Source organism: Buteo buteo, chromosome 4, assembly GCF_964188355.1.
Source record: "Buteo buteo chromosome 4, bButBut1.hap1.1, whole genome shotgun sequence".
Classification (NCBI taxonomy): Eukaryota; Metazoa; Chordata; class Aves; order Accipitriformes; family Accipitridae; genus Buteo; species Buteo buteo.
In genome coordinates, this window is record NC_134174.1 from 14,403,609 (window position 1) to 14,980,324 (window position 576,716).

The 576,716-nt window shown below is 41.1% G+C and overlaps 4 protein-coding genes across 21 annotated transcripts in view; 3 read left to right on the plus strand and 1 right to left on the minus strand.

Annotated features, from left to right (window-relative positions):
* The first annotated feature begins 673 nt into the window (after positions 1-673).
* LHFPL3 (LHFPL tetraspan subfamily member 3) lies at positions 674-256,078 on the plus strand. Its single transcript, XM_075024808.1, has 3 exons — positions 674-1,239; positions 172,741-172,977; positions 253,310-256,078. The coding sequence occupies exons 1-3, from the start codon at positions 771-773 to the stop codon at positions 253,336-253,338; spliced, it is 735 nt and encodes a 244-aa protein (XP_074880909.1). The 5' UTR covers positions 674-770; the 3' UTR covers positions 253,339-256,078.
* A 59,359-nt stretch (positions 256,079-315,437) lies between these two features.
* On the plus strand, positions 315,438-380,866 carry KMT2E (lysine methyltransferase 2E (inactive)). 6 transcript variants are annotated; one of them, XM_075024809.1, is made up of 27 exons: positions 315,438-315,794; positions 323,370-323,429; positions 334,382-334,566; positions 342,623-342,734; positions 343,079-343,308; positions 345,000-345,080; positions 346,131-346,189; positions 350,574-350,746; positions 352,001-352,039; positions 353,622-353,834; positions 355,226-355,356; positions 356,424-356,541; positions 356,717-356,826; positions 359,052-359,313; positions 362,035-362,133; positions 364,000-364,164; positions 365,166-365,474; positions 367,990-368,244; positions 368,423-368,567; positions 369,325-369,578; positions 369,729-369,785; positions 371,339-371,902; positions 374,893-375,194; positions 377,173-377,261; positions 377,363-377,479; positions 377,639-377,730; positions 378,588-380,866. In XM_075024809.1, the coding sequence occupies exons 3-27, from the start codon at positions 334,496-334,498 to the stop codon at positions 380,094-380,096; spliced, it is 5,556 nt and encodes a 1,851-aa protein (XP_074880910.1). In that variant the 5' UTR covers positions 315,438-315,794; positions 323,370-323,429; positions 334,382-334,495; the 3' UTR covers positions 380,097-380,866. The 6 variants fall into 6 exon arrangements, with proteins under 6 accessions (XP_074880910.1, XP_074880911.1, XP_074880913.1 ...); XM_075024810.1 differs by lacking the exon at positions 323,370-323,429; XM_075024812.1 differs by lacking the exon at positions 377,363-377,479 and having other exon boundaries at positions 315,439-315,794.
* Positions 380,867-382,882: 2,016 nt separating this feature from the next.
* Positions 382,883-532,120, minus strand: SRPK2 (SRSF protein kinase 2). 6 transcript variants are annotated; one of them, XM_075024816.1, is made up of 18 exons: positions 531,995-532,041; positions 531,779-531,863; positions 483,936-483,999; positions 433,623-433,774; positions 426,195-426,303; positions 425,570-425,657; positions 425,245-425,332; positions 419,355-419,461; positions 412,743-412,908; positions 410,691-410,716; positions 409,013-409,259; positions 407,582-408,070; positions 403,043-403,143; positions 402,835-402,942; positions 392,134-392,203; positions 391,336-391,428; positions 390,812-390,904; positions 382,883-384,533 (listed from the first exon to the last, which is right to left on the minus strand). In XM_075024816.1, exons 3-18 carry the CDS (start codon positions 483,971-483,973, stop codon positions 384,349-384,351), a joined length of 2,160 nt encoding a protein of 719 aa, XP_074880917.1. In that variant the 5' UTR covers positions 483,974-483,999; positions 531,779-531,863; positions 531,995-532,041; the 3' UTR covers positions 382,883-384,348. The 6 variants fall into 6 exon arrangements, with proteins under 6 accessions (XP_074880917.1, XP_074880916.1, XP_074880921.1 ...); XM_075024815.1 differs by lacking the exon at positions 483,936-483,999 and having other exon boundaries at positions 531,995-532,120; XM_075024820.1 differs by lacking the exons at positions 391,336-391,428; positions 483,936-483,999 and having other exon boundaries at positions 531,995-532,120.
* Positions 532,121-533,652: 1,532 nt separating this feature from the next.
* The window catches only part of PUS7 (pseudouridine synthase 7), a 46,420-nt gene continuing 3,356 nt past the window's right edge, over positions 533,653-576,716 (plus strand). Inside the window, exons 1-16 of one of the 8 annotated variants that reach the window (XM_075024824.1) lie at positions 533,653-533,743; positions 557,041-557,202; positions 558,863-558,941; positions 559,501-559,979; positions 561,847-561,943; positions 562,053-562,154; positions 563,069-563,213; positions 567,642-567,753; positions 569,667-569,744; positions 570,104-570,178; positions 571,450-571,578; positions 571,836-571,961; positions 572,266-572,327; positions 572,748-572,908; positions 573,782-573,908; positions 574,605-574,706. In XM_075024824.1, the coding sequence (XP_074880925.1) occupies positions 559,615-559,979; positions 561,847-561,943; positions 562,053-562,154; positions 563,069-563,213; positions 567,642-567,753; positions 569,667-569,744; positions 570,104-570,178; positions 571,450-571,578; positions 571,836-571,961; positions 572,266-572,327; positions 572,748-572,908; positions 573,782-573,908; positions 574,605-574,706 (1,681 nt within the window). In that variant the 5' untranslated portion in view covers positions 533,653-533,743; positions 557,041-557,202; positions 558,863-558,941; positions 559,501-559,614. Of the gene's footprint in view, positions 533,744-555,653; positions 555,791-557,040; positions 557,203-558,862; positions 558,942-559,500; positions 559,980-561,846; positions 561,944-562,052; positions 562,155-563,068; positions 563,214-567,641; positions 567,754-569,666; positions 569,745-570,103; positions 570,179-571,449; positions 571,579-571,835; positions 571,962-572,265; positions 572,328-572,747; positions 572,909-573,781; positions 573,909-574,604; positions 574,707-576,716 lie in introns of those variants that run through there. The other 7 variants (XM_075024822.1, XM_075024828.1, XM_075024823.1 and 4 more) reach the window with 7 other exon arrangements.

A 576,716-nucleotide genomic window follows, 5' to 3' on the forward strand; every position in this document is an offset into this window, starting at 1 on the left:
CACCGAGCCACAGGGGATTCAGCAGTCACAGCCCCCCGGCTGAAGCCGGACCGATGTTTCGTGAGGGAACGGGAAAACCACACACCCCGCTTTTAAACTTTACAATCCGTTGCCTGAACGCGTCTCCCAGGACGCGCAGCATGAGCAGCGCCGGCAGCACCTCAACCAGGCGAGCCGCTGCCCCGGCGGGCAGAGGAGCTGAGGGGAGGCCGCGGCCGCAGCGCCCCCGCCGCCCACGGCGCTCGCCCTTCCCGCCCTTCCCTTCCCGCCCGCCGGGCGAAACGGCGCCAGCGGCCCCCTCGCCCCCCGCCTCGCCGCCGCCTCTCCTCAGGGACGGCGCCTCAGCCGTGCCCCCTGCCCCCACCCCCCGCCCCGCCGGCGGGCGGCGGTTGCGCAGGGCGGCGGGGCGCCTCCGGCCCCGCGGCGGGCGCTGTGGCGGTTGGCGCCCGGCGCGGCGAGGAGCCGCGGGCGGCGGCGGCGGCGGGAGGGCGGTCTGCGGGGCGGGCGGTGCGCGGCGGCCGGCAGCGCTGCGCCCCGATAGGCGGCGGCGGGCCGTGTTGGTGCTGCCGCCGCCGCCGCTGCCGCTGCCGCTGCTGCTGCTGGCGCGGAGCCGCTGAAGCCCGGCGGAGGGGCTCGCCGGCTCTCGCACGCAGCGGCGGAGCGCGTCGCGTCGAGCGGAGCGAGCAGGGAGGAGGAGGAGGAGAAGAGGAGGAGGAGGAGGAGGAGGAGGAGGAGGAGGAGGAAGGGGAGGGGGGATCTTCTCGGCGAGGATGCCCGGAGCGGCTGCAGGGACGGCGGCGACAGGAGCAGGCTCGTCAGGAGCGGCAGCAGCGGGGATGCTCCCGGCTCAGGAGGCGGCCAAGATCTACCACACCAACTACGTGCGGAACTCGCGGGCCATCGGCGTGCTCTGGGCCATCTTCACCATCTGCTTTGCCATCGTCAACGTGGTGTGCTTCATCCAGCCCTACTGGATCGGGGACGGCGTGGACACCCCGCAGGCGGGCTACTTCGGGCTCTTCCACTACTGCATCGGCAACGGCTTCAGCCGGGAACTCACCTGCCGGGGCAGCTTCACGGACTTCTCCAGCCTGCCCTCGGGAGCCTTCAAAGCTGCTTCCTTCTTCATCGGGCTCTCGATGATGCTCATCATCGCCTGCATCGTCTGCTTCATCCTCTTCTTCTTCTGCAACACAGCCACCGTCTACAAGATCTGTGCCTGGATGCAGCTGACCTCGGGTGAGTGGGGGGCAGCGGCCCCGGCCCCGGCCCTGGGAGGGCTCCGCGCCGCCCTGCCCGGCCCGGCCCGGCCCGGCCCCGCGAGGGGCACGGGCGGCTCTGGAGAAACTTGCGGCGCCGGCGGCCGCCCGGGCCGGGAGGGGGGGCCGGGGGGTTGCGGGCGGCGCGGGGTGCCCCGCCGGGGCAGGCGGGGGAGGTGACGCTCGGGGGGGGGGCCGGGACGCCTCAGCAGCGTTGCAGAGCGGTGCCGGTGCCTGCCCCGGGCCGCCCCACCGCCCGCGTGGGTACCGGGCGTGGGCCGAGGTCAGGCGCAGCCCTCAGCCCCTCCCACCCCCCCGAGGAGCAGGGGAGCCCGGAGACTTTGTCCGGTTTCGGCCGGTGAAGCGACCCGTGAGCATCAGCAGCCCCAAGGAGGGCTGGCGGGCAGCGGCGGCCCCGGGCTGTCCTCCCGCGCTCGGTCTGTCGCTAAAGGTCGGGAGAAAATGGCAGGGGGGGGCCGCGGGGACGCTTCGAGCGGGCGACGGTGGGTGAAGGCGACTGGCAGCCTGTTGAAGGGTAGTGCTGAGCCCAGGTTTCCACCTGGTCAAGGCAGAGCCCGCTTCGGTTCAGCCGGAGGGGATGGCGAGGTCTTTTGCTGGCCAACTGGAAGGGCAGCTGAGGTCGTTGGATGTTACTCGCATGAGTTTTGGTTGGGGACTGTTCCCCCTGTTCACGAGGTTTATTTTCCTCTGTATGTTTGGAGTGTAAAGAAAAAGAATTCATTTCAGTTGCTGGTTTTGACTCAGAAGGTCTCCTGACTTCATTTGACTTTCCCCATCACATCCAATGTCTCCCTGGGGAAAGTGCATGATAAGAAAGAGGGAGAACACCAGGACGTCCCTTTTCGCATTCCCAACCCAGCTTTCCCTCTGAGTTAGCAGAGAACTGGTGATTTGTGTGCAGCTGGGAGGCAGAGGAGGAAAGAATGGTCTGTAGAGTTGAGAGTAATAAAATCAGTTTTAGCAAGATAGAAAAGATCAATTCTTCAGTAATTTGGGAAAAAAGGAAGCCTAAAATCAAAGCATACCTTATACTTGTTCTCACGATAAAACCCCGAAATTGAGAAATTTTGGCTTTGCGGGAATAAGCTGTTAGGGAAACAGAGCAAAATGTCTCCAAAATGGGCTCACAATCACTTTTTCAGTCCCCTTAATTGACCTACATTCATTTGAGTTTCTGAGCAATAATTCTTCTGAGTTGTTTGCTGAGCAGCTTCAGCATTATTCAATTTGCCACCTAGTCCATGAGGCTTTGTGGAAATTTCTGGTTTGTATGAAACAGCTTTAACCATTTCTCTCCGCGATGTTGTTTTTATGTGTGTTATATATATATTTTTATGCTGTTTCTGTCACTTAAGTTGCCATATGGTTTCTTTCTTTATCACTTGGGGATTGATCTGCAGTCACTTGAGGTTGGTAGATTTCTCCTCGACTCCAGTGAGACTAGGTTTGGGTTCATTATCTCTGCATTGGGAATCCTCTTTGATACTGGTGGCTACTTTGTCTTTTGAGTAACATGCATTCTGATGTGGTCTTATTAATTGTACACAGTCATGTCACTTGGCTCCAGGCAGAGCAAACTGTTTCATCTTTGCACCACTGATGTCTCCTCTGCTCCATTAAGGACTTTTGCTTTCAGCTGTCTCCTCTCCTTATGGCTCCACTGGTAAAAAGTGGCATGAATATTCACGGCTTTGGTGCATCCTCAGCCTGTTTTGTTCATGTCCATTGTGCAGTAGGACAGCACAATTTCCAAATCCCTTACACTTTCCAACATCAGAGATAATGGTGTTTTATTTATGTGGTTCCGCTGCTTCATGCCAACAGAAGGTAGTGCAAGGTAGATAAAAATTAATCTGATTCCTTTACTGCATTTCTGCACAGGTGAATAATAATAATGTTTAGAAACCACTGCATGCAGCTGATCCACAGGAGCCCAACCAGTCTCTACCATACTGCACGTGTGCAGGTGTGACACTGAAGATAGGTTTTCAGGCAAAATAACACAGAATTTTTGTCATCTCCAAAGCTGGTAGATGCACTGTTGGCATTAAAAGTCAACAAAAGAAGTTTTACGTCAGCAGCAGAATCACTTTTCAGACTGCCTACCTCCAAAATTAAAATAGTAGGGGGCATATATGTATAGCTAAGTGGTCATTGGCCATCTTTCCCGGTTTGTATGTGAATGCCCTGGAAGAACTGGAGCAATGTCGGCTGTTGAAAGAGCCTGACTGTTGTTTGCAGAATGTTGTAGCTTAATTCAGCATTTACCTGACTGTTCATTTCTGTATTACCTCAAAAAAGTTTCCTCGAAGGAAGAGAAAACTACCAGAAGAGCCATATTGGTTTGGGTTTTATCCTTTGAAGAAGAAAGCAATAGTGGTGGGACAGAAGGAAAACTTAAAATAAAATGTGCAGGACAGGAGAGTTATAATAAGTTCTGATAGGTTTTCTATGAGCTATATGACCTACTTCTGTTACTATTTTACTGTTTTGAGAGTATTAGTAATAGGTAATAATAAGCTTAAGATGCTTATCTCACGAATAACAATATAGTAATGTCATCTCATCTACATATGCATATAGTTCTGTGTAGTACAAGAATAAAATTGAACCTGAAGTAGTAAAATAGACAAGTATGTGAGTATAGCTTTGATTTTGCTTGCTATTATGTACCTTAGTAGTGTTAGCATTCAGTTGGATCATATAATAATACTTAAAATTGATATAATTTAAATCTCCTTAGAAGCAGTTTTTCAACGTGGGATCATGCTTCATTTAGGATTGCAAATAAAAGCTTAGGACTGATTTCTTTAAAAAAAGATTTTGATCACATTCTGTCCTGCATGAGTCATTGTAAATTGTCAGCATGATACAGCTCTTGTTTTGAAGAGGTGTTTTTTAAATAAGGAAAAGATAAACAATATCTTGGACACATGCATTTTCAATCCTTGTTGCTGTTTAATCATGTCTATGGCATGATTAAGCAGAAAAATCCTAAGAAAAAAGCTATTTTCTTTGTGTCTGTGAGGACAACGTACATTAGAGTCCCTTATGATTTTGCCATGCCTTAGACTGCTTTTTTTGTTCCATGTGCATAATGCTGTCAGTGTACACTTGATATCTTGAGAGCCAGTGTTGGCAGTCTTGTTCTCCATCCCCTAGCCTTCCCTTCTGCAATTTCAAAATTGTATGTACAAACATTTGCACATACACTTACCTAATTTGAGCAGCTGCATAAATACAAACAGTGAAAGCATTAGAAATGAGGTATTACTGCTCCTTACTACCCTGCATCTAAAGTTTGAGAGACACCTTACAGATTAAGATATTTCTTGAGATTTATTCCTTTATGAGTTAAATGCATTAAATGCTTCAGTTCTGCCATGTGATTTTTTTCATTATTAGACATTTGTCTTTTTTTTTTTTTTTTTTTTTAACTAGTATGTTGCAGTTACAGGAAAGCAAAAAGTAGAGAAAGCAAAAGAAGGGCATAGAAGTGTCCCATGGACAAGTAGGATGAAACCAATACATATATATTTTTTTCAGGAGATGCCTAAGCCCATGCCCACAATAAGAGCACAGTTGAACAAAACAACATAAAACCTCTGTAGTTTGTCAAACCATGGGCCCATCTAGGCCAGTGATCTCTGACAGTGGTCTGTAACATGAGCCCACAGAAGCATCAGAGCAGCAAAAGCTCATTTTGCCCTCTCATACTCTCTGTCCTCCAGCAGTTGTGTTCAGGGGTTTCCTGAGATAAGTCTTGGCATTTAAAAGCTCTTGCTGGAATTTCTTTTTTTATGACTTTGGTCAGTTTTTGAACCTGTGTAAACTTTAGGCGTTTACAGTGCCCCAGAGCAAGGAGTTCCACAGCTTAGTACGTGTTGTGTCAAGATTTAGTAGGGTTTTTTATGTTTTAAACCTTGTACCTGCCCATTTCATTTGATCCCCTCAGCTCATGTATTGGAAGAGGCTGTGAACAGGGGACTCCCAGACGCCTTCCCTGTGCTGGTCCTGCTTACACCTTTGCTGTATCCCCACAGTCACCCGTTTCTGAGACCTCATGAATCTTTGGCTTCTTAGTCATTCCTTAGTCATCAGGTTGTACCATGCCTGTGATCATCCCTGCTGCCCTGCCCACAGCTGTTCCCAGTCTACTGTGTCCTTTCAGAGGCAGTGGGACTGGAACTACACGCAATACTCAAGACAGACAAACGAGCCATTTATACAGTGGCATAATAATATTCTCTCTTTCATTCTTTTTCCTTTCCTGGTAATTTCTAATACTAACTTTTTCACTGTTAGTGAACAGTGGGCTGATGTTTTCACAGAACTACCTATTATAACCCCAAGATCTCAGTCCTGAAGCGGTAATAGTCACCTTGGAGCACATCGGTTTGTGTAGTTAGGTTTTTTACCCTCAAAGAAATGACTTCATATTTGTTTATCTACATTGACTTTAATTTGCCTTTTTATTGCCTAGTCACTCAGTATTATAAAGTCTTTCTTCATAGTCAGCCCTTATCTTAGCTACCTTGAATGAATATCAGTAGCAAACTTTGTCACCTCACCATTTACCCTGTTTTCCAGCTCATTTATAAATAAGCGAGCAGCTCCCAAGTTCCAGCACAGATCCCTGCAGGACTCCACCATTGACCTCTCTCCGCTTGGAAAATTGACAGTATTCTCCTACCATCTGTTTCTAATTATTTATCCTTGCAAGGACATTTATTTTTATCCTCTGGGAGTTTAGGTTTTTTTAAGACTTAGGAATGACAGATTTATCAAATGTCTTTTGGAAATCCAAGTGGCCTTTGTTTCCACAGTACGCATTGGTTTTTACTTGTTTGGAGAGCTCTAGTAGTTTTGTGAAAAATTACTTAAAATAGGTGTGTTGGTCCTACCTTGCTCGCATCCTTTCATCGCACAAATATGCCATGTTTGTGCACATGCCAACATAGTCTGTGGTCTTTCTTAGGTCTTACCGATTTATGTGGTGCAGATATCAGTATTTCTGTGGTTCCCCAGGTTTTCCCGAGACCTGTTTTAAACCAGTTTTAAAACTGGTTTCATATTGCTCAATTGCCAGTTCTTTGAGCCAAAGCAGCCATAAGAGAGAGGATATTACATGCCACAGTTAAAAATTCATTTAAAACAGGGCATTGTTTCAAAATGAAAAGGTGACATTCTTCATTGCAGCTGTGTTGTTTGCCTTTATACTTGAAATCAGTCTGTAGGACCAGGTGACTTTTATATAAGAGTCTTAAAAGGCTTGACCTTGATGCTCTCAGAGCCTTTGTTACTGCTGTTTGTCAGATCTTGGTATAGGGGTAAATTCCAGAAGGCTAGAAAAAAACACAGTCTTGTGCCAGTGTTTGAGCAGGATGTCTAGTGGAGTCAGACAAGGATCTTAGTTTGTAGCCTCAGTATCCTTAACAGTTAGTTGGGAGCGTAATACACATTTATCGCTGGTGAACTTTGCAAGTGGCACAAAAATTATTTGTTTACTAAATTACAGTTATTTGCTTAATAAATTGTAGTAAGGATCGCTAATTCCGTAGACTGATTTGGATGTCATAATAACCTGGGCTTGCTTCAACAGCCTGTATTTTAATACACCAAATGCAGTGTAAGACTTCTGGGGATCAAAATGTAGGAGGCGTCCTACTGATGAGAGAATTATGGAAATTATGTGTTATGGAAAACAGTTATTTAGAAGAGAAATTAGAGGCTGTGGTAGATGGGCATCTGCATGTGAGCTGTCACTGCAGTGCTACACTTAAGAAGTCCAATGTGGTCCCTAAATGTGTACGCAAAAAATGGGACTGCCGTTGCCCGCAGTGGTTCCTGTGCGCTCTCTGTCCAGGTCAAACATCTGTCAAGACTCCGTTTCAAGTATAAAGCCGCAAGGATTTCAGGACTGATTTAAATAAATGAAAGAAGAAGAGCTAAAAGGATGAATTTTCTTGCTATTCAAAAGAAGATTAAAAATTGACAGATTATGGTGTATGAGGACCTACAGGGGGAGATTTCAAGTCATGCAGTGCTCCTTAACTTGACAAATGCTGTGTTTGGAAGCTGAAGTTACACAAATTTGCATTAGCCGTGAGGTATATACATTTGTAACCTGTTAAGTTTCATTTGTTAATTATCTTTACAGTGGTTTCTTCTTCACTTAAGACTTTACGTAAGATTGGGTGCCTCTTTCTAAAAGGCATGGCCTAACTCACCAGAAGCAAAGGACCTTAACCAACACTGCTGCCAGGTTTTGTTCCCACTGTGTACCCCAGTTGTAAAGCGAGAGGAACATGGGCGGCCAAAGGGAGAGGAAGGCAAGTCCAGGAACATCGAGCAGGTTTTTGAACTGAGTTTCAGCATTGATAGATTTTAATGAGCATTAACCATTAACACCCCCCACCCCACCCGCAGGGTGAGGCGACTGAGGTTATTTAGTTGTGCGTGAGTAGGGGTGGGTGTCAGACCTTGGAGGAGAAAATTCTGAAAAGTCAGGGATACTGAGGGCTCTGACCATGGTAAAATGAGGAGTGCCTCCGCGTCTTGGGGAAATGGGGTGCTGGAGCTGTGCGGGCGGACAGGGAGCAAGGAAAGAGCTGAGTGATCTGCTTGCCAACAAATAGACCGTCTCATCAAGCCTGTGAGGACATCTCCTAATTCAGATGGGCCTGGTACACGTGCTGCTTTTTCCCAGAGGAGAAATCATGCTGCCAATATGATTTTCTGTCCGTTCAGCTCCAGAGGAAAGTTTCCTGTCAGGCTTAATAGAGATCCCCAGGGCCTCCCCTCGTCCTTGGGCTGTGAGTACCCACCCCATGGTAGCTTCCACTCTGCTGCTCTCATGCTGGCTGCAATGAGTATTGCCATACCAGCTTGGGAAGTGCTTATGTCCTAATGTTGAGTCGGAAGGTTAGCTGGGTAGGTTGGAAAGATGAAGAACTGAAGGTTTTACTGGGAAGTTGTGGGTGAAATGAGTGATGCAGCTGTGCAGCCTTTTTGGTTTCATTACTTTGTTTGAAGTAAACATTTTCATGTAGTTCATGCTTTGGCTGTAGCAATGAAGGTAAAAGGTGTATCCTGTGAACAGTGGAAATGAGGGAGGAATGCTGTGTCCCAGTGTCCCCTCTCCAAGTAATTTCTTTCCCCAAATACCCTGTGCCCACAATATCAGAAGTTCTCTCCTGCATCCCGTCATCCCTTGCTTTCAGTAGCTAAACTCTCCGACTCCTTACAGGCTCTTCATTTGTGTAGTTGACAAGGACACAGCATGTGTTACAGCTGGCAGAAAGCTATTTATGTGTTGATTTTGATGTCCTCAAGTTGCCACCTAGATTTGTTAAATGATAAACTATCCCTGTCTTTCCACTTATGGGAATTTGGGATCCTTTCTGCTGTGCCCAGGAACCAGCTTTTTCACGAAACTTGCAGAAGTTTAGTATCTTGGAGGCTTGTAGCATCAGTCAGATTTGGTTGACATTCATCATCAGGCTCAAAATCACACAGCCCCATCAGTCTTGATCCCAGAGGGAACCTGGCTAAAATGTATCACGTAAGAAGTGTATATCATTTACTTGTATGAGTGATTTGAGATTTTGATAGCAAAACTTGTTTTTGAAGGATAAAGGTGTTTGGGGAATGGAGAAGAGATATTTTCTTTTGGTTTAGAGTGTAATAAAAATTTCAGCATCTTAGAACTCTCCCAGTTGCCTTTTATGAACATCCTGGGGGCTGTGGTCCACTGTTTGAAAAACACTAAGATAACAGAATAGTAAGATATAAAAGGAAACGCATGAAGTTGTCCAGGCAATTTGAGGACAAATTCCATTTCACTGAAAAAAAGAGGTATGGAAGGGAAGAAAGGAAGGGAGAAAGAAACTTGCAGAGAATTTAAAAGAGGAGAATATCACCTATTGAAATGTGGGGAGCTGAGAACTTGAGTACTGTTGGGAAAGGGAAATGGGAACGGGGTTTTGGAAAGCAGCTCGTGTTGGTGCAGCTCTACTTTCTTGCACCTGAAGGGGCTTCACTGGCATAGGATATGGCTGCTACTGAGTTCTTTCAAAAATCCCGTCTAAAAGTTTAATGAAGAAACTTAGTGTATGGGAAAATGAAGCCAGGAAGAGGAGGAACATATGGGTATTATCAGCAGTAGAAGGCATGGAATAAAAGAAGGCTAGATTTCAAATGCTAAGGTTATTTCACCTTTTGAGAAGTGAACCTTTTTAGCACTATGGTATAAACAGCATTAGCTTTGATCTTGCAAACATAAAGACAGCAAACATATCAGAACAGAAAATCTGTGGTGTGATCAGACAGTGTGGACTCAATATTTGGAAACTAACAAGATCCAGCTGTGAGGAATGGCAGGGTCATAGTAGTGAGGCATCACAAAGGAAGAAATAAAAACATTTTTGCTCAGAAATGGTGAAATGAAAAAAAGACATGAACAAGCCTAGAGCCTGAAAAGTCTGCAGAATTTGATAACATCAGTTGCTATCATCATTGTTAAAAATGCAGTGGCAGCATGACTGAGTGAATAGCTAGAATATGCATTACTGTGTGGAACAGTGTGCAAATCCCAATTACTAAGAGAGAATTACGGCTAGAATCCTTAAGAAGGGGAATATAATAGACGTCCAGATCTATCTATTCTAAGAAAGATATTATCCATCTTCATGTTGGCATTCAGGGGTGCAGAAGACTTCAAACAAGCTGGCCTTAGAATGAGAAGGTCATACGTACCAGGGGGAAGAGTTCCTTTATTTTCTCCTTGAGAAGCCAGATGCAAATTTATGAATTTCATTGATTTTAAAAGGTAGCTGATGGCCTCTGTGGAGAGCCTCTTTGACACAAGCACATCATGTGCTATTTCAGAGAATGTTATTCAATCAAGTAATTGAGACTGCATCAGAAGGAGAGAGCTACCGAATAAACGGTTTGAAATAAATTATTACAAACAGTTGATGAGTTGACACACACTTGTCTTTCCTTGTTTTTCTGGTTATCTTTCAGAAAGGAAAAGTTTATAGAGAAGAAAGCTATACGTGCTGTACTTGCAAGGTCAAAGGCAAATATTCTGAGTTGAGAGGTTTAGAAAATGCTGCTTCTAAAACCTTGGGAGGTTCTGTTGTTTACTGCTAAAAGTCAAAAGTCATGTGCCTTACTTGTAGAAGGTCACTGAATAAGTTGAGTGATGTCGTGTGATTAAGTTGGCCAGAATGTGTCTTGTACTGCCACGCTAGACTGTACCTCTGCAACCTTCGCCCTACAATACTTTGTCATGATGAACTTTGTTTGCAGCAGAAGTGTGGATAAAATTGGACAAGGTCTCTTAAGATTAGGGAAGATTTTGGCAGGGAGGGGAGGAGGGCGGGCTAGCAGTAGTGTATTTTCCTCCAATCTGACCTCCTGCCTTTTCCTCTGCAACAACAGGCTTCTGGAGTGGCTGCAGAAAAGCGAATGCTCCTTAGCTCTTTGTAACACAGAGTCTCTTGATGTGGGCAAGAGGAGTCTTGGAGAGGGTTGTTCTGCAACAGCCCAGATGACAGCATGTAAGCGTGAAACACCTACATAAATGATCCTGTGCTTCTTGGAGATTAACAGTCTTCAAAGTTAGGCTCAGACATTTCCATATCAAGTCGTCTCCTCAGCTTGCCAGGGTCCAACAGAGTGATGCAGTGGCTATGCCTGTACCTGCAAATTAAGCATGTCCAGAACCACCCTCTGGTACAGAGTCAGCTGGCACACTGGCCAGTGTCCATACTATTACATTTTTTTACCTTCTAAAACTGGGTCACTGGATTCACACTGCCTATTGGGAACCATTCCTGGCATGTCCTAACTTGCAAACTGTGCCCTGGCAATATTTTGGAAGACTGTTAGTTGGAACAGACTAAAAACACTCCTGTGACACATGCTGTGGGACAATTCTAACAATTTAATAGTGTAGACAGTTCAGTTTCAATGCCTGGGAACGCTTCCTGGCACTGCTTAATTTATCCATGTAGACATAACTAGTATGTAGCAAAGTCTCAAAATGAGGAGCTCAAGAACTACCTGTGCAGGAAAGTTAAGGTGACATGGGATTTAGTCCTTTAATCTAAACCAGTTTCTAAGTGCAACTCGGTGCCATATTACTGACTGCTGATTTTCTTTGTTTCAATTAACAATAAAAAATCTGTGGATGAAGAATTTGCATGAAGTGTAGTTAGCTTTGAAACTGGACTTAGTAATGATCTTGAAAAAGAAAGGTATTTGTAACCTTTGGCAAGAGGAAGAAGTGATCAAAAAGGTAGAGCAAGCCACAAAAAAGTTTTTCACCAGAGATAATGGGAGAATGTTACCCATGAGCCTAAAAATCATAAATTAATCTTCTTTCTGATGTAGACTGCGTGTTTGAAAATCAGATTTCCCCCAGTTACCATCAGCTTGGCTAATATGTCTTTGAATGCTGTAATACTGTTATGCATTGAGTCTTTACTTGAGAGACATTCAGTGTGCCTTCGCGAAGAGTTAATTCAAAGTTTTAAGATTAATTCCATGAGAGAAGTATTAGACTTCCCATGAAAATAAAATTATTCATCCTTGTAGCTTTATGTTCCTCTAAAGAAAGTTAATTATTACTTGGTTACTGTGTCTTAGTATTTAGCCTTCCTATTACTGGTGAAGTTATATTAGAACATCAGTAAAATAAAAAGCTTGAAATTGCAATTCATGGTCATTATACTAGAAAAATATAGTCCAAACATGCTGATGGCTTACCAGCCACAATCACTTGCATTTAGTTCATGTCAGGCATTTGTATTTGATGGGATTCACCAGTTAATACAGCATCATCAGCTGGCTCACCAACAGTCACTTCCAAGCTGGCACTTCACTGTTTGTCAGCCTTGAGGAGCGAGGTGGTAGTGGTGGCATGGACTCACTGGTGCAGAATGAAAGGCCATGCAGCTGAGGACAGATAATCATGGGTGAAGAGAGGACCTGAGTGCATCTGTTCACCAAAGGATGTCAATGGGATGTCAATGTAATGCAGCTGTGAAGAGGGCATATGTGATCCTGGCACGTATTTCGTGAAGTATTTCGAGCTGATGTAAGGCAATGTTAGCATCATTACGTGATGTACTGTAGTATTTCATGTGGGATTCTGGACACTGACGTCCAATTCTGACTGAGACAGCAATAACTGCAAAAAGGAAAACGGGTGACCAGTGACAATTATGCAAGGAGAAAACTAGGAGAGCTTGGTTAGTTTAATGTAGAAAGAGGAAGATTGCTAAGATGTCCATGACTGCTATCTAAAAACACATGGAAGGGCTAAAAAACAAGAGGAAGGGAAAAGAGCTGTTTAAACCAGTGATTTTTACTTTGATTTGATTTGATTTGATTTCCTAAACTTTTTCCAAAGATGATGCTACATGCCCTGTAGCATTGTTAGAGCAAACTACAACCTGTTAGGCGTACTTTGCTTCATGACGCTTTAAAAATCTCAGAAGTAGTTTATGAACCCCTCCTGAGTCCATGGACTGTAGAGTGAAAACTAATGCTTTTAAACTTGTGGCTAACGGTGGGAAAAGAACAAATGGATATCATCTGGATATAAATCACTTCAGCCTGGAAATTAAAAGAAGATTTCTAACTATTAGAGCAGCAAGGTTCTGCAACAACTTTCTAAAGGGAGGAGATTTGTTAAAATATTGAGCTGTACACCGGAAACAGATGAGTGTCTGAAAGAGATTACAGAATGCAATGTTTGTAACAGCATGCCTTGTTCCTCTCTTTCTCATTTCTCAGAACTAATTCATCTAGGTGAATACTCTTTTCTATTCTACTCCTATTTGTTCTGTTTTTTAAACAGTATCACTCCTATCTTGGTGCCTTCTAGGATTAAAAATAGACAGTGACCAAGATGTGTAGATCTGTCAAGTGGGGCTCCATTCCTGCCTAGCATTCTGACCAAACAAGCAAGGGTTTTCATTAAACTCCCAGCAAAACTGTAAAACAGTGTCAACAACAGCTGCTGCAGTAATGTGCTTCACATTTTCCCTTTGCATTCAACGTTTTCATGTGACTTGGATATTTAATTTCCTTTAAGGAAATTTAATTTATGTCAGCTAAATACTGATGTTTAAAAGTGAAAGTAGTTGAAAAATAAATCTTTAATTTATTCTAAAATACCAAGGTTGCAGGAAAAACAATTCATAAATTGTCAGTTCTATGACTAAACTGAGATGTAGTTTTGCTAAGGATGTTTCCTCAAGTAGTTGTCCCTTGTTATCTCTCCATGCACCTAATTATTTTGTGATGCCACGCTGTTACGTAAACAATCTTCCTAAATAGCTAAGAAACATGTAAAATCTCTTCGTCTTGTTGATATGCTTCTGGATGTTTCATTTCTTGTGTGAATAGGTTTGTGTCAAATGCATTGGCTGTTGTAGCAAGAACAGGCTCATCAAGTGGTCTTTGCTTATGCAGGATGGGAAGCGGAGCAGCACAGAGTTCTCTGTTCCGTTCTTGCTGCCTCTTTTCCTGCTTCCTGTGGCAGTTTTGAGAGGGAGAGAGAGGAGGGAGCACTTTGTCAATGGGATAAATAAGTGTTCAGTGCATCAAACAACTGTATATAAGGCACACCCTGAGCTTCAAATGAACCACTTTTGATCTTGTACATTTCTATGAAAGCTATCGCATGCAGTGTGCATACTTAAACATGTCTGTTCGGGATTTTACACCCTTAGGGACAGATCTGCAGATACAACTATCTGGGTTTAAATTTAGCCTTACTGAATTCAGTGAGTTTCTATGTGAACGTAAGATGGTATATTTAATAGCTGAGTGTTAAACATGTAACACAACATTTCATTTAGTTTTAATTGTATGGTGTGTTGGAGGAATTGTGCTGAGGCAAAAGTGAGGTTGTCTGGGAAATTGTAACTGCATTTTTGTTTCTTCCCAAGAGGCATGGTTTTTTTTATTCCTTGGGGCTGCTTTTTCCCAAATCAAATTTGTACCAAATGCAAAGCACACTCTACAGACAGCTCCATTTTACTTTACACTACATCAGGTGATGGATGAGCATAGATAAAAGAGCAGGGATGTGCCATAGAACCTGCAGTGAAATACCTGACCACACACATCTGGCTTAGCCTGTCAGAGTGCAGCTGGGTGGTATCACCATTGGCCTTGGCACACCAAACCTGGCTCTGGCAAGGCCAGTCAAGTGTTTCTGCAGTGAATCCAACAGTGAATCGGGGTCTTGGGATATGATGTCAGTCTGTGGAGGCCAAGCCATCAAGCAGTTGCCTAAATCCAGGTGTCTGCGCTTAAAATGCCTCAAGGATCTTGTCTAACCTCTAACTGCTTTTCCAGAAGGACACAGGTCTTCTATAGGTTGTCATCTACACATGGATGTCTCACAAGCAGTAGAACAGCTCAAGTGGCATTAAGCACCAACGTGGTGGCAAGTGGATCAAACCCTTGCTTCTTAACTTGTCTGTAAAACACTTCCATCTAGGTTTCTCAGTCTGGAGCTGAATCCCACCCTCTGTGGTTATGAAGCCAGCCTGGTCTCAGGAACCTAATTAGCCCTAGATATGAGCTGTTCTGAATGGAGGCACAATGCATGGGTGGCGTGGCTGTTCTGTCATCTGGATAAGCCTTCAGAGATCCTGGAGTTGACCAGGTGCCCATGCAGCCAGCTAAAACTGCCTGCTTTGGCCCGTAGTCTGCAAGGGAATCAGCCATGGGGCTGACTGTAAGAGTGTTTTAGTTTTGGTCAGGACTGCATTTTTAAAGTTAATCTTCCAGTTGTCCCAACATAGTACAGTTTGATTCACATTGTGGCACAGTCTTGGGATATGCAAACTGGGTTTCTTTCTAAATACACCAAACCAGACGTCCTCCAGAAGTCCATCTGATGCACTTCTACCACTAATGCGTGCACCTTCCACTGGACCAGACTAGGGCTGGTCCAAAGTGAAACCTCTGAAACACATGCATTGTTGATATTAGATCCTAAGCACTGTTTCACTTTTTAGATATACTCTGTTGCAATACACAGGTTGCTAATGTAGATACAGGCTATGCTTTCATACATTGGATTTTATTAAATTAGGCTTGCCTGTGTCTTCATTTTATGAAGTTGAGTTTAGGGTTGATTAAACAAGTATTTTGTTCTAAATTAGCAATATACTGTCAATCATAGTTCCTTCTTAATGTGCTTTTGCCTGGGATTAAATAAAACTGCAGAGTCATAAATGCAGGTATCAGAAATATGATAAAGGAATTTGAATTAACTGATGCTGAAGGAGATTAGTGGATAGTGTATGAAGAGCTGCAAAATGGGTATTGATGATTGCTAAGCAAACCTGTTGTTATTTATTGCTTCCATTTATCATACTACTAAAAGTCAGGTTCTAATCATTTAAGTAAATATCTCAGTTCTGCTAAGCTTCAGTGATACCTGTCAGAGAGGAATAAATGCAGGTAGTAATGTGTACCTAACATAATTTTCTGAAAAATGTTAATAGTCTAAAATGAAATTGCATTAGTATTTTTTTATGTAAGTTCTGCAGTGCCTTAGTTTTTGATGATGTATCCTCAAACAGCCATTGTGATAGGTCATTAATTTGTATATAGATTTAGCCAATTGAGAATAGGAGCAAGGAAAGTCATTGTAAATGAATGCTCATTCTTTTGTTCTGTAAAATAATGTATTTAAATTGTAATTTCTCAAGCTCTTTTAGAGTACATTATGGTATTATTGTGCTGATCTAGAATCTATTAGCATCAGTGAAGAGCTGCCTGTTTGTTTCAACAGAATCCATCAGCTGAGCAAAGGATTTAAGCACATGCTTTGATGGGTTGGAAACATGTTTTAAATGCTTGGCTTAACTGAAATCCAGAAAAAATACGCACCCATCTGAGGTTACAGATGTCAATCAAATATTTCTTGTATACCCTTTTTCATTATTTATACAAATACATGCATTATAAGAAATAATGGGGTAGCACATCCATACCAGAAAACTAAGAGGTTAACTTCTAAGGACTGTTCAGCAATCTTGACTTGGTACTGAGCAATCTTACTCTTGCAAATAATCCCATTATGTCTATGCCATTCAGTATTAGAGGAGCTATTAATTCTTATATTGTATGACATTATATCGAAATCTCACTGCACACTTGTAATGTTCAATATCCTGCTGTACCATCAGATGAAACGCAGTGTGAATCCACAAGAAGAGAAAATTTGTCTTTATGATGTAAACATAAAGTGAGCCTTGTGCAATCAATTTTATACCCAGTTAAGTCTTTTAAAGAGGAATGACTATATGGTCATTTGGTACATAACATACTGCTATCCTGGAGCCACATTAGGATGCAGTGGCAGCCGGTAAGGTGGGAGTTAATACATGTTATACTACTGCAGAGCTTAGTAGAAGTTAGCAATGAGTGAAAGGATTTCATTGGCTTTATAGCTAGTATACCAAATTGTCACGTGCTGTAAAATGTATAAGCATGTATCATATAAAAAGGTCTACAGCAAGAATTGCCCTAGCAGCAGATTAGAGAGGGAATTGTAAACTAAGTATAATATTACTCTTTAGAAAGTACAGTGTAATGTAAGTATGGGGTTAGTGCAGTGTGAGTCAGTCCCCCAAAGAGCGAACAGTAGGATCCGGTTGCTGTCTGTCAATGTAATCAAAGACCATAGGAGTGAAAGTAAAGTGTTTGCACAATTAGGATTATGAAGATAAACTGCTACCTAAGTAACTAGACAGGTGGCTGTCAGTAATGCACTTATATTTCTTACACACCTAAATAATTTAAGTAATAATAAGGTTCCAAACTTCACAGTTACCCAAAACAATGTGAAACCTTACATTCAGGTTACTGCCTTCTGTCCCTCCCTCTGTCCTTCCCTCCCTTTCCATCTCGTTCTGTGTTCCCACAGAATTATGTCCCTAGTGAGACAGCAAGCCCCCTGGAGCAGGGACTGGATTTGATTTGATGTTTGAACAGAGCCCAGCATAAGCTGAATCCTGATTGTGGCCTCCAGCCTTGACTGCCGTGCAAATTGCAGTAAAAATAAAAATTATTGTTTGAATTTTATTTGAGTGGTGTGAGTAGCATGAGCTTGATGAGCTACCCAATTTGCAACAATAGTAACTATGTACTGAACAGAGCCTGCTGTGCGACCTTGGGTAAGTCATTTCACCTTTCTGAGTTTTGCTGGCTGTAAAATGAGAGTGAGATAATTCCTTAAAAAATGCTCTATGGGCATGGGCCGTTATTACTGCAAAGAACTGATTGCATGTGGATTCTGGGTCTGCTTTGTGCAGCATGACCCCTCACCCTCAGAAGAACTCAGAGATCTCTAGGCCATCTTAGTAGTAGTCAGTGTAAACAAGGAAAAATGGTAATTACATAGAATAGGAAAAAGCAAAATTAAACATATTTGTGGATATACATCACTGTGAGCAACCATCTGTAGGACGATAAATAGTGGCATACATATATAAACACACTGGGTTGTCATTCCAAACAACATATTCTGTGTGTTTATCTCTGCATTAATGAGGTACTCAGCTCAGTTTTGACATCTGTCACTTTGCAATCATGGCAGTGCCATTCTGAATTTGAGAACAAAATTCATGGGGATTATTTTAGCCTTTCATTCCATGCACTGGAAGTATGTGTGATGCAACACATTTGACCAAACCAGGTATTTCCCTTGGATGACAAGACAAAATGACTGGATAACGTAAACAGATGACGTGGCTTGAAATGCATCCGTTCAGGAAACCAAGCAAGTATTGAGGCCGTGATCGTCATGTGCAGGCTTGAGACCACTGCTGTCATACAGGGAGGAATGACTGACAGATAAGCAAGGTTTAGCTGATCCTATTTATGTGGTCACTTCAGCATTCAGCAGAGTGTTACACTTCCTTTTTGACTTGCTTTTTCTTTCAGAAAAGAACTGTAGCACATCCAGATATATAGCTCATGGCTCATTTACTCACAGTGCCAGCGAGTGCCACCACAGTGATTCTCTTTTGAACTTACGTGAGTGACAGATTGTTCAGACCAGTCGTTTTCAGCATCACCAGCATACTGGTGTGCAGTAGGGTTTTCTGTTGGCAAGAATTGCTGCAAGGAACAGAAACAGAGTTGATACTCAAGGAGTTACCAAAGATATTCAAGCCACATCCTGGGACTATACAGCTAGGTGCACTAGCTTTAAATTCCCACACGATTTAGCATTTCACTTTTTCCTTCTTCCTATATGTGTTCTGGTTCAACTATGACTGCTTTGAGCGGATAGATGGTGGCATGCAGGAAAGGTAGCATACATAGAGAAGAGCATCCATTTACAGAGTGAATTAGGGGAACAGCAGCCAACACTGACTTTCTGCAGCTGGGTGGAGAGGGGCAACCTCACCTTGATCAGAAGGACCAAATCTTGGAGACTGTCAGTGCTCTCCACTATAAATCAGAATTTAGTTTAAGTCTCGATAAAGAAGGAGGACTTTCTCCTTCTTCACTATTGGCTCCACTTATGGAAGTATTTTTCTTAGAAATATATTTACCCTTTTTGAAACCAGTCTATGCAACTGAGCTAATTCTCACATAAGGCATGCTCATGAGAAAATGCAGGCAGCACAGAATTACAGGAATAGGTAATTAAGCACCCTTTGTGCAGTCATGGTTGATGGCTGCCTAAGTGGGTTCCACTGTAACATTTTAAAAGCAAATGGGTGGTCATTTGTGGTGCATTGCTGCAGGCTAGATTCCTGGTGTCTGAAGAATAGAGAAAAACCTGCAAATTGTCTCTTAGAAATTCTCAAAGGCTGTTCATGCTATGTATGCTCTGGTTGTCACTTTACTTGCGGTTCTGACAGAAAACTTGATGTGCCCTTGGAAGTAAAGGGATAATAGTGAAACTCCAGGTAAATAATCCTTGCCATTGTACTACAAAGTACATCTGTTTCTTCTCTAATGCGAATACCCGTCTGGGAAGACTTTCCTTCCAAAAAGCACAAAAGCAATAAGAAGATAACAGTTTTCACCCAAGGGTAGTAATCTGGCAAAGATCTGGATACTATTCCTGAGCTGTGAGTTTTACTGCTACCTGCAGAGATGGTGGATGGATAATTTCAATCACAAACACTTAGAAAAATCTGATGTGGGGCACTGTTCCAAGAAAGCAGTGCCAAGAAGGATAATTTTATTCTTCAATGAGTTTTTGGGTGGTACTTACCTTATGCACTGAGAACCCTTTATAGGTTATTTCTTGAACCACATTTTGTCTATGAAACTTCTGCTCCACAGCCAGGGAATGCTTCTGGCTGGGGGAAAAAAAAAATCCATAGTGTTGGCAGCAAATTTTATGACATATTGGGTGATGTCATTAAGGGAGCTGTTAGCAATCTGTCATTTAAGGAACAGCTTCAGCTAGTCCAGCGTAAGGGAAGTGATTTAATTCCATGTCTGCTTGGATTTCTCCTGTATAATCAGTGGAGGCCCAGGAGAATTAGGAGGCACAGCATGATACTCTCCTGATTACTTTGCTGTCATCTCCGATTTATGGCCTAAAATGCATGAGAATAAAGTGTTCATGCCCAGAGAAGCTCACAAGGGCTTGTTACAGGGTGCTCCCCTGATTCATTTAGCTATTATGACTGTACAGGGTAAGCACTCTTGTGTAAGGAGTAACTGGTCTGACTGTCGCACCTAGCTCAGGTTATGCAAACACGGTTGCTGACAAATGCCAGGGGAAAGAGAACTCTGCAGGAGTTGTCCATGAAGAGGTACACGAGGAAGTCTCTTCCTGGTGGAGGGCTGCACATTAACCCAGCTTGTATCCATCCCCTGAAGTTTATTGTGACTCCCACAGCTTTCAGTGAGCCTTCATTTCACTTCCAGGTGACTTGATCTTGTCTTCTGTGAGTTTTCCCATGAGGCGGGGAAGTGGAGGTATGAATGTCCCACGGGGAGGACAACTCACTAGAAATGGAAGGAGGGCATGTTCTTGTGTTTCCTCTTGGAAAGCTCCTCAGCTCTTCAGTGCAATATTCTGTTTCTGTTCGTTATTTGTGTTCTAGGTCAGAGAACAGAACAGCACAAAATTGTCCCACATTGTGGTTTGGACCTGCTGCATAACACGTCCAACCTCCTCCTGCTTTTACTGTAGGATGCAGAAAGCTGGTTCGGGAGTACCACCATCAGGAACCAAGCTGGTCCTTCTCCCCATCCCTGCAGGGTGCAGAGCATGGTGCTGTGATGCTGGTGTGGGGATACAGGGTGATAACTCCAGTTTGTTGCCAAAGGATGTGGAAAGCAGAAGCACAGGTTGCTTCAGGAAAGGATTAGACAATTACGAGAGAAGAAATCCAGTGATGGCTGTTGAATTTACTGGTCTGCATGTTGGTCACTGATTCACCCTCTGGGGAGCAGATTGGTGGGAGTAAGGAGGGTGTGGTGGGGGAAGAACACTTCATATTCGTCTTGCTTCTAAGTGTCTGATACTGTCTGCTGTCAGGAATGTCATTACAGGCTAGTTAAAGCTTTAGACCCACCAAGTATATCCATTGTGGTGTATTAATTGCTCCTCTGCAGGTAGGTTTAGCAGAGATTATTTGTTCTTTCTGCGGGCCATGGCGTATTCCAGCATGAAGTGCCAGTCAGAGGATTGCCTGACCATTAGCATCCTGGTTTGAATCTTGAAAGTGCTTCAGGAGACTTTCTCTCTTCATAAAATGAATTTACGGATCTACAGACTTTAGGGGTGGACAGGTCCATTAGTCAGCTTTACTGGATAACACACACCATAGAGTTTTACCAAGCTATTGCTGTACAGAGCCCAAGTATGCTAATATTTGTTCCTTTACTCTGCTAGAAACTGGAATGAGATGCAGTGAGTGTTTGCTGCCAGAGTCAGGATCATTCTTTTCCCTTCCCAGGACATGGCTATTGAGTTTATCTTCTCCAGATATCCTATGATTTAAAAAATACAGTTGTGGCTGATTTAGTAAATGGTTTGTGCGTAACGTCTGTGAATGAAAAAGTGCCCTACAGTAGGACCAGTATCTAACAATACATAGTTAGCATTTATATAGTGGCTTTCAACCAAGTGTTTCAGAAGATTTGGTACATGAGGATAGGCGTGGTCATTACTCTCCCGGTTTTTTTGGTCTCTCCATCTGAGGTCAAAATGCTTCTCTGTCCACCTATTCTTGTGTTGTACATCAGTAGCAGAGCCCAGAATAGCATCCAGCCTCTTCCTCTGCTCTGTTGTCGTCTGGGTCTAATCAAACCGATATGCTTCAGGCACAGCCTTTTATAGGGCCAGTGGTTCTGCAAGTGGTTGCATTTGGAAGGAGTAGAGGATCATAGTTTCAGTGACTTGACTTTTGAAATGCAGCTGTTGTCCTCACAGTCCCTGGGAGGTGGTGGGAATGATGTGGTGAGGATGAGAGGTCCGAGGTGGGAGTGGAGCACGCTGCAGTCATGAGAGCTGAACATGTGCTACGTAGCAGGAAGCAGAATTGGCAACAAGGTGAACTCAGATACAACTGTTGATACTTGAATTCTTAATCTGATTGTAAACTAACCATGAGTCAACTAACCATGAGTAGTCATGAGTCAAGACCCTCCAGAAGCAAAAGCCTGCATAAAAATAAAACATCACAAAACCCAAATACATTTGGTAAGGACTAATTGCTGTTTAGAGTCATACCCTTTCAGATTCTCATTTCCAGAGTTTGGTCTATAACTCCAAAGGTTAACGTGACATTCTTGTGTACTCATAGATCTTCAAAAACTGTCTCTGATAAATCACAAAATATCTGAGATACTTGGTGAAATTCTGAGGGTGAGCAACATTGGGGACAAAATGACAATTAGCCTAGAAACTGCAGCCTGAGCTTCAGTGGTAAACAATTCCAAATGTACTTTTTTAGGGGGGAAGAGTAGTTTTTAACCTGAATAGGAAAACCAGTTAGTGGGAGAAAAATTTGGAAATCTAGGTAAAATAACAGTGCTGGATGATGATGATGACAGAAAAATGGCAGAAAGGGTAAATGTGTCTACAAGAAAATTTATGACAGTTAAGTGCTAGCATGTAGGGTAGTGTTAGAAATTGGAAAAATACCTGCCTAAGAGAGATAAATTTGGCTATGCAACGATTGTCTGTAAAAGCAAAGTTTAGTACAAAAAATCAACTCTTGTAGGTTTTTAAAATAAATCTTAATTGTATAATTTCTAATAAGCTCCAAGGCTTACATCCTTATCATAAAATTCCTCTAAGCAGGAATTAAAAGAAAAGCAGAATGAGATTTTCAGTTTCCAAAAATAGTTTGCCAAGAGTGGAGGTTTTTTTCTCCTCCTGATTGCAAGGGAAATCACTCTGCAGTGTTTTATTGAAGAACAAGTGGTATTGAGTAAAAGAATAATTGATAAGTGATTTTTCTCCCTTTCTATTCTCTAAGCTGGATTTTGTTGTGCTGTCTAGATGAAATATTCACGATGGCACTGACCCCTTTCTTGTGCAATTTGTCCAATGTTTGCTTGGAGATGTTCAAAAGTAGTGGAGCAGAAAATCCCTTGCTACAGCCAGCATTTGCTGGGGATTACTCTTCACACTGGTATACGTTGAAGGAGATTCACTGGACAAAAAGTGATGAAACAGCTGTATGGTTTCAAGACTAGAAATCTTTTGTGAGTGTGATCCAGCCAAACACCCTGCCCAAAGATGGAAAGCTATGTTCTATTTTTATGAAAGGGGTAAAAATACAGAAGATGTTGAACAGTTCTTTGAAGTGTGCACGTTTGAGCTTCAGGTTAACAAGAGAGGTGAAGATAGCGCTGCCTCTTTGCTTCTTTTCGATTCCTAGGAAGAGTATTTTGGGGGTTGACTGGGGCTCCCCATTTCCTGAGGTAATCCTGAGTACTTGCTGATGCATTGTACTTGACTGTACTGACTTTGCTGCATTGCTGCTCTGAAGGGCATTCTTAAGCATGGGGCTTAAGTCTCAGTTAATTGAACTATCAAGGTAAGTATATATAAAAATACATTTGTGTCTTGCAGAGTGACCAAGGGATTTGTGTTCTCTCTTTTGATAATTAGCCAATTTTGCTAGCACTCAGACTTGGGAGCTCCTGAGAGCAGTGACTCCTCCTGGTTTCTGAGAATCACATGCTTCTCTTTGGGTACTCAGAGTCATACTGCAAGGTAAACTGCAATCAGAACACTTAACTACTTATTAACTTCTCCTGCCTCCGTAGCCTGTCTCCATTATCGTATTGTGGCCTTCTGGTCATTACAGACAGCTAACGATGGCTGGCAGCGGAGCAGGTGCAACCTGCAGCATGAGCAAGCCCCTTGGCTGCTCTGTTCGGTGTGTCGGATGTGTTACAATGGCCACCTGGCTCCAGTGCTGGTGTTATCCCTTCCAGACTAAGCAGCTGTGTCAGAGAGGCAGAGAGGACGGCATCTTACACCCTGCTTCGTCCCTGAACTTCTCTTGTGTTCCCTAGGTCTCTCATGCCATTTTTATTTCTCTGTACAATCCTTCCCAAAAAGTCCCTTCTCTCTTTTGACTCTGGTCTGCCAATTGGCCAAAGGGATTTGTGGCAAATGCCAGAGAGGGCAGGTCTTACTGAATTCAGCACCAGTTACAGGAACTTACTGCCTGTCAGGATAAAGAATGTCACCTGAGGGAAGGGGTACCCCTTTGGTGATGGTGGATGTCAGGGAAGCTTTCAGTCATAGGCTTGCATCTGCTGTGCACTCCTCCTAGGACTGTAGGCAAGTAATGTTCTGAGCTGAGCAGAAGAGGATGTTGCTCCACCAAACTCTCAGTTGTGCCAGGTAGTGGGGGGAGGTTGTTGAGATAACCTGGATGAAGCAGAAATACAGATGGTATCAAATATGCAGATAAGGCAGTAGGAACATGTGTATGGAGGAAAAGCAGGCCTGTGATGTTGTTGGCTGCATGGTGGAGTAGACCCTCCTTGGGGTAAGTGCTTAGAGCGTGGTGCTGTGTGAATGTAGCTGTACTGCTCCCTTTGTGGGATACCCATGGTATGCAGCACAGAAGGTGTCTGGCTGGGATCTGAGTCCTGTTGTGCTGAGCCTTGTCCAGAAGGAGGTAGAAAGAGACCACTGTGTCACAAAAAGTTCCATGTTCAGAACAGACAAGGCAAGAAGGGAAGCAGTGGCAGAGAGAAGAGAGATGGCTTAAGCACGGTGTCCCGGAGAGCTGGGAGCACAGTCTCCATCTCCTAACTCATGCTCTGGTCCCAGCCACTAAGCTCCACTGCCTGAAAGCGGTCTTGGGAGGGCTCTTTGGGCTAATGTCTATGGATGGAGATGAGGTGTTTTTAAAGAATGTTCTACCAAGCTTCACCGAGAGATATTAGTGGTATTTGCATATCATCTTGGTCCACAGTCCTCATTTCTAATTGTTTGGTCTCTTTCTCTATGTCACTATAGCACGGCTTAGCTCTGCGTCCAGTCCATCTCTGCTCCACCGTACTGATGCCCGCTAAAAGTTTTTATACTGAATAGCTGCCATAAATGTACAGTATCAGCTTTCCTAACCTGGTTAACTCAGTATGTTTTTAATTCTTTTATTATTACAATATCAAAAGGTCTGAGTGCCTTTATGGATGGATGACTAGAGAATATATTTTTGTGAAAAGGATCTCTTTTTTAGTCAGGAAGCAATTCTAAAAATGCCTGGAAAATCCTTAATTATATTTATTCTACTCATCTGAGCTAAAAATAGCTAAAGCAATTTGAGTAGGAATGAAAAAATTGCTTGATGTGGAGTTTCAGCTCTAAGTGGAAGGCAACCTACTCTCAGATCAAACGGTGAGGTAGAAGTCAGGATTTCCTAGTTTAGAATCACAATTTTGATACTTTGCAAGAGTACTCGTTGTGGCTTTGAGCACATCACACTGTTTCTCCTTCTTTAGGTCAGCTATGCGGATTACTTACTATCTAGGTCTGCTGTAGAAACGTGATAGTTAACATTTCTAAAAGTGCTTAGTAAATCTTGTTGTGTTACTTTGTAGTTGGGATGCGTTTGGATATAACCTGTAGCTTCGTTTCACGTAGATCACACAACGTTAGTTGGGTTTCTTTGGGAATTGTTGTTGGAGAACAAGAGGTTAATATGTAACCTGCTAAAAGCCTGTTTGGACCTTAGGAAGAAAAAGGTTTCTTACCCGTGCTTTGCTCTCTGATCTGAGAATGTTGGAGCACTTTGCAAATGTCCATGAGCTGAGCCTTTTAACCCGAGCAGGAGAAGGGCAACTCTTCTGCTACTTAATGAGGACAAAATTGAGGTTCAGAGAAACTTATACCAACAGTTTAGACTCAAGAGTCTAAGTCCGAAGATGCTGGTTTTCTGAGACTGGGACAAGGTTGCTTGGGAAAGATGTGACACATCCAGGTCCGTAGCCTATAGCTCTATTCACTTAATAACCGGATTACCCCTGGTATGACTGCCAAACATTTCTCTAAATGGAGCTTCATGCAGTTATAACTGCTTGAACCTGGGAAGATTGACATCGTATTAGCAAGAACACAGCTAGTGACCCTGACATGAAAATATGGCCTAGATTAACCAAAAATTCAGTGCTGTATTTTCGATGAGATATTATTTAGTATTGAATGACCTTTTCCATCATTTTCTTTCCGTGACTTGTAAATGGAGATGAATCCAGGTTTGTCTAAGGTCACAGTGCTGTGGTACAGCTGATGATAATCTTACAGTAAAACTATGTAATGAAAAACCTGTTACTGTGAAATCTCTCAAATGACAGTCCTCGTAGGTGCATGCAGGGAGTCGGGGACCCCTGTGTAGTATGGTCTGTAGAAGTCTGATGCACAGGGGCTAAAAAAGCAGCACACTATCTATCTGCAATGCCAGAAGGACCTTAACCTTAGCTTAATGTAAGAGCCTGGATAATAGTGCAAGATTGCAGTAAGAAAAGAGAAGTGCCTTTTTTGTGGCTTAGACATTGGGCACTGGTCTTCAAGCTGGTCTGTGTGCTAGAATCTGGTCCAGAGGGTGAAGTGCCTTTTCTTTCATGTGGAAATTCCATCGTCATTGATTTTCACAAACTCTAAGGACAAAGGGGACCACTTTGAACACCTAGCCTGACCTCCTGGTTAATGTGGCCTACAGGGCTTTCCTGAATTTATTCAGGTTTGAATTAAAGAAAAAAAAAAAAGAGACTGGATTCTGCTGCCAGTCCATCAGATTCCTAACCAACTCAGATTTCAAAACTTTTAATCATATTACTTCTATTGCAGTTACTGTTTCTTTTCCAGATTCTTTTTTGGTTCAGGTCTGGATTGGAGAACACTGTTGAGTGTGTGGTTTTTGCATTCCTACCAAAGGCTTTGCACAGGCAGTGGGCCATAAGGAAGGACTTGTTGCAGAAACATTGGAGGATTGAGGAGAGGCAGGATGAATCTAGTTCACTTTGCTGCCATGTAGCTGAGGGGGTGTGAGGGAGCAAAGACACCTTGCACAACAGCCTGGGAGCAAAGGACTCTGAGAAGACAGAGGCTGGATGTGCTTGCAGCGAGATGAGCTGAAATTCCCATCCCTAATACCTGGAAGTAAAGAAGGAAGCTATATAAGTAGCTTGTCAGCTTAAGATTATTTTGGTAAACTTTGAAGCTAGTCAACAGATGAGATGGGTTAGGAAAAAGATGCTCTGTGGTGCAGCACCTGCTGGGCTTCTGACCAGAAAACCCAAAGCTCATGTACCTCAGAACCTACCTACAGCTTCTGTCCTCTTGCTTAGTAGGAGGAATGAGCCAATAGCACCTGGACTGTCTGCAAAGTCAGAGGTCTGCTCTTCTCCATCCCTTCTTCTCAGGAGAGCATCACTCAGCAGCCCCTCAGGGGCAGGGCTGCACTCGAGCCTGAAGCATGAGGTCAAGGTGCCTGGCTTGGCTTGGCTGCTGAAAGCAGTATGTTCCTCTTGACAAGAAGCAGCAAGGATCAGACTGTACAAAAGTCAGTGTAGTCCAGTCACTATGTGAGATAACTGTCTAGGGTAAGTATCTCTACATCTAATTGTTGTTGGCAGTATGAACATACTTTAACTGCTATATGTGGGACAGTTTTTTCCACTGATGTGTGCTTCCCAGCAGGAAAGGGGAATGAAAACCAAAGTTTTCATAGATGGAAGGACGCTGGGAGCTCCCATCCTGCTATACCAGTCATAACAAATTTTTCTGCTCTTATAGTTCAACATATCCTGAAAACGCAGCCTTTTTTCTGCATGCTATTCGGCTGCCAAAATTCTCCAGTCATCACCCTGGTGCCAAGCCACTCACTCATCCTGCCCATGTATCTGATTCACTCTGCTTTCAGTGAGATGATCTGTGTCCTCATTCCTCTGTCTGCCATGGTCAGTGAGCTACCTGGCTGTCAGGTCTGTCCAGCCGAGATGCCAAAGAATAAGTCCAACATTAATTGCTTGTATTTTACAAAAGGTTGTTAACTGTTCAGTGAATAAGAGTTTTTCTGCAGTTAGCAGCATTGTGTTGCATAAAATTCTGGCTTCTAAGGAAGACCTGATTTCCAAAACAAAAATTGATTGTTTTTCCTGACTCCATTTCCAATATATTCATTTCCTACAAATCCCTAAAGTGATGAAAGGTCATGCAAAAAAGGCCACAGAATATTTACATTAGGACAGGCATATTATTTTCTCCCTGTAAAATTTTAGAAGTCTGTTTAAAGAAAAATAAGACTTTATTTAAAAAAACAAAGAGGCTCATGGTTACCCAACTTCACTGCAGCAGATAACAGAGCACTTGCAAATGGCACTGACAGCTCAAGGCAGATTGCTGGGGGTTAGCAGTGTTGTGACAGAGCACATCTAACCTCTTAACTAACTATGCTCTTCAGTCTCCAGCCCTTCTGCATTCCTCTGAACTTATAAATAGGTGAGTCTTGCACAGTCATACGGACCTTCCCATTAATGGTGCTTTGTAGTGTCCTATCTGCTTGAATAGACACTTCGTTAGGACATCTGTCCTGCTATTTGGTGAGAGACTCAGTAAGAGGTGATGCTTTTCAGCTTTTCTGCATTTCCTAGATGCTTGCTAGTAATGCTGTGTCTCACATCCCTAATCCATAATGATATAGCTGGGAGCTGTTGATTTCCATGAATCACTCACATTCTGGCTTTGGCCACTATCAGTTCACATTGTAAAAGATTTGCAATTGCTTTATCCAGTGATGAACAGCAACAAGGAGACATTTCCAGTGTCTGTTTATAGGATTTAGTGACAAGATTGGTTCAGAAGTAATGTACGCAAAGGCATTTCCAAATCCATCAGAGGAAACATCTTGGGAAAAATTGGTTGTTTTCTGAGCTAACCTAATGGTGTAATTCCAAGATAATCCATATAGCTGACTAGAAATTCTAACAAAAAGATTTTTCATTAGAAAATGCTGATTTGCAAAAATCAAAGCCACATGTAGCACTGTGCCAGTTCCATTAAAACTGAAGGTAATGGGTAAGGCATCTCCTCTCTAGGGCAGGAATTACCGAGGGGAATACTCCAGAATAGCCCATTGTCTGAGATGCTGAACACCCACTATCAAATCTTTCCCTTGAATCAGAAAGCCTGGATACCTAGATCTTGGGAATTCCTCCCTGCCTGGGAGGGTGCCCTGACAGTCACCCTGTTGGCTGTCCCAGGATGTCTCTCCCTTTTATGGAAAACTTCAGAAAGGTTTTGGTTGCATCGCAGTGAGGAGTGGGCGTCTTTCAGGTTTTGCAGAAAAGCCATTCCCTCTCCAGGGTAAGAGCACACACACAAGACTGTCCCGCAGTGCTAAAAGCCAGTGTAAACCGTTGCTTCTCCCTTCACCTGCAAAAGAGAATCACTCGTGGCAGCGCACAGGAGTCTCTGAGATGTCACTTGCTGAGCCGCTGCGTGTGCTGTGCTTCTGAGGCTGCCGAGCCCAGCGTGGTGGGGCAGGGTCCCGGGCAGACCTCTGCCCCCTCGCCCTGCTACCTCCGGCTGTGCTCCTGCCCTGCATTGCAGGCAGGGAGCAATCCTGCCTGACACTCGCCAGTGGGTTGGGAAAGGAGGAGAGGCTTTCTCGCGTGCTCTTTCCTGCTGTGCAGCTTGACAGAACCAGGTCTTAAGGCTATTGTTGTGTTTGCACCTTACAGAGGGAATAAATAGGCCAAATAAATAAATTAAAAAGGCCAAAGGCTTTTTGTCAATGGTTGTTCTTTAATTGTGTTTGGATCCTTTTCCGTCCTGCCTTGTAACTTACAGGAAGCCCTTTAGTACCAGTTCTCATTAATAAATGAATGAGTCGTTATTAAAGACCATGCATTCCCATTCACTTTTCCCAAATTTAATATCTGTCCTTCCTGGCCTCTGTAAGGATTCAAAGTATTTCTCGGGGTGTTATTGTGGTGTATTGTGCTGCCTTTTTCTGTATGAGGATAATAATGAAAGTTTGCTAGAACCTGTATTTTGTCTGTCTAACATGTCATTACTGTCGCCTTCTGAAGGAAAAAAAAATTGTAATCTGGGTACTCTCCTCACTGAAAATTAATTTCCTTGATCATGGCGAGACAGTAACATTACCTGTAATTATATGACTAAGAGCTACAGCCTTTAGGCATTTTTAGAAGCTTTTCCATATCATAACATAGATGGCAATGTAGTCAGATTAACTGTAAAGAGGAATGTTTTATGCTTTATCCTTTTGTGCCTGTGGATGTGTTATCAGGTCACATCATTATTATTAGTATGCTTGGCCTGTGTTCTTCAGTAATTAATTCAGTCCTTATTACTCTTAACTTGTTTAGATAGTATTTTTGGTTTCAGTCAGTGCTTTCACATTTACATTAATATCTGTTATATTCCAGATAAAAATACTATAATGAGTTCGATGATATAATAGATGCACTAAGGGTGTGTCCTAGTTTCAGCTGGGGTAGAGTTAATTGTCTTTCTAGTAGCTGGTATAGTGCTATGTCTTGGAACACACTGAAGTTTTCAGTTGTTGCTAAGTAGTGTTTAGACCAAGTCAAGGATTTTTCAGCTTCTCACGCCCAGCCAGCAAGAAGGCTGGAGGGGCACAAGAAGTGAGGAGGGGACACAGCCAGGGCGGCTGACCCAAACTGGCCAAAGGGGTATTCCAGACCATGTGATGTCATGCCCAGTGTATAAACTGGGGGGAGTGGGAGTGGGGGGAATTGCTGCTTGGGAACTAACTGGGCATCAGTCGGTGAGTGGTGAGCAACTGCATTGTGCATCATTTGTATATGCCAATCCTTTTATTATTATTATTGTCATGTTATTATTGTTATTATTACCATTATTAGTTTCTTCCTTTCTGTCCTGTTAAACTGTCTTTATCTCAACCCACGAGTTTTACTTTTTTTTCCGATTCTCTCCCCCATCCCATTGGAGTGAGCGAGCAGCCGCGTGGTGCTTAGACAGGGTGGCTCTAAGGAGCTCCAAAGTGACAGCTACCCATTGGTGCATGAGTGACTATGTTTGGTCTTAGGAATTTTTCTATTTTGTTAATTTGTTATTACTACATATGCTTGATAAATTGATCAGATGGAAGGCTTTAAAAGATGTACGGGAGCCTAACAATCCTTAGCAGTTCAGATCATTCTGTTTGGCTGAATACTGATATAGGAAATTTAATTGGAATACTCTCCCAATTACCAAGCCATTTGAAAATGTGATGAATTTGGTGTTCTATGAATGCTGGCCTGATTATGTGGCCCACATATTAAGCTAACTTTGATGCCACTGAACTGGTAACTATAGCACATCATCTTCTGTCCTGTGAAGGCAAGTCCTGAAGTTCTTAATGCAGTTCATAAATTCAGCTGACTAGTGACCAGCCTGTTGGGTTGCACCCTGCAGATGTGTCGAGGTTTGACACAAGGCAGTGTTATAAAACCCAACCTGGCTGATTCATTTCCTATGTTTCAGTAATGCCAACAATGTACTAGGTAATGTATGGACAGTACCTGCCCCAAATAGTTTGCTTTCTCAAGTCAGCAGGAGGCAGATAAAGGAGAAGGATAGAATATATTTTCAGGCGTGTCTCTTTTAAAAATACTTTAATGGTTTCTTTATTTCATCATCATTGCTTGACTATGTCTCTTGTATATGTCAGCATAGAAATGAGTCTAAGGGTGGGCTCAAAGAAGAGATTTTACCCTTACAGAGCAGGCTGATAATCTGCTATGTAGCCAAAGGATGGTGCCTGAATCACAAACATCATGCATAGGTTTATTTTTAACTTTCCATAAAAACTTATGACAGCAGACTTCTAAGCCATTTGTATTGACTTAAAAAGGACTAGGCATAACAGCAATAACTGTGTTGCAGAAAGGAATCACAAAGGTTTGCTTTTGCAAGTTTCTTTGTTCTGGCTGATCCAGACCCAACAACCTGTCCGTGGGTCTCTGTGTGCAAGGTGGAATTCTCTTTTGAAGTTAAGCAAGTTTATAAAGTCTGTCCTCAGGGATGCCTGGACAAACCAGTGATTTCCTCTTTGTCTCGCTCTTATTCAATGTTTATCAAGGGAAGCAGTGGCTGCAGTGAAAAGCGATGAGATCCAACTTGATCAGTGTGTAGAGAAGCCTAAATCCAGCCCTTCTGGTGAACACAACAATTTCAAGTCTTTGCTTTGTGAGGGCAGTATCACATTGAAGAGAAGACCTCACAGACTCCAAAACTGCTAATGCTTAACTGAGCTTAGCTTTCCAGTGTCCTATATTCACTCTTGACCACAGTCTATTGCAAAACTTTAACTGTTGGGTTGAAATCTTTGACCAGTTTTGGATCTGGCTGTCATAGAGACTCTCTCTGCCATTAGCCTGCACTGCATCTGCTGCAGTGGGTTGTTGAGAGCACGCAGGTGAAGAATGCTTGTCCCAGCTTTGCTCATGAGTTGCTGCTGCCTGTTGATAAGGAGCGTTGCCTCCCCAAGCCTTCACTCTCTCTTGCCCTTTCCTGTCTTCTCCAGACTGTGGGTCCATTTTCTCTTTGGCTAAGCAACATCTAAGTCTATGAGACCAAGGCCTGAACAGGGACTTTTGAATGTCACATATGTGACCATAAAAAGCCAAAATGTGCCCATTTATTAATGTGTACATTTCTGTTGTAAGTGTTGCAACTTTGTGCTTCCCTGCTTGTAACTGTTCTTTCCTCCTTTCAATTATTTGTATCTTTTTATATCAAAACAATTTGAATCTATTTCTGTTGCAAGATGTTGTAGGGTAATGATAGGCATTTATGGATTTCTTTGTTGAGCTGCAGAAAGTGTTTTAAAAGCCTTGTAGCTTTATTTTTCTCTTGGAATGTCATGCTACTTACAAACTAACATCTTCATCAAGGCTCACTTATGAAAGGACAATACAACTTCCTCTGCTCATTGACAGTCCTTGGAGCTTATTTCACTCCCTGCTTTTTTCCGGAGACTATATTTGAAGTAGGTAAGATCACTGAAACCATGGTGAGATGTGAGAAGCTCCAGATAAATTAGATGGCTGAAATAACAGTGATTGCTTTTAACTTGATTTCTCTTTTTCTCTGTTTGCAGGCAGATGGGAGAAAAGGTCTGTACTGCAGTCATTTACATGATTGCCTACTTTATCCCTTGACCTCAGAACCTGAATAGTGGTAGGTAGCATAAGCTCTAGTCAGGCAATGAGAGGCTAAAGTGAGCAAGAGTTTTCTTTGTTTAACCCTTCCCTGCTGCTTTTACTGAATACAGCTAATTTCTGTCACTTCCATACAGAGGCATTTTGAAGTTGAATAGTGATTAAAGGGGACATTTTAATCTATCCAGCTTTCTTTGTGTGAAAGATACGCATTTAACAGTTGATTTTATTAACAATTCAAATGTAACTGATGAGTTTTCTGTATATTGTGTCAGTCTTGTGGCAGATAAACATTTCTGCAAACACTAAAGAGCTCAGAAGGTACATGTGGTGTATGTTTATTACTCATCTGAATTCATCTTTCCTACCTGTAAACGGTGGTGGGTAGGAGTCTTAGAATTGAAAACAAAAGTATTTAGCAAGATAATTTGAAGATGACAGCAATATTCTGGATTAAAAAAAAAAAGAAACAGAAGCAGAAAAATTCAGTGAAGAAAACTTGGAACAGTCTTTTCAGGGACAAGGAAGCTGGAAGAGAATAAGATTGGAAAACCTCTGTTTCCCAGGTATCTAGGACAGGTGATGAAGTAGCTTGTGCTAAAAAGTGTGTTTGATTTCATGCCTAATGCATATACAGAGCAAGGAATGATGGAAGCAGACTGAGTGACATCAGCCATAGCATCGCTGAGCTGCTGTTCAAAGATACTGATGACTAGAGAAATCAAGCCAGTGAAGCAAGGAGCCTGTTAGTCAGAGCCCACCTGAGGACAGCCACGCAACCCTAAGGGCCATGGAGGGAGAAGTGCACTGATAAACATGCTTTTGGGTGTGTCCCAGATGGAGCCTGATGCACACCAGATCTGTGTAGGAGTGAAGGAGATTAGCTTTTCAGCTACAGACAAGTAATTCAATAGTAGTTATCTTTCCCAGAAAGGTTTTTAAACATGATTTGTTTTTCTAGCCAAGCCCACAGCTAAGAACCTAAAAGGCAGTTGGTTTTTTTTTTTTCCACAGAGCTAGTGATTTGTTGACTGCCTTAAAATAGATTACCTAATAAAGGAAGCCACAGTTTAATTACTTGCTGCTTTTGAGGTATATGATGTGATGTAATATTAGAAAAGAAAAGACCATTCTAATATTTCATTACAACCTTTAAAATTGCAACCATAATTTCTGCTGCTAGGGCCAAATAACTTTATGCTGCTGGGGTGAGATAACTTAATTACGTACAATTCATGACTTAGGTAATTTTATATGAAAACTATATACACAGACATGTTTGAATTTTTAAAAATAATTAGAATAATCTGGAAGACAACAAGAAGATGGAGGAGTGTTTTAGATAATAAGCTCCTGTTATTTCAAATCTGAACATAATTCTAAAACTCCTGGACCAAGTAAGTGTTAGACACATGGAACAGATACATATTTATATAAATCATAATCTTTGTCATGACCTTTTCAGAGTTCAGGTAAAGGTAAGTATCTCTGGTGTCATATCCAGGTACTGTATAACTATTTTGGGGTAACTTGTAGGAATGTTGAGGATTTTTGTTAGGTACAGTTTTCTGAAAGCACATAAGACCTTCAGAATTTACCATCTCTGGGTGCACAAGCATCCTGATGTTTGAGTAAAATGTTTGGAAGCAGAAATGATGCCTCTCCTTAAAGCCCATGTTCCTTTGCTCATCAGAGTGGTCCATGAAGACATCATGCAGTTTGCCACATTGCTAATTCCATTTATACAGTTGTCAAACACAATTTATTTCTAAAGATTTTGAAATACCTTTCAAACTGAACGTTCTCTTGCTGACATAGTAGATCTGAAACCTGGAACAGCAGAATACATACAATGAGCGAAGTGAGGATAACCAGGGTCAGCCACCCATCAGCAACCACCAGACATGTCCGTGGCAAGGCGGCAGCTCCAAGGTCAGGCAGGGAACTCTGTCAGCAAGGGTCAGCATGGCACATGGCCAGGTGCTCCTATCCCTATAGTATATCCCAGCAAAGGCCAAGAGGAGAGGTCTAAGCCCAAACAGAGCTCCTGAGCCAAGCCTCCTCAGCTTCTCAACGCTGCCCTTTCCCACAGCTGAGCTATTTTTGCCGCAGTGATACCCAGGATCACATCGCTGCACTGTGGCAGAGCAGACCTCAAACAGAGCAGCTAGACCCCTGGGAGGAGGAGAGGGGGATGCAGAGCCTGTTGGTGCACATAGCAGGTCATGCCAGTCTGCACGTCTCTGTTCCTAAATCAATCAAACGCAGCCACAGCTTGCAGGTGAGGCTCCTCAAATAACTCCCCTGTCAGGTGAAATCAAGTCTTGGGAGCCTCCAGGGTTGCGGTGAGGTTCTGTGATTAGGTTACCCTGCTTTCCTCTCTGCAAACCCGCACCAGTGCCTCCTCTTCGCCCCCATCGCAACAGAGCAGCAGCTCTCCAACTGCCTGGCCCTGGAGGCTGCCGCTCCGGGGCAATTTATGGGTGCTCCCCAGCCCCAGAGGAGGCTACTGCCAGCTGCACCACCTGGACTGCTATTTAAAATAAGTGGCAATTGATATTTGTGACTGCTGCTGTTTTCCATTGAAAAGAGTTGTGTAACCTTCAAACTCTTGCTGGTGTTTTTTGGGAAACTGTAGTCGTTTCCAGCTCTGCGTACTGGTTGTTACTCACACCAAATCACCGTTCAGAGAGGTTTTAGTTGTGTCCTCTCTGGAGCACGTTTGCTGAAATTCATCTGAGCCGATGCCTATCTCAAGGTACATGCTGGTCAGGAAGATAAAACTGCTCAGTTTGTGGATACATATTTCACAGTGGATTTGATCATGATTGTGAATACAGTTTCCATCCTTTTAGTGAAAACATCTAGCTGTCTGAGTAGGCAGAAACTGGAAATGCTAACCCAGAAATTATATCCTCAGACAATAACCTTGACTGTTGTGGCTGAAAATGTACCTTTAGGGAGCTGACTAATTCAGTTGATGAGGACTTCTTTAAAGAGCAGATATGCAGAACAGGGATTTTTTTCATTTTGTTCCAGAGCATTGCAGTGGTAAAAGGTGAGGTTTCTCAAAAAATGAACAGACCAACTCAAGGTTCAGCAAAGTCAAGTGAATAATTCCTTCCCACTGCTTTTCTAAGATGCTCTTCTTTATTGATTTGAAGGGAATCCAGGAACAAGACCTGTTGATGGGCACTGAACACAGATATACCAGGGAAGGACTGGACTCTTGCATTTTTGTAAAGTTAAACCTTTTTTTTTTTTCCCCCAAACAGGCAGACATAAGATATTTTGTTTAAGAATTCAAATTTTAAATACAAATCTACCTAAATTGCTTTGACTTCTAACAAGTCTTGGGTTAGCAAGGGCAAGATGTAGTGAGATTTGGACATTGTAAAAATAACAGAACAAAAATTCCATGTACTGGAGCAGTTTTTCTGAACCAAGAAAGAAAGGATGCCAAGGAAATTACTAATATAAAAATGCTAGCCCTTCAGATCTGAATACGCAGGCAAAATCCAGGATCGACTAGGTCATTTTCTGCAGTCTGTTTTGGGATTTCTCACTGCTTCTCTACCTGAGCTCTCTCTTATTTCTTTATCACACACATATCCCTGTCCAGAACAGCACTCAGCAGAGCTCTTCTGCCCAGGTCATCCAAGTCCCTGTGCATCCCCTTGCAGATAAGCTCATCTGGGCTAGTGCTAGCCAATCTCTGCCCTTTGTCTGGAAGGCAGAACAGTGGCTAATTTTGCCACTTGCTGCAAAGTTTAATCCAGACATCATAATTACGGCTCTTCCTTTACTTTACTTCACATTGCTCACTGGGCCTGGAAGGGTGATACCATGAACAATTTGCTGAACAGAAAGCAGAGAAATAGTTCCAAATGTGAGAGGTGGACTTAATATGCTGATGGCTTCTGGCTGCCAGATGATTTCTTGTAGTGAACCCAAACAGCCCAAACCACTGAAACCTCTGTAGGTACTTTCACTCCCTGCTTATTTCTCTTCCAGCCTCCAGAGAAGTGAAAGATTCCTTTTGTGAGTCTGACTGCAAGGCCAGGGGACAGCATGGTTGTCACACAGACTGTGGTACTTCACCATTAAAACTGAACCTAGCTGATATGGGTAATGGTGGTCATGGAGACAAAGCATTGGTTTCAGCTTAGGGCCCTTGTCCTTTGCAAAACCCTCTTGAACTCACCATCTGAGTGTCTGTCATTCAGTTTATTTTATCAGAGGTTGTCCTCTCATAAAATTCCCTCTAGAAATCACCAAATTTTCAGTGGTTTTAAAATTATGAAATACATTCATAGTGGTGTGAGAAGAGAGGAAGGGGCTGTGCTTGTATTTTTTCTATTTTGTATGCAGTCCTGATTGAATTGCATCCAATTGAAGCCCCTATGCATAGGAAGCATCTAGCTGGTCTGGCATCCGTTCTTCCAGTCCCACTTCATCACCAGTGGATAAATTGCAACATTTCCCTTCCTGCAGATTACAGGATGAGAGAAAACAGTAATTTTTTTCCTGAGTATGCTTGCTCCTTTGAGAAATCAGGTTTTGGTTTCCTACTTAGGGCAGTGTTTGCAATTTATCATTTCAACAAGGCTATCTTGACAAGGCATCAACGTTGCTTTTTTGTGCCTGTGTGAGGCTGCACAATCACAGTGGTACAGTTTTTCCAACTATGCAGCAAATTATTCCTCAGCTTTGCAGAATTTGCTGGAGGTGTTGTTGGGGTGGATGCTCAGTTGTGATCAGAAATTGCCTCCTCTACAGGTCAAGCTGCAAACAGTCTATGACTGTCACCACTGTCAGGGGTTTGTTGCAGGTTGTGCAATGATTTTCCTCCATAGAATTACTCTTTTGCTGTAATCAGTTGCCATCCACTTCAGCTTGGCATGTTCTTGTGTCAATACTTTTCCAGACTGTTGCTAGTTCCCAAACTAATACTACTTTATTCCATCCAGTATGAGAAGAATAGGAAATACCAGTAAGCCATCACAGAGACAATCACAGGAGTCTTTGTAACTCTGAAAGCGGCAAATCACAGTCTGCTGATGCAGAATCTGTTTCTCACCCAAACCACAGAGAGTTTTGCAATAATGATAATTTATTTTTTAAAAAACATTCTATAATAGGAATAAAGTCCTACAAAACTCTACATATCTGTGAATGTTTGGAGAGCTGGGCAGTTCAGAGCACAGCCTCCTTTCTTTATGCTGGTGGAAATTTTTGTTTTGCTGAAAACATAACTCCAATAAACTTGCATTTATATAACCCCATATATATCCTTGGACCCCAAAATACTCAGCATTGTTCTTTCTTTCAGAACATTTGAATACTTGCTATGCATTGTGCCTAGATTTTAACTAGAAATGTGTGTTTCTCTGTCATCTTTAATGATGTGAATGGTGGTAGCTAACTACTGATTTCAGTGAAGTTTAACTGAATTTGAAAATACTCTTTTCTTTAACTAACTTGAGAGAGTCAAACCACATCCTAAAAACTGGCACCACAGCCACATTTGAAGCCCAAGTGCGAGTTGACGGGCGGTCAAAACATCCTCTCCCCAAGTCAAAGGGAAGAAGTATTTTACGTTGAGAGTTGCAGTGGAAGTGGTAGAGTACCAAGGAGGTGGATGAAGGGGAGAGGTAAAGGTGTCTAAAGACACTGTAGTAGTCTCTGTAGATAATTTTTTCTGGAAGCAAAATAAGGCAGTGACTTGTCTACTGATTCAAAGATGATGAATGTAAAGAAGTGGGTGGATAGATTTCTTTTAAAATGCAGAGGAAAAGTCAGTTGTACATCAGGATATAAATGAGAAGGTTTGAATATAAATGAGATGGCACAGTAAATGACAAGATGTAAGAAGAGGAAGCTTTCTGCCAATGAAGGTAGCATGTTTTGTTCTTAGTCTGGAGACTTGAGAGACTGAAAGAACAAAAATGTAAATGAGTTCTTGGGGTTTAGTGATGGGTACAAACCACACGCTGGAGTCTTGCTCAGCCTGGTGTAAAACCAGAGGTACCAAACTGAAATTAGAAAAGCTGCATTAACACAAAGCTGACAAAAGTGATAATCGGGCTCTGTGTGAACAATCTGGAGTTCATCATGACAACCTGGGTTCATCATGACAGCTGAAGGGTTTGTACTAAACAAGGATATTTCAGGTGGCAACGGAAGCAGTTCAGAAGAGGCTGTTTTAGCCAAGGGCGAGATAATTTATCTAAACATTGTCATACATTTTCTGGCTTACACTAATGGCTGCAAACATTGCAGTAGTGAGTCAGTAAGTGACTGCCATGGCCAAGTTCATTAGTACAGAGATCTGGAACATCTGTTTGCACAGGCAAATTAGCACCTCGCCGTTGGTCCTACTGAGCTCCATAGAAGCGTTTGTCTGAATCAGAGGCTGGGAAAAGCAGTTTATTTTTTCCCCTCAAGTGTGATTTACCTTGTAGGATATCCTATTTAAAAAATACTATTCTTTGAAATTCTTTGCCATCTTTTTTCTTTCAGATGTAGTTCATGTGGAAAGACTGGTGGTGGAAGGAAGATGGTATCAGGCATGATACGGCAGTGTGACTCTCATGCAAAATTCTGTTACACAAGTAATCTATAATTGGGAATTCTGTTATTTCAAAGATTGTGCTGAAAGTTTTCAGCTTTTCTAAGGGAGGATTCTAATTCTTAGAAGATTTTACAGATTTTTTTGATTACCAGACAAATTGTGGATGGAAGCAAAAAACAAACAGAGTAAAGTGTGTGAGGACCTGAGCTGTGTGTTTGTGTTGAAAGTGTGGCTATGGACAGAATGAATGGAGGTGAAAGTTACTCTCTCCAGCAACAGAATATTCATTTTCCTTTGTTCATGAAAAGGTTCTGTTGAGGAAATGGGAACAGAGCAGCCCCTCATGAAATCTCTTTACCATTTTCTTAATCCTTTCCTCTTCAGTGAGGTTCCTTTTCAGTTAAAGGAGAAATAAGTATTGTACTGTTGTGTACAGAATGTGTGATACAGCAGCCTGGAATCTACTTTTTGGGTAGGTTTACAGTCTACTGCAGTGAGTTAGTGAGACTTTAATGCACATGCATGAGATTGTCTTCGTATTTCCGTGAACATCAAGAGTTATTGTTCCACAAAGAAATTATTGACTGCAGGTTGCTTTGGTAAATATTTACCCTGAGGTCAGTAAATCTTGATATTCATCTCAGCAAAAGTCAATATCTACTTAGTAGTAGTATTTTTTAAAAGAAGATTATCGATAAGAGTACAAAACAGCCAGGTGCAGGTGACAGGCTGCTGATAAACATCTTGAAGATGTTAAATCAGAATTGTCATGCGATAGATAGGTAAACTACTAATAATTAGAAGACAGTCTAGTTTTTAAAATAACTATATTCGAAATGTAGCACAACACAGGACACAAGTGCTTGCACCTTGGGCATCTGGGAAAAGAGGGAATTACTTAGACGTTGTATGTTTACCAAGTAGAAAATTTACATGCAATAGATTTTGAAATTTAGCAAAATAACGGTATGTTGGGTGGTTCATACATTCAGTGGTATTTATTATTGGGCATGCTTCTTATAAGGTAATAGCTAGAGTAGCAAAGAGCCATAAGATCATTAAATATTTTGAATATATGCTATTTTCACCCATAATGTGGCAAATACTGTATCCACAGATAGTCAAGAATATTGTGCTTACAGCCAAGAGAAAAAAAGCCTAGAGAACTAAAAATGTCAACTAATGGAGCTTGTTGGCATTTCTAGTGGACTTTTCATTGTTGAAGCTTTCTCAGAAGTAAGATAGAATTTCTAGTTAAAGCAAGGAGAAATAAAATAACCCTATATTTTGCTTTCTTTTCATCAATGGAGATCAATAAAACACTTGGTTGGATGAATTTACATTATCTGTGCCTCTCACTTTCCTTCAAAACATTACAGAAAGTAAGGCAAATTTTATTTTGATGATTCTTACTTCTCCTTAATCCTACAGCACAATAGAAACCAGAAATATTTACAAAGCATCCAGACCCATCCTGGACAAAAGGCTGCATGTTGTTTGAATTGGTAATAGTCATATCCAGGATACCTTTTATGTTTCTAGACCACAAACATCTATAAGGGAAATAATAATATTATTTCCTTGTATTATATCCATTTGTTGACTTTTTTGCAAGTCTCAAGGGAAGAAAAATAAAAGAAATACTGGATTTTTAATGCTGCTATGCTTCTGAAGATAGAAATCCTCAAGAGAAGTGTCCAAAGTAGTAATTGAAGGAAACTACCTCATGATACCTTTGATAATGTAAGAAGGAGGAAAAATCAGATGGAAGTAATTATTTGCTTTTAAAAGGACATAAAGATAGAAGATTCTTTACAACAATATGAGAATCTAAAGCAGTTCAAGTCACATAAATGTAAGGGGAAAACTTACTATATACTGACTGAAAAGTGTGGCAAATAAAGCTAGCTGAACCTCATTTTGTGAAGAGAGTATCAAAGCTGATAAAATTCTAGCTTATCTACTGGGAAGGAGAAATCATGAGGAAGAAATTTGTTAAATAGTAACTGAAAGGAATGTGATAAGACATTCTAGATCTATTTAAATCTGGCTTTCAGGGTTCCTCACAAATATGTATGTATCATGAAACAGAAAATCTACTGGAGGATTTAAAAAGTAAAAGTTTTGAGTTCTGTCAACCTCAATGAAGTTGCAGTTGCATTAGAGAAGTCAGTAGCTCAAAGACTGAAATGGTTGTAAACAGTTTAAAGTTTGGGAAAAGCCTAGGACTTCTATACAGTAACAGTCTGTAAAATTACAGACCTAATTACACCAGGTCTTTGTTAACATTCTGAAAGAGATGCTTACCTAGAAGCATGCACTGACTTACTGTTAGATGACTCACAGGAAAATAATGCCACAGATAAGAATGTGGTTTTTTTATTACCAGTGTCTCAAAAATAATAATAAAAAAAGAATTGCACTGTATGCTGGAGAGAATGGCCACAGGCATTGTGACCACAGTGAGGCCGCTTGGATTTTAAGACATCTGCAAAGTAGACATCTACATCTAAAGTTTTCTTTATAGATAAGTAAGAGAGAAGTTGTTTTGTCCTATTTTTGGATGAGATAAATATCTACTCAGCCACCTCAGAAGTGTCTTTTTTTTTCTATTGCCTCCTTTTGTTATTGCTTTTAAACAAAGTCTAGACAGCAACTCAGACATACCTATTCACTGCACTGAAGTCTACATTTGAGCAGGTGAATCACCCTCCAAATGCTTTAGACTGCAAACATACTTCTTGGAGCCACTTTTCAGATAATATGTAATACAAATTACATAGTAGCCTTATAAACAGATCAGCCTTCACTTCATCCTCTTGATGCAGTGAGGGCCTTTGACTTAGTTGAGAGGCTGATTTTAAACTTCAAATATTTTTGTCTGTGGCCCCACATGTAAAAATGTTTTACACTCAGTCTGAGATCTAATTTTCTAGCAAAGGGCTACTTTAAAGGGAAAGAGAGTAAAGGTGATCTTTTAAAAACTTCTATTTGCCTAGTTAATAGAGCATCTGGGGCGGGGCGAGTGATAATCTTGTGTGTCTGCTAAATTATCTGAAACTGAAGTGTAACACAAAATGACCTTACACTTAGATGACATTTTACTTCATTTTACATAAGTTGTATCTTCTGTATCATCTCCTTTCTGGGACAATTTTAGTTCTAGCCAAGTATTGAGCTATAAAGTAGATACTTCTTAGAGATGTTATTGCTTATACTGATGAAGGAGAAAGTCAAAGTTCAAAAGTTTCATCTCGTACTACATAAGCCAGTACAAAAGTGATTTTTTAAGTCTGCATGTACATCATATAACAGACTACTTAATTACTGAGTATTCGTCCTTTTCTGAAGTGATCACAGGAGGGAAACCTACTATCTAGAATAAAATCTGTATACATTGGCTAGGCAGATAATGTACTCTACGTATGAATTATCTGCCTCATGTCTTATGCTTTTCCATGTGGTTTTGACACCTCTAAGATTTCTACCTGGAAAGTAGAAAAGGTGGTTGTGAGAAGGAGACTGCAAACTGAATTTAGGATGAATATATTCTATTTTAAGAGTCATGGTTTCTGAAATAAAGAAGAATGTCTGTTTCCAAGAAACTCCTTGTCCTTTGGAAAACATTTAACCAGCATACAGTTAAGTCAGATAATCTTTTGAGGAGAAAGAAAATACACCGCCTGGGTTAGGAGAGAGTAGGCAGCTGTTTGGATAGTGGTGGCAAAACTTCTCCAACCTCCCCACTGTGGCATCTCAGTTTTTATAAAACATCTTTTTGAGTCCATGAGTTTATACCAGAATTGGCTCGTAGAGTTTGGGTTGCAAAGTGACTGGATAGATTGCAGGAAGGTAGGTGTGACTTACATGCCAAAGCCTCTGTTTCAAGTAAATGACCATATAAATTATGGCATCTGGAGTCATCTCTGGTTAAAAGAGATGATACTGTTTGCTGAGCTCATTATATTTGCTGTGTTGCTTTAATATAGGCATGTGCTGCAACAGTGTGCTTAGACATTGCTTTTGAGTAGGTAGGAACCCAAGCAAAGCTTTTCCTCTGTTAAACAAAATGGATGTGCTTATGCTGAGGCCTGAGGTGCTTGGGCACAGCGGCCGCTGGAGAGGCTGTGGTGCCCTCAGTTAAAGAGTAAATCAAGACACCAAACGGTTTGTGAGGTTTCCAATCCTGCTCTGCTCTTACAGGTTTCCTGTGGATGATTTTGGTCAAAATCCAGAATAAGTAGGGTTTATTTGTGATTGGGCTTGAAATTTCATCCTGAAAAATTGAGAGGATCAGCCTCACAAAGCTTCTTCGTTGAGTTTGCTGCTGTTGGAGTTTTCCTGTGTCGGCATCCGTGCGTGCTGTGGAGTGAACTGAACCGAACCGAACTGAACCGCTGGCTGCATGGTGGTGTCTGCTCGCACTGCAGCAGGGTTTCACACCCCGTTTTGGTTTATTCCCAGCACAGTCCTTCCAGGTTTCTGAATGTGTTCCTTACAGCCATTACAGCTGATGAAGCACTCTGCTAAGAACATCAGCTCGGTTACTGGTGTTCAGCCATGAAGTACAGTGCGAGCACTTTTTTTCAGTAGTTTTTTCTGCATCCAAGGTGACCCACAGCCAAAAAAAAGCAAAGAACTTCTCAGACAAACTCTTTCTACAATTGTACAGCTTGTTCTCCTGTTCTGATTAACACATTAGAACATTTAGGCCTGTACTTTGCTTAGCAAAACTTGCTACATACATCTGTTGATCATCTCTCTCTGAAGCTTCTGGAGGAGGAAACGCAAACTCTTGCTTTCACTCTTTAAAGACTGACATTTGTGACGGGTTGAGCTACACCAGTCCCTGTTGACCTCTGCAGGAATGGAGGGTGCTGGGCTTCTACCTGGCTTGCATCCTGTGGGCAGGGTTGAGCTCGCCAGCCCTTGCTCACCCACTGGCCTGGAGCAGGCAGAGCGAGTCTCCACAGGTTTCAAAGGCAACACTACAAACAGCTAATTTAGGTGAGGGTGATTACCCTTTTTATAAGGAGTACTGGATAGCATCCTAATCTGTACAGCTAGATGCAGGACTGTTGCTGGATATATTCTACTGTTGCTGGATGCTTAATATATTGTTATGTTTAATGACTGCCATTGTTTGTGTTAAAATGGTGCCGAGAAGCTCAAATTGGGCATCTATGCCTGTCTTGGTTTTGGCATTTCCTATCTATGGGATGCTTGACTTTGCAAGCCTAAACTTCTTACTGACACCTTGGGATAATTAACATTATAGTTCATAAGGGAATACACAAGCATAAAGGATTTAACAGAAACTATTATCTTTAATTAAAATAACAATTTAACTAACAAATACTTTTCCTGTAGCTTTGCTTGCATTAATGATGCTGGTGGGCAAGGTTATTGGAGCATAATAGCAATATATGCATTGAAATTGCTAAACAAAAATAGATGAGTCAGTTTCAGTTAACTCTAGTAAAATAATTAGCATTTGTAGAAGTGAAAAAGGACAAAAATCAATACGGAAGAAAAATATTTACACCATCCAGAAGGGGTTGAAAAATGAAAGGAAAAAAAATCTTTAGAAAAATACACTTTCAAGTGTCTTTGAGAAATGAGTCAGAAACAAAGTAAACAGCCATTGAATGTTCAGAAATTCAATGTGGTGAAAGTGAAAATCTTTAGGAATAATTAAGGTGGATAAAATCTCCTTGCATTGCAAACAGTAGAAACAAAACCTTAATCACAGTAGGAGTCAAGCTTGATAAGACAAAGACATCACTAACAATGTCATAAATAAATCATTACTGGGCTCTGATCTTACTGTCACTCCACAGATCAAATTCCTAATTTTTTTAACTGGGAAATATGTTTGCATGGGGATGAACAATTCTGCTGGATGTTTTTAGAGTGTTTTTACTCATGCAAAGTAAGGAATACCTAGAAGCCTGGGTGTAAAATAAAACTCAGTGGCATAAATGAAAATATATCAAAGATACCTTAATAGGAATTTACCTTCACCCCCACAATGACCATCTTGATAATTTTTGGTATGCCAGAGTCAGGGATGGTCTTGAAAAACTTAGCTGAAAATTGTGGGAGTTGGGTTTTTTTTTTTAAGAGAATATATTGGACAAAAAATGTTTCATAGCAAATGTAATGCATACAGCTTAGGGAGTATGTTCCAAAGAAAATCTATTCAAGTGAGAAGCATCAAAGCGTTCAAGCAAGACCTTGAATGAGTTATTAAACAGTAAATAGTCTGGGAATGAAGGTAGAAAAATAGATATGAAAGGAAAGGCAGTGGATGTGATGAGCCTTCTGCAGAAGGTGTTTTTTCCCCTGGCCTGTAATTTAGATGTGAATTTATTCTGCACTGCACATATTATTTATATCTTTTCTCACCACCTTTTTATCTCATGATTTTGGGTTTGGAGTGACTTTAATGGGAGCAAGGAACAAGACTTAGCATAAAATAAAGATGTGATCCTGAGAGGCAGGCCAGGGTTTGGCCCCTGTGAGGGTCAAGTCCTGAAATATTAAGGGTCATAACAGTTGCTGATTGCCTGCTGGAATTTCCCCTAAATTATTGCCTTAAAATACTCCAAGTTTAAATGGAAAGTGTCATTTTCCCCCAAGTAAGCTATTTCTCTTTAGCCATTAATTGGAGAAAGAAGACTGTGAGCCATCTGTTATTCTGCTCAATTTCTGCAGGTTATGTAGCAAATTTTAGTGATTTTTTTTTCCAGTTCACTGATTTCTCTAGTGATATAATGTTTTGGGGTAATTATTTCAGCTGCTAAAGATCATTTAAAGTATAGGTTTGCTATAAATATACACATGCACAAAAAGCATAGCTTGCTTAGAAGGCAAGTAGAAATTGATAAAAAGCATTTCATCTGTAGGTTATCAATATAAATCCAGCCAAGCCCTGTAATAACTTAAAGCTTTAAGATAGGCATTTGTCAGCCTATCCAGCCTTGTTTAGAACAGTCTTTTTTTCAAACAGCCTGGGAGCAGGGGTCAGAACTGAGGTCTCTTGTCTACAGCATCCCTTTCTATCCTTTCTCTCTGTATGAATCTTGCAGGATTTGTTCTTGGTAGCCCATTTTCATCAGGACTTTGCAGCATTTTGGACACTGGGATTCAGAATCATTGGTCTACAACTGACATCTTAAAATTTTGGGAGTGGGTGAAAAAGAAGGATGTTGGTTGAAAAGAATTTTCAACAAGAAAAATAAGCTTTTCCAGGAGAAAGAAAACAGAAAAGAACTTTTTTAAAAGGAAATTTATATTGGTTAACATTTTTGCCTGATAAATAAATGCCTTTGTAGAGTGGTAGGTTTTCAGACTCCAAGAACAGCTACTCTAAACCCCTGGATGACACAGGCCATGTGTTTTTCTGAAATGAGTTTAGGTTGAAATAGGACATACCTTTCAGAGAAAAATCCTGTGAAGCGTTTAGTTTCTAGTGATGTGACATTTATCACAGAACTGAAAAGGTGTTCCGGTTAGAAATCATCCTCCCTGTACAAAGTATACACCATATATCTGAACGGATGGTCCTGACTCAGTTTCCAGTTCTTGGGTCTTTGCCAGACTGGGGAACCCTCTAAGTTGAATTTGTGTTCGACATGGTGCATCTTGGGCTGTGAGCAGATACTTTTTGTTCTTAAATATCTTGAACACCTTGAACCTTTTCATGTGACCCATCTTTTCTAACTCTTTCATCATTCTTTTGGCTCTTTTCTGAACTCCCTCTGACTACCCAACATCTGTCTTGAACTGCGGGCATCAAAACTGGATGAACACTTTTGTGTTTGATTGAACACTAAGGTAAAAGCCTGTTACCCCATTCAGCATTTCCACATACAGGGATCACATTTATTCGTTTAGCAGAACATTTTACTCAAATGCCTGTTCAGCTGAAAACCCCTCAGTACCCCCCAGCTCTTTCCAGATTTGTTTTTTCTGAGAATAGAGCCCCCTCTGTTAGCAGCATGGTCTCTGTCTGACTCTGTTGGCGTTGATGTTGGTTGGTTGTGCTGGTTCCCAAAGCAACCCAGTCCCCTCTGTACCACTGGCTCTGTCTCCTCATTTAGCTACTCTTCCCATCTTTGTCCCATCTGCCAACTTTATTATTAATGATTCTATGTTTTCTTGCAGATCAGTTATAAAACATAAAGAAGAGTAGGGCTAAGAACAAATGGCTTTAGGATCCCACTGGAAACACATGTTCAAGAGCAATTCCCTAATGAATGATCAATTTACTCAGGCTTTCATCCTTTTAATGTATGTCATGTTGATTTTTATATCATTCAGGTTAATCAAAATATCATGTAGTACGCACCATCTAAAGTAGCTTTTAGAAGTCTATTATAACATCATGGTTACTTTTAGCAACTTGAAACTCCATAAAAAATCAAATTAGTTTGACAAAATCTGCTTGCTATAAGCCCATGTTGATTGGCAGTAATTATATTAGCCATCTTTATTTCCTTATTAATCAAGTCCCTCTCAGCCATTTCATTATTTTCTCTGGGATCACTGTCAGGCTGACAAGCCTTTAATTACCTGAGCTGCCTGTATACTACCTACTGAAAATACTGGCACAAGAGGACTTTTCTTCCAGTTGTCTGAAAGTTTATGTCCTCACATATGAATAACAATATTAACGGCACAAGCACCTCTTTTAAAATTTTTGGTTGCATGTGGAGCAGATTATTTAAAGTGTTGAAAAAACTAAGAAGGAGAACATACAGCTTTGTTGCTTACAGGATATATATCTTTAGAGGATAACAAAAATGAATAGCGGAGTTCATATTGGATGAGCAAGTAAAAACAATTAATAGACGTTAGCAATCAGGGCACATGACAGGCAGGCAGAGATAGTGGGTTATATGGAAAACAATTTTCTGGTTGCAGAGGATTTTAACATTACCTCATTCATTTGGAAATATGAAAGACTTGGTAAGTGGGGAAATGTTATATGAAAGTAGCATTTGTAAGTTACTATTTTCTGAGCATTTCTACACTTATATCTGGGCCTGTCAATGAATATTTTTTTCTCAGTCAGTCAGCAAAAATATAAACAAATTAGAAAATTGCCGAAGTTTTCTGCCAGGGAAACTTTACTACAAGTCCTTGCTTATATATTCAATTTTGCAAATATCAAAGTCTCGCTCCAAATAGAAGCTCTTTTTGCTCTCTAACAGAAGTAAAAAATGCAACTTCAGGTACATTTATTCATAATTAATAGATACAGGTTTCCAAACCCAATATCCTCAAAGAGGGATCCCGCATTCTTCCCCTCCCGCTCTCCTGCCCGCAGTGTCCTCATCAGCTGGCCGTTGTTAGCAGGGCTCTTTGACAGGGGCACCCACCAGTGTCACGTAGGGCTTCAAAGCTCAGCATCCCACGGGTTGGCCTGCGTTGGTGCTGGTGTTCTCTGGCAGGGTACCGGGCAGTAGGCAGCTCCCAGGCCAGCGCAGGGTGGCAGTTGCTTCGTCTGAGCTGATGCAAATGTCAGCTTAAAGCTAGGAGTTCGCAGGCTTTGCTGGAGACTGCGAGCCTAGAGGGGAAAGAGATGAACGAGGGCAGGACTTTGCGGGATGTGTGCTGATCTTCTTGCAGACCCACAGAAATGACATTAAAAAGCTCTGCTGTTCTTCCCCCCAGGCTGTGCAGCCATTTACTGGGGACCTTCTCCATGCAATTGCCCCTGCCGGGGCTGTCCTCGCCTGGCTGCCCAGTGCCCCAGCCAGGTGCAGGACTGCACCCACCTTCGACCTGCAGACACAGCATGAAGGTGAGGCTGGAGCAGAGCCAAAGTAGGAAACTGGGTTTTTTTCTAGAGTCTTGGGCGAATTGTGTCCACCTGTGAGCTGGGGCATGAAGCCATTCAACAGGAAAGCAAACCCAGCTCTGCTGATGGGGAGAAGATGGAGAAGCAAGCCCCTGTGAGGGCATCTTCTTTTGCTATCGCTGCACACTCTTCTTTGCGCATAGAGGGGTTTATCTTGGTCTTGATTCATTTCCAGAGGAAAGCAAGTATCAATGAAATAGTTACCCGACTCCGTTTTAGATGCCTGTGGGGACAGTACTATTGCCACTGTGTCTGGAAGCCCCACCGCTGCCAGAGGACATCTACGCAGCAGGACTGCATGACCCGACGCTTCGCTGGGGGTGACGAGCGGTTGGAAAACAGATGGTGGAGCGGAAATTGGTTTTCTGAGACTGCTTCACCTTTTGCAATACCAACGGCTGCAATTAATGCAGTGTTTTCTTAATACTCTCATGCAGTTTTAGGATGTTCGAGCTGGAGGAAGGTGCTGCTGAGGAGGTGGCTGCCCTGATGTTGCATGTTTGCCTGTTGTTTTCCTTAGCTAATAGCAGGTTTTTTCTTGTGCACCAATCTGCCAAGCCATGTTGTACTTAGAGATTCATTGTGCCACCCTCCTCCATGGTTGCACTGAGATCTCCCAGCAGAAAAAAAAATTACTCAGCCAAAGCATGGGAGCAGACTAGTATTAATTATAATCTATATGATAAATGTGCCTCAATGCCACTTACAAATGTGAAAATATTCATAAAGACATTGATCTTTAACAAACAAAAAAGGAGTAGTATTTTTTACTCTCAGGTTACTAAAACCTTAGTTTTATAGTATCCTTACAAAAAAGATGTAATTTTAAAACTTCAGTCCTTGGTCTTGATGTTACAGTTGATGTAAGCAGACTGCTGTGCTCCCCTCAAATGTCACCCTGCCCTGTGTTAGCTGTTGCGTGAACAAACAGTTAGTAAAAGTCAGAGGGGAAAAAACCCTCTCAAAATCATATATTGAAAGTCTCATTTTTGCATCAGGACATGGTGTCATCCTTGTGGTCAGGGATCTTTTCGCCACTTCTGGCCTGTATCACTGCCATTCACTTGCCACATCTATGACTTAACCATGACACTGAAGAATCCTTCTTGCTTAGGAAGAGGTTTTATCACAAGGATGCTAATTTACAATGCAAGATCATTGTGCTTTTCCTTGTACTAAACATGGACATATGTACATTTTTAGATACTTATATTTTAAAATGCTCATTCCTGTATAAAACCAAGTTTTAATTCCTAATTATTTCTTAGGTTTTCTCATATCATGCCCATTATTTTTATCTTATAAATAAAATGTGCCCAGGGACAGCTGTTGCACAGATGGTGTATCCTAATGGGCTTTGTAGCCTGGTATTAGGTGCTGTTGCCCATAATAGTTAACCTTGGGTTTTGAAATTCAGAGGCAGTAACATTTTACCATGGCTGGTCGGAAACAGTGACATTGGAATTCTGTAAAGTTTATTATTATACTCACTGCTCTTTAAATTAGATTTATTGGTTATGTCATTTGGGGTTTTATGTTACCTACTTGACATTTCTTTGTGTATAGCACAAAATATGCTAATTTTTGTATTCACAAAGTAAAATGTGCTGAGAATGTGACAGGTTCTGTATAGCTACATCTGACCACAGCATTGTTCTTTGTATTTCAAGTGAAGTCAGTACTCATGCAAAATACTATGTTAAGATCCCAATCCAATAGCTTTGGAAATCCGCTTTTGATTGTGATTTCCAGCACCGTTCCCTGTATCCTCTGTTCTCCTCTGGTACAGCTGGAGGTGTCAGGCTTGTACGTCTAGAGTTTGCCCAGGGCTAAAGGAAAAGGAGAATGATGCTGCTGTGTTCATTTCCTGATTCCCCATTGGGTGTCAAGCAAGCATTTCTTCCACTCCATACATACTCAAAAGCAGAGGGAAACTCCTTATTTTTGAAATTATTTGTCAAGCTCTCAAAATTTTCAGAGCGCATGAAGGATTTTTTACAGAAACTGTCTTCTGCATAATTCACCCATCTTATTTCTTATCAGATCAGTCTTACCAGATCTTTCTACTGACTCAGGCTGTGGTGGTCATGTAATCCTATGAAATGTTTACAAAAACTGCAGTTTCAGTTTGTTGCAGAGAAATGTACAGAGTATATTATGTTTGATATAGGGATTGAATGCTGTTCTAATAAAAAGAAATCAAATGTTGAGTGATTTGTCTTAACTGCCTAGGAAAATGGTTTGACTTGATCAAATACTCTCTGGAACCAAATCCGGTCCATTTTACTGAGTGTTTATTGCACATGACTCCGATGAGGCTGCCTGTGTAAATGATAGGACATGAAGGACTTGGCCCTAGATACCAGGAAGACCCACCATAATTCGAAAGCCCTAGGTAATTTCCATCTGCCCTTTCTGTTTTTTAGTTCTTGTACTCCAGAGCAAACACCTGTATGCTCATGTTCCGTGCTGATGGGTGCACAAGAGATCCCTTCTTTGGCAGCGTTTGCTGTGTTCGGGCAGCGGGTGGCTCATCGTGCAGAGCAGAATTCCCCCGGCAGTGAGTGGGGTCTGACAGCCGCCTCCAGGTCCGCAAGGCCAGGCTGTGATTTCTTGTATTCGTGCATATAAGTGCCTACTCCCACAAATGAAGCCAGAGCTATGACTCCGATGTCCTCATGTTCACTGGTGTGGAATTTGGGGTCGTAGCATTCTCCAAGTAATTCTAGTTCAAGAGCCCACACTTTTTACTGAGACATCTAATAAAGTTAACACATTGTGAGGTCAGATAATCAATAAATGATTTGTTTTTTCTTTCTTATGAACTTCTGTGGGAACCAGTAATACACTTTCTTGCAGGCCAGATCTTGAAAAGCTGTCTTTGATTTTATTAGGAGAGGGTGTAGAGTTTAGAGCCCCCAAATGGGCATCTTTCTGACGATGTTGTACCTGATCTAGGTAAAGGCTACAAAAGGAAGCAGGGTGCTGTTAGGTCTATCAGGACCATGAACCAATACTCCTCAAATGAGGAAGAATGGTATGGTTGGGAAAATAGATTTGATTTCTAAGGCTTCTTCAGAAAATAGGAAAAATAAAGTGAGAAAATGAGCACCAGCCTATATACCATAACGCAGTGTAGGACCACACCAGGCTGTCCTTCGTGCCAGTTAATTATTTTGGGAAAACAAGCTTTCACAGACCAGTATTAGTGTGGCTAACATCTGCAGGTGCAGACTTCTCTCTTTCTCCCTAGCATCAGTGCAGAGCAGGCAGACACCCCTGCAGCGCTGTTGGTACTAACCTGCTCACGGCTGCACCCCAACACCACGAGAGACTGGGTGTGCAAGCAGGGGCACGTGGCAGGTGCTGTTCCCTCGTGCATAATTCATCGGTGCACAGATGGGATGTGCTACGTAATGGCTGACGGAGCAAATACTGTGATGTGTACTTCCAGTGGACTGTAAGTAAGAGAATTTATGGCAAAGTTCATCGCCTACTATTGCTGCTACCACCCCTTCACCCAGTGCAGGGTGGCACTTCTCAGGCACGGTTCAATCTGTCACTTGAACAGCGACTCCGAGTGCTGCTGACGCACGTGCATAGGTGGCTCAAAGGGATCCCAGCTGGGGCTCTTTCTGCCACGATGGGGGGGGCTCTGCAGAGGGGTGAGGGGGTGCAGGGCTCTGCGCAGGAGGGGGCATTCATCTGGGTGGACAACCTCATCCACAGCCTGGTTTGTCTGCGAGTCCTGCAGAATCTGCTGTCGGGGCAGGCTGGGAGGAGGCGCCCAGCTTGACTTCAAGGGATGGTAAAGCCAATTGCAACCAGGATTCTGCTTTTTGTTGCCATGTTATAACTGATAGATGTGTATATCCATCATTGGCTCTAATGTGACCCTTTTTTGTCTTCTTGTCCTTTGTTGCTTTTCCCTTTATTTTCTCTCTCCTTGGATGTACCTTCCAGTATGCCCAGGGATCAAATATACTGGCCTGGTTCGTCAGCTCCATTCACTGCTTTTTTAATCGGTGATCACCTTGGCTTGAAAAGGTTTATTTTTCCTACTCAGGCTCTGTCTAGATCTTCCTTTAGTTTTATTGATGAATTTCTGTCCAATCTGAGCTTTATACATGCTTTTGATATAGGATGAGGGGAATCAGCATTTGTATTTTTAAGTATCGGGAGGTGTTTGGCCAGAGGGTAAAATCCTGTTAGTTTTTCTCAGCTGGTGAAGTTCAGGTAGGTGAGCTGCACAAGGATGAGGAGCAAGATTTCACTGTGAGCTTGCATATTGTATCAAAAATAACGGGAGTCCATCAGAGAAATCAGTCATGTGTTGAGAAAATGCCATTTAAAATTCAGGGACACCCTTGCCCAAATCATGTCCTATGGTCAGCCATCAAAGTGAATTACAGGTACCTCCCAGCAGGATCACTCCTCTTTGTGTACTTTTGTTGACTTTAGAGCTTTTATGATAGAGATATATTTTTTCCACTTTTGAAAATCTCCAGCTTTGTCTAATGGCTAGGCTCAGAAAATCAGGAACTCGCTATTTCAGCTGCAGCACCACCCTGTAGAAATGTCTGGCAAAGCAAATGAAACCAGGGTATTTTGGGTTTTCTTTGGTGAGAGCAGTGGGGCAGTGGGTCTCTCCCACTCTCCAGAGGTGTCCCCCTCTGCCCCGGGGTCCTGGCATCCCCCATGTCTCCTGGCTCACCTGGGTGGGACATGCGATCAGAACTACTTCCCGCAGCATCTATCTCCATTTGTTTTGATTTATGACAGCGAGTAGCCCAGTATAATTAGTCCTGGTAGTGTTAAGAAGAACTGAATCTATCATTTGGAAAACTATTGTCAATCCATCATGCGGAGAAGGCATTTCTGTAGCCAACCTTGTATTTCCAGCTAAGAAAAACCTTTGTGCTCCAGTGGCAGTTGCCAAACTTCACCTTCTCAGCAACCAGAGGGCATGGGAAAAAAGCTTGCTTTAATTTGTTATCAAACTTTCTTCACTTTGTGGTTGCCATTACAAGTGGGAGGCTGCACCTGTTCTCCGTGGGCTGCACTGGAGGGGTTTGTGTGTGGAGGGAGAAAGGGGTGGACGGACTGGTACAGCTTCGTGACCAGTCCTCAGACATCTTCAGGCAAGCTGGTGGTACTGCACACCAGTTTTCACTTCACAATGGACCTTCAACAAGGAGCAGTGCACCTCACTGTGGCATTTTGTTTTGATGAGAGCATGGCACATGGGACTGGTTCCTCCCTTTGCTACTGTTCTGGGTGCCAGCTGTAGTTGCACCTAACGTATGTGTAAAAATAATGGACTGAAGTCTGCTTTAATAACATTGTTTTATAGGAGAGGGGCATAGATGTTGCAGCTCTGGAAAACACTGCATAGGCAATTAGTATTTTTTTTTAACCTCTGGTTCACCTTCCTCCTTCTTAGCGTTTAAGTCTTGCTGCCAATAGGTCTAATTGAATAGAAACCTATGATGGAAATTAAACATTCAAAACGCATGCTGGTCACAGCAAAATAACCATTATCCTTAATGGGAATCATGTGTGTATATTGAGTGAGGGATTCACTGCTTTGCTTTTAATTCCTTGTCATTTAGAATTACCGAATGAATAGGAGTGTGTGTATCTGGGCTTGTTTTCATCCCCCTAATGTACAAAAGATCAAATCCTAATTAAGGAGAAATAATTACCAGTCTATCCTCTCACAGTTCTCCTTTCTATGTTCCACTGAAATGGTTCTGAGTACATATAGATGGAGTCAAAGATGAGTAGCGTTTTAAGGCCAAATTCTGATTTTTAATCTTGCAGAAGGTCTGTCTTGTTTACTGGCTAGCTCATAAAACAGTAAATATGATGGCTCCATAATTAGCCTGGTTTGTAAACAAGTACTACTGTTTAGCTGATAGTGCAAAATGCTCTTTAGCAGCATTCATCAAATAAACACTTATTTGGGATATCATTTGAAAAATGTGGATTGTTCATCTAGTGGACTGAGATTTCTCGTCACACCACAGCATGGAGCTAATTTGCTGTTGTCGGCTAGCTTGTGCCTTCAAACCACTGCTGGCGGTGACAGGAAAATGGGGTGCCTGCGGGACATCAGGTCATTGGAGGGTGCATCTACAAGTACTAAATCCTCAGTAGGACACCCGGTTTGCACAATGTAATGCTCCTGTCTGTCCTGGAGCTTATCAGGCATGCCTTTCTGTACTACAGCCCTTCATCTTCCAGTCCTCTTGCTTCTTGTCAGCATATGCCATTCCCAGCCTGAAGCAAAGCCAAGACGTGTGGGTGCCTCTCCCTCCTTCAGGCATCTACTTGCCTGTCAGGGATGTGGAAGCAACCATGGCATCTCATTCTGCCCTCGTTTATGTCCGCGCGACGGCACTGACATCAGCTGCCTGTACCATGGCGAGCGCTGCAAGTAACAATGATTTACAGCAACTGCTCTGTCTCGCAGCTTTAGGAAGATCATGCCATAACAGGAGCTACAATGCATGAAGCGTCTCTTGTCTTGTAGGAACAGTACAAATTGTTCTGAAAAATAGCTTTAAAAAATTGGATCCTCACTGACAGTCGTATATGCCAGTTTTAACGAATGTTTGCGAGTGAGCTGGAAAGGATTTGGAAGCAGATGTGTGCAACACAGGCACCTTCAAAGCAGCATCAGCAGGGGTGCAGATGCCCCTGCATGCACTCAGGTTGATCAGACTGACTTTTTCCAGCCTGAAGTACGGCAGTGCCATTTCTTTTACAAGAGGCAAGTCATTTATTGTTTTAAGAGAAAGGACTGGGTCAGTCTACCTGGAGGAAGAGAGATTTCAGACCCATGGGATATCTCTGAGAAATCTCCAAGAGAGGCAGAGGGGGAGAAAGCTTGCCCCTTAAATGTTGTGGATGGCAGTTCATGGGAGAGAGGGTTCGGCTTGATTGTCAGGCTGCAGTGGGAGTTTGCGAGGTGCAGGATTATGAAAGGAAGTTTGCTTTTGTACTTTGTGAAATCAGCATATTTAAAATGGAAAGAAAAACTGGAAATGCCACAGACCATGAAATGAAAATTTTAAATGGTATTTCGGGACAGAATTACGCATTGGGTGCTGTGCAGTCTGGGGATCGTGCTGCAGTCTTAGGTCCCACAGCTGGACACCTGCAGTGGCCACAGGCACCTCTGGGCTTCTCCAGCTAGCAAAGACGTTTCTGCTTGTGCCACTGGTTTAGTGACCAAGCCAAAGAAACCTATGAGTGTATCGCCATAAAGCAGGGGGGCATTACAATGCTTTTGAGTTGTGATTATTTAGGAAACACCGAGAAGGCTGGAAACATGGCAACAGTGGGCACAGAAAAGCAGGATCTGGAGTCAGCAGGTTAATGCGGGACTGTCTGGTACGTCGGCTGACGTGCAGAAGTGAGCAGTGTGGGGCCCAGCAGGATTTAAGACCTAACACCTGCTGACAGTTGTCTCTAGCTGTGGGTGCAGCATGTTTTTGTGCTAAGTTAGCCAGTGGGGCAAAGACAGCATCTTACGCCCATGCACTTCACCTGCCTTTAACTCATCTACTCTCAGAATGAGAGCAACTAAACAAGGTCTTAATTAAAAAGGAGTGTTGTTTGAAGGTTGTTCTTTTCTTGTTGGATCCCTTCAGCCTCAGTTATCTTGTGCATTGCAATTAAAAGAGGCCTCTGGAAAAATTAGAGAGGTGGGAGCAAAATCTCTGTCGAAGCACATCGAAGGCAAGAACATTTCTTCCCAGAGAGAGTCATGCGAAGGCCAACCCTTAATGTCACAGAGCAGGGTACACATTTGCCACTGCACTAAAAACTATTGCTAACAGATTTTTTTATAGCTTCATTTCCATAATATCTAAGTGCCTCACAATCCTTATTCATCTTCATCCCCAGTTAGTGAAGAACAGAGCAGAGCAGGTTCTGTGTAGATGTAGTAAGAAAGACATAGTAGACTAGAAGACTACCATAGACTAACGGTAGATTGCTGAAGGTATTTAAGCACATCATTTTCTTTAGCCTAAGAGACCTCTCTAGGGTCATATGGGATGATTGGGCCATAGCAGGTAGTTGAATCCAGGTGCAGCGAATCCTCGATTAACCCCTGGGTTATCATGCTGCCGAAGCAGGGCATTTTAGAATGCAAAGATAAATGGATGTTTCTGTGATCCTTATCCCAGTTTGATACAGTGAATTTAAAAAAGATGGGCTTTGGGTGCAACCTTTGATTTCATAATGTTGTGATCAGCATATTTAGTACTTCTGATCCATGCTGGTAACACAAGAATGGTATTTCAGAGATGCGGAGCAGCAGGCAAAGTTTCTTATTTTCAAGCCATGTTTTATTCTTAATCAAAGCAAGGACAAATAGTCCATCAAAATTCCTGCCTTGCATCATCTGAGCAGAGAAACTGGAATGAATGATATGCCGATGATGAATAGGCCTATTACCTTGTAAATTGGACTGCATAGTACCTCTCATAACACCACAAGATGCTGATGCATTTTTTTTTATTTGATTATTTAATGCCTATTATGTTATTTTAGTTTTCATTCTGGAGGAAATATGGACAGGAAGACATCTATCTGATATATATTGCAGTTAAAGTTGAAAAGTTTATTTCATATAATGGTGTGAAAAAGAGCCATGCTTTATATTAGTAATAACAATAATATAATAATAGTCTATGAGTTACACTTTTCTGGTACCAAGTTTGGAAAATTTCAAATAAAGCTACTTATCTCTGTCACTGTGGGATATTGCCTAGTTACAGGCAGTGGAGAATTTTCAGGGTTAGGAAGTCAGGATAAAAGTTGATGATCTAAGCTAAAGTTTTGCCATCCCTATGATGTTTGGATACCCTCAGTTTTGGGATTCCATTGTTGCAAATAGTTCCAGAAAGGAATGCTAAATAACCCTCTCCATAGGTAAATTAGTGACATGTCTGTCCACTTAGGTCACCTGGCTGTGAGGTGGAACCAGCTAGTTTGCTGCATTTGGCATGGGGAAGAAATGACTAAATTGGCTAAAATGACTAAATTTGATTACGTTCTTTCATCAGAAAGCTGGGGTTTCTGCTCCTACAGGGAAAAAACCTACAAAACAACTTCTTTACATGATTTTTTTAGGCGTAAGTGGCAACTGCAAGAGGTCACATGGGAAGAGTCCCAGCAGACACCAGGGCTTTCTGTTCAAGCTCGCAGTGGAGCTCAGGCACTGGAAAATGGTCCAAAGGGGCCTTCAGCTCCCACGGTTGCAGACGGTCATCTCACGCAACTTCTTGCACATCTGTATCACCTTCTGTCTTAAAAGTAGTTAGCTTAGTGGCCTCACTGCTCAGTTCTTATGTTGATTAGAAGTGTCCTTCCTACTTTTGGTATAAATATGTTAGCAATATACCTATACCTTTTTATTTATTTAGTGTCCTCTAGCTTAACCAATTCCTTTTCCTCCCTGATAATAAATATGCACATTCTTATCCCACTACTTCTTTTAAGTTAAACACTTAATCTTCTATAGCATCATGAATGCCACATCTCTGTTCTTCTTCCACTTTGAGGTCACTTTTCTTAAACATGTAAGCATGCCATATTTTCATACACAGTACTCTGGGGGGGATCCTACCATTTCTTTGTGCAGTGCTGTAACTGTTTCCCCATCTCTGTGGAAATACTTCTGATATGTTCTAGGATCTTTGGTGCCATTTCTGCCTTACACTGGTGGTTTGCAGTGATTCTGTGATCAGCCAGTGCCTCTGGATATGTAGAAGTGTCTGTCTAGACACCATGGTGTCTGTCCTCTACCTGATGAGCTCTCTACTTATGCCAGAAATGCTCATTATTAGTCCCTAGGTGTATGGCCTTGGACTTTGCACAATTGATTTCCATCCATTTCTATTAGTTCAGACCTCAAGGTCATCTGGTTATTACTGTGTGCAATCTCAGTTCTCTTCTGAATTGACAGAACTCCTCCTAACTAGGTATCATCAGCAAACTATTACCGCCCTCTTGCTTTTGGTTACAGTCTTTAATGAGACTGATCCCCAAAACGAATCTTTGAGGAAATCCCCTGGTAACCCAGAGGTTTGCTCGCAGGTTTCATTGCGAAGGCACAACTGGTGTCTGCCGCAGTTTATCTGCATCTCTTCAGATGTTGCTGGCTGTTTTGTGGTAGTGCCTGGTGAAGACTGGCTGCCCCTCCTCGGTTCCCCTCTCCACTGTGTTGGCAGTCCACAAAGTGATTTGTGAGGAGGCGATGGGATGCTTCACCCCAGCCTGTCCACCCCCAACCGGAGTTTGCAGGCACATCCTTCCCTCTTCTGTTTTCCCCTCCAAACAATTTGTCCTTAGCATAAATACTTACACTCTGTGGTAACTTTTAATTCACTGTAAATATCAAGACTGACTCAAAGTCAACACATTTTGCTATAAATAGAGTGCATTTCACGACAAGTACATAATTAACTTTTTCCTAATTAGTCGTTGGCTGCTTGCCAATTAATTCAGTCACAATATGTATTATTATTTAGGATAATACCAAGCAAATTACTAGTGTGTCAACTAATTGAAAATGTTCAAATGTCAAAACTTCAGCAGCCTGCAGTTTCCATTCGGAGGCGGGGTAGAGTGGTGCTGCAGTAAATTAAAACAGTTTTTCCCATAGTTTTTGTGTGAGCACCATTTATTACCTAGGACTGATGCCATCCTCAGAAGTTAGGACCTAAGTCTGTAACCGGGTAGAGCTCGATCCTGGAGTAACTGGTTTCGGTGAAGTTAGCTTAAGGTGAGTTTAGCCTTCTGCTTTTATACGTAGAGTGCTTCCAGCATGATATAGTAAGCCACATGCTTTTGTGCAATAATGAATGCTATTACCAGGTGGCAAATGACTGACTTTTAGTTAATAAAAAATACAAATTAAATTGGTAAATCTTAATTTCATTATTTGAAAATAATAGTTTGATTAGGCTTGGAACAAGCCCCATTCAGTGCTCTGCTGGGGACTACAGGGCTTTCCTTTCCATGGTTCACTCCTGTACGTCGAACTCTGGCACCAGAGTTCCCGGTTCGTGACGCCATTCCAGCAGGGCAGCAAGGGCATGGATGAGGCATCCAGCTGCATTGACTTGTATTTAGCGACCTTCAGCTACTGGAGAGATCCTGCCGTGTTGTGTTTTCCAGGCGATCTCATCGGCAGCAAGGCTGGCACCCAGCATGCTGCGGTGTCCCTCTCCAGCAAGGCTCGGCACCATCTCACGCGCTGCTCAGGCAGGGCAATGTGACCTTGGAGAAAAGGCTTGTTTCTCTCTCACCCCCTAGATGCAGGAGCTGCTGACAGCATGCTGCCCCACCACAAGCTGCTTTTGGTGCAGTATGGGCAAAGGATTTCACCTGTAAAGAAAACCTTTTAGTCCTTAGACTTTTCTGTGGGGCTTGCAGCAATCACTATCCTTTAGTTGTCTCATCATCCTGGAGCATTTAAAAAAGGTAATGGTGAAAGAGGATAAAGATAGGTAATGCATTGTCGGTGTTGATGGGGCAGTTACGGTGATAATTTTTTTTGACATCTGTACATGTTAAATCAGAGGGCAACAAGGAAGAAATGTTATGTACCAGTTACAGACCTGTATTTTCTTCCATTTCCCTCCTTTGCAGTTCACCACCTTGGGGTGTGTTGACGTGGCCACAATAACAGCCAGCACAGGAGACACCTTTCCTTCTCTTTCAGCTTTGGATTCATAATTCTCTGTGCGTGGCAGCACCTGGAGCGCCTGGTCTGTCTTTGCACGGGCTTGCTCCGTGCAGGCTGAGCTCTCTTGCAGCCACATCTCCACTAGGCTGGAGGGGAGAAAGGTGCTCTGAGCCATACGACAAATAAGTGTCCCTCTGTCCCCCAGCCCAGCCGTTACCTGCCTGAGAACTGGAGGAAGGCAGGTGTCAGATAGCCATTAAGCCCAGTGGGCAGCAAGAAATAAAGTTCATCGACACAACTTGCATTATTTGCCAGTCATCGTTGTTTGAGTGAACGCTAACAAATCAGTCAGAGAGCTCATGTCATTTTCTTAGGAGCTTTGCTGTGTAGTTAGTAATGGCAGAAGGCAGTGGAAATATTCTGGAAAACCTTAGAAAATGGGTAAAATCCTGGTTGGAGGGAGGAGTATGAATAGAGGTATGCTGAGTTCAATGTCACTTACAAACTCACACCTTAAATTGCCACTTACTGTAAAAGGGTGGTAAAATCTGAGCAAAGTCTGGCACCACAAGGTGTCTAGAGGAATCAGAAATTGTTTAGAAACAGTAGCCTGAGCCCTGTTGCTGCCACGGGGGCTGCACCCCTGCAGTGCAGGAGATATCAGCTGGCTCTGGAGGAGAGGATGTGGCGTGCACTGGGGCTTGAGTTTTTCCTTGACCAAGATGTATTTTATGTGACATACTGTCTAATTTTATATTTTAGCTGTAATACCACATAGGCATTTTTGGGGGTTGAGTTAATCTAGATCTGAATAAACAGACTAAACCACTGAGACCATTATTTGGCAGCAGTAATCTCTGCGTGCAACAGCCGCCCATCGGAGTTGCAGTGTTGAACCTGGAGGCTTCGTGCTGTTCTGTAAGTAGATCTATTGCAAAGATGAATCGTTTAAAATCTCATCAGTATAGATGAAGCAAAGAGCATCCCAAAGAGCTGGATTCTGGTCTCTGCTGCCTCAGTATGGTTCCATAATCGCTCACCGTCCCGGTGTCTCTGGGCTCTGGTTTTCACCCCAGAGTGAACCCATTGATTTCCACTAGCACAAACGAGACCCATGTCTATGCCTGAGGCGAGCGCCCACGCATGTGAGCGAAGCCTGTGCTGATGGAGGACGGCGCTCCCCTCACCTTGCACACCCATGCATGCAGGTTGTGCAGTTCTGGGAAGACATGAGGTCTGGCTGTTAGGGTTGGCAAAAGTAGGTGACTTTGGATTGTCTATTAAAGATGGCTTTCTGCAAAGCCAAGATCAGATGAACTGCATCCTCAAAGTGTATTTCTCTTTATTGACTGTATGGAGCCCTAGAGTGATTTACCGGAGTATGGAGTTAGGTGAGGTAAAAATATCCCTGCTTGGTATCGGCATTGTGGATATGATCGCAATATCATATCTGCCTTACATCTGTCTTTTCAAGTATAAATTATAAACTTTGCAGGACAAAGTCCGTCTCTTAGGGCCCCATATACAGCACCTTGCACAGTGGGTCCCTGAGCTTATCTGAGGTCTCAGAAAGTCACTGTACTGTGTCTTCACCTATTTTATCACTTCTTTATGAAGACTAGTATTATTGTAATATGATCAGTAGAAGTGATACATTACACATTTGCATTCTGCTAATGAACATGTCAATCTTTAGTGATAAAGAAGTTGGGTTTAAAATGTTTAGTAAATGTTTTTTAAGCTAATGTACTGCAGCGGTCGCTTTTAAGTTAGCCACCATAGTATACATTAAATGTCAAAGTGCTCTGGACTGAACAAAACAATATGTCAACATTATGCAGCAGCTGAATGCTAGATGCATTTTAGATGCCCAGCAAAGGAAGCGAGATGCTGCATCGTTGGGAATTCTTCCTGACTTTCAATCAAATAGCTGATCTGAAATGCCAAACACAAACTGCATTTCATTTAAAAATGCTGCTAGGTAGTCCTTGATTGAACACTTTGAACCTGATCAGAATCTAATTTGTTTTTGTATTACAAAAGACACTTATATTACCACCTCTAGGAGATCAATAACAGATTTTAATGCATACTAATAAAAAGAGTCCTAATTCCAAATACAGCTTTAAGTTTCACAAGAGCAACATAGTTCTTGCTAATCAAATATCTTTGTTGAACAAGAAGCAGTGAAACGGAGTACTGTTTTCAGACAAACTGCTCAGAATTATACTAACAAATGCCGCAAAAGGAAACCACACTAATCTATTTTTCACAGTTGTGAGTGCAATTAAGTGGCGCAGTTTAGGGGAAAATGCTTCCTCATATGGGAATCCTGACTTCTTCCTGATGGTTAGTGTTGCTGCTCAGTGCGTACTGCAGTAAAAAGTTTCCCTTTATGACAATAAAAACTGTCATCATCTGTAGAATTAAGAAAATATAGAAGAAATTATGTCCATACATGATTGCTCATACTAGCAAGTAGAGTATTGACTGGCAGAATGATTTTGCTCAAAGGACTTGCCATGGTTGCATAAACTCCATATTCAGCTAATTGATAATGAAGACAATGCTTCGTCTGTCTCTTCCGCCATACCCCAGCCAATGCTTCCTTGACAGACTGGAACCCTAGGAGTGTTGCTGCAATAATAACTGTATGTCAATTTAGTAATAATGTATTCATTCAAAATTCTATATAGATATGATGCAATTTGATATTTTTAGGATTTATTCTTATTTTCTCCATTGCTCTGTTAATTACATTACTGGATCTGGTGAGAAAAAACTCAGCATGTCTCCTAGATTTCAGCAGCCAATGCAAAACTTGAGAAATTAATCTCGGCGGTTTTCTGTAGCACTGCAGGCAATTCACTGTGTGGGAGGTGGAGGAAGATTTTATTGATCCTGTAATGTCATTCCCCATACTTTTATCCTCCCGCTGAACTGACCATTTCTTCTCCACTGCAATCATCCACATGTTGCAGAGCCACACTCTTCTCTCTGGTGTAGCACCACCCTCTCAAAGAAAGATGCTCATGGCCCTCCTTCACTTTACTGACCCATATCTATTCCTTGGGACTTGTATTCTGACTCTGTGTTGTGACTGGTTGAGGTTTTGGGGTTTTTTTTGTGTGCATACAGTTATACTCATTCAAAGTATCCAAGATGATTTTTGCTGGGCCTGCAGGAAGAATTAAACCTGGTTTAGTTTATCATAAAAAACATCACATATGTAGGTCTGTATCTGTTCACCAAAGCAAACAAAATATCCTGAATGCCTGGGATTATATTCATAATATGACAAAGAGGAGGCAGACTGTGTGAATATAAATCAGTATTTGTATGTTGAAGACCCTGCTTCTATAGTTTAGGCTTTTCCATCCTAGAGAAAGCTATAGTGATTTTCAATTAACAAAGCAAAATTATTTCTGCAGTTAGGTAACTGAACCGCACAGCACGGTCCTGTTTCCATACACCGGGGCCATGGTGAGTAGAATGCTTGTATCTGAGCTCCACCAGGGAACTGGGGAGGGACAGTCTGGAGTCACTGGGAGATGTCCTCCAGAGCCCCCATCCCACCACGTGGAGGTTGCTGCTGCGAACAAGGAGATGGGGTATTGGATGCCTTGCGTTTAAAATGCCCAACCTTTTCCCTTCACATCAGAAGTTACAAAATGCCCTATCTAATGTTGTACCTAGAAAGCAAGTGTCCAGCATCAGTGATGTCCTAACAGGGTCCTTCTGTGAACACTCTCCTTCCCTAACTAGACAACAACCTTTCCCTCTTCAGCTGGCACTGGAGGGAGGTGTGCTAGCACCATTTTCAGACAAAAATTTGCTGCTCAGCTCTTGGCTAGCTTTCGCATGGCATCATCGTCGGCTGGCCTGGACTCCACTGGGAGAGGCGGCCCCGCGACCACCAGAAATGGTCTTTGCAGCCTATGGCACCAAAATGAGCACACAAGGTTGTCCAGGCAGGGAAGCTGCTTACACCTGAAAAAGAGAAAGAAATGGTCCCTGGAGAAGATGTTCCTCAGGTCTGTTTTGGTCTCTGTCCCCTCCACCCTTCTGTGCCCGACCTGCCAGGCTGAAGTCACAGTTCCCAAGGCTGAGCATGGCTCTTGCTCCCAGGCTGGCTCGGCAAGCATGTCTCTGGGTGACAGCACACTGGAGGACCCACCGAGCTCATCCCCACTGCAGGGGCAGCTGCTCCACGAGTGAGGTGGGCTGCAGGCTGCGACTACCACATAGCGCTTCCAGCAGTAAAACACATCGGGAAGTGTCTGTGGTTTGGTTGGCTTGTAGATTCACAGACATTTTATATCATAAAACTTGCACATTTTGGTGTAACTGAAATGTGGGCTGATTTTGTAATAGGATGAGCAGATGTAGAAATAGATGGATTTTGCTAACCATGGGTCATTGGCAGTGCTCCACTACAGCCGCCCCTCAAGTTTCCGCTCATCTCAAAAGAAATTCGCTTGCCAAACCGTGTAGGATATTTGCTACTCTGGGATTTGTTCTCCATACAGGTACTTTTTGTCACTCTACCTTAAAAAACAAAACAAGGACAGTAAACATATTAAACACGGGAAGCTTGCATTAGCAGTGGGATGGTCAGGATTTTGCTTGAGATTAGAGGCTGCACAAATGGTTACAAATCTGATAAGGAAGTGTCACTGATAGAGTGTTATGTTACTTATGGCCAAATTTGCTTTGATTTCATAATTGTGGGTTTCTCAACAGTATTTAATATTATTTGCCTGCTTTTGTTGTTGTTCAGGAATGCAGTGTCTTTTTTGCATTCATAAATCATATGAATGAGGATTTCTTCCTTAAACTTATTTTCCCCTTACTGTTATTTGCTGTACTGGAAACTCCATTATTTGAGAAAAATAGATTTTGGTTATTGTTCATTCTGTAATAGCAAGGTTACTAATGCAAAAAAAATCTAGATACAGTCCAGAAGTTTTTATTAACATTTTATTTGCTGATGACTTAAATCTAGAAAGGTTATATCAAGTTTAAACTACATTAGCATTTGTATTGAGCACTAACTATTCCCTAATGACTTCAGAATTACAGTTTACTGCTGTGAATACTTAATCTTGCTTACTAGCTTTTAAATTAGTAGAATAAATGCTGCTAAAAAGAAAAAAAAATTCAAGTTATGTACATGGTGGAGGTTGCAAAACGATACTTCATGATTAATCTGCCATAGTATTTGAAGTTGATTTAGGACTCAAAGGACATACTTATTTTTCATGGAGAACTATATATGGAACATAAATAATTCTAAATACATTTCAGCCAAATACAAATCAGTAAGAGGGAGAAGAGGGGGCCCCTAAATTATATCTCATTGCTTTTTGCTGCCTTCTGTATACAAGAAGGAGCACTAAATTCTTAGCTTTTATTATTTCAGGCATATGTGTTGTCTAGTACCCCGATACCAGGGTTGTCCATGTCCATCTGCAGCTTGGGAGCCTGAATTCATGGAGCGCAATGCCTAATTTCCTGAAGAGAGCATAGCTGCAGTGGTAGAGGTACATGTCTCACTCTGCTAGCAGCGTATCCTCAGGATGACTGTTACCGATTCGCTGCATCCAAGCTACACAATAGTTTGCTTGAAAACCTACCAGCTTGTTAAGCTCAAAAATCTTGCTAGGTGCAAAAGGAACCCACATTAGATGTAAAGCCAAGAATTAGTCTACTTAAAGTCTTAAGAGCCCAATGAAGGAGTTAGTATTACTCCAGTTACAATGGTTGCAATGAACACAAGTTCAAATTGTTAAAATTATATATACACAAAACTTTCTAATAAATACCCATCCATTTCTCTGGTGTTATGCTCATCCTTCCATTGCTCTGCTGGGTCCTGCTGTCAGTGGCTTCAGTCTTGGGGTATGGAGCATCCTCAGCATCCCAAGTTGCATGGTGTTGATGATTTCCTCCTAGGATCCTCTTGGGTTCTTTTTTGTCTTTACTGACATGTATTGCAACTTGCCACTTCTTCACTGGCTTGCAAGTCCATGTTAGATCCAAATTTACTGTCTGTCTTACGTATGGTGGATATTTGGTCTTTGTTCTTCTTGTTACTCCTAAAACAGGTTTTACTCAGCTCCCAGGTTGCAGTCCTTTGATGACCAGTAATGCTCCACTGGTGAGCTGCTTATAGCCCTGGGGCCACTAGTATCATTGCTGTTATGAATTTGTGATCATTTAGAGGGAATGTTAAAGAACATTCTTACTTTTAAATGAGTTTTACTGGGGGGCTGCTGAGAAAACTGATGGGGCTGCTTTGTTAGGCTGAGAGGGAGAAGTCTTAAAACCTGGAACATTTTGAAACTTTAATTGTAAGTAATTCTTCTTGCAATGCTTATCTGGTGAATTGTACATATTATATAATGTGAAACGCTGCTCTAATCATAGCAGTGATTATTATGCAAAGCCTTTTTCCAAGGTAGGTCTTGAAATGCCCTAAGGACACAGCAGGGAAGTGTTGGGGAATTCAGGATGCGTTTTCACACTTTTATTCTATTTTATTCCCTCACATTTCACACTACCCCATGCCAATCATTTGCTAATGAGGAACAGGGACTTTCCTTGTTGTCATTTGTTCTTGAAATTGTACCTTACCTCTGAGATCTACGCTGAAGGAAGAACTCACCATTCAGATGTTGCTCTGCTTTCAGTCAACCTTTGTAGATCAGATAAAAAAAGAAGGTGACCCTGAAATGCAATGACCTTCTTGGTGCTGCAATCTCAAATCAACAAACATAGAAGAAAATAATTAGGAACTCTTTTTCAATATCATAAGGCTGTAATATTCAGGTTTTGGTTTTTTCCATTGAAAACTTTGAAAATTATGATACAATGATGCTCACATAGAAAAAGCAAGAGGAAGAATGTGCAGGATAATAACGTCATTGCCTTCTATGACTAGACCAGTGTCTAGGTTTCCCATAAATTGGATTATTCCACAGCATTGTCGCTCTAAGTAGACTACTACCCTATACCAGGAGTGGAAGCCTCCATCATGCCAGTGTGTAGTGAAACCCAGCACTGGTCAGTGTGGCTGGGCTGTGACTCAGAAGAACACAGGTTCTGCTCCCAGCTGCCTCTTGGTATCCAGGAGGACCCCGGTCTTTCCCCTCCACTCACTGTTGCATGCATTTAATTTTGCTGACTGCAGCAATTCCCAAATTTATACTTATTCTGAATTCTTCCATGCCAAATGACTGTACATTTGTACCATCAGAAGGCAGTTTATCCACTTGCCCAGTGATGCCACTGGCATAGCAATGAATTGGTTCTCTGGCCAGTTATTTGTAGGAGTGGGTAGTTAGGTACATAGGGAATGGACTGTCAGCCATTAACTCAATATATTTCCTAGGGCACATGGTTTGTCAAAGTTCAAAATGCGTGACTCTCTTAATACTGGGGATTTTTTAAAAGCTTATGTCTACTTGTAGGATTGTTTTTCTCTTTTGTTTAGTTGCCCGGTTGTTGAACGGTAGTATTCAATCCTAAGGTGTTTCTTCAAATCACAGCTGTCGTGGCTTTCAGTTAGTAATGTTTTTGCCTGGAAGCAATAAGTAAATGTTCATCTAAGCATGCGATGGTTTACGGGTGAGAGTTTGAGAGTATTGTAGGTATCCAGTCTGCCTGGAGGTCCAGTCAGCCTGTGGGGTGGTCAGACTCGCATTTCTCACCTCCCAGGAAAGCTTCCCGCCTCCTTCACTGTGGTTACAGTGATATGAAGCCTTAGCCCTTGTGGAAAGGGGAGGACTCAGGTCTCCTCCTCCTGGGCAAGCAGAGACAGATTTCGTTTTTGCTCACTCTCTCTCCTCCAGCTAGTCTCCAGTTACCTCCTGCCAAGGATCAACGTTTCCCATGGGTAGAGCACCTCCTGCCTGCTGAGGACTTGATTGCTGTCACCTGCACAGGTCTTCCAAATCCTCCATGGCCTGGACTAGTGCTGTTCCCCCATGACATTTCAGGATGGGAAAGAGGTCAGGGATGTCCCTGGCCCCACCAACATTAGCCACAGTCATGGAGAGGTGTCTGGACACCTCTGCTGTACAGGGATCTCTCCAGGCAGGTTGGGTCAGGTGCACCCAGAAAAGTTGTTTGCACCCATCTCCTCCCAGAGCTGGCATGGGAGGGTCTGGCTTAGGGTCTTGGTCATGCCTAGGTCCAAATGAGGCACTAAGCTGTGTAAATCTGCCAGAAGAACACTCACTGTGGGGGACAACTCCAGATGCAGGCACGTCTCAGGGTTTGGCCTGATGTTGAGTATTGTATCTGTGGGCCGAGGCACATAACTTCAACAAAAATCAACTATAGCCGCCAAGTCCTTTTGGTGGTGTGGGCCCAATCCCTAACAGGGCTTGAGCTTCCTGCTCTCACTATAACACCTGACATACCACTAAGCCCTGTGAGGAAGGCAGGCTGCCCAGGCTGGCATTAGGAACCTTAATACTGTTGTGGTTCGTGGCCCTGGTGAGTTAGCTTCCTACTGGTAAAACAGCAACAGTTGTCCTCCCCTTCCCAGGCATGCGCTGACACTGGCTAATTTCTGGAGCATGAGGGTGGACCATGTTTCATCCATCTTCCCAATTCTAGACGGGGCAAAAATCTACTCCAACATTTAAAGACTAAATAAGCAAGTTTATCAAGAAGATCATGGGCACATCCCTCTTCCTTTATCATAGTGGAAAATAAGTCTTTTAGATTTCTCAACCGTACTTTTTATTTTTTAGTAGGTCAGGATTCTCCTTTTGTTTTTAACGTGGACACTTATTTTTGCACTGTTTCTTTTAGCCATGCATGCAGGGATGCTGTGGGATGGTAACCATAGTAACTGCAGAACATTGAAGATGTAATTTCACCCTCCAAATGCATATTACTGGGTTTGCGTTTGCTGGAAGTGAATTGTCTCGTTCCCTGAACAATAGGAGGAAGTGAAAATAACTTACTTAATTTCACAGTGATTAAAGGAGAAACTCAGACAGTTAGCAGACAGTGGGAGAAATATGCATGAGGTGCTGTTCTGGTATGTCCAAGAAGCCAGTATAGACAGATAAGACCAAACAGAAATCTAAGTGTTACTTCCATACAATATTTAATAACAATGAAATAACCTAGTCTGAGGCTTTCTTATCCACACTGGGCATTTCATAGTCTTTGTGAATGTTGTCAGGTGATCTCGGGCGTCTGATGCAGGGGGTTTCACTGATATGATGCCAAGGGCATGGTTCTGTGTTACAGGTAGTGTGTAACTTGTCCCTTACTCCAAAGCAGATGCACCAAATACAGCAATAATGCAGTATAGGGCTTAGCCTGTCATCCTCAGTGTCCAGCTTTGAATGTTCACCTACAGCAGGGGAGCAGGAGTCTCTCAGGGTTTGCCCTCAGGTGATGGAGCTCAGCACCTCAGGAAATCATCCTGAGCACTGAGGCCCCAGGAAGGGGAAGGTGAAGTTGGGGAGTTAGAGCTGGAGTCTGTTTCATGGGATTTAAAACTGCTTGGGAGGGCATAAAAGTATGAAATAATACTGGAAAAGCCAAGAAGTGATTCTGCTGTAATGACATCTCCAGTCTGATAAAATTGGCCTGTTGTGTGACAGGTCAGATACAATGCTCTGCACACGACCAAAACCTTTATATTTACTTGACAGAGGTCCCCATTTGACCCAGAGTATCATATGATATTGCTGCAGAATGCTTGTTGCAAAAAATCTAGTGCTTTCTCTCCCACCCCTTTTCTCCGTATAAACAATCCTGTTTCCCCTGTACAGGAGTGTCCCAGAAGAGGCAGTACGGGCCCTATGACTGCAGTGCTTTCTGTTTCCAGCTACAAAACAGACTTGTGCATTTTAGAGACCAAACCAAAATCGTGACAGTATGTAGTAATGTGAGTTGTTAGTATCTGTCTTCCCCTTGATGGCACTTAGACAGATAGCTGCATTTATTGTTGAATAAAATCACTTATTATAAAAGCACTTCAGTACTAAATAGTTCCAGGGATTTATTCTTATGTGCATTTGAAAAATTAATGCCTTGATGAATCGCACACCAATAAATTGTTTCTTTTCCTAGAAATACCTTTATTCAGGGGACTGCTAAGCCCAACCCTGAGGAACTTAAAAAATTACTACACTGCTTAGAGTAATGAGATTATATTTTTACTACCAAATTTATAATAACTTAAAAAATAAATTACCCTTTGCTTTTGAACTGATATTTACTTTTGCTTCCTCTCAGAGGGAAACAAACTTTAAAATGAGGAAAGCTGAGTTTTACAGAATAATGAGACTCCACAAGTCAGGTATTAATGAGAAACAATAATGGTGAGAACTGTTGACTTAATAAGAAAAGAAAAATGAGGCAGCTCAGTACTCCTTAGCTAGTCTAACAGTGAAATTAGATTTACTTATTTATCTTTTTAGGAACCTCCTCCCATTATGACTTTCCACAGACCTGACTTTAGTATTAGTATTTTAATCATGTGGAAAGACTTGTTTCTCTCCATCATGCCCCAAAAAAATTACACGGGGACAAACAAGCAGTTTCGCAACTGCAGAGGAGAAGAACAAGCAAAGCAACAGATGTGTAACAACAGGCACCTTTCATGGCCACACTTTTTTGCACTGCCACACAGATAAGCAAGGGCACCTACCACTTGTTTCGGGGTTTTGCATGCTGCATTTCTTCCCTAGTTTGATCTCTGGTACACATTCCTCACGAAAATGTCGGTATTTCCCCAGGTTTTCCTCATGGGTTTGAAGACAACTAATTCTCTGTTATCCAGCAGAGAAAGTGGGAGGATACTGCAACAGCTGCTGCAAATTCAATAATAATAATAACAACAACAATAATATGAATGGCCGTTCACTTCATAAAACAATTACAGTGAAACTGCTACAATGAGGTTTTTGCCTTAAAAAGAAAAAAAGGCCATTAGAAGACTTCCCATGTACAGTAGAGAGTGAACAATGCAACAAAAGTATTTAAGAAGTATAGTGATAGTTGATGAATAAATTGATTACAAGCAAAAATATGCTTTAAAGATTCATAAATAAATGCAGTTAACTGAATCACTCATGATCACAATTAGCAAACCAAGTCTGTGTGAAAAATGTATTGTCAGTTAAATGTTTTGTAAGTGAAATCAGTAAAGGAGGCTGGCTCTTGTACAAAAAAGAAAGAGGATTAATTGGTATTTTTAACTGAATTAAAGAATATACTTTGTTCTCTGGAAGAATTTGATTTCTTACCTCAAGCTTCAGAGCTGTTCCCTTTCAAAAGGTTATGAAAATATTTTTTACAGCATTCAAAGGATGTCTTTCCATGTCCCTCCCAGCAAAAAAAAAAAAAACCCAAAAACATCTGAAGTTCACATGTTTAGAAAAATATTGCCCTGAGGTCTGAAACGAAATACAAGAAATTTCCTGCTGAAAGCATTTATTCTCCCTGCAAGATAGAGGCAGTGACAGGTGTATTTATTTTAAAGGGAAGGTGCCCCAACCTGTCTGCAGCACAGCTTGGAAGAAAACACTGATAACTCCAACTTCAGTAGCTGTGGAGAGAGAGACTTGTCAATTAAAGTGGTTTCTATGTAAGGAGCAACATCACAGGCATCTGCCACAGGTGGATGAGCAGGAGCATAGCAAGTTGGATGTCAGATCTACTGCTGGGTTATTTGCTCCTCTTTCTCAGAGCCTGGGAGTGAACAAGCAGGACCAACACTAGCTTTGAAATCTCTGGGGAAGCTACTAAATAATCTGCTAATCCAGCTAACGAAGGCATTGGTTTCAGTGGCATTTGTCTCTTCCTAGATGGCATTGACCTGACATGACTGAAACAGGAGCTGGCAGCTGTTTTGTGTTTGTGTTGATTACCTTGATTAACTACCATACACACCTGCTAAGAATAAGCTGAAGCATGGATGAGCAAACATGTTCTTAACATGTAATTTCTCATAGTAATTAGAAATATCCCAAAAGCTCCTTGATTTTGTAAGTTCTTCAAGCTTGTCCTCCCTGCTGGTTTAAGACTTAATGTTCAATTTACTTTGGTTTGCAGTGTATCATTTGTGCTGACATGGTTTGACTTGGTTTTGACATTGTATTATTGTCTTCCCAGCCTTGCACTGCTGGCTGTATGAGTGTCTGATGATACTCAGTGGCATGCAAATAAATAGACAATTACAGTTGGTACAAACATCCATTGTATTTCACAATGTGCAGGCTCCGTAGTTGATTTCCAAACCTCAACATGTGCAAGTGGTTTCAATAAGCTGTTTTCTGAAAATACCCATTACTGTCAATCCAGGCTACCCCATGGAAAATATCCTTTTAAAATGTCTTTATTCTTTAGCTGGTGCTTGATCGGCCCAAAGATCTGAGAAGGGTCCTGCTTACCTGTTGGGGTGCTGCATTGCTCCTTCAGCATTGCTCTCTCATTTGGGTACTTGCCCACAGCCCTAGCTCCCATCCCAACAGATGGAAAGCTCAAGCAACTTTCCATGTTATGTTTCGTTTATGTTTAAAAACTTGTAATACTTTGGTATGTTTCAACCCATTTATACTGGGAGAATAATCCCAGGTATCCTTCCTCTTATGTCTCAAGGGTGTATTAGGTGATAGGGAATGGAATTTTTTCAGAGTTTAAATATCTAGTTGTTGTGGGTTTGTGTGGCGGGGTTTTTTGGTAGTGGGGGAGGGGCTGCACGGCCTGCTCCTGTGAGAAGCTGCTCGAAGCTTCCAAGTTGGATCTGCCTTTGGCCAAGGCCGAGCCCATCAGCGCCGGCGGTATCGCCTCTGGGAGAGCGGATTTCAGAGGGGGAACCTGCAGCCAGGAGGGGATTGGGATGGGAGAGGAACCCCTCTGCGGATACCGAGGGCAGGGAGGAAGGAGGGCAGGAGGGGCTGCCCCCGCAGCCCGTGGGGAGACCAGGCGGCAGGCTGTGTCCCCCCAGCCCACGGAGGGCAGCGGGGGAGCAGATGCCCACCTGCGGCCCGGGGAGAGAGGAGCCCACGCCGGAGCAGGGGGTGGAGGCCCCCCAAGATGGCCGCCGCTCCCTGGGGAAGCCCGCGCTGGGGCAGGCTGGGACTGAAGGACTGCAGCCCGTGAGAAGGACTCATGTTGGAGAAGTTCATGGAGGACTGTGTCCCGTGGGAGGGACCCCACAGTGGAATAGGGGAGGAGTGAGGAGTCCTGCCCTGAGGAGGAAGGAGCGGCAGAGACAAGGGGTGAGGAACCGACCCCAAACCCCCATAAGTGGTGAGTGATCCCTCCCAGTCCTTGTCTTGACCCATGAGTCTTTCTTTATATCTTCTCCTCATCCCACTGTGGCTGGGGGGAAGGAGTGAGTGAACAGCTGCGTGGTGCTTTGTTACCGGCTGGGTTTAAACCAGTCCAATATGCCAACAGGTTTTGTGTTTTATTAATGCTCTGAAGATGTGATTCACGCCATGGTATTCTCCATGCTTACTATTAGATGGCCTGGATCTGTTATACAGGATCTATTTCTCTGCCTCTGTGCAGTGTTGTCTTCAGGGTTAATGAAGGCTCTCCAAAGGGCTAAACTAGCCCATACCTTGGTCTGGCTGACCCTGGAGGAAGCTTTCTTCTACATGTTGGTTTTAGTTCTTCCAAGAATCATCAGTTTGTTTGGGGGGTTCCTCTACAATGTAAAACAACAAAAAAAGAAGCTGTGATGACAGAGCTAAGAGAACTAGGGAGTCACTGAGTGACCACTAACACCAGTGGGTTTTCTCTACTCACTGCAAGTAATTTTCACTCCCACAGCTACTCTAGTCCATGCTAATAGTATATTGTGTAGATTAGAAGAGTCACTTTATTTCATGGTTGCCTTTGGGTCTTTATCAGATTGTCTCCTGTTTATAAAGTTCCAGGCATATAGAAACAGGAGACTTCCTTCAGTGCTTTCCAGTCCCTTTTAGCATGATCAGGTGCTTGGTTACAGGTGGCACCAGGGAACTGGTCTCCAGCAGCAGCAGCTGAAGGACACCTTCACCAAAAGAGGAGCACCTTTGCACTCTCGGTAGAAGCTAGATTTAAATGAAAGGAACTGTGAAACAACAGTGTGGTAGTGTTAAGATAAAGGATAATCATGTACAAACACACTGTGATATTGCACACTGACATTCATGCTTCTTTCCTGTTGAGCTAAGTTGCCAACAGGAGAGGTAGGATTCACCTCTACTAGCTGTTCGTGTGGTCTTCACCACAGGTCGCTACAGGAAGCTGTGTAGAGCGATTGCCTCCTGGGATAAGACACAACATGACACAATGGTGCTGTTTTCCCATAGGTCCCAGGACTTTTTCCCTGGCAAAAAGTGTAGAGGAGAATCTGACTCTTCTTCATGGAGGGTCAGGTTGTTTTAGAGAGCACTTCCAGAAAGTTGTAGTGTTTGGTGATGACATTCAAGAAGCAAACTGTATGAAATTTCTGTGCTGTCCACCAGAACTACATGGTACAGCCCATCTTTGCGCTAGTTTTCCTCCTGGGCTTAGCGGCATTCAGCCAAATCTACTAATAAAACTTAATGGATCAAATTATCTATTCCGCATTAAAAAGTTGTGCATGCTCAGAGACTAGAAATAGAGCAGTTAAAAAAGACAGTTGACTGAAATGTGGAGTCAAGTGATTAAAGAGCTTTAAAAAAGCTCATGTTTCATTTTTCTGGAACACATCACGAGAAAGCTCATAGAATTGTAGAGTCATTTAGGTTGGAAAAGACCTTTAAGATCATCAAGTCCAACCGTTAACCTAACACTGCCAAGTCCACCACTAAACCATGTCCCTAAGCCCACATCTACACGTCTTTTAAATACCTCCATGGATGGTGACTCAACCACTTCCCTGGGCAGCCTGTTCCAGCGCTTGACAGCCCTTTTGGTGAAAATTTTTTTCCTAATATCCAGTCTAAACCTCCCCTAGCACAACTTGAGGCCATTTCCTCTTGTCTTATTGCTTGTTACTTAGGAAAAGAGACCAACACCCATGTTGGAGCCCACGCCAGAGCAGGGGGATGGATGCCCCCCAAGATGGCTGTGACTCCATGGGAAAGCCCACGCTGGAGCAGTCTGTGACTGAAGATCAGCCTGCGGAACGGACCCACGCTGGAGCAGTTTGTGAGGAACTGCAGCCCATGGGAAGGAGTCACCTTGGAGAAGTTCGCGGAGGACTGTGTCCTGTGGGAGGGACCCCACAGTGGAACAGGGGAGGAGTGAGGAGTCCTCCCCCTGAGGAGGAAGGAGTGGCAGAGACAAGGTGTGAGGAACTGACCCCAACCCACATTCCCCGTCCCCCTGCGCTGCTGGGGGGAGGAGGGAGAGAAAGTTGGGAGTGGAGTTGTGGTGGGCTGACCCTGGCTAGATGCCAGGTGCCCACCAAAGCCGTTCTATCACTCCCCCCTCCTCAGCTGGACAGGGGAGAGAAAATATAACTAAGGGCTTGTGGGTTGAGATAAGGACAGGAGAGATCACTCACCAATTACTGTCACGGGCAAAACAGACTCAGCTTGGGGAAAATTAACTCAATTTATTACCAATCAACCAGAGCAGGGTAATGAGAAATAACACCAAATCTCAAAACACCTCCCCTCCACCCCTCCCTTCTTCCTGGGCACAACTTCACTCCCGGATTCTCTACCTACCCTCCCCAGCAGCCCAGGGGAACAGGGAATGGCGTTTTCGGTCAGTTCATCACACGTTATTTCTGCCACTTCATCCTCCTCAGGGGGAGGACTCATCACACCCTTCCCCTGCTCCAGCGTGGGGTCCCTCCCATGGGAGACAGTCCTCCACGAACTTCTCCAACGTGGGTCCTTCCCACGGGCTGCAGTTCTTCACGAACTGCTCCAGCATGGGTCCCTTCCATGGTGTGCAGTCCTTCAGGAGCACACTGCTCCAGCATGGATCCCCTCTGAGGTCACAAGTCCTGCCAGAAAACCTTCTCTGTGAGCTCCTCTCTCCACAGATCTGCAGGTCCTGCCAGGAGCCTGCTCCAGCGCGGGCTTCCCACGGGGTCACAGCCTCCTTCGGGCACCCACCTGCTCCATCCAGCGTGGGGTCCTCCATGGGCTGCAGGTGGATACCTGCTCCCCCGTGGACCTCCCTGGCTGCAGGGGGACAGCCTGCCTCACCATGGTCTTCCCCACGGGCTGCAGGGGAATCTCTGCTCCAGCGCCTGGAGCATCTCCTCCCCCTCCTTCTGCACTGACCTTGTTGTCTGCAGAGTTGTTTCTCCTGCATGTTCTCACTCTCTCTCCAGCTGCCGCTTCCGTATCCCAGCAACTTCTTTTCCTTCTTAAAAATGTTATCACAGAGGCGCTACCGCTATCGCTGATTGGCTCGGCCTTGGCTGGCAGCAGGTCCATCTTAGAGCCGGCTGGTATTGGCTCTGTTGGACACAGGGGAAGCTTCCAGAGCTTCTTCCAGAAGCCACCCCTGTAACCCCCCTGCTACAAAAACCTTGCCACACAAAGCCAATGCAGGAGTTGAGCCCAGGAAGGGGGGGCGAGGGGGAAGGTGTTTTAAGGTTTCAGTTTACTTCTCATTATCCATGTTTTGATTTGATTTATAGTAAACTAAATTGATTTTGGTTTTCCCCAAGTTGTCTCTGGTTTTTGCCCGTGACCATAAGCGGTGAGTGATCCATCCCTGTCCTTGTCTTGACCTATGAGTGTTTCTTTATATTTTCTCCTCATTCCACTGGGGCCGAGGGCAGGGGGAGTGAGCAAGCAGCTTCATGGTGCTTTTTTGCCAGCTGGGCTTAAACCATGACAACATGATACTGAATCCACTTGTGCTGTCCAGAAGTACAGTGGGACTGACAGTTTGTAGTGTGAAAGCAATCTTTCAACAAACTAGTTAATTTTATTATTTGCATTTTGAAGTAATATGTTAAAATCTCCACTGTGCTTCATCTTGAATTCCCATCTGTGCGATAGAGGAGCAGAAAACGGGAAAACTTCAGCAGAAGTCTCCAAGACTTGAATTCAGACACAACATTTCCATGCTTCTGCACCCTATTCCCTTCCTTTCCAGGTTTTCCAACCCCTAACAGAAAATTTCAATAGTAATAACTGTCCCTATATCAGCCATTAACTACATCAAAGAAATACAGTTTAATACTAAATAGGTGTTAGTTATAGAGAGGTCACCTTGAATAATGAAATCCCAAGCACAGTAGCAGTAATGCTAATCTTTGTTTTGCAAATATTCCCCAAGGCCTTTTTCAGTAAAGGAGCTAAATGCTCTTCTGCAAACATCAGGTCTTCTTTAATTTCTTCCTTCATTTTCCCTTCTGTTTTTATAGCCACCACCTATTTTTCTTTCCTAACTATGTGCTTAACCTAGCAGTGTTGGTTTGAACCCTTTATGATGGGCTTGCAGGGTTAAATTTAGCAATTACAGACCCTGCAGCCCCAGTAATGTTGGTTTGGCTATGTGAATGTACATTTATGTTTGTTTATGCTGAAAAGGTTAGTTTTTGAGGAAGGAAAATCATTGTTTGACTACCCAGCAGCTCATTGATTTACTAAGAAACACAGAAGGTCATTTGATTTGTCCTTATGTGGTTGCAACTCTGCCCCTACTTCTGGGGGAAACATTCAGCAGGGATCTTGGAAGAGGCAGCATCATAGCCCCACTTCCTTTGCTATCTATGTGAAGAGTAGTGGTAGCTTTATAGAGTTGTATTTTTTGCAAAGGAGTATGGCTGTGTAATATTGCTGTGTATGCTAGGAGATCCAGAATGTCCTCCAGGTCTGAGTGGATCTGTGTTTCCTAAAACTTGGGACAATATCCAAATCTTAAAATACTTTTGAACATATTAGTAGAATCATAGATTCATAGAGTGGTTTGGTTTCAAAGGGACCTTAGAGATCATCTAGTTCCAATCCCCCTGCCATGGGCAGGGACACCTTCCACTAGACCAGGTTGGTCAAAGCCCCATCCAACCTGGCCTTGAACACTGCCAGGGATGGGGCATCCACGTCCTCTCTGGGCAACCTGCTCCAGTGCCTCACCACCCTCACAGTGAAGAACTTCTTCCTTACATCTAATCTAAATCTACCCTCTTTGACTTTAAAGCCATTACCCCTTGTCCTATCACTACATGCCCTTGTAAAAAGTCCCTCCCCATCTTTCCTGTAGGCCCCCTTTAAGTACTGGAAGGCTGCTATAAGGTCTCCCTGGAGCCTTCTCTTCTCCAGGCTGAACAACCCCAACTCTCTCAGCCTGTCTTCACAGGAGAGGTGCTCCAGCCCCCCGATCATCTTCATGGCCCTCCTCTGGACCCGCTCGAGCAGGTCCATGTCTTTCTCATGCTAGGGGCTCCAGAGCTGAACGCAGTACTCCAGGTGGGGTCTTATAAGAGCAGAGTAGAGGGGCAAAATCACCTCCCTTGACCTGCTGGTTATGCTTCTTTTGATGCAGCCCAGGATACAGTTGGCTTTCTGGGCTGCAAACACACATTGTTGGGTCACGTTGAGCTTCTTGTCAACCAACAGCACCAAGTCCTTCTTTGCAGGACTGCTCTCAATCCACTGATTGCCCAGCCTGTATTTGTGCTTGGGATTGGCCTGACCCATGTGCAGGACCTTGCACTTGGCCTTGTTGAACTTCATAAGGTTTGCATGGGCCCACCGGTCAAGCCTGTCAGGGTCCCTCTGGATGGCATCCCTTCCCCCCAGCGTGTTGACAGCACCACACAGCTTGGTGTTGTCGGCAAACTTGCTGAGCGTGCACTCAATCCCACTGTCCACGTCGCCGACAAAGATGTTAAACAGTGCTGGTCCCAATACTGACCCCTGAGGAATGCCACTCATCACTGCTCTCCAGCTGGACATTGAGCCATTGACTGCAACTCTTTGAGTGTGACCATCCAGCCAATTCCTTATCCATGGAGTGGTCTATCCATCAAATCCATGTGTCTCCAATTTAGAGACAAGGATGTCATGTGGGACAGTGTCGAACACTTGCACAAGTCCAGGTAGATGACGTCCATCACTCTTCCCTTATCCACCCGTCATAAAAGGCCACCAAATTTGTCAGGCACGATTTGCCCTTAGTGAAGCCATGTTGGCTGTCACCAATCACCTCCTTATTTTCCATGTGCCTTAGCATAGTTTCCAGGAGGATTAGTAGTCAGAAGCAATATCAAAAGCTTAATATGAGATTGCAGCCTCTGTTAATAGCTCAGTTTTAAATGTTGTAATCTGGAAAGTAGGCATAATGGTTTGGGTATTTCAATTAGTATTCATATTGGATGGACTTTCTTACTTGATCATAAAGTCACAAATCAAAGCTTATGCACAGTTGCCTTTTGGGATATTGATCCATGTCCATGCAGGCAGCCTGGCAAAGCTTCTGTTAAATTAGTGCAGCTCTCAAGAGTGACTGAGCAAAGGATTAATGTAGAAGACTGTTAATCAAATTAAGTGTTTCCTAAAATTCTGTAATACATTATATGCACAAAGGAAACTTTGGTTAGAACTCGTTATTACAACAGAAATTATTTATTCTATTGTATTTCTTAATACCAAAAGGAAATTTGTTCTCTTCTTCAATGAAATCTGGTATTCAAACATTATAGGATGAAACCTGGAAAAAAGCCTGTATGCATAATGATTTGCAGCAGGAAAAGAGGATGTGCAATATGGAGAAAAAGGTGAAATGGAGATTCATATCTTGTTTAGTCACTCCTGTGTCATAGGGAGAAATTTATGAGCATGTGTCTTTATCGATCTTATAAAGTTGTCTTTGACGTGAATTTTCCAACACTGTGAACAACTTCAGAGGTTGCTTTGTGCAAGGCAAGCAGGTTCTTGGCCCGAAAGAGTGGACTCTGGCCCACATGAATAGGGACAAGAGAGCTGAACCAGCAGCACTCTCCTGCGTGCAAAGCCCTTGCTACTGCTCCACCCAAGCACCTGAGCTGGGCAGGCGTGTGGAGAGGGATGAAGCCAGATTAGGGCACAGCTACACCACACAGCTGCTCTGCAAAGGCTTGAGTCCATGTGGTAGCCTCCAGGTTCCCAAATTGTAGAGGTCGTATCAGGCAATGACAGCTAGTTTGGTGAACCGTGTTGCTAGTCACATTTGGGAGAGTCAGTTCCATGCTGCCACACTGGCAATAACCACAGGAGAGCTTGTCGATGGACCACAGGTTCAGCTGTAGCCCAGCCCTACTAGTGGTCTTCCATTCTTGCTTGTGAATCAAGGTGCCCTTGTGGTGATGAAGGCTACCTGGGTCCTGGGCTGCATTAGTAAGAGCAAAGGGACCTAATTATCACCCTCTATTCAGCATTCACGAGGCCTCATTTGTTACGCTGTGTCCAAGGTGGAGCTCCCCAGTGCAAGAGAGAGAATGCTGGAGCTGACATACTGGAGTGAGTCCGGTGGAGGGCTGGCAAGGTGCTTAGGGGGCTGGAGCACATGACATATGAGGAGAGACTAAGGGAGCTGGGTTTGCTAGGCTGGAGAAGAAAAGGCTAAGGGGGATTGTAATTCCTGCATTCAGCTACCTTCAGAAGGGTTGTAGAGAAGGCAGGGCCAGATTTTTCTGAGGCATGCAGAAAAATGATGAACAGCAGTGGACATAATGTGCAGCAAGGGGAAATTCAAGAAGATACAAGGAAATAATTCTTGACAGACAGAGTGGTCAGACATTGGAGCAGGAGCCCAGAAAGGCTGTGGAGTCTGCATCCTTGGAGATGTATAAGATTTGGCTGTTCAAGGCCTTGAACAGTTCAATTAAGCTTCAAAGTGGTCCTGCTTTGAGTAGATGATTGGCTCAGATGACCTCCAAATGTCCATCCCAACCTAAATTATTCTGTGACTCTATATTCCTGTTACTGTTAAACTCTCCTGCGATGCTGGATGGAGAGGTCTGCTGAACAGAGGCATGGACCAACTTCTTCTGTCTTCCTTCACAGAGGGGATTGTTATTTTTTCTGTCTCCCCAAATTATTTTGTATATCCGCAAAGAAAAGGGATGAGTTTTCCTTTTAATGTGTAGGGTTGTGGAACAAAGGCAGAGGTCCCTGTTGGTAGCATGTAAGTATATATCTGTAAATAAATGAGTAACAGTGTTATTGACCACTACACACCTTAAGTTGTTCCACCAAAAATATATCCTCTCTGTTCCCAAGATACTAGCAACTAATGTCTTTTTAAGCCACTGATCGACATTAAAAAGGGCAAACTATTTCTAGTCACTTAGAAATCCTTTAGGCAATGTACAGTGACACTGCCCTGTTGGCAAAGGGGTGATGCACTTAGAGATTATCACGTTTCTTACAGGACACACACACCTGGCTCCCACCCTCATGCCCAGCCCGAATGCAAGCATCAAATTAGTGATGCCAGAGGTTTTGGCACGATCACGACTATCTCTCGTTGACAGCAGAGTCACAGTCACCCCTGAGATACGAGTCTCCAAAGTTGCCCTTTGGCAGTCTGACATCCTCACATGTTCTTGAGAGCACTCTGGATCACCTAGATCCCAACGGGAACTTCCAATTCTGCCTCTCACCTCTTGTATAATGTTAATGGACTATTGCTGATAATTACGTTCAGCTTAACAGAGCTAATAATGCTCATCTGGTCTGGTGGGTGGATAAATTAAGTAGTGCCTGTAAAGAAGTGCAAAAATGAAAATACTATTCAAGTTCTAAATAGTAATATTTATGTTACCAGAATCCTAGGAGGAGTATAATGTTGCAGTGTGTCTGTGTGGGCAGACACTACCTACACTGGCCAAAGGGGTGACTCGGATATATCACCACTTCTGACTTCACTGGGAGTTCTGGATGGTCACTGTATACATGGGTGAGCTTTTCATGTGTGGCTTGATGTATTGCAACAGGTTCATCCATTTTTTTTCTTTCTTCCCTCCTAATTTACAACATTTACCCCAAGCTGTGTTTTGATCACTCATATTCCCAGACTGTGCAAAAATACATTGGACTTACAAGAAAAAGATTCAGATACATGTAATCAGTACGCTCTTTGCATATAGGAAACCACTTATTCATTTTAAAGGCAGCCATTTGATATATGAAGACTTCATGATATACATGAAGTTTACGTAATTTAACAATTACATATATCTGGGTCTGTGGTTGACAAGCCTGATTTATTTGGGCTGATAAATTACAGGCTACATTAAGTAATTGGAGTGATTTAAGACTATTCTGCAGAAATGCAGCTGAGGGACATTACAGTGGGTCTTTTTATTTTTAAAGTGTATATTTTAAGAGCTTAAATTGCTACCGTAAACACTGTTTTAAACTTTAACCATACAAGTAGGCCTGTTTTTAAAGACAGTCATTTATTTGTCTAGCAATAAACAATAATTCATGATACTCAGTGTTGGTTTTCATTGACTACCCAGCTCTTTGGCAGTGACATAATGCTGTTTAGTTGCTTTTGCAAAAAAGACTACATCATTACCATTTGTGTTATTATGTGAGACAAAAATACTTCTTGTGTTTAAGAAAATAATGGTTTGAAGGTTGGAGAGAGGCCTGGGATTTATTTTGGTTTGAAAGTCCCTGTCCGTGGCAGAAGTCTGTTAGGAGACGTTCCCCTTCCTATGAGCTCGCAGTGGTTATGTGGAGGGCTGGAGGACAGATCCTCCCACTCCTGCAGCATCTCTGGGGAGATCAGATTAAATCTCAGCTCTTGGGGCAGTTCTTCCTCCAGTCCCACACAAGTAGCATCCAGGGGAAAGTGTATGTCTGGATGTGGTTTCTGAGTGCTATTTTAATGTCTGAGTGCTAGCATGAGATTTTTTTCTTTTATACATAAACCACCTAATAAATTGCATCTTGAGTGTATGCAGTTTTTCTTAAGGTCAAGTTACGCCACTCCCTACTAAAATACAATCAATAATGATTGCGAGAAGCCCATAGGGTAGTGTATCATTTATCTTGAAACCTTCTGCTCTGAATAAGAATTCTGACTTCACTTTTCAGTATAAATCATGATCTCTCCTAGCTTCTGCCAGGGATACCATAAAATACGTTGTTATATTAATCAAAGTCCCAGCATCCTGGCATCCAAACTATGAATTATTGCTGTAGTACAAATGCTCAAGAAAGAGTACCGCATCTTATCCTAGCCTTGCTGAGAAGCGTAACATTTACAATGTGATGGCAGAGAGGGCAGGAGACTTTGTAGAAATGCTAATTAAAACCTCTCTTTGGAGATTAGATTGATTTGATAAATACACTTTAACACTTATTTATCTCTATTACATGCCCATAAACTACCTATGACCCTTTTTAATGCTTTATAAATAAATTAATGGATTAATTAAATATTTCCTATGTACTTTCCAAATAGATTCATGAAACTCTTGAAGTTCACAAGAAAGATTTACAGACCTTGCTGCATAATGCAGTACTTGATGTTATTATTTAAATTTTTTCTCAACACTTGAATAAATGTTCGAAGGAGTTCAGGGGCAAAATCAGAGTTGTAATTTCTGGAGCCAAAGTCTCCTCAGCCTTTGGAAAAGACTGCTCCAGGATTTTCTGTGAGTGACTGGCCTCACAAATTAAGTCTCAGCTTTTTACTTCATTTGCAAGGAATTATCTTATTTAATTTGTTCAGGGAGCAGCTATGTTACGCATTTACGTGGAAAGGATTAGAAAAACACAATAATGTGTCTCTGCGTAAATATTTTTATGATCTGTGAGTAGACTGCATTAAAGATTAGGTAGGAAATATTTGGTTAATTCATTTATGTCTTTAGAAAGTTCTTTCATGTGTTTGGAATGGATTATGGAGGGCTAATACAGTGTCAGGAAAAAGACATCAATTTGTTTAGAACAAATCATATCAAAACAAAATAATTCCCTCCTAGAACAAAGGCAGGAGATTTTGTGGACAGAGGGAAAGCAAGGGACGCCACATAAGGCTTTCAGCGCTGTCTTGCATGGGGATCTCAAAACAAGCTGGAGAGGGAAATCTCATCTAGGGGAAACTGTGGTAAGGCAAGTGAGCACTGGCTTCAATAACCATGCTCAGAGAATGAAGACGATGGTTTAGTTTCCAACAAGGATCTCTACAAGGCTGTCCTGAGCCTAAAACTGCTCAGTACTTACATTGCTGATATGAATGGGGGACTACGGAGGGTGCTTATAAAATCTACATGTGACAAAGGAGCTGGAGAACAGGTTTAGAATTCAAAATGATCTTCCAGATTGGGAAAAAATTCTGAAATATGTAGCAGGCAACTCAGCAAGTTTTTGTAACTTTTTTCCTAGCCTCTCCCTCCCATCGGCTACTGGCTGCATAGCACGTTGCTCACCCTCCAGGCACAGGTGCCTCTTCCAGGTCCTCTTTCTAATTCAGTTCTTCCAGGTAGGGGGCCTGTCTACTCACCAAAAACCCTGACTTGGCACTGGACCCGTCCGTCACTTGGATTTCTTTATCCAGCCAATGTGGCAAGTAGTGAGCTTGACTCTCTGCAGGAGACTGACCAGAACACGCTGAGCCCAAATGTTCAGCAGTCTGAAACAAAACCAACCCCAGCCACAGCTTCCCTTCCTGTATGTCTAATGAGTTCCATGTATGTCATATCGTGCATTTGTCTCATGCACTTTTAAACCGGGTAACTTTGTTATCCATATGCAATGCATACAGTCTCCTACCAGTAGCCATACTATCTGTTTGGCTCATCCAGTTTGTCTTTGTTTGAACATTCCCCAGGTGTGTGTCCCTCCATACAGTGATATATGTCTGTGTAAACCTCTGTCAGTCTTTTCATAAGCTACACACATCCAGCTTGTCAGTACATGATCCAGTTGCACAACTACAGTAATGAGCCTGCATGTTTTTCAAGCTCCATAGCGTTGCTGTACGCAGCAGCAGCAGCTCTTGCAAAGCACTGAGCTACAGGTAGGATCCTGCTTAACTGTGACTGTTACACAAATACTCCAAAATGCGGCAGCAGAGCCCTCTGGGTGGCAGAAAATGATGTAAGAGATGCAGTGGATCTCAAGCAGAACATGAGCGAGCAGTGTCATCTTCTCCAAAAAGAAGCAACCACCATTGCAGAATGCAAAGCCGTGATATATCTAAGACATTAAATACATAACAAAAGAAATGTGCCACTGAGAACTAGTGAAAACTTAGCTGGAGTAATCAGTCCAGATTTGGGCACCGCACTTCCAGAAACAAACGGATTAGCAAACAAACGGAAAGCAACAAAGGCAAATAACAAGACTAATCAGAGATTTAGAAAATGTGGTGTAGTAGGAAAGCTTGACAGAAAACTGGTTGTTTAGTCCAGAGAAGAGATGGCTGATGGAAGCCATGTGTCGCTTCACACCCTGTCCCGTTTTCTGCTGCCTCTCCCAGGAACAAGCCTCTCTGTATCTCCTGGAAGCTGGGTAAGAAGCAGTTTGCTTAAATGGAAAGACATGGAGAATTAGGTTTTATTTTAACATACTGAAGTTCCAGGAGTTTGCTGAGGAAGATTGTATATCTCCATCACTGGACAATACTGATAACAAGTAAAAGATATCTGTGTGTCGGGAGTGGTTTTAAGTATCGTTGTACGTAATTGGACCTGGCAGAGATCAGCCTGTCTTTCAAAGACCTTGCCTTCCTCTCCACCAGAAAACAGGCCTTTATCCTGAGCAAAACACTGGTTGTGTTACCAGCACTTAAGTTGCTGTCATTTGTCCTGGGGCTCCTTTTCTTGGAGGAACAGTCCATCACAAAGCCAACTTTTAGTTTTTAAAAAATGAAGATTTTTGTTGTTTTTATTTTCAAGGTGGTGCTTAAAAAGTGAACCTAAAAAGTGCAATTATCAATAGGACGTTAAAAGCATTTTCCAGATCTCATAGTTTTCAAGTTGACATTGTTATTTTTCATGGGACTTACTCATGTTTTTGAAATGTTTGGAGTTGGCAGACTGGTAATCTGATACTTCATATTCACACAAAAAGTCCATGGTCCCACTGAAAATTAGAGGTGATATCACTGAGTAAGAACTGCCTGTGTGACTTGGGTCTTTGCAGAGTTAAACCCTTCTTCGCAAATTCCTAAAAACTGTCATTCTTGCACCCCAAAGCAATTTAGAAACATTATTTAATGTTAAAAATCAACTTGGCTCAGGCCATAACTGAGTTCAAGCAGCTTTGGGGAGCTGGCTGCTTTTCAGTGGAGAAAAATAATCCCTTTGGAAAGCAATTGGGCTGAGTGTTTGTAGTATTTGGAGTGCTAAAAAAAATTTAGGGCAGATATTCTTAGATCCACACTGGCAACCATCTAAGCCAATTCACTGATTCAGTGAACCCTGGCTAACCTTGTCAGGGCTTATTCCCACAATGAGAAGGGAAGGCTGGGGACAAACAAACTGTAGCTGGTATAAAATTTTCACTCACTTTTCTGGCTGTAGCTCCCATGCAAAGCGTGCTGTGTTTCCATGCGTAGGAAGGACTCAGCAGTCCTGACAAAGTGGACCCTAACACGCTTCCTCTTGTTGCCACCTTCCTGCTCCATCCAAACCACCTGTGTTTGAATCTTTCCAGTCACGTAATAAGGATTTGTATCTTCAGGTGCAGAGATACGACATTCAGTAGCAATTCATCCAAGAGGATGGATCATAAAAGATTGTTCAGGCTGGAAGGGACCTCAGGAGGTCTCTTGTCCAACCTCCTGCTCCAAGCAGGATCAGCTGTGGGGTCAGATGAGGTTGCTCAGGGTCTTACCCAGTTAGGTCTTGAAAACCTTCCACAGACTGTGTGACCCCCCTGGGCAGTCCGCCCCACTGCTTGCCGTCCTTGTGGCAAAAAAGTTTCTCTTTATATCACGTCTGAACCTCTAATGTTTCCACTTATGCCCATTGTCTCTTGTCCTCCTACCATGCCCCACTGTGCAGAGCCTGGCTCTGTCTCCTCGATGACCTCCTTGTAGAGGTACTGGGGGGCCGCTGTCAGGCCCCCTGATGCTGTCTCTTCTTCAGGCTGAACAAGCCCCAGGTCCTCAGCTTCTCCTCACAGAGCACTTGCTCCAGCCCCGACCGTCTTGGTGGCCCCTGCTGAACTCCAGTTTGTCTATGCCATTCTTGTTTTGGGAAGCCTCAAACTGGGCATTGAAATCCAGATGTGGTCTGATAAGTGCTGAGCAGAGGGAGATAATCCATTGTTTTACTGGCTGTGCTCTTGTTAATTCAGCCCAGGATGCTTTGCCTTCTCTGCTGCCGCTGGCACATGTGCAGCTTGCTGTCTGCAAGGACCCCACAGCCTTTCCCACAGACCTGCTTCCCAGCCAGTCAGTCCTCAGCTTGTATTACTGCAAGGTTTTCTTCCTTCCCAGGTGCAGGACTTCACATTTGTACAGGTTAAATTTGATAAGATTCATCTTAGCCCATTCCTTGAGCCTGTTTGGATCCCTCTGAATGGCAGTCTATCCTTCAACCATATCAGCTGGTCCCCAGTTTGGTGTCTTCTTCAAGTGTGACCAAAGGGCACTCTGTTGCCTCCTTCAGATCACTGGCAAAGATGTTAAACAGGTTATGTTCCAGGATAGACCCCTGTGTTACCCCACTTGTCACAGGTGTCCAGGTAGAGTGCAACTCATTAACTACTACCCTCTGAGCCGCAGCACCCAACCAGTCAATTTCTTATATAGTTCTCCATCCATCTGATATCTACTTGGATATGAGAATGTTGTGGGAGATGGTGTTGAAAGCTTTGCTGAAGTCAAGGTAAATGGCATCAATTGTTCTCCCCTTGTCCACAAGCCCAGTTACTTTAATATAGATGGCCATCAGGTTGGTCAGATATGATTTACCCTGGGTAAATCCATGCTAGCTGTACCCAGTCATCACCTACTTCTTCATGTGCACAGAAATATGTTCCCAGAGGACTTGCTTCATGATTTTCCAAAGTGGGGCTAACTGGCCTGTAGTTCCCCACAGTGACCTTTGCCTTTTTTGAAAATGTGTGCAATCTGCTTTTCCCCAGTTGTTGGGAACCTCTGCTGATCTCTGCAGCCTTCCAAAGATTATAGATAGCATCTTGCAAGGTCATTGGCCCGCTGTCAGCTTCCTTGGGTGCAGCCCTTATGGTCCTGACTCACTTGTATGGGTCACATTTTCTGAAGTAATCCTGGTCTCAACCCTCATGCAGTCCTGGTAGCAGCTCTCCTCCTTAAACCCTTTCACTACACAGAGACCTGGGAGACCTTATTGGTAAAGATTGAGGCAAAGAAGGGACTGACTGCCTCAGCCTTACATCTGTTCACTGTCAGTATATCACCAGAATTTGTAGAATAAATAGTTTCCCTCTATTTATCTCTTGGTTTGGTAACCAAAGATGCTTCTGAGTATGAGTTTGTCCTTCACTGGTGCTATGGGTTTTTATGATTTAAAGGCTGTTGGGAAGGAGCAATATTTGGTTGGTTGGTTGGTTTTTTAATGCAAAATAATATACTGAGGCTGCAGTTCACACATTTTCCTTCCCCCCTCTATAGGAGGAGAGTTTGGCTCAGGCTTAGTAACAGGGAAATGGAGATAATTCAAACTTAGCAAGGAAAAAACTGTGGCTTGCATTAGTGCACCCATGTAAAGCATATGAACTGAGTAGTCACAAATGTGCACTTGGAGTCTGTATTCAGTATGCTATGTAGTCCATGCTCCTTTATCTGAGCTCTTAAATGGAGCCAGAAACTACAGTGGTTTTGTTTATACATGGCTGAATAAATAGAGGCAGAAAAAATTGTAAGAACTAGGTGTTAACCCAGAATTTACTGTGCCAATGTCGTCTGGCATGTGCTGTCATGAAACAAATTGAATAGCACAGTGGTATGGAGCAAATCCTGGAATATTAACAAAGGGTCTGAAGTGACTGCCATGAAGCACAAGCAGGGCATCAAGCACTTGAGGACTGAGAAGAGCATTCCTGGAAGAAAACATTGGAAGAAATTGTGTAATTCTTTTATATGAAGAATTTACAAAGGAAAATATGGTGAAGGTGTTAACACGGGGAAAGACAAGCTGCACATACAGTTGGAGGTACTAACAAAGTACTCTGGGAGAGGGTTAGTGTGAGCACTGAGATCCCACCAGAAGAATACCCGAACCAGGAGAACAGGTACAGCATGCCTTCTGACAGTGTTCCTCAGATTAACCAACAGTTAAATGATCCAGGAATATATAAAAACTCAGCCCCAAATCCTACAAGATTACTAATAGTAAAATGTCCCTAAAGCAAAACAGCTAAAAAATACCTTTGGAAATGCATTTATAACATTCTGAAAGATAAAAGTAGCCAGGAAGTTATGCTGAATGTGATTGTAAAAGTGTGGGTATTTGGATTTCTGTATTATATTCATCACTATTACAAGTTATCAGAAAAACAGGGAAGTCATTGGGGCTTCATGACAGCACTTGTTTGAAATAAAATTATAGTGGTGCTTTTATAACCCCTTCTGAATCTTGTGAAGCATTTTGAGGTGTAATTCTTGGTGTGCCCCTCTTGGTCCAGAGTTTCGTTGCCAGAAAGTAAGTACACCTGGTGACGTGTGTCGTGCAGGTGTTGATGCAGGGGAAGTAACCCCATGGCTTGATAAGGCACCATCACACTGGTACCTCTCTGTATGTTGGGACTCAGCTTTTCCTGGAAAAAACCAGCTCTTTGCTGAAACCCTGGGACCACTGCAGTCAAATGGCAAAATCCCCACTGATGGCTATGAATCCATGATTTCACCTTCCAGTCTGCTTAAATTGAGTGACTGTCTGCCACACTGAAAATTTCACCCAAAACATCCATCCTGGGCTGCCTTTTTTAAGATCTCTTTAGCTATTATGAATATTCACTGCCTTCTCTGGCATTTCTTCTGGCATTGAATTAGTGTTGACTATGATTCCTGGCATGCAGAAGTTGGAGACCTTTTTCTGACCACCTTAAAGATACATTTCTGCTTCAAGATCTGAAAAAAATCTCCATGAAACAGCCCTGTCACAGTTAGACCTGCTGTGGTCCTCCCGCTAGAAACTCTTAGGGGTCCAGAATTAAGCTTGCCACAAATCTGACATACCCTTGCCTTTGTTCTTCAAAAAGCAACTTCCTCAGTGGGTTTAACCTTCTGGTATATTTGTCAAATATTCCTTCAGATCTATTAAAAATGAAAGAACATTTCATGCAGTATTGAAATAGCAACTTTTATTTGTTTGTCATTTAAGCAGCAAGGAAACACTGCAGAGAGTAATCCTACCAAGGATTACAGAGTATTTTGACAATTAGTAAGCACTCAGATTCAGCTAAAGCCTGCTCTTTCCCAGGCTTCTCAGTAATCCTAGTTTAGACCAGCAGAGTAATTCAGATGTTGCAGGAAAACTAAGAGTCCTCAAAAGGAAAGATATAGATGAATTTGTAAAGTTCAAGAGCAACTGGACCATGAGAGGCAGCAGAAAATGCAAAGAACAGTGCAAGTCTTGAAGAAATACCATTTGAGGGAGACATTTCAAATGATTTGTTCTGAAAGAATTCAGAAATCCTAAACTTTTTATTAGAGCAACTAATCTTCCTTCACCCCAGCACTAAAATTCCAGGTGTTATATACGATAGCTATTAAAGAAGAAACTACAGTTTATTCTCTACAAAATGCATGTTGTATAAAGACTGGATGAAGAAACAGGTAGCAGCAAAATCGTTCTGAGAAAGTGAGTTTGCCTTTATGTAGAAATTTGCCGAAGGAAAACATGCATTTGAAGCTCTTTATCCCCAAGTTCTGGTTATGGTATTCAATCATTCATGACACATTTTGTAGTGGTTATTGCCAAGTTAAAAGATTTGATGCTAGATTCAACAATAGATTGTTTAGAGTGTAATTACCAGTCTTACAAAAATTTAAACAGGGTTATTGCTTGTGAAGCTGAAATTATATCTAGCATCTGGACACACTATCCTCATTCCTCTTTTTCCTATTATTCAAAGAATCAGTGTAGCGCGTCATTATTGCTGTTGGGAATAAAAATGATGAAAATTGGTAAAAGTATTTCCAGAAATGTCTTTCTCTCATTTAAAATTTAAAAAAGACCAACAAACAAACGGAAAACAAGAGATATCACTTAAAAGCTACTGATAGCTTCCACTGGCTTTTATTTGAGGAAAGATCTTTTTTTTTTTTTTTTTTTTTTTTTTTACTGCCTGTTGATAGTGTTTGATAACTTAACACCAGTCATCACTCGTGGTGTATAACATATAGAAAAGCAGCCAGCTACCTAGCAGTGGGGTTTGCTTGTCTACAAAGAGTCATACTGTTTTTCCTGAGGGCTTGTAAAGTGGCATACTAGTGCTCTGATTAATTCGGCCCGAAACCATGATCTACCCCCATTCCTAGTGAACACAAGTGTGATGCAGGTGCAGTAAATGATCTGTGGTTCTGGGGCACAAACCCTCTGAAAGAGGTGGTGGTACACTTTGCCAGACCATTGGGTGGTCACTGCATGGCCCAGGAGTAAGTTAGTCCAGTGGAAATTGTCCTTGACAACCTTTGTGAGATCTGCTTGTCAAAGACAATTGGAGGAACCCCTCACATGAAGGCACTAAAGATTATAAGGTTTATTTATTTAAGAGTAGGCATCACAATAAAAAGGCGTAAAATAGGAATAATATCAAGGAGTTGAAATGGCAAGTAGGAGGGCATAGTCAATGAATCAATGAACCTGAAAGAAGAGGATTCAAAAGAGAAAGGAGGAAATACATTATTGCATTTTAAATAGTGAGAATTGACATTCTCGTGCCGTTAAAAATTGTTAAAGCCAAGAGTTCAGTAGGATCCAAAACCAGATTGTATGTTTATATGGATGAAACTTGGAATAATCGGGCTTAGAAGTTAAGGCTAATGACAGGCTGTTGGGAAATAGCAAATCCTCAAGTTTCAGGACTTGTTTTCAGTGCCAGGAGGAAAGTTTCCCAGGAGAAAGATCACCTCATAACTATTTAACATCAGACCTTCTTGCAGCTCATCCCTAAACATCTGGTATTTAGCATTACTGGCAAAAAGATGTAGATGAAGTGGGCGATAGTGTGATGTAATCTGGCAATTTGCATGAGGGGAAGGACGTCCAAAAAGTATTTGGTCTTATGCACGCAATTTCATTTTCAGTTTCAAATTCCCCACATGACTCAGTTTGGCTGGCCAAAGTAATAGGCAAAAAAACCCCAACAAACCCTCAGTAGAGATAAACCACTTTTATTTTAATCAGTCTAGCTTTATTCTTTAAAAATGTTTTGCAGCAGTATAGCCATACCAACTTTACAAGCCAAAGTGCATTCACAAATAGCAGAAGGAAACTGTAATGGAAACGATGGTTTGCAGACAAATTCAGAACTATGGGAGAAGCAGAGAAAGCATTTATTGGGAAAACAGTTTTGATCTTTGCATTACAACTTTTGCAACTTTGGCAAATGTGGCAGTATGGAATATTTGGAGTGCTGGTTTCTGGAAAGGCCTCAGTCCTTCCCAGTCAGCAGAGCAGTTTTTAGTTTATATTCCGAGTAACCATGTACATACTATTTTCTAGTTGGTGTATGTTCAGGCAAAGCTTGCTTTGTGAGTAAAACCAATTTTACCTGACCTACTCTTTACCTTTTCCTTTACCCTTTACCTGAGCTAACATAAGAGGTCTGGACTTAATACAGTTCATAAATATCTGCTCCCACCATTTCCTTAATGCATCCTTTTAGTTTAGGCTGAAGTCCTCTACGATATTCAGGTCCCCCTTGTACAGCTTATAGCTTTTTCAGGTCACTGGAGTCCCTCTCATACACACATCATCTCCTTGAGCAGGTTCCTTATCCTCTCCCCTCGTCCTCTGGGGTCCCTGCCCTTTCTCTGTCTGGCAGAAGCTTCTTTTCTCTCACTTTGTGCGTATCTTAAAGCAATAAGCTTTGCTACGTGTAGAACCACAGTCACATAAAACCCAGAGGCAGCCTGGGGAGTTTAGGCAGAATCTTAGTACCTAGATCCAAGAGTGTGAATCTCCTTGTCCTGTCTCATCTTTTTGTATGGGTCTGTCTGTTAACCCCTGAGTTTTTAATACACAGGTTCCCTGGAGCCAGGAATATGTCCAGAATGGCTCCAACCTTGGCAGCATTGAGCACTTAGGTGCCCATCTCACATACAAAATGGGAAATACACAAAATCTATGTGACTGAAGTGACTGCAGGGTAGTACCACACCTTCATGCATAAATCTGCTTCTACGTTTTTCCAGAGGTCCCATCTGTCTTGGCTGGTTTTCTCCTGCGATAGGAGATAATGCTGCCATTCTTGAATCCAAACACCCAAATGCTCAAGAATTTGCCATAACTTCCAGTGTAGGTGACTTAGTCCCAGATTTCTTATCTTCAGGAGGACAGGAGTGAACCACCAACCCCTATCACCATTGAGGCCATGTTGCTTTGCAGCAGTGAAAAGAGAATTGATTTGACCCAAGGGAGCTCCACTGCAGCCCAAAGGAGAGGATGCCTGCAGTGCTCTTCACAGGCAGCTGCCATGAAGCAGTCCCTGGACGAAAGGCAGATTTCTAATGTACTTTACCAGCCAGGTCATACCGCTGGCCAAGAGCCGCTCGTGGTAATCCCTTCTGAAGGCATGTTTAAAGCGTCCACCTCCCTGCTCCTCAGCACAAAGAGTATGAAGGGCAAGTCTTCTAGGCCTATGAAATAATAGCATCAGCACTGACCTGTGGGCAGACCTAACGCTTATTTTAAAATCTATTTTTATTTTAAGCTTTTAATTGGGTATTTTTGGCACAGTGAAGGCATATTCTTTGCGGGACCAATAACAGAAAATTCAGTCTCTCACCTTTTGCACATGAGCATGATTCATCTTTGAAATTGTCTCGATTGGTTGCCAAAACTCAGAGGCCTACACTCACTAATTACTCTTGCAACACAAAAAAAGCACACGGTGTTAAGAGTAATGCACATCACCACTCTTTAAAGGCTGAACTTTTGCAAGTGATAAATTTTAATCTTAGAAGAAACTTTTCCAATACTGAAAGAAGCAACTGTAATGAAGGATTTGGACCAGATCCAGAAAAGGAGGTATCTACCAGTTAAGTGCTGCAGTGCCTACCATTTAGGGTGCCTGATCCTCACGACTGGGTCCAAAACCCAGAGTCATGTATCTTCAGTTCCTCTGCAATGCCTTGCAAAAGACAAGAGACACAAAGACATACATGCGTAACATACAGACTCAAAAGATATTTCATCTTTCCCAAGGAGCCACTTCTGCCAGTGGAAACCATCTTTGCTCTAAAGAGAAGATGTGAGAGGACCGTAATGTGCAACAGAGAACAATTTCTCTGTAAGAGGTTGAAATCAGGAAAGACAGCGTTACTTTCCCTCTAGTTCGGCACCATGTTTATGGAGAAACCAATTTTTCATCCATTGTATCAGATACTGCCGTCAAATTTCCATGTAACTTCCTTGTCCTTTGCCAGCTTCTTTGCAGGGACTTTGTTATATTAAGTCTCTGTACAAAGAATCACCCTGAATTCAGATCCAATTAACGAGCAAAGGCAACTCTGTGCAAGAGGATGAGGGAATTCTCCTGGCAGGTATAGTCTGTGCTTACAGGGCAGAGAATCATAGCTAGTACCTACTCCCTCTATTTTTTTCAGAAACCTTTTTGCTTTTATATGGTTTTCCACAGGCCTTAATCAATCCAGAATTTATCCCATCAAAACCAGTCTGAAATGTATATTTCTTCAAAGTGAATAGAAACCTAAGTCCCCATGGGACTGTGAGGAGAGGTGCACAGGAGTCAGGAAGAAAATGAAAGGGCGAAAAAAGGACATAGCAACAAATGGAAAATATTAAGAAAATAAGGAGAACTGGGTAAACTGAAGAAGGACCTTGCAAAGGCAAAGGTACAAAGTCAATTTTGTAGGCACACTTAAGTTCCACATCACTGAATTATGATGAGACTTAGATGAAACTTTCCTCTTGATTTCCATCTTGCTGAGTGCCTGTAATGAAATGGTATTCAGGCTTCAGGGACCATTTGATCCTTGCAGAGACTTTCTGGCTGTTTCCTATAGCCACTCCATCGGCCGTAGCATTACTGTCTGGGAACAGCCTGGGCTGCCTTTCTAGGAGAAATATGAAAATGCTGTAACTTTGCAGGTAACTTTCCGATGTAGGCAGAGCATCCCAACAGCTGAAGCAAAAATTTAGAGACATGTAGCTTTTTATTTTCAACAATGACTATGGCACTGCGCTACAGCAGTATTTAAGCCACCCAGCTGGGTCATACCTCACTGCACAAACCTACTGGGCACTTGCTGCCATGGGGAGGCAAAAAATTGAGGTTTAACGCTAGATGCAGGAGCTAGGGAAGAGTGAGCTGGCAGGGAGCACAGGAAAGAAAAACAGGCAAGGTGGTGCTCCTGAAATAGTAATGGTATTTATGTTGGAGTATACAGTTGATGTTAAGGGCTAGGTGAAGGAAGACTGTGCCTTACAATTATTCTTGAATCTTGTTTCTTAAGGTTTGTCTGGTATTTCTGCAATACGAAAAATCCTTTTGAATCTCTGTATATGTATTTGCTGCAGGAGTGTGACAAAAAGACAATGAAATTGGCAGCCCAGCAGGGTCAGAAATGTTCCAGGGCAAATCTAACACTTGAACAACCCAGCTGCAATAAATTGATTTTGCAGGGTGGAAATGGAAGGAAAACATTATCCTTTTCAAGGTTTTTGGTATGCTTTTTCTGCCATCTGTTTACTCATTCCTGTGACTTACGGTCAGTTTAAGATATTTTCCCTTCCCAGAACCCTGTTTTTCACTTTTCCTTGGGTTTCATTTTACTCTATACTTTACTGTATGTTTTACTGTGGTCAGACTTCACCTCTGACCAGAGACTTCAATATTGAAGCATTTTTCCAAGAATGAAGCACTTTACGGAACTGTTCTGAGGCTCAAATAATGTTCAGCTTTCTGATAACACCCAGTTTACTAACTGGTACTGAGTTAGTACAGAAAAAAAGAGTGGTATATTCTGAGAAGTAAAAAAATGTTTATCTCTCTAGAAAAATGAGTAATACAGATATGGCCAATTGATAAATTCTGCACTAACAAAAAGTGGACTTGAAAGCATACATAATTTCTCTTTAATACAAATGGATATGGCATACTTTGTAAGATTTTAGCTCCCAGTTGACTTTAGAAGTGTAAAGATCAGTTGCATAACTTCAGAGATGCATTTAAGCCCGAAGGATGACAAGTATATTACAGCATCTTAAATCACAAGAAAAGCTCTAGGCTGGCCTGGGACTCCTAAGTGCTCAGAGAGAAATTAAAGCTGTAAAGAGAAGCATCAAAATCCTCCTGCGCTCTCCAGAGGTCTGCTTTGCTCTTGCACTGCCATCCAGTCCAGGCAGGAGGGCTCCCGGTGGTGGGAGCTGCAAACAGTCCCACGGATGTGCTTCAACAGCAAAATCTGTCCCCTTTGTGCCTAGCAAGGTAATAGCAAGGGTGAATGTGCCCTCTTACTGTCCTGTCCCTTGGAGCTTGTGAAAGGTGGTTTTAAGGGCTCTGAGCTGTCCGCAGAGAATTAATCACACTGTACGTCTGGGGAGAGCAAAAGTCAGCAACAGGGAGGTTTATCCTTAATATAGGTTCACCCACAGCCTGCAGAGAGCTCAGCTCTATAACATACCTAAAAAGATGCTCCCAGTGATCAGTAATTTCTACCCTGGTAAAACTCTGTGTTTCTGCGACAGCCTGTTATTATTTATTGGCTTTGCTGTTGTTCAGAGCCCTAATCACATGGCAGGACTGGATACTACACAAACATGGAGCATAAATGCAACCAGGTATAAACACAAGACAGTGGATGAATGTATTCAAAAGGGTACAAAAAGCAGTGAGATAATATAGTTCATCAAATGCCTTTCTGCTGTCAAGTTAGATTTTTTTAAGACATGCCGATAAAAGGAAAGATTTGCCTTGCCTAGCTTGGGCTGAACTGGATGTAGTTGTCTAAATCACCTGCTCCCTGTAATCCATGGAGAGAAATGGGCCAAGGAATAGTAATTGTCTCTCTCTGGCCGGTGTCTTGAGCTGCTCAGGATGTGTCTTGCCCAGGATGAGTTCTTGCCAAGGACTCTGTCTTGGGATCAGAGACAGGGTTTACCAGGTTTAATTCTCAGCTGAAGTTAAAAGCTGATCTCATACCTGTGGGAAAAATGCAGAGCATCAACATAGCCCTGGGCACAGCTGGCATCAGCACCCCCAAAATGTGTCGACTGCTATGCTCTGCAGTTTTGTTCAGTCCTGTCAGTCTGTGATACCCTCTTGGAGCTGCCCAGAGAAGATTTTGCAGCCATCCTGCCTTCACACCTTCTAGCTGAAGCAAGTTTCCTCCCTGAAAGACCTCATGCCCTGCACTTCTGTGCTCTGGATAACTGGTTGATGACAAGTGTTCCAGATCAACTTCCTAACCATGTTCACTAACCTTAGTTGTGTCTTCTGGTCACAGTGGTTTGATCTGTCACCCTTCCCATCTGTGAGGCATTTTGGTATTGGTCTCAGGTGCAGAAATGTCAGGACAATTTCAGTTCCCCTGAAGTTTCCCTTTCTGTGGGATTCCCAGAGATATGGCGATAAACTCCTAACTGACACAGCAGAAACTACTCCAACTCATTCTTTAATGAATACATGGCAAAGGCACCATTGCAAAGAGGAGACGAGAGGGGATAATTAGCTCAGAGCTGAAAGCAAAGAAAGATTGCAGCATTATTGTTCTGAACACAGGCACTCTATGCAGAAAAAATTATGATTGTTGGCTTTTATCCCTCAAAGACGGTTGAAAAGCCGTCTTCCGTTATCACTTCTTCAGCTTTGTGTCGGGGAATGTAATTGCATGTCCCCACAGACTGCCTGGCAGCATTTGCTGGCCGGCTGCTCCTGGCACTGGGGAGCAGACCTGAGCTCCCCTCACCTCCCTGTGCAAAGAGATACCATGATCCTGGGTGCAACAACCTCACGGCACAATGAGATCCACCACCCGTCTCCAGCTGTCTTACATCTAACGCAGTAAGAAACCAAATGTCACCGGGTCCATGTGGGCTTCTGTTAAATTCTCCCTTAAACTGAAAATTTTTGCTCGCTGCAGCTGTCCAACCTCTCGTCCCAGTGCTTGCTAAAGTGGGGGAGCTTTGAGCTTGCTGGAGGGATCCATCCAGCTTTTCCTATTTGCAGCTGAATACAGAAACCTGTTTCTTTGCCACGAGGAAACAGTGGGTAAAACAATTTCTTGACCTCTCCTGAGCCGGTATGAGGCTTTCCTCAGCCCTGCACCACTCTCTGGTGGTGCTTTTCCCTGGGAACAGGGCAAGTTGCCTTTTAAAACCTTCAAAATGCTTGAGTGCCACCTGGGCTGCTTTAGCGTATTAATGAAGGCTGTTTAGGAGATCAGCCAGGAGAAAATTCAGATTATGGTCAGTTTTTCTGAATAGGTAATATTCATAGTATAAAGAATTATTTAAACTCCATCAAAATGCCTTTCCCAGTGAAGATCCCATGTATGATACATAGTGTTGACAGCGTTCTCTCCTCAGTGGATATATACTGCTAATACTATTTTTACATTAAAAGGTAAAGCTACCCTTATTGCACTGCAGACAGAGCCGTTCTCTGCTATGCTGAGGAGGCAGCCATGGAGGTCAAGAGTAGGAACGCATTGCCTTTCAAGGGTGGCATTGGTGCCCTCTTCCAGGAGGTTTTAAACTGTTTTCTGAGGACAGCTTGCACAGAGCATGGGGAGAAGATTTAGTAATCAAGGGGGAAACAACACTAGTGAGCCAGCTGGGCACTTCTGCTAGCCCATGCCTGGTGAAGGTGAGCTGGGTACTGCCTGCACCATGCAATTCCCTGCCTGCTTTCCAGCTGCTGGCAAGGAAGCTCTCCAGGCACAGCCTGGCCAGGGTTCAGGGGTCGGCATGTCCCAGGGTCAAAGTGGGCATCCCTGGCCTGCACTGTCGAGCTGCCGTGGGGTGAGAGGCTGGGGCAGGATGGTTTCAGCACAGTTTTTGTGCCTTTCCCTCTCCCTGGTTCAGAGAGGGAACCACGTAGATCAGGCAGGCTGCGCTCCCCCTCCACCTGCCTCAAGCATCCCTGAAGATGTGTTTAGTGCCTCTGCACGGGGCTTGAGTGTGGACGGACAGCAGAAGGGACAGGGATGGGACAGAGGTGCCCTTTGCCCTGGCAGTAGCCCAGGGTAGATTTTCAGGGCCACAGAAAGCTATTTAGCAGTGTGGCTTCTCTTGCAGTGAAACACAGTTTTTTCTGTGTTATCTCCTGTAACTGAGATGCAATGGTCCCCTGTGAGTGAACAAGATGTCTGTATCAGTAACCCTGTGGCACGTGGAATGAGATTGCTGCAGGAGCAGTTTCACACCAAGGCCAGCTACGCCATTTATCTGCACTCACAACTCGCCACATTCAGTGGGTGGCTCTCTCACAGAAAACTGCTGAATATCCAGGCCGTGTTTTCCATGGTTTCTAACTGATTAGTTCCTGTGAGGCTGTGATACTCTATTTTTTCTGCTCAGTAGCATTTCACTTTGGCATCTCAAGTGTGAAAAGGTAAATGTAAGAAATGCCATACTAGGCAGAAAAAGGGTTCATGTGACCCTGTCCTCTGAACTCTGTGGCGGCAAAAGGACTTGGGGAGAGCGCACGAGCCTGGCCACTTTCTCCAGCCTCTGCTTTGCGCTCCTCCAGCTTCCCCTGCCTACTCGCCTTCCCCATCCACTAATGGCCCTGCCCAATCCCTTTTAAAACTCAGCTGGTGCTGCCTGCTCCCACAGCCTCCTCTGCATGAAGAGTGCTTGCTCTTACCTCCCAGCACCTGTACTGAATGTCTTCTGCTATGGGAGGCTTTGCTAAAGAGCAGCTCTGCTTTCACCTCCCCTGCTGCCATCCCAGTGCTATGCCACCAGCCCAGGCAGAAGAACATATCCCAACATCTCCCATCCTTTTCTCTCTCTGTCCTTCCCCAGACAGGTTGTGCTGAACTTCACCAGCACCTACCTCGTTTCTGCAGCTGTCTTAATGGCAACTGAGAACGACCTCAGTGGGAGACCTCTCCAAGATCTTCCCCTTTTGGCCCCATTTTCAGAAGATGATGTGATAAATTCCTTTAGCTAATGTTGTGCTTAAATATCTGAGATACCTAAAACTGCTGCCTGTGTCAGCCTCTTTATTTTTACTCAAGTTTGATCCTGCAGCAAGAATATTCAGTGGCAACCACCACTGACTAGAACTGTGTAGGAACTTTTAGCTAGAATGCAAAACCCAGCCATTTTCCCATTGAGTGGTCTTCAAAATAGGCATATTTAAAATTCTGCTCCTCTTGCAAGAACACCAGGATAATGAAGATTACTTGACTTTTAACACAAGCTACTCATGTTCCGTATCTGATCCAAGGTATCCATTCGATCTTTAGCTTTGTCAGACTTTGCCAGCCAAGGAAATTTGTGAGCGATCTGAAAAAATCTACTGACTAGAGGAAACAGCTGTTCTCTGTGTTGTTTCCTGGCCTATAAGCTCATTCAAGGAGCAGCTCACCTGTGCAAGGTTTACAGCAAAAATGAAAGGGGATAAATCCTATAAATTAATCAGGAAGCCTTTTAAAATTGTTAAAATATTCTGTGCTTTCAATTACTTCTTAAAGTGATTTAAAAGCTGCAGAACATATAAATTAGGAATGCATTTAAATTAAGGCATAATTTTTTTTATTTATGCATTCATTTACAAGCTCCCTGATATTCAAACTTAAGATATTTTGTGGGTTCTCGAATGACTTTTCAATGCTATAAATATTTTATTGTGTTAGTATTAAATACTTATATATATACTGGGAATTCACCTGTGTATTTAAATGCTGTCATAAAGATACAACTAATAAAAATATGACTTTTGTGCTTTCCTTTATTGTCAGGAGACTCAGCAAGCTGTTGTGCTTTTCTTAGTGCTGAATACTGATTTCCAAAGACTTCGTTAAGGAAAATAAGTTTGGTGTCAGTGCATTAAAAAAGCTAGCAAAATGCTGACAAAGTGGAATGCATATATATTTGAAAAGCTACAGATTTTTAGATAATGTCGTTATCCTCTGAGGCCCAAAGATCTGGAATCAGGGAACTGTACCTTTGCTATCCTGCTTCTAAGTAAGTATGAAGGGACAACAGTTATTAAATTAGCTATTGGATTAAGAAATATCAATACCTTGCTTGTAACCACAACAGAAGATGACAAGATGCAGAACAAAACCAAAGGCAATCATTTTCTTAAGTTTCTGGAAAAAAAAATATTGCTCTGAAGCAAGAAGGTGCCCTATTTTGTGAAGCACGATATCATTCAAAGCAACAAAAATATGAAGAGAGAGGTATGACAGGGTGTGACACCCACATGTCTACCATCATGTCTTCTCTATCACCTTCACTCCTCTTTTTCTACTAGCTGGGTTATGTTTGGAACAAACTTTCTCCATGGTCATCCCATTTTCTTCATTTTCCTTGTATTTTTGCCAATTTGTGTGTATATCTAATGTTCAGAAAAAACAGGTTAAGCTTAATAGCATTCTTTACTATGGTATAGATTAAGAGCTTTCAGGGGTTGTTGGAGCAGTTTGTGGCCCATCAAAATCTACCTCTTTAGTTAAGATGAAAAAGCTTACGAGCATTCAAGTGGAACGGAGAGAATCAGCCATCCTGGCAGAGGTAAATGGAGTCACTTATGTTTTCCATTAGATGATGTCTAAATCCAGGGATCCCTTAATGCACCCAAATCCTTACCTGAGGGAACTTGTTGCATATATTTCCACAGGGTTTGTGTATGAATTAGGTCAGGGATAAAAATATTTTGGGGTCTAGTCAGTCACAGTGACTCCCTTGATAAGGTCTCTCTTATGAATCTGACTTGAAGCTCTTGTTTTCTGAATGCCTAATGCTCAGGGTATTTGTATCCATACCTTACTTTCATGGACTCTGGTAGTGAAGTGAAGCAAATATCTCCTTGCCTCTTACAGTAGAAGAGCTTTCAAAACCAAAAGGATGAAAAATAGATCTTGACAAACAGCATATTCTGAATATTTCAGTTATTTGCAAATAATCTCACAAATTTTAAAGTGTTGCTCATGGATGAAGATGTTTTGCTAATTAAGACCTGTGCTTGTTTCGCAGCCCAGTGCAGTTGCTGCATAAATGCTTCATTACCAACATTTTGCTCATTTTCCTGCTGCTGGCTCTCTCAGCAGTTACATGTGCCTCCTTTGTATCCAAACCCGTTTAAAAACTCTTACTTTAGATGAGATTGCTTCCACTTTAAGGGAGATTAGGGAGAGTATTGAACCTCAGGAACCTGGTTTATTTTCCTCTCCCATCTGGACACAATTTTTGAAAGGGACTTTTAGTGTCAGTTGTGCATCCCTTAAGTATATGTTAGCTTGGATTTTGGTGTTGTCTGCAAAGTGATCACAAAATACATTAAAAAATATTATGGGTTGTGTGATATTACCATTGCCCAGTCCTTCCCCTACGTATATTCGACACATAATATTAAAATCAGGTCTCGGTCATTTATCTTCCATTACAAAAAGCCATCTGTTGTGAATTCCACATTCAAATGTTTTGAAGTTGTATAAATACAGTATTGCAATGCCCATAACTCATGGTACAACATTAAAAAAAAAAAAAAAGCAATGCTCAAAGAGGTTTTAAGGGAAGGATTCATTGCCAGCCAGCTGATGCCGAGGCTGTGGAGAGAATTATAAACTGCCTTCTCTAACCCGTGCCATATGGCAACTGGGGGGAAACTGATGCATGGTTAATTTATGTGATGTGCGTTGAGGTAACACAGTCAGTAGTAAGGGCTTCAGAAATGCAGAAAGTAATAACAGGTGAATTGAAAAGTCTCTGTTCAGATTTACTGGAAAGGAAAGAGATAAAGAGGTGAATATAAGAGAGGGGGCATATGTGAGAGAGGAGTAGCCACAGGGTGGGCTCTGCGATGTCGCCGTGGGTCGCACCAACCCTGTGACGGCAGGACGGCCACCACTGTAGTGTCTTCTGCAGGCTGCCTTTCTTCTCTGTCCTCCGGCCGTCACGCTCCAGCCCACTCGTAGTACAAACCCTTATGAAATGTATATTGGAACCAGCATCTGCTGTTTCATTTTGAACTTCTTACATTTTCTTCCCCTCTGTGTTCAAGGGAAATCGTTGTTGCAGTGTAATTTGAGTGCCACTGCAGCTGAAGCTTGCAAAAACAAGTATATATGCGTATATGCAGTTGAATTGGCAAAAAAGGAGACTGATTGGCACTGGAAATAAGAGCTTATTGTTTCCACTTGTGAACATATTTATTAATAAATCAGATCTTATGAATATCCTCCAGAGTTTTTCAGGAGAACTCAAGACCATCATGTTCCTGTATAAGCCATATATCCAGTAGGAATGCGACATAGCTCACAGTGTGTACATTTTAAAAAATTAGCACTTTCAAACAACATTGAAGTTTAATTAAGATAATGATGTTCTATTTGTGCAAATTTGCTGTAGATATTTTTGTCTGTAAATGTCTGACACATTGCTATTTCCAAGACTTGATTGATACAGGAATATGTTACAGAATAATAGAAATGCAGGACTGGAAAAGACTTAGGTCTGTTTCACTGCACTGACACAGAAAATTAATGGCCTAAAACATATTAATTTAAAATTTATTTTATCAAACAAAGCAGTATTATTTATCCAAAAATTTGTCTCTAAAGTTTTTTGTCCATTATCTATTAATTCAGTATTTAAACTGGTCCAGTCAGGAAGCAGAAATAACACCATGTAGCTTAGATAGTGAGGTACACCAAACAAATGAAGTATGATTATGCATTTTAATACACTGCTTTATGGCAGCTGACGTGTCTATACATTTGAGTGAATATTGAGCACAGTTTGAAGCAGGCAGACTCTTTTTTGGAATAGGGCAGAACAAATGCATGCTGTCTTCTCCTGAGCTGAGACCAAAGCCAGGCTGACCGGTGAGAAATCCTGACTTATTTCTGTAGATCAAATTCGCTGCATTGGTCTAACAATAGAGCTCATTAGCAGATGTTTAATTGGCTCTACTACTTGTAGAGATAGCAACTGCAAGAGGAGTTTGAACATACGCAGACCGTAACTAAGGGTGGGGTTGAAGCTGGTTCTGTGGCCAGCTAGCGAGTGCACAGGAAGCTCTGGGTCTTGCTGAACTTGCACCATCAAAGCTTTTAGTGTGGGTCCCATTTGCTGGAGTGGGACCTTCACATTGCAGACCCACAGGGCAAGCATACCAGCATTTAATCAGCCTTGTTACCTTGTGCTTGGCCAGGTGATTGGCACGCGCTCCCGCAGGACTTCTTCCTAGACAAACCACAGTATATGTGCAAATGTGCTAGTTTTGGAGGAAGAAATTTTACTTATTATCCCAAAAAGCTAGCGTGATAAATTGTGTCCATGAATCCCTGTTATTACTGAATAATTGTTCAACATAAATATGACAGCCAGATTGTGGCCTGACTTCAACACCCCAGTTCTGTAGCAAAAATAAATTGTAAAAAAAACATAGAATAGAATAGAATAGAATAGAATAGAAATGAATTAGAATAGTTCAGTTGGAAGGGACCTACAACGATCATCTAATCCAACTGCCTGGAATATGGGTATGAATTTATCCTCTGTAAGTTGGTTTGTCTAGCCCATTTTCTAATTCATATATTTACTCTTACAGCATTCTGTAGTGTTGCATTCACACTTCAATTACTCATTTTGTAGGGGGAAAGAAAATAATTCCTTTTATTTGCTATAAACCTCCTGCTTGACGATTTCACTGTATTCTTCATAGCTGTTGTGTTACTAGAAACAGGAGAATCATTCCCTATGCACCTTTTTCATGCCCTTCAGGACCACATTGCCATCAGTCTCAGCAGCACAGGAGCATTCCCACTCATGTACCCAGCCTAGCTGTGAGATGAGGCATAGGCTCTCCTGCAGCAGAGCTCAGATAGATAGAGACCAAGGGTGGGAGCCTCAGCTTAAATGCGGCTCCTGAGCAAAGTGGAGGGACCTGTGCTAAGGCTTCCTGCAGCCCTCTTTGAAGCTGGACACCTACAGCCTGTCTAACCTTGCTCTGAGCCCAAGCAACCAAACCTGAGGGGAGAAGGGGATGCCTTCAGATCCCTGATACAGGAAGACCAACCCCCAAATACAGCCCTCTGAAAACTCAATGTCTTGTGTGTTTAATAGTATCACAGCGCTTGATAGTATCGTGATCCTTTTCTACTACCTGTGCGATGTAAGATTCAAATATGTACTTACTAGTAGACCTCAAACAAACCATTTCAGTTCTCCAAGTCTTTTGTTTTTCTCATGTTTTCCCTGCAGTCCTAGTTGGAGTCTTTAGCATGTAGTTCAAATGCAACTACAGATGTAGTATTTAGGGCTGCCCAGTAGTTCTTTCCTAGGACTTAGTCTGTGAAGCATACTGCAATTTACTGGCAAAACCACAAATTCTCTTAGGCCAAAGGAGCAAGTTTTGGGGAGAAGGAAAGCAGTTGTGTTCTTCCAGAGACAGCCCAATAAAAAAATTCATTCATTTGGGATACCAGACTGCAAAATCATGAAGCATAGACTGGGAAGAACTTTCTGAAGTCATCATCCCTTCAAATGTGATCACCTTTTCCCTTTATTGCATCCTCCAATCATTGGATCTGTCTTGGTAACTAAAATGAGCCAAGGACTATTCTGTGGCCATGTGGCCAACTGACTGGACATGACTTACAAACATACAGCTAATCTACCAGACCACATCCAACAGCGTACCTGAACTGGCATTGGCATGCTAAGCCCTGAGCCATTCCTAAGCATTGTACGGGAGAAAAACAGATGGTTATGCCAAAACCATGCCAGGAACTGAACTAACAGTGAAAAATGATGGACAATAACAGGCCAGTGTGTGTGCCTGTGCCCCAGCAGTTTGGTTTACTTGTATTGACGTAGCTTAAAGTATTGTTTCCTTGACTCACATTAATTAGATGTTTCAGTTTAAAAGGTCATTGGAGGTCATTGCAGTTAGTAGTCGGAGACTTCATATGAAATAAATACAACAATAGCATGCTCCTCAGAGAGTTGTCTTCCAGCCTGCTGGCCATGTGCTTGTTACAGCTGGCTGACACACTGAAGAGTATATTTGCACCTGCAAGATCTACAGCCCTAAAAAACAAACTCAAATTCTGAAGGATTCTCTAGAGTAAAAAAAAAACATTGCCTCTGTAATCAGCTGCATGCTGAGATAGATCTACAGCCATTCCACAGCCTGCTCTGTGCCACCCTGGTGGAAGAAAGGGTGATGGCAGAGGGATGGGAGCATGGCAAGGGAACACCTTCCAGCCCTTGCAGAAATCCTTCTATGCATGCACAGACTTTTCTGGGGGCTGACCAGACACTTCTGCTCCTGTGGTGGCCACTGCCACTGCCCGGCACCAGCTCACCCTGTTGGTAAATCTCCTTATTAGCATCTGTCACAGTAGAGAATGGGTTTTTCTCTCCTATACAATGGAAATTGGGATAAATTTGCACTTCCCTGTGGAGCAGCCATCCCTTCAACTCACCCTTTCTCCAGCAGCTCTGCCTCACTGGGTTAGCAGATTGTCTTTGGAGCTGATGTGCTCTGGCATGGGTCAGAAGGACCATTTCTACAGATGCTGCCTTTCCATTAACACCTGTTCCTTGGGGCATTTCTATTTTCACTGCCCTTCAATGTATACCATGCAAGGAAGCATGTGGCCCTAATTCCCTACTCTAATCTGTAATTTGAGCCTTTATTAACGTTTGTGAAATTTTAATGAATTCTGCTTTCTGCTACCCTTCAAGTAATACACACAGAAAAGAGCTGTTTGCCAGTACAGTCGTCAGAATGCCTACGGAGAAGTTGGAAATCTCTGCTAGAGAATTATTATCTGCAGTTCCTTTCACTGGGTCATTAATGCAACACATTGCTGCTCAGTGACGCTATGCACCATCTTTTACACCATTACCATCCTCCAGCACTTTTATTTAAACACGCTAGTGTCAGCTATATGTAACACCAGTCACTGAAACTGCATTAGCATGCCTCTTTGGTCTCCAAGAAGTTTTGAAGTTAGGTGAAGTCTTTACATGTTACTATTTTGGCAGGCTATATTGTTCTACAGTTTATCAGTTGATAACTTTTGCTGCCTCACAGTCATTGTGTTTTCCCAAGTGAAGAACCTTTGGCTGAGCTCTGGAAATACATGCATTTCACAGAAATGAAAAGTTATTAAATCAGTACTGCAGGGGAATGCAGGGGAATGATCTGTTTGTAATTCTGGGAAAAACAATTTAGAACACTGTTTTTAAAGCTTAACGAAATTACTTAAAATCTTTCACAAAAACAACCAACCTTTTTCATCTGGTCTCCAAGGATTTTGTTTATCTTTCAGATCTAGTTGCTGCAAAATACTGATAATGCAGAAATTCCATGAGGCGTTAAATCTCCATCTACCAGTGGCTTGCAGAATTAATCAAATTACCTTTTAAAGTTAATGCAGTCGGTGAGAAGAGTTTAATGATATTCAAAACCTTCATGGTAATAATTACAGATGAAGAGGGTCAGTCAGTTGAGAATTAATGCAAAAAGTGCACAGAATGATAATCTGAATTAATGTATCAGACCATGCAGAAGGCATTGGGAGAGTGAGACATGAAAATAAAATTCATTTTCTTCCATTCAGAAGAGTGAAATAAACTCGCATGTGTGAGAATTTGAAGTAAAGGATGAATTTGAGGCTTGAGCTATGCTAGAGAGGAGGTGGCGGGTTGAGAGAGGTGAAGGAAAGGAAGAAAAGAAAGGGAGAAGATGAGCAGGGATTAATCTGGATTATCTCATGAAGTTTGATGTTTGAAGCTGTCAGTCTTTCTATGGTAACTCAAAGACAGAAGCTTTTCCACAAATTTCTCTCATCCTGAAGCTCTTCACCTTTGCTTTTCTCTATTCTGCATGCATATTTTTTCTACCGTTCTAGAAATGATAAAATACTCAATGAGGGCAGGTTTTTAACTGTCCTTTCCCACACAGTTCATAGTTCTTTTGCTAATGAAGAAATGGAACAATCCTGAAAGGACTTTCTTAAAAATTAATACAATGTGCCCCCACTTAAGTTGAATCTGGGTAAGCTCAGGCTGCACTGAGGTCTCACAAAAATGGGCAGAAGAGCAACCTGTGTGCCAGCAAACCTGGAGCTGAGCGTTCATGTGACATGAGACCATTGCCTTTGAGCACCTCTTCCTTCTGGTGACTGGCATCAAAAACCACTGTCACCGAGGATGTCACAGTACCTGGGTGCCCGATTTGAGATACCATGGAGTGACATTGCTGTCAGAGGAAGGCTACTCAGTGCATTCTGAAAAACAGGCCTCTATTACAACTTGACTACCCCTTGACTACCCCAAATATCTTCAAAATTATAGTCAATTTTTTAAAATCTTGAACATTTATTTCCCGCTTACCGTTTCTGTCACATATATGTGACTTAAATACACCTCTGTTTGTTCTGTTCCCCTGAGAGGCATTGTCAGTTGCTGTCTTTTCCATACTATTAAATCAGCTCAGGCATCATATTATAAATGCTCCTAAAAACTGAGGCAGTGTTGCTTTTATGGTTAATTGCATATTGAACTTTCTGTGTGCTGTTTTCACATTTCAAGCTTCACTGCATATCAGCTGTTCAGACCCTTATTTTGCATGTATGAAGGGACTATCAAGTGTGCCGCTGAGCCCCCTGCGGAGAGCCTTTTTACATAGCAATGCGATTATGCAATTGACTATAAGGGTACAAATGATGTTTATGCATAACTATATACTGCACTCTTCAGATCAGCAGTACTCATCTTGCAGCAGACAGAGAGTTGCATTGACATTGGAGATTTCCAGAGGCCCAAGGTGATCATGGATGGATCCTTCATCACAATCATAGAATACCATCATAGAATTAGGTTGGAAAAGACCTTTAAGATCATTGAGTCCAACTGTTAACTTGGCACTGCCAAGTCCACTACTAAACCATGTCCCTAAGTACCACATCTACACCTTTACACATCTTTTAAATACCTCCAGGGATGGTCACTCAACCACTTCCCTGGGCAGCCTGCTCCAGTGCTTGACAGCCCTTTTGGTGAAGAAATTTTTCCTAATACCCAATCTAAACCTCCTCTGGCACAACTTGAGGCCACTCTCATCCTATCAACTGTTACTTGGGAAAGACACCAACACCCACCTCACTACAAACTCCTTTCAGGTAGTTGGAGAGAGCAATAAGGTCTCCCCTCAGCCTCCTTCAGACTAAACAACCCCAGTTCCCGCAGCCACTCCTCCTAGGACTTGTTCTCTAGACCCTTTACCAGCTTCCTTGCCCTTCTCTGGACACGGTCCAGCACCTCCATGTCTTTCCTGTAGTGAGGGGCCCAAAACTGAACACAGGACTCGAGGTGCAGCCTCACCAGTGCTGAGTACAGGGGGACAGTCACTTCCCTAGTCCTGGGGGCCACACTATTTCTGATACAAGCCAGGATGCTGTTGGCCTTCTTGGCCACCTGGGCACACTGCTGGCTGATATTCAGCCAGCTGTTGACCAAGCCCCCAGGTCCTTTTCTGCCAGGCAGCTCTCCAGCCCCTCTTCCTCAAGCCTGTAGCAAATCGTGAAGCCATATCAGCTTGTGATGATGTGCCATTGTTGCAGCTCAGGTTCATCGCTGGAGGCTGCTTTGTTGTCCATGTGCCTCCCTAGGGGACCACTTTTCTCATGCTGCTTTTGTCCTCCAAACCTATTCCCAAGAGAAAGCTCAGGAGCTTCTCCCAACTCTTCCATGAATCTCACAGTGTGGCTGTGCCTTCCTGGGGCTGTTCTTGCTGCTTCTTGAAGCAGCCAAAGGACAAATTGAGCACACCATGCTCTGACTTCGTGCTGGAGCAGTCCCAAGTAGTGACATAAGGACATACCTTGCTGCAAAATCAGAGGTTGAATATGGTTCAGCTTCATGCAGTGGAGCTGACCTTGCAATAACACCTGACATATTGTCCCACTGAGAGTTAAAACTTTTAATCAAAGCACTTAGAAATATGGCAACCCTTGTTTTTCTGTTGCATTACGAAGAAATTTGTCACTTCCCTTGCTTTGCTGCAAATATTTTTGTTTACATGTTTGTCATTTGAGAATTGTAGATAATTAGTTTGGCTGAGCTTGATCTCACAATCTGGCCCAAAAAAAACCCCAAAAACGTAAAGTTCCTGTGGTGTAAGGTTTTTTTATGAACTGCTGAGAAGTAAAAATGATGTAATTATAAAATGTTACAGTTAATCCCTTAGTGATCATGACATTTGCAAAAGAAAAAAGTGTGCAAATACTCTTGGAATTCCTGTGATTAGGGAGGATATTCAGCATAGGTAGAGAGTTGTTTTAAAAATAAGTAGCGGTGTTTTGTGTGACACAGGTTATATGGGTAGAGGTTAGCTCCCTCTTCTGTACTGATTTCATCTGAAAGATATAGTAAGATTTTCCAACTAAGAATTTTGTTGTTGCAGCTATCAAATCTAAGGACCTGCTTTGAAGGACTGTCTGTAAGACTGGTCAAGATCTTCCTTCAAACCATTTTTTGGTAGATTTTTACCTAGATTGAGACTCTGGTGAAAACAAGTTTTCTTTAAAAAACTGAGCATGAAAATAGTTTTAGCCAAAAATGAAAATCAAATCCAGATTTGTGATGATTTATCCCTAGATATGCTTCAAACCAGTTAGAAATGCCTCCTTTCCTTTTCACAACTCCCAACACCTTCTTCTCAGCACTGTTTTACAGCAGTTAAGCCATGGAGGAGACTGCTGCAGTGTAGGCACAGGCCAGTTTGGTGTTCTGGTCCAGATGTTATCACAGGGTGTGAGGTGACCAAATAGGAGCATCTCCTGTTGTGTCATTGGCAACAAAGAATTGGCGTACAAGAAATTAGGTCTGGGCAGATAGTGCCCGTCTTTTATTTACTGCTGCCCAGTTGGTGCTTTTCCTGGAGCAAAGCGCTTCGGTGGTGGTGGTGGAGTAACTTGCACAGCAAAGTCACAGCAGCTGCCATGCAGCCAATAGGCTTCCCCCATTTCACATCCATATCATAGAAACAAATATCAGATTTACCAGATTTAAAGCAGGTTTTGGAGTTCAGTGCTCTTTAATAAACGTCCTCAACATAACACCTTTCATTCCTCACCGCTCGTGTGTGGTAGCAGTACATTAAAGTCAGCTTTACACTTTTGTTGAGGAGGTTCCTGAGCCCCCCCCTCTAAAATCTCCTCAACAGCCCTTTGTTCTGATCATGGGAAAGAAGAAAACTAACAGTAATTTACTTCTGCCTCAGAAAAAAGTTGTTACTGATTTGGGTAATAAATGAGCAAAGCTTTCTGAGATCACTTTATGGCTTTAACTGCTGACACTGCATGAGCTTTTTAGAAAATGCCAAACGTAATGATGCCATTGGCCACTTGTTTCTCACTCATGCCCTCTCCATCTCTCAGGGGAGTGTCACTGTGCATCCAGGCATGTGACAGGGTGGCAAATACCCGTCCTGGCCGTCCAGGCAGGTCTGTGCAGGCAGTATGCCCCAGGGCTTACAAGTCCCTGGGGGTGCTCAGCTAATTCCCCCCTTGAGCTGGGACTGGAAAAGGACAGTTAACACCTGTCCTCAGAAAACCTGTCCAACTCCAGCCTTAACGGAGTTTAATGGCTAGCTAGGGGTTTTCTAGCATGGTAGAAAGTCACTGCCACAGCTGGAAGCCTGTGCTCCAAAGAAGATTGCAGGATTATTAAAGTTCAGGTGTGCTGGTAGGGCCCTGAAGGGGATTTTGTCTGTGCAGACAGGGAGCAGGTACACTCAGATTTATTAGATTTTCAGTTTCATTTCTGACTTGTGCATGGCCATGACAGCATGTACGCTTTGTATAACATGATGCAAGTTCTTTTAACACTTACCAGTGCATGTCAGCCTTGCCCAGGGCTTGGCCCATAATGAAAGCAAAACGCATAAGCTTTGTACCTTCCCATTTCTCATTTTCAGCAGGTGTTTGATCCCAGCCCTGTGCTTCCCCAGTGCCATCTGCAGTCCATGAGCAGCTGCTTCTGCTGCATTTCTCTTTGCTGAACCCAGAAAGTCAGTTTTCATGGCATATGGCATCAATCATAGAATCACAGAATCATTTGGGTTGGAAGGGACCTTTAAAGGTCATCTAGTCCAACCCCCCTGCAATGACCAGGGACATCTTCAACTAGATCAGGTTGCTCAAAGCCCCGTCCAACCTGACCTTGAATGTTTCCAGGGATGGGGCATCTACCACCTCTCTGGGCAACCTGTTCCAGTGTTTCACCACCCTCATCGTAAAAAATGTCTTCCTTATATCTAGTCTGAATCTACACTCTTTTAGTTTAAAACCCTTAACCCTTGTCCTATCACTACAGGCCCTGCTAAAAAGTCTGTCCCTATCTTTCTTGTAAGCTCCCTTTAAGTACTGGAAGGCTGCTATAAGGTGTCCCTAGAGCCTTCTTTTCTCCAGGCAGACCAGTGCCGCTCTTAGGGCAATTACAGCAGCTCTGTGTTTGGGACATCCCAACCGTAGCTGCACTGGCTGCTACCCCTCCACTTCAGCACTTGTTTGCCTGAGCTGTGCAGGTGAAACTAAAAGCATCATGTGCTTTGTCTCTAAAATGAGGCAACATCACCACACTTCTCAACATATGCATTCCCAAATCTCTATATCTCTGTACAAAAATATCAGTGTTAGATTTTTTTTGGAAGCAGTAGCCTTGCCTGTATTAGGCTAAAAAAAAAAAAAAATGTTGCTTTTTGCAGTGTTGCATCTACTGGACTGCAAATCGCAAGAGAAGCTGTGGTTTTACAGGTGATGATGCTCCAAAGCTCCCTTCAGGCTTGAGAGCCCTTCCACCCCCCAGAGACCGTCCCTAGAGGAGGTGATGGCACTCCACCACATTTGTGCCAGCAGAACACAAGCATGCATGTCACTGGGCTGGACATGAGGATGCAACAAAAGGGCTCTCTGAACCATGCCCTTGCCTGAAACCAGGGAACATGGACTCTGAGGTCACCATTTTTGCTAGCTAATCACTTGCTAAGAAAAGGCAAGTTAGATACTGGAGCTTTTTCAAGGTCCTTAAAGACCTGGTGTTTTCCTTGTAACTAGTGAGCCTCTTACATGCTTGGACTATTGCATTTCCTAAAGATGCAGAGTAGTGTTTAATTATTTAGCTATACCAAACACTGAGAATGTACAATACTCTGGACATGATACTTGGTACTGATAGGTATAGAAAACAGTTATATCAATAGGAAAACTTCAAAATCAAGTCAAGAGTGTGAGCTCAAATTATATATTTTTTGATTAAATCAAGAGTAATTTAGGTCTTTGTTGGGCATGCTATAAAAATGAGCAAAGTAAAAATGTATGCTTGCATAATACTGAGCTTTTATCCTCATCTCTGCATAGTGAAATTATGGATTGATTAATTAATTCTCCATAGTCTGTTTTTTAATTTCTTTTTTTGTGAACAATTTATTGTTCTGGAGACAGATGCCTTTTTAAAGCGGAGAACAGGCAGTGACTAGCAACGACTGTGTGGATTTCCCCAAAATACATTGCCAGTGAATTTTAGTTCCAGTATTTTTGATTAACAGGTTATTTAGCATTCATGCTCTTTTGATCTTTGGCTCTTCACTGAGATTATCAACACGGCTGCAGGAGAACATCACTTACAGCAGTGTTTTGTCAAGGGATCATTGTGTTGTAGTAAATCGTATCTTAAATAAAACCCACCTGAATGTGAATTTTCAAATACTTGGTACGTTTGCTAAAACACGGTGTAGACTATATAACAGAGTAAAGAAAAGACATTAGTTCCAGTTCTTGAAAAGGAACAATTGTAATTTAGCTTTGTTCTGGAGAGGAGCTCTGTGTTCAGGTGGGAGATGTACACAGAAAAAGAGGAATGTGGTAGAAATGCTTCAGTCCCTCCCTGAGCCCCTTCTTATTGACTGGAAGCCAAAGTGCCACCATCCTGGCAACTGAAATAGCACTAGCTATACTATGGTGAGGTTAAGTGGTAAGGGCAAAGATAAAATAATTAATTTAATCAAGGTAACCACAGTTCCCCTCCAGGGATGAGCACCCAGACCTCAGTACTGTTGAGGTGCTCATTTTTCATGTCCCTGGGTGTTGCATTTTCACACGTGCACCCTGCACCCTAGGTAAGCAGTGTGCCTTTGAAGAATCTCTTCCTTCAGGATTGACAAGAACGAGCCAGCTGGGGGGGAGCAGAAAAAAAGTAGAGGAGAAACTGGATGGAAAGAGTGCTGACAATAAACCTTTCCTTGTGAGACTACATGTATAACCCCTTTTTTCTGTGAAACTGTAGAGAATCAGTTTTCTCTGCTGATCACTTGTGGTTTGTATGCATGAAAATGCAATATTTCTGCTGCAGTGAAGAGCTTTCCCACGTAGTTTTACAAATTGCTTTGCTGTATTCATCCCTTTTTTATCACTTTATTCTCTTCTTAGAAAGAGAAATAAGGCAAGTATGACTCCTTATAAGCTGCCCACAGATCACAACCCTCAATCCATAGTATTATCTCCCTTTGGGTCCTTCATGAATCTCAGTAACTTTGGACTTGTGGAGCAGTAGATCTTTTGTATGCAACTTGGTTATAAAAATGTCATACGATAGTCTACCACATCAGTTGATCTTGTGTTCCTGTGCTATAGTACTCTTCCCATTACAAATGCATGAGTTATTTCTAGTTCTGTTTTCACCAAAGATTCATTTTTAGGAATGGAGACCATTTTTTAGAGGAAAAACCCTAGAACTAAAGTACTTGCCTCAAAAAAAAAATGGATAGGACAAACAACTCCCCATTGTGTACGTGTCTGGTAGTGTGGATCAGAAAACTCTTGTGACCCAGGAGACCAACAGGAACAATCGATGCACCCATCTGCTCCTCCCTGGAGGAATGTGCTTACGTACCGTATGGAGAGCATTCCTCCATCAGGGCCTCCTCATGGGCACGTTTTCTGTGGCTGGTCAACTCCGAGTGGCAGACATCCAACTTTTGGGATAGAATCTACATTTTGCAGAAAATATGTAAATAATATCCAAGCCCTGAAAACATCACCTTTCCTGCCTTTGTTATATGTACTTAAGTCCATGTTTATTGGAATCTGCATTCATTGAAATACATTGGTTTATCCAAAAATCCTGACATCCCAGAAACATGTATGGAAATGCATGAACACATCTGTTATTTGGCTAGACCGACTAATTGCTCGTACGCTACCTGACAAAACCCCCTCCCTCCTGAATTCAGGGAAACACATTATTTAGTGTAACTAATCCTTTTTTTTTTTTTTCCCCACACAAAAATAGATCAAATAAATTCATACTGTCTCTGTTCAAACATCCCAGTCTCTCTTTGGCCTGGAGGAGGTTGAGTCGTTCTTTGCTGTTAAATGAGGTATTGATTTCCTATTTCTGCTGGCTGACATCCTGTCATATGAAAGACTTTAATCAATAGATCATATGTCAGCTGTGGTTATTTCACATATCGTATTATTATTAACATCATCATCATTTTTATTAGTTTGCATTTCTGCCTGGGCTGCTCCGGAGTATTAGCATGTCTTTCCCCTTGCTCCTTCCTCTAGTTCCTTTTCAACGTAGGAGACCTCACAACATCAACTGCCAGAGAATAAACTTGTGCTGCCTTATGCCAAAAGCAGGTAGTAAAATGTGAGATTAAAGAGAAAACTGCCCCTCCCCAAAAACCTATCGCTGCCCTACCCTTTCTGTATCATCCTGAGTGAGCTGTTACGTCTTTCCTTGCCTGGTTTTTGCTCTACTAGAGAAGAAATTAGATTCTCTCCTTCACATTTGTGATTGTAGAACCTCTTCTGGCAGGGTAAGAGCATCGGCCCCATCCTGTATGGGAAACAAGTTTGGTCCCCTGCTCCCGTCAGTAGCCAGTGCCCACTTTCCCTTTGCCCATCCTTGCTGCCCAGGGGCCAGCTGAAGCCCCAGACTTCAGTTCACCGCAGCATCATTGTACTGGAGTAACCACACCAACATGGGTTGTCTGTATATCCTACAAGGTGCAGTAATTAACAAAAGGATATTTGCCCCTTTATTCTGATCTCGTTCCCAGTAGTTTTTTACACAAATATTGGCCTCACTAAGACGCTCCTCCATTACATAAAAATGGTTGAGAGCTGGATCGAGTCTTCATTTCTGGAGAGAGACATTCTGCTGCCTGTATTGTCAATCCACACGCCTCATTTTTCATGGGATCCGCTGGGACTCCAGGCTGCTCAGAATTAGCCCATGTAATTTGTCATATCTCTTTTTCCCAGCTTTTTCTATAATGAGGTGTTTCTGTTGTGTCTAACGCATTTCTGTCAACTTTAAGGTCCATTATTGGCAAAAGCCACAGCTGGAATCTCTAACAGAGGAATAGCGCACAAAAATTCATTTGTACAGTTGCATCCTTTTTCAGCTATGGTGTCCCTTTGCACATCTAGCACATAATTAATGGCAATCTATTCTTTTAGAAAGAAGCTAATGGCTGGTTTTGAGCATTTTCAGAAGATATGGATATTCAGTGAAATTTATTCACCTTATTTATATTTTTTTCATGTACAGATACATAATCTTTATTTTAGTCAAGAAAACAGCAAAGGCTTATGCTAGAGAAGTAGTTTATGAAATATACTTAATTTGTATAATTAAGAACATTTTATGAAAACTTGCATTTCTATTTTAAATATTTTTTGTGGCTTACATTCCAAAAAAATTAGCTACATAATGACTAATATTTTAGGACATCTACTAATGAGTTTTATGAGACTTTTTCCTACAAAGTCATAGACATTTCATCTTCTAATTGATAGCAATTCTACGTTCGCATGCTTCCAAGAGGGCAAAGCGTGGTTCTCTGAAATACAGAGCAATACTGTACAACATCTGACCTTCAGGTCTTGAGAGACACAGTTATCCAAAACATAAAGCTTTACACTAGAACCCAGAGCAAGTCTTGTGATGCAGAAGCAAATCCTTTCATTCCACTGTCTGCAGCTGATGGTCTAATGATGAAATATTTTAGTTTCAGGCTGTTTAAAACTCCCATTTAAATGACAGAGAATGTAAGCAGTTTAAATTCTTTGACTTAAGAAGAACATAGGTGCTAGCAAGATCCTAAGCTATATCCTAAGAAACTTTAATTGTGTATGTGCATGATTTAAATTTTACTTTATATGTGAAACTGTACATTACGTACTCATCCTACATTTTCACAGTTTGTTTTCAAGTTATCACACTGAACTTCTGTTTCAATGCGATCATGAAAAAAACTCTGTAATTTGATGTAATTGGGCTGTGATGGGAGCTAATGGACAGAAAAAATACCTTTTGACAGCTTTTCAAAATTCATGGGGAAGGGAAAATACCCATTCTTTTTACATGAATTTGTCTATGACTAACAGTTGTGATTATGATACTCGTAACTGGGGGAAACACTACCTTATACAGGATTACTCCTACTGAGCTGAATGAGTCTACACAAGAAATTAATCTCCCCAGGCTGAAGAAGGGGTTACCTGACGTTCTAGCTTTTGCTTGACCTCCAAAATCATAGCCTCATGATTTTTCCTTCTGACTTTGCAATGAACCTTTCCTAATTTCCCTGAAATTCTTTCTTTCTCTCCACAACCTATTTATTTGTGAACACAAAATGTTTAATTTCTGACCTTTCAGAAGGCATCAGTAGTCAGCCAGTGATCAACAGCAAAATCATTGAGTATTGATATGAAGCATTTAAAAATGTTAACTTTCTGAAGTCAGTAGGGATTTTGTCCTCATTACTATTTTAGGATTTGTCCCCAAATAAGTTATGTGCTTTCACAGGGAAGGAATGTCCTTTCAGATAAATCCAAGCCCAATGACAAGTAATACAAATTGTATATTTCTTTGTAAAGTAAGGTCTGAACCTTAATTGTTAATTGAGTCATGTGGTGGGTTGACCCTGGCTGGATGCAAGGTACCCACCAAAGCTGTTCTATCACTCCCCTCTTCAGCTGGAGCAGGGAGAGAAAATACAACTAAAGGCTCATGGGTCGAGAGAAGGACAGGAGAGATCGCTCACCAGTTACCATCACGGGCAAAACAGACTCATCTTGGGGAAAATTAACTCAATTTATTACCAGTCAACCAGAGTAGAGTAATGAGAAATAAAACCCAATATCAAAACACCTTCCTCCCACCCCTCCCTTCTTCCCGGGCACAACTTCACTCCCAAATTCTCTACCTTACCCTCCCCAGCAGCACAGGGGGATGGGGAATGTGGGTTGGGGTCAGTTCATCACATGCTGTCTCTGCTGCTCCTTCCTCCTCAGGGGGAGGACTCCTCATTCCTCCCCTGCTCCAGCATGGGTCCCCCGCAGGGCCACAGGTCCTGCCAGGAGCCTTCTCCAGCGCGGGCTTCCCACGGGGTCACAGCCTCCTTCACGCATCCCCCTGCTCTGGCATGGGGTCCTCCCTGGGCTGCAGGTGGAGATCTGCTCCCCCGTGGACCTCCCTGGCTGCGGGGGGACAGCCTGCCTCACCATGGTCTTCCCCACGGGCTGCAGGGGAATCTCTGCTCCGGCGCCTGGAGCATCTCCTCCCCCTCCTTCTGCACTGACCTGGGGGTCTGCAGGGCTGTTTCACTCACATGTTCTCACTCCTCTCTCCAGCTGCCATTTCTGTCTGTCCTGAAACTTTTTTTCCTTCTTAAAAATGTTATCACAGAGGCGCTACCACCATCACTGATGAGCTCGGCCTTGGCCAGTGGCGGGTCTGTCTTACAGCCAGCTGGCATTGCCTCTGTCAGACATAGGGAAAGCTGCTGGCAGCTTCTTACAGAAGTCACCCCTGTAACCCCCCGCTACCAAAACCTTGACACACAAACCCAGTACAAGCCAAAACTCCCCATAACCTGAGTAAATCTATTTTTTTTTTAAACTATTTGAGTATCAAAATTTTTAGGTTATAATTCAAGATCACAATCTAGTTTAGCAAAACTCCTAAGCACACATTTAAGAACATGCTTGTGGGTTTTGATAACTTAAACTCAGGGCTAAAGAGCCCTGTGCAGTTGCAGAGCTACTAATGCTTTCAAGGCAATCAGTATTAACACTTCAAAGATTAAGCTCCCATTTGAGTCAGTATGGGAAGAAAAACCATCTGGGTTACCCTCACTGAAGAGTTTAGTCTTTAGTACAGCATCAGGAGGAACGTGCAATGCTGACATTATTACTTTATCCTGTGCATTTTGAGTTACTGTTTTGGTCTGTAGATTCAGGCAGAAAATAAACATTCACACGGAGATTATTAACAACACATAGAGAATGGCTAGAAAACTTAATTTGCTAACAGTTTTGTAAGCACCTGTTCTAACAAAGGCTGCTTTCCTACAGATTTATGTCTATTGCTTGATTGGCTTTATGCCTGAATTATAGTCAGATTTTCTGTTGTCCCTGCATATATGTACCATCTCCTCCTGCAGAGTAATTTCACAGCAATGTGCAGGCAACCTTTTGACTGAACATCTCAGCCGAGACTCACAAGTGACTGGGGTAAGCTTGTGGGTACCTGAACAGAGTGTTTCCTCTGTGCAGCTTGCAGCTTTCTGTGGAGTCTCTAGGATCCTGATTCTCTTTAAGACCTTCGCTCTTTTGTCCAATACGGTTGAAACTGGCCAATGGATTGGGAGATTATTGGCAGCAGAGGGAAGATGAGGGCCCATGTAAGTATGCTTTTCAGTGCAGCCCAGAGTGATGTGAGAATAACCAGGAGCTGGTCTCCAGAAGAAGTATTTCCCAGGTCTGCTGGAAGGTGGAAATACATAAATAAGAAACTCAGGAACACTCAAGATGTAGAAAACTATAGCATGCTTTACTGGGCCTCCCAGGGCAGCTCCAGCTGACCCCAACCATGCTTCCTCCTCCAGAGGTGGCTGCTGCTGCTGACCTGGAGGATGATGCTCTGTGGCTGGTGGAGACCCATCTGGCTTTTCTAAGTGATTTGCAGCCAGGCCTTTTGGAGGCTGTACCTCTAGATACTTTTTTAGCACAGAGGAGATGAGTTACAGGAGGCAGCACTTCACACAAGCTTGCCCTTCCTTCATATCTCTACCCCATCACCCTTTTCCAGGCTGAGGACTTTGAAGGTGTCTCTCCCTCCTGTGAATTTGCTGATGTCTTGTACAATTAGCATCTCAGCTCACCTGCTAGACATGTTCTCAGTCCTGCTTGCATTCCTCGATGTCAGGGAAGATAAGACTGTAGCTGATAATCTTTGCCTTAAGATTAATCATCCTTGCTGCATGGTGGCATTTCTGTTTTTAGTCTGAGCCTGGCTGCCCCAGCAGTCCCACAGCTCCTAACTGAGGGGGTACAACTTTATTCATCTGAAGGTTTCTCTCCCCTAATGTAGTCAAGGTCTGTCTTTCTTCCTCTGGATCACATGGGAGGCCCAATGTCATATTAAATTCAATTTAAAAAATGAATCTAGATATTCAAAAACATTATTTAAGAGAATACTCAGTGTAAGCTTTGGATTTTCTTCAAGAGTCTGCTTGCAGTAAACGAAGAAGCAGTTTAGATCTTAATTTATTTCTCTCTCCTGGACATCCGTCACTTCACAGATTTCACAGTCAGAATGGGTTTCAGAATTATGTCTGCCATTACTTCAGTGTTGTCTCTGACACTGAATCACAGGTTGTATGCGGGATTCTAACTGAACTGTGTGTTGCTTTTTAAGGTTCTCTTTATGACTGTGCTTCACCAGTCTTGCTGCAAAGAGGCAAAAATATTTCCCAGTTAAGATTATAAGGATTTCTTTTATTGTCATGCCAGTTATGACAAATCTACCTGAACATACATCAAAATTAAATTACTTCACTGTATATTTTTCTCCTAGTCAGGGAAGCTGTGGAGGAATGTCAGGGCTACTCAACATCAGTTTTCATTTACAATCCCTAACACATGCCTGAGTTTTCCACCTTTGGAAAAAGCATCTTAAACCTTCATCTTTCTATGTTGCTACTAATAGCTGGAGGAAGGGCAACAGAAATCTTATCTCAAAGCTAGCTACATCTAGTAACTATGGTTTGTTGTGTTAGCTCAGACTGGAGCCTTTTACTATTTTAGAGTGCGATTGTTGGGCTAATTTCAGTTAAGTACTCCCGTAGGAATTCCCTATACATCCCAATTGATGGAAGTCTATTTCCTATGCAAAGAAGGTTGTAAGAGTTGCAAATTTTTCACTCTATGCCTCTGGAATTTCAATAGTTTCTGGCAGATTTCAGAGGTCCTCACTCCCTGGCTGGCACTCCTGCAAAGCTTGTAAATGCTGCAAGAGCAGAGACCTTCTGGTCCAGGTAGCATATAGAGCTTATAAATTTTATAGCAGCAGGGAGAAGTGCTGGAGGCAGAAGTCTCTCTAGTACTCCAGCTTTATTAATGCCACAGGTGTCATTAACCTGTTGGGTATTCTTGATCCTAGCCAAAATAAGATCAAAGAGACATACCTTCTGATACTTCAGTATAAATACATTTTACTCTCTTCTTGATTTCTCAGCCCTGAACTGTAAAATAAGTGTCAGCTACATTGGAAAAAAGTTCTGTCTTTCTGATTCTTTACACAAAGAGAAGAGATTTCTTGTGAAAACAAACCCATGAAGAAAACAGCCATTTCTGTAAGAAAATGGTTGTGTACTATATGTGAATGTGGATGTGTGTTTCCATAAAGCTGCTAAGCAAAGTGGTACATTTCTATTTTAAGAAGAAAAGAGATAAAAATAAACGATACAAGATATTCCCCCAAATTGCCAGACTTGTGCAATGCATTTGATTCCTAGTAGCTCAGAGGTTCTTCTACAACATCCTTTTTCTTCAGGTGCATTGATGCCATTGTCCCACCTGCAGATGGGGCCCACTGGGACACACCTGAGCTTGATCCAACCTACCAGGGGTATTGATGGCAGGATAGCCGCAGGAGCCCAAAGAGTAGTGCAGGCTTGAGTATTTTGAGCAAGTTTTTCTCAACTTTGAGTTGAATATTCACATCAGCCAGTAAAGCTACCTTGGGTATGCCTACAGCAGGGCAGATGGACCCCACCACACAGCTGCAGGAGTGAAGTTCGGTTTGATACGAGTAAGTATATACACAGCAGGCACCTGTGGCTTGAGCAAATCAGAGCATCAGGATCCATGGCATGGAAATGATTGAGGTAGAGACTAGCTTCTGAGTTTTACACACATTAATTTCTCAAGCAATAATCAACCAAACCAGATTCACATTTGACAGAATCCATTCAAATGGAGGTTACACATATTTTGTGGAGTTGAAAGCATTTCATTAGTACTGTTTAGAAAGCAGGATACTATGCTATACAATTTATCGATTTAAAAGAAAGTTGTGCTCTCTGCAGCAATCCAAGAAAATTTGTTGGCTTCAATAAGGCTGTTAAGAGGAGGAAGCAAACAGGCAAACCAATTGTAACAGCAAGTATGATTTTTGGTGAGATGGATCCCAAGAAATATAAAAAATGTTCGTGGCTTTTACGTACGGTGCCATCATCTTAATCTTGCAGACCTCACCTTACGTTCTATTGATATTTTACCTCTCTGGACCATGGTAGTTCCTTATTAGTCACACATTGCATTCACTTACTCTCATTGCTACATTTTTCTGCTGTGTTGTACCTGTCCATTTTCAAGCTTTTAAGTACAATCTCAGGTGTTTGTTACTGCAATGTAGCTGCTGTAACCCCTAAAAAATACTAATATACTGGAAATTTCAATTAGAGGTTCGTAACCAGTTCTTAGCCCCACACAAATCTAATTCCTACATATGTTATTGTACCAAAAGAAAATGAATCGCTCCTTGCATTAACAGTCCCAGAACAAAGATTTGCTTCAGTCTTGGGTCTGCCTATGTCCAAGCATTGTGTTTGCTGTAGGAGGCAATTTTCCCATCAGTTTTGTTCCCTGGCTGTGCATGCATCACAAGGAACCAGGCAAAGTTCTTGCTTCACACACATATATGATGTGCCCTTCTGGAGACCTCATAGGAGCATTTTGTGGTCCCCCTTTACTCAGCCCATCCATTCTGGAAACTGTTCCTCTCCTTTGTGCACAGCATGGTGGATGTCAAGTACACCCATGCCTTGGACCTGTGCATCAGCTGGAAAATTATGTGATTCTGTCATCTGCCACTCTTCACCCATCAAGGGCTCTGGGAACATCACCACCACCAGGGAGAGTGGCCAGGGACCCTCAGACAACCTGTATTTCACACCATGACCTGGTACGGTCAGTGAAGAGACATACAACTCCAGCTGGCTGGTGGGGATCCAGCGCAGGAGAAGGTAGCTGGGGGACAATGGTTTCTTGAACCAGACTTTCATGAGCTTTTCAGGCATAGCTAATGTAAGTGAGGGGAGACAAGGCTGCTCTGAAGGCTGACAGATGCAAGTTACTTGAGGTATTTCTGAAAAAACAAATACTGCCCCTTTGAAAGCATAAGTGCAGGGACAAACTCAGCAGGGAAGTTAATGGATAAAATCAGAGCTGGTTTCCAGGCTGAGCTTCACAAAGTATGTGGGGAACGATCCCCCGCACGCAACGTACTGGAACAGGGGAATGCAATGAGGAGCAAAGCCCAACGCCTTCACTGGGTCCTTCGAGGCTACGTGCTCAAGAGGAACAGGGGGGATGTCCCGCTATCCCCCTCAGAGGTATAAAGGTCAAATAATAAAATGTCCCTTAAGATACATCATGAAGTGCTGTGAAATTATGCCTTAAAGACCTGCAGCTCCCTTAGAAGCCTCTGGCCATGCTCTTTGCGAACAGAGAGTTTCAGAGAGATTCCCCAGGGTGCCTGTCTCTCTCTCCTGGGACTGCAAGGGGAGCACAGGGTAACAAAAAACTGAGCTCTGCGGCAGGCTTAGCATTTGCCTCCAGTCTCCAATAGCCAGCTAAAGGTTATCCCACCAGTTATACAGGTGCACAAGTGCAGACTCCTGCAGACTCCTGCAGGTAAGCATCCAGGTGCTGAGAGGGTCAGTGCTTCTTCCTGGATAAAATCTATCATCTGCTGCACAAGTAGATAAACATCACTTCAGCTCTCTGCTATGGGCAGGAATGGACTCAGACAGCATCAGCCCCGTAATGGCAATGAATCAAATCAAATAAATAATGAGAATAAATAACAAGAATAAATAACAATGTGTCAATGTGTCACATTCTCCACATGCTTTCACAGACAATGCTATTAGGTCCCACTCGGGCTAGTAATGCCACAGCTGAGGGGCATCTGCCAGGAAGAGAGAGAAATACAGGAGTTTCTGGCAAATACTTTGTGGGTGGTATTGCATGCTCAGTTATATCAGGAATGCATTACAGAAAGCTGCGCTTTCTGTATTCAGTAAAGACACAGAAAATGAATGTGCAAGCCTATCAGAGAAGCAGTCTCTCGTTCTGGCTCCTGCATGACCCTCTAGTATGAGCAACTGAAGATACTGCTTTTTAACTGCTGGCTCTAACAGGTGGAGGAGAGGTGAGGCTGGAGGTCTTTGAGAAACCGTGCAACTTGCAACCCTGCCCTGGCAGAGGCTGTCTCTTTCTGCTAGGAGATGGCTCCATAGATTTGTTTGGGGAAAGAAATCCATATCTGATGCGGTACAAAAATTGCTGGCAAGGTTTCTGGTCACAGAAAGATCAGACAGCATACGAACGCAATCCCATACTGTCTCCTTCAGATCAAAGTAATGTAACCTGTTCCTTATCCCCACACAGTCAGGATGAAACGGATCAAGCCTTCACCTGAAACCTCTAACAGGTTCCCTAATGGGCATCACCAGCAGACAGAATTCAATAAAAAAGGTTCTTCATTAAACTGAAAAGCAGATGTGAACCCTTCCAGGAGATACAGATATTTTTCAAGCAAAAGGGGAAAGGTTCTGTATTCCTGTGTTCTCCACAGGTCCAAAAAAGGGATGTTTTGAACTTACACATTTGACACTGTCTCATGCACTGGCAAAAATATCTAATTTCAGGAGGGAGAGGCCAGGGTGAGCTCCAGCCTGGTTTTGAACCATGCTGCCAGGGGCCCACGGCCGCAGGAGCACCATGTCTGCTCTCCCCGGGCACGGTGCCAGAGGGCAGCCGCGGCACCGAGGTCGGCAGGGCTCCTCCGGCACAAGGAGCTACCAAGAGAGGAAAATCAGCTATGGGCCTCTGCTAACCAAGGAAAAGGGCTAAAAATACTGATAGAGTTCCTTGCCGTTCCTGCCTGGGTTCAGGTGGCAGAGCCGGTGGTCCCCAGCTGAGCACCAGGTCGCAGCTCACCCCGGCACGGGTGAGGCTCCAGCCCCAGCCCTGACCCTCCTTCGGCCACGTGAAAGCAGGCTCCTTGTGCTGCAAGTGCTTTTGATCCATCTCCAGCCATGGCCAGATCTCTCTGGGGTTCTTCTCAAATCTTGTTACGAGGTTGCAAATGTAGCCTTGCTCGTTTTTTCTCCCCGAAGTCCTTTGGTCTTTTTCAAGCTTCTTTGAATGAAGGACTTTGCTATGCACAGAGGGGTTTCTGGGTCAGCTTTATCAAATAATCCTGGTACTGGAGGCACGTTTTATACCAGTAAGATAACTTACATCAGTTTCCCGAATGAAATAAGTCTTAGTGGCAAAGGACTTCTTTTCTGGTATAACTCTTTCTGACCTTATTTCCTTAATTGTGGGAATACTTTTCTTTCGTACTACCAGTTGGGTCATAGCAATAATCATTTGAGCCCAAGTGAGTTAAATAGTCTTTCCATGCTGTTTTTTATGGGAAAGGGCTGCCCTTTGGATATTTGCCAGCAAATATCGCCTACGTATAAGAAAAGAAAATACAGACCATGCTTCGGAATGCGTGATTCCCAAAACCAGGCTCGGTTATCACAGGGTAATCACACAATTTGATCATCATGATCTTTATAAATTTTCCACAAACACAGCTTTTAAATGCATTTGTTTGCTCTGTGTGTATTCTGAAAGTGGGGGATTTTTTTTTCTTTCTGCTCCCACCTCAGGAGCGGAGAGCACAGCACTTCCAGGCATATCCTAGAGATGTATGCAGCAGCTGCAGCAGCTCAGAAACCTAAAAACTTGCAGATTGGTTAAAGGCTAGAAGAGTCCATGGGTGACTGTGGGGCACTGAGGCATTGCTGTGTCACTGAAGTCCTAAGGATAAAGCCTCTGAGGTACCTGTCAGAAGATTTAACTCATTTCTCCAGACCCATATAACTGTTTAGCAGCTGCATGCCCCATCAATATGCTTGCAGCATTACTGGTGCACTTACAGTGTGCAGTAAAAGAGATGGGAACCTTCTCCACTCCCAGGCAGCATTTTTAGACTGCTCCGATGATTGTGTAGAAGTGGGAATTTACATAATTTCCCCATCTGACAGGAAAATGGTACCTGGAGAGTCATTTTGCAGGCATAGTTTTTAGACAGGAAAATCTAAAAAGATTTACTTCAAAAAGTAAGGGGGTAATATTCATCTGGATGCGGGTTCCCCCAGAAATTTGGGCTTGGTTTCTAAATCACAGATATTCTTCAAAATTCATGTTCACTCCAAATGAAGCCATATCTCCAGCTTAATACATTTTTTGTGGTGAGCTCAACCATCCATCTCAAAAGTTGAATACTCTAATTCAGAGCATTCAAGATTTACTAATGTAGCTCTCAAATTGTAATGCAGATAACAGTGCCTCTCTGTGAAAGCATTCAATTTAGAGATAAAATAGAAAAGGACTCTATTCTGCATTTCAGTATTGATATAATTTAAATGCCGCAACAGTGCAATTCATTCTTGCATGCCTTTGGCTAACTGCCAGCACAAAAATGGTGTGTGGGGAGAGGGAGAAAAAGAGAAATTATGGAAGAATAAAGTGTACTGGGAAAGGGGTGATTTTTATGGTAGGAACTGTACCTATGCTATTATTTTTGTCGTACCACTCCAGTAAAACTCTGCCCAAAAATTGTCCCTGTGCAGGCTTGGCCCATAAAGTGCATAATTTTTCAAGGTCTGCCAACTATTTTCCTGTTATCAATTCTAGTAATTATTGCATTTGCAAACTAAGAAACAGTAGAATTGAGAATTGAAGAGCAAAACTTTCAGAGATTTCCTAAGTTCAAACAGAGCTGTCTTCAATAGACAAACATCCTGACGTCGAGCAGCGCTGAGGGGGCTTTCGCCTACATGTGCTGCAGGGCTGAGAGCATGGATGGACCAGCTATTTGAATGGGAGAAGCTGGGGTATTTTGCAGTGAGATTTCTTGGCTGGATTGTTTCAGAATAGTTTGTTCACATTAGAGTTAGTGTGAATAAGTTATTTTTAACTAACTCTAAATATTGTGACTCATGCAATAAAAAGAGATGTATACTTGCACTTTAGCAAACCTGGGAACAGTCTCATAAATATTAAAGAGTGGTACACTTCGTGCAAAGTCCCTGTAAGCGAGCCTGCCCATTTCCATAGGGCAACCATGTCTCAAGTCTATTTAAATGAAAATTGGTGATCATGTTTCTTTTAAAATAAAAGATGGATTAAAAGTTTCTGTAAGAGCTCATTTCCAATACAGCTCACCCCATTCTCAAGCCAATACTGTGGTCCAAAACAAACCTTCAGGTCATCTACAAGGTATTTCTGTCAAAACAATGAAACAGCTGTCAGTCTTCACCATCTGTTTTCTTACAGTAATTCTTCTTTTCACTTGAATTCCCATCTTACAAGTCTTTTAGGTTGTCCAGAGACAAGCTGTTTTCTGCAGCCTGCAAATGCTGTGTGGTTCACTTAGAGGAAGCCCCAAGTGTGATCATTTCAAGTTAGCAAATTTTCAGAACACAGAATTAAACTGCAAAATATTTTGGCTGCGTTACAGTGAGGATTGCTGCAGTGAGGAGTGCTGTTTATTTTTGATTAGGAAAATAAACAGTAAAGCGACAAAACAGAAGAGTGGAGCTAGGGAATGGGACTTGTTCTGATTGTGTCTTTAACAGAGTCTGACTGCCGTCTCTGTGTCCAAGCAGTAGGGTTACTATCGACATAGTGTTGATTTCTATTTGGCAACAGAGGAAGCATCATAGGAAATAAGGCTAGATGTCAGCCCGGTCCCTCAGGTATCCCTGAGTGCGTGCGCCTACAGTGAGGTGGAGCGCAGCAGAGAGTTGGTGTGGAGAGGGTGGTGGAGCAGTGCTTGGTGGTCTTCAACGCTTGCAGCCAGATTCAGCGTGGCCGTGTGAAGCCAGCATTAGCACTCTTCGTTTAGGCAAAGCCCTGCACTGGTGTGGCTGGACCACACCTACATCAAAGACGGTGAAGTCCAGGCAGTGCAGCGCTGCGCTGCAGAAGCACAAGTCTCTGCTCATTCAGTCGTGTCTCCATCATATGCCACTTTCTTGTGTATATTCCTAGCAGCCCCTGAAACTGTAAAAATCTTATAGTGGTCAAGCTAATGGCTAGCTTAGAAAGATAGATAGAAGTTTATATCCCTGTTTGATGTTACCTCATGTCAGTGTGTGCTACTAGCTCTGTAATTGTTTGATCCTCTTGATAACCCTGTAAGGCTCTTGGTTACTTGATACCTTGAAATGAGGACATCCATGGGTTATTTAGCCATTTTGTTTTCTAATTAAAAAGAAGACATTTCCTCAGATGTAGATAAATGCTGCCTTCCAAGTACTTGAAATGTTACTTTGCTTTTGACTTGTGACAGGGCAGAGAACAATAGTGTTCAGTATATCTGATTTTGTTCACTTCCTCTCTAGCCACAGGCTTTTCGGTTTGTCTCTGATGCAGGAATTATCTTCTACCTTTATTGCCCTATGTACTTTAGTATTTGCTCTATGCCTTTCTGAACCTTTCTACTTAAACTCTATTCTTTTGAGATACAAAGCTCAGAACAGACACACTGCTAAAGGCATTTTGTTTACCTTGGGACCTTAAGAGTTAAGAACTGTCTGTCCTGTTCTTTGTGTATCCCAACATTCTGACTGGTTCTGTAAGCAGCAGTTCATACTGAGCACGGACACGGGTCTTTTTCCTTTGTGGCTGCATTACATTTCCAAACTAGTAATGACTGATCCATTTGCCTTTTGTTCCTCTTACTCAAGAAAAGGACAGCTGAAAATTCTTCCCTGCTATATTTGACTTATGCCTTTCTTGTTGACTGATTCTCACTTTTACAGCCTTGTCTTTCTCTATCTTAAATTAAATCAACATTAGATATCATTGAAGCCAGACATCCTTTGAAACTTCATGCTGATAGGCAGAGGCAAATATCAGCTAAGCAGCAGGTATTAAAATACCAGGATCAACTTTAGGAAAGGAAGATATAGCTACTTTACAAATGCATTTTCAATTATTTTTTTTTCCTTCCTTGTGCTCCTAAAAGGAAAGTAGCAGCACTCTTTGATCTTAGAAGGCTGCAACACGATGAGTGTAACAAAACTGCTTCCTTGCTTATTATAAGAGCCAAAATGTTTTATTCTTTCCCATCATTTTAGTATTAGATTGCCCTGCAAATTGCAGAACAAAGCAGCTGACATTAAAAAGAAAGAACTCATCTCTGCTCATTACATAATTCAAAAAGGGACTGAAGAAATGCATGGCATGAAAAATCCATTGTAGCCATTAAACACTGCCTCTGGCTCAGGAAGTCCCTGACCTGCAGCACGCTGCAGGGTGGGGAAATATCCCTATAATTTTCCCTATGCAGTCTTTCCTTTCTTTTGATGCTATCTGCTACTGGCAGCTGTTGAAGAAAAGGTACCGGGCAGAAGGGAGGCCCTCTGTGAGGTCCTGCGCTCCGGGGGGATGGAGGAAGGACAGTTACTGAGTGGTGGCACCTGTCTGGGTGCACTGGGAAAGCCAGGTTTGTCCCAGAGAGACAAGGATGAGCCAGTGCACTTTGTAAGGCAGTCGGGTTTTCTCTCTTCCCTTACACAGACCACAGGAACTGGGGCTGCTGGGCAATTATCTGATTGTTTCCTCCTGAGCATAAGCAAAAGCTTCCCGAAAAAGGCAGGCGCTTCAATACAAACAGACGATATTGTTGCTTTGTGAAATTCTTTAACGAAGATTATAGAGACAGTATTCAGCATCTTTGAAATATGATGTCTTTGATCAGCCGCATGTGCAAAGATGGGCTGAGGTAAAAGACAGGGAGAGAATGCACGGTTCCTTTTAATTAAAATGATTGATTACTACAGTGTGTGATAGTCCGAAACTGATTAATGTTCTTAATGAATTACTTTAATCTATTTGTGGGTTTCTTTTTAAGTCTCTTGTGGGTATACATTATCAATACCTTCCTTTGCTAAAGCAAATTATTTTTCCTCTCTTTTTTAGGACCGTTTATCCAGATAGCCAGATTCAGAATTACAGACGTTAGAAATCTGAGGTTGCTTATTCATAGGCAGGAGATTTAACTAATTATTATCTAAAACATACGACCTTCTAATAACCTTCCCCAGAAAGGCAAGATGCAGAATGAGACAGTAGTAATTAGAGAAGTCACGAATGTCAAATTACAGCTTCTGAGTAACAGTTTAATCACTGATTAGTTAATACTGGTCAGTGTCTTGCCCTTCAGGAGGACAAGGTATAAATCCCAGTTGATGATTGACCTTACCATCCTCCCACATGGTGGGCCGGGGCTCCTTGCCACAGCCTGGTCCCCCGGAGCATCCCCTGCCTCCCGTGGTGCTGCCCAGGAGGTGATGGTCCTGCGTTCCCCCCGGGATTCAGCAGCCCTTCTGAGTGGGGGGATGCTGAATGACCAGGCGCTTTTCAGGGGTTGCTACTCTCAGGTGGAACAAGAAGAGGTGGTATGTCCACACCTATGGTTTGGCAGAGGTGATGGCAAATTGGTCACCTGATTGATATTGTTTCTGCTCAATTAAGAAAGCATGAAAACAGCATGTCTTCACTGCAGTCTCTGGTCCCTGTGTGTATCCTGTGCACAGTGGCAGCACTGTGCTCTCAGACCAAAGGTCCCGGTCTCCCTGGGATTTCTGTCTCTTCTCTTTAATGGAAGTTACTGGAAGAAAATATTTCTTAAACCTCAAATCCAGTAACTGTGGAACAAGATCTTTGAATCACCCAACTGCTGAACACCTGGTTAATCACCGCTCAACTACTTGGCAATAGTTAAATTCACCTTCGTTAGGTAGAATTGATGCCAGTGCCACTCCCCTTAAGCTGCAGTCATCACCAGTCGTTATTTGTCCCTTTAAAAGATCCCAGGAGGTGTCTCACACCAAAGAGGCTGCCTTGGGTCAGTCATTCCAAGGAGAACAGCAGATCCTATAATTTTTTGTTTATCACTCATCCTTCCTTCCTAAAGCTGAGGCATCTCCTCCTGTGTGGTGCAAAAGCTCATCTGCTTCCTGTAGGTCGTCTTCATTTCTTTTTAAACATGCCTCTGTGCTTGCAGGACCCTTTCACAATACAGACGTGTGATGTCTGCGTACCCAGTGTAACTCTGGGATGCTGTGGAGACTTGGCTATGGAAAGAAGTAGTCATTCTTCCCAGTGCAGGGTGGTCTGCTGCTTCCCCATGCCAGCTGATGGAGGAGCAGGAGTTGTTAGATACAGCCGCTGCTGTCGGAGCTGCGCGTCACTTTGGGTGTCTCATTTTACCTGCAGTACTGTGTCCAGCTCTGGAGTCCTCAGCACAGGAAAGACATGGACCTGTTGGAGCGGGTCCAGAGGAGGGCCACAAAAATGAGCAGAGGGATGGAACACCTCTGCTAAGAGGACAGCCTGAGAGAGTTGGGGTTGTTCTGCCGGGAGAAGAGAAGGATCCGATGAGACCTTATACCAGTATTTAAAGGGAGCTTATAAGAAAGATGGGGACAGACTTTTTAGTAGGGCCTGTAGTGATAGGACAATGGGTAAGGGTTTTAAACTGAAAGAGGGTAGATTTAGATTAGATACAAGGGAGAAATTTTCTACAGTGAGGGTGGTGAAACGCTGGAACAGGTTGCCCAGAGAGGTGGTAGATGCCCCATCCCTGGAAACATTCAAGGTCAGGTTGCACAGGGCTCTGAGCAACCTGATCTAGTTGAAGATGTCCCTGGTCATTACAGGGGGGTTGGAACTAGATGATCTTTAAAGGTCCTTTCCAACCCAAACCATTCAATGATTCTGTGATTGCCTTGTGCCTCTGACACAGAGCCTTCAGTCAGGTATTTGATGTTTTGTTGTCTGGAGGAGGAACTGGATCAGCTCCATCCATCCAGAAGCCTTCAGTATTAGATATTTGTCTTCTGCTTTAAATTCAGCCCGTGAAGGTAGTAACCCTACCTACAAGGGTAGTGCCTATGGCGTGATGAGTGCTCATGTCCGGAGCTGGCAGATGCCCACCGCTGTGTGTGGCAGGTTGCCCATGCTGTGAGTTGGTTAAGGAATATTATACGGTGAGGAAGCAGGCTGCTTTTTTTTTTTTTTTTTTTACCCTGAAGTTCTCCATGCTCATCAAGTTTGAAAGCCTAGGGCAAGATTAATTAAAATCAATGGAGCAAAGCAAATTAAGCACTTAAAAGTGCTCTTTGGGGTCTATCAAAACCAGAATAATTCAAAATAAATATTCAAATGTCTGGGGCTTGTTATGAGACTATTTTATCGTTCAGCCCATTCATCCTCTCTCTCTCTCCCTTCTTTATCTGCTTTTCACAGGGCTCAGCGGATGCTCTTGCCTTAGCATTTCACACTAACATGTCTCTGTGCAATCTCAGGACTCTGCTCCCACGCACCTAAAATAAAAATCACACTCCAAACACAGCCTAATCCAGCAACTCTTACTCACACTAGTAAGCCTTGCAGAGATATAAATAGCACTGTTCAGGTTAATGGGATGGTTTGTGAGAAAAAAGAGTAGGCTCACAATTCTAACTAGCAATCATGGGATGAAAATCTGCATTTTGTTTTGACTAGAAGAAGCACAATTTTGTGTTGTGTGTATGATTATCAGGAAAAATCCTATCACTTGCAAGTATCTCTGAACGCCTTAAGCTGTCTCCCCAGTTGTCTTCCAGATTGAAGCCCAGACTAGACTCAGCATCATCCATACAGGAGGAGTTGTAAGGGTAGATACACTCACTCTAGGAAATCTCAGCCCAATTTGGTTTTGTTTTTTAAATCAGTCTGTGCTTCTGTGCCACCTGAGTGGTCCTGTATGACCCTGTCTGGTAGGAAAATGTGCTGATAATATATGCCTGCTTCTGCTTGAGGTCTTGGTAACTCTTCAAGTGATTCCAGCCACAGAGTCCGTCACTTGTGGATGGACTTACTCAATACTTCCTAATATGATTCCAGATGTTATGGGGGGACTGTGAAGGTCATAGCTGAAATCTCTAGCAAAACAGTTGTTGTCTACTTAGACTGTATTTGACCTGATTACACAAGGTGAGCCATGGCATTCAGAATTCCATTGCAAATTTAGCAAACCTGGTATTGAATTTACCACTTGAAGGAAAAGGAGTCTGGAGATAAATCCTCCAGGTTACACTGTGTCTTTGACTCCATGTGGTAGGAGGTAGACTCTGAGTCCCCAGGGTCCTGGCTGCTTGTCTGTAAACCATGTGCTGCACTGTGTGTATTCTGAGTCACCAGGCTTCTCTCAGTGCTAAAGCAGTGGTATTGCATCATCAGTAGGAAACATTTGTGGTTACCTGCAGCCCAAACTAGGCTCTTGTTATTTTTGTGGTATCAGAGAACAGATCAGCACACATTTTGAGCTACCACATAGAGTTGTTACTTCACATCTGGTTTTTTCCCCTCTTAAATAATTTTCTGAGTTCTTTCCATTTAGCTGGGTGATTGGAGTGACCCTGAAGGGTGCTGCACTTGTGCCAGCCAGAATGAAATCTTGCTTTCAGAAGGCTCCTTTGCTTCATGAGTGTGAGAGAGATTTCTACCCACAAGAACAGATCTACTGGTTCTCTGGCTCCTATAATAATCTTGTAACCTCTGAATACAACTTCTATTTTGGAAAAAAAATTTGTTTGTTTTTCTCTGCTAAAGTTAAATGCATGACGGTTTTCTCCAGTCAATGTGGAGACATCGTAAAAGCTGTGTGATGTGAGCCACTGCACAGTGAGACTTCACTATGGGGATAGTGCAGTGTTGACCCAGGACTTTGTTATGAGGATGCTATAGTTTTGATCCTTACTGAATTTCTCTTCTTCAAATGCAGACATCTAAAAGTCTGAGGTGCAATTTAGTACATGAGGCTTGACCAGAAAATAAACTGAGGGCTAATGTGTGGCCTGGGTGAATTAACACATACACTAAATTCACCTAGAGACACACCAGTCTAAAAGATTCAGCTCAATAATTGACAATTAATAGTTTCTGGATGAATAAATTTCATCATGAAGCCTGATAGAAGGCTAGCAAAGGTAACAGAAGTGCTTCCAGGGACTCTAGCAGCTCTGATCGGTTGCTGGATTTTGTAGGTGTAGTTGACAGACAAGAGAAATGAAGGGAAAAAGTAACTAATTCAGACAAAAAAACTTTTCAATGGCAAATTGCACAGCTGTTACTTTACTTTTAGGACATTTTGATATAAAAATGAACAACTTGGTAAAAAAAAAGTGGATACTTTCAAGGTTTTAGTTGTTGAAAATCTGGGGAATACTGAATCTAAGTCTTCAGAGAGCTTTTCCTCTAATTACTTCTACAAATTATTTCAAGGGGTATGGCTAGCAAAGAATACCTGTTAGCTGTCTGCATGGGAGAGAAAAAGACTTTTTGCCTCTCCTCACTGCTTTTAAAACACAGGAAGCTAAAAATAAGCAATTTACCTAGATGTATTTCTGCATAAGGGACTAACAAGCCTTTCTTATTTCTGAAGAGTCTTTTCAAGACGTGGTTCTTGTATTGGCGTGCTACCCTTACAAAAACTCAGCTGGATAAGGAAGGGCATACTGACAGTTTGCCTTCCTGAGGAAAGTTTAGACTTATTCCAGTGAATAAAAATTAGTCAAACATTACAGAAAAATTCTTTCTGATCAGTTCATACTTTCAAATAACTAATTCAGTTTGGGCTGATTTGTACCTAGTGTTTGCTTTTCATAAACATTTGAGTGGTGAAGTTTTACTGGCATGGATGCTCACTGCAAGTGAATACATATGCTAAATGTTCAATTAATATTACTTGCTTTCACATAGTGATTAAAGGCCCCACTGGGACTGGAGCTTCCAGGAGCCACTTTACATGAGGAAATGTCCAAGACCCCATCCTATAATTCATGGCTTCCTTTTTAAGGCCATGGTCTCTGCCCTTCCTCTCTAATTCCTTTTGGTCTCTCTAGTCCCACATTTAAAAAACATCACCAATAAAAGAATAAAATCTAAGCTTCTTTCTTCCTATGCCCTGTTCAAACCTTTTTTTATCCATGTACTTTCTCTGTTTTTAATGTTGACACAAACATTTGGCTTTTTTGGAAAATTTTAATTCTGAAAATTTCACTGTTCAGGTGTTTGTAGAGGAAAATCTATTTTATCTAGGAAGCATTTGCTCTTCTGCTGTCCTCTGAGGTGATATAAATATTACAATCACGTACTGACAGGTAGACATACAGCTGCTGTTCTCCCATCTAATAAAGAGGAATATGAAGCAGAAAGGCTTCACCATATAGATTTTATTCTTTAGAAAGGTTACTAAATTATAGACTGGTGGCTTTCTCAGACCATCAAACTGACCAGCCTTGCTCAAATAGCAGCTTCTGGCAAGAAAATGTCCCAAAAGGGCAGACGTCATGTGAAGGCTGTGGGAGCCCTCTGTATAGTCCTGTAAATACTGCATATTTCAGTGTGAATTAAATAGCTGATAGTTTGGTCAGTGGAAAGCTAAGACCTAAAGCCATCTCACCAGGCTTTGGTTTGAGAAAGTTCATGTAGTATAAGTTGGTTTTCTAGGCTTCCTCGACAGTTAATGAAGATGGTGAAGGTCTGTACCTCCAAGGAGTGAATCTTGTCATGCTGAGATTAGTGCCTGAGCTGCGCGGGATGAGTCACTCACCGGATTTGCTTCTTTTTTTACATGGAGTCACAGACGACAGGCTTAGATGAGAAGCTCTGCTGCTGGATGCTTCATGTGAGGCAGGACGGGTGTCACTGAGCAGGTGAATCCTTGCTGGAGTTCTCCATAGTGCCAGGATCAGCACAAGAAGCCCTGGTTTCTGCCAGACAGCGTCAGTTACTGGCAAAAGGCTACCGCTGTGCCCCAGCAGCACACGGGGTCGTCGTGCCCAGGTTCAGGTGCCTTCCACAAGCCAATGTCTGGGAAGCGTGAAGTGGGTGACAGGCAGCCTGTGGTGGGAGGAGAGCAGACGTGAACCTCTGGGTCAGGCCTCAGAGAGGCAGAAACTGCTGGGAGGGGTCTGTCTCCCCATCCCAGCATCAGCAGATTGCAGGGGGAGAACCTGCTTTGTTTGGCAAGAGAAGGCTGAAATAATACGCAAGCAGTATTCACTATTTTTCCTAATCTTGCTTTTCTGGTTGTTAAGTTGCTGCCGGCGTTGTCGCCTGTGTACATGTCTGTCACAGGAGAGCACTGCTAGCTATGGACAACGCTCTCGAAACTGCTGTCAGAGGAGGGCTCCTGTCCTTCCCTGCATTACCGGCTGTAAAAGTGGCTGCCAAGAACATCTTAAATATATTCTCATGATTCAGTTGCAGCTGAGGGTTGCAGAGAGGAAGGAAAATGGCTCATGGTGGTAATCCTGCCCACAGCCCAGCTCCTGTGTCTGTTAGCAGGGGACTCTGCTGTAAGCATCATCCTCGTGTGCTTGCCAGACAAGAATATCATCCATCACAGTCTGTGACAAAGGTGTTTTCACCTACAGCAAATCTGATCCAATTAGAAAGTCTGTACAGCCCTTGCCAAAATATTTGCCTTTGAATACTTCTCCCTAGACACAGAATTCTTCCTCACCATGAAAATAAAAATAATGTTGATGTTACAATGAACTGCTATTGTTCAAAAGCCAGTATCCTGTAATAATCACATTAATTCTCCCCCCATCCATGCTTAAATGAAAACCTGTCCGTGCCACTGTTTGGTTTCCCTGGTTACAGTGACTTTCTGCTATTCAGGTGCGAATTTCTGATGTTAAACACTGTGTCTTATTGCTTTTGTGCTGTGGTAAAGGTTAGAGGGGATGGGTGAGCTTTTGTCTGGGTAAAAACAACATATTCTTATTAACTTACATTAAAATGGTAGCATTTACACTAGGTGCATGTTTGTATTTTTTAAACAATTAGAGGATGTTGTGGTTTAACCCCAGCCGACAGCTAAGCACCACGCAGCCGCTTGCTCACTCCCCCCCTGGTGGGATGGGGGAGAGAACCAGAAGGGTAAAAGTGAGAAAACTTGTGGGTTTAGGTAAAGACAATTTAATAGGTAAAGCAAAAGCTGCGCATGCAAGCAAAGCAAAACAAGGAATTAATTCCCCACTTCCCTTCAGCAGGCAAGTGTTCAGCCATCTCCGGGAAAGCAGGGCTCCATCATGCTAAGTAATGGTGACTTGGGAAGACAAATGCCATCACTCCGAACGTCCCCCCCTTCCTTCTTCTTCCCCCAGCTTTATATGGGCAGCATGACGTCCTATGGTCTGGAATGTCCCTTGGGTCAGCTGGGATCAGCTGTCCCGGCTGTGTCCCCTCCCAACTCCTTGTGCCCCCCCAGCCTCCTCGCTGGTGGGGTGGGGTGAGGAGCAGAAAAGCCCTTGGCTCTGGGTAAGCAGGGCTCAGCAGTAACGAACACATCCCTGCGGTATCAACACTGTTTTCAGCACAAATCCAAAACATAGCCCCATACTAGCTACTATGGAAAAAATTAACTATCCCAATCAAAACCAGCACAGAGGAGTACTTCTTAATCAATGGAGGAGTGAAACTGGGAAAACATTATTGTGCTTGGTTACCAAAGAGACAGTTTTTGTATAAAATTTGATGAATATTTGATTTACATCTTTGTAATCTTAAGCAAAGCAATTGGATATTCTGAATTCATAGGAAAATTTTACTTTTGGTGGTCATAAGGTACATTCTGTATTGCTGCTTCAGCTACAGCAACGAATGAATGTGGCAGCTTTCTTACCTGTAGTACTGCAGGTTGGGATGGTTAGGGAACAGTTTCAGAATCCCTTTTTTCCAGCCATGTGAAAGCAATGGGGGCAGCTTGCAGGATTAAACACTTTCTCACATTTATGCTTCCACCCTACCGCCTCTTTCAGTGCTGGTGTGGATGCAATGATTTCTCTTGCCCAGAGGCTGCATTTAGACCATCCCATTTTAGAAGGTTACAGCTGAAAATACTGCAACTCTCATTCCTTCTTCCCTCTCATAATGTATGCTTAACATACATTGCCTTTCATTCCACTTGGACCATGAAAATTGGTTACACGGAGAGTTTTGCAACATCTACTCCAGCACTGGAGGAGAATGCTTGGATGTAAGCATCCTTAAATGTTGGCACTTTGTGGTTCTTTCCATCATACTTCCATGATAGCATTGCTTTGGCCAGTAACTTTTTTTGTACTTAGAGATTGTTTGTGACTTTGCTTATTTTACAGATATTCCTGCTGTGTAAAAGGGAAAAGGCAGTTTATTATGAGTTTTACCCAATTATGTCACATAATTCCACAAGAGACAGAAATTAGTCTCTTCAGTTTTGTCAGCTACTATATGCTGTTCTGACACCAGCATTACCTAGCATGTTCTGTCCTGGCATATGTCGGTTCCAGAAGCACAGAAACTGCCATTTTACATCAAAACTTAATGTCCTTGTGTCTGGTATCCTGTCTTTGACAGCTGGGTGCAGAAAAAGTATAAATTAAGATGAACAGGCCTTCAAAGAATGCATTATGGTTTGGGGATTTTTTTCTTACCTAAAAGAGTGCAAGGTGAACTTTCTGAATTAGGAAACACTTTGGTTTTCCAAAATCCAGGCCTGACATGGGATTATTGACTAATGATTGTTTATTTTTAGGCTTAAATAAAAATGTTCCATCCAGAAATAGTAAGGAAGATTTTCTATGTGATGGTTCAGGAGTTGATAATTTTTAACTAATAGATAGCTCCTCTCTCCTAAGCAAAGGGCTAATTTCTCAGAAGATACCACAGTGAAAAGCCAACCGCCCATCCTAGCAGTTAAAGCAAAGCCCCTGCTCTGAAGGTGGTCAAAGGGTATGGAAATGTTGTGCAAGCACTTCCATCTCACGGACACCTAAGACAGCTCCACACTGCTCACCTGTACAACAGAGCACGGTGCTGCCCCAAGGCAGTGGTTGGCTCTGCAAGTCACAGCCACGTTAGTACAGTGCTATGCCCGGGCTCATCATCCCTGCTCCTCAGGAGAGCAAATATCCCTGGGCATAGGTCCACACTGACACCCTGTGTTGCTCCCCATCTCAGAGCTTGCTACATCAGTATTACCTGGGGAAACTCTGCACTTTCTTGTACTGCGCGTTACCAACCTACCTGTGCGTACCTTGGGAGAACTGTGGATGTGCTTCCTGACAAGTAAGCTGCAAAGCAGCTGTGCATCATCCCTGACCAGGCCAGTACAGAAAGTGTATCTCCAATTAAGAGTTGCTATTTTCCTCTGCAATGCAGTTTGTGCAGTGGAATTAGGTAACCCACGTATGCCCAGCCGTGCTGGGTTGAATTTCCTTCAGACATTGCCCAGTTTCTGTGAGGTGTCTGTGGCTGCATGCATTTGTGTTAAGTGCGATGGTGTTAAGAGGAAGCTGCAGCTGGAGAGCTGGAAGTAATGGGAAGAACAAGGAGACGGTAGCTGAAACAAGAGTCCCTGGGAGCAATCTCTCATGTCAGTACCTTGTAGTCTTCAAGAGGCATCCAGTGAGTTGTACGCACCTAGGTGGCAGGATGAGAGCCTGACTGGTAAAAATAACCTTTAAAGTAATACAGTGAAAGGTTATACCAAATAAAATATGATAATGTAGTTTCTTTCTTAACACTGACACAGCCTTTTGTACCTTAAAGACACTTTCTAAATAGTTAAAATTCAGTCACATGAGTCAATTTGGATGAGATTCCTTTTACTAAATTGTAGCTGTCTAGGTGGCTCTCCCCCAGTAATTACTGGAGGGAGAGACAAAGGTACTTGCAGTGTGATTCATTCAGACGACCTCTGATTTGGGTTCCCCTGCAAGTGCCCAGCTAGGCTGTCACATTTAGCTTATCAACATCATCCAACCCTGTGAGAAACACATGAAAATCAGTTAGACATGCCAGACAAAGCAAGAGATACAGAGAGCTTTCAGTTTAGCTTTGTGTGATATTTAACAAAAATACCCTATGGACTCTTCTATGTAACAAGATTTTTAGCCTGGTTTCCCCTTGAAATGAGGCATATGCGATCACGCTGTCTTCCTATCTGTCACGTCCTTCTCAGAAATTTTATTATCAATGGGTGTACTCCAGTCAGATCTAACAGAAGAGACCCAAATGTCGTATATTCCTGAGAGGTCTGACACTGACTAGTTTGACAAGAGTCCCAAATTAGTATATTCACTGCATGAAAAGCAGCAACAAGCACTAGGTGGTTGTCGGTTTGACCTCATGGTTGGCTGGTGACAGCCTATGTACTGACAAGTCAATAAACACGCATGGAGCTGAGAAACAGCATCTGCTGCTTTTTATCTGGTCGGCAGTTAAGAGGTAAGGGAGTAAGGAGATATCTTTATGCTTGGGGAATTTGAAGAGGAGGAGTAAGAGACTTGGAGATTCTGAGGTATTGCTGAGAGCTGGTCATATAGGACACAAAGCCATAACAAGATTGCCTAGTTCTGCTGCTCCAAAAAACCCCCTTCTAGCCTGTATTTTTAATGTCACGGGATTAAATACTAACCAACATTTTCACTTCACAGCACTTACCTTAGAACTGACACACAAAATACTTATGAACCCCCAGAGCTGTTTGTAGAGTATTCTCAAATTACCCTCTCATGTACCTGCGTGCACATCATTCATGTTGAATTCTCTGAATTCGGCATCCTTCCAGGACTTGATTACTTAAAGCACTGCCCATATACCAATTTCTCAGTATAACCTGAATGTTAATATTTTGCAAGTTTGAAATGGTTGAACGTCAACATGATTTACAGAATCTATTTTAATTATCTTGAACAAACAGTTATCATTTCAATTCTGTAACTATGGAAATGAAAAGAACAAGACAGGATGGAAAAATAAATGACAGAATCACCTGAACAGTAATGATAATACATGGGTTAAATACAAGCCAAGAGAGCAGAACGGTGGAAAGTGGCAAATGCTGACCCAGCTTCCAGAAAGATTAATAGTAAGGGCCATTATTTTGCTGTTCAGTTTGAAATGGGATTCCCCATTGACTTAAAAATTGAGCCATGATATTGCCAGGATATTCCCATTATTGTTTTACTTATCTTCTGCTGTTCTTGAGAGTACCCTCTTGTTGGTGTAATATTTTTTACTGCGTTTCTTTTCTTTCCTCCCATATACCTCCTCCTGGCTACGCTTTCTGAGTTTCTTTGACCAGTATTCTCTCCATCTCTCCAGCAGAGCTTCTTCCATCAGACAGCCTCTTATTCCTCCTCCTTCCCGCTCTACCCAGTCCAGTCTCTTTTCCAGTAGCCCACTCATTCTTTGCACTCTCAAACGCCAAAGGGTTTGTCAACAGTTCAGCTTTTCCCTTCCTCACTCATCGCCTTCCTGAGCACTGTCATCTTCCCTACGTAAAGTGAGAGAAATTCAAGCAAACAAATGTGATAATATCTTCACGCCCCACTGAACTATCCCATCATCTTCTTGTTGCCACCCTTATCTTTATTAGCTTTCCCTTCTGCCATCTGCCTTGTCTTCGGTGGTAAACCACATGCAGTCCTAGGCATCAAACTCTTTGAATCAGCAGAATTATCTTTCCATTTCAATGCTCTATGACAAGTAATGTAAGTGAGAGTATATTCCATACTGCTAACTACTACATATTTCACAAGCTCTGAATTTGATGAATCGACACCAGGGAAACCCACTATTTTTCTATTCCCTGCACAGTGTGTTTAGATTTTACTGTTTAATCAAGTGACACTTAGCTCATTTGAACTGACTTATGTACAATTCTCAATCGTCAATTCCCGCAGTCTAATCAACAGCTTAATAACATGCAGTAAACAGTCATCACGCTTGATCCTAGCAGCATGCTACACATTGAGGCAGCGATCTTGAATTCAAGGACAAAACTCATTCTGGATCCACCGTTGTTGGGCCAGAGACTGATTTTCATTTTCCTTGGCAACCAGGAGGAAAGCTAGTCATGCGGTGCAGTAGATATGTAAATTTGCTTTTGGTTTGGGTAGTTTTTTTGTCAAAGAGCAAATTTGGCACAGATTTGTATTTTCTGTACAAAAAAATAGTACCTGGAGGTAGTTAAATGAGTGCTAGAGAAAGCTGCTGTAGCTCAGTAGTCTTTATGAGTTGTAGAACGTTTGGTCAAAAGCCTGTTTGAAAAGTGCTAATGCAAGTAAATTTAAGAGTGACTTCTGAAGCTGAGTTCATCAGTTATTCCCATTAGAGGTCACAAATTGGAAATATATACCATCCCAATGAAAATACATTATGTAGTTGTTTCTTTCCATTACAGCATTAACTGATACATCTATATGAAAATATTCCAAATTATTTGTAAGGAATACACAGCTCTTTAATTTATTCAGACTTCTTATAATCTCACATTATAAGACTAGATGTCTTGAAGAATAAATTCACCAGATAGATGGATATATCACTGACACCAGGATGTACTTTTAAGTGTTAAGCTGTAATGACATCATTATGCTGTAATGACATCAGTACCAGTAATATCCCACTAACAACATTTTTAGCTAAGGAACACTAAATCCGTAAATGTACAGGTTAAATTTACTATTTCAGTAAACATACATCACATATATCACAGACAGAGCTATGTGTGTGCAGGTGTGCAAGTGCTATAGGCAAAACACTGCGTGTAGTAACTGGCCTTTAGTAGCTCAAAATCTCCGTGTGTTATGGTTGGTGAGTTAGAGATGTCACTTGAATTCCATCTTTAATTTTCTAGTTCTGAATTACAGTCAAAATCATAATGTTGCGATTAATAACTAGCAACAGTTTGACAAACTGGATGACACAATTTGTTGCTGAGATAAATAATTTCTTCCAACTGGAAAATAGAACATCACTCATAATCTAAAAGAATTGTGTATGGAAAATGTATCTTTTAATGGGAAAGTGGCACTGATATAATGAGTGTATAATTACATTTTTAAAAATTATTTCCCCAACTACTCTCAGCAGGGGGATGTCTGTTCGGATTGGCATTTATATGCTTTTTATTGTTTAGGACCTGCTCCTGGGGGTTACCTTTGCATGGCTCACAGACAAAAACCACTTTCTATTTATAATTTTCTATTCAAAGAAAACAAATTTTTATCAGAGGCAAGTTATACTTTTTGAGAATGTAAACTCAAAAAGTGTTAGGAAATTTGGTTATGGTCTCCACATCTGGTGTGACCTCCCTTGCAGTTTCAGTGCATTGTGCATTACTGTTTAAATCTGCTTCAACATTTGCATGTGATGTGTCTGAAATACCATGAATGGCTTGGTACTAATTAAAGAGAAAGCACAGTTACATGAATGACTCCAGGGCAGGGAAGGCAGATCAAAAGAAGGAAAATCCAAAGTTCACAAAATTTTTCATTCCAATTTTGATGATATTTCTGAATTTGGAATTATCAGACAGAGTGCATTTGGATTTTAAATGTTTGGACACAACTTATCCAGAAGCAAATAATGATTTGGGGGCCATATTGAGCATTTTAAGAAGGCTGAAGGATAATAGAGTAAATCTCACACTAATATACAACCTACTTAACTCTATCCTGGAAAAAAAAATCACAAAAAACGTGGGACCAATGCCTGCAGTAATGTTTTTCTTTTAAGACATGCTGTAACAAAATGGTGTTTCTATATTAGAAATATTGGCTTAACCAAATAAAATATTAAAATCTGATTAAATTGACACCGCTTCCCATGAGCACAACATGTAAACCTAATGTGTGAGTATAAGCACACTGTTTATTATGTGGCAGATGATCATGCAGTTTGTGATGGAAAGCTGCGTGTTGCATAAATGACTCTGAGGTATCTACCTGTAGCTGAAGAGGACTTTGACCAGAAAGAGAAAAACAATTTTTGAGTAAAAGTATCTGAAATATCTCTTGGCTGAATAGGATGAACTGCCATCCTCTATCTCTAAAGCTATCTGTCTTGTAATTCCTTCTAGCCAGATCATTTTTCTGTGGCCTGGATTCTGTTAACATTGTATTAAATTTATTGCACATTTATTATTCTGTTTAAAATATGAGACTAACTCCAGTGTGACTGCACTGTGTGAGATCAGAATTTCTCTATGGTTGGTATATAAATGGAAACTCACGTACTTTGGAAATAGATATGCTGAGGGAACTGAAAACTAAAGATATAAAAAGAGATGTATTTAAGAAGGCTTAAGTAGGCTTTACTTTTAATCCTTTCTTAAAAAATAGACATGCTGAACAATTAGTCATTCAGAAATGGTAAACTATCAGAAAAGACAATGCTATAAGGTAAGAACTACGAATGAAATAAGGCCAAAATACCTTCTAATATGATTATAGTTACACATTAGGATTTTCATGATCTATCAAGAGCATAAAAGCATCCAAACCCTGGTTCATCTATACACAGTTTGTTTAACAGAGCAGAGATTACATATTTAACAGAGCTGGAGCCAAAATATTTATTTTGTTTTACAATAGTAAATGTCTACCTTTGCTGCCTGGATTATTATTTCTACAGCAAAGGAAAATAAATCCTTAGACCTTCTCCCCCTTCTAGAGTTGGAGACAGAAAAGAGGCATGGCAAAGTCTTTTAGGGTGATGAATAAATTTCTAATTAAAGACAGAGCTGTTGGTAGTGCATGGCTACTCTGGCCTTCCTCATCTACAGTTAGCACTTCATGGCTTTCTTCATGGCACTTCATGCAGTTTTGATTTACACAGCAGAAACATTATGTTAGACCGACCAGAAGAAAGACTCCAGAAACACTAGTTCAGACAAAAATCATAATACACCCTGGAAGAAAATGAAAGTATCTTCCAATTCGCTGGCATGTGTATAGTGCTTCAAAAAGTCTCTCTAATTAAAAATCACTTATGACTTGCTTCAGATAATATGCAGGAACCTATTCCAGTTTATCATCTTGACCAAAATTTAATTCTGTCTCAGACATAGGCAGAGCTGTGTTGGTCCCTCATTTGCTCAAATGCCAGCGTTAATAAAACGAGGGGAGATGCACAGGGCAGGATTCAGCTTGCAAATTAATACTTCAATTTAGATGTCTGTATGTGGAGGGCAACGTGCACACTCAGTGTCCAGTAACTCCCAGTGTAGTTACTGGAGATGTAGTCAATACAGTCAGTGGAACCTGGAGAGCTATTCAGCTCACCTAGAAGCAGGCACGTACAATTGGTAAGTGAATTGCCACCTAGACTCCACTGACTGTATTGACCACATCTCCATGGACCATAGTTGGAGTGGAAACCGTTCAATTTACTTGTCTTAACCTCTGTGCACATTGCTGACATGAGTGCTGGTTGTTCCTACTCATGTCAGAATGGATTACTGCATGGAGCTAGAAAAATCCTGAATTATGTTGATGTTACTGGGTAAAATTATGAGCAAGAACCTCTTACGTAGCTAGAGTTTGGCTGCTTAACCAGACCTGCCTGAGTGTTTGAAGTACCCGAAACTGATGGGCTTAAAATCACCAGCTGCAATTTTATATCTTTCCATACCTAATTTCCTGTAAGTTTTTAAAGAGCCAAAGGACTGTAGCGATCATCTACATCGAGTCTCTGCTGAATACAGGTAATTATTGTGTCAGTAGACCAAGGGCAAAGTTTTAAAGGCAACATTCCCCCTAGTCGCTCCCCTTAATGCTACTAGATACAGATCCACTCCAGGTCATGGTCGAAGGAGGACTCATGCAGCTGCACAGCCATGTGCCTCCCACCGTAGGCTATGGCTGTTGCCAACCCTCCGCTTACGGAACAAATGCACCTCAAAAGTTTTTGGTCTCCCTGCACTGATTTGGGGAGGGCGCAAGGAGTATCTTGTAACAATTTTTATATGAAGTTGATGAAACAGACTCCCTATTTCTTCATAATGTGTGCAGAGGGACTGACTCTGGTGCCATTTAATCAATTTTGCACTTGACTTCAGTAGAGGCAAAGATGGGCCCACGGTGAACGTGTATCCAGGGGAAATTACACCCAGGTGCTTTTCAATGAAATGTTTATCCAGTTTAAAATAAATTCCTTATTTCTTTATTTTGACAGACAGTACTCTCAGTACTTCAGGCTGTCTAATGCATGTTGCCTTTCTCTACGATGTATTTACGTAGAAAAACCTAAGCTCAGCTGCAGCCTTTGATGTTGAAGGAGGTGTTTGTATGCGGCTTTACTTAGTAAATGCCTTCCCAGCCAAATGTACTGAAGTACTAGAGTGTCACACTGTGAAGCACAGTCTGAGTAGTTAATATTATCTGGAGTGCACAGGGGAAAGAATGTTTTGATGATATTAATGCTTGCAGCTTGTGCATATGTGTTTACAAACCTTAGATATCTTGCATGTATTTCATCAGTGTCAGCCATAATATAAATCTTTCCTGAGCAAATTATACAATATTATCTACGTAATAAGTAAAATGTACTGATACATCTTAAAGTATTGTCTGGAGTTTGAAGCTGTTACAAGCATTATGATCCTAGACACTATTATTAACCTATCAGGGTGTTTAAATATGTCAAATTAGAAGTCTGACAGCAGAAGGCTGGTTAACATTGCAGAAAGGAAGAAGGCATGTGTTCAAACATTTCTCCTTACATAAAAGCTTTAGAAACAGTGTTATGTATGGGGCCTGAAATTAGTCTGCTCAGGTCTGGTGTGCTTAAAAAGAACAATGAGTGAATTTCATGTGTTTGAAAGTGAAGCCCTGATAACGCTGTTCTTGATTCCTCTCCTGCAAACCAGCCCCATGTGTGCTGGCACCAGCACGCTTGCAGCAGCAGGTCCCCACGGTGGTGCAAGGAGGGTCTGCCCACCCGAGAAGCAGCTATGCCTCCAGGGCTGGATTTTCCAGGGCAGGGCTGAAGTGCGGTCTTTAGATGATGTGTCTGTGCTGGATCCAGAAAGTTTCCTACCACAAATGTGAGGGTTTAGGGTGCAAAAACATGGTGCCCTGAAGGTTTCCCGTTCTACACAAGGTGGGATTTAGGAACAAGATGTAGTACATAGAGCAGACTCTACAATGTGGCTCCCAGGTCCTACTTCCTGGAGAAGGAATGATGCTAACAGTGTCAGAAGTGTTCTCCTGCTTGTGGTGAGCATCTGGGTTGAACATCTATTTCACAGGTCTCTGTGGCTGTGGGAGACCAGGCTGGGCACAGGTTCCTGTGCGCATTGGCCATGGTGTGGGTCCCAGCAGAAGGCTGAAATGGTGGATTTGGTTTAGTTTACTTTTGATTATTTTGTCTGCATACCACCCTCCAGGTGTACTTTCAATACATCTTCTTGAGAAAATGTCAAAATCTTTCACATTGAGGTAACTATTTAAAAACATTGTGACATTCATAGTGAAATCATGAGAGCTGACAACAGTGATACATAGCGTGCTTGAAATGAAGGCTGCTGTCGGGCCCTGAAGTACTATCACACAACCTTCCCATGCGTTAGGGGCAGTCAGCCAGAGGCGACGTTTGAAGATGCTGTGATTTTTTTCCAGCAGGAGCAAATACGTAGTTTCTCTCATGCTCTAAGATAAACATTTCACTTATTAATGTGTCTCAGAATTTACAACTGCCGCATCAGCAGAGATAAAATGCAGCAATCATGGACTAAAATATTGCATCACCTGTAACAGGGTTTGGGATAGCAAATTTACTAATTTTTCTTTTCTATGTATCTTAGGAGATGCAAATACTCAACAGCATCTGAGTTTGCAAACCTTTACTATGACTGTTCATAAGAGCAAATGGAGCACTGGGCCCTTACCAAGTTCAAGTATTTCCTTCAGAATTAGGCCTACAGCTGTAATCTGTGAACACTAGAGCTTGGGGAAAAAAGACAACTTTAAACCCTGGCAATTTGACTTTGAATTCAAGCATAATGAGGCAGAACAAAAAAAACAGATTGGAGGAGCAGCTAGTAAAAGGCATAAAAACTACTAATCCTTCTGGAAAAAAACATCAGAAGGAGGAAATCTACCAGAAGTCCAGGAAGATGATCAAAGTATAAAGTCTCTGAGAAGTCTCTGATAAAAGTCTCAAAGAAGACAGGGATATGGTAGGAGAAGAACCTAAAATAAATCTTCTGTACACACATTTACTTTGGAGGAGTTTGGGGAGGTTCCCACACTGGAAATCTTCCTTCCAGGACACTTACCGGATGCTGTTTTTCAAACTGAAATGGAGATAGCAAAGTTCATGGAATAAATAGACAAAATGAATGATAACATATCAGAAGGATCAACAGGAACAGATAGGCCAAAGAGTTTTAAAGGAATTCAAGGATGAAGTATTTGACATTTCAACAGCACGGTCTAAGCTCTTTTTTAAAATTGCCTTGGTACTAGAGGCTGGGAGATCGTTAATTTGATACCAGTTTTCAAAGAGTTCAGAGAAGAAAGAAGGAACTGCAGAACAGTAAGTTGATGGCCGTACTGGGCAAAGTGGTAGAAATTTTGAATTAGTGGCCACATTGGAAAACATGACATAAATATTGGGAACAGTCAGCATGGATTTTAGAAACAGAAATTACGATTCAGTAGGGTAGCTCTGAAAATGCTCGGACAGGGGCAGCAGAGATGAGCAGAGACAGCAAAGAACCTTCCCTATACTAGGACAGACTGAAAAGGCCAGGACTCTTCTTTGCAAAGATGTGATTCATCAGAGATAGAGGAAGGGTCTATATAAAAGTAGTAGGTACATGGGTAAGTCTGGTAGAAGAATATTGTCCACTGTAATTTCCAATGCAGGCATTAGGAACCATTAAATAAAGCTAGCAGGTGAAAATTTTGGAACAAATTTTTTTTTTTTTTTTTTTTTTGGTCATCTAATGGATAATTAAGCTGTGGAACTCTTTACCTCAGGACATTGTGGACACTGAAAGTTTACAAGAATCAGCTGGACAAATTAATTGAGAAAGGAAAAATTCATGAAATCTCACTAAGTGTAAAGATACCTCCACTGAACTGCAGATCGTTTGAGACTGGCAGAACGCCCCGGGGAAATGCTGCTGTGTGCTTGCACTAATCTCACTCTCTTCTGCTGCCTGCTGCTGGGGGCAGGTTGTGGGGAGGTGGGAATGACGATAATGATAAATTGTCTATCGGACACAGGGGAAACTGCTAGCAGCTTCTCACAGAAGCCACCCCTGTAGCCCCCCACCTACCAGAACTTTGCCACACAAACCCAATACAGCACCTAAATAATATATACTCATTTACCGTCAAAAGAAATTCTTTTTTTTTAAAAAATAGCATCAGCAGTGGCATTTATTCAAATGGAAGCTTACAGACCTTATCTCCAAGTGATACAGAGTCTCTTACTAAGAAGTTGCGTATCAGCAAAAGGCTATTGCTTCGTAGAGGTTAGATGCGTTATTGCAAATGACAGGGCTGTGACAATGCAGCACTCCTGCCTACTGGTGCTGGAAGAGGGGTGTCCCTGCGGGACCCCTTCTCACCATTGAGGCGAGCAAGCCTGAGAGGTGCCTCTTAGTTTGTGCGCTAATATCTTGAAACAAAAAGAATTAAAATGCAACGTTAACAGAAACCGTTAGAGAGGTCTTTAGCACTTATATTTGTTACTGATTTGAGAGGATTTTGATGCATTAGTAATACAAACCAAGGATAGTTAGGGGGGCCTGGGCCCCAAACATATGTTAAGCATTCAGATACAGATAAAACCCTGCAAACTCTAAATAAAGCCAACTAAACCCAGGTCCCAACAGGAACATTTGAGTTTTTGAAAAAATACGCGTCTGCAGCTCACTAGAAAAAGGGAAAGCAGGAATGTGTCTGAGTGACTGGCAGGACCAAGGGAGCAATCAGCCTGCAAATGTTGTTGATGTGTTCAAGGAGGAAGACAACAGGCAGGAGAAGACAGAGAAATACCTGCAGGAAGCACATGGAAACATTTGACTGAGAAGTGGGGCAATTCATTGCACACAGGCTAGAGAAGTAACATTTAAACAGAAAAATGAGAGAACAGAATGAAAGACTGAGAAGAAAGAGAGCTCAGGAGCATTTCCCAAAGTTGGGAAGACCATCAGATGCCACCTCTTATCCCAACCTCCCGTACTCTAGAGTCCCTCTTAAATCTCTTGCATCTTGGGTCCTCGCCAGTGCGTAGGTGTTTACACCAAAACCACAGCAAACTGTTCATTTTTGTATAGCCATTCAGCTCCTTTGCAGGGATGGAGATCTCACTGCAATAACTGTGGGAGCCATGGAAGCTCCAGCCAGCCAATGCTCCTACCTGCCTAATTCAATGTAAGGACATATCACAATTGCACTTGACTTTTAGTGCAGTTTTGGATTAAAATAAAGGTGCTATTGCAATGCTCTATGGGATACCAGCACTCCTCCCAGGAAATCTCTGGAGAAATTTCCACCGTAGAGATGAGGACTGTCACCTTCGGCCATCTGGACAGCAGTCAGGTGAAGGCTCATCTACCAGTCTTGTGATTAAACAGACAATTATTCACAGACAGGACTGTTTTGGTACCGATGTGCCTGTACAGAGAGGGGACATGAGAGGATCCTGACTTGCTGAGTTTAATTCACAGCCTTTCAGCTGGGTGACATCCATGAGACACAAATTGATTGAGTCTTCAGCAGGCATTCATTCACGCTGGAGGCTACATGGGTGTCTTTGCCTTCACAGAGAAGATACGGGTACCCAAAATATTTAATAGTGGCACATGTCTCTGAGAGAGAGGTCTTACCACTTCCCTGATTCAGACAAATACGTTGGAAAATGTTGAAGCTTGGATATAATCTCTCTGTTGTGTTGTAGACAATGTATAAAACCCGTCCGTTGTGTGCTGTGTGGAAAGAGGGTTGGCAGACAGAAAAAACACCCTGAGCAACAGATGGTAGGTGACGTGATAACTGTCTGAGCAGTGATAACCTTAATCTAATTAGTTTCCTAATCAAGATTAAGAAGACACCAAAGGTGTGAGAGAAGGTAAAGAAGAAACCTGTAATCTATAAAACAAATATAAGGGGATGAAAGACATGCTGATGGATAAGACGTAGGAGAGGAGGGAAATCACAAGAAAAATTACTGTATGTCTTGTCAATATGAAAATGAAGTAGTGAGAACTTGCATCAGCAAACATGCACAGAACAAGAAAAAGCGGGCTATATGACAGAATTATAGAGCATTATATGGATAACCAAGTGACTAGGAAGGCTCAGCAAGTTAAGCAAAACTGGTAAGAATAATTTTTAAAGTATACAGGCATTTGATAAGAATGAATGGTGTTACCATTCAAACACAGTTGGAAGTCACCACGTTTCTGCTGGGGCCATGAGAAATGGAAATATAAGTAAAAGGAGAGGCAGAGGGATATCTAAATGAAATTTTTGCCCCAAGCCACATCTACAGTAGAAACTGTTAAGAGGACTATTTCCAGCCTTGCCCTTGCCCTAGGAGCTGTGTACATTTAGCTCCCTTTGCCATGCTGGGGTTTTTACACAGAAAGCTGTCCCAGCAAAACTCCCACTGCTCCATGGGCACCCTTTGAAACCAGTGCTACTGATTAGCCTAAATCTCTGCAGTTGCATCAGCTGAGCTCTCCGCTCTCTTTTATATATGGGACAGATTATCTGTTTTTATGCAGCTCCTGTAACTGCTACAGCATCTGCTTATGCAGCACTGAGAAGGGGCACGTACACGCAGAAGGCGCAGAGCATGGACACTGCCAACTTACTACAGGCATTTGCTTCCCAGCTGCAAGTGCTGGAGTGGAGCACGTGTTTATGAACCGAGCCTCGGCAGGTGGGACCAGGCCAGGGGCCACATCTGGAAGACTCAGCAGGGGCTGCAGAGCATTTGCGTGTGGAAAGTGGCAGTTCTTTCTTGAGCCATGCACTGGCAAACTTGGCAAGAAAAATCAATTGCAGATAAACCTCATATTACATCTTTTCTACCTCTGATGAAAATGCACTTTATTTTCAAGGGATTCTCAATAAAAATGGAACACTTACTGTTTTTCTCAGAAATGATTTTGGGTTGCATTCAGTCGGTAGAGTTCACAGCGATCAGCCTGAATATTTGAAATGTTCCCACTGACCTGCTGCACTCTTTATTGGCAAAAAAAGTTTCAGACAAAATGTTTCACTCAGTACTGCCAAAAATGAGAGGTACTTTGACTCTGATAAGAGGGAAGGCATTAGCTGGCAGCTCTGGCTGGCAAAGGATGTAGGGGCAGCAAATCTATATTGAGAGAAGCTGAAATCCAAGTAAGTGAGGCCATTAGTGGGTCTTTCTGCATAAGACTGAGTATGGCTTCACATAGGATCTACCAGCAAGATCTGCTCACCATGAGATCAGGCTGGTTAGATTCAATAGGAATGATTACATTTCTTTTGTTTGTTTCTGACTGGTTATTATTACAGAAATAATGGTTTGCTTAAGCAGAAGGAAAAGGCTACCTTTTTTATTGGTAAAATAAGGATAATTATTTGCCCTGCTTATCATAGCTCTGTTAGGCAGAAGCAAGATAACCCCAAGGTGGTACAGGGATGTCACAGGAGTCCCAACATCACACAAGGGAAAGCTCCAAAGAACCAGTCCTTAATTGTGCCTTTTAACTAATTCATGCATTCATTTTCAGCACATAAGTTAATACATGACAACATAATTCTTGGATACACAAATTACTTCCACCAAATTTATATCAGCACTTTATTATCTTGTTCCCATGGTTACACTATTAGTACAATTTAACATGGCATTTTCTTGCTCACCAAAAATAATTCTAGCAATGAACCCAAATAAAAATACTTTGTTGTTACTGTCCAATTTAACCACTGGGCAAGGTCAGTATAACTTCTCTGGTCAGTGAGGTAAGTCTTATATATCAGTATACCAACATCTGAGGTTACTTTCATGTGGCACTGTTAGATGTCCATTTCTCTAGTCTTGGCTTTCTGCAAAGCTGGACAGAATTGCACCTGCACAGGGTCAAGAAGCTTGATGCAATGGATTTATTGAATTGCAGTATGTCATTGGATCTGCTGGAGTGAGTCCAGAGGAGGGCCATGAAGATGATCAAAGGGCTGGAGCACCTCTCCTATGAGGACAGGCTGACAGAGTTGGGGTAGTTCAGCCTGGAGGAGAAGGTTCTGAGGAGACCTTATAGCAGCCTTCCAGTACTTAAAGGGGGCCTACAGGAAAGATGGGGAGGGACTCTTTAACAGCGCGTGTAGTGAAAGGACAAGGGGTAATGGCTTTAAACTGAAAGAGGGTAGATTTAGATTAGATATAAGGAATAAGTTCTTCACTGTGAGAGTGGTGAGGCACTAGCAGAGGTTGCCCAGAGAGGACGTGGATGCCCCATCCCTGGCAGTGTTCAAGGCCAGGTTGGATGGGGCTTTGAGCAACCTGGTCTAGTGGAAGGTGTCCCTGCCCATGGCAGGGGGGTTGGAACTCGATGACCTTTAAGGTCCCTTCCATGATTCTGTGATTAGTTACCATTCAAACCGGGATTCCACTCCACACGCACAGACGTGTCAACAGGAAACTTCCCTGTTACTGGATGCATTTGTGAACCAGCACAGATGTTGCATAGGCAGGAATATGCCAGGGTGGTCTGGAGAGATTCATTTTTAAAAAGACGCACTGCAAACAAGAATGTTTCTTCAGAGCAGCATGGTCGGTGGGGGGGTAGCCATACCAGTCGTGCTCCAAGGAGCCCCAAATGCTCTTTGCATCTGTGGCTCTGTCTGCCTTTCAGACTTGACAAAGAATGAAGTTCACTGTTGTCTGAGCAGTTGCATGGATGGATGCTAAATGTGATTCTCATTAGGCTGAAAACATAGTGAGCTGGTAATGTTTTGATGGATGTGAATCAAATATTTATATTATTAAGTCTATATGGTATATCTTTATATTGTACTCATGAACCAAGATGGAAAACATTATTCTTATAGTAGAAAGACTAAGAGAAAAGACTGTCTGATTTTGAGGGGCTCAACACCAAGGTGGCTGAGGTGCTGAGCAGCTGAGTGCCTCGCCAGCATCCCTCTCCATACACTTTGAGTTACTTTGGGCTGTTCCTGAATAGACTGTATTTGCCTTGCCTGGGTATTGTAAGCAAACTGTTAGCATATTTTATGAACCTGGTGGACTTATTCAGGGACCTTGAGACATCAAGTGCCAGTTTTCAAGGACAAATATTATACAACATTTTAAACCATGCAAAATTAAAAGTGCAAAGTGTTGGCTGCTATTCCTGCATGAATTACAGGTTGTCTCTGCAATCTTTACTTTTCTCTTGGGCTTAATGAGAAGATAATTGTGACATGGTATTGTGTCTCCAATCCCCAAAAGACAGAGTCCATGAAGACTGCTACTGTACAGGTTTGAAGGAATTTTTATCCATGGGTTTTACAGTCCCTGTATTTGATGTTTAAGGAATTGCACAGTATCTTGGTGCACTTCCCTGTGCATTTCTGGAGTCCCTGTGTTTCCCCTGAACCAGGCACTCCAGCCTCTCCTCTCCTTCATACAGCCTGAACTTGGACTTTTGGAGAGAATTACAGAACTGTTTTCCATATGTCCACATTTTCATCATCATGGCCAGGGAGTTTGTCAGCAGATGGAAGAAGGTGCCTCCCCAAACTAAGGTTTTCCAAAGAAACTGTCACGAACTCTGAAGTAAATTGGATTTACTTCCAATACACTTGTTTGGAATAGGTCAGAAGCTCTCAGCCTCGTCACTTTGTAGTACCACTTTCCAATGCAAATAGTCCTGTGAGACTGAGAACTTAATTCACAGGTGTCACTGGTAATAGAGGTAGGAATAATGCATTAAAGATTGCTAACTTACTACAGCCAGTGGAGATTCCGATGGGCTGAGGTCTTGAAGTTTATGTTTACTCTAAACATTTACTCTAAACAAGTAGTCTGAATGACAAGATACTGGATTGCTCATAAAGTGGACGTTATATTTTCTGTACATTTATTCAAATGCTCAAATATCTTTTACACTGTATTTCAACTGCTTGCAGTGTAGTGATAGAAACACTTGCTGCCTGATGCATTCAGGAACCTTTTGAGTTGTTTGTGGAATTTCTTCTCTTTTTTTGCTGATGCCCACCAACAGAGTTAAACTGAACCAACTACTTCAGCAAACAATTCTATTATACATGTTTTCAGCCGTTATTTGTTTATAAAGAGAGTACTGGGAAAAGGACATGGGGCTTTAGGACCTATGAATGTTTTTGAAAGAAGACACAGTTACCACAGTGCCAGTTCAACTCCTCTTTCCTCTGGCTCCATCTCTGAATCCAGTTGGGTTAGAGTGCTCTTACTCCCTTTGGAAACACCGCATCTCCTGGTTCATCCTTTTTAATTAGCTGGTGGGCAGCATGCATTTCTGGGGTTTCAGAGGTCACCTAGCAAGCCCTCAAGCTTCATACCAAACTTTGCAAGTACCCAACTTTTCTGGCAGCCCATGTCGCATTGGTTTTGGTGGGACTGTCAGATTTTCCCTTTGCCTTGCATTGCTGCTTTGCCTTACATTGCCTTACATTACATGCCTTACATATGCCTTTCAATATCTGAACAGACATCTTAATTTCTTTAAGACAGAAATCACCAGCACTGGCATATTAATAGGCATATGCTAGAACTATTAAATGGAGGGAGACCTACTTTCTGTGACTTCTGGGCATCAGTGCTGAAAATCAGCACCAGAGTGGTTGTTTGCTGTATTGGAAGTACTAAGGGTTTCTTTACCTCAGAGGCATTGCAGCCCTAGAACAGTATACATGCTGGACTTCTTACAAAAATGTTCAAAAAAGGTATTACAACTTGATATCATAAACCTAGACAGGACTTGAAATTGCATGTGCATGCACACAAGGATTTGCTGACACCTATAATGGTAAACTTTGCTGTATAGTGCAAATCTTGGGGTTAACCAGCAAGACTAAAAAAATAAAGGCACAGAAATGTAATTCTGTGGAAGCGAACAGAAATTCCCAAACTAGACCTTGCAGTTATGAACTGGTAGGAGAATCAGGATTACCAAAGCACCAAGGCAAGGACTGTTGCAGTTACACTGAGCAAAATAGGACACATTATTGATCAGAGAGACTTGATAGCAAATGGAAGATGAGATGTGCTTGCCAATATAAATATAAGATAGTCACAAAATTAATGCAGATTTCTTCCACATTTTCTCAAAGATTATTAATTTTCTCAACTCTGGCATGTCAAAAGCAATTAGTTCAGGAGGCTAAGCAATCTCATAGGCTTGGCCCTAGGTAAAAGGGTACTCTTCCCTTTAACAGGAAAAAGGCAAAAGAAAAAAACATCACCAATTACTGGTCTCATTCTCCAGGGCTCTCTCCCACCATCCAAAGCTCAGATGCTCAGCGGGAGAGACACTGGCGCCCCGATACCTTTGCTGCTGTTAGCTTCAGTGAGACATCAGCTCTTGAAAGGCAGTCAAGTCTCACTGCCAAATGTCAACTTTAATGAAGAAGCAATGCAACCAAGCAGTCTCGGGGCCTATTGTCCATTTGTCTTTTCTTCCGAGCAAAGCTGTTAGGAGATCAGGAAGAGCTATAGCAGAGATAAGTGAAGAATAGCACATGACAAGCTGTGCAGGCATAAAGACGTATGCGTGCGCCTCAGGGGCATTGAAAGGAACTATACAAAAGTCAATGCCTTTATCATCCGTTCTGAACTTGTCTTGCTTCTGTGCCAGTCCATTTGCAATATCAGCTAGCACTACTTTGGAAATCAGATTTAAATGATTGTAATGACTTTAGTTCATTTAGTTAGTTAATGACTTAACATTTCCAGCTCAAGAACAAGGCTGCTGCCTTCTGCTTCCACCTCCCTCTTTTCAGAGAAGACTGCCCCATATCGCTGCCTCCCAGCTGCCTGCCTCCTTCACATATTAAGGTCCTCCCCTCTGCAGGCCTTTCGCTTTGCATTACCCACTTCCACTTGCCTGCAGTGTAAAGGTGCTTCAAACCCTGTCTCACTTTTTTCCTATCCCACAAACCACTCTAAGCTACAAGCGTGGGTCCCCTCATTCAGAGGAGATGGGGAGCACAGTGCAGCCTGGCTTTGGGAAGGCTGCTGATTTTAAAAAGGGGAATGAAACCAGTCTAGAGCTGGATCTTACCATACAGAGCTAGCTGGAGCCCTCTGGCAGAGTATGTTGAGGGATACCCAGCCCTGAGGAAATTGGTGAATCGTGAACAGATTTTAATACTTGGGGGATGAGCCAATGTGTCAGAGAGGGTGAGTATGGTTCCCACTTGTCAAGGAAAGCATGGCATTTAGTCAACTGCAGGTAATTTCAAGCAAAACTTTAATGCTTTACAAAGGACAAGAGGGACAAGAGCCTTCCCCTTTCAATTACTTCTTTTTTCCTTGCTCATGACAGAATGTTTCCTTGTCCATCACATCATCTTTCTACTTGACTTCAGTCACTTCCTCTGAAACTTCACTTTCTCCACTAAAGTACATGGGGAACACAAAGCTCCAAGTAAAGGGCAAAGGGAATGTGACTGTCATGCCCACAAACAGGGGTTGAATGCCTACAAATTGTAGATCTTAAAACAATTCTCATTTCAACATTAAATCACATTTCCTTATCATGATGCATTATATTCTGGGAATCATAACCAAGCTTTGGCAGAGAACGTAGCAGTGACCATGAACCTGCATCTCAGCTTACAGCAGAGATAGCTCACCAGTGGCTATTTATCTTATCCACTGCCAAACAACTTCTTGAATCTCTCAGTCAGCTTCTCTAGGAGATATTTCTCCGGCTGGCCAGTGACCAAGAGCAGGCGCAGGCATCTGCCCGGCAGCTGTTTGTACTGCAGGTGTTTCACTGCTCCCAGACTGCCACCCGATGTGTGCTGAGTCAGCGTTCTGCGCCAGCACCACAGGGGAGGCCGCGAAGGTGGAGGAGAGGCTCAGCTCATTTAAGAAAACTCCACCTGCCCCGCCCCTTTTATTTCATTTCCTCTTGCAAGTGTTTTTATCGTTCGTGTTCCTTTCATGGCATGACAGCTAGTGAAGCGGAGGTCAGATAACAACTGGTTGAATCCTTGATGGCTATTTTGAAACCGCTCGCTCAGTTGTTGACTACTGACCCATGCTATTTCATGTACTGGATGGGTGAGTTACCCCATTTTCCAATCATTTCCAATCATGACTGTCAAATACCCTTAAGTGGTTGTATAAATGAAACTGTGAATGTGACCAGGATATCATACCAGATGTTTCTCTGAAGCAGTAGTCTGGGGGGGCGCTGATTCTTTAATGCATTACTAATATGCTATTGCTGTTAGCGTGCTCCATAGCACGTACCAGGTGAGACGCAGACAAACTCCTGCAGTCGAGGTTTGCAGTAGCGTGGATGGAGTTCAGTAACAGTGTAGGGAAGCCTTGCTGGTTGTGAACTCAATGGTTACGCAGTGTAAGCTGAACTAGTTTCACAGAGTGTAACTGTAGGAGGAAAATCAGTCAGCAAGGGCTTCGCTGACTACAATACAGGGCAGGGTTTATCCAGGTAGAGAATTTTGCTAAATTTATGGTCAAAGGAAAAAAAATCTGAAGCTTTTCAGCAAAAGGGCCGTAGTGCTCAAGCCTGGAGTTTGCCTCCAGTGCTGCTCCTGCCCTAAGGCTCAAATGAGTGCTGTTTGCGTTGTCCTTCTGTCCAGCTCTGCCGCTACTGCAAAGCTCGTATGCTGAGAAAAGTGATGATCCCAGGTTTCCGATATCTGAAGGTATATGGTATAAGACTTTTTAAGTTCTTGCAGTTATCTTAAAGGCCCAAAGTAGCTCGATGTGGCCTCATAGAGAAACACTTCCTAATGATTTTTTAATACACTGATCAAACTCCATCTTTAATAACTATTTAACATCATCAACTTGGACAACTTAAAACTTTTTGGCCTGGCTACAGCTACTGAGTTTGTGCCAGAATCTCTCCCCCAACAATTCAAAACTGCCTTCTACTTTACAGCCTAAATGTATTCCTGGATGGTTTATATCCATTTGTTCAGATGCCAAGACTGCCCTTCCAGTTAAATAGCTCTTCTCCCTCTCTGGGATCCATTCTCTTGTGTTTACACAGAGTAGTCATGAAATTCTTCAGCCTCCTTTTTTGCAAGTGAGTACTTACTGGCTGTGAAGTTAGTTTTGAGGAGCAAAAGGCTGAAACAGTAGTTTTTATTGTGGACGCTATAGTAGACTCAGTTGTAGAAATTCCCTTTTTGTATGAATATCTCTTGCTTCTGCACCTTGCTTCCACCTCAGAAGCCTGCAGAACTTTGCCATGTTTACCCTGAAAACAGTGGCTGGTGCACTCCCAGACTTCCCCACTCATCAGCATGTTTAGATTTGCTTGCAATTGCAGTAGCTTTGGAAAAAAGGTGGATGCATGCACTTCCCAAGTACAAAATCAGGCTGTTGTAGTTGCTTGATGTTTGGCAGGGACGTCAGGACAGCTTGGATGAGGACCAGCGAAAAAAGAAAATCACTTTATGCCTTTCCTCTTTCTTTGCCATCACATTTTCAAACCTTTAGTAAAGAAAGGAAAGGGCAAATTTCTATAAAGACCACAGTGAGACAGCCCAATAGTGAGCTCCTTCTTCACCTCTTTCCCCCATTTATTTTGCTAGATTTTCTTCTCGGTTTGATATAGACAACACTATTTTTGATCATAACATTCTGTAGTTCCATCTAGCTCCTAATTCTTTGGCTGGTATTCCCCTTAGATATCCTTCTTTATTTCAATGATGTTTATCTCTCAGCCTATTCATAAGAACATAAGCCTGGAGAAGACCTACTAAATCATCAGATCTAGTCCCCTTATCATGGGCAGTTACAGCATCATACCTTTCCTAAAGTACCACATTACATCTTAAAACAATCTTGCTTTGATTAACTGGTTGTTCCAAACATCACTCTTCTAAAGATTAGAAACCACCAGCACCAGATGGCTCTAGTGCTTACATTATGCTGAAAAAACTTTCCCTGGTACTGCCAATGCTCAGGTTCACCTTTTTCATGGGTGCATTTTAGTGGTGACTCATGGTCCTCCAAGGGCTGATCAACATACTCATATGTTTTCTCTTCTTTACCATTTGTCCCAATAGTCTTCTGCATTGATAATACCTCCCATCAGTGGATTTTACTAGCAAACCTCTACTCTTTCCAAAGCTCCTAATGAAAATACTAAATGATTGACACCCAGGCTGATCCTTGAGGTGCCCAATGTATCCTCACAACAGCTCGAGACTTTCCCTTCAAGCAAAAAATGTCAGATCCCCATGGACAAGTACCATAAGGACCTTAAATTCTCATGCTAATCTCTGTATTCTCCAGGTTAATAAATGTTTCTATATGACACAGTATCAAATGCTTTCTGAAGAGTGTGTTACTTAGCTTTCTTTTATAAAGTCACTGCTTCCTAGCTGTCAGATAGACCCATGCTAACATCACCCCACTTTGTATTTCTTTCTATGGCTTTAGTTATTCTTTCCTTCAATAACTATTCAAAGAACTGAGGTCAAACTGATGGGTAAGCGTGTGCTCCAATTACTTTTCCATTCTCAATTTTGTTTTTTCTAAAAATTAGGTAGCACATATGCTGTTCTCCAGTATATCAACAATAAATTTGTTTAAAAAACACTCCCACCAGCTTTGCAGTTCAATGTGTCAGTTATTTCAGTATTTGGGGTTGGAGGGTCCATTCCTCCAGCTTGAGCACATTATGATCGTTTCAGGTTTGCTGTGGGCTTGAAGTCAGGAGTTCCCATTTCCGAATGCTCATGCCCAGCTGACAGGTCATTGTCCTGTTCTCTGTTGTTGTCCTCATTGAAAAGTGAGGCAAAGAATTAGGTCCTAGCCCCAGCCTCAGTCCATATCTGCTTTTCTTCTTTCTTTGTTAACCTAATTGACCATTATTTGACTTTTTGTTTCAATTTCTCTTGAAAGATTTAGCACAGCTTGACTTTTGGCAAGCTGTCTTTTAGACCTGCATTATCTACCTCCTAAATGTGTCTTTCTCTGCTAACTAGTTCCTTTTTATATGATTTCTAATATCTCTGCTCACATATTCTTTACTTTTTCCAAGGTTTTTTGGGGGGATAGGTAATGAGGGTAGAAGGAAACAGTTTGCTACTCATTCAGACAGAGCTGAAAGTACCCCTGGAATTTTATTCATCTTGTCAAGATACATCAGAAAATGTACATCTTTGAAAGAAATTCAAGGCATTCCCCACAATTAAGTATGGACCTCTTCAGTCTAGCTAACTTGTTAGCTAGTTTCTTTAGCTTATCAAAGTTTGTCCCTCTGAAGTATGCATTTTTTAAACCCAGTTTCAGGATCATTTTTATTCATACTCTCATTTTATTTAAATTGAATTGACTCATGGTCACTGAAGGTAAGATTATTTTCAGCTCTTCCTTCTTTACCAAAACCATGTTTAAAATAGCTTCGCTACTTGGATCAGTAACTTGTGCTGAAACATCAGCTGTATGAATCTCAAGTGATGTCTAGCCTATGCCATTCATAATAACACCTATTCTCCAGTCTGTCTGCTGTAGCCTACACTGTATTTATATTGAGTTTATTCATTATTTAAATCTAGTACATTTCAGTATGTTATGGTTTGATAAAGTTTGGCTAAGGACTAGGTTCTACAAAGAGAAGTTAACATTAAATTAGAAAGCTGTATCACTCCTCTGTGACAGCATTCAAAATAAACACTTTCAATAGTAAGTTTTGTTACCAAGCAAAGCCAAGCCAAAATTGCATTAGAAGGCTGTGATCTGACAAAAAAAAAAAACAAAGATGCAATATAAACAAGTAGTTCCTTCATTACTTCTACAGTTCTTTTTCAGGAGACTCTAGCATGTGAGAAAAGTGGCTTTTGGATATCCCCACATAATCAAACAACCTGGCATCATGATGGTTGACTCCCAGGTCGTGGCCCACTGAGCACACGCGTTTGGAAGCACCATTGTCACTCCTGTGATCTCTGGGCATAGACCTTCAGCTCATAACACACATTCTGTGGTACAAAGACATGTTAGAAAAACTCTGGTGGGCTGTGACACAGTTTTCATGTTATTTTAGACACTTTAAACAGAAAAATCAGAAGAAAAAAATTATTAGATCCCAGGGCCAGTGGACACCACAGGAGATGAAACAGTGTAAATGTAACTTTCGACACATACCTTCCTCTGGGCTTCTAGCTATACCACCTCCCTTACCTGCTTCATTGTAAAGAATTATTTTTATCTCTTGTTGTATATAATTTCAGTTTACCCTTTTTTCATCATTTAGTCATCTACCTCTGCTATAGCTGTTAGCAATTCGTTGCCATGACACTTGTAGGGATTTTTTGCCCACATGGTGATTAGGCCTGCATCCATTAATAGTTCCTGGTTTCCATACTTTTTCTAGATAAGGGACTATAAATACCTATTGCATATTACCATGGTTGGAACACCAGAAGTTGTGATCTTTCGCAAGGAGTCATTGGGATGCACCTTGTGAGTCACCTGCCACACACCCATAAAAATCTATGATACTCTTACATTATTGTGGTGGATTGACCCTGGCTGGGCACCAGGACACCACCAAAGCCACTTGAGGACTCCGGCCCACCTCAGCTGGACAGGGGAGAGAAAATATAACAAAAAGCTCTTGGGTCAAGATAAGGACAGGGAGAGATCACTTGCCAGTTACCATCACAGGCAAAACAGACTCAACTTGGGGAAAATTAATTTAATTTATTACCAATCAAAATCAGAGTAGGATAATGAGAAAAAAAACCAAATCTTAAAACACCTCCCCTCCACCCCTCCCTCCTTCCCAGGCTTAACTTTACTCTTGATTTTCTCTACCTCCTCCTCCTGAGCAGCGCAGGGGGACAGGGAATGGGGGTTGGGGTCGGTTCCTCACACCTTGTCTCTGCTGCTCCTTCCTTCTCAGGGGGAGGACTCCTCACTCCTCCCCTGCTCCACCGTGGGGTCCCACAGGAGACAGTCCTCCACGAACTGCTCCAGCATGGGTCCCTTCCACGGGCTGCAGTCCTTCAGGCACAGACTGCTCCAGCGTGGGTCCACCGCAGGGTCACAAGTCCTGCCAGAAAACCTGCTCCGTGGACTCCTCTCTCCACAGATCTGCAGGTCCTGCCAGGGACCCCCTCCAGCACAGGCATCCCACAGGGTCACAGCCTCCTTTGGGCACCCACCTGCTCTGGTGTGGGATCCTCCCCGAGCTGCAGGTGGAGATCTGCTCCACCATGGACCTCCCTGTTCTGCAGGGGGACAGCCTGCCTCACCATGGTCTTCCCCACGGGCTGCAGGGGAATCTCTGCTCCGGCGCCTGGAGCATCTCCTCCCCCTCCTTCTGCACTGACCTGGGGGTCTGCAGGGCTGTTTCTCTCACATGTTCTCAATCCTCTTTCTGGCTGCTGTTGCACAGTTGCCCCGCCCCCCTTCTTAAATACATTATCCTAGAGGTGCTACCACCATCACCAACTGGCTCAGCCTTGGCCAGCAGCAGGTCTGTCCTAGAGCCGGGTGGCATTGGCTAAGTCGGACATTGGGGAAGCTTCTAGCAGCTTCTCACAGAAGCCACCCCTGTAGACCCCCACTACCAAAACCTTGCCATGCAAATCCAATACAATAATCTTTATGCTCAAGCTAAGATAGATAGTTGTTGTACTAACTGAATTATTCATAGAACCGCATTAATCTCAAAGTTTAATTATCGTGGCTAATGATCAAAACTGGGAAGTTAAATGCTCCCATGATGATACAACCCCTCACAGAGTTTCTGTCTCTATCATATCAAAGAAGATTCTATCCATACATGAATCCAACATTTGAGGTCTAAAACCAGCCCCCTTAGTGCAGTAAAATTTCTCTTACAGTTCTTCCCTCAATTGACCTTAACTGAAGTAGATGGCACTCTCTTTGCTATTCTTTTCTACATATTTACAGCTTAACACATTCCTCACGTGTAACATTACTTCACTTTCCCAGTTGTTTCCATCTTTCTGAACAGCTCATGTTCTTTAGTGTTTGTCTTTTGGAATGGCTGTTGGTCAACAATATTTCTCTTATCCAGCTTCACATCTTGCAACAGCTGATCAAATTCTTCCATTTTGCTGTCTAAGCATAACTACCAGGCATCACAATATCTCCATTATCTGTCAACTCAGCCAGGTTACGGCAAGTCTTGTCTCCCTGACTGTAGCACCTGCCTCGCTACCACCTTCCACAATATTATTTTCTTTCTCTTTGCTGTCCAGTCACTGAATATTTGGTCTTCTTTTTTCCTTTTCTTAAAATCAGCATGGGAAATACACATATTTCTTGATATGCATATATATACTTATCAGATTTGGCATCAAAAAGCCAGTGCTCTAATAAGTCAAGTGGCCATAATTGTGTCAGATCTTTTATGTTATCACAGGAATGCAGTGGGAGGTTCTCCTTTTTCTCTCCCTTAGCACTGTCTATAAATGTTCTTAATCCTGTGGAGAGGTTCAGGCTTGTCTACATTACCAAGTAAGATGATGCAAAATAAGACAATAAGTAAATTAAAGCAGTTACTGCCAAAGCCTCTCACATCCTCATCATATGGGGTTCTAGGCTTATACTTCAAATGAGAACTACTCTTGTCTCCTGGACAAAATGCCCCCATTATACATGTTGTTTGAAGCTTTCTGAAGGAAGATTAACCCACAAACCTTTGCTCCTTCACTTGCCGGGGTAGGGGGAGCGTCTTTGGACCTCTCTGGGAAGCTCTGCTTTTGTCCATGTCACTTAGATGAAAGTGGCATATCAGTGTCCTGGAGTAATTCCACAGGGCACCTCCCTTGTCCCACATGGGAGCCCAGGGCACAGAAGTCTAGATATGATTTTATCATTCCAGCTCTCCAAGAACACTGCCCTTGAATCTTGAATTTCATGCCACTTTTCTCACTGGCTCTCTCATACCCAACAGCAATCATGTGGTTAGCAGCCCTATATGAGCACCACCAAGATATCCTGCTGCCAGAGGAACTTTCAGTCTGCTTATGACACAAATTAACAGGCTGTGTCTTCTCCTTGGGGAGCCAGTTGGCATCTCTTTGAAGAACCTTCCCAAAGCTGAAGACTGGATCTGGCAGTCTTCAAACAAAGCACCAAATAAAAAGTCTTATATGGCATTTGCCTCTTTGTATTGCACAAGAACCATTTCAGGAAGGAAGCTCTGCGTGGTTCAAGAGCCTTCTTCTAGGCAGAGGTTTTGTGGTGGTGAAGCTCACACACTGAATCAGAATTTTAAGGTCCCCATCCAGCATTGAAGAACTTTTGGAAAGGAACTTCTAACCTGCTCCAAAAATAATCTGTTTTACATGCACCAGAACTGTTTCTGTGAGTGGAATCAGTAAATGGAGAGAATCAGGGCATTTGCTTCAAAATTGCACATTTGCTCCAAGCCAGAACATTATCCCACTCATTAGTACAGTCCATATTACTCAAATCAATCTCAGCTGCATGGACGTGCAGCCTCTGTGTTCACTCAGGACTGTATTTGAGCCTATGTCTTCAGCCACCTCCCCTCACCCTTTCTTTCTTTCTTTCCCAGGTACAAGCTCCTGAAAGACTGTAGTCCTAATAAATGTCCCCTGCCAGAATCCTCACCTTTCGTTTTGCTCTGTCCTAGAATTTCACTCCACCAAAATGGCTGGCAAAAACTCTATTCAATTTATTGGAGTTTAATGGGTCACTGTTTTTGTAAATAACATTTAGGAAAAAATCTAAAAACAAAGAACCTCTCAGTTTTTGGAACCATGGAGGCTTGGAGGCTCTTGCATGTGTGGGTATGGAAAGAAAATAGCCGGTCAGTGTAATTCCCATTCCATTTTTTTGACTCGTTTATCAGGAAACTTGCCATCATCACACTCTACATGCAAGCAAATTGGGTATGTTGTCAAGAAAAGAATGAAGATGAGAGAGGAGTCCTGCCAGCGGGAATTTCTCAGCACTGGTTTCCTGTATAACAGTCAGCCTTTTTATAAATAGAACCTCATTCCATGCAATGATATAGTATTAATCTGTCACCATATTTGGCACAACCATAGGATCATGAACTACTTGCCTGCTAATTACCATTTGAGCTCATGCACAGAGCATGGGCTGTGATAATATTAGCTTGGTCAGAGTCACAAGTGTGTCAGTGTCAACAACAATTCAGGGTCTGTTTCCAATCTCTGCAAGTGTCATATCTGCATCCTTTCGTCCCAGGAGGTAAAATCCTGGACTCCGTCTCTTAGTATGAATAATTTGTCTTGTCACTCAGAGGCCTAAAGGAAAACCATGTGGCAGTTTCTGTTAGCTGTTCATATGAGAAAAGAGCTTCTAAGAAGAGAAGTAAATGTATATCAGGCATGTTTAACTACTATTTATTAATTATTTTTTGAAAGCTTGAAAAGCTTCACCAGACTCCAGTATGTAGGAGAAACAATTTGTTACCCCATGTCTTGTAAGAAAATTAGAGGAAGGCCTGGAGGAAGCCCAGGGCCGTTGTTACAAAGGCAGTATTCCTGCCAGGAGTTTTCTCAGGCAACCAAAAGGAAAACGATGTGGATGTGATTCTTGTAAGTTTTACAGTTGCCCAGATAGTTCTGAATGGTGTCGGTGACGCTAATCAGTCATTTATCAATTTTCCCCTGATGCTTCTCATGAAAGCTCTTGATGAGCTACAGAGGTCCTAGGCTGGGCTGTCTGCAGGCTCAGGAAGATGGTGCTAATCCGATGTATTCAGCTCACACACAGAAGACTGCCTTCAACCAATATAGATTTAACTTTTGCCTTACTTGAATCAAAAAGTCTGTAGGAACTGATGATTTAAGTCTTTTCATTCAATAGGTGAGCTTTCCAAATCCAAAAGTTTCTGAATTTATTAGAACCTGATAGTAGTAAAACAGTAGTAGCCTTTGTTACATTGCCATTTTGGTCACATTGCCATTAGAGACAGTGGAAGTTTAGAGAAAGATACTGGACCCATGTCTGTGTTATAAAATCATCGCTTAGCAGTTTCACTGAAATTGCATTAAATGGTTTCCATTTTTCAAATTTGTATAAAACTGAAAGTAATTTCCTTCTAGAGAAAAATCTTCTAATCCTCTTTAGAAGGATTAAAATGTAAAAATTCCTGGCAATACAAAGTAGATCTGTAGGAGGATTTTATACCTGTCTTTTTGTAGCTGATAAATGAATCATTACCTGTTTCATACTATTGAGCAAGTCTGTATTCTTAAAGGCATTCAGTGTAAAATATTCCCTCAGCAAGTGAAGACTCAAGGTTTACTAATCTTACTTATGTTAACCTCTACAGGTAAGGTATGATTCCTGCATCTGGAGATGTTGATCAAGTAGTCATCTATTAGGAAGCATCTAAACTATAGGGAAAGGAGAAAATAATAATAATATGCCCTCTTTGATATCTGCCTTTATGCAAAGAGATCTAGTCCAGCCACCATTTACCTGTGTGTCTTATTACCAACAGAAGTCCAACAGCAATCAACAGAATGAGTCCAGAAAGTTAAGCAAGTATATCAAAGAGTGCAGGAACAGAATTCAGGAAAGATGAGTTAATTAGGAATCTGAGGAACACAGCTGGGAAGCTGTGCACTGAGTTCCTGAGATAAGGGCCCATATCTTTAATTATGTAGATGAAAAAGATCAAAGTTACATATTTTTAGGAAGTACTAAGAACATATGCTTGATGTGCTATGTAATAAAAAAACCACAGAGATGTAAGTATTTGCTAATTATTCATGCACAACTAGCAGAAAAATCCCAAATCTATTGATCATTAACTGTGCATTAAACTTCCTCTCATTTTGAGGACGATTAATAAAAGTAAACTGGCTTTGGTAATTGCTGTTACATAGTAAATCAAACTTTTGTCAACAGTTACCTGGGCAAATGTAGACATTTTCACAAACACCAGAAGCATGCAGATTTGCTGCATCATTTCAATGGAGTCCTTCACAAGTATGAGGGCAATGCTTATGTGTTGACTGCGAGAAATAATCTTTCTGGAAGTGTGTGTAACCAGCTCAAGAAAGCAAATTATTGTACAGTTTGTCTCTAAAATCTTTGGAAGACGTTATGAAATTGTGTAAATGAGTTAAGGCAGGCAATAGGCAACTTACAATTTGTCCAACCTGCATGTTCTGAGTAAATCAGTCCTTATCTAATTGTCTTTGGTTTTAAGCCTAATTGTCCTTGAAAGTATTATAAGCTGTTATATTTTCACACAAATGAACAGCTCAGGAAGAATTTGTCAAATGCCTTAGGTGCAGCTTTTATTCTACGTCAGATGCTTTCTGCAGACATGCTTTCAAGGCTTTGTCTACAGCAATTGTGTAGCTGTCAAAAGAAAACTACCATCCTGAGCTCTGTTTTCACATCTCTTTTCCAGTATTTCACCATATTGATTCAATGCAGGTGTGGTTTTGTTCTGTGGGCATTAGAGGTATGTAAAACGACACTGCTTGTGCTTGTCCGGGAAAGACAAGAACTTGCTGCAATTCCCACAGCTACGGCAGCTCTTTGTTGCACAAGCTACTTGGTGTATAAACTGTGGTTTCCAAACAGACGTCTGGCTCAACAACCGTTTAAAAGGCTGAAAGCCACACAGTGTATTTCTTTCAATTAGCACATATACCTGCAATTTAGAATAATATTAAGACTTACAAAAGATGGTTTAGGATCCATTGTATCTCATCAGCCATACTAAGAAAGAAGGGCTAATGCTGGAAATATGCTTGTTCCCAAGTTAGAAAAGACAGTACAGACAATTACTGAAAGCATATGGATTTTCTGATTCTCCTAAATGCAATAAAAACTGAGGAATGAACCCATTCAACAGAGTCTTTATTTTTAGATTTTTACTGAAGATGCACCTATGCTGTTGCCCTGGCTAGTGCTGCACTCACATTGTTTGCTTCAGTGAAGCCAACAAGTTCGTCAGCATGACCAAGGGCTGCAGTTAAAGAGTATCCATGCACTATTCCCATTACTCTGATAGGAAATGTGCCTTGAGTACCCAACTGCTCTGTCCCCTGTTACCAACATGCCGCCTCCCTGCCAAAAATCAGTTCAAGTTGGACGGGACCTCTGGAGACCACCTGGTCCATCACCCCACTCATAGCATGGCCAACCCACACGGGGTTTCCCGGGGAGAGGCATTGTCCAAAAGCAACAGGCAAGGTACAAGTCATGCCTTTGCTGCGCTCCTTCAGCTGTGCCCAGTGACAGTCCCTGCAGGCGGCGGGAAGCCAGGTCCTGTGCAGAAGTACACTCGGTCCAGTCCTATGAGATTGGCATATTGGCATGTTTTCTCAGCCCATGGATTTTCTCAGTTAGTGACTCAGTGTGGAGAGACCATGTAAGTGAAGATTCAGTGTATGGGTTTGCTTTTTTGTGTGTGTTTCTGTAATGATGTATCACCACCTCAGGACGCAGCGTATCATCTCAGGGGCACAAGCCCTGGTGCTGCATCCCTGTCATGGTACCCTCCACCGCAAGGCACACACTCCAGTAAGAACTGGGGCAAACAACCGCCAAGGAGGCTGCTCCCCAGTGAGCACAGGATATGTGTCTGAACAGCAAGTCCTGTGCCAGCTCAAGGCTTTGGCCAAACCCAGACTGGTAATATGCTTGGGCAAGGGCTGTGACCATGCTCCAGAACCCAGTGGGGGCCACACTTAAGGTCTCCATGTCCAAGAGCACCCATGTCCCACCCAAGGTGTGGGTGGCCGGGCACAGGTAGCCGTGTGTGCTCAGCCCTCACCCTGGAGCCGTCCAGGCAGGGGACGTTACAGCAACTGCCGGCCAGTGGGCAAGACTGACCCTGCTTCATGTGACGGAGCACATTACTTTTGAAAAAACAAACTTGTCACACCATTTTGCCTGGTCCACAAGAGCCACGTTGGCCCATGACACTACCTGCTGTCCCACAGCAGGGCAGTTTCCCTGGGAACCAAGGGTCAAAGCAAATTTCTGCTACTCAAAAATTAAGTTCAACCTTTTAGCAGTCACGCAGGCTGATGGATGAGCACCCAAACAGCCACCCTTTGCCTCTGTCCTCGCCATGGTACAGCTGCCCCAACCCGGAGCAGCTGGTGGTCCATGTTAGCTGGCTTTCTGTGTGGGGAGAAGCTTTTCATTTCTCTTGGTGTTAAAAGGATCAGCACTTTTTCATGTTTGAGATGTCATGTGTTGATTCCTCAGGTAAACCAGATCAGAAGTTGACAGCAATGTTGACAGCTTATTTTTCCTTGCAGAACAATGTCATTACTTGTGCTTTTGAGGAGTACAAACCTTATGCATAAAACATATTTCAGTTTAAAGGGGTACTGCCAAATGACAAAAAAAACCCTTGCTATTACTTATGTGTGTTACAAGCACTTAGATTACCAGAAATGATAGGTAGTTTTTTTCCTCTATTTTTCTCTGGTTTGTTTGCCTGACCATTTGACAGTAATCTGGTGTCTCCTTTGAATATCCAGGTTATTAATAATTTTCCCCTCTTTTTTTTTTGTGTGAGCCTTTCATATTACAATGAAGAAATTGGTCTCACCAGGAAAATGTGATTGTACTGGTACAAAAACTGGCCGGGGATTCAGGATGCATCTTTTTCTTTTAAAGCAAGGTGTGCAATTGATGTTGTATCTTAGGTTTTTATATTAAACACTTAATCACAGCATATAATTCTGTGACTTGTTTTTAAGTAACCTAGCTTTGAAGCTCAGGATGAAAAAGTGTGTTGCTTTAATGATAACTGTGTAGGTTCTCATCAAAATGAAAGTTTGGTCTCATTATCCCATTGTTCTCCTTTTCTTTTTTTTCCAAGCTGCCTGTCTCGTCCTGGGTTGTATGATTTTTCCTGATGGCTGGGATTCAGATGAGGTAAAACGGATGTGTGGTGAAAAGACAGACAAGTACACGCTGGGGGCTTGTTCAGTCCGCTGGGCATATATCCTGGCGATTATTGGAATCTTGGATGCCCTGATCCTCTCATTTCTGGCATTTGTGCTTGGCAACAGACAAGACAGCTTGCTAGCAGAGGAGCTCAAGTTGGAAAACAAAGGTAGGACTGCTTTAGAAACACTATTATTGGGTGGCCTCAAGGGCACTTGCTTAAAAACAATGATTGGTTTCATTTTATTTTATACTTAGAAGTTGGCATGCTGGATTGCTTCCTAAGTTGCTGGGAAAGAAGAAATGCAAGGGGCAGAGGAAGTTTTGTTTTTCAGCCTCCAAAATCTAAGAAAGCTCAAAATTGCCACAATTGTTGCACTATGCATGACTTTTATCCTTAACAGTTTTTAGAGCCGTACATGGGATGTTTTTGTGTTACCCACTTGTACATTATTTCATTAGCATTTAAGTTTCACTATCTCCATCTTTTTCTGTACATCATTCAAGATTTGTTCATTTGGTTCCTTTAAGATTTTGCATTGTAATATGAATGGCTGTAATATGGCGTATGTGTTAGCACAGTACACAATAAGGGGGGAGTGTTGATTTGGGAGATTGGCAATGAGCTATGTAATGGGACCGCCTATACAGCAAGGCACCGGTGGACTAAGGATCAGAGCCAGGAATGACGAATCCTAGTTCTTGTTTGATTGTGCTGCTTTGAGCTCATTAGTCAGCTCACGGGAATCTAGGATGCTGTAGTAACTGAATATTCATGCAGTGGGTTGGGGATAAAACACATTTCTAGATTAAGAACACGGCACTGGCTCGGGCCAGTAGTTTATCACGCCGTTGCGAGAGGAGAGATGCTGTTTGGTGAGCGTGTGCAAGCCTGGCTGATTTCTACACCCCTTCCCCTTGTGCTCCCCCAGGATCCACAGCTGTGTATCTAATGTGACAGATACCGCAGAGGGCATGTCCCTGCCTTGTCTTTTTAATGGGCCTGTTGTCCCTGCATCTGTCTAATCCCTTCTGAACCTGCTGATACTGTCGGCTTCTGCAGCACTGTGTGGCAGCAGGTTTCTGAAGCTCACTACTGACTGCTAAAGAAGTACTTTCTTTTATCTGTTTCAAATTGATCCCCTACTAGTTTCACCAAGTGTCCCCAAGTGCAGGATTCTGCATTCAGCTCATCTACCACCTTTGTAATTTTGTAGGTTGCTTCTAATAATAGCAAAGATACTAGGAGCCCTTCACCACTGGATTGGAAATCAAAAGTGTTTGGAAGCCTGTGTTGTACAAAAATAGCTGGTCTCAGTCCTGCTCCACGAGGACCATTATCCATATATCTGAAAGCACGTTGGCCCTAGCTTGCTGAATTGCAGACAGTCAGCACACTCAGCCCAAAGATAAATGGACTTGAAGATTAAACTTCACATACAATTTCAGACCTGGTTAGAGCTTACTAATGCTGTGGGTTAAGGAAAGTGTATGTTGCTTGCAATTGCATGTGTACATCTGTCCTGCAGGTAAACTGAAGGCATCAGTTTCAACGACTGTCCCTGTGGGCCTTTTCTGTAAGGGTAATATTCATCTGCATTTGAAAATTAAAATACTTATCAGAAGGGCATTCACAGCTATGCCACAAGTGCTTTTGGCATCAGCACTGTGTCTGATTTGTCTGTACCATACAGAGCTTATGAACCCAAAAACTACTTTTATCAAAGAACCTCATCTGTTTTGGCACCTTATGAGAAAAAAACAGCTTCTGCAGACTCATCACCTCTCATGTTGTAGGCACAAGCTCCTGCCAGAACATTTGGTCCTCAGCATGTCAGACAAAATCATTCAGCAGCTCATTTTCCTTGGATTAAGCACAGAAATGTACGACACCACCAGCTTCAAAGGAAACCAGAACTCAGCAAAAAGGGACCCACCCCACTTTGTCCTTCACAGTCAAGCCTAATGTTCACCACTTTTTAAACTGTCTTTCAAACGAAAAGAAAAAGAGGCAACCTGTCTTCTTAAAAGGACATCATCTCCCCCCCCGCTTCACAAAAAGCTTCTGCTAAGCAACAACAAGGCAAGTCTACATCCCCCTGAAGCCTCCTGGCATTTCCACACCCGCATGTGGTGCCGCAGCCCCAGAGGAGTCCCAGGAGACCACAGTGAGAGCATGGGCGGGCACCACTGCCCCTGTCAATGATGGGATCAGGGCAGGTATCAGTGCCAGCAGAGCACCAGCTCTCCACTTTGCTGGCCAGAAATCAGTCCTTCTTCTGGCCTTTTGGATGCCAGGAAAGCCTGCCTGCATCCTAGTGAGCAACTGTCCTACCGAGACAACAAGGCACGAGCACGTCATTCCCTCCAGTGGTCTCTGATCTCTGTACAAAATGGTCTGCAGCTTGCTGTCTCTCATGCTGTGCTGATGGAGCAGGGCTTTGGGGCATGGTCCCTGCAGACCAGGGAGGGGTTTCTGCCCAAAAGGCTGCACTCCAAAGCAGGCACTGGATATGTAGGTAGTACTCAAGCATTTTTGCAGCTAGCAGTCTGACTGTGGATCCTGCCCACAGTGTTTAGGAGAAAGCTTTTGGGTTCGTATGGCCAGGATTGTGAGGCAGGTTTTGTAATCCTGGCAGTCACTGTCTGCACACTCAGGTGACTGGTTTGGGGCAGTGGTCTGTGGTTAGAGAGCGTGTTGATTAGTTACACCATAATGATGAGGAAGCTGGTAGAAGATTAGGGCCAACACTTGTCCTTGAGTTGGCACCAAACAACCTCCTGTCTGTACCCCTGGCACATACTGTACGTGCATGAGGGTTTTGACACTTACCCCATAAACTACATAAACTACATGGTCTCTTTTGGGAAGAGATACTGGAGAAATACTCACCAGCATTAGTCCACATGTAAAGTATCCAAGCGTCTCTTGGAAATGGTCAGGATGCCAAAATACTGAAGTATGCAAATATCACTAGCATGCCTCCCATATAGACAAGAAGGTAAGACTAAGCATATAAGCAATCCCATCCTCAGCCTCCCCAGCTACTCTGACAATGTGAAGTCAAAGCCCTCATAACAAGCAGCCATGAATATTAAACACCCTCCATCCTCACTTACAAAAGGTCTGCTTCCAGACTTGTGCTGGCTCCTGCTTCCAGATTAGCAGGTATGGATGAGGAACATCCTCAAGGAGGAGTCCCTGGGCTGCTGCAGTCTTCCAAGGGGCAAAAGATGTGGCCTGATGGTCAAGGCCGTCCTTTGGGTGGGAGCGCAGGGACTCCTTCCCCTTGGTGGTGGTGATGTCCTGTGGTCACAAGCCTGGACATCCCATAGGCTGTGATAAGTAAGGTGTCCCCTTAAGGGACAGTCGTGGCTCCGTCGTGGCTTTCTGGGAGAATGTACCAGGGAAGCAACAAACACTGTACCTGAGAGGAACCTCTGCTTGCCCTGTCAGCTCTTCCCTGCTGCTGAGGCTTTGCCCCATGCAAGTAGGTATAATTATGCAGTAGCTCAGCAGAGGGGAAGAGACAGTAAATCAAGTATAAGAGCCACAACAGTGTTCATTTATGTGGAAAAACCTTCAAGAACAAGAAATTATTAGGCAATGATCAGACAGCTGGGCAGCTGTTTTCTTAATCAGGTAATAGTTCTGTCTGGAGGCTTCCTTGCAGATCAGCTCCCACAGGCTTGTTAATGAGAGTCTGCAGTGCCTGTGCAAGTACCTGGCACCACAGCTGTTTCTGAGCGTTGGTGACAAGGAAACAGTTAAAAGTATATGAAATGCAACAGGATGGTAAAAAGGTGAGAAAATTGCAGAAAAAGAGCAAGCTGTACTTCTCTGTAGACTTAGCATGCTGAATTGTCCACCTGCTCCGTGCTTTTGATGACTACAGTTCTGTATATTTACATAGGTTAATGAATGCTTGTAAGTAAGAAATTTGACTTAAAATTATTCATGGCAGAAGAAGGCCGTATTCTTGCCATAAAAGAAAGTTTCCTTTTTCACTACGTGATAAAAATAGTGCTTACTCATTTCTTATTTGCTTAGGTGTGAGAGTAAATACCATGTGGGTTTCACATCTGAGAAATATAACATATGTTTAGCAGACTTTCTTCAGGTTATAGTCTATTTAATGCAGTTTCATAATCATGCAAATTTTACAAAACCATCCATACCTTTTTCATTTTAGAAACTGCCTTTTGAAGAAAAAAAAGGTATTTCTAAAAAGACTTTCACATTATGTTTATGCCATTAGCAAAAGGAGGGGAGAGAACAGTATTACATGGTTTTCTTTAATTTATAGGAACTAATGGTAATAACTTAAAGGCCTCTATGTTATTAAACTAATGGCATGCAGGGTGATAACGAAAATAGTCAAATTCATCTTAGCTTTAAGCTTCATCAACACCATTTTGACTGAGCCATCAACATCAGGCATAGACCTTGATGTGTTGTGTAATGACATAATTTAACATTTTGAATTGTAATGACTTAATGACATAAAATTAAAGTTCTGGCCAAAGGGTGAAGAGACCAAATGAGAAGTTTCCAAAAGAAATTGAGACTGCAAGGCAATTACTTTTATGGTAGAAAGTGGTAATATGGTCTGCCTTATGAGTGATAAATACAAGAGCATTCAGAAGAAACTATCCTGTTAAGTAATATCAGTCAGAGCAGGTGGACGATGCACTTTGTGAACAGCTGTGGCTTTTCTGATGGATAGAACAGCTTCACAAGGTGTTTATGTTTAACATTTGATTCATCTTTGGGGCCCATATGGTCACAGATAAGCAATTTCCACTAAAGATTTCCCAGAGTTACAAGCATAGGGCTGAAATAGATAAAAGGAGCCAGGAGGTAGACAGGAGATTTAAAGTACTCATCTACCTTGCAGTGATTGCAACTCAGACTCAAACTACACCACATTGCTCCCAACAGCCACATTGTTGAGAGCTTGTTGCAGAGCTCGGTGCTGGATACCCAACCTAGGACTTGCCAGTTGGTTGACAATTACACCCTCATTATTCTCCATACTGGTGCTGTCGGGGCCTGATCCAGATTGTTGAAGGCTGGCTCTGTACATCTGCATGAGCTGCAGTCATTGCAGAATAAACACGGTTAAAGACAGAAGCTAAGGGGAAGTTGTTTCTTGGTGACAAAGCAGTTTTCTGTAAAAGAAAAAAAAAATAGTCTTGCACAGAGATTTGTGGACCTTTGGCTAGAGAATTGTCTTCTGTAAACAGGAATAGTCTACCCACATAATTGCTGCTGCAACAGAAAACCATCTGCAAAAGGACTAGTATCTGAAGGTGAGTGACAAGAGACTAGCACTTGTCCAACCGACGGACTACATGACAGAGTGCGTATCAGCTGTCATTCTTTGAAAGGAAAATAGCTCAGGTCACAATGCATGTGCAAACTGCTGCAAAATTGCAAAGCCCTGTTTAATCAGCATGTAGTTCTCATGGCATACACTCACAAACATTCAGGCTAACTTGTTCAAAATTAGGTAAATTAACATGAATATTGATATCTGATTTAACTTTTCACATATAGCTACAATGCTAAAAGAATTGCCAACAGCCCTGGTAGTAATAAAGAGTACAAATCCGGTCAGAACACCATGTATACCCATGTTCTCTATCCGATAAAATTATATAGTCCCTTTTTTGTAAAGCTGTGTACCCCCTGACTCCTCCTGATACACAAGAAGTCAGTGTATGCACCTTTTCATTTCAGTTAGCATGTACTTTTCAAAAATAAAAAATACTTTCAAAAATAAAATGCAGGATTTCTGTTAATCTCTTCCCTTCTTAGACTGGTATTTTTCTTCATGTCTGCTAGTCTCTTCCCATCCTTCCTTTCTAAACAGTTCAAGAGTTACCCACTTCAGCCTCTTGCTGCTTTAGTGTAGCTCCATGTTCAAAGCACTTAAGGTGACTTTGAAGTCAGAACCAACTTTACCACTTGAATTTCCATTTGAGAAGGGAGAAGTGGAAGAAACTCATTGGGGAGTGATCTGTGATGGATTGCTATAGACAGCCCACCACATGCACTTGCCAGGCTGCAGCTGGCCAGAGGAAGCTGGAACTATGTCAAAAGGTTTATGCTTTTGCCTCAAAGGAGAAGTATTTAGGTACCCTGCTTTTCAAAGGCAAAATCAGGCTCTTGTTTGAAGCCCACAGCCATAGGTTCCAGGTTGGGAATTCCTGGCCTTCATTTCTAGCTTCAAAACATGATTCTTTGCCATGTCAGCCAAGAACGAAGTCTTGTCACAGCTGTGAAGAGTTCACATGTTCTCTTTCAGCTTCAACCAACAAGTGGCTCATCTATCATAGCAGCACTGCAATTAGCTCCAGTTGTTAATTTCTTTGTTTAATTACAACCTATTTTCCTTCAGGTATCACCTCCACAATGAGCTACAAGGAGCTCTGAATATAAGAACAGTAGGCAAGTAGTACAAGACTTATTTCATCTAGAAACCTGCAACTAGAAACCAAACTAACATACTTTTTTTTAATAAAGTTTTTTCCCTAAAATTTCCTTCCTTAGGTAATGGTGACCATTTGCCTGTGATTTCAACTACGTAAATAACATTTTAAAAAGAGAAACTATAAAGATAAACATGGAGATTTCATTGTGGTGACATCAGAGGGAACTTCATCTCTCCAGGATGAAGATTCTCTTAGCACTGCCATGGGATCTATGCCCAAGGTATGAACTTTCATCCAAGGACTGGATCGAAATCCAGGACTTTCCTTTGCAGTGCCTTAGTGTCATGCACTCTCTTGGCCAGCATGTATTGAATTCTGTCACACAAAGCAGAACAGCTTCAGTCTGAGGATTTTGGGGACCCCTCCCTCACAGCAGTCTACAGTATTTTGTGTAGGACACTGTTGTTGGAGATCAGAGATGGAAGTCTGAGAACCTCCAACTTGAGGAGAGAACCTCCTCAAACTTAGGCAGACAGAAAATCAAAGTATTTTCAAGGTTTTAGTAGAAATGAGAGGAAGAAACAGGGAGTGAGACTAGAAGTCAAGGTTCTTCAATACAGACTTAGAAGACACTTCAGGTCTTCCTTTTGAAAATGTCTACTTTTGTGTTTACAGGCATGCAAGAAGCACATGCGTGGGCATGTGAGAAACTACTTAGATTTTTGTACTGGTATTGAGTGGCAGTAAGGCAAAAGCCCTGGAGCGGTGTTCAGAATAGCTGAGTTTGATTCCTGGTTCTCTTACTGAGCTTGGATCTAGCATTTGATTTCTCAATTTCTATGTCTTTTAAATGAGGGGGAATAAGACTGACTTTGTTGATAAGGGATGTTGTGGTTCAGCAATGGAAGGCAAATTAGGAAAGCTGAATTGTGGTGGAATTATTATTAAAGTCTGTATTCTGAGAGTAAGCCTTGATAAAAGTGTTTTATCAGGGAACTACTTTACCAGTGTGCTAAGCAATGGTACTCTTAAGGGGAGGCAAATGAGGCATCAAAACTAAAAGTCGAAAGCTGATTAAAACACCTTATTAAATAAAGGTCAATCTCGCAGTAGTGCTGATTGATACATCAGCTGATCCAACAAGTTCCTTTCCAGCTCTACTTTGTATAATGAGAAAGTAAAATTAGTCTTAAGCATATGCATTAATTACTTAACTGAAGAATTTGGAGACCATGAATAAAGAGTCCTAGTTCCCCACTGATTAAGGACAGAAAAACATGGTGAACTGCTTTCTGTCTCATAGATAGATGGATCCCACTTGCTGTTATACTCTGTAAGGAGTCTCATACAGTAGCTCGGTTACAGAAATTATCGCTCCATTTAATGAGCTTATGATATGAGGGACTGAGTATGGGGACTTAAAAGCATGGTGGAAGCAAAAAGCTAGGCAGCCTCAAAAATCGCTTCTTAAATGGTATAGGGGACTCACTGCATTGTATGGGCTCTGTGCTCAGCTGAAAAATTCTGTAGGGCAGCAAGGCACAGACGAGTTGAGCATGACGAAGCGGAGTGACATGATGCATGGGAATGGGGGGGTGAAGTCATTAGAAAGTGCTATCACAAGCTAAAACAAATCTTCAGGCTGGTCAAGACAAGTCCATACAAAGCCTGGACAGATCTGGAGGTCTGTGTTGTTAACTTAAAACAAAGCCTATGGCTTGTCACAAGCAATACCATATTTAATGAGCTAGAAAGGGACAAGTCTGACTGTGCCGTCACTAGTAGTTGCATTAGAAATGGTGTTTTGAAGCTTGGACAAAAAATCAGAGATATTTCACAATACATAGATATATAAAAGGGAAGTGGCACATATTTCATTCTGCATAGGGCTAGTCACACACAAAGATCATCATAGCCCACCATCCACACCTTCTTCTCTACTGATAGAAATCACGTTTTTAGGAAGAACAGCAGAGAACGGGAGAGTTCGTAACTCAGATGTTCTTGCATGAATGTTTTTGGGCAAAGTGTTAATGTAGACTAAAAAATCAAGGCAGGTTTGTGCCCAAGAATCTGGACTGTGACTGGGAACAACTAATCTATGAGGACTTTTCTGCTGCCCAGTCCAGCCTGCCATTTCAGAGAGATGTCGGGGCTGTCCATATATTCAGACCAGCCCTAATGTCTTGTCCTTGCACACAGAGGAAGCCTGTAGAACTGAGGTGTGATTGTTCTGTGTTTAAGTAAGTTCCAGCCATTTTCTTGAAAATCCTTCTCATTATTTAAAAAGTCATTAGTTTCATTATCTCATTTCCACTGTGAATTTGTTTTGACTCTTCTTCAGCAGTTTCATAAAGCCAGAATAATTTTCTACCTGCAAGCAAAACATCTGAAAAAAAAATACAGGTAATCTCTGCCTTACTGGGCATAGTGTCAACAGAAACAAAAAGGATGTTGTCAGAAGCTTTAGAATAAAGAAGCTATCAAAAAATCCAAATGAAAGCAAGACAAACAGCCCTGTTTTCCAAACTGTCGTGGTTTAAGCCCAGCTGGCAGTAAAGCACCATGAGGCCACTCGCTCACTCCTCCCCACTGCCCTGGTGGGATGGGGAGGAGAAAATATAAGAAAAAGCTCGTGGGTCGAGACAATGACAGGGAGAGATCACTCACCGATCATGGTCATGGGCAAAAACCAGTCTCAACTTTGGGAAAAAAAAAATAATCAGTTTGTTGTTACCAATTAAATCAAAACAGGGTAATGAGAAATAAAACCAAACCTTAAAACACCTTCCCCCACCCCTCCCACCTTCCCAGGCTCAACTCCACTCCCGAATTCTCTCCCTCACCCTCTGTGCAGCGGCACGGGGGGATGGGGAATGTGGGTTGGGGTCAGTTCCTCACCCCTTGTCTCTGCCGCTCCTTCCTCCTCAGGGGGAGGACTCCTCACTCCTCCCCTGCTCCACTGTGGGGTCCCTCCCACGGGACACAGTCCTCCTCGAACTTCTCCAGCGTGAGTCCTTCCCACGGGCTGCAGTTCCTCACAAACCTCCCCGGCGTGGGTCCTTCCCGCGGGCCGACCTTCAGTCCCAGCCTGCCCCAGCGCGGGCTTCCCCAGGGAGCGGCGGCCATCTTGGGGGGCCTCCACCCCCTGCTCCGGCGTGGGCTCCTCTCTCCCCGGGCCGCAGGTGGGCATCTGCTCCCCCGCTGCCCTCCGTGGGCTGGGGGGACACAGCCTGCCGCCTGGTCTCCCCACGGGCTGCGGGGGCAGCCCCTCCTGCCCTCCTTCCTCCCTGCCCTCGGTATCCGCAGAGGGGTTCCTCTCCCATCCCAATCCCCTCCTGGCTGCAGGTTCCCCCTCTGAAATCCGCTCTCCCAGAGGCGATACCACCATCACCGACTGGCTCAGCCTTGGCCAGCAGCGGGTCCGGCTCCTAGCGAGGGAAGCTTCCAGCAGCTTCTCACTGCTGTCCCTGCAGCCCCTTCCCCGCCACCAAAACCCTGCCACACAAACTCAATACACAAAGTTATACCCAGTGAGACATATAAGTCATATCTAATGAGATATTTGAGATATCTGGCTTTCTGGTTTCTGTTACAGGTAGCATCCAAGACCCCTTATTACAGTAACAAGCAAAAGTTGATCTGTTTGGTGCTGGCAGAGTAGCTTTTCTCTATTTACCCAGTCATTATTATATTGCTTTGTTCTAGAACCTTGAAACTAATCCTATTGTTTCTGGACTACTTCCAGAGTTGATCAGCACTTTCTGTTGAGTCCCTCGTCCTCTGAGTGACAAGCTCGGTGGACTCCAGTTTGTTGTTCCCACTGACCTCTCCCTGGATGCCTGGGAAGCCTGACCCTGGGAAGGCCCAGACTAGGGCACCCATGCATTTTAGTTCCTTAGCTCTGGGATGACCCTACAAGGTCCAAGTCTGCTGTGGCTGAAAGTTAGGTTCTGCTCTTGGCTGCCAAGATCTTTGTCTGTTGACTTTGATATGTCTGTACAGTTTTACTTGATACAATACCAGAAAACAGCAGTGGAAGAGGAAACAGAGACGTGATATTCTTGAGCAATATTGCACTCAAGATTGCTGTAGGTCTCTACTAACTTCATTTGCTAGAAAGGAACACAATAGGTGGCAAGTAAAATTATAATCCAAAGATGTTTTGCCTATCTCTTGTATCTGGAGGATATGTTTTTTCTTAATTCATGTTTTTTGATGAAATAAATTAATTTGCTCATAGCACATGGTCCATGTTATTATGTATAGTCTGTCAGGCATTTGGCATGCAAGCACTCTAGCTGTCAGAAATATTTTTATGCACCTACTTCAAGAGCATTTAGCATGAAATGTACTCTACAGACGTGGTAAAACTGAAAATAGAGGTTTAGTTGCAATCCCGTTTGACTAAATGTATTTACAACACCACAGCACATTTGATTTTACGAACCACCTTCACCTTAGTTTTGTAAACCTAAAAAATTTCAGGATCATAATGAGCTGGCATGAGGATGTCATTGCACAAAGTTATTTACCTCAAAATGCTCTTTCATCTCAAAGCACTTGCACCCTTCTAGGTGTCAGCGTTTGACACAATACAGACCATTGTTCAGGTTCCTGTATGCTATTTCCCTCAGGTCCTGCCTTCTGATGTTCCCAGTTGATTCTCTCCTCATCACCAAGTGTATTGTTCCTGTCTAGTACATGCACGCTGAAACCAAAACTCACTGCTCTTTGTATAACTCCATGTCTGATAAGAGGCTGAAACGATCAGCATGATCATTTAAACTACTCTCATATATCACAGAGGCTGTGGGATGGCCTGAGTCCTCTCCAGTTTATCAGCACTGCATAAATTGTGGATTCAGAGCTGGACACTCTTCCAGGAGTGGTGGTGACTGCCATACCCAGAGCTGTTATAACCCCTCTACTTCTCAGCATTTCCTTGTCTGCAGCCAAGACACTCAGTAGCCCTTCTGTATGCCAGCACATCTCGCATTCAGCTGGCTTTCCACATGCTCTCTGTCAGTGTGTGGATATATTTCTTGCTCCTTGACGTATCATTTTGCCTCAGGCTATGCTCATAGAATGAGACATTTGCTAGAAGAGGAGACCAGGATCCGCTTTTCTACATGTGTGCTGAATTCAGACACAAAAGCATCCCAACATAAGCCCTGTTCTCTGAACTAACAGTGTCGGGGCACTTTTTGCCTCCCTATGACTTTGTTTGCATTCCTTCCCCACTCTTCCAAGGGTTTCATAACCTCTCACTGCACTTGGACAGCTCAGTCAATAAAGGTAGCTCTTTACAGTATGAATACTCCCCACTGTCTGGTATAGCTGAAGACCCTGAATGCCCACTGTAGGGTCTAATAGGTGGACAACCATCTTGAAATACCAAGTAAATCCACCAGCATTGCTACCAGCAATTAGGTGTAAAGGTAGATAATTTCTTGCTTCTGAACACAGAGGCAATCATTTAGCTGTACTTTTTACATTTCTACCATAATAATATATGTGAAAGATAAGCACACATTGGATAAGAATTGAGAAAAATAGCAGTGTTATGTAAATGCCTGCTAAAATGGATGCATCTGGAATCTCTGCAGAGTACAGTAGTTCAGTTATTTAGTGGTTACTTCAAAGAGAGCTCATGCAGAAACCAGATTAGATTGGCATAGCTAAAATGGACTCATTTTATGCAAAATGCTTACTACTATTTTTTTTTTTAAAGTAGATTATTGAACCAAAATCCTCAAAACTTTTCCACTGGGCATGTTGGACATGATTATGCGGGGGTGGGGGGGGTCATCCTGTTAAATCAGTGGGAATTTTAGAGGGTGGGAGTAAATTGAATCCATTAGAGCAATTCATACACTTTTTAAATGGTCATGAATCTTACTTATACTAATCCTTGAGCACAGAGTTTCAAACAACATTTTTCAGATGTTTTAATGTTTGATGTGTATCAAATACATTCACATTTCCTTTGAAGAACTATCATAACACTCTGACAATAACAACTGGCTGACCCCTTGCAAATAAAACTCTGATAAAGCAATAAAGATCAGACATCGTATATCCTACAGAGACAAATATTGGTCTACTAGAGAAAGTGGAAGTGTACTAGAAATCATTCAATGTGTTTCAAACATTAAGGAGAAGAAAACATTGTCAAAGAGTTGATTGGAAATTCGGTACAGAAGCCATGCTGGCCAAGTATAAAAGTGCCATACTTAGGAGAACAGCCACAAAAACACAGTACTTGCATCCTTAATTGAAATGCTGGATTTGGCACCATGGAAAGAAGTAATGCCAAATGGTTAAGGAGCAACTTTGCTGAGGAGAATAAAAATTTGTATCAGCATTAAGGCTGAATTTCTATGCTCTTTCAGAACTAGCCTCCAGCATCTAATTGTTGAGTTTAAAATGATAGCTGAAAACCTCTGAGCATTCACTGTCATGTGGCCTCAGCACTTCCAAGCAGAGACGGTAGCTATCTAAAGAGCAAAACTGCCCTCCATTGTTCTGCCTCAGTTTTATAAGTATGCTCCCTGCTGTTCTGTAGTTGTTAATTCTTAGCCCATATGGGCAAAGATGACATGTTATTAAGTACAAGAAATCTCCCCATATAACCATCAGCCCAACTATTTTCCTGAAGAGGACTGACAAGCTTATCTTAAATAAATCCCTAAAAGGGCTCTGTGAAATGATTAGAAGTCGTATGTTTACAATGATGCCAGAAGATCAGCAGGTTTATACACTGATCAATCATTTATACACTAGTGAGCAGCTGGCATCCGAGGCTGTGTCTGCTTATCTATCAAGCAGTTCTCACAAAGGTTAGAGGGAGTAAAGTTGTACTCGGACACAAATATAGGTATAAAAATGTTCTAAAAATGCTAAGTATTGAGGACTACGGCATGAACTGATAGGATTTCGTATTTCAGAATGATTTTATATAAGATCCTGATCACAAACAATTTGCCAAGGTGTCATCTTCTTCCCTAAGCCCTGCTGAAGCCCACCCATTGCTTTTCAGTGCAGTTAACGTCCTTGCAGACAGAGAGAGAGTATGTGCTCACCCAGCATGTCTCAAAAAACTTCTGTGGGTAGGGTAGTATTGACCTTTGCCCTCTGTACTACAGAAAGTGTTTTTGAAAGAACAACCTGGGAACCGCTGGAGAAGCTGGAGCTGAGTGCAAAGAGGAAGTCCAAAGGTCACTGCTTGGGTCTCTGGTTCTCGTAGAGTGTCCACTTGGGAAGGGACCAATTCTCCCCATTTCTAGGCAAAGACTAGATCAGACTTAGTGAAGAAATATGAAAAGAAGTCCAGGAGGGGAAGCTCGTGGTGCTGTGAGGTCCAGCAGGAAAACAGACCAACCAACAGTCTGGGTCCTGTTGGTTCACCTGAAAGGGTTAGTGGCTTCTTCATATTCTTTCCCTTTCCACCCAAATCCTTACTTTGTGCCTGTGGATGTGAATGCACTTGCTTTCAATGGTGCCATCCTCTCAGCTTCTGTGCTTATCACTTCACAGAGTGCCTTCTTTAGCATGCTCTTACAAGCTTTGAAGCATAGACATTTGTACATGTACGAGTATCGGGAGCATGCAGGATCCTTCAGAGCACTGGGAGCACAGGGACAGTTACCATGGCAGGGAAATGGGGTAAGCACTGTGAGAGATCCTGGTGGCCAGTGGTGTCAGTTCCCACTATGGCACACTGTATGCTACTTAGATTCTTTTTTAATATTCTGGAGTGACACCTAAAACCCATCAGATTAGCTCAGCACCATCTACCCCTGCTAAACCTGCATTACATTTTGTCCCATTATTTTTCAGAATATTCTCTAAAGCTCTACATAGCATTGAAATCACAGTTATCAGCCTATGTTTGTCTAGACCTATAGTTAGGTGGGCTTCTCACATAAATTAAGGCCCTCATCAAAAAGTTGCAGAGAAAGTTTCATCTCTTTCAAACTAGGCATTTATAACAGATAATATTAAACACTCCATTTTCTTTTCCTGTCAGGTTTCCGGTGCTGTGCCTCAGTTCCACCTTGGTTCTTTCTTCTTGCTTTTCCCTGCCTTTCTCCCATCTCTTTTCATAGAGCATGTATTTGTATTCCATTTGCTTAGCAAATCTCTTTATTTCACTTTTATTTCAGACCTTCAACTTTCAAAATCTCAAGACTAGGTGTTTTCTCGATTTATGTTTTCATAATTATAGAAAAAAGATTATATCATTATTTAAGCAGACAAAAAACCAGAAGTTAAAGGGATTTTTTCTGGGTTTTTTAATGTATGTCTAGTATTACTTTCTAAACTTTAACAGTAAAACCATTATAAATGGTATTGTCATTCTTAGCCTGCTTGGGAAGAAGAGGTGAATGTTATAATAAGTATATGTAGGCTGTTGTAGCTATCACTCAGATCAAAGCCCACTGCATTGACCAATTCCATTTTTTTAACAGAAAAGAATGCAGCAATTCATCACTTGTCCAGTCTGGTTAATGTTTTGTGCTTTTTTTCTAAGAGTGGAATTTGTGAACTGGCTAGCTTTGACAGTTTGAGGTACTTGGTACTTTTCATTTCTAGATCATTGACTCAAGTGTAGCACATATTTGATGAAAATTGACCAAAAATTGAATCTGGAGGATGAGTGATGGCTGAAGTATGCAAAAAAAAGATTGGTTTCTGCTCGGCTGTTGGTAGACAGATGCCGATAAAAAAAAAATACATACATCTTAACCCTGTAGTCACAAACATTCTGACTAGGGAGACTCAGAAATGAATGGAGAGCATATCTACTTTTGGATGCCTTCATCACTGGACTCGCAACTTTAGCTATCTACTACCTATTTCCAGAACTGGAATTCACCTAGACATGCCTCTCAAATCTTTGAGAATCGGGTGGTCAGTATCGAATATCATGCAACCAAAAAGTGGGGGCTCTTCTGAAGAAGGGTAACTGCTTGCTCCTGACAGGACTGTCCTTGCAGACTTGGGCACGTGATGGAGATGGGTGCGGTGTGAATATGTTAGGAGAGAGCTGATGCATTTTGGCAGGGCTATGTGGTAGAACCAAAGGTCAACTTTCTATGGCTTGTGTCTGCCTTGGAAAGTACAGCAGTCTCTTGGTATTCCTGTTCCACCTTGCCATTTGAATCCTATTGAAGTAGTAAAGTGAATTAACCTAGTATTTGACACTTCTTTCTGTAAGTTTCCAAGAAATTTAGTCTCCAGTGATTACAATTTTTCTTTGTCTGCCATTTTCTTGTGACAGATTAGCTCCTAATTCCCAATGAACATAATGAAGTATTTAAGATAAGAAAAGTCCTCCTTCTGTGTTCCACTCTCCCATTTGGATAATCTGATTTTTAACTTGCATTATCATTTAAAGAAAGACTTTGTGCCTTATAGCAATGAATGGCTGGCCCTCCCATCCTTCCAGGACTGCATTAATATTGTTGCTTTTAAAAAGATGATGACAGGCAAACCAGCCTTAGTACTACAGTGGCAGGTCATATGCTTGCACGCTGCGCTAAACATTTGGATAACACGAGTAAAGGAACTGTAGTTCCCTATTTAGGTTTGTAACTGTCCAAGTTCTGGAGTTAAATTCACATACTTTCAGAGCTGGTAGCAAGGGTGACATTTCTGATTGTTATATTTCCCTGTCCTCTGAGAAATAGAAGGACTTTTTCAATGACAATCAATATATTCAGAAATTTGTCTTCAGTTTCAACTATTTTGCCATGATTCCTTGTGGCATGATGTGTACCAGCTAGATCCCAAACCAACACAAACCCAATTATGGAGCTTTTTTTGACAAACTGCAATTTCAGTGAGCAATAGTATTTCAAGAAACAAAGCCTTTTAGTGGATGGCTGTTGAATTTAATGCTTTGCTTTAGTTGGATTTTTTTTATGCTAGTACATTTCATTTTGATATCTGAGAGCAAAAATTTCTTATTTTCCCGTCAAAATAATTTCCTTGTGAAATTAGACTGCTTAGCTGCCCACCTGTTTATCAATTCCTCCCTAATAACTTTTAAACCCATTGTCCAGTTTCAACAAAATTTAACAAAAGGCTAACATCTTAAAAATATCAAACTCCCAGAAGTGTTCTGAAGATCAATGGCTGGATAAAAAACAAGAGCATTAGCTAGTGATCCCACTAAGGGAAAGCCAGGAGATTCAGAGCTTAACAGCACTTGGCTGACCAACTCAGCACAAATCTCATTTCAGATATGCTGCACTGCCTGCCATTTCTTGATCATCTGTCATGCTAAATAAAGTATAAAGTATCAAAATGTAGGGAAAGTGGAATGAAGCCACAAGTCCTGTAGGAGAGGCTGTGAGAGACATTTGGGGCATGTGGGAAGCATGGGAGTTTGGAAAGGTCCAGGGTGTGAAGGGAGCTGGAAGTACTAGTGAAGGATCTGAGGACATGAGAAAGGTATCACAGACAGAAGGTGCATGGGTGTAAGAGGAAACAGGGTATTGCTATGGAGGTGTCATGGGGCTGTGACAAAGGAGCTGGGTTGTTGTACTCTGGCCATGTAGGAGAAGGAGGAGACGTGCTGTTCATTGAAAGCCAGGCTTTGCTGATTCCTTGTACTGCTCATGCACCATTGGGCTCATTTAAAGCTGGCCAATAAAAAGGGTTTTCAAGTGTCTAAATAACTCACAAAGTATTTAATGAAATATTTCAGTTTAACTTTAAAGAAAACGATACAATAGGAAGTAGTGGGAACCCCATTTTTCAAAGGAAACTGTAAAAATTCTGTTTCAGTTCAGCCCCAGACTATTTTTTCCACTGCTTGCTTCAGCCATTGAACTGAAAAATTGGTTATTTACCTAACAGTTATACTTAAAAATATTTGCAACACAGGTATGGCCAGTACCTTTTGCTTAGAGCTTTGCTGTGGGGGCAGCTCACAAAACGTGCCAGGGAACCGGCACTGCCTATTAAGTTCTGGCTGATAAGATCTCAGGCGGTGCTTTGGAGAATTTGTTCCCTTGTTCAGCCAAAGATAAACAAGGTAGAACCAACCAACCTGCCTCTGCTGATGATAATCTTCTGAGGAGATACTATCATTTCAGCAGCTGCTATAAGAAAATTTTCTGAAGGTCAGCGCATACAAAATAATCAATTCTCATCTACAGATCACAATTCGAATGTGCCAAATGCTACCAGGGCTTATGCTACTGGGTTCCTGAGATGAAGTCAACAATACTGATTGAAACCATGATGTTTGCTGCAGCTGACAAACTAAATGGGCCATGGGCCATGCCTGGGGAACTTCTTTTAGCTTCCAGAAAATAGATATTAACTATTTCTAATGAGCAGTAGGCAAGCAGTACCCACAGTATAAGTGGTTTGTAGATAAGCAAAAAGCTATATTCACAAATACTGTCAATCAACACTTTGCAGCAATTTCCTTTGAGAGAAAAAGATAGAGAAGAGCTGGTCTAGGAAATTCAGCATTTTGAAGATGCAGCATTTCTCTTGTTACAGCTGAGGAAAACATGGTATAAAAGCAAGTGCTGTCAATGTGCAGCCTTGCCAGCACCGCACCAGGGTGTGCTGCATCCGGCAGCTCTGTCCAAGCTTCAGTCACCTTTTAGGCTGAACCCACACCCAGCACCTCCAACAGATAGCGTGGGGCATGAGTGGGTTTCGCCAGTGGAGTGGGCATCCAGGATAAACCTCCATCACCTGATTTTTGCTGTGGCTGCAACAAACTACTTCAACCCTCACGGCAGTGTGAGCAAGATCTGAATCAAGCCTGTAATCTTTGTTCTAACAAAGCTGTTAGAACAGTTTTCTTCTCCTGAAACAAAAACCTCATTATCCTCTGTCCATCTGACTATACCTAGAGATCAACCTGGAGTCAGATTATAACTCCCAGTTCAAAGCATCTAAAAAAAAGATGGGCAGAATGCAAAGCTGTTGGTACCCAATGGAAAACTCTTCTTAATTCAATTACTTTGCATGCTGAGACAGTGTTAGGAGAGCGTTGGGTACATCTAAACTTAGCCTGCAGCAGCATATTCTTCCATGCACATGCCTCTCTGTGCTTGGGAGGGAAGGAGGTCACAGCAGCACTGCGGCGACGCGGTGGGGTTTGGAGATGCTGGCCCTTGAGGGACACTGCTTGCTCCAAGCCTGGAGGCAGCTGCAGCAGCATGGCTCCGTACCAGCACCGAGCCCAGAGGCGACGCACGTCAGCAGAGTGTTGAGCTGACACAGCCATATTGGGTTTAGGACTCAGCTAATATCCGCACAGCATCTTGTGCCAAGTGAATGTACTTAGAGCTGCTGGTTTGGTCTCTGCATTTCAATTTTTGTGTGTCATTTCCCTCCTCCGGATGTTGCCGAGATGCTGTTTCCATCTGGACAGGAGCATTTTGGGTATTTTTGTCTTTGGCCACGTGTATATCACCTAATGGACCACGGTGCATAGATGCCCTAAGCTCACAGCAGCCCACGCAGACACAGGGCAGAGCCTGGCTCAGGTCTGCACAGCCTCGTAGCTGCATTTTTGCAGTACTGGCTGAGCTAAGAAACCCTGCTGACGTGCAGGATTTATGGGCTTGAGCGGAGAATTAACCCCCTGTCACAGCTGTGTCCCCCCTTTCAGATGCAGGCAGTTGTGCAGGGTCCTCTGAGTTGTGTCATTTTGCATGATGAACAAACACCAAGTGTCCCCCAGCATTACTGCCCAGTCTGCCTCACCAAGGGTTTGTCTAGCCCTCTGCAATCAAAAGAAATACAGTTAGGTGCAGGAAAGGGAGAAGTAATCCAGTGCTGGAATAATTACAGTTGACTGGATTCAAAATGAACACTGTATTTTTGCTCAAAAGCACCCAAAAAGCAGAACAGGAGGGGGCTGGAATCAGTCCTCGCCTTGAGGCCAGAGGAGAGGAGAGAGCAGTCGAAAGACTATTTCCAATTCTGTATTACTTTGGGCAAGCACATAACTGCTCCGTGCCTCAGTTTCCCCTGAGGCTCCAGCACTATTTGCTTGCCTCCAGCATCTTCTGTAAGGATTTTTCAGTCAACCCTTCTGAAATGGTTGGAGGTCCTCATGAGGAAGATATGAAAAAAGTGCATATTACTGTAAAAAACAGTTTGCTAAAAACAAGTGTCATGGAACTGAGGAAGTTGAAAGGAGGCACTGTTTTGTTCAAGTAATGTAAGGGAGAGCCAGAGAGGGAACGGCACAAACGCGGTGGGTGAGGTGTGTCTCTATATAGTGAGCAGGGCAGGATGTGACCGGAGGACGGCGGTGCCGGGGGGGACAAGGTGACACCTGCTCTTCGCGGTGCTGAGCGGCTTGGCAGGCGGCTGCCACACTCCTGACTGCCAGGCAGGGTCCAGCTGGGGCCGAGCGCTGCTCTCATTAATGCTGTGCTCTTATTAATGCTGCACCAGGCTCCTCTGCGCTCCAGTCGGCTCAGGGCTTTTGCTTTTTCACTTATGCAAGCAGCAAGCCCCGAATCTGTACTGTGCAGGGAAAAAACTCTGTGTCTCATCGATCAGCGTGTTCAGCAGGACCTGTGCGCATTGAGTGATTGCCATGAGAAACTTCAGCTGCTGTAGCAACTGCCCTGGCTGAGCTGCTGGAGATCAGCAGTAAGAAGTGTTCACCAAGATACATACAAATAAAACTCACACAGTTGCTTTGATAGTTCAGTCTTTGTTTGCTACGAGCATTCATATCAGCAATCAGCTAACTCATAGCAAATTTCAAGAAAGAGAAGGTCTGACCAAAAAAGTTGCATGTCGTGCAGATGTTTCCTCTGTGTAGCTTCACCTCGTCAGTTAGAAATCTTTGATTTTTTTCTCCTTTCTCCAAAAGTTTCAGATATTTGATCAGGAAGAAGAAAAACACGCCACATGAAGTTAAGAACCATCCTCCCAGAACAAATAAAAGTAGCGAGCAGAAGGTAGAGTGGCTCAGAGTAGCACAAACAGAACAAGCAGGTTGAGCTGCGAACAGCAAACGTGCGGAAATCAAACCCCGTTACCACAGAAATCACCAGCGAAAATCACGGAGCTAAATTCAATGAATAAAACATTTGCTGGGAGAAGTTTTCCCCACTCTTCCAACTGAATATAGAGTGGTTTCCATGCAGTTTGCCAGCAGGTGTTTGGTCCAAGACAGTGAGAAGTCAGTTTGTCAGGCAAAGAAATGAGTGGGTTTCTCCAGGAGCAGCTGTTTCTGCCCCTGGATCAGTTAGGGGTGGAGTTGCAATGTGCTGTTGTGCACCAACATCTACCATTGCCCCGGTACTGCCCAGACCGCTTTGGCCAGGAGCCAGAAAAGCCAACTCTGTCTTCAGCAGATAGGTCTTTCCATCATTATGAGGCTGCCACAATAAAGGAGGTGAACTGACAATTTTAAGGCATGTTCTAAACAAAATGCTGCCGTGTCCATCAGGAGGTGCCTCCAGCTTGATGGCTCTCATGCTCTGTTGGCTGACAGACATGCATCTCTCACTAATGGAATTTCCTCCGAACATATTTACCTGGATTTCACTGCAGGCTATCTGCATGGCTAACATTTTAGTAGCACTGGAAAACTCAAGCTTTAAGCACCTGAAAGAGCATTACAATATGTAACATTCTAGCCACATCTTCTTAAGTAACAAAAAAGTATTAATTGGTTAGAAACCGATCATTTTCGATGTGTGGCAGTGGGGCTTTTCATCTGAACCACTATAATTGTCACTCTGGGTAGAGGAGAAGCAGCTTTTTCTTAGCACAGTAGCAGCACAAAAGTAAGATTTTGATTCTAGTAAGTGAACTGAAATGAGAATATTAGATCGTAGGTCTATATATTTTGTATACTCACTTTCAGTCTCCATTAGAATATAAAGTCTCCATTAGCAATGAATGTGTTGTGGCACAGGAGGGTGCTTTGGCTGCTCTCCTGGATGCTCTTACTAATGATGTGCATTGTATAGACGCTGATTCAGCATCTCATCACCACCAAGTGAAGGAGGTCCAGTTGCCTTCCCCACCTCGAGCCTCTGCCCACAGGTGCAGGCTCCATCCTCCTGCCTCATGGCTGCTGGGCTGCATGATGGAGCTCACAGAGCAAAAAAAGTGAATACATTCCTGTTGTGTTAGTGATTAGATCAGCTCACAGAAACACCCCACAAGCTCCAGCAGCATATGGACTGTTGTTGCACAACACATGGTCTGCAGGTTCAGGAGGGAGTGGAGAGAGGGAGAGCCAAACCTTCTCTTGGTGGCAGCAAGCTGTTAGGTTGGCTTGCTTGCTGACCTTAGAAGTATCACAGACCCTTTGGAAAGACTGTCACATCCTGAATTGATCTGTACATACTGCAAAGGAGGTATTAGCCAGCTGTGCTATTTCACGTGAGGCACCGTTAGGAGGGGTTTTCCACTCAGGTAACTGCACAGAAGCCTTCCAGCATTGGCACCTGTTTGCATTAAACACTGTATTCCCTGTAGTTAACTGCAGTGCCAGTGTGCGAATGAAACTGGGTCATGCTTCTGCAAAATCTAAATAAGGCATTATTAACATGTCCATCAGCTATCAAGGATGTGATACATTTTGCAAACTGTTCATTAATTCTGTACAAAACCAATGACAGGTACGGTATTGTTTCCACAGCTGGGGGTGAAGGATGTCTCATATGAAAAACTTCAAAGTCTGCCTGGTTTGGGGATTTACCATCCTTTTCTTAAAATGAATAAAATGTAGATGAACATTGGAGACATTCACCTGAACTCCTCAAAGCAAGTCAGTAATTACTAATTATTAATCTCATTGTACTTCAGTTCTGTGAATTGTAAAACACTTCTCAGCATCATGGAACAGATTGTCTGATTCACTTGGGAGCCAATGAAACTTAACAGCAGTGAAGTCTTTCTTTTCGAGACACATTGCCCCGTCTTAGAAAAGTACATGAATCCAAGTGCCTTACATCCCTGAAATGAAGGCTGACTTTACCAGAGCAGGGGCAGGAGGGAGCAGAATAAGGCACCAATTTCCCATGGGTACAGGAACCTCAAAGCCTTTCACAGAGTGGGATCAGCCTTGCAGGGAGTGTGAGTCTACCCTGCCGAAGCCACTGGGAACTTTTTCACTGACCTCAGGGAGAGCTGGATCAGGCCAGCATCCAATTCCACTGTAAGAAAAGGAGAGTTAGGCCACATGATAAAAGCATCATTATTCTTTGCAGTGAGAGCATCCAGGCAGGAATTAAGTGTGCTTTATAATCATGTCTTCAGCTAAATTCCCTCATCTTTCCCCACCTGAGCACAACCATTTCATGTTAGCATCACACAATTTAATGGAGTTGATTTCCAAAACTATTTGGTGTCTCCCCGGCAGCCTTACAACAGCATATATTCCTGTATTTAAACTTTCATGATCGCACAAGGAAAACTGGAATATATTTAAGGAAATATTTACAGGCACTCTGGGACTCACAGTTATGGTTTTGGAGTTATATGCATGCTTTTTCCCCCTCTGTGTTTAAAAAGGATGTGTATAACAGTACTACAATATTATTACACATTGTAATTACACAGCCTAATTACATAATTATATGTCTTTACACTAATTACACAATTAAAAACCATTACAGAAATGTTGTAAATGTATTTGAATCGATTAAAATATTTTTAAACCCACTAGAGGCAACTGACTAACAAAAAAACATCGAGGGGTAGCAGGCAAACCTGCCAAATACGTGGTATGATATCCCATTGGGTCCCATGAGAAACCCCCTGGTGCTGTTTTACTCTCAGATGAATGGGAATGTGGAACATCACAGGTAAATATTAAAAAGAACCATTTTGTGCTCCATGTACCTGGAGTGGAATTTTGTAACACCTTCTAGCATGGTTGCTCTATAGCAAAAGATTTATAGCCAAGATCTGGTGCCAGTGTCTTAAGAACCTGGAAAAGGTATGTCATTAATAGCAAGTCAAGTTGCTGATTCACTGGATTGAATCCAGCCCTATCTGTCACGGGCTGAAACCCAATAGGATGGTTGTGAAGAAGTGCAGAGAGCAGGGAAATTATAGAGCAGGGCTACAGCAAGAGACGGACAGAGAACAGACAGCCTGTGGGGTTCAGTGACACCAGGGAAGATGGGGAAGACAGAGACGAGGCTGGGCTGGGGTGCCGGTGGCAGGTCCGCTGCACTCAGGTTTACCAGAGGAAGATGCTGGAGGCCATCACCCAGGCAACAGAGTACGAGCACAGGTACGCACATATATCTGCTCTGTCCTGCGGTGTCTGGGTGCCCTACAGTGAGGAGCATGGCCACCACCTTGCTCTGTTGAGGAGGGTCTGCAGAAGACGTGAGGATGTCCCTTCTGCTGTTAGTTAGCAAGAGGCATGGGAGCCGAGTCTCGCGTGGAAAATCCCATTTTCTAGAGAACATCTGGCAGCCTGTTGGTGGGAAATTGCAGAGAAATCTGTTTCTACCAGGCATGCTTCTGCTCTTTGGAAACAAAGACTTAATTTTTCAAGCCTGTCAGTGTAATATTTTCTGTAAGCACTAAACTCACCTGAGAACATTCTAAACCCTGGGACATTTCCAGAGTGAAAGGGAATGTGACCGGCTCATTTATCCCAAACCTTGCCAAGGAACAGTCTCATTATGATCACTAGCATAGACAATGCATAGATAACAATAATTTATTTGGTTTGTCTATATCTTGCTTTATTTCTGTCTAAGCACTAACAGCACTGACAGGATTTGTGTATAGATTAACAGCAGATCAGTAGCCTAATTGATGCAGAATTAGTCATAGGCTCCCAGCCCTGCCAGCAGTGAATGAGTAGGTATTTTTCTGGCATGAGCTTGCTTTGGGGAATCCCACTCCCAGACTTCACGATTCCTCTTTATACGTGAAAGTGAGAACATTATTTAGGCTTTGATAAGCAATGTCTTGTACCTGCAGCATAACCATTAGAAGCTCAGCAGATGTGTTTCATGAGATATATAACCCTTTCAAGCTCCTTTTTATCCTGAAGGCACAATAAAACCTTCACACAAGATAAAGATAGTGAGTCTAACTTCCCTGGTTTTGTTCAGCTTCATGTAAATTTGTTCTGTTTGCAGTTCATTTTGCAGTTTCATTCTCCATTCATTCCATATGGTTATTTTAAAATATCTGTATCAGTGTCTCCCTGTATGTATCTTCCACTCTATTCTGGGCTTACTTTTACTTTCCTGAACAGCAGGGCTGCTCTGTTCAAGAAGCTGTTCCTTTTTCCTCTTCATTTCTCACAGTTCGATCACATTTTAATAAACTTCAGAAGACACTGCTGTATTTTTCTCACAGTGACTAAGTTACATCCCCCATAAGTTCAGGCAAGGCTCAGACAGCAGTACCCGACATGGTATAGATATGGAGCCCATACGCTGGTTTCAAGCACATCACACCATTGAGCCAATTACAGTTGTATTTCTCTTGGCCAACGCTTCACACATCCAGCAGGGTCAGCTCTGCTTCTTTCCCTGTTTGATCTGAGCAGAGATGCAAGCAAACCACTTAGAAGGGCCACAGCTTCAGGCTAGCTTGTATAGGCACAGCAATGGAGAAGTAATAACACAGCCTAAATGTATCCATAAATAAACGCATCTGGATGCTGGATAATACTGGTGAATGATGCCTACATTATTGCACCTGCCACTGCTGTAAGGCTTGCTATGCAGTGGATAGGCCACAGCTATCCTCATTTATGCTTGATTACAAGTTGCAATCACATTATCAGATAGCTGCAACATAGGCATATCTTCATTTGGTTTTGCCTTGCATCCCCAGTATGTCTCTTCTGCAATAGCATGGCCAATGACAACACAGCCGCTAGCACAGTTCAGGTGGGATTCAGATCCAGAAGAAGACACCTGTACGTAGATGTCTACACATGTGAGGTACCTAAGCTCTTGTATCAAAGGAGATGTAGTCGGTACTTGTCAATGGAGAGCAGAGGGCAGAGCCAACTCATCCTTCATGGGATGCACATCAGGTGCCCACTGCCATTTGAGACTCCCGAGTGGGTATTAGATATCCACAGTGGTGTGGGGATGAACTACCATCTAGATATACCTGTTTTCATCCAGTGGCTTTTAAAGGGGCCTGGAGGGATAGTTTTGATTAGATTCCTGTTTTTTAAACAGTTAATGAACACTAAAACCTTCATCCCAGTGTAAATGAAACTGAAATACAAAAGCAGGTCATCCAACTCCTCCATCAGAGAAGGGCGAACACATCTTCCACATCTAGTTAGGGCTCCCTGGCTACATCGGTATTAATAAACTGTACGTGAACAAGGGCTGAAGCACTGTCCCCAGTTGCCCAGGCTATTAGTGTGTACTGTTGGTGCATTCCCTGGTCCAGTTCTGACTCACTCTGCATAGTAAAGTCTGGGACAAGGTTTGGGAGATAACATGGCCCAGAGCCACTAGGCATTAGGGAGGAGGTCGTTTGGGCTGGAGGGGACTGGAGGGAGGCAGGGCTGGGGAGGCGAGGACAGATGCACGCCATGCTGTGCCGCTTGCCCCCAGCACTAGAGAGGAGGATGTGGCCTGTTTTCATTCACTGGTGTAGACGTAACCCCGGATCCCAGCGTGAAGACCTGCTCTGGCAAGTTGTGTGAATGCTCCATATGCTGCAGTAGTCTCTGCTACTGGGGCTTTTCCTGCCGTCTCTGCTGTTTCAGTACCCATCCCAGCACCCTCCGGTAAATCTTACTCCACATCCTCTCACATCAGTCCTGCTCAGTCCCTCCTGGCAATGAGAAGAAAAGATTTCCATTCCAGCTCTACCTCACCGCAGTAAATACACACTGCATGTGGTCTAAATTCATCCCTCCTGCTGGAATTTACCTTTGTTTACTTAAATAACAGCACAATGTAAACCTTAATCTGAAATTCCTCTTGACCTTGGCAGTTTTCAGAGTCTTTACCTCTGCAGGGCTCCCAATGAGCCGAAGAAAATAGTTAGCCTTGTGGGCAAGGGCAATAGGCATTGAAAACTGTAAATTATTAAGTATGCTTAGCAGGCTGGCCTGGATTTAGCAAAACAAATGTAACAAGTAGTTGGAAATTAAGCCAAAGAGCAAGGTTTTGTGGTCATATGTGCCTCACTGAAAGACAAAGACATTTCATAAACATAATGACATGTGGAAACCAAGTTAAATTAGGCATCAAATACATCTGATAATATATTGTTACAAAGAAAATTGGAAAAAGAAAGATTTCAAATGACAGTTCTAATCAGAAAAGCAGCGCTTCGTTTGGGGATTACCGTTTGCTGTGGGGTTTTTCTCAGGAGCAGGAGAAGGAGCAGGGGAGCTCATAACACCTTGCAGCCATAACCAAGGCCTCATTCCTGCATCCCTCAAGCAAACTAAATTCCCAAAGCCAATTTTTAAGTAAATGGAGCAGGACCTTTCCTTAAATATCTGCCCTCTGCTGAGTCATCAGTGCTGGAGGATGAGGTCCTCTCTCGGCTTGGATGCAGCAATAGGATTAACACCCACTCTGGGGCTGCTTTCAGCCCCTCCTGCCGCCTGTTCATCCATCAGTGTCAGTTCTGCTTTTCCCCCAAAATTAGATTAATCTGTCATTCTGGAAGCGATAGCTCAAACTATTTTCATACAGTATTGCTGCAAAGAAAATGTCTGAAGAACTTCTTTCTCCACTGACTTACTGAACTCCTTTGCTCTGAGTAGGTGGCAGCAACTACACCAGGCTGAGACCAGACCAGATCTGTCTGTGTGATTGCGCTGATTTCATTAAAACCAGGCTCTTGCCCTTTTTGCTTCCTGAGCACTGCAATACAATGTTAGATTGTACCATTTACTAAATATTCCGTATCTATAACTAGACCAGATAGCAAGGTGAACAGTTAAGCCTCCCATAACTTTACAAGGCAGACTTCCTCCCTGGCATCACGCCAGTCAAATTCCAGAGAAAGTGCCCCCATGATATATCTGACATATTAACTGAGGCAATTTAATACAGCCCTAATTGATTTAACCTGTGTCAGTAGGCAGATAATCTGAAAAGTTCTGGCACCTGAGTAACTTGTGGATAAATTTTGTGCATCTCAGTTACGTAACTAATTCGGAAAATAAGTTCCTCAAACCACGTCTGGCTCTTGGGTTCCTGACTTTGGCTTCAATGGCTTACCTTGAGCAAGGTTCCCAGCCATTCCACTTCATGTGATGTGTTTTCACAGTATGCAACTCTTACAGAAAGCTCCAAATGGTTGAATGCTCCTGAGGAAATTTGGTACTTGAGCAAGCAGATCATTAAATCACACAGCAGACATCAGCGAAGCTGGCTGACATAGGAGACAGCCCACTGCTGACCTTTCTGCTTTTCATGGTTCAACAAGTGTGTCACATGCACAGATCATAGATAGCATTGCTTCTAAACACGACTAAAAATGCAGAAGAAATGAAAAAATTGTGAGTGGAGACATTTTTTCCCTGTTGGGACTCCTGCCAATGTTGATAGAAGCAGTGTTGATTTTCTCTTTTCCCCAAATATTTTTTTTCCAGAAGAAACAAAAGAAAAACTTTCATTTCTCTTTCTAAATAAATATCAAGGGGATGATGCTGTGTAGGCACAGCAAAATAAAATCAAGCTTTACTTTCTATTAGAAAAACAAATAATTTATGACTTGAGGAAGAAAGAGTTTTGCTAGGCTGTAACTAATTTGAATAGTATCAACTATTTAATGTTAGAAATGCATTCCTTGCAGATAGAAAGATTATTTTTGATAGTGGGAAACAAAGACTGCTTACAAATCATGATTGATTTATTGATACAAATTATTTTTCTTTCTTAGACAAAAGATTTACATTTAAATTTAGTTCACAATATTTTTGTTGTTTTTAATCCATTCACATACAAAAGCTAACAGCAGTCTAGAGGAATATGCATCAAGTTTAGACACCTCAAGGTTATCTTTATGTGTGTATTCTGTTATTTATGTACATAATCATTTTGATTTTCTTCTAATCTGTCAGCATTCAGGAGAAAATGTGCTGGAACGTAAAAATTCTCCACAATTTGCAGGCAACAAACAACAAGATTTTCTTGACATTAATTTGGGAAGGAGGAAACATCTCTAAATAAATTTTTAATAACCAAAGAGCCAATGCTTAGTTTGATCCCCTGTCATTCCTCAGCCTGAAGTGAAGCACAAGTAGCTGCAAGTATTCATAAGCCTGATCTAGCACTTCATATTCCAGGAAAAGGAAAAAAAAAAACACTTTGTGCTTTCTCCAACCCAAAACTCTAAAAAAGAGCAGAAAAACATTTTGCTCATCAAGGTCAAATTGGGTAGTTCCCAATCCACAGCAGTAAACTTACATCATTTGGGAGCTGGGGATTTACAGACACTGACGGCCTGTCCTCAAAGGCTCCTTCTCCATCAGTCTAAAATGAGCATCCAGGATCTCAGCCTTGCCCCTGAGAGGCAGAGCACACCCATCTCCCCTCCAAAAGAAAAAAATAATTAGTATGCTTAAAAAGTTAAAGAAATATCTACTCCAAAAAGCAAATCGGAATGAGGCGTTACTTAATGTGAGAAGTACTTAAAATGCAAATGCTTTGCATTGGTTAGACACAGAAATCTTACAGCCAGTGTGAGTCATGCTGGCAAAGAAACACAGGGGAGGAGGGAAGCTATGGGATGACCTGGCTATGGGAAGTGACATTTCCATGGCTGCTATCTCCAGATCTCACATCTTCACCAAACCCCACCCTGCTGTGCATGGGGCCGTGCGGTGAGGGCACTGTAGGTACATTGAAACATGTTTGAGTGCCATTGGGGTACAATCCCGTCACCTCAGTTCAGAAGCAGGTGCCATACTGGAGGGGAGGCTGGGGCGTTGGGTCTGTGACCTGGTCCTGTAGGACCTTGGTTTCTTTGTGCCTCAGACTTCTCTGCTCAGCTGCTCAGTTATGGATGAAATGCACGTTCCTGAAGGATTACAGTCCACTGCTCTCCCTGGAAAGCCCCTTTCCTTTCCCTCTCTTGCTCTCACCAGTGAGCGAGTGAGCTCTGAGTTTCATCTTGCAAAAAGGGGTCATTAACACTGCGAGGGAGAGGAGAAGCCACTGACCCAGGGGGAAGCCCTGGAGAGGTGATGGGGCAGGGGGCATAGGGAAGCAATGGGCTGATGCCAGTGGGACCAGGGACCTGCCGGTAACATAGCCACCAGGGAGAGAAAAAAACAAGTCAGGCTACAACTTGCTGCCTGACAGTGGGAGAAACACTGGGTCTCTTCGAAGAAGGCATTTTATTGTTGCTTTGGTATGTGCCAAATGAAGGGTGACCTTCAGCAACCTGACCAAGTGAAAGATGTCCCTGCCCACGGCAGCAGGGTTGGACTAGACGACCTTTGAAGGTCCCTTCCAGCCCAAACCCTTATGACTCTAGGGTTCCCAGCCCTTCGGTGACGATGGGCTAGGGCATGTCGTCGGACAAAGAAAGAATGACAGTGTTACGGTTTCATTCCACGTGTACCGCCAGGCTCCATGTCGGGAGAGCAGGGTGAGGGAGTGAGCCGCCGGCGCCGGTGACCCAGCGCAGACCACCGTGGCCACCAGCCGTCACTGCTCCAAGGGCAGCTGCTGCAGCATGGCTGGTCACGGGCGTGCACAGATCCCGCGTACCCTGGGCCAGAGCTGCAAGAGTCCCTCCTGCTTCTCCCTCGATTGAAACCCTCTCGCTGCTCCGTAGATGAACTCGCGGTGTTGCAGCGAACAGAAATCGCCTGACAGCAGTAACTTCAGTGGGGCTCTGCCGCTCCGGCTGTTTGCAAATTTAGATTTTGTGAAGCCTGTTCACTTCAGTGAATGACCTCTTGACCCTGCTGTCCATCTATCACACAGAGCAATGTGTTTGCCAACAGGAATATGCAGTTGGACAGTCAATGATTTAATAAGCTTCTCTTCCTACACAGAGTTTATTGATTTTCTCTTTTAGTAAGAGCAAAAGACTATTGTCAGAGTAGGTGTTCTGCAGCTCTTGCATCCTTTCCTCATGTATCCTTTGTTTTATTTCCCTCTGTATGATTTCCATCATCCCTTATTGCCACAGATATGCTTCCTGTCATCTCTGTGCCCCGAAGCATCTCATTTTCTTTTCACTTGTATCTTGATTAATGTCTTCATAAGTTTTGCCTTCCTCTACTTTACTGTGGAGTGGTTGCCCTCGAAGGCTTTTTTCTGGGGTTTGGGTTTGGATTTTTTTGTAATTGTCATTAATTTCCACTTCTCTGTTTCTCTTTGGCAAATCCACGTATTTTATCCTGATCTCTCTATTGATTTCTTTATTGTACAAGTTAGCAAGTTTTTGTTTAATTGTTGTTAAATCAGCTGATTTAAATGTTCATCTCAATCAGCCAGAATGCTATGCTTTTAATTGCCTGCAAATGTGGACTTTGGGTCTAATTTGCCCCTCACTCCTGATTGTTTAATTGGGACAATTATAGAAAAGTCAATGGATTTTACCACAGCCAAACTGGTAGAGGCTCACGACAAAAACTGCAATCAAGCCTTTTGATTTTCCATCAGATAACTCATTCTCCATCCTTTTGAAAACATGTGACTGACTCATTAGTTTTACCATTCGTTACCCCTCTCTACCTCCTTAAAAAAAACAAACAGAAAAATCAGAAAATATTTCTGTGCTTAACCACAGATTAGTGAGTGATATTGCTCAAGGAAGAGCTTTTTCCCGTGTAACCCTTGTATCCCAGGAGCAGCTACAGCAGCTGCTTTCCCTGCAAAGTCATGGGAAGAAAATATGTGAGGGGTCCTGGAGGAAGTAGCGTGGGCTGGGAGGAGAGCAGGATCTTCAATTTCTTACTATATTATCATGAGACCAGGCAATTGCCTGCTGAGCATCCATGGGTGATCTGCAACTTGTCAGTGGAGATTACTGTTTGGAAACCATTCACGAGCTGGAGGAAAGTTACTCTCCCCAGGGGCTGAATCCTCAAGGGTCCCAGACATGCAGCCTGGGATAACACAAGGTACTGCAAATTCAACCAGAGTCCACACATCTTTCTTCTCCAAGGGCTGCTCCATCATTGCTAGCACTGTTCACGTTTTCGCTCTTCTATAATAAGTGTATGGAGATTTTGATAATTTCTTTAAAGATTGAGTAATGGACTCTCCATCCTGAAAAAGTCTAGAAGCACCATAATAGGGTGTTAGCATTCCTTGCTTATTTCCAGCCTAGCTCTCCTCTTGCTAAAGAGATGCATTTTGTCAAAGATAAATTTATGAAAGCTTGAAACATCATTCCATGACGCAGTCACCTTCCTGCTGCAAAGCCAAGTGTGGGAGTTAATTTTTGCCAGCATCTTGCCATGAGACTGACAACTTAAAGGAATAAAAAATAGCTACAGTCAGCTTCAAAGAAGGTGGGGATTATTGTTTTGCTGCAGGTGACATCATACCCACCTTATTTTGAGCCTTTTAGCCCTGTTGAGTTCAATCCTGCCATAGATTGAAAATATTATAATTGTATTGGAAACCATTTGCTAGATGCAAAGGCACAGCCGCAGCACAGCGTGGCTAGTCCAGGTTGCAGGACTGACTGACAGACAGAGTGTGCACAGCTGATCTCACAAACTAAGTGAGGGTGAGGCTGTCTAATAGGCATTTGAAGGATGTTGCTGCTCCACTGGGGAAAAAATAATTCTTTATCTCTGTGGAAGGTGGGGAGATGGAGAGAGAGGGGGGAGGATACATACTTCAGCTAAGAAAAAGTGTTGAATTTCAGATAGAAAACTCACTCAGAATGAGCAGACAGGTTGTTCTTCCAAATAATCCCCCCCAAGGAAAGCATCGCCCACCGGAGCCGTGTCAGCCTGGCTCAGCGCCCCGAGCCACCTGCCTTGCTGGGGATAGGGGCGAGCTGGCATGGTCCCCCCTGCAATGCCCCGCCACCCCCCCTGCTCATTAGGAAGACTTTCAGTGAGGTCGGATAAGCAAGGGGTTTGTTGTGCTGCAAGGCATTTTGGAAACACAGCCAGCCAGGCTTTTAGGAGTAAATCCCGGCACTGGTTCCTGGCATGACTATCCTGCTGAAGGGGAGAGAGAGAAAACAGGGGCCTCTTCTCCCTGCACAGACCCCCAGCTGGCGTGCACACCCCTGCGCACCTCCAGATGGCTCCTACAGGGTCCCAGAGTTTGAAGCTGGAAGAGATAGCTAGATTTTATCACAGCTCTTAAATTCTCACTGAGTTGTGCCCATATTGAGATGGACTGAAACATAGCACATGTACCAGAAAATTGTCTTTCTCAGAAAGCATCGTAACATCTTCATCAAGCACTGCAGACTCCTTTCCCTTCCCTTCCTTTCCCTTCCCTTCCTTTCCCTTCCCTTCCCTTCCCTTCCCTTCCCTTCCCTTCCCTTCCCTTCCCTTCCCTTCCCTTCCCTTCCCTTCCCTTCCCTTCCCTTCCCTTCCCTTCCCTTCCCTTCCCTTCCCTTCCCTTCCCTCAGCAGCTTGTTTCCAACCCTCACTATTAACATGTTTTGGCTAATTTCCTCTTCAGATCTATCTGGTTTCAGCTTTCAACGATTCAGCCTTTTCCACCAGATTAAAGAGCACTTTTCTCCCTGTGAAGATAGTTATTCACTGTAATCAAGACCTTTCAATCTTCTTTTTGGTAAGCTAGACAAATAGCACTTTTTAAATCTCTCTTTCCCCATTAGGTGGCTTCTCTAGTCCTTGGCCCGCTTTTGCAGTTCTTCTCTGCATCTTTCCCATTTTTTCAGCATCCTCAGTGATACGTGGATACTAAGACTGCAGACAGCACACACGTCAGCCTCGGCTCCTGCCTCCATCTCAGCATCCCCTGTTTAGCCATCCAAGGTCTCACTAGCCTTCTCAGCTATTAGAGAACTTGAGGTTTCATCTTCTTGTTTGGCCTCTAAATCCTTTAGAGGAAAAACAGCACTTAACTAGAGCAGCCATTTTTTCTTCTTCTGTGGAGTTTAACTCTGTATTTGGCTGTACTTAAAAAACAGTGGATCCAGCTGACCAAGCAATAGGTCTCGTATGGCTGCCTTCTCTTCATCATTTAAACATAACATCGATTCTTGTGCCAGCTACAGATTTTATCAGCCATGATCTAATGTAGCATCTGCACTGCTGATGAACAGTTTTAGGTCTAGGAACAATCCCTATACTAGGGACACCCCTGTTTCATGGTGGTGGCTCATTGTCAAAGTGTATTCAGACAAAGCAGTTCTTTATCTTTGTTTCCTATGTGCTTTATTAAACCTACACAGTGCTAATGTTATACCCTGAAATATCAAGTCAAACACCTTAGAAAGTCTTTTATATTGCATAAGTCCACATTTTTTATAAGCTAACTTGAAATCTGAGGCAGTAGCAAAATGTTTGTCTGCACCATGGGCTTCACTGTCACTGTGTTAGTTCAGCAGCTGGAGGCAATCACCAGCCATAATAGCAGAGAGCACTGCCTGTGCTTATTTACCCTGGCGCCCTACCTACCTCGTTAGCGGTGCAATTAAAGAGCCAGTTCGAGAGAGAAAACTCCTCCACATCAATTCACTGAGAAAGTTATGACAGTATTAGAAAGAAACAAATGTGATTTGTTAATAAGCATTTTTCTGGGCAAACACAGGCATTTACTCAATGATGATTCCCTTACCCACACAGAGGTAGGACCTACCTGTAGGAGATTTTTATTTAGGCATGGAAGGGAGACTCGACAATCTCCAGGGAACGTTCCCTCCTACCCGAAATCCCAGACAGCACCCTACAAATCTGAAGATGCACATGGCCAAAGAAGGCAGCCTTGGGTAGGAATTAGTACTGCAGCCAGGGACCAAAGCTTCGTCCCCTTCTGGCCCTGCAGAGGTCTCCAGGGGAGCTGTGAGACTTTTCATCGTGATAGCCACCTGAGAAGATTTAATACAATAACTGCCTTCCTGGAATACAAGGGTAGGAAACAGCAGGCGTCCGTAGAAATGTTCTTGAGTAGAAGCAGCTCTCCACTGGCCAGGAAAAGCTGAGCATTTCCTCTGCGTTTTGTGCAGAGCTCAGCAAACTTGCATTTCAAATGCATCCTAGCCTTTATGTTTTCTATCATCTATCATAGATGGTCCTTCTGCACCGTGTTGGCTTTCCTGGATCCCAAGCTTAGGAACCCATCTTTCCCCTCACGCTGTAAACTGCCTACCTATTACATCCTATTTTGTGAATGCTTGAGGGGGGTTAGATCCCTGAAAGGTGCGTGCTACGGCACCATGGCATGACACTATGACCACTTTGTGAATCTAATTCGTAGGGCACGAACAGCCCCAGAGCACTCTGCGCCAGCACAACAACAGTGGGATAGGTCTACACTGACATTTAGTTGTCAGGGTCTTTATGACTGATTTGCACAATCAAACTTCAGACAAACTCCATCCAAATACCATTTATTGAATATTTGAGTACTACTGTGGCAGCCACAAGAAAACTGATGAATTTTATCTCCTCTCAGAGTCAGAAACTCCTTAGGCAACGATACAGGTTCTCAAAAACTGCTGAACTGCTGTGCTGAAACTTTAAAGAAAAAAATGCAACCTGAGGCAGAAAGAAGTCACAGAAGATTCCAGCTCAAATTATTAACACTGGGGGTATTTATTAGCAGCTGCAAACAGGAGTGTGCAAAACGCTCGGCAAACAGCACAGCAGGCAGCACGGCACTGCTGCCTCCCTGCTGCAGCAGGGCAGTGGCTGCAATGGGGCTGTGCTGGGGGCGCTCCTCCAGCCCCCCACTGCTGCCAGCGCTTCTTGGCTGCCAGCCGTCGCCTTCTGATGATAAAGCAAATTTTAGGATTCCCTTTGTTTAAAGCAGTTGTTAAGGTGGTAGCACTAACTTGCTTTCTGCAAAGAATTAGGTGAAGTGTAGACCTAAGGCATTCCCACTGAGCTGGATGCAAGTTTTCTTTGGGTTCCTCTGAAATCTCTCTCCTCTTTCACTGCAGAATTTCAGGCTAATAGTTCTTTCTTTTTCACCATTTCCTGCTGGAATAAGGACTTTTTTCACTTCACATGTGTCAGCGACGCAGCTGCTGGGGGGCTGCGGGGAAGAAAGTGGTGCAGGAGGCTGGCAGTGGTTAGCCTTTTCAAAAGGACTTTTGGGGGGGACCCAGTTTGAACTGACGTCCAGAAAGAGAATGTCCAACAAAATCAATTCCTGTGCTGAGAATCTTAATGCACCCAGTGTCATCAGCTGCTTTTGAGAAACCTGGTCCCAGCATTCATAAGAAGAAAAGGATGAGGCACCACTCTTCGATCCTGCGTGAGCATCCCCAGCCCCGGGGTGACCCCCTGGCCCATGTGTCTGTGTTGAAGGACAATCCCGTTGCCCCACAGCCGGGGTTTCTCCCCGGGCTGCTGTGGCTGTGGCTGTGCCGTGCTGACTGGTTACCTGCCCAGCTGTGCTGGGGTGACCTTTATCGCCCTGCGCTGTGGAAGCTGTTCCACTTTTTATAAATATCTCACAATTCACTGCATGGGGGAACTGAAACTAGGGCTTCTTCCCTCTGATGTGAGGAGCAGGAGCAGCTCCCTTGAATTAGACCCTTTGGTCTGCAGCCACTGGCTGTTACCAAGAATGATATGTTCCTTCCCCCTAGCACGCAGGTGGTACTTGGGTTATAGTTTCTCTGAATGCTTTATGTTGCAATTTTGCCTTTGAAATACGCACCTTTTAGAAGTCACCCTAAATTCTGATTATGTCTCTGTTTCTCCTGAGGAGATGAGGGAACGCACTCCCTGTGTACAAATTACAGAGTTAGCTACCCAGATGCCATACGTAAGCCAAGTGGGATGAATAGTGGGAAGAGGAGCACGGTAGCAGTTCACAGCCATTGCTGTATATTTTACTCCTTGTACTGTTAGTATATGAAATTGCTGCTTGCAGAGAGAGCAGGAATGCCCCTGAAAAAAACGCAGACACAAGGATGCCAGGACAGAGCAGAAGTAGTTGTGACAAACCAGCTGGCTGTCAGCTTGTTAGACTCAGCACTCCTTCCCATCCATGCCAGCCTGCAATTTCAGGGGAGCTGGAGCTGCTCATCCCAGGGTTGAATTTGGGTCATTGCTTATCTTTGAACATTTTTAATGATTGCCTACCACATTTGCTAATGACAAGTACTGAACATGGGGGAATTTACAGGCATGATGTTGCTCCAAGTGGAGAAGAAGCTTGGCTGTGACCAAAGAGAGGTGGTCCATGTACTTTCTGGGTCCCCTGGCCCCGTGCAGTGAGGCCAGTGATAAGCAGTGCTCACAGTTCCCAGCTCCTGCTGAAGAAAGCAGAAAGAAGCTGGTGGCCTTCCAAAACACAATGTGCTGGAAGGATGTTCAAAGAACCTGCGCTCGGATGGCGCAGGGAAGATACTCACCCTGTGCAGAGGTGCCCTCCATTGGCCATGCCATCCAGAGGAGAAGGACCACAACAGTAATGTCAGCTGGAAGATATCTGTTCTCATGGGGTGGAAACTCTCTTGAAGTTAATTACAATGGCCCTAGTATTACAGTTACACATGGCATTTATCCAGTATTCATCTAAATGAGTTTATTCTGGTTCTGCATAACTGTGATTCCTGATTTACGCTAGTTTGAGATCCAAATCTGACCTCTTATCTAGTGTGCTGCATACTGATGGTTAGAAAACTTAATTTGTCCTAGAATAGCGTGGTTTTGTGAGAGGACATTGCACTGAGAACATTTCCTTGTATAATAATTTTGCTTTAGAAACTGATTACTCATGATTTCTATCAGATCTGAATTGCAGATATCTGGGGGAGTGTAGCACTGGGATATTTTAGATTGAAATCACTTTGCTATCTGTTCTACTGCAGCTCTCTTCTAAAGTAGACTTTATGTTATAAATTACTTTATAGATTTGTAAAGCATGAGATAGAAACATTATATACCCTCTAAGTGCTTTAAAATTAATTTGTTCTTGAACATGTACATGTATGAATGAATTTGACATAAGCCTTTCAATTTTATGCTTCACTACAGAAAGTGTACAAAGTACAAACTGTAAATCAACCACCACACTTGCTGAAATGACTACTCAGCTATGAAAAGAGCCTGCCCAATATTTAAAGAAGATTTAGATACAGAAATAATGATGCATACAAGAGAGCTGACATACAGCCTTGGGACTTTCTAACCTAAACCGGTGAGATTAGTGAAGTAGCATCAATGTGCAGATCCTTCAGGTTGGGGCTGGGTCGCAGAGTGGTGAGGAGATTGCAGGGAGGCAGTTGAATTTGTGATATTGTCTTTCTTGACCACCATGTTGATGGAGCTGAAGGATTCACCAGCAGCCCTCTTGCGTGTGCAGGTAGAACTCATAGGCATGGGCTGTCACAGGAAGTGAGGGTTTCAATGTGCGTGATTGATGTTCAGAGGTGGTGAGCAGCACTTAGCAGCAACATTTCTAGTTCTTTTATTAACTAAAAAATGCAATTTGGGGTCATAACAATTCTTTATGAGTTTGGGTCAAATTCAGCAATAGTTTTATCTGATAAATAGTTTGGACCTTGGTGGTAGTTTCCATCCGCCTTCCCAGGTGTACTGATGATGGGGCAGGACGTGTGGCTCCAGCCCTCCCTTCCCTGGGAGAGAGGAGCTGCTACTGCCCTCCTTCAGGGCAGCCACTGCTCATCCATCACACTTCCAGGAATTTTCGGGGAGTGTGTCTGATGGGTCTTCTTTCAATATGGTTTAATTCGGTGCAAATGGCTTCAATGGCCATTGCCACCAAGCTAAAACCCGACGGTGCTCTGCCTCAACCAAAGGCTGTACCAGGCTGCAGAGTCACTCAAACACATGCTCTTCCCCGCTCGATTGCTAAGCGTTTGTACAGTTGCCATGAAAAGTAAAATAGCCACACCAGGAGAGCTGGAGAACATCTTATTTCATGTGATCTCTGCCTGGAGCTAGGAAACATCTCTAGTAAAAGAAGGGCTTCGACTCAAATCCGTGCATGTAGCAGAGTGTGGTTTTGACCTCAGTGAACATCTTTTCCTTTAAGCACAAGGTCAGGGAAGAGTAGCCACCATACTTGACCCTTCTGCTTTGTGATGCCAGGCTTTTTTCCCTCTACTTTTACATGATGTCCCTCATATTGCATATTTTGCTGATGTGAAATTAAAGTTTTCAGGATTGCATTTCAGAAGGTTGATAGAAATCTTCTTTTTTTTTTCTGGTTCTGCTGCTGAACCAAAAAAATCAATGACTGTTACAGCTGCCGTGGTAAGAACCCTCCACTCACATTGCCATGAGTGATGCTGGGAGTCTAGGGAAACCGAAAACAAAAGCAGCAACTTAAAAGGGAAAGAAACTAAAAGGGACCTCACCCAACTGCCATAGAGATAAATATTGAAATTCCTGTTGACTGTAGTGATTCAGCAAAGACATCTTTGTCCTTAATACCACAGGTGAGTTTACTATATAGGTATAAGACATACACCTCAAAAGCAAAACCAAAGCTTTTGATGGGGGAAATAACTTCAGGAACAGATATTTTAAAAATCATGCATTGACGATAATAACATAAAGGTATGAAAACTGAAGGTGTGATTAAAGAGACTAAGTCCAAGCTTTGTTGCTTCTCTGAGAAAACAATGGAAATAAGCTTCAGTCAGGAAAAGATATAGGAAGCACAGTTTTTCTTTTCAATAGGGTGTTAAATGCTGTGTTCTTATAGTAACAGGCACAATGTGGTGTTTTTATTCCATAGTTTAAAGGATGTTTAATAGCTTAGGTAATGGAGGTTCCAGCACCCCTCTGTTGCACAACTTAGATATCATCCCTAACGTGTTTTGCACATGAAAGAGCTACTTAAATGAAAGTACTATTATTACTAATACCCAACTCCTACTAAAAAAACAATGCTTTTTATGCAGGCAATTATTATTGCTACTAGTTATCCCAGATACAACTAATATTACCACTAGTATTAATAGCTGCCTGCATAAAAAATGTTGAGTTTTTAGGTGTTTCTTTTTACCAAAGTCACTAGGGAAACCTTTTCTCTAAATGTTTTTATTAAAAAATATGGCAGAACTACTAAGATGTGGCACACTTCTCAGCTCAGCCTTGCTACTAGGGTGCTGTGGGATCTGGGCAGGTGCTCAGAGCCTCATGCTCCAGGTCCTGCTTTCCTGACAGCGGTGTACTGCCTGCTCTGCTGCAGAAACCAAGTCAGGGCTCTCTCTGCTTCTCTTGCCCCTCTTTTTCCCAGCTAGCATGGGAGAAGGAGAAAAATGCCTTCTCCTCCTCTCTGCAGGCTCCAGCAATGAAGGTGGAGCTGGCTCTAGAGTGCAGGTCCCCATCCAGCAAAGCTTTTAAGCGTGCAATTAATCCATCCCCATTTAGAAAAGTGCAGACACAGCTACATTTTGCCAAGCGAGACCTGGGAGCGTATGCCAATTAAGGCACTTTGGTAAGTGCTTTGGTGAGCAAGGATGGGCAGCTGGTATGGGACTGCAGAAGGGCAACAGGGAGCAGGAGAGAGGGAGGGCAGCTCCAGTGGCATCAGGGCAGCAGGAGTGAGGAGGGCTGAGAGTCAGACCATGACTCAGAAAAGCCCGCTTCTGCTTCAGTGCCTTTGTTGGCTCCAGTGTCACCTTTTCCAAGTCACTTCACTGGGCCAGTAGAGCTAATAACAGCGACCTCCTTGACAATACCTTTCTGAGATTTACACACAAAGAGCACATTGTGAAAGCCCAGTGTTAATGATGACATCTTTGGTGAAATTACCTGGCTTTGGTGGTAATTTCCACTGTCTCTCCAAAAGTTGCTTGAAGTCCTTGATTCTGACCTTGGGGATGCAGCTGGGATCACACAGGTGTCTTCCACTGCTTCACACATTTGCAGTCAGGATCTGCCCCATCAGCTCGGGGACATGGAAGGAGGCATGAGTCAGGGCAAAATGCTCAGCTCATGGGCTCAGACTAACCCTCCAAACACCACGGGCAGATTTAAGGGCAGCCAAGAGAAAGTAAAGCACAGCCCCTCCACTAGCGGCGGGCTGTGCATGTCACATGCGTGTGATCCAGCATCAACAGCCGCAGGGAAAATGGTGGCTTTCAGGCAAGTTACTTTTCAGAATTAAAACAACTGAGTGGGTGGGAAGGAGGGTGAGATTTACATTGCTGGGAGAAAATTAACACGATAAATAAAAGACCGGATCAGCTGAAGAGCATGGCCTCTTTCAAAAGGCACTCGGCACTGCCCAGGGCCAAACCCCAACTCAGCAGAAGAGAGCAGGGCATGAATCCAGATGTTCATGTTGTCCCAAATTATGCACTCAGAGTACTCCCCGATACCCAGGCAGCCTGTCGCCACGGCTGCTACTTACCTTTGCTATGTGGGCTGTTAATTCACGGTTACGTTTGAAGTGCCTGATGAAAGTGTCTCTGATGATCTCAATTTGGAAGCCCTTCTTCTACAAAATGCTTCACAGGAAAGTTTCATTTTAGGAGATATACATATCCAAAAACCACTAAAGACTATATTGTTCAAGAATAATGTATGAACTGCTGTCATCTAAAATAAGCAGCTAGTGCAGTTTGATGTACAGCAGAAACTTTCTGGATGTTATAAAAATAGCCTCTTGTATTAATCTGACAGGTCTAGCCCCCACAGAGGTGTACAAAGCCTTAGCACTGGCAAATGCCTTCTGATGATGCCTTGCTGAGTCACTACATCACCAGCTCCTGACAGAAAGCCTTCATCTAAATATATACTATATGCTTCACTAATTGCTATGATGTGTAAAATAGGACATGTGAGGATGATAGAGGTTACAGGGGCTGGACTGTGATGTTTAATTATAAGCTACAAAATCTCAGCATCATAAAGATTGTTTCCATTAGTGATCTGACAAGGCTTCTTATGTTTTACTGCAAGATGTCTATGGCTTTAACTCAGCTAGCGCTTGCCTTTTCCCTCAAGAATAGGAGAATTTCATTTTAAGAAAGAAATTAAACAAATACTTTTTATACTAAATATGCTTAACCTAAAGCTTTCTTCCTATTATTTCATAAATGCCTTGAGATTATAGAGGCTCAGCTAGCTTAGTAAAGATGAATTGCATGTGATCCTGGGAATACAGCCATTGCATTAGTTATTCTTCCTTTCCGTTGCATTAGGCTTTTTGTAAATTATCTGCATGTTTAATCAATGGAGACTAATTAAGAAGACAGGGCATGCTTTATTGTTGTATTAAAACCTGTTCATTGCCATAGGCAAGATGTCATCCATATTTCTAGATGAAAATTACTACTTGCAATATACATCATGGAGAATTTCACAGTAACCATTAAAAAAGCTAAAAGAGTATTTTGTCACTGGGTAGAAAGAGCGACATGCAGATTTACAACTATGTAAGCAAATGCATAATTCACAGATGTATATGATATTTTGGAAGAAAGGGATTATAATGAACTTGGTTACTTCTTCCTATAGCCCTAAATTCAAGGATCCCAAATGACAGAAGATTCCCATTAAACTAGCTCCAGAGCAAGGCTGCTTTACACATCTAAATATAACCAGTCAAGTGTTAACATCAGTTATTCCACTGTAAATATGGACTTTCTTCAATGACTTTAATAGATTTTTTTTCTAAATTCACAGTGGTAACAAAACAGTGACCACTGCCCCAAACAGCTGATTTATATGCCAAATAATATGGTGGAATAAATGCCATTTAGGGCCAGATCTATCAACTTTGCTCGTACAAACAATCGCATTGATTTAAACAGGATCAATCAAGTCAGCAGGATTCATTCAGGCAATGTCTACATTAGCAGTAGGAGCAGCACTGCAGGCTGAAACGGCTTGTGCTGGGGGTCTGATGTCCGTGCCAGCAGCACGGTGGAGAGAGGACATTATTCCAGCCAAGCTCCCGCTTGGCCCCTGTTGTGGTTTAACCCAGCAGGCAGCTAAACACCACACAGCTGTTTGCTCACCACCCCCCCACAGTGGGACTGGGGAGAGAATCGGAAAAAAGGTAAAAGTCATGGGTTGAGATAAAGACAGTTTAATTGGACAGAAAAGGAAGGGAAAATAATAATGATAAGAGAACATACAAAACAAGTAATGCACAGTGCAATTGCTTACCACCCGCTGACCAATGCCCAGCCAGTTCCCAAGCAGCGGGCAGCCATCCCCTGGCCAACTGCCCCCAGTTTTATTGTTCAGCACGACGTCGTATGGTACGGAACATCCCTTGGGTCAGCTGGGGTCGGCTGTCCCAGCTGTGTCCCCTCCCAGCTTCTCGTGCACCCCCAGCCTCCTCGCTGGCAGGGCAGTATGAGAAGCTGAAAAGTCCTTGACTTAGTGTAAGCACTGCTCAGCAACAACGAAAACATCAGTGTGTTACCAACATTATTCTCATACTAAATCCAAAACAGGGCACTATACCAGCTACTAGGAAGAAAATTAACTCTATCCCAGCCACAATCAGGACAGCCCCACAGTTGCCCATCATCAGCTGGCACAAGAATAGTAAATGGGAAGATCACCTCAGAAATTTGATCAGAAACTTGTTCTCCTGATCCCAACTGAAACATGGATGTGAGCATATCCCCAGATGGCCCCAGCCCTGCCAGTATCTCATGAGCATTGTCACGATTTACCAAAGAAAAGAGGTTGGGGATCGGTCTTCCCAGTCCACCACCAAGTGTCATTCCCATGACCGGACTTGTTCAGGAGACAGCCACCAGCTATATACACTTAACCCGCATAGAAACCTATATTGTATGTGTTTTTTAGGGTACAGACTGATACAGAAAGTAAGGCTCAGTGAAAGGTACATCCCTTGATGAAAGATGCCAAGGAGGAACTCAAGGAAGGACAAGAGTTTTACTGCTGACCAAAGGAAAACATTGTTTATTAACCAGTTAAGGGCCAGAAATGATTCCTGCTATGGCTACATGATACATACATACGGAGGGGAAGCAGTCCTTGACCTAACTAAGAGGGTGGCAGGAGAGTCTCCTGCGGAGAGGAGATGTTGCCTGGGATAATAAACCTGTGCAGATCCCCCAGGAGACTTGAGCAGTGAGATTGGCTCTGCTTATGTATGGTTTACGCTAACTAGGTGATAACTAAGCCTTCATCTCCATGGGGATGGTAAGCCTAAGCCAAAGCCCATGGGACAGGCAATAAGCTCCCAAGCTCCCCGGGGTCTTCTCCACGGCATCCCAGGGGTGGGACTGCACGTCCCACGTCCCTCAGCAGCTGCACAGCCAGCATGTCGGGGAGGCAGAACAGGCAGGGACATCCTCGGGTGATCCTGGGGAAAGATCACACGTCTGGGGAAAGGCAGAGCTTGGGGAGCGTGGGAGCCTTTGTCAGCGACTGAACAGGGTCTTGGTTTCCCTAGGATATTTTCCAAGTGTATCCAATTGGTGTAACGCTGCTGAATTGTAACGACTGCCGCCTAATCTGCACGAAACAGCATCGGTTCCACTTAACTGGGATGTGCCGGAGGGAGGCAGGGAGCCAAGCGCAATTACATCGCTACAAATTCCTGATCGTTGGCTCTCACTACACAGAAGGATCAAAATAAAATAGGGAAAAAAGTAAAATTATGTCAATAACACTTGTTTAATAAGCTATTTTACCTCATTTTTTCCCAGCATTGTAAATGAGACAGCTGCTTTGCTTTGTATCTCAGTATTCAACCAATGTGCATATCCTTCAGCAGCTCTGTCTGTCCCATGTTTCATTGCTGAAATAATGGTAGTAGACAAGCCAATGGAGGCACTCCAGTACCAGTATACAAACAGTCACAACTTCCAAGAAAGACAGAAATCCAGCAAATTCTTTAAAAAAAAAAAAATATATATACACACCCACATACACAGACATATAAGTTTGGGAGTTTTTTTCCCTTACTGCCTACTGTGAATCTTTAGAAAAGTTAATATATTGACTATTTTCACGAGGGACATGCCAATCATTTAATCAATGCATTTAGATATTTCCAGCTATTGTGTCTAATTTCTCTGCTGCATTTTACAGTTCTTCTGCATTAGACCCAGCTAGAAAATACAACTCTGATGTTATTTTGCCTATTTGTGATTTATATGTCAAATCTACTTTAAAGTTCTTAAAATCTTTTCAAAACAGTTTTCAAGTGATAGTGGAACCATTGGTCTACGTTCTTAGTTAAGAAATTATTGCTTTAAGATAGAGTCTCAAATTCTATCTATTTTAGCATCTCCTTTGAGGCTCCTGTCTAATAGCAAAAGTTTAGACCAATTGATTACTCTGCCACTCCCTCAGGAGAGACTCTTGTTTCTTCCATGCTTGTTACAGATTTTTAGCTGTTCAGCAGTATAATACATAGTTGTGCAAGTACACATTGTTTCTTGATACAAATCCTTCAGCCTGTAGGTGACTTTTAGTATCTGTCCTCATCAGACACGAAAGGTTTATACACTTATGCAAAGTACTGTAAATTCACAATAAATTATAGGAGTAGGTGACTGAAGATACAGTCCTTTGAGGTCCAGAGTATCTTTAAGATGCCCTGGGCTTTCTCAGGGTATCATGGGCACAAGATCTCACTGGAGCAGGCTTCTGTGGGTGCATAATTAAAAGCACAATGCGTGGCTGCCCTTAAAACTAAGCCATTAGGAGAGTTTGTGCATGTAAGGATTTGGTAGGCTGGGTCTTTCAAATGGTACCTATGATTTTGGAAGTATAATCAAAAATGATGAGCAATGTATCAAGAAGATCTAGATCTATTATTTTTATTTTATGACTGTAATTTCTTATCTAGAAGAAAGACTTCTGTAGATCTACACATACAGAGATGATAACTGATGTAGTTTTATCTTTTATCTAATGCATTGTTCTGATTTGTGGTTGTTTGGTTTTTTAATTTTGCATCTTTATTCAAATATTTCTGAAGTAGCCAGATTAACATAGTGTTTAAAATTGCCCACTGATCGAAAGATGTTACTGGGAGTTTTGATTCTGACATGACAGCAAAAAAATGCAGTAAGACACAGAAATTTTTCACTTTTTTATGTGTTTATTCATGTTCTGTCACTATTTCTCCTCTGTTAATCCTAGTTTTTTCATCTGCTTCCTTAGTAACCCATTGAATCGCTCACCTGGCTTCCAGAAAGTTCCCTGTCTGGCTAAATCGAGACAGAAGCCTGAACCATTCACACTCTCCACACCACAGCCAATAATCAGATTGTTTACAAATTATACTACAATGTGCAAGATCTCATTTGATTATACTTTAACTATTCTGTTTTTCCCTCCCTACCTCACAGATGATGGAAATGCTTAAAACAAGTTAAGGTAGTGTGACACAGAACAATGTAAGTGTGAGCATGGCATCCAGGGGACAAGCTGTGAAATGTTTGCGCGCTTCTGCCAAAATACGTTGCATGGCTTTCTGCTGTTGTCTCGTGTTTCTGATGTTAGGCAGCATGTTCAGCAACATGTAAGCGTTTCATTTTATATTTATATTCCCAGCTTTGGTTTTGTATAGTCTTAATAATCTGCCTTTTTCAGTAGCTTGTGGCAGCTGCTAGTGGCAAATCTGCAAGCTGTGTTTGTTATTCTTAAGTAATGCTCAGAAGTACCTACAAGGATCAGGGCCCCGCTGGATATGGCTGTTTAGAAATCCACTGTAGAAACATTAAAGTGTGCAATTCAAATGGGTCAGAAACAGTATCAACAATTCTTCCGTGCTTGCCGGTGGAAAGCAGCAGCTCCCAGTTTGCCTTTTCTAGAAGTCAAGCCTGGTACTAGTGCAGCTGGCTGCTGCGTACAGCTCTGCTCCCCACATCTGTGCCTTTGCAATGTGAATGCTTCGTGACGACTCTCCTGTTGTCAAACTCTTGCTTCGTGTGCCAGATGACACATTGGAATTAAAAATATTATGTTTTCACAGTATTCTGTTAAAAAAAAAGACTACTATGGGCAAATATGATTTTCTCCTGTCTTTATATCCTTCTTTTAATCTTAATATATGTAATGCTTATTAAGGTGAGACCAATCACAGCATCTTGAAACATACTTACCCACACAGGTCTTCTGGTGCTGCCTGGTATTGAGAGGCAGAACTCAGTTATTCCCTGCCTGGGTTTCTGTTCACCTGGGATTGCCACTCATATTTTAAGTGCACTGTGGTTTTTTGTCATGAGGATGGCCAAATATTGACCAGGTTGCCCAGCAAGGTAGTATCATCTCCGTCCTTGGAGATACTCAGAAGTTGACTGGACATGATCCCAAGCAACTTGCTCTGGTTGGACCTGCTTTGAGCAGGGAATTGGAATATATGACCTCCAGAAGTGCCTTCCTATTTACAGTTGTCAATGATTCTACAATTTCATGACTGTACGGGTGGGGAGTAGAGTGAAGCCACCAAAATAACTTTTGCTGTGCTGTAAGGTATCATTTGAAACCAGATCATTGGAGATCAGCGTGCTGGTCACTGTTCCACTTTTCTGGATAATAAAATGGAGATTATGAAATGCTGGCTATTACTCTCAGTATACTCAGCTCAGCCACTTGCAACCGAGCTACACATGTAGGTATTTGTTGTATTTTCTTATCATGCAACAGAAATATCACTTCACTCCATTGCACCCAATATGTGTAATACGTGTGGAGTTACAGCATGTGTTGTGTGAGAACAAGATGACTTATCAGAAACATATCTACTTTTGAATTATTGGAGCTATGCCAGCTGACAATGACAGCTGTCTACGTGATTTTTTTATAGCTCTTCTCGAGTTTCCCATGTAAGATCCCTACTTCTGTTTCTAAGACATTAATGATTAGACTGTCAGAGCTGAGAAAATCCACCTGGCGAGCAAGGTCACCTTCGCTGTTCTCAGTAACAAAGGAAAACGCCAGGCTAATGATGCTAAGGAAGTCCTAATTAATGTCAATGCCAAACTCAAAGCTAGGGAAAAACAGGGCTGGCAAAAGAGGTAAGATTGTTTTTTGAAACCGCTGCAAAAGAAGTCTGGGAGCTGTATTTTCAAATATGGTTAGTGCTGGGGATGGGTTGCAGAAAAGAAAGGGAGTCAATAATGTGTTTGTGATTTCCCTGCCTCCTTCTCCTTGGTGAGTTCCCGCCAGCAGTCAGAGCCTCTGAGATTCAACTGAGGCCTCAAGGCAGGAGCACCGTAGATCTCTGTTCCTGCCTGCCAAAAAGTCACCATGTTCCTTCTTCAGCTCAGCCCCTTCACTCCCAAAGAAATGTGCCTCCTGAGGGAAGCTGGAGCCATGACACACACGCACAGCTGGGCCACCCCACAACCTCCCACCTCCTCTCGATGGCAGGAGACCCACCTTCCCCCATCCTGCACAGCAAAACAAAACAATGGCCAACATCTACCCACAGTTGTCGTGCAGGGTAAATAGATGTCCCACAGACCATTTTTGATAGGAGCTAACTCACAGATCTGTCACTAGCACCACTTAAAGATCCTGAATTTGCCTTTGAGTCTTGCTGCACTGTGACAAGACATAGTCGTCTCCCAAAGCACCCAATTAAGCATTTTTGCTCCCATTTTCTTCCCCTAAACTACTCTTAGTCCAAAGTTCAGATTCCCTGAATTGGGCTAATTCCCCTGGTTGCCGCCTCCCTCCTCTCAACTCTCTGACCCCCATTACAGGATTGCTGCAACCAGCTGTATCTCAGACACCCATATCTGGCAGAGAATTGCTGAGCCATGCAATGTTTCATCCTATTCATTTGTATAATCTGGGTGTTTCATGCTGATCTCCTTACTAAGCCATCTCTGATTTCTGTGTCAGCCCAGCACTGCTGGAAGAAGCCCACTTTCCTCACTGATTTCCTTTGCATGGCAGGGATGTCTCCAACTCAGCTCTCTTATTTTACAAGTGTGAGGGAGCAGTCCATAAATGAAAGTGAGTATTTTGGGGTTTCAGTGCCCATATGTGGATAATAGCACCTGCAACCATGTTTTACATTCCAGAAAGAAATATTCAAATCAGATATGATGAATCCCAAAGCCTTTTCAGCAGTGGGGAGAGTAAAGCAGAGGAAACAATTCCCTAAGGGTACAGTGAGCTTCCAGTGTTGGAGAGCCTTAGGGATAAATTATTCAAACACATCAGAAGTGACACTGATGCAATTAGCCTATCTTGGGACAAGGAGTGGTCTGCATGACCTCCTGAAGTTCTCTCCTGCTGTGTTTTTGTATGATTCTGTTATTTTAAATTATGTTAACAGCCTCAGCCACAAAATTTAATCACTGTTCTAAATTGCACACACGTATAAGTGGCTGACATCAGGACACAAATTCACCGGTAAGAGAGGACAGACCTGAAGAACCACTGCAGACTGTTCAATGTCACCATCTCCCTCTTGCACACATACACACAAGGGTGTAAGTCCACTGCACACTGCTTCTGCCTGTTAGCGTAAGTACAGGCCGATATTACATACTCAGCCAGCAGTCCACAGAGCCAGCCATTGCGGCCCACTGGATCATGCTCTCATGTGTTCCTCTGCAAACCCTGTTGTCTTGGCTGGCTTCCTCTTTGAGCCTCAGAGCATCCATCCTTCACCAATTCCTGTGACACAGTTACCGTCTCCAGTTACGTCATTCTGAGCAAATGGCAGGAATAGTTTTTCTAATGACCTACAGCGCAGTTTTGTCCTTCACATTAAATCCTCAGAAAATTATTCACAGGGCCCAGCCAGTTCCACCACCCCCAGCCAGACTGCCATTGTCAATCCAAATAGTCTCCTACAATTTCATTCAACCTTCAGCCACACACATCTCTGACCGTGTCAGATTAGGATACTGGCTTCCAACATCTCTCTCAGGTGGCTTATCGCTGCAGGCTTTCAGTAACAGGAACACATGCCTTGGGATTTACCATGACACCTTCTGTGCTTCCCAGGCACGAACATAGCTGCTCACAGTGACGCTGGGTGGCCGTGAATCTGTCAACACTGCTACTGCATGCCTCTTCATCTGCCCAACAGCAGCACTAAGCAAAAGCCAATGGTCTTTGAAATGATCACTGTCCGGCTCACTTGCCTACTGTTCAGTTTCCTCTGTTCTCTGTGTTTAGATATTCTCTGCACCACAGAGCTAGGCATGCCCTCATGAGCGTATTTCTTGTTTCACGCCCTAATCCCTAGCAGACCTTTGCTGCTGGATACTTACACTGGCCTCTGTCATCTCCACAATACCCCGACATTTCCACTTGACCCGTCCTGTCATGCTCGCTCAAGCTGCTGTTGCAGTGCCACCTTTGGGGCTCTGGGATCCATCCATAACAAAAAGGGTAACACACCGTGTCTTCCTCTGGGCCCACCTGCTGCTCTCAGCCACATGCTGATCCCCTCCAGCATTGCCAACTTTGAGCTCAAAGTTGTCTTTTCAGGGAGTAAACAAGAGTACATGTGTTTATCACTGGAACAGTGCGTAGGCACAGCTCTCCTTTTCCTGATGCTCATATTGCTTGCAACCCAGAAGAACAGTGCTTTTTAACTTTAAGCAAAAGCATACTCTACTCATTCAATTTTGAAAGTATGGTTATGACTCAAGCAAGCAGTGCAGTCCCAGGCAGTGTCCATATACCGTCCAGCATATTAGTATGGCTTCAAGGGATGTGAAAGAGCTTTATGCAAATGGGGACAGGAGAGAGACACTGGACCCAACCCAGCAAAGCACATCGTTTCCTGGAAGTGCGTGAGGAGCCCTAACAAATTCGGCAGGATGATCCATGGACTGAGAGGTATGCTCCCATCTAAGTGCTTTGCTGGCTGAGGGCCACAGACCGACTTGCCCCTGAAAGCCCATGGGACAGCTGGGAAAGTGAAATCTGCCCAGTGGAATACCAATGCCTCCCTTGCCCAAAGACTGTCCAACTTCCCGACATGTGAAAATTGTAGGTCTTTATCAAAGACATTGAAAAGCTCAGCCAACCTCAAGCTTTCCTTCCTGCAGCAGAGCACAGTTATAATCCTTCATTAGGGCTGGCCAACCTTTCTGCATCATAAGTCCCCAAAATGCCAACCTTTTCCTATGGACAACAGCCACCAGGCAGACCATGAAGACCTGAAGCAGGACAAAGATCTTGGGCTTCATAGGCAAGAGCAGGGTCCCTCTCCCATGCTCGCCATGGAAGACAGTTTGGTTGGGCTTGTGTCTGAACCCTGCGCATTCTGGCCATGCTGGTGTCTGCAACCCCAAAGCCTGCTCTACCACTGGGACTCCTGTGTCAGGTGGATCCTGTCAGTGCCATGGGAACCACAGTGCTTGGGAACCAGGGCTGAACCACTCATCAAACATAGCCAAAGGATCAGAAGTTATCCGCTGTCTTAAGGGTTGCCTTTGCTGTATATTGTTGGCTTCCTTTATAATGGCAGCAAGTGGTATCCCTTCTCTGCATTCAGACTATGCAAAGAATTTCACAGGCAGAAACCTAGACAGACCAGTAGCATCTTACAACCTGGCAATATGTTAACCTGGCAAGTTGTTATACATGAGTCGAACTAGAACTGGCTGATGCTGTTGCACGCACTGCTTTACCTGTCTTCCTGATGAACGACTATTTTGGATTTTCCAGTCGTTCAACACGCTCATCTTTAAGAGCATTTTCTTATTTCATAAGATATATTTCCCTTTCATAGTCCTATTGACAAGTATGCTAGCACCATGAGACCTCAAGTGCTCATCTTCTTAATCAGCATTTTTGGCAGAAAATGATCCTGTGAAAGACTAGAGACAAAAAAGACTCTATTCTGATGCCCATGGAACCAGGTTATTTCTTGTTCCAGATTTCTGTTTCATATAAAAAATGTGTGCTGGAAACCATACCTCCTGCTGTAGAGAACCATCTTCAACAGACTTGGAGTGGTGTAAAGGGTAATTAATAGGTTATACCCATGTCTAACCTCTGTGACGCAATTACAAAATTTGCAAAATGCAAGAATCTTTCCCTGCTGGCAAATGACATCTGTGATTAATTTTGGTCCTCACTGGAGAGGCAAGGGTGGTTAAAGGCAAGGAGAGCATGTACCTCTGTAGCTCCCTTTGTCAACCAGCAAGAAAATGCAGCAGGTTTTTTTTCATTTTGGTATTGGCTCAGGACACACAGAGCACCACCATCTGGATGCCAGGGAACTGGAGAAAAAAAGCAATTTCACTGAAAGGAAGACATACAGCTATCTTCAGCCTGTTATATATTAAGGGGAGGGTAGTCATTCTCCAGAATGCCTGAAGCCAGCTCTGAAGGCAGAGCTCATATATTCTCAGAGGTGCTTGAGCTCAGATCAACTTTGAGGGGGAGAAAATATTGCTTCTATCCAGTTCGTGCCAGAGGAGATCTCAAGAAGTAAATCAAAGGACACTAGGGACAAATCTTTGATAAAAGCATATCAAAACTTTGTTTAATTTGTTTGCACTGCTGTTGTAAAGCAGACTCACCAGAGACAATATGATCTACAAATGGAATATGTTACTAAATCAGGACACAACTTACTGGAAGGATAAGTAATGATTTCATCTAACTCATTACCTCTCCCTATCAATAGCATATCTCTGCGGGGAGCATGCTTACCTCTGGCTGAATATCATATAATCCCTGTAGGATGGGCTTTAGATGCCTGACTCAAGGACATGACAAACCCAACCACCCAAAAATCAGTGGGTCAGATGGTCCCTGGCTGAGATCAGATGTGCATGGATACATACAATCAATGGTACGTGCAATATCCAGCACATAATCCCTTCAGTTTGTAAAATTTGCTTCTGCCCAGATATGTGGAAAAGGGACACTTGTTAAGACAGCAGAGAAAGGGGCTGTTTCTCCTGGATACAGGCATGTTCATGGGCATTGCGACCTCCAAGTCTGACACATCCCAGACACATACTCATGGAATCGGTGTGTGATACAGATTGGACCAAGTGAGCATGCGTTGCACAGTGGGTGGATCTACACCTGCGCATCTCCAACCTACTAAACTTTGGGGGCAAATATGCAAAATCCTCAGATGCTGCCCAGGCAACATTTCTGAACAGAGCAAGAGTATGTGTACATGGGGGGCTGCACCAGGTTAGAAATCAGGATGTTGGACAGCTTTTCAGACAGCCTTGCCTTCTCCCTGCATCCCTCATCTCTGTCCTTCATACTGCCAAAGTCTATTTTGTGCTCTTCTTCCCTTACCTGTTTTGATGCAGCTGTTGTCCATCCTCTTCCTAAATTCTCCTCCTTACCGATGTCAACTTCTGGAAACTTCCTTCATTCCCCCAGAGTCTCCATCTTTGTGGTTTTTTCTTAAATACTTCCCTCCCTCTTCTGTAGGCAGGTCTCCACTCTCCAGGACAGTAATGCCAGATGGTTTCATTTAGCTATACAGCTACAGCTAAAACTGACCCCCTTATCTTACCTCACGTGCCTACCCTGTTTGATTGTAGTTGGGAAACCTATTAGCTTCTACATCCACACAGCACACACCCTCAGTGTTATTTTCAACATTATCACGATGTTCCCTCTTCTCTCCAGACTGATGCTGTCATTTAATCCTGGTGACATTCCCTCAAGAGCAACCTACAAAAACATCTATTATTATTTGTTCCCACAGTAAGGCCCTGATAGCTTCATCCTCAGTCTCCACGACCTTCTCTGTTCTGGCCCTCTTGGTGCTCACCTTGTCTTCCCTCAAAATGTCACAACTAAAATTGATTCCTTGCTTCAATTCCTTAGCAAACCACACTAAATCCTTTCACTGCTTCACCTTCATCCTCTTTGTCAAGGTCGTGGTCCAACCTTTCAAAAGTTTCCATAAAACTACTCCTACGGCGTTTCCTGCTTATCTCCTCCTTTCCTCCAGACTACCCATTTTTCTTTCCTCTTCATGGTGCCTCCTTCTCCCATGTCAGGCCTCCTGCAGCACAAAACCTCCTCCTACAGTGCCACCAAAGAGACTTTCAAACCGTACTAATCTTCACGTTTTCCATAGGTTTGAGCCATTTTCATGAAATCAGGCTTGTCTGTGCTATTTTCACATCATCCTTTGGTCTCCCACCTCCCCCTGCCTCTGGTGTTGAGGTATTGCCTTCAATGAGATGCATGCAATAACTCTCTTGCTCTATAGTCCTCTCCAGAGAAAAAGTATGTGCAGGGCAGCTGGAGGAGAAATCAATGCCATGCTCCTGCCCAAGTTAGCCTTGCCTGAATTTCCTTCAAAGTAAAACAGAGTCAGTCTTCATCTGCCATTTTTTTTTGTAGCAGGGGACCTACAGCTCATCCTGAGTTGAAAACATCCTTTTTTAGGGGAAGACACAGCTGCTGCATGTTTCCTGCCTCCATTCTAAATTATTAGAAATTGAGAGTATTTTAAATGCCTGTAAAAGACGTGGCATTACATTAAAATTATATTGAGGAAAAGATCCCTCTGGAAAGTCAAAAGGAATTTATGAATGAGATTTGGATATGGAGGGTCTCAGGATGTCCATGTGCACCATTACTTTTTTTTTCCCCAGGGGAAAAAATAGAGGAAAGTGACAGTGTGACCACAAGATACTGTCTGAGTAGACTCTATTGAGCAGTATTTAGCATACTACCCACTATCCAGAGGACATTCATTCACCTCTACCTTGTATATGGTGCTTGAGCTGGATATGAGGCTTAAAAATATTTACTGTAACCCACACAATTTCCCTGAGCAGCTTATTTCAGCTCTCTGATTTACAAAAAATTATTTGCCTGACAGCAGCTGCCTCTGAAGTAGTTTGTAATTAATACGTGCATTTTCAGATTCCTTAAAGACAACGTTCATAACAGATTAGAAAGATCAGAGATGCCACAAAGATTTCTAAATAACAAGAATTAGTTGTGATTAAATAGATCACTGTAGAGTGGTGAATAGGCTTCTCAATTACATATCAAAGTTGTTAAACAAAAAAGAGCACAGCTATTATACTGACGATTTAAGAAGGCATTCACAAGAGTAATTCATTCAAGTCTGTGACCCAGAGTTCTTGTAGGTGGCTGGTGATTTTGGGTGCCCTGCACTAAACTTAAAGGATTAAGTTTTTAGAGCCTGGATATTTGGGGTTGGTTTTTTTAGAAAGATGAAGATGCTACAAAAATTACATCCAAAATTAGAGGGTTTGAAAGGCCTAATTCCTTTTTGCCAATGTCAGCCATAATGGACATTATATCCTGCAGCAAAGACTGTCAAGTCATTTGTAATAGGTTTTCAATAATGTTGCAAAATATGTGCAAGTCGTAACGTAACTGCATTGCTTGTACATATTATGTCTAATTAATTATAGCTTGTATAAAATATTATGATGCTCTATTCACACACTTAGAATTTAATGAATTTGTAGTTTACATGCCCCTGATAGTAAATGTCTTTCCATGATCTTGGTCCAGAAACTTATGAGTGCACAGCTTTTCATCAGCTTTAAAGGCAACTCTGTCACTGACAGTGGTAAAGTTTACTGAGTCCTACAAAAACTGCCTCCTTCACATAACCTTTGATAAGCACATTGTATGAAAGGCAACAGACAGTATTTATAGACTACCTGCATAAACAAAAGCACAGGTTGCACTCAGAATCCCTTGAAAAGCATATGAAACAGGTAGTAACTTGCCAGTGCTGGCCTGGGGGATTCATATCAGTGCAGTATATAGCCAATGTCACTTCCCAGGTAGGAAATTTAACACAAAAAATCATCCAAGTTGGCTGAATACACTTCATCCTAGTGATGTGCAGAGTATGGCAGTCTGCTCTTACTACCTGTTGGGATAGGAGCTGCTTTTCTAATTAGAGCATCCTGGAGACTTATTCCAGCCTCTTTTCAGGAACAGTAAACTCAGCCCGTCAGTCAAATATGGTTTTAAACATTGCCTGATAGAAATATCTTGGAAAAAACAGGAATATTTTGCTCAGAGGAATAAAAAAACAGGGACCATATATTCCTTTGGCAGGATTTGCTAAACACTGTGCCATTACAGAATAATAGAGTCATGTTTCTTGCTAAGGATAGCAGCTGTCTGGAGGAACCCAATTAGGTAATTTGGCCATTTACCCAGCTAATCAGAAATTCTCATGTTCCTATTTTTCCTCACCATCAATGATACTACCAGAAGGTGCAGCAAACTGTTTCCATGATCCGCAGAAGTCTCCCTGCCTGCTTTAGCATGGGGCACACACAAGGTCACTGTAAGCCATGCTGTCGGGATTGAGAGACCAGCCTTTTTTTCCTTTTAAGTCTGAAGGCACACACACAGCTTGAAAAATTAATGACTGACTGGGTGAATGGTGCCTGCTGGGGAGTTAGAAGCGAGGTCAATGCTGATTCACCCTCAGGAGAGGAAGGTGGTTTAGTGGCTGACACAGTGCCTTGGGCTGCAGGTTCAGGCCAGGCAGGCAGCAACATCCTGTGTGACCTGGACTTCGCTTGCCCGTGGTTCCCCCTTTGAGACTGTACGTGCTAAAAGGGTTCACAAAACAGCTGGATACATTCGTGGAAGAAAGACTTGAAAGGTCCTTACACGCAATGATGCTTGCTGGGCTCCTGAAGTCCCCGCACTGCAAATTGTTGGAGGATGGTACAATATTCTGGGAGAACAACCCTATGGATTTCCCTGTCCTGCTGCTCTGCCCTAGGTGTCTGCTGCTGGCCACTGCCAGGGAAGAAAGGTACGTACTGAGCAGACCTCTGCTCTGACCTTACACATAAAAGGGGAGAACTGTGTGTTCCCACCTGCCTGGGGAATGCCGGTTCCCTGGGGAGCACTGCTGTCCTGGCTCCTCTGGCTGCCATGGACCTGGCCCTTGACATGCCCTCATGCTCCCACTGACCCTGTATTTATCTCATTACAGTATTTGTACCATTACAGTAACACCTCATCAGGCCGACCCATGGCAGAGCAAGAGCTCCCAGGAGCACTGGCTCAGCAGAACATCCTTAGTTCAAAAGCTCAGCCCAGGTCACTCTCGCTCCCAGCACTGTGTCACTTCTTTCTCGTGCAGTAGAGATCTCAGTTTTACTAAACATATACAACACCCAGATTTATTTGCCAGAGTTATGAAATGTATGAGCTGATACAACTAGTTTCCACCAAGGCTGCAGGAAAAAAGGTCATAACTTTCTATCAGAGCCACCGCTCCATCAGAAAACTGGCAGTTTCACATGAGGGAAGCACGACACGTAACCACTTAATAAAAACAACCCGAGGCCGCTGGGGAACCAGCAGAATTTACAGGCATTGTGCTGGGAACGGCAATCCAGCCCTCGTGGTCAGCACAGCACCATTAGCAAACACATGGAGTAGTTAATATTTTGAGGTTGGTTTAGCTTTATTTGTGTATCTTGATAGGTGACATTTCCAAGACACTACAAGGCTCTGCTGAGTTGGATCTATTATTAATTGTGACCATGCAGCTGAACTTTGAAAAATCCTTACATGAGAGAGAAATAAAGAAGCAAAGTTCCCAGAGTCATTTATGCAGGGAAGGTTATTCCCCAAGGTTTTTTATCAGCCTTCCACTCCTGTTCAACCAGAGGCAAACGCCTTGTGCTACTACTACACAAAGTAGATCTGGAAACCTATCTCTGCCTTGACCAGGGATCAGGTCCCTGCCACCCTTTGCCCAAGTCTATTTTCTCACTTGTTTCTGTTATTGCAGCTAAATGCGGGTGGGAGTTTTCTCCTGCGTGATGTTCCCAGCAGGTCTAACCTCGTGTGGGCTTTTGTTCTTCAATGGCTCCCTGGCTGTCCAGCTCTCAGCTGTAGGGATGCCATATGGTCTCTTCCCAGATGGTACTCCAGCAAGGAGAGCCAAAATTCTGCAGGGCAATCACCAGTATCCCTACTCCAGGCATCCTGCAAATGGCCGAGGGCGAGATGCTAGCCAGAGCCAGGCCTACAAAGGGATAAACAGGGGAGTCATTTGAAACACTGATGTAAGGCAGGAGTTGGACAACAGGTTTCATCAAAGTCATATTTGGAGCTAGTGGCAACTCAGGTGGATGTGCCAACAGCAGCTGTAAGGGGCAGCTGAAACACGTCTTGAATGACGCCTATGAATAAGTGTCTCTGAGACTCCTGCAGACAGTTTAACGTAGGGAACTTCCTGAAGGCGACATATTGAAACAACCTGTGCAATTGGAGCCCTCCTGCAAGAGCTACTGAGGACAAACTCTCCCCCCCAGCATCCTGCTTGCCCAGCTCTTCACCGCAAGGAGCACAGGGAAAGCCTTGAGAGGCTTAAAGCTATTGTTACCCAGAACAAGACAAATGGAGGAAAAAATGTACTAAACAGTTGTTTCAGCAGCTGAGATGACTGTTTTGGTTTCTTAGCAACTGTGGGAAAAGAAGCTGCTTGAGATCTGAGCTGTCTGGTCAAATGCAGCAGGCATCCCTCCGTGGAGGACCGCCCTCCTCCTCGCTGCTCATCAGCACAGGGAAACCGCGCGCCTGGTGGGAAGCCCTCCCTGCGCGAGGGAGGATGGCAAGCAAGCCCACCTCTATCTGCTGAGGGACGAGGGGACAAGCTGCCCATCAGAGTCTTCACATGTAGTTCCTCCAGACGTGGAAAGGTTGCTCGGGGTTAGACTGCTTTTCATTTTCATGAGCGTGGAAAGGACGAGGAAGTATTGCACTAACGGCTGCAGTCAGCGACGTTCCCAAGTTGCACCCGAAATAGGAACCGCAGTGGAGAAGAAGTCGGGCTGCAGCTCTTCCGTGCCTCGGTGGCAGGGTAGAGCCGGAGGGGAGCAGGAGGACACTCCTGCGGCTCTGGCCATCAGCCGCTCAAACTCTGCAAACTAAAAATGAGCCTGACGGCTTGGTACGGCGTCCTCCTGCACAAGGCACTCGCCTCCTCTCCCGGCAAGGCAGGTGGCTCGGTTACAGCATCCTTCAAAGGTTGCTGTTTTGTGATCTTCCGAGTGCATGAAAAGCTGTTTACAGCTGTTTTCTCAGTGATCAGCAGTGTCAGTCCCTCACAAGGCCCTAGAGCAAATCCACAGAGAGAAAGGGCTGATTTTTGCCAAACGGTTTCAGATCTCAGTGAGCGTCTGTGCTGGAGGAGGTATCGGCACTAGTGCAGGGGTTGTGCCATTTCATTGTTTTGGTTTCTCAGGAACAGTGTTTAAATTGTTTAAATTCATGCCTGTTACTGACATACTGGCCATGCTCATTGCTAATAGCTTATTTCCATCCATACTAACACTATCTCATTCCTTCAGATATAAGTATGAGGATGCTGACCTGTAGTTAATCCTACACATCCCTGACTTCTAATTTAATGACTATTAAATATTAATGGGAGCAGAGAGTGGAATTCAGATCACCTTTTCAACAGCTTAGTGCCCCCATCACCAGGCTACAATGTCATCCTTGATCTTTCTTTTTTATTCCCTTTCTCCCAGTTTCACTTACAGGACAAGGAAAGCTGCGGTTTAGAGAATGCTTTGCAGTCAAGCAGCTATTGCAAGGATTAGAGCTGAAGCAGGATCTCCCAGCTCCTGGGTGGACGTTCAAACCACCATGCTGTTGGATAAAAAGGGGGTTTTTTTGTCGGATCCCAGGAGAGGGCCCTACACCCCAACCCAGAGGCTATGCTAGAGAAGAGGGAATGCACACAAACACAGACACTCATGACCTAGACCCCACTGCTGATGCTGTGCAGAAAATAATTCAGTATTCAGGGAGAGATGTGGAGGGTGTCTGGTGGCTACAGCCCTCCCCAGGGCATGGGAGCCCTGGTCATGGATCTACCAGGGACTACCCGTGTATAGTTCATTAAATAAACTCAGGTCTAGTGCCAAGGGTGAACCCAGAGGCTCTGGTGCAAACTTTTATCACTGCAGTGCCACGTACCCTGTTGTGTTCCCAGCTTGGTGGTGCAAGATATCTCCCGGCTGCTCTGGGGTACAGAAGTGAATCCTCCCTTCTAGAGGAGAGAGCTGAACATCACTGTTTTGGTTCCTGATGAGTATTATAATGCCTTGATTCTCACGGGAAGCACCATCGCTTCATCTGGTCATGCTTCAACAAAAGAAAGCCATGTCCCCCACACAACTGTCCAGAGAACATTTCGTTTTCAAGCCTCTAAGTTTTGGCACAGTGGGGGACATTGGTGGTGGTGGTGGTGTAGGGATCTCTTTCTCTACATCTTCCCATGCCTTTTTTCCTCATGGTCTTTTCTTTTGCATCAGGTAGTTGTGACTGCATCCTTACAACAGCCATATCTAACTGCTGGAGGTATTTGTCTGTGCTTAAATCTATGTATCTTCAGATGATTATATTTTTCTGATTATAAAGCTAATGATGAGATAAAGCAGAAATCAATCAAAGCAGCTGGGCTTGAAGTGCATTAATACTTAATACTACCTTTTACTATTGTAATTATGACTTATTTACTTTTTTAATTGCTATCTGGTTTACTTATCTCTATGAGAGACATTTCTCAAGAGTATCTTTCTGACTATAGTGTTTTATTTTTGCAGAAAAATGCAGGCATTTAGTGAGATGGAAATTACTTCCTTATTATTTAAAATTAATTCAGTCTGTCAAAATGAGCTCATTGCCATGCACAGTGCTTCCTTTTTAATTCAGTCTCAGCCTTTCTAGCAATTGAAATTCTGTGCTGAGATGCTGTACACAGCAGGCTTTTTATACATATTAAACCCTACATATTAGGAGGATTAAGGCCGCATATACATTTTAGAATAGGGCACATAATTATGAAACAAGTTTTGCAGCAGGGATAAAAGAATGTCAGTTTTCTATTGGTCTTGTAAACTGCTTTGCTAGCCAGGAATGAAGCTGAGAGGATGCCTGATGGGAATAGAAGGGACTTTGTTGCCTGCTCCTGCAGGACTCCAAATTTTGCTAAATCAGGACAAAAGTAGAGAAAATATTTACATATAAATAATTGGGATGCCAGTGCTCCCTCCTTTTCCCTTCCTGGAATAAAAAAGAAGAGAATGGAAAACAGAAGAGGGCAGAGGAGATTGACACTTGTCATGGGTATAGGAAGAGAAAACCTTAATAGCAGGAGAAAAGTGCCTGTCACCTGCAGTGGGAGCAGTGAAAATAAGGGGGGGAAGGGAGGAAGGAGAAGTTTCGACAGCAGGACCCTGCCCTTTGGTTGGGCCCACAGGAGTTTCCTCAGGATCGAGAATCAATTCGGAGAGGGGGGAGAGAAGAAAAGGCAGCTTTAAAAGACCTTCATACTTCCCACTCTGTCCTCTGAGCCACTCTCGGCTCCTGTTGCATTCCCTCCTCACAGCAGCTGAACACGCTTGTAGCAGAGGTTCAGTCCTCCAGAGTCAGCCCAGCATGTGAGGAAACACCCCAGCGATTCCCCTGCCCTGGGCTGGTGTCCTGGTCACACTCTCTGAATAGAGGACAGCAGGAAAAGAAGAGCTGGGGACGGAGGGAGCAGCCAAGGAAAACCCTTGCGGGGGGGGGGGGGGGGGGGCACCTGAAAAGAATACCATTCTCATAATAAGACGACAACCATGGAAATGATTTTTCCATTCAGTGACTGAATCAAAAAAGTCATTAAAAAATTTCAATCAGTTTGGGCATACCATAGACAAGACATTCAGTGTCACTCCTATCTCCAAGAGGGAGGACGTGGGGAGCAATAGACGTGGCAGTGTTACCTCAGTCCTGGGGGATGTGATGGAGCAAATAATCCTGGAAACCATTTCCAAACACAAAGGATGAGAAGGTGATTGGAAGTAGTCAGCATGGATTTACAAAGGGGAAATCACACCTGACAAACCTGAAAGCCTTGTACAGCGACATGACTGCCTCAGTGGTCAAGGGGAAAGCAGTGGACCTTATATATTTTGACTTTAGCAGGGCTTTTGACAGTGTTTGCCATAACAACTTCACAGACAAGCTGATGAATTGTGGGCTAGATAAGTAGACAGTGAGGCAAATTGAAAACTGCCAGGCTTAAAGGGCTGTGATCAGTGACGTGAAGTCCAGCTGGATGATGGGGCAGATAAAGAACTGGGAGAAGTGGTTGGTGCACCAGCGGGTTGTGCTGCTATCCAGAGGGACCTCGACAGGCTGGAGAAATGGGTGGACAGGAACCTCATGAAGTTCAACGCATGGAAACCCCCAAGGCCTGCACCTGGGGAGGCACAACCCCATGCACCAGTATATGCTGGGGGCCAGCCAGCTGGAAAGCAACTTGGTAGGAAAAGACCTGGGGTCCTGGGGGACACCAAGCTGACCATGAGCCAGCAATGTGTCCTTGTGGCAAAGCAGGTTCACAGGATCCTCTGTTCAGCACTGGTGAGGCCATGCCTGGAGTGCTGTGCCCTGTGTTGGGCTTCTCAGTGCAAGAGAGATGTGGACATACTGGAGAGAGTCCAGTGAAGGGCCACTAAGATGATGAAGGGACTGGAGCATCTCTCCTATGAGGAGAGGCTGAGTGAGCTGAGCCTGCTCAACCTGGAATAGAGAAGGCTCAAGGGGGACCTTATCAGTGTGTATAAATACCTGATGGGGGGGGCAGTAAAGAAGACAGAACCAGACTCTTCTTGGTGGTGCCCAGGGACAGCATAAGACATAACAGGCACAAACTGACATGCGGGAAATTCCATTTAAACATGAGAAAAAACTTTTTTTATGGTGAGCATGGTCAAGCACTAGAGCAGGCAGCCCAGAGAGGTGGTGGAGTCTCCATCCTTGGAGATTCTGACAACCTGCCTGGACACAGCCCTGAGCAGCCTGCTGTAGCTGACCCTCCTCTGAGCAGTGGGGTAGCACTAGGTACCCCAGAGGTCCCTACCGACCTCCGCGGTTTTCTAAGTCTGTGACACTGAGACAAGAAAACAGCAGAGAACTGGCAGGTGGGAAATACCAATTTTGGTTTAAGGATTTGCAGTAAAAGACCAGTAAGAAACAGGGGGCTGGAGTTGCCAGAGAGATGCAATGGTGAGCAGGGGTGCAAACAGGTCCCCCGCAGGATCACCACTGCGGCAGGAGAGGTGCAGCAGCACACCCCACATACTGCACTGCAGTGGGAGGGGTCATCGCTAATGCTTAGGCCATCAGTAAGAGCTGGTGCAAATAAAGCTCTGTAAAATAAAGCCTAATGGCAGGACCAGCCAGCCTCAAACCCAAGACTTGAGACTACCCATCCCAAAAGCAGCTCCCTTGCCAGTGGGCACCAGTGCTAACACATTCCCCATCCCTGGAATCTAAAACCTCAATAACTGTGATGTGCTTTAACTTATGCTACTTCGGTGGGTGTTTCTGGTGAAACGGGCAGCAAGGAACTGCTAAAGTGCCAAAACTGTATAGAGAAGAGGCCATAAGAAGAAATTGGAGATTTCTTTCCTCCCATGTTCAGAGCCACCCTTGTCCCACCAGCTGTGGCATTCCCCCAGCAGCACATCCAAGGTAGGAAGCACACCTGGGCTCTCACCTCCCTCTCTACATTTTGTTTCAGGTGTTTGCAATTAGCTAAGGATCCTGCCACTGAACTATTTAGGACAGCAAGATGTTTGTTGGCTTTTGTGGATTTAACACAAATTACTGTGAATCATCAGGAGCATTTTACAGATACAGTTTCTGAGGTTAAACAGACTGTGTTTTAATCTGAAGTATTTCACCTGTGCATTGCAAAACAATTTAGACAAATCCCCACTCTGCAGATAAACTAGTAGGTGTTAATCTTTTTTTAAATGGAGTCTGGTAACTTCAAAATATTGTTTAAGGAAAGATCCTAAACCTGAGAAGTTATTATTTTTTCATTTTGAACGTTTAATAGCAGTTTCTGGCATATTCCTATTTTACATTGTTTTGAATTATATTACAAGTAACATTAATTAATTTTCTTAGTAATGCCACTTCTTTTGAAATTACGAGTATCGCTGTGAGCTGGTAACTGTAGGTACAGCACTCCCCTCTAGTGGGTGAAATCAGACTGTCCCGATTTCCTACGACCTGCTGCATCTTGCTCGTTAGCACTGGCTGGAAATAAAAGCTTTGCTTTTCCCCCAAATATCCTGAACACTCTGAGTCGATTTTATCTTTTTATGGTACGTTATTTTTGCTCTGAATTATAACCAGAAGGACAGAGCAGCACTGGCGGGGGGGTACGTGAGGCCCAGGTCCAGTTCCTACTTGTGAACCTTGGTTCAGAGCAGTAATTCCCTACATGCCCTAGAAATCCTTCTGCTAAAAGTGCCATCAAAACTAGCAAGTTTTGCTGGAAATACTTTATTTCCACAAAACATTTTGGAAGCTAATTTAAAAAAAAATAAATCAAAAGGAGACTAGGCCATTTGTGAAGTACAGGTTCACCAGAGATCACCATCTAGCTCCTGGCTCAGCAGCCCATCTAAACCCACTTCAAAATCCTTATGCACTGGTATTTTCTGATTCAAAACTATGCCCTTGTAATATTCTGCTGTTCTGTGAGCATGAAGCAGTGATGTGTAGGTTTTCAGAAGCTATTATGGTCAATATAATAAAGAATACTCCCTCCCCAAAAACTGTGTCTGCCCATTTGTTAAATTCTGCTAGGCTGCAGCTATAAGGGAGAACTGTTTCCAACACCCCCATGACTTTTTATTTTTCTCTTACATAATTGTGGTCATGTTTTTAATTAAGTTAAAGAGCTCCTCAACAGCTTCCTGAATTTTGTGATCTATCCCATCAATCGACTGAAATCAGAGCATCATCTCTGCTGGTGCCACATGCACTGCGTGCAAGTCATGGATATTTGCATGAACCAATTTATCTCTTAAAAATATTTCTTCTTGACTGAAGCATAAATTGCTTTTACCCTAATGTGCTAGGTAATGAATTGCATTTGAAATATGTTTATTTTTAGCAAACAAATGCTAATGACAGCTTGCTGTTAAAAATAGACAGTACATTTGGCACAGAAATAAGGTCTGGGGAAACTTTCTTTCCCTGATCAGTGGAAATGTCCTCTGTGTAAATCATGTGGGGAGAAAGCATGATGTCCCTATGGAATTTAGTCCCTCCAGCTGGGGAAATCGCAAACAGCAAGTCACAGCTTGCCACCCGAACCCTGGCTTACAAATAGGCTCTGCGGTCCAGCGTCCCCAAAGGGTTATCGTACCTCCTGCAGGGGCAAAGGGTGCAAGATGGAGACAGGACCTTTTTCTTTTCCTTTCTCCCTGTCGGATGTCAGTGGGTGCAATATGGGGTTTTGGTGTGCTTCCAGCTACGCCTGGCTGCAGGGAGTGGGGGCATTTTGGCGGGGGGCAGCGCCGTGGGGCCCCCGGCACTGCTGGCTCCCACTCCTCTCTCAGCAGCTGCTCTGCTGGCCAACGGGCTTTATCCTAGATGGGCTTTTCCTAATCTCTAAGTGAAATTTCCCTGGCTGCACTTTAAGCCCATTACTTGTCACATCCCTAGAGAGAATTATTTATTCCCTTCCCTTTTTCATAGTTAAAAATGTTATGTCTGGTAAGTCTCCTTTCCTCTAGACTAAACAGCTCAATTGCTCCATGTTTTCTCTTACATTAAGATTTCCAAGGCTTCTGGCCACTCTTGTTGCTCCACTCTTGTCTCTACCGAGTAGGTCCACTTCTCTCTTATAGTCTAGTGCCAAAAAGCCAACCACACAGCTGAGACCTTGCTGAGTAGCCTGGCAGAGTCCCCTTGCACATCTCGCAGGTAAGTTTTCCTGCTTGCACATCCTGGTAGGGCCCTTGTCTTTTTTCACAACAGAAGGGCCCCATGGACTCATGTGGTCAGTTGGTCCCTAACTTATATTTTGTACAACCCCTTCTTCTGCCCATGCACATATTGCTATTGAATTGTGTCCTATATTTTAGGCCATTTCTCTAATTCATTATAAATGTTGAATACTGCTCCTGTCCTACAACACACTTGCAGCCCCTCCTGGATAACTGTGGCCTACAAATAGAAGAGGACATCCTTTATTCCATTGGTGATCCTCTATTCTACTATCCAAGTGGTTAATGACAATATTTTAACAACATCAAACCCAAGACAGAATCCCATGAAGCGCTAATAAATGCAGTCCTTCAGCTGGACAGTAAACCACTAATGACCACTCTCACAGTATGTTTTTCCAACAAGTTTCGCATTTATTTTCATAGCAGTTTATCTAAACAGTGTTTCCTAAATGCTGTGAGAATGCTTTTCAGTTTGTAGCCCCAATGGTGAATACCAGAGACGAGATTTGCAGGGATGGTTCAAGTCTGTTAGTAGGCTGCCTTATATAAGTGGAAAACAGATAACCTTCCAAGCACACAGGTGCTACATCAACCAGTGTTTATCAAATACTCAATAGAGTTTTCTTCATTTCATCCAGCACTGACGGGGCTGCTGTGATACAAGGGCTGGTCTTCTCACTTCCTTTTAATTCCTGGGTGAAGTATTGTGAAAGTGTCAGTTCTTGTGGTAATTTGGTTACACAAGGATGCCCTAAAATCAGAGACACATACTCGCAAAGTCTAGCCGCACCATCAAAACCCCCTAGGTGTGGCAAATGATGCCTGGGAGCAACCCATCTGCAAAGCTGCGCTGGACTCCTGCTGTCAGCCCTGGCCACGTTGGCGCTCCCCTCCCTCGGACAAGAGGCAGTATTTTTGCTCGCAGGCGATGTCCTACGATCCTCAGCATTCCTGGGGCTGGATCTGCCCTGGGAATAGTTTCATGGCGCATTATGGAAGAGCTTGCCCATCCCTCCCAAGCCACACAGAGGATATGTCATTCAGCTTCTAATAAAATAGCCTAAAGCGCATCTGCTCCTCTGCACCATTCATCCCGCCTGGAGCAGGGACCCAGTCTGCCACCTGTGGGCCAGTGAGTTTCCCAGGCATGGGAGTTATTGAGAGCAGGGATCTCCCCGTCAACAGCAGCAGAGACCATGGCAGACTCCAAGACCTCCTACTCTCAAGGCTGAATGTCTGCCAGTCTCCAACAGGTCCTTGCACTGGGGCTCTTCTGGCCCTGGAACATTTTGCATTGAAAGCACACAGATACATGGTTAGAAAGGGTGCTCACCGCACTAGAAAGGGCTCCTTTTAGGAGGGACGATGTTAACTTTCCTGTGAGAAGTTTTCAGTCACAGACAGGGAAGTGCTTTAGAAGTGAAGATGTGACACAAGTCTGCTGGTATAGGCTCAAGTCAGGAGACTGGCAGCTGCCACTCTTTCACTGCAGAAGCACTGTGTTTTTTCTGGCCCCTAAACTTGTACGAGACACAAGCCCTGCTCAACAGAGATTACAAATCTAATTTTGAACATTATTTTCCAGCATTTTGCTTGAAAGGTAGGTTCAAGTAGGGCAGCATCTTCTTCTTGCTGCCAAAAGTTCTTACACACTGCGCTCTAGCCAACAAATGCTGCCTTCATTTGGCAAAAAAGGACCCAGTTTTCATGGAGGACCAGACAAGAAAGCCCAGTCTGAGTCTTTGCGAGTTGAAAATGAACTAAAAAGGCTGACAATTATAAGCTTAGCCAGGGAAATTCCAAAAACCTGAAAAAATAATCTAGTAAATACAATTTATTTATTTCATACATAATCAAGAGAAGGTTCTTACCTTGGGAAAAAAAAATTCCCAATGGGAAGTCTTTCATAGATCCACAGTGCTTCTCATTATTATATGATCTTAGGAGTTGAGTTGGCTCTACTGAGTCAAAAAGGAACAAAAAGGTCCAGAAGGGTTTCCAGCAGATGTAGATTGTAATAGAAAATGTGGCTGGGAGTCTAGATAAAAAGCCCTAGTTTGAGAAAAGTAAAACTGATTCCTTATTTACAGGCTTTAGCATTTTCTGGGACCAAACCCATTACTTGATAATTCTAGACTGCAACTTAAACTGGGGTTATAACAGTCAGAAGTCAGGAATCACAATTGAAGATTTACCCACAGTGGCATGTTTCATTAGCAGGAAACATAAAGAATACATATTTTATGACCTGTCACATATTTGAGTCATGTGTCATGTTTTATCTTTAGATGTTGAAGTTATCTGACAGCTCTAAAGTAGAAGGAAGCAAAACAGAAAAGTTTTTTGCTGGTATCATACTTTCAGACAAATTTAACAGGTAATAGTCTACAACAAGCAATTAAAACACATTGGTCTCGTCTTACAGAACAAATTCTGTTCCATGAGGCCTGACGGAAATGCATCTCACAAAATTTGCTATTTTTATATAAGAAGACAGCACAAACTAAACTTTCACTGCATGAAAAAAAAGCTGAAATACTGCTAGTTAGCAATGTGCAGATGAATATTGATTTTGGCACCTTACACAACAGGGAAGCAGAAAGATCTACCTGCAAAGCCTCAACGCTTGTCTTCTGCTGGGGTCCAGCTACTGAGTCCTTGGACACCAGAGGCAGTGGAACAACAGACCTGTATAGGAATGTACCTGTATTGAAGATACTGTATATCTGTTGTGCAGATAAAAAGCACAGCAAAGGAAGGAGATTAGATCATATAAAGAGGAGGAAAGGATGAAGATGAAATGCCTGTGCAGTTACCTACAGGTTTAGAAATGTCACAACTGCTCATGCTATTTTTTTTTTCCAAGTTCCAACTCTGAATCACATGTTGCACTTGAATCTCGGCTTTCAAAAAAAAAAAAAAAAAAGCCCTTCTGTTCCTCATAATTGCAAAAAAAAAACCCCTAGCTCTCAGGAAACATGAGGCAAGTAAGAACGAAATCAGACTTTTCAGAAGCTCTTGTTTGTACGTCTCCCTGGTTTGCAAAGTTTGTGGCTCATTAAGGCTTTCTGAAAAACAAGGATTTCATTTCATGAGCAGTGTTGACAGGATGGGTCTCTCTCTCTTCTGGTATGGAACAAGAAAGGAGGTGTTTTCATTTTTATTTGGTTCCGTAGGTAGTTAGTCTAAAAGAGCCAGTTTCCAAAGTAGCCAAGACCTTGTTTATCAGAGCATTTTCTTTCATTTTCCACATCCCCCTAGAATAACTCCTTTGATGTGATAAAAATAAGAAGCACCTGAGAGAACTTCAGTCTCAACAAACTGGCATTTTGCACTGAAAATCCCTTCAATATAAAGTTCCTACCAGCAATACCAGGAAAGCTGGGGAGAGTGAAAAAATCTGAATGATGGCATTTTTTCCTGTCTCCAAGCAGTCGATAACCTGAGACTTTGAGAAACACCTCAGAGAAGAAAGAGGAGGGACACACTGTGCTGCAGGGGCCATAGGAATGACCACCAAGCTCAACTGCAGGGTTCGGTGACCCATCACTTTGGGGATACCATGAAACAAACACATTTACTTAACTACAACCATGGCTGATGATTTTCGTAGTGATGCCGAGATCGAGCGAGCCACCGCACCGCCACAGATGCTTGGTCCGTGGCACCGGGTGCTCAGCAGCGTGTCCCAGAGACAGCCCAAGACGGGTGCTCGGCCACCCATCCCTGCTCTGCACAGCAGCGGCTCAACTGCCTTGTCAGGCACATCAGAAAAAAAGGAGATTTTTCTTCTTCCTTGAGTTTCTGCTTATTTTTAAATTTGCTGGGACTGAAGCAGCAGCTTGTCTTGGCCCGGCTGCAGGGACTTTGCCACCAGCAATCCACGTCCCTGCAGTTGCAGAAACCCAGGCAGCCTTTGCTCTTCCCCAGGACTGGGGTGATCTGAGAGGATGTGACCGCTAGAAAAGGACTCCAAATGAGGAGATGTTTCAGTGTCTGAAGCGATGAAATATTTAATCCCTGCTCTCTCTGGGATATGCATCATCACAGATTTATTTATCTGCCGCTCACTGACAGCAGTGGCTGACAAGGACGATGACAGCTGACATACATTAACCCAGCCACACAACACAAGCTATCACTCCAGAGCAGAAATCCATCATTATTATTTAAGCACCAAGCAGGTGTCTCAGTTGGCGCCGGATACCAAGCGCAGGCAGCACCTGCACTGAAAAATCGACCCTGCTGGGGTCTGTCGGAGGTGAAGGGCTCTCGGCACAACCCTGAGCCCGGGTAGCCCCAGCACGGCCAGCAGCAGCGGCACCGGTCCCTGAGCACCCCGGCACTGAGGGTACACGCAGTGTGCCCTGTGCTCCCACTGCTGACCCTGACAGAGGGAAATGAGAGGGAAGGATGGGCAAAGATCACTTGTTTAGGGGGTGGGAGCCTGAAAGCCTCTATTAGAGCTTTGCTAGAGCTGCGCAGCAGGATAGTGCATTAACCCCCTGTACTAAAGACTGTGGGTGGAGTGGAAGGTGTTATTGCACAGCTCCTCAGGGAGTGCTGCTGTCGATGTGACTGTGCAGACCAGACTTGTTTTCCCTTTGTCTAAGTTTCTTCCTTTTTTTACGGATGAGCTTCATTTCTAAGCAAATCTATATCAGTGTCTTCTTCATCTAATGGGTTGTTCTGAACTATTGCTGTCTCTGAGGAAGGGGTGACTGAGCTTTGACGAATCCTCTTGAAACTGGGTTTTGGTTTAAGACAGTGGGGTGGGGATTTTCCCCCTCCTTGTTAGTGTTTTCCACCAGGCTGGTTGCTTCTTGAGACTGCTCTGCTTTCTCTTGCTGTTACAATGGCATTCTTACATAGAAAAGTGGCACCTACACAAGAATCGCCTTACAGTCATTGGTGGGAATAGCCAAACTAATGGAAAATTGTCCACATGTGTGTGAATCAGGTGTAGGGAGGAAGGGGGAAAGAAGCCACCAAGGGTCTTAAGCCCTGGAACAGATCTTACGCTGTATGAGGTGTGATCCTTTCAGAGGAGGGAATGAGGTGGGCTATTTACAGCACCACATGGATGCCATATCCAGGTGTTAGAGAAGGCTCTGCTGGAGAGCGTGAGCTTGTAGAAAGAGCTGCCCTTCAGACCACTGATGGTCTTCTCACTCCTGGAAGAGACACCAGAGGTTACAAGTGAAGTTCATTCGGTTAAGGCTTCTGTATTCGTGCCTTCATATAGACTGGCCTCAAGGACAGGGCTAGAAAGCCCTGGATGTATTGAGATGCTTACAGGCTGATTACCTGAGGACTTATTTACTTAGTCTCTGTCGTGAGAGCATTGCATACCAGAGCCATCGCCAGGAGGGACTGTGTGCGGGGAGCGTAGCAGCGTGCAGAAATGGGACAGTGGGAAGAGCAGAAAATGGCTGCGAGGTGGCAGTAGGGAGATGAAGGGGTGCTGGGTGCCGAGGGTGCTGTACGGGGAACACCTGTGCCCGCAAGGCCCTGCGGGAAGTGGGAAGAGGTGGGAGCCAACAGCTTCCCTCCAGTGATCGGCTCCCACAGACGGGAGGAAGGCAATGCTAGGAGTGATGCTCTTTTCATTGCCGTCGCCATTTCATATGCGCAGCAGTTGCTAAGCCTCATATGCTCAAAACTGCAGGGCTTGCTGGATACACCAGGTTGTCACCTTCCTGTTCTGACCCAGAGGAGAAGGAGCACAACCAGGACACTGCACCACACCTGTCGTTCAGGGCTGCTGCAGACCAGCCTGCCTTCCTGCACGCTTTTCAGCTGGCGATTTCCTAACGCAGCCCTCCCCTTCCTTCTCTGTGAAGGGTTTTTTTTCTCTGCACTGCTAATCACAGCCTGCCTTCTGTGCTGAAAGCTCTTCAGGGAAGGAATCTCCTCTTTGTCTTTTGCGAGAGTGCACTTAACACTCCTACAGCAACTCAGAAAAATGTTTAAGGGAATAATATAAATTAATAGCAATAATAAATCCTTATGTATTGTCCAAAACCTGCATAAATCGATTTTGCAGCAATCCTGCAGGACAGCTGGAAAGGGAAGATGACTGAAACGATGCCTTCAGGACCATGAGCATCCAACACACTCCTTGCTGCACATCAGACAGGTTTCCATGACAGATGGTAGTCACCAAAAAGCTCACCCTCTCCTTAGACCCTGGCTTTGCCATCTCCCAAATCCAGCCTCTGTTCTAGCTGAATATCACCTAACCCCATAGAGATTTTTTTCAGTAGTTTGACAGGTAACCTCATAGCTTTGGCAATATGGGCCTTAGGCACGACCCCAAATATTCCTATTTGCCTAGAGAGTATATAGCCAGATAATTAATATTCCTGTGCTCAGGTAAGCTAACCATTAAGCTGCAGTTTTGAAGCCTCAGACTAAAGCTTCTCCAGATCATTATATTTCTGTTTCACGTAAACATGTAACTTGGCACCGGTATCTTTCTCAGAGGCAGAAATGGGATCCATGTTCACAGCTCATTAGCAGGTTTTGACTGAGACCCAACGTTACAGCAGCCAACCACTCCGAGAGGCATTTGTGCTCAGGAGGGTGAAGGACCCAAAGCCTTGCCTTGGAAAGCCCCTGCCCCAGATGTGCTCTGGATGAAGCCCTCTGGCTGCGGGACCCTTCCCCTCCATGGCGAGCCCCAGCAACCAGAACCCCGCTCCCAGCCCCAGCTCAACCCACTCATCAAATTTTCCTCTTCCCACCAGCACAAGTCCCTACAGAAAGAAAGTTTGGAAAACTTTTGGAAACCCCTGGATGTGCCTTTGCACAGCAGGGAAGCAGGTAGGATTGGTGCCGTGCTCCCAGGTCACACAGCTTTGGCACTGGTCAAAGAACAGGGAAATTCATTTCACATAAAGAAAAGAAAGTTTAAAAGTTTTTATTATTCTGCAGCATTTAGGGTTCACCAGCATTGACATTTTTTACTATGTTTCCTGAGCCATTTAAACTGAACTTCTTGTAGATGTTTTAGTTATTGTGTTATAATTAAAAATCAGCAAATTATTTCAGGAAATTTAATTCACAGAAATGTCATTTTAACATGCCAGAATGGCCAGAGAACTGTCACGGCCCTCCTCCTTTCTGTTAGGAGGAAAAACTCATTATATAAATTGGGAAATCATTTGGAGAAATCCAGTCTGTTGAAAAAAGAGCAGAGCTCCGTTTCTGTCACACCACTAAAATAAGCCCCATCGTAGCAGTTTCCTTATGCAGAGATCCTGGCTGGCACCTTCAAGAATCTGCTTCAATATCTTGGCTTTCTCCCAGGACCAAACTCCTACTCTTTCTCTGCTGCACAGAAATGCAGGCTCAAACCAACGTAAAGCCTGAGCACCACACTTAAATCGGTGACTGGATCTTCCCAAGCTCGGGCTTGCTCACAGCCCCCACAGCCCACGCTGGCCCTGGGCACTGCCTTCTGCCCTCCCTGATGGCCAAGCCTGGACAAGTAGAGCTTTGTATCAATGTCAGCAAGATTTGTTTTCCCAGGCTGAAGATGTGCCAGCGTCAACTTCTAACATTGCCCAGCACAAGAAAACTCCTGGAAGATACAAAGCTAATCAAGCTAGATATAAATTGTTATTAACAAAATGCAAAAAATATAAGAGTATACAATGACACTGCAAACATTTTCTGGCCAATCTGCCCAGGACCTTATCAAGGTACCTCCACTGACATGGCTGGATTCTCAGAGGGATTCTCAGTGAACAAGTACAGATCAAATTTCGTAACAGTTTTTAAATAAAGACGATGCAGAGCTTTCTGAGCAGTCTGATCATGTGGTTGAAGGCTGATGAAACAAACAAAAATACCTATGGATCCTTTGGGTTCCAGGGGAGAAACTGAAAAAACAGCTCCAGCAAATGTGCAGAATATAAAGAAAGTAAAATATTTTCTCATTGAACAGTTAAAGAACAGGAAGAGTTTAGGAACCGCTGTTCAGGGACTCCTGTTTAGTGACAGCAATTTATTTGACCATCTGGGTAAAGAAAGACTGCAGCAAACCACACAGAGGAAATAAAAATAGATGAACAAGTAACTGATTTTGCTTGACTCAAGCCTACAACTCTGCAGAGCAGGAAGCTACTTCATGTGAAAGACGTTATTGATGAAGGCATTTCAGCCTCTCTCCAGTCCTTCCAACAACATACTAGGTCTCCCATGCCAGCAAAGGCACGTTTTGAGACGTGACTGCCATCCCAAACTTGCCAGAAACATCACCAAGTACAAAAGACAAATTGATGAGCCTTCTGGAAAGGGACCACCAGAGGAAGGAGCGTCTCTGTGATGCTCCACAGTAAAAGAAAACTCTTTAGGAGAAAGAATAGGAGGCTTTTTGCTGTGTTTGTTCATTATGATAAAAATCTTCCTTTTCTTGACAGGCACAGAGCAAATATTGAAACGGAGGAAAACACTGCCCACTGTTCAGCAGAATCTGATCACTACATCTCAGTGTTTCAGAAGCCACCTCGAGCAGGCACACAACCTCCTTCCTTGTTCAGGGCACACTGCGCTGTGGGTGATGGTCGCAGAGGGGTGGTTGTGCCTGCTCGGGAGGTGCGGGGGTGCAGCACCAAGCTGTCCAGCTGAGGGACCTGAAAACTGTTGGTAGCGAGGCATGGGTAGCAGAGCCATCACCCAAGGGAGCCCTGTTTCCATCAGCCCAGACTGGCGCTGGCAGATGACAGGGATGACAGCTACTACTTGCTCCATCCTTGGATAGGTCTCTCTTCCCTCTGCCTGTCACTCTCCTCCTGCCTTTCTCACTGACACATATGCATATGTTGCATTCTTGGAGCCACATTCAAGCCAGAGGAAAGCCACCCGAGCCAGGGATTAGGAAGGGCGGCAGGGAAGCTTGAAGCCTGCCCATATTCAGAGTTTCGGAGCCTGTCACTGCCACTGTGTTATATTTGGGTCTAGTTAAAGAAGGATCTTTCGGAAATAAGAAAATTGTCAGGCTCTGATGAGGTGCCTTCTTTAAGCTGCTCTAACCCCGGTTCTTAGGATTTGCAGTCAAAATTCACCTGCTCCCCCACGCATGGTCTTGCTGAGAAGAGCAGCAAAGCTGACTGCCATACACAGCTTGGCTCATGCCTTCCCACCAGGCTGGCCTGCTCCCTGCATCCCCTACACACAGGCCAGGCAGCCCTTAAGCTGTTGAGCTTCTCTTACTGAGCCCTCCTGGGCTGGGGGTGAAATCTTAGACCCACCTTCTGCAAAGCCATTTGCTCCCCCGTGAAGGCAGTCCTGGTACACAACTGCACGCCCCAACAGGACTAAAAATACCCGTCCTCAAGCTGTGCTCAGGCGAGATCTTTGACAACCTGTTACAAACAACTAATCCAAGGCTGCCTAATAATTTGATATTTCAGGCTGAAGATTATCTTCTATGCGTGGGCAGTAGCTTCTCTCTTTGTGTCTCCATGCATGCTGTTAATCACTCTGTGCAGTATAATTTTAACTCCAGGATTCACACACCTCACTTCATCCATCTCAGACTTAGGCCTCAGGTCTCATCCAGATCTATGGACCCACAGGAGCCAATGGCACTCATCCACCCTGGAAGCCATCCCAAAATTAAATGAGTCACCCCAGGAGGGCCCTGTCCCTCTCCAAGGACTGCCCAGAGCCACACACCCGGTGCCTGACTCTGAGAGAGCTGACATTATGTGAGATGCATCTCCAAGCCCAAACTCCATCTTTTCTCTCCTCCAAAAAAATCTCCTCACCTTTCTCAAGAAGTCAAGACCACAAATGGGTAGACTGTCCTGACACACCCTGGGCTCCAGCCTTAATTTCCAAATACATCTCTCCTTTCATACCTCGGCACAAGGTGGTCAGACTTAATTGCTCAATCCTTTCCTTTTTTTTAAATTAATTTGTCTTGACAACCACAATTTTCTCTGGAGACTTTTGCTTGCTGTGATAACAGCTTCAAAAAACATTCTGTCTGGAGAAATAAAAGAAAACTACCCAGAAAATAATGTTTCCCTGTTGTGTCACTTTTCTCCCCCTCAAAGCACACTGCCTACAACCAAACAGCCTCTGAACTGACAGCCATTGCCTCCTGCCATGTGTCAGTCTCCACATATAGCAACAGAAAAAGGGGGGAAAGCAATGTGAGAATGAATTGGATTTTAAAGCTAGAAGAATTGGCCAGAGTCTGGCAGGAAAGGGCAGGATCTGGCCAGCAGGGCTGTCACTGGGAGCATTAAATCATGCAAGGAGTGTAGCTTGAGGTCTGCCAACGCATTGGGTATTTTCTTGTGAATGACAGTATATGAGTTGTAGATAGCGAAGGGCTGTCCAGCTGTATGTCGTACACAGATACTGGCAACCTGGCAAAATTGATCTGACTAGATCCTTCAGCCTTTTTTCTGTTGCTTCTTGGAAAAGGATGTCTAATAAAATGGCATTCTGTCTGTTCAGTGGTTAACTCTGATCATCATCATCCCTGTCACCCTGAAACCATCCTCTCAGATGCTAGAAATGCCCTTGTGCAGCCATGAACTGAGCCTTCTGCCTGCAAAATAGCCTGGGCCACCTTTTGACAGACATTTAGAAAATTCTTGAATGCTCCTGAAACCATTTCCTATAGCCCTGGAAACATTTCCTACAGCCCTGGAAACACTTCCTACAACCCGTGCCCAGGAGTTCAGCTGCTGCTACTAACAGGGTGCACAAAATACCACCCAGCAGATTGAGTAAGTCCTACCATTCCACTCAGCTCTGGTTTCACAGGGCCTGCATATGGAATCGGTAAAAACCTTGTCATTTTTTATGTGATTCAATTCTATTTTATTGCAAGGAAGTGCTGCAGCAAAAGAGCCAGCTCACACACCCTTCTGCTGAGATAAGCTTCTCCTCTAATGCCATACGGACAAAACCATCACACAATTTCAATCCCAAAGTTTTGTAAAAGTTTTAGTAACTCCTCAAGGTTTGCTGTGTACTCTCTTTAAGCCCTGCCCTCTCAGGCAGTCTTCGGTAGCTGTGAGCGATGGCAGAGCAGGCAGCTGCCAGATCCCATCTGCTGGTTTGCCAGGAGGAGAAGGAAACACACTTAGGCAGCTCTGGTGTGGACAGGTTATTTATCACGTTTTGTTCAGAAGATGCTGAACAGTGAAACACTGAAAGAAAGCTGCTAGCAAAACCGTTGGGGAATTTCTGTCCATTCTTCCTTCCATCTCCATAGGGCAGCCTTGTTCCCTCCTTACTGTCTCTGAACCGCAGTGCAGGGACAGGCACCAGAGAGCACAACTCATTCACCTCCTGGCCACAAGGCTATTTCCAAGATGATCTGTGGACAGCATCTCCAAAACACATGCTAGAGCTTCAGCTTGGATCACCAGGACTCTTAGGAGTTCGGAGAGGACCCGAGTTGGTGCCTTGCTGTTTATTGAGAGCACAGCATTTGCCCTGGGTGGCTCCCCAGGCAATGCATAAGCACCCCCCAATGAGGCCAGGGCAAAGGATGTTCAGTGCATCAAGAGGGAAAAGGTACCCACAGTGGACAGGCAAATGGGAATACACACTTAAAGGCAAGTGGGAGTACACATTATTCCTCTCTCATCACATGAAAAACAAAATCATTCTCTCAGGCCTCTCAAATAGGTTTTGTTTCCTGTTTTAAAGGGAGTGTCTTCAAAGAAATAAGAGAAGATGGGACATTGGCTGTCCCGTGCATCTCGGTATCTACCTGCCTTTCATGCCTTTTACTTACACACATCTGGATATTGCCCAGGCCCTGAATGCATGCTGCTATTTGAATTTTGGGGTGCAGTAGCTGCAAGTGGAGTTTTAACACACTTAGCATTGCACCAGCCCTGACGTAAACAACAAAACCATCTACCTGTGGTTACAGGGAGCCGACCCAGATCATAAGCAGAAAGGCAAGAACTCCAAGCACCTCATTAAAACTGAACTTGTCCAAATTTTTTTGGCCTACTGCCTGGGCAGTGGTGTTATCCAAGGTGCCTCAGCATGTCTGTTCTCAACTGCAGATCTTCAGCAGCAATGTTTCTCTCCTCCATCTCCTCCCATACACCAAACACAGCACCAGCATTCAAGAGAGATAATGCCGCTCTCTAGGCTAGAGGAATACTGTGGAGGAGCTGGGAAGAAATCTCTGGTGCTTCATTAGCCCATGGACTTCTGCCAGCTGATGTGGTTTTGAAGTAGCACCAATTTTGGTGTGACCATGAATGCCAGTTGCTCTTTAGCTCAGTAATTCTGTGTGTTTGGAGACAGCAAAAAAAGATTAAGTCTTGGAAGGGTGTTATTTTCTAGATGCCGGTCAAATAAATGGCAAAGAAAATAGTATAAATATGTCTGGTGACAATTAATGGTGTAAAGTGTTAAGATCGCTGGAGATAATATATATTCTTACCTAGAAGGTCTGCCTTTCTCTATATATTTACTACCCATCTGACTGCCTTTCCAGTAACAGCATGTAAGGGACTATCTGATATTCAGTACGTGCTTTATACCTTGGCAGGGAGCAACTTGGAAATCTCCCCATGATTCATCTTCAAAACAAAGAAATATCAGTGGCCTCTCTCTGAAAATGTACAAAAACCTAAAATGCTGTAAATCCCTCCAGGTTGACTGTACCCCAGCTCTGCGGCCAACAGAAGTGACTCCCCTAACTGAATGGGTCAAATATGAATTATAACCGTGTTGTCAGGATGTCAGCCTAACAGGCAGCCTTTCAGTACTTTAAATAGAGAATTTCACAGCAGAGCACCTATGTGGTTTGGGTAATACAGCTTTCACGGAGACTGCTTTCATTAACTGATTTCTAGGCAACAGCACTAGAAAAGGGTTGTAAGTAGCTCTAAGAAAAGAAACTTCAAGGCATCAAAAGCCTATGATGTGATACAAAGTGGACTGACGGCTGTTGGATGTGAATGACTTATTTCTGCCTGATCAACGAGGCACCTCTGGCATTTATTAAATTTCATTTCCATGTGTATAACACCTGTGTGCAAAATTTGTCAAAAGAACTAATAAAGGTTTTAGTATGTTACGGCTGAAACACTGAGTACTGCTGGAAATCCAATAAGCTTAGTTAAGGATCTGAACACAGGTACATGAAATTATGATTAAAAATAATTGAAAGAAATGGCTTATTCAGTTCTATTAAGTTTAGATTGTTCCTATGAGTATCAGGGCATGTGCTCCTCACCATGCAACTTCGGCTTTCCCTGGATTTCAATTTCACAAACTACAGATTGTTTAAGAGGCTCACAAAACCCCATATCTCACTTAGCAAATAAACAGATTGGTGGCTTAAGCATTTTTTCTTTCTTTTCTTTTATTTAGTAGTGCTACTTACCTATATTAATAATTGCCATATTAATTACAATTAGTACCCATATTAATAAAATACACCAAAATTCCCAACTCAGACCATTTTTAATAGATTTTATTTATCACAGGTACGTGCATTTCTCATCCATTCTTTATCCTTCATTTTTGCTACATGTTTTAAAAGGAGAAAAGAAGCTCATGGAGCTATCAATGGCGAGTTTTCTTTTACAATTGGAAACTACCATCCCCATTGCATACTTGCATCATAAAAAAACATTTTTACCACAGTGAACACTATATTTTGTATTCATTTTCTGACAAAAGCAAAACTGATCCATTTGTCTTCTGCAGGGCCCTCCTTAGCTCACCTTATGCTTCTTGCATAGCTTATTTGCTACTTTCTAGTCTCAGCAACATCAATTAAAAGTGTCTTCTTTGTAAAATATATCTATATCTGGACTACAGATACATGCTGAACACACGTGGGCTCTAACAAGTCAGAAATTTTCTTCCAAAACAACCTTTGCTTGAAATGTGTCCATTTGTTGGAAGTTGGTGGGGGAAGCAGGCACCCAGGGTCGGCAGCAGAAGGGTCAGCCACCACCGGGCTCCCCAGTGGTTGGTACCACCATGCTGAGCTCTCAGGTCTGGGCATCCTGCTCTGGGACATCACTCTCCCTGGCATCTGTGGGTGAACTAGCAGCAGGCCAAGGTCATCATGAGAGTCAAGGTGTGTGGGGAATTGGTGGGAATGGGAGAAGGTGGCTGCTCCATGTAATGCGGGGGGGAAATGAAATATTTCAGTCTTCTTACAGTAACATTTTTAAGAGTTTCTAGTTCTGAAACTCTTAGTTCGCTGTCATTTCACAATGAAATTGATTCTTTTTCTTTTATTTTCACAAAAATCGGGATTTCGACCCCACCCCATCCCTGAGTTCTGCGTTCCAGCAGTCTCCTGCAGAGGCCCCTGTGTTATGATGAGGGGAGTGGGGTTGCAATGAAGGTGGCTGTCCTCTCCCCTAGGCTGTGGGCTTGTAGGACCTCTGACCAGTGACCCTTTCACAGGAGGCAATGGGGAAGCTGCCTGCCAAATGACTTCACGGTTTGGTCTGAGTGCTCCAGGAGCGTTTAGCTAACGGTGAATTTGCGGAGCTCATTTGGTACAAGAGCCTTCTGTTCAATGCCAAACGCTGGAGCAGTCACGTTTTTATATTTGCATGTACATGGGTATTTGTAAATAGACTATCTCATTAAGCCCCCATTCCCACACACTGCCTCCTCCAGCACTGACACAGGGGCAGTCACCTCCAGCGAGGAGGGGGGAGCCTTCGTCCCCCTGCTCGCCGTGCCACCGCAGCCGGTGTCCGCTCTCCTGCGAATACAGCTGTGTTTACAGTATAGGAAACTGGATGGGTGAGAATTAGTTTTTAAGAGAGAGTTTGGGTTGAATACACCTCTGTCCTCACTGGGGTCTGCTCCTTCGAAATCTAACATGAGGTATTATTTTATCTTGTTTACGAATGTGGATTGTGTGCTCAGGGGAGTGAAAGAAATTATTGATACAGAACAGAAATGTCAGGATTTTAACTCAATTCACGTCATTCATCTAGAAAATGTCATTCTTGCCCCATACACGTTGTATCTTTATTTTCATATTGTTCGAACTTCTGATGAAACAATCTCACTATTTTGTCTTCCCGTGTCGATTAGCTGATGAAAACTGATTTTTAAGAATTCCAGATTACAAATCATTGTCATATCTGAAGATTAAACTTGTCATTTTTCATGATAAATGGAAATGCAAATAATGAAGTGTATTAGAATATTGATCAGAGGCTTGCCTTGAGCCAAGCACAGCGTGAACATCTTTATGTTTGCTGGCAGTAAACCAGCTTCTCTCTTCTCTCTGTTTTGCACAGTCCTACTAAGCCAATCCTCACTAGAATGAGCACAAAACAAAACGAATAACAGCTTTTGTACATCAACATTAAAATGGGAAGAAGCTTGGGAAAGGGCCTACGACAGAGAAGAACGCTGACGAGTGCAAAAATGCCTGATGGGTAAGCGCTACCTTCTAAACATAGATCAGCCAGACGTGGAAGTGATTTTCAGAAGAGAAATGCAATCATGGATTACACACCAGCTCATTAGAAACTGTTGCTGAATACAGCATCCAGAAGACATGCATGAAAAGTCACATTTGGGGAATAAATTAAAAGGGGTGTAGTTGTTGCTAGATAAACATATGTAATATATATGCATTGAAGAGGTTTGTAAATGTCATTTTTTTTATTCGGATGGAAAGCAAAAAGCTTTAAAACCTTTCACAGTAGAGAGGCAGTTAAGTCCAGACTATTCCTATCCCAGTAGCCAAGAAGCTGATAGGACATCTCTCTTAAATTAGCATTTATAAATAGACTCTCTGAATGTTTCCATCACCTAGTGGAAAAAGCATAACTTTTACTGCTACATTGCTGCACTTCATTTACTTCACTGTATAATAAGTTGACTAAAACTGTAAAGCTTCTCAATTTTTACTGCATATGTGTTCCAATTAATCTATGTCTGTAACAAACTTAAGACTGAAAAATTATTTCTGACCTATATTCTAGTTCTATGAAGCATATATACTATAAGGTACGTCTGACTGAATATCATAATACTATAATTTCCCAAGACACATAGAATTGTTTGTATTTGAAGCGACAAAATAAAAACACATTCTTTTTTAATAGGAGAATGTAATTTACCCCTTAAATGTAACATACAGCTGCTCACTGCAAGGGCATTTCTATTCTTTTCCTTGTCCTGCCACATAACCGCTGAGTGATACTCTCTGGCCCATGCTAATGCCAATCAGGCGAGGTGATCTAACGAACCCTCCTGGCCTTAAACTCAATACATAAGAGACTAGTAAGCAAATACACATTGCAAATAGCTACGTGAGGGCTGGGTGCGCGGAGCCCCGGGGCACTGATGGGGCTGGTGCTTCCCTCCGCAGGGGCTCGGCGGCTCACTCCCCAAAGGGCACCCTCATTTCCAGAAGCCACTGAGCAGTAAAACAGGGGTGGGCACAGGGTATCAAGAAAGACCTCATAGCAAAAGGCCTGGATACAAAGCACCAGGCACAGAGCGATGGAGGGAAGCAGGGACCCTATCTCCTCTGCTCCTCGCCGGTACCTCCCAGCACGGCACGTGTCTCCTCCCGGCTCAGGACCGAGCAGGAGCACACTGCTCCCCACACTTCTTCCACCCTCTCCTGCGTGTCGCAGCTGAATCCAGCCCAGAATCAACACTGCAACGCTAATTTCTTCAAATTTTTCTAAGCCTGTTGCATGATTCTTTGGCTTTCAGGGGAAGCGGCTAAAATAATAATTCATTGCTAATGCTGATCCCAAATAACATAATACACTGAAGACATGAGTAAAACATGAGTTAAAACTGGTTTTTAACTACTGGATGCACAACACAAGTTATTCCAGAATTTAGTGCATAAATCTCAGAAAATTTATTTTACTTTTGAACAAAAAATTATATTTAAGCAAACTGTCAATAAATAAATACAGGGAATTGGGTAACACTTCTATCTAACTACCAAGGTACCAGTGTGGTGCTGCTTGTGTTAGAGACTGAACACAGACATGGATGTCTGCCAAGTAAATTTATATGTGAATCTGTGCAGCATTTTTTTAAAAAACATGTTGTTTTAATCCAAATCTGCCCTTGTAACTGTGTGTAGGAGACTCCCTGATTTCTACAGGACCAGCATTAGCGCTGGTCAGAAACCCCATCCAAATCAATCAACCACCATAAACGTATTCCCAGTACCTGCTTCTGACCTGAAGGGGATGGAAGGTAAAAATCAAGTAGTTTACACATGATGCTACATAAACTCATTAAGGTCCCACTTCAGACAGGTTTTTAAATCTGTGATTAGTCCAGCCAGTGTCAGCTGGAAAATGCGCATCCTTAAGGGCCGGATGCATTCAGGAGTCCCTGTTAAATGGTGTCTCGGTGAAGCCCGTCCTCATTCATTGCTGTTATTGGCTCACAGCCACATTCTCACCTCAAAAGCCATGAAGGGGTTTGCTATCTGGATGTGCTATCCTATCACCATCTTCGTTTGCTCCTTAGGTTTACCTCTATCCCACATTATTGCAGTTATGGCACTTTGGCTGCGACAGAAATCACCGAAACAGGGTTTCTCTGTATTACATTATTTTGTTACGGACTACTAAGTTTTGCATCATGGTGACTGTGTAATGTAAAAGCCCCTTCTAAATATACATAAACGTTGCAAAGGAAGTATCATCACAAGACCTCGCAACCCTGCCAGGGCAGCTCAGTGAATATGTACCATTTGTACATAGTCAGGAGAGACATACCAGGATGTACATCACTAAATGTTGACTCAGTATGAATAGTATGTTTTATCTTTTTAAATGTTACCACTTTCCCATCCCACTCCACTGTAACTTGTCAATTGTAATTTTTTTTTTAGTCAACAAACTGTAAAGAAAACTGTTGAAATACCTGATTTTCTGTAAAAAGTAATAACAACAATAATTTTTGTTACTTTAAAGTATGCTTGGTATTAAAGTACCTAATAAAGTTCAACAATGAATTTTGTAGCATACTAAAATAAAGTGTGATAGTGCTTTTCTCCAGCTCATCTGTGGTAACAGCTGCTGTTGTTGGGATTAGTGTCCTCCTAAACACAAGCCTGGCCACCTCCTACACACCTGTACCTACACAGATCCCTAAGGTATGTAAAATCCAAGCAAAATCTGATCCCTTAATGAGTGCAGGGATTTATTTGTATGCATGGGTCAAATTCACAGTATAAGAACCTTGATGGTAAGTTATCTTCACCCTCTGGCACCTGACTATATATATATATATGGGCAACAATATAAAGTTCCTGATTACTTTGGTATAAAACTTAGTTTATAGTAAGAGAAAGGAGAGTGTAAATTATTTAGGAGTTAATTATAGTTACATAGACAACTGCCAGGTTTGCAGGATGCTGAAATCCTGTTGATTTTTATAGGCAATGCATTTCAGTTATTCCTAAATAGATTGGAAATCTCAAAGAAGTGATTTGGAGGACACAGCAAAGCTTAGAAATTGATTCCCCTTAATGTCACTGCATGCAATTACACAGGAGCCGCCAGGGGCTGTCAGAGATGTACATCATCCCAGAGCTTACACCAACAAGAGGTAAGTACTTTCTTGTCAAATAGATGCTGTATTTGCCTCCATGATCCTGATGCAGTGCTATCTGCATTTGGAGATGATCTAGAAACGATTGTGACTGGGGTCTAATTATTCTCAAACTCCTGGGGTCTGCTGTATTTCGATCGGAGTAACAGATCAGCTTCCCTCACACCATCCAGCTTCCCCTGTTCTAGGTAGGAAAATGTAATGCTGGAACCAGCAGCTTACTGTCCATTTTCACTCTGCTAGTCTGATGTCCTTCAAACATTTAAAAGTTTTAGTAGTTTCACCTGATTCTCTGAGGATTTGAAATGAAATAAGAATTAGAAAATTTAAAATAAATAAAAAAAATTAAAACAAAACAAAACAAAACAAAACAAAACGGATTTGTCCTGACTAGTTCATACATTGAAAAGCCAGCCATATGCTGAGTACTTTCTGAAGTAGTACCAGAAAGCAACAGGGTTTTTTCCCATGTGCTAAAGTCTAGAGGCTTACACATTTCTCCTTTCCAAGGAGCTCTGCGCAGAAGGGAATGGCTTTGCCTGCTGTTGGAGTAGCTGGCAGTACCTGCACGCATTAGCCTTACCTGCAGCCACTCCACCTTGATCCGTGATCCTCACAGATTAATATTTTGAGGAGACTTTCACAGAAGACCCAAAATTCTGCAAAAAGTAGAACATGTAGTTTAAAAATTCATGCTCTTCCCTCTATATCAAACATTAGTCCTGTGCTGCCAAATACACAAAGCCAAGGCTTGCAGTGATCAGATACTGCCATGAAACTTTCTATTACCCATCTGTCTCTTAAATTTTTGCTTAGCATTACTTCATACTGCCTTCTGAAATGCCTTTTGCATTTTAAAAAGTAAACTGATATATCCTACCCTTCTTCCAGATAGTCTCGTAACACCACTGTGGGCAGTCACACAGCTTTTCCACTTCACAAGGTGACGAGGGAAGTACTGCCTGTGCAAGAGACAAATTTCTGGGGAATAAAGTATAAGGAGGCACGTTGTGCTCATCAGCTCCCAAGAGGAGTTGTGGCCCCTAATTGCCTACAAGACACTAAAAAGCTCCTCTCCTTTTGGAGTGGTTCCAAAAGTTGCTGCAAAACACTTCCTGAGACTACTCATATGAGACCGGCCTCCAAGTCTGAACAGCAGCTCAGTCACCTGGGAAAACAGCCTGGAAGGAAAGATACTCCAAAAAGCTAGGAGCTGGAGCTGAATTTACCTCCACAAACTGGTTTTAAATTAGCATAACAATACGGATTATTACTCCTGATTTTGTCAAGTGCAAGTTAGCTTTATATTAGCCTAATATAGCTGCAAGAATTATTAATAAGGAAAATGATTTATGTATTAATAATTGTTAATAATAATTATTAATCTATTACCTTGCTATTTCTTAGGGAAAAAACTGAAATAAAGATTGTCAAAATCCTATATGCTAGACTGATGTATTTTTTATATGATTACCACATATTTTAAAAAAATATTTCCACAGTTTAACCACAGAAGATGCTCTAGAATGTCAGTTACATTACCAGTTGCACAGACTCAGGATTTCCCCATTGGGTCTTAGTACAGAAAGGTAGGAGTTTTGCTCTGCCATACAAAAGACCAGGCACCTCATTCCTTTGATGTTTCTCAAACATGGCCTTCTTGCAAAATACTGGGCGAAGCACTGGGATGTCAGCACATATGTCAGGATTACGGGTATGCAATTAGCACCTTGATTCTCTTTTATCTGACTTTATGCCAGCACAATGCAAAATTAGTAATGAGCTAGGTGGGAGACATTTAAGTTTGAAAAAGTTCTCCTCTTCATTTGCTTCAATTTTTTTTTTTCCATTAATAAAATGAAATTAGTTGGAGTGATAAGGAATAAAATCATCCAGAAATTCTGAAAGAGCTTCCAGCTTAATACATGCTACCACTGTGGGGTTTTTTTTATTTTATCTGCTGTAATATAATATGAAAATCCTCATTTACAGATTTTAATTAATTTTGCATTAAGTAATGTGAAAATTCTTCAGAAACAAGATACCTTGGGGGTGCCGGCAGCAATGGAGGGGCTTTCCTAGAGCAGCAGCTGGCAATAATGGATATTGAGCATATTTGTGCTGCCATCTAATGGGCGGCCTCTTCGGGGGGTTCTTACTTGGGAATTATTTAAAGCCAGCTTTGCGTTTGTATTCATAGAGATCAAGGTAACAAAACCAGTGCACACGTAACCTGCTGTGCCTCCCAGAAGCAGAGCAAAAATCAAGAGGCGAAACCGTCAGTGTATTAACTCACACTGGACAGCTATCAAGTTTGAGAACTTCTACGTTTTTATTTGGATTTCTGAAGACTGAAGAGAACGAGCTTCATCTCTGTAAATGTGGGTGAAAACTTTGCCTGACATTTTTTAAGCATTTGCCAGAGCTGTGCAGCCCAGCATTTCCCAGGGACAGGTTTCTGCATTTCCCAGAAAGGGCAGACATTAACCCTCTATTTACCCTCTCAAGGAACAAGTGGGTGATGATGACATTGTCTTCCCTCTTAGCATGTGACTTCACTTCAGGCTTTCAGTGATGGTATACATGGCTACTCTCTCAATTCGCTGTAATCACATCACTTATTAGAAAATATTTAGCAGCCTTCTACTTTTTCCAGTTTGTGGATCCCTACAAATTTTCCACATCCCTTTCTAGATTTCGTATACACACATGACCCTATAGAATATAAGAACTTGTTTTTAACAAGTGATCTCCTAAAAGCCATCTGTGCATCCTCAGACTGAAAATCATTGTTCCAGAAACATGCCTTTTGGGACTCAGTGCATTCCTATACCCCCTTTCCCAAGAATTGTTAATTCTCACTGTTTTCTACCCTAGTCCTCCCTTTCTCTCAGTTTTTCCCTACTCAGATGTTCTGTCCAATCCATTGAATCCCTTACCCAGAAAACATGATGCTTAAAGCTGCTGGTTTGGGGGAAAGGGATGGTCTACATTGACCATACAGCTTAACATCAAGTAACTGATAGGAGGACTCTCCATCACCTGAAAAGGCTGGGGGATGCTTTCATGATGGCTAGCTAAGAAGAAACAAATAAACTGTCCATCATAGCTGAAAATCTAAATCCTGCAGAGCAGAATAATTTGGCCTTAGGGCCCTACTCCTGAAGGAACTTGATGACTGAGCAGGGTGAAGACCACCTCTGAGAAATAGGCAGGACACCAAAGCTACAGAAATAGCTCAGGGACTGAGCCCACCCACAGGGCAATGTGAATTATGGAGAGACATAGCAGAAGAGAGGAATCAGGACCAGGAGAGCTGAATGGGAGCCCTGAAGAAGAGAGTCTGCTATTGCCATGCTAGAGAGTCCTTCTGAAATCCCATAGCCTTTCAGACCCACTCTCACCTCCAGCATAAGGGGGGCAGGAGGGCTGTTATCAAGGCTCTGAGTGGTGTTTGGGAGCATGAAATTGAGTGATGTAAGAGCAGAGGTAGGAAGAAAAAAAAAAAGTTAGGTAGCTTAAGTCCAACCCCTGTACCAGAAGATAACCATAACTGGCCAGCATTCCTCCAAATTGCTTTTGTTGAAAGACCAGAGGTTAATGGGGCTGCTGAAATAATGACCCTGAGACAATACTAAACATAGCGCTGATGAGCTATTGTCATGCAATGGGACATTCATAAGCATCTTCAAAGGTGACAGAACATGGAAAATTGTTGGTCCCTAAAGGAACAGGACATCACATTTAGGCCATCCTAGATAGCATTTGCTCTGAGCATCCTAAAATTTGATTAGATTATGGATTACCAGGCTGAAGTCTGGGAGCAGTTAAAGCCCCTCATCCCAGAGGAAGAAAGCAGGGACTCTAGAAGCCATTAACCATGAGCAAAAGTGTGCTGTGAGGGTACAGCAAGACCACCAGGCTGCGGCAAGCATACTAGTAGCAACGTGCCCTTCCTCCCTTGTGAGGCTGTGCAGCCTTCCCACAGTCCCAAAGGGATGTCCCCAGGCCCCTACCACTCCCTGGTAACTCCCAGGGAGTGTCTGGAGAACAGGACCTGGCGGCAGAGCCATCCCACTCGGGCACCACCCGAGGAAAGAAAAGGCTGGGGATGTGGCAAAGCCCAGAGAAGCGAACTGGGGAAAAGTCCAAAGCCAACACTGGAGTTTGGACAGGGTTTGTAGCAGAGAAGCTCCCGAAACGATAAGAAGAGTATCACCACACACGTATGTCCCATGCATTTCATACCAAGGCACCTGACAGTCGTCTCAGAGGCCTTAGACAACGGGCCTCCAAATTGAGTTTAAAATACAATGACATTGCATGTATTTAAAACAACTGCATGACTCTGCCTGCTGCTTTTGCAGGATGGGAGTCACTGCTTCATGTTGGGCTCTGAGGAACTAGCGTGCCAGGCAATATTCTGGTTTGCCCATCAATCTTCATTGGACTGTGCTTCTGTTCTGACAGGGAGGCCACAGCTCCGGCTGTCACCTTACCAAATAAAATATGTGCTTGTATTTCTTCCCCTTTTTGCTGCTTCTCTACCCTTACAGGCTCCTCCAAAGTAGAAGAGCAAAATATTAATAATATCTGTACTCAGCATCCATGAAAATCTCACAAACACAGCATGTTTTACTGCTTTTTGGTGGCATGGGTTTTTTTCCTTTTTACAAGAATTGTGGAGGTATGAAGAGGCTGGTCTAAACTTTTACACACTGGAAAATGCAGGGGAAAATCTCAAAACCTGAGATCCGTGCCTGAGAGGTCTGGAGTCACAGCATTGCAGGAACAGTCATGTTGGAGGGGCCTTGGGAGGCCTCTAGTCTAAACTCTTGCTCCTTGGGGTCAGGGTTTTATGCAGTCTGGTTTTACAAACATCAGTGATGAAGAGTACACGGTGTTTCTGGGCAACCTGCTGCAATGCTTAGTTAGCCTCGTAAATGAGTCAATAATTAAGTAAATATCAACCAGGAGACACTGATACATGATATCAGAGCAGCTGCCATGTGTGTGGATCCACTCTCAAGGGAAACCATTCCAATCTTCTTACAGTACGTTTTCAACTCTTAGGCATGTGCACAGAGGTCAGATTTTAATATATTTATAGTGCTAACTTGTCATTGGTACAGAATTGTATTCTTGCTGTAGTTGGAAGGAACGTATTTCACATAAGCTTGTCCATCCTACCTGTAAGAGCTAAACCCAGAAAGCTTTATTACTGTGTTGAGAAGTAATAAATGTATATAGACCAAAAGAGAAATTATTGGTCTGTTGCCCTCACACTTGTAGCTGTGCTTTCTGCAGAATTCCCCAGCCAGGAAAAGTCAGGTTGAACTAACATGCAGTTACCAGACCCATGCCTGCAACCCAGGCAGTAAATCAAACATCTCTGCCAGCATGCAGTACCTCAGTTTCATGTTGTGTAAAAATGCCAGGTTTTGTGAAAACTGTTCTGTTTTGCAGGGTTAGACTGGAAGATTTGCAACAGGTTATCAATGAAAACTGAAACACATTGTTATGCAAAGCTGCTGTTGAAATCGAGAATGATGTGAAAGAAGCCAAGCACAAGTTCCTTGTGCTTCAATGCAACTTGGTGGATGTAGGAGCACACACGCTGGTTTGGTGGTGTAGAAGATCAGTGTAACAGTCAGTGGTGTCTGCTTCCAGACCATGAATTCTGTTCATCTAGGACCTCTTCTCTGCTGGTGGAGGAAATCTTTCCAGACACAAGGAGAGTACTCAAAATCTGGAGACAACTACGTGGGTGTTATATCATCATAGCCTCTGTTTCTTGCTGGACTTAAGCAATCTCCTGAAGGTGGTAAGTCTTCTTTCCTGTTTCTCTGATCTTGTTGTCCCACTATCCCCCTTCTACTTTCTCAGCAAGCATATTGCCAATTATCGTATTTTTTTAATTGAGAGTTTCTGATAACTGGTGTTATTCTGAAAGCCCAAGTAACTTATTCTGGACTTCTCAATAAAAAGGTAAGGATGTATTATGTTTGTTTTGTTGCTTTTGTTGGTTTTGTTGGGGGCTTTTTCCATTTTTAAAGTGACTTCTGAGCACTCATGGTCATGATGAAAAGCAGGAAAATATGCATATCACGTATTCTAAAGGTCTCTAAGACAGAAGGCAAACAAAAAGAACTCAAAGCTCAGTTGTACTTAAACCTCATTATTTTTAAGCCAATCTTACGCTACTTTGTAGTCTGACTGACTATATTTTAATGCCAAGGACTGCAGTAACCAGCTAAAAAGATCACTTTTCCTGGGGTGTGGAAAAGAACATGCCAGCCAGATGTCGTCCCAGGCCAGAAAATGAAGTAGCATACAGCAGTGAAAACAAGCTCCCGGCCTGAGCTGCCTGATGCAGTGCCTGCTGGGCACTGCGCCAGGAAACAGCAGCCTGAAGCAGAAGGTTTCCAAGTTCTTACGCCTGTTCCCTCCTTTTTCAGCATGTTTCTATGTTAGGATTTTACAGACGAGGCTTTTGACCCACAATCCAGCACTTAATTTGTTGTCTTTCCTTTGCCTCCTCCTCTCCCCCAGATGCCAGATGGTTAGTATCAACAAGAGACTTTTTAAGCAAAGGATTTTATTGAATACAACAGGAAGCACAGGGAAATTTTACAGACTGAATATCATTCCAAAAGGTCAAGGGAGGAGAAGTATTTACAAAGACAGAGTAGACCAGAGCCCCTGTACAGTCCAGACCAAGATTAATTGTTTGCAGATTGTGGTAGCTAAATGAGAAGCCCAATGATACCTCCCAACCCCCCAAACCAGTCAATGTCAAGTGAAGGCCCAGTCAAAGACACAGATCTGCTACAGTTTTGTAAAGATTTGGGGGTCATCACAGAAGGAAGGGACAAATAATCAATAGTGCTGGAGCACCAAGACCCAGGACTTCACTGCCTGAGTTAAGGAGCAGACATGTTGATAGAAAAAAATATTTGTTTAGTATGCTACAGCTGTGAAAGGTCAATATGATCCTTTTCTTGGGACTGGCCAGTAATTTTAACTAGGAGAAGATAAGCAGATGCATCACTCAAACCAGGTGCAATTTCTGACTCCACATATGCCCAGCTGTGTGGTCTTGGTTGTCCTGGTTCTTTCTTGTGGTATGCAGGGATTAGTCCACCCTGTGGCCAGGTCAGCTCCATCAGAACTACCAGTTGCCCCAATATCCCAGTTATGTCCTCTTTACCAGACAGAAGCAGAGGCATTTGTCCACTGGCTTCAGGTCTTCAGCAGCTTCATCAAAGCATGAGGCCCAGCCATAATTTTGCCTGGGCTGTCCAATGTGCCAAAATCCCAGACCAATCACTGCAGGTCGGTGTCATGGTTGGCTTATGTCAATCTAAGCATGTGCTACCGTCAAGAGGAGCAGCCTTGCCCTCCCCTGCCTGCTCCCATCACCCCTCCTGTGTCAGTCCCAGTGCCTGTGTATCTGCCTGGTCAGCTGCACCACTGAGCTGGTTCAACCCACCCTGTGGCCACATGATTACCAGTGCCAAAATGCATTGGGAAGCACCAACATGGGGACCGAAAGGCAAGCCCACAGTAGATTGACATATTTTGTTCAAGAAACCTACACCATGACTGTGTATGCAGAGTAAATCTGGTGCATTCTGATCACATGATGACACTTACTTACTGTGCATAGTCTGAACAACCCACCCAGCACTGGCACAGTAGGTCCAAAGCACCCCAGGTGTATCAGACTTGAAGGACACATGCTGGGAAATCCATCTCTCTGTGACTGCTCAGCCTACCTAATCTGCAGAGACTGCACTGGACAACTCTGGCCACCTACACGGGACATGCTGGATGTGGCTAATGCTCCCTAGACACAGCAGGATCGCTCATTTATCTATGGGAAGGGCAGTTCCACCTAGGACAACACCACCTGCATCCATACTTCTGCCTGCAGCTTCCCAAATTTCCTACCTTTACCTGACTCTATACTCAGGACTGTCCTGAAAGCAATGCACTGTTGCATAAGGTGAGTCAGATGCAGATGAGTCAGCTGTAAATGCTACCAGTGGAAGGGAAGGGAGATGACTTCGACTACAAAGGCTTTTAATCTGACAACAAAGCCTTCCATACACTTGGAAGTTGAAGCTATTCAGATAGAGAAATATGACAAAAATGTGTAAGTAGGAGGGTCATCCATTGTTAGTACATGGCGAGCTGCCTCCATTTCAAGTTTCGAATCAAGATCTGCCTGTCTTCAGCAAAGCAACATTTGGCCTGGATTGAGGCATTTCTGAGTAAAATGGTATGTGTACAGAGACTGTGTATCGCCGCATGTAAAACCCCGACAGCCCTGCCAGACAGGCTTTAGCAAACCTTCCTGCTGTAGTTCAAGGAAGACTTGCCCCTAGCTCTTCCCTCCACCTTGCTGCCAGGGGTTGCCAAGCCCATCCTGGGGCTCGCAGAAAAAGTCCGGTGATTGTCAGAAACTGGCAATTAAGATGAGTATACACCCAGGACTTGGCCCGAGGGGGTTGGGCTAATGACTCCTCTGAGAGCGTTAATGACAGCAGAGGAGTTAGGAGGGAGGAGGGGAGTCACAGCTGGGGAAAAGCAACTTTAACCAAAGGATGGGGACTAATCGGAGTTCTTTTACCAGTGCTCTCCAAACAGCTCACAAACTGGTCTGGCTTTCAGCCAACATAAAACGTGTTATGTGAATGTAGGATAATTAACATTATATAACTGAAAAAAAGTATTTCCAAGTTTAATTAGGTTTATATGAAAATAAACCTAGTTTAAGCTGAATCTTCCTGAGAAAAGAAAGAGTTGAAGGTTCAGGGTTGATGTTGTTTGCCATGGGAAGTTATTTATGTATAGATGCTAGGAAGATTACTTAAATGCTACTGAGTCAGGAGGAGCAAACAAACTCTGGCCAAGTGTGAAATACGTGCACTGCACCGAGCACCATCTTTCCCTCGATGCGGTCTGCGCTCCTTCAGTTTCCATTTTATAGATGCTTGGTTGAACTGCAGATTCATGAGAAACATGGGAGCGAGTCCCAGCAAAAGGATATTTTCGCCTTGTTTTCCTGTGTCGTATAAGCATAGGAGCAATGAAAACAATGAAAAGCCAAGCTGCACCCTTTTGCTCTGCACGACTTCCTGAAATTTCTCCTGAGCGAGATGAACCGGGCTACAGCCAAACACAGGTCACGGTTAAAATGGCATCTGTTAGTTGTACTGCGGAATTTGGAAACAGACACATTTTCACCCCATCTGCTTCTCTAGGAAAAATTACTTTGTTTCCCAGGTGTATAATTAGATATAAAGGGGAAGTTTAAGATGAATATCCTCCTAGCTTTTACTAGTCTCACCAGGGAAACAACAGAAGTCCTGTTTTTAACTAAGGAAGGACAAAAAGCACTAAAAACTGCATGGGAAATGGCCCAGAACTGCGCAGGGTTTGGACAAAAGGCTTCCAGGGCTGCAGGCAGAGGTCTGGCAGGGGAGCGGCAGAACCAGCCGCTCTTCGTCAGCGCCCCGGAGCGACGGCCGACCTTCACCCGCAGCGCTGCCGGACCCACCAGACAGACCGACCTGCTTGGATTAACCAGTTTAAACTGGGTATTTGAAATAAGCTGCAGGAACTTTCCCGGAGGGGATTAGCGAGTCCCCACAGTGCCTGCCCTGACCTGACAGCAGATCTGAGGGCATCCCTGGCATCACAGCCACGACGAACAGCTGAGAAGTAAGGCGTCACGTCTTCGTCGGGCACCGACCACGACCGCGGCGGACGGGGCGGCACTCCGCGGGGAGCGGTGCCAGCCGGAGGTTTCCATTCCCGCCCCAGCTGTCACTGCCCTGCTGGAGGTCACCGCGCTCCCACCCGGCTGCTGCTGCCGCTGCTGGCTCTTCCCCGGCTGGCCACGGAACGAACGAAAACGGGGAGCTGCGTCACGGGGCGGGAGGAGGCGGCAGGCTCTGTCGAGGCAGCCAGGACGACCCGCCGACAGAGGCCCGGAGGGAGCTGCGACGTCCCGGAGCTGATGTCCGCCCGCAGCCCCAGAAGTGCCCCAATCTGTTTTCACTTTAAACCAGTTCTACAGTCTGGACTGGGCTGGGATTTATACGTATTTTATGTGGCCTACACCACCCACTGTGCCTCATAGGAGATGACAGTTCCTGCCACAAGTGGTTTACAGCCTCAGAGCAACTGCAGATGCCCCAAGACCAGGGCGAAGCCTGCTCGCTTCTTTCTTTCTGTGACTCTTCCCACGGCTGGCCGGATCACTTGGTGGTTTCTACGTCCCTTCCCTGCCCTGGGGCAACGTCAGCCTCTCCGTACAGGCTGAACAGGCTTCACACGCTTTCTCTGGAGTCTGGAGCAGCTTTACGAATCTCAGAGCTGTGCAAAGTACAGGAAACATCCTGCTGGCTGCTGCCACCACCCAGGACGAGGGGTGACCGTCTGTGAAGCCAACCAAGTGGGAGGTGGTGGTGGCAACGTCCAGAAGGAAGCCTGGAGGAGGGGGGAACCTACTGGCCGCCAAATCTTGCAACATCTCTGCTGAGAACACCTTGTTTTCTCAGGTTTCCTGCTTGTGTCCTGCTGTCACCCGTCTGTACAATTCCACAAATTAAAAGTTGGGGTTTTTTTTCAGGTGAATCTAAGGGAGTTAAGAAAACAGGTCCCAAGTGCATCACCTCCCCAGCCCAGGACTGTACTTGCAGACTGATGACCTCTCTGTGTGCACACGGAAGGCACGCTGCAGCCTGCTGACACACTGCTCCTCTGCAGCTGCCACAGGACAGGAGTACATTAGCGCACACCAGAAAAAAACAGCATTGAAGAAAAAGCCTGTAACAGAGGAACATGGCACACAAAGTAATGTTTGCAGTCATCCAAGGAAGGCAGGCAGGATGGAAGGCAGGTGGAGCATGTGCAGCATATTCCTTACTACTCTCTTGTGATGTTTAGCAATTTACAAAGGTACCAAACCAATGCCGGGTTCAGACTATGTTTCACCAGGAACTGACACGTTACAAACCACAGGGTAAAAAAAAATCAAACACAACAGCCTCACCTTCTTGATAAAAACAGTGAGGGTGGTTTCTTTATATGTAATCCATCGATAAGGGACAAGATATATGGTCTGGGACAGCAGAGCTGGAAGCTGTTTCATAGGAAGTAATATAATCCAAAGTCCTATATATTTTTAACCTGTTCAGTCCTGCCCCCTCATAAAGCAGGCATTTCAGCATGTGGTGCTTCTGTTAATTGAATGCCTTCTTATATGCAAACAAGGAAAGCCAAGACTCGAGATAAGGTTGGCAGCTGGTATAAATAAGTGACATGTCACTAAGGCCAGAGGAATTGCTCTGTTCTTCTCTCTCCTCTGCCGCAATCTCTGAACTTGACCCTACATTTCCATACTCCTACGAGGAGCGGAGCGCAGCGTCGAGCACATTGCGGCAATCCCTCCTGCCTCCCGCCTCAGCCTGCCGCAGCTTGAGCCCTGGCCCTTCCCCTGGGACACCAGCACGTCGAGCGGGCTGGAGGGAAAAAGAGCTGGGGAGTGCCTTGCCTGGGTGGGAAGGGAGGCCTGAGTTCCTGTCATTTCCTCAGTGATTGCTTCAAGATTTTTCAGTAAAAGTCTTTACAGGATGGGTTGGGCTGTTTTATCAGAGCCAGATTTTGGCAGACCAGTTTTCAGTGAGGTCCTTTTCACCCTGCAGCCCTTGGCCAGAGCCTGCAGACCTTACCTCCCCAAACCCAGCACAGCCTTGCCCAACTTATGGGCGGATTTAGTCCCACTGCGGGAAGCAGAAGGGACTGCCGACCCTCCCTGCAAGAGGACAGGCTTTTGCTTTCATTTAAGAAACAACACTTAGACCTGGACTGGTGACAGGCAGTCCTGATGGTGCAAACATAAATCTCCAGGTCACTTGCTTGACAAGGGCAAGCTTATTCCTTCATAAGCAACAAGAACACAAAGGCACTTGAAACTTTCCAACCAGACCTTTGCTTTCCCAATCTCTCTCTTTTCAGCCTCACATTTTAAGCAGAACAACAGCTTGCAAAACGAGCAGGAAACAACAGCTCCTTCCTGCTGCACAGCCCTGGCCACCCGCACGGGGAGCTTGCCTGCTCTGGGGCTGGGTTTGGGTATCGGCCAGTGGTGACCAGCATCCCCATCTGCATCATAACATCATAGTTTGGGTTGGTAGAAACCTTCAGAGGTCATCTAGTCCAACCTACTGTAACTGTCCTGTTGCCATTAAAGTTAAGTAAAAGACTGGGAGACAGATAATCCCAGCTGAATCCCAATAAGCAGCAGCAGAGCAGCAGCAATATGGCAGCTGAGATAGATGATGCTTTTTTGTTCAATTGTTTCTAAATCCTCTACATTCATGTTCAGATTTCTGGAAATTTTATGTGACACATCACAGCACAGATAGAAATAATGATCTCAGTTTGGGATAGTTTTAGATAAAATCTTTTGGGGAGGAACCCTAGCTTTTAAGGATGACATTACTATTAGCTTATTATTTTTAATTGACAGCCCCAGCCATCAAATAATCTGAATCCATCCTATCTGGTTGATGGTGCCCTCTACATATTTGGGAAACAAAACTGAAGATGGTGTTCAGAAAAAAAGTTAAGTAATTTGGTTAGATATATGCATTGTGTTGATGAACAAAGATAATTTCTTAATATGCAGACATGAATGAAATGGACAGGAAGTTTTCAACTGGGTTAGGTTTCATGTGAGCTCCAGCACCCGAGCAGATGTGCAGAAGTAGAGGATATATCCCATAAGGAGAATAGCCACGAGCAGGTTGAAAGCTTATGGGTAAGAATTAGAGACCAAGGCAAAGAAGGGAACCTTGTGGATGGTGTTTACTACAGGCCGCCCGATCAAGGGGAGCCTATTGACGAAGCCTTCTCGCTCCAGCTACAGGAGGCATCGCGCTCACAGGCTCTCGTCCTGCCGGGGGACTTCAACCACCCTGACATCTGCTGGAAAAGTAGCACGGCGAGCCGTAGGCAACCCAGGAGACTCCTGGAGTGCATTGAGAATAACTTCTTAAGCCAGGTAATAGACAGACTTGGGAACTACCAACCTATCATCAGCCTCACCTCTGTGCCTGGGAAGATCATGGAACATGTCCTCTTGAGAAGCTATGCTAAGGCACATGGAGGACAGGGACGTGATTCAGGACAGCCAGCATGCCTTCACCAAGGGCAGGTCCTGCCCGACCAACCTAGTGGCCTTCTGTGATGGAGTGACTACATCAGTGGACAACGGAAGAGCTACAGATGTCATCTATCTGGACTTCTGTAAGGCCTTTGACAGGGTCCCCCACAACATCCTTCTCTCTCAATTGGAGAGATATGAATTTGATGGGTGGACTCCTTGGTGGATGAGGAATTGGTTGGATGGTCGCATCCAGAGGGTAGTGGTCAACAGCTCAGTGTTCAGATGGAGATCAGTGACAAGTGGTGTCCCTCAGGGGTCCATACTGGGACCAGTACTGTTTAATATGTTCATCAGTGACATAGACAGTGGGATTGAGTGCAGCCTCAGCAAGTTTGCTGACAACACTAAGCTGAGTGGTACGCTTGACATGCCTGAGGGATGGGACACCATCCAGAGGGACCTGGACAAGGTCAAGAAGTGGGCCCATGTGAACCTCATGAGGTTTGACAAGGCCAAGTGCAAGGTCCTGCACCTGGGTCGGGGCAACCCCTGGTATCAATACAGGCTGGGGGATGAAGGGATTGAGAGCAGCCCTGCAGAGGAGGGCTTGGGAGTACTGGTGGATGAAAAGATGGACATGTGCCTGCAATGTGCACTCACAGCCCAGAAAGCCAACTGTATTCTGGGCTGCATCAAAAGGAGGGTGGCCAGCAGGTTGAGGGAGGTGATTCTGCCCCTCTACTCTGCTCTGGTAAGACCCCACCTGGAGTACTGTGTCCAGCTCTGGGGTCCTCAGCACAGGAAAGACATGGACCTGTTGGAGTAGGTCCAGAGGAGGGCCACAAAAATGATCAGAGGGATGGAACACCTCTGTTACAAGGAAACGCTGAGAAGTTGGGGTTGTTCAGCCTGGAGAAAAGAAGGATCTGACGAGACTTTATTATGGCTTTTCAATACTTAAAGGGAGCTTATAAGAAAGATGGAGACAAACTTTTTAGCAGGGCCTGTGGTTACAGGACAAAGGATAATAGTTTTAAACTAAAAGAGGGTAGATTCAGACTAGATATAAGGAAGACATTTTTTACGATGAGGGTGATGAAACACTGGAACAGGTTGCCCAGAGAGGTGGTAGATGCCCCATCCCTGGAAACATTCAAGGTCAGGTTGGACAGGGCTTTGAGCAACCTGATCTAGTTGAAGATGTCCCTGGTCATTGCAGGGGGGTTGGACTAGAATGACCTTTAAAGGTCCTTTCCAACACAAACCATTCTATGATTCTGTGAGACAGAATCTGTTGGGGGAAGGGAAGGTCCTGTGCCAAAGACTGACTCCATCAAGGAGCATTTGTTTGAAGAGAAATAGAATAATAAACCAAAGAAATCAGAAGGGTTCCAACTATTTTCAAACAGAAAAAAATTAAAATTATAGAGAGGAGAACTCAAACTGTAGAGGATTAGAGGTTTTGTCAGCATGAGGGAGGGAGGATGGAAGGATGATGCAGAGTGGCAAGACTATGGCACAGAAGAGATTTTAACCTCTGCACTAATTTTACTGTGCACATGCATCAAAGGTCCCTACTTTCTGCTCCTATGTAAGATACATAAACCCATGTGTCCTGGGTGAAGAGAGTGGAGTTGAGCCACATCCCTTCCCCTTCCCCATGGCCTAGCTCTTGGGAGTCCCATTGCTATGTTCTACTGCCTCACTGGATGCTCCTTTTCTGGGCTCTTACAAATCCCATGTGGGAGAGCTGTATTGGGCACTGTGGTATTTTCTGGGCTTTCCCCTGCCCAAGGGTGTCCTGTTTGTGAGGATTCCAGAATTCCTTCTCCTGTTCTGCCCATAACCTGCCACCTGAAGGGTCTGGCTTTCTGCCTGGGCAGCTGCAAAGAATTAGCCCAGGTGAGGTTCAGTCACACATGGGAGGAGTGCAGAAAAGCCTTTTTTTTTTTTTTTTTTTTTTTTTTTCCCATTCAGTCCGCTCAAGCTTTAAGAAACTCTGGAATTAAAGCCCCAAGTATAAGTGTTGAAATTGACTGTAGGGTCAGTGCTGCCTGTGGCAATCTTGGTTTCACTGGTGCAGATTTGCATCACTTCAAAGGTGTACTGAGAGGCCCTAGTTTTTATTTTTTCCTTGCATCCCACCCTTGGGATGTCTTTGGTGGTTCATATTAATTAAATAATTTCCCCAAGACTTAAAGGGTCTTTTTTCCATTACAAAAGACTTTAGGTATTCTCTCATAGGAATAACCTGTTTGTTTCAGATGGTTTTGCTCATTCTCAAGCACACCAGTTTTTCCCAATGTCAAGCTGAACAGTATTTTGTGTGTAAAATTTTCCTTTCTGCTTCATTTTCTGGCTGTATAGGTACTCCCAGATTTTAAGTATTTGTTCAAACATTTGTTCAAGCATTTTAGAAAGTACATTTCCCATTCATCCTTAGATTATTGGTCTTCGTTTTTCACAATGCTTCCAAGAGTTGAAACAATTCAACACTGGCCTTGAAAACTTCTGAAGCATCCAAACATTCAGGACTTCCAGAAAAAAGCCAAATTATAAATCATTCCCCGCTGAAAGGATAGGCTTCCTAAATAATTTCTATAGCATTATTCTGAAAACCATACTTGGAAAGGACCTCAAAAAGTATCCCAGGCCACCATGCCACCATTTTCCCCAAGACAGGGTCAGTTATGCACTCCAGATATGTTAACCTCTTAGCCCGTTCCAGCAAGGATAATTACTTGCTGATGACCAAGTCAGAAAGTATTTCTCCCTGGACAAAGCAGTGGATTATTTATTTCTTGCCCTATTACTGATTATTTTTAGTAGTTCTTATGTTTCGTTTTCAGAGTTGACAGGAATTGGTTTGAGGTGGACTGAGTTATTCCTGCATACAAAGGGGTTCGATTTCATGCCTGGCAGGAAGCAATATAAACTGGAAAAGAAAACCTACTTGCAAGCAGAGGGAAATGCAACCTTTCCTACTTCTTCCACTGCCGCCTTCAATATTGATCAACGTGGACACCTCCACCTGCCTGTCAGCCTGCTAGGGCTGATGCACGAATCTGCCCTGTGGTTTGTCCCCTTGCCTACCCAGCACGGCATTAACCCAGGGCACTCCTGTCTCACTCCTGGGTCTTCCCAGGCCTGGGCTAATACCAATACAAACCCGGCTCTGAGGATCATCACCATTATTAATACCACAGAATAAAAGCAAGGGAAGATGTACCACACAGTGGACAAGATGGGGAGAAGTGCATGTCCTTGTACTGTCACAGGGAAAGTCTTCGTAATGTTCCCGCTCCTACTTGCCATCCTCCTGGTGGCTGCATCCACCCTGATACAAATAATCCACAAACAGAAAACATAAACCCCTTCATAGTAGTCTGTCGCTTTACAGGAAATAAATAATGGCACAATTACTCAGTAATACCTTGTAGAGTCATGCTAATTGCTTTCACTGAAGGTCCAGGTTTCCTTATCAAACCTGCCAGGCTGAAATAACTGAAAGTCTATAAACCAGTAAATAATTAACTTTGAAAATCTCTTTCTTGCACCTCCTGGCACCCCTTTTGCCCGCAGTGGGGAATGGTTAGAAATGCGCAGTTGAGCGGGAACTCACAGGATTTCTGCTGAGAATTTGTTCGCTCTTTGTGCCCCCTTGATGCTCGCTTTAAATCAATTTAACGCTTAAGAAAAAATTAAGTTTGTAAAAAACGCTCAACAGAGAGCAGGGCCTGGAGTGGGGACACCCCCCCAGCCAGGCTGGGGAGCGGGGGCTGCCATGGCGAGGGGGCAGCAACCAGCAACCCAACACCATTCCTCTGGGTAGGCTTTTTTTGCAACACCTTTGCATATTTATTCTTCTTTGCAGGAAGGTGCCAAGGGCTGCCGCTCAGGTGAGAGCTCCCGTCTGAAGGAGCCACCACCAGCCCCTCTGATGCGCTGCGGTCAGGTCCTGTGAAGAACCGCCGCAAGGTGCTCTCCTTCCCAAGAAACATCTGCCTTCTCCCTCTCCCCTCTGTGGTTTCATTAAAGCATTTTAGCAATTTCAGCTTTCTGCTCGGCAGCTTCACACCGTAGGAGCTTTGTCAGCTCCAAGATCTTGCCTTAGGAGTGCAACGATTTCAGGTGTTTGCCTGGGCATCAGGGCCCACCCCTTGTTTATTTTTACCAGCTCCAACATGCTTTAACCCACAAAGCCTCCTTAACGAAGCTGCACATTCTTAACAAACCCAGTTCTTTCAAGACCACACTGCTACCTTATCTTTCCAATCACCTTGTTTTCTGAGAGGGCCCCAGTGCCTGCCTGCTAGCGTAGCGTCTTTGTTTACCCAAGAGATGCTGGTCCTCAGCAGACTTCTTAGCCCTGCCTCAAAACAGCTGCTGCAAAGGCACAGCCTGGGGACGTCAATGGGGTTTTGCCCCGAGCAAACCGTTCCCGTGCTGATGTACGCCGTGCAGCCAGAGGTACCCCGATCTTTCCTGTCCTGCCAGCCCACTGCGGGTCAGTAGTGACGGCTTTATCAATACAGAGTAAAAGCTGAAATGTAGCCACCCCATTGCCTGCCAGTAACGCAGAAATAGGCCTAATGAGGGGCCTTCATTAGTTATCGACGTCTGGCTTACGGCTTATCCCCACCAGCAGATGGAGACGGGACAGCAAGTCTCTACATGAGGTCCCGCTCCTTTCAGAAAGGTTTCCCTTCCCTCCCAGAAGCTGATCCGTAGCAGCGACCCAGCACCACAGGGTAAGGCTGATGCGTTTGGGTATTGACAGGACTCCTGCAGTGGTCACCCTCCTTCCTCACACCTCCTCTTTTGCTACCACGCTGTGCCGAAGTACCTGGGACCCCGAGAGGTGTTTGGGGCAGGAGACGCTCTGCTCCTGTGCAGCAGCAAAGCATCCACGAACCCCAAGGAGATCTGAATCCCCTGGGGCAGGAGGAAAGCTGAGGCAGCTGCAATGCCTGTCCCTCCCAGGTTTCACCCACACTCCACAGCTCCATGTATACAAATTAAAATTAACTTATTAAAGTAAATTAACCTTGTCACAGACCATTCTCTGGCACAGAATGCCCCACAACCTTACTATTGAAGTCTCAGCCTCCAAAGCAGTGTGGCTTCACCCAGGCTGCCACTGGGAAGCGGGCCTGGCACAAGCTAGTTCCCAAATCTTACCCCAGCCTCATTTGGGAGCCCATCTTTGCCTCAGGCCAAAACCAGGCTAGGAACCACTGTGCTGGTATAGATGGCTTAGCTCCACTCCACAAGAAAGCTCCCTGATGCTGTTGAGTTTGACACAGGACATTTGTCCACCCAAATTTACCTCCCTGCTGGACAGTGAAGCCTACAGAGATGAGGTTTGACGCTGAATTCAGTGGGAGGTCGCCCTGTCAGTTCACTGTCCTTAACACAGAGAAAACATTCCTATGGAGGTATGTTATTTGTGGATTTCTCAGATCAACCGAGGTCTTAAAAAATCCAGTTTAATAAATCAGTGTGACCAAACCTGCTTTCCCGTAAGATACTTCTTTATATATAAAACAGCCCACCTGGCTTTCTCCACATTTGGGACAAATAAGGTTTGCAGCTGAGCTATAAAGTATGTTATTAATTTACACCTTGTTTTGTTTCTCCAGAAACCAGTCCCTGGGCACGCAGACCTGCCACAGCAGATCAGAGAGTGGCCCATGGTGCCCTGTGTTCCCTCGGGGCTCTGCTCCATCTGGTGGGTAGCTCCCCACATGAGTGACTTTGCTTTCAGAAGGACTATCAACCCCACAGAAAGCAGTTACCCATTAGGAAAGGCTGGTTTTAACTGTGGCATGATTAATCCTTTGAAATAAGTTACAAGTCTTGGTCAATGGATCTTCTAGCAAAATCCTCTAAACAAGCTATTTCTATTTTACTTCAAATGGTAGAACATATGTTCAAAGCACTGAATGCTGAGAAACTGAAATATTCAAGCTTAATAATGGGTTGAATTATTAAATATATTGATAGTTATTTAATCAGTTATTATAAATTTTAAAAGAAGTGCTTTAAAAGCCTGAAATTAAAAAAATAGTCAAAGAATGTAAGAAGGGGTGAATCTTCACTGTCTTGTGTACAGCACACTTTTAATACTAAAAGATGCTGCCATATCAGTATTAAACATCCTTTCTGTGTACTAGTGATTACACAGGTATAAAGATGAAGTGAATTAAGGTCACTGAAACAGCACAAGTTCTCCCTTGTCTCCATGCAGCTTTCTGTCCCATGTGCTAATTGCAATTTGCATAAGGCTGAGACGTTTTGCTGAAAAACTTGAGGGCATTTATTCTAATAAAAAAGTTTAATTTTTAATAAGGATGCTAAGAAGTTTGTTAAATGCTGTGGGCAAGCAAACTGATGGCAAGAAATCTGAGAAAAAAATATATATAAAGCAAATACCCCCTGGTATTACAGAGGGGGGAGAGGAGTGATTTTCAGTAGGATTTGGGCAAAACCCCCAATTATTAAAAAAAGCACCAAATAACTAATGCTGACTCACTGTCTTGGCATAATGTACGTATGTTTCCTACTGTTATTTATAGTTATGCTTTGGTCTGGTTATGACATGCTGTCAGTAGAGTAGTTTGAAATGTGTTAGCCTGGGGTCCAATAGTTCTTTTGTGCCATTCTGTGTCCTACAAAACAGAGATTTTTATTATTATTTTTTTTAATTTCCTCCCATAACTCAAAATTCAGCCATCCATTTTTCTTCTGCAACCCCAGGTAACCCCCATAGTCCCTATGATTTGGCTTGCTAGCACTAGTGGAGTTCAGTTTACAGGTTTCTTTCCCTGTTAGCTGTTGGGTCCCATGTCTTCCTGGCTACTTGCGCCAGGAAGGGCCTTTTCCTTATCCCTGCCAGGAACAGGAACCCTTGCAAAGCACAGATTGTCCTGTTTTGTCTTGCAAATCCACAACCCAAGAAACAAATTTCAGGATACTTTGTTTGGAAAGAAGATGCTTTGGCCTGCATTTATAAAAGTGGTCAAATACTTTAGGAGCTATTTTTGTGCCTAAATTTTGTAAAGGAATTAGGTACTTACATAATTTTTAGGATCTTTGGCCCTCATCCAACATAAAAGAGCAGCCGTTTTGGCATTATAGGATATCCAATGTGCATAAGGAGACTTAATAATAAGCAATGGTATGTTTTGCTTCATCTTAGAGCATAGTAAGGTATTTATAAGACAATGAATTAGTTGGTTAAACTGGAGATAAATACAGGGAATTATATGTTGAAGTACAATATTATACAGAGAATTTTGTCTAAACAGAATACAGAGAAAGGGCACCAGAGCTATGCCTAGCCTTAGGGGAAATGGATGCTCTGACTTGCATGGTACCCAGCCAAAGCATCTCCCTTTTGGCCAATATGCCTGGGCTTCTTTCCCTCGGGAGCCAGGAGAGAGGGAGGGGGGACATTTAGTGCATACACATCTCATTTACTGTTGGGAATAAAAAGCTAGAACTGGAAGTTGGAAAGTGTTTAGGAGCTCCAGCATATATCTTGGTATGACAGGAGAGTAAGGGAGAAAACAGCAAAATGGAAAGCAAGCCAATTGCAAATGACAGATTTGGAAGAGCAGAGGAGGGTGACACCTTTAGCTAACCTACAAAATCCCTGTCAATAGGTATTGTTGAGATTTAAGCTCCAAAACATCACTGGATAGTTAAGCAGGTAATGAGGATATTTGACATTTTTTAGACAGGATTGAAAAACTGCTAGAGATATAAACCACTATGCTTCAGAGGCAGAATTCAAGATTATTTCATATTTGTCCTCTAAGGAGCTTCTTAAACCTTCCTCTGAAACAGCTGGTACTGGCTCCTCTAAAAACAGGATACTGCAATCCCATGTGTTGGGTTGGATTTTAATCTCCATTTAAGATTACAAGAACTCCTGTGAATTGATTGAATAAATCCTGATCCAATATTTAAGGTAAACAATATTCTCGATAAAAAGGCAGGAAGAACAGCCTGTTTTCTGTCAAAAAGAGTGGCGGACTACAGCATCAAGGGATATCATCCTGCTAGATATAGATGCCAGATAGAACTGTGGAAACCTTGTGTTTTTATCTGCACAAAACCCATTTAGGCCTAATCCATCTTTGAATGGAAAAGGTCCGTTTGCTCTGCCACAGCAGCAGCAAACAGGATTCATTGACTGGTTGATTGAATTAAGCATCATGGCTTCAGATAGGTGCTTTTCTGTGTTTGGGCATCAGTTTCAAGGTCATTTAGCAACGGGCAGTGTCACATACGGAAGAGAAAGAGCTCAGTCCAATAGCAGGGAAGGCAGTATCTTTCTCTTGGCAGGAGTTTAACCAAGAAAATGTTGATACAAGGTGATGACACACTGCTGCCCTGAATATGCAGATAATCTATATCGTCTTTGGATATGGAAAGTGCAGTGCTGTTACCAGAACCACCTGACCTCACCATTTTAGAAGTTTAGATGAACTAAGGTCATGGAGTCATAGAGAGAAAAGGCCAGGGCAAAATATATCGACAATAAAATATGTCTAGTATATTGTGGGCAATTTCAGCTGAGTCACTTGGACAACAATGGGGTAAATCCCAGCATTGTGAAGAGCAATCCCACCTACATATTTTCAAACTATTCCAGTTTGCTTAGCACTTTCCATGAGGCATTTTACAGGGATGCCCTTGCACCATTTTGCTACATGAATCATCTGCTTGTGAGGTTTCTGTCAGTTCCCAGAGCATAAATTCTAAGTCTCAAATGTTACATTTAGGCTATAGTTTGTTTCCCTGTTTTTTTCATGCAAGATTTCATAATTACGGTGGTAGTTAACACTGTAAAAAACTGTAAATCTTTAGGAGAAATTCAAGTCTTTACAACTTGCTGCAGTCGTATTACTTCTATGGTTTATAAACTTATTTCCTCTAACTCCTATTTCCACTACCCAGGGGGTGAAACACTAGGGTTAATTTAAACCTTTAGCTTTACTGCATGCTAACTTGCACCATTTGAGAAGGTCTAGCTATATGTGTTGCTGGCTGATGAGTACTGCCATAATTTAGCTCCTTATTGTATGTCTGACCTTATTAAACAATGTGTCTTGTTTACATTCTATTGGAGAACAGTTCTCATGTAAAGCCCGTATAACTCAATTGTCTTTCCGACAACATTCATTTGCTCCTCAACTTGGAAAGAGAACCCCCATATAAATTAGATCTACCTGGATCCTAATGAAATTATAACAAATGTTAGCATGAAGTTTCTCTCATTTTCTTTTTAATGGTAAATTTCATAGAAAAATAAGCTTTTAGGTAATTGCTTTTATCCACAGTTGACTTGTTAGAGTATGAGAAAAGTCTAACTTTTCTTTTTTCTTTTCAGCAAACTGTTAGAAATCCAGATTTGTCTTACAGAACTTGAGGTAGTTTTATCTCACCTAGTCTTATGGTACCTGAAATGGTTTCTGTCTCCTCTTTTGTCCAGTATGACAAGAAAAAGTTAGAGCTGTTTAGTAGACTGTATTTCCATCTTTGTTGAATTTAAATGCTCCTCAAAGTCCCGTTACTGAACACACTGTTATGACAGTGTTATTCCAATAGAAGAGGTGACATAGTACATCCACTGAGCAGCTTTGGTGGAGTTCAGACAACAAATTATTACCTACATCTAAAATTCCCCTAAGCCACCTCAGTTTCCCTGAAGCAGAGAGACACTAAATTTTATGGTATTTCCCAGGAATCCTAACACAAGCCCCTTGGTCTTGATAGCACCGAACGCAGGTAAGGCTCAACACACAACTAGGCACTCCTCCCCCGGTCTCGCCCATGGGCCCTGCAGTTTTCAGTAATCACTCAGAGCAAACAACGTGCCAGAGCTCATCTTCGTTCAGTCTCATGGGTCGTGATCTGATGGAGCTGAAGCTGGAGCAGAGCCTTCAACAGCCTACCGAGAGGCTTAGGGCGAGGACCCTATTCAGCACACCGGGCAAGCCCCCCGTTTACTGCACCACCGGTGGGTGAGGTCAGTCACCTGAATGCAACCGCTTGTGGAGTCGTGCTGTAAATCAGATCAGTGTTGGGCTTCTCTGGCTTTAAAGGACAACCCCACCCTGCCCCCCAAGTGTTCTGGTCTTCAGTGCCGTTTGTAGGGAATTGCATTCATCCAGCCACAAGAATGGAGCTCCACGGCATGGAAACGGGCAAGTAGGGACAGAGAACAAGAAAGAAGTCTGTGAGCTGGTATTGCCACCAAGGTCCCCACATCATCACATTGCAGGATGACTTCTGCTCTGCCAGATAGTTCCCTAAAGCACCCAAGGCATGAGACACTCTCTGATCCACCCCTCCACAAACAGCATGGACATCTTGCTACGCGTACTTTCCCTGTACCCAAGGCTTTGGGGCTGGAGCATCTAAAACATTCCAGTGTGGGAATGCTTCTGGGGCAAGTTCAGCTTTCCCTTTGCTCCATCTGATGATATTTTAGATTGAAAGGGTTTGGAAAAGATTTTCCTTCTAACCATATGCAACAGTCCAGGGTGAGGGAAGGGTGGAGAAAATGTAAGAAACAAACAGAACTTTTTCTCATAGGATTTCTTACTTTCATCCCACTTTAAAGTCTCCTTAATAAATAATTCTTGCATCCAAACAGTGCCAGCGTTTTTCAAAAGGACAAGCTGAAATTTTTCCTTATGCAATAGCAATTGAAACCCCTTTTTTGAATATACTTAATCAATGCAAGTTGATATCTTACCATATGCATAAATCAGATACTCCCCAAGGTATATGTGTCAGAGCCAGGAAGGAGGAATGTGCCTTTGCAGTCACACAACTAGCAAATCACATTGGGTTTGTGCCTCACTCTGAAGCTGTTGACACGTTGAAAGTATTACTGTAAGAGAGCCAGTCCTGGTAAGTAAAGCAGTACCCTAAGGATACGTGGGATCTGACCTGTTTTTTTATACCAACATAAGTGATTGAATGAATCCAGGCAGAAGAGTTCAAAGGCTTGCTAGATTGGAGTAGTCTATCAGGTGAACATGGCTAAGACACTTAAATTTCTGCAGTCAACCCCACCCTGGAGGGAAGAGGTTAATATACCACCTGGCTTCCTTGGATTTAACTAATCCCAAAAGACCTCCTTCACCTGGGTTGGTGAGGGGCTAACAAATTAAGACATAAACTTACACATCTGGCTGCACAGTGGGATGCTGTAAGTACTCTGCTTCTCCACCCTCTCCTATGCAGAACAGTGTTCACAATGCCAGCGCAGGGACCCACAAACTCCGTGTGTCACTGTATGTTTTATCTTGTTCAGGAGATTGAAAAGCTGACAGCAAATAAAGCAGATACTCCAGACGCTTAACAATTTCCCCTTCCACACAGAAAGTCAGCTTCCAGGTGCTGACTCCAGACTCCTTCTCCTACATAATGCTTGCCAGCTGGGCTTCTGCTAGCAGGTACCTTTTGGGATGGGGCTTTTTTAAATTTTTTTCAGTCCACTGCCATATGCAATCAGAGGACTTCTAGGAACACTAGCCATTTCAAAACAGGCTTAAAACTGGTTTGTGCTGCTGGAATTGGGCAAAACGTGTTTACAGGAGTTAAGGATTTGGCCCTATTATCTACATAACTGAGCTACTCCCTGCAATCATTGATTTCTCCAGCCAAATTACCCTTAAATAAGAAGCTGAGAGATAATGTCTATAGATAGTAAATAGACCTTAATATCAGTGCTATTGACAAGGTTGATGTCTTGGAAGGAAAAAAGCAGCTCATAAAACTATTCCACCAGAAATATGCATGTCCCTTCTTTTCCCAGAAGTGTGACTTTCAGTACAAACCTGTACGGTTCAGGAGATTTAGATACCTACGGTCTCACTCACGATAGTAGCTCAAGTTCCAGCTAAGCACATGGGAATTACCGGGCTGTGAGTTCTGCTACACTCTGCTTCCTTTTCCTAATGATTCCCCCAATCTTAAAATTACAGGTCAGTTGTCTGCTGCCAGATCTGTCTTGTGCTATTTCTGAAAGTCTTAATTTGCAACAAGTCACCAGTGAATAGCAACCGCTGCCTCCTTTCATAAGCCTCATGCATTTCATTCCTGATAAGATAGGATGGTTACAAACTTGTGCAATTCTCAGCACTGAGAGAACAACTAACCTTTATTTACTTCATAGATCTTGACAATTACTGGTGTAGTTACACTGGAAAATTCGTCAGAGGTCTTAATTAGGCTTGCTTACAGCTGTGCATCCTCAGCCCAGTGAATGCAATCTGCCTGCAGTTGTGCCACCCCAGGCTCTGTGAACTGATGAGTTTTCATAAGCAAATTCCTAAACAAGAAACCTCCAGGTTAAGGTGCTTCCAGGAAAACAGCACTGGGGACATTCTTCTCCACTGCAGAGCTGAGTCATTTGTCCCAACGTGTCAGTGGAGGAGCTGTCTGACTGGAGACTCCCTCTCATCAATGAGATAGAAGGATAATCCTCCGCCTACCTGGGGTGTGAAATTTCTCTGTAGCTCTGCATGGTTCCCTGTATTTCTAACATTCCTCTTTTGTAGCCAACACCTCTCTGTTCAAAGTTGCTAGATCCACCATAACAAGGCACAGAGAGAAGTGCATTGTATTGACCCGATTTTCACAGCAATTTCGGCTAAGGTGCTTTCATGTTCTGTCCTAGGGTAAGTTTGTGCTGCTCTTGCCCAGTATTATGATCTGTAGTGGCAGCCATTTCACCAGTGGAAGAAACTCCTCCAGCATGGTGGACTGCTGTGAAACCTGACCCAACTCTGTGAGTATAAAAATACAAGCCACAATCAGAGCAGGCAAGTAACAGTAGAGAGGGGAGACCAACACAATAAAAGACAAACTTGAACAATTTTCCAAACAGGTAAGAGGGCAAATAATCTGATTCATAACAGAAGCAAAAATCTCCCTTCAGCAGTCTCCTCTGAAGAGCTATCTGCATACCAGAAGTTCTTATACTATTTCTCCCAAAGGCCTAATCCTGAAAACGCTGTGTTCCAGTTCTCTTTCCATAGGATAAGGAAAGAAGATGTATGCAAGAAGCACATTTATATCCAAACACTTAGCAGCTTCAGAGCTATTGCCCGAATCCTTGCAGAATACGTGTTTCTTGCCTAGGTCTTACCCCAAGTACTAAGCCAGAATAACTTATTGTGGATGGAGAAGGCTAGAAAAATGAAAGCAAAGACCATTTAATGGGCATGATAATCATATCAGCTCCGTTTTACGCATTCCTCGTGTTGTGACGGCAGATTGCGTAACACATCTCCCATACAGCTGAGAAGACGTGTATGAATGGACAGTTTTCTACAACCCTACCAAACCCCATGTCTCCTTTCACTGCTTTTATAAACCCAAAGGCTCTCAGACCGTGGGAAGCACAACACATCACACGTATCTTTGATCAGTCACAGGCTGATGAAGCACAGGGCAGTGAGCCTGACAGTCACCCTTGATTCAGGCTAAGTAGAAGAGCAATTAAGTTACTTTATGGAGCAAGGTGGCTGGCACAGCAGAAGTCACTGCCCAAGTACACCAGGTGGGACATGGATTTGCAATGGTAGCAGGAGCTTGGAGACAACTGGTTGAGCTACACAAGTCTTTGAGAAAAAATCAGCAGGCCAGGAGACAGAAAGTAAGCAACAATAATTTCAACAAAGAAGGAAGCTGGAGCGTTTGAAACATCAGCTTAGCTAGAAATGCCAAGGTTGGGCATAGTCACTGAGAAAAGTACTCATTTTTTGTGTTCCTGCAACGTTCAGAGATACAGCGCTGCACTAAAGATGTATGAATTTATCAATGGGTTTATTCCCCTCCTAGAAGAACCCAGCTAACTGTTCAGGCCAGGAGGAAGCACTGTGTGAACACAAGACACATACACCAAAACACTTCAAATGCTAGCACAGAGAAAAATCCTTCTCTGATGTATTATTGGACCTCAAAATGATAGCACAATCTCTTTGACAGATACTAAATGGCCTGTAAAATCAAGACTAGGTATTTTCCTAAAATACCGAGTGCAGTTGAAAGGGAAATTACTGACTTAATGAAGAAGTTAGTGGAGAAGGTTCTACAGACTGTATTATTTGGGAAGTGAGAATAAAATCATACTCATACCTCCTCATCTTAATATTTACGATCAAAGTAGGCATCTTGTCAAAACAAATATTTTGATTACTCCTTTAGGGTTCTTTAGAAAATATATGCATAAAAGCCAGCTGATCTACACTGTGCCTAAGGGGCTGTTTTGCAAAGGACATGAATGGGAGGAGACACATCCTCTCCTAAGCATGGCACGGGGGAACAGTGCTTAAAAGCCAAGGAGATACTTAGCCTGATACAGTTATTGGGAGTATGTGCCTCATTTGGAAATTCAGTAAGTAATGATTAAATCATTAGGTAATAGTTCACACTTTATACCAAGTTATTAACACAGGTTTTATTAATTATTTTTTTTTCTTTTACCCTATATCCATTATCTTGCTTGTGTCCGCTTGGGGATGGTTTTCTGTTGGGCTAATTGCCTCAGAGTGTGATATTCTCATTACCTCACCAGTGTTGCATTCATATTGATTAGAACATAGCTTTGTATCATGCTTTAAAACAGAAGTGATGCTGGAAGGGGTGCCCACACCTATTCCATCTATCCCCAGGCACATGTACTTACTTGCTTCTGTCAGCTCTGGTGTTTATATGACCACAGATCTGGCTGTAAAATAGCACAACCCTGCAAGTAAAAGATTCCTTTTCAACCAGAACACAGTAAGAGCCACGTGAACACTAGAGTCAGTGCAATGAAGAAGGTCATGTAGGTCAGCATGGTGGGAAATGATGGGCAGTAAATGTGGAGACATTAGATGCTGTAGACAGACTCCACATATAAAAAGCAATATCCAGGAGAGGAAATGGTGCACTGAGATCAGCTTTCCAGAGACTGTGTGGCAGCCACCCTAACTGTAGAAGATACAAAAGACATTCTTTTGCACAGGTAGTTTATTTCTGAGATTTCATATAATCAATTAACATCCCCCACATTCCCTGTATCAAGACAAACTCAGCAAGACATTTTGTTGTTTCATCTTTTAATTTTCTTTTCTCTAGGCACTAGAAAAATAGATGATCAGTTTGCAGTGTCAAAAGCCAGATATCTTTTTATTGCAAATGTACAAGAGATTACTTGCAGAGTAGGATGAGAGACTGTCTTACTCATTCCAAGCGTTGCAGGAGCAGAGCTGTGATTAGTCCTGGACTTTTGTGTGTGTGTATGGCTTGCATATATTGCCTGGTTGGGCTCTAGGAGCTCTAATTTGTTCATGAATCTTTAATGAATAGTCCAACTTGCCAGGGTACTTTCACAGTAGCAGGCCAAATTCCATGTGTTTATTTCATTCCAGTGTAAAAATTTTTGAAGTCACCAGAGGGCACCATTATAGATAGCTTTTCAAGCTTCATTAAACTGATGCTGTAATAAAGTAGATTTTGGCAAAAGTGCCTGTTAATAGTTATGGGAGTCCTTACAGGGCCTGTGGCATTCACAGGACAAGGGAGTATTTCTGATTGCCCTTTCCTTAGACTCAGCACGATACCACACATACTCTGCATTGCAGCAAATGCTACAAAGAAAAATTCCATTGAAAATAGTTTAACTTAATTATAAGCAGATCTAAATCAGAGAATTAGCAATTGAGTAATTAAAAATGTGCGTTTCATCTTCAGCCATCTCCTCCTTTCCCCACCTCCCAGTTCATGTATCTTCTTCTTTAAGACATATTTATTGTGATGAATCTAGGACATTATGACAAACTAAAAGAAATCACAAATCTCTCTTGATGCCATATTCCATTGACTTTTAAAGATTTTATTTCCAGTAAACACTTATGTTTTTCTTCTTGAATATGGTTTTGCCTCACAATGTGTTTCATCAGCAAAGAAAAATAATTTACCTTCCTTTACCCAAAGGGATTTAAAAATGAGGAGTCAGTCTCATATCAGTAGCATACAGCCTCCTAGCTCTCCTTGCCAGCAGTGAGTCTATTCAGCTAATTCCCACACCTCTTCATGAGCTGTTGCTGCCAGACCTGCAGCTATGTTAAGAATAAAGCAGTTCCTTTCCAAACACATGTTTTCAAGGACTTGTATATATTTTACAGTATCAGAGTTTGCATTATGACGTCCTTTCCACTGATTATTGATAGATTCATTTGAACTCTATTCATGCTTGTCTGGAAAAATAATCTTGCACACCAAGAGCAGAACATGGCAATAGTCAGAGCTCAGAGTTGGCCCCTAGACACGCCTAGGAAAGTATTTCATATGGATTTAAACAATTCATTTTTTTTAAAGGCAGGAGTTAACTGCTGCAATGCTGAGTAAGGACAGATGCACAAGCTAGTAACCACAAGCCAGCAGCTCTGCAGGGAGTATCTGTGTCCACACTCTCACCTATCCCCTCTCTTCTTCCTGTAAATGCAAGACATTACTTTTTAGTTATGTCATGCTTACTATTGGGTGTTATAAGGAAAACCATGCACACACACTTATTGTGAAACAGCCGATGAACGGATGCAAACCATCAGTTTGGATTCAGCCTTTTGCAAAGTATGTGTTGCCCTTGTACCTCAGCAATGTCAGTTCTTACACACGCTCAGTGCACACATTTTCAACCCACAGACCTAACAGGCCCATGCTAATACGTGCATTTCTTTGTTTTATCAAAACATTACTATATAACAGCTAGTCTTCTGGAAACTGTTACTGCATTATTCATTGAGCAGTAGTTCAGATGCTTAGTAAAACTAAGAGCATAATTTACTCCCAAGTTACTGGATTTGTCTGAAGATTTTTTCCCATTCTCGTATTTTGCTTTCTTTCGTTGGATAGTTTAGGAGTAAATCTGCAAATGATCTTATACCAGCAGCTGCATCAGACCTGGCACTGTCAGGTTTTCAAACACTGAGGTTAAGCTGTGCAGCCACAAGGAGCCTTTTGTTGATATTTTAAAGTAGGTAGGTTTAATGAAAGAACAACAACGACCACACACTTTGCTCAAGTTATTAATGACAACATTCTGTGCTTGGGAATGGCTGATTTTGCTAAGGAGATTTGTCTCTGAATTCATTTACATTAGCTATTTCAGCTATGCAAACCACACAAGTTGTGCCGCCTTTCGAAGAGCTTCACCCAGTACTTTGCTAAAGACCAACTACTCAAGAAAACTTTCTTCATCTCTGCCTGGAGCCTTTCCCCATCCTCTTTGCGAAAGGAAAGAAGAGGCACATAGACTTCGCTGGGCAAAGGAAAGGCACTTTTCACACACCCCTCTAGTACTCTGCAGATTCCCAAATGCCTGTCTGGATTATTTTTCCACATAGCATCAGGTATGGTCATAAGATGGTCTCTCATGCTGAACAAAGTAGCTAACAACTCGTGATAGATGGCTGCCAGAAAAATTCCAAGGGTTGGACCTGCTCTGCTGGAAACCAACCTTGCATCTGATCCCCCGAAACTGCTTCTGCTCAAGTGTGGGAAGTTTTCAGCCAATCCCCTGAAAAATTCTACTTGTGGACTAAAGGAATTTCTAGTCTCTACTGGGTCAAATTCAAGTATGCTGTCAGGTACAGGCATATAACTCTTAGTAACTTCAAAATATGTACAAAACCCTGATTTGATCCTTTGTTGTTGTACCCACTGCGTTGCTATGATGACTGGTAACTCCTATTAGATTTAATTTATAGAGCAATATTAATTCTGTGGACTTCCACAGCCATTTTTTCACTTTAAAAAGCTTCACAGACATTACTTGCCCACTAAAGAAACACACCACACTATGATATTTTTTGTGACATTCTACAAAGAACGTAGAAAAGTACTAGAAAACATAGTCACACTGCCAAAGTCATACCATTATCAGCAGAGGCATATTTCTGTACAAAGCTTCACCTCTGATCAAGTAGTAGAAACTATAACAAGGAACAGAGCTATTAAACAGATAAACATGATATACTTTGGAAGAACCCAGGTGTTTTGTTGTGGGGTTTTTTTTAATGGAAATCTGCATCAAGCACTATCAGACTTCTTGGAAGGGCTCAGCAGCCATAAGGATGAGGATGGTTTGGTTGGTATAAGTGCATTTGAGTTTCAAGACAGCTTTCAACCATGTTCCTCAAAAAGGCTTTTAACGAAACCAAGCACCCATGGCTTAAGAGGGAAGATCCTTCCAGGGGTAAATGATGGTTAAAAGATGGGAAACAGAAGACAAGATGGTCAGTGCTCACAGCAGACAAAGTTCACCAGTGCAGTTCCCCAGAGATCTGTGATGCTGCTGTCTGGTTCAGCATACGTGGACAAGTGGGGGAACAAGAATATGACAGTTTACTGATGATTTAAGTTATTGAGGGTGGTGAGAATGAGAGGTGACAGACTGCACAAAGAATAAGTCAGTGAGTAATAAAATGGCGTATAGAATTCAATATAGATAAATGTAAAATGATGCACAGGCAGAAAAAACAATTCCAACTTCACATATATGTGCTCATATACATGGTCAGAGCTGATCATCAGCACTCAGAAGTGAGATACTGGGGTATGGTGGAAGTTCCATATGGAATCAGCTCAGTGTACTCAACAGAGATCACAAGGATGCTGTGAACACTGAAGTTTAATATTAGCTCAGTGGAAGACTGGACAATCTTGGAAATGAATTCTGTCAAGGTTCACTAAATTCACAAACCCCCATATTCTGCTCAGGATGTGAAGATGGTTAGAGGCTGGGAGAGCAGTAGAGGAAAAAGCATTTATACCTGCTCTGTTCTTAAGGCTTTTATCAAGGCATCCACTCATGGTGTCTGCTGGAGACAAGACTGGTATCAGCTAGATGGATCTCAGCCAGGCCCAGCATGACCATTCTTCTTTTATACTCTAGTAACTGCTGTATGAAACAATCATAACCCTCAGGAGCTTTCAGGCTGAGAGGTACATTGGTAGAAACTGCTATTTTGCTAGAAATGCCATCACAGAATGGCAGGTAGCCCAGTCCAAAACTGCTCTGGGTCAATAAGCCTGAAATAAGCAACACCTTTAATCCCCAAAGAGCCAGGAAGACAGAAAAATGCTGGCAAGGGGAAGAGCTCACTGCATATGTTATGCTCTGTCACGTCTGCATCTTACAGGTATCAGTAAGTTTGGGACTTTGCAAGTGGCCAGAAAATAATACATCTGTGTCCTTTGAACAACTGAGTTCCACATACAAAAAAAACAGCGAAATTTATTTCTTTAGGCAGCAAGCCACCAAGGGCCTGTGTTTTCAGAGGCATCATAGCTATTTAGTTAACTTTGTAAATTAATTTACCTCTTTTACTCTGGACTTTGCACTTTTATTTATAGTCTGGTATCTGGAGAAGTGAGGTATTTGCAGTGAGCAATCTGAAAAAGTATTTATTAACTAGACTTAATAAAACTAATCCTAGAGTTTGACTTCCAGGGAGATGCAACACATTTTCCTGATATTATGCAATGCAAGGAGGTGAATGATTATAAACATACAGCATAGTCTAAACCCCCCAAATCTGAACTTCTATCATATTATTAAGTCAGGGAAGTTTGAAATTAACTTAAAATCTGGCCCATAAGAGAAATTTAATACTTAGTGAACATTGCTACTTCTGAATGAACCTAAAAATCTTGGTTTTGTCTCTTGGAAGATGCAAATCACTTTTTTCTGTTCAAAGTTTCATTTTGAATGGTTACATTATATAGCTGGAGTGAAGTTTGTGGACCCATCAATAAGTAACTCCTACACACCAGTCCCACACTGGATCATGATGTAGGTGCCCAAGCACATACCCATCTCCCCACAAACTACAGAGGCTGAAGCTCCGCTCAGCCTCTGCTCCTGGGAAGTCGCTCACCTTGCGATGTTGCCGGAGAAACAGCACAAGAGGGCGCCTGATGCCTCCAATATCTGAAGTCTAACTTCCACATACCATCTTTTCTGCAGTAATATGTCATACTTCCACTGTCAAATTCAGATCAAAAACTGATTACAGCGAGGTGGGATGGGAAAAGGCACGATGAAGCCCTGAGCAACACCTTAGCTGCATATGGTTTAGCCCCAGTTTTGCTAACCTACTGAGAGCATTTGAGAATATTTTCATCATCTATTAAATAGACTGGATTCTCCGTTAACATCTCTGTGCTGTCTAAATAAAAGCCTGTATTAAATTTTTATTTTTTTTGGGGGGGGAGGAGGGGGACGGACCCTGCCATACGTGAGATTTAAATGGTAGGAAGCAGGAGAAACATCTCGAGAAAACAGTAAGACAAAAGCCAAAAACGTTAAATAATTTAATGTCAAATTTAGCCTGGCAACCACTCCAACCATGGACTTTGGCAGATTGCTTGTTGCTTATAACAGAAGCCACTTCCTCTGCAGCAACAGGCATATCAACACTATTGTCTGCTTCCTGGGGACGGGCTTGGGGTGTTTCAGTCCTCCGGGTGGGAGCTCCAAGCTGCACAGTATTGCTTATGTGGAGCCGAGTGATTGAAAAAACACAAAGCTGCAAACCCCCACCGGTGGCCCCGTGGGGAATTCTCCCATGCATATCTCGTTAGGAAATGAATCGGGGTATTTTTCTCCCTGCCCTGGCTCCGGGCACTCTGACAGCTCCATTCAGCAGAGGGGAGGAAGGCTCTGCCCAGGGCTCCTCTACAGCTGCGGATGACTCATGCTAGAAGAGCCCCTTTCAGGCAGATTTAAGGGGACAAAGCCTTCCAGAAGTTTTTTCCAAGTTCGTTTTAACACGCTGATTTCTATCGCTTTAAACTTTCTGCATAATTGCTGCTTGCACAGCAGAGCCTGGCCTGGTGCACACAGAGCAACCTGACGAGGCAGAAAGAGCAGCAGGCCCCGGCTGCTCCCCAGAGGCGCTGGGGCTGCCCGCTCCCTCCTGGCGGCCACGCTCTTCCCTCTCCTGCAGCAACATCCCCAAGGAAAAACTGCTCTGTCCTTGCTGCCTTCTTGGGACGCGCAGGAGAACCAGAGAAAAAAACCCTGCTGCTCTCCTGGGCCGTGAAAGGAGCACTGGGCAGATGGGACTTCCTCAGTGCCTTACTCCCACGACCAGCCCTGCCTGGCCAGAGGAGCAGGGACATGTTTGAAGCTCCTGCTCCCACTTTTCATTGCTGTTTGGTTTAGGGGTAAGGGGCTTCCCTACCCTTTCCTTCCCTTCTACAGCTCCGTACGGGGCTATGGGGGCACCGGTGGAGTTATGAGGCTCCAGTTGCTCACCCACACCAGGTGCAGACAGTCCTGTAAGTAGCTTCCTACAGAAGATGGCGTGAGGAAGGTACTTATCCCCCTGCCTCTTCCGCTCTGCTCCTCACTTCCATACAGGGGAGCCTCAAAAAAGGGACCCTCCGTTTGGATTTCAGCCATCAGAGCAGAAGCAAAGTCTTCTTGTACAAGAGTGAGAAAGCCTTTGCTGCAGAGGTTTGGGCAGAGCACACCACCACGCTCCCCCACAGTGGTGTGCAAGAATGACATCATTATGCTAATATATGGGACAGGAAGTGCAACCAAGCGTAGAAACCACTGAAAGTGAGGATCTATGAAGTGCTGCCAAGAACGCTAACGACAGCACTAAATAGAAAATGAGAAAAGAGGTTTGGTTCATATAACTTCTTCCAGTTTTAGTAATCTCTAGTGTCACTTCTAACAGTAGGTAGTAAAAAACAGGTCCTCAGACAGACACTGCTCAGGGCCTTTAAACTTTACAAGGAAAAATGAAGATTCCCCCCCCCAAGGCGATGATGACCTTCCAATGTCTTACCTCAGTCCACAAATTGACTTCAGTACTTTGACACTGGTCTGATGATCTAGATAAACTGGCTGGGATTTGTAAACCTCGCCCCCCCCCCCTTTTTTTTTTTGAGTTATACTAGTTCATTACCTATGATCTTAGTAAGCCATTCTTGCATTTGTCTTTTTACTATGTGGATTCCTTTATTTTCCAGAAAATTGTACTGAGGTCTTTAGTCTCCTTCAGCATGGCTCACCTGCCTAGTCACAGCTGCCCAAGTCTGAGCCTAGACTTCTTTATAGTCACCCAAGATTCAACTATTTCATCTCATATTAATGTAAATGTACAGAGTCATCTGAACCATACTTTATCTGTAAGACTTCTCTGCATCAATCCTAGAAATTTCTAGAAAGATCCTAGAAGCTCATAGTCGGCCAAGTTTGTGTCCCCTACCTGCCTTTGCATCAAGCAGCTGACAAACAGAGCAGCAGCACCCAGGAGAGGGGTGGCACTCAGCTGTGGGGAAGTGATGCCTTCAACAGCCACAGCTTTCCAGAAAGTTATAGATGAGCATATAACTTACAGATACAACTTCATGAAACCATAATGCCAATCTGATCGCTGACTGCTGCCAAAACAGGAGGTTCTCCCTCCTGCTTCCCTTGCACTGGCACTCATTTGACCCCACAACAAGCCATTCACAGAGCTACACAGGCATCAATCAACCACTGCGAGAAAATAAAGTTTTTTTTCTCCTGACCCAGCTCACTGCAAGTTCACCTGTCTGCCAGTGCAGGTACACAGGTGGACTGGGGAGGGAAGAAAACTCACACAGACTGGGATATGCAACCTGCTTGGTTGAATTGCTGAATGAGGCACTACATTACTGAATGGGTTGAAGTGTATTGGTAAAGACCCCTGTATGGACCTCTGTTTGGAGTTTACAACTCTGCATTACTGAGCAATTACATTGATTTCATTTAGTCTGCCCTGATTTGCACATTTCAGTTTCAAGACTGCGGCACTGATGATGGGGCAGCTCACGGCAGCCAGAGCTGATGCTTCAGCTCTGTGCAGTGTCTGAGAAGTCCTTCATTGAGCACACCTCCAGTTTTCCAAGGTTTCTAAAAGCTGTTTCCCATACAAATCATGTTAATTTAAATCATTACTAATTGCAGGATTTTTGGAGCTGAGGTCATGGACATATGGCTCTGCTGCTTTGATTTATGATACAGAATCTGTACAGCATAATACAAAATATTGCAGCTATAGCAACGTATCATTCCCCTCAAAAGCTTGTTCATAAACTGCCATTTTCTACAACATAAATGACCCCCCACAAATTATTAAATGAAATACAAGCAGATGTTGCTGTTATTCACAAGACATTTTCAGTTCCCTGCTGTTATATCTATATAATCTACCTAATGTTTGGAAAATACAGTAATTAAATGTTGTTACTTCCCCTCATGATTCAGCATCAGATCCTATAAACCTGGAGGTATTAAAAATACAATTAATCTCCTTAAACTTTGGAAAATTTAATAATCCTGGTTTTAACTCTCATACAGTTGAGACACAATGAAAATATCACTGTTTTATGTAGCAAATATGACAGATTAATTCAGCCCCAGCTTTTAAATGGGCTTCTGTACAAAATACACCCAGAAATCAGAGACCTTCCAAAAAAATCCCAACCTTAAATAGGATTAAGCAGTCTTAGAATAACCACTGGCCTTATCACCAGACTGCCATGAAATTAAAGCATCCTGCTTTCTCTCATTTATACCCCCCTATAGACCAGGGCAGAGAATCAGACCCTCTAGAAATGAAAGCTGCATACAGCTGTGACAATGACATTACTCCTGAGTGCAGTCACTTGTGGTAGGAGCTACAGGCCCTGAATTTACCTCCCTTAATTTTGTAAATGCACTCCCCATTGTAAATGCTTTGAAAAGAAACCAACCAACAAGAGAAAGAGAATAGCGACTGCTGATTTAGAACCCACAGCAAACAATTCTTTGCTTCAGCTACGATAGGGGGTACACGAATGAATGAATTCACTGCTTCTGACAGCAGCAGGAACTGGGTTGGCTCCCCTGTTCCCAGGGCTGTTCTCTCTACTTCTTTGTACCAGGTGCAGAAACAAAAAAGGAGAGTTTTGGCCTACGTTTCTTCAGATAACTGAAAATTCTCTGTGCTGCTATTTGTTCAAGGCTTCACACCAAGACCAATTACGACAAGTTTAACAGTTTCTGTTCAGAGTCACCTCTAAAGAAAGGTAATGGCAGTAAAGTGTAAGGCTGTGCTATCTCAAAGGCACTGGGCAGTCTTCCAGCCCATAGGGATCTCTATCACACTCCTCACTAATGCCCAGTAACACATCAATGATATGACTAACACCAGCCATTCTGGAACACAGTCACATGAATTTATGAATTCCTGTTGTTTTATGGAGAATATTTACAACTGTAGCTTTCCCTGGGGACAAAAGCCTCCATGCTGTGGTACACAGCATTACCTCTAGGAAGGTAAGACAAGGCCATCAGCATCTGAAGCCTCACTACAAGCATAAGGGGACCACTACTGACTGAACCATTCCCTTGGTGACTAGCATCCACTGGAAAGGTAGGACAAAAGCCACCTGAGGAGTTTTTTTTTTAAATAGGAAAAAGAGACACAGTGAAAGGAACACGAGTCTGAAGGCTTTGTGCCCTGATATCCCATGCAGCATAATCCTGTAGAGCAGCAGTGACAACCCGAATTACCAAGGCCAGGACTGGACACAGAGAGCAAGTCCGAAAACACTCTTCATCGATAATGTAATTTAGTCTCAACGAAGAACTCAAAAGTACTCAAACTGCAGACTGAGCCCATCCCAGGTTGTGTACTTTCAACGGAAGAGGCTGGACGGGACCACACAATCACAGAAATACACTATTATCCACCAATATAACTGTGCACTTGTAGAAGCATGAAGGCTTTCAGCTTTAAGCAGCTACTTACCCGTGAACGCAATTCACAAAAGCACTGGGCCACTTCAGCAATACTGTACAGTTAATGACGGCTAAAACTGTACATTCACTGCAGATTTTTGGCAGCTATAGCCACATCATGGGACTGTTCATTTATTGCTACATACAGACATTGAAAAGACACAGAAAAGACTATTTTCCCTTAGCTTTTAATTGGGTGTGTCCTTCCAAAGACACTGCAAAGGGGACTCTATTGTGCTAGCCAGCCCAGGAGGAGACTATCCCCAAAACATGGGGATGGCCTAGGTGCTCTCACACCCTTGGGGTCACCAAGAGAAGTCATTGTCCCTGGCTAGGGAACAAGGCTGCAGTGCCAGGCTAAAGCACACAGGAGCTCTGCATGGAAAAGCAAATCTCATCCTGAGGGAACTTTTGTTTACTTGACTGCCTTCCCTATAATCCCATTATATGGGCCACGTGTTTTGGGAATGCTGCAGAGTCAGGAGACTGGCAGAGACTAAAGGGAGGCGATTCCTTTCAGAGGACGGCAGAAAAGCAGGATACAGGCTCAAACACTCTCATGGCAGCCTTCTGCCTAGCTACATCTGTATTATCATAACAAATGTTTTGGTCTTAAACAGGTACTGAACTCCAGCAAGAAATGTAAGTTGTTGCTTTTTTGCAGTAAGAAAACTGTAATACAAGGGTTTTAAAATTCACATTGAAACACTTTTCCTGTTTGAAACTGGAACATGAAAAATAGCACCTCAGCTTTTTAAAAAATAAGCTCCAAGATGATAATGTAGGTGAAACATTAAAAAAAAGAAAGGAAGTGTGAACAAGTTTTACTATTTTTTGGCTTGATAGCTCCCTTCTTCATGGATAGGTCCATTAACTTGCAGATGGAATACCATACAACTCAGCAATAAGCACGGGTAGAGATTCAGAAACGCTAACCACCCTGTCTCTTTAGTAGGGTATTAGATCCAGATACCCCATTCTCTCTTTTTGCAGTAAGGACTGAGCAGGGGTGAAGCAATGTCAAGGAAAATTCACCATGCCTGAAGCAAACCACATACCCTGTAACATTTTTTCCCCCTAAAGACAGTAAACACTGGCATGGCTGCATAGAAACAACTTTCAGGCTTAAAGTATGTCAATTATCAATTGATTCACATAACTAATAAAACACTCTCAACTACTTTTACCAACACAAAACCTTTGTTCTCTAGCCAGGGAGCCTAATGTTTTACACCCCCCACCCCCCCGCCATTTCAGTAAGAGGAGAGTGGTCAGTACCTGGCAGGACCAAGCACTCGTTAAGCTGCTGTGGTTCCTTTGCATTACTATTTTCCATATAGTACTTTGAAAAAGAAGGCAGGCTGAAAATACAGTGACTTATAATCCTGAAGAACAATGGGCATTTCTGTGAGCTGGTTTTCTACACAGGATGTGGGGTGGGCCTTCTTGAGCTTGTGTAATCTGTCTGGAAGTCTAAAAACCACTCTCTGAAAACATGCTTTTCCTTTAACAAATAGCTCCCCCCCCCCCCAGTCTAACATTAGTTTACATGGCTGTCATTGACCCTTAAGGAAAATTTTCATTAAGAAAATGCTTGAAAAAAAAAATCTTACTATCTCAAATAAGGTACATTGACCTTATCTAATTAAAATATATAGCCTTTTTTATCCCAGCAGGAGCTATATTTAGGAATGGAAGCTTCACTTACATAAAATGGATTGAGGAGTTGCATCTCTGGTAGTGCTTTAGGTGCTAGTTCATGTCCTAGGATCACCAGAGTCCAGAGACAAAAACGCAAAGGCACTGGAAACATTTTCATGGAATGCACTGGGAAGGACTTACAAAGTGAAACACATTCAGATTATCCTATGAAGTAGGCTTTTCTAGATGCTCTGATTTTAAGACACTAGATTTAACAAATTCAGGCAGCCCTTTGAAGTTCCTTATTCCAGACATTCCACTAAGATCAACTTTTTCCCCTTCCTCCAAGCAGGACCAGAAGATAGTCCACCAAAAGAAACTGTTTGCTGTATAAGGACTGGACAAAGTATAGGACACAGGAGAGAAATGGCTTCCTCCAGAGCTCTCCTCTGGCACTGCAGGGTAAAAAGACAGCAGATCTGAAGTAGCATAGGAAAAAAGTGCATGCAGAAGCAATGCACTGTTTCACACTATTCCACATTCAGAAGGCTTAAGCAAGGGGTTTCGTATTTATTTCGAAAGCATTCCCATTTATCTAATAGATTGCCTGAAAAAAGGAGTAACTTCCAGAACAGAAATATTTCCATCACAAACACCTGTGCTGTACTGTAGAAACAGCACAATAAAGGCACTAGAGTCTTTAAATTGGGCCTTGAACTTATGTCTCGGAGGAATATGCTTCCCAGTAAACAGCAGGTTAATATTTCTAAGCACTGGAAGGCATGTCACCACATCACAGAAGTGCAAGACTTAACTGAAGTCATCACCAAGAAAAGGAACAAGTACTGGTTATGTTCTTCCTTTTAAAGATTTAGTTTGAGTTATCTGCCTGAAAATTTGACTAGCCCCCTTTCCTGTTTGCCTCTTGAAGCTTAAGACCTGGTTTATCAAGAACAATTACTTAAGTAGACTTCATATGAATTCTCTTAAAGTTTGTGTTCACAGTAAAAACACAAATCTTGTATTTGACACTAAAACTCAGCACTGTAACAAACCATTAGGAATACTTCTCTTCTAGGAAGCAAACTGCTGTATGAAGCAGGTACGTATTTCAAAATACTCTGTATCAATTTATTACTGTAACTACTGGGGTTACATATTTTTAATTCCTAGTGAAACTAGATAGTGATTTAAAGTTTTATCGTATTTCCAGTGTTCACAGGTTTCCAAGTTAACCTTTTTGAAGCTACAGCTTTTTCTTCTACAAGTAGCTTTTCTTTCTTTCTGTGGGAAATCAGAAACAATGGAAGTTAAGATTGAGCAATTGGGGAAAAAACCCCAATAGTTCAGCATACTGCAATTTATTTTTGCACACTATCAGGTTTCAAATGGCTATAAAACATCAAGAAATCCTTCCCCCACTTTCATGTTAATTGAGGTTAGCATATGATATTAATTTAGGCAAATTATGAAGGGATAAATCCTCAGCAACACAGCAGTTCCTACCACACCCTATGATATTTTGACAATTACCACACAATTTCAGTCAGAAACTATTACATTCTGCACAGAACTGTTTGGCTTCTGTCTTCATCTCCAGCAAGTTCCTGCCTGAGCACACACACTACGCAAAAACAGCTCTTGCAGCTATGGAGGGGAGAGCTGCAAGGAAATCCCAGACTCTAGCAGGAAGCAACGTTTGTGTGATTCAACATGTTGAGTCTTTTCCTCTGAGATGGCACTAACCAGCATAAAAAGCACAGCATTAACTGCATGAAAAAATCCTTATCCTGTCTGCATAACAGATCCTAGGACCACTTAAGTTTTGGGTGACTGAGCCTGTCTCCCTCTTCAAATTCCACCAAGTATTCCTTTAGTGTACTTTCAGCTAAGGTAGTTTAAGGGAGAAGAGAGAAAGACTTATTAAATGTTGCAAAACAACTGCATTTCACCTCCACGAGCTATGCAAGAAGAACAGAGGAAAAAAAAACCCATACCTTTTCTGGCTGGATTTACTAGTTTTTGATCCTTTTACTTGAAACAAAGAATTATCAATGTAATATGCTTACACCATAGTCTACCACTGTAGTGGAAGTAAAGCAATGTATCTCAGTGAAGGCTTACATTAGTTACCCCAGCACACTGGAAAAAGACTGCACATTACAATGACTGGACAGGAGGAAGGTACAAGCCATTTTCTAGGCAAAATAAAAATGAAAATACCCAAAGAGTTTTGTTAACATCACAAACCACAAAACAGAATTAAATTCCATTCTGCTCCCTGCAGTTCCCATCTGGTTTTAATTTGCTAGAAAAGACTAAAGCCTGTATTCAAAAAACCAGACTGAGTTGTAAACATTAGTCTCTGCCAGCGTTACTAGTAACTCATGAGGTACTGGAGTTGCCATGGAAAAGCAAGGGGGAGGGTGGGAGAAAAAGGTTTATGAAAGTAAGACTTGCTCTGTCATTAAGCTCATTCTTCTAATTGCATTATTTTAATCCAATGAAACGAAAGTGAAAAATGTTTGATGCTCAGAAGAAACACACTTGCAGAAAATCCAGTTCTACTCATCTCTATTATGTTTTGTAACATCATGAAATCAAGCAGGGGAAAGCTGAGAAGTGTCAGAACAGACTGCCTGGGCCACTGGACCACCTTGTTTTATAAAGCTTGTAATTACAGGCCACATACTGTTGCCCAATTTATTTCTTGTCATGTTATCAGTAGAAGATCCCTACTTCATTTCCTGCAAGAATAGTTTTGTTAAATTGTGACAAACTAATGAGACTACAGCTAAGAGCATCTCATGGTAATATTTAACAATATGCCTTTAATGACACTTTGCGTCCTATCTCTGCCTTAGACTACCTATGTAATAAAATTTCTCAAGCCAAATTTTTCATGGATCACCATTAGTTTCTAGTTACCTATGCCCCTAACATGAGGCACTGGTGTGCTTTGAAAACCCCCTTACACAGTTTAAACAGAAGTGAATAAAAGGAAGAAGAGGTGTTTCTGCAGCAATATGGGCCTGGAGGGATTCTGTTTCACATCATACAATAACTCCCCCTCCATTTTGATGAATCTTACTTAGATCCACACTGAGCCCCACCTCAAAAATTAAATTCAGGGGTGGGAGAAAGCCATCTCTTTATTAAACAGATCAATCCCCTGTTTACAGCATATGTTCACAAATGATCAACCCAACTGAGGTGATGGAGCATTACACTCTGGTGTCAGAGCAATAACCCATGGCATTGGTGAAGAGCAACTAGAGAGAACACCTCAAGCCACTATTGCCTCTCACACCCACAATGGCCCCTGACATACCACTTCCTAGTTAGGGCTTATTAAGAAGCTGGCAGCGTTCTAACATTGAGTTGAACCCATTCAGTCACCACCAACATGGTCCTACTGCTAATCACTTTTTACTTTGTTGGGTTACTACCCAACTAGTTATTCTTTCTTCTAACTAGCCACAACACCTCCACGGCTCTTGCAGCCCAAGGCCAAGCTAACCACCCCACCAACTGCTGCAGTGCTGTTTTTGTCAATCCCATACTTCCAGATCCAGCAGACTTCTGCATTGACTTCTTGATGGCAGGTATCATTAGCTAACAGCCATTAAGTTTCAGCAGGTCCTCATGTAAGGCTGCCTTTTCTTTCACTGTTGCTAAAGATGGCTCTCTTCACCATAGGTCCTTCTCTTACTCTTGGATTAGCTCACCACTTTTCTGCTTGATATCCTCTCATCTCACCAATTCCCACTTCTCCTCCTTTCTCTAGCTCTCAGTGCTGCCTTCATTCCTGGAAGGCCTTAATTTCATCTTAATGCACTTCCTTTAGCGTTGTTATGTGTGTGTGCATATATATATATATCTCAATCTACCACTTGCTTCCTGTTACTGATCTTTCAACAGCAACAACAAAAAAAAAAGCTTTAACCAAGTGGTTTCTTCTTCTTTTTGCTCCAATGTTCATGTAATTACATGCGATTAACAGTAATACATGCTCATACACTAAGCTTAGGGCTGTCCAGAGTGACCATTACATGAAAAATTTATCCAACTCTTCTAGATCTAGTTAATGTTATTCTCAGCCTATAAGAAATACATGTGAACAGGCTACATTATACATGGCTAAATCACATCTCTTTCACACATCTAAGGTATGTATAATCTGACCAGCATCAGGAATTGTGAAAGGCTTATTTTGAAACATAAGCTTCTTAAACCACACCCACCCCAACCCCCCACCCAGTACTTCGATACACTTTTTTCCCATGAAAGGATCACAACTGGGACAAGCTTTTGGTGAGCTCTCAAACAAGCAGCAAGAGGCTTTATTCTAGAGCATAAAACCAAGAACAGGAGCATGATTCTCGCCGCACCCCCAATTCTACTACCTACAACTTCATCATTGGGACTTAGGGAAACTAAAAACATACCAAGAACAATAGGTGGTGCTACCAGCCCTGCTTGCATTTACACTTTTCGATACCTACAAAAGACCTGTGTGCAATTAGCAGACCCTACTACTGTTTGAAGGGAACATGCATTGACTTCAGCCCATGTCCTTCATGTGATTCACTGCTTTAGTTTATGTTTATATAGTGTTTAATAACTAATGGTTCCTTTTCATCTTTTGATAGGGGTAGTTCTACCAATGTCCAACTATCCAAGTGTTCACACAGTTGTTAGTTTATTACTAATTTCATATTAAATTACTGTAAGAAAATGAGCATTCCTTGGATGAAGCTGCAAAACAAACCGCACAAGCCTATAGAATTACCAATTAAAAAGTTTAACTAGCAGCAAAATTCTTGATTTTCATGTGCAAATTAAAAATATATTTGAGGGCAAATGGAATTGCTCAACTTTCTCACTAGTCAAATGACCATACTGCTATATCTTTTTAACTGAATGAGCATGATTCAGACATCAGGGGATTAAGGTTTTACTGTCTGTGCCCAAGTAGTGATGCAAGAGGTTGCAAGTCTTTCTGTAAGCAGACACTCCATTTTTTCCAGAGTTCAAGATTTTGAAAATTGTATTCTCAAACAGTATCCTTTCATACATAGTTAGTTTTCCAAGGCAGCTAACACCAACATGAAATTTTTGCTTCAACGGGAAGAATCACAGTAAGCAGCTGAGATCTGTTCAGTTTTCTAAAACTGTAACTTTAAATGAAACAAAAACCCAGACCAAACTGCAAATCAATATACCCAAACAGAGCATGACCACCATTGCTAAATAATTGGGAAATACGTAGTGGAAAATACACAGAAGACTGGAGGGAAAGCATGGTTCTACACAGTAGTGACACTTCTGTGTAGCTGCTGGAGGAGCATGCTAGGACAAGCCTGCTGTTTCTACCTTTGCTCCATACATGGGGACACTTCTGCATACCAAAGCTAGTATTTATCTGCTTCTTGCCCAAGTGATTCTAGGCCTGTTCTGCACAGGTTTCACAGTGCCAAGAAGCTTCATACCTTTAGGTGGATTGCTGCAGACTGATTTTTGTCAGGAAGAGAGATTATTTATGCTAAGGGTATGTATGTACACATTGATTGCAAATATGAGATCCACACAATAGCCCCAGGCACTCTTCCTGACAAATTTAACACCTGTGTACTGCAGCCAATATGACAAGAACATGACATGCAACAAGAAAACTGCAGTCTTACGCAATTTTTACAGTACCAGTAACCAGGACCATAAGCATTTTCTGTACTTCTCCCTTAGGAGAAAATTCAAGGCACTGCTATGGATTTCTTTATGCCTCAACAGATGAGGGTAGCAATTTAGGTTGGGTTTGTTTGGGGTTTTTTTTGGTTTTTCTTCTTAAGAGGAAGCAGTTTGGCACAGCTCAAGCTAGACAGGTACTGTTACCAAGCTACCATATTCCTTTGTTTTATAGCATGGATATGTACCAAACCTACACATAGAAGTAATCTGTAGCTATGGATAAGAAGTAGCAGCTGATGTGAAGACATTAACAGTTATTACCTAAATATATTCATGTTATAATGACTAAGAGGCACTGGAGTATTTAGTTTCACTGATTTCTCATGTTAGTCATGCCTGTGCATAGCATCAAAGTTCCCATGACAGCAACTGGAGAAGGAGTAATTCTAGTTATGAGCTTTAATAGCCACGTTTTGGGGACTATCCTTATACAAGTAACAAGTAAACTGCATTCTTGTTTGCTAAGAAGCTTGATGCCTTCCTGCTGTTTGAAAGAATACTGTCAGAGTGCTGCAATGTAACTGCAGTGGCTGTACTAGCCCTTCTACAAAGGAGGTCAGGAAACATACTGACATTGTTCAGTTGGAGCTGATAAACCAGCTCAGGGTTGCTACTTTTCTTCCCACTAAGGTACCCAAGATTTTGGGGGGAGGGGAATACAGGAAACACTCTTCCTGCTCCCCAAACCTAAAAATAACTGAGACAAATGTTGCAGCAATACTAAGCCACCCAAGCACCCAATAAAGCCTGAAATATTTATACTCAGGCCAGTCACAAAACTCTTGGGTTTTGCCCAGCATCTTTTTATCATTATTCAAACAGATCAGAAGATTGTGGCAGGAAAGTTTATTTTTCTGAGGGTAGACATGAGCCTGTGTTTTTAAACTATAGTGCTTTTTCCTGCCAGTACCTTAAAGTCAGTTAAGCAGCAACTACAAGCTACAAGGCTATACTGACTTGTGAACTCAAAGCACTAGCTTCCCCCCTTCAAGCACCTCTTGTTCTGTCATCAAAAATCAGCAGGTTTACCAGAGAGTTTCGTATTAGAAAACAAAGGAAACAAACACCTCTATATTTAAGTTGGGTACAACATTCTCAAGAAAATCTGAAGTTAATACAAACAGCATGAGTAAACAGCTGGGGGGGAGATAAAATAAAATCACATACATTACACAGAAGTTAGAAAAAATTACATACAGCCAGCTGCCACTAAGCAGATTTTGCATGACAGTATAAAATCAGACTGCACTAAATCATGTTCTTTCTACTTCCATCTATAAACATGGAATTTAAATTCCTAGTAACTGAGAGTCGTAAAAAAATCAAGAGATTGATTATGCCATGAAGACAAATTTAAGTCATACAAAGCATTTGCAGGACTTTGGAGGCATGCTTACAGGCTTCATCATTCCAGTTCTCCTGCATTTAACAAGGCTACTGATTTGGCGGCTAGAGTTTCTTCTCCTTCAGAAAGCTACAAAAGGAGATTGGGCACAAACATCTAGTTCCAAAACAGGATTCAAAGGCAGACCTAATTAAAGATAAGCAGCTTCCTCTTCTGCGCTCCTCATTCTTGAGCAATCGTCCTCATTCTTCAACCAATTTTCATAGCTTCTTTATGTACTCTACACTATCATTTATTGCATAGGAAACCTACAAGGTGATTTTGGAGAAGTGTGGTGGGGAGTGGAAATTTAGGCATAAAATTGCCATTCTTTGAGCTAGCCTCCAGCCCAGTAATTGTCTTTTGATGTTTAGAAATAATACAAGGTGTCGTTCAGATATAGCAAAGCTATCTTAAGTTTTGAAAGTAAAAGTCCTTAAGTTTGAGAATAAAAAAATGTAAGTAGGTCTTATGTGCTATATTTTTAGCTTATACATACTACCAGTTGACCGTGATATACCACAGTACACCTAGTTACACCCATCCAGAAAGCTGGGGAGGGAGACAATCATGGAATGACTTTCTAATCCCACAGAAAAATGGCTCCCAGTCACCCTCTCCGCCCCGAGACTCCAAAGCTTACTCAAATTTCACATATGGGCAGGAAACCATGTGGCCAGAAACCCTTAATAGTTCAGACATGAGTTCCCAACAGGAAGGAAGTTATAGTTAAATACAAGTCCAATCTGTGTTTCCCTCCACGAGCTCTGCAAGATGAATGGAAAAAAAAGCCAGGCTTTCCTGTTGCACAACAACTAGCAATCACGTGACATAGGATGCAGCACGACTGCTTGAAATAGGGATGTTATTCACATGCAGAAGAACCCCCTCTAAACTGGTATTTCAGAATTCTGCAGTTGCATACAATGCCTCCATTTTCATAATTTCTATGACCTACTCTAGACATAGCCTTGAGCTACTTAAAAGTTGTACGCTGTTCAAGAACTACAGGTTAGGCCTGCCTATTTTCCAACCAAGACAAACAAATTTCAGTCAGGTTTCCTTCTTACAGTCCACCCTTTTGCTGCAGTTAGGGGCAGGACCTCTAATGATGATGTACTCAAATCAGGCTCCCCCCCCCCCCCCTTTTTTTTTTTTAGGTGAACAACAGCTTAGAAAACCCACAAATGCTGAAGAGAATACTTTTCCCATATTCTCCAGTTAACATCAGGAATATGCCCTTTGCTTCAACACACCTATTCTTTCACTCCACCCCCTTAAGAACTGCAGTTACCTCTACAAGCCTTCATCATCCTCCCTTTGGTCATCTGTAATTGTAAGTATGGTCATTCACATATATTGATATTTCACGTTTTGACTGTTTTAGCTTACATGTACTGAAGAACAGTTAAACAGGCTAAATGGATCTCACGTCTACGTTGTGAAGCTTGTTTACAGAAGAATGTATTTAATTCTTATTTTTTCCTGCAACAGTCAGAAAGGCCAGGAGTCCCCTTCAAGCACTTCCAGTTGAGCATTGAGTATTTGATACTAAGGGAATTTCAAAAGGTATCACAAGTCAGACGTGCTCCTGCTTAATGGGACTCAAAAAATATGTATTAAAAAAATACCAATGCTTACGTTAGACTTGTGTAAGGGAAAAGCAAGTGAGATTAATGAAGCATCTCATCTTTATTTATCATATGAGAAGTACCACAAGATTTCAGCTTATGAGCTATAGTAAAAGTGTTTCTAAGCAGTGAAGAAACCTCTCCTTCACTCCAGTGCCAACTGGGTATATCCAAAATTCAGATTCAACCAAGAATCTTAGAAAGACACATTAAGAAAAAACTAGGTCTACTGGACCTACCTTTTTGGACACTCAGGTTTTTTGCTTTTTGATGGTCTATTACTATAGTGGGGACTAATGATGCAGAAGGTTAAAGAGTACCAACCCCAAACCAATACTCATTCTTGCATCATGTAAGAAAAACCCACCGCCTATTTTAAACTGTTACTTTAGACATCCCTTAAAGGCTTAGGATTTTAAATATGGAATGGCTTCTGAACAGCTGTGAAGCTGAAATATCCAAGAGTGCAACACGCTATTTCTAGGAAGATGCAACAGATGTTTCACACTTGTTAATATGTACATCCTATTCTAAACAGGATGTAGAGTTTACTTGTACTGAGTGCAATCAGTACATAATTGTTGCTCAACGCTATTCAAGCAAAAAGAAGAGGCACCCAGAGCAAGACACTTCCTGTTAAATACATACACTGTCTACAGGAAAATATCCAAGCTTTATGTAGCATTTACAGACATGCACAAGTACCTTTCAGCTCCATCCCTACTTTCTTGTGATAAGCTATTTACAAAATACATTGAAAGGATGGAAGGATTAGTCCTATGGGACATTTGAGACATAAGCCTACAGTTCTGATCAAACTAGGTAAGGCAGAGCCATTAAACTGAACAGAAGAGTACCCAAGTCTATGAATATTCTTGCTAGGTTACAGAAGCGTGGGGAGTATTTTGTTTTGTTTTAAATGAGGAAACAGTTCTAGAACATGTGTTGCAGTATCACTGCATTATTGAAATTAAAAGGCTTGTTTAAGCAAACACACTTAAACAGGAGATCAACTGCAGAAGGTATCATACCCTTCAGATTACCTTGCTTTGCTAACTGTAGCATGAGGTTACAACAGGTCCAATGGTTAAGTTTTCCTGCTTCATATAAGCACTAACACTTGGTCTACAAGGCAAAATTTAGATAGCTGCTCTTCTTGGTATCTGTTAATGACTCCAATTTACTTAAATGGGAACAGGATTATTAAGCAGTCATATCACTGAAACAGAAGACAAGACAAACCAATTTAGCTAACATCTGCACTTCCAAGGCAAATATTTGTAGTACACTATCTGCAGGAAAGCATGGAGGAGCAGCTTGCCTGTTAAACAGAAGACCCTGCACTGCCAACTCTTAGTAGTGCAGGCTTCGCTACAGCCTTCAGGGTACAGTCCTAATAATGCTTTGAAACAATGATTCCCTCCCATCAATTAGTCTACACTAGCAACTACAGTGTTTGAAGAGTCTCTTGAAAGAGCTCTAAGACATGTAGAAAGCAGTATGTTGATTTTGCACTGTATAATTCATTTCACAGCAGCATGATTTTTTTTCTTCCTGTTCATAGTATTTAGCCCAGTTGGAAATATCCCTGCCTGCCAGTTTTAAAAGACAAACAAAACCAAGTCTAAATGCTTCATCAGTATTCTTTATTTTTGCCCAAATCTACATTATATCCTCTGTAGTGGTCCTTAAATTTTGGAATTCCCTCCCTAGTATAGCAAGAGTATGTTAACACCCAGTGTTTGTATTTCAGGTCTAGTCTGAAGTAGATGATCTTGGACACAGAGAGGAAAAGCCTTAAAATACTAGCCCTACTTGCATACAGAACCTAGTTGCATTCTTATGCAGTTTTCCAAAGTTAGTGGAAATTCAGAGGTGGTGTACAGTAGTATTGCACAACTGTAGTAAATGTGCTACTGCAAATCAGTAGCAGATTATTAGGCAAAGATGCTTTGTTTAAGGTTCACCAGGAGAGATACAATTTAAAGTGTTCCAGCTCTCAACTCTTCTTGTACTCCATTAAGTATAGCAAAGCAGGTCCTTTGACATTAGCCATCAGGATTTCTGTTAAAGTCTGGCTAGTCTGTCAAGCACCATAAACCTGTATTTTTTATTACAGGTAGTTATAGCCAAGGACTCAATAGCTCACTGCCACTATTTTCTAGTTATCATCATTTCCCCTCCCCAACAGAGAAATCACTGCAGATTCAACTTTACTATCTCTGAAGGGGAGACATTCAAGTTCAAAAATTGCTGTTAGCTGAGCCTAGACACTGTGGCTCCTACATGAAGTATAGCCTTTCCTATGCTTGTACAGATAGGAGACAGAAGTGTTTCTCAGAAACAGTTTAAAAATAGGATCTGACAACAGACCAGCATGCCTTTATAAGCTTATGAGCTTGCTCCAACGTATGAATGCCAGGGTAATGAAGCACAGCTTTGGAGATGAATTCAAAGTGTAGCACCACCCTGATAAAAGCAATAGTTTCATTTTGTGAAGAGTAGTCTTCTAAATCAGGATAGCTGTAACAATGACATTAAGTAACATGTTCTTATAAAGTTTTCTAATTAGAATGCCCACAGCTCTTCTGGATGGAATTTGAGACAGCTTACCCTGCCTCAGCAGATAAGACTACATCGAGCTATCATCGGCCTGACAACACTGGGCCTTAAACACTGTGGCCCAAAATGAAGCAGCACAACCATTGCACAGTTTAGCACTTAGCAGGGAATGAAGCTGGTAAAAGACCTCTTAGGCTAGAGAGTAAATTACTATCTCATGATCAGCTATAGTCTCTTCAACGGATTGCTTTGCCTGCACTAATAAAGCAGCACAGCTCTGCACTTCCCATTTGGGTTTTTTTTTTGGTTTTGTTTTTTTTAAAAAAAACAAAACCACCAACAAACAACTTCACTTAAATTTGGGGAATTGCATGACAGTCATCTAACCCGATGCAGAACGGCGAGAACATGGGATGCAAGGAAAAAGAGAGTTTAGCACAAGAATTAGATGCTAATGCTCGTCTTCCAGATAGCTCTTCAGCTTAAGTTCTTCTTGTGCTCTCCCCACTAGTTTTAGCACACCCCAGATCTGCCACACAAGGTAGTTTTCAACTTCTATCTGGTTGGTCTATAGCAGTTGTCCCAACACTGGATCAAGCAGCTATCAAAGATCCATACATATTACAGACAACTGGACAGAAAGACAGATACTAATTTCTGTAGATCAGATACTAAGAATTCAACTCCACCAATACAAAGCTTCATTAGCTGCCAAACTACTGAAGTTTGCAGGAAACAAATCCATTATTACAGCCAGTGGTACTCAATGTCAGAAAGCTACCCATTCCAAGTATACCATTCTGCTGTCAGACTTCTGTACTTCTGAAACTGTTTGAGCCCTAATAGGCCACACTGAGTAGGGCTACAGCAGTCTTCAAAAGCTAAACCTTTGAAGAGACACGAAATACTGCTGCACTCAAGCTGCTTTTCTACTTTTGAGCAAAAACTACTGCATGACTGTGCATCATTAACAAGCTAGCAGACAGTGCTTCCATACTTGACCACAGGAGTGCAGGAAATGTACTTGTTGAGCCTGTGGTTGTTCCCTACCCCTGAAAAACCTCCCTCCAGACAAGTCATAGTAAGAAGTTTCAGCAAAGATGGAGAACCTCTTTTGTCCAATACTAAATAACCACACAAACAGCGCAGCTAAGTTTTGTTTGGTTTCCAAGCTTACAACACAAACACTTGCTTTCTCTGTGACAGGACCACCTCCAGCTGCAGTTCCAGGATGCTGGAGCCCAGAGTTTAGTAACTGCCTGACTCTGGCACTGCGCAACTCTCAGAAAGTGGCAGTATTTTCCCCCATTTTCTTCCTAGAGATCCTCAAGAACCACCATTGTGCTTACACCACCTGCATCTTAACACTGACTGAGGAACCTTCAGTTGATGGTTATTTTCAGCATCTTCATCAAAGAACTGTTACTGACAGGGCTTCAGGGTTAGTGGTGTATTATGATCAGGTCAGAGAACTACCTCGCTTCTGAAAGTAACTACACAGAGCTTAATACTGCTCTCCAAAGCAACCAGAAGTTCATCAGACTCTACTTCAAATAACAAGGTCATGCTAGAAGGAGAGAACAAACCACTGCCCCACTTCTCTACGCAAAGGTCATACCAGTGAGCTGGACTTGGTGCAAATTCCCACTAATCCTAGGATTAGCAGGCCACATAACAGCTTTAAACCTGCTCCTTTAAGTGAGGAACTCAACTGTTAAGAATTGTAGAACCAGCCAATAACTTGTCTTCCTTCTAGGGAAAAAAACCTTACTATTGTCAACATTTTCTAAAAAGTTCATCATAACACAAAGCCTGAAGTAGTGTGCAAAGGAAGTCTCTGCCCTGTCCTGCTGCTCTTCAAGCCTCAAAGACAGTCCTTCCGCATCCAGGTGGATAAACCGATCAGTAGGCAGTCACTGGACCTGCTCAACTACCTACAAATAACTCACCCAGTAAGAGTAATTCTTCACTGAATACCCCAGCTATTAGATTATCAGCCAGTTCTGGAAGATGCAAGCCCATTCCAAGTTTTACCCTGTTCCAACAAAATAAGCTCCTTAAGTCCAAAATCCTGTGAACACTTAACTAGGCCACAGTTGAGAAGAAACAGCATTTCACTTATTTTTGTAGGGTATTATTTCAGTGAATCCAAAATGATCTTGCCACCTACAACTGAAGGTCAATCTAGCAGTGCCTTACATACTCTTAAAGTTTTGAACTTTGAGTATGCTTGACTCCTTAAGCAGCAATTCTGGCTGCACTAACCAAGAGCCTTTTAGAGTTGCCTCTCAAAACTCCCCAAGAACTGAACCTTTGCTGAGAAAAAAACACACCTAATTTCACTAACAGTTAAAACCTGCACATCTCCATTCTCCCCACAGCTGCTTCTTCCTACTTGAACTCCTGTTCAAGCAGGAGTGTTTGTGAAGCCACAAAATGAACATTCACATTAGAAAACCACCCATTAAAATTAGGCTTACGCTAGATCCATTCTTCTCTTCTACTTCACACATAATTACTTGCACCATCAAAAAAGGGGTGGTGCAGAAGCAAGAATGAACAGCTGGGAAAAGGTGCAGGATCATCTTTCAGCATGAGCACCACTTCAACTGTTTCAACTATGCCATTAACGCATACTGAGATCTATTACACTGTTAGTATCTCTCTCCTTTCTCCCCTAAATACCCTTGAACTCCTGTCAGTCCCTTTGTGAGGCTAAAGGTAAACAACAGTGTTTAAATAACAGATCTTAGCAAAGACACAAACCACATACACATGCACAGACAGGCTATCATGGCAAGTTAGAACCACAAGTCTAACTGCTGGAGGACATCCAGCCAATTGAAATATCCTTATTAAAAGGAAAGAATTGTAGTTCAGTAGAAACTGTTTCTGTCCCTGCCAGGCTACCATAAATGCAAGCTACGTGCCTGTTTTTACCGTCTCCCTCTCCTACAGCTCCCTTCCTTCCCCTCACCTTCCAGATTAAGACACAGCTTGCATCAGACTGGCCTTTGGGCAAATCCCCTCCCCTGAGGTTTCCATCTTAAAGTAGTATACACATTTGTTTTTTACTCATCTCCTGCAGCAGAAGTAATTCAGAATGCATCAGACATTGTTTTGAGACTGCACTGCAACACTGCTGGAGCTACTGCTTCTTTGAAGCTAAATAATACTGCTTCCCTGAGAACAGCTAATAAAACAACCTTGAAACAAACAAACAAAAAAATATTATGAGCTCATTAAAACTTGTCTTCATTTCTATAGCTTCACAGAAGCACAGACAGCCCTTAATTCAAGTACTGCTGCAATAAACTACCAGTTACACAGAGAACTTTTAAAGTAGTTCACTTCTTGGTTTTCAAGCGAAGTCTGATATTGATGTGAGCTACCTAAATGGGTGCCTTAAGAATTAAAGCTCTAGCTGCCAGTTAAGCTTTTGATTTCCAGGTATGCTATATAAACTACTCTATAACATAAGCATTCAGACTGCTCCCTTACAGTGAGGTAGACAACTACTCCCTATATCATAATGATAGAATACATGCCTAAATGCAAGTACTAATAAAATAGAAATGCGGGGTTTTTTTCCTCATCTTCAGTTCAAATTAATGTTCTTCATTTAACACATCCGCAAGGAAATATTCACCATGTCAGGTCCCAAATAAATCTGTTCTATATCAAAAGAATCATTGTACACTGAAAGCCTCTCTGGAAACTTCCATTACAAAGGGAGTATTTACCTTGTGTCATACTATGCCTACACAAGAAGAATCAGTAATCCAGTCACTTAAAATGTTTGGTCAACAAGCCAACTGCCTCCTCATAACACCATTTCCAGTAAGCTTTTTTTTTTAAAAAAAAAAAAGCCTCACCACCTCTAGGACTCAAGAATCCTCCTCTTTATAGTAGTCTGCACAGAACAAAATTGGTTGGTGCAATGCTCAGCTGACAGGCACCACCTGACACCCAAGAAAAGGGGGGGGGGGGGGGGCAGCTGTTCTTTTAGGAAGCAGAGCTTACAGCCTAAAAGCTAGGCTCAAATGAGACTCCAAACTTTGGAGAGCTTCACACTATTTCATTCTTAATTACTGTCATCTCCATTTCTTTCCTGGTATCCTTTATATAACCTACAAAGGAAAAATGTAGCACTATTAGATGCTTCCAACCCTGTTCTTCTACCCCTCCCCCGACAACACAGAGATGCCCTGCAGGCTGTATCTGCAACTAATATGGACTACTTACAGTAGCTCCCAAGTCCCCAGTTGGTTCTTATGTAACTGGACTCCACCTCACCATATTACTTATGTAACACATATTAAGTTGCATCTATTATACAGGAGTCTTCTATATTAGTCATATACCCAGTTACTTTCATTCCAGTAGTTCTCATACAACACATTCGCCAAATATTCAAGCTTTATCCCCAACGAGGTTACCACTGTGGATGAAAAAAGAAAAAATATTCCCAACTATCTGGGGACAAACTAAGAACAGAAAAAGTGCTATGGAAGATTTCTAAATGGAGCAAAGCACCACCCTTAAAGCATCAGCAATTTTACCTGTTAATTTGTTCGTTGGGTTAGATACAGAGGCTAAATTTACACCCTGCCATACAAGAACAAGACATGGAAACTAGCATTAAATTGCTTTGAAAACACAAGAATCCCACCCAAACAGTAACACAAGTTGCATTCCTTAAAGAAAAAAGTGTTAGACTTGGAAAACATACATTTTTCACTTCCCCCCCATCAGTATATTGAAATAAAAAAAGATCCAGAAAAAGTATTTGCCAACCTTCCAAGCCTACCCAGACCTGTGTGACAAGTTCATTTCCCTACGAACCTCAGAAAGACATGGGGCATCTTCACAGTATTTGCATATCAGAGTTTTCATTTGCAGCAAATGTATGCTCAAATCCCCGTGTTAAAGATGCAGGCCATCCGTGGCCTAACTTTGTAATACACGCCACATTACCCCACAGAAAAGCTGCTCAACTCCTACAACAGGATCCAACAACATACAAATTAAAGAATATTGATTCGTTTTTCCATAACGAAGTTCTGTTCAAATTAAATAAAGTCATTAATACCTTGCAGATTTTTCCTGAGGCCCCCCCACCCTGTACCCCCGGCAAAGCAACACTGGAAATGAGACGACCTCCTCGTCAGATGGACAACTCCGCGCAGCCTGTACATTTTCCTCAGCTCTTTTAATGAGGTCATTTAAACATCGCTTAAACCAACTCTTTCAGTAAGTCACTCAGCAAGAACCATTCTATGATTCCGGGGAACCTAACTTACAGATACAAGTGCTCTCGTACACGAGAAGGGGAAGCCGAGCGAGAGCGGGCGGCATTTACTGAGTACACCCGGCCGCTGGAAGGCCCAGTTCAGCAGCCGCTCACCGCCTGCTCCCACACTCGGGCGGAGCGAGTAGGCGCCGAGGGGGAACTTTCCCTTGCGGTGGGTAAAGCCTTACGCAGAGAGGGGGCGGAATGGAAAGCTTCCCCCGAGAGCAGTTACACCCTGGCGATGGGTGGAGAGCAAGGAGAGAAGCGAGAACCTTCCTCGGCGGCAGCTACACCCTCGTGCATAAGGTTAATGGGGGAAGGGAAATGGGAACCAACGCGGCACCGACGGCATTGTGCGGGGCGGGGGAGGGAAGCACGGACTCTCCCGGGCAGCCGCCGCCGCCTCAGCCAGCTTGGTCTGCAGCCAAACCCCACAAGAATGCAACGCGGTCACATGACCTCCGGCGGACGTGCAACTCCCTTCCCTCTCCAGGGAGACCCTGCGCCATCTTGTACTGACGCAGTTACAAAAGCAGGCACGAACTGCTCTTCTCCCGCTCTTCCCCCGCTCCTCTCCTCACAGCCCCGGCACTGTTTGGGAACGAGAAGCCAAGGCCTGGTCCTGCTTTCCTTTTCACCAGCTCTTCGGGTATCCCCCGCCCGTGAAGTCCTCCCTCGCGCTGGGATCATGGCGCCCGTTTTCTCCCTTTGCACCAGCCTCCCCCGGCAGCTCCCCAACCCTGCCCAGCTGCGGCTGCCCCTGCTGCAGGATGATGTCAGCGCCAGCCAATCGGGGCGCGCCGGGCTAGCCCAGCCAGCCTGGTTATTGGCTCCCGCGCAGCTCCCTCCCCCCTCCTGACTCAGTCTCCGCCGCGGTTCGCTGCGGAGCCGCAGCCAAGGCACAAGTGGGGGGAGGGGAATAGGAGGGGAAGGGAAGAAAAAAAAAAAACCCTACACAAAAAACCGACAACCAAACCCACCAAGACGCCAGCCGCCATTTCGCGCAACAACAGGCAGAACCCGAGCGAGCAGCCCCAGCCAAGCGCCCTAAGGAGAGAGAGAAAGAGAGAAACAAGAGACACACGCACAGAAGAGTTAGACAGGAAAAAATACCCATAGACTCCGCCGTGATCACAAGACGTTTAATCGCCCCCCTCCTCCCCATTACAGCCGCCTCCTCTGCGTCCAACCAGCTAGCAGATCCCTTCACCTCGGCTCCCTCCTGCCGCAGCAGCAGCTGTTTAGAGCCCCAAACTCTCTCTGCCCAAGGTGTGGGGGGACGCTAGTCTATGGCGCTGCTGCTAACTGCTTCTCCAGTCACTCGATTGTGGCGGCTCCATCGAGGCAGGGTAAGAGCTGCCAGCCCAGCTTTTATCTGGTGCCCCGAGTTTGCGCACTGAAGGAGGCTCGCTCAGCCCCTGGTGGGCGTCGAATGAAACCCCAGCCACCGCCTCCCCTCCCTCAATCAGCCGTATCGCTGGAGGGGCTGAAGCCGGGCAGGGGAGGCAGGGCGGTGTGCGGGCAGAACAGGAGCTGGGAGGGGATATGGGGGAAGGGAGAGGAGTTCCGTGCAAACGGCAGAAGCTGCGTCTTCCCTGAGAGGCTGGCGACCCTCTCGCTTTGCCAGCTCCCGCTGGTCCGGATAAAAGCAGACCATACCTGCTCCCCAAGTGCCGTTCCCTAAAGGGGAAACGAGGCTCGTTCACTGCTCGTCTCGTTCCCTGCAGAAAAGAAACGCCTTCAGCTAGTGCTGTCCCACTCGCTTTAAGAACCGAAGCTCTCTCCCACTTGCCTTATATATGAGCCTTAAAACGCTTCGGGGAAGACTCTCAGCCTCAACTGTCGTCTTGACAGGAGAGATTCAGTCAAAACCTCCACATCGCCCCGAACAGGTCTCGGTCAAAGCTCCCGCTCCTTCCCCTTTCTCGCCCCCCTCTTCCCCGCCCCTCAAGTAAGTTCCTCTGCGTGTGTGGGATCCGGCGGGTCTGCCCGGCTTTTCGCGTACTTTGTGGCGAAAATTTACTCCTCAGGTTGAGATTCATAAAGAATAGGTATGCTGAGAGTAACGACGTTCGTGAGGAGGAAGCCGGAGGCGGGGGGGGGGAGAGCAGCTGAGGAGGGAGTTTTGGCGTTTCTGCCTCAGAGGATGCAGTTCTGAGTCAGACATCCTCCCGCCCGCGTTCGGTCCCACAACAGCCTGGGACGGAGCCCCTGCCCCTCCCCCGCGGTCTGCGCCTCCGGGGCTGCGGATCGCCCCCGGCACCAGCCCCAGCTGCCGCCGCCGCCCCTCCTCCGCTGCCCTACTTCCCTCCACACCCCCTCACAGCCCCCCTGCCCAGCCCCTGCCGCAGTCTGGTGTCTCGGCCGCGCCCAGACCCGAGCGGTTCAGCGTAACGTGCAAAGCGCTGTTGTAAAATGGACACTGAGGGCTCGGCGGGCGCAGACTGCACTCCCAGCCCATAAGCAAAATGGCGGCTGTTTGGCTTCGCCTTGGTAACCCTGCCCCTGCCAGGCGGGGCGGGTAAGCCCCGTGCAGTGGGAGGGAGGGGAGAGCGGACGCCATTTTCCCAGAGAGAGGCAGTGACATAGAAGGGAGCGTAGGAGGCTGAAAGGAGGGAGACACGGGAGCAGCGGCGGCAGCGGGGTTTGTACACAGGTCCCAAGGCAAAGGCGCTTCCGAGCTCGTCCCTGTAGGGTTCTGCGCACTGAGCTAGGTTTGGGGGGAGGGGGGGGTCTCCTCTTTCCTTTCTTTCTCTTTTCTTTCTTTTACCAGAGCCTGCTGAGGGTTCCTGCCTAGGGTAGGGATATCCGCAGTGGGGCTGTTGCATTGTTTTGGTTGGGATAGAGAAGGGGCTCAGCTGAGGGGTCCTGCTGCCTGGCCTGTGACCATTACAGGTGAGTCTTTGATTATTACCAGGGTATTCTGCTGTGGGTGCTTTGGGGAGGGGGGGTGGCAAAAAGGGAGTGAAATGCGATGGGAACGTCTCATTACCCTCGGTGCGAGTATAACTCCTTCCCCCCCGAAACGTGTTTAAATTCTGTTTAAGTTGCCTTGAATTTGTTTCTGCTTTTGTGGGGTTTGGTTAAAAAATGGCAGGCTGTCGCTATATCTTGTGAATATGGCGGGTTACTGTAACTGGAGGAGCTGAGGAGAATTTTTTGGCAGTTACGCCAGATTTATGCATTATGCTTGGAAAAAGAGCCAGAAGGGGCTATTATGTGACAACATACACTCCCTTAGACTGGTGGTTTTTAGAACGGGTTTGTGTGTTATTGGGACTGCGTATTGAGTTTTATGAAGCTTGGGAAAACCTATTCTCTTCCTCCATCCTGTATATTTTTGCTTTGTGGTACTAAAATGGCTCGTTATAGGCCTAATCTCTCTGCCTTCCACACCCCCGCCTCTTTTCCTCCCTCCCTGCTAATATCTCCGCTTCGTGGTGTAACCTGGACAAACGGAAAGCAGTCCTCAAGAGTTTCTGTGCCAATTTAAAAGGGGATCATTCTCTCCACCCCCTTTCTTGAGGGTGTAAGTAGTTATATTGGTGCATACCTTTCTTGCTTTAGTTTCTGCAGCCAGTGTTGGTGTTCCTTGGATGGCATATTTCAATCTCTTTCTTAAATAAATATTGGTGGGGTAGACCCCATTGCTGCAGACATAGGGGAGGAGAAACAAGCGGTTCACTGTGTAGTACTAAACAGGGTAGAGAAACATAATATAGCCTGATTATAAAGGTCCTGTATTCCCCCATACTCAGCCATTAGGGAATGTGCAGTGGCTAAAAGCCCTGAGGTCCCTAAAATGGTACATACTACGTGTCGTTAAAAGCAGAAGTTTAGTGCTGTATCTAGATTTAGGAATGTTTTAGTCTGTTTATTTACAGTACCTTAAAGGAATAATAACGAAACGTTTTTGTTATCCAGGGCTCAGGTCAGAGAAAAGAAAGAGATATCCATGGCTGTACTTACAATGCATGATTAATTGATTGTAATCACTATACTTTCAAAGTTACTTTTCAAAAAATGTGGAGCAAATTTTTTAATTTCCCTCTTTTGTCCTTTAGAGATTCTAAAAATGGCGGCCTCAGGCTGATGTTGTGGTAATCTAATCAGCTCGGGTCCTCCACACCCCATGCAGTGCATTTGTCTGCAGCACATTAGAGTCTTACTATGTTTAAATGAAAAGACTGTTCCCTTCAAATAACGTACAAAACATCTCTTGACTTTACTGCGATTTAAAAATGCTGTGTTCCAGCTGATTAATTTTATTGGTTATGTGTGTGAAAGGCAAGTGAACGAGACCACTCTTGTCGGGGAAAAGGGGGGTGGAAAGAGGCAACAGACTCAAGCAGCTTTTTTGAGGGGTGTGTATAGGTTACTATAAGGTAATATGTCTGTCGGTTTAATAATTTGCAAAAGCTCCTGCGTTTGTGATGGATACTGTACATCTGTCCATCCTATTAACGACATAAAAGCAGTGATACTTACCAAAATAAGTAGTGGTTTAAGATCACTAAAACAGTCAGCTAAATTCTTTGTGGAATCGCGTTTGTGAACGTCGTGTTCACCTTCCAGGAAATACCTTTGCTGGACATTAGGGTAGTAATTCCATGTATTCATAGTTTGAGAATACTAAAAGAACTTAATAGTTACGGAAATAATGCATGTGAGATTATAACCTGTTACTTTATTAAGATGTGGAATTTCTTTTGCTACCATGTAATCTTGGTATTACATTTTTTTCTTCAATCTGTTTTGTATGTCGCTGTATAAATTTTATATGTGGTAATACACATACAAATACTGAGGCAAAGTGCAGTTCCTAACCTCTAATTTTCTTCCTAAATGAAATATGAACCTTTTAGTATCACCACTATAAATATGTTTGGGTGGGGGGAAGGGAGGTCACAAGGATTTATTATTTGGTAGTTGGTGTAGTATACTCTGATACAAACTATGGAGACTGCGAACTGTACATTGTAAGCAACAAAAAAAAGAAATTTTCACTTTTGTTTTTGGTATGCCTGTCTTTAATCTTGTCCTTGGTTTAATGAGGTATGAATTCCTATTCTAGTATAGCTTTGGAACCTTCTGGATTTAAACAATCAAAAGTGAGGTATTGAAATGGCAAAACTGTCTTCAATCTCTGAAAAATTTTAATTTAGATACCGTTTAGAAGCACTGATGTGTGGTTTAAGGTATATCTGAAGTTGAACAATAAGATAGTAAGACTTTTAGAATGTTGTTAATGCATGTCTTTCGTGTGTTTTGAGGCCAAAGGCTGAGTGATTTCAACCACCAAGTGATGTGTTAATAGTCCAGTAATGCATACTCCCATCATACCTTCCTTATTTATATAGATTTTATTTTTTTAAATAAAACATGCCTTACTCTCTTTATTTAAAAGTTCATGAATAAGATTCTGAAGAGTGTATGTATGGGCCTTTTTGGAAACTTTCTTCTTTCCTCTCCCTAGGATTAAAGCTACTGTTCTTGTGAATAATTTTTTTAGCGTTATGACTTAGAGGGCTACTTCATGGCCTCAGTCATGTTCTCGAGCAGACATCCGATTCAAGATTAAAACGAAAAGAAAATAATTTTGTACACTTTAAAAAAAGTGTTCAAGGGGGGAGATGAAATAAACCCAAAGATTGGAATAATCATACTCAAATTTTGCAGCTTATCTTATAGACTGCAAATTTTATGCACTAAGAACCTCTTGGGAATTTTCAGATCTTCCAGAGTTTCCCTGTATGAGTTTTAGTGAGTCAGTTTGCCTTTGTGACTCAGTTTCTCCATTTGTAAAGAGATCTGTGTTTTGTTTTAAGAAGACAATATTACAAAGGAAATTCTACCTTTATTTTTTAACTCCATTGATGTTCATATGTTGAAGTATATTCATAAAAAATTAAATACACCCCAACCCAACTAATAAAAACCTCTTGAAAGAGGGAGGGTTTGAAATCTAAACTTCTGTTTTTTCAGGAAACAGTTCTGATTTACAAACATGGTGTTAAAAATGCATTAATACGGACTGTAGTTCTAAAACCGTTTATGTATCTTCAAGCTTTTCCTATCTGAAGGAAAAATCTGCTTAACTGTCACTTAGCCTTTTGGGTGAGCTTTTTTGCCATCTGGGAAATTCCAGAGGGGAAATAATATTGGCTTTTTACGCTACATCTAGGAAAAGTTTTTCTTAGCACTAAAATTCAGATTACTTTTAGGGGTTGCATTACCTCATATCTTTGGTACAGTTTCAGCACACACAACTGTTAATATCCTGTTGGAAAGCAACAGGAATACAGAAATCAGTGTCACACTGAAGGCTGTAGTGTCTCACTAGTCCTGATCTCAGTTTGATTTAAGGACAGTCTTAATTTTGCTTCCATGTTAATACTAATTTTAGTAAGGACTATTTGTGGGACTTAGTTAAGGAGTGGTGTACGTAATTGTAGAATCGTGGCATTGTTTTAAATAGATTAATGTAAATGAAGGTTTAATGAAAGTATTTTGCTGTGTTCATGTAACATTCTAACAAAATTGGGGTTGTGGGTGTGGTGTAGATTGAAGATATAAGATAAAACTCAATTCAGACTTTTGGAGAGATCCTGAAGAAGTCCATCTATGTTACTGGCCTTGTGACTTCCATACAAATGAGCATTTGTGAATCTCTCAAAAGCAAATTTTGTTGGACGGTGTTTTTGGAACAGGTACAGTGTTTGAATGTTTCCACTGTGCAAATACTAGTTTTGATTTATTGCTAAGAATGAAACTTGAGGCATCTCTGAATAAAAAAAAGTTTCGGCTTAGTAGAATGTTAAGGAAAAAAACCCCTTTTTATTCTTCTGAATTCTGGATTATTTAAAATATTAGTTGTGGTGGGCTTTCAAATGGTGCAAGATGAGTATTTCTAACTACATCAGTGTTCACATTTTCTTACTAACCAAGAATCGTACCCACAAAAGTTAACCTAATCCCTTTGAGGATCCAAAGTTCTGCTCATGACCTTCAAAACTATAGCAGGTTTTTTTGTTTTGTTTTGTTTGTAGTATGTTCAAAGACAAAACCTGTTGTTTGTTATGCCTTAAAAGTAACAAGTTATTTAAAAGAAACCTTGTCAAGGTTTCATATACTTACTTGCTAGGAGGTACTGAGATTGTTTTTGTTCCCTCTTACAAATCTTAATGTGGTCTTAATGAAACAGGCAAGATTTTAAGCTCTGCTGGTTATTAGAAAAATTTAATAATTAAATCTGTAAAATTCTGAAGACAGTTTTGTTGTACAAAGTGTATTTTTTTAACATGCCTGGCTTAAGTGCTTTCTTATCTTTATTTTTCTAAATTAAAATATTTGGCAAGAACTATGGTAAATCACAGTGTCCACTGAAGTTATGTGCTTCAAAAGTACAAATGAAGAATATATTGAAGTAGCACAGACATTGCATCCTGTGCAGGTAAAATGTGTTTTTTAGTTTTGCATATTTTATTGAAAGAGTGCTGTCTCTCCTTTTATGTGATAATTCATACATTGCTTAGATGGAGATGCAGTGTTGTAAAACTTAGCTGAGCTTTGGAAGGGACCTGCAGTTTTGCAAATCAGACAAGGTATGGGAAAGCCAAAACAGTATTGATCTTATTTTAGAATTTAGTTTAAAGTTAACATTTTCAATATGTGTAGATATTAAAATGTCATAGTGCAGGCTCAGGTTTAGACAAGTTATTCTTATTTGTAGTTGTGTTTTGTGTATTTTGTGCCATCATAGTATAGGTAATCACTCACTTTTATATCTTTATCTCAGAACTAAATTACAGTCAAGTTCAAAGACAAGATGATAAAACTAGATTTTAATGACATTATTGTACTTTACATTACAACCTTAGAAGGAGGACCTGTAATCTGTTGTCCACTGTTGGTTATTTCATCAGTCATAGCAAGTGATGAAATGAATATCCTATATTTACAAAGTGAGAATTTAAAATGTATACAGGATGGTAGGTTTGGATCTTTTACCCTGAGGAGCTCTGAATATTTAAATTGGTTTAGTGTTCATTACTCTTTAACTCTTCTAACTTGACTGTGTCTAAAGATACTTTTTTCTTTAACAGTGAGTGATGCACTTAACTTGCCTTGAGTAGACAAAAGGAGCTAACTCCTAATTAGTATGGTTATAATGGGGCTGTGTTTAAAACTGTATCACAAGACAGATGATATTCGTAGTCTAGACAGTTAATCCTGTCTTAACTGTTGGTTTAAAGAAACTTTTCTAGTGAGGAATGTTTTTAGTAGGTTCTACTTAAACTGAAGGTGAAGACCTGAGAATTACAGCAATTTATAGCTTTTGGAGAAGGTATAGAGAGATTACACCTCTCATTTGGTAGAAACGTGAATATTTTTACATATAACTGATAAACAATACAGTAGTTATTTTACTTGTTATAAGGATAAGGTTCCTTTCTCAGATGCTTTACCAAGCAATATAGCCAATTGTTCTTTTTTAGGGTAGAAATACTTGATGAGAATCTTACTCTTTAATATCATTATGCAGGATTTTTATGAATGACTGTAGTGATGTTTTTTTTATAATGTTCATTCTCTACTGTCTCTTTGCAATCACATCTTCTGTACTAGAAGACAAATAAAAGACAAACTCTGCATCTTTTTTCCCCCTCCTGTGTGGCAGTAATACTGACAGTTAAAAGCTGTGTTTTGTGCTTCCTTTGCTGGGCAGAATTTCTTTGTTGTGTTTTTTCTAAGATGGCATATTTCATATCTTTGTTACTACAATTAAAAATACACACTGAGACCTTTGAAAACACAAAGGTAGAAAGTTACAAATGCAGGGAATGTAAATTTCTTAACACAAATCAGTCAATATAGTTTTGCAAGGTAATTGCAATTGAAAATGAAATGGGTTTTGTTGTCTTGAAAGTAGGAAAGATCTTTAGATCTTAAACTTCTGTATTTTTTTGGCTGTCCTTGAACATGACAGTCTCCTTCATCTGTTCCCTCACCCTTTCTTGCCCTCTTTCTCCCAAAATCTGGGATTGAAATATTGAGCGTTGAAATATTGCCAAGTTGTTACCAAGAAATATAGTCCAGGTTGGAACTGTGGTTAAAATTACATAAAAGAGTTCTTTTAACTGCTAGAAAGAATTAAGGTTTTTATTTGAAAGAGTGCAGCTTTCTGACTTGCTTGTGTTCAGATTCCTAGGCATAAGCATAACAATTAAGTGAATGTCTACGAACTGCTTCCATAAGTAAAAGCAGTGCTGTTGTGCTATTCATGTAAGTCAAATGCCACTGATGAAACAGGGGAACTAGTTTTTGGAATCTGTCTAAGTGAAAACATGTCAAAATAGAAATTTGCTTAGCTGAAATGTCAGACTTTAAATAAGTCGAAAAAATACTTCTGTGTAGTAGATATCTAATAGTTACAGTAGACTCCAAAGTCTTAACTAAGCAGCATAGAAAAAGATAAGTTAAATGAATTGTTTTATTTGATGTCATGAAGCCAGCAAAATACTTAGATTGGTGAAGGCAATACCAATATGTGTTTGTAGCCACATGTTTTCCCCCCAAAAAGCCTTGCTTTTTGGTGGGAGGAATGTTGGGCCTTTAGCATTTAGACCTTCCAGTGAGTTAATCACCATACCATAAGATATACTGTTACACTTAATAAAAAAGAAATATACTTAGCCCTTACAGTTGTAGACATGATTTACAGAGTATTTTTCCAGAATGTGGACTGTCTATACTTGCAGAAACCCTTTATATTTTTAAATGTTTGTCAAGAATAGTAACTTAAGGTAACAGGTGTAAATAACGTTTGTTTGGAGGATAATTGGTAAGTCACAAGCATTTTGTGTAAGTTCAGTCAACGGTTATTTAGCATTTTGTGGTAGGTGGAGAAAAATGTTTGCAGTAAAACAGTTGATAGAAAGAATGACTTAAAGCCAAGATCTTTTTACTGGAAAACTTTGTTTTCTTAACCTTTGAATTTCTATTTAAAAGGAATTTCACATCTCACAATGATACAGTATAACGCACTAATGTTAGGTAGCTAGTATATACTTCTCTAAGCAATAAGCAATATTGTTATCAGAAAGTAATTTTTTCTCTTACTTTTCTTCATTTGCTGTACTTGTTTCGTATTTTACAATTCCTTGACTCTCCAGCTCAAATAATTGATATTTTTTGAATGGCTAGGCCTTTTTGTGTGTGGTTTATTTTAATAAGTATGGCAGGTGTTTAGTAAATTTAGAGACATCAAATGATTGGCAGTTAATTTTCAATTCTGGGGGTTGATTTCTGTAAATACAAAACCTAAAATCTGTAAGCATTGTATTTTTCTGTATACCTCTGCTTACTGCTTCTTGGATAGATTTCTGTTCAATAAACTAATTCTTACTCTTTCTGTAACTGCATTTACCTTTATTTCCCCTCTACCACTCATTCTTTTTCTCTTCCTAGTCCCATATTTTGTCTAACTTCCACTGAGAGAAGAAAAGGAGGAGTGAAGAGAGAGAAGAGGTAAGGGGAAGTCTTCCATGTTTTAATGGACTGGCATAAATATTTGAGGAAGAGAGATCTCTTTCCATCACTTTTTCAGGAATACACAAGAAGAGCACTATTGAACCAGATAGTAGAGGGAAGATAGCCTATGGCCAGTGAAAACTAGCTCTTCTGTAGGGCAGAAATTTTGCTAACTGACAGACTGATTCTAGGTTTATACTTAAAAGGGCAGCTTTCTTTCCACTCACTAGAGTTGGTGTAATGCATGTAATGACCTGTATACTGAAGAATTGATACTTACATGATGGAAACTCAAGTTTTTTATGCATGAATCTTGGATGCCATGGAGGATGCAGGGTTTTTTTTCTTCTTTGTTCAAGATCACCGACTCAAGACCAATTCATGAAGTTTGGCTGTCATTCCAAACATGACTGAGGTCTTGATTGAATGTGAACTCCTATATTTATTGTATCAGGATGTTCATAAGTATGCTAATGAACTCTTTACTTCACCATGCTTGTTCTTACTCTGTATTGGCACTGGGTTAAAAGCAAAGTAGGAGGAGCCTTACCCTGTAGTAGTTTGGCTGTAATAGCCATGTTTATTAAATAAGTTGGTCTAATGATCACTAGGTCTGTCAGTACAGCAGATAACTTAAAAAACAAAAATTTGATACAGTTAGGAACATAGTACCCTTGAGATCTCTGAAGCTTAATGAAAATGCAAAAAGGGATGGAAAGGGGCAGCTATGAGCGGTGTCCTGGAAGAAGCAGGGAGAGGAAGCATAGTGGTTTTAGCCATTATCTGTCATATGTGTAACTCCAAACCAGCCATAGCAGGTACTTCTCTGCCCCCCCCCCCCCCCCCCCCCCGCACTTTTGGCTGGCTGACAGGGCACGTGAGAAGGAGGTGAGGTGGACCTGACTACTGACAATGTGTGGGTCAGTGTGGATGGCATAGGAGGTTATTGAGGGGCTTGTGAGTCAGGCCAGGACCAGTTAATACTGTGATGAGGAAGAAGATAGAGCTATGAGAGGGATATAGAGAATATTAGGTCAGTGGGAATGTTTGGGCACAAGCTATAAATACATAGGAAACAAGATTTCTTTTAGAACAAGTTTTTTCTTCCATGTGATTTGCAGGAATTGGTCATTAATGGGTCCTAATTTGTATATTGTATTTGAGCGTGCCTACTGTGTCTTATTTTTATCTACTACTCCTTTTTGTCTCAGCACAAATTTGAAGTAGACTGCTAACTTATCTGTTAGGTTACCATAGAGAGCAGCAAACAGTAGCAAAGGTCTGAATTTGGACTCATAGCTGTTTCTAAGCTTGCATCCTTCATACTGCAACTGCAGTGGTGTAACATTTGGAAGTTGGATATCCCTCCTAATCTCTTAGCAAAATCTGTACCATGGTGGAGTATCTCGGGGGAAACAGAGAACGAACTTCCTTGTGGGTAAGATTAGTCATTTATTCATGTATTCTGCTTCTAGGTCTGATTAAAGATGTGTTACCTCCTTAGAAACAGCCAGCAATAAATAAATATTCAGATTACCTTGATTTATGTATTTATGCTGAGCATATATATGCTACATGTATTTTTTCCAGATTTGTGTGTAGATACATAGGTACACTTATATATACACACATGCACACAGAGTAGTTCGCTATTTGAAGGATATCTAGAGTATACCATTAAAATGTCAGTTTCTATCACTAGTTTTCCAAATAACCTGACTGTTGTATAGAGAAGATGCAAGTGCTCAGAGCAGTGGTAGAAAGCAGAAGTGTAGCAAAACATACTTTTTTTTTTTTTTTTTAGTAAAGTCTTAATGTTTTATTCTCTGTAAACCCCCCCAACTGAAAAAAAAAATTAAAAAAAAAATTAAAAAGTTTAAAACAAAAAAAAAAAAAAAAAAAGGATTGTAGGCAGGGAAGCCAAATAGGAAAGCTCAGTTTGTTCGCTCTGTGACAGTTCAGGGTAGTAGTTTTCACCCTGGATTTGTGGACTGTATGACACATTGTATTGATAGGTGCATTTTTACGTAGAAATTTCTCCTGTATAGGTTGTGCTAGGGCATAGATGTATCGCCTTTTCTTAGATCTGTTCTTGTGGATTTCTTTGTGGGAAGGGTGGTTCCCATGACCACGGGTTAGAACTGTTGGCCTGTAAATCTCAAGGAAGGAATGACAAGAATTGCTTTTGCTAATGATTGCAAAATAAGTGTACACATATGATGTAATCGGGGAGAGGGAAGAGGAAAATGTTTAGATTGCATGCTCAATGAAAGGCAACTTAGGCATAAAAGATGTTTAAGTGTTTGTCCTCTAAATTCTGTTTTTCCCTTTTTCCAGGGTATGTAGTAGGCTTGATTGGGTGTGTCTCAATTTTAAGGTACATAACTGTGTTCCTGTGTGCTATATTGAGTACCAGTGCTTCAAATATGTTTTTATCCACCTCCCCTTATAAAGAAAGAATTTTTAAGGGAAAGGAAGGCACCAGCATGCCTTGTGCACTATTTTTCCTAGTGTGCTAAGAAAAACAAATGGATTACTACCTTTTGGTCATCTATATCTATTACCTGAGATGACTTGTATAAACAATTAACACCAAGATCAGCAGGAGTCAGCAGAGGTCTGAAAGCAGTAGTACAATTTTGGAAGTCTTTGGATCTTGCTCAGAAGACCCTGTTGAGACGGGAAACTGTAGTTAGTTTCAGAGCAATCCTGTGTGATTCTGGAGCCAACCTGGACCCACAGTAACATGAATTTTCTACTGGGAGCAAATGGAAGTTGGGAGTTGTGGTTTGGGCTTAGTGCTGTATTAGTACAGGTAGATTGCTTTTACATTCAAATAGACTTGAAGTTACAACCAAGTTAGCATCATATGCTGGTTGAACTGAAAGGTCTTGCTTGACTCGAGACTTGTGCAACGAGTTTGTGTATTTTACATCTGAATCGTTTTTATCTGTAAATCTGATAACTCTTCTATACCCTTCCTCTTCTTCCTTGGCCCATGCATGAGTGGAAAATTGACTGTACAGATCACTTTGTTTCAGTGATTTGATCTGTTTGTTCCAGTAAGCCTCAAGTTATTTCCCTTAGATTTGTATGCATCTCTTAAAAATGAATCTTTATGTATATTGTGTGTATTCTGATACTTAAATACTGTTCCAGGAAATTGTCACTAATTTTTTGCCTGTATTTAAAGGGTATGAGGCAATGGATTTACCAGTACTCTTAGTTTAGAAAAAGAGAGCCTCTTCTGTACTTGTGATCAGGAAATAAGCTCTGCTTAAACATGGGGTGAACTGCCCATTTCCCTCTAAGTTGGTAAACACAGGCTATAACTTTTCATATGTTCAGGAGTGATGAACTGCCTGTTTCCCCATAAGTTGGGAAACACAGGCAGTAACTTCTCATATGTTCAGGAGTGATAATTATTCTCAGACATTTCAGTTACTCAGTTCACTAAATATGGGTAAATGATCACTTTCACCTTCTACATATTTTGTAATATGTATTTGAAGTTATATAATTTTGCTTTTAAGGAAGGACAATTGGCATATGTAGATAGGTTAGAAGGTTTTGATTAAATTTTTTTCCCTCTAGTTATGTATTTTCTGTATATAGATCTTGTGGAGATGCAGAGCAGACACAGTATAGAGATGGTAATTTGGTTAGTATACTAATTTTTTTGCAGTGACATTAGTTAAGGACTTTGAGGTAAAGGTGCATGCATCAGTATATGTATTGGGTTTATTTGGCAAGGTTTTGGTAGTGGGGGAGTTACAGGGGTAGCTTCTGTGAGAAGCTGCTAGAAGCTTCCCATGTTCTATGGAGCCAAGGCCAGCCAGCTCCAAGATGGACCCGCCGCTGGCCAAGGCTGAGCCCATCAGTGATGGTGGTAGCCCCTCTGGGATAATGTATTTAAGAAGGGAAAAAAAGTTGCGGCAAGCACAGAAACTGCAGCTGGAGAGAGGAGTAAGACCATATAAGAGAAACAACCCTGTAGTCACCAAGGTTGGTGAAGAAGGAGGGGGAGGAGGTGCTTCAGGCACTGGAGCAGAGATTCCCCTGCAGCCCGTAGTGAAGACCATGATGAGGCAGGCTGTCCCCCCGCAGCCCAGGGAGGACCCCATGCTGGAGTAGGTAGATGCCCAAAGGAGGCTTTGACCGTGTGGGAAGCCTGTGCTGGAGCAGGCTCCTGGCAGGACCTGTAGCCCTGTGGAGAGAGGGGCCCACGCTGGGGCAGGTTTGCTGGCAGGACTTGTGACCCTGCAGTGGACCCATGCTGGAGCAGTCTGTGCTTGAAGGACTGCGGCCTGTGGAAGGGACCCATGCTGGAGCAGTTTGTGAAGAACTGCAGCCCGTGGGAAGGACCCCATGCTGGAGCAGGGGAAGAGTGTGATGAGTCCTGCCCCTGAAGAGGATGAAGCGGCAGAGATGATGTGTGATAATCTCAACCTCCATTCCCCATCCCCCTGCGCTGCTGGGAGGGGGGGGGCGGGCAGGTAGAGAAACTGGGAGTGAAGCTGTGCCCGGGAAGAAGGGAGGGGTGGGGGGGAAGGTGTTTTGAGATTTGGTTTTATTTCTCATTACCCTACTCTGGTTGATTGGCAAGAAATTGAGTTAATTTTCCCTAAGTCGAGTCTGTTTTGCCTGTGATAGTAATTGGTTGGGTGATCTCTCCCTGTCCTTATCTTGACCCATGAGCCCTTTGTTATATTTTCTGTCCCCTCTCCAGCTGAGGAGGGGAGTGATAGAGCAGCTTTGGTGGGTACCTGGCGTCCAGCGAGGGTCAACCCACCACAGTATAAAATCTAAATAATTACTTATCTAAAACCAGCACTGATTACTCTCATGAAATACTCAGCCTAATTATAGGCTAATCTAATCATAGTTAGATTTTTCTCCCTTAAACTTCTGCTCTGCATTTAGGGAAGCCCTAGTAGTTTTCTGCAGAGGCATTCTGTGATGAAATCCCCAAGTCTTGAAACATCTAAACTGTGTAACTTTTTTTTTTTTAATCTTGTAATTGTGGAAGGGTGTTGACTGATAGAGGCAATTGCTAGAAAAAATTACTGAAGAACTTCAGGTGTATATTGAAGTCATAAAAACAGGAACAAAGGACTATTTTTGTAAGGCCTAGTGATGTGAGAAACTTGAACTGATGTAGCGATCAACTTGCTAAAATTAGTGTAGTGTTTTGTGTACATGGAACATTCTTAGATTTGACCTAAGAAATAATTTATTTGTAAGATTAATTCATGATTTCACTGATGTCCTTTTTTAAATTAGAAAACAAATGTTGTATTGCACCTTGCTTTGAATTCTATTTCTAACTTTTATAGTGGATTTTTTTTTCACTTTTAAATGCTTTTTGTCTTTAGTATCTATCATGTGACAATAGAAACTGGAAATTGATCTATGGGGAAAGAAAGGCAAGGAACAATGACATTGTCTGTGTAAAAAGCTGTCAGATGTACTAAGAAGAATAACAAAACCAGATTTCATTATTTTTTTTTCTCTTTTGGTTTTTGTAGTGTTAGGGTAAATGTGGATTAAAAATAAACCCAAACCAAAAGAAAAAACCCACACTGTTATGATAAGTGTGGGATATTAACTTGATATATTAATTTCTCTTCAGGATTTTTTTATCATTAAGGCAAAAAAGTTGTTACTGGTGCTGCCACTACCTCTTGCCTTTGATTTTTATGAAAAGTTTTGCATCTGTGAACCCAGATGGGAGCTTTAGTATTCTTACACATACAGCATATGTTCTAGCAGGCTTCTTAGTCCTATTCCCCTTCCCTCTCCCTTCTTAAAAAAGGTTAAATGTCTTGCAGAGGTTAGCTACCAATGTAGCATATAACCATGTGAGTTGTACCCTTCCCAGTACAGCAAGTACTGTTTGGTTTCTTCTGGCTTGAAAAGTATGCTTCATGATTAGCAAAAATAAAGGTAAATCAGAGTTTTCTGATCACATTTTTATTGTTACTTCCTGTTTGAATGTAAGTACTGGGAACTCAGTTTCTGAATTTATAAGAGAACATACAAGTAAAAGTAGTTAAATGTTTTTTAAAAAAATACTTGTCCTACCTTCTTAGGAAAAAAACACAGAAAAGAAACAAAAAGAAACTTATATGGAAAATGCCATGGAAGAATTTGTCTGGACTCTTGACACTTAGAGGATGATTGATAGCTGGGATTATGAAACCTTGTTGGAGTCATCTGGACAGTTTGGCTAGACTTCAAGTTCTTATTTTTCAAACGTACTTTCTGTCTAGGTGATCTATCATCTGCTTGTTTCCTGAAACTGTTCTATAGAGCTCTTGATGGTCCTACAAGAAGCAAGTGCAAGGAGGGAAAAAATATATGCTGATAAAGTAGGCCTGGAGTTCCTTTCTGCCAACATCTGATCATAGCAACTGGATTTTGTTTTGAATGTTTGGACTCTGTAGGATTAGGTTTAAAAATACTGATGTAATGTCAAGAGATAACCCATTTACCTTCTGATTCAAGAGTTGAGCCCTCTATATTTGTGGTTTTTTCCTCCTTTGTGTACCAGTGGAAAAGCTAAGTTTTTTCTTCTGCTGTCACACGCTTGATCTTAGAAGGACATGGCAGAAGGGAAACATGTGGTCTTCGTTAGACCACAGAATAATGTTGTGTAAGTGGAATACCTCAGGGATAATATGTAAGTTATTTTCTGTTGTTTAATGCATAAATGATGTTCTTTGTACAAAGTCACACAGATTAATAATTTGGAATGTATTGTGCTGTTATACTTACGTTGTTAGAGCACAATTCATTTAAAAAAAATGGTTCTGGTATCATAAACAAAGTGGATCATGAGAATTATGGTGAGGCCTCAAATATTTTAGACTTGATATGACTGTTAAGTCAAAAAGCTCCTGTGTATTATCTAGAGAGAAAAAGAACTGCCATAGAAAATGTAAACCAATGTGGTTGAATGGTAAAGTGTGAGAAGTTTCTTGCAGGAGGTTGATCTTGTGCAAGATAAATATTTTAACTAGATCTAACAAAAAGTTTTTTGTTTTTTTAAGATGAAAATTGTATTATTAGGGCAAGGTAAACTTCTTAACTGCAATTAAATTAAAGCAAAATTTCTTCAAATAAGGAATGTGTTTTCATATAATAAAGCTGTGCTGGTGGGGTGATAATGAAGAAAATCTGATGAATCTAAGAAATGGCCGAAACTCTTTCAAAGCTTTTACAGTGTGTTATCACTAGAAGAATAGAGTGTGCCCGAACAAAATTGGAGGTCCTCTGCTGTTGAGATGAAGGTATGGTAGATGAGCTACTTTGCCCAATAGAGCTGATCATTGAACTTTAGACCAGCAGTTTTTATATAGTGCCTTTTAACTATATGACCCTGAAATTAACTGGACAAACCAGTGTCGTCTTTCTAACTTTCAAATTCATGTACTGCTTGAAGAAAGATTTTCTTAAACAGTAAATTGTGTATAATCTGCTTGGATTGTAGGAAGACTTCTTCTCTAGCACCCTTCTTTCCACTCCTCCTGGCCAATTATTGAAATGAAATGCACCTATGAAAACAGCTTCTTTAGAAGGCTGTGGGTGACAGATTGTCAGAGTTCTGAAAGAATAATGACTTGAAATAGGTGGGTACTTGAAGAAATTGGAAGGTACCATATTATGAGAGCAGATAGTATTTTATGACTCATCTAAAATACCAAGCTTGAAAGGATAAGCAGTCACTTTTAAGATGGATAAGGAAGAAAGTTCCTCAGTGGTTACATTATTTTCTGTTCTGAACTTTCCAATTTTTGTAGTATAATCCAATAAAAATACTGGGAATATTTTAGTGTGTCTTGACAATACTTCTGATTGTGACATGACAGAAAATATTTTCCTTCATCCCAAATCTGACATCACTGTAATGTTCATCACTGGATGGCCTGTAAGGTCACAGTTCTGTTAATAAGTGGGCACATAGTGAATTTATCCTCGGTCTCCCCCAGCCCCTGTCACAGGAATTCATTGAGGATGACTACTCATAAATAATGAGCTATGTTTGTTTGAATTAACTTGGCTGTGTAGCTATTGTGACCCGGTGGCTGCCTCCATTCTTCCATACTTAACTATAGGCAGGGGAAAAGCATTGGAGGGTTCTGTGCATGTGTGCGTGGTGAAGACCTGAAATCTTAAGGTGGTAAAAAAATAATGAGGTAGTATTACAATCATATTCTGCTTCCTTTTAGATGAAACAACTTCTGTTTAATGCTGTTTGGCAAAATAAATTTGAGTTCCTCAAGTCTCTGATTTTATTCAGTATAGATTAATCTCTTTTTGAGTGAATTCTGACTAAGGCTTAAAAATGTGTTTCAATAGCTTGTAGTAGGGTAAGAAGTTCTATCTTGGCTCTGCTCCCTCCCCACCTTTGTTTTTTTCTTCTTAAGAGTTGTGATGTATTTGCTTGGTCAGAGATGATGGCATTAATTGGGCCATGCATTAGCAAATTAGTTTTCTCTCTATATATAGCTCTAAAAACATATACATAGCTCTCTTCTTTGTCTGCATTGTTTAAAAAAAAAAAGGCCCAAATTTCACTTGATTCTCAGATTTGGTAAGCGTATCTTTCTGTGTTCACAATGAAGGTCACTTGAATATATGATAATTGGTTAACCTCAGTTCTATGTAAGTTTGCAGATGTTATAGCCTGTGAGGCCGCTAAGGCAGGTTCTTCACTTCCATTAGTGTCCCGGCCATTTTTTCTACCTGGTCAGAAGTGTTCAAAGATAAAGTTCAGTTAAGAAAAACCACACCACCACCAAAAGCAATTTTAAGTGCGAGAAACTTCTAAGTGAGGACCTCGTTCCCAGGTAGTTGTGTCCAGTATGTCTTTTAGACCTACTTTGAAACACACTAAAACTGTTCTTTAGAATTATCTAATAACAAGCATAAAATAAAATCTCTATTATGCTAATGATTTGTTAGCATAGGTGGAACTGCAGTTGCTAGTGGAAGAACCCTTTAACCTGTGATAGCTGATTTACTTGGACTAAAAAAGTTGATGGTTTCTTTTCAGTTATTGGGTAGAAATTAATAGAAATTTTTTACTTTTTCAGAAGAAGAGAACTAAATGGTAAGCTGATGTTTCCTGTAAGTTGTAGATGAGGCCATTCAAGGTTCTACCCTATGAATAAACTATATGGTGGCAGAATGAGTGCTCACTTAAACTGTAAGAGGGGCTTGGGGTTTCTCCTATGCCATCTACTAAAAATATTCTATACCTGCTTTTGTTTAACAGGTTTTTCTTGCTGCTTATTCTTGAAAACATTGTGTTTTCCTTAATTTTATGCATAGCTAGTGATACAGTTTGACATTTGTGGTATGTGATAAGAAAATGCTCAGTGTTTAAATAAAACAAGATATCCCAACAGCTAGTTGGCCTGATTGCTTTCCAGTGCATTGTATTTTGTGCCTTGTGTACTGTGACCAAAACACAACTTCTGCTGTCTAGTGCGAAAATGAACTGTAGATGGTTTAGGCGCTTAAGAGCATGCCAGGATGTTTGATGTTAATTGCCAGACTTCAGTAGTGAGATAAAATTGAAGAAGACTTGGTGCCAGTTCGTACCTTAGAGAAGTCCTGTAGATGCCACTTCCTCATCCTGAAGATACCAACTTTATCAATAAAAGGAGCAAATTCAGATTTAAGTCCACAATGGTTTTCTGAAGTCCTTTTTATAAGTACCTCATTTTTCACTAGAGGCTTGTTAGTTGTTTCTTGGCAATCTAGTGTTTGGCAAGGATGAGCGTGTTTAAAATATGTTGATCTCAAAACTGTTGGGCTTTTGTAGACTTCAAGTAAGACACTACATTTTGTCAGATGGCAGAAGTGTATTTATTAGGCACTGTATATGCTTCATTGCAAAGTGGTCTATGTCCTTGCAATTTTGACATTTTAGAAGGAGTTTGCAATTATTCATTATGCAAGGATTGAAGATGGGGGTATTTTGCTTCAATTACCTAGTCACTTGTGGAAAACCTTGTCTATATTAGGCTATAAAAATGCATTAGTTTACTAATCTGTGAATAGAGATAGCTGAGGTGCTATGTACATCTCCTCTCGTGTACTTGGTTGGGTGTTCTGCCCTACTTGGTAAGAGGAGTGGGAGACTAGTAACTGGCATACAGATAGGATTGTTGTATTCACTTGTGCGAGTCAAGCAGATTGTAGCTTTTCTCTTCAATTAAAAACTACTACTGATTCTTGTTAGTTTACTACTTTAAAAAAAAATCACTTCTAAAAGTGGCACCTTGGGTATAATATCTTCTGCTGGTGATCTATTACAATGAGATGGAAATTATTTCATATCATTATTGTGAATCATTAGAATGATTTTGGTTTTAAAAAAATACTGAATGGAAGTTATGACATTGTTTCTTTTGACATCCTTAGTTTGTATTGTGGACATTGAAAGTTGTTTGGTTTTTTTTTTAAAGTGCAAAGCAGAAGTGAACAATGCTCTCTAAGAAATACTTGAAAAATTCTGTAACCAGGTTTCTATTGAAAGGTACAGCAGCTGGGCTCTGACAGTGCAGAGCAGTAAGCAGATGTACTTCACATTCAGTAAGTTTGCCGTAAAGTGAATCTTTGTCACTTCACTGAATGTGATGAATTATTTTTTTTTAATCATCAATTTAAATGGTAATATTGTTGTCGGTTTGTAATATAAGTTCAGGCCTTAAGATCATCACAGTCTTAAAATAAGTGTATTTGACGTTAACTTTTAAAGAAGATTGTTTTCCTTTTGCTTGTGTAAAATAAAAAAATCATTGTGACAGATAAAAGTGATTTTTTTTTTTTTTTTTTTTTAAATACATGATGTAAAATTGCCTGGTTTTAAAATGAATTGACTCTGTCTTCTGCTTTTTCTTGTTTTGTTTTTTTTTTTTTTTTTTTTTTTTTAACAGGGTTTGTGGATGCACTTAGATGTTTGCAATGAGCACTGTGGCTGGCATGCCCCAGTGTTTTGGATACCAATGCATAGGACTCCGTAGTAATCGAATTTATCAGAAACGAACGTCATGAGCATAGTGATCCCATTGGGGGTTGACACAGCAGATACTTCTTATTTGGAAATGGCTGCAGGCTCAGAGTAAGTATGTGAACATAAGTTGTAAGTTTTCTTATCTTTTTGTTTTTATTATTCTTTCCCTAGTAAGTACTTTTTGAATTCAGCTAGAGAGGACTTAGGAGTCTCTTTAGTTTATTGAATTTTTAATTACTTAAATTAATAACTGTCACTTTATTCTTAAGTGAGTTTTTTCATCGTCAGGGAGAGCAAAAGAGAGAAGCTAAACTGTTCTACAGATGCATATTTTTCTTGCTTATCAGACTGAGAAGTACAGATGTTGCCTGGTTTGCTTTTCATGCTTAAAATATTTTGTCATTTCTGTTTCTTTTTAACTATATGTAAAAAAATAGTTTTGATTTCCCATTTTAGAAAGGTAAATTCATTTGATGTGGTAAATTGCAAGAAAGTGGCAGTAATTAGACAAGGGTGTGCCTTTATGAAAGTTGAAGGCCTGTCTTAATTGTCTCATACCATGTCTTCACGAAGTTATTTTATATTGAAAAGCTAGTAGAAATTCACTTGTTAATCATTCGTTTCAGTTAGTAACTGTGTATAAAGGATTACAAAGAGCCAATGAAATCCTGAATTCAAGAAACTCTTCCTTTGCATGAAATAAGCATAGTGAATTTCTGGGGTTTGGGGTGGGGGCTTGCTTTGGAGTTTTTTTTGGGGGGGGGGGGTTGTGGTTTTTTGGTTTGTTTTGGGAGGGGGTTGTTTGGGGGGTTTTGTGGGGGTGTGGGGTTTTTTTCATGTGTAGTTTTGTGTTTGGTGTTTTGTTTGGGGTTTTTGGTTTGTTTTTTTTTTCCCCTTTAGTGGTATCTGAATCTGTAGAGTATTGATAGGCTAGAGTATGGGTCTTGTTGATCTCTGACTGGAGATTTTTGCTGTCAAACATCTTTCCATGTGTGTAGTATCGACCTGGCTATTGAATGTTATGAGAGGAGAAATAGCATTTTGGACAACTTGGTTCTTTGAGAGGTAAAAGACCAAGGTGGTCTTTCAACTTTTACCAGTGTACATAGGTATATCATCCTGTTGAGCTCTGTATATTTCAGAATAGTACCTGGATTTTTTTTTCCTCTGTTTTTTTCTGTTGCTTTTGCATTAGTAGAATATATGACAGGTGAGTTTTTTGGGAAGAGATGGGTGTCAAAAGATACTAAACTTTGAAGATCAGGAGAGTTTGTATAAGCCACAGTGAATCTTGTATACTTCTTTGCATATACATATGGGAAAAAAACCCCAGTTCAGTTCTTAGATCTAATAAAAAATGTTAAATTCATCATTTATATCAAATTGGGTTTTGGTTTGGTTTTTTTAACCACTTGAGGTGCTGTTACTCTTTGCCTTTCTCTGAGCCTTTCTGTAGCAATGTTAAAGACTTTCCCTATCTTTGGTTACCACAAAAATCCATTTGCTTGTTTTAGATATTGAAACAATGGATTAGACTTACTTTACATACATGCTTGAAATCTTTTGTAAATCAAAAATAAATTTCATAAAGTGGTCCTTCATTTAACAGGTGCATTGAATAAATAACATGAATTTAAATAGCTTACACGCAGTCTTTGCTTGAGAGTGTGTGCTAAGTAACGTTACTCTTTTTAAGAAGCAAATGGCTTTCCTTCCAAACTTTGAAAGTTACACACTGTGAGCAGAACTCTTCAACAGCTTTTTAAAGGAAAGTTTATTTTCTGTGCTTTCAGGTATATATGAGGGTATTCTACCTCTGCACCATTTATCTGAAGAAAACCAAGAATTTGCGATTTGAAGCTTTTTGTCACATTAAATTTTTTAAGTTGTTTTGTTGAACTCTCATATCATGAACACTAGTTTCCTTGGTGCAGAAAATTTAACGTGAGTCACCCACTCGCAGCTCTTTTCATTGTATTTTCCTGTGGTTTTCTTTTATGTTTAGAGAAGGTCATGGTTCCCAAGGTTGCTGACATTCCTTGCAGATGCAGCATGCTATGCTGAAATTAAAATAAATAAATATAGTTGTCAATATAAACAAGATAGAGTTCACAGTGTGTTATTTGCTTGATGCTGTGGCATAGCGAACCAGTTAGGAACTGCTTTTCTTCAGATGTTAAGTGACTGTTACCAGTTAGATTAATTCTTGTCATCCCTGCCATACTTATGCTGAAAAACGTGTAGCTACATGATTGGCTTAAGCCTATTTAAAAGCCATGCCACTGTCAAAAGAAGTGTGACACAAAGGTGTGTCCCTAACCTACCTGCTTATACAGTTGTAAACCTTTTCTGTTGCCATCTATGTGACTTACATGTTGTTTGTACATTTTCTTCCAGAGAATAGCGTGTTGGATATAGATTGTATTGATAGCGGTCATAGATTGTCTTTGACCAAGTTCTGGGGTTTTCCTGAAAGGGAGGAGTTGGAATTTCTTCACTGTGACTGGCAGGTCTGGTATTGCTTCATCAGTTGCTGAAGTGTGAACAAACGCAAGAATGGGGGAATGGCAAGCCTAATTACGTAGAAGGAGCCCAGAAAAAACTTCTAGCTTAGTGCAATCTTTTAGTGCTGAGAGATTTTTCCCTATGTGTCAAACTAAGGGATAAGCCTATTAAAAAGATGGATAGTTCACGTGATTACATAGTTTCACATATTATTTTAGTAATTGTAGCAAATAGCTATGTGGAGAACAACTCTTACTAAAAGGTTTGAACGTCTTAAAAAATTGGGTGAAATAGTCTGTCTCTTATCTTACTCGTACCTAAGTGGGCTCTCCAGTGGTGGATTGATCTTCGTAGTGCCATAGTAGTCAGAACACATATATAGTTTGCCTTTGTTTGTAAAAGGCTTACTAAAGATGAATATGTATGACTTCTTACTGTTAAAGACCTTGTAATAGTAAGCAGAGCCAGCCGCTTTTGAAGGTTTAGAATGCGCTTCCTGACTTAAGGGAGCGTTAGTCTAGGTTAGAGCATGAGCATAAGCTACACATTGGGAAATGCCATGGATGGTACTGCTCTCCTGTTTTTTTTTAATACCTGTCTGTGTTTTTTAGAGCGAAGGCCTATATAATGAACCTAACAACCACAGTATATGGATCATTGTATTGAGGTCAATATCCAGGAGAAAAGATTATGAACATTGTTGTAGTCTTAAATAAATGAAAACCTACCCTCCTATAACTGTTGTTGAAATAGGGATTTTTAAATTTTTTTTTTTTCTTAAAGTATTTTAAGACAATGGGAAGCTTGCCATTTCCCTACAGATGGTATCGGGCCAGCCTATACTTGTAGGGCCTGCTATGAGATGCTTAGGTAGCAGAACCTACCCTGTGGTAGGGAAGTAGTGCTCAGTTCTTTGTTGTCTAGGTAATGAAGCCTATCAGATGTGTTTGGTTAGATGAAGTGTTTTGAAATAGAAAATCCTGTTTTTCATACAAAATATTTTACATTCCTTTGTCTGAGCTGACTTTCAGCCAGATACTGCTGAGGCGTGCTGGTGCAAAGGGAAGACAGACCTGAACTCTTGAAAATTAGACCTATCAAACTGGTATATGGCAGATGGATGCTGCTGAAGCATGCTTGGAAGCAAGAGGTTTCATTTGGAGTTTTGACAAATGTTTTCAGGAAGCTACTATTAGCTACAATTTTCATAGCCTAAAGCTTGGATACCCACCTGCCTTTGAAAATTTTATTTTTAGTGAGATTTTCTTTCCCATTTGTATACCTACATTTTTATAGAAGTGATTGGTGGCCCTAAATTCTAAGACTGATTGTATATTGGGTGTTAGTCAAAAAACACTCCCCCCTTTTTAATTACAGGGTCAGAAACAAAACAGTATTTAAAAGGATTGGGGTGGGGGAGATGGGATTTCTTAAAGATGAATTGACTATTGCTTAGAATGGTTGATAATTGATTCCCTTAATACAGGTTAACTATAAGCTTGTAGGGATTGAGTTTTTCTGAACTATCTGATCTCCTGTGTTGCTTATTTAATTTCTTACTAATGCCATCTGCTGGCAACATGCAGAATTTTTCAGTTTGCATTGTACTTTTGAGTATGAACAGTAGGAAATGACCCAGAACATGAGAGTTGTTTCACTTGCAGAATGAAAAATATTTGACGGGTTTTTAAAAGTATGGGTATCTTTGCTTTTTTTATTCATTTGAGAAAAAACTATGTTCTTGTTTTCAAGATACAGGAGTGTCTTAAATCATTGCAGACCAAGAGCATGGGGGAAGCTTTTTTTGTGGTGCTTTTTATTTTGTTCCTTGTGAATATTTTGCACAGTTTTGAATTGCTAACTGCAACACTTAACAAATATGTATGACATTTTAGCAAAATGTCACGGTCAGTTTATCGTGGTAATATTTGTTTATTTTAGGGCATAATATCAGGATTTTGGTCTAACTTCAAATATGCTATATTGTAATACAAGCATTTCAGTTTTGATGAAAACTAAAAATACCATGAATACCTCCCTTAGACACTAAGGCTGTAATAGTTTGAGGTGAAGCTAGAAAATATGGTATGCTTAGAAGACTGACAAGCTTAGTACCTCAATCTGTTACAGAACTGGCTTATGTTCAAAAACACAAGCAAGGAAAACCTCACAGTGTTCTTTCAGATCTGAATGCTTACCCTTTTTCTTCCTGAAAACTTGATTTTTGGGATGCCCATAAGAATGCCAATGGTGAGATAAGGGTGGGTGTCTATAATACAATAGCTAGTGCCTTGCCACTTGAGCCCTGCTACTTGAGCAAAAAAAAAATTTTTTAAATTGATTTTTAAATTAAGTGGTACCGCATGCTGTAGTTGGCTGTACAACTACATATTTTACCAAGAGGCATTCCTTCACAAAACTCTCAAATTCCAAGATCCCTATTTGAGAAGAAGGCCTTGACCTTTGGACAAATGATAGTATAGAGGGTGTGTTTTCTGTTTAAGGTCAGGGTCATGCATGTGGTGGACAGAATAGTGGCAACAAGAAATTTGGTGAAGGACATATTAAAGTGTTGGTAGACCTGTCTGCCAAAGTTAGAAGGTAGTATGTAGTTCTGTGGAGAGATGATACTCATTCTGTACTGTTCATGGGATGAATGTCACTTTTCTGTTGACTGTAAAGGATGATGATTAATTTCTAGCTTCAGTGAATGCTACACCACTTCCTTTCCGTATTTCCTAGTCTCCTCTACACTGTTGCCCACCCCAGTCTAGCATTTGAATGGATAAATGGAACAGTAAGAGTTACATTCAAAGTTCTGGTGGGCATCTGTTATAATTTAAAGAAGTATCTGTGGCCCCCCTGATGGATAAGCATTTGAAAAAAGCTTTGCTGAAAGCTGATTCTGCTCTAATTTTGTATTAAAACTTCTTTAATATGGAGATTTAATTGCTTTTTGTCTCACTGAAATTTCTCCCACCCTTTTTCTGGCTTTCCTTGCTCACGTAAAGCTGTGCTTTTTCCTTTTTAACCCTGTACTCTGAATCTGTTTTGAGTATTAAAACAGTTGGGGATAAATGCATTTGTTTTCTGTATTTTATTTTTGGAAGCTTAATGCTTTTGCTTCCCACAACTGTTACGCCTTTAAATATTAAACTTGGTTCTCTTAAGTGGTTTATAAATTGCTAGAGTAGGTAGAATTGGATTTAGGGAGTAGCCTGTATTGTCTTGCCTTGTACTTTGCAAGAGATTTAGAATACCTTTTTAATTCTTGTAGTCAGTTGATTAAACACGCATGACCGCTCTTTTTAGGACATTGCCATTCTGGTATCTTTCACTGAATGCTCCCATGTTGAAGTAGCTGGTATTCAGGTCGTGGTAATATTTATTTTTAATGAAGGAAACTCTCCTAAATTAATTGCGGCATTGCTGAAGGGTGGGTTGTACCTGAATTTCCCACCTCCCATATCAGTGCGTCTTCCTGCTCTGAAAACTTGAGTATTTTCCATATACTGAAGCAAACAAGACCTAGGTTGAGCATTGAACGCGTAGTGGCTAAGAGTAACTGTGCTACTGCTTGTCCCATTCAGTAAGTGTTGCAGAATAGCAGTAGAAGCAATACAGTTGTCAAGGCCCTCTTGAACTGGAGAAAGGTAAGTTAATTTCTGTCCTAGCCATGATGGATGGATAGTCAATGCCTCATTCATTGACATTTTGATTGGCTAGATCATTAGAAGAGTTAACTGGATGACATTAATGGTATATGATTACTGCACAAATGCATTATGTCAGTGAATAGGTAAAGGCAAATCTGTTGGAAAGGCACAGCTTTTCCAAGTTTCGTCTGGTTTTGTCATGGCTTTGATGAACCTGGCAAATTCTGAGCTGCTTCTAGAAGATGATTCCAACAAACTCTGAACAATGTTTTCAAGTGCATAAGTGGTGTAAGAGTAAATGAGGATTTTTCTGGGTTTATGAGGTAATGAAGGGCAAGTGTTGTCAGAATTGGTTTTTGTCTTATGCTAGTCAGAAGTTGTATTTCTGATGTTAGTACTTCCAATGATTTGTGCACTCATGTGTTTGCTCACCTTAAAAAAATGCAGCTGGTGACTGTTACAGACATAAATGTTTAAAAAAGGGTGTGTTGTCTTTGGACTCTAGAAATTAAAGTCTTCACTCAGTAGTGTTTTTAACTAATGTTTCTTTTTAACCAATTTCATTGTGTAGTAGCATCACTTGGGGAAAAGCTAATAAGAAGAAATGGGCCACAAAAACATTAGTAGGACACTTTCAAGTAGACTTAAAAATACTGCGTGTTGTTCTCAGAAAGCTAATGATTAATTATGTTCTTAGAAGAATGTTGCCAACAAATCTAAGTTGCTGGTGTCCTTTTAAATCAAACTAGTATCACTTCATGGCATAACAAAAAAGCCTCTATTTAATATCTTACTGTCTAAGAAAAAACACTGATACCTTTTAACTTAAGATTCAGGAATACCAACTTTATTTAAAAAAATCAGTTCAAGGAATTATTAAGATACTTGTGATGGGAAATAGACTTCACACATAATAAAACTGAAGTTAGAAAAGTGAACGAGGCTTGATTTGTGATGCAGGTCAAAAGCCACTTCAGTTTTAGATACTGATATTTTGCCTGTCCTTTCAATGCAAAAAAAACCCCAACCCAAAACAAAACAAAAACCCTCAAAACTTTAGGTAACTCTGGGTTTGTTTGAAGTTTGTCCTAGTGTGATTGAATCATATGGTGCAACAAAAAAGCTACATGAGAGTGTATATATAATACTTGCATGCACACATGAACGTAACTTCTGAGGAAAGGTAAAGAAGATATAATTTCTCGTGCTCAAAAAGATCTTCCTATTTTAGTATTCCTTTATCTATCTTTCTCCTTCATGTTGTGGTTTAGTGTGTATAAACCATAGTTTGTATATTAAAGAAGGCACTGCCTTTCACTACAGAACCTTCTCTCGCAAATTTCTGTAATTTTTTTTTCTTTCTATTTAAAGATAAATCGATAAACTGCCTTTTTTAGATAGATTTGCCCTACTTTAGAATTCCTGTTTGTAGAAACAGTCAGTACTCTGCTGCCTTGAGTACAGGTTCATATGGATGGTTGCAGGTGGTGCACTAATGCCACCACTAGATGTCATTGCAGAATTGAGTAGGATTGGTGGTAGTGCAGGGCTTTATCGGTTTGCAACTCTCTGAATTACTGCTTATATCTTCTGCCATAATTAAGCTGAAGTCCTTTCTGAAGCTTCTATTACAGCTCTATGGTCTTGGGCATACAGACTGATGCCTCCCTGACAAAGTGTGTAACACACTTTTCTGTCCCAGATTTGCAGGTTATGTCACGTGATTCGGCATGCACTTTTTTGGGGAAAAATTTTGTAACCCTATAGTAGAGGCATAAATCCTCTGCCACTCTGGAAGCTTCATTTTAAATGAAAGACGGTTGGGTTTCCTTTTGTTTTTTTTCTTGGGGGAGAGAGGGGGGAGTTTGTATGTCCCATCCCCCCCATGCTTCTTTAAACAGGATCAGCAGACAGTTAATTAGGTGTACAACAAGTACCTGTAACTTATTAATATAAATTACATATTAATTGCCTTTCTTCTTCTTCTGTCTTTTGCCTTGCAGACCAGAATCTGTAGAAGCTAGCCCTGTGGTAGTTGAAAAATCGAACAGTTATCCGCACCAGTTGTATACCAGCAGTTCGCATTCACACAGTTACATTGGTTTGCCCTATGCGGTAAGTTTCATGCTAAGTATTCTGTATGAAATAGATTTTATATAATCTGCTATTCTTAACTGGAAAAACTCTTGATTCATGCTTACATTTTTATATCTTACTGGGAGTTGGTTAAGTTGACTAAAGATGGTTGATTAGAAGCAGAATACAGAACATAGTGCACTTATATCTAAAACATATTTGAGAAGGGAGAAAAGAATGTGCAGTGACAGAAACAAAATTTTAAACTGTTACTAAAAAATAAGAAGTCTCTGAAGTTCTTTACAAAATGAATTCTTTGGCTTAAATAACCATCAGTGTATGAATATTTAAGAGCTATAACTTGTCTTTCAACAAAAATCTAGGACCATAACTATGGTGCTCGGCCTCCTCCAACACCTCCAGCTTCTCCTCCTCCATCAGTGCTTATAAGCAAGAATGAAGTAGGCATATTTACCACTCCCAACTTCGATGAAACCTCCAGTGCTACTACCATCAGTACGTCAGAGGATGGAAGCTATGGAACTGATATTACCAGATGCATTTGTGGCTTTACACATGATGATGGATATATGATCTGTTGTGACAAATGCAGGTAATGAATATTAAAATAATTAAAAAGGTAAAAATTGCTTAAAGTGGCACTGAAGGTAAGTGTAACTAAATGGTGTTTTAATTAGGTTGAGTCATAGGAAATTTCCTTCCATGAAAACAGTGTTTGAAGGTTGTATGGCTTTCTAATAGGCAAGGTGGTTGGTTAAGGCCAGTGAGAATTTTATACTTTATTCCAGTCTGTCTTGACTACTTATATTATTTTGTTCATGCCTTTACTTGTGCATTGTTGCTTAATTAGGGTATATCTTTTTTCCTTCTAAAAAGGTATTTTGGTATTTTGTCCAAGTTATTTGTTAGTATGGTGAAATAAAGACCTAGGGATTGGTTCTTAATCTGCATGTACTGAGTAATAAAGCATCTTGGTAAACTATGTGTATGTAAATCAGGTAACTTGCAGGATGCCAAATAATCTGAAAGAAACTTCTTGCATATTGGTTTCTTTGTGCATGATCTTTCTGAAAAGAACTCTTACTGGAGTAACTTACTGGAGAATCTAAAGTTAAATGTTTAAACTTTTGTGTTCATGCTGAAGCACCTACTTGATCATAGTAAGATAAGCGGGTGCTATTAAATACTTGGACTTGGAAAAACAAGCTTAGAAATTTTTAGAGGTGATACACTTAACAAGAGAAGACAAATCTCATATTTCTGGATTTACTCAGTATTAGCTTGTATTTTTACATTCAGTACACTTAACGAACAGTGCTGAATTTATTAGATCGTTTTGTATTTCTAAAATGATTGTTATGGCTAATTAAAACATTGATTTGAGCTCCACTATTCTGTCTGCTTATGTAACAAGCTTGTTATTAATTTTTTATGATCCTTGATTCTGACAACCTTTTCCCTTATTTTGAAACATATTTAGATGTTGTTTCAGCAGTGGAGCTGTAGGCAGTCACCAGTTAGGTAGAGTCTGCTTCTGTTGAAGAAGAGATTCTCTGTGAGAAGTTGGAGAGACTTGTGATAAATCCATAAGTGGGAAGATGATAATGATTTTTGTGTCCCAGTTCCTTATAGCAATGTGTGTGTGAGCATAAACGACTGTCCTAGGTTAGCGTTCAGTCTAGCAAGCAGCCTCTCTTCCCTGACTGGGAAGCAGTTGAAGCTCTTCCTATGCTGCACAACAGTGCTACCAGTTGGGGTGTGTGTGTATAAAAACATGTATTTAGATGTTCTATTAAAGCATAGAAGTAAATGAAAACATATATACATATATATATATATAAAAAATACAAATATTATATATATTTCCAAAAGGAAATGGAATCCTTTTGTTTAAAAACAAAACTTCTGTTACTACGTAAACCATAAGTCTTATTGCTGAGGGTATTTGTCTCTATCTTTTTCTCTGTTGTGATAATTTACCATTTTTTATTTCCAGTGTTAGAGAAAAATTTCCAAGAGGGAAAATGAGTCTAAAGAAGCAGAGAGACACCGGGAGACAGCCACAAGATTGGAATTACAGTGATCAGTGGAATAGAAAATCAGCTAGCAGAGTGGTGGCGAAGACAGTGATTGAGCTCTAGTTTTAGGCAGTATTCAATCTGAGTAAAGATCATGATGAAAAAAAAAAAGCTCTGTCTCTCTCTCTGTGTACATATTATGCACACAATTTTAAGAGTTGTACTTTAAAAGGTGTTTTTTTGTTGTTCTGTTTTTTTTTTAAAGTGTCTGGCAGCACATTGACTGCATGGGGATTGATAGGCAGCATATTCCTGACATATACCTGTGTGAACGTTGTCAACCAAGGTGAGTAGTTTGGTTTGAACTCTAAATAACTAGAATGAGTAGAGAATATAAAATGAGGAGGTACTGGCACAACCAACAGATAAAACACAGACTACATAACTAGAATAGTCAGGATTATGCTAAAGGAGCTACATTTCTGATGCAGATGATCTTAGCAGTCTCCATTTCCTTATTGACAGTGGTCATTGTTTCACCTCACTAGGCGGCAGGGATAAACCCTTGGAACACTTACCAAAATAGCATTTATTCATGGATCCTTTCTCAGGTTGTCTGATGCATAGACAGTCCATTCCGTATTTCATTTCATGGCTGTCACATGTTGAGAACCTTTAACAGCAGTGTTTTCAGGTCAGTTGCCCCACCAGTATTTCTCAGTGGCTTTTGTTTTTATGGCCCCATTCCAATACGCTGCAGTGCTCACTTTGAGGATTTCATGCTCTGGAATGAGTATTTGTATGTCCCTCCTCAAACTCGGTAGTCATATCCCATGACGAGGAGGGCATTTTGTTCTGACTGTGTGGTAGGTACATTATACCTGACTGTTATCGTAGTTGTCTGTGATGTAGAGTATAAAATGCTACCTGTTAGTTAACGTTGCAGGTTTGTTAATTAAGCAGTGAATAAAAGACATGCGTGTTCAGAACATTTTAATTACCAATAAATGATTCTTCTATTTCTGAGAAATATTTGGACCTTTTTGTCACAGAATATTTTGTTTTGTATTGTATTGTGACAATTGTTTTGAACAATCTGCAGAAAAATTGTTTAATGCCTGCCTACCTGTAATCCATGGACCAGCTGTCAATCTTCTGAGCTATCAAGTTTCATTATGTTTTCAAGTGATTTGGATACTTAAATGTGCTTTGCCTTTCAATGGAATGGAACAGTGCACAACTGATGTTTTTCTCAGTACCTAAACATTCAGCTAGTCTACTGTTTGTTCTGTAATAGTGAATGGAAGATGGTAACTGTGAAAAGGTCTGTTTTAATACTTAGATGTATTGATGCGTAAGTGTGAAGAATGGAATAAAATTTATTTTTTAATTTCAGGAGTTTAGATAAAGAAAGGGCAGTGCTGTTGCAACGAAGGAAAAGGGAAAATATGTCAGGTGAGTGAAGCTTAAAAGATTTTTTCCTTAGTAAAGGTTGTAAAACAAGTGTATATCAACTGTATAGATGTAAGAGTGTATATGCGGTTCCTGCAATTTTGATAGCTACCCTTCAGCATCTAAGGTTCGATAAATCAATGCCTTTTACTTGACTATCATTACTAAGATAACATTATATCGGAAGTGTTGCAGTTCCGCATGTTTTATTAAAGGTTGTCACCGCTGCCTTTTTTCTTATCATTGTGGAGTAATTCAGTCTGTTTGAACATTGTTAAAGTTTTATAATAATGAATGTAGCTTTTATAGGAACTAGACTGCTTTGAGTAAGCTACTGAAGATAAGATGGAAAAGGTTCAGGTTTCTTCTGTGATGAAAGTGTTACTAAGTCTACTTTCTTATTGGAAACATTATTTCACAGCTCTGTCTTCTTTTTCTTCATAGTATAGACCACTCATATCCTCATACTAATCTCTTAAAACTGTTCTATTGCAGGTGATGTTCCTGTCTAAGAATTACATAATTGAGATTTAAACCAATCTAGTATGGTTTTGAGAGGGAGTCCTAATTCTGATTTGTTGGCTGTAGATTTGGATTTGTGTATTGGTATGTTATTGGGTTTGTTTTGACAACAAGAAAAATTGCTAAACTTAGGTAATGCAATTATACGGTGTTTTGGGTTGGGTTTTTTTTTCCTTTGATAACTAGATGAGGGTTGTAGTGCAAGTACCTACTTCAGTCTCTATATTTTATAAAATCAGGTGTCCTACCACTTACAGAATTGCAAAACTCAGCTGGCCTAACTTGTCAGGAGTTTTGTCCAGCCATTACCAAAATGTGTCGTGGGTTTCGTGATTGACAGGTGATACTTTCAAGCTCTATTACAAAAGTCATAATTTGGGAGGAAGTCATCCTCCTAAACTTAACATGTTTTACTTTCAAATCATGTCTCTGAAGTACTGGGGTATGTGCAAGTGTGTGTGTGTGTGTGTGTTAAGATTTCTTCAGAAAATACTATGTAGATAAGGTCCTGCTGCCTATTTCATATGCCTTCAGAAGATTCTGAAGTGTGGCTTAATAGTGCTTCTTGGTGCGGTTGATACTTCCTGCTGTCCAGTGCTAAGCTGCCTTAAGTCCCTTAAAGGCATTGATGACTTAAAAAAAAAAAAAAACCCAATCTTTTTTTTGGTCTGTTTTCATTCTAACAAAACCAAACTTACTTTGTGAAGTTCCAGTTGATCTGCTAGATAGTGCAATATTTATTTTAGAATTTAAAATTAATTTTTGCTGATTCTATTAAAATAATAGAACAAGTATGTTTATAATTCATTTGGAGTTAATGAGTTCACTAAATGGTATGATGATACTGTGAGGATGAATTTGAATTTACATACAGGATAGGGGATGTTGATGGTCTGAGCTATTTACGTTATCTCTTAGGATAGTAGCCACACTATCTGATCGTTTACTATAAACTTAAGGGAGGAGAGAGTCAAAATCTTAGCAGGAGTTGAAGCAGTTTTTACCTTTGAAGTTGGTGTTCAGCCCTCCTTAATCCTGATGATCAGTTTTTGTAAATCTGTTCTATGCGTTCAGTAGGAAAAGATACTAAATGGTAAATCTTAAGTATCAAAACAGAGTAAAAACAAAGATGAATTCTAATCCTGTTTAGTCCAAGACTCAGTTGAAGTGCAATATTAATTACTGCAATTTATAATACATAACTTGAAATGAATGTATGCTTTCATCTCTAGTTAATTTTTGTTTAGCCAATACATTTGCTTGGCTAAATGCACTTTTTGTATGTTGACTGATATGACATGGTTCAATCAGACTTAAAGTAATTCTGGGTATGAACTGTCTACCATGAGACATTAGTAAAAATAGCCAATTTTCATAGATGTTTCCAAGTAGGAAAAGCAAAAGTGGCATCAGTTTGAATGTATCTATTCAATGTTTTAAGCCTTCAACAGCAGCAGAATGTTACTTCTAACTTACTTAGTAATAAGTCACGGGTGTTTGATTAAAGGTAAAATTGCATTATTTGGATGTTCTTTGATGACTATACATATATATATATATAGGGCTTTTTTCTTTAGGCTTATGTATAATAGGGCTTTTCATTTAGATATGAGAATACTTTACAGTATAATGGGGTTTATTGTAAAGATTTCTAAAGAGTTGCTGGTTTAGCCACATTGCATCCAAAGCTAAACAGTGGGGAGCAAGTAGTAGATCACTTGGTTTGCCTCAAGGAAAGAGCTTTTAAGTGAACATTTCACATGATAAGAAATTTGGTGAGAGTCTTAAACTTTTATGCATAACAACGTCACCTTTTTCCTGGCAACATTTATAGCCCATTGTTCTGGGGCGTGTGGTTGTATGTGGTGGTGTTGGTTTTGTTGTTCTGGTATAAAAGTGTAGTTCTGGTGTGGCTTACTGTGCATTGGATTGCTTACTATGATTTGGTGGAGCGAGCACCTTTGTTAAGCCCCTACTCAGTTGTATCCTGGATGTTTGTGTTTGGTTTTTTGTTGTTGGGGTGGGGTGGGGATGTTTTGGTTTGGTTTTTGGTTGGTTTGTTTGTTTTTAAAGATACAGTATCTAGATGTGTAGCTTGTTCAACGATATTGCCTCAAGCTGTCTGGTCTTGAAATTGGTGCTGATGAAATCACTTGCTGCTTATGGGGAAATGAGTCTGGGCCCCTAACTTCTTGTGGAATTTGGAGAGTTTGTATCTTGCCTTCCAAGATGCAAAATCTTCCCTTAAGTATGCTTTACTAAGGCTCTTCAAAGTGAAAGCAGGTTATGTAGGTTAGGAAGGAGTGTCTCAAAACAACTTGGTGTAATTATATGTTCTGTTGAGGTAATTATTCTTTACAGTAAGTTAGGGCACAGTGTAGACAACAATGCTGAAATTTTACTTCCCTAAGGAAGACGGTGTTATGTGGGCTTTTGGGGGGGTGAGGAGAGGTGTTTGACTGTGATATAATGATTCTGTAGGCACTAGTATATGGACTACAAACATTGACAATTTCAAGAGGGCCTTAGGTTTTCATTTCTCAACCATTGGTTATTCTGCTATTCATTCTTTGATTAGACATTTCTATGTGTTTTTTTTAATGCTAGTTCAGAAAATAGTCCCAGCAGAGATGTAAACAATATTCAGAAAACGTCATCAGTTCCTAATATATAAAGTATAATTATGTACCTAATAAATTGTTCAAAAGGAAACTCGGGTGGTAAAATTGGATTGCTTACTCTACACAGAAGAATCCTGTTAAGGAATGTTGTGAGCAAGAGAAATCCGGAGTAACCACTAGCTGGAGTTCTTTATTTAGTAAAGAAGGTTTCAAGAATTAGGACTGCTGAGTGCACTGATTAAGGCAATGTCCTTCTGAGCTCAGAAGGAATGTTTTCTTTGCTCTCATATTAAGTATTTGTAAAGTCTGCTTCTATGCAGTTTCAGAAAAAGTCTTGCTTAGTGTGAAGTTTATTTACTGAAGGCAGAGTATTTGGAAAAGCTGCTAAAATCTGAGAAGTCTGTACTTGAGCGCATGTGAACAGCAGTCTCCTATCTATATGCATCATCTCTCTTCCCAGTTCTCCCCATACTTCACAGCCTTTCATCTTGACAGAACTAGGGTAATCCTGTTTCAGGTCAGGAAATTTATTTGTCTGACATAAATGCTGATGTATGCTAAATTTCAGGCTTTGGCTTTTAGGTCTGCGGGTGCACAGCACAGAGAAAAAATATCTTGTCAGTTCGTGTGTGATTTTGTTTTAATGAGTAAAATAGACTTCACTTTTCTCTTCCCTGAGTAGCAGAATGTTATTGTTAGGCAGTTTTGTGGAGAGAAGGCTTTTGGCTAAATTGACATATTTAGCTGAAAAAGGTACTTGACACTGCAAATTGCAGCTGAAATAGTTGATTATGACTTACACATGACTGATTAATAGGGCTTCACAAGAAATGCTGAGCAGTCATTAATTTTAATCCCCTCTAGAATACAGTCATCTGAGAGAATCCTAAAGCCATATTACAAGTAAAAGATATATATAAGTAATGAGTTGACAAATAAATTTTTTTACCATTTTTGTTCTGATTCTAATTTTGCTTATAGTGGAATATGATAATATAATTCCATTCTTTGAATGGAATTAATCTGGTATCTTTTTCTTACCTGGCATTACAAACATCTGTTAATTACCAGCTTCTCATTGGTCATTCATTCTCATGCTGTTGCAACTGTTTGTGAATTTTGCATTTGAGTGCTTGAAGCATTTGTCAGTATGTATTTTTGTTTTTTAAAAGCAGATGTAAAGTAACTAGTGAATGTTCTTTCTACAGTATTTGATTGTTTACGGGATGTTCTTTGTTTTAAAGATGGGGATACCAGCGCAACAGAGAGTGGTGATGAGGTTCCTGTGGAACTGTATACTGCTTTTCAACATGCACCAACTGCAATTACTGTAAATCCTACAAGAGTTACAAAAGTCAATGATAAGAAAAGGAAAAAAAGTGGAGAGAAAGAACAGAACATAGCAAAATGTAAAAAAGTAAGTTAATGTAATTTCTCTTTTTATAACTGTGTTATAAATTACAGCTATGTGACATCTCTTACAAAGAGACACTGGTTTTAATCAGGCTATTGTTACTAATAATATCTTACTATCTGGGTTTAGCTTGAAACGTAATACTCTGTAGTAAATGGTACAGTCCTCCCTGTTTCTCCCCGCCCCCTTGAAGTTAATATGTACTAGCCATGAAAGTTCAATTTTACAATTGAGGCAGAATTTGTAAGGAGGAATCGCATTTACTGGACAACTTGATACAGTTAGAAGTAGAGCAGAGCAAGGTTTGGATACCCAGAGAAGAATTCTGTGTCTGAAAGTCTTCAGTTGTGGCTGTTTAAAGTTCAGAAATGTTTGCTGTCACTTGTCCTGATGTGACTTCATGTCCATTTATTTGAGTTGAAATTGTGTGGAAGTGTGCTGTCAAAGTTAGCCACTAAACTACTTTGGTAAACAGGAAATTGACATTATACTGTTTTGCTACAGGTGTAAACAATATAATACATGTGAAGATAAATAAAATATATGGGAAGAAGTAAAGTACATGGAATTTCCTAAACTAATGAGTTCCTTTCTGCAGTTCAGTTTCACTGCCTTGGATGAGAATTTTGTCCTTTAAAACTTGAAGTCAGAATTAGTTATCAATATCTCTTAGGAAATCTTGAATAAAATGTTTCCTTTTGAATGAATGGTTCTGAATATAAATTTACTACCAGAAATTCATCTGTTACTTCCCAACATTGTGTGAGATGATTTAAAGAATGAGATCTTATTGTAGAATGGCAAACTTCTTTCAAAAGTTAATGTTATAGGACATCTATGACACCTGCTTCTCCCTCCTCTCCTTCCACAAATAGTGTGAAGGATGTGGGCAATTTACAAGTTTACCTGATAAGCATGGAGTGTTCTGTAAGTAACTTTTCAGTTACTTTGTCTTGAATTCTGAAATTCTGGAGTTGTCATGTAATATAGGAAAAAGGTAGGGGTACCTGGACTACTAGCTCTGACATCCAGTTTGCACTTCACTTAGAATGCTGAATTGGTTTTTAAAATACGTTTTGTGAGATGTAACCTGTTGCCTTCTTGATATTTCAATGTAGTTTGTTCTGTTGTCATCGTGTTGCGTGTTTTACTGGGAATGGCCAACATTGAAAAGCTGTTAATTTGTTAATAGATTTTGAATTCCTTAGGAGATTTTGTATTTCCTCCAAAGAATATAAATACCTAATTTTGTTTCAGGCATTTCGAGAAGGATCCAGGAAGTCTTCACGAGTAAAGGTAATGTGATTTTGTTTGGGTTTTGTTTGAAACCTTGACTGTGCATTCCTTAAATAATATGAAGCATTAAGAATGCAATAGGGGCTATACATTAAGCACTAAAATACTCTTGATAACTAATGTACTACGTACGCATCATAGTAATTTTAAATTAAGGTGTGAGCCCTACATCTTTATGTCCTGCAAAGTTAACTGAAATAATATAGTGTGAATTTTTATTCTGAGAATACTTGGCTTTCAAGAGCCAGTGGAGGAATTAAGGCCTGTTTGTGCTATGCAGGGGAGTGAAGTTGAGTGCATGCCTCATTTGAAGTTAGTAGCTCCAGCTTTTCGTAGCTCTAAGCAGCAAAAGAATGAAATGGCTATATTGCATTTGAAGCTAAACTAGTGGTTCTGCTCTGTCATACCTCCATGTATTTATCTGGTGGGACTCTACTCACTAGTGCTGGCATAGTTTAAGGAATTGTGTTGGTATGTCTGCCTTGTAAGACTTAAGTGTTATAGCAGTCTAAATTTTCTGTGAGATAAAAATATGCATGGTGTGAAAACTAGGTATTTCCCATAGTTTATGCATCCTTGGGATATATAAAAACAAGTGGGACACGATTTACATTTCAAATGTATAAGATGTGACTTGTGATTAGTGAAGACAGATTTGGGGAAGAGAATGTGTATTTTGTGCTTTTTGAATATGGTGTTTGTAAGGGTCTATTGTGTTTTTTCATGGTTTTCTTAGCATCAAACCTTTTTTAATGCTGTTTGTGCGTATGGTTCTCTTGAGGCACAAAAGAAATATAAACAGGTAAATTGAATTGCTGAACTACTTGCTGTTTTAATAGAGTCTCTGCTCAGGTGGATAGAAAAGGGAGCGTTGGTTGGCTGCTGCTGTCCTTAAGGAGCATTGGTTGGCTGCAGCCTGGCTGCTGCTTGTGAGGTCTGGAGGTACAGTGGCACTTTTAAAGAAGGTGAAAGGATCTGAAGCACCACAAAAGAAAATTGTTCAGTGAGGAACAGATAAGGGGAGAAAAATTTTCTGTGCAAAGCCTGTAACGTTAAAGTTACAACCTTAATGTAGTAGGTGTAGGATTAGTAAAGTTTAGTAAAAGATACAGCATGACCCTTGAAGTTGGAAGGGGAAAATCATATCTGTGTATTGTAGGATGGAAGCTGGAGTTCTTCATCTTTGCGTATGTTCACAAAAGTTGAATAGGCAGGGAGATCTGACCCTCCAACTCCTGCACTTGTAGATTTGTGATGCAGTGCAGTTGTGGGAGGAAACAATGTCAATCTCCATTGTTGTCCCACTAAAACCTAGCATCCCTGTTGAAGGGGGAATGTATTCCTGAATTTGGGTGGTATTTATGAAATTATACAATTCCTAAAAGGACAAATGTAATGCTACTGAATTCAACTCAATGCTTTTAAGTAATACAGAATTTTATACCGGACTTCCTAAAAAAACAAACCTTAAATCAATGGCATACCTTTGCCCTTCATTTTGTGTCTTGTTGTAGGCTTATTTTTTTTATTTTATTATCTTTTTCTTACCTTGTAATGTCTGGTCACTTACTTCAATTTTTAGGGCTCAGCTCCAGAGATTGATCCTACTGACAGTTCAAACTTTGGATGGGAAACTAAAATCAAGGCATGGATGGATCGTTATGAAGAGGCAAACAACAACCAGTACAGTGAGGGTGTCCAGAGGGAGGCACAAAAAATAGCTCTGAGATTAGGCAATGGAAATGACAAAAAGGAAGTCAGCACCAGCAATCTGATTTTCAAACCTCCAGTAGAGGTAATGAGCAGTGCCATGTTGTGTTACTGCATGCTGGGTTTGTGCCATGACAAAGATATCCGTTTAGATGCCTTTAAAAAAGGTGTGTGGGGGGCGAACTTCACATTCATTTTCTGTATCTTGTCTCACCAGATCTAAGCATAAGAGCTTTTTTGGAATTTGTAATTGATTTTTATACATCCTGTATCACCCCTGGTTATGTTTACACTTGCATATCATAAAAATGGCTAAGGTGTTAGTCTGAGCCTGAACGTTGGATTGTCCTTAGACTGTCTTTTGTGGTGGACACGGTAAACCTTGCTGCTGTTTCTCTGCTCTGTGAGGAATATCAGGAGTGGTTAGAGTAGATAGAAGCATTGAAGTTGGAATCTTTTTTTTCTGCTGTGTGTATCAACATGTTAATTGTCCACATTTTTCTTAAGGTATGGTAAGTGTTCTGGATGTTTAGATACTCAGAATAGAAATTAATTTACTAATTCATGAAGGATGTTTCTGATGGTAGGTAATACTCTGATACTGATTTTCCTTTTTTTTTCTTTACTCTTGTGATCCTGTAATTTCTAGTTTATGCAGAAATTGTGCGATGTCTTTTTCTATCCTTAACATCAGTTACTTATCAGCTTAAAATGAGAGCCATGTAACAGACCTTAGCATTTTGTAGCAGAAATCTCCAGAAGTAGTTACTGTAGCAGATTAATAGAAGCATCTTTGCTTCTTTTCCTCAAAGACCATCATGGCATATGGGACACCCTCCTTAGAGGAATATCCCTGCTTACAGAGCCTTTTGCCTACATAGAGGCTACTTCCTTTTTGATTGGCGATGACAGTTACGAAAGGTGTGAGTTCACTAATTGTCAGGGTATGTATTGGTTTTTAATTAAAAGCCATCCTTCCATCTAAAGATATGAAAATAAATTTGGAAACTCTCTCAGGATTCTCTTTTATTATGATTTTGTTATTTTCCTGTTCTGTTTTTTCTCGAATGAATCATGAACGTCCTTTTATGTCTGCATGTTTTGTTTTGTTTGAAGGAATAGAAGCCTTTTGAAAGTGTTATGCAAAACAATGCAGCAATTCATCCTAGTAGTGGTGAGAGTTAAGTGCACTAAGGGATATAGTACTTGAATTGTGAGAACATGAATATGTTGGTTTTCAACCATGTACTGGAGAACTAGGGCTAACGCATTCCTTGAATCTAAATTCATAACTAGTTGCATTGGTAGGGGAATAGAACGGTTTGATCAAATCAGTCTGGAGGTTTATTTACAAAAAGGAGGGGTTTTTAGGTCATACAGAATTGTTTAGTAGTTGTGAAAGTATAATCTGCTGTTAATAGTAATGGAAAAAATGGTAGAAAATGGTATTTCATAGACTAACTTATGTCTTTATAGAGCTACGTGCAAAAAAACAAGAAAATTTTAAAAGCTGCCAAAGACTTGCCTCCTGATGCACTTATTATTGAATACAGAGGAAAGTTCATGCTGAGAGAACAATTTGAAGCTAATGGATATTTCTTTAAAAGGTTTGTTTATTCCATATGTTTTAATAAGGTAACTGTTAAAATGCTGTTTTCCCAAACTCTTGCCTCAAGTACAAGTGGGTCTTAGTTACCAGCAATGTCTTGCATTTTACTGTTGTCTGATTAAAAATAATTGTAGCTGGAATCCGGTCTCCCCCTTCTTTTCCAGATATCCTTGTACTTGCCTGGTTATAGGATTCCTGCATTCTCAGTTAGGTAGTTGTGCACCTTAAACCAGAGATTGGCAGGTTCTACCATCCTAAACTAATTCAGAAGGTAATGGCAAAGATGTTCTCTTTTGTGAGAGAAATAGATTTTAAGACCATCAGGCTGAGAATGGAATTGGACACAGGTTAACTTGGGACTATTCTGCTGCCAGAGTTCTGTAGTTGGGTTAAGTTACTGAACAATGTGTGGCTGCTTCCTTCCTCCTGTGGATCATTTTCAGTGCTGCCATTAACTGCACGGATGCAACTACCTGGGAAGTTGCAAGAAGCCTGTTGGAGGAGAGAGAACATAGAGCTTTTGCTCAGTAAAGGTGGAATGGTTCCCTGGCAATTGTAATAGCAGAACTTAAATACTTACCCAAAATGAGCTTTAGATGCCCCCTTTCTTCAGGAGGGTTGGGTGCTAGTGATACTGCAGGTATTAGGCAGAGATGGGCAGGTGTTATTTTATTCTATTTTTTCAGATGATTCTACGAGGCACCTAAATTTCTACCTGAGTTTCATTTTAGGATCTGCCATAAGAAAAAGTTGAAGATGAAGAATCTTAACCTTGTGTCTTCAACGTCTAGAGCTTGCCCTGTTATTGTTCCTCCCGTTAGATCCTGTGCAGTAGAATTACATTCAGAGCTGTATCTCAGACTTCTGGTGTTCTGAGAATACATTTGGAGAATGTACCAGTTAGAATCATGAAGCTTAAATATAAAAGTGTTATTCTCAGATTAATCCACAAATTTGGTGTATTGTGCCAAACATCGTGTTACAAAGCTAACTAATGTGAAGAATAAGTGGTATTTAGCATCTTTAAATACAATAAAACTCTGTTTTTCTTATATCTTTTTTCAGGCCATACCCATTTGTTTTGTTTTATTCCAAATTCCATGGGCTAGAAATGTGTGTTGATGCAAGGACTTTTGGAAATGAAGCTCGATTCATCAGGCGGTCATGTACACCAAATGCGGAGGTAAGCATATACATAAAGTTAAATTAGGTTTTATTTACTAAGAAGTCCCCTTTTCCTTGAGTTTCCCAACTGATAATTTGAGCGATCCCTACAATTTCTTTATAGGTAATTTAAAAATTAAAAAAGGGAAACCAGAGTAATTCATGATAATATAATAATGTTCTCTTGAATATAGGTGAGGCATGTAATTGAAGATGGAACAATTCATCTTTATATTTACTCCATCCATAACATTCCAAAGGGAGCAGAGATTACTATAGCATTTGATTTTGATTATGGAAATTGGTAAGTATTTGAGCATGCTGTTCTAAAATACATGTAATGCTTTTTAAGTTATGTTGCAATTCAGAGTGCCGTTGTTTTTATATCATTTACTTTCTTGCATGCTTTAATAACACCAGGGCTCTTTAAACACACTGTATTTACGATGAACAGTGTGGGGGGGGGCAGGGTTTGCTCTGTGTTTTTATTACTGCATATCTATTCCTAATTTCAGCAATGTTGCAGTTACTTATAAGTGATGTGGAAAAGATACAAACTTAGATGAATATGAATAAAGATGTACTTTGAAAATTTATTGTATACAGGTGTCCCATAGTGTGGGGAGAGTAGAGGGAAGAAAATATAAAAATAGGTAATGCCCTATTTATTTCAGAGTGCCTCTGTAGCGTAACTTCAGGAAGACGGTGTCTGTGGAATTTAGTTATAAATGGCGTTTGTTTAATGCGTGATTAAGAATGTTCAAATACACTGAATGCTTAGTGCCTCAGATTCTATAACCTATTACAGATTTTCCTGAATGTAATTGCTCTTCCTTTGATGAATTGGGGAAGCTCTAATAAACTGTTGCCATTATCTGTAAGCATTGTTTTGAAATGCTAAAAGAAATAATTGGTTAAGTTCCATTCACATATGTAGGAATTGTTATTCAAACACCTCTTTGAAATCTGATGGCAAAATAAGGCCTTTGAGTGATATAATCTAGTAATGATTTCTCTTGGCTAGTAGGAAATGTTCTAGGGTATAGGTACATTGTGCAGGAACACCTAGGCTAATACTAACCTTGGAAACTGAAGTATTGAAGAGCCTATTTATGTGCACTTGATGGGATCCAGAAACAGTCCAACTGTTTCGCATTTTGCTACACCAAGGTAATAACACTTTTCAGTGGTCAGCTTGCAAGTCAGCTTGGGTGTGGTGCAGTGCAGACATGCCTTCACTACTTTGGACCTGAGCTAGTTACGTCCATAGAGTACTACCTGTATTAATCAACTTGGGTTCAGATTAGCTGTCACGGTTTAAGCCCAGCCAGCAGCTAGGCACTACGCAGCCACTCACTCACTCGCCACACTCCCAGTGGGATGGGGAGGAGAATCGGGGAAAGTAGTAAACCTTGTGGGTTGAGATAAGAACAATTTGATAACTAAAGTAAAATAAAATATACTAACAATAATAAAATACAATAATAATAGGAATGAAAAGGAATAAAACTAATAATAATTTAAAAAAATTCCAAACCCAAGACAAGACAAGTGATGCACAATGCAATTGCTTATCACCCACTGACGGATGCCTGAGCAGCGATCCACCCCACCCAGCCAACTCCCCCCAGTTCATATACTGAGCGTGGCGTCCTATGGTATGGACTATCCGTTTGGGTAGTTCAGGTCAGCTGGCCTGGCCATGCTTCCTCCCAGCTTCTTGTGCACCTGTTTGCTGGCAAAGCATGGGAAACTGAAAAATCCTTAACTTAAAATTACCAACAACTAAAACATAAGTTTATCAACATCATTCTCACTAAAGCCAGAACACACTGTACCAGCTACTAAGAAGAAAATTAACTCTATCCCAACCAAAACCAGGACACTAGCTAAAGATACTTTGCACTGTTAAGTGTTGTAGACATACTCTTACGTCCCTCGCATTAAGACAACCTGAGAAATTGCCTGGTTGATAGGGTTTTTGGGTTTTGTTATTTAACCATTTAGAAGTATGTAGTAGTTGTGTTCAGTACCTGCAGCTGACAGCCTGTGCAAGTTGAATGTGTTTCAGTAACAGTTCCTGTGCATCCAAGTGGAACTTAAAATTGTACAAAGTGACTCTTGAGTTCTTTCCAGTGTGCTTGTTCTGTAAATTATGTCTACTGTCTTTGTATAAAGCAAGAATTCTCTGCATTCCATGCATCTGTTAATTTCCTTAATGTCGTGGTTATATTTCTACCTGGGATATATTTGGGTTTTAGATGTCTTCCACCTTTTAAGCAAATTCTAACCTTGACTTTAAAGGAAATCCATGTGGCAAAAAGCCACAAATTGTTAACAGGTAGATGAGATTTGAATTACAGCAGTATTGTATATCTTGGTGAAAACTTGAGTCAACTGCTTTTAATATGGTTGGTTTGCATCATAGCAGATGTTTATTGTGAATGTATTAGCTTGTGTAATTCAGTATTGAAAAGTCTTACTGCTGTACAGCCTAACCAAAATATGCCTTCGTGCATTTAATTTCAGTAAATACAAAGTGGATTGTGCTTGCCTCAAAGAAAATCCTGAATGTCCCGTTCTCAGACGTTCTGAGCCTACAGAAAACATCAATACTGGGTATGAAACCAGAAGGAAAAAGGGAAAGAAAGAGAAAGATGTTTCAAGAGAAAAGGAGACTCAAAATCAGAACATCACATTGGACTGTGAAGGAGCAGCCACCAAAATGAAAATTGCAGATAATAAACAGAGGAAGCTCTCTCCCCTCAGGCTGTCCATTTCTAATAATCAGGTATTGACACAAAGATGATCAGAAAGAAAAGCTTATAAACCAAATAGTCTCTTTTTGTAGTTACTAACGGAATTTTAACAAGTCACTGAAAAGAGGTAGGGAGATTTATCAAAAATCATAATGATGGATAAGCTGTTTAGAATTTTTTATACTATTCTCAGTTTTCCTAAATATTTGATTGTATTTAAAGATATGTTGGTTCCCATACCAGTTTTAACTATACATTTTTCCTCTGAATTTCTTTGTGGATCTCTAATGTGAAAGCCTCATGCCATGCTTTCAGGAGCTCCCAGTCCATCCTGAAGTGTCGTTCAGTTAGTTGGATGTGTTACTCAGGAGCATGACTAGCCCTGCTTCTATAACAAATAAACCTTCAACCCAGAATATTAAGTGTTGTCTGCAGCTCTGTGTTTAATAGAGCTCTGCAGCTCTTTTCTATAGAGTTTGGGGACTCAGGAGGAGGAAGGAATGTTTTGAAGCTAAATACTGGATAATAGGTGGATAGTATGGTAAAGCTACCTGGTAATATACCACGGTAGTCAATTTTAAATTAGTCTTTCTTTTAATATGTCAGTTTAAAGAACTAGTGGGAATGATCTGTGAGACTAATTATTAATTTTGCAGAGTAGCTATTAAAGGTAAATATTTAACATGAGCAGATGGTTACCTTAGTAACTGTCCATCTTTTCTTTCTTTGGGGAGTTGGGGTTTGTTTTTGTTTGTTTTTCCTTTTTTCCTTATATGATGGTGTTGTGGTTTAACCCCAACTGGCAACTAAGCACTGCACAGCTGCTTGCTTGCTCCCTGCAGTGGTGGGATGGGTAAGAGAATCAGAAGAGTAGAAGTGAGAAAAACTCGTGGGTTGAGATAAAGACAGTTTAGTAGGTAAAGCAAAAGCCACGCACACAAGCAAAGCAAAACAAGGAATTCATTCCCCACTTTCCATTGGCAGGCAGGTGTTCAGCCATCTCCAGGAAAGCAGGGCTCCATCCCATGTAATGGTTACTTGGGAAGACAAAGGCCATTACTCTGAATTTCCCCCGTTTCCTTCTTCTTCCCCCAGCTTTATATGCTGCGTATGGCGTCATATGGTCTGGAATATTCCTTGGGTCAGTTGGGTTCAGCTGTCTCAGCTGTGTCCCCTCCCAACTTCTTATGGCCCCCCCCCTTCCCCCCCCCCCCCCCCCCCCCCGCCTACTCGCTGGTGGGGTGAGGTGAGAAGCAGAAAAGGCCTTGGCTCTGAGTAAGCACTGCTCAGCACTGAGGGAAACATCCTAGTGTTATCAATGCTTTTTTCAACACAAAATTCAAAATATAGTCCCATACTAGCTACTATGAAGAAAATTAACTCTATCCCAGCCAAAACCAGTACAGATGGTTTTTGATGATGATGTAGGGGCAGAGAAAAAGGAGTTGGTCCGGGAGGGAGCCATTTCCTAGTTCTTTTAACATCACTTAGGAGTGAAGGAATAAGGTAAAAATGAGCATACTGACTCCAGTTTTCATAAAATGATCAAATTGTTCTGGGGCTTTAGTAGCTAAATAGCTTAAAACTGCTTGGAAGTCCAGAAGGCATGACATGTGACTGTTACATATTATGATCTCCCGAGAGGCAACATTTAGACTTTCTCATCTTAAGTAATTTTTCTTTTTTGGTTTTGTGTTTTGGTTTTTTTTGTTTGTTTGTTTTGTGTTTTGGTTTTAACAAGTGATAACTGGTATTTGGAAACTTCTCCTGAGCTTTTAATGTAATATACAGTGTTTATATAGAACAGTCACAGGAGAACTAGCATTGTTTTTCAAAACTGAACTCTGTTTTAAGTTGGAGTTGTGAGAATAAAACTGTTAAAACATGTATCTAAACATAGAAGCCAGTCAATTAATAGCTTTTTTCCTGGGGTGAGATATATAATGCTAAGGTAAAGAAAACAGATGGGAAAATGTAAATGTACTTTTAAGACAAATGTTAAAAAAACTTTGTTTAGTCCTTTATGTAAAAGTGAAATTGCATATAGGACTAGTGAACACGTAACTCTTTTCAAAGTTACTGTTTCATGGTTGGGGGTTTTTTGTTTGGCGGGGGGGTGTTGTGTAGTGGGGCTTCTTTCTGTTTGTTTTCTCAAAACAGAAAACCATTATTAGCTAACTCTTGTGTTTCCTTATGGTATGGCACTGTTACTAGATTCTATAGTGAGAGTTTAAATGGAAAATGTGACTTTAATAGAATACACTTTCGGGCTGAGAAGAACATCTATGTAATTGTTAACATCTCCTTTGACACTCATTCTATTTCACTAAAACTAATGCTTTTTGTTGTTGTTGTTTGGGTTTTTTTAATGGGTGTGTAATGTAAAGCTCCTAATTCTTTAACTGATTATAAAGAGTGGCTAGATCAGTGGTCAGTGTTAGTGCCCAAAAGTTTCTGCTGGTTTGGAAGTTTAATTCTGATTATTTTTTTTTTTGGGTGGTGGGGTGGGGGAGTGTGGATGGAACCCCAGAATTTAAATAAGATCAGTATGCTAAAGAAAAAAGATGCAGATGTGTCTAAGCTCAGAATAGAAAAGATCTAGTCCAGTGATTATACTTACAGGTTTGTTTGTCTTGATTTATTGGCTTGGTTACTTTTGATGTAGTGATCTGAGGATTCTTAGTTCTGTGTAACTTTTCCCTAGTTTGAAAGAGTAGTAGAGTTTCTGTAAAACACTCATTTCCATCTTTCAGGAGCCAGATTTTATTGATGATATAGAAGAAAAAACTCCCATTAGCAATGAAGTAGAAATGGAATCAGAGGAGCAGATTGCAGAAAGGAAAAGGAAGATGGTAAGTTGGGAAGCAAGTAGCTGCCTAAAGTTGTCACTAAGGCTTAGTGATGTCTGTTCTTCCCATGCTAATTGCTGCCTTTTTTGTAGCCTTGTAGACTCGGAGTACATGTGATGTCAGATCCTTACATGAACTTCAACTTAAAATGCAAGGCTTGCTATTTGAGAGCATTTCATCTAGCTTGATCATTGCTTTCTGACAAAAACCTGCTTTTATCTTCAAATGTATATAATTTTTTATTGCCTTCAAAAAAAGACATTGTAGAAATCATTAGGTTTTTACTTTCTTCACTCTTTATTATTGCTTGTTATTTGTAACGGCCATTTTTATAGATAGTACTAGGAGTCAGGATTTTTGCCTAATTATTTTTTTGAGTTCCCAACTTGTAAAGGCTCAGAAATCCTAATTTTTAGAGGTTGGTAGAACAGTGTTACGAAAACTGGCATTTTAAAATGTGCTTTTTTTGTTAGGCATTCAAAATGTGAGATACTTGAAATTACTGGTTAAATCAAAATCTTGGCCAAGTTGTATATGGAAATACTAATATTTGAAACTTTCATTTTATTGTTTGTGCTCACAGAACTTCTGATAAGTGGAGTTCAAGGTAGCACCGAAACTGTCTGCGTTTGCCCAGACCTTAAAAAAAAAAAAGGGGGTGGGGGGGGATGGGGTATACATTCCTTTTGGTCAGTGTTTCCTACAACTCTGTCATTAGCAAAATTGATGAAACTTGTGTTTATTGGACATCAGAAAGCAAAATCTGCTCAAGTAAAATGTATATTTTAATAGGAAATCTGAAGAATGACAGTGTGAGCTCTAATATTAACATACAACAGTGTCTTGTGATGCTTTTGAGAAATGATTCTCATCAAACACTGTTAGATGTATTGGTAGAGGATGTGCTGGCTTTGCGGGGGGGGGGGGGGGTGCATTTTAGATTTATATTTTTCCTAAAGCAATGCTCTCTGTGAAACTTAGTTACAGCAGAGTTGCTATAGTAGTTAAAGATGTAATTATTACTCTAGCTCCATTCTGAGGATTGCAAATAACTGCAAGTTGGTCTGTATTTTACCAAGCAGGGGCAAGTTCAGTGGCAAAACAGAATTGGGTTCCTCATTTGCTTATATGAGCAATATATTTGCAGGTATTCTTTTTTGATATAAACACATTGTTGCTATCAATGCACTGTTGAGCTGCAGGCATTTTTTTTTTTTTTTAAAAAGTAATAGAAGCCTTGAATTCTGCCACCTCTATATTGTCTTAAGCAGAGTTCTGTCCAGATGAAGGGATCTGCCTCTGTACAGCACTAGGACCTGAATTATGGATAGACAGAAAATCTAGCTTCTGTGTGACCTAATGTTACCTTATTTTGAAATAGTGATTCTTGGATGTTGATTGTATGTTTTGATACATTTTGTGACACTTGGAAAACTGGGTTAGAGGCTAATGGAGCTTTCTGGTTCTGTTTCATACGTGTCTTAGTTTTTTATATCTTTCTGGTCATTAGTGTTTCATTGTTTTTAAATACTATGCAAGTGGGTCAGAGCTATGTATTCTTTTTATGCTTATAGGCCAGTGATTTACTAGTAAATCACTATTTTTAGCAAGTTCTTAAATCCAAAGCAGGACTCTCTTCTTGTTTGTCAGGGTTGGTATGAATGCAAGCCTTTCTTCAGAAGTCTGTAATAATTGCAGTCATTGTAACATCCCCCTTCCCTGTGAGCTTCTGCTGAAATTGATCTCCATGTGGACATACACTGAACATGTTCTGAAGTACTTGGGGAAAAAAAAAGTATTTACTTAAGTATTTACATATGCGAAAGATTGTGACTGAAACTTGATCATGATTATTATTAAATCCATCAGACAAGAGAAGAACGGAAAATGGAAGCTATCCTGCAAGCTTTTGCCAGACTAGAAAAAAGAGAAAAAAGAAGAGAACAGGCTTTGGAAAGAATCAGCACAGCAAAAACTGAAGTTAAATCAGAATGCAAGGAAGCACAGATTCTCAATGATGCTGAATTTATTCAGGTAGTTAACCTGGGACTTTATTTTAAAGCTGGCTTTTAACATGGCACATTTTATCGATTTGGATGTCAAGCTGCACTTTAAGATGTATGAACATTTTTTTTTTCCTCTGAACTGGAATATATTTGACCAAAATCCATATTGTTCTTTGACATTATATTATGTTAGCTCCTGATTTTTTTTTTTCAAGAAAATGTGTAGAATTTGTTTATGAGGAATTTCAGTTACATTAGTTTATGCAAATGTGCGAACACACACTAGCTGTATTATTCAGTCTCTCTTCAAAGTTCAGGATAGGAGGTGTTTACCGATGCTGACTTCAGCCACAGGAGGTGGCTTTTCTTAGGCACCCTCTATAACCAGTGGAGAACAACTTGCTGCTTCATTGGGTTATTCAGGAACAGATTATAATCCCTTCTTTTCTTTTAAAGGAAAGGAATTATTAAGGCATAGTTTGTTCTGAGTTCTTGCAGATGATACTTAATATTTCATAAACAATTTTTTACTCTGTTGTTGCTGGATGCTAGTATGCTTCTTGCCTTGCAAATACTCCTACAGATTCTCAGTTCGGGTTGTTTCCCTGGGTAATTTTTGTTAGCATGCTGTTAAGTACCTTTTGTGACAATGCTAAACACTTAGTAAACTATACATTATAAAAAGAATATTGGACTGAAAGGCATCATGATGTAAGCAGCTGATTTCTAGCTTATGTATGAATGAATGTGGCATGGCAGTTCTTACACAAATCTGTGGTGATCTGACCAGTGACTGGTGTGTGTAAATACTCTGCCAATGATATAGCAGGTGCTTGGGAGGAGAATACAGGAAATCTTGTAGTTTTCCTTGAAGAAGGATAGAAATATTATCTCTGAAGTATTTTAGTTCTAACAACAAAAATGAGATAGAGGCTTTTTGGACCTGTAAAGGAAGGGGGAACTGACATTTTGTTGTAAGAAAGATACGTGTGTGTGGGATCTGTTTACTAGACTTTTCTTTTGTACCAGGAACCAGCAAAAGAAGAAACTGCCACCAAGCCTACCCCAGCTAAAGTTAATAGAGCTAAACAGAGAAAAAGCTTCTCACGGAGTAGAACTCATATTGGACAACAACGTAGACGACACAGAACTGTCAGCATGTGTTCAGACATCCAGCCATCTTCTCCTGACGTGGAAGTAACTTCACAGCATAATGAAACTGAGAATGCTGCACTGGTAGCTGAGCCAGAAACAGAAACTGTTGTTACAGAAATGGTTACTGAAACAGAAGCTCCAGCACTTAATAAATGCCCTACTAAGTATCCTAAAACAAAGAAGGTATGTCTGTTAAGGGATGGGCAGAAGAGTATGGCCTTTAACTGAGTCTAAAAAAAAAAATATAAAAAATCATAGACTGCTGCATCAGTATGCAACTATGTAGAGAGTTTTTAAAAAATGTTGACTCATTTCTTTAAAAATCACCATTATATAGCCACTCGCTGGTAATAAATTAAGAGATTAAAAAAGTTATGTATAATATCCATTGGTAGAAGTTATTTTGGATTTTAAGTGACTATCTTTCAGAACAATTTTGGAACAAATGTTTTCTCAGGGAAGTACTTTCTAAGTAGGCTGAAATAATAACCAAAACATAATTAAAGCTGTTAATTTAAAAGGAAAAAAAGGAAATAAAAGTTGCCTTTCCTTCCTTTGTTCATCATATGCTTTAGAAGGTATTTTAATGGTAGCAAACAGAATACCTGAAAGGAAATCATTAACTTCTAGTATTTTTGAGATGTCTGTTCTGAAGTGAATGGATTTAAGACTCAAAATTTATGTGCGTGTTTGGAGGGGAGATGCTTTACTTTCTTTAGTACTTTGTTTTTAAATTTTTTATTGGACTCCATTGGAAAAGGCTTGAAGAAATGTCACAATATTTAAAGACACTTGAAAAAAATCTTAAATCTGCAAGTGTGAGTAAATCAGTAAAATTTTCTGCTTTAAAATTCTACAGACTGCGTTAAAAAGTGACTTTTTCTCAGCGTGCTTTGCAAGTTCTGAAAATTTTATGTAGTGCAGGGGAAGGGGGAGGAAGTTAAAGGTTGAAACTTTTGTCAAATTGAACAATAACAATTTCAAGGTGGTTTTATCTTAAACCCCCTATCATGGTTTAACCCCAGCCACCAACTAAGCACCATGCAGCTGCTCGCTCACTCCCCCGCCCCTCAGTGGGGTGGGAGAGAGAATTGGGGCAGGGGGAAGTAAAACTCGTGGCTTGAGATAAGAACAGTTTAATAGGACAGAAAGGAAGAAAATAATGATAATAATAACAATAATAATGAAAGAATTGGAATGTACAAAACAAGTGATGTACAGTGCAGTTGCTTACCACTCGCTGACAGATACCCAGTTAGTTCCCAAGCAGTGATCCGCCCCAGCCTAAGTCCCCCCAGTTTATATACTGGACATGACATCACATGGTATGGAGTACCCTTTTGGCCAGTTTGGGTCAGCTATCCTGGCTGTGTCCCCTCCCACCTGCTTGTGTCCCTCCAGCCTTCTTGGTGGCTGGGCATGAGAAGCTGAAAAAATCCTTGACTTTAGTCTAAACATTGCTTAGCAACAACTGAAAACATCAGTGTTATCAACATTCTTCTCATACCGAACTCAACATAGCACTGTACTAGCTACTAGGAAGATAATTAACTCTATCCAGGTGAAACCAGGGCAGTACTAGAAAGAAAATTAACTCTGTCCCAGCCGAAACCAGGACATCCCCAAACATCTTCTTTTTTTCCCCAAAAGGCACCAGAGTCATCCTGAAAAACTGCTTATTGCATCACTATTAAATTCTTGTCAGAGGGTAGACTAGAATCTGTCTTCCTTTTTTGCATATTGTATAGCAAAAAGAAGGAAGATCTCCAAGAAGTCTGAATTTTACTGCACTTTTTTGCAGTTTCGTAGTCTTAAGGATAAATGTCTGTGAAATGTCTCGTGTTGTACCCAGCGTACCCTACATGAGGAGAAAGTCCTGCTTTAAAAATGAATTGATAAATATAAATAGGTTTGTAAAAGACAAGCAGTTTAAAAGTAAATCTATTATTATAATCTATGTTAAAGCCTTAATATCATATTAATAATATTTAGTGTGTTAATTTGGATGTCTTTAACTTTGTTGAACCATTGTAAAATTCAGGAGGTTAGTTTATCTATTAATAGAAACTAAAATCTACTGGCACGTTTTTCAAAAACACTGAACTAGCTAGGAAAGAATACCCTTTTTTGACAGGTGTGCCTTAGTAAAGGTGGTGTAATTTAATAAACTACCATAGTGAAGAATGTTCAAGGTGTCTGCCTGACACGTTGACAGAAGTCCAGTCCTGACAGTATGGAAATCTGATGAGGAATTTACTTAATTTTGTTCTATTAATGTTACACTGTTTCCCCTCAGTTTAGGAGCTTGGGCACAAGTTTAAAATTTGTCTTGAAATTCTATTCGTAAATTCACATAATAAGTACAGGTTATCTGGGCACTTTTATAAGCATGTTCAGTGAGAATTAAATAAAAAAGAACTCAACGTTAGTTACAAAAGAAAACCCAATCCCAAAAAGCAAAACCCCCAAAACTTTGTTATATAGAGCAAATCTATACTGATTCCTTCTGCTGTCCCCATTATTTCACTAAAACTGCCCTCATTCTTGCCCTGTGTATTCTTAAACTTGCAGCCTGGAAACTAGCTGTTTTCTGGTTTATGTAACAGTTGACTAGGTGGATAATTAGACTAAAAAAATTCTAAAAGCCACTGATCAAAACACTCATAAAACACTAATTTTTTTCTCTCTCTCTGTTTAGCACTTGGTCAGTGAATGGTTAAGTGAAAAGAGTGATAAAACAGGGAAGCCTACAGACAGTCTATCAGAAAGGCCTCTACGCATAACTACCGACCCTGAAGTTCTGGCTACTCAACTGAATTCTTTACCAGGTCTCACTTACAGTCCACATGTATATTCAACTCCAAAGCACTATATTCGTTTTACTTCACCATTCCTTTCAGAAAAGAGGAGGAAAAAAGAACCTGTGGAAAACATTACTGGCTCTTGTAAGAAGGTAATGCTTCCCTTCATTATGGTTCCCCATACTGTATTAATTAAAAATAAGTCTTTATTTGCTAGCACGAATTCAGGCAGAAAAAAGCTGCTTGGCAAACCAATTGTCATGTGTAACATGTTTTGAAACATTTATCATTAAAGTGTGAAGTCACTGATTTGAACTTGGTTTATTACAGCGATGGTTGAAGCAGGCTTTGGAAGAAGAAAATTCAACAATGATTGATAGATTTAATTCACCATCACAAGAAAGATCTAGAAGTCCAGCCATCAATGGTGAAAATAAAAGTCCTTTATTACTGAATGACAGCTGTTCCTTAACAGGTGAAGCTTTTACTAATAACAGTACAGAAGAGCGATGTTGAAGTAGTTTAAATGTGGAGGACCATGTTTTTTGAAGTGATCAGTTAATGAAAATTCCAGGGGTATTTCCACTGTTTCCTGGTACTTTCTTTGAAAGAAATGCTTAATTGCATAGTGGTTGGGATTTTTTCCCCCTTTAATGTATAATTGATACTAGATAAGTAACCACTATATCTCATAGAGTTTAACAGTCAACAAAATACTAATGTTTTTGACTATTAGTATTAAGAGGTTAGATTATAAATTCGTTTTCCATGCTGTTCTATATATTCAGAACTCTTTTTAAATTCAGTGGGCCTCTGTTGCACACAGGGGAAAAGCTGTGTAATCTTGTAGGCATAATACAAAATGGGAACATACTAAAAACTAAACACACTTCCGTAAGGATATGTTGCGTATCGGATGATTCGTGTGCACAGTCCTGAACTTGGAATTTCCACTTTAGCTGAACAGTCTTAAAAATGCATAGAAGTTGACTTTCCCTTTTCTGGAAACACAGACAGTTCTTTCCATCATGGGAGCACACAAATTTCAGTTACTGATGCATCTGTAGGCTATTAAGAGTTCATTTTTTGGAAAGCCTGCCCTTAAGAGATTTTTGTAATCTTACTGATTTTTTTAATGTGGAGTTCATAATTTCCTTACATCAAGTACTTAAACAACTGTAAGTAAGTAGTATATCTAGATCTTACAGCTTTTTTCTAATTTTAACACGCAGATCTAACCACACCACTAAAAAAACGAAGACTGTATCAGCTGTTGGAGTCTGCATTCTCGGAAACCTCTACACCTACTCCTTCTCCGTATGCCACACCAACTCATGCTGACATCACTGCCTCCGAGCCATCATTGTTTGCTACTCCTCCTAGGGTAAAAACAGAAGATGAAGCTTGTAGAAATGGTTACAAACCCATATATTCACCAGTTACTCCTGTAACTCCATGTATACATGGAAATACCATGCACTTTGAGGTGAGATTTACAGTGAATTTCAGAGTGTTCAGAGAATGTGTTTAGACATTCTGGTGTAAATCAGTATTTGTACTCCTGCTACAAGGGGGTGTTTTATATTTCTTCAGGCTAAAAAAGAAATTGACTTGCAATTTCTTCTCCTTTATTTAGAATATTTCCTCACCTGACAGTTCCCCAGAAGTAAAAAGGCGAGCTTACAGTCAAGAGGTAAGGATATTTGCCAAAAACTGCAAATGGTATCTTGATTTCACCTGTATGGCTGCATGGTTCTTAGTAAAGGCTTTTCACCTGCCATTGCAAGTTTCCTGGAATGTAAAGGGTAACTTCCCTACAGGTTTTATTTGCTTATTACTGTATATTTCTACTTTACCTATTTCATTTTCCACTTTAAACTGGTTTCTCTCTCCTCTTCTTCTCTATCACTTAAAAATCCTTCCTGATGGCTGTCATGAAGAGGAGTAACTACTGCAATTTATAGATAAGAACAGAAAAAACAACGCTTGTGCTTTTCAGGCTATAGTTAGATTTAAATTAACATTTCTCGTTGTTACCAGCATCTCTTAATTGTTTTTGTTGAGCCTAATTATGCTCAGAGTGAGAGAACAGAGCAGAAGGGCAATAAATGGGTTTGGGTGGATTAGGTTGGGAGCAGCAGGTGCCATTGGATCGTGCTGGCTGCTCCCTGCCGGGGGGATGAAGTGTCCGGCTGTGGGCTGAGGCAGCGTTTGGGCTGCTGGCGGGCAGCCTGGCTCTGAAATGCAAGAACTTCCACAGGGACCCTCTGCCCTACACCGGGCAGTGAGGAAATGTTCCACAGTGAGGTGGGGCTCGGAATTCCTCTTGTAACTACACGGTTTGCGCGAAGGTGTTGAGCTGTAAACTCACTGGCACCTAAAAGGAATCGGTAGAAATAAGTAACAATAAAAAGACTTAGTGGGTTGTACTTACTAATGGAGACTTTCACTTCTGGCAAGTCATGCAAATGAATGATCCAAATACTCTCCCCTGGGAGTCGAACACATACATGTGTATGTTTTTAGGTCAAAATCTTAACAAATGTTGAAACACACAAAATTTTTCATACAGTCATAGCTGTCCACTGAATTTAACAGTTACTTCTAAACTATTGTAACTTAATAATTTAATGTTTACCTGACTTGAAAAGAGGGGGTTTACTTAGGAACTTCAGCTTTTTAATACAAATATTTTAAAAAGGATTCATGAAAACCTTAAAACACATTGGTTTAGAAAAGCTACTTCCAGCCATGTATACATGCTAGGTTTTTCATGGTTAATACAGTTTTAAGACGTACAAAAGAAGTTTATATAACTTAAGAATTTTTTTTCTCCCCTCTACAGAATACTGGTTTTAATACTGTTTCAAAATTCGAAAGTGTCTCAGAAAAGCTTCCTCCCCCTCCTCCCCCCTTTTATGTTGAATTGAAGCAAGTGCTTTGTAACTTCCTGGCCAGGGACTTGCTCTCATTGAAGCTCCTCCCCTTCCTCTGCCAGTCATAAATAAAACCGCGTATTTAAAGTTTATTTTGACTTTGGTTAATGTGCATTTTATTAAAATGCTTTTACCTAACACATAGCAATAGTAGAAATCAGTGTCTGGCTGTAGAACTGGTTCTTAAAAATAGATAAATTCATCATAGTGGAAGGCCTTTAATGCCACTTAAAGGCACAACTGAATGTCAGAACAGTTGCAGTTTTGTTGGAGTGTGGAAAAAGAGTTGACATGCTTTTTCTTCATGCAGGGATATGACAGAGCATCGATTCTAGCACTGAATTCTTTCAGAAATTCCAACCTGACAGAAATGGGCCTGCAAGAAATAAAGACTATTGGATATTCCAGTCCAAGGAATAGGACTGATGTCACACGGCAGTGCACTGGAGAAATGGAATCTGTGTCAGACCTCCAGCTGGGACTCGAAGTAATTGAGCAAAGTGCACTGCATAAAAACCTGGAAGCCCCCACACATGATAGGACTGATTCAAACAGCCAATTAGAAACTGCTCATTGTGGACGGGGCACAATTTATTCTTCCTGGGTAAAAAGTCCCGACAGGACAGGTGTAAATTTCTCAATGAATTCTAATTTGAGGGACTTGACCCCTTCACATCAGTTGGAGGTAGGAGGTGGATTCAGAATAAGCGAGTCAAAGTGCCTGATTCAAGACGATGCTAGAGGCATGTTCATGGAAGCATCTGTTTTTTGTACTTCAGAAGATGGAATTGCATCTGGCTTTGGAAGGACTGTCAATAACGACAACTTGATGGATGGAAATTGCACACCCCAGAATCCTCCACAAAAGAAAAAGGTTATAATTTTAAGAATCATTTGGTCTGTCTTACATAGTCTGCTAATGATATTTCTATAACAGAAAGAACCATAATATAATAAAAAACAACTGATGGCTCATCTTCAGATACTACAATGTAGTAGAGATTATTCAGGGGAAATAATGAAGACCAAAGAGTAAAGCTGCATACACCCATTAGTGAATTTATTTTTTCGAAGTAATAGATACAAATTCACTTTTAATTCATATGAGTCTTAAATTAATTGCTCTATAAACAGTTGTTTTTCAGGTTTGAAAATGGTTGCTTATGCCACCAATTATTACATTATTCTGTTATACTACTAGCATGGAGCTAATATACTGTGAACATTAGTTATGAATTACTGTAAGAAATTGGACTAACAGATTTATGATACTGAGACTTTTAAAATTCAGATTTTTATATACTTAAGGTATCTTGGTTTCACTGTTAGAACTACACAGAAATCCTGAGTTCCAAGAAATCTTTTTCTTGGCTTAATTCTTTCTTTATAAAACACTGTGTGTGAAAAACAAGCACTATCTAAATTTGCTACTCTCATGAAACAGTTTTTGTAGGTAAGTTGTGTGGTCATGGGCAACTTGAACCAGAATTGGAAGTTCTTCTGCATAACTATCTTTGCACTTTACTGTCACGTTAGACTCTCTTTGCTCCTTGCAGAAAGGATGACAAACATGGAAGGCAGTAGTCTTCAATGCAACAGCTTGCCAGTTCTGTCTTCATAGCAGACCAGTAATCTTTCTTGTTTGAAAGATGTGATTTATTTTCTTTATGGAAGTAATGATCGGGGCCGGGGGGAATATTCTGTGTATGTACATGCATGCACAATGGGGTTTTGGTTTTTTGGTCCCATTACATCCCCCTGTATGCGCCTCCTCCCATGTTCTTGGGGCATGCTGCTAGGGAGCGCTCATGATTCTTCCTTCAGAAGTTCTCCATCATAATTGGATTTTTGTTTACTTTGCTTCAAACAGAGGCATAACTGAAGCAAGTTGGTAGGATCTCTGTTCTTACCTGCTCCTGACCCTGAAAATTTTGTGGATCCCATGTGTGTTGCTGTAGCCCTGCTGTTTTGGCAAAGCCAAAAAAATATAAAAGAAGCCAAAATTTCTGTAGCTTCACATTCTTCTTTGTCTGAAGGTTAAATTAATTTCTTTTCAAATCCCAGCAACACTTAGTGCTTCAGTAACCCTCCCCCTTTCTGTTGACAAGGATTATTCCAGGTCGTTACTGCTGAGGGCTTATGCTACACTAATCCCCAGATGAAAAAATGTGTGGCTTCCTCCTGACCTCCCACCCAGGATTCCTGTCTAAAAGTCTCAGTTTGAAGAAACAGCCAAAGAAAATTGTATCTGTACCCCTGAAAGAATGGGATTTAGGCTTTCTAAATGCAACTTTTTACCGTGTAAAAAGCGGGGTGGGGGGGAAATCTCACCTAAGGAGAACGTGAGAATTCAGGAACTTTGTAGGCGAATAATAGAAGCCTTTCCCTAGGATCGCATAAGACATGAATGTCCTTATGCAGTTGTTAAGGAGTTTTTTCCATATTTCAACATTTCTGTAAGCATTTGCTCCTCTACTTTTTGTCACCATTGTACAAGTTCATCCCATTTCAATACAGTCCTGTACATAGTGGCCACACTGCACAGATTTCATCCATTCTTAACATTTAAGATTTCTTTAAAGCAATATTCTTCAAGGGATCCCAGTCATGTGATGTGGAAATAACACAAATTCTTTTGAAGGCAAGTTCTTAACCTAAACTTTCTTTTATGAATAATATTTTTAATTGTTCTTACCTGACATATAGGTGAGTCTTTAATGGATAGATCTGTTTGAAAGCAAACAAAAAAACCCCCAACCTCAGAACTGCAAACAAAGCAAGCTGCCCTGGTTTTTCACTCTGTGTAGAAATGGATGTCTGCTTTTATGGAGGACTAAGCCAGTTAAATGTGAATTTTTTTTCACTATTGCACTTTAGTTTCTTATTTTGGATACTGTATGGTTCGGAGTAGGTTGTTGATAACTAGAATAAAAAAGATTTAAAGACATTAAATGTTATTTCCACCAAACTATTGTCATTACTGAATAAAGTAGGTCTGAAGATCAGTACTTCAGCTTTCTGCTCCAAATCCTGAAGATACATAGAGAGAACACTTGAAAATATATTTTTCTCACTGATGGTAACTTAGTAAACATTTAAACTGTTTTCTATTCTATGGAAGCTTCTGTGTAGTGATTATATTGAGTATATATTTTTATATATAAAGTAGCAAACCACGTTTCCCTTCATGTGTCATTGGTTTTGGTAATAAACTTTACTTGAAATTTAGCTTTAAAATATGTTCTTAATCAGTCTCTTAGAGTGCAGTAAAGACAGAAATTTAAAATAAACTGGGAAAAGAATTAAAGTTGAAGCTGGGAATTCTGTATGTTAAGAAAAATGTATGAAGAGCTTAGAGAATCCTTCAATATATGCAGTAGAGTTGAAGCAGAAGCGTGGTGGGTTTTTCATGTGAGTCTGAGAGCAGGATGTGACAACTCTTAAAATTAGCTTTACTGTATCAGTATAGTCTTACTAATGCTGCAGTTCCAGGAGAAACTGTGAAGTCCCTTGCAGCTTCAACCAACAGTATGACTTGAGCAGTGAACCTTTTGCTGACCTGCATCATATTCTGCTTCTTCCCTGAGGAAGAAAGCATACTTCCTTCTCTTGGCAGAAGCTTTATTTTTTTTTTTTAAACATAATCATCCTCACAGTCATTAGTAGCTCAGTACTCTAAATTCACTGCATATGTGGTGAAACATCTTCAATTAATCAATTAATCTATTCCCGTTTTCTTTTAGAACCAAGTAAATGGTATGTCTTACTGAAAGAATACATTTAATTGAAACTGTGAGAAAGGAAACAAGTAAACTTCCCTTCTAATGTTTCATGTGGTTTCTTGTTTCTTCTTTTGTTCCATAGGTATCCTTACTAGAATACCGTAAGAGACAACGAGAAGCTAGAAAAAGTGGCTCAAAGACAGAAAACTTCCCCCTGGTTACTGTATCTCCTCATGCTGCTGGTGGAGGAAATACAAGTAGTAACAATGGTGCTAATGATGGGTATAACAACAGTGGTGAAAATGGGGAGCAAACTGATAACGCTGCAAGCCTGCCTTTACCACTGCCAACTACTGTTTATAATGCAGCTCCAGAAGACATTGGCAACAACTGTGCAATTAAGGAATCTTCTTCCAGTGAGAAGAATGAACCTGAAGTTCAGTGGTAAGCCACAAAACTAGAGGACTAAAGTGCTGAAGAATTATTTACTTAATTCTAAGTCTTTTCTATTTGAAATCTAGTTTTCATTGATAAGGGTGCAGTTGCAGATTACTGATTGGAAGCCCTTCTTTCAGAATAGCGAAGAGCTGTTTTACCACTTTCCTCAGAAATAGAGCACATACCTCATAAAGATTAGAATATTTATCTGTAAGATACTGGTTAATTTATTTTCATTCTGCTTTGCTTTTTTATTTTCTAAGAGCAAACCAGGTATTGGTTTGAGCAGAACAAGTTGTCTAGTTCTGTAGATTATAAAAGTGTGTAGGTAAAGCACAGTTGTAAATCTGTAGAAAATGGCATTGTTGAGTAGGCATGCTCCCTCCACCATTGCACAGGTTGGGCTGTGTGTGTTTGCCAAGGTGTGTGGAGGAGAGAGCAGCAGTACAATGGAGAGGATGCTGTAATGGCTGTGAGGGATTTGAGTCTGATTCTCAGCATGGCCTTGGGTCTGCACTCATGTCCTTGTAGCAGCCCACTGTTTCGTCTGTGGGTGGAAGACAGTATTTTCCATCTTAACTCTCAAAACCTTTTCAAAAGTACTGTAGGGAAGAAGTGTGGAACAGAATAATCTGTATTGATCAGCAAAAGCTTCTAGAAGGCTTTAGGAAAGTCTGTTTTTCAGTGATCTGGCTGGAATGTGTTTGTGGTGTTTGCTGTTGCTTAAGTGCAGTTTGCAGGGCTGCACGCAGTCTCCCTTAACAGTTCCTTCTGCTCAGGTAGAGAGCATGTGGTGATACTTGCATCGTTGTTTATGATCATTAAATGGTTCCCCTGTGTGCAGACCACATGCTCTGTTAGATGCCATGCCAGATACTCCCAACAACCAAAAATCCGGGGGGGGGATGAGATAGAATGACTTCAGTCTATAAATGTTGCACAACATTTTCCACTGCAGTTTTGGTAGCCTTCTGGTCGATGGTCAGCTGTGGTGATGCTGTCTCCAAAACGTTACTAGCACAAAATAAACCTGGCAGCTGTGTTTTTTGCTGTAGTGAAGGCCTAATAATGTTGGGGATGAACATGGGCTGAGGAGTTGAACATCCTTCTGCTCAGATGCCCCAGCTGTTCCAGAATAGAAGGATTTTGTAGAGCCAATTGAAGGGAGAATGTAAGTGCAGTCTTCAAAGTTTCACTGAAAAGGGGCTGTAAGTTCACTATACAGAAACCAGTTATTATATTGTAAGCCAAGAATGTGGAGACAGGCTAAACAGGGAAGAATTTATTAGTTAGTTTTTGCAGTAATCCTGGAGACAGTACCAAAATTTCTTTTAATACAACAGTATTGTAGAATAATACTGTATATTCTTGCCTGAATGAAAAACTGAGTTTTGTACAGTGCTGTCATTTATGTTCTTCTTGATCAGGTTGTGATTATCAGATGTAATTGATTATAAGAGAGAAGATACAACTGTGGCTTCATACCCACTATCTGGCAAGTTAAATGTAGAAGCTTAAACAGAGATAGAGTTGTAGTTGTGCAGTACTTAAAACTATGGATCCACTATGAAAGAGCAAATTCTTTAAAAAAAAAAAAAAAAAAAAGGCTATTTCCAGCTTTGGAAGAAAACAGTTTTCTACAGATGGAGAATATGAAGCAGCACCTGCAACCTTTATTTTTTAAGTGTAGTTTTTGGCTTTTCAACTGTTTAGAAAAAGAAAAAAAACCCACAGAACTACAGCTGTTTCCACATTAAGAGGAATTGTTAGTTCTTGTAATATAACAAGGTTGCAGGAAATTGGTGTATTTAAAGTGAGAGAACATAGATACAAAATACTTAACAAGTCACATTCCTTATGTGCAACCAGTTATTTGGCTCTTGCATGCACGGTAAAAGTTCTGTGACCCAGTATTTGCATATACATTGTCCTAAATTTGGGGGAGTACATCCTCTTAAATTTAAAATGTGCTTCTCTCGTGCAGGACTGCATCAACCTCTGTGGAACAAGTGAGAGAACGAAGTTATCAGAGAGCTTTACTTCTCAGTGATCATAGGAAAGACAAGGACAGTGGTGAGTTGATTTATCATGTTGAAGGTAGATAAATCTAACCAGTTCCCCGATAGTAGTCCATAATTATTCTAATATTATGTTTGGGTCTGCTTCATCTGTAGGGGGAGAATCACCTTGTAGCCCATGCTCACCGTCTCATGTTCAGTCTCCACCTTCATCTCATTCAAATCTCATTTCCCAGTTGCAGCTTAAGGTCCCTTTCACTGAATTTATGGAAGGTCAGTAAGCAGATGACCTTGTATGACACTTGACGTATTGAATAGTCTCTTACAACAACTTTAATAGCTCTTTTAAAGTCAAACATAAAGTGCTTAGCAATCTTTGCAAAAGACTTGATTTTCCCACTTTTATAATTTGTTTCTGCTTTATGCTTGTAGAACCTGATCCTGAAAATCCAGAGCCTACTTCTGAATGTCCGTCCCCAGATCCTTCACAAAAGACTTGCAAGAGTCCGTCAAAAGCAAGCAAGGTAATGCACAGTGTAGGCAGGTGCCTCTGTGTTTGCATGCGTCTGTCTTGTATAATATGCATATGAATATGTACATACATCTCTGATTCATCTTAAAGTTAATCTCGTGATTTACTGCTTAGGTTACATACATACATGTTCATCTATCTGTGTAATAATTCAACATAAGTAAATATTTGTAAGAATATTTGTGGTAGTCCATACACACAAAAAAGTTGGTTTATGTTCTCTCAGTAGCTGTACCTATTTATATATTATCTCACATTCTGTAGACACAGAAGAGATTATATCAGTGGATTCAGTATCACTGCAGTTCTGCAGGGTGAATGCTGAAGAACTGGCATGCCAGGGCTTGGCACTGTCAGTAGAGGCACTGATACAGAGAAGGACGTTGAACAGCTGCCTGTACAGTATTAAATGAAGTAATTCAGGGTGGACTGTTTAGTCTGCTGGCACTATGCCAGTTTTAAAAAGTTAAATCACTCCAAAAACTGCTTTATTTTTGTAAATGGTCTGTCTGAAATTTTATTTCTTTCAGACTCAGAAATCTAAAACTTCAACAAATAACAGATTCTGACCAACCTGATGGATCATATTTCTGTTACTACTTTAAAATACACTTGCTCATCTTTGACTTTGAAGAGTGATTGATAAATACTTGCTAAAAATAGTGTCTTCCTAAGTTTAAGCTTTCTGTTGTTGCTGTTTTTCTTATACCAAATATATATCCTGTGACTCAACACTTTTTTTCACCATCAGGGGAGAGAACAATATTCTGAGAAGTTCTTTTCATTCTAACGCACGCATAGTCGAGTATTTTGAACGTTTTACGCTGACTGACTGTCTTTTCATTCTAGCCCTCTTCACCGAGTCCTGTAGCTTCAACGCAGTTGCTTGGGAAAACACCCACAAAACCAGATTCGCACTGGGAAACTGCAGCTAGTGCACCTGAGGCCGAATGCGCAAATCATCCAAAATCTGAGCTGCAACAGAAACAGCTGACAAACAACATCCAAGCACTTTCAAAAAATCATCCATCTCAATCGCATCTGCGCAGTTCTGCTGAGCAACTTTCACAGAAGTTGTCTTCCGCACCTTTGAAGCTGCATTGCCCCCCTTCGCCTCATGTAGAAAATCCTCCCAAGTCCTCCACGCCTCACGCGCCTGTGCAGCACGGTTACCTTTCACCAAAGCCTCACTCGCAGCAGCTGGGATCACCATACAGACCTCATCATCCACAGTCACCTCAAGTTGGAACGCCCCAGAGGGAAACGCACCGAAACTTCTATCCGGCAGCACCGACCCTTCAGCCCGGTAATCAGCAGCAGGCCAGCGGACCCCTGTTCACTCAGACAACTTCAGGACAATCTTCAGCTTCTTACAGCCAGTTTAACCAACAAAATTTGAACAGCAATGCACCACCTCCCCCGCCCCCCCCACCCCCTTCTTCTACTTACTATCAAAGCCAGCAGCCCTCTGGAAACTTTCAGAGCTACAGTCAGCTGAAGGGCAGCATACCCCAACAGACTGTGTTTTCATCTGGACCAAACCAAGCACTTCCTGGCACCGCGGGTCAGCCAGCGGTGCCGGGACACCATGTAACTGCAGGGCATTTTTTGCCGTCTCAGAACCCCAGTATTCATCACCAGGCGTCGGCGTCTGCTGCTCCACCTCCTCCTCCCCCACCACCTGCTCCGGGACCTCACCTTGTACAGCAGCAAAGTACTCATCAGCAGCACTCTGTAGCACACGTCGTCGGTCCGGTTCACGCCGTGGCGGTAGCTCCTGGATCGCACATTCATTCTCAAGCTGCTGGTCACCATTTGCCACCACCGCCTCCGCCACCGGGTCCTCTCCCGCACCACCAACCTCCCCATCCTTCGACCGGACACCAAGGTTTGCAAGCACAACACCAGCATGTTGTAAACTCAGCACCTCCCCCGCCTCCACCCCCACCCGCCAACGTTATCGGCTCGGGCCATCACCCAGCATCAGCACAAGGGTTACACCACCCCTCTCATCAAGGACCTCCCCATTTTCCTTCGAACGCTCACACGAGCGTGTCCTCCTATTCCCCACAAGCCCCGCATCACACGACGCTAGGACCTGGACCTCAACATCAGCCTGCTGGAACAGGACCTCATTGCCCACTCCCTGGTCAGGGTCCTCACATCCAACCTCAAGGACCAAACAGTATCGCAACACCCACCGCGTCGGGGTTCTGCCCTCACCCTGGCTCTGTCACCCTTCCCCACGGAGTGCAAGGGCCGCAGCAGGCGTCGCCGGTGCCTGGACAGATCCCCATTCACAGAGCACAGGTGCCGCCCACTTTTCAGAACAATTACCATGGTTCAGGGTGGCATTAAAATGGATCCCTTTAATTCTAAACATTTTTAAAATGTTCTGTAATATAAACTGTGTATATTTCATATGTACCTGTTCAAGGTACTTTTTAAAGCTTGTACATGATACTTTGTATAAAAGCGAACACCAGTGCTCTTTCATTGTATTCTTTCCATTTTTTTGCTTTTTAAAATTCCTGAAAATGTGCTGTTAAGCCAGTATTAGGTATTTCTTTTTATTTGTAAGTGAACATTCCAGCTGTTATTTCTGGCAGTAGGTTTGATGCTGCATAATCTTTAAAATTTTATTGTTGCAGTTAAATTCATTTAGTGAATGTTTTCTATATTACTTTTATACATATGTAATTAAGTAAGTACACAGGCTAAGTGATGGCACTAACAATTTTTTTTTTCCATTTTCTTCTGTCAACAGTTCTTTGTGTGCATAGAGATAGAAAACAATGCAATACAAATTTTTATAGTTTTGGTGTGGACATGGCATTTTGTTTCATCAGTTATTTGCAGAAATTGTAATTTAATGTATAGACTGTTTCTAATGTCTCTGACGAGTGCTGTAAATACTGTATTTCTTTTGCTTGTAAAATTGCTTAAAGCTTCTTTCATTTGATATAGTATTGTATATAATAAGTCTCTTTTGCAAAAAAAAAAGTGTGATCTTTGTGAAAGTAGTACAGTATATGATCTTTAATTTTTTTTTTTAATATACTGTCACATTGCAGCACTGGTTGGGCATTTTAATTCATGTTAATAAATCACAATTATGTCAGTTTTAACTACTTGTCCTGAAAGGGTGGTATGTCTTCAGGGAAGTGGCCTCAAGCATGTAAAATGAACACCCTGCCCCCATCAGCATGAGGCTGTTTGCATCCCTGCAGGTTCCAGCTGCGGGTCCCCTGCTGCAGCACAGAGAGGTGGAACTGGCTGTAGAGGGTGGGGTGGGGGGGGTGTTTCCCTGCTGGGTCTAGAGGTGAGGAAAGATCGCTCCAAGGACAGCAGGAACCTGCATCAGTTTACGGATAGGTTAAGGGGGTAGTGATGCATTACGCAGTACTAGCATACCAGCACTGCTGTGTGCCAGAGCTGTTACAGACCACCTACCCACCTGCACACTGTAGCACATTCCCCTTTTCCCCCTCTAGCAGATCTGCAGGCCCTCTGCAGGGCCTGGGGCCCAAAGCCTTGTCAGGCTTTCCAGAACATTTAAAAATAAGCTAAACTACTTTTAATGCAGCCTTTCTCATCACTGCCCACCCTGCCCTGCAGCACTTCCCGTTCATCAAAGGTCACCCAAGTGAGTGGTGCTACAACAGGTTATGGAATGTTACCAATTCTGTAGAGCTGGTTTTGGGGTTTTTTTTTTGCTTTTTGTTGTTGTTTTTTTAAAAAAAGGAGGTAGTTTATTCCTGCTGCTGAACAGCAGCAGCTATAACAGTGCTGTGTTGCACTTGCCGGGTGCATAGTTAGTCCATAACTTACACCTCAGTAGTGACTGCTCTAAATTCTGCTCCTGAACAGGCCTGTCTGTGCCCCACGGCTCCACCTCAGAACCAGAGAAGAAAAGCAGTGTGCAAGGAAACCTGACATGGAAGAGGATGGGAAGCAGCTGTTCCTACTCACTGAGAAAAGGCGGTAATTCTTTGTAACATGTAGAAAAAATTGGCACTACTTTAAATTCTAATTTGCCTCTAATTACTTAAGATTTTATTAGTAAGAATAGTACTTTCCTGGACAGCTGCTGGCTATGGAAAACACACCTTGTACGGAGTACACTAGATTTTGCACTAGCACAGAGTGGAACCATGGGCTTAGGCCATCAACAACAGCAAGAAAACCCAACCCACGCTATGTGACTGCTCAGACACCGATTTTGAAAAAACCTGCATCACCCTCTACAGCCCAAGGTTCCAATCTGGTTGTCCTGACCCCTTTCCATCCCTCCATGGAGTAGGTCATTACATCATCTCAAGTACAAGAGAGCATAGAATACACACTGTAGGGGGGTGAGGTCTCAGAGCAGCATAAGGAGCTGAGACGCTGGGTCATGCAACAGGACCAGTACTGTGCGAGGCTCCCCCCGTTCCCGTCTATCACCACGGCCAAGCAACAGGCACTGTACGGTTACTCACCTCGCTAGGTTTGCACTTGAACCAGCGTTTCGTTCAAGTGCTAGTCTCCTCTATGTACTCAAGAACAAGCTTCCAATTAGTTGAAGCAATTAGGCACTACGACTGGTTAGGCCAGGTGTGAAGCCGAACATAATTTTTACCTCTAGCTCTGGAGTCCAGTGTGGCATCGTCCTTCTCACCAGCCTCGTCCGTGGGGCCGTGAAAAGCTGTTCCTGCGTGAGGTGCTCGGGGCCTGGAGGGTGAAGGCTGAAACCCGGCTGCTGGCAGGGCCTCGGCAGGTGGGTGAGTTTCTCCCGACCAGTGCGTGTGTGTCAGGCTCTGGTGGCTTTGCAGTTTCTTTTTGGAGGAATGGCTGCACCAGCCTATTGGGGATGGGGTAATCGCTTGTTTATAGTAGTTAAACACCTTGCATGAAATCCTCTTTTTTGGGGGGTTTGTCATGTTTCACCTAGCAACCACTTCCACACAGCCTCTCATGCCACATTACCCTTCAGGATGCTCCGATTTAGACCAGGTGACATACTTTATAAATCAACACAGAAACCTGCCTGTCCCTTCGGCCAGGCTAGACCAGCCCCCCCGCCCACCACCACAGCACAGACCTCTAGCAAGCAAACGGTTAGAGTCATGGCTAGCAAAGATTCCAATGACCAGCACACTGTCTGAAAAAACAAAACACTTTAATTAGACAACTGCAAGCACCTCAAACAACTGGTTATTGTTACAGCATGGGGCTATCTTCTCACAATCTAGTTATTGCAAAGGCATGTGAATAAGTTTCATATGGACAAAGTCAAGAAAAAAGTGGCACCGTAGTTACATGAAGATCAGAAGTAAGCTTACATTCATCCCACTGACTTCTAAAAGAGGCCAAAACACACCTCCGTACTGTACATTCTAAAATCTGTATTGCCTATAAGCTTCAGCCTATGCAGCTTTTTTTTTCCTAGGAAACACGTAATTGTTGCGTGCAACTTACAACAGGTAATCGTATGTCTAGTTATGGGAAAGAATAAAGCTAGTGCAATTTGTTTTAGAAACATGTAAAGCTATGAATGGAATGAGCATGATCTTGCTTCTTGGATTATTTGACCCACTGCACTGTAAATATCTGCAGCTATATCCTTCCTTAACTGATGCCAAGCACACACTTTTATTATAAAAGATCAGTAATTCTACACAGAGAGTGGTTCTCATGCTCGACTTTTAATTTTTTTTTTTTTCTTAAGGTATAGTACAACTTACAGTGCTTATAAAAAGGCAACACCATATGGTACCATGTCTTCACTATCACATTGTAAGGGAAATTGCTATTTTTCTTCTCTTAAAAGCACTTAAAATAGGCAAAAGTTCTAAAAGGGAGTGCTAAATGATAATGCATACTTTATTAGAAAGAAGTCTAGCCTTCCTTTAAAGTGCCGTTTGGGGAATGAAATCCTGTAAACCAGAGCCACTTTGTTTAAAATCCAATGAACGGGAACTGCTACAGAATAGAAAGTTTACACAATTCCTTAAAGCAGTTTAAAGTCCACTACATGCAATTGGTTTGCTATAAAGCTCTCTAAAACTTAGTCGCTTTACTCTGAAGTTGAGTCCCCAGTCCCATATTTAAATGGCAATAAACATTTACAGGGTGCATTTACATACACTATAATACAAGAATGACGTCCCTTTGCCGGAAGATAAAATTGTACAATTCCTCGCCGTAACTCAGTTCTGACTTGATAGATTTCTTACGCTTGTAAATTATATAATATGCATCAGCTAAAATATTTTTTTTTTTCATAAATAGTTACAAAACTTGCCAAAACACATGGGGGGAAGTTTCCTTTGTTCAAAAATCTGACATCTGAATGCCACACAACACAAGAAACAATGCTTAAAGACACGTTAAGTGTTTTCTGAAGAAAGTGGGTGAGTAAACTACTAGCCGAAGACAAAAAGACTACCCTTCCCCAAGAACACAGTGCACAAAAAGCAAAATGTCAAACAGTACCTCAAGCAAAATAAAGGTCTGAGGATTGAAGCCAGCTCACGTGTGATCCTGCTAAAGAATTTGTGACAGTCACCATTTAGGTCCGATGCATTGGAAAGTGGTTGCTGGCTTTTTTTACAGCTGAGAGATTCTGCTAAGAATTCAGCCACGGATGCCTAAGGCATTCTCCAGCTGAAGCACGTTTCTCTGGGACCATTTCTAGCATGGGGATCAGGAAATCTGTAAACTGTGCAGCATCTTCATGAGGCCAACCATACTTCTCCACAAGCACATCAAAAAGACTCCAAGGTTTCAGCTTGGTAATGTGTCGGAGTTCTCCTGCAAACAGAAATATTACTAGCATTAGAAAAATACCTCGTTATCCCTGCTAGCGACTAATCCCTGTTTCGTTTTTCTCCCACTCTGCATTCACAGCACCTTGACCAGGCTGAGAATCATTGTTTAGGAAGGGCAGCACATTGCAAGCTTGCTTGAGGTCCTCAAAGGAGACGAGTATGTCCGATGTCAAAACCAAGAAATCATACCTACAGCAAACTGTATGTCACACCTGGACTCCACTGTATGCATAATTTCTGATTTTTCCTGCTGCCTTCATTCTGCCTCCTCCACACCAAGGCACTCATTCACACGCATGCTCATGCCATAGGCAAAGAACACCACAGGCCTTTCCTTCTTATCAGCCAACAAACCCAAATTTTACAAAAACTGCTCCAATCCTAGGAGGTCTCGGCAACACAGGTCAGCCCCTCACTGTGGCATTTGCTACAATGCAGCAGAGCAGTGATTCATTCCCGCCCAAGCCAAGCAGAGAGGTTTGGCACTCGGAGATTCTGCTCCATCTCCCAACACCTCCAAGAGGCTTGGTCTGAATCCTTCCTGAGAAGGCAGCACCTGCTGCTGCCGACATCTCCTTCAACCAACCACCAACACAAACGGTAGCAGCAGCTTCAAGATTTGAGTTCCATCAAAGAAGGGGCATACGGCCAACCTGGCAACGCATTTCAGACCAAAACAAATGAAGGAGGCGAGAGCCCTTCTGCCATTCAAACCAGCAATATTATCCAGATCTATCCACAGGTCATCTGGCATGACAGGGAAGAAAAGACTCTTCTGGCTGTTCCCTCCCTCCTCCGTTGCCATCTCCCTTCTTCCCAGGCAAGTATCTGAGCCAGACAGTCTCCATGTGACGCTACAAAAAGCGCTTGAGAGGCGCCTGTGGTGATTCTGCGATGTCCCCCGAGCTGCTGAGGAAGGTGATGGGTTCTCACTCAATACTGGAAGCTGAACATGACTCACCCATAGCTTCACAAGCACGCTACACCCACCCTCCAGTATGGCGGCATGCAGGCCATACTATTTTTAAGCAAAGTGGCTTGGCAACTTGATTGTTGTCCCTGGCTGTAATCTACTGCTGATAAAATGCCATCAGACATCAGCGTGCTGGGCTGAGTTTCTGTACACCCCTGTGGCTACAGAGTTCCAGGGCAGAAGAAACCCGTGTCTTCAGAGTGCCCCGAGAGTCTGGGCATCTGAACGCAAGAGATGAGAACTGCCACAGGCCCAGCAGGACACGCTCCTGCTGCCTGAGGCAGCAGAAGGTTCTAGGCAGGGTGCAACATTTGAAAAAGCAGCTAAATGCTACCAGAAAGACCCCAAAAGAGCAAATGTGCAAACGGTCCATCACTTGCAAAAGAAAGAGACGAGACCTGCTGGTAATAGGAAGTCAAGACGTACTGCCCACCGGTGGCCCACTGTCCTCCTTCCATCTCACAGGGTAGGAGGAGTACTAAGACAGAGACGAATGAAAGCAGAGGGTGTATCCTGCCGATTTATGTCTGCACATTTACAGTACAAGCGTGTCTCATCAGTACCCACAAATCAAACAAAAAAGGGCTCTGCTTTGGGCCCATACTGTCTGTATGAATGTCTGTATGAAAGGACAGCACATCTCGGAGAATTGTATTCATTTCCAGGCTTACTCTCAGCCCTTTAAAATCTTTGTGCAACTCTGAAATTTAACTGCTGAAAAATCTTACCCTTTTGAAGGTTTCCAAAAGTGTGTATTGGTGACTACTAACAAGAACAGGTAGCCAACTATCTAATAGGAACACATAAACTCAAATATTGCCGAAGAGCAATAGAAAATAGTGACTTGTTATTGACTGCAAGCAAAAAAAAAGGCTAAAAAAACCCAGCAGGCCATGTCCTTAGCTTCTCCAGTTTACAGCATTCATTGTAAGAACTACCATAATAATTTGACCAAACTAGACTAGCTTTGGGAGAGCCTGTGTTTCCATACAGCGCTGTCTTCACCTTTGTATTCAAATTAAATTGTTTTAGACACCTTTCCTCCCTCAAATTGTATAAAGTAACATTGCAAGATGAGTCTCCTGATGTCACTGTGGAAGGTGAGTTCATACTGTTTGAATACTCCTTATTTTGTAAAGTGGAAGCTCAACTTGAAATACCCAAGCAAAGACCAGCACACCCCATGCAGCACAGTTATTTTCTGTGGTGTTTTTCTGCTGAGGAACTTTTAGCACTAAGGGCTTAAGTTTTCCACAAGAAATTCTGTGAAGATTGTAAAAGCATTTAAGATGGGATACAGTAAAAATCATTGGGGGGGGGTGGGGGTGTCAAGAATTAAACTAGGGCTTCGGTTTTCAATAAAGATCATAACGCTGACCATGGTATCAAAGTAGGGTAAGTAAAAGACAACTGAGGTGGCCAAAAAACTCAAATAATTTATTTTAATGTGGTGGGTCCATCTCATTTCCATCCTAAAACACTGGAGAGCAGCACAGGAAATTGAGGTGTCCAGCAACATGCATTTTCATCTAGTTCATGAGGTTTGTACCATATAGTTGGAGGACAGGAAGGCAGTACCTGTAACTAAGGGAGAAATGAAAAGCACAGGCCCACCGGTTTGACAGCATCAGTACTCAGGGCGTTTATATGAATTGTCAAAGAAATGCTAAAAATGTAATAGTAAGCGAAAACTTCCTAACAGAAGCTCTTTATTTAGATTTTTGATAGTGAAGCACACAGGAAATATCCAGAGAGGACAACGGAGTTGTCAGAGCTGCAAAACCTCTGTGGCCAAAGCGGAGGCAGTAATGGACCCTCTGAAAAATGGAATGTTGAGTCAGAAGGAAGAAATTTCTGAAGGACCTGTGGCGGGGGGAAGATGCTATTTAAAGCTTTCTCTTCTGACCGTAATACAAAAAAACAGAGCTACGCTATGAAATTTGTCAGAGACAAATTTAAGATGTGTCACCAGGGAAGAGGAGGATGGATTATTGAACAGTAAGAAACAGATGACGTGAAGGACTGGGGAAGCAGCAGTGGGATATAATCTGCTACTACGTATTTTGAGGACATATTCCAGAGAACTAATACAAGAACTGCTGGTGAGGCCCCACGGTACAGTACATGGAAGCGAGGGAGGTGGAGGAGAGCGCTCTCCTTCCTTCCAGGATGGTAAATAAGCAGCAGTGCTTTTCCTCGTTACAACTGCGAACAGGCAAAGCCAGTACTTAGCCAGCATCTTGTACAGGTTTAGCTCACGAGTAAACAGGGCTAGCAAATACCAGAAGAAAAATAAAAGGGACCACGGTCTAGAAAAAAACAAAAGGGTTTTAAGTTTTAGTGCTAATACATATTAATCATTTTTACAGGCAAAATAGCTTTCATGAAGGCACTGGAGAAAAGGACTCAGTGGAGTTATTACTGGGCTCAATCAAGATGAGACTGTATAAAAAAGTATGTGAGCATGTGTGTTATAGTGACTAAGAAGTAACTTATAAATTCTTTTCCTTTTTTAAAATGCACCCTCCTATTTGAATGTTACAAACTGCTTCAGACAATTACTAAGAAGGAACACATACCTGTAAACTCGTTAGTTGACAACACCTTTCCTTTTGTGCCTGTGACTTCAGTGGAACAATTCAAATGTTTAAAGCTTCTCTCTGAGGTTGAACTTGCTTATGGACAGGAGCAACACCCAAATAGTGATTTCTTGATTTTCACCCAAGGCTGATGTTTTCAAAATAGAAGCCTACAGTCAGATTTCTAAGCCCTCCTTCACACCACAGCGTGAAATTTTCAGAAGAGCCTCAGGCCTGTACTACAAGGCCTCTGATCTCAGGTGCTCAGGCCACAAGCAGATGAGTAAAAAATGCAGCAGCTTGCTGGCCAACTATTTAGCCTATTCATTTCCTGCCAGCCCATCAAATGCAAATACCTCCTGGGGGTTCCAGAGAGGCTGACAATACTGGGGTGGCCAGGAAAAAGGTATCTGGTGTCCAATTCAGTGAAAAAAAAAATCTCAAGTAAATGAGCAGGAAACTCACCACCTCCATTTTTCCTCCACAAAGCAATCCAGTTTTCCTCACTTGCACACCAGAGTAATTGGTATGATCTGAAAACACAGCTTATGCTATTACTCCCTTGTCTTGCACTTGAGATTTTCTGTTTTGAGTAGAACAGGTGAGATCCAGTCTACTTAAGCTTCCACAGCAAGTGTGCACTTACATTTTGTGTGGTGGGTGAACCAAGTCTTTTAAAGTGCTTAAATCCCACCCAGAGCCACAGCAGATGGTGCCTCTAAGGAATGTCACTGAAGTTCAGGCCCTAGAGGACAACAGTGACACTTTGCAGTGGAAGATGCTCATGGAAGCACATGAAACTCTCACTTCATGGGAATTTTACAAAGTGCCCTCTTCTCTGTGCCACAAACACTGTGGTTATTGTAAAACTGTTAGGTTGTTTTAAGGTTCTATGACATCACTAGAAAATGCCATCCCATCTGGTGTAAAGTGAAAATTAGGAACATGAGATATGCTTTAAGGGGGGTCTGGCTGAGGGGTCTTTCTAATTCAGTACCTGCCTCTGACAGTGGCCACAGGAAGGGGTAGGGGAGGCGGGCAGAGGAGCCCTTCTGTGGGTCCTGCGCTCACTCCAGCAACTGCGATCCCTGTTGGGGGGTGCCGGAGGGTACCTCCTGCCCAGCCTTTTACTGCTTTGTACATTTATGACGTGTCAGCCCTCAGTTTGTTCATCTCGCTTAACATGAGACTGTTTTTGAGCCTGCTGATACAGCCTCTTTGCCCAGTGGCAGCAGGCTCCTGAAGCTCACTGCCTGCTGTGTAGGAAAGCACTTGTTTTAAAGCCACCCCCTCCAAGTTTCACTGGGTGTCCCCCAGCTCTCATATGGCGGGTGCTGGCAAACAACAGCTCTGTTTTCAGCTTATCCACTGACTTCCCAATTTTGTAAACTTTCATTATTCCTCCAGCACCCTTCTCCCCTCCACACCAAAAAGCCCCAGGCGTTTTAGACTCCCCCAAATGGCATCTGCTCTATCTCCTTGATCACCACTGTTGCCCTTCTTCGCACCGTGTTTGACGCCGTTACATCCTCCTGGAGGCAACGAAGGCATGCAGAGGTCTCTGCCATACCAGAAACATCCACGCACAGAACAGGCGGCTCTCACGCAAAGGGGGATGAATCACTGGATTGTCTCCTGCCTCATGACCCCAACCTCCTACAGCACAGCGCCGCCGCCTCAGCCCCCCCGGCACCCCACGTGCCCGATGCAGCTGGTCGGCTGGCCGGCGCTGGCCCTGCCGACAAGCTGCGCGCTCAGGCATGTGGAGTCACGGGCAAGGGGGAAGCCGCGGCGCTGTTCGGCAGGAAAGCGCGCTTGCCAGCTGCGGTCGATGGCCCCAGATGATCCCTCACCACGTAATGGGACGCTCCTGACATACCCTGTCCCTCGATACAACACAGTGCTGTCTCATACACTGAGGGGACAAAAGACACTTGAAGCATGACCGCATTCCCTCACGTGTCAAAAGCCTGTCTTAAAGAGCAGCCTGAGCAAAGACAAAGTACAAAAAGATAAAAGAACTGTAAGGCCCAGTGCGTTTGCTCAGATTAACTACTTTCTTACAGCAATTGACAAGGGTTTTATTTTTAGAGGGGTTGCACTTCTGAACAACGCCAAACACAGCTAAGTCATCGCCTGTGGCTGTGGCGCTCAGGCATTACGGTAATTCAGAGCGTTTGAAGTGAGACAGCACAGTGCACAGCAGAGCAGCTTTCTCCACCGCTCTGTCACAGAGCGATCTTTTCTGCATGCTCTCTCTTCAGTGAGGTTACGAGTGTGAGGACTGACTGCACGCAGCTGTGTATCTATTGCCCAGGTATTCCCTTCCCACTCCAGTTATTCCTTATCAGTAGCATTCGCTGGACCACTATATAGGATCAAAAGCAGCTGACAGATGATTTTCCATCACATTACAAGCTATGCGTCACTTGATTCCATACATATACATGAACACTGGACAACAGATTCACACAGACATTTGTTAACATCCACACTTTGTTGAGTACATCCCAAAATGAATTTTAAATGAAATATTGAAATGAATACTGCAAATTGTGGCTTTTCTCAGAAAGTCAAGTTTACACCAAAATTCTTCTTTAGTAAGAACTCTCCATTTAAATGGATGTATTTCTTCAGTACTCATAAATGAACATATTCTCCTTTTGGATAGCATTATGCTTTAAATTAGTGTTGCATAAATACCGTTACCTTTTTTGGTGAAAAACTCCTTGGAATATTTCCCCAACATAGCGTATTTTCGAGGGATTTTTCCCAGCAGTTCAATGATCAATGCTATGTGGTCTGCATTGGAGAACATTGCCAGCAAAACAGAAACATACAACAGTTTAATCAGTACATTGCATGCACACACTAACACTGGCCCGGTACAGACAGAAATAGATCGATCCTGGCAAAAAAGACACGTGCACACTGCTCAGTGGCTAATTTGGAAAGATACTTTCAGCAAAACTTCCTTCTCAAAACATTTGAGTATCAGCTGCTACAAACAAGTTTTGCTATGTAATTTAAAATGTATCAATAGTTATTTTTCAAAACATTTAGCTTAAAAAAAGAAAAAATTGCCACAGATTCCTGTGTATTTTGTTTTTCAAAAAGAAATTTTTGTTGTGTGATTTCAGTAAATGCTCCTCAGTATGACATGCTACAAAACCAGCAACAGCAATTCCACTTCTGTCTGCATCACGGCACCTTTCAAAAAGAAGAGGTACTACCTCTGCGATTGAAGAATTCCCGAGAATATTTTCCAGATAGAGCAAAGTGCCTTGGGATATTGCCTAGCAGCTCTATGATGTGTGCTATGTGGTCTATGAGGGAGAGAAAAAAAGGATACGGGAGTGGAAGGGGCAGGGAAAGGATGGGATAAAAAAGAAGAGGAAAGAAACTGGAATTAGTAAAAAATCAGAAATAGTTTCAAATCAACAATGTTTGCAGCAAATCCATGCAGAGGTTTCCAGGATCAGCAGAGCTCTGGCATCATTAGTAGCATTTAGGAACAATGAATGATGCCCACATTACCACTGCAAAGAGCATTTACAAGCAAACAAGCATGAAAATGGACAGGTATATAGATGGAAGCAGGAGTTAATTCTGATTTTTTAAAAAAATTAGTAATTGCCTAATTCAAATAAAAATACATAATGTAAACATTATTCCAGTGTCACTCTTATAAAGAAAAAATACTATAAAGTTCAAATCTGTCATTTCTTTTCTAAACTAAAATGTTGTTATTCTCAACCAGGTTTCCACACATATGCAATCTTACAAGAAGGGCAGTTTAATTCCTTCAGGCAGTTGTTAAGTAGATGAGTATCTGCAGAAGGGAGTTTTTGCCCACCCATTGCTAGTGATGGAACTTAAAACTAAAAAGAAAAAAATCATATTTATATTCTGAAAACAACGTGTATGAACAGTTCACTCAAATGCAAAACTTAACCCCACTGTACGCTCACTGGAAATTTAAAAGGAGTGCGAAAATATACAAAAACTCATATATCTCAAAAGATTCATACCTTCATCCCTGGAATAGTCTTCACCAGAGTGTGGTTCAAACAAATAATCTCCAGTCGCTAGCTCAAAAGCCTATAACATAACAGACATATTTATGGGTATTTCAGAAATAATGTTTTTAATCTTAAGATGTCAGCAAAACATCATAACTATCTCAGAACCAAGAGCAAATTACCATTCAAAGCTCAAGGCCTACAACTGGATCCGAGACTGAGGAGAGGCCACTTACCTGGGGACCATCATTCCTGCACTGCAACGACAGCGTAAACCCAGGCTCTGGGGAGAGCCCCACGTCCAGCCCCCAGCACACCCCGTCAGTACGAGAGGCCGGAGGTTTGGCAACAGGCAGCACGCCCAAAACCCAGGAACTTCTGCCTGCTCAACCAGGACGAACAAAGGAGATGGACAAGGGCTGTGGAACTGCGGTCCCTCCCCAGCAACCCCTAGGGCTCCCCCCGCTGACCAGGGAATATTTCGGTCATGCTGTGAAGGAAGCGATTCCGAACAGACTGGCTGCACGGGGGCGTGAAGGGAGCATCAGTGTAAGCCAACGTTAAACATGTTTTTACATACTAATGTGTTGCCTCTTGATCATGTTAAATATGTATAAGTTAATGAAGCTGAGAAAGAGGTATTTCTAAATACGTATTAAAGAGCTACGCTTGTATCTGAAGGCCAATTATGTCAGAGTGCATGTTGGGGACCAAAATAAAGAAGTCTGAATCAGAAATAAAATCCATTTATAACTATAATTAATCACTTGAAATTAGCAAACAGGTAGAGCTTCCTTGATGACTCTAAATCTAGAACAGTTTTTAAAAAGGTATTTTTGTTGAATCAGAAGTCAAGAAAGTAAATATTGCAATCATGGGGTAAAATACCAAGACTGACATTGACGAAGGAATCCAGAACAGCCACCATGATGACTGATCCTTTCAGGCCACCGCAAGGCCTCAATAGGATGCTATCCCTGTGTTAGGTCAGGACAAAGCTGAGTGTCTCTTTATGGGTGTAATGCATATTGAAAGCCGCAAAGCACTGAAATAACTAGGAGAGCCCATACGTGTGTACAAACATGGATTCATCTAGCCTAATTTGTTAAACTATTCTCTTTCTGCTCTGGATCACCAATTACCCCAGCAGCCACAGGAATCTCATTCTTTCCAGGTAGTTTAAGCATCAAACTATTTTCTATCTCCAAGACCATGGGAAACATCTGATCCAAGAAATCATTCCAAAAATCAGGCAGACTTCCTGGCATAGTTCTAGGATGGGATTTCACTCCATTAGAACACTTACTACAAAATATTTGTCTCCCGAAAATAGACACTTTTCTGTTCCAATTCGTAACCTGGAGTTGTTAAATCACCTGTAAATTTAGCCTATTTATGGGCACTTGGCTTTTTCAAGCTGTGAACTGCAGTGTCATCCAAGTGGGCTACAGCCAAAATAATTCATTGCAATCACACATAACAGCCAAGAAAGCAAGAATGCCCCTTGTTGACGTTTCTGTTGATCCTGTGAACGGGCCTTTAATTTCTAAAGTCACTAGCACTAATAAACAGTCATTCACTTTTTTCTTATTCTACTCTTAGCTCAAGATTGAGGGATTTCATTTTACAGCTTAAAAAAATCTGAAGGACTTCATAAATTACCAGGTATTTAAACTGAAGAAATTTTTAGACTAGCTAGAAGAGATCACTGGTAGAGATCTCTAAACACAACATGGAGAACATTGTTATTCTGTTGAGATGAGACTGAGAAGCCCCAAGTCTCCCCTCTATCTCATGGGAATATATTCACTGGAAGAGCTGGACCAGCTTTCCTAGGAGAACACACACTGATGGGGCTGATTTCTGAGGACATCAAGAAACTCAGTGCTATTTAACACAGATTTCTGGAGAACAATGGAAATGTAGTTGAATTTAGCCACAAAGATAGACTCCAAAAGAATATAGCTTCTGTCCCAAAAAATGAAGTATTAATAGCTCGATATGTCTGCGTGGGACTAAGAAGATTAAATTCGAAAAACTGTAAAACTGTTCATAGAGAAGCACAAGAAGTAAGCATACCACTGTGATACAGTGAATTTTAGATCAGTTTGTATAAAATAAGAGCTGCAAGCTCTCACAGATTTGGGTACTTACACCACCCTTTTGCTCAAGAGAAACCAAGCTTTTCAAGATTGTGCTGCTGCTTCTTTTTTCCTTTTTGTATAGCTTTGACTCCACGCCCAGCATGGGCTGGAGCCACAGCATCTTGGACATTTGATTTCCTGACTCTCCTTAAAGGACTCTGCACCAAGAACAAAGAAACTTCTGACTCAGATGCACACAGGGACAGCCCAGAGACAGCCTTGCCTTTTGGGTGCTGCGATAAATATCTCTAATAATACTTCTTAGCATTCATGCAGGACAATGTCTCACAGGTTCATCTGTAGCAACCTGGTAAGAGGTTCCTAGACATTTGTAGGATGGACTGGCTACATAGTGCAAGATAAATTAAATTAATTGGGCCTTATTTATAAAAGAATAAATCCTTGACCTAGGTTTTTACCACAAAGTAAAAGAATCAGCGTTAAAAATACAGTAATAAGCACATAAATAGCCATAAGAAGGACAATGACACCTCTGGATTGTATCAGAGTTCTTCTGCTCCTTCAACTGATGCCCAAAGTTATGGTGCACCAGAACGCACATGCAGTCCCGTTACTGAGTCAGTGCCACCAAAAGAGGAGGCCTCTGCTGCTAGTACTGAGAACTAGTTTTGGCAATGCACTGCTGCTTTGGACTTCCTGAGCACTTTTCGGTACTTACCGACACCGTGCACCCAACTGTAGGTACACAAAACCAGCCAGCATCCAATTCCTAAGTTGCTGACACTGTCATAAAATCAGGAGGTGGAGACCCTGACGGACAGCAAGTTGAACACAGGTCAGCAGTGCACTCTCGCGGTAATGCAGGCTAACCACGTACTGGGCTGTACATAACAAGCACGTTACCAGCCCTCGGTGGAACGTGCCTTCCCCTCTCCTCAGCAACCACATCTGCATCTGCAGACCTGTGACCAGTTTGGGGCCACCTGTATAAGACACCCACCCTGCCAAACTGGAGAAAGACCAGGAAAGACCTCTAAGATATCAGGGGGCTGAGCAGAGGATGCAGGAGGAGAGGCTGGTGAGGCTGTGTTTGTTCAGGTTGGAGAAGGGGAAGAGAAGGGGGAGATTTAATTGCTGTGTTCCACTGCCTGAAAGGCAGTAACAGAGAACATAGAGATAAACTCTTCTCCATAAAAGGACAACAGAGAACAGACAAGAGCAGCAAGATGGGAAATTCCAGATACAAGGAAAAAAAATCTTCAGCAAGATTGGCTGAGCACTGGGACAGGCTGCTCAGAAAGGCTGTGGAAATGCCATCCTGATAGATATGTACACCTCAGTTGGATGAGGCTCTGAGTAACTTCATCTAACCTTGACATTAACCCTGGTTCAAGCAGAAGGAGGACTACTAGAGATCTCTTTCAACCTAAACTTGGCTATTATTTCTATGATGCTACAAATACAGATTAATCATACTTACTTTCCCTTTTAAAGTATTCATTTATAAATACTAGTTTCTTGACAAAAACTCCCGACCTTGAAATACCATGCTCTTTTTTACTTAATGTTGACATTTACCTCAACAGAAATCAGAATTTTGATTATTATATGGAGATAACAAATGAGATGCAGCACGCTCAACATATGGCACAAAAGCCCAAGGCAATCATCCCTCCTTACTGACTGTACTGGCAATTGCTACTTATCGCTTTCCTAAGGTTATCACAGAAAAACACTCCAGACTGCTTTTCTCCATCTGCAGATTGAGAACCTTTCATATAAATGGTCACACTGCTGTTTTTGTAGTCTTTGGAGAAGCTATGATTCCTTTTCTGCCATGCAACTCTATATGAATCTACCACACAATTGTATACAAACCTACCACAATACTGAACTGTTGGAATCACTATCGTGTATTATGGATCCATGTCTAATCACACAATTGGAAACAGCTCCATTTTCACTGTGTGACAGCTGTGTACTCAATCTGGTGACTGAAAATGGATGCATGCCTAGGGAAAGCTGTCTGGGAGAGGACTGGAAGAACAATTCAGTTGGACTGCATCAGCCTCCCTGAATTCCTCTTATGAAGCCCCAGCTGAAAAAGGACAACAAGCTATAGGCCAGAATTATTATTCTGACAGACGAGATCCGGCTCTTGGCCAGAATTTCTCCGCCCCAGCTGAAATTAAGAGCTGTGAATGAGAAGATTGTAACTGCTTTAAAAATAGGCTTAGTTTTAAGAACACTGTTCCACAGGTAAGTGGGAGCATGGAAAGAAGAGCAAAAACCTTTTTGAGATACACACACCAGCTGACAGTTTGTTCTCCCATGGACATCTCCCTCTGAAGAGCCAGGCAATGGAAAGACTGTAAAAGGCTTTTTGCATGGTTAGTGCTTGGTAAGAAAGGCCAGATATACAAAACACAGACATGCATAGGATGCTTGAAAAGGAAACATGTTTCTACTATTTGCTGTACTCCGATCTCAGAATCATGCACATGCTGAGCGGTTGCTTTGGAAAGTCATTTTCTTTGGAAAATAATTTTCTTTTGAATGTTTCAGGTTGTCCACCCACCACCTTCAAAAAGGGTGTACCGTGATTAATAACAGCATTTTGTACTGTATCTGCCTACTGAAAAATATGTGCATAGTGACTTGAAGTTTCTCTTCTCAATCAGGTTTTTGATTTTCCATTTTTCCTCAAAATACTGCTTCTGTGCAGACTAAGGCTTGTCACCACACCTTTGGTGTTTGCCACTCGCACATACTAGCATAGTGATACTCATTATCCCATGGAGACATGATCATTTCTTCCCTGCTTACAACACAGGAAGAGTAGTTAAGGACAGTTACCTCTCCACCCCATGTTAGAGAACATCATACAAGGAAGTAAACTGGGGGCTGAACTACAAGCACCTACATGTAAGCTTAATTTTAACATCATAAGTTACTATATTCTGCTCATTCTTCATTCTGTCCCTCAGAGTTCTCTCACATGAACAGAAATACTCATGATAAAAAGCACCCCTGTAAGCTTGCTTGCCTTGTAGTAGCATCTCCCTCATTTTGAAAGCTGTTTGCCTGCCCGCTTTCCTTCTCACCCTGGTAGTATTTTCTTTCATCATTTGTATTCTCTTTGGGTAGATAAACCACCAACTGCAATTTTCTCCTTCTCTGACTTCCTGCCGATCTACAGCTATGATCTATTTGCTAGTTCTTATTATAAAAAGAAGATATTTCAGGAATCACAACTCGCCACAAAAATCACCTTGGATAAGTGTCAGAACCATAGTCTTGCTAATGTCCTAGCTTGTGACATAGCCATCTCCTCCCTGCAGCTCAAACAAGACTGTACATAATGAACAACACAAGTCAGATGATGAGACTCATCATTTCAGGTGCTTTTCCTGCCTCCAATCCAAAGAGCATAAACAAGGAAAAGCAGTGGAATCATGATGCTTGCAGTCATTTCCAGGAGCAATACAAAGGGATGCCCTCTGCCAGTACTAACGCCCTTATCTGGCCAGGATTTCTTGGCAGCAGCATTGGAGTACTGTGTTCCATGGTTTTTGAGATTTAGGAAATGCTAAACCATGCAGTGCCTGTTCAGTTTCTGCTCCACAGAAAGCAACCCTCTCAATACTGCAAATGTTGAAATTCAGCCTGATAAAATTGATTGATCAAGGGTGGTTTCAATCCTGTCAGAAGCACTGCTGGCTCCAAATCTGTTTCTTTTTTGGGGATGAAAAGGAGAGATGCACCTCCCTGTTGGTAGAATTAAAATAGGGTTAGTACGGCAAGGGAACATAGGATTTTCTAGAATTTAATAAATGTGGAGAGAGATTCCCAGTGTCTAGCTTTCCATGAGAGCAGCTGAGTATCCCACTTAAATAGGTCACACTGTGAAAAGAAAAATAAAGGGTGCTGTGCAATTTCCTTAGCAAAACTTATAAATGTCCAGCAAATGATAGCAACAACCACTCAGACCTAGGTCACCAAAGTCTGGGGAAAAAAAAATTTAAGTTACACTTTGTTGCATTCTTTGCTGAGCACAGAACAAGCAAACAACTTTGTCATAGTCTGGAAAAGCCCACTGACATCTAACTTCTTTCATTAGCTTCACAGCATATCGTGCGTGCACCGATTATAAGCCTCCAAAGATATGCATCACCTTCTCCCTCCCCCCCCCCCCGGCCTTTTTTTTTTCTTTTTTTCTTTTTCTTAAAGACTCTGAGACTCGCATCACCTGAGCAGAGGACTGGTACTGGCCTGAGGATACTCATTCTCATCATCTAAAATTAGAAGATTCAACTCACAGGCTGCTGGCTTACAATGCTACTTATTCACTGACATAACATCAAAAGAAACAGAACTGTAAGGTTATTAGCACTGAGTTATTTCTCCTTCTTTTGCTATTTGGGTAGAGTCCTTACATGCCTCTGTTTATGTACACCTGCAGCACAAGTAACCCTGACCAGAATTTCTGGCTACTCCCATAGTAAAGACAATACAATAAAACAGGGCTATTATTTACTGAAAGCTGCATCAAAACCATGGAGTTGATGGCTAGATGAAGCCAACCCATACTAGCAGAGCCCAGGTGAGGAGAGCACTCCATGTAGACACAACATGTCATGTCCTAAAAGCCAGATTCGTAAAGGGTATTCTGAAAGTTGCTGTGCACACATGAACACAGATGCTTTGCACGCTCAGGGCACAGTTATCAGAGACTTTTGTTTAAAAACGTCACCATCATCATCTCCATCCTCATTACTAAAGACTAAGTAAAACTGATGAGCAAATGGTATGATGAAAAAAGACAGTCTGCAAAAATACAGTCTGCTGCTGTTATGATAAAACACAACCTCTGTGCCTGACAACACTTTATGCCATAAATACAAGCCAATAAAAGAACTAGCAGCTCTGCTACTCTCACAGGCAATGCTGTTCCCAGTGAGCAAGATTATTTCATTAGCAAGCAAAAGACAGTGAAAAACCTTAGGCTCAAATGGAGATCCATAAAGCACAAGACCAAGATCCCAGGTGAATCCTGGTCCCAAATATTCCAAGTGGTCCTTCATAAAATCTGAGAGATGTGAAAAGATTGATGCATTTTATGTACACTCAAACCTCGGACATGGAAACCCTATGGACCCTAAATTAATTCAAAGAAAGGCCTGTTTTTATTGTCATTTTTTTAGTGGAGACATGATCTAGAATATCTGACACAGTAGTGCATACATAACACATGAAGAATCTCTTCTACTTTGCAAGCTAAGCAGTCTTCACATGTGCTGTTTACTACCAAGCAGAGTGTTCTGGACTACTTGTGAGCAAGCCGTTTTAGGAGAGTTTGGCAGCCATGTTGTGTATGCCCATTGAGATGAAGAACGTGACCATGACTTTGCAGCAGCAGGTCTTCTGTCAGCAAGAGCTACACAGAGGAGTGAAGAGCACATCTGCGTCAGTCTCTGTGAGAATACTGGTCAGAAATCTCTGATTTGAAGGTCATGGGTACACACAGATCTACAAGATGTATTTGCACACAATTCCATCCAAATGAGGTCAAAATATTTTTTACCCTCTTTCAGTGCCAGTTCAGAGAACTAGCTCAGTGACACAGTTGTGAGCAAGGGTTTTAAAAGTGTAACATCTCATCTTTGCTTTGATACTACCTTACCATACTTTGCATTCACATTAATTCACATCATTCATATTAGGCACACACTTTTGCAATATGTGCTTTATCATTCAGTAGAGAAAGTGAGACAAGAAAGCTCACCCAAAGTCAAAATCATGATCAGATAATCAGAATGAAGGACAGGATCTGTAATTATGTGACACGGCTCCCACTGCAAATCAGTGGCATCTTACCCATTTACAAATGTAGTATTTCTGACAGGTGAATACGATCAGAGCAATTACTTACCTAACCTGAACACAACCTCAAATTTAGGTCACTTAACATATAGCTACCCCTTAATTGACAAACTTCTTTTTCTTCAGTTTCAAAAAAGGAGGAAATGAGAAATACTGTATGCAGTCAATACAGAGTCAGCTGGTAGGATACCACTTCACATGTGCTTGGTACTGTCACACTGGGCCAAGTATGGAAGGGTGGAAACTTGCCAAGAAAAAAAGTCATGGCAATACTGCTGGACCATTCATTTTGCATAGTACTACTTCCAAAAATGTACTTAATGACTTTGGACTTGTACAAGCAAAGCAACATGACAAAGAAGTCGCCTTGCTCTCCTTTGAGAGCCTTGGACAACATGGTTAATGGGGTATCTGAGCTGTATTTTGGCTGAAAGTAAATAACGCCTCCGCCTCCTGCTCCAGCAGACAACCCTTTTGAAAATGCACACACCAGGAAACATTACAGAATAAAGTGAATTAAATGAGAAACAAGAGCAAGGTAACCTAGAAGGCCATTTTCTGAACCACACCTAGGTACAACAAGGAATCCAAACCTGAGAAAGCAAGTGGGACTACAATGGCCTTAAAACACTTTGGTACTTTACAGTTCATGGCTGCTTTAGGGATTGGAGAGAATCAAATAATAATTTCCAAAGACAGCCTAAGTAAGTTAATTGGGAGTTTGCAGTTCCACATCAGCAACATTGCCCTGGCAGTTAATCTTTGTTACAGGTCCTCCGCAGAAAGAGCTGTTAAGGTCTTCAAGTCAATCCCTACCTCAGAGCTGTTTTCCATCCAATAGAGGATCAGCACTCACAGTGCTCTGACCCATTTTTCTCAACCACACTGGAATGAAAGCAGATCCTGAGGGGTTTTGAAACTATGAATTTTTGGGGTGAGCTTCAGAGACTGATCTCTATTTTTTACACGACTACACAATAACGACACTGACATACAATTGTTGAATTCAGTTGTTGGAGGAGTATAAAATCTCTACAGCATTTTTTAAGGGCAAAACCCCAAAGTCTGTGGCAGAAGACAGAATTCCAGTGTTTCTGCCTCAAATGCTTTAATACCTTTAAAGCTTACATAACAAAAAAGCAGAAGTATAATTTTCTCATTAAAATACTGAAATTTCATAACTAATTGTGAATCTGAATTAAGATAGCCCTAGTGGCAGAGCTGCTTCAGGCCTTTTTTTTTCCTCTTGAGTTTGAGAAAGGACTCACATGAAGAAAGCAGTAACACTTATATAACATGGAAAAGAATTAAAATGTAAGGGGCTGGAAAACCCCAATTATTCTAAGAATATTATATACCCTAGCTGTTGATATTGATATTAAGTACCCCACTTTCTTTAAACCCAATCATAGACAGACTTCAGCATTTTTTATGTGGCTTTAGCTACGCGACTGTATCTAAAATTAGTAGGGTGTAGGTACACCCTTAAAGGAAGGTGAATATAGGGTATTCAATACCATAAAAAGGTATCAAGCTCAACTGAGGTTTACAAAATATCAGGTGAAAGGAACGAGAAGTCTCTATAGTAATTTTGTAGTTAGTTAAGAGAAGAATCATTCAATGAATTGGGGATCAAAACTGTGGAGTATTTTCTACACTTTGTTTTCCATGTAATAGAAAAATTCTACATTTTGCCCCCAAATGAAAAAGTAAATTTGGAAATAGACGTTCTTTTCTGTGTACTAAAGCAAAAGCTAGTATTAAACTCTAGAGAAAACATACTTGCAATTTTACTTATGGGTTAGTTACTTCCAACACATGGCTTGCTGAGCTTATAATATCTGTAGGATTTTATGTTCCTTTCAATCCTCCTCCTCTCCCTCTGAGCTCTGCAATTCTTCTCATCACCCACGCCTCCAAACTGTGTCTAGTATTTGAGTCTTCTCCTCCTCCTCACACACTTATTCTTTTCAGACATTTATTTGTAAAATATGAAGATTTGAATAGGTTTTCACTTTTAAAATAGACAGATATTTCTAAATGTATTTCCAAAACTATCTTTAATGAGATCATTGTAGCTTATTTGTCCTCAAAGAGTTATTACAGAATAAGTGTTTCAGAAAGTTGAATGACTAAGTTTTTACTTCTCCTATTCTTTGAAGATCTTTAAAAATCTATAATTTCAATTTTACTGTGTTAAAACTAATTCAACAGAATGTTACCACGTATTTTACTAATAAACTAACTCCTCCTCTTCAAAGTTTAGAACCTAAAGCTGTGATTTGCAAGCTGAATCTGATGTTTTCACTGCACTTGGCAAGAATTTGAAGTATTTGACTTTTTTGCTACTTTATGCAAGAAAAAGGAATGGAAACATAGCAAACAGTTGCATAGATTCTAAGATGGGAAGGAAACATGCAGTTGTACTATTTCAGTTAGGCTTTGTAATTTAAAATATACATATATTTCCCTCCAAACTTGCAAGTTTAAAATGCATCAAATGAAAATTAGAAATGTTCTCCAATATACTTCCTTTTGATTAAGAATGCTTGAGAAATTGAAATAAAGGGAAAAAATCATCAGTAGTTATCTGATATGACATAATTTATGATAATGTATTTGTGTCAAAATGTCAGAACCATCCTCATCAGGTTTCCTCACTAAATAAACAATTGGTTTTAGGAGGTTTATTCTTGTAAAATACACGTTGTATTGTTCTTACCATACATGCTGTACTCCAGATATCAGCAGGTGTACTGTAACCTGCTCCTATTAAAACCTCTATGGATCTATATTGTCTTGTCTGGATGTCTTCTGTGAAGTGTTTATGCTAAAATAGAAAGAACCACATTAATGGAAAAAACAAACAACAAAAAGGCCTGCTTTAAATAGTGAAGGCTATACAGCTAAAATGATGTTGCTCTACTTACCACCCAGCAGGCATTCCCCAGGTCAGCAATTTTAACTCTAATTTTATCTGCATTTCTTGGATCCAGTGGATTCACCAGTAAGTCAGCAGCACGAGTTTTTGCTAACACAAGCAAAATACAGAATAGTTAGTACTTTGAGCATACTGTTCATTATCTCTAAGCAGTTCTGACTTGACACTTTGTCTAGCTTTGTAATACATCGAAGACATCAAAATCATTTGCTGAATGTTACAAAAAATTAAAGCAACATAAATAGGATTTCTTACCTTGATTTCTAAGTATCCTTACACATTTCAAGTGCAAATTTTTTGTGTTCTTTAACTGCCAAATAACTATTATTAGAATATCCAGAGGAGCTTCTAAGCAAAAACAGTGCATATGTTTCCAAGAACAGATTCAGAAAGAAAATGTTAAAACTCAAACTCCAAGAACTCCACATGAAAGACATGTTCTTGGAACAGTTTCGATGAGAAAATAAATTCTGCACTCCCATTCTTGGCTAAGGTAAATAAGATTTGGCTGGATTTTTTTCTCTTCTTTTCTTGTCTTTTTTTTTTTTTTTTACCTGTCTGAAGGGGAAAAAGACTCACCAAAACCTGGCTAATTTGAGAGCCTAGGGGACTGTCACCCACTTCACAGATAATTCAGTGTTGAATCAAAGTTCACTGAAGGTCCTATTTGCATTGAGTATGATCTGGACTAAAAAGGCAGAACTTTAATCTAATTAATCCTGCAATCTTTAGAGGCTCTTGGGACACTGATAACCCTAACATATGACAGTGGAGGACCGCTGCTTTTCTTTGTTTGGACATACCACCTGCTAGCTCCTAAACTGCATTGGAAAGCAAGCAGATTGACTTGAACGTGGAAGACAGAACCCAGTATCACAAATCACATAACAGCAGAGGATTGATCTCAGTTTCCTTGTCCCAAAGCTAAGAAGACTAAATTGGAAACTGATGGTAAGAAAGAGGTACTAGATCCAAAAGGCACCCGGGACTCCAATGGGGATATAATGATCTGTTAAACTGGTGTAAGAATTGGAAGAGGAAAATACACCAGACATGGGACAAGAAGAAAAAATACAGGATGTCTAATGGTGAGTTAGGAGTGACTGAAATCAGATGAAGATCCTTCAACCGCTGGGACAGCAAGCCTGAAGAGACCATCAAGGCACTGAAATACTGGCTAACCAGAAAAGAAAGTAGCAAGATCCACCAGGGGAGAGAAGGAAAGAAAAGACAGGACTGAACAGCAGAAGACAGGAAGGGCAGTGACCTCAACAAAACAGTCCTCTAAAAAAGCTGGAATGGAGTCCAAGACTCAAGTTTTAAAAAACCACCAATATAACAGGCAAGTGCCTAAACTTCTGTGTTTTTCTCAGGAACTCATGAAGTTTATGTCTCGTATTTTCCGAGAGATGAATATGAGACCTTGGATTTTGAATTTGAGAAACACAGATCATTCACAACTGAAAGTGAAGTCAAAAGGAGCTTACTTTTTAGTAAGTACTCTCAAATAAGTATCCAAAGGAGCTCAACCTCAGCATAAAATTAGTAAGCATTTCTGATTTTCACTTTTGTGTGTCCTAGTTCCATAAAACTGAGAAATATCACCTCCTCTTCTCACAGTCTCAGCACGATAGTATACTTAGTAAACATTCAAACACTAGAATGAGGAGGAGAGTCATGAGGAAATTAATAGATCTATCTTAAGGGCATTTGGTCATGCAGTTAAAACTTTTTAAGACAAAAACTTAATAGCTGCTCATCCACTGAACACAAACTGGTCTGTGCACTGAATGAGGCAAGTATCCTGAAAAAATAAGATGAGACCATGTTACTTAATGATGTATAGCAATGCCTAGACAGAAGGGAACAAATAAAGCCTACTTCTACAGAAAAGGGCACTAAGTTATATGGAGAAAGTAGCACCATTTAAAAATATTGACTAACCTGCATCTGTTGTATCTTTCTTCTTTCTAAATACCTTAATCTGTTTTATTACTGCTTAACCCAATATTATTATTGATGCCATTAATATTAATGATGTTCAGCTTTTCCTCTTTCTGCAGAAGTGAGCTGTGACTGAATTTACTATCTGCCTTTACTCTCTGGAGGCACGAGTATTTTACGCATCACCCCAGGAAACCAGGAGTAGAGGCTTCCTGCCTATATACTGCCAGCAACACAAAGGAAGAGGCTACCAGGCATCTAGGAACCTCCCACACATTGTTTCAGGGACTACAGAGTGTAAGGAGATGGACTGGAAGACTTACTTGCCTGGATCTTGACATCTTCCAGAAATACAGCTCTACTCTGCTGTATTTTATTTCACATTTCTTGCCTACCTGCAGATTACCTTACCTGTCAGACTCTGTAACTGTGTGAATTGCTCTTCTAAAGTCTTAAACCAAGAAATACACTCGACCATATTTTCGAAACATCTCTATTTAAATTTAGTAACTTCATCTGCGACAATGTTGATGTAGGCTTGGTGATCTTCTCCCTAAGCTACCTCATTTTCTTCTATCCGCTTACAGATTTAGTCTCTCAGTATTTTCTTTATTAAAGCTGAAACTCATATATTTATCATTTAGCCACTGGCACTATAAATAAAACCTATGTGTACTACCCTGGAGCTATTTAATTCAATGGCAAAAATCCAGCTCTTTGCAATGACACCAAGATTTCACTTTCCGTATCTTCAAAAATCACGATTTACAGGCTAAAGTTTTGGATCCGAGCAGTTCTAGTGGCCAGAATTTAAATGTCCAAAACTATGCTGAATACAGAAAAAACATAATGAGTTGAGGGTTGGCAACATGCCTTACAAAGACTTCATCTTGTTGAGTTTTAATAAAAGGTTGAGAGGAACTGTTTGAAACAGAAAAGAACCGTTAATGAATGAAAACAGCATATTACAGAATTTTTTAAGGACTGAGAACAGATATAACAAGAAGCAATAGCTAGAAGCTGCAGCCAGACAAATCCAAAATTGCGACATTCTTCTGAAACAATTCTGAGTACTGACCAGTGGAACACACTTCAACCACACTAGATTTTTTTATCACTTCATTTGTCCAAATCAAGAGGAGGGATCTTTTTGGAGAATATGTTTTAAGCCAAAGACAGGTTACTGGGCTTAATAGATGGTGTATTACTGGCTTGTTATAAAAGGAAGTCAGGTTACATGATCTCATGATCACCTTCTGCCCTTAAACTATGGGAATAATGCTTACTTGCAACTACAACCTTCCTTTTCTCTTTCCTGTATAGACTGACCTGTCAATGTCAATATTTCATCTACAATAACTTATCTAATACCCTTAAAAACAAAGTTCTACAGCAGAAAAAAAAAATCATAGTTCTGCTTTCCTCTTAAAATTTAAGATGGTAAATTTGTTTGAATTTAACTAGAATACCTTTGCATTGTGTTCCAAGCTCCATCTATCAAACTCACAGTTTTGAATGCAAGAAAAATCACCTAATTTACTTAAAGTAAGCTCAGCTAAGCTACTGCCTTTAATGTGACTACTACAATTTTTTCTTAACCTAACTACTGCCTTTCTATTCCACTTACTTGCCTCTTTTTTTTTACTGTAATACACACTCATGCTACAAGACAGAAGTCTTCCATCAACTCAAATCAAAAGTGGTTTCCCCCCCTCCCATTTCTAAAAGCCATTCAAAACTAATACATTTGCTTTTCCTTGAAACCTGGTCCTAGGAGGTCAAAATTCACCAGGATGCTTTGGGACCAAACTAACTTAAAGGCCTCCCCCTTCATTTCTAGATATCTGCTCTGCCTTTTTGCCAAAAGTCTTCTAACATGAAATACTAAATTTAAAATAATAATTGAGATTTTTGCATTCACACGATGTATGATTCAATCAGCAAAATGTTCAGCATAGATGAAACCAAGAAGATGAAATCAGCAATGGAAAAAGGGTTCCCATTAGTGGGCTGCAGCTGTAACCTAACCCTAGCTATGGTTAATCTGACCCCATATCCCACTTCCCTCCCCAACTCTGGGCAGTACCTAGGGAAGAGAGCATTTGGGGGCAGTCTGCACAAATTTCTCTGACTGCAGAGGATGGCACATAGGCACCACCTTTTCAGTGGGCACTCTTCAGACTCAAGCATGAAGGAGGCCAGGACATTAGTAGGTTTGGCACCAACCCAGAAACTAAACACATTTAAAACACTTCACCTGTAGGTAGAAAGATGTCAACATCACTAAGAAGTGCTAGACCTTATGTTCAAAGTCAGGGAAATGGTGTGATACAGTTCTTTTCTGTTATAGAAAAGTCCTTTTATGTTACTGAATGAATTGTGTGACAGCCTACCCATAAGGCTTTGTACTGAATTTTCATCAAAAATACCCCAAACGAGTAAAAAGTAGTATCTGCATACATGTGTCACTGAACACAGATAAAACATACATAAGGTTTATCCCCACTATTCATTCTACGTAAGACATCCCCTACAGCTCCAAGAAACTTCAAGCATGGCATATGCCACTAGGAAGAATACTTACTTTTTGGCAAATCCCCAGTGCTTGAAGCTGAAACTGTTCTGCTCCTGTCATGAGATGGGCTGCTCTCCTCTCTTTCGGTTACAGTTGATCCTTCAGAAACAGCAGAACCACAAGCTACAGACTCTAGAGCCCCAGAGAACACTGAAGATGAAAATTCAGAGAACTGTGACTCAGGGATTTTATGACGTCCATTTGGCAATTCACCATTAAACTGTTCATAGGAGCTGCTATAAGAGTAATCGCTTTTTGCATTTGGCTCATCAAGATTATACTCCTCTGGATTTGGACATTCTTCCTCTTCCTCATCTTCATCTTCAATCTGTTGTTCCAATAGGAATGGGCCGTTCACAATATGGCCATTTGTTTTGGGGGATTCTATCCACTTAGGGTCTGTAGGGTCAGTGTTGACAAGTTCCTGCTCGACATCGTCATCTTTTTCCGTGTTTTCTTTCTCTGTGTCTTCTTTTTCGTCCTGATCTTCTGCTTCACCTGAAAAATTTCAATGAGCAACATATTAGATCATAAATCAATATAGCATTTTGAAATTAGGCATTAATGATGTTTAACTCTTCAGTAACTACTTGACTTCTGACATAGCACACACTGAGATCACTGCAAAAGACCTTAAAATCTAAATTAAAGGCGGAAGAACGAACTAATAAGGATGCTGAAAAAAATAAACAATGGGAAGTGGTTCAGGAGGGAACAATTCAGAAGAGAAGAATGTTGTGAAGGGACGATACATGAGATCTTGAAAGCAAGCTTTACAGATCTGTAACTCAATCTGTGTCAAACAGTGAGTCATCATAGAAGTAGGAAAATTCACAGTAAGAGCAGAACAAAACTAAACCAAATCAAAAGACAGTTACATTTTTATCAGAATTGGAAGCAGTTGACAAGAAAACCAGGGAAGCCAGAATGGAGCTGGACCATAACAATTATGCTCCAAATCACCAGGACTAAACAAGAACTTTAACAAGACATCTTAAAAATTTTAGTGAAGAAGCTGCAATCATTATTATCTGATAGACCGTTACAACAAATATTGTAAGAAAAGGGGAAAGTAACGATGACTCTAACTACATTAATGTTACAGAATAGAAATTAATCTTATTTTTCTTCTATTTCACCAAGATACTCAGTTACGGCACATAATGTGGTATGACAACTGACTGTTCTGTTGAATTTTCTGTGTGCTCTTTCATGGGATTTGATAGCTAGATTGCTATTGATGTTCTTCACTTCTGTAGTGGGTCTGACTTTACTTTTCCTTTTTAGACTTTATAGTTATGATTTTACCTACAGGAGAAAATGAAACTTAATGATCTAGGACAGTTTGGAGATTTTGTTCATTGCACAAGATGCAATGCTGCAGTTACTTTCTCCTCTGAAACAGTAAATTCAGGGTCAATAAAAGCAGTTAATACTAACCATCATCATTTCCAGGTTCTTCATCTACTACCTCTTCTATATCAGCTGTTTTTAGTTTCACCTCTGGGTGGTACTCATCTTCTTGTTCATTTGATGGTACAGCTGAGGTTACATTTTCTTCTATTTTTTTCCTTTCAGCTTCTCGCTCTAGTTCTTCTATTTCCTGCAGGCGTTTTTCTAACAGCTCAGCTTGTCTCTTCTGTTTTTTCTTCAGTTTCTTCTTTTTGTTTTTGGATATTTTTCCAACCTGAAATATTAATACAAACAAAAGGAAACAAAAAAACCCTGAACAATTATTCTCAAGGCATCTCACAGCAAATTCACTTACAGTATGTTTACTTTTTATTTGAAAATACTGGATGACAATTAAAATAGCAAATATATTGCTTTTTCCATTTTACTTCACATCAAGAATGGTGTAGGGTTATATGAAGTAAAAAAGTAATCAAAATTTTATATAGTTATACATGTTTTTACATGGTTGTCCATTAGATACAAGAGCAAAATAATCTCGACTAGGCAAAATAAACTTCACTCTAGGTTAACAGATTATACTGTATGTGGAAGATAGTCTGCTATCATATCTAGTTATTTACATGTAAATTTTATACATTATTTCTCTCTCTGTATAATGCAGGTAATGACCTGCAAAAGAATGCTGAGAAAAATGATACAAGAAAGCCAAAGAGATTGAAAACAGTAAAGAATTTTAAATAAATCCTATGTTGTTCAGCTATTTCCCAGTGAAAGGAAGGCATTTTTATTATACACTTCTGGCCCAAAACATATGAATCACAAACAACAGATGGCCATTACAGAAAGTTTCACATTTTATATAACATAAGGATTGAAAAACTCAGGTACAATAACAAGGAAAAGAAAAATTAACACATCTGAGCTAGGATTGAAACACTTTCTTATATTTTAACTGAATTCTGACTTCTATTTTTACTATTTGATAAATGAAATCTATCCAGTTTTCATTCATTGTTTAGATATCCCCGTAAGAAATCCTCATATAATTCAAAAATAAAGTACAAGGAACAAAGGTAAATGTTATTTTCTCAAAGGCTTATCTGGAAATCCTGTTATCTTCAAAAGAAGCTATGGTACAGTCAAAACAAGACAGTTAATTTGACAATCCTATTGATTTTCATCCATGTTGTATGCCCATTGAAATTATATACGTTCTGTACACACAGACATAGAAAGCAGGTTTGACCTTAGATATTTCTAAGCAGCAGTATTATCAGTGGTTATTTGTTGTATGTATACAGCAAAAAGATCTTTCAAACCTCCTAAAAAACCCTCTCCTTTAAGGCCTTGATGATTAAGGCCTTAAAGTCCTTAAGCTATCTGCAATGCGTGATATTTAGTGCAGGCACCCATTTTTGTCAGGATTTGAACAGAATGGATTATTCCTCAAGAGATGAAAATAGCAATACTTAACTTTCTTTGACATCACTATAGAATTTTAAGTCTATGAGAGTTTCCATCAGAGAAATACTGTGCTTAAAAGTGGTAAGGCCAAAGACATTAAAAGTGTTCTTTGAAAGATAAAAGCTTTATTCAAAGGAAGCTTCTGAAAAGGGTAGACTACCAACAGTCTGACAGCTACTAATACCTACAGAAACACAGAAAATAAGATAGTTAACTTGAATTATATAACAATACTTACAGGCTTTTGTTGTGGAGCTGTACTCACTAAAAAGAAAAAAATAAAATTTTAAAGATATATTTTTACAAAAACAACTCCATAAAAGCAGAAAGTAGTAGAAATCATGTAAAAATATTCTTAACTAAATATAAGGCAGTGAATTTTTTTTTAGCTGGATTTTTTACTCTTTACAAGTACCTGCTGCTGTCTCCATTATAGCATCTGGAATTGGAAGGAGCTAGCATCAGTATCTGTTCACTCTACTGTGGTTGGTGGAGAGTTAATGAAAGTCAGAAAGGAAAGTCTGAATCAGTGAAGAGTGAAGTTGTCACAGATTAAGTGTATGTAGTTAGCTGACTGAGGAGGTATAGACATATTCTAAATAGTTCAGGGAATATCAACAGAGACAACTACTGTGTTGCACTCAACAGAAAAGTCAAAAGTTTGACTGCTAGGACTGGAGGCATGAAGAAGTGCCTATGGCAAAAAGCACACCACCACAAAAAAAGCATCTCCAGCATGGACCTCTTCCTTAAGCATCTCTCAGAAGGATACCATCAACGACTAGGTCTGATGAGATTACAAACTAGCTGTGATAATGCACAGAACAGCAATACAAGCCACACACCCACCCCACCTCCCAAAATAATCAAAACCAATAGAAATAACCAAATATGGGAGACAGAGGCAAAGTGGAAGTGAGAAAGAGGAACTGAACGGGGGAAGAGAACCTCTCATGACCTTCTTCAGACATACAGGCATATGGCAATTAACAAATGCAAAATAAAAAACAGAACAGAGACAGTTGAGAATTCAGAGCTCTTTTATAGCTTCAGCTCCTGCTGGTAAGGTCAGGGATGAAACTGCTTGTATGCCCCTGAAAGGGCAACGTTTTCAAAAAGATTCTTAAACTTGAGTACCATTGCTGCTCTAAAAAGGGTAATTATGCAGAACCTGTTCTTGAAATGCTGTAAAGAAAACACATCTTCAGCTTCTGTGTGGAAAGCCATGGATTTAATTACTATTTGTTAAGAACAAAGTGTGATAAGAACTCCATCAATATATTCCTTAAAGTAATATTTATTTTAATGTCAGGAAGCAATATAAAGGCTGCATGAACAAAATCAAGTTACTTCCCACACAAACAACATACAGTCTTTAGCTATGTGATTACATATTATGTAAAGTTCAATACAATATATTCACAGTTTATAAGATTTTGCATCTTAACTTATATAATACTGTGAAATATTTATGGATTTTGACCACAGTATTTGTCCCTGATATAGCAGGTATTTTTACTATACCTCAGAGATTGTTATCTGTGATATATTTTCTGACAATATTACAAAGGTATTTAAACGTTATTTCTCTACTGCCTGTAGCTGATGTGCTCAACTGGCGAATAAATAGCAACCATGGTACTAAAGATCACTGGAAAAGCCACACTTCCTCTTTGCTTGTCTTTACTGATTGCTGTGAATTTCCTTTACCTTGCTTTCTCCTAGCTGAACATAATGTACAGTTCCTATCTAAACTCTTGGCAATTTTAACATAAAACATTTCACACACAGTGCTAGGTAGAAGGGCTTATCACAAATTCAGTTAGGTACATAAGTTCCATTTTCAAGCGTGAAAAACTATGCACTCTAAGACTTTTCATTGCATCCTGAGAATAAGTTATGACTGACAAGAGAGCAGATCATTTCACAAGGATGCTGATTAACTTGTAATAGAACTAGACATATAATTTACGTAAGTTTATTAATCATTGTCAATTCTAGAGATGCAAGGCCCCAGTGCAGCTAAAACCCAGCCGTTAAAGCTTGTGGGGTGGGAGAAGAGTCAGTTTATACCACAAATCTTTTTCTGCCTCTGGGGACCCCAAAAATTTGAATGTGCAAAACTGAGAAGAAAGCATTTCCCTGATAGTTTCCAGAGCATAAGGATTAACTAGAACATGCATTTTTCACACACAGTTATTTAAAATGATCATTTTCATTAAACAAAATATTGTTAGCATTAATACACTGATGGAACTTTACTACATTGCATTTAAATATAGTATCATACCTGCTGAGCCAGAGGGGGGAGGAGCACCAGCCTTCTGCCACTCAGTAGCTTCAGCAGCCATTCTACGAACATAGGCATCATCCACGCACATCAATATGTTTTCTGGCTTTATATCCGTATGAATGATCTTGCACTTGCTGTGTAGATAATCTAGACCTTGAAGTACCTAATTACAAAAGGATTTTTTAAGACTTTATTTTAATTACCCAGACCAAGATAAAAGTATTTATTAGTAGTACAGAGATGTTCAACCAACTCTCTGCAGTCCATATGTGGCCTGACAGGGTAATTTAATTAGCTCATAAATCCAGTTATGAGACTTTCATGAGTAAGACCATGGCTGGCTGAACTGTCTTGATGACAGCACCCTACTACTCTCTAGACTTCCATTTCCCAAGTGCTCTTTAGTTGATCTGCACATGTGTAAAAAACCTTGATACAACTTCCTTTGAAAAAGGAATTTGGCTGCTCGGTCAGAAAGACTATTCCTTACTGGTTGATTGTTTAAAAGACAGTTATTTGAAAAAACCCGCTGCAAGTACTACATACTGTAACTGAAGTTTTATGGTTTGTGAATAATCATCTTACAATTGAGTAGGAAAAAAAGCAAAAAGGGGAATGAGTTGTTGAGAATGCTAACTATAGTTTTCCTTAGAATACCAATAGTAATTCAGCTTTTAATGCGACCAAGATGTCACATAAGGATATGTCTACCTTTGTCACATGTATTTTTCCACTAGTCTTTCACACTCTCTGTAGGCTAAATTCTGCTAGTTCCTATCAAACCTGCATATCCTAAGTCTTAACAATGCATTCTGGAGTAAGAATTAAACCATGATTTTTACACAATGAAAAAATTTCTCTAATTCTGACTGGAACAGAAATACAATAGTTTGTGTGATTTTACAAGTATTTCAGGTAAGACCTAGGTATGATAAACTGTGGGAGTCAATTACTGCAATTATTCAATACAGAATAATGTAACAGTGTAAACCAAGCTATTGCTATGATAATCTACAAAAAAGCAGAAACCTAGCTGACCCCACTTAAAAAAACTTCTTTCACTTTTTTTCTACAGCAGCAAACAGACCTCCAGACTCATGAGCTCCAGCTACAAGAACATCCTGCCATTCTAGGTACTTTATAAATTAATTAGCAAGCTCCTTGCTCTCAGGATCGTTTAAGACCTAACTAGCTAGGGTGAACTTTAAAAGCAAAACATGTTGGTTCAAAAAAACAGTAATAGACTACAAAGACATTTATTTAGTCTACCACCCAGTCCTTAGCTAGTACCAGAGCTGGCACATCCATCCAGCACACAAGGCAGCTCAAGAGAAGAAAAGCAGCAGCATGTGTATATTTACGCTCAGGCTAATGTATCCTAGAAATACCTCAAGTGCAAGGCTCTTCTTTCTCCAGTTCGGGAGCTAGACTAGAACAGCAACTACCTGAAAAGCTTTCTTTATATGCCTATATAAAAACTGTATGTTCACTTGAGCAGGACTCAGTGTCAGTGCCAATAGTACACCTAAAAACTGATGTGTTCTTGATAATCGGGATTTTTTCCCCTGCAGATCCAAAATATGCTTGACTACTTGCCAGAGCAACTGAAAGAACATACAGTATGTCTTGAAGTAAGAAATGTTGAAGAAAGATTGGTTTATACTGGGAAGGTAGTTAGTGGTTAAATGACATCAAATTTGAAGAGAGGCATTAAAAGCAACAGCAACATGAAGATGGATTATAAAAGTCTCTTCCCTCCCCCACTACACTACAGACTATCTTACAAATCACCACTGAATGTCTGTAATTCTGAGACCAAGAAAAAAAAGATTCCAGAGTACACTGAAAGCTATAAACATTCAGAAGAAAAAAATATCTGTTCCACTGCGATATGTAGAAGTGGAATTCATGTGAAACTAGATTTTATTATCTCCCACTTTTAAAAGGACAGCCTTTCCCCCTCTTAAGTAACAGTGTTAGGGTGACAGCTCTGTCTTTAATTTGGCTTAAGAGTCCTTTTTGGGGGAAGAAAAAAAAAAAAAGAAAACAAAATATTTTTTAGAATCCCAATCAGTTCCATGACTTACCATAAGGATCATTCTGCTAGAATTTTATAATTAGAAAGAATGTTCTTAGCTCTCTTAAAATGTGGATCAGACTTCTTCACCCTAAAAACTGGAAGCACATTTGTACCACTAAACCAGAACGGAAACATGTACTACATGGACATGCTTTGCACCGTGCTCCGAGATGATGAAGAACAGGGAAAACACTCCCAGTTTTTATTTATTTGTCTACTGGAAAAAGAAAAAAAAGAGGAAATGGGTAATGTCTTGTGAGTCTGAAAAATTACGACAGACCCTGTTGCTACAATCAAAAATGTAAATTAGAAGGCTGTATTTTTTCCCTTGTAAAGGTCACATGGTTAGGTTCACATAAGTAAGCTCATAATTTGCAGTTTCTAATTAATATTAACTTCTTTTTCTTTCTTTTTCATACAAGGAGCCACACCATATTGACGCATTAAACAGATTATTTACTATACTGTCGATCAAGGCAAAAGTGAAAATTTTCATTGATCAAACACACGATGCTCGTTTCATCATCAGTTTCAGAACACGATCCTCTCAAAAGGGACTGATGCTATATATATTTTACAACCCAAAGTAAGGATTCCAGAAGTAAATAAATGGGACAGTTTGAATTATCTCCACTGCAAAAAAGGAACTACAGCAACTGGCCTTTTTTTCAATTCTGCAAGGTCTTCTTTTGCATGACAGTTCATCTAACTCTACCCCAGGAGAAAAAACCTGCTTGAAACTGAACTGAAATTTATTAAGAAACTCAACTCTCAGCTGCATTTTAAAATAAACCTAGTTTTGTCCCAATGTCCAAAAGTACTCAAAAATGGAAATAATAGTCCAAATCATAGCATTAAAAATTCCTTTTCAATTGTAGCATGGAATTATAGTACTTTCTGAAACAAAATGGTTTGCTGTACAGTAACACCAGTGCAATAATTGAACTGTTTCATATTCAAGTTTTATAAATAAGTTCTTGGAGCACGTGTAGCACAAGTTTTGTCTAGTAGAAAAAAGAATAAGGATCTGCGTTATCTTCAATGAGATGAACAACCTGGGAGTCTTAACAGTCAATGCCACTCTCCCTAGTCCAAACAGTTCATTCCAACCTCACAAAAATTAAACCTTTTTAATCTGTCAGGATTAACCCATTCCTCTTTTTTCAGGTATCAAGTGTTTGAATTACTTGGAATTTTTACCTTTGCTTACATGCAAAGAGTAATTTAGGTTGGAAGATTGTGTGATGCAAACCCTCCCCGCCTAAGTCACACCGGCTTCAAAGTTGTATCTTGCCTCAAAATCAGACCAGCCTGCTCAGAGCCTTTATCCAGTTCATTTCTGACTATTTCCTAAGATGCAGACTGCGTATCACTGTGTAACACTGTAGATAAACTGTTCCAGTGCCTGACCACCCTCATTACAAAGAATTTCTTCCTAATATGTAACTAGAATGTCTCTTTTTGTACCTCTGCTTCTTGCCCTATCTCTGTGTATTGACAAGAGAAGTCTGGCTCCATTTTCTGTATCTGTCCTGAAGAGATCAAAAGTTTCCCCCTTTATTAGCCTTTTCTTCTCAAAACTGAACAAACCAGTTCTTCCAAGACCTCTCATACATCATATGCTGCAGCTCCCCGATACTCTTCGTGGCCTTTCACTGGACTCAATTCAGTAAGCCAATGTCTTGCACTTGGAGCCCAAAACTGTAGAGTGTCCTGGTACTAAAACAGAGCCCTCATTCTGCTGCCTACACTCTTGCTAATGTGGCCTACTACACGGTTAGCTTTCATTATCACAGGAGCCCACCACTGCCTCACATTCAGCTTGTCTACCAGGACCCCTCATGCCAAGCCTGCCATCAGTCTCCACATTTTCAACTAGTTCTTCCTTATTCATAACCAGTCCAGCAAGGTGCATCTCCAACTTGTCTCCTTGCTGAGACACAGCTCACCCTATGCTGAGAAACTGTCCTCAACACACTGCAGAAATTTCCTTGACTGCATGTGCCCCACCAGAGTAGGTATTAACGTGGTTAAAAGGCTCCGTAAGAACCAGATTATTCCAGCTTTCTAAAGAAGGTGCTTCTCATCTGCTTCTGAAATTGGCAGCCTGTAGCAGATACATACCATGATGTCACCCTTGTTGGTCTTCCCTCTCACCCTGACCCACTCTACGGCAAAGATTCAAATATTTAAGCTCAACTTCTCTTCCCTGGCCACCCTTTCTAAGTGCCTTTATCAGGCTACTGCTGCTCTCCAGGGATCTAAGCTATCACACCACACCTCTGTGCTCACAATGAGGTCATAGCTCTGCGACCGCATATGGATTTCTAATCCTTGTCCTCTGTTCCCCATGCTGTATGCATTTATATATGCCACTTGAGTCAGGTCCCCCAGTCATGACGATCAGAGAAAGCACTGAGAGCCTCCCCCATAATTCTGTCCCTCAGGCTCCTGTCCTTGCTGACCCCAGTTCTCACTGGGTTGTGGTCACCATCCCTGAAGATCCCACCTGAAAATCCTCCTCTGCTAGGTTACAGGAGCCTGTTGGTAAAGATGCTGTGAAGATGGGTTCAGAAGTTCTCACCTTCCTTCCAAAACAGGGTTGTTTTCAGCTTGGATCCATTCAGTGGTCTGGCTTACAGCCTGTTTCTACAAACAGGCAGTGTAACTGAGGTAAGAGTAAACTGCAGCAGGGAGCTCCTAAACCTGGCTTTGCTGCTAAACCCAGTGTATCAAGAAATTACATAGTAATTTCTCAGGTTTTGGCCAAACTCCAGGACAATGGTGCAACCAAAGTGAAAATGTTCCGAACAACAACAAAAAAGAATGTTTACTGAAAACAGTGGGTATTTACATGCACATATACCACAAACACATATATTCCCTTTTCTTAGCAGACAGCTCAGTTCAGCTGGAGCACTGCATTACTACAGCTCCTTATTTCTAGTATCTGAGCCACTTAGTTGCATAGAAATTCATGGACCTAAAACTTCAACTGTGTACTAACAACTGCATTGATCAGGTTATTTAGCTAATTCTGATTAAAGAGCTGATAGGTTGATATTCACCAGTTGACATACAATAATAATTACAAAGAAAGTAACTACTTTAACAGATCACTTGATAAAATACAGGTAAAGTTGATGAAAGGCAATACAAGTTATGTAAGTGCCAAAATACTTCATGTGTCATTTGTAGGTATTAACTGCACATAGATTCATAGTATATACAAAATCACAGAGAAAGAGAGAGATGATTTTTCCTTGCTGAGACACTATTTCTCCTTAAGATCACCTCTCAGCAATTTGTTTTTCATAGTATAGCAAAAGAACATATTTTGAAAGAACATGTCCCAGTGAAACGTTCAACTGTTTCATCTAGTTAACCCTCTGACTTTACAAAAACTTTAATACAGATAGACAACAATTTTTCAAAGAACAATTTTTTCCTTTAGAACCTACTTTTCAGAGAGATATAATTTTTGTTCAGTTTTGTTGTGGTTCAACCCCAGCCAGCAACTAAGCACCATGCAGCCACTCTCTCTCTTCCCCCCCACCCAGTGGGATGAGGGAGAGAATCAGGAAAAAAGTAAAACTCGTGGGTTGAGATAAGAACAGTTTAATAGAACAGAAAGGAAGAAAATAATAATGATTACAAAAATAATAAAAGAATTGGAATATACAGAACAAGTGATGCAAAATGCAATTGCTCACCACTCGCTGACTGATGCCCAGTTAGTTCCCAAGCAGCAATCCATACCCCCAGGCCAACTCCCCCCAGTTCATATACTGGGCATGACATCACATGGTATGGAATACCCTTTTGGCCCGTTTGGGTCAGCTGTCCTGGCTGTGCCCCCTCCCAACTTCTTGTGCCCCTCCAGCTTTCTCACTGGCTGGGCATAAGAAGCTGAAAAATCCTTGACTTAGTCTAAACACTACTTAGCAACAACTGAAAACATCAGTGTGTTATCAACATTCTACTCATACCAAATCCAAAACATAACACTATACCAGCTCCTAGAATGAAAATTTACTCCATCACAGATGAAACCAGGACAATAATAATAATAATAATTATTATTATTATTCCCACTGTTCTGCTGTGCTGATGTTTTATCTTCCAGAAGATCTTATATTTAGAAGCATGACATGTCAACCAAAACTGCAACTGAATATTAATATCCTTACATCTATGAAAAAGACTCATTGCTTCAACTTTTTATTTTCTAAAGCAGCTCAGGAAACTCCCTTATCAGAGCAAAACCTTGATTTAAAAAAAACAAACACCAAAACAAAACAAAAAACAAAAACAAAAACAAAAAAACCCCACAACACAACCCCGCCACCCCCACCCCAGCATGCAGAAATGCAGGCTACCAAGAAAGAAGCTTTTGCAAACCCCCCTGGAATTACCAATAACATTGTCTTAGATATTCATTAGTAAGAGTTCAGTTGAAATATCATCATTCTAATTTTCAGTGTTAACGATGGTGGAAAAACCTTATTATAACATTAAAAAAAACTTACCTGTCGAATTATACTTTTTACACAACGAATGGGAAGGCCTTGATAATTGGACTTGATAATCCATTTTAGGAGATGATGTCCAAGTACTTCGAAGACCATACAGACATCTGGGATTTAATTAAGGATAATTTCCAAATAAACTTGTTGATGAGATCAACACAAATGTTTGTTTGCATACTGGCTAAAGCAATCATCACCCTGTTTAGAGGAAAAACAGTTCCCCCTAAAATGAGCAGAACGTGGTATATGCTTTGGTACTACATTTGAATTATATATAAACATATACAAGAACAGTGCCCAAACACAGAACAACTTAAAATAAAACATGTTAATTATGCAAATCTTGTCAGTTATTTCTACATGTTAACAATAGCATTAGGGTGAACAATGAAATAGGTATTTGTAAAAAAAACCAACCAAACAACCAAACAAAAAACCTAATTAATTTTTGTTTTCTTTGAAACAGTTAAAAGTACTGATTTGACTTATTATCTCTAGTTTCTAATAAATTTTAAATGATATGAATAGAAGGTTTTAACAACAAGAGCCTGCAGAAACTGTTTTAGAAAGAGAACCATACTAAACATCTTTTTGATTAGGCTCAATTAAGAATCACTTGACAACAAAGACTAAAGTAGTAAGAGAATGGATCTCTTACCACCTTCAGTTTTAACTGCAGAGAATAATGGCAATCACCAAAGAACTCAGGAACAAAGAAAATGTGGAACTTGGAAAGGACATGCATGAAACACAATACCAAAAAGTTTAATTTGACCCAGCATCTACTATTGGCCACCAACAGAGGCCAGCAGTAGATGATCAGGGAGGAGTATTAGGAAAAAACAAGATGTACAACTTCCAGTGATTTGTGGTTCAAGGGCTTCCTAAATTAGAGATTCTACACTTAATACACCTGGGTAGGTTACCTTTCTATTGAGAAAAATATTCAGATAGTCAAGCTAATTTTAAGTTTTATCAGCCACAACATTCTAGCAAGAAATTATACAATTTGACTATACTGAGTTAATCCTCAGACATGACCTGGGAATTACCTTAATGACCCTGGAAATCGGAAAGAATGTTAAAACCTTAACTATGTGATACAATAACCTTGCAAAGTTTAATGTAATACAAATAACAGAAAATGTATTAATTGACGGATACTGAAAGAAAATCTCAACAGATTAAATTAGACTGTATCTCAGAGACCAATTGGAGGGAACTGGACTGTTAGGGGAGAAGTCTTACCTAACTTCTCCAAGTTCTTTTAACTAGAGTCTTGGCAATGACCTTAGAGTAACCTGTCTTAACTTGTGTCAAAATGAGACTTACCTTGTCTATCGGTCTGTCATTTACATTCTTCTCCAGTACCTACCTATATGCATAAAGCTAACTGAAGTTTTAAAATCTACAACACCTATGCTGGAGGAGTTAGACCAAAGCTAAAAGGTCTCAAGGCTGGTCAAAGCTAAAAGGTCTCAAGGCTGGTCAAAGCTAAAAGGTCTCAAGGCTGGTCAAAGCTAAAAGGTCTCAAGGCTGGTCAAAGCTAAAAGGTCTCAAGGCTGGTCAAAGCTAAAAGGTCTCAAGGCTGGTCAAAGCTAAAAGGTCTCAAGGCTGGTCAAAGCTAAAAGGTCTCAAGGCTGGTCAAAGCATATTGTGACATTTTGTAACATTTTGATTGCTACTACTTGTTCATCTCTCTTCATGTTCCTTAATTCCTGTATTAGAGGAGACAGTGAATAGTCATTTCCCAACTGTATCAATCTACTCAGAATATTATAAAACTCTGTTCCATTCAGAAGAAGAAACAGTCCTGGTTACTAGTCACTAGTAAAGCACACAGCCATCAGAAAGGATGAGCAGAGCACATTAGCTCTGCAGGGCTTATTAACTTAGCCCACGCAGTGAAGTTGCAATGCTACAGCAACAGAGATTTCAGAAAGGCAGGACACTGCAGCATTCAGAAACGAAATTTAGGGCACCCGCCCACAGTCCTTCAGACCACTGCTGCTGCAGACTCTCCAATGCACATTCCTGCCATTCCTTGCACTTACAGAAGTGCTAAGCCTTCCCAGTAACCAGAAGAGAAAGGGGTGTAGGGAAGTGAATAGCTGAGAGGCAAGGGGAGGGCACTGAGAAGGAAGATCCAAGGAGGAATGGCAGAGGCAGACAAGGAGAGGGAGGGCCGTAAGAAAAGGAGAGGGAGGGCCGTAAGAAAGAGAAGTGAAGCCTACCTGAAAAAAAAGATTACAATGTTTTGCTGGGAGGACTCTGACAAACTCAAGGCATGCTCAGTACTGGGGAGGCAACTGGGATGGGGAGAAAACATAGAGGAGGCTCAGTGTTTGGAGCAGGTATGCAAAAATGTGACTGTTACCTGATTTACTATCCCGACCTGAAAAACATTAACTGTAGGTGAGACTGCCCACAACAAAGAGTTTGGGAAAAGCTGTGCATTAACTTTTAAAAAACCAGCCTTGCAAGCCCCAGGATCTTCCTACAGCACTAACATCCTGACAGAAGGGTATGTCCGAAAAGTCCTCCAGCAAAAATAAACCTGAATCCCACCCAACAGACATGCCTTTTATGAAATGGTCTTCGAAGCACTTTGGGGAATGTCTGAATGGGGGAAACTGAGCAGAGCAGCAGAAGTGACAGCAAACATAACATTAATCAGCTGACAGGCTTAAGTACTTAAAACTGTTCTTTCTTGACTAAAATCCTACCTGTAACCATCTATCTATCTACAAACACACATTACAGGAGCATTCAGAAATCTGATGAGGGTTAAAGACTAGTTAAGCTAAATGAAATAAGGCTCTGGTACCAACACAGAACACTTCTGGATATGTCACAGTTGCTTCTGGATTGGCAGCATTTAGGCTCTATGGCATTTAATTAATGCTGTATATTCTCTGGTGAACAATTTATTACAATTATTATAGCATCTGATTGTGTCAGGAATGTTTCCTCCGTTATTTTTTCACTTGTCTCTCCAAGCACTTGTTTCATTATGTAATTAACTGACTCTTTTATTAAAAAAATGCTACACTGAAATAAAGTGCCATTTATTAAGGCTCTAATAAATATCCAGTGCAGACAAACATAACAATTTACACTTACTGAAAACACCAACATGCCCAAGTTCAAGAATTGTTATCTCCTGAAAAAAATCCTAATTTCAATCTTTTTAAAATGTAAAAGTAGTTAAAAAATTACCAGTCTAGTGTAGCATAACACACATTATTAGAACTCCTCTGTATATAAACACTTATTACAGCTCCTAGGAGAAAGACGACTGTTTTTACACAGTGGCTCTGCACGTTCCCAGCTCTGTGGTACACGGTTCTTAACAAGTTTCCCTGTTCGGAAGCTCCACAACATTTTGTGGTATTAGCCATCCAAAGGATTCACCCACTTCTCTTCTGTCTTGCTTTAACTTTTCAATGTATTCCATAATGAATAATCAAGCCCCTATGAAACGTATGTTGTTTTAATTTACAGTCAAGGAACAGATATTTAGTGACTTGCTCAAAGGAAGCTGGAAACAGCAGAGCATGGAAAAACTCTCAAATTACTCTATTTCTCTCAACCTGTTCAACTCGGTAACACTAACATAGCACTAATATAGCAGTTTTAAAACCGAAACAAGTAGCAGCAAAATGTTAAAATCAGTTACCTGCTCCCTCCCAAAAGAACCTGCACCAAAGATTACTTTCCCTAGAAGACAAAAAGGAGTTATCAAATAATCAATGCAACCAACTGCTGCTCAAATAAGCAACGCAACTCAGGATGCACAAGCTGTTCACAAGAAAAAGTATAAGATACTTGATATCATATTTTCACTGGTAGTTAGGACTGACAGACTTCCAGCTGTAACTTAAATTTTAGTCCAGTATTAGCCCATCTTGTCCACTGTACCTTTCTGAAAAACGTACTTCTCAGTAAGGCAGGAACATTTGCCTTCCACATAAAACAACTTCCGTACTGCCAGAGTTTTCAACATGAGGGTAAAACCGAAACAGAATAAATCAGTACCAGCTGTCCAGTTTTCACCTGCTAATGCAAAGTTATCTGAACCCTTATTTTTCCCTAGTACATGGTCTCTTTTGGCTTTGTCAACTTAAGTGCTATATTTCAAGAAGATAAAGTTTGGATATGCTTTCAAAATATTATCACTAACAAAATTTACTCTTCACACTTAGAAATGGCTCTCACCTTTAATACAGATGTATACATACATGTGAGTCTTAGCAATAATTTAAGAATGTTATTGGGAAGCTGCTCTGTTAAGCTGATAAGAATTATTTCTATGTATAGCTGCGAATGCATTTTCTTTTTCCCCATTCCATATTAGTGTTTTACAGTGAAAACAGTAAGTCAAAATTTCTGATTTCTAAAAATAACTTTAATTATTCTTCAATTGTACAGCTGTCAGCTGAAGACCTGAAGTGCTTTGGTCGCATTATTTTTTTGTGAACATAGTTAGACGATAGAAGTATTTATAAAATACATCTTAATAAGCATCTCAAATTAAAACGTATTTTTTGTAGCATAATAGCAGCACCAAGAAACCCTAACCAGGGTTCTTTGCCTCACTGTGTTATGCAATTTCCTTGATCACAAACCACTTATATTCATGTTGAAATTACTACTGGCAACTGTCTTGTTTATTTTAATTCATTTTAATTTGATTATAAAACCTAGGAAAAAAGCAGACTATACTAACTTCACCTACATTTAAGCAGCTTTCTACCATGGTAGCTGACCACTGAAGCAATCAGGAAACAAATCAAAAGGGGACAAAGGGAAAGCAGTTAAGACACCATTCTGTAACTGAGAATACTTGTCCCTGCACTCTCATTCTCACTTACCACAAACCCAAAGGCTTCATAACTAATGTCAAGAGACAGATGGATGGGATGACAACTGCTTGCACACTTCTCCCTGAAAGGATGCTTTCTAGTGGGCATTCAGATTTACTGACAGTCACCTCCTAGATTCCTCTCCTAGAGGATGAGAGTTGGTGAAGAGCATCTTAACCTGATCTGCTGAAAACTGAAGGCACATCACCAAAATAAACTTAGTGTTAAGCTCTCTAGAGCAGGAACTGTCTCTGTCTGGTAATACAACACCATGAACAATGAGGTCTGATATTAGGGCTCCAAGACACAACAAGCATACACATAAATACCAGCTATAACAATAAACGAAAGCACAATAATATAATAAGCTGCTAAAATATCTCAATATAATTAGCATGGATAACTCACTTTAGCTCAACTCTAAAATCAAATATATTCATAGACCCAAAATTTTCCAAGAACAATATTCAGTCATATTTTACTGTCTCTCTCATCTTTTTTTTTTTTCCTTTTTTTTTTTTTTTCTTAAAGGAAGCATTTGAAGGTAAAGCTTTTTAAAACCTTTGCCAAAAAAGAGATTAACACCTGGCCAAAAGAGGACCACATAAACAAGAGAAGAATCTCCATGCCCTCACACTTCACACATGAAAACAGAAACCAGCTTCTTCATGACAGACACCTTCTTTCTCTTTATTCATCTAGAGCAAAACATATTTCCTATAAGCTTCAGTGATTACAAATCTTTTCAGTAGAACTCCAGTTTTTAAGTGAATTAACTACATCTAGTTCTAGCAGATCTTAACAGGATTCACGAGAATTTTTTTAATTTTGCGTTGTATTTAGAAAAGCTAAGCTACTTTCACTCCAGTAAGTGCATTACACATTGGTCTACCCTTTGTATCTACATTTTGGTGTTTCTACATTACATATTCAAAGTAAGACTAAACAGAAAAAAGCCAGAACTAAATGCTTACTTATCTCAGTAGATCATTTTAAATGAAGATGCCATGTTTTCAAAAGGATACGAATTCCATTCATTCCAGATATTTTGAAGTCATCAATTAGCTGTACAACCATATCCTTGTTAGGATCATTTGGGTCACTTTCACGAACCTAAACCAAGATGTAAACACTGACATTTTAGCAAAAAATTCACTTTAAAATACAAATTAGTTAGCTTTCCACGAGGTTAATATTTCAGAGCTTCAGAAATCATGGTACACATACTAAGCCAGCTATTTAGAAAAAAAATCTATGCAAAAAAAATTTAAAAACAATATTCTGCTACATTTTTAAAACTATTACTATTATTTTTGGTATTGAGAACTGTATTACATGAGCGATACTTACACATTTGAGCAACTTTATTTCATCCAAGGCTGTCTCTGTATAATGCTGGGCACTTTTTACAACTTTCATTGCAACAAACCTTTTCCCCCTTGAAAAGAACAAAAACATTTTCAACACATGCTCTGAGCTGAAGGTTGGGAAATTTTAAATAGACTATACCTAATGTATTCTGACAGAAAACACTGAAATTACACTTAAAAACAACTTTTAACAATACTCTGTTAACAGTCTGATTTATTGAATATTTTGTCCCCTTGATGCTAATGTTTTTAAAAGCGGAATTTGGTTACAAGTTTTACCATTCAGTCTAGGTATAACTGTATTTTTTTCATTAAAGATACAACAGAAATAAAAACATTAGCTTACTCTTGCATGTTCAAGACAACATGCAAATTCAATATAACCAAAGCTAATTTGTCAAAGAAAACAGAATTATACTTATTTCTGAGAGCTTTTATAAACTACACCCTTAACCAAGAGCAAAATAAGACTGCAAACATCTTTCTGCATAAAAAGATAGCAAACTTTTACTTAACTTTATCATGCATGTAAAATGAAAGTTACTGCAAACAAAATTAAGTAACATATTAAGAAAAAAGTGAATGGAAATAAATAGTTTTCTTACTGCATATCCCAGCATAGCCAGACTGTAGAGAAGTGTCCCCATCCTAACTTTCTAATAACATGATACCGGCCATTGAAAAGATCACCAATTTTCACTGGATGATAGCCTCCTTTCATGAAAAAATGAGTAAAGAAAAAATATTCAGAAAACAAACAATAATTCCCACATTTTAAAGTAATTCTTGTAGTATAAATTTTCCTCTTCAAATTGTCCTCTACTATAAATAGGAAATCTAAAGAAAATTTTAATCTAATGTTAAAAAATCTGCCTTACTAGGCCTGGAGGGAAAAAACTCATGTCCTGTAACTACTGTAGAGTTTATTTACCCTTCTCTCTTATGGCTTTTATTTGTGGTAATATTACCATCTGTTCTCTATTTCCCTAGGCTTATCTTCCACTTTGCAGAGTACAGAAAAGATCTACATTATTTCTTTATCATATTTGAAGCTTCTCCAGTCAAGATATTTTGCATGATTGCAGAAACAGTGACTGTTTTAATTCCCATTTGCTTTCTATTAATAAAGGCAGCAATAAAATACTTCCTGAGAAATTGTTAAGAACAACGCAGACTTTATTGATGCTCTTCTGCTTGGCTCCTGACCCATAGCAGCAATGCATTTTTCTTATGTCTGAGGTTTTTACAGTGAGGAAGAAGAGAGAGCAGGCAGCTATGGGCTTTGTCTGAACTGCTTTTTAATTACCAAAGTCTGCAGTTCTAACTTACACCACTATACAGCTCCTCAAAAGCCCCTTTAGGCAGAAAGGCGAAGAGGACAAAGCAGGCTGGAGCTCAGCTTTCTAGGCAGTGTGAAGAGGTGTAATGAAGCTTTTTATTTCCTTCATATTTAAAGAGGCATTCTTCCTCCCGGTCAAAGACAGGGAAGACAGTGATCACACAAGATTATTATTCAGACCTTAACACACTAAGAATAACATCCACTAACTGGATTGCCTAAATTGCAAACAAATAATGCAGCTGCACCATGCAACCCTCTAGGACATCACCAGCATCAGACTCAGAGCAGCTGTCAAGGAATCAATTCTTCAGCTCTTTCTGGTCCTTCACAATGTCATGCCCTACTCTCCTTTGGCAGGATCGTCAGTTACTGACTATTCCACTTAAAATTAGGAAAACCTCAGACTACTTTCTCTAAGTTGCTATATTTGTTTCGAAATCCCCTGAAAATCTTGTTAGAACTGGTGCCCAGGTAAGACAACAATGTGAACTTATCACTTAATTCCTTGGATTTAAAACAGGGACTTCTCTCTTACCTCCTTTTTATCTGTGGAACAGCGATATCAAATCTGGATATATTTATATCCTTTCTTTGCCAATAACATCATTTGCCTTACAAGAAGTTCAAGAGTTTATTTGTGAATTTTTCTCAAAAGCTTCCAGAGCAGATTAATAAATTTAATGCAACTGTACAATAGCACTATAAAGATTATATATTCAACAGAATGAAAAAGCCTAAATAATGTATTGCTTTAGATGTTGGTATGTCTCAACTGAAACTCTAAAACACGCACAGCTTTGATATTTGTATCGTGAGGTGTAACTTCAAACTTAGCAGACAGTCGGTGGTTTGCTCGCCGCGCAACCAAAAGCTGACCCATCCGACAGGGCTGCAGCTGCCCAGGCTCCCGCACGTCACACCGCTGGCAGAGACTCCAACAGCTCAGGCCAGAGCATCAGGGAAGCAGCACTCACAAGTATCCGTCTCAGCAGGGGCCGGTCTGAACCAAGTGACAGCAACCACTTCAGATGGGCAGAGCAAATCTTGGCTATATACAGCACTGACTTCACGCACCTCCCTGCCCACCTGCCTGGCAGTTTATACCACCGCAGAGGGTCAAGCATGTTCACAAGCACAGAAATGAGTCTGATGTGCATAGGTAGCACGGACAGACACAGAGAGCGCAGTCTCAGCTCTCCCAGCCGAGCAGTAAGGTGTTGAAGTTTCATCTTTTCCATGAAAATTTTGCACAAATCTATGAAGACCCAGATATGAGAACAACCTTTAAACTTTTAACCCGTGAGAATTATATACTTACTATCACACACGGTATTGCACTTCACAACTTTAGGCATACGGACACCAACATTTTCAGTTAAAAAAGGGCAAAGGAAAACAAAGGCCCTAGTTCAGGAGCAGTAACAGGGCATTGCAGGAGGACCAAGACATATGGACCCATACTAGGACCAAGTCCCAGGACTCCCCCTTGGGGGAAGACCTACCCTCCCCTCCATCACTGGGGAGAAAATGTTCGTGAAAAGCTGCCAGGACAACTCACCTAGCAACCTAAAAAGCTACCTTCATTTCCACTGCAGAACTGTGTCAACCTCAGTAAGAATGCACAACTCTGCCAAGCGGGAACTTCTTACTTTTCCAACGAAAAAGAATTAACTTTTGGAACACCGGACTAGATTTACACTCCAGAAAAGGATGGGGGACACAGACCTACTAAGTGTTGACTATTATGCTGTCCACTTCATATGCAAAAAGAAACAGTATCAGCTACATATGAAGCCCAAGTCCATTGAAGCTTCATTATTATATAGATTTTGCTGAACATAAATTTTGCTGAATAAACGAACACATATAAATCCATACTGACAGAAACATTAAAAACAAAACTAAACTTTAATTCGATCATCTATTTAACCATCCTTGCAGTAACAGCTAATGAAAATATTTTAAAATCTGAATAAATATTATCATATTTTAAGACAGCTATTAACTGGTTTAAAAAATAAAGTTATTACTCTTTGGTCAGTTCTTTCCATAAAACTCTATCCAGGATGATGAAGTGATAGATGAGGGTGGAAGATTAAAAGAACATAGCAATTCCACCTTTCCATAACTGAAAGGGTTTGCATTTGTGAAGTGAATCAAGTCTGCTGACCTGACAGCAAGAATTACATAAAACATACGTTACATAAAATGTTTTACAACTTTCCTAAATATCTAGTCCTATTAAATCATTCCTTAACAGTTATATGGCTTCAGATGTATATGAAAACACTCACAATTTATGCAGCTTTTTGTACTCCCAGAGGGGTGTTAGTGAGCCTTCAGATATATAAAACAATGTCCAGAAGTAATTTTTTTTGCACTAAACAAAATATTTTCTTTTTTAACATGTTAACAGCATAACACTCAGTGATGAAGAATTTAAATACAGATAAACATGTTTCTAAGAATAGTTCAGGTAAACAAGTGCCTTGTAAGTCTGCCTCTGCAGATTACTTTTGGCGTACTTCTGCTTCAAAGGGTCCAAAGGGTCAAAAATAATCAAAAACTTGGGATAGTTTCTTCCCATCACAGACAGGAGAGAGAACACCCTACACAAGAAGTCAGTCAAAGACACTGAAGTCAAGTTAATAAACTGGGGGTTGGTAAGTTGTTTTAGTAAAATCTACATATTGCAAGAATAACAATACTATATACGTAAAAGCCACGTTATTTTGGTCCCTACAGCACTGTCATTAACTAATTATAGCAATACACCAGCATATGCTACAGATACCAATAGTGGTAGCATATTCTCTGAGTATATAGACTTCACAAGATACTGTCCTGGTTTCAGCCGGGATGGAGTTAACTGTCTTCCTAGTAGCTGGTACAGTGCTATGTTTTGAGTTCAGTATGTGAAGAATGTTGATAACACTGATGTTTTCAGTTGTTGCTCAGTAGTGTTTAGACTATAGTCAAGGATTTTCAGCTTCTCATGCCCAGCCAGGGCACCTGACCCAAACTGGCCAACGGTGTATTCCATACCATGTGACGTCCCATCTAGTTTAGGAACTGGGAAGGGGGGGGGAGGCAGTTTTTTTTTTTTTAGCCGCTCGGGGACTGGCTGGGTGTCGGTCGGCGGGTGGTGAGCAATTGCCCTGTGCATCATTTGTACATTTCAATCCTTTTATTACTTACTGTTGTCATTTTATTAGTGTTATCATTATCATTATTAGTTTCTTCTTTTCTGTTCTATTAAACCGTTCTTATCTCAACCCAGGAGTTTTACTTCTTTTCCTGATTTTCTCCCCCATCCCACTGGATGGGGGGGAAGTGAGTGAGCGGCTGCGTGGTGCTTAGTTGCTGGCTGGGGTTAAACCACGACAGATACTTTCTACTGTCCTAAGCCACAACAGGAGCAGTTTTGGAAATAATCGATTACAGTTCCTGTACATGTTACTCCCTGATTATTCATGCCAGCAACATAACCATTTACAGGTTGCGGACAACCAGGTAACAACATGCTTAGTTAAATGCATTTTAAAAACTTGTGTCATCCTATGATGAATGTAATTATTTAAGTTCTTCATGATACAGAAAATATTTCTATATAGTAGTAACAAGAAAGCATCTATGCAAAATTAACGGGTTGAGAATAATGATGTACTTTTGGAAAAACAATATTGGTCTTTGAAAATGTACAATGTGTAAGTGGCACTGCTGATAATGTAATAAAAACAAAAAAAAAATTGTTGTGCTATTCACTGCAGCACAAAGAAAAAAAAGTGTCTCTCACAGATAGCTAGCTAGCTACATGCACTCAAGAAAGAGGGTCAGAAAAATGAGATCATTATTCCTAAATGTCTCCTGAATGTATTGGTAATTGTAGCTGGCTAGTTCTATGCTTGTATAGGGAATTATTCCCTTTGTGAACTGGATGAATGGGAGACATCTCCAGGGGACAAAGCAGATGATCAGAGAAGCAAAGAATTCCAATTACATCCATGACACAACAGGCTCTTCAAAAAAGTCTCCAAGTGTTTCAAGGCTTTTCAGAAATTTAGAAAAACTAGCTTCAGTGTCTAAGTACCCCTTGAAAAAACACATAGTTGGACTTTTGATATTTCCATTCCTTAAAGATTTGAAAAGCATTTAATGTAAATTCAGTGACACCAACAGAAGTCATTTCACAGATTTAAACAGGCCCTGGAGGAAGCCCCTGGGGAAGAGAGGTTAGTCTGCTTTACACCTATGGCTGTCGTTGTCTCTTTCACATCAGGTGCTAATTCAAACTAATGCAATTTCCTGATTAAAAATACTATTATGACTACTTACTAACCACCATGTAATGTGGCTGTGAGCCCAGAATATAGTAAAATATCCTTAAAAAAAAAAAAAAAAAAGTAACAAAAATACCCTGGCAATGGGAAGTACAGTTAACAGGTGAAAAGTTGAACTCATTTAAAAAATTAATGATATACACCCTCATAAAAATTGTCTTCCTGTGAAACTTCAGATTGAGGTGGAGAATAGATGAAGTATGCTCTGTGCCTCACTCAAGAATCCTGGGAGATTGCCATTTTGCATATAAAATTAGGAAGAAGAGAGACAATCCAGTAATAAATGATAATTTCCAAATATTTATCTTCCACTCTGTAAATACAGGTAAGATTACCAAACCAGAAAAACATTCAAACTAATGAAAAACCTCTCAAAAAAAATGGAAATAATGTTTCTAAGAGCTATCCCTGGAATTCTTTCCCAAATAACTTATTCATTCCCCACACTGAATATAAAATAAACAAACAGAAAGTCTGTATGGCCCCAGATCATCCCAATCTGGCCATTCAGTTCAGATTCTTATGGTGACCTTCCCTTCACTTCAACTCCAGCAGACTAAAAGAAGGAAACGTACCAGTCTTACAGGAAATTATGGTCAGAAAATGGGCAAATCATCTACTGGAGCAACAAAAGCACTGTTCTCGCAGAAACAAATAATGATTATGACATCCAAATTAACCAAAGCTTGAACCATCTTTAATATACTTCCATCAATTCAGAACATCAAGACCAGAAGAATTCAGAAGAACCTTTAAGTTCCCTTTAATTTTTCAGGAAAGCTGCAAGTATTCTTAGTGTAACATGTAGTTCATTTTAAAAGCATACAAATCTCACTACTGACCTGCTATTGTCACAGAGACTCTAGTTAAACAGGTAACTCATAAGGAGGCTGGTAAACTTATTTTTCGACCATTTTTGTTTGTTTGTTTTGTGATCTAGCTTCTCCAGATGGTGACATTTTGCAAGAGATACTGGAACACAGACAACAATGGATTGTTTGAAATTAAATGCAGCCCTTCAGGGAAGAATTAAGTGGGGGCCCTGAAACACTTAATCTCAAGGAAATACAGATGTTTATAAGTAAACAGATGTTTAAACAACAAATCCTTACTCACTGATGGAAGATGTTACAGACACCAAAAGAGTTATCTTAAGGAACAAAAGTGCTGGAACAGAAATAATTTTTTAAAAAATACAAACATGCTTTAGCAATATGGTTTTCTTTTCCCTGTTGCAGACTTCAACATTTAGTTTGAGTTTACTGTTTGGTTTTCACTATTGGTATCTGTAAGCCACTTAAACGTTTGAAGTATCACATTAATAAAACTTCTTACACCAAAATGAAATAGTGACTTTCAATTGTTAAATATGAAAATACAAACCAACTTGTTCCAGGCTGGGAGAGGGGATTCTTAAAATAGCACATTTCCAGGCTTATTAAGAAGACATCATCATATTTGACACAGAAAGTGTTTCTTGACATGAGGAATGCAGAATATCAGACATAGTCAATGTATATACAGTGCTTTTTGGCTGTTCAAAAACATTAATCTGAAGTGATAAAACTTTGATGTTTCCTGAAGTATATATGTCCTTATATCCTTGAAATCTACTATGATAGATAACCCAAAGTTGAGAGACCTGTTGTTTATGATTTTTCATATAAGAACACTATACATTTTACCCTAATGGGAACAGACTTGCAACTGTAGCAGTGACATTAAAACAAACTTGAGTATTGACACTGTTATACTGCAGTCACATGTTTTTATGCATTTAACGCTACTTAAAAAATTAATATAAGCAACTACAAATATTAAGGAAATCAAGAGCTAAAATGAAGATGTAGAGAGCCTCAGACAATGCTGAGGGCTCTAAAAGACGACATGCAAAAAAGCAGCATGTAACTTCTTGGGCTGGTGCAGGTGAAAGAAGAACAGGAAAAAAAGTTCTAGATTAAAAACTAAATGTAGTTAATGTTGTTAAAGGCATCAAGGCATTTTAGAACCTTTCGGAGTGTCAGGGGTTGTTTATTTTGGTGTGGGTAGTTTTGTTTCTCCTACAACTAACATCAATCAAGAAAAGTTTCTTCTCCATTCTTATAACTAGGACATCAGGAAGAAAACAAGGATGCAATATTCATATTTTATTGCAAAATGTACAAATAAGCTAAGTGAAAAAGTAAAGCTGAAGACAGTTGTGCATCTGGACCTGTAATGAGCAGTTGTTCATAGTTCTTGTATAAGCAAATTCTGTAATTAAAGATCAGGTATTTAAAAACCTCCATAGAACCAGTGTTAAGACTTGCATGACAAAGTTTACCCTCATCGACACTGCTGAATGCACACACCTTTACAGTAATCTGCAGGATCCTCTTGCTCCTCATCATCAGACCCTAAAATCTCCTCCTCTGGCTCTGGCGGGGTGGGCTCTGGCAGGGGCGGAGGTGGGGGTGGGGGTGGAGGCGGAGGTGCAGAGGGAGCTTTCTGTTGAGGCTCTGGCCTGGAAATGAAAGAGAGAGCACACTTAGTAAAGAGCTTCCTCACAGGGGTAACCCAACCCTTCAGAGGGGAGGAAAAAATGCCTTGGGAAATGCCAATGAAGCTTGTCTCACTTATGTTCTCACTGTCATCTTTCATATCACCTGTGGGACCCTAGGGAGGCATGGACAGAGATGCACCCGACCAGACCAAAAGCAGGTCTCGAGTCAATCTGGACTTACTCGCCGGAACAGCTTGCAAAAGATACGTAAAGAATATAACCACATACAGACAAGCTTTTAGGATTCCTAATGAGCAAACGAGATGTTAGACCTATCTTCTTGAGCATGATTGAGAAGTATTTTTTAGAGAATATCAAGTTACTCAAAAGCTCCTGCCTGCTAGTTAAAGGAAGAAAGATCTCATTAATACACAGCAAGAAACAACCTTCTAGTGACACTGACCCAAACCAGATGACTTAATGCACTTCTCATCTGTAGCTGCTGCCAAGACTATGGAAAGCTGTATCAGTATACAGAATACTGAAAACAGCTATCAGGAAGTAAGAGAGAAAAATTAATCTTCCTAGGTAGCCTATGATGCACCCCCAGAACACACACAGCATGCTTTAATTGGGGGGGGTGGGGGGGGTGGGGGTGGTGGTGGTGGAACAAACAACCCAAAACAAAACAAAAATACACCCAAAATAATCAAAACCCAACACCACCAACCAAGAAATGTTTTTCTGACTGTCTTGCATCTCCAGTTTAGGAAAGAAAACAAACAAACAAACAAAAAAACCCAACAACAACAACAACACAACAACCCAGAAATAAGTTTTATATCATATTCAGAGAAAGGCTATACTTGGTATTTCTGAACACCTACAAATTACTCACATTTCAAAATTCTGAGTATTTTCAACACACATAAAAAATGAAATCCAGGGTTGAGGCACACCTGTTGGACAAATAATTAAGAAAACGTTCTCCAAACAGGTTGATGCTGTTATTATTTGTATTCGTACTTCGTACAAATTAAAAAAATATATATGTTTGCCAAATAACATACTTGCAAAATACATTTGCAAAGTAACTTAAAGCATTTGTGCCATCAAAAGCTGCTATAATTTGCATTTATATCTACTTCAAATGTAAGACATCTGAAAACCACCATATTAACAGCATTTTGGCATTCATACAATTAAGAAAACAGAAATCTGTAATTTACTAGTTTTTCAGCTCCTAAGATTTAGATTCGAATACTTCCTCGATCATGAGTAAAAACTGTATTTATGTTTATCCTACTCATATAGTCCTCCTCCTTATAATTCCCCCAACACTTTTTCTTTTTATACACTGCAGTTCTTCAATACAGACAGAGCATTTGGAGTCAAAGAGTACACAGTTGGTCAGAAATAAATTCCACTGGCAACATGCACTGCCTGCACAGCAGCTGCTATTATGCCTTTGCTTTAAACGACATCACTGGAAGTTGCATGCATACCAAATTTATCTGCCTGTTACTCCTTTCAGATAATAACATTCTTCTATTCGTTCAGTAAATGGTCAGATTTAAAAAGGAATAACGGTTTAAGCTATGATAAGAAACCTACCCAAATAAATACATTTATGTAATTTTTAACCACATAAAGCTTAGCACAGAATGGAAGAGAGAGAAGGGATCCATTTGTAGGATAAACATTAAATACATTTGCCTGTGCTCCTACTTACATAAATTATGCGTTTTGCCTTTATCTTTCCTCTTTTGTTCTCAACAGATGTCTCTATATTGTACACTGCGAGGAAAGTAAATTGATACAGCAAATGGAAGGTACAGCACATTCTCTGACCAGTTAATCTTACTACATGTTAGATTAATGGCCCTCCAACAGTCAGGTTTCCTGGTGTTGTTGCAAATATTCTGGTAAAGAAATCAAAATTTAATCACATAAAAGAGTTTGGTTTGATTAAGAAGTAGAAAATTGTGAAGCATAGGTATGGGAGTGTTAAGTTTGAAATGTAGTCATAGGAACTTAGGAACTTTAGAAAATGTACTATGTGTAACCATAAGAATTCAAGTATTGTCTAAAATCAGTTAACCACCGAAACTTTGACAAAGATTTGTTGATTTGTAGCGTTTTGTTTTAGGAAACGAAGGAAACCGTTATGGTCACCAGTTTGCTGCTTGGAAACCCCTTACCTGTCCCACCTCGATCTAATTATCAAGGATTCTAATCAGTAGAGTTAAGTGAGATTAACCAATGATTGTTTTAACATAAGAATATTAATAAGATGGTGTGACTGAAGGACCAATTATTAGAAAGGTTACATTTAAGAACAGACATAGTATGCATTTTTATGTAAACTAATATAGATGATGGTGAGAATCGTACTGCGCAGAATCACCTAAGAGAGGTCAAGAAGCGGACAAGTGAGGAAGACTACAGAAGACCACCAGAGACCTACACTTCACCAGCATGAAGAGACATTTACATATCCTAATGATTTATCGGAAAGTTAATGATTATGTATAACATTTTCCAGAAATTCAGTGAATATGTATAAAAGGTGTATAGTTACCCTGCACAGATAGACTAGACAGGTGCACACGATAGGTGGAGCGATCCCCTGTGTGCCCAGTGCTGCAATAAAGGAGTGCCTACTTCTTAACTTCTCATTGCTGTTAAGGAGTTTTATCCTGGATTTCAGTAACAGTGTCAGCAAGCTGAAGGCCCCCATGCCCACTCTGATGTTGGCAGAATGCTTTAATCAAACAAATCATAGTATAAGGATCTGCATTACAAACCTTGTAACCTCATCTGCTGGGCACAAGACCATTCTGGATACACAGATCAAAAATCACAGAATGGTTTAGACTGGAAGGGACCTTAAAGGTCATCGAGTTCCAACCCCCCTGCCATGGGCAGGGACACCTTCCACTAGACCAGGCTGCTCAAAGCCCCATCCAACCTGGCCTTGAACACTGCCAGGGATGGGGCATCCACAACCTCTCTGGGCAACCTCTGCCAGTGCCTCACCACTCTCACAGTGAAGAACTTCTTCCTTACATCTAACCTAAATCTACCCTCTTTCACTTTAAAGCCATTACCCCTTGTCCTATCACTACAGGCCCTTGTAAAAAGTCCCTCCCCATCTTTCCTGTAGGCCCCCCTTTAAGTACTGGAAGGCTGCTATAAGGTCTCCCTGGAGCCTTCTCTTCTCCAGGCTGAACAACCTCAACTCTCTCAGCCTGTCTTCATAGGGGAGGTGCTTCTGCCCTCTGATCATCTTCATGGCCCTCCTCTGGACTCACTCCAACAGGTCCATGTCCTTCTTGTGTTGGGCGCCTCAGAGCTGAACACAGTACTCCAGGTGGGGTCTCACCAGAGTGGAGTAGGGGGGAAGAATCATCTCCCTTGACCTGCTGGTTATGCTTCTTTTGATGCAGCCCAGGATATGGTTGGCTTTCTGGGCTGCAAAGGCACATCGCTGGGTCATGTTGAGCTTCTCGTCAACCAACAGCCCCAAGTCCTCCTCTGCAGGGCTGTTCTCAATCCACTGATTGCCCAGCCTGTATTTGTGCTTGGGATTGGCCCGACCCACGTGCAGGACCTTGCACTTGGCCTTGTTGAACTTCATGAGGTTCACATGGGCCCACCTTTCAAGCCTGTCAAGGTCCCTCTGGATGGCATCCCTTCCCCTCAGCGTGTTGACCGCACCACACAGCTTGGTGTTGTCAGCAAACTTGCTGAGCGTGCACTCAATCCCACTATGAACACTTAAAAACTAATAATGCTAATGATGAGCAAGAAAAATAAAGCATAGTAAAACAGCCTGCACTTCATCAATATATCTGAAAGCAGTGTGCCAGGTAACACAGACACATCTACCAGTGACTGGACTCCTTATTTTGGACGGTACCATCATTTTACTTTGTTCTGACCACAGGTTTCCGTGTTACTATTCTGGTCACGTAAGACAGTACAAATATAGCAAAACCTAGGGTAGGCTAGGGCAATACAAGGGTCATAGGTTCAAAAACCCACTGAAGTTTTATCTTAAAAGACAAAATTGGCACAACTACTTGCTGTATTTCTTTACATGATAAAGATAATACTTCAAAGAGAATTGAAAGCATTTCTGGCATTGAATTTCACACATTTTGTCACTCTTTTTGAAATAAACATCAAGGAAAACCAAGAATCTCCCTCCAAGAGAGTGAGGAAGTATACAACCCAAGATTTCAAAAAAGCCAGTATTTGAATTTATTCCCAGGGAAATAGATTAAGAAAACAGAGCTGCTTCTGAGTCTCTCTCAAGCTACTATACTTGATTTTGTTTTGAAAAGAGTTATTTTTTTCCTATCTCCAATCCTAGTTGTATTTGGTATTCAGGAGTATTTTCTTACTGTCCTTTGTGGACATCAGGAAGGAAGGAAAGATACTACTTTATTTCCTTCTGGAGTTATTTATAATTTTATCTGCAAATAACAAAACACTGATTTAAACTGAGGATGATCTTTGAGTTGTCCTTTTAGCTTTGCCTGCAGCTTCTGAAGCAATCAAATACTAGTACATGAAGAAGGGTGAAGGAAAGAAATGCTGCTGAGTTACATCAGTCTGACTGCTAATTCTGTGTTATTGGCTTATTTTGCCTTTTTTTGCTTCAGTTTAGGATTCTTAGCAAGGGATTCTTAGCATTGTTCTTTGGTTTTGTTCACTTTTACATTTCTGGGACATACATAAAGATCAAGTCTTCAACACTTGACTTGGCGGCTTAAATTCTGCCTAGAACTTGAATAACTCATCCTGGCATCACCAATGCTTGCTCTTCTGCCAATACACAATTTCAGTGTTAGGTAGGACATCAGTCAATGAGAGAACTCCAGTTTTTCTATTTCTTAGTAGTCCTTTTATTGAATTGGAAAGGTAAGCTATGATGAATGTTTCAACAATACCTTCCTCTGCAATGTATGGCATGAATATATACTTTATTCAACTTATATTTCATTTTTCCAGTATAGAGTTTGTTAAAATGTGAATTATTTTTTCTTCAAAGTGGACTTTAAAACAGCTTTGGCATTAAAAATCTATCCATTAAGAAAACTGTGAGTAATAAATATGTATGCTAACCTCCATTTCCTTTTCAGAAACATAATTGACAAAAACTATCACAACATAACAAGCTATTCAACAGCTGCATTATATCAAGTTGTTACTCTTATTTCCTAAAATGTTGTATGTAGTGACATGCATTAGGTAACACATGCATGCAGAGGCATACAGTAAACCTCTTTTTCTTCTTTCTGAAGTAATCACTTCGTACTCTGTGGTCTACCACTACTATGTTATTCATCACCATCCAAGCATGAACACTTAATTAATAGAGGAAGATGACACACCACTTCTAGACTGACATTATTCTGTCAGTAGGTATGCAGAGAACTGACCATCTCCACAGGCTACAATGACAAACCTTGTAATTGTATTGAAAGAAGCATTACAAACAATTAACAAACACTAGCCAGGATGTTTTAATTACTCTCTCTTAAATGGACAAAAATAAATTTACAGCAGAGTTCAGTCAAAATACAATGACATCCTATTTTTAACCTGCTCTTAGAGGGAATACTTTAGCAAAAGACAAAAGAAAAGCTGAAGCATCTCTCCTCTACAGTGAACCTGAAGCAAAGTATGCCAAAATGCTGTATGGAGTCTTACAGAAAATGAACTGCCCACTTTTAAGAAATGTAAAATTACTGACAAATTTACTGTTCTCCATCATAGACATGTTGCTCCACATTCCAGCTGGGGAACAGCCAACAGTAAAAGCAATCTCCGTAACATTAAAACCTGAAAATGCTTGGAAAATTATACCATGAGAAATTCAGCAAGAACCGTTTAGGTTTTTTGTTGTTGATGTTGTGGGGTTGTTTCCTATTCTTCTGTTCTGGAAAGGGTAAAACAAGACCAGCGAGGGTGATTAAAAACACAAAATGCCTTCCATATGGGAAGCATCTGAACATACCAGAACTCTTCAGCCAGGAAAACAGACAGCGGAGATGTATAAAATCTTGAGAGGCACAGAGAAAGAGAATAGGAAATGACTGTTCACTGCCTCTCCCCACACAAATTGAGCCAAGTTGACAAAAAATCTAAAGAAAAAGAAATTACTCATGCAACATGACGTTAAAAGCTAAACCCACCTTTTTTCCTCAGATATCATGGATAGGAGAAATTATCTAAGTTCAAACAGGGCTCAGAAAAACTCATGGAAGGAAAATCAACTGATAGAAAATACGAAACTGCCTTTGACTCATGAAGCCCATCAGCCTGAGATCGGTGGAGTTGGGAAAGTACTCAGCACATCAGGGTGCAACCCAGTGCTCTTCCCCAGGCAACTGCTCCTGGCCAGAGGAAACACAGATGCACTGTGGGTCTGACCTCATGCAGTCACTTCATCGTCAGACATTCCTTCCTTTTCCTCAACAAATTAATGACTCCCATTACTAAAAACCAAAACCCTCATAGACAAAAAAGTGGGTTTACTGTTATTATCAAGTAATGGACAATAATGCATTGCAAGCAAGACTGCTATACAACAAGATTACTCGAAGAAATCTTCATGCTGTTTTCCATGGGGAACAGGCATATAACAGGAGTCCTTGTCCTCTATGAACACTGTACTGTAGGCGTGGTGAACTACTGAATTTATTAACTTAAAGACTACTTTTAGGTAAACAGAACTTTACCTTGGATGCGGCTAAAACCTGCACTCGATTCTCCTACTTTTAGGAGAGCATTGTCTCAGAAGGAAAACAGAGCAAATCAAATGAAAAAAAATTTGGGAGGGAGGCAGAAATTGGTGTGGTTAAGCTAAGAACTGCCTCAATCTGAGGGGAAAACAAAATTCTCCTTAAGATTTTCAGATTAACACACCCACAGAAATTTTTTGCTAATAGAAAACGCAATTAAAAGGAAGTTGAATGACTCCATATATTTAATAAAATGAAATTCTGGATAAACTGTATTCTAACAATGTTACAAACCTCCTGACATGTTCAGAAAGGCTCTTTGGGGAAATTTCAAATTGTAGAGAAAGAAAAAAAAGGAGGCAGGGGGAGGGTAAACATCAGAAGAAGTGTGCTGTAAACCTCCTAAGAGATGTGAGCTTTAAGAAATCTATGAGTAGGTGTGGGTCCATCTGGAATGAGCTCCAGCTATGCTCCCCTCCAGTTTCAGAAGGCAAAATCTTTCATGCTCCCAGGCAAGGCTCTCAGGTGCTGTAGAGCTGAAATCTCTTACAGCTGTTATTAATTGCTTAAGGACTCAGTTATTTGGATCTCTTTCTCATTTGCTCAAATGGTGTCTGCTTTAGTAGTGGAACTCTTGCTTGTTCTTTTTCCCAAATGCAGATTTAGCTTAATCAGATAGGTACCTTCTAACAGTGAGCTCTTTGAACCGAAGGCAGCCTTAAATGAAGGCTTTCTAAATAAATCCACACACATACAACAAGCAACAAAAACACAAGAAAGATCAAAACAACCCTGAAGTTCCTGCTCAAGGAACAAAATGATATTGCATATTTCATGTAAGACTTTAAATTGGTTATAATTCCAAATAATTTTACATTTTAATAGTTATGATAAATTGTTTGTAATTTAATATTATAATTATTTTTAATTATGCCAGAGGTCATCTTACTGTTTTTAGAAACAAAGTCTGTAAATCCAGAAGGAAACAGAGCATAAGGAGACATGTTTTTAACTAACTCCAAAAAATTGTTAATGTGAAATTCCAGAGACAGCTTTGCTCTACATCAAAAGCGCTATTTGTGTTCTTATACTAGTGCAAAACTATACTACAATTTCCAATTCTAGAAAATCCATGCATAAAAAGAGAGACTGCTGGCATGTCACAAGCATGACACAGTTTCTACATCTGGTCATTATCAAACAAAATTATCATTCCTCCTGGTACTGCTAGCATTCCTTCGAAAAATACCATCATACTGTCAAACATCAATCAAAGCACCAGTGGAAAACCCTCCTGGAACAGAGCAGGCTGAGACACAGTAACTTCTGTAACCCAAAACAAACAATAAGACAGAGAATGCATTTTTCATTGCCATCTTGCTTACTAGCCTTTTGGAGGCAACCTTGGGTTTCAATGTATACCCAAAGTTAAGGTAAAATGCCAAGGAACTCTGCCTTCTTCCATTCAAAATAACAGGTACTACAAATAAATACCATTTCAAGTAGCTAGTACTGCAGTCTTATCATGCCACCACCCCAGCCTAGCAGCTGAGTGCTGGTGCAAAGAGAGATCCTTCTTGTTTTCCACTCCTCACCATAGAGCCTCTCCCTTGCCTCAGTGCTGAATCTAGTGATTACACAGCCACGATGGTTAACGAACCCATGAACTGGGCTCCCTCCTCTGCAGCCACGTCGGAGGCAAGGCGAGCAGGAGGAGCACCTCGCCAAGGGTAGAGCTGAGGGGAACCAGCAGCAGCCTACCATTATATCAAATCACGCTAACATTAAACAGTAAGGTCTGCCAGGTTTGTAGACATTACAGGAGGTAGCTCTTTGGGGCCATCTCTGACACAGAGTTACACCAAGTTCCCAGAAGTAATTGATTTCAAGCTCTGCAAGTCAGTCCCAAAGGAAATTTTGTTCTCAAACACATGCAGTTCTGTTAAAATGTTCTTAAGACGGCAAAGCAGAAGCCAAATCTACCCAGGAAGCCTCAATCTTAACTGAACTTGCCAAGGTATTATGTTTTCTTCCTCAAATACTGTTTTTCTTGCGCAGTTCTACTTTCTAGACCAGTCATCCATTACAGACTTGCAGAGGAAAAGTCAACAGTTAAAAAAGAAAACACAGACCCAGCTGGTGACACAGAAAGAAAATACCTAGAGGTACTCTCAGCAGCTTGCACTTTACCCATATTATTAGTCACCTGTAAAGTGTTGTAAAGGCTGAGAAAGTTATTAAAAAAAATAAAAATGCACAAATTCCTAAAAGTCAAAGAGGAGAACCACAGCTGTCATAACTCTGTGGAATATGTACTGATCAATGGAGAATACAGAGTTTCTTATATGTGCATCCTAACATGCCAAAATGAAGTCTCTACCTGAAGTAAGTCACATAAGGAATATCACTTCAATGCAATGATAAAAACCTAGTTAAAAAACAAACCAGTCTCATAAACCACATATGAAGCTTCACCTTCTCCAAATCCTCTTGGAACAAGAGTCCTTTCTCACACTGCACAGCTCCTTCCTCCATCTCCCTGCATATGCACCTCCACTTCTGAACAATCAGGAGACCTGACAGGAAACACTGGCACGTGGTAACGGAAGTAGCCACTATTTGCCTTGACTTCTTTTTCCTCTTACTATGGTTAAGCTGTGTGACTGATTACTTTTAACAGAATGACTCACAAGTATATAAATGGAAATTAATTTTTTACTTTCTTTTTGGCATGTTACGTTGTAGTATTAATTTCTGACTTTCTCTTTGGCATGTTAAAGTATAGTGTTTCTAGTCTTTCTATTAAGATAATCAGAAAACATGCTTTGTTGCTTCAGTATCTTACAGTTGCCACTAGCAACAAATTTGCAAATTTTGAAGGGGAGGGGGAAGAAGTACGCTCTGCTCTCCAACAGCCCTAGCCACCCCTGGAAAAGTTAGTAGATTTAACTTAATTTGGGATCAAAACTCCTTAAGTCAACAACCCTTTGAAGTCAAAGATGGACTCAAATACAAATTCATAACTAAATTATGAAACATGGGATTTAGTCTTTGCTTATCAGTACAAGCCAACAACTTCCTTAAAGTTAATATAAACATACATATACTACAAGGAAGTATATATTCCATTCATACGTGTTAGAAACCATAGGAAGACAACTGTGAAAATCTTAAGCAAAATGAGGAGTAAATCAACAAATGCAGTGTTTCACACCCCTTTTTACCTATTTAACAGCCTAGTAGAAAAGATTTCATAGGAACAGTGAAATTCTAACCCTTCACTTAGTATCAAACGCAGTCAGCAGCAGAGTACCTCTTGCTCCCAAACTTCCAAATGCTAGTAACATCTCCTCCAGGTAACTTTACAAGAATTTTAACAAATCCCTTCACAATTCCTACTAGCATTTTATGAAGGTACCTATGCTTGCACTGCAGTATTAGTAAATAACAAAAACAAGCTAAACCAGAGCAATTTAGAACTTTTTACCTTAAATATTAGACATAAGTTGCAAATATGCCTATCATTCAAAAACTTTTTGCCAGTGTTCAGAAGTTACTAATTTCTTCTATTTGGGGTATATATGGCCGTAAGTACAATATATGAAATGCCTGCTTTGAGTTTCTCTCTATATATTGCTTGTTCATGTTAATTTAAGCATCCATTTTCATAACAGAAATATGTAAAAGCAGCAAAGAGACTGCAAAGTCCAGCAGCAGACAAAAGCAAGAAAATGGCAAAATTACAGACTCGTTTTTCACAAAAACTCATTCTCACCCAAATACAGATAAATAATGAGCAGCTGGTTTTAAATATGCCATATTTTAAAATATGTCCTCAAATACTTTGAGGACTGCACCTATACCTGGAGGCAAACAAAATTTGAGCACCCATTCTTCTATATCTAGTATTATCATCAGCAAGAACATATTTCTGAAACCTGGACACTGACCATGGCTAAGCCAGGACCAAGAAATGAGCTGCCAGTAAGCACAAACATGGCACATTTTTGCTGGTCTGCTTAGATCTGCACAGTGGCTTTGCTGAGCTTTCCTGCTTCTGGGAGACAGTTTTTGGAGCAGCAGTTTCCTAGAGATGAAAAGAAAAGGAATCAAGAACATGGTCACTCTTTAGCTCTGAATTACAGTCCAGAAGAGACTGGCTTTTCATCTCCAGTATGAGGACTTTCACATGGTAATAAGACTGACTCAATGAGGCCTTCTTCATTTTCTTCTCAGGTAATACACTATGCAATTCATGACCCTTGATCCTTCTGTCTTCTTGTCTTCATAGAAGCGGTAGCAATTATTACTGTTCAGACACATGGAAACACTTTTTGTTTGGATAACTGTTTGATAAATTGATCTAGAAGAAAACATTAACTTCAGTTCCTGAGGAAAAAAAAAGTATCTTTCTTAAAGTGCCTAGACCTGAATATTTTTTTCGCTTTACTCTGCATACTCTTTAATGCAAAATTTACAGCTGATCTCTTGCCCAACCACCTTACGGTACATGGCATCTTTTACTTATTTTATGCAAATTTCACAACATAGGTTTCCAAAAGCCACTGCATTCAGTGTCCTCTCCTGTCACATGTTACCTCAGTGCAGAGGTCATTATTCCTCAGTCCGTAAGATTCCTCCATGTGCCTTGTTGCCTATTCAACATTCCCAAGCAAATGCCTTTCAATCCCTTATTCCCATCAACCATTTGTCTTGTGGGTTGTAAAGCCCATTTTAGAGCTCTCTTTTTTTTTTTTTGAAGCTTGCAAGTGAAAGTCCTTTGATTTGACTGGATCTTCAACAAACAGCAGCCACTTCAGGAGAGTTAGCGAACACACTTCAGTATTTTAGAGTCCTGTCCAGCTGGTTCGGCTGGCGGGATGAGGCAGTTTTGGATAACAAATACTGTTACAATTCCTGATGAGGTTTTCAGAATCTCTTTTGTGTCAGCAAGTCTGAGAATAAGGGTTATCAGACCATCTGACTCATCCCAGCCTTGGCATGCTTTACCTCACAGCATGGATGCTGGATGACTCACTTACTGGAATATTCCTATTTCTAACAGCAAGAGTCTCATCCATGGTGGAAAAAGCACTCAAGGAATCCCAGCTGTCATGGTATCCCAGATGAACGTTCCTGCTTGTAGAGAAGATGAAACTGCAAAGATGCATCTGCCTCCTAGAGTGAGATCTTTCCACATCCTACGCCTTGATACCAGAACGCTGTGACTGAAGTTTCCCCTACCAGGTAAGTAAACTGTACGCCTCAGGAAAGGAAGCTCCCCTTGTAAAGATAAATTCTGAACCCAGTTTACAACAGGAAGTGGATAGCAACTATTACTACTGGGAGGCTATCACCTCCAGTTCACCTCTTACCCATGAGTAACCCCATCTCAGGGTTTCTCAGGGAAGGAAAATGGTGTCTGCACCTGACCACTACACACAGAGCTGTTTGCAATTCCAGGTTTCAAAAGTCAAATGCCCAGGATAATTGGCATGGCACAGTAAACATCAGAAACACTCTGGTGCTAAGGCCTAATGACAGTAAAGGACGGTGATATCATGACTTCAAACCCATGACATACTACAAGCAGAAACTGAGGTCCAAGGAACACTAACTTTACTGCTGCTCAAAATGGGAACGTTAAGGTGTTATGGTGGTGGCAAAGCTTCTGATCTGACTGGTGCTAAAACTAAGACACACTACGTATGTTTGCAATGTATTGCCTTGACTTCACTAAGCTGAGTCAGTGCCAAAGCCAGCTAAACTCTACTCTAACATTAGCTCAGTTATCTGACAAGCCTCAGAGAAGTCTTCAAGAAGCTACGTAGACTATCAGCAATAATGGATGGAAAAGAGCTGAAGGAAACTCAGAGCTGAACCACCGTGTTTCAAGAGACAAAGTTAAGAGGAACTAAAAGCCTACCAGGCTCATCTCACCTTATGTAACTATAGTTACTGCAGAGGCAAAGTTGTTTTTCTACTCAGTGAAAATATGTACATGGAGTCAGTGCCACTGCACACACAGGCTATCGCTTAGAGCTTTGATTTGCTAAACCTCTGAAAAAATGATAGCTGAAACACATGCTGATTGCAGGATGGGATGGAGACATTCCACTATAAAGTGAGACATCTTTAAATCATCAGCATGACAAGGCAGCCAAGCCTTGGACAGCTGTAAAATGCCTTTGAGCTTAATCCTGATTGATAGTGTGGGTGCCAGACATAGGGAAGAGGCTAATATTCCTCTGTGAACATTTTATCTACTTGGATTTCTACAAGAGTCCCAGTTAGGATAAATCAGTTCCCCTTAGACATTTGATGAATTCCTGCTAGGCAACACCAGATACAGACTAACTGTATAGTGCTAGGGTTGGTAAAGAGAGATGATGATTCATTGAGATGAACAGAGCCCTTCACACTTCTGAAGAATACTGCTCCCATCTCGCTTCATCTTCTCAGAAGGTTCTGACTTCTCAGAAGATCCTACTTCACCGAGGTGGAGAAAGTACTTTGCAGTGTCAGACACAGAGAAATGCAGAGAGATAAGCAAAGCTTCACCCTAGTCCCATCAAAGATAAAAGAGAAACTACAGGCTTTAGAAATCCTTTCCCTTAGTGACTCCCAGTACCCAAAAGAAAACATAGCATTTCTAGAAAGCTCCCTTGCACCTTTAAATCATGCCTTCCTCACTCCTAACTTTTTCACTAATAAAAAAGGAAAATAACTACCTGAAGATCTCATCAATGTAGATTTAATTCTCCAGAAATATGACTTCTAGGGGAAGTATAAGAAGCAGCCTTTTTTTGTTTATCTTAAACACAACCTTCACTTCCTTCACCTCACCATGCATCACCTGATGTCCCAGTCTATCCCTACCCACAATCTTCACAAGCACATGGAAGACAGTTTGTAAAACAATGTCCATAATTCTTCCAATTTCATCTGAATTCCCCTTAGGTACAACCATTTCTTGAAGAAATAACGATGACACCTAATAACACAAATGGCAAGCAAAAATATACAGGGAGAAGCAATTGAGCAGAACTACTGGACAGTCTTCAGCAAGTAAGGGGCATGAGGGTCCTGGCTTCCTCACCATTCTCAGTGACAGAGAGCGGGAAAATAAAAATAGAGAAGTCAGTGTCAGAGCTCTCCCCTTCCCTGTGATCATGCAAAAAAGTAGAAAAAGGTATACTAAGTACCACTGAAAGATAACAGAGGGTTGAAAGAACAAGCAAGCAAGGATGATCTTTTGAAAACCTAGAGAAAATAAAGAAAATCAGAGGGATAAAATTGCCATTAAAAAAAAATTTCTGGAAGTCCTCAAAGACCTTTAGAAAATGATTTTAAGAGTTCAGAAGGTGAAAACTAGACTGAAAAGGCTAGGAGACTAAGCCAAAACTCAGTCTATTTTGTCTCTGTTTTGCCCCAGTACAAAACTTCCTTTGTCATCAGCACAGAAGACTCCTTGCTATTTCCATGCAAATATAGCAGTAATAATTGTGTATATATTAAACAGTGCTGTTCTGTAATGTTAGATAAAAATAAAAATTAATTTTCTATTGCAAACAGCAAACAATAGGTTTCAATTTCCACTGTTATACAGATCTACTTTTTCAATGTATTTATAAAAAATGTTAAATATTTTTGTGCCTTGAAATACATTTCCTATCTAAAAATGTAGGTCTGCATCTCTTCCCTTGCATAAAAATACCAACCACAGCACAGCATCAGCCTTTCTCCCAGTGCCTCTGTGTTGCCATGGAAACTGGCCCTGATTCCTACTGCCAATATAGGTTCCATGTAAGCAGGAAAAGACCTTAAGTAATATTTATATAATATGCAACAGAGAACATATATACAACATTTATGATTTCATTGAAGGCCTGCAGACTGGCTGAAGTGGCTTACAGAATTCTCAGACTGTTTCCATCAGACATTCAAAGTATATTTATATTACTAGCCTCAAAATCATAGCATAGGAAACACAGACATATGTGGAATTCAGCATATTCTTTTCCCCTTGTTGTTTTCAATCAAAAAGACAGACAAGCTCCATACTTCGTAAGTAAATAAAATCATGCGCTCCTGAATTGTACTGTGAAAAAACTTGAATTTAATTTATTCTTTTAAGAGTGAGACAACCCCTTTGCCTTATTCTCAAAAAGCCATGATAGAGGACTATAAAGGCTTTTTTGTAACAGATTTTGAAACAAAGGCAAGCCAACCTAACTTCAGCATTCCCGTTCTTTTAAAAGGATGGCATGTCTGCTTTCTCTTCCCCCCTGCCCTCTTCAAACGAACTTCCTGTAAAAAATACTGCTGTAAAAAGACTGCCCCACAATTCTGGTGGTTTTGGTTGTTGGGGTTTTTTGTGAATACAAGCTGTGTACGCCTGCACAGTTAGCCTTCACGGAATTGCAGAAGGGTTGAGGTTGGAAGGGACCTCTGGAGGTCATCTGGTCCAACCTCCTCACTGCGCCAGCAGGGCCAGTTAGAGCCAGTTGCCCAGGACCGTGTCCACATGGCTTATTCTGAGTATCTTCAAGAATGGAGACTCCACCAGCTCTCTAGGCAAACAACCCATGCCAGTGCTCAGCTTTCAACACCAGACATGAGATCAGGAGACACATTCGAACTTCTAAAGGGCCAACAACCCACTGGTTAATGCCTCCAAAATGTTTTCAGTACAAAAACAACTTTATTAGACAGCTTACTGTAAAATGACAGAATGGAAAATACCTTTTGAATCTACTTAAAGGGTTGGTCAATGCTGCAGAGACTCTTACACATAGAAGAAAAAAAATGAAGTCTAATTTCCCTCACCTCTGTTAAGACTTTCTCAGAACACTCTTTCAAAGGTAACATGTTTTGAAAAGAACTACTGGTTTTAAGGGTTTTTTTTGGTCTGGAAGAATTTCTGACTAGAAATATGAGAGCGGGAGAACACAGACACACACACACACTCTCTCTACATGTAAACAGCCTGAGAAAGACTCTCAAAGCCAGGTTCAAATCCCTGATCTCCATGATCTGAGACATAATTTTTACTTCAAGTATCTGTAGTTGTTTCCTATGCCATAATCCAATAACCAAGATGTATTACTAAAGTATTACTCTCTTTCTCACCTATACAGACTTTCTTCCAATGTTTTAAGTTGCAAACATTAACTAGAATGAATTATCTTTCTTGAGACAGAAATCCCATGGAAAAGGAGCAGACCCAAGAACTCGAGTGCAATGATATTAGAAGGGCTCTTCTGGGACAGATCAGAGATCCACACAGGCCAGTATCCTATATTTAGAAAAACAGCCATGTGCAGATGTACAAGGAAACCCATAAGAGCAAGCTAAGCACACAGGGATCCTTCCTCCCCCAAGGGGTCCCCTGTCTCCAACAAATGGCAGTTCAGAGGCTACCAGATGGGATTCCTGTGTATTTAGTAACTCCCACCTGATATTTATTCCACAGATCTATCCAGCTCCCCCTTGAGCATATGGAAACTTCCAACATCCACATACTATGGCATGAAATTCCAGAATATACTGACACCTTTTCCAAAGGATCATCCTCTTGTGTTTGTTCTGCATCTGCCATCTCGTCGCTTCAACTGACATCCTTTGATTCTTGTACTGAAGTGCCTGCGAACAGTCATTCTGCAGTCACCCTCTCCCTGGCATACAATTTAATAGACATCTACTGTATCCCCCTCTGCCATCTGTTTTTCAGTCTTGAAGAGTCCTACTCAATTTTGTCTTTCCTCACAGGAAAGCGGCTCAATAATTCAAGATCTTCCCCTTCACTCTTCCCCAAACCCTGTCATGCTGTACCCTTTGTACCTCATATTCCATAGATCACACGTGATGGGGCTTATATTTTGGCATAATGATATTTTCTGCTGTGTCGTCCCCTTCTTTGTTCCTAATCATGTATTTGCCTTTTTTAATCACTACTGAACACAAAGCTGATGCTTTTATGAAACACTTATTTCAATGGTAGTTCCCTAAATAATGATTCTCACCTCAGAATCCATTATTTTATATGAAAAGTTATGATTATTTTTCAATGTGTATCACTAACATTTATCTAGGCCGAATCTCATTTGCCGTTTTGACATCCAAAATGCTGGTATGAATATAGTGAACTAGGCTTGATGTAGATTTTTGACCAAGAACCAGCAAGATAAAAAGGAAAAAAAATGCATACACTTCCACCAGATAATATAACCAAAATAAGCTTCTTTGTATCTTCTGGAAAACAAAGAACTAGTTTTGATTGCAGGTTTTTTCTTGTTTTTTTACATCCTAGGTCTATGACTAGCTCATGTAACTGCAACTCCCCAGAACTGCCTAATTATTTTCTAATGAGAGTGTGATTATGGTATGAGTTATTACATCTTTGAATAGAAGTAGATTAATCAGTAGCTCTAAAAGGAAATGACATTTCCTTTTAAAATATCATTTTACATAAAAATAATTATCTATCTCATGAAATTTAAGTAAATGAGATTTTAGAATTGTAAAGAGACCTGAAATTAAAAATATTTACCGAAGTCATACACAAAGACTCTTGCTCTGCTTTAGTTAACATCAGACAGCCTCATAAAACATATACTTTGCAAAATAATGCAGAGAAGACATGTTCTTTAAGATAATTTTATCTTTGGCTCAAAGATACTACCCAGGTGTCATCTCTCGAAAAGAACATACACAATTTATCAATACAATCTGTGACCTTAGAAGTTACCACATCCATAAAAATTCAAGTTTAAAGTAGTAGTAATTGTCATTGACAGGAAGTATCAACATGAAAATACTAGACACTACAGACTAAACTAAAAGACAAGAATACTGTTCATCACTACAATTCTGAAGCCATATGCCAAGATGATAAAATGTACCTACCTAATTTAGAAAGGTGAGGAGACTATTAGAAACCTAGTTGACTTCAACTCCCTCTACAACAGCAGAAAAAAAAAGGGCAATTTACACATTAGGTAAGTAGTAAAAACAGGTATTTAATTTCAAATGAATGATGAGTGCTACTTTAATAAAGTTTGCTCATTTATTAATATAATTCTGCTTTTTATCAGTAGCGGAGAATATTGCAATTGAGAGATGGGGCTATTTAAATTTCAGTAATAACTAAATGTTTACACTCCCAGAACATGAATAAAATGAACTGAACATGTTACAAAATTAAGTCCTGATCAGAAAAACAATGCTTCTCTGGAAAGAGCTGCACTAAAAATATCGTAGTGACAATAGGTAAAGGTAAATGAGAATAATTATAAAATCAATCGCAGGGGCTTCATTGTTATCTATTTGCAAAAGCCTAGAATCAGCTCAGCCAGTACCGACCAGACAGCTCCGAGCTTAAAGCAGATTTTGTCCAAGCAGTCTAGAGAAGATAGTAGTTGCTTCAGGCAATTTATAAATTGGTAGAAATCTTCCATATGTTTGTAGCAGGACAATATATTGAAACGTTTATTAAATTTTATAGTGTAGTACATTTCATTTCATTATGATGATTACATAGGAGACCTAGCCTTTGTAATGTTATTTATTTATTATATTTCAACTGTTAAGAATATATTCAAATAAAGACCCTACAAAATAGGAGCAGGCTGCAACTTAATCCAGTAACATTAATAAAAACCATTTTCCCGTCAGCTATTTCTATACAGACAAATTGCTATTCTCAGAGATGCCTGTTATTTACCTATGTCTGTCATTAAATAAAAAGTAGAATATCTTTATGAATCATTAAGATCTATAAAAATGAATAATAAAATAATTCTAGTTTGAAAGCAGCTGCTCATTTGAGCAAATGAGAACTCCAGTGCTAGCATCATCTTTGTTCAGATAGTCTGACATTCAGCAGGATTCTCAACTGTATCTTCTACAAAAGGCGGATCTTCCACTGCACATGGACAATGCATACATTTTTCAACAGTATTAGGAATTTTAAGATCAACTGGGCAGAAGACTAAAGTGACTGTAATAAATACATAAATATGACAAAATGAACAGAATGAATCCATAAGTGAAAACTGCTTTTTAAATATAAAATATTAGTTTGCCATTAAATTTCATGGTAAACCTCAGGCAGTTTGCTCTGACTTTGCTTTAAAGTTATTTTTCTTATTGTCAGGTCCCACTGGCAATAGCACCATACTATCTTCTATGCTAACATATGCTCAATTATGTGTAGTCGAAATGGTTTCCAAAGATATTGCCTAATAATCAGATCTTCAATGACCAGAAACAAAATTATTATTATAAAGTGGGTTTTAAGCTCTTGTAGGTTTTTTGTTTGGTGTTTTGGTAGGTTTGTTTGGGTTTTTTTAAACCAATCTGCAGAGTAAAATACAAATCTAAGCTAGGAGAAAGATAGTTGAGGACAAAACTTCCCTGTTCATCTTCAGGGTTTTGCTTACTGACAACTCCAGCCTCTCTGCACACAGCCTTCAGTTGACCTATCCCAGTAAGAGCAGAAAACAGTCATAAAATATAAACAGGAAGGTACATTCATTTATTTCCTGTATATTTTCTGACTCTGCTAAGAAAAGTATTTAGATCAATTAAAGGAAAACAGAGACGTCAGAAATGTGACTTAGCTCATGTTTTCTTGCCAAGTTTTGAATTGTGACTGAGAACTGCAGCTACCACAGCCTCCGCCCAAAGAAAGGCTTTTGGTTCAAGAGTAGAGATCACAGCAAAAGGAGTGAATAAGTCGTCCAAAGATTTTTGCCTCAGTTGAGGCAAAAAACCCCTTCCATCGCTTTGCCCCTTCAGCCTCTGCCCCTCCTTTTTTGCCATTTATTTCAGGCATTTATCTATGGCAAGTGTTTAATACTCAGTTATGCAATACATTACCCCTATGAAAGTAAACCACAATCTTCCTAGCAAATGAAGTGTCAGGAGCAGACAAAAATTAAGCACTCCCTCTCCCTTTGCAAGGTATAGGCTGGTTAAGTTACATAAATATTTGGTTTGCTGAATGGTGTTATATTACATAAAAAATTATTCTTACAGAATTAAATGCAACTGTGAATTTGACATTAAATCATCCATGTCGTAGTTACTCCAAGTTCAGACAGTGAAACAACAGAAGTGAGAGTTCAACGGCTGGGCTGTGACTAGGACCACACGAGAGCAGCCAATGCCACTGTCACCAGAAGCAGAGGTTCTCCTTTGGCATCCTCTACAGCACTATGGATTCTCTAAGTACCTTTTACTGTGAAGCTGCCATTTAATAGCTGAGAACAGACTTACTGGTTCCCAAGCCAGCCAAGGCACCTTCTTCCCCTTGCAGTATTCCATCTCCTTTTCTTTTTGCTCAGGTTAATGCTTGTGTCTGCCTATGTCACCTTACCAGAGACACTCCTTGCATTTGCATCAGACCATGAGACTCAAAAAGAAATCAAAGTAGTAAGTGGCACATGCTAGGTTCAACATTCTTCAAATTAAAAGTTAGTAAACTCTAAACAGGGATAAAATATTTCAAGAAACACTTCCTGAACTTTTCCAATATTCATTGCATTCAACACAACAACGACTGCATCGGAGACCTGGCCTTTATTGTTTTATTTATTTATTATTTCTCAGCAATGGTCTATGGAAGAGTAATTTGCAAAACATGATTCTTAAAAGCTTCATCAACAATGTATAAAGGAAGGATCAGAATACAGTATCACTCTGGGTACTGTAATGAAACGAAAATGTCAGAATACACACATACACAAGCAATGGAGCATGCACACACACGACACCAAGACAGATGCTTCAAAAGATACATAATTTGGGGTGGGTTTTTTTCCTTTTCAAAAAACAGATTTGATACACAGCCACCACACAATTTCTAGGCTCAAGATGAGTTTTAGCACAGTTCTGTCAAATATAATGAAAGCAAAAGATAATCATACTCATTTTGTAGATGACATGAGCATCCTTAAGTTTTGCAACAGAATTTTATTCAGGTTGAGTGAATTCTCAGGAACCAGAAACACATGAGCAAAACTGCTGCTACAATTTTAAAGAAATATGGTAGTAATTTGCATTGCAATTAAGGCGCAATGCAAAAGATATGTGGACAGACTCCACATTGAAATAAAAAAAATATTTTTTGCTCCTTACAAAACAAATCTAGGATTTTACGGCCACACAAATACTGGAGAACAGGGCTTTAAGAATTGTAGTTTGAGATTATTCCAGATGCCCTCTAAGAAACACAGAAAAACACCTGAAAACAGGTCTGAGGGAAATGCAAAGCTTTCCATTTTCTTCAGCTTACTCGTTATTTGTATATACATACCTAGCTTAGGAAGGATTTTTTTTAAATTTAAAACTCAAATGCAGCAGTCAGGCTGCATATTTGTACAGGAATTGTTCTTTTGGAAAAACTGGAAATACTGGAAAACATAACTTGCTTTTACACTGTATTACTTCCCATGCTCTACTTACTGTAGTTTTATTAATCCTTTTAGAGTGGTTTTTTTATTAATTCTTTAGAGAAAACCTGAACTTGGCTGCATGTACAGTGCTACATTTGACTACACCACAGAGCAAACTCAAACTATAGCATTCTCCTACTCATGCATGCATTGTAAACTGAGTTATGACCTGAAAGGCAGGTGCAGACTGCCCCCTGCCTCCATTCCCAAGGGTGGAGGAGCCACGAAAGACACAAGGGAAGGGTTAAGGCCTACAAAGCCATACTTTTTTTTAATGCAGAAGAGAATATTGCCATAGCAACATACATGAAATGAGTTTCTAAAATTTTTTTTTTCTCAGCTTGTGACAATTCTGCAAGGCTAAATAATTGAGCATATCAGTCCATGCCTAAAAAAGGTTTAGGCATATAGACTTAAGAGAAATCCCTACAATGCCTGCAATGCTCTGACATTTTGTTTTGGTTGGTTTGGGTTTTGGGGGTTTTTTTTAACTTAAATTACTCTGCTCTTCGAAAGAGACTGGAAGAAATTCACTCATGGGAAGGAACAATTCTAAAAATGAACAGACTGCCTAAACTGTTAATACCCTTGCTAAAACCCCCAGATTTACCAAGCAACCTACCTAAAAAGCGCAGGTACTAGAAACATAGTAGTTTTATTTAGCCTATGGCTGAATATAAAATAACAGTTCTTCTGTCTGCTTCCTCCTTCTACCTAGGATCAAATAATGATTAGGAGCTACACCTAAATGACCCACATAAATTTGCTAAATTTAAAACTTCACAGAATTTTTATTGCGTTTTTTTCTTTACTGTATACTGCATGAGCTTAAGTAAAACTAATAATTTCATCTTCTACAAGCTAAAAATCATTCTAATGGAAATGAAAAGGACACTTAATTGTGTCATTAAGTACACTGCTGCATAAGTGACTACAAAAACTGGACAAACTCCTCCGCAAGAACTTAAGTATTTACGGTCAACAAGAGAGAATGTGGCTATGAACAAAGCGTTCTTCCATATTTTCCCTCTAAATCAAAATACTGAAAATAGATCCGGAATGTAGGTCTTTGGAGGAATATAAAAAAATAAAATAAAATTGAAAATAGCAACTTACTTAAAAAAAAAAATCTTTTCTTAAAAATACACTCTGCAGATCCCATTTTTACAGCTCAATAACCAGTCCAAACCAAAGGAGGCCATGATTTGCAGAACTAGACTCCTAAAATAAGCATGCAAAAAGGACAGTAAATTTAAAAAACCACTGCTGCACGAGTGTATGAATAGAACAGCAAGTGACAATTTTGCAAGTCTGCTTTCAAATCAGCAGAATGTGACCTCAATCCTTCCAGGATAGGGACTGTAGTTAAATCAAAACATGTCTGAATACAGGATCTAATCCACACCAAAAGCTTATAGATGTGGACACACTCTTCTGCCAACTTAACTTCAAAGGCCATGGTAGGCCATGCTTCAAAAAGACTTAAATCTGAATTGTAACACAAACAGCTCTTAACCTTTTATCTCCTTAACTTTTTCCACCTGATCTACAACTACAACATTGCAAATAATTAGATAGTTAAAACAGGACAAGTTATCCAGAGTGGCAGGATGAAGAACCATTTTATGAAAACTTTAAATGAATACTCAAAATGCAAAATGCAAAACAAAGTCACACAGCATTTATTACAGGAATCAGCCTTCACTGGCAAGTGCTCCATGGTGGTGTTAAAGCTGTAATGGCCTAAAGATATAAGGAAATAAGGCTTAACAAAACCAGCAACAATCTGTTAATAATCAGTTCTTCATATTAGGAATGAAAAGCAGACAAGACTAGAATTCAGACTTGGAGTTTTTCATCAAGATTGACAGTAAGTTGGTTCCTGTTAGAGCCGAGAAAAAAGCTCTGAGCTCAAAGACACGTTCACTTTTTCTAACTAATTTGGTCTAATACAAGCATAAGGTATTCAGTAATGTGGTTTGCATAGCAAAGTTGATTCAGAACATGACCCTCTTGATAACACTGTATCCACCCAGATGATGGACTGAGCAGTTAGGTGTAGCTCTACCAATGATCCTTCTGCACACACACAATGCAAAAATCTTCAGATAAAGGCTCACAGATTTGACTTCATCTCTGTTTCTCCATTAGGTGCCCTGCAGCACCTCCCTGGGGACAACCACCCCAGAACAATACCACCACGTTCACTACAGGAAGCAGGCTGGCTGCCACGCTTCTGTCGCTGCTCCAACCCTGCTCACCAGTACATCCACCAGCTTTCTGCAGGGTGAGACCTCCGCACTCCTCTCCGGCACTGGGTCCCAGGAATTTTGGAGGAGCACGCTATGTGTGAAAGTGCCTGAGCAGGTACACACTTAGGAGTACAGCCAGCTCTAGGCACAGCTATCCCCAGGTACAACGGCACAGCTGCCAGGGCTACAGACCGAAAGTGCAGTAAGGGGTGCTCACCTCACTGCACTCTCAAGTCCCCCTAAAGTCTTGTCATTGTACCTCTCTACCCATGCAGTAAGATCAAACCACTACAGATATTGGCAGCCTTGTCACCTCAAAGAGGGAGGCTTTAGCAGAAAAGCAGAAATGCCACCTTTGAACATAAAAAGCTGAGGGCTTTTGAAGGACCTACTGCTTGTATTGTGGATTCTTTCCCTTCTTAAATTAAGAAATAAGAGGAAAGAAACTACTGTAGCAAAGAAAATGACTCAAATATAATGTGAAGCCATCCAGTTTAGACTCTCATTTTGTACTTAGATAAAAAAAAGCGTTCTCGTAAGAAAGAGGATCATTGCATCTTCTGGACATGCATAGGGTTACTGAATGTCTGTACACTAATATCCAACAAAGCCTGGAGCTTAAGTCACTTGCCAATATACTGTACTCTCTCCAAAATCAAAAGAGTTCTTTTTAAAATAGAGCATCACTTGCAAGGGCCTGACAGTCAACGGGCTGATTTAGAGAGGAAGCTCTTTGTAACAACACTGTAGAACACTCTGTGTAAAAACTGAGCTAAAAATAACCTTGAATTTTGTGAGAAAGAGAGTCTAATGAAACACAATTAATTAAACTGTACTTTTATGAGCATTTTTTTTCTGCCTTCTGGCAGCAGGAAGAAACTGCAGTCCAGAGTTACACAAATTCTACAGCACCCTAAATCCAAGGTTACACCACCTGCCTTCAAAATTGCAAATTGGTCTGGCTGAGTACAATCTTACTCCTAAGAACTGCTCAGGAACTGTCATTCAGATTTAAAAAAAATTTTAAAAATAGACTGACAAGTGGGTGTAATATTCAAGCAGCATGTGCTGCACATACCTAATGGTGAAAGGGAACTCTAATTCTTAGCAGACTATAAGGAACTATTAACACCTATAACAAAACAAACTTGAGAAAAATGGAAGTGACATGCAAGGCAAAGATCTGCTTAATATTTATTTCTAGTTTCCAATTAAAACTGATTTTTACACTTTTACTATACTTCGACTTCCCTTTCCAAGAGAGAAGGAAAAAAAAGGAAGCACATAATCTATATATCTATTAAGCGTGGAGAAAGAGTGCAAGAGGCACAGCTGGCATTCACACAATTCCCAAAGTCAGGGACATGCCAAATAGCGAAGCTTTGCATGGTGGTTTCTACACAGCCTCACAGGTGCCTTCTTTTAGTTAGCTATGCTACATCTCATTTATACATCTTTTAAACTAAGAATGCCAAACAAGCCCAGGTTCAAGGAAGCATTAATAAAGTTACAACTTCATAATTTTTTGAGATGCTGGTTTTGCCTTTACAGACCCTAAAATGGGTTGCATTAATACCATATTTTTTTAAGAAAGGAAATATCAAGAGTATTAGAAACTTGTGAAGATTTTAAGTAATCTTTTATTTCCTTCAGTTTACAGCAATCATGTCTGTCTTTTTTTTTTTTTTTAAAGAAACTTTTTGAGGAGTTCCAAAAAAGATGAGCAAGTAGAACAAACCAGCATTTTCCATGGAAAATATAATTAGATTGTCACTAATCTGAACAGTGTCAAAATTTCATCACTAGCCTTATAAAAATGCCTTCTCATTTTGCTACAAAAAAGGGAGGTGTGTAACTTATTTTTATGCAAGAGTGATTTTCAGCTTTTAAAATGCTGCTAAAGCTCTGGATAAACACAGTATCACTGAACATAGCTCGTAGCTTTCAGTAAATAAATTAGTGTGTGGGTGCAACCAAAAATTTTATGGCAGTACTATGGCAAATGAAGACTGAAGGTAACTTGCAAGACTCTAGTCAAATTACTGTGAGAGAGGTGGAAACTAAGCTAGGAAATCATCACAGAGATCTGAAGCACACACAAATGACAAGGTGGGTGCGATGCCAGCTACCATATGTAAGCACTGGAGAATGGAATTTACACACCAGTTAAGAAAACAGGAAAGCAACAGCTGAATCTGTTTAAATGAAAAATGGAGCCCATTTATCTGTAGGAACAGGCTATATGGTAGCTTGAAACTTCTCAAGTGTAACAGAAGCAAGACTGAATAAAGACAAGACGAGAACTGCTAAAGTTTTAAAGTTTTTAATTTTTAAAACAACTCAAAATCTGGATTGCAACCTAAAGCCATTATCATTAAGCCCTGAGGTTAATTCAGTAACTGTTCAAATTAGGAAGACAACAGAAATGAAATTTTCCAAGAACTAATATTCTTCTCACAACAAAAAGTTTTGGCTTTTGTTCTCTACACATTAAAGGAGGACTTCAAAACACTGTCATACTTCCAGTCCTTCTAGGTCTATAAAAATACATATGAAAAGTATATACCACACATACATAAAGCAACCGCAAAAGCAATTAAGTACCAAAAAGGTTTGTCCAGTTTTGTGTGAAGCCCATGACCTTGCATCTATTTCATGTATACTGTAATTACCTTGCTACCATCACCAAAAATTGTCTTGCACCTGCTTACCAGTCTATTGCCTAAAAAACAAACAAAATGACACAACATCAAAAAAGCAAAAAGCCCCCTTTAAAAACAGGAAGATGTAGAATTACATGCCCTCCTTTCACAAGTTCTTTACGAAGTCTGAAAACTTGTAAATTTTCATTTTCGAATTTAATTATTTTTCTTGCTAGTTCTTACTATAGACATTACCACCTATGTTAGAAGATTCTGTCGGTGGTTAAAAATTATGTGATTATGAGTTTAGAGACACTCTGGATGATTAACCTAAGAATCAAGATGAGATGTGAGGTTTTATTCTGTTTTGTCCCCTCCACCCCAGTCTGCCTTGATAGGGATTCAACAACTCTGTCATTTTAATTAAAACAGTGAGAACTACTAGTGCACATCTGACTCACGCAAAAAAAACCTCCAGCAAAACAAGAAGATACCAGACTAGAAATTCTATTTAAAAGATGTAAAAAGCTGGATCACAGTATCAAAAACATTTTGGAGAGTAGGAGAGTAACAGTCCAGAACACCTTCAAAACTTCTGTATACATTTCAAAAATAAGGTACAAGTTCACTTCTTTATTCTGTACATGGCATGTTCAAAATAGTAAAAATTAGGGAGAAAATAGTTACGGCCTTTTGCTTAGCTTCAACAACTTCCTATTCACCATTTCAAAACGGTCTTCACAATAAAGAACTGTTACAGAATTGTTTTCTAGAAAAAGAACACTGAGTTTGTGATTTTTACTATATAGTACTGATGACTTCCAAACCCACACACATTCATTTTTTCTTCTCTACAGACCAGAGACTTTATTCAGATCTACATTGACAAAGTTCTTTGAAAAATTCCCATGAAATTGCAACATTCAGTACTTTTATATGTGATTTAACCAAAGTTCTACAATTTCAATATAAAACAGCACAACTGTTATTCTACCTGTAGAGAAACAATAATCAATAGCTGCATATTTTTATCTTCAAAAAAATATTTTTCTTACCTGAAGAGTTCAAAAATATTCAGATCAGTGCCAAATATGGTCCACTAGCGCTCAGTACGAAAAAGTCTAGATGTACTTCAGTCATTTTCACATTACAACTCAATCTTCTCAAAAATAAAACTTATCTTGACAATACATGTAGCTACTTTGAGTTCTGCTCACAGAAGAACAGCCATACCGAGTCAGATCAAAGTTGCATCTAGTCCATTATCCTATTCCTGATAGTGGCTGAAAGTGGACATCTTGGGAAAAGTACAGGAATGATCAAACATGGGCCAACAGCCAAACACCAGCCCAGTCTGCAACAATTTGCCATAGGGACTTCTTGGGCCACAAATGGGATCTTTGTATTTAACAGTCTTCAGTGAAGTATTTTTCTATAAACTTGTTCAGTCACCTCTTGAGCTGATGAAAATTTAACATTAACATCCTGTGGCAAGGACTTCCACACACTTAACTACCCACATCTGAAGAATAATTTCCTTTTGTTTGTTCAGAAACTGCCTGCAAGCTTCCTGTATTGGAAGAAACAGTGAAAAAATATTTCTTATTTAACTCTTTTCATGTCACTCACAATTTTATAAATTCCATGTCACTTAATCATTTATTATATTCTTTCTGAGATGGCAAGCAGGCACTGAGTGCCATATTTAAGGCACTAGACACTGCTTATTTATCCACTGATCACGATTCCTCTCCTGATAGTCCCTAACCTCCTACTTACAGTCCTATTACAGCACTGAGCTGTGACTTCTGTGAATCCAGTACTCCTCCAGTATGGATAATAATTGCACTAGATCCCATCACTAGATGTAAAGGTTTTTCCCCCATGAGCTTCATTTTACATTTATTACACTTCTATATATATTATCTCTCTCTTGTAGAGTTTTATCTGATTTTTTTCAGGGATCTCTCCATTTTACTATCCAGAACAAATCCGTATTACCAGTACTAACATTACAACAGCAGAAGGTGACTCTTCCTGCTCCAGTTTTTTTCACCTGCCTGCCGCTGTACACTCTTCTCCTGCTAAATCTGGGAAAAAAAAACCCCAAAGCAAATCAAACTGATACAGCTGATGCAAAATAGGGCACAAAATAAACAGGAGAAGAAGAATACGTGCAGCAGAAGAAGGAATAAATCACCTTCCCTTCCTTACTTTTTTGTGGTGGCAGGGAGCTACCCTGCTTCTTCCTTTCCTGGGGCTGAGTGGATCTGTGGTTCAGTCATATGTACAGAGTCAATCTGATAGCCCGCTGTGGCTGTGGAAAGACTCAGTCTTGCTCCTCTCTCTCATAGTCATGGTCATGCAGTCCTGCCCTCTCCTTTCCACCAGCTCTAGCACTTGTTTATTCACTTCTTTTGGAGGTTGCTCTAACAAGCTGAAGCATAACAGGCAAGTTGCAAAGTGAGTGCAAATGCAGGGATAAGATGATGTGGACAAGACTGCACAGAAGATGGATTGGTTATTCCAATGGTAATGAGGTCTTTGATTTGCTGTTATTTGATATATCTTCTGAGTGATATTTATTAGAATTATCTCTTTAAAAACTGTCAGAGTGAAGCTTCACAATTCACTTAGACTGATCCAAGATGATGCTTCCAGTGAGAGGAACTGTCCTGCCTTCTGTTTATTTCCAGGCATTTATTCTGCCTGCACTGGTACTCATGCCGCTAATGCTATGTGGCTCCCTAATCTAGACGAAAACTTCCTCCCACCCTCTGTGGCAATTTTCAGGCTGATCAAACCTTGATCCAACTGACTGCATCAAAAGCACCAGTGCCAGCACTAGAGAAGAATGGAAGGAGCAAGTGCTGGGGATAAGGTAAGACTTTAAATGTAGGCCTAAGCCAACTGCAAAACAGTGCTGTTGATGTGTATTTTCAATATGAAGTATCTCCTCCATGAAATTTTATACAGAACCTTAAAAAACTATGCAGTAACACATACAGTGCAAATGGCTTAAAGGGTGTATACACATGGTTCATTATGGACTTCTTACAAAGAACAAAACTGAGGTGACAATAAGCCTGGGTGATTCACCCCAACATTTCTCCTGTAACAACACTGAAACAAATATATATATGCGCACACACATACACACACCACACAAACCTTCTTATACTCTCAGTCTGTGCAGTATGGATGGCCTTGTATTGAAAAACCATCAGCATTCTGTCTAGGTTTCAGCATCATCTTAACTAAGCCTTACTGACTTGATTAATTTGACATTCTGTACTGTAAATTATGATAAAGAAGAAACAAAGCATTTAATAATGTAGAGAATCTATAAATGAGTGAAAATTTTATAAAGATGGGTATTATCTCCATTTTGAGCTGAGATAGTTTGCCAGAGGTAGAAAGCTCTTATGTTTTACCGTATTAACAGTGTTCCTTTGCCAGGTGTTGCCTTTCTTCTCAGAATGAAACTGAATCGTGCAATATTTTTAGTCACTGATATTTGAACTATAATTTCTCTGGTCCCTCCTTCTTCTAAACTGTTCCAGAGAGAGCAAATGCCATCACCCTCCCTAAGTCACCTTGTCAAAGACTCAGTGAATTGCAAATATTCTTTTCCTACCTCCAAACAGGACTATCAACAAGGCAGCCCTGTCTCCTGGTGTTACTAAGCCTTAGATCAAATGTCTTTTCATACTAGCATGATCTAGCTATGCACTGTTCTAACTTTAAAGCTTAAATAGCTTTCCTGCAAGAAAAGCTTAACATGTTTTTGGCACAGTGAACTTGAAACAGTTGTTATGGTCTATAATGGGTGCTTTCATGTTTCAAATGAGTCTTTGATGGCATTTAGATCTCCAGCTCCTGGCTGATGTACCCAGATGACAGAAATGGGCAAACACAGACGTAAGATAATTTTATAGGGTTGGTTTTTGGGGTTTTTTTTTGTTTTGTTTTGTTGTTTTTTTTTTTTTGGGGGGGGGGGGGTCCCTTTCAATTCAGAAAACTTTTCTTAAAGTGTTACTGTTGAACTAGGGTTAGTATTTAGAAGAATCTTCCGTTCCAAGACTGGTCTAAAAAAGCTATAGTATTGATTACAGATGAGAACACCTTTTCTCATTCCACAAATAACTATTTGTGCCATGCATGAGACACACTAAGGAGGATGTTATACTGTGAACACATCATTACCTGATATGAATTCTAATAGGACTGCCAATGCCTTGCCTTAGCAATATTTTCATTTTTAGAAATACAGAGGCAATGCATCACAGAAGGTATGCTGTACATGCAGTCTTCATAGGTGAAAACGCTATGCTAGTAACTAACCTACAGCTAAACTAAACTACCAATGGAAATCTCACTTGACTTCCACAGACAACATGGGACCATAGATGTTAACATCAGCCTTCCTCCCCACTTCCCTTTTCCATAATGAAGTCCCTATTCTGGAGGATTATAATTATTGTTCCCCAAATATGTGATGTGTCCCCAAACAGTGATGGCACTGTTGCACCTTACACAGTTTTTTAAAGTATCAATGCCTATATTCTCAAAACTCTGTCAAACAGAACCAGAATACTTTAAAATCCTAACAGTTCCACTGCTGTTAGTAAAAACTCCTGAGACAAGAAATTAAATGCCTTATACCACACACATTAATTGTTGCTGTTGATCTGTGAGATAGAAGAAAGATGCTGAATTAATTAATGCTGAAGAGAGATGGTAAAAATAGAAACTGTCAAAATGCAAGGATAGCCAGCTATCCTAGCCACTTTTGGAGAGAGATGATAAAATGTCATGCTCATGATGTTCTTATCAGACACCTAGGATCCAGCAAAAAAAACCCCAAATGTCTCAACTTTCATTCCCCCAAACTAGAAGGAGTTGGGTGATAAGGCTCTACAAGAGCAACTGAGCCTGTGCTTTGTAGGTGAGCTCTTTTTCCACATCAACCTTCAAGCAGTGGCTGACTGTAATTTCTGAATGGGAACCACATACCCAAGAATACTTGATAATTTTTCTTACTATTGTTTCATTTTAATGTACATAAAGCCCAAAATACCCAAGCAATATGCTAGTCTGAAAATCTCACTATCTAATCATTAAGATGAAAGAAATGTCTGCCTACATAGCAGGTAGACAGTAGAAGGATTACTAAATAACTCAGTTATGTGGAATTATGCACAAACTCTATTAGGCATTTAATTACTAAATAAACTGAAAGACATGCCATATTCTTACTGTATAAAACAAATACGCATTCATCTAGATCAACATATTCTTTTTTGTCAGAATTTCTGTTAAATACTAAAATTTTAATTGCAACATTTTCTTTTAGCTAATGCTTTAACGTTTGCAAACTGCAACTACAATAGTGGGGACTACAATAAAAAAAAAGTCCACAAAACAATGCTTAAGTGTTAAGGCTGACTTAGAACAAGCACAAGAGAATCCTAGGTGAAGTTTTAAAACCTGAACGTTAGTGTTATGCTAAGAAAAAAAGAAAAAAAACCTCGATAGCTCATGGTATATGCAATTACTGTCCTGCCCACATGTTCTCTGCTCCCATCCAGCACGCACACTCTGGCATTTACCTGATGCCCCAGTGAACTAACTCAGCTCACTGAAGTGGAAAACTTGTGGGGGGTGCAGAGGGAAGAGGAAGACTGGCACAAGTGGAAAAGCTGTGGCAGGACCACTCATTTCAGTTGCAAAACTCTTAGGCTGAGATAAGCCTTTCGCACAGAACCATACGCAGGAAGTATATATCCCTTGTAGTTCACTGAGAAGCATAAGGAACCTGGGTAAGCTTGTCATGTCACCAGTAACAAAATCCTGTTACAGAATTTGCCAACCAGAAATCCAGGAAATATCCACCTAGGAGACAGCTGGGATAGTGTAAGATATCACTAGCTCTCTAGATACTTGTTTCTGTGCCAGAAATCAGCCTTCCTGTAGGAAAGTGAACAGAAAAGGAATGTCCTCAACTAATACTATAACCAGAATTAATCCATCTTTAATCCGGGTACTACCAGAGACTGATTCCCTAATAAGCCTACGTAGACCCAAGCAGGGCAGCAGCACTGCCACATTAACTGAGCAGTCCACACACTCGCCTGCTCAGCTCATTATGGGCATGCAGACACACATAGCAAGCACCAGCTAAAAGCTTGAGAACAACTGCTATTTCCCATTGTAACATCAAAAAACTCCAAGAAAGCACAAGCTACATCAAAAGGTAAATCAAAGCACATTAAAAATAGTAAAGAATCATCACAACCATGCCTTAGTTCCTCTCTGATCTGTAACCTCATACACAACATGGAGAAATAAAAATGAAACTGGTTGCAAAAATGAACAAAATGGCCTAGAAGTTAAAGCAGTATGAATACAACAGCATTTGATAATCAAACACAGGCCTTTTGCTTTGACTGTCACAGGCTGGCATCATTTCAGACACAGCACAATAGATCCTGAGGGAGAGTAATGACTTCTGGTACTCTGCCTAAAACCCTAAGGACAATTCAAATACAGTTATTGATGAGTCCTGGAGGGAGACATATCAAGCTTTCCTTGGGCAAAGATGTTATAAACATCAACCAAGGTAAAAGTAAGCTAGAAACAGGAATGCAAGATGGAGACATGTACTTACAGGCAATGTGGTTACAAATTAATACAGCTGATAGAAATCAGAGTTTTACCAGCCTCAGTCAGTATCTGTTTCTTTTAGCTAATGCTTTAAAGTTTGCAAACTGCAGGAGTAACAGTGGGGACTACGATAAAAAAAAGTCAACAGAACAATGCTGAAGTGTTAAGACTTACTTAAAACAAGTGCAAGAGAAGCCCAGGTGAATTTTTAAATTCAGCACCTTTTGTTAAAAAAAGGCAAGAAATACTCAAGTAAGTTAAATACGTAACATACTTCTAAAGATATATTGCATTTACATGTGCCTTTATACTTATGCTTTACAGGAAACCATTAAACACAATTTCTCAAAACTGAAGTTTCATTCCTTCTAAAAAGCAAAAACTGAGAAAAAAAAATCCTTCTCTTCAGAGCGTGTACATATCATGTCTTTCCACTAGTCATCTTTGTTTGGAAGAAACACATATATGCATCTTTCACACTAAGAATCCCTGTCTTTAAGAAAAATCAAATGATTTGAAAGAAAACTTTTAAACAGACAAATCACAATCATACAATCAAAGAGATGTTAGCATCTCCTGTGAAAAAAGACATTTCACTTTTGTGTTTATATCTTTAACAAACCTAATCGCATCTTAACACCACCATCACCTTAATTATGTTTACGGATTCCAGTTCAACATGAGCTTGGACTGTTCTGAAATATGCCAATACAACAATGTACAATCGACTAAAACTTAAAGAAAAAAAAAAGATAAAAAAGAAACCCTTAAGCAAAACACAGTATATTCAACAGATTTTGGAAAAATTAAACTAGTCATGTCAGCAACACTGGAACAGTAATTAGCAGTATCTGGACATATTTGCCAAACTTAACTAGCATGAAGTCCATAAAACTAAGAAAAAAAGATATTGACAAAGAACTCTTCCCTATAGTTCATAATATTTTTGCCCCCTAAGTTTAATACAAATACTGCATTTCATGATTTCTAGTAACTGCCTCTTCTCAAGATTCGCATTTTGAAGTCAAATCAACATACAAAATAAAGGCCGACTTACAAACTCTCAAGTTTTCACCCTCCTATCAAGCTAGTGATTCACTCGGAACGAATCACCTCCGCTGACACTGTCAGCATCACCCACACCTCTACACAACAGCAATTTACATCCTCCAATCTGGCACAAGGAAGCCAATCTGTATTTCCCTGAAGTTCTAGCAATTTCTATTACATGCAGTGAAATTACATTGTAATTGAAAGCAGACTTTTGCATTACTATGAAATTACAGATTGAATGCTAACAGCAGCAACAAACATGCCAAAAAAAAAAAAGAAAATCTAGAAAGAAACTTTAAGACTGTCAATCTTCACTTACATTTTAAATTACAAAACTTTGATTTCCAACTCAGGAAGACTTGGTTAAAAAAGGACTAGATTATTTGGGGGAAAAATGTTTTGAATTAGATATACCCACACCTTCCCTCCTCTAATCAATTAAACCACTCACCGTGATCCATTTACATATGGCTTTAAAAAAAAAAACTTAGTGCAAAGCCATGCTACAGAACATAATTTTTAGTTTATCATCAATGCTATTTTTAAACAATATAATTTTATTACAGTCAAAATAAGAAATACTTTTCATAATCCCCCAAAGCAGCCTGTGACTGAACTTTGCAGACAGACTGAATATGCAAATCCTGTCATTATCTTTCTCTAAGTATTCCGCATAATCCTGCTCCCCACCCCACCCCACCCCCAAAAAAATCAGTTTTACCTAGCAAGAATTATTTTCCTTCTTGATTGCCTACTGATTCTTCAATACCTAGGTCATACAGCAGGCTCCCAGCACTACCTGAAAAGCTACAACATAAGTTGATTAACTGTAGCCTGTGATCCTCCTATCCAATCAAGGCAAGAAACAAATCAACAGCGGACATAAAATACATGCAGGCGGGGCTAAAAAGGAAGGATGCAACATTCCAGTTGATAGTACTGAATGCTTGCAGTATGCAAAATATAAATCACTGAGGTTTACATTTGTATAAAAATAGCTGTAGCCCACTAATTATTATAATATGTCTATCCTAACAAAAAAGCAATGCAATGTATTTTACATGTAAATCCTTGTACACCAATATCCATGCTGACAGTTAACTGCATTACACTCAGAATTAGTTTCTACCCATCTCTATTTACATTAAAAGTTCTCATTTCATTTAAAGATAGAACACTTCAAGTATTTATTCCATATCCTCCTTTGTTTTTATTAAAAAGTTTCATTGCCAAACTCCTATCAATGAGCTACTCAATGAGCTGAGTGTTCCATTTTTTCTGTAATTTTGAGTATCTGCTGTTTGCATTCTATTACTTAGAACAGATTGGTTCCAACTTAAAAGATACAAGTCACAGCTAAAAATAATTTTCTAGGTGTTTAATTATGAAGAAATTGTTACAGTTTACACAGTTATTACCTCACAGCAGTTTCCACAGAAACCAAAATGATGGTTTTCTTACCAGTGAATAAAGATGAGATTGCCCAAGAAAAGGGAAAGTTTCTGCATTACTTGTCATATGGCAAGTATATTAGTCACGTGTGTTGAAGGAGTTAAATTATCACTTCATTAATGTAATTTGGTAAAAAGCTTTCTCTGCCACAATCAAAGCTATGAATTTATCATAAATAAATAAGTAAAAGCCCTCCCAACCCAAATATTATCTTAGAATCTGCTGAAAGTTTAATAGGTGAAAAGCATAATTAACTATGAATAACTCAGAGCATCAGAAATTAAGATGCAGGAATAGCGTATGCTTCTGAAATATCCAGGACAGATGATGAACAACAATCAAATACCTCCCTTATTGATTACCTTTAAGTCCACTGTAAAATATCTGCCTATAGATCTGAGACCCAATCCCTTCCCTAGATGCAAAACAGCTAAACACCAAATTCCGAAGTGAATTTTAGAAAGAGCTAGAGGAAAAAGACAAAGAATTAGTACAGTAAAGCTAGTGAGGCCGCAGTTACTGTAGAAGGGGAAACAAATAGCCAGAGAGATAGAACTGGACCAGACAGATGTCTTTTGGACAGGCTTTTTTTGTTTTACAGGGTTTGACTTTATGACAGATAAACAAGAATATATAGAACAATATCTAGAAAAGCTATGTGCCTTCATGTGAATTATTTGACTACAGAAAAAGGTGCTTTCAACAGAAAATGATGATGACCAACTAAAAAAGCAACCAGTCTTAGGATTATATTTGAAGTACAGAAGTCAGAACAAATTCCTGATGTAAGAAGGCTTTATTAAAAAAAAAAAGTAATAGCTTTTAAGAACTCTAGTATGTGTCTTTCCTGTTATAGTTTTAGCTGAATTTCAGAAAGCAAGCTTTGTCCAAATACTCTGTTTCCACACAGTCACAGAACAGTTGAGGCTGGAAGGGACCTCTGGAGGTCACCTGGTTCCACCTGACTGCTCAAAGCAGGGTTACCTTGAGCAGGTTGCTCAGGGTCATGTCCAGTTTGGTTTTGAGTATCTCCAAAGATGGAGATTCCACAACCCCTTTGGGCAACTGGTGCCAGTGTTGAACTACCCTCACAGTAAAAAGTTTTTCTTATGTCTGGAGTTTACTGTATTTCAGTCTGTGCCTTCTGCCTCTTCTCTGGTCACTGGGCACCACCGAGAAGTCTGTCTTCTTTACACGCATCCATCAGGTATTTGCTTAGGCACACTGGTGAGATCCCCCAGGACGTTCTCTTCTCGAGGCTGAACAACCCAGCTCTGTCAGCCTCTCCTTGTATGATACAGGCTCCAAGCCCCTCACCATCTTTGTGGCCCTTCAGTGGACCTGCTCCAGCATGTCCCTCTAGAGCTCTCTTGTACTGGGGAGCCCAGCACTGGACACAGCATTCCAGTGTGTCTCATCAGGGCGGACTAGAGAGGAAGGATCACCTCCCTTGACTTGCTGGCAATGCTCTGCCTCATGCTTTGCTGGCTCATGTTCAATGTGCTGTCTACCAGGTCCTTTCCTGCAAAGCCACTTTCCAGCTGGTTGGCCCCCAGCCTGCACTGGTGCATGGGTTATTCCCATCCCAGTGCAGGACTTGGCATTTCCCTGTGCTTCAGGGAAAACTTCAGGAGGTTTGTGTCAGCCCATTTCTCCAGCCAATATTGGCCCCAGTAAAGGATGACTGCTGGAGTATGCCACTAGTGACTGGTCTCCTGCTGGACTTTGTGCCACTGACCACAGCCCTTTAGGCCCAACAGTTCAGCCAGTTTTCAATCCACTTCACTGTCTACTTATCTAGCCCAGAACTCCTCAGTTTGCCAACTGAGATGTTATGGCAGACAGTGCCAAAAGTCTTGCTGAAGTCAAGATAAACAACAGACGCTGCTATTGTTTAATCAACATTAAATATATCTTAAGCCTCTACCATTTTTGTCCTTCAGTATATACTTGGATTATTTTTTGCTACATCACAAAGTTCTGTTATTTCTCTTGTGAACTCTAGCCATTACAAGCTGATAACTGAATTATTATAAAACCTTCATCAAACACATACATACACGCAGAAGCAAGTGAAGTACTACCATGTTTTCATATCTCTAACTTTCACGTCACATAATCCGTATCTCTTTCAATGCACCAGTACTTTAAAATAAATTTTCACATAGCCAGCATAAAATCAAAGGCTGGGCATAACAAAGCAAACAGATGACAGAGGACTGATAGCAGATGGTACCTAAACACAAAGAGGGACAAAAATGAGGATTGGGGTGGGGAGTAAAGGGAAAGCTCTGGGATAAACCTCCTGTTGTATTATTAGCATATAAAACTCCACTGCAATTGAATGACGGATTACTTTTTGCAGGCAACAGTATACACATGAACTGCTAGTTGTGGACAAAACAACAAGGTCTTCGAAGAATTTTAAAGAGCCAAGAAGTTGTGAGTCTCAGAAGCTTTCAGGAGTTAAGGAAGACCATGTGCATGTCAGTTCCAGCTGACTCATACAGGCTTAGACCAATAGAGCAGGGTGATGAAGCATCATGTGATTAACCTAGAGTCAGGCTTTCTAGAGAAAAGCAATCATTTAGAAGGAAAAAAAAAAAAAAGACACCAAAACCCAACACCCAGAATAGACTAAATCTAAACACTCTTGCCCTAGAGAAGTCCAGTGAAGACCTGGCAGAAACCTGGGAAGACAGATCCTAAAGCAGCTCACACCTGTCCATGGGAAAGGCCCGACTAGAGCTACTTGCAGTAAAGGGCAGGAGTCTTCAGATGCCATGCAATGTGACATGGGAACAAACTGTAGAGTCCAGAAAGTGAATAAAAGTATTACAGCATGCATAAAGACTTTTTTTGAAACTTATATTTTAGTTATGTCATTGTTATCCTAAAAAAAATGTCTGTGATCAAGCAGAAAGATTTTCTAAAGAAAACTGTTATTTGGCTGCAATCAAGGCTGATGGTTGGGCTGAATACCCTCTTTTTAGTCTAAATAAAAAAGGAACATTAGGTCTTTTACAAAACTGCGGGGGGGGGGGGGGGGGGGACGGGACGCTGTCCAAAGCACTTACACATCAAATCCAGTCTGACTGTAAGGTGTATGAAGAATTAAGAATTTTATAAATAATAATTATGAAATTAAAGGAGCTGGGGGAAACTTGCAGTTATATATGCCTCTGTGCTTTAAGCAGAAAAAAAAACCAGTAAAACATGCTGTGCCTGTGATCCCAGGAGAGAGTTGTGGGGGGGTTTTTGGGTGGTTTGTTGGAGTTTGGGGGGCGGCTTAATACAGTACTTGCTAGACAGGTAGACTTGAAAACATCAGCAAAATAGCGCATGTTGCACTTTGTTTCTACTCTGCTCAAGCAAACAGAGCTCTGTGTACATGCTTTGTAAATAAACAGGACTGCACATACACACACACAAAAAAATCTCACAACCCTCAAATCACAATCTATTTCTCTTCCTGAGAGAAGCAACTTGGCAAAGCCTCAAGTGTTAGCTAGCTCTTGGGCTCTTATAATAGAAACACTACATGCCAGGTTTTCTGAATACAGATGTCAGATAGCCAAATATTGGCTAATACACATTACGGGTCTGTGTTTTTCGCCTGCTCAGCTACCTTGCAAGGAAATTGAGCAACCTCTTGATGCTTGCAAGGTCAAATTCATGACTGGCCTTCCTGTTCACCTTGGAGACATTACTCCCCTTCTAAACAAGGATGTATGATTGCTTTTCATCCTTTTTAAACTAACCCAAGAAATACTTTTTGACTGCTATTATCAGACAGCATTTTCTGGACCAGAACACATAGAAGCAGGATGTCTAGTCTGAGCTGGTTTATGCTTCAGAACTCCTTACTATTTGTCCTGGTTTCAGCTGGGATAGAGTTAACTGTCTTCCTAGTAGCTGGTACAGTGCTATGTTTTGAGTTCAGTATGTGAAGAATGCTGGTAACACTGATGTTTTCAGTTGTTGCTCAGTAGTGTTTAGATTATAGTCAAGGATTTTTCAGCTTCTCATGCCCAGCCAGCGAGAAAGCTGGAGGGGCACAAGAAGTTGGCACAGGACACAGCCAGGGCACCTGACCCAAACTGGCCAATGGTGTATTCCATACCATGGGACGCCCCATCCAGTATAGGAACGGGGAAGTGGGGGCAGGGGATGGCCGCTCGGGGTCTAGCTGGGTGTCGATCAGCGGGTGGTGAGCAATTGCCCTGCGCATCATTTGTACATTCCAATCCTTTTATTACTACTGTCGTCATTTTATTAGTGTTATCATTATCATTATTAGTTTCTTCTTTTCTGTTCTATTAAACTGTTCTTATCTCAACCCAGGAGTTTTACTTCTTTTTCCCGATTTTCTCCCCCATCCCACTGGATGGGGGGGAGTAAGTGAACGGCTGCGTGGTGCTTAGTTGCTGGCTGGGGTTAAACCACGACACTATTACTACGCATCGCTGTGCTATCTTATCTCGCATAGGTTTTGCAATAAGCACAGAAGACAAGTTCAGCACAGTAAGTAGCACTAGTTGGTTGCAGTCATTGCTGAGTTTTGCCTTCGTTAGATGTATGAGCCTAACATCTCCAGCAGGCCTAAGTCTGAGGCATAGAGTATATATGTAAGACATTGAAAGAAGATACCTCACTTTTCCTTTCTAGACATATACATGTGTAAACTGGATAGGAGTTAAGTAGTAGACAAAACTCTGTAACAGTAAATTTCCATGAGACTGAGAAGTAGTAGCAAAGAAATGGTGCATTTTTTTACCCTCAGCTGATCTCAGTCCTTTGGATGCCCATGTCAGATGGCCAAAAATCCAAACAGACCTAGATCCAGCTTTGACAGGTGCTACTAGGGCCCTGGGAGACCAGTGTTAGGTTATCTGATTAAAGGCTAATCATAATAGAAACAGATCCAGCAAGCATAGGTAGAGAAACCCTAAAAACCTAATCAGTGAAAATGGAGCACCTGAATCAGCTACTCCCAAGACCATCAATTAGACCATATTCCCCCCAGTGTGAAACCCACCAAGGTGAGTCAAGGAGGAAACTCTCTCCCCAGAAACACCTTCAAAACTAAAGGTTATTGCCTAAAGGGGTACAGGACTTATTATGGGATGCAGGGAGGAAAAACATTTTGAGATTGTATAAAACTTACCGTGGGACTGTGACAACATGCAAAACATTATGAAATATTTAGGGGAAGGCACTAGAGGCAGAAAAAGACAGTGATAAAGGTAGACAAGGGAGAAGGTATGGGAAAACAGCAGGGAAAATGGATAAATAGGACACCCAGTGCAAATGGGTGGCTGGCCAGTGCACTTGCCTGACTGACCCCTGCCCTTGACCACAACTGTCTATCCTATATCTCCATTAAATGCTATTTCTGTCTTCTTTGTGGATGCACTTTCTGTTATGAGTGTGTATGTGTGAACTCAAGCCAACTTCAAGCCAGACTGGCCAGCAAGTAGAGGTGCTCATGCATCTAGGTGCCAACAACTGGGAGACACCAATGGGTCAAGACTTCAGCAACTACACAGACCATTTAAAACAGGCTACTCGGGGGACCCGTATAGCATGTGTGTGAGTTTCCATGAAAATTCCACTAGTGGGCTTCCATTCTGAGGATCTGGAAAGGAGGAACAGGACTGGTCTGTCCGTGCAGTTCTTGCTTGAGTGCTCTGTGTATGTTTACATGGGTGCCAATAAAAGCACTGGTTTGAGTATCTGTTGATCTGTGTGGCCAGCTGCATACACATTTTCTGTATGTGAGTGTGTGTGCATGCACACACACCTATTGGGAATAAGCACTCAGTCTCATTACTGGCTGGCCCTGGGGACACAGAAGTGCAGCAGCCTTGCGCTTACCTATTTAGCTGGGATAGGAGGAATGCCCCTGGGACCCAAAGCCCTCCATATTTGGCTACCTCTAACAATTGGCATGGCTAAAAAGGACACACACCTTTAGCTAGTTTCTTAGCAAAGCTATCCATAACCTTTGAAGGTGAAGTGTATAAATCTGCCTAAGATTCGAGTTCGGGGTAGTCTATACCTGCTAAACCAGACCTTGCATCTACTGGACACACTCCATGGAGTTTTGCTAAGGCATTTTGTTAACTACTGAGTATTTAAATAATAGTAAAAAAAAAAAAGTATTAACATTCTCAGGCACCATTATACTTCAACTGGATGTCCTCTGGCTCTTTTAATAGCCCTTGAAATTCCTATGTGCTAAACATGTCTGAAAGGAATCTTGACCAGGTCTTTCCTATGTGGTTTTTTTCCAAGTCAGGACTCTATTGTACACCATTGTAACAGAAGATAACACAAACAACACAAAAATACAGATGAAACAAAGTAGATATAAATTAAATTACCGGAACATATTTAATAAGTTGCCTTGGAGAAACTTGTAAACAGATCTCCATAAAGAGAAACAGCACCTTTAAATAATAGTGGTCTGCACAAAAAAATCACGCATTCTCCGGCAGCATACTACAGCTGAGGTACCCAAGGAATAGGGTCTACGCTAATCTGTCATCTCAGTTATCCACCTACGGATATCAAGAGTACTTGTGAGAAAGGACTTTTTTCCTTGATCACCAATAATTCTTTTTAGGTTCTCCATTCTTTCACTTCTGTTGTGAAACATAAGCATTCTGAGGAAGGCAGTATTTTTTTTTATTTGGCTTGCTCGACTAACACTCTGAAACATTAATTACCTGGGAAGGAGCCAAGTGAGACTTCAGACTAAGTATATAAAGACTGTTTGTACTCCTATTTATATTATATTAGAATGAAACATTTTATTTGATAAAAATGTACTTCAGAATCACTATGGTTGATCACCCTTTCATATCTCTTAGGGAAGTCTTGGTCCAAAGCTGTATTACAGTCTTCTCATAGCTAAGACACCAAGCAGCAGTGGAAATTCCTGATTCTTGTCACATACGCAACAGGAGCTGTCAGAAGGCTTTACGCTGTCGTACTGAGGATGACAAAGCACCACTCTGAGGAAACCACCGCACGTGGTCTCCTATGCGTAAGGTAATCCTTTTATAGGAGGATTCATAAAGAGCCGAGCTAATTCCAAACATCTTCCATTCTAGTTCATGGCATGGAATAAACAGAGGTTGATACATCCGTTTGGTATGTGGGCATGGCAGGAATTGAATGGTTCTGTGGACAGCGGCCACAGCAGCTGAAGATGACGGACAATAAGAATCTGCGGGTCCTGGTGTTGGATACAGAAAAACAAAAGAGCTGTTCACTGAAACCTGTAAGAATTTCAGACCCCTTTTCCAACTACACAGAAAAATCACTGCTGGATACTCTGATACAGTGGTTACAAAAGAAAATAATACTCTTTATAGTAGTATTAATGACAAAATCAGTTCTCCCAGTTTCTGCCAGAACTACTGCTAATATTTAAACTTTGACAACACAGAACAAACACATAGCTTAACAGTTTCTGTACTAATATGGCCTTCCTTGCCCCCCAAAAGATATACGCTACTCTATCCCCATGCATAGTGGTACTGAGCAACAGAAGAGAGGACAAGTCCTTGCCTTCTTAGGAAGACTGTGAACATCCCAGTAGATTTGGGGCATAGGAAGTTGTTTCATGAAAACAAAGCACTGAATTCTTAAAATGTTTCATGTTACTCCAATGACATTTTGCCAAATAAGAAGTAGCTTTAAGAAATTCTCCTCCCTTCCACAGAATTATGCTGCTCCAGGTTTTGGAAAAAAAGTCTTCAAGATTCACTAGCACAACATTAAAATGCAGATGTTTTACAAGCTTTCAAGAGAAGAAAATACTATCTTTCAGTAAATGAGGGTATCACCAATTTACAGTCATTTGTTGTTTTAGCAGACAACAAGATAAAGTTAGAATTACGACACATCAGTACAGAGAGGTTATTTAAAGTGCCTTCTGAATATCTTATTAAACACAATAGTCAAAATTTCATACAAACAGAACATCTACGTGGGATGTGGTTCTGGTCTGGAACATTGTCCAGTCATGGAAGAAAAGCAATCGAAAAGCAATCAACCAGCCTGACTGACCTAAAGCTATAATCAGATGAGGAAAGCTGTGTAGACAGACTTGGTAAAGAACTGGCACTCCTTCATTTGTAGCATATATAACAGGCAGAGCTTGGATCTTTAAAGAATAAAAAAAAAGACTGAAGCAAAAGAAAGGGAAATAGCAATTCACTATCTGTCTAGTCACAATCAGCAGCATGAGTTTGGTAAAGCATCCTAGGTGAGATGACTTTAATACTTGTTTTTAAGGCAACAGTAACTGGATTTTGTCAGAGTTTACCCAAGCCTAAGGGTGAGTCTTGAAGAAAATACAGAAGCACCTGGGGCAGATACTTGCTCAGGAGCATGAAATTCCTAAAGGCAGAACTAGTAAAAGACCTTCTGGTCACAACATCCTTTGGACAGAAAAGGTATTTTTCAATCAAACTGAAAGACTGGTGGATATCCTCTGAACTGTATGGCAGGATTCACAGCAACTCACAAGCTGAGAGATGCCACAATTTCCTTATAATATGCTTATAATACACGAAATACGCAACAAAATGGAATGCTTAAATTGGCATACATTTGCTTAATCTGTTGCTTATCGTCTCTTGGTAACTACATCAATTGCGGATCAATGAAAATACACATATCACATCACAGTAAATTTACTGAATTATATTAACATTTAAGTATTTTATTATTCATTTGTAAGTATATAATGTGAAGATGCAGAAAGCCACAGATTAATTTATCTTGTAACACAGCACAGTGACAACAGAAATGCAGTCATCTGGCATAGGTACACATTGTTTTATGCAATCTATCAGGTAACGTTCCCTCACCATCTGTCTATGGGCCTGGCATGGACATTTTAGTGAAGTCATGATTAAGACTGTGATTAGGCAAAAAGTTTCAAATCCTGAAACAAACTGAATTTGTAATAAACAGCTTTGCTTAAAATGACCTGTTACATTTTTGCCAACATTCTACCCTGAAGTAGAATTGGAGTACCTACGTTTACCTTAGAAAGTATATTGTTCAAGTCATAGTTTTGCAATTTTTTTTACATACATGGTTTTTTAGCCATTAACTAACTGTGTTCTAATCATCACTGGATTGCTTGAATTAAGTTTCCAGTGAACAGTTCTCTTACGGGAAAATCTCATACAACCCCCCAGCACCTTCAATCTCTCCCTTTCCCAAAGTTCTCTTATTTTAGTTCCAACAGTAAGTGCCAAAACCCGAGATCTGTGTTTTCAGAAGGTATATTAGAAACCTCCCTGTAGTAAGTATCTCACAAATAATTGCATGATGAAAAGCTCTTAAAGACAAAAAAAGAAATAAATAAAAAAATAAAGTAGTGCACAGAAGATCACCTGAATAGTAGGGATAATAATGATACATCTCAGTAATGATAAATATCAAAGTACATGATTTTCTTACATATACCAGAAATTCCAGACAGACACAGGAATAAACAAAGTCTACCACTAAAAAATAAAACACACTTCAAATTCTAAGTATTTTCAAAACCTACTGATGAACTGATACAGGTGCTATCAGCTCTAAAAAGAGTGCAGCATCCCCTAAAAATACCACCTTGAGTGAAAAAGCTGCTCCACAAGTGACTGCTTCTACATAGGCTATTTCCAGTTATTTCTTTTCTACACAAGCACAATGGCATGTTGCAGCATTCCTTGTCTCTACACCTCTTTCAAACTTCACTCAAAAGGCTTGCATGCTAAAACAATGAGCCTGTGAAACCTTTAATATGAAAAATACATAAAACACAGGATTTATTTTGGTCCAATTTTAGTAATCTATAATTAAGTATCTAGTCTAAGAGAGCTATAGAGGCACACTGTCACCAGAGTTTGGTGGTGGAATGAAGTGCCTCCCTGGACAAATGGCTTAGGGCCCACATTAAGATAGGATGATTTCCTCCTTATTTCTGAGATAAAATACAACAAATAGCAGTATTAGCTTGCAATTTTGAAAAAAGGGGGAAAAAAATATACACTGTTCATCATTATCATATATTATATAAAGAAAACTGAAAAATTGAAGTTGTATGACTACTAAAAATAAATCTGAGCTGCCCTGAAATGGAAGTTAGGCAAAATTTCTTTTACACTAAAAAAAAAAAAAAGTAAATTGGGAAGACAGCTAAAGAAAAGATGGTATTTTAAAAACGTGTTTAAAAGTTAGTGGAACTGATGAAATAGTTGCATTATTCTGATAATTATTTTTTGTTTCAATGTTACTTACATAAATAACAATAGAATTATCTTATAATGCCCTATTATCTAATAATTACTCCAAAACATTCATGTGACACACAGCAATGTCAGCTCACACTGAATGTTGAGCTGATGGTTCTTCTACTTTTAAACATGTGTTTTATTCCTGTACTTCATTACAAGTGACACTTCTGCCTTAGGAGAAGTAGTGCATCCACAATTAAATTAAATTAAAAAAAGAAAAAACACACAACAACAACAACAACAAAAAAAAACAGAACAAAAATTTTCCACATGTTCCTAAACCTGTAGGAATCCTTCAGGATCATAAATTGTTTCACAATGCCTCTTATATCAACATTAGGTCTCTTAGAAAAGGAAGCAGACAGTACTCAGCCTCCCTCTTTTTTCTTCCTCCTCATTAATTTAAGATTTCTTCCTCCTTCACTTTATCCCTGACTGCATTCTTGGCATGACCTGATGAAGAAACCACGTAAAAGCATTGAGAAATACATTAACTTGCTCTGCAAAGATAAATTACAAAGAGTGAGGGGTACACAGAGCACAAGGCTAAAACAAAAAAAACAAAACAAAACCATCCAACAAAAAAAAACAACCCTAACCAGAACAAAACTAAAACCAGTTGTCCTTAAACCTTGCCTGCACCACCCCAGTGTAAATACTTCTACACATTGAATAACAAACTTTGCTCTCCTACTGTCATTTGAAAGTATTTTCCCTTTACTGCTATTTATAAAACCCCTCAAAATCATTAAAATTGAATTATATACACACCTGTTATCTACTTTAAGACTGCTCATGAGTGGCTGATATTATTTTTTTTTTAAAAACACTGAAGCAGAAATTCATTTCAAAGAAATGTGCATATGCAGCCTTTGTGGAAAGACAGGAAAAGAGTAGGTCAAATACTTCAGACTTACCAGCCTTGCTAAATAACCTTTACCAGTAAATACCCTGTGGTCAAACTGCATTGCTAAGATGACATAAACTTAGAATCCAAAATCAGAGCTAAAAAAATACCCAATTATTTGTCCTAGAGTATGAAAAATACTATATACATTAGGTTTGCAGTCTAAAGAGCAGAAAGTGATCGAGGTGGAACAAATTACTTTTCTCAAAATGAAACAGAAACTTACAAGGAATTCCACAAAGCCCTTAAAAAGGCAAAAAAGAAAATCTGTAGAGCTCAAAAGGGTTGACTATACTGTACAGGAGAAGACTAACTCATACAACAGAAATGAAAGTTTTTGCTTTCTTGGAGGGTTCTTTAAAGACCATCCTCCTCTGTTTGGCTGCTGCTACTTGCTTTCTAATGACATTTGCAAGGCTTGGACAAGTAACCTCATGCAGCCTCCACTGAAACATAAAGAACATGGGGGTACATGGTAGTTAAATTACTACTTACTAGATAAAGAAACCGGGAGTGTGTCACATGGTAAGCATGCTGTGGGAAAACACTTCCATGCTATACTTAAAGCTCAGACATCCAAACAAATCAATTCAGTGTGACAAGCTACAGTAGGTTACCTGATCCACTGTAACCGTCCATGTGCACAAACGCATCTGTAGTTACCCGGGTTACCTTATCAACAAGGAAGGAGGACTTTGTCACAGGCTGCTAACACGTACACGGGCAGCATTAACTACTCAGAAATTTAGGACTTGAAGATGCTGTCTGATTGTGTCTGCTTAATGAAATATCCCATAACACACCAAAAGACAGATATCTTATCCCCCCCATCTGCAATTACATTTTTTTTTTTGGGGGGGGGGGGGGGGGGGGAGATGAATCTCACTACAAAAAATGTCTCAGGTTTGTATTAATTTACTTTCAAGACTGCAATGTCTTTAACATCTCAGAGGATCCTCAATAAAAGGGTTCATCTCACTTTCTTGCTAATGTCTCCTAAAAGCTTTTTAAAAACAAAACAACCAACTATCCTAAGAGAATGCTGCAGGATTTTCTAAGATGTTGAGCTTCCACAACAGCCAAACCATCCATTATATTCCAGCTTCCTTCTCATCATTTTTTTTCTCTAGGAGAGGGTAACATGTTGAACTTGCCAAGCAAGCAGGAAAACCTACAAACACTAAACCGCCTTGTAAAAATAAAGACCAACCAAAGAAAGCGGCAAGTAAAGGGCTTCTCTCTCCTTCCCTATTCCCATTCCATCAGTTTCTGTAAATGCACAGAGCACCTCCTCTCCCCTCCCCTCCTGCTATGCAAGCACTGTCTAGCAGCCTCTGCTAGTGTGGAAAACAAGAAACAAGCCATGGACTCTTTCAGATCTTCCACCCAGCATTTCCACCCAGAGAACTCAAGCTTCTCAAAAAGTCCAACCACTAGGAGCAAGGGTAAAAACTGATAATAAAAAAACAAGCAAGCATGAATTACCTTTCTGTGTTTGTCAAAAAAAACCAACTCCACATATTTTCATGTCTGTATGGTATGAACACACACTGCAATTTTGTTATACAGCAGACTGAGGACAGTTTAGCAGTTCAGACACTCAATACTATAATTTTTTTTTTCCTTAAAAACATCTTATACAGTAATTTTGAAAAGGCCTTGAAAGGAACTGGCAGCTAATAGGATAGACAGCACTGTTTCATAACAGCTTGCAAAAAAATTCAGTCTATTTTTAGATAGGTGAAAAGAATGTGGTTATTAAAAAACCAAAACCTCAGATATATTAAGTTGTTTTCATTTATAATTGACTACGTAAATTGTGCAGCTGATGTGTCAAATCAATCTCCAGGTGAACAGTACCACATATTTAAATCCTCAAAAGAAATCTATGTGCATATACAACATTCACATTTTAATCTTATTGCAAGATAACGCATCATGCTGTTACAAAATCTTACTTTTTAATGAATGGCATTTAAATGGATCTCAGACAAATGCATCTTTTTCTAATTATGTGTTATAATCCTTTACAGGGACCTATTCATCTAGGAACACCATTAGTTCAACTATGAGCATGTTTGCTCAAAAACAGACTGATGACTTTTAGGGTGCTGCATAACATTCATATTAATAAATATCTACATTATATACAGAATTCCCCCCCAGCAATGCCAACAAAAGCCCTTCCAAAAAATCAAGTTAACACCTGTTTCCTTTACTATTTTCACCCCATCATCCTCTCTGTTATCACCACCATTTTATTAGTCTTGTATTTAAAAATTTTAGGCATCAGGGTGGGATAGAGGTAAACAAACAAAAATTAACATTTTCTTTCATGAGTCTTGATTTTGAATAAATAAATAAATAAAATATCTCTCAAAGCTCCTCTTATATTTCTCCATTTTGGAAAGGTGACTTAACAACCCACTCCCCCCCACCATTTTCTGTATCGCTCATTGCTGATATTTTGTTATACTACAGCTAGTGAAAGGCAATGCAGTTTGCTTCTACGTATCTTGCACAAATATACTTACAAATTACATTAAACTGCTCATTTTGTTTTTTAAAACCATGCATGCCACACAGCACTTGAGCATTTTGAAGGATGGTCTTTTAGCCTGTTTCCTTAAGATAGCTTTCAGTGCATTATGTCCTTCTATGCTAAGCCATTCAATAAAATGTACTTTAGATAATAATTTCAGCTAAACATACAGTTTGAGTCCTTAAAATTAATTTTTTTTTTTTGCCAACGTCCAATATTAAAATAGCAAAATGGAACATTTGGATGGTCTTTTGCATACAGCCAAAATGATTACTGTAAATAATTTGGGGGGGGAAAAAAATGTTGCTCTGGATTTAAGCGATTTTGAAAATAAAAATCTCTCCTAAAATTCAGTCACAAGCAAAATAGAAGTAAGCAGGGTTGGATTATTTAAAATCAACAAAATAATCACCAGGAGGTTATTTCACATCAGAAAACTTAATGTGCGTTTAGTACCTCGAAATATTTCTTTAAAATGAAACAGCTACTTGAAATTGTAATAATCTGATTGACAGATAAAATAATTGCTTTAAAAACACTTCTGAGTCATTTTGTCCTTACCTGCAGGCATGAACCATTACTGCATGCAGCGACTGCTCCATTTCCTAGCACAGACTTGAACAAGGATCACATCTATCTTACAGAATGTGACTAACTGGAGGATTTGCGATTCCTGAGCTACTTTGCAAAGGACACTCCCTTTCCACATAACAGGACATGAAACGCTTCACCAAGTTACATTTCCTACGCATCTAAATTGAAAGGAACCCTTTGCAACCGTGGAACGGTTTCCTGCAACACAACAAAAACGCGAGGTCTTTGAAAACGAATTTAGAAATCGAGATGCTGCTTGCATGACAGTGAAAAGGAGCAAGGTCTGCAACACCAGCACACACAAACCAGCAGCCTGCTGTAGTACGATTTGCATGCTGCAGCCCAGTAGGCTTCATTAAAAAAAGAAATCAATAAATCTCTGCAAAAACGCACAAAGCTTAACCAAAAAGAGAGGCTCAACGGATACGGTACAATAACCAGCATGCAATACGTAAACAATGCTAGCAAACTTGCCGAGGAAAAGAAAAAAGCCCTGCGCCGCTGCTTGGCAATGCTACACCATGAATCGTTCATGCAAGAGATGCAGCTGTACCTTTCTGAAGAGGACGACTTCTCAGAGTTAACTGACATCAGCAGCTCAATCTTCTGCTTGATTTCTGGAAAAATCAGAAAATATTCACAACCGAGACCGCCTGCCCTCGCTTTCCGAAGTCTTATTAACCAAACGATTTTATTTCCCTAAGCCCTTTTGTTCGGAAGGAGGCCGCAGGAGCCACGGTGCTTGTGCGAGGGCCGGCCCAGCCGCGCTCTGAGGGGACGAGGCGGGAGGCGGCGGGCCGGCTCGGCCCGCGCACATGACTGGGCACGGCGGCGGGCGGAACCATTCCGCGGGCGGGGGGGCGCGGGGGGGGGAGGCCGCCTCTCCCGCGCGGGAGCCGACGCCGTGACCGGGCCGGTCTTACCGCCACCGCTGCCAGCGGGTGCGCGGAGGTGAGTTTCTGAGGGGGAAAAGGCGAAACAAGGGATTTATGGCACGGATTGTCCTCCCGGTTGGTTGTCTAAGCTGTATTGGGCACCCTCGAAAACCTTCAGATCAAAAGGCCTGAAAAATATGGCTCTTTGAATCATTTTTGTCACAAAGAATGAAGTATTAAATCACTACTTTCGTGCGCGGGTTCGAAGTCAGACATGGAAAACGCTACTCATACCTGGATTTGATTTTTTAGCACCCTGTCCCTAAATATATATATATATACACACTATGAATTACAAAAGAGACTCCAAATATACTTTGAAAGTAGTATTCCATTTTCCCTCGGTTTATTAGTATCCATTAATTACTAAGCGGAAACACCCGCCCGGCTAACCTGGGCTGACACCCCATTGCTGCCGTAACAGAAGGCGCCTGGCAGGGCAGCCCCGCACTGACACGCGGGCCAACCGCTACCACGGGGGAGATGCACCCTTGTGCCGTCTGTCACGCGTTTCACAAGAGCCCGTCGAAGCACAAGAGACAGCCAAAAAGTGAATTCACCAGGAGCTCTGGAGTCAAGAGGCTTGTGACCCAAAAAACCGCAAAGAATAATGTCACGGATGCCAGCATCGTTTTAAGATCCTATCCTCGCCGGAGACCGTAGTGCCACCTATGGAAATACTGGTAAGACCTGTGCAACATTAAGACTATGTCCACTTGTCTACAACCCAAGTAAACTTCAGCAATTAGGGATTAACCGCTCTATGACAGGAGAGCTTCAACCTGACTTATTTTTTCTTTCTTTACATATATTTCACATACAAAGCCTCAGAAATTTCTGGAAACAGGAGAAAGAAGAGAAACTAGATTTTTTCCTTCCTTTTTTTACCAAAGTTAAAAAATTGTTATGGCTACTTGAACAAGTTTATCACCCTCGTGCGCTGGTGGAGGGGTGCAAGTCAGCAGCGATCATCACCTGGTTAAGTGTATGCCACTTGTTCTCCCCAAAACATACAGACTGGAGAAGCTTCCAAGAAGAATCTCAGTTCTCGCATCCAAAGTAGTTGTTTCTCAGAGCTTTCAAGACATGTCTGTTGAAACGTCCATGTGTCCACAACCAGCTCCGCTGCGTGACTGCAAGGACCATGCAAAACTTCCTTTACCATTGCCCATCCCAGGCAGCTGGTGCTTCTCTGGTCACAGCTACCAGATGACTTCTCTGCCCACCCAGACTCACGTCCCAACACAGGCAAAAGTTCAGCTGCCACAGGAATGTCCAGCCTGGCAGCTGGGAAATTTGTGTTTAAACTGTATGAAGGCAGTGCAAAAGATCAAATAGACTGAACAACAGTGGCATGGCGTGATCAAAAACATCTACTGCAGGACTCAACCAGGTATTCAGAACACTGCAAAAATATTTCTGTGAAAGAGACTGCCTTTAAGAAAATTCAGGGGAAAAAATTACTTTGACAAGTCTCTGAATATAGACTACTTGATATTACACAGGTTAAAAGAAAGTATGTACTTTTTTTCCTTAAAGACCAGCACACCTGCATTTCCTTACAGATTCTCTCTTCATACTCTGACCCAATATGGTTCAATATGAACAGGATGCTTTGTTACACATTGTGATAACACATTTGTGCTGTCAGTACTAAAAGCGAAAAGCTACACCACAGAAATTTTTGTGGTATGGAGGAGACTAAAGCTTTGGACAGCTTTGCAGAGAAAGCTTATCCCTTTAGTACTCTACTTCTTCCCCCCACCCCTCCTCTGTATGAAAGAATGTTACAAGGCAGCTCTCTCAGTTGCTTACCCTCACTTTTGGACAGAGATAAAATTGACAATTTGGAGGTGCAAACTAAAGATAATTTCCCCTACCACAGATCCTTGACACTGACTGACTAAATATGGTCCTCAATCTCCTAATCCAACAATTTTTTTAATTGCTTCTGAAAATTCTTAACCCTGTTAAAACTTAAAATGGATTACATAAACAGGTATGAACAAGGCAGGATTTTATGGCAAAACAAAATCCACAGAGCTTGGAATAAAGTCATCAACTGACCCATTCCATAAGCAAGCCTCCAGATAGGCTTCTCAATGGATGACTAGAGATTATTACACTTATACTTTATTGCTAACAACACACTACAAGATATTAAAAATAAAATCCAAGATATAAGTTACTTCACTGCAAACTTGAAGTCCCTGGATGCTCTAAGATATGCACAAAGGCATTTCCTTCTAATGGCATTCCACCACATAATTTAGCTTTACTATTTGCAACAAAGTGTGGCAACAAAGATTTATTTAATATAGCAAAAAGAATTTAAATAAAATGAGACTTCACAGAAAAAAAAATGTAGCATCATTAATGAGTGTTCCATTCCACAAGTTGATAAAGCTTCCATCACAAGATTTTGGTGTTTTTCTTTCTTTCCCTTCTCTGCTTCTCTCCTGTCAATTTGAAATATTTTATTTGGGATTTACCTATCTTTGTCTCCGCTGAGATTTTTGCAAGCGGACCCATTTCGTTCATTTCTAAAAGCAAATCTGTACCTTTACACATCCATACTGCACCCCCAAGGTCAGGCTGATACCACCATTATCACTCCTCATACAAAACTTACCATGGAAATAATACCACCAAAATAAGACAAATGAGTTTTACACTAAGTGCCTTTTAGGCCAGAAGAGAAAAATGGCTGCAGAAACAGCAATGTTATCCCTTATTTATAAATTACATATCCAGAAATCGGGGCTCATTTACAGAATTTATTAGAACATTCAAGTTGCATCCCAAGTCCAAATAAAAAAAGAAAAACTCTCCAAATTGTGGTTACCCTACCACCCACTCAGCCAGCCTTTGCAGCCCTGAAGAATGCAAATTACAGTAATATTTGTTAAAGTCCAAGTTAAAAAAAAAAGGGGGGGGGGGGAGAAAAAGAAAAGTTTTACAACCAAGCAGCTCTTCCTGAAGGCCTCTTGGTTCAAGCCCCACCAACCTGACACAGAGACCTAACACTTCAACTTTTGGTTGACCTCAAGTGCTGCAGCACAGAGGTAAATGCTTGGCTGTTCAGGACAACACCCATTACAGAATCAAAGAAAACCACCTTTAATGGCTTTTATGAGTTAATTAGATAACTATATTGATCAGCACACAGACATACAGTGAACCTCTACTTAGCAAGCAAGCACTTATGTTCTCACTGAAGATTTTTGGACTGTCCTAATTTCAGAAGCAACAAAAAGACAGCACTGTAAGTAGAACCACATCCAGAAGAATAGTTCATAACCCTGTGGCTGAAAAAAGATGAAAATGAATGAAAATTAGTGCCTGCAAATCCCAAAGCAGCAGCTAATACAATATATTTACCAAGCTACAAAATAACAATAAATTCAGTTATGGGCAGCAGTATCATCACCAGCCCCCCAGTTGTTCCATGCACTTTATCAGCCCACTTTGAATAATTTTACGTTGTGTACAGATCAATTGGCAGACAATTGGCTCTCATCCAAGACCTGAGTGAAGCAGATACACTAAGTCTCTAAAGCCATACTATTCAAGCTGTGATTGAATGAAAACGAAAAACAAGCTCAGAGAGGCTCTGCACTGCCCAAAATGGCTTCATAATCACATAATCATCATGATTTTTTTTAATTTTTTTTTTTTTTAAACAAAGCAGACACTAACCATTTAGAGGAATCTGTGCTCAGACTATTTTTCTTAGACCAGTTGTTTGCCTCCTCTGAGATGTTCAGGTGTAGGTTGTAGGTTATATCAGAGAAAAAGGCATCTGATAAAGTTAAAACAGGAAGGGATCTCCATTTAGAGAGAGATCACTTGCACCACCAAAAAAAGGGGAGACCAGAGGGTTGGAAAAAATGGAGGAGAGCCCTACAAAGACATGCTGGCAGTTTCTAAACTCAAAGGGGATTTGTAGGAGAGCTTCATGCCAAAGGCTCCAAGAAACCTAAAGTTTCCACAACAAATCTAGAACAAACTACCTCAGAAAGGGTAAAGGAAGAAACTCTCCAGACAAGCCAAAGAGAAGCTATTTTATTTCAATAATATGAAAGAAGAAGAAAAATAATGTGATATGGGAATTGGGAACCTCTGACGAATATATACATGATCTGGAAAAAAGAACAGGGGAGCAGGTCTAGTCTGAAGTTTTGTTTATTTGTTTTTACCAATAAGAAAAAAACACAAGAGTTCTCCACAACAAAAGAAAAAAAGAACCCTAGCTGCTGCTTAAGCACAGATGGAAAAGTGTGGACAAGGTATACAACACTGTTCCTTATGACATATGGGTAGATATCAGAGTCACCACTATTTCAAAGTCAACTGACAGAAGTCACTGTTTCACTAAAAACTTATTAATGTCTATTGCAAACAGATTATCTTGATGGCCTACAACACGTTCATCAGTCAAGATTAAAATATCTTACTGACAGTGCATGTATTAAATTTATCCAGGGCAGAGAACCACTGTTGCAGAACTCAACTAGTACAGCTTTTATTTTTTCCTTTTGGGAGCAAAGGAAGAGACAGAGTGGCAAGCTAAACATACTACCTTTGATTTGTTGTGATGTAAAGCCCAGCCATACAAAATTCCATACATCCCTTTTAAAATAAACATTATACTAAACAGATACAAGAAAAATATACTTAATTTTTAATTAGTAAGCAGGCTTATCCACATGTTTTGTTAATCTAACCTGATCATAAACTAGCAGATTCAGTGCTTTTCTTCCATTTTCTGTGCAGTGTATACATTAGCACATGAGCTCAAGATGCTTTTAGCCTTTGTTCTACAATATCTTTAAACATCTCCTTTCCCATCAATATCCATCCTAGTCTATTCCCCATTGTCTTTTCCTTCGTTACGTCACATTAGTGGTACAGCTCCTTGGATCTTACGTTTTACCTATTAAAACTCTCAACTTGTGGTAAGTTGACAGTACTTCCAGTGTTACTGTTAAAATAAATAATTCTGCTTCCCAAATCCTATAAAACCAGACCTGAGAATAGTATGCAAAGCAAATTAACCAAATTACCCATTCCAAGTAAATTTTCAGCCTTGAAACCATGAAATGCGTTAGGAACTTCAGTATCACTAATGTGATTTTATGTGGACAGATCTATGTTTTAAGTTGTGAATAGTTGTTGCACAAGTGACATACTACACAGCACAAAAGAAGGCAATAAATTAAAATTCTCCTGATGAGGCCCAGGGTATCACAGGACAAAATTAGGCAGATTTACACAAAACCTGAGAGGTTCACTCCTTGATCTCTTTTAGATAATGTACTTTTAAAATAAGAAATAGTTCTACAAAGTGAACTGCTGAAACCACAGGCCCTGGCACCAAGGGTTTCAAAACGGCACAAACGCAAAGCCTAAATTCAATCAACATGTGAGTATTACATGCGGTAGTATGGAAGCACAAAGAGTATCATTACCCTAAAATAAATAATTCTTCCAGATGTTACTAAGCTTTTGAAGTAAGAAAAAAAAATAGTAGCTTTATGGACTTCTTCAGGTCTCTTATGCACATCAACAGCAATGCTGATACACAAGCCAGTGACTGCCTCACTGAAGAATGAGGGACAGAAAAACAGCTGTTTGCAATCTCCTGTTGCAGAGATTACATTAATATTTTTAGTATTATTCTTCTTCAGTATCCTAAATAATATTTCTGCTCAGGGCATGGGGAAATTACAATAGAACTTTTAAGGTCATGCAATACTTGAAATACTAAAATCACCATTTAAAAAAACTGTTTACTTCGAATTGATAAAACTAACCCCCCTCCTTTCCTTAAGGGGTGTATAAAAAAGTCAGTAGTATCAAAATGCACAGCTTTTTAAACATTTATGTAAGAGTCATGTTTTAGTGACTGCTCTGAATGTAAAAGTATATTTTAAAAAACACTCCCCCACCACACACACAAGTAGTAGGGACTAGATGAAAGACACAAAGGGGGAGCACAGATCCTTTATTTGTATACACTGCACAAGTCCACATCATAAGCACCAACTAAACCTGGGTCCCACTCATGCTCAGCTCAGCAGGCATACATAATAGGAGTCCATATCTGCCCAGAAAAAAAAAAAAAAACAACCAAACCAAAACTTACAGAAATCAAGAGAAAAATGTGATTAAAAGAAGTATTTCATTTTCCCTTGCATAAAGGGGGAGATGGATTTACTCAGTATTTACAGGAACATTAAGTGGACTTAATGTTAACAACACTGAGTCTTTTTTTTTTTTTTTTTTAAGAAACTATAGGTTGCATCTGATCATCTCCTAGTGATCTCAGAGATACAGAAACACTGATTTTTCACATTTCTGCTATACTTAAAACTCTGCTGGAATCATCTGCTCAGGTACTTTTTAAAAAATATTTTCATAGTAATATCACTGTTATCCTTCCAAACTGAATTTTTCATACCTGAGCTGAGGTTGAAAAATAATACTTTTACAAAATATTCTAAGGAAAATCTGCCTTCCTTCAAAATGGCTGCCACCCCCATTAGTACCCAAGAGATAAGTCTACCTTAAAGACAGGTATCTTTCATGCAGATGACACAGCCAGTTGTTCAGCGCTGTTCTCATTAACACAAATGGGGGCCAAAGCCAATATGAAAGACAGTATATACCTTTAATGGTAGCCATTGCCTTGTTTTTGCAGAGGAAAATGGAAGACCATCCATTGAGAACTTACTGAATGAACAAAGGTATTCTATTCAAGAAAAATAGCAACACTAGTACTATCGTTTTAAAACTCCATTTCACTGAATCTTCACCATAAGAGGAGTACATGGAAAAGCATGGGATTCAGAAAGGAATGAAACATGGTAGGAAGAAAACATGCACTGCAGGAGATCTCAGGGTGGAAACCAGAAGCTTGAGAATATCCACCATACAGCCAAGTTTGTTTCTGCTTCTCCAAAAAAGGAAAAAAGCATACAAAATACACAGATGAGTTTGCCTTTTACTTGTTTAAATATTTAGTTTCCAAATATATAAATATACAGCCTAAGTCACCTACTTAATACCTCTGAAGAATTTTTAATACAGTCAAATTGAGTTTCTTGTTTATGTTTATATATGGACATTTTTAAAGGAAGTTTGTAGATAAACTTGAGGAAGCATTAGGTATTTAAGAAGAAAAGCATTAAGGTATGCTACAATTACTCTAAAAATGGTCCATTATAAACCCAGGGAAATAGAATTACAGTTAAACGTAACTATCCATTTGAATTTCTTTTAAGTCACCCACATAAATTTAACTAAGCCTTGTTGACATAATCTGGCATTTGATCTTTTGCCAGGCTGTAGTATTCATTAATAAAGTGCTTACTGAAACACAAAGATGACATTAAGAGGAATTCTTCATTTTGGTAGTTCTGGGTCTGGCAGCATTTGCTGTACCAGATGCATGCGCAGCACCAAGTTGCTGCTTTTCCCTCCCTCCTCCCATCTCAGCCCAATTGTTAGTTTGAAAATCTGTGGTTGTACAAAAAGCCATTCTTCAAAGAAAAACAAAATTCAAAGAAAAAAAATATAAGATTTAAACTTCTTTTTCCATAACTACTTATCAGATTAAATACCAGTAAAGCACACCAAAGAAAACATTATTAAACCCAAATATGACTGTGCTTGTTATTTTCTAATTATTTGCCTTTATTATTGATATGCATTAACATAATCTATATTATATTGTTTATATTATTTGCAATAATGTATTAGCTTTATTATTTATATGTATTTAACCTTCATGAGAAAGGTTTTGTTTGGAGGGGACAAGGGCAGAGTTGAGAACATTTCTTAGAGTTGCTGGAAAACAGAAAGCTTATTCTTACAAGTTTATCCATTCTGGGAAGAAAAAAACAAAACAACAAAATATTCACTAAGTATGTTAAAATATATTCTCCTGTCCTTTAAAATCAGCTGACAACTGCTTCCTATTACAAGGCAAAAAAAAAAAAATCTTCATATGAGAACAGTTGTATATAAGGTAGCTAGAGACAGAGTGATTTAAGAAATTATTACTCTGTTAGTTAAAACAATAATTTATTAGCTTTATTTTCCAAACCTTGTCTAGAGTGAGGCAAATGGTTTGCTGAGCGTGCATGGTCAGCTTTTCTGCCAAAGCTGAAAGAAATTGAACCTTTAGCATAATAACGGAGTGTTAGTATTTTCACACCCTCAAACTACATCACTTCTAGCATCTTCACTGTCTTAACACACTAGACAGAATGGATAATTTCTGATTTCTAGTCTGAAGTATTTCTAACTTATTCCTTTTACAATCTAGTGTACAATTGTTACTGTGTTAGGATTCTTTCAATAATAGCATTTTCTTTCAGGTCTACAATTTGCCTAAATGCCTATAAGTGCTATTCAGATTTTCAAATACTATTATTTTTCCACTCATTTGTTATGTGCTTTTTCTTCGAAATTCGAGAAAAAATATATTGCTCTAATGTTGCAGAATGACAAATTAAATTCCAGTCTTAAGAAAAAACAGGTTTCTATTCATCCAAACTGAGTCAAGCATATGTTACCTTCTAAAGTCTAAAGCAATGACTCATAAAATCTTGCACACACTGATTCCTGCCTCTCCTAGGAGATGAAGCTACATGATTTACCCAGAAGGATTAAACTGGGTCACAATTATTGAATACATGCTATAACCTTAAACTCCAGGTTAGAATTTCTCCTAGGCCTTACTTTTTATTATCTTTCACTGTTCTAAAAAGCTTTACATTTTTACTTTTTGTTACAAATCCTACAGTTAGAAATCCTTATAGTAGAAATATTTTTAAATTGAGGTATTTTGACAGGGTATTCACAGGATGTTTTTCAGTATGTTCTGTCAGAGTTTTTATATTGTGATCACCACCACAGTATCTACATAACTGGCTTTTCCGAATACTCTTGCAAGGTTTTCAACATTCCTTATCCAGCAGATCATCTGGCTCTTATACTCCTTGAATTCTCATCTGTAAAGAGGACATTGTCAGCTCTGTTCCTCTAGAACAACTGACAGGACTTGTTTCTCCTTTTCCAGCCTCGTAAGAGGACAAACAGTTCTCAGAAAAAGCTCCATCAAAAAAGTACGTGTCATCCTGAGCACAAAGCAAGCCAAAAACCTCTCCACTCTAGCAGTGAGCTGTGCCCCACTGGGACATGGGTCCACCTGGTGATCATCTTACCCAAAGCATAACTCTTCAGAACACTGGGGAGGTTACAGAATTGTCTCTGTCAAACTTCAATTAAGATGTTCCTTGTTGTTTACAAGGAAGGAGATAAGGGGAAGAGAGAAACAAAAAAGTGTTTTTACATGAAGAAGGAATGAGAGCGTCTGTCAAAGACGGCAGGAGGAGCATCCTCAGCAGACATTAAAATTGCCAAAACCAAGATACTGATGTCAGCTGTACTATGCCACACTTGCCAAATAACATCCAATACTCCTTTTGGTTTTACCTATCGTTCCTTCATTTGAACACTGTACAACTGCCGTGTAAATAAGCCTGTCCATGTCCACTGTGTAGTCTAGGCTCTGGAAATCACTGGCACCAATGAATGAAATATTAAGGCTTTGTCTCACAGCAACCTTCCCCATATTACAACAAGCCTCGAAATTCCATATCCGATCAGTTAGCCATCCTTCAGCATGCTCTCTGCAGCTTGTTTCTTGTTGAAAAGACAACTGAAGGGCCAACACAAACTCTTGAAGGACACTGAAATCCTCTGTTAGAGCCTGTCAGACCAACATCAATTACTGCAAGAAAAAGGCTGTGGATCATAGCACCTGCACACAACACCTTTGCTATCTCTGAGGTGAAGCACACAGCTAGCAGAAAAAAATTAACGTGAAACCATCACCACTTTCCAGTCATCCAAAATGCACATGCGCTGTGATCATACCCGCTTCTCACATGTGGATGTGCTTTCCCACTACCGTAACTATTGCCAACAAAAGCAGAGAAGGAAATCATTGTCTGTTGTAACAGACAACTAGTAGCAACAATGAAGCCATAACAATCGTACCTGAGCACAAATATGATTCTCCTGTAATAGAGCATCTTTTTATTATTTTAAAAATTATTTTAGCTAACTAAATAGATCTACCTATTCTTAAATTACATCTTGATCAAGTTTAAGCTTTTAGAAACAGTATTTTTAGTAAAGTTATAATAGAGAAAAATTAAATTTGAAAATTATTACTGGAGATACAATTGTACTGATGACAAATTTTAAACATGCATGCAGTGCCCACGAAAGGAGGAACCTTCTAATTATATTTCAATTGTGTTTCTCATGTATACTATTTTCACTCTTTTAATTGCCAGTGCCCTGGATTTACATAGCAATATGAAAAGACACTGGGGATTTTTCCATAGGGCTTCTCCCTAGGCTAAGAGTGGACATAGTGGTAACACAGGAAAGTATTTATTTAAACTGATACAGATGTTAAAACACCCCAACACTGATAACTTGGCAAAATCTTCAAGTAAAGGACATTCTTTTATTTACACTTTCTTTTTTGCAAGGAACAGAAATACCTTTAATTCTTCAGATGCCTGTCTTTGTAAAGTCTGAATGTAATTACCATATAATACATACGTGTATTGAATATCTATAATTGAATATATAGGAAAAGAATATAGTATACTCACAAAAGCAGAAAGAAAAAATGAGGTGCTTCCAGATAAGGGAGTGCTATGAAAGCCTTCTAGACCTGAAGAACTTCCATCAGGAGTATTTTTAATTTTATAGATAAAACATACAACACACACATGCAAAGACATGTCAAAATACCCCCTTGCTTTGCTTTTGCGCTATTCTTCGAAGAAATGGGATGTTGATTTTTCATTTTTCTTTTAAAAGCAACATTATACATATACAACATCAATAAATGACTGGAAAGGAGTCTACAGAAACATCTACAAACTTTTACTGCAAGATTTAAGAAAAAGGAATAAGTATAAGAAACTTTAAAAAAATCTTATCAGAAAAAATTCTGGCTGCTAGAGACAAAATATTTCCATAGGAAAGAAGGAAGTTAGAAGTAACCACAATCATGAAGGTATTTATATAAAGCAGAGGTCTGTCCAGACATGAGATCTGATCTTGCAATCGGTAAAGCTACTTATACCTCCACTGCTTTTTTTTTCCTCATTGATGTCTCATCTAAATTATATCATCAGCAGCAGCAGCTATTGCTGATGATGAATTCAGAGTGTGCTTCGCTGGTCTGCAAGCCCACCTCTTTAACATTAAGACTTTCAAGATTATTTTTTTTAGCTCTACCTTTTTTCTTTTCACACCCTCGGCCCTTCTCCATCTGACTTCCCTGTCACTTATTCAGCAATCACATGAGAAACCTGGTATCGCCTTATCTAAAAGCTGGCTACAAATAGTTTCTTCTGCGATGAAGACACAGTGATGTAGGTGGCAAGTCATCGCCATCCACTCTGCAAATGTGTGGTGACATCATTCAGTAGCTAGTCACCGTCCTTCGTTATCTCCCATCTCCTCCTACATTGTATGAAGCAGATTTTGTTGAGCAATGCCGCTAAAAGTGTAGAAGTACGTCACTCAGCCTTCTCCTCCCCTGCAACCATACCAGCTCCTCTCCAGGTCTCAGCCCTGGTGGCTAGCATCTAGCGAGTCAGCAAACGATGTCATTTACACATGTCCACATGTCTTCTTCGAACTGTAAAGTTAGAACTCCTATACATTTCAGTCTTTTTCTGCATACATGAGCAGAGCAAAACACTGTGACTTCACTGTTGGCAAGAAGCATCTATAAATTTAGGTTTTCAACAACATGGTCCTATTTTTGGCAGCTGTTAGAACAACACTTAAACAATATACAATGTTGAACAGAGTGCCAACAGTGTCAGTTATGTCTTTCATAAAAATAAAACCCTACCGAAACTACAAGAAACTTTGTTTTAAAAATAGACCAAAGTCATAAAGACATCAAAAGGAAAAAGAAAATGGGAAGAAAAAACAGATTGTCAGGTAATATTCTACCTACTACTTTAGGTTTCACTGAGGGCTCAGAGGAAGGGTCCATCCTTGGAGCACTTCCCTTTTTATAAACTCAGGGAAAAATGGAACCTATGTTAAATAAAATAAAATCCTCACAGAAGAGCACTGAAAGTTAAATTATCTGAATTCTCTTCCAGTTCCACTGTCCTATTCACCATTCCCTAAAGTATCTAAGTTTACAGTCATAGAAGATACGTGCTTGAAAATCGGATCATTCAAGTTTCAACAGGACAGGCAAGTCTAGCCCACACAAAGCCTACCAATGATCGTCCTGGCTCCCTCACAGTGAAGGAAACACACTTCAAAGACTGTATTTTTAAATGCCACTACTACTTCACCCTACTTATAGGAAAACTAGAATATAAATAGATTTATATAATCTTTATTTGCTCCTCGTATTTAATACCCATAATAAGATCATTTTTGCTTTCCTTTTTATGCATATATAAAAAGTAAGCAATAAGCCAACCTTACAAGTAAATTCTAAACAATATCATTTTTTTAAGTCATAAGAATCACCAATTTACCTTCAAATGTTAACTAAGAACTAGATGAAGGAAAAGAGATGAGAAACAGTACAGAGACTGTTGAGAGACACAGGGAGCAAAATAAAATCAGCAGAAATCACTGAGAGCAGAAAAAAATTGAGGAGAAAAATAAAGCAAAAATTCTGGGAGAAGGAGAAGGGAAGAACATTGAGAGGGAGAAAAGGTATGTTGCCACAGCAAAAATAGATAGCTGAAGACAGTAGATAAAGAAGGATGAGAAAGCTCAGGAGAGTGTAGGAAGAAAAGCAAACTAAAAAAAGACAAGGACTAAATCTTGCAAGGGAAAACATTGAATGTAGCAAATGTGCTCAAATGAGCTGATGTGTGGTTGTTTAGGACATGGAGGGCAAGAGCACTTTGAATATTTTAAGGAAGATCAACTTGTGCTCTTCTATGCACTGTCTACATGATACACCAGAATATGTACTGGAAAATAACACATCCTTCCTTCCCCCCCAAAAAAAGGGAAATGACAGTAACCAGGTTACTACTCCCTCCACCCCTGCACTGCTCCTTCTACTCGACAAGCAACTAAGCGATGACAAGAGCAGCTGAGGAAGTGGCAGGTCCATGAGTTGTACCCAGCACCTTACATTTAAACCATGTTTTGGAGGTCCCTATATACTGGAAAATATGATATATTAAGTACAATTTACACCTATTTTAGGAGAGTCCAAGTATATTTAGAGAACCTGTAGCATCTGCTTTTTTACATTTGAAATACAGCTTTTGCCCATAAAAAACTTGTGAATAAGGCAGTAGACTGACATCATGGACATAAAGTAAAAAGTGCATTTAAAAATAGGATCTTTTCCAGACTTTTATTTTTGCTGTTGTTTTTCATCCTTATTTTACCAGAAGACTGGGGAGAAGAGCTTGCCTTTTTTATTATTTTTTTAAATATGCAACACCCTCAATTGCTGTGTTAAAATTGGAAGAACTCCCAATCAACATGAGTCATCAAACCACTCCTCCAACAAGAATAAAAAGACAGCAAGACATTGCCCTGATTTATTTTCACTTAGAAATATCAACAGGAAAAGTGACTGAAAGTGATAAAATATTCAGACTTGCTTTATTCCCCAAGGACAATTACTGCAATTATTTTGTTCCTTTGTTAATCTGCTTGAGAAAGCACGTAAGGTGAATAGATAAAGGCCAGATCCAGAAGTATGTAAGAAAGGGTAAATTAAATTATTTTACATTACACTTGGCTATGTCCAAACATCCTCTTAAAAATCTAGCTGGAACAGTTTCAAAAGCTACCAAACCCAGCATTTGTAGTGTGTAAATCCCTAGTGTACTATGGACATCATTGAGGGTATCAGCATTATTTTTAAAGAAAGAAGAAATTGCCTTCCTACAGTAACTTGTTTCACTGACCGAAGATGCATGATGACAATTTTCAACCACTAACTTTTAGACAGCTACCTATTAGTGTCTACCTCTGAGTTACAGCAGGCTCCTTTTGCTGTAGATGGGGAAATGGGAAGTTCAGGACAAAGTCATCTCATTAGTTGGTTTATCTAATCCCAAACAAGATGAATCACCCCAAGTGCCAGTGTCTCTCCACCAATAATAAAGTAGTCTGGGTAACCAGATAAGATGTAGATGCCTACACTGCAGACATCCACATGAGGTCAGGTAAATCCCATCCTTGCTGTATGGATTCAGATAGCTTTACCAATGCATATAATCTTCACCTATTTAGTTACGAATTCCTGTTGTGATTTAACATGGGATTAAGGTATCATTTAACATAACCCTTCTTTCTGTATTAATTACACCAACTCACTTTCCTTCCATAAGATATAAACAGGGAAGGAAGGTTAAGGCTTTGATGTTTTTTTTGTTTTACAGTGGAGTCACTCAGATGTCCAAAAATGTTTTTTTAAATTGCTATTATTCATTGCAATCCACATATGATAAAGTCTAGGAACAGGTGCTAATATAGCTACATTAGCACATAAATTCCCCCATATTGATGGCTTGCCTCCATCATAATAGTAACATTTATTCTTCCTTGAAAAAGAAAAGAACAAGGATATGACAAAGTTTGAAGACAGGAAAGGCACAACAAATCAGGGATAGTATCAGTGAAGAAAAAGTGAAGCACTTGTAAAAAAAAAATATTGAAAGAAGAGTGCACAGGCATGTTAGCTGAGAAAAATAATTTTAAAAAGACTAGACAGGGAAAAACAAACAGAAATTACTGCTGTATTTCCTTCACGTGTTCTCATTCTTATATTTGTGTAAAGTAACACAGAGGCTGAAAAAAATTTTTTTTAAAGTATCATGGCAAGATAAACAATGAAGTACACAGCAGCACAGGGAAATTTAAAGAGTGATGTAACTCCACTCAGGCTGATAAATTTACATGGGATAAGTCTGAGTGGATGTACTTGTGGATTGAGATACATACAGGACTGTACAAACATTTTCAGCCTTATATTGCTTCAAATCTCTATACAGATGAAATTTCTGGTTATCAAACCAAACTCTTAAAAACTGGAATAAATACACACACTAAAGGCCATTGCAGAATCAGTATTTTTACTTACTGCCCTAGAGAATTTAAAATTTCAGTGGGGATAAATACATCGTTATTGTCATGAGCACAAAAAAAGAGCTATCAATGTAGGCACTATATTGTTCTTGGAGTGCAAGTCTGTGCAGGATCTGTTCTGCATCCAGGGCCAGGCTCTGAAAGAATCTGGATATTGCCACAGTTACAGCAACCATTATTGACCCTTTTCAACTCAGCTGTGCATTTTATATTCTTTTTTTAAACCTTGAAGCTAATACCATATTATGAGTTAATGTATGAATGGGTGAACTAATGTCAGAAGACAAGATTTTAGACACACAGCCGGTTCAAGAAACAGAATCCTCAAATTGCTACTCATAGGAAAGACTTAAGTATCTTATAGTAGGGCACATTTTAGCAAACAGCAATTGAAAAGTGACTGAACAGAACAGTTAAACAATAGAAGACTTAGTCCTGTAACCATTCATTGAACTAAGGTTTTAACTGAAGTCTACTATGAGGTGGCTGAATGATGGAATAAAAATGAATCTTCCAAAATCCAAGCAACAGGCAAAACAGAAATAGGCCAATGAACAAAGATAGCACCTTTTGCTGTGTAGCAAAATCTATCCCAGAGTGCTGACATACAGTGTCTTTCAGTTCTGACTTATCACTTTTATTATAAATGTTTATACTAAAATCAAGTATGCAGATGGTTTAAAATATAGCTAATATACAGTTAAAATTTAAGCCAAAAATGTGAAAATAAAGTGAAAATACTATCTAAATTGTAGCTAGCTTTTATTGTTAAACCACGTCACAAAGTATCAATTATTTTATTCTGCCAGTTAACCTCCAGTGCCAGAACATCTCAATATCTTTAAAGCAGCTAACCAGAGGCCATCTAGTGATGGCACCAGGGAGGGCAGGCTCATGTCTTGCATACTGCCATGCATACAGTTTGGTACCAAAGCAAGCTTAAATATCTCTGCGCTACACTCCTGACAACAGTATATGCATATTGAGTGTCCAAGCAAGTATAGTTGTATGAGATACTGTTAATCAGATTTTAAAAACAAATAAATACATGAAATACAACCATACTCCAACTACTTTCCGTGCATTTCTGGCACAGCACACACAAAAACCAGTCAACTGGAGGATGATTTGTTTCCCTCCACTTTTTTTTTTTTCTTTTTTTCTTTTAACGTCTCCTCTGAGATGGGGACATCAGTGTTTTGCAAAACAGCCTGAAATAGCAGAGGGCTCACACAGGTTTGGGATTCTTAGTCATTACAAGGTTACAAAATACCAGAAGTACCTAACTATTAGGTATTAACATTGACCATTTGGCCCTACTTGCACAGTCCCGGTGTACAAGCAACTAGAGCAGAGCCCATTTTTGCCTCTGTTAGGAAGGTTTCCTTTACTGATTACTTTGTTTGAAAGCCAGGACAATAATGGTATGTCTTCTGTAACTGCTTAGTTACATTTCTTTGTTCTTAAGGTCTCTCCTCAAGCAAGAGCTTTTGGCTTAAACTGGTTTTTCAATACTGCTTGTCACACAAAGCTCGTGCGTTCATTGCTATGCTTTGAAGAGGACCTTCCTTCATCCTCTTGTCCTTGGAATACCCACCACAAACATTCCAGATTGCCACTAATTTCACAAATTTTGCCTTAAAAGTTGAAAGTTTACAGCCAAGTTATGGCACTTTTTGCCAGTTAAAGGGTTTTTGGCAATGCTGAAACTGACAGAAGTACGAGACTATAAAATGTAACCACACTTAGGCCATACAAGGACAGATAAAACCCTGTGTGTGCATCATTAGCTGCTAACATATGCCAAAAGCAAACCTGTGATCTGCATGTATTACTCACATGTGGTGTTATTAGCCAGAATCCCCATTTAAGCCCTCTGGCAGGCCTTTACTCGTCTTTCCTTACTCAACTGTAAGTACATGTTCTTAAATCATGTCAAGGATTCCTTTTTTTTTTTTTTTTTTTGCCTTGTCCTTAGACTATTTTTATACACCAGATAGATTATCTATACATTTTAAGCTGCATGTTAACCTCTTGAGATCCACTCAGAGAGAACACGCTCAGAGAAAACATCTTTTAGACTACTAGTCTCCTTTATGTTGTGTGGGAACATTAATAAGAGAATTTTTTTAAAGGATGTTTTCTTTCCTCAAAGACGGTACAGATTACAAAGCGACAGCAGTATAAAATTAGAGATACACTTCTGACAAACTTTGAATATGAACACTGGAGATGAAGATCAACCCTTTAGTAAAGTCTGGAGAAAAATCATAGATATGGATTAAAAACAAAGTGATTTTTTTTTTTCAGATGGCAGCTTCTATCAGGCTGAGTTAATTTTCTCAAACAGCTTTGTTACACTGTGAACCATTTCAGCCTTGCTACACCAATAGAGCTAGACCTCCGCTCTGAAAGAGGAGGACATGTTTATCACTGACCTAAGTTCTTCCCTGTAAGACTCATTTTGACAAAGAACATGTCAACTCTTAATGAAAACTTTCAGTAGTATGGTGGAGAAAAAAAGAGTTGAAATCAATATTTTATTGCAGTCCATGTTTAACACTAAATCCCTCTAGTAAGCCCTGTTACTTAACAGTTGGCTTTACTATTAAAAAAAAATAAATCATTAGTCATCTTTTTCATTCGGCATTCCTCAAGGCAGACTGATTATAATACTGCCTTTTCTCTCTTTGTAAGCAAAATGCTGTAGAGGACACTTGGCACTGATGATGCAGTTGAAGCACTGCTTTTCTCTCGGCTCACAGACAGCTGTACTGTATGCGGTTCCTCAAAAAACTATGATCATGGCCAGTAAGTACCAGGATACATTTGTGTTTTATTGACATAGCATTGTAGCAAAAGTCCATTCAAAATACAAAATGTGGAGAGCACCAACTGTCAGGGAGATCCCCAGGAGACAAGTCTCCCTTTTGAGGACTGTTATATTGCCTTCCAATTAAAATCACGTAAGTTTTTTCCTTTGCACATTTTTAAGTATTTTTTTGTACCTTTACAAAGAAAGGCTAGGGTAAGTGTGCTCCAAATACATACCCACGTTATGGTACTAAAGCTGTTTTAATATACACTTCCATGCTAAGTCCTTATTTTTATCTCCCCCAGCATTATAGCCATGGAGCATTTGTGACAGACGTCAAAGCCTCCTAAGACTCCAGTTTTCCATATTCTAGCTCCAACACTGCCATCAGACACAGTTCACAGCAAACGCTGAGGCTCCTGTTAACACCAGCCAGAATATCTTACATAATAACAACGTATTCTTATACAGTGTTTACATTATATTAGCCTCAGTTACAGTTAGAACATACTGTTCCATATAAAAACACACAGACAAGACTGCTTCCCTGAATGAAGAGTTTACAGACTAAGAACACAAGGAGTATACCATGAGGGAAGAGAAGGCAGGCATGGAGAGATAAAAGCATTTATAAATGCATCTACCCAGACAATGTTTAATAATTAGAGTAATGCAATTGCCAACCATATCCATCATCCCCTCAACTCCTTATGAGTATAATGGTAGAAATGGCTAAGGAGGTTGAAAAAGAAGAGTGCAGCAGCTACAAATGTTGGTGACGAAGGGTATTTATAGGAAAAGGAACACCACAGGAGGAAGAACAGAGCATTTACAGGAGATAAAGAATGAGTGGGCAAGGCTTACAATGTTGACATATGAAGAGACAGACGATGCAATCAGATTTGCACACGAGGGAGGAACACAGTGGGCAAGTGCAGATAATAAGAAAAAAAAAGAAGTTACATCAGCTTAACAGTGAATGTTGATGAAGAAATTTTAAAAGGATACTTTGGTCAAAATAAGAAATAGAATACATTTCACATGCTTCTTGGAAGGACTCGAAGGGATGAGCCTGCAGTAATCAAGTTGGTGGATACAGCATACACATTTTCTTTCTTGCATAAATTGGTTCCACCCACTTGAGAAGCTGCCTTTTAGCATACAAATATATTTTATTGCTTCCAGCCTCAATTAAGATGCTCTTCTGCATTTTGCATCTTAAGTGATAGCAAAACATTGAGCACTCTAGCCTTTTTTTCTTTTAAAAGAGCTTTCATGATTCCATATTAAACTTCACATAAAACGAACTAGTAGTCTAACACAATTTCATCTGCAAGATGGTATCTTTAGCAGCACAGTATTCTTTAATATATGGGCTTAATATTATGCAAAATACAGAATCTTGAAGGAGAGGGGATTGGTAATCTTGCTGCAATGCCTCAGAGTAGGAATAAGAAAATATTATGAATTATATGTTTGTGTCTTCTAGAACTATATATTTTAAAAGTACCTTTGTCTTAGTTGTTGTATGATGTCATTAGGATGACAAAAATACATCAATCTCAAATAAATGTATATTTCTTCTAAATCCCAACTGAATTCTGTATTTACTGAGTTATATGCCTGAATGGTAGGTCACTAGTGATATCTCAGTAATATTGTTCAACCTTTAAAACACTGGTGCATACATTTAACACTATCTATATCTGCTTTTTGCTGCTAAGTATGCAGCAATACAGAGAAACTGCTACAGTATGTTTATATACTAATGTCTTTCTTGATTCACACATTTCTGTTTCATGAAATGGGTAACTGCACAGTATCACTGACTGCTAGTAATTATCAACATCACACAACCAGCCAACATTTTCTTTCTACAGTTGACCCCAAACCGCAAAAGATACTAAATTACTCAACTAGCTCTCCAAAAGATGGTCACAGGTCCCTTCTCTCAATTTCTTTGATGACACTAGAGAAATCAAAGTAGGCTTTGCCCACTACAGCTTTCACTCTGAATCTACTCTCAACATGCAATATTACAATAAACTTCTCCACCTAAGAGAAGAGGGCTCTACGCACCACTTCAAGGACAAACTTACCATGCAGAATTTCTAACTGCGTGTGGCTTGCCAATTCATGCAACAGAAAGGTTAAACAGCTTTACGTATATATAAAAATCAAAGAGCATACACCTAATGATTTTCTATAAACAAATACCAGCTAATAAACAACAAAGATCAAAACCTTTTTTGTCTATCAATTGCATCTCTTCTCATTCTTGAGCAGAAAGCCCTATTTTAAATTAAGTCAAATTACATTAATTGAGTGTCATAAGCACTACATGCTCACTAAGAAGGGTCTCTGAAGACTTCAAATTGTAATAGTCATCAACAGACGGATGAGACAGCTCCAACTCTCCTTATCACGAGGACGTTACAGTTCAAGTTCCATGCTTTTCTAGCATCAAAGCAATCAATGAAAAGAAGTTCCATGAAACTAAATATAGAAGCAAGAAAAATAACGTGGAATGAAATTACTCAAACCACTGAGTTCTAAGTGTTGCTGTCAGAGATACCCAAGTTTTAGGGACATCTGCAATATTTATTTCAAAATGTTTATGTAGATTCTGCTGGCTTTATATTCACGTGTAGTCTGTATACAAGCCTGAATCTTAGAATGTCTTACCTCTTCAATAAGCTCTTTAACTGAACTATGTATTTAATGTATATTGCATTAAAAATAAAGAAGGTATCTAAAAAGGCAGAAATATAACTTCTGAAACCTAATGGGACAGGGTTTCACAGGATAATGCTTTAATATTTGTAGATCACTAATCAAAACATGCAGGGCCACACTTAAGAGCATTCATTTTCAAAGCAATACCTATTACAATTACTTAAAAATAAGTGGACTATTATACATTTAATCATTACAATCAAAGAATACACTAATGTAAAATAATAATTCTATCTGAAGACAGACATCACAAGCAATCCCCAGACTTGGGTTTGTGCTTGAGGTATTTTTCCAAATGGGAAAGACACATCTCAAAATTCAGAGCCGCTGTTACTGATGAGGGAGTTCAAGAGTTAGCCTGAGTAAGGAATGTCCAACAGGGCCTCCACAGCCCTCAGCTCGAAATTACTTTCTAGGAGGCAGCAAATGAAAGAATATAAAACCTACTACAAGGGTAATTTAAGAGAATGCAAAGTACTTTTCTCTGTTGGAGAGCTGGCAGATGGTGAGCTATCACAATGTTCAGTATTATTTACAGAAAACAATTACAAAGCTTATCATGATCTAAAAGATAAGTCACTACACCAGGTTTAAACACCAAAATGAAATACATGTATAGGAAGAAAAATGAAACAAAAAAAAAGACATCATCCTCAAAGCTAAAACAAAGAACATATATACAATATACACTAAAATAGCTTAATGCATCTCAACTGGCAACATGCCTTTTTTTTTTCTTCTTGTTTTTTTTTAAGATGACAATACAGATTTTTGACAAGCCTATAAAAAAGCCAGGATTGAAGCAGAAAGAAAGGTCCCTGGACAAGACACTGAGTCTCAAATATTCCCTGGCCAAATCACTAGAACTGTGCTTAGGAAGTGCCTAGTCAATACCGATCTGCAGATGCCATTCAGTAGTGTCACAATGTGAACAATTTATAATTCAGCCACAAATAGGATGAAGAGTTTCTAACAGTGCACATGACTTGGCATTGCTAACTGCTGACTCAGTTCTGAGTTTCTTTTGGTTTTGGTTTTCGTATTTTTTTGCCTTTGCAGAGTAATAATAAGGGGCAGGAGGAAACTAAGAGCAGACAGAAGTGCAGCTGCTCTAAAACATAATCATAACCGTTTGCCAAAGGAATTTCAGATGTACATGTAACACCATGCAATCCTTGCACAACTGAGTCTTCCTTATACTAGTGGCCTGTGTTCTGAAAGCTGAAATCAATGCCAATAGGGAAATCTTCCAGATAAAAACTTGGAAGTAATGAGGCTCAAGACAAATTTTTTTCTCTTGGAAGGCAGACTAAGAATCAAATACTCTTCCTAATTTAAAGATTTTGAGAACATTTATAGGAATTTATCTTTTCCCTTTATTTATAGGTTATTAGTTAGCTAATTATTTTCTTACCAAAGCACTGGAAAAGCTTGCTTTCACCCATGATGTATTAGGGCTCCAAGTTTATAACTATACAGTTAAGATAAAGATACTGCTATGTAGAAGAACTTCTATCTTCAGTCATCTCTAACACAAATATCAAGAGTAGGCAAAAATCAGCAAATAATTTCTAAAACACATATAGTAAAAGATACATAAAAGATTTGTCAGTCCACAAATGAGTCTGACAATTCTACTTTTGGAAATTCTGTAGTACACAGATATGTCATTTGAAGGGATTAAAAAAAAAAAAAGGTATTTGTCCTGTTTAAAACATCGAAAGTGTTAAACCCAGCTCTTAATTTTGATCTGCTTTAGATCTGACAATTCCTACTCTGATGGAGAATCTGACTGTACAATAAGTGACCTCTGACATGTCACTTATATTGAAAGTAGGAGCCTAAAGCTTTCATGAATCTGAGGTTATATTCCCGTGTGGCCTTTGCTAAAGGCTTTGAATTTACCTAGCACAAGTTATTACAAAAAACCAGTTTGTTCAATTTAAAGTATCAACATGCTAGAAGTAACATCAAAAATGAGCAACATGAAGCGTCCAATACAAAATTAAACGTAGGTCTCACGCAAAAGAACACACTCTGATTTACTGATGTCTAAAATATTGATCAAGTACCTAAAAATCAGTACAACAACATTGAGATTATAAATCTAGTCATACTCATCTCCTTATACTGGATTTATTAAATTACCAAATGTCTTGATTTCAGTTCATCACCAGCAGCCTCACAATCAAATAATGAAGCAAATTGAGAAGTAGGCTCATGCTGGAATAATCCACCGTGACTCAATATTTTAATTATGCATGTTTCAGCCTGCTATAAGCTACTGTAAGGTTTTCCTTTACAAGTCAGCTTCACCCCTCCCCCATCATTGCCTAAATAAGTAGCTAATATTCCTAGTTGCTTCGGTTTTGTATCTCCATGGAAGTCTTCACAAATAATATGAATAAATGCCCTAATGCTGGGTTTAAAACTTCATTCCCCAAATCTGACCCAGAAAAATTTAATATGCCAATTTCTATTATTACTTTTTAAAAATAATTCCCAAGCAGCCTCCTCAGTGATCTAATTTATTTAAAGTAAAATTAGCTTTCTCTCCCTGTTCATCTGGTATTAAAATTAAGCTGTCCCCCATTATATTTTTTGGTGTTTTAATTTGATATAGTAAGACTAGCACTTTGATTGCTCTTCTCACACCAGTGAATATGAGCCTTTCAACCACTCCTGCCTACTCCATCCTTTTCACCTCAGTGCAAGCAACGACACCATCCTGGTATTCAAAAATTTAAATAACACAGTATTAGCTTCACTCACACTAGTCATTTCTCTATGTATTGTTAAATAATACTGCACAAGCTGAAGAACAGTATAAAATTGATACCTATACATCTCTCTTTGACATTATAAGCCCCGCAGACCAAAACGTACATATTGCAGTCCTGAAATACTGCATCTACAAAGCCAAATCCACACTCCTGATCATTGAAGTTAAGATATTCATATAGATTCATATTCTAAAGCCAAAAATAAAGCAGTATAGGAATAACTAATACTTGCTTTAAGTTTTGGGTTTAAAAACACAGTGATGAGAAAGTTTACATAAGGTTTGCTTTCTACAGCCATCCCACCACAGCCCAGCAGTGAGTCACAAATGCAGTCAGAAGTCACAAATCCGTGTTAGACAGAAGTTCCAGGTTTGCAGAACACGAAAGCACATTTTCCAAAGCAGCACATCTGAAATACAGCATAAGAATAACCTTCACAGCAGCACAGCTCCCTCTCAAGCACAAGGCAAGTCTACAGCACAGTTGGGTCAAAGCTGTACTGCAACCAGACAGCAAAACTCTAGGTCAAACATTCACGAAGTGGGCACTGCAACAAACAGATCCACTGGTATTGATCAAAATTAGCTCTTTTCCAGGGTTTCACAGGAGTTAAATTAAAATTCTCCATTAAAAAACTGAATATTAGTATACATGTATTACTAAAAAATGCCTCCATTTATGAAATAGCAAACACAAATGCAAACCAAATGGTGACAGCTCAAGTCTGACAAGTCAGCCCTAATTTTAGCACAAGTCTTGCAGCCTAATGGAGCCACCACCTAAATTCCCTTTAGATTGAAAACTGAAGGAAAAAAGCCTGAGAATTTCTCCAAACAAAATTAACTGAAGTCACATAAGCTAAGCACAAAGCAGTTCTCAAGCAAAAACCAGGCACAACTGCCTTCATGCTTAGAGAAACATGTAAACCATAAAAATCTCATATTCCAAGAAAACTCAAATACTCAAGCTACATATTTATATTGTGCAATAGCTTCCACACCTCCCCACTGAGATGTAAAAAATCAACACCAGGACTATAAAGAGCATTGTAATACAGGGAACTTACTCTTGCTATAAAACATAATTCCACAATTTTCCTCATTCCTTTGGAAGTACAAGGAAGCACAACATGTTATGCACAAAGCGCACTTTCAGCAAGAAAAGCTATGGCAAGGTCACCCAGGAGTACTTTTTTCTTAATGACAATTCTGGTTAGTATTTATGCTGATTTTAGGAAAAATTTTTATTTAACCATGTCCACAATTTAAATAAGGAGACAGAAGTACCCTTTTCCCTTTCCTTCCCACACTATTTTTCACAGTTAATAGTATTTATTAAGATAATGTAATTGGTTCCAATTAAATTTTAAAATTATTCTGTATTAAGATTTCAAGTATGTTCACAAAATAAATTATATTGAAATGGGTAGAAATGCTTGCAAAAATAAGTAATCACAAGACAGTTGTCATAAATGAATTGCATAATTAACAGATCCTGATTTCCTATTATTTGAACCTTTTTTTCCCCCACCGCTTTCTTACTCCAGTACTGCAAGCTTCTCCAATACTCCTCTGATACCCTTTCCTGACACAGGAGGGCAAAACTCGGTCACCTGCCCAAAGGAGGGGTGTGCAGTCCAACACTCCCTGCCCAGCAGGCAATTCCCACACATTTTCATGAAGGCTTGTCTTTGAGACCCCTATCTCTTTCTTATTCAGTTTAAGGACTATCCTAAAAAAGGCAGTTGCTTGCAAAGCCTATTAGGTCCCTGGAAGAGCTTGAAGCTCTCTTGACTTCTCTGGAATACTACCTGTGTTTAGTAGTTACAAAAAAATATATATTTTAGTGCTCACTACTATTTTTAGTCTATGCCTGATTCATATGCACATCAAGGGATTTATTAACACGTAAAGCTCATCTTAGCCCCTCAACGTGCTAACATGGAGATTAGTTTCATTAGCTGATACAGTTTTAGCAAATTAGAACAGAATTTTAAACATAACACAGCATGAAGAAAGGAGACCTCTTCTACTTGACAATTTTAGACAAAAACATAAGCCAGTGTGCTCTCAGCTCTTAAATCCACCAAAACAAAATATAATTCCTACGCTGCAGAATAAAAAGTTTTGTTCAAAGAAAACTTCACTGTAGAAGAGGACAGCAGTCACAGAAAATCTGAACAGGACAATAGTTGGGATCCTTCACCCATCTCACAGTAGGATATTACTTAAGTTTCTCATTCTTCAAGTGAGAAAAATCACACTGGGTACAATATCATGACAGTTACAAGGACAGCTGCATTTTTTTACATACTCCCCATGATCCTAATAACAAACATCTACTTCTGTGAAGCATTTTAAATACTGCATTTTTGACTGATTTTATTGATCATGCAATACAAACAGAAGTAGGGGAAAAAAGTCAACCCAAGCGTGCAGCTGAGTTGTAATACTGACTGATGAGCAATGTGCCACTTGCTCCCACAGGGCTCCCAAACCTTTGTGTAAATATTAAACAGAAAAAAAAAATTATAATTTAAAAAGTGTACTAAAGAGTACTAAAAAAAAAAAAGAAGCTTTCTTTTTGGTAGTGAAACTGACTCCCCTTTACTATTTGAGTTTGTCTTTATGTTCAAATTATTCATAGCACACAGATAACTGGCTGTTTTGCCAGCTAAAATTTCAATTTTAACCCTGTAGACATTGCCTGTCATTTCCACAGCTCTTTATATTTCAAACTTCATTCACATTTGACAGAGCAGTTGCCTTTTATTGCAGTAGAAATGACATAAAATTCAACGTGTACCCTGCAAACAAACAAATACATGAACACAAATTGAAAGAAATTTTAATTTAATGGGATCACCTAGATTTTGTAGCATATAACTTAGTTATCTTTCAGAACACCATCCTGGGTCTAGGCTACTTGTATAATTTCCCTATTAAAATCTGAGACAACAGAAACATACAGCAGAAAACTGCAATACAATAGAAACACTATTTCTCTTTGTATTCACTGTTTACTAAATGAGTCATATAATTCCCTGCAGCCAAACTGCATTGCATTTGCTCTTCTTTTCAAAGAAAAAAGTAGTAAGGAAAATAGCTCTACTACACACAAAGGAATATTTTTGTATTGCAGCTACCAAAAATAGATCCGGGCTTTGCTGATCCCGTTTCTCAAAGGCATGCAGTACTGAAGAAGAATGAAAATCCACACAAGCAGCAGATGGACTCAGGAGATTTTGGAGCCAGGACCACCGCCATCCCTCAAATTTTCTCAGACCACCATCAACGCTTACTGCCAACTTTGTGTTTCTAGTTCTGCAAAGTCACTGCAAATTGTTTTTCCCTGCCTGCCAGGTCACACTTAAGGAGCCACTGGAACACAGATGAACCACAGAGACCTTTTATTTACAAGGGTCTACAAATACACACATACTGGCAGCACCTCCTGAGCACAAATAGTAAGGTACAGGAAGCAGCAGGAGACTATTTTAAGCACTTCTGGTGATTTTAAAGGAACAATGGATCAATTAGCTTGGATACTGAATGTTCAACCTCTACTGCTTTAGAGGATCTTCTCCATAAGGTCTTCTCTTCAGAAGCCTCCATCTCCCTTACCATAGAAGCAGCCTGCAGTCCCTGCTCCCCAGGGCTGCGTTGCTGCTAGACACGAAACGAGGTACTGTTTTGCTGGATCACTGGGAGACATAAACCAAGTGCATACCAACAGAATTTACTCTACCTTCAAGAAGCAGAAGGGAAAAGAACAAAATTGTTATTTGCATGGAAAAAAAATATTGAAAGCCTGTGCAGTCTACAAGCTTTAAACTGGAAAGCACTGGGGGAAAAAAAAAAGAAAATCAGATTAAATGGAAGGAGTTAACAGAGACAACATTTGCAGCATGTGAGGCAGACAAAAAAAACCAGACATCCCACGAACCCTCCCACTTTCTGATGTGCCTTGGACAAAAACGCAGGACTATCTACAGAGCACCAATCCTGATAGGATACTTGCTGAGGCAGGTAGTTCATGCAGTCCATCTGTTGGTTTCTTGTTGTGGGGGTTTTTTTAACCTATTCAAGGATTCTTGTCTCCAGAGAAAAAAATGCTCTCCCAGACATGAATGTGACAGGGACCTGCTTAGTGACTAACCCAACTGAATTCAGTAACAGAAGACCCAGCTTTTACAGGAACAATGGCATTCAGGACTCATTCTTAATGGGATCCCTCTGAAGAAAAAAAAAAATTTCTAATGAAGGACCATTCAAACATTAGAAAAAAGTCAGAACAAGCAAAGTACAATAGACACTGAATCACAAGGAATGTTCAGTTTGTGTCATGTCTGTCCTGGTCCCCATAGAACCAGAAGCTGCCTGAAGAGGCAAGGGAGCAACAGCAAGGTGGAAATTACAGGAAAGTGTTAAAGGAGAAATATTTGGAAAGGCTCAGACACAGTAAGCCTGCGGTAACACAGACACCATGCTATCACAGAAAGCAAAGCATTCAGAACTAGAATGCCATGAGGGCATGGACACCCACTGTTCAAAGTACATGCCACACCTGGAAGAAAAGCTGTTAAGCAGAAATGACACAGTATTACTTCTGGCTACAATACACCCTGAGAAAAAGGATGGCTAAGAGAATTACAGGTGTTTCTTTATAATAGAAGAAGAAATACCACCAGGATTCAAAATTGACACGATGACAGAAAATATATCTTAATATATAACACAGGCAAGTTTCTGCCTTGCACTAACATAGACCACCTCAAACATGAGCAGGATACCTCACCTCCAGGAACATGCAACAGTGAATACCAGTAAGAAGAAAAACATAGCAAGAAAGTCAGCATTGGACTCTGGGTCAGAGTCTAAAAACCTTTAACAGCATTTCCCAACTCATTTCACCTCATGTCCCCCTCCTAAGTGAATTTTAGTGTTTACATTCCCTGCTCAATTATCCCAGATACAGTATTGATGTGGCTCTATTGCTCCTTATGCCTAAGATAGCCCATACTTTTGAAGCACTTTCTACACATCCTCTGATGCTATAGTACATAAACTATGAATTATTTAACTTCATAAAAATCTTGATAGCAGTAGACTCTACAGACATAGGTCTCACCATAGAATAAAGTTTTGGAAATTTTTTCCTTTTGTCCCAGTAGTGTTTAAATGTCTACTGTAATATGGCAAGATTAAACTATCTACACTTACAAAGGAAGTGCATGCACAGAATCAAGTTACAGTGACAATACCACCATGTATGATGTACTTATCTTTAAAAAAAACATGGAGAAGGAGTTGAAGTTAAATCAAACCTGTAAAAAAACAAACAAAAAAAACCAAACCCAAAACAAGCACGATCCTTATTTGCCTAGACCTCACATACGAAGACACAGCAACTTACAGGAACTTTACCACTTATTTTAAGGACCACTTACAACCTCTCTAACAAGTAGTCCAGTCTCGTCTATGACAGAGTCAACTGGGTACAAAGACCATCACATCAAGCATTTTCAACTCCACTTGAAAAATAATACTTCAAGGGAATGCTTCTGCTGTGTCATCCACACCAGAAATAGTTTAGGAGAAATTGCATGACATAAGGACTGAGAAGCAAAGTCACTGCAACACCCTAATACACAGCAGACAAAAAGAACAGAGAAAGGCAAAATATAAATCACTCCAAGATAAATTAGGTCCTCTAGCCATTGCCTGATAAAATGATTATAAAACCTGACAAAACAAAGACCAAAAGTTAAAGCAAGAGAAAGCACTACCTTCTCAAAAATACCCAAGAACCATAGCAGGGTTAGCGACTTACCCATTTGTGACAGCACAAAGCACTGGGAATAAACCGCAAAGAACTAAAGCTCCCAGGAAGAGGGATAGGCTATCATACTCCAATTAAATCTAACAAGAGAACAGCATACTACATAGATGTTTCAAAAATGCATGTGGAGTGGTGGAGCAGGCAGACAGGAGCTCCAGTAAAACCACACTCAAGTAGAATGCCACTGTTACTGCATGCCAGTAATTTCATTATATGTATCCCCAAAGTAAAAACCCAAACAGGATTGTGATATAAACTTAAACAGTTCCTAAGCGGGAACATTAGCAACAGCATCTTCAATAAATGTGCTGAAAAAGAAAAAGGATGTACATATCTAAATAAAAGGACAAGATACCTCTGGATAAGACAAGCCCTGTGACATAAGGATATGGTTTCTGCAGATGCTAAGCTGTGCAGGAAGCAGACTGCGTTCACAAGGGAACATGCAACAATTATTTACAATTCACATTATTTAATGACAAGCCTCTTCAGTCTTCTACCTCACGTACAAATCCAGCCTGTGTGCTGTGCAGCAGCACCTACACCGAAGAAGGTATAATTAGCACACCCATTAACAAATGTCTGTTTGTAACAGACACATTCGATGTTTCAAAAATTCATCCACAGCCATAAGTAAATTCATACTGATTTTACATTAACTAGTTTAAAATGTTTTATATTCACACCAATGAGAATTTGTTTCTCAAGTAGCACTGACTGATACAACCCCAATTAATTCTTTCTAACTGGCAGGCTAAAACAAGTTTCATCATGAAGTAGTATGACAATAATTCACCTTTTTAAATGTTTGCAATATATATTACACATGAAAGTGAAAATGTTTCCTCTCTATCCAAGCAAATACACCTAGCTGTCCTCAGTCACCACTCACCCACACCAAGTGCTTTTGCAGAACACCTCCTCTCTAGATCAGAACAATTTTACATACAGAAAGTTTATGTTTTCACTTTAATCAAACCTACTGTTTAGTGTCCCATTTTAGATGACAACTTTAATTGCACTTCTTGAAATCTTTTTAATTGATATTGCCACCTAGTGGTTTGTTTCAACAATATTAAATAATTGTAAAAGCCAGCATGAGAACATCAAAATCTACAGTAAGTTTGAGAAAACCCATCACTATATTTTTCACCAATATAGAAAAATCTAATACTGCTCTCCACCCAAAACAAAGGAAATGGCCAAGGACCACTTAGAGAATTAAGCCTAAGGTAGTACATTCTCTTCAAAATAAAAACTATTTCTATGGCAGAATAAAACAGTATCATCAAAAAATTTGGTTTACGTTATGTAATAACCCAATATTGAATAATTCTCCAAACACATAATTTCAGAGAAAGAGTACCATTACTAAAAATCTATTTTTAAAGCTTATTTCTTTCACTTTCTTGAATACAAAATAAAGAGGAACACATTTCCCATCTGTCTGGTCTTTGGTTTACTGTAGGTTTGCTGTTACATGCTTAATGGCAAGATGATCTAAGTACCCTAAATACAGGAAATAAAATGCAGAACAAGTCCTAGTTTACCTAATATAATAGAAAACAACTTTCAAAACATTTCTCCTAACAAGTTCAGCTTAGTTGTAGAAGAGGAGAAAAACTAGACAAGAAGTTCTTAGTATTTATACAGCTTTTCCATTGCTATTTCATTCTGATCCAAACCAACATACACACAAGAGAGTCCTACAGTTACAGATAGTCCTGTTCTTTGTTCACATTACAGCCATCTTCAGTATCTTGTAGAAACCCAGATGCTTATTATGCAGCACTAGTAACAGCTGATTGACAAGAGTGTATGTCACTTTAATCCTTTCTGCTTCTATGTCCCTATTTCTAATAGACAAAAAAAATATCAATTACATGTTAATGAAAAAACAATATTTTCAAACAGTTGGCAATATTGTTTCCAAACAGTTCAGCGGTAGTGGTTTTAGTATTCTTGGAAATAAAACATGCATGCAAAAAACTGATCAAATTTGAAAAAACACAATTATTTTCAACCAGTAATTTGCTTTTAAATCTATTTTTCTTCTAGAAAACAAATATAACTCACATCTTTCTTTTTACCTTGCTGCTTGAAAAACAGACCTTATGTCATTTTCTTGTGTCTATCCAACTTTTTTTTTTTATCATATTTGCTAGTTCTAACATTTGAAAAAGTGGATGGAGACCTCTGAGCTATTAAGTTTCTACAAGTTTTGTGGCAGCTGTGAAGAAAAAAAAAAACCAACCCTATTAGTACCTCACAGAGGGAAAGTCAGGGTATTCAACCTCTCGCATTTTCCACCTGGCTTGTCTAGCTGTTGATGGTCTGTTGCTAGCTGATCAACCAGTCCAGACTGAACTCCACACCAGTCACCACAAGCACTACACTTCTTGCCCAGCTAGCCCATCACACAAAGATGGGGAGTAGCTACAGGAGAAGCTCAGATCCTCATGCAGGTGGCCATCGATCACAGCAAGAGAGGTTCAGTACAGCACTAGGTAGGCTTAAGAGGCAAGGAACGGCTATGTCTACTGAAGAGGGCCCACTGAAGAGTGGGAGAGAACAAAGGCACTGAGACTCTGCTTGTTGGGCATGGGAAGAGAAGTGAACACGTTTGGGACTTGTGGTGGAGACCAGAGAGGAGTATCCACAGCACACGCAAAAGAGAGCCAAGGCTATTGTGGTGGTGAGATACAGCTGATGTTCAATATAAATGCACATGGAACCAAAATTTTTAATACAGTTTCTCTAACTTATGCAGCACACTGAAATATGTAGCAGCACTGAATTAGCCACTTTACATTCACTTTCCTTTATCTGTATTACCTGCTTTAACCTTTACCTAATTGGTATCATTATAGCACATCTCAAATATACATATATTTACACACACATATATGTAACAGAGATTGGTTATTCCTGCATCTTTTTTTTTTTTTTTTTTTTTTTTTTTTTTTACACATTTCATAGTCAGAAAAAACCAATTATTTTTTCTCAACCTTGAAGAGATGTATAGACCAGAAGGTCTTTTGCTTATAACTTCATTCTCTAAAACACTCAAGAGATCTCTCCATTATTTCCTGGCACATTTTTAATCTACTTTAGAACACAGACACTATTTGTATAATGAAGGAAGATCTTACCTTGAAAATGCATTCAGGCCCTTTCAACTATTTAGCTAAAATGTCTGTTCAACACACAATGGTACATAGCTTTGTCCACTTACATGTAAAAGCCCCTAGAGCTTCTTTCATGATGGCAGGTACAAAGATTCTTCTGAGAGAAGAATTAACAGTTTTCTAATGACGTGTTGAATAACTACATGTTAAATGTAAACAAAACCAAAAGCTACTCTGCAAACCACCAGTATTTAAAATACTACTTTAACAAGATTCAAACTTCAGAGGTCTTTTCAAAGCCAATTTGCAACTGAGAATTTTCCCACTAGCCAGGATTGCCCCACTGTCTACTACTGCAGTTTCCAGCAAGGACATAATTTTAAAATGTTAATAAAATAGTTAAAGGCCATATAGACTTTCTGTAAAAACAAAGCAGATTGTATTTGAATTTTAACTCAAAGCTAATCCCCTTAATTTTTTTCAAACATACAGAAAGAGCCCCTTTCTCTGATACAGTTTCTGCTTATAGTAGGAGAGCTACTTGCAAATATTCCCTCAGATGTGCTGATCTAAATACCATCTTTTGAATTCCAAGGTAATCTATTTTCCTGGAAAACAGTCCAGAATGCCACTTCACTTAGGCATCACCAGATCAGCACTAAATTTATGCCTTGACACTTCCTAGCTGCCTCTTGCAAGCTTTGAAATCACCTGAGCAGCAGCAGCAAGGTTCAGAGCGTAGCAGCAATTTTACAAATTCAGCATATTTGCATCCAGGTTGCCTGAACAAAGAGCAGCGATTGCTCCTCACCACAGACCATGCAAAGCAAGACCATGTAGCCCATAAATATGGCGCTGCCATTGTTTGTAATGGTCCACAGGGTTTGTGATAAGCCTTGGGACTTACCAGGCTCTATCTGAACGTGCCTTGGCCTGTCTGGAGATTTGTTTTAGCATTGAACAGCAACAGACTACTGATGAAACAACTATTACCTACTTTGTTTTAGCTATCACTTAGCTTTGCAAAGTTGTGAAGTGTAGCACCTATTGTTAAACATATATCTGGAACTAACATAGCAATAATAATTATTCTGTCTAAAGTGAACTATTTAATATGCTGGAATAAAAAGGAGCATAAGGGGGTAAAGACACGGAACAACTGTAGAGGACTAGAAAGTCACAGGATGATACAGAGGCCCAGGGCTACAAACACCTCACCAATGGTTAGTTGCTGGCCGCAGGACTGCAACCTGGGAGCTGGCCAAAGCCACTCAAAAAGGGAATGAAGAACAAGTATCAAACATGTTTAAAATACACCATTATATATTAAATCTGGATGGACTGACACGGATCATAACATGAATTTACAAGGCAGCACAGAAAGAACAACTTGTAGAAACATTTAAGAGTGACCCAAGTGGATTTCACAATGAGGAGGAAGAAGCTACCAACATCAAGCTCATAGACCTCCCAGTGGGGGTTCAAGAGGGTGGTGACTGGCCATATCCCTCCCTCCTCCCAAATGAATCCATCCACCTTTGATGCTATGCCTACCCTTCCAACAAAGAGCAGATACTACAAAGTCTGTGCATTTATCATTTTGACTGTATGCAATTTGAAACAAATACTAGTATCACCGTAACTCAACTATCAATAATTCTTCAATTGGACCATTAGGACTTTCACTAGACTAACTGCAAATTCTTGACTCTGCAAACAGTGATCATTCCTTTTGCTGATAAAATTTTGAGCATAACAAATTCGAGCAACCTATCTGAAACCTGGATGCAACAAAGCAGTGAGAAGAGACTCTAAGATCTGGAAGGAGAGCAGGTACAGGTGGATCCATTAGTAGCTATTTAGCCTGAGGAGAAACACACAGATCCAAGTGGCATTAGTACAATACCTCAGCAGCTGATGGGTGAGGATCATGCTGCAAACATGGGAGATAAGCAGTGAAGAACTTCAGGCTGACAAAGCATACAGCCAGAATAGTCACTGGATTCCCTCCCTCCCAGCCTCCGTAAAGAAAACAGTGAGTTCAGAATGAAGTTAATTTATCATCCTCTAAATAAGACAAACAATGTGTTACTAGGAAGGGAAATAGCAAGCAATTTTATTTATATATACATACACATACATAGAGACATGCTTGCTTCACCTCACTAAGAAAGTCCCAGTTTCCAACTTTCACAGGCTTATTTGAGCACTTTCGGTGTTTGCTCACACCAACTGGAGAGCATACACATTTTTTTCCCCATCAGTGAAATCCTACATTGTAAATCAGACTTTCACTTTTCTGCTAAAGTAATGGTCCCCTTACTCAGCCTCTGCCCTGTCTTCTATTTCCTTCCTCCAAATACCCCCCACCATATTAATGTATATCTCCTTAGATAAGGAAATGTCATTATACACACACTCACTTTTCATTCTGATATTCTAGGTATACATTTATTGGCAGCAAATCTGGGCTTTGCTGCTTTCCATTGCTGCTGATAAAAGCAAAAATTAAATTCTATTCTGGGAAATGGGGTGAAGATGCTTTTAATTTCACATTATCTATGGTAATTCAGCTTGAAGGAAACCATATCATCTTAAAACAGAAACAAGGCAGCTTGCTCCTTTTTATTTCACTTGCTTATAACATTGTCATGCTTTCATAAGAACACCACAAGAAGCAAATCCATGAAGAAAGGTGGTATTACTAGGCAAAGAAGTGAGAGGGGACCAATTTTTCTACTTTGTTGTTTTCGGCTTCTCCTGAAAGACATTACACACTTCATCCCTGCTATTAGACTATTACCTTTGTAGAGTGTTCAAGAAACTTTATGTACTGAGTTTAAATGGTATTTAAAGACTCACAAATTAAGTTTCTTATGTAAAGGTGGTACTTTATCTACATACACCTACATAACCATTATTTATTATTTATTACCTATACCAATGCACTGGTTTTGGCTAGGATAGAGTTAATTTTCTTCACAGTAGCTAGTATGGGACTATATTTCGGATTTGTGCTGAAGACAGTGTTGATAACACAGGGATGTTTTCGTTACCGCTGAGCAGGGCTTACCCAAAGCCAAGGGCTTTTCTGCTCCTCACCCCATCCCACCAGGGAGGAGGCTGGGGGGGCACAAGGAGTTGGGAGGGGACACAGCCGGGACAGCTGACCCTGACTGACCAGAGGGGTATTCCAGACCATAGGACGTCATGCTCAGTATATAAAGCTGGGGAAAGGAGGAGGAAGGGGGGATGTTCGGAGTGATGGCGTTTGTCTTCCCAAGTCACCATTAGGTGTGATGGAGCTCTGCTTTCCTGGAGATGGCTGAACACCTGCCTGCCGACGGGAAGCAGCAAATGAATTCCTTGTTTTGCTTTACCTATTAAACTATCTCAGCCCATGAGTTTTTCTCACTTTTACCCTTCTGATTCTCACCCCCATCCCACTGTGAGGGAGGTGAGTGAGCGGCTGCGTGGTGCTTAGTTGCTAGCTGGGGTTAAACCATGACAACCAATCAACTACAAAATATCAAGTATAGGATATGCATTTTCTCAAAAATAAGTCAGCAACATCTGAGGATTGTCACATTGAAAGAGTAGCAAAAGAGAAGCAGCAAAGCCCACAAGCCAGATGTGCAACTGCTGGTTAAACCTTCCAACAGACTAGCAGGGAAAGAGAACATCTAATTTACCAGAATGAATGAAGGATCAAATTACCAACCAAAATTTCTTTATCAAATTCACCTAGTAGTTTCAAACCATACTGAGTTTACAGCTTGTCACATTTAGCCATAATCGTCAGCAATGTGTGTGTTAAAACTAGACTTACCATTGATCTGATTAGTCTTAGATTCTCACATTCTCTCCCATGAATCCTCCTGAGACAGAGAAAGCTTTCCATAAAGGGGTGTTTATTTCAAATAACAACTGAAAATTAAAACAAAGCATTTGGTTGAATGAAATATTATCCCCCAAATAAATTTAATCCATTGATCTTTCCCAATTCTACTATCCAAATTATGTTCTCAGATAATTATCAGTAATCTATAGTATGAATTCTGGACATCAGGCACTGATGTATGGGAAAAACTGTAATGAAAACAGCGGAAGTCTCAGAATAAATCTGTAAGTGTTTTTGCTTCAATATACATATTCAGTTGTGGTTTATTTTAACATTCCTTTTAGTTGCAGCTATTAAAACTACTGTTTTCACCAGCCTGGCAAAGCACAGAGCAGGGGTTAAAACCAGTAGCTATCACAGAGAAGGTACAAGTGGAGGAGAAAGGAGTCTGGTCTACTTACACTGTATGTTAGGCTTTCATAATGCTACAATCAGGGCAAGATATGGCCCCCTGTGAGACACAAGCTAGTGAAAGTCATTTTGGAAACACAAAATTAGATCCAAATGATCACTTTAAAAGAGTAACATCTTTATTCCCAAGACAAATATTCTCATTACGCAAAACTGATTTTTCTGGCTTCAGAAGTAAACATTAGAGAATACAGTTATACTATTTCTCAATAATAAGAACAGGAGAAATAAGTTGATTTTCTGCACCATGTTTCCTATAGAATATGCAGAAAGTTTGCCAGCTTTGTTGCAACATTTTTAGATTAACTAATCAATTCTCAACAATACTTGTTTTAGACAACTGGGGAAAAATAGGTATTGTCTATTGAATAAATAGTTTTAACCTAGTTTCTAGATGCTGGATTTACTAAACAACTTGGATTAGCAGTAAGAATGCAATACTTAAAAGTAACTGGTCCATACTAAAGATCAAAGTAGTTACCTAACATGTATCTGGTGATCTAAAATACAGTGGTAGCCTCAGCCTAGCTCTTTATAGCTCTGTCTCACGTTTTAAATCAACTTGAGATTCACACATTGTGTTTTCACATCCAGCTTCTCCAAGAGCCTTGACTGGCAGGCATGCCCAGATTATGTCTGCCCACAACAACAATACAGAGCTCATCACAAAGCTCCCAGTTCCTAGGACTGCTTGTCCCTCCCTGATTAAAGAGCGACTCTGTAAAATGCATAGTGCTGGAAGCAACTACAAAAATTGCTGTGGGTCATCTTCTCAACATTGTTGACACAGTCCAAGACTTAAAAGTTGCTGTATAGCAAACATTTCTGGGAAACAAACAAAAAAAATGAAAATCTCAACTTGACATTAAAAAAATAGAGGCAATGCTCTAATAGCATTTGAGTAGAATTTGATTAAATGTCTAGGACCAGTATCATGGACTTGGACACCAACATGTGCTGGAACACTGTGTTACTAATATACAAAACAGGTCACCCCAAGCAACAGACTACCAAAAAAAAAAAAAAGAAAACAAAAGTAAAATTTGTTTTTCAGATACTATTATCTGTAAAGATGATTCCTATTCTTTTGAGCTAGAACTCATAACAGTATCATGAAGCTCCTGGTCTTTTCCAAGTTTCCCTGACACTGCTAAAACTTTAAAACATTCACCTGGGAACAGATTCTGGCAACAAGGATCTGTCATACTGTGCTTTGTGACACCAGGAAAGGGAACTTGAAAGAAAGTTTAAGCCTTTGATCTCCTCAGGGCTCCCTCTTTCATAAAAATGCTGAATTGTGACTGCTATGCTAAAAAGAAAAATAATTTAGTAACCCAAACAGCCTCATTCTGACCAAATCACCACGTGTTTGCTTTGTAACTCAGAGTTACTTGGCCACAGTCAACCAGCATACTGATACCTGTGTATTAGAGAAACTTGATAGCAGCGCTTCCCTTTCGATCACCTGTCTTCCAGCACCATCAGTCTGTTGCTCTTGATTATTCTGCAGAAGAGATGCAAGGCTACTGGCTGTCCCTTACACACCAAAGCCCAGCACGGCCTATAATCCTGTGATTGACACTTATACATGGCAGGTTGAAATAATAAGCTTGAAATTCCTCAGGCATCTAACTCTTATTTCACGGGTGAGTGAATTATTGAGCTACTACATAAGCACAAGAACTGAAACTTTAAAACAAAGCTAGTTGTTCACAGCAACAGAGAAAATGACCCAAATTCTTAGATTCACGACTTTAAATCCCAGGCTCATTTTGGCATCAAACTCAGACCTGCAGATGGCATCAAAGTCTACAGGAAAAGTAGCATTTCAGGCATGCCCATTCCTTCAGTATTTTGCACTCTTGGCATGCCTCCCCACCCCTTCGTCATTACCTTACTGTTCTTGGGTTTATGAAAGCTCTTCTCAAACACACACCTCTGCTGATTCACTGTAGAGTTTCACAGCTCCTTCCTGAGCCAGGTATAGGAGTGCCACATGTTACATCACTCAAGCCCCATTCGGATCTAGCCTCATAGATACTGTCAGGCTTACGCATACTATCAGATGTTGCAAGTGATCTACTGAGGTGGCCTTAAAAATGTAAGAGCTGCCACACTAATTTAGATCAAATACATACCTAGGCCAGTATTATACCACTAGGTGCCAGAAACACATGTTTAAAGATGAGTATACAAGTGGATCACTCTATATTAGGACAAACTTACGTGACAGGGCTTCAGCAAACACTGGCTTGGAAAGTCAAATTGCACTGGCAGTAGTATACTTAAAAACTACTGATGGTTCTAGTGTCCAGTCTTAGCCTTCTTAAACTCATCTATAATTTGGTCTCTACAACATATTGCAAAGCCACATTCTGCTGTTTGTACTGTACAAAAAAAAAGTATCCTCTTTTGCATTAAAGTCACTCTTTTCAACCATTGTTTTGTAATGAAAAAAGGTTGTTATTCGTTCTTCCCTTTCAATACCAGTAATGATTTTTCAGGCATGCCAAAATGCTCCTTAACCACCTTTACATATCTGAAAAGCACTACTCATAAATGAAGCTGTCCAATATCCTCAATCACCTTTACTACCTCCTTCTTTGAGAAATTTCTAGTTCTACATCATCTTTTTTGAGATGGTAAGATGGGAACCATGTAATGTGAGCACGAATATAAACCATGATTTATATAGAAGCACAATTTCTTTTAAAATATTTTTAATTAGCTTTCAAACATTAAAATAGCCATTTAAAAGATCTGGTTTAAATAAAGTTATCTTGCTATGTACCTTACTTAACTACAGCCTTAGCTGCACTTAACTGACATTCTTTTAATTTCTACTTGGATTTTAATAACTTATGCCTTATTTCTTTCTAGGATTCATTATTTTACTGTTTTGTTTCTACAGCATACATGATCTCAAACCGCCCAACTGCCCCTCACCAAAGGTGATAAGTGACCACTGGGTACTCAGACTCTGGCAGGAGAAAGGAATAAAACCTGCTGCCTTAACGCACTTCTGCAGACAGTCCCACATAGCACAACAGAGCGGGCCCGGCCCGCGTAACTGCCCACTGCTCAGCAGAACCAGCCCCAACCAAAGCCCAACCTTCTGAAGGTCCTGGAAAGGAATTCGGAGTTGTTTCGTTCCTAAGCTCTCTGGAAGAGGGAGGAGTCACTCTGCTCTACTGACTGTACCTTCTCTCCTGAAAATACAGCTCAGTCATGCGTTTGCTCCCCTCACAGCAACCTTTCAGGAAACCCGTCACAGAAACAGCACTTCCATCATACCCATCTCCAGACTCCATGCAACTACCTGAGAACCTCTTCTATAATGGATTTATACAGACATATGTCTCAGTCTACGAAGAAGGAGTAACATCACATATAGGTGAGCAACACCAGGAGGGTAGCCAGTGGGAGACAAGGACAACTATTAAACAGAGAAATCACTGGGGTGAGAGGGGAGACTAGAAGAAACAGATCAATGCAAAGAAAAAAAGAGATGTCCCAAGAGAGAATTTTCGTTAGAACCATGAATATAAGAACAATATAATTTTAGTACAGTTTGAAAATTAGTAAATAATTTATTTTAATATCAGAATTTAAGATACTGATATTGTACCTAGACAGCTCTGACCTTTATTGCTGCAACAAGAACAATAGAGATACTAAACTTTTTCCTCAGGGATAGGAAAATATAATTGACCTCTAACTATGGAATTCTCCCTTCCATTTTAGAAAACTGCAAACTAAGCATTGACAATAGCTCAAGGCAACTGAAGCCCTGGATTCTTTTAGTCTCCTACATTCAAATTATTGACTTTTAATTGACTTGTGTCTGTTCCTCAACAGGACCAGCAGTCATTCTCCAAATGAGGAAATTGAGAGAGTTTAATCTGATACAATGTTCCGATATAATGTTCTCATTGTCCGACATTTCTATTTCTTTAATGGAATTTCTAGCTTAGCTAGACACATTTACTTCTACAACTCCTACTGCTCCAGAAAATGCTTGAGACTGATCACAAATTTTACCTGAGAAGATTCATGCTGTAAGGCAGCAATCAAAAAGTTGAGTATTTAGCACAGCCATGAGAAGAACAGGCTTCTCTCCAGGTTTTACTTTTGCCCTAAGTCTAGATAATCTGTGGCCATCAAGAAGGATTGTGTGCATAACTTCCAATCTTTTTTTCACACACACTAAATCATTGAAATGGTCACCAAGTATATTTAGGACACTATCAAGAAGCCAAGTAACAAAGGAATTCTTTCCTTCATGTTAACATATGCAAATTCAATGAAGTTGTCCAAAACTAAAAATAATATTATTTGGTCCAGTCTTTATCAAACTGGAAAAATATCAAAACTATTTATCCAGTAAAGATTGTCATATACACCTTCAAATTATAGTTTAAAAAAAAAAGTTGATAGCTTCTACAGTCTGTCATCTTCTTGAGAACAAAAGGAAGAGAGAGATGTTTATATTTCAAAATCCATGTCCAAGCCTTGTCCACAAAATTTATTACTATCCTACTCTGTAGTTACAGTAAATAAGAGTTAAAAAAATAAAAATGCACTGCAGAACAAGTGGCCCCGTCATCATGAACATTACACCCCAAAAGCTCCTCTCACTACGATCTGAAACACGAAATACAGTCATTTTCCCTCCCCCACCAACGCACTCTTGTTTAACATAACTGTGCCAAACCAGGGTATTTTCCTTAATAAAACAACCATTATACTAAACCCAATGTTATTTCATAAAATAAAATTATTACAAATGAAATTAAGGTCTCAGGATGGCATCTCTATTCATTGCCTGTTCAAAACCTGACATAACCAAGGAGACCAGTACAGGCGAGGATGTGCATGGCTGGGGACCAGCCTTGCTGACAGGGACCTGGAAGATCCTGGTGGACAACAAAGCTGAACACAAGTCAGCACTACACCACAGCAATGAAGGCAAATCAAATCCTGGGCTGCATCCACAGGGGCATTACTTGCAGAGGTAGAGGTGTAATCATCCCACTCTACTTGGCACTTCTCAGGTCACACCTGGAGTACTGTGTCCAGTTCTGGCCCCCACAATTCAAAAAATACGTGGACAGACTGGAGAGGGTCCAAAGGAGGCCCATGAAGATGATCAAAGGGCTGGAGACCACCCCCTCGGGGGGACCTCATCACAGTATTCCAGTACTTAAATGGTGGCTATAAAGAGGATGAGCCTCTCTTTTCACAAGGAGCCACACAGAAAGGACAAGGGGCAATGGGTACAAGTTGCCCTGGGAAAGGTTTCGTCTTAATACAAGAAAGTAATTTTTTACAGTGAGAACAATCAATCACCAGAACAACATCCCCAGGGACATGGTGGAGTCCCCACACTAGAGGTTTTCAAGACGTGGCTGGACAAGGTGCTACACAATCTCATCTAGGCTCCCTTTCCCACAAAAGGTTGGACCAGATGATCTTTCAAGGTCACTTCCAACCTGAGCTGTTCTATGATTTTGTTCTATGAAAAAGGCATGAACCTTGGCAAATTTGTATGATCAGATAATTCTTTGATAATAGATGTCCTGACACTTACATGACAATAACTACTTTCATTATACAAATCTGCAAGTAGACCTCTACAGAATATTAGAAATTCTGGAGCCATTCCCATTTCAGAAATTAAGTTTTTTAGAGCTGCAGGATGTTTTCTTACTACATGACACAGGGTACTAAACAGAAAGATGAACACACTTTGTAATACATGTGCTACTTTACACTGAAATTTACTCTAGATACCATTGGATCCCTCAAAAAGTCTTTGATGTGTGTTTTATTATCACATTACAAAGGTGAACACTGGACTGAGTCAGGCATTCAAGATCAAACATGTCACAACACCTTCTTTAAATTTCTGTAATCTCAATACATGCAATTATTTACTTCTTTACAAAAGAATTATTAGTATTATACCAAGACAACTAAAATCAACTTTGTTTTCTTTCAGTTGAATCTTTCGGTATATTGTACTCTTAAAGAAGGCACAATGTTAAGCACCTGAAGCCTACACACACTAAGTGGGCAAATAACCAAGATAGGAAGTTACAGCCCTGTAGTATAGGTAGCTTAATGAAATCTTAAAATTTGACAGGAACAGGAAGATAAAGCTCCAACTAAAATATTCTTAGCAATAAGATGAAAGGCTATTAAGAAAGAAGGCAAGTGTAGCAATTCCCATCAACATCACATTTTGAGTAAATACCTGAAACAACACTGAGTGGACTTCCTAAGCTGATCCACCCTAGGATATATATCCACCCTAGGATTTATATCCACTCTAGGATATCCATCTATTGTGGCCTCAGATCACTGGTGGTCAAAAAAAAGCCCATTTCACATATACACACTTCTACCCTCATCCTCTCACCCTTGCAAAAAAAATAATGAAAAAGCTTGGGAAGGGTTTGCAGAACTTTTGCAAGCAAAAAAATAAATTAAGCTAATGAAAGCCACTGTAACACTGTGCAAGATGGGTATTTTTATTCTCCTCAAAGAGTTACCGAAAGAGGCTGAAAAACATTGTGGTAGAAAAACAGTGACAAACAAAAGCAGTGAATGATTTTCAGACATTTAAGATTCCATAGTAATGTCATATATTCAGAACCTTGATAGCTGTACAATACCTGTGGGTTCAAGAAGTTAGTCATCTGGAAGTGCACAGTACAGAAAGCTGGCACTTCCCATGTTATCTAACATACATACTCTTCACCACTATAAAGCAGTACCGCATGGTCTCTATCACCTGTTCTAAAGTATTGCTTAAAGATAAAACCAAAAAACCTACTCTACAAGAGAACTTAATTTTGAAAACTCAATCTCGATATCTGGATTTATGCATTTGTATTGAAGTATTCAACACACAATCCTCTCTCCATACATCCACACATCATCATTTGGATGTTTTAACATACAACTTATGTTAAACAAAGTTTTGTTTTGTTAAACAAAACTCTTATCCTGTAACTTCAGATGAAGATGACAAATCTCTGATTGGGTATTCGCTTGTTTTTTGTCATATTCACTTAGAAATACAGTCAAGATAGGATTTTCATAGAATCATAGAATCATTTAGGTTGGAAAAGACCTTCAAGATCAAGTCCAACCATCATCCACTTTGTTTCAGTTGAAGCCAGTACTAGTCTGAATATAAAAAGCAGCCTACCATTCTGCTGAATGCAAGAGGTAGACATACCTGAGGCTCTCTCTTACATAACTGGGTTCTGTTAGCGCTAAGTAGAGGACAGCAAACAGGCTTGTCTATCTTGTAAGCAAGTTACAACACAGACTCTGTGTTCATCTCTGAACACAGACTTGGGCATCTGTTGAAAACGCTATTTCACAGACCTCTCTCAAAATGCAGATCTCCATTCTAAGAAGAAATCATTCACAGAGGAGCTGAATTAACCATTTTGATTAATCTTTTGCCCAACTCAAAAAATACATAAGCAGTTTGTACACACTGCATGCAGGTCCAACTATTATAACCAAAATCAAGTGCTAACTGTTATCTTAAAATAGTGAGATATTATTCTTTTTCAGTAGCCTGGATGACTGAATTCAAAGTAAGGCCCCACCAAGCAGATTTTACTATTACACGCCATTTTAGATATAGTCTTGATTCAAGACAAAGTGCCTTCTCTTCAGAACATGAGCCACTTAACTTCTACTTTCTTATCTTTCCACCCTATTACATAAAAAATATGGATTCACCTCCACCAGTTCTCATCATTGACCTAAGGGTCAACACTGAGCAGTTACAGAACCGACCTCACAGACTCCTACAGCAATTAAGGTCTTAACAGACAAAAAGCTATTCAGTGTTAAAGAGCACTGTAATTTTTATTTCTTCTTGTGTCATCATCTTAATACTCTTCAAACAAAAGCCTGCAAGTAAGCTACAATGCGATATAACTCTCCTAGCCAATTCTAGAAGAGGAATCCTGCAGTTCCTTTGAAGCACATTGTTACCAGCAACAATGCAAGTTGCTCCATAAAGCTATGAACCGGCAGAGAAGAGTCTTCCTAAGAACCACAGTTTAAAAAAACAAACAAACAAAAAAACCAAACCACCAAACAGCTTTGGATTCAAAACCAAGTCATGGTTTTCATGTAGTGAAAAAGTTCACTACAGGGAACTTATGGTATAGAATTTCCACTCCTCAAATCAACATTTTCATTCGCAGCTACTGTACATTTGATGTGCATCACAGACACTATATGACTCTAATACACTAGTACATGCTGTAGCAGTTTAATTTAAACCAAGGCTAGGAACAGGACAAAAGAGATACTTTTGTTGAGATTGTCTTCTGAAATAATGTCCAATGCTGGTTTTACTTTGGCGGCCTAAACTATTTAGCCATTTGCAAGGAGACCCAAAAACTTGAAAGGAGTTTCCTTTTCATAAAGGAGCATAAAACAGACTAGAAGGTCTCCATAGCATAACAGTGGTTTGAAGAGAAAAGAAAACATAAATAGAAAAGAAACGATGGCTCTGTTGTCTACCACAGCAAAACCACTGTTTCCCGAGGCAAGTGAACAGATTCCACCATTGCATCTGGAAATGCCGACTCAGTATGGCAAATGGCCAGCTACTGACTGTGCACCCTGACTTAACAGTAGCCAGTTTCTTCAGCAACCATGAGAAGAGTACCAGTTCTGCACTTACCGAGTGTCTGTGAAAGCAAACTTTTGACAAACTCATTCAGCAAGACATCCCAAGGCAGCCCTGCTAAGAAGTGTATTAAACGCTGTATCATCTAAGTAGAACAGAAGTTTATTAATAACTTTGTGGTTAACAGACTTAACTGAAAGCTACAAAAACAATTCTGAACCTAGAGTGACAATAAAATGTAACCTATTTCTGTTTTCAAAGTGTCAAAACAAATCCATGTAATGTTACAAACTGACTTCCAAAAGGATTTTGGAAACAAGGGAACAAACCCAATTAGACCACATACCTTGCACATAAAATTTGTTTCCATTGCAATAACTCCAAATTCACACAACTGAAAGCACAATGCAGCTTTCATACAATGCTGGAGGAAACAGCAGTACCAGAACAGGTTGTGAACAAAAGTTAACCGTTAAAACCTGATGACCAATACACCAGCATTTCATCCTACATTATTTTTATGCATCTCAAAGGGGAAAAAAAGCCAATTAATTGTGAAGCCTGAGCCTGATGGAAAACTACCTGACTACTGAGTTCTGATTTTGGCTTTTCACGGCATCATTTGTAACTAAAAAAAACCCCAAAACTCCAGGGCCAGGGATATATTATTTCTTTCTATAGAAATCAGAAAGGAAAAGACCTTGCCTCTTGAATAATTTGCCATAGCACATAGCAGTATCTTTACCCCATCACATGTATATCCATCCATCCACCCACCATACCCTGCTTTCCAGTTCTAAAGACTGGCCAACTAGAAGAAGAGGGGGATGAGGAACATCAGGACATATGCTTCCCCATCTCAAAGCAGGTAGACTGGATCCCCAAGCAACAAAAACAAAGACAAGAGTCTATTGGTGACATGAGTCACCAATAAAGTCTCACTGAACAAAATACCGTAAAAGTTAGTGAGAGAACCACATAATCCTACGAGGAGAAAAAAATAAAATAGGGAGGAGTCCAAAGCCATGTTATCCTAGGAAAGAGAAAGTGGGAACACTACAGAGATGGCAGAATGTTCCTACATGGTTCAGTGAAAACAGGTATTGTGAGAATGAGAAAATATGAACTGGACAGCGACAAGAACGTGAAGGGTTAGCAGAAGACAGGAGGGGAAACACCAGACCACGACTTCTGTCCATTTCTGCAAGATCAACAGAGATTCAAACATCAACAACAACAAAAAATACTGGTATCAGCATTGCTGGCAATCAGACGCATCTGGGAACGGGAAATAGTCTGACACTACCGAGCAGGAGGCAGAGAGCAGGATGAGAGTACCAGGCTGTTAGCAGGACAAGAAAAGGACTGCCTACAGATAGGACAATGCCGCCAGAAAGAAACCTCCGAACAGAAAGCACAAGGACAGAAGGAAGACCGTGAAGACGAGAGAGAACTGGAGGGCGATTCGAAACGGACACGGGGGCTGTGAAGACCAAGCCTGTGCAGATCCCCGACAAAGAGGGATTTCTCAGAGACGAGTGCCGCAGCGATCCCCAGGGCGAGGCCGGAGTGCCCGGCGCGGGTTTCCACAGAGGGGGAAGGCCAGCCCGGGCGCCACGGGGAGGGCCTGCCCGAAGGAGGCTGAGCCCGGGGCCAGGGCTAGGGACACCCCCCGTGGGAGGGACCGACCCCGGCGCGGTGGGAGCGGAGTGGGGAAGGCGGAGGGGGGGGGACGACGACGTGCTCTGCGGGGGGGGGGAGCTGCCGTCTGTCCCGGCGGCGGGAGCGGGGGAGCAGCTCCCCCGTCAAAGCAAGCAGCCGGGCCGGGACTGCGCGGGGGCAGAGGGGCCGGACCGCGGGACTGTCCCGACAGACGTTACGGGCCGGCGGGGGCACAGCGTGAGGGAAGGACGGACAACGAAGCTGTCCCGGGGTGGGGGGGAGGAGGCTCCGTCCCGGCGGGTCGGGGATCCCCGTACTTACTTTTTGTGGGGCGGCGGGTGCTTGTCCCTCCTGCCGGCCGCCGCGGACTGCTTGGGCCGCCGCCTGCGGGCCTGCAGGGCCAGCACTGCCGGGGAGAAGAGAACAGCCGGGAGCCGGCGTGAGCAGCGGCGGCGGCCGCGCAGCCCCCCCCCTCCCCCGCTCCCGCCCCGCCGCCCGGCACAGTACGGTACGGCTCGGCACGGTACGGTACGGTACCTTTGCGCGAGTTCATCGCCCCGCGCCGCACGCTCCCGGGCGGCCGCGCCGCTCCCCGGCTCTCCCGGCCCCGCCGCCGCCCGCCAGTCGCGACCGCGCGCCGGGCACCGGCCGGCAGCAGCGGCACCCCCGCCCCGCGCCGCCGCCAACTGCGCAGGCGCGGCCCTGCCGGCGGGGCCCCGGCCGGAAAGGCGGGGGCGGGGCGGCGGCAGGTGGCGGCGCGGGCCCGGCGGGAGCGCACCTGAGGCCGGGAGCGGGCCCTCAGCGCCCGGGCCGCGCCGGCCCCTCAGCGCCAGGCCGTACCGCTGGCAGAGGGGGCAGCTTCGCTCTCTGACCAGCCGCCGCCGCTTTCACGGGTCCGTATGTGTTACGGGGCTGCCGCCGAGGTGGGCTTTGTCGGGTCGTTGAGCCAACTGGAAATTAGTTTTGCTGAACAGCACTTCCCTCCCCAGACGGCTCGGTTTGTGGTCAGGGTAGCGAAGCGATCCGCCCTGTTGCCGCGAAGTGCTGGGAGCTGTGAGAAGAAAAGGGGAGCACACGGAGGGGGTGGAGGTGGCGATCTGCCTCCTTGGCAGCAGCCAGGGCGAGATCAGCTTTAGCTTGTCCCAAGACCTGTGTGGGGTTAGATGCCAGGACCAATTAACCTCATGACACAAATCCAGGGAAATCAGGTTTCCTTAATTCTGATTCACACGAAGTTTTTGATTGACGTGATGGACAACTCTTGGCAATTGTTTTTCTCCTCCTGACATCTTGTTGCCTCTGATACCAGGCTCTATTCAAATTTGGCCTAGCCGTGACCTGTTGAAAACTCTCTTCTTACTTGTGCTGTGCGTAGCATGGCTCAATTTTTGACAGCATTATGACTGAAATTTTGTGTTGTCTATAACTTATGCCTGGTGCAGAAAATGATCTGGGTCATATCAAAAACTCCAGTATGAGCGTGAGGCTTGTCTGCCTCATCTCCGCATGGGACTGGAGTTCAAAAGCATAGTAACTGAAAGATAACAGGGGACAGTAATTAAATTTTGAGGCAGAACTGCCTCCCTAAATGGCAAGACAGAATTCATAAGGATGAAGATCTAAAAGCAGCTGCAGTCAAGGTATTATGAGAGTGAAGGGAACTAGCAGTAATCACTGGTCTTCAGTAATTGGATCATGGAGATTTCAACTAGACAGAAAATTGAATCCCTAGTTACGGTTAGTTCAGCCTAGGAGCTGGACAGGAACAGAAAGATAAAGCTAGACAACTCGAAAGAGGAGATACCACAATGTATAGTACTTTCTTGCCTGACTAGAGAGCCTGGTGAACAGAAAAGAATAGGACCATGAAGTTCCTAAACCACAGCTCTCATGAAGCACCGCAGCTGCATTTCTAAATCAAAACATTTTCTGTGTCCCATCCTCCATCATAAAAGAACACAGGAGAAAAACATTTCCAGTGTAAGCTACTACTTGGGTAATGCGCAATGTTGGTATGTTACATGTGTCCCTTGTGGTTAGTCTTTTAGTGATAGTTCAGTGTGATAGGTCAGGCAACAGAACACTGTACTGAAATTTTGAAGGCTTTCTGCTGAGAAAGTTTAGATGCATGAAAATTAATAATAGTTGAATGTTAAAAAGCAGATTACTTATTTACCCTTTGTTTCCAGGCTAATTTTAACTTCATTGGTTAAATTGTGCTGCTGCATGAATTCTTCTACCTGTACAGAGAACTGTAGAGACAAGCAGCTAATGATGGAGAAAACGGTGAGACTGCTTTTTTCTTTGTCAAGGGCAGTGCTGGCATAAGTTACCTTATAGCTGTGGCTATAGAGCAGAAACCATATCAGGGTCCCAGTCATCTTTTCGGCTACTCGTGTGCAATTCTATTTACTTCAACAGGAGGTTTATATGTAGAATTGATTGGACAATTGGGTCTTATCTAAGTACAGTGAGCTTTGTTTACATCAACAGGATTATAAATTCACCAAATCTGGAGTCAGGAAGGAATTTTGTTCACAAGCATAATGTCAGCAACATAATCAGGGCAAGGGAACAATCTGCTAGCGCACAGAGAAGGAATTATGTTAAGACCAGGTGGGTGTATACTACACAGTCAATTTCTTTCAGTTCTAATGGACACATATTTGGGGACTATATATGCTTCCTGGTTTTTGTTGTTTTATTCCTCGCCCTGCCATGCCCCTCAGAGCCACTCAGAGGGTGCTTATGCAGAACTGCAAAAAAATCACTGAGCCTCTATATGTATGTATAAAGGATTAACATGTACAATTAACTAACTGGAGAGTAAATTAAGGTCAGTAGAGGCTAGATGTATTTCAGAAAAAAAAAAAAACCAAAACCCCACCTTATTTCTCAGACTCTTGGGAGTGTAACTCCCTTCCTGAGACCACAAACAGAAAGTGAAAATTCAAAAAATTACAGAAATAATTGAAGGTATGTGGTTGTTAAGAATGGATCTACCCTGGATTATGTTTATTTGAATCCACTCATTTCAGTGAAATTCTCCATCCTTATTTCAATATATGTCTTACTGTGTGTAACTTTGCTTTTTCAAACACAAATGATGAGTCAAGAGAGAAGACAGACTAAATAGCAAAAGAAGGCATTTGTAAAATCAGTATACAACATAAATAAAGAACGGTGAACTGGGTCAGAATGTATCTATTTCTGGCTGTCTCTCTTTGAACATAATATGGGAACAGGTGTCTGTTTTATTACAAGGATTACCATAGAGCTCATTCGCGCTGGGGAAGGGCACTATGAGATTTAGGTGATATGACCTGTGCGGAAAGAAGGGACAACAGCAGATTTAGGTGATCTTAGGTGCAAACATCAGGGGAGAAGAAGGAGAAAATATCAATTTATGGAATGATATTTTTACCTGTTTATAATATAGTTTGGACCGGTCACCTGACACCCCACAGATGTTTGGTTTGTTTCCTTTTCACCTGGCTTTGAAATATCCCACTTACACAAGAAGACATTAACTTTTCAGATGTGAATGGAATACGTTTGTACAGAATAAAAAGTTACGTAGCAGCAATCCTGTAAACATGATATTTTCATCTTTCTGAGAATTCCTTCAGCAGAGGAACGTTAGAAGCTTTTGCCCTGATTGCTGTACCAGTTCCTTTCAGCAGTGCTTTTCCCACTGTGTGGTAGCATGCTCTCTGAACTGCACTTTCTCAGAAATCAGGATATGAGCCAACTTCATGCTGCTCTTGCACAGAATGAAGAAACGAGAAATAACACACAAGGCAGAGGAATAAAAAAAAAAAGATGGGTGGTGGAAAAAGGAAAAAGAACAACGTAGTGAAAGGAAATTCCCAATTAAAGGAGAGTTCTTATTAATATGCAAGTCCACCCTTCACATCCTTTCGCCTTTCATGGTTGTCTCTTGTTCCTTCAGTTCCCACACCCATTTTGCATTTTGTTAAGTATGATACACTTGTGTACGCATACAAACAATGAGTCTGTCCTTCTCTTGTTCACTTAAAGAATTTTCTGGCTACCAACGTTCTTCTGCCTCCCCCCTCCCCCCCCAGTATGTAAACAAAGCAGAGAGGACAATTCTCAGCTTGGTTTTGAGCCACACAGACAACAAACTTACCAATGGGAAGTGTTAAGCAACAGCAAGTAATAAGTTGGGTTTGCTTTTAAAGTCAGAAGGACTGTTGGTGCATTACTGCTTGAGTATAAACAGTTAACATTAATAGGAGCAATGCACACATTAAACAAGAAAAGTAGGATTGTTATGTCCATAGTGCAATGAGAAAAAATAGCAGGAACCATGAGTTGGGATTTCCAGAAAAAACAGGAGGTCAGAAATACCCGAATTTAGATTCCTGGCTCATTCACTGATTCATTGTGCTCTTCCTAAAGCAAATTACATGACTCACCTGACTCATTTTCTTCATGTTTAAAATGGTATAGTGTATGCCAGTTGCACAGTTAACATTGGTGGAGAATTCTTGTTTATCAAGTTAATTGGGAGTACTAATAAAAGAAGAAATATATAAGGACAAAGCAGACCAGTTTAACACCAATATGACATGAAATTAAGGACTTACCTATGCCCAGAAATAGCTGCATCAACCCAGATATGTATTGTACGTAGTCAAAAATAGGGCATGAACTGGCATGACTTAACTCAGATCTGAAATAGGATTAAAACAGAATGTGGCAATATTTTTATGATAATACTTCTTCTAGTGTTGAAGTACCCAGATTTCCAGAATGACTCATTCTAGCTTCCCCTATTACTTCCAGCAGGCTCCCAAACACCGCTTCAGTTAAAATTCCTCCACTTTCCTGGGTCCTTATCTTAAATGTCTTCATTAGCCCCCTCTCCTACTGGTTCCCACCTCTTTACCCAGCTTGCCCTTCTCATCTCAAGCTCCCTTATACCCTTGTTCCAATCTATTGCCTTTTTTCCCTCTATTTAAATTGGTTGATTTCTTCCTTCATGCTGATTAAAGGTCAGCAAGGGAAGAGAGGATCACTGAAAGATTAGTGACTGCTCTCAGTGTCCTAATCAAATACAACACAAGCAATTATAGCGAAAGGTCTTCAGTAGTGATGCAGCAGTTGTTTGGACTCATGCCTACTATTTCTCTCTGAATGGCAGCTATGCAGTCTGGTCATGTGCTTGAGAGATTTATCTCCTAAGTGAGCATGGAATATTTTGAGACTTAAGTATTAAACTCTCACATGTCTCTGTGCAACATGTGCATAATGCTGTTTTACAAAGTCTCATAATTTGGCCAAACTTGAGAAGATTTTCATAGGGATTGCAAAGGCACATCTTTGATACTAAGGCCTCTTTCTATGAAATCTCAGCCTCCTACTCAAAAGTAGGGATTGCCAACCAATGATGAGAATCCATTAGAAATCAGATGCAGGGCTTACCCAGTTTCCTTTTCTCTTGGCTTGGACTACACAAACAATAGTCACAATGAAAACAACAAGGGACAAACTGTAAGCTCAAGCTTAATGTAAGAGGAAGCAATTGACTCATTTTCTCTTGAAGAATAAAGCCTCTTTCTTCTCCACAACCTCCCCTGTACTTTTACTTGATACAAGATGTTTTCACAGCCTTCAGAAAAATCAGACACCAGCTGACTAGTAGGATGATGCCATGTTATGTCAGTAGTGCCCCACATGTCCTTTCTTCACACATCCTCCAGTGCGATATTGCTATAACACCCTCACCAATACCTTTCTGGGAAATTAACAGCCATTACCTTAACCACATCTCAGCAAGGACCAGTGTTCCTTTACAAACTTACTGGTTACAATGCATTCTGAAATAAACTTCTGTTAGTGGAATGGCCAGTAAAGAAGCACTGGTCAAACTGGTTTGTCGGGGTACAGTTCCAGAACTTAATCTTGAGAGCAAAGTAAGCTGTCCTGTTTTGTAGGAAGTAACTGTTTGGTAAACGATGGCTCAGTTACACAGGCAACATGCATTAGCAGCTACAGTTATCAGTACACTATTGTTTACCCTTAAGGCACAGAACAGTGCCACTTTTGCTTACTTAGTCTTGACTACATACTGGATCCAAAGAACTACTGTGCTAGAGGGGCATTTCCAAGAAGTATCTCAGGATTCTTTTAATATGATCAACATTCTTTAAAAAGTATGAATATTTCATTACTCAGCATGGGATATTTCATCCCATATGATTAAGATTTTACAAATTTAACAGTATTTACAAAATTTTACAAATTTACAAAGTAACTGGATCTTAGAAAGTGAAATATCAACCAGCTTCAATAGTCATAGGCATTACCAGCCTGGTTCATAACATGTGTGAACTAGCTATTCAGTTTCATTCTATCTGATTATTTCTTTACCATATCTACACCATGTAAAACAGCAAAATGAATTTTTTTAAAGCAGAAATTGTTATAGCTGATTGTTAAAAACAAAAGCAGAACTGGCTTGGCTTGTTAGCCAACTAGTATTTCTTTCCAGCTTTCACAAAGAACACTCATAAATGAACTTTGTTACTTTCAGAGAACTGAATAAAGACTGATTATCCACCTCTAGGCACGTGAAATTCCCTGTGCTCCTTCTATAAAATGCGTGACATCAAATAACTGTGAAAATATTATAAACAGTCAGCTATGTTCATTCAAAGCACAAAGAATTAATCCACTGCAATTTGGCCTTGTGCATTGTTTCTTAGAAATGAATTCAGTGGGCTTGATTTTTCGGGTTTGATTTATCCCTGTTTTACACCCACTTTGCCATTCACTGTAGTAACACAAATGACAGTGGTAGGAAATATTCACATGCTTTTGCCTTCAGAGCTGCAAAATATAATAAACATTAAGAATGTAAATATTGTCATCAAAGACTATGTCTTCATTGCAGTATTTACTGAAGCCAGGCCTTTAAAATCTCTACACTGTAAAACTGCATTCACACAATATGGCCATCTCACCTCTGTGCCTGGCAAGGTCATGGAGCAGATCCTCCTGGAGACTATGCTAAGACACATGGAAAATAAGGTGGTGATTGGTGACAGTCAACATGGCTTCACTAAGGGCAAATCGTGCCTGACAAATTTGGTGGCCTTCTATGACAGGGTTACAGCGTTAGTGGATAGGGGAAGAGAAACTCACATCATCTACCTGGACTAGTGCAAACCATTTGACACTGTCGCGTATGACATCCTTGGCTCTGAATTGGAGAGAGATGGATTTGTGGATGGACCACTCGGTGGATAAGGAATTGGCTGGATGGTCACACTCAAAGAGTTGCAGTCAATGGCTCGATGTCCAAGTGGAGACCAGTGACGAGTGGCATTCCTCAGGGGTCAGTATTGGGACCAGCGCTGTTTAACATCTTTGTTGGTGACATGGACAGTGGGATTGAGTGCACGCTCAGCAAGTTTGCCAACAACACCAAGCTGTGTGGTGCGGTCAACACGCTGGGGGGAAGGGATGCCATCCAGAGGGACCTTGACAGGCTTGAAAGGTGGGCCCATGTGAACCTCATGAAGTTCAACAAGGCCAAGCGCAAGGTCCTGCACATGGGTCAGGCCAATCCCAAGCACAAATACAGGCTGGGCAATCAGTGGATTGAGAACAGCCCTGCAGAGGAGGACTTGGGGCTGTTGGTTGACGAGAAGCTCAACATGACCCAGCGATGTGCCTTTGCAGCCCAGAAAGCCAACCATATCCTGGGCTGCATCAAAAGAAGCATAACCAGCAGGTCAAGGGAGATGATTCTTCCCCCCTACTCCACTCTGGTGAGACCCCACCTGGAGTACTGTGTTCAGCTCTGAGGCGCCCAACACAAGAAGGACATGGACCTGTTGGAGTGAGTCCAGAGGAGGGCCATGAAGATGATCAGAGGGCAGAAGCACCTCCCCTATGAAGACAGGCTGAGAGAGTTGAGGTTGTTCAGCCTGGAGAAGAGAAGGTTCCAGGGAGACCTTATAGCAGCCTTCCAGTACTTAAAGGGGGCCTACAGGAAAGATGGGGAGGGACTTTTTACAAGGGCCTGTAGTGATAGGACAAGGGGTAATGGCTTTAAAGTGAAAGAGGGTAGATTTAGGTTAGATGTAAGGAAGAAGTTCTTCACTGTGAGAGTGGTGAGGCACTGGCAGAGGTTGCCCAGAGAGGTTGTGGATGCCCCATCCCTGGCCAGGTTGTGTAGGGTTCAGCGTTCGGAAGATCTCGCGATGTCATGGAAAGTTGGAGTGTTAGTCGCAGCCTTATGACATATCTGTAATCCCGCCTACCCTTGTTAGTATAAAAGGAATTAACTGCGCAATAAAAGGCAGAAGTTAGTGCTCACACTGTGTGTGTTATCTGTCTCTTTCCCTGGTCCAGGCCGACCAGTGATCTAATCGCGGCACCTTGATATGTAGCGAACGCTACAAGGTTGGATGGGGCTTTGAGCAACCTGGTCTAGTGGAAGGTGTCCCTGCCCATGGCACGGGGGTTGGAACTCGATGACCTTTAAGGTCCCTTCCAATCCAAACCATTCTATGATTCTATGACTATGATCTATTTACAGTAACTTCTAAGTATCAAGACTTTTACTCACCTTCCAGAGCACTCAGTACTTGACTAGCTGGGCTGCCCTGATACAGAGAGGTATAAAGCACAAAATTAAAAGATCATGGCTATTTCAATTCCTAGTGAGGAAGAAATCCATTGTAGGATGATTTATTCTTTGTCCAGATAACTGACTTTAACCTGTTGTGAAAATAACAGCTTTTATTCCCTTCAAACACTAGTTACAGTAGGCATATAAGTCCATTTCCTAAAATCTCCTCCTCTGTCCTACCTTATGCATTATTCTTAAAGTAAGAACACAATTGCAGAAAACAGTCTTAAAGGCAGAATGGCAAGAACCAATTGCAAAATAGTAACAGAATGCACATCTGATTAGTTGAGGGTAGGGTACATCCAAATCTATTTGTTTACCAATATGCTCGGTGCTATTTGCATTCAATGGAACAATGCACTGTACCATTTCTGAATGCACTGTACCATTTTTATGGGGACAGAAACAAGAAATTATACTGTGAACTCAATACACTGCTAAATCCAGTGGATACACTCACAGCATGCCTCTTATCACTGACAATCCAGGAGAACAGAGTGTGCCTTTTCTCTCTCTTCCTTTGAATTGTAGTTGAAATCCATGTGGAAATGTGATGTTGTCAATGGTTTTGTCCACATCCCAGTTCATCTAATACTGTTCTGGTTATAGCATCTTTGTCTGCCCTGTTCAAAACTTTGAAAAAGGCTCCCTGTCTCTTCTTTCCTTCCCCAAAATAATACATAGTTCAAGATCAAGAATTCTGTTACAAACTAAAGTACCGAATGAAATAGTACTGGAAATCTACCTGCAAATAAGAAAAATATGCAAAAATCTTATTTGTGGTGAAATTAACAATAATCTCAATTGTAATGGAAATCTGCACTGCCAGCATACTGTTCTCCTTTTCTCTAGAGCCAGCCTGGTCCTCACATAGAAGAAGTATGTCTGTCCAGGTGGTCTTCCATTTCAGGAGTTTATGGTTGGCTATTACCCTTTAAAATCTGGAATTGCTTAGACAGCTGAAGGAAGAACCTGATGATGTGAAGTATGTGTCCCCTGTATATCACATACAGCCTGGTAAAGATGTGGGGACTGCAGCTTATTGGACATGAGGGGAAAGAGCAACTCAGGAAACTATACTTGATTTTGTAACTTGTGTATTCTAACTTTCCAGTTGTTCTCTAAACTATTGTCAACCACTTTTTCCTTCTTCCCAGCTCCTTTTTCAGTAGAACTCAAGATGCACATTAGGCCTGTGTCCAAGGCTTATTTGCAGCAGGTTATCCTTGAATCTTTGTTGGTTTTGTTTTGGTTTTGTTGGTTTTTTTTAATCTTTGCTGGATCAGGGTCCTTTTCACCAAATATGATTTTGCCCACAGAGAGAAAAGAAAAAAAGTACCACCCCTGTAACACTTTGTATCATACTAAGCCTTAAATTAATATTTTATGTGCTTACTATGCTTTCATTTCGTCTCTCTTTTCTGTTTAGAAACAGTTATATCCCATGCCGCCAGTCTACAGAGCCTATAGTATTTCATATTAATGCATTCTTACACAGAAATTTTGATGGTTAGGAGGCCCTTGCTGAGGGACTGGGACTGTCAGATAAAAGGGATGTTTACCAGTTAAGGTTTCAAACAGCAGTGCCATGAGGATATATTAATCAGTTGGAGGTCCCAGATTACAAGAAGAAACAATTTTTCCTGGCATCTGGTAGAAGACTATTATAATCTGGTGACCAATTAGCAAAGCACTGAATGGAGAGAGCCAATAATCTGTAGAACAGATACAGGAAGTTAGGTCTCTCCAGCAATTTCACTGACCACTGTGATTTTCTCATATTTCAATCACTTGTAAGACTCATCAAGCAGGAACAGGGAAAATATACAGCTGAACATTAAAAGGACACTGAATTAGGATGCCAAGGCTAGCTACAAATAAATCTGATTCTTATTTTTTTGGCTGGAAAGCATAGTGTGAACTAAAAGTCACAGAAGGCCAAACACTGCAAGCACAAAATTATTTCTTCACTTAATACAAGTGGGACTTACCATGGATACTCCCTGAACAGCACTTTAATGCTAGTACCTGTGTGACACTCACAGAATTTAGTAGGTATAGATAAAAGGATAGGCACTTGATTCTCACTAAGCATCTAATCCCAGCTTTGAATAAGTTTGATAGTTCCCAGTTAAACCATGGCTAGAGTAAATTGTTAATTGCATAGGTAAATTTTCCCCAGTTGGAATTTATGTGCACATACCCACATCCCACATGGATCATATGTGTACATACATACCAGAATAAGGAGCATAAGGGGGAAAAGGAGTCAGGGGAGTGATACAACTCCTGTCCTTGACCAAAGGAAGGGACATACTATGCCGTCTGCTGTCCCCCACATTAATACCTGCATAGGTTATACTGCGGTGATGCTGTAATTCTATCCATAACAAAGAACAGACCTTTTACCTGGTGGCTCTGTTATCAGTTCTGTTTCTGCGTGACCCTGTCCTTTGATAAATCCATGGTCTCTGTCCATTTGGTTGTTTTTGAGGTCTGCTCCATATCTAGGTTACCACTTCACTACCTTTGCTGCAGGAATTTCCTACAGTACAGCCCTTTTTGCCCCAATCTAAGATCTGAGACAAACTGTTCTGCCTCAGAAGCTGTCCAGTGTGAATGTGCCAGTAGATGCATTTTATTTTCTTTTTCTGGCATTGAATTACTCCCTGCTTGATCCTTTCCTACTCAAACTTACAAAAAATAATTGTTGTGGTTTAACCCCAGCCAGCAACTAAGCAACACGCAGCCACTCACTCACCCCCCACACTCAGTGGGACAGGAGAGAGAATCGGGAAAAAAAGTAAAACTCATGGATTGAGATAAGAACAGTTTAATAGAACGGAAAGGAAGAAAATAATAATGATAATAATAACAATAATAAAATGACAATAAAAATAATAAAAGAATTGGAATATACAGAACAAGTGAGGCAAAATGCAATTGCTCACCACTCGCCAACTGATGCCCAGTTAGTTCCCAAGCAGTGATCCACCTCCCCTGGCCAACTCCCCCAATTTATATACTAGGCATGACATCACATGGTATGGAATATCCCTTCAGCCAGTTTGGGTCAGCTGTCCTGGCTGTGCCCCCTCCCAAATTCTTGTGCCCCTCCAGCCTTCTTGCTGGCTGGGCATGAGAAGCTGAAAAATCCTTGACTTAGTCTAAACACTACTTAGCAACAACTGACAACATCAGTGTATTACCAACATTATTCTCATGCCAAATTCAAAACATAACACTGTACCAGCTACTAAAAAGAATATTAACACTATCCCAGCCAAAACCAGGACAATAATAATCTGTAAGAGTATGCCCTCCAGAATTATCTTTTGGCTGTGCTCACCCTAGAGGAACACTTGTTCCTTGCACAACTGCCAGTCTCCAGCTAGCTCACAGCATGCTGGAACACAGCTGTCCCAGAGGTCTCTTTTTGCATTGCTTGAATGAAATAGCTGTACAGAAATGGAAAGTCACGTGAAAACAGGGGCTTAAACTGCTGTATGGTTCCTCATACTCAGGAGGTAAATGGAAAATTAATAAATAGATGAAAATAGAAGTTGTATTGAATTGTGCAGAATAGCATCACAGTGCACATGCTGTGATTCATGTTCACACTGCAAAATAGGTGGGATGGATACCAAGTAAACAAAACATGACTAATCTATCCCCTTAGCTATGCAGATAAGACTAAACTCAGACGACTTCAAGAACATTTCCTAATATGACTTTCAGGAAGAGATCACAAGGTGTAAAAGTATAAGCTCTGTTTCCTCTCCTATCCTGTTTTTGGACATCAGTGGCCTTGTGTAACTCTTAACTTTTCCTCTCTCTGAGAAGAAATGGCTCAGATTTTCATCATAGCCTAATAATTTTACTTTTTTGTTGTCAGGATGAAACATCCCTTCCTGAAATTTTTTTAAACCCCCACTGCAGACAAAGGTACAGGTGCAACTTGCATATGCAGGTCTGCATTATCTTTAAATGAGCCAGCCTGGGTACTATAGCAGCAGCCTGTTGTTGGTGACCTGTGGTTACTCTGTGCTAAATTACTGAATTAATGAATTAGTAACCTAGAAAATTAGCAGGCTACACTGCTGGATAAACGCAAGCTAACTAGTTAAAGTTAGCCTAAATTTTTTAATACAAGCTGTAGTTATACAGGATCTGCAAAGCTGAGAACTATTTCTGTGATCCTAGACCCTAAATTACAGTCTGTCATGTAGCAATACATTTCAGTCTCATTGGCCAGTAGATCACTGAGTCAATTTGAAATTCAGGACCCAGAAGCCCCAGCTATTTCTCAGCCTTACATTTAAATGAAATCCAGCCACACTTGACCTTCTCCACCACCTGGTTTTGATGGGTGGAATAAGAATTGTGCATGAGGCAAGAAAGCAGCTGTACTGTGCTCTGGTCTGGTCTCCAGTCTGGAGGAACTAAGGAACCAGAGTTAGGGTATATTGTGCAGCACAACACTTCTGCAGTTTAGACAGGACTTGAGAAAGTTTAGAGCATTTTAGATTAATAATGAGTTTCTTGAATACTGTGTGGATGAGAATTCTTTTTTTCTGAATTTAATCACTGCTTAATCATGCCTTCCCAGCAGACAGTAAAAGAGCACAGATATTTCAGATTCTTTCCCTGTTTTTCTGAAAGTAGCATTATCATTAACTTCCTGTTTCTTAAGAATTACTTTTGTGGGGGCTTTCTAGGCTTGACCTCTGACTAAAGGAATAATCCCAATTTGTATATAGCAACAATTCACCCAGTATATTTAAGCACTTGGAATTTAAAAACATCTCTATTTTTACTACTTCCATCCTTTAAGGAGGGTTTAATTTAATTAATGAGGTGGTGGTACCCTACCTCTCAACTTCTGTTTGCAATGTCTGAAAACTCTGCAGAACAGCTATATCTCAAAAGTTTCATGTTTGTTATCATGCTGCATTTCTGTTTGTTTTCTCAGCAATAAAACAAAGACATCTATTAATGAAGACCAGACACTTAGTTAACCACAGAGTTTTTTATTGAAGCAGTATTTAATTAAATTGGAAAATCATCCTTTTGTAGGGCCAAAAGTGTTGAATCTGAACACTATCTATAGAAAAACTATATCTATATATTTCTATTTATAGAAATGTACGTCAAATTTCTATCCCTTGCATAAGTACTACAGCTCGCAACACAGTCATTTTAAAATGCCAAGAAATGCTAGCACCAGCACATTTGCAAATGTCAGAAATTTTTAGCCAGGTTCTTAAAGTTTTAACTCCAAATCTTATTCATCTCATAACTCATTTAACCTCTTTCTAAATTATAATCTTAAGTTATTTTTCTGAAGTGGAAAATTATTTATTTGTACTGAGTGCAAGCAATCTAATACTCTAAACTAATTAAAATATCTAAGTGAATAATCCCTAAAGCTACTTTAATTGCTATTTTACTCATGTTTTAATTTTTTATAGTATTTGTATTAATATTTTCTTCACATATTTTCTAAGAAAACAGGTTTTGCATAAAGGGTTGGTCCGCATCTGATATTTTTTTAATTCATTGTCCAATTTCAAATGAAGCTGGCAGAAGGTTATAAGTGTCAAAGTTACTATGAGGACACTAAGGATAGACACTATTAATGTCTCCATTGACAGCAAGGGAAGGAGAACTCAGGAGCCTTCTACTCTATTTGGCAGGAGTTGCTGCATCCTCACCAGTGAGTCAACCCATTCTCCTACTGTGGTCCAGGCAATAAGCTGGAAAAGGGCAAGCAGAGGGCAAAGGTGGCACCTAGAACAATGTACAAATGAACTAGAAATATCACAAGGTGGGGGGAAGGCAGTTGAGATACAGAAGGGAGCTGAGGGCATTGGAAGGAAGTGCAGGAGACAAAGAGAAATACTGGGAGAATATTTTGATGGCATCATGGTGGGAAGATGTAGGGAACACATGATACAAATTTGTCAAAAAATTATCTTCATTGGTTTTATTACTCATGAAACAAAGTAGTGGTTTCATAGACCAGCATCTTAGTACTTTTTAATGGAACCTATCTGCATCTTAATCGCCAAAGTTGTTTGAAAATGGAACTTCTGGCTGGGGTTTCTACATCTTTTCTTTAAAATTTGCCTGTTGAACTTAGAATCATAGAATATCTCAAGTTGGAAGAGACCCTTAAGGATCATTGAGTCCAACTCCCTGCTCCTCGCAGGACTACCTAAAACTAAACCACATGACTAAGAGCATCTCCAGACTCTCCTTGAACTCTGACAGGCTCCATGCCGTGACCATTTCCCTGGGGACCCTATTCCAGTGACTGACCACCCTCTCAGTGAAGAACCTTTTCCAGTCTGAATTTGAATCAGTGTTTAAAATTAGAAGAAATTGGTATAAATGATTGTGTAATTTGGACGCTGTCTTGGGATTTTCAAACTTGAGAAGACATGGTTTGAAAATCAGAGAGTTCTGGCTTTACAAATTTGATAAGTTGAGTGATCAGAAATTAGTTCAATTGTTGTCACGTTTATTTTAAGCTAATGAACATATTGTGATTTATAAGTAAGAAAGGTTTTAAAATGGGCATTGAACCCTATTACACCTTGATTCTGATTGAGGGATGCAAGAGAAATTGCAGGGTTGTGATTCTAGAATAATACTGTCTTGTTTGCACCAAGTTCAAATCTTCTCATTTATTCTTTTGTGGACTAGTTGAACTGCATTCTTCCCAATGTCTGAATTCTGTTCACATTTTTTACCAGTGTGTCTCAAATATATTTGAAGTCAAATAAATACAGATCTTTTGTGGGTATTCTTAGCTCAGAAAGTCCAACCGCCTCTATGTCAGTTGTGTGAACTGTCTAGCATTACAATAGAAAATCAGAATTTGGCATCTTGTTCTTTAAAGCAAATCGAGGATTCATTAGTCTGAGCTGCAACTTTGCTTAGGGCGCATTGTTTCAATTGCAGCCATGCAGTCAGTCAAGCTGCCTGCTTATTGACTGTATATTTATATGGCAAGTCTTGCTGAGAAAAACTGAGCATGCCTTTATCAATAAGCAGTTATTGAGCAGGATGGTATTTATGAGACTTGCCCTTGTCATGTCTGCAGTTTTTGTAAAAGTTATGAAAAATCCTGAACGTAAATTCTTTTAACTTGGGTACAGAACTGTGAGCTGGTTACCTTGAACTACCTGGAGCCAATTCAGTTTTCCTCAACCTACCTGGAGCAGAACCCTTCTAAAAATCTGTCTGCAGTGTGTTGTAGGGCATTTTTTCTTAGTATCGTATCATTGGCAAATACTGTATGCTGTAGAGGTTGCAGCTGCTGCCCACACACTACATAAATGCATTTCGTAGAAATACACACTTACTATGGATTTTTTTTGAAGGGATCTCTTCTGATTGTATCCTAAGTGAGTATGTGATTGAGCAGCTATGTAGAGGGCTGCTTCAAGATGCAGGAAGAAGCTTTGGTGGTTTATTAGACTATGTGGTTGTCAGCAAGAGAGAAAGCATTGGAAATACAGTGCATTTGTACAAGATAATCCATGTTGTAATTGCCACTCTATCCACAACTGTATTTCTGTAGCAGGAAAACGAACACCACGAAGATGAGTGGAATTATTGTTTGTAGACCAGTGATGACTAACAGTGGCACGAAAACTTAATGGACCTATGCAAAGAACAGTCTATCCACAGAGGAGTGTGTTGTGCACAGGAAAGTTGCTGTATAGAAATTGGCCACCTATGGCTGCTGTGTGATGTTGCAGTCCAGCAGTGAGCCACAGTGTTTCTGTGAATGTTGTTTACTTAGCATGGCTGACATGATTTTCAAATGGGACTTTCATACTGCACTGGAGAGAGCTTTCCACACTTTCTCAGTTTGTAAAGGGCAGTTCCAGACCCTATTGTAGGGAGGAGTGTAGAGCCAAATAGCTGCTGATTAATGCCTTCTGTTTTGCGCCTGATGAATTTTATGGATTACAGTGAATAAAAGGCTAATTTGTCTCCTAAAGTATATATTGATATAAATGTGATCACTTTTCTGCACTACCTAACTTGGGTTAATGGAGTGTTGCTTCAATGTATTTTCTGGCATGTTCTGACTGTATCAATAATGTCTTTGTGTGGCCTGAACTTCCTATTCAGTACAAATGGGTGAACAGCAATAAGCACTTCAAAAAACAGATATTTCTTAAGCTGTCAAACTCACAGGCTGAATAACCTAAAGAGGAATGCAATCAGATCTGCCAACTGTGAACAATGAACACTTTTCTAAAATGTAGAATGGCTTACAAATCAAATGAAACTCAAAAGTTAGGTTGAACTGCAACTCAGTTGTAGTTTATGAAAACATTAATACACAAAAGAATGAAGGCAGCACTGGTGTCTGATACCAACTGCCTGCTTTGCTTTTTTCTCTTTTCCCTTCCTGCTTCTTCCATGCACAGCACAACACACTACAGGCATACAGGGGGAAAGGGCAGCAGGATTCCCTGAATTGTTCCAGTTACCTCTCTTCATGTTTCACTGCTAACTCCCGTGCATAGAGATTAGAGAGAGACTTGAAGAGATTTTAGTGTCTTACTAAGAACCTGTAGAAGCAGCAGAGCAAGAACTAGGTGTTCCATGCAGAGGCCTGACCATGCACAGCTACTGTCCCTGTGAGTTTGGCCCTTCCCTTTAGCTTCTACCTGTAAGAAATTCTTCCAGAATTCTTGGGTCTGTGCACACTTATGCCTGAATTTGAAAAGATAATGTCATTTCCTTAGTTACTTTTTCCCTGTAATCTCCATTCTTGCAAGCTACTTTTTCTGTTCCTTCCTCTTTTCCTGCAGTAATTCAGAATTCTCTACTGAAATTTGGACATAATGTTACATGCCGCACATTTCCATTTGGTCTTCTGTGACAGTATGTGCATACTGAGGCTAGACAGGAAAATGCCCAGGCTCTCCAACCTAGAGCCTCAGACTGCAATGACAGTCCGGTCATTTTCTCTGTGTGTGTGATAGAAACAGAGCCCCCCCCCCCCACCTTCTACAGAGTAAGGCCATCAATCACAACTGTATCATGTTAGAATTTTTACCCTGACCCACACCCACAGGTAACAGGCAAATATTGATTAAAAATAGAAAAAATTCACAATATATTCTTTTGTTAATTTAGATATTATTTTTAAGAAAGTTGTCTTACTCTAGGAGAAAGCAATATGACTGTCAGTGAAACAGTATCAGGGAACAGAAAATAAAGAGCTGAGTTTATTTGTCAAGACTGTCCTGTCTTTCATAGTAATTCGTCAAAAACATGCATATTTTGGAAGCCCCAGAATGATAAAAAGGTGTCTTTTCAGTCTTGGAAGAGGAGAGTGTCCTTTCAAGGATACAATGGTGCTTTTCAGAGGGCCAGTGACTGTGCAACATGTCTGTCAATGGAAGGCTCATTTCAGAGCAAACCTTGCTCTACCATTTTAGGTAGCTATTGCCTAACATTACTGATTGACTAAAATTCTTGTTGCATTAAAAAATCTGTAAGTATCACCTCTTTAATATGAGTAAAAATCAGGGAAAAACCCAGATAAATTGCTTGAGCAACCACTTTCTGAATGGTTTCTGCTGAACCAGACTCCTCCCTCGCTCCAAGTTAAAAAGGAGGAGGGAAGAAAACTGTCTGGACTTCAGCATTGAGAGCTTGCTTGTCTGAGTTACCCCAGCTGAAACTGTGACTGGCCAGCTGGACTTCAGCCAAAACCACTTCACCTCTCCTTCTCCCCCCCCCCCCCCCCCCCGTTTTTCCTATTCCACTCCAACAGACAGTTTCCACAGAAACAGAGTAGCATGAATAGTACGGGTTTTGGGTGCCTTTCTGCAGAAGTAAATGTTTTTTTAACAAAAGAGTCTGCATATAGTGTTGACAAATTAACATGTCATTTTGGTGAAAAGCTTTATTAGAGTTTAGATTCAGAGGTTATCTGGATACTAAAAATCATATTTGGAATTTCTCTCTCAATATTTTAAACCCTGTGTACTAACACCATGGATTGCCTGACTATCTGGCAGCAGAAACATGAAATTAATATTCTATTTTATCACTCAGTTTAGGGCTTTTTCAGATTTCTTTTCCCCCTATTATTCATTAGCAACATTGGCAAGTGTCTGACACAAGAAACAGACTCAAGCCAACCACTGTATCAGCCCACTATATGACTTCCACTGTGCCCCACAGCCAAGCTTAGTCTCAGAGCAGAATCCTCCCTAATATTGAACTTATTTCATAATTAAAAGGTAATTTTGTACACTGAAAAATACAGTGAAGGTGATTGCTCTAACAACATACTCCATCTTCCCAACTGACCACCAAGCAAGTACCCGAGAGACCAGGTTCGCTGAAAGGCATACTCTAAGTTTCCCACTGAGACAGCCTCCTGACCTCCTTACAGACCTTCCAAGTGCCTGTAAGTAATTTCCTTGACAAAAAAAATGATGTCATGCCAGTCACTAAGCTCAATGATTAAAAATTGGCAAGTACCTCTCACTCCATATAACAGGCAAACTTTGCTGGGATATTTCAGGATTCTGGTCCTCATCCTTAACTGCATAGGAGAGGTTATTTGTGTGGTCCCAGTACGATGCACTGGCCCAGTGTAAATGCCCAGCTAAACAAGCTGTTGTGAAATGACACTGTGGTGGAATATGTTCCTGTTACCTATTTCCTGTTTGAAATCACGAGCGTTTACTGTACTCCTTCTAGACAGTAACGTGAAGTCAGCTGTGCTCCTTTTGTCAAGTAGCCAGGCGGACACAGGGATTACTTTTGCCAATGCTAATCGGTTTGGACAACTCCGTAAGTGAATGAAGTATCAATAGTATCTCCAGGCAGCAGGAAAGAGAAGGGTGATAGAGAAGTGGAGGATTGCTTGTGTTCTGGATTTTACCATCCACAAACTATGTGAAGAATTAGGCATGTAAAGAGGGAATACTACTATGTGGCTACAGCCTAGAAGTTAACCAAACGTGGGTATCAGGATTTTCTGTACGGATGATGGGGAATGAGATTTTTAAAGTCATTCACCGTTATGAGTAAAAAATACCACAGGTATTGCCATAATCCATTTCAGTTTCATGTCTGTCAATGTTTGACACGAATGCTGTGACTTCTAAAGTGCTTTAAGTGACCAGATCCAGTCGTACTGAGGACAACACTATTTACCGGGAGCTTAATAGGGGACGAAATTTCACACCAGTAACAGTGATCCAAGGCAGCCAAAAGAAAAAAATCCCGGAAAACGCAGCGTGACAGCAGGCACAGGGCAGGGCAGGCAGGCACTCAGAGAGCAGCGCACTCTGCTACCGTGCAGGCCGGCGCTTGAGCAGCATGAGCTGCCGGGATAGCTCGTTTTCTCCCTCCCCCTTCGCAGCCTTCCCTTCTCCCTCCTACGTGGGCGGCAGCAGGTTGGCGGGGGGTCCGCGGGGTGCGGGGGGTCCCCGCCCGCCCCGCTCGGCAGCCGGGCTGCGGGAGAGCCGCGGCAGCAGCCGGCCCTGCTGGGCGCTCGCTCCTCAGGCTCTGCGTCCTGTCTCCGCTGCTGGCCTCCTCCCAAATACACGGAGAGGTCTTTCAGCCCGTGGAGGTGAAAGGCCTTCCCGGGCAGTTGCGGGGGAGGCAGGAATACATAATTATCCCCCCCAGCTCAGATTCCTGTTTCTTGTAATACTTGCTCTTTACTGTCTGTCTTTGCAAAAAACTGAACGCTGCCACTCAAAGATACTCGATCTGGGGGCGATAACATCCTGTTTTGCCTACGCTGCTGCAAAGCTTTACAACATCCCTGAATCAAACTTCTAACAGTGAAACAAAGGTACAAAAAGAAAATAACATTTCACGGTTACCTCCCAGTATGGTTAAGGTTTTACTTGATCTTCTATAGTCACATACACTCTTAATTTAAAATTACCGCATACAGCACAGTAGCTGATGACTTGTTTACAGCTACCTTTATATCATTCATTTTTTAGAGAGGAACAAACTTGGTCAAAAAAATCCCAGTCCTCTCTGCCTAAAATTCTCATTGTCTGTCTAGATAAGATGCTTTTCCACCTTTCTCATATTGCAGACTAATTGACCAAGGGATTTGGAGACATGAATTTGAAAAATAAGCAGCTTTTCATTTAAAAAAAAGAATGGGGGAAAAGTGGAAGAATCAACTTAGAGGTGATAGCCTATTAAAGCACTATAACCCTTGATAATTTGTGTTCTCTGAAAACCATTTTTTGTCATTATTTTGGAAATTTGTGTGATTCTTTTTGGACTGTTTTCAACATTCTTCAGAGAACCTCCTCACTGAAATTACTCACCTTGTGCATTAAGTTCTCTATCTCCAAAAAACCCCTGATTTTTTTTCATAATATTGTACTTTTAGATTTTGCATGGTAATGAATTATCACCTCCACTTTTCACTTCATGCAAGGCTTCAAAATAAGCATTAGAAATGCAAACAACCTACATATGAAAAATACATTAGGCTTTTAATAGTTCTTTCATTTTAATTCTCTCTGGTGCTATTAGTGACAGGTAAAAATGAGACCAGTTAAGTGCAGCTGGTGCAAAGAGGTGTAAAATTACAACTTATCTTCCTGATTGTCTGTGCCCCTGAGAGGCATAAAACTGAAGAAGAGTGAGTGCAGTTATTGCTGCTCTGTTTTACTATTTTTTCATTCTATGGAGTGGGAACAGCTCAACTTTGTACCTTTGGGTTTTTGAGGAGCATCTTCGGGGGAGACTGACTCAACATACTTCTCACTTGTGTTCTCTTCCTAGCTAGATTTATGCTCCCATCTGCCAGTATGTGCTATCCTGACTGCCCCTCCTGGGGAGCCTGAGACTGGAAGACATTATAAGCTTATTACAGCCATAACTATGGTCGCTCATAATTTTTTTCCACAAAACAAACTTCCTTTAGGTTGCATTAAATGAAGTTTCTATGGGAACATACGGATACTCACATTTTAATTGAGATGAAAAAAATGTTTTAATAATACCACCTGACGGGTATGTTAGACCATTTATAGCAGAGTATTTTTAATTGTTAAACCAACCAGAGTTAAAAAATAAAGCTGAAGTTGCAGCCATATCATTATTTTCTTACATTTTACACTATACTTCTGTATGTAAAAGGAGCACTTGACTAATGGAAAGAGAAATCAGTGATGACTGCGTGCCCTTTGCCAGCTTGCACTTGGAAACCATGTTAGGGGTAGACCATAACAGAAGATGACTGAGCATGCCATCTTTTAAGTACTGATGGTCTCTACTTGCCAGAATGGCTCAGTTTTATCTCAGAAGCAGAACTAGAGAGTCCCTCCTTCTAGACCCTGAACCATAGGAAGGATGGTCTCAAAGATTTTGTTTGTAGATTCTCAGACATAGGCAAATAGTCACTTAATATGTCAGATTGCTTACTGGTATTGAGAAAGGAGTAATAAACTTTGCTGAATATATTAGAAAACCTGAGAAATGCATAGTAATGATATTATTAGCTATTTTCCTTGTGGTAGCACCTGCAGGTCCTTCAAAACGCTGGTTCTTCACTGCATGAGGCACTTCATACCACTCCAAATTCTATTCAATCCAAGCTAATCATAATGGATGATAGATGAACATAGTCAACAGGGAGACCTAACTGTAGGGTAATTATCATACCAAGCACAGGTTGTAACATACAAGCTACTTAATGACTGACAAGGATGTTGTAGACAGGGATGTACTTAATGTAGGAATTCAGAGGAGGAAAAATAAGTATTTTAGGGAAATTCTCCCACGCAAGATGAAAGAAGCAAAAAGTTACGTGAGAAAAAAAAGTCGGACCGATGCGTAGAAGTCTTGCTGAAGGATCCCCCAGCCAGATACTATGTGTTTGCCTGGGAGAGGTGGAGGAACTAGTTTTCAACATCTACATACCGCGGCTATAGTAATTGGTCAGATGACAGCAATGTTCAAAGGACGCATAGGTCTTTTTTTTCCTACCACCAAGACAGGTGGGAGTTGGACAATAGTAGTCCTAGCTCTGGATTCCTCAGTGATGCTACAGTCTTCAGAGGTACCATACTCTGCCTTGTGGATCGCTAATGTCTATTGCTGTTTCCAGTCCACTGTTGACCTGTTCACAGGAGCACATGAAACCCATTCCTGATACCCCTACTGGTTTCTAGTAGGTTATTTAAATTCCAAGTGTGAAGGGTGGACAGGGGTAAACGAAAGCTCTGTGATAAAGACAAAGCTTTGATCCCCTAGTACTTGATAAAATAAATCTCTATGGATCCATCTCCACCCAGAACTAAGGATAGCCACAAATTGGTGCTCCTTCCTTTCTAAGTGCAACATGCATTTCCTCGATGTGGTCTTTTATAAGCCAGCCATAGAGCAATGCACGCGTACCTGCGATTTTTTAAATCCAAACCAAAGTACTCCATTGTGTTACCTCCCCTCTTGGAGTAGAACAAGAAAGTAAGTACAAGGGATGAGAAAATAAGTCACCCATATATGCATAGCAGTTGTGTCATCACATACGAGTGTGATGAATAGAATACAACTAGAGAATGAGAAGTATGAGAAGTTAGAGTGGTGTTAATAGCTTGGCAAAGAGAAAGTCTGAGGCTGGCTAGGATTAAGGTATGACCCAAAGGGTCTTAAAGACAAATAATACGTGTTGAAGTTAACAAAAAGATGTTCTTTGCACCACTGCTTAAAATAGAAAGGAGGGTAGAAGATGACATTTTGACAATGTCAGGAACGACTCATAGTACAGATCGGGCCTGGTTTTATTTAGTTTTAAAATGGTAGTATGATTTGCATAGATAGGGTGTAGGTTTTGAAATGTTACTGAAACATGCCAGTGTCCTGGGACTAATGTTCAATTAGCGCAATCCGTTTTGTACATTAGGGGAGCTCAGGAAGGCCACTTTCTCATGCACATGACTCCCTGTTTTGGCTATGGCTGTATTTTGGAAATTCAACTTTTTCTGTAAAGTTGCCGTTCTTTTGTAAATTCTTGTCCGCTTCCCCTAGATGCCTCAAACAGGTTTTTACTGTCAAAGGAAGCCTCAGCAGGCCAGAGCTGACAGAAGCCTGGGCAAGAGCAGCCCCTCGGTGGGTACCACCTCCCCCCCCCGCACCCACCTCGCCCTCGCTGGAAGCAGCCGGGGCCGCCGCTCCCCGACACCCACCCGTGCGGGTGGCCCCGCCTGGAAGGCCTTTAATTAAACACGATGAAGCTGTGGCAAGGCGTCCTGCTAACGGCATCTCGCCGCGAGGCCACCTGCCTCCTTCCGCGTTAGCACCCGCACCGCCGGCCGGCGCCGGGGCCTCTCCCTCCGGGAGCCGCGGCCGAGCCCCCTACCGCAAAGCGGCGGCTCTGCGGGAGTCGGCCGGGCCGCGGAGGAGGCGCCGCCGCCGGCAAATGGCTGCGGCGGGCGGGAGCGCTCCCCGCCGGCTGGGCCGGGCCGGGCCGGGCCGGGCCGCTGCGGCGGCGGGGCCGGCCGGGGGCGGGCGCAGGCAGGAGGCCGCCTCCGCACACGCGGAGCCGGGGCGGGCCCGCGCCGCTCGCTCTCGCTGCCGCCGCCGCCTCCTTCCCCGCGGCGCTGGCGCCCGGCCCGTCCTCCCGTGCCGGCGTGCGGGTAAGTGGCACCCCCCTCCCCGGCTCCTGCCTGGCGGCGGGCGGAGGCGCGCCCTCCCCCGGCAGCCGCGGCCTCCGCGACGGGGGCCGGCTCCTAAGCCCCCGCTCCCGGCCCCCCGCTCCCAGCCTGGCCGCCGGGCCGAGGCGGCGGGCGGGGGAGTCCGGCCTCGGGGCAACTTCCCCCCCCCGGCTTGCAGCGGGCTCTCCGCGGCCCGCTCCGGGGCTCCCGCGGCGGGAGGGCGGGCGGGCGAGCGGCGGCCGCGTGGTGCCGTGACCCCAGCGGCTGCCGCCCTTTGCTCCCGCCTCCTCGCCGTTCCTCCCGCCTGCCCCAGGCCCTTCGCTCCTTCTCGCCCTGCCCCGGCAGCCTCGGGGCTGGCAGCGCCGGGCCGCCGGACCCGCCGCCGCCGCTCTTCCGGCCCGTCCCTCTGCCTGCTGCGGCTGCCCGACCCTCTCCCCCTGCGCGACGTCTCCGCGGAGGTGCCGAGCCTCTGCCGGCTCCCCAGCCCCCACGGCGGAGAGACGCTTCTCGCACCCGGGCGGGTTCCCCGCTGCCCCCCGGCCCCGCCTGCAGGGGTTGCTTTCTGGCGCTGCTCTATCGTGGCGCCCTCCTCGGTCGCCTTTCCATCCGACCTGCCTCGTCTCGTAAGAAACCGGCTTCGCACCCAGCGCTGGCGTGCTCCTGCGCTTTTATTTATTAAGTGGGAGGTACCCCGTGCACCCCCCCCCCGCCCAGGTTGTGTGTCTGCCTGACAGGAACCACACCAGAAATAATCGCTCAGCGTTTCCTGCTGGGGAGAATCAAGCCCTTTATTTGTAGTAGTAAATTCAGTCTCAGCTGAAACATGGTTTCTGTTGAAATTGCTGTGGAGTTGCTGTTAATGCAAATTCTGGCTTTTATGGAAACACCTGTTTGGTAGGAAGAGGACCGAGATGGTTGAGCAGCTGTCAAAAAATAATAGGTGCCTCTCACTAGCAATCTGCACAAGTGACAGAGTGTGTGCCCAGCTCACTTCAACTTGCTCCTTCAAGTAATTATCCTGCAGAAATTTTCCCAGATGATGGCCACCATTTGGCACAGGATAGTACTTTGTTGTATGTGAGTCATTCCTCTGCTGTGAGCACAGGCCGTATCTGATAGCTTTGGGGTATTTGTGGCCAATGTTGAATTCTTCAGACAGTTTGTATTGTTCAATAACTAGGTATAATTTTATTTTAGAAATGTGAGATTTGTCTTGTTACCTCCTTTGGCAGGTGTCTCAGAGGATTTCAGTGTACCAAGTGGTGTTTTATTTGCCATGCAAAGACATAAGCCATCTAGAAGCCTTTTCCACATCAGTGCTTTATAACCCAGGCTCCATAAATTTGGGAACATAGGAGAAGAATCTGGAAATGCTGGTGAATCGCTTCTCTTGGGTACGATTTTTTTTCTTATTTTTAAAGAAGGATTTTATGTACCTTGTTTTTATTAACAAGGTATTTCACAAACTGAAATTGGTGCTTCCTGCTTGAAGGTACATTGATTTGCTGATTGTTCCGCTTTCTTCTGCGTGTGTTTTGTCACTCCTCTCTTCAGGCATCATATACACTTTTTTATAAGTTTCTCCTTATTTCCCTTTTTTCCATTTTTTTTTCTAGTGTCCCTTTTCAGTTCTTCATTTGAGCAAAACATTTCAGGTGTTTCTAAAACAGTTGTTCCTGCCTCTTCACCCTGAGTTTGTGACCTACACTGGAATGTCCAGGCAATGAAATCAGCAGTGGCTAACAGCTAGCTAGTAACAGTTAGTTAACAACCCAGCAAGTGATGATTATCGAGTTAGTAATGAGTCTTCCTTTAAAAACATACCCTTTAAAATTAAATAGAATATGCTATCTAGTGACTGGAGAGATAATACAGGATGATGTGTGTAGCTCTCAAATACCGCTCTGTGCCTAAATTAATTTCTTAGTAGCAGTTGAATCCTATTAATTCAGAAACTTGCCTGTTGTTGTGGGCAAAACTGTCTTGACTCAGGGAATTTGATTTGATTTATTGCCAGTTAACATAAACTTTTAATTACTGATTTGGCTAGTGAGATACAAAGAAGACAACCAGTTAAACAAACACTTGGGGAAGACTCCTTTCCTCTCCCTTCCCTTCACTCCAGACACCTCCCCTCCCCTGCTTTCCTCATCTCCCCTCCCCTGGTTGTCCCCACAGGTTCCACCCTGTCCCTGGGGTGAGGCAGCGCTGGTGCAGGAGCTTGGGGTTGGTGCATGGAGGTTTCTTTCTGCTGCTCCTTCTTCCTCATTTCTTCTGCTCCCACGTGGGCCCTTCCATGGGCCACAGGCCCCTCAAGGGTGTCCCTGCCACACTGTGGGCACCTTCAGAGGCTGCAGTCCTCTCAGGGGTGTCCCTGCTCTGGTGTGGAGAGCCTCCTTCCACGAGTGCGTCTCCAGCCGCGTCCCCAGCAGTGCCCCCTTCCCCATGCCTCCCGCTGTGTCTTTTTTAGCGTGCTGTCACACGCCTCCTCTTGTGCTTCCCGTTGTGCTTTCTGCCACCGGCAGCTCCCCCCTTTCTTAAATAAGTGGGAGCAGAGGCACTGCATGCTCATCTGATGAGTTGGAGTTTTGGCAGGCGGTGGGTTTTGCCATTACAGAGTCAGCTGGAACTGGCCATGACCATGACCATCACAGGGCAGTTGATGACCTTCTCCCATGCAGTCACCCACTACCAAAACCTGCGGTTTATCCCCAACACACCCGTGTGCCAGTTGGGTGATGCTGGGAGAAAGGTCATGTCGTTGCCTAATTATAGGAACTCTGGTCTCCTTTCAGAAATGTAGAAATAAACCCAAACTTCTCTGCTGTAGTGTGCTAAATAGCAATATTGTGTTACGTCACTAGGTTGGTAACACTTTTACAATTCTATTTGTTATTAACTTGTCTGTCTGAGTAGTGTCTGCTCCTCTGTAACTACTGATACCTGGGTTCAGAGGCGGTTGGTTTCTGTAATGATCACATTTATACATGTTTTCATAGTTGGGGTTTTTCACCTAAAATTTCCTCAAAGAGTTAGTTTTCCTCTGTTTTTCAGATCTGAAGGTACTAGTTCTGCTGATGCAAAGGTGGCAGCTCAAGTTGCCAGCGAAGAGTCAGAGCTCTGCTCCACCAGCGTGAGTAGTCATGTTCTTCTTGCAGATCTTTTCACTTCTTTGTTGTTTTGTTTGCCCCACTCATTCAATGATTTTGTTATCTCATCCCTCTTACCTTTTGGTCTGAAATGCTGCCACCTTGACTTCCGTGTGGGATTGTGTATGTTAGAAGAGATGAGATTTCAGGTTTGGGGGAACCGAGCCATCCTCTCTCAATCCTTGCAAGGTGGAATCTTGGTAGAACAAGGAATAATCGAGAGTAGTGATGTTTAACAGAAGGCTTGGGAACAAAAAGTTTCATAGGCACTAAATTGCTGTTGACAGCAGAGCCTGTGTGCACAGGGCTGGGTGCAGCTGTGGTAAGAGTTGGCAAGAGTGACAGTGGTGGTAAATGGTCAGTGTAGTATTGAATCCTGCTCTTCTGTAGCCTAACATGCATGCTGCCTTGGCTGGGTATAAGTCCCCATAACATGTCCCTTCTCTCTTCCCAAGTACATATTGTTTCTAGCTGTACAAATTCTTTACTTGATGTTTAACTTAAAAATGCAGAAAGTTATGTGGTTTTCCTGAACTGTTGCAGGGTGCAGAGTCCTTGGAGTGAAGAGACTATGTATTGATATTGCTCTTAAACAGACAGGAAATAAGCCATTCTTCTTGCTCCTCAGGGCTTTCTATTCTACACTGTGCCTTAAACATGGAAACTGTAGAAATGAATAGTGTATCCTTGAAACGTCCTCACTCTGAGGATGATGTGACTAATGCAGATGAAATTAAAAGACAGAAGATCTCAGAGAAGTCTGAGACAGGGAACGACTCTGGGCAGAGCGTTGAGACTGTAACAGGACAACCTGACAAATCTCTGCTTGAGGACACGAAAAATGAAATAATCCCCAATGAGGAAAGTGAGGAGCAGGAAGATGAGGAACTAGAGGACAGTGATGAAGATGGAGATCCAGAGAGCTTTGCAGACATGATGAAGCATGGACTGACAGAAAGTGACGTTGGCATAACTAAATTTGTTAGCTCTCATAAAGGGTTTTCTGGAATCTTAAAAGAGAGGTAACTTTTTGTCTTGTTATGTATGTTAATTCCTTGTGTTAAGCAGCTGTTCTCCATTTTCCTTTTATGAGTCACAGGACGCAACTGGATTATGTGCAGCCTCTTGGGAGGTTCATCACTTTCTTCTCCTAGTGCTGAGACTGAAAGAAAGGTTTAATTTGGGACTTTTCTAAATTTTTTTTTTCCCTTCTTTCCTGTCAAATGGAGCTCTGAAAAAGGAAGCTGTGTATGGATAGAAACACATGATTACACTGACCTTTGCTATTTCTCTTGCTCTCTGGCAGTAGCATACAGCATAAAACCTTATGTGGTATGCCCACCTTTTGTACCACCTTTCAGTGCTGATACAGGAGGCACCGCAGAATGATGTTGAAACCATTGCTCTTTGGTTTTTCTCTGCCTTTTTTTGTGCTAATGTCTTTAAACACGTGTATTGTCAGACGGTCTGTTAGGCTTTAAATTATAGTCTGGTCAGTTGTAATGTCATTTACAAAACATAAGGAATTTTATAACTCAGGGTGTGAAATTTTACATTATATACTTAATAAGGTGTTTGGGTTTTAGTAGCTTTTTTAAATGAAACTTCCAGGTTTTTTTAAATTAAATAACCTCTTTGAATAAAACAGAATGCAAATACAAAAACTCACTGAAGTGAGAATCATTGTTGCCCTGACTTAGCAAAGCAGTTAAGGGTGCTTTGTTTACACACCAAGAAGTTCCTGTTTTTAAATACTGGCTTCATATATAGATCATTTTACATAATAAAGTGATATGTACATATTATATATGTACTTAATCTTTATATGCAGCATTAAGCAGCTAGCATAATCCTTCACTGGGGAACACAGTCTGTGCTGAACCTCCTTCTGGGAAATCAGCCAGTTTTGAACCAAGGAGGCCAAAGGTAGCTGGATGGTAGAAACATTCGTTGGCTCATGGTTTTTCTTTGATCCTAGTTTATAATACCTATCATTAATTTAGTTCTGGCGTTTTTATGGTACCAGTCACTAGCATGTCTAGACAGCTACAGATAATAGGAGAGAGGACACATAACACTCCTGAGGAAGGAATTCTACCAATATGATGTATGGCTGCACCAAGGTATGGCAAACGGGGGCTTGGGGGAGATGCAGTAGAAACATTCCCATGGTAAAGTTTTATTCGTCTTTCAACATTCATAGACTAAGATTTTTTTCTTTTTCTTTTTTTTTTCCTTTACAAGCAAATGCTACTTAAAAATCATTTAGCCATTGCAACATAGACTGTCTGTGCTCTGTTAAAGTCAGGGCGTTTTTGTTATTGGACATAGTGACTTGATTGAAAATGTCAAAGTCAAATTCTTTGTTGCTGTCATAGAGTATGCAGAGCAACTGTTTATTTGAAAGATGTTCTTTATAATTGAATGCATGTAACAGAGCTGAATTTGTCCTGCTTTCCTTAGGTTGGCTAACATGCACTTTATTCTATAGCTGACATGAAGTGACAGAATTAATGCATGTGTGTTCACATTGTAGCAGTGCGGTAGAGTCTTAATTGCTAGTAATGACTGGTATTAAGGATAGGCATTACTGGTCTCTGCAAGCTAGTGAGAAAATGACTCAGAATAACTACAGCAGGTGTTTGGTTATCTGCAAAGAAGTCTGCTGTGTTTAGATATACCAGACCTTCTGTGTTCTCATGGTATCCTTCTGAGGGATGGGAATAGGTACAGCTTTCTCACGGTCGAATTTTCTTTTATGTGAATTGAATTATGTGAATTTGGAATTCTTGAGTGAATTCTGCTAACAAAAAGCTTCTTGGGAAAGGACTTTATGTGATGTGGGATTTTTATTTTATTACAAATTTAATGCATGTTTCTTCCTATCAGATATTCGGACTTTGTTGTCCATGAAATAGGCAAAGATGGACGTGTGAGCCATTTAGATGACTTTTCTGTTCCAGTGGATGATGAGGTAAATTTTGAGGTAAAGATTTGGTGATGGCTATGCTCCTTAAGCAAAAACATTAAAAGGCTGAAAGATGTTCTGTGAGGGTTATTGAATGTTTGTTTTTCCACCCCCAAATATGTACTAGGACCCATCAGAAGAAACATTTACAGTTTTGTCAGATGAAGACAAGCAGCGTTTAGAGGAGCTCCAGCTTCTTAAGAATAAGGAAACGAGTGTGGCCATAGAGGTAAAATTAATAAATTATATGACGGGGTGGGGTGGGATGAGAGAGTGAGTGAGTGGAAGATACGTGATGTACTTTCTAATGCATCTAAGTTATAAGAGCAGTTTGAACATGATGCAACAGGTAATAACTGAAATGTTTCCATTTTAGGGTTTAATTCTCTGAAGCCTTACAGATACACTCAAATTTATGCACATGAGTTGTCGTTTTGATTTCGGTGGGACTGTACACATGAACTCAAATACATGTCTTAATTTCTGTGGCGTTAAAATTTTCTTGCAGTATTTTTGGTTTTTGTCTAGTAGTATTTTATAGAATAATTATGTAAGAAGGATTAAATAAAACATCCGTCCTGATGAAAGACTATTTCAAGGTCAGTGTTTAGTGATTTAATAGAAAAGAAGATAAATATGCTCTTCTGTAACAAGCAAAATAAGAAGGTACAAAATGAAATGAAAACTTTGTATTTTTAAACATCCAAATATTCCATATACTTGAAGAATAACTGTTGAGCTAAACTTGGGACACAGAGATGAGTGGGATTAAATTTGGTATTTTCAAATATGCATTCACACATTAAATAATCTTATCTAGCCATTTTTTTTTCTTTATTGCATATAGAAAAACTTTGTTTTGCCAGAGTTTTCATTAGAAGAGGGAATTTTATTAAACACAGAAGAAGGGAATAAATCTTGAGAATTTTCTTTTGTGAATATTGAGGCTGGGGTTTGTAGCAGAGTTGTTTATTATTTTTCAAACTAATTTTAATAAGTAGGCCAGACTTTAAAAGTACACCTATTCAGTACTTTAGTGTGATTTGGTAGGTTTTCTTTAAGCATGCAAAATTTAACTCTGAGAGAATCCCTCCCATTTTGTATTACATTATGTGGCTTCTACATGTGTGTGTATTAACACAGGTAATTGAAGACACCAAAGAAAAAAGAACAGTTATCCATCAGGCTGTGAAGTCCTTGTTTCCTGGACTGGAGACTAAAACAGAAGATCGAGATGGAAAAAAATACATTATTGCTTATCATGCTGCTGGGAAAAAAGCACTGGCAAGTGAGTTTCAGTATCACAGCAGTTGGGTAAAGTAAATGCTAAAATTATCCCCAAACCAAAAATCGTTAGTAAATACTTCAGGTGGGTGGAGTGTACTTCGTAATGTAATCTGCCTTTGCTTTTTCCTCTTTGAAACTGATGCTGTGCATCTAAAATGACTAGGAACAGAAGGAGTGTCTCAAGTTTAACTTTCCACTTGTTTTTCTTTCCAAATCATTCGTCAAATAAAACCATGTTAGAAGTGAGAGGATTTTTTTCTATTTCAGTGGGAATAGGCAAAATAGGGGCTTTATTTTCAGTATTGGAGCTTAGCTTTCATGAACTTATCTGGACGTGTAAGAGTGCATTGTGGAAGTAAGAGGTTGTAGTTGAAATGCATACATTACACTGTCAGTCAGTGTAATCTTGACTATCTTGAAAATCCATTACAAAATTCTCAATGACGTGAATAGAGACAAGCACCTATTTGTTTTCTCAGAGTTATATTTTTTTATGAACATGATATATTTACCATGATCTTTAAGGCTACTTCTGCTGCCAGGGCTAATTACATTTGCAGAAAATTGTCTTTATTCATTATAAATCACAGTTACTATTTTGGAATAATCAAAGTAACGAAGGATTTTCAAAATGAAGTGTTATCCACCTTAACCTTGCCAAATACTGTTTTGGTTACTGGGGATAAATTCATGTGTTCTACATCTTTTAATGTTACTACAAATTTGTTGCTACTAAGCGAGAGGATTGTCTACATGCAGAATGTTGCACATTTAACACAAGGTATTAATGTTTTATTTAAAATGATTGCATTCTTATGTCACTTCAACCTACTACAAGTGACAGTATGTAAACCTAGCCCTTTCATTTTGAAGATGAAGGAGATGGAGAAAAGTTAAGGAGATAATTTAAAATTGGAAAGAACACCATCTCCACATTCAATTTAGTTACTATTTTTTAAGGCTTGTTCTAAGCAAATATGGCAATGTTTTACTTTAATTGGTACAATTATAATATGTTTATCTATCTTGTTTAACCATGTTTAGAAAATTTGTATGTTTGCATGCTTTTTGCATGGAGTATGTATACTTACCAGCACAAAATTCTCCTCGGACAGTTTTGTTCTCTGTTGGTTCGTACTGGTTTTACCTCCACCTTTTCCTTCTGCTGCTTCTATTCTTTAACCATTGTTACAGTGAAGTGATTGTTAGTGAGCTGACCAATCTGATTTAAGAGATACTGTATAAAAGAATTTAAGTATTGGAAATACGCTGAAAAGAATTTAGTGATGTGTCTCTAGGATTAAAACATTATCTGGAGCACCATCTTGTGATGCAGAGAAACATCATCCATTCAAACTTGGATTCCTAAGCTGTGATGGTACAAACATCTGTGCATGTTGGCGGAGATGTGTGCAGTTTCAGTGAGTGTGTGTAAATGCTTATGAACGTAGGATTTAAGAGTGCAAGTTCTTTTTAGTCAGGAATATATTTATCTTTTGTGTTTATATAGCCACTAATGCATCTTAGTCCTGAGTGGGTTCCCCAGGCAAGAAACATTTCAGAAGTGTAGAATATTCGAAGATTAGCTGAGATACCTGATTACTTTTGTTGATAATGTGAAAGGCTACCAAACATCCTTTGCCTAAAATTTAAAATTAGAAGCTGCTTTGTGTCTATAGTAAGTTTACACCCAAAATACTTAAAATACTGCCTTACTAAATTGTCAGTAAACTGTTTCATCATTGTCCACAAATGAAGTTTGTTGCATCTCCGATTGAAGCTTTCCATATGTTCACTGTTTGCCTCTGCACGATTCCATTGCATAACTGTCTAAATTGCTGTCATCCACCACCTAACTGTTGGATGCTCCCTAAAGCATAAACAATCCCATAACCATAAACCTGCATGTTCACCTCTAAAAACCCTTTGACAGTCTAAAAATTAAATGCTACTCTCTTGTGCTCTTTATGCTATGCATTGGGACAGAGGTCAGAACTGCAACAGGTAAGAGATGTTGACATTTCATGCTAACAAAATGAAATGCCAACCATTATGACCTCCTAAATAGCAACAAGACTGGCCAAACTAGTAACAATTAATTCATTAACACACACACACACACCCCCCACACACCCCACACCCCCCCCCGATAAGTTATGCTTAAAATTCCCTGCAACAGCCAAAAATTGGGCTTGTGCTACCTCTTTTTCCTAGTGCAGTACAGGCAGTAGTCGTTCAGTGCAGAGAACGTCTGCCAGTAATAAGTGATGTGAATTACCAGTTTTGACAATACTGTTTGACATCCATGGTAAAGTTTCCATTGACTTCATTAAGCTGAGCCTTTGCCCTTCAGCATTGTATTTCAGACACTACTATCTGTATTTATACAACCTTAAAAGTATATATCATACATTCCAATATTAAAAAAGAGCTTCCAGCCCTCGAGCTGCAGCAAAAGGTTTGGAAAAAGGGCTTAGAAATACGATTTCACTGTCAAAAATGTAACAACTCTGAAACATAGCAATAGGGAGTGCATACTGTCCTTCTGGTCCATCTATCCAGTTGAATACTTTGAAGTAGTGGTTGAGGAATGGTTAAATATCGGGACTGTAACTGCAGCCTCCCAGTACACAGCATGATGGGCAGTGTGATGGATAGGCATGTGGTTGTGATGCCCAAAGCATGAGGAGCCCATTGATAGGTATAGTATCTATAGAGTCCTTTTTAGTCTAGCCCAGATTAGGGCTCACTTTTTGAAGGATGTTGAAATGACTGCGTGTAAGATGGATTAAATTTAAAGAACGATTCCAGCTGGAGAAGACTTTCCTTGTGAATCACGCTCTGTCTTCCTCTCTTCCCTTCTAATTACCAAGTTCTTCATGAAGGACCTTGCTCTTCAAGCTGAATGCAGTGTTTCCTTGACTGTGTTTAAGAGCAGTGGTGGCTAAGAAGGGAGACCAGCAGGAGCATGAGGTCTCTTAACAGGCTTTGGACCATGCTGCTCAGTTTAGGCCCTAGGAAACTCCATGGGGGGGGCTTTGCTTATTAACTGATGGTACAAGGCAAGTGTTGCAATAATTTTTAAGTGATTAAAAACTATGTGTATAGTATTTTATACTGTAGCATCCAAAACTGTTTTTGCAGAAGTGTGTGTATGGATGGCAGCTTCTCAAAAAAGCAAGAATTATCTTTTACCAGAAAGTTTCCTGAAAACTAAACATATTCACTGGCTGTGTGGGCTATCTGGCTTTATTAAACTACCAGGAGCAAAAAGAGCAAAATTTCCCAAGAACTTCTTTCCTGCATTGGTGTTTATATACTGGAACAGGACTGGCTTTTTTCAGTTAGCTTTTGCTGTTAATGAAAGACACTTAAGCCCTTTTTGTACAAAACCAGGAATGTCTGCTTGGTGGCTACCAAGAGATAACGGACTTCTGATTTAAAACAAAACCAAATCCTTAGTTTTCTTCTTACAAAACAGGAGTTGGTAAACAAAGCACCTCAAAATTGATTGCTAAACCTGTGTAGAATCAGTCCTCCTTCCCAGTAATGCCATCAACAGTGGATGATTGTAAAAGGAAAGTTTTATCTCTGGAGGCTTTTGTGTGCAACAGAAGCTTGACAAATACATTGACAGTTTTCTTCCCTCTCCAGAAAACACCTAATTGTACAGAATTGTAAATCAGTTGTAAGTTTGCCGGAGCTGAAGTTATTTCGCCCTCTGGCCTTCCCTAAACACTGCACAGTATCTGGCTTGAATTACTTGTTAATGTCTCTATTATGCCAGATTTCTCTCTTCCACAGGATTTAAAAAAAAATTCACCTTAAAGTAACTTCTTATGAGTATATTTTTTTTTAGTCTTTCGTAGAGATACGACCCATGCTTTTGCATGGCACACAAAAAAATCCTACAGAAGTAAAGAATATGTTAGTACTATAAGTAGTAATCGTAGTCTTCCCACAAACAGGCCTCCAATGGTCCTCATATGTTAATTATAGAAGGCCCTAGATGAAATGTGGAGTGGCTTTTATTGTTGAAAGTCATTGTAATTATAATGTTTTTGAGAAATCCAATCAGGCAATATGGCAGTTAAATGATTAGGGTATATTTTTAATAATTTCGTGACGAAGGAACTGTCACCATTTCATGCAAGATTTTCTAGGTGACAGAATTGGTTAAACAAAAGCATACAGCCCAGTGGAAGGGGAGAAGGTCTTTTTCAATGTGCTTTGCAGCTTTTTTCTTTTCTTTTCTTTTCTTTTCTTTTCTTTTCTTTTCTTTTCTTTTCTTTTCTTTTCTTTAAAGCAGATGGAAATTAGCAGAAGTTGACTCTTGCACATTTGTTTTAAATGTAGCTGCAATGGCAAAGATACTAATTAAATTTTAAAAAATTGACACTTTACAAATTTTCACCTTTCTTTTTTAAAGATCCAAGAAAACACTCTTGGCCAAAATCTAGGGGAAGCTACTGCCACTTTGTACTGTACAAGGAGAACAAGGATACTATGGATGCCATTAATGTCCTATCCAAATTTTTAAGGTAAGGCTGTTGTTTCTGCCAGCCTGGATAGCATGCAGTTCTCCCCCTTGTCCTGGTTTCAGCTAGGATGGAGTTAATTTTCTTCCTAGTAGCTGGTATAGTGTTGTGTTTTGGATTTAGTATGAGAAGACTGTTGATAACACACTGATGTTTTAGTTGTTGCTAAGTAGTATGTAGACTAAAAGTCAAGGATTTTTCAGCTCCTCATGCCCAGCCAGCAAGAAGGCTGGAGGGACACGAGAAGCTGGGAGGGGACACAGTCAGGACAGCTGACCCAAACTGGCCAAAGGGGTATTCCATACCATGGGATGTCACGGCCAGTGTATAAACTGGGGGGAGTGGGGGCTGGGGGGGTGGGGACAGATCGCTGCTTGGGAACTAACTGGGCATCAGTCAGTGAGTGGTGAGCAATTGCATTGTGCATCACTTGTTTTGTCTATTCCAATTATTTTATTTTTATTGTCATTTTATTATTAATATTATCATTATTATTTTCTTCCTTTCTATCCTATTAAACTCTTTATCTCAACCCACAAGTTTTACGGTTTTTTTTCTCTCCCAATTCTCTCCCCCATCCCACTGGGTGGGTGGGGAGTGAGTGAGCGGCTGCGTGGTCCTTAGTTGTTGGCTGGGGTTAAAACCCTGTATATTTCATGTTAACTGTGAATGTTATGCTTCAGAATTGTGTAAGAGTAACACAAGTGATTACTATTGCCTAATTTGTAGCCAGTGTTTAACTGTTAAAAAAAAAAAAAAGTTATTTTAGAATATCAAATTTGAAACTTGTAAGTTTTGGAAGGAGGTGAGAATGGAACAGAATTATCCCAAGAAATTTAAAAGACCGTATTCTACTACTTCAATGGATAAAAGGTCCACAATTGAAGTTGGCTGACGTGAGAAAGGCTTGGCAGCTCAAAGCCTTAATGTGCGTAACCTGAATTAAAAGCCAGTTTTTTCCCAGTGTGTGAATATATGCAAGTATGTTATGAACCTGTCAGATATTGTTGTGATAATATGCTGATCAGTTCCTAAGCAGTTACAGTTGATAAACTGTTGTTCCATGTATTAATTTCTCCATGGCAACACAGTCTTAGTTCCTTTCACCCCATCAAGTGCAGCAACAAAAAGATTTGCCAAAGGCGTGATGTGAACACAGTGAATTGCAGGGGAAGGACTACTTTAAAATTGGGTCAATTCAGTGATCTACTTATAGGGAAACTTCGCTACTTCCCTTCTTTTCCCTTTGCCCTTCCTGTCCAAAAATAAATGTTTGTAATCTAGGCTCTTAACCAGTATACTACTAGTATTTGTATTTGAGAACAGAATGGTAGGAGCATAGTTTGGTGGAAGAATTTATGTAATGGCAATGCTGCTACCCCCTGGTGCCCATAGCTGGAATAACTGGAAATATTCCCTGTGTAACACAGGCTGTAAAGTACGAAGTGGAAAAAGGAAAGGAAATTTTCCACTCAAGGAAAGAAATGGATCAAATTTTAAATTAACTTCTCATATTCTCACATAATGTGTGCGCATGGTATTCAAACAGACATGTTATTTGAAGTTTAAGGAAGAAATGAACATGTTTGGGTTTTGGTTTTTTTTAGTGGAGTTAGTGGTGGCTGCATGTTTGTGCATTGAGTGGATGTATATAAAGAAGTACTTCAAAGCTTATATTCTGAAAGCACAGTTGTGGCAAAAGCGAATCTGTCTACGTATATTTTTTTCTGTGTTTTATGTACTTATAGATGAGATTAGAAAATGTCACATGTCAAATTGTAGCCAGTTCTGGGGAATATATGTATATTTTCTATTTTTAATACTGATGATTAATAATTCTAGGTAATTATAGTGAAAATTATGTTCGATCTGTGGCTATTTTAATATACGTAATATCTGTTACTGTTGCTTTTAAGAGTGAAGCCAAACATATTTTCCTACATGGGAACTAAAGATAAAAGGGCTATAACAGTTCAAGAGATCGCTGTTCTTAGGTAAGTGAAAGTACACTGGAGTATTTGCACTCGTACCATGATAGCTTGAATATCTTGCTAAATACCTTGAAGACTCAGTATGCATGTGATGCAAATGGCAGATTCAGGTCCTGATCTTTTAAAGCACATGTATTAATGAAGATGCTATAATCCTTTTTTATTCCATGGTGATTGCTAGTATTTTCAGTCAGTGGTGCTCCGAGTCATAGGCTGGATACATGTATTTGGCTGAAGCAGTGGGCCAAATTGCCTACGTGCTCTTACTTTGCATGGCTCCCATGCAACAGCAGAAAAACAGAATGACACAGTGAAAATTATGTCCTGTTTCCTTCCTGACTTTTGTTTCCCACTTCCTCCAGCTGGAATCCTATTTTCTTTCTCACTGAACACTCTGAACAGCTCCAGAGAAGGCTAACCACTGTCTTTGCTCATCTGTGAGTAGCCAGAAGAGGCAAAAATTTATGAGGAATTTTTCCTGCCTTAACCTACTCGCATAAGTCATCTACTAAGAGAAAATAAATTTTATTTTCCTCATATTCCAAGATAATTATGTGGTTTCTGGGCACTTGAAATTAGTGTTACATCCATAACCGAGAATGATGGATGCCTCGCAGTCATACATTACAATATCTGTTTAGCTAGCTGGAATATTCTGCCTGGACTACTGTTTACAACTCTTTGAAAACCACACTCCTCAGGTGAGGAATTCCAAGGTTTGAGAGCCAGAAATTTGATCAAATCCTTGTTAAAAGGGGGGCATTCAGTACTTAACTGTTCATGTTTTTCCTCCCAGTGGTTTGCATGTGCATACGTTGGCACACATAAAAGGAATTACTGATTTATGAATTGTGAGAAGCCCCAGATTCTTGTTGCTGCAAGGCAAGTTTGCAAAGTGATGACAATTAACCAAACTTGTGGTGTAGCCATCTCAGGTGCTGTTCTTTTACTTTTAACATGATCACATTTAATGTTGTGTCCAAGAGCTTCAGTGTTTTGTAAGCATTGCCTGCAGAGGAGAGTACTGATTTGTGGTGTCTGTTCAGTAGTGCCACAGTACCCGACCCTCCTGCGCAGCCTTGGAGAAGGATGGCGCAGGAGAGGAGACATTACCGTTTATCAGCCCAGTCTGAGCTGGGTAGGCTGGCCATGCTAGTTGGTAAACTTGTCTATCCTGGTGTAAATTTTAGTGGAAGTGTCAAAGAGCAGTTCAGTGATGCAAAGAACAGGCTATGCTTCCAAAAGTACTAGCAACAAAAATGACAGATACCAGTGACAGACTGGATTTCATATTTCTTCATCTGCAGTAAGCTTACACAGTGGCTAATTACTTAAGTCTGTGGTTATGACTGCTTACTGGAGTGTATCCATTGTGTCCTCACTCAAATAAAGCAGAGTTCAGCTTGTGGGGTACAGTATACATCAATATTGCAACATACTTTTTGTTGAGTGCATACTGTAACATAGATCTGAAAAGACAGTACTAACAGTCTTTGTCACAGTATACATTTTCTTTTGTATAAGTAGCCTTAAGAATTACCTGTTCTTTTCTTTTAGGTATTTCATTAAAATACTTCAAAAAGGCAACAATAGAAAATGGGGGAAACTGGACTTGCTGCTTTTTGTTTTGAAATGATGGCATTTCTATATTTGTTTAACTGTGTTCTTCTAGGCATAGGTTTGGTCACTGTTGTCTGTTTCTTTTTAGAATCACTGCACAAAGACTTGCTCATTTGAATAAATGTTTGATGAACTTCAAATTAGGAAATTTCAGTTACAAGAACCATCCACTGAAATTAGGAGAACTGCAAGGGAACCATTTCACTGTTGTTCTCAGGTAGTATGTTAGTATGTATTTCGACAGTTCTGTTAGAATTTTTTTTTTTCTCTTTAAATAATTAAGGGATATCAGTGCATCTTGTGTTACAAAAAAGAAGAAAAGTCCTTCTATTGACAGGAGTCCGTTGAACTTGATAAGTGCTATATATTGTTGATGTTGAGCTTTAGTATTATGGGGAATCACAAAATAGAGTAAGCCCTTAAGCTGTCTGTAACTCTTTTTTTTTTTTTTTTTTTTTTTTTTTTTAATACTAGAAACATAACAGGAACTGATGACCAGATAGAGCAAGCAATGCACTCTCTCAGGGAAATTGGATTCATTAATTACTATGGAATGCAAAGATTTGGAACCACAGCTGTTCCTACATATCAAATTGGCAGGTACGTGTTGTTTTCATCCTTTTTTTTTTTTTCTTTTTCTTTTTTAGACTTTATTTTTATCTGTGTATAATTTCTAATGCATTTTGGGGAATGTTTTTCTGGCATATTGCATGTGCCAGTTTTAATTTTAGACTTAAGAAAGAACTTGTATCTGAACTTGCTTCAGCACGTATCTTGCATAATACCACTACTTTTAATATTCCATAAATCTAAACACTAACACTTCTTTTTTTGCATAAGTTGGCTAAATCTCCTTAAAATATATGTAGTCAGTTCTTAATAAACTTTACTGTTTGAATCTTAGAGCTATTCTACAGAACAATTGGAATGAAGTAATGGATTTGATATTAAAACCACGACCAGGAGGTAAGGACTGAAAAATGATACATCAGGTGTTTCTGCCTCTCCTCTTCCAAGAACTCTATGTTCAGGAAAAACACTTTTAGATTTTGATTCTTCTAATTTGAAAGGACATTATTGAGGACAGCTTTGCACATGCTAAACTTCAGCCAGTTTAGCAATGGAGAAGTAATCTTCAGACTCTCTGCTTCTCTTTCCTTGCTGTGCAGTTTCTTGCATTGGGGGTGAAAAGGGACCTGAATACTTACACACAGAGTCTGCTCAGATTTCATGTGAAGCCTTCCAGCCTCAACTATTCAGTGATTCTGTTAATCTGTGTAATTACTGTGACTGAAACTTTCATTTTTCAATTGTTTTAACAAAAGGCAAGATGGATGCTGTTTTGGTGTGTAGTTAAAATATTTTTGTTTTACATCCTTGTTCTAGCTGAAAAGGGATACTTGGTAAAATGCAGAGAAGAATGGGCAAAGACTAAAGATCCAGCAGCAGCCCTCAAGAAACTACCCGTAAAAAGGTGCGTGGAAGGACAGCTTCTACGTGGACTCTTAAAGTATGGAATGAAGAACATAATCTCTGCATTTGGCATAGTGAGTGTAAAAGTGCTGTGGGGTATTTACTTGAATAAACGTTGTTTTGATGGTATCATGATGAATTTGAAATAGACTCATAGGTGCTTGATGAATAGAAGGTTAAGTGTAAAATCTTTACATTTATCCTGTCTTTTTGCTTGAAGTACTGCTGCATGGTAACTGATGACATCTGTAATTAATGTATGCATAATAAGCTTTCCAATTTATACAACAAACTCTGGTATGTTGGAAGCAATACAGTTATACTTAGTAACCATGTATAATACAGATCTGAGAATTGTGCAAAGGTTCAGTATCAGAGTTCTTCTGTTGCTTTAAAAGTATAAATCAAACTGATAGTGTGCTATTGAATCAGCTTGGCATAGAGATGGTGGATTCACTGTCATTTTCGAGTACTGTAATCAAGATCAAGTCTTTGGAGAAAATACCTCATCACCAGCAAACTACTGGCCCATTGTAGGAGCTGAGGAGTAATTTCTTGTTTATGAAGAAGATAATTAGAGTAACACTGTGGTTTCACATCTGCAAAGTTTATTTACAATTTCAGGAGGTTGAGTATGAATTCAGTGTTTTGTAATAGCCCCAGGTGTTTGATGAGCTGTTGAATTAAAAAAAAAAGCTTTTTTTTTTTCTTAATTAAAGTACAGGGTTTTTTTTGTGTGGATTTCAAATGTATAAAAGCATTATTTCTTCACATACCTTTTTCCCAAATAATGAACAAAAATCAAATTTGTATATGAAGAAATTGTGTTACTCTTGTTGCTGGAGAAGGTAACATTTCAAATATATGCTGGTTTGGTTATGATTGAGAAAAAAACCTAAAAATACATCTTTCTGATGTTTCACTTCTTTTTTTTTCTTTACCTCTAGATACCAAGAAATAATCGTTTAATGTATATTCATAGCTACCAGAGTTATGTGTGGAATAATATGGTGAGCAAGAGAATAGAAGAATACGGGCTTAGAGCTGTACCAGGAGATCTCACACTTAAAGGAGGTAAAATCAGACAAACAAAAAGTTTTGCTGTGTAGTTCAAATTCCTAGGAAAACAAGGCACATATCTGTTTATGTGATACTGCGTACATATTTTCTTTTTCCCTCTCACCCATTTCTGAATCCATTGGCCAGTTTTAGTCAAATTTTGCAAGGAATTGTAAGTTAGGTATTACACGTCCCAAATAGCTGGATAGGGAAGAGAGACAATGAAGGACTGATTGTTCTCAAGAATGAACTCAAATCTAGTTGCGCTATGGAGAACTATGGAAGGATGTTATGAATGTTTTAACCACAAAAGTTTTTGTTTGCGTTAGTGTCTTGTAAAGCAGAAGCTCCACTCAGTTAAAACTTTCTTCACTTGGATTTGCTCTGGCATTTCCCTGGGGTGAGAATATCCGCAGTATTTCTCCTTCATGTATGCCTGGTAAGGGGATTATTCATCTAGCAGTCTTTATTTCATTCAACTCTAAAAAGTCACTGGAAACCAGGCTGTGATTCTGCCGGTAACTGTGACAGCCTTGAAGACTGTTACTTCTTTTCTTGGAAATGTTGTCTATTAAGTGGAGATAAAACACCGTAGTTATCCCTCTCAAAGTAGGCTTTGTTTCAATCAAATGGTTCATTTTAAATTTAGCTAATGTTAACTGTCACAGACATCCATACTGGCAACTCTTAATTTTTCTGTCCTGATTGTAGCCACAGCTGTTCATATCGAAGAAGGAGATGTTGATAACTACACTATCCATGATGTAGTGATGCCGTTGCCTGGATTTGATGTTATTTATCCAAAGCATAAAAGTAAGTCTGACTGTTAACTTATGTACTTACTCTGAAAATGTAAGTCTGCTTTAAGATTGTTCTTAAAAGGAAGATTAGATCTACGCAACCTTGGTGACCATTAAAACAATACACTATTTCAGATCTGATACATTACTGTCAGCCTCTTCCATTTTGATAATAATAGTCTACAGTTGTAACTTGTTTCACTTAACATCAGTCTGTTTCATATTTCTTTTTAGCTCGTAGCTTTTCCAAAGAAAGAGATTTTTTTACTGAGGCAAAATTATTTATCTCAGCACAAATGGAAAAAAATGGTGAAATGTTAATTGAAAAGTGTATGCATTTGATTTTTAAATTAGAAAACAAACCAAACTTCTAGAATTTGTAACCCAAGCAAACGCTTGGAAGTTAGCAAAAAGAAACAGATCTGTTTAATTAAATATTAACCAACATGAAAGTTTTTAAAAAATATTTTAAAAAGCATATCTTTCATCTCCTGTTTATACAGTGTCTTGGTTCTAAATTGTTTTTAATGGAATAGGTTGAGTGATCTATAATTAATTGCATGGAGCATGATGTTACTATTAAGGGATAGAGTTGTAGAAACATTTCAGTTGGAAAGGACCTCATGAGGCCATCTGGTCCAACCTTTTGGTCAAAGCAAGGTCAGTGCTCTATTGGGGCCAGCTTGCTCAGGGCTTTGTCTGAAACTTTCAAGAACAAATAGTCTCTAAGTCTTCTCTTCTCTAAACTAAAGAAGCCCAGTTCTCTTGGACTCTCCTTACAGCACATGGGCTACAACCCCTGGCCGTTGAGGTTGTCCTCCATTGGACTCACTCCAGTTTATCAGCATCTACTTTGTACTGGGTGCACTATTCTAAGTGCAGTCTCATTAGTGCCCAGTAAAGGGCAGTAATTGTTTTTTCTTTGTGTAGCTACTGACTAAGCTCCTGATGATACTAGCTTTTGTTGCTGCCAGAACACTCTGTTAAGTCTTCTTTCCACTGGGAGTCCCAGGGGACTGTCGGCAGAGTTGCTCCCTAGCCTGGACCATTGCAAGGAGTTAATCACTCTCAGGTACAGGACTTTGTCCTTGCTGAATTTCATGAGGTTTCTCTTGGCCCGTTCCTCTAGCCTGCCTAAGTCCCTCTGAATGGCAGTCCTGCCTTGAGTGTATCGACTGCCACCCCAGCTTGATTTGTCCACAAACTTGTTGGGGGGAATTCCAGCTCCTCCTCCATGTATGCTGATAAAGGCAACAGGACACATCCCAGTTCCTTGAGGAACTCTGCTTGTAACGAGCTTCTAGGTAGAGCTCAAACCAGTAGTCACTATCCTTTGAGACGATGAGCCAGACAGTTCTTTACCCATCTAGCAGTCCACCCACTGTAACGTTCTAATCTTGGATACAAGGATGCTGTGGGAACATGTCAACAGCCATGCTAAAGGCAAGGTAGGCAACAGTCACTGCTCTCCCCTTATCTACAGGTGTAATAATTTCATCATAGAAGGCAGTAAGGTTGGTGGGTTTTTTGGTTTTTCTTTTCCTTTTTCCCTCTTTGGTAAAACCATGCTCACCACTATTCTCATTGTGTGCCCAGAAACATGTTGCAAGAGGATTAGCTCCATTATTTTTCCTAGGGACCAAAGTGAGTCTGACTGGTCTGTAATTCCCTAGATCATACTTCTTACCCTTTCTGAAGGCGAGTGCAACACTTGGTTTTCTGCAGTCGCCTGGGACCTCCCCAGATCAACACGATCTTTCAGAGATGATAGAGAAAAGCTTTACCATGATGTGAGCCAGCTCTCTCAACCTGTATCTTCTTCCAGTACTGGTAGTCCCTCTCTTTCCTGAACCTTGCCTCTAGGAACAGAGGCCTGGGAGAGCTTGCTGGTCAAGACTGAGGCAAAGGAGTCGCTGAGACCATCAGCCTTATGTCTGTCTCTAGACCAGCTGCCCCGTTTAGCAGCAGGCCAACATTTTCCTTGTTGTATTCTTTCATTCCTGATGTTGCAGCTTAACTCTGT

Excerpts from the sequence above, each read along its gene's own strand:
- LHFPL3 (XM_075024808.1), top strand. The coding sequence starts at position 771 with ATGCCCGGAGCGGCTGCAGGGACGGCGGCGACAGGAGCAGGCTCGTCA. Across the intron at positions 1,240-172,740 it reads CTGGATGCAGCTGACCTCGG|CTGCCTGTCTCGTCCTGGGT; the intron begins GTGAGTGGGGGG and ends TTTTTTTCCAAG. Across the intron at positions 172,978-253,309 it reads GCTCAAGTTGGAAAACAAAG|TCCTACTAAGCCAATCCTCA; the intron begins GTAGGACTGCTT and ends TGTTTTGCACAG.
- KMT2E (XM_075024809.1), top strand. The coding sequence starts at position 334,496 with ATGAGCATAGTGATCCCATTGGGGGTTGACACAGCAGATACTTCTTAT. Across the intron at positions 359,314-362,034 it reads TGTCCATTTCTAATAATCAG|GAGCCAGATTTTATTGATGA; the intron begins GTATTGACACAA and ends TCCATCTTTCAG. Across the intron at positions 375,195-377,172 it reads AATGAACCTGAAGTTCAGTG|GACTGCATCAACCTCTGTGG; the intron begins GTAAGCCACAAA and ends TCTCTCGTGCAG.
- SRPK2 (XM_075024815.1), bottom strand. Across the intron at positions 410,717-412,742 it reads TCCCCCCTCTGGCTCAGCAG|TGAGTACAGCTCCACAACAA; the intron begins GTATGATACTAT and ends TTTTCTTTTTAG. Across the intron at positions 384,534-390,811 it reads GGAGTTTTTCACCAAAAAAG|GAGAACTCCGACACATTACC; the intron begins GTAACGGTATTT and ends TTCTGTTTGCAG.